General features: G+C 43.3%; 2 protein-coding genes, 2 long non-coding RNA genes and 1 pseudogene across 5 annotated transcripts; 2 read left to right on the top strand and 3 right to left on the bottom strand.

Annotated features, from left to right (window-relative positions):
- Positions 1–7,741: 7,741 nt before the first annotated feature.
- On the bottom strand, positions 7,742–17,771 carry LOC118496898. The gene is made up of 3 exons (XR_004899459.1): positions 17,761–17,771; positions 10,551–10,557; positions 7,742–7,817 (listed from the first exon to the last, which is right to left on the bottom strand). It is a non-coding gene; the product is annotated as an uncharacterized LOC118496898 (long non-coding RNA).
- Positions 17,772–145,842: 128,071 nt separating this feature from the next.
- On the bottom strand, positions 145,843–199,332 carry PLXNA1 (plexin A1). Of its 2 annotated transcripts, none has more exons than XM_036009397.1 (32): positions 199,174–199,332; positions 192,584–193,841; positions 190,376–190,558; positions 179,417–179,557; positions 178,406–178,506; positions 177,937–178,060; positions 177,697–177,850; positions 177,229–177,328; positions 175,680–175,794; positions 172,856–173,077; positions 170,551–170,647; positions 170,286–170,479; positions 170,005–170,156; positions 169,800–169,920; positions 169,351–169,487; positions 167,950–168,117; positions 167,271–167,364; positions 166,841–167,080; positions 166,590–166,733; positions 166,009–166,243; positions 163,276–163,418; positions 161,650–161,906; positions 161,233–161,299; positions 155,174–155,320; positions 154,912–155,071; positions 153,950–154,053; positions 153,546–153,642; positions 153,009–153,199; positions 152,731–152,900; positions 151,156–151,368; positions 150,925–151,075; positions 145,843–149,112 (listed from the first exon to the last, which is right to left on the bottom strand). In XM_036009397.1, the coding sequence occupies exons 1-32, from the start codon at positions 199,188–199,190 to the stop codon at positions 149,017–149,019; spliced, it is 5,793 nt and encodes a 1,930-aa protein (XP_035865290.1). In that variant the 5' UTR covers positions 199,191–199,332; the 3' UTR covers positions 145,843–149,016. The 2 variants fall into 2 exon arrangements, with proteins under 2 accessions (XP_035865290.1, XP_028380849.2); XM_028525048.2 differs by having other exon boundaries at positions 146,101–149,112; positions 172,856–173,056.
- A 161-nt stretch (positions 199,333–199,493) lies between these two features.
- LOC118496747 lies at positions 199,494–201,712 on the top strand. Its single transcript, XR_004899307.1, has 2 exons — positions 199,494–200,279; positions 200,390–201,712. It is a non-coding gene; the product is annotated as an uncharacterized LOC118496747 (long non-coding RNA).
- A 31,079-nt stretch (positions 201,713–232,791) lies between these two features.
- CHCHD6 (coiled-coil-helix-coiled-coil-helix domain containing 6) lies at positions 232,792–574,283 on the bottom strand. Its single transcript, XM_036009395.1, has 7 exons — positions 574,135–574,283; positions 548,375–548,495; positions 544,669–544,741; positions 542,636–542,780; positions 296,344–296,414; positions 235,530–235,665; positions 232,792–232,924 (listed from the first exon to the last, which is right to left on the bottom strand). The coding sequence occupies exons 1-7, from the start codon at positions 574,219–574,221 to the stop codon at positions 232,919–232,921; spliced, it is 639 nt and encodes a 212-aa protein (XP_035865288.1). The 5' UTR covers positions 574,222–574,283; the 3' UTR covers positions 232,792–232,918.
- LOC114506586 lies at positions 487,070–492,537 on the top strand (annotated as a pseudogene).
- Positions 574,284–576,716: the final 2,433 nt, after the last annotated feature.

Below are 576,716 nucleotides of genomic sequence, written 5' to 3'. Positions count from 1 at the left end.
GAGCAGCAGGCTTGATTAGGAAGAAATATTCAAAAAGAAAAAGAAGCACTCAGCAGCTGTTTGGGGAATTCTCCTGCTGCAGCCTCACCCACCTCCCCAGCATGTGCAACCTCCACAGCCTCAGCTGTGGGCCCACCTCTGCTTCCAAGACCATGACAGCACCCCTACCCCCTGCCTCAGTGGCAGAGGGCAGCAAACCATGCCGCCATCCCAGTGGTGTGCCATCTACCCTGTTGCCCCCACTCTGCCACAGCTGCCACCACAGCAGCAGAAGCAGACGTATGCATGACACCACTGCCCCATGACTGTGCTCCCACTGCAGCAGCTGAAGCCAAGTGCTTACTGTGGGCAGGGGGCAGAAAGCACCTGACCCTTCCACCCGAGCTGTGGCAGCAACAGAGGCCACACACTGAGACTGAAGCCCCAAAGCCCTGGAGTGAAGTGTGCCTGCCACCCAGAGGCACCTTGTGCCCAACTCTACTGCCCCGAGAGCAGCAGCAGAGGCAGCCACACGGGGGTGTCCCCATTGTGCAGGACTGGCTGGCTCTTTAAGAGGAAGGCAGAGACATTCCTGCAGAGTAGAGCATCAGGACTCAGGGAGTCAGCAATCCCCAGAAAGACTTAACTCAGGAGGGTGCTGAACTGCCCTGAAGAGACTCTGAGAGCCCCTAGTATCTAGGACAGCAGAGTGAGAAGGTGGTGTGTGAGTTGCCCCTAACTGGTGCACGTCAAGGACAGCACAACTGGTGGATTGAAAATGCAGGACAGGCGCAGAAGGGCACTGGGGGCCAGGCAGCAAACTAAGGAACTGGGCTGGAAGCTGGGCAACTGAGAAGAGTGCATCTCAGACCTGTCCCCTATCCCCACAAAACCACAAGAAAGAAGAAAAGCAAAACCAATCCCCCCTCAGCCTGCTGCAGCAAGGAAGACCAGAATTGGCTTGGCTTGTTTAAAGTGAGCAGGAGGCCTCTTTTTTTTTTTTAATTCCATCTTCCTTTCTTTCCTTCTTTCTTTTTTCATCCTTCCTTCCTTCCCTCCTTCCTTCCTTCCCTCCTTCCTTCTTTCCTTCCTTCCATTCCATCTTCCTTCCTTCTTTTTTCTTTTAATTCCCACAGTGGGACAATAAAACCTGGAGCTGTGAAAGACTCAAAGAGGGGTCATCCCAACAACTGAAAAAGTGAGACAAATTTCACTTTGCTACTCCAGAGAACTTGCAAGTTATTGTATATTTGTATTGTGATTATATTTTCATTATTCTTACATCTTTTATTTTATTAGTATTTTTTTATTTCCCTTCTTTTTGTTTAGTCTTCTTCACTTAGTTTGTTAAATCTCATTATTTGACTGGTTTGCTTTGTTCTCTCTTTCACAGTGTACTTTTAATTTTCTGTCTTTCACTTCACTTGTGTAGCAATATCACACTACTCTAGTGTACTGTACTTCCTCTTATTCTTATTTAGATCACATAGATTCTGTCATATGATTGTTGCTCCATTACAATGGTAAATAATTGCTGTTCCATACCATTATAAATAATACACAGCACCCCTCCAAGATCTTAGCCCACTTCACTGTTTCCTGAACTTTATTACTGTTGTGGTTAACTCTATTCTCTCACACACCACACCTATTTTCTATCCTTTACCTCACAATCTGACCTCCCACAAGCTCACTGCTTTCTAGCTCCAACTCATAATCCTTCCCCCACCTAACAAGAGTCTTACTTTTTTCCCACCCTTTCTAAAAAGTGGTTATTTTGGCAAAATATCACAGTTAACACTATACATATCCAAAGGATTACTGTCTCTTCTCTACAGATTGGTACTTTAAATACCATAGAACACACTCCCACTGTCTTAAACCATTTTACCTTCCACTTCCAACTGATCACAAAAAAGAGTACTTGGGAGCTGTGAACACCAGTAAACCTGCTGGAAGAGGAAACCCACCAACAAAGGAACCACCAACAGATAACAATGGAAGAAGGTGAATGAGGGAATGGAAGTGACACTAACATCCACCCAGGACCAATCTGGAAATACAACTAAATGGTGCAGAAATTACCCAGAACAAACAACTGAACAATAGCAAGAGAGAAGCCTCAAAACCCTGTACACATGGAAGACCAGATTCAACACAAACTGTCCACACCTGCACAACAGAATAAAAGACATGGTGGAAGGAGTGACCCTCGGTTAAGCAGCTGGAGGGAAGGACACAACAGAGAAAGACCCAACAACAATCAAAACCTAAAGACATAAAAAAGTCAACATAAATGACAGCCCAAGACCAGTGAGATCAGGACACCAAGGAGACTGCACAACTGAACCTCACAGGTCTTCCGTACAAGTTCACATCATAAACCCAAGGATTCAGAAAAGATCAATTTAAGAAGCAGAGGCTAGCCCTGGCTGGCGTAGCTCAGTGGATTGAGCGCGGGCTGGGAACCAAAAGTGTCCCAGGTTCGATTTCCAGCCAGGGCACATGCCTGGGTTGCAGGCCATAACCCCCAGCAACCACACACTGATGTTTCTCTCTCTCTCTCTCTCTCTCTCTCTCTCCCTCCCCTCTCTAAAAAAAATAAATAAATAAAATCTTAAAAAAAAAAAAAAAGAAGCAGAGGCTAACAAGAAGAGTCTCACAAACAATAGGAAGACAAAGAAACATCCCCAAATGAAAGAAAAGGAGGAAGCCTCAGAAAGAATGCTAAATGAAATAGAAGCAAGTCAACTACCAGATATTGAGTTAAATCAGTGGTTATCAGGAAGCTAAATGAGCTCACAAAGAATCACTGGAAACTACAATGAACTTACTGCAAACTATATCAACATGAAAAAGGAAATAGAAAATCAACAAGGGCCAAGAGGAAATGAAGAATACAATTTCTGAATTGAAGAGCACAGTAGAAGGAATCGAAAGCAGGCTCAATGAAGCAGAGTATTGGATCACTGAGCTGGAGGACAAGGTAGAAAGAAACACCCAGAAAGAGCAAGAAGAGCAAAAGAGACTCAGAAAGAATGAAGGGGGGTTAAGGGAAATGCAAGACAACATGGAATGTAATAATATCCATGTAATGGGGATACCAGAGGGGGAAGAAGAAGAAGAAGAAGATCAAGGGGGATAGAAAACCTGTTTGAAAAAGTAATGATGGAAAACTTCACAAATTTGACCAGTGAAAAAGTCACACAAGTCCAGGAAACACAGAGAGTTCCAATCAAGAGGAACCCAAAGAGGCCCACTTCAAGACACATCATAATTAAAATGGTAAAATTCCAAGACAAAGAAAAAAAGATTAAAGGTAGCAAGGAGGAACAGGAAGTAACATACATGGGAGCCCTGATAAGGTTAGCAGTCAGCTTCTCAGTGGAAATGCTCCAATCCAGAAAAGAATGGTAAGAAATATTCCAAGTAATAAAAACTAGAGGCCTGCCACCAAGGCTACTTTACCCAGCAAGGCTCTCAATCAAGATAGAAGGCCAACTAAGGAGCTTCCCAGACAAAAGAAGCTTCAAAGAATATACCTCCTCCAAACCAGCTCTGAAAGAGATGCTAAAGGGTCTACAGGAAGAAAAACAGTGAGAGACAGGAACACAGGTATGAAAAAAAATGGCAATGAATAAGTACTTATCAATAGTTACCTTAAATGTAAATGGAATAAATGCCCCTACCAAAAGACATAGAATAGCTGAATGAATAAGAAAGCATTACCCACACATATGCTCCCTACGAGAGGCCCACCTCAGAACAAAAGACCTACACAGACTGAAAATGAAGGGCCAGAAACAAATATTCCAAGATAATGGACAGGAAAAAAAGGCAGGGGTAACATACTCATATCAGACAAAATAGACTTCAAAAAAACAGCCATACAAAGAGACCCAGAAGGTTACTTCATAATACTCAAGGGAAGAATCCATCAAGAAAACATAAACATTGTAAATATATATGCACCCAACATAGCACCCAAAGAGAAAATCTTGGAGGACATCAAGAAAGACATTGACAGCAACACAATTGTAGTAGGAGATTTTAACACCTTACTGTCAAAAATGGATAGGTCTTGAAAACAAAATATCAACAAAGATATTGCAGGATTGAACAATGCCTTACATTATGTGGACTTAACTGATATATATAGGGCCTTTCATTCCAAAGAAGCAAAATACACATTCTTTTCAAATGCACATAAAACATTTTCAAAGATAGACCACATGATAGGACACAAAGGAAACCTAAATAAATTTAAGAAAATTGAAATCATACCAAGCATTTTCTCCAACCACAAGGGACTGAAACTAGAAACCAACATGAAGGAAAAAACCCAAAACACTCAAACTCTTGGAGATAGAATAGCGTGCTATTAAACAATGAATGGGTCAAGAATGAGATTACAGAAGAAATCAAAATGTTTCTGGAAACAAACGAAAATGAATTCACAAAAACCCAAAACTTATGGGACACAGCAAAGGCAGTCCTGAGAGCCAAGTTCATAGCAAAAGAGGCCTACCTAAAAAAGATAGAAACATTTCAATAAATAAAAAGCCTAATCTTACATCTACAAGAACTTGAGGAACAATAAAAAAGACAGTCAAGAACAGTTTGAAGGAAGGAAACAACCAGGATCTGAGCAGAATTAAACAGCATAGAGACTAAAATCACAATTCTAAGGATCAATGAATCCAGGAGTTGGTTCCTTGAAAAGATAAAATTGACAAGCTTTTACGCATGCTCATCACGAAAAAAAGAGAGAAGACCCAAATAAACACAATCAGGAATGAAAGAGGAGAGATTACAAGTGATACCACAGAAATACAAAGGATTGTAAGAAAATACTATAAAGAACCATATGCCAAAAATTTGAAAACCCAGGTGAAATGGACAAATTTCTAGAAAAGTATAATTTTCCAAAACTGAATGAAGAAGAAGTAGAAAGCCTGAACAGACCAATAACAGCTGATGAAATCAAAGAAGTAATAAAAAAAAACGCCTGGCTCACAAAAGCCCTGGACCAGATTTTTCACAGGAGAATTTCACAAAGCATTTAAGGAAGAGTTAAGCCCTATCCTTCACAGATTATTCCAAAATATTCAAGAGGATGGAATGCTCCCAAACTTTTTTTATGAAGTCATCATTAGCCTAATCCCAAAGCCAGATAAAGACACAAGAAAGAAAGAAAACTTCAGGCCAATATCCCTGATGAACAGAGATTCTACTGAAATCCTCAACAATATTGACAAACCACATCCAGCACTATGTTTAAAAGATCATACACCATGACCAAGTAGTATTCATCCCAGGGATGCAAGGATGGTACAATATTCACAAATCACTAAATGTAATACATCACATAAACAAAAGCAAAGACAAAAAACATGATCATATCAACATATGTGGAAAAAGCATTTGATAAGGTACAGCATCCATTTATGATAAAAACACACAGCAAAGTGAGAATACAGGGAGCATTCCTCAACATAATAAAGACCATACATGAGAGACCTACAGCCAACAACATACTCAACGGACAAAAACTTAGAGCTTTCCCACTATGATCAGTAACAAGACAAGGATGCCCACATTCACCACTCCTATTCAGCAAAGGATTGGAAGTCCTAGCCACACAATCAGACAAGAAAAAATAAAATAAAATGCATCTAAATTGGAAAGGAGGAAGGAAAACTGTCATTGTCTGCAGATAACATGATAGTGTACATAGAAAATCCTATAGACTCAACAAAAAACTATTCAATCTAATAAGCGAATTTGGAAAAACAGCAGGATACAAAGTCAATATCCAGAAATCAAAGATATTTTTATACACCAACAATGAAATACCAGAAAGAGAAATCAGGAAAAAATCCCACTTGATATGGCAACAAGAAAAATAAAGTACCCATAAATAAATCTAACCAAGGATGTAAAAGACCTGTACTCAGAAAACAAGACAACACTGAAGAAAAAAATTAAGGAAGACATAAACAAATGGAAGCATATACCATCCTCATGGATTGGAAGAACTAACATCATCAAAATGTCCACACTACCCAAGCAATTTATAGATTCAATGCAATCCCTATTAAACCATGAATGACATATTTCACAGATATAGAACAAACATTTCAGAAGTTTATACAGGATCGTAAGTGACCCCAAATAGCTGCAGCAATTTTCAGAAAGAAGAAAAAAGTAAGAAGCATCACAATACCTGATATCAAACTCTCTTACAAGGCCACTGTAATCAAAACAGCCTGGTACTGGCATGAGAACAAGCACATAGATCAATTGAAGAGAACAGAGAGCCCAGAAATAAACACAAGTGTCTAAGGTCAATTAATATTCAACAAAGTGGGCAGCAGCATCAAATGGAGTAAAAATAGCCGCTTCAATAAATGGTGTTGGGACATCTGGACAGCTACATGCAAAAAAGTGAAACTCAATCACCAACTTACACCATACAAAAAATAAATTCAAGGTGAATAAAGACTTAAATATAAGCCGTGATACCATAAAAGTCCTAAAGGAGAACATAGACAGGAAAATCTCAGATATTCCATGCAGCAATGTTTTCACTGATATGTCCCCTAGAGCAAGGGACATAAAAGAAAGAATAACAAATGAGACCTCATCAAATTAAGAAGCTTCTGCATGGCTAAAGAAAACAGCATTAAATAAAAAGAAAACCAACCATTGGGAAAACATATTTGCCAATGACTTCCTGGACAAGGGTTTGATCTCCAAAATATATAAAGAGCTCACACAACTCCACTCCAGGAAGACAAAAATCCCAATTAAAAAATGGGCAAAAAACTTGAACAGACATTTCTCCAAAGAGGACCTACAGAGGGTCCAGAGGCATATGAAAAGATGCTCAGCTTCACTAGCCATCGAGAGATACAAATTAAAACCACAATGAGATACCACTTCATACTGGTCAGAAAGGCCATTAGAAGCAAATTAAAAAGCAACAAATGCTGAAAGGATGTAGAGGAAGGGAACCCTAGTGCACTGTTTAGTGGGATTGCAAACTGGTGCAGCACTATGGAAAACAGTATGGAATCTCCTCAAAAAACTAAACATGGAACTGCCTTTTGACCCAGCAATTCTACTGTTGGGATTATATTCTAAGAACCCTGAAACACCAATCCAAGAGAATCTATGCACCCCAATGTTCACAGCAGCACAATTTACAATAGCCAAGTGCTGGAATTACCTAAGTGCCTATCAGTAAATGAATGGATCAAAAAACTATGGTACAGTTACACAATGGAATACTATGCAGCATAGAGAAAGAAGGAGCTCCTGCCCTTTGCACAACATGGATTGAACTGGGGAGCATTATGTTAAGTGAATAAGCCTGGTGGTGAGGGACAAATGCCATAGGATCTCACCTCTACTGGAACATAATCAACAAAAGAAAAAGGCAAGCAAAATATAACCGAGAACCTGAAATTAAGAACAATCTGACAGTAACCAGAGGGGAAGTGAGAGGCATCAATGGAGGGAATTGTTTTCAGGAACTACTATAAAAGATACATGGACAAAACCAAGGAGGGTGATGGAAGCAAGGGAGGGAGAAAATTTTGGCTGGGGTGGAGTGTATCAATAGGAAGAACATACAGACAACCGTCAACAACAATAAAATAATTTTTAAAAATAAAAATAAAAGTTATTGACATCTGGCAGACACATTTATTTCTGTATTGTCACTGGCTACTTTCACATTAGAAAAGGAGAGTTGAACAGCTGCAACAGAGACTGTGTGGCCCATAAAGCCTAAAATATTTACCACCAACCCTTTACAGAAAAGTCTGCTGAGCCTTAGTGTATCTGTAACATCAGCTGATTGTTGAGACAGGGAGGAGCTGTTTACAGATAAAATTCCCCTGTTCCAATTTTCAGTGTTCCTCTCCTTTCCAATCAGTGGCTCAGCCTTGATGTTATGGCTGTTAACTCAATTTACGTTGTTATTCCAAAACCCCTTGATCAAATTTAAAGTTGTACTTGTGGCTGAATCAGCCATGTAGCTACAAAGGAACAGAGGCTGTTTTAGGGACATTGTAGAAGTTCCCTAACTGTTTGTGTCTTAAGCTGAGATTTTAAAGGTCTGAGCTCGTTAGTTTCTTTCTGTAAACCTTCATGCATAGTCAGAAGTAGCCAGTTAATTGCAGAAATCTCGTAGCTATCACTCCCCATATGGCTAGTCCCAACAGCTGTTTAGTCTCCCAAAACAGTGTCTTCAGTTGGGACCTTATCCCAGAAAACTAGATTTATTACCTGAAGGTGACTGGACCTATATGTGTACCTACAGATTGCTTTTTCCCCTCTGATAAAATGTAAGTTCCATGAGAACAAAAACTCTGTCATTTCTACCCTAAAATAATACCAGATATAGTTGGTACTAAATAAGTGCAGAACCCACACCAAGCTGGCTTACAGAGGGAATGGGGATATATGGGCTGACATAACTGGGACCAATCTAAAATAACTCTTTCTTCTTATGTAGCTCTAGATTGGGTACCTGTTACTAGCCACAAAATGTATCTGATTGATAATGTTCCAAAGTGGTTGACTTGGACCAGAATCTGGAAGCTGAAATTCCAGAATATCTGAATCAGCCTATGTGCCAGTCTTCCCAGATCATGTATAAAAAGAGGGGAGATGCCTGGATCCCCAACACCCAAAGCTGTTGGGGTTTCTGTGCAGCCTAGGGACTTTAGGCAGGGATTGGCTGTTAGCTACCTAGGAGCAAGTTTCCAGGGACCAGACCATAGTGGAAAAGAAAGAGCACAGCACAGAAAAGAGGAAGAAAGAGCAGAGCCTGCCTAGGTTCTTGAACAAACAAAAGACCTCAGAACACAGGACACAAAAAGCATAATAGTTAGAGGGCCACCTGCTGGGCAAAACCCCAGAACACAGGATACCCAGCCCAGCAGGTGCCCATCTAACCATTGTGGCTTCTGAGTCTCCTAGGAGCATGGAGACCAGAATTTCATACCAACCCCCTTTGTTGTTAGATGAGAAACAATGGGCTCAGAGAAGAGAGATGATTTCAAAGCCACATAGCAAGCTACTATCAAACCTGTGGCTATAGCCTGAGTCCCTATCCAACACATTTCCCCCACCCCACACTCAGCCCAGTTTCCCAACTACTGTTCCTCTAAGGTGAGTTGAGAATCTCCCTTCCTTTCTCTGCAAATACTCCAACTCCCATCCTATGATACCTGGATTTAAAGGGCTCACTTTTCTACTTTTACACTGCAGATCTAAATGCCCACTACAAAACCTCCATGCCACCCAGGACCTGCCTGGGGTACAAGTGCACACTGCCACACTTCACTTGGCAGCTTCTTTCTACTTACCCCAGGCTGGGTACCCAGGACCCAGCACAAAGTCTTTGATACTAGAGGACACAGATTACAAACTCAGATACAACACAGTCAAGGACACTGTGTCAACAAGCTTTAGCTGCACAATAAAACTGAGCCAGAATTTACCAGATTAAAACAACAACTATTTATTTAGCTCATGATTTTGTGGGTCAGTGAGTTGAACTGGGCTCAGCTGATGGTTTATGTGTGGACTGGGCCCACCTAGTGTTAGCTGGCCTCACTATTTGTCCACAGTAACAGCACGTTGACCAAGAACCACCTGATGAAGGATGACCTCCTCTGTCACAGTCTTTCTCTGTTCTATGTGTCTTCCATCATCCAGCAGTTTAGCTGGGCTTTTTCATCAGGCAGCAGAGCAGTTCCAAGAGCCACAGTGGAAATGTGCAGAGCCTCTTGAGATCTAGGCTGGGAACCAGAATACTGTAATTTCTGCTACATTTTAGTGGCCAAAGCAAGTGTCAGGCCAGCCCAGAGTGGGGGAGGGGCTGTATCAAATCACAGAGGTGCAAGAGTATAGGGTTTAGGAAAGAAAAAAAATTATGAATATTTTTTGTAAATAATCACCACAAATTTTAAATATTTGGTGAATATCAAGGATATGACATCTACAAAGTATTTACATCAGAACTTGAAAAACAAACAAAATATGACTGAGGACCAGATCTTGCTTAGTGCTACAAGCTTGAGCCCTCTATAAGACACAGCTAATGGGTGTTTTTGAGGGGGAAAAAATGAATAAAAGTGTTTCCCAGCTAAAAGATGCTTGGAAACTTCTGGTACCAGCAACTTGGCAAACTGCAGAACCTGAACATCCTCTGCTACAAGCGTACAGAAATAGTAAATAAAAATAAAACAAATAGATTTTTAAAGCCAAGAGAAACTGATAGAAAATGAGGGACCAGGAGAGAAAGCCAAGATCTGGAAACCAAAAGAAGTTGAAAAACAGTGCAGCAAACAAGGGAGGAAAAGGAGAAGACATGGAAACTATGTAGGTAAGTGGCTCAGGTGTGTGAGGCACTCAGATTCTGATGCTCTTATAGGAGTAAGAGTAAGAGCCTTGGCCTTGGGAAGATGTGGGGCTGAAACTGAGACTCCCTATGGTGAAAGACTGAATATACAAACAGACAATGGCTAGATCACAAAGAGAGATAGAACTCAGACCCACAATCTACAGCATCCAACCCAGGAAACCAACCATCATCTATAGACACCAGCCCAGGTGTCCAGCCTGCTCTCTACAGATCAGACTTGTAGGAAGTCAGACACTACCTATAACAACCAATCCAAGATAACAAACAATAACCCCTGTAATAATTGACTAAATAGCCAGAATTGGTTATTGACAGACAGCTTCCCTAATTTTGACCCTATTTCCAACTTAAGACCCAGAAATAGCCAAATATGCTCCTCCAAACAGTCACATGGTTAGCCTACATCCAGCTCCCCTAGGCCAGGGCACACCTGAAGCTCTCCCTTCTTCCACTACCAAACTTTACCATTCCTCTTCCAGTCTTTGGGTCTCTGCCAAAATACAAATGATGGTAGTTGACTCCTCTGATATAGAAAGCTCTGAATAAATAAATAAATAGCCCTTACTTTCTCTGATTTGGTTGGTCTTCATTTATTTCCACAGAGGGAAAAAAAAACCTCCATAAAATCTGGACTATTTCCAAATATCTATCTCAAGATATGTAACCAAAATAACTCTCTTCCAGCAGTGTAAGGGTATTTACATTACAAACAACTATTAACATATCTATTCTCATCAGGCTAAAGGAAAAACCATAAGATTATATGAATTCATGTAGAATAAGCACTTAATATGATTTCACATTTATTCATAAGAAAAACTCAACAAAATAATAAACTCCTATGATACAAAGCGTGTATGAAAACCTCACTACAAATTCATAATTAAAATAGAAACATCCAGTAAGAGTCAGGAACATGGCAAGGATACTCACTATCACTGTAACCAAAAAATGCAGGCTCAGCTGCCTCCTGTAATGAAAGCCAAACTTGTGAGACAGGTGCTGGTACAAAAGATAAGAGGTTTATTCAAGTGCTGCACGTAGAAGAATGGTGGTGTCCTATGTCAAAGGCCATCTACCCTTCCTGCTCAAACCTGTAGTTCTTATAGGGATATGGAGGGGAGGGCTTTTTTTTTCCTATCAAATATCTTGCTAGCTTTTGTTGTGCGCAGACCCTATCCATTTATTTTTCTAACTTTTGACATGCTCGGTGTAAGAACTTTCCCCTGTGTCATCTTGGTCAATGGGGAAGGCTCTCTGACTGTCTATGGTAGATGGGGGAAACTGCAGGAGCCACCATCAGGAAGCCTAGAGATGCAGCAGCTCTTGGCCCACCTCCTGACACTGGACATTGTGCTGGTATTCCAAGGTGAGCCAACTCGAGTCTGAAGGGCACCCCTGAGTCCCAGAACATCTGGATCCTCAGCCCAGCCCCTGCATGGGCCAGTCCTCTGAAGTGGCCAGCCAGGCCCATGTTCTGACAGTTGCCTATGGTAACAATTCTCCCCTTTAAGACTCTGGACCCTTGTAATTTTACAAGGGTAAATGAATGGAGGTCTCATCTTCTGTAGCTTCTTCCTGCTGTCAAGGACAGTAGTCTTACCTATCTCCAGGTCCAGAGATTCTCGCTATCTACTAAAAGAAGAAAAAGGTCAAGAATGGAGGGAAGCCTTTACACAAGAAAGAAGGATTGCAGTCTTTGGAAAGTGGATAGGCAGTGTCTACAGGATGGCACTACTGAACAAGTGAATCTGGTAGACTCCTTGATATTTCTTTTTTTCCTTTTTTTTAATGTTACTGTTGTTCAAATACAGTTGTCTGCCTTTTCCCCCACCCTCTCCCCCGACCCCAGCAATCCCCATCTCCCTCCCCTGATTCACCCCACCTTGGTTTTGTCCATGTGTCCTTTATAGTTGTTCCTGGAAGCCCCCTCTCCCCTACATTATTCCCTCCCATCTCCCCTCTGGTTACTGTCAAATTGTTCTTAATTTCAGTGTCTCTGGTTATATTTTGCTTCCTTATTTGTTTTATTGATTAGGTTCCACTTAAAGGTGAGATCACGTGGTATTTGTTTTTCACAGTCTGGTTTATTTCACTTAGCATCACGTTCCCCAGTTCAATCCATGCTGTTGCAAAGGACAGGAACTCCTTCTTTCTTTCTACTGTGTAGTATTACATCATGTAAATGCACCATAGTTTTTTCATCCATTCATTTACTGATGGGCACTTATGGTTGCTTCCAACACTTGACTACTGTAAATTGTGTTCCTGTGAACATTGGGGTTCATAGGTTTTCTTGGATTGGTGTTTCAGTGTTCTTAGGATATAATTCCAGCAGTGGAATTGCTGAGTCAAAAAGCAGTTCCATTTTTAGATTTCTGAGAAAATTCCATACTATTTTCCATAGTGGCTGCACCAGTTTGCAATCCCACTAACAGTGCACTAGGGTTCCCTTTTCTCCACAACCTCACCAGCACTTATTGTTTCTTGCTTTGTTTATGATGGCCATTCTGACCAGTGTGAAGTGGTATCTCATTGTGGTTTTAATTTACCTCTCTCTGATGGCTAGTGATGCTGAGCATCTTTTCATATGTCTCTGGACCCTCTGTATGTCCTCCTTGCAGAAGTGTCTGTTCAAGTCTTCTGCCCTTTTTTTAATTGGGTTTTTCGTCTTCCTGGAGTGGAGTCATGTGAGTTCTTTATATATTTTGGAGATCAAACCCTTGTCCGGGATATCATTGTCAAATATGTTTTCCCATATAGTTGGTTCTCTTTTCATTTTAATGCTGTTTTCTTTAGCCACGCAAAAGCTTTTTAATTTGATGAGATCCCATTTGTTTATTCTTTACTTTATGTCCCTTGCTCTAGGGGATATATCAATGAAAATGTTGCTGCATGGAATATCTTATATTTTCTTGTGTATGTTCTTCTGAAGGATTTTTATGGTGTCATGACTTACATTTAAGTCTTTTATTCACCTTGAATTTGTTTTATTGTATGGTGTAAGTTGGTGATTGAGTTTCACTTTTTTGCATGTAGCTGTCCAGTTCTCCCAACACCATTTGTTAAAGAGGCTATTTTTACTTCATTTTATGCTGCTGATCCCTTTGTTAAATATTAATTGACCATAGAAGCTACTCCTTCATATTTCAAGAGGCAGTATTGCAGGTGAGTTTTCAAAGTGAGTCCTATTGTGTATACAAGCAAGCAAATATTTAGTGATGGGTGTGCCTAGTAGTTCAGGGGGAAATGTAATAAAATCAGAAACTGGAGAGACTAAGGATCCCCATGATCAAATCCTGAGTGAGGCTTTCGGCAGTCACCCAACAGTGAGATAAGTTTTCTGAGCAAACCACTGTCTAGGAAATGTGGACAAAGGCATTATTAGTCCACACATGATCATAAAGTATCAAAGAATAATAACAAAATAATAACATTGTCACTTAGCTTTGGGAAGTACTGTCCCTTTCTGAAAGAGGAATTTTAATCTCAACTCAACAATGGAATGGGGCAGTTTGGCATGCAGAAAAAACTATGCACAAGGTTTTCATCCCCTTGGTGGCATTCTAGAGGTTGAAGGATCACCTGTTTTTGAAATCGTCCAGTCACTCCAGTAGCCAACACTGCAGTGGAACTTTTCTTGGTTAGTTTTGTATTTAGCACTGAGTATGTAGCTCCTGCATCTATGAGGAAGTCAATTAGCTTCTTTCCCACTGCCAGTTGTAGGGGGCTCCTGTGAGGAAATAGTAATAACAATTTGAGAAGTGTCTAGGGAAGCCCCCTGTACTCCACATTCATCATTAGATTTGTCATTACTTTCTAACATTTCTTGGCAAAATGATTCTATCTTTTTTATATTTCCGTTTGAGTTTCAGCACTCCTTTCTCCAATGGCCTTCCTCCTTGCAGTAGTTGCATTGATTTGTGCTTCTCTTCTTTTGGATTCCATTTTTCCTTTTGCTTTCCATACATTGTTTCTAAGAAAACAGTGGCCTGCTTCAATCTCCTTGCTTCCTGGACATGAAAAACATTAAAGGCTATGTCCGCCAGCTGGGAGGAACTCATTCCTAGTGCCCCATCTAAATATTGAAGCTTCCTTCTGATATTTGGGGCACTTTGCCCAATAAAATTCATGTTTACCATTCAGACATTTCTGGTGCCTGTGGGTCAGCATCAGTATGCTTTAAATAGGCCTGATAGATGCCTACTGAAAATACAGAAGGATCTTTTATTCTGTTGAATGGGCTGTATCATATTCAAGGTCTTTTGTTTAGGCACCCCTTTTTAAGTTCTTCCAATAGGTACCTTTTACAATGTTCTAGGAAGGCTAGATCCTCATTATTTGAATCCCAGTTGGGCTCTGTCAAGGGAATTGACCTAGATGAGGAGAGGGGGGGTCCTGTTGGGATCTCTTGATGGAGGTAATGAACCTCTTCATTAACCTTATTTATACTAGCTGCCTTTCCTCTGCCATTAGCAGAATGTTAAAGACAGCCTTACATCTGCCCGTTTGGATGGCCAGTGACAAAAAAGAAGGTGATAATAACTACCATTTTCTGAGGATCTTCCCTATATGAGATATTGGAATATTCTAATTCAGTAAATCTGAAGTGGAAATGGAGTATGGGCCCAGTAGCGAGCAGTGGGTTGGCTTTCCTGGTTTATTCTACTTACAGGGTATTGTATCAAAAGGAATTGTCCTGCTCTGGATAGGGATTCACCCTGGCCAAATTGGGTGATTTGCTGAGTCTTTGAGGGAGACACCATTCCTTCATTATACAAGGGTGGAGCTGACACCCTCTGAGCTCTATTTTCTGGGTATCTAGCAGCAGGGGTGGTGGCAAAAGAAATCTTCCTTCTGCTAATTCTGGGTTTCCTGGGCTCAGGGTATTATGAAACGCATCTTGTGGTTTTCCTTTCCTTCTTTTGTCTTACTATTAGGTAGAGATTTTGCAGCCAATTCTCTTCTCTGCATTATTAGGTTATTCCTTTTCTTTACTGAATCCTTATTGTATAAAGACATATATGGGAGGAAGATGGTAGCGAGGCAGGAGGGAGCAGATTCCACTTCTCCCTACACACAAAGAAAACCTAGCTGATCTACAGAGGAACAGAGCAAACAGCCAACAGTACCCCCCAGCATATATAAAACTGGAGAACAAAAATTGTAGCAGACATTGAGAAATCAGATGGTAAGGAGAGTGCTTCAGGATAATAACATCCCAGGGACCAGCTCAGGAACCAGGGCCGCTGCAGCCCCAGGCCTGGCACCCACTGGGTCTGCCACAGGGTTCTTGGGAGAGAGCTAGGTCAACAGCTTCCTCCCCGACCAAACAAGGTTGGAGCAGCACCAGGAGAGATCTGGTTGCTTGAAGTCACAGAGAGGGGAATAAGGACTAAGTGGCAAACACACAGGGGCTGTGGGCACCAACAGAGTCTGTGGACACCAGCTGGGGACAGTAGAGAGTCAGGTTGTCATGGACAATGAACCTGATATTCCTCAGTCTGGCTGGAGAATTGGGACTGTGGGAGAGGCCAGGTTGCTGTACCAAGCAGCAGGCCTGAGTAGGAGGAATTTCTTGAAAAGAAAAAGTGAAAAAAGAGACAGTGTTTGGGGGAATTTCTCCAGTAGCAATTGCTCTGGCCTCCTCCCCACCCAGCTGGGCAGCACCCCCAAGGTGGCACAGGAAGCCCTGCGGACACCCATAACACTGGGAAGGGTGTGCGCCCAGTGGGACCAGAGGCGGCCTGGAAATTCACACATGCCTGCAACCCAGGGAGAGTGTGCACTGCAGAAGGCCCCAGCCCACAGTGGTAATCCCGGGTAGAGTTCACTCTGAGGAAAACTGGATCCCACACCCAAGGCCCCTTGGGAAAGACACCAGGCTAGCTCTGGGGAGAGTGCAGAGCTAGCCATCGGCATAGTGCTGATACCTATGGGAGAGGAGACACTCAGCCCTAAGCCTGCTGCAGTCAACAAGACCAGAAAAACTGGTGAGGCCAGTTTAAAACAAGAAAGATGCATTTTTAAAGCAATTTTCTATTTTTTAATTTTTTATCTCTCATTTCTTTTTCCTCTCTTTCCTCTTCTTCCATTTCATTCCTCTTCCTTTCTTTCCAATTTTATCTCCTCTTCCTCCTTTCTTCTGCTTCTTTTTTTAATACCCACACCTAAGACAAAAAGAAACCTGGAATTGTGAAAAGACCAGAGTTGGATGCAAAGAGGGGGCATTCCAACATCTGAGAAAATGAGACAAATTTCACTTTGATATTACAGAGAACCTGCAAGTTATTGCATATTTCTATTATTATTTTTTTCATTACTCTTACATCTTTTATTTTAATAGTATTTTTGTATTCCTCTTCTTTCTGTTTAGCCTTCTTTGCTTGGCTGGTTACATTGTATCATTTGACAGGTTTCCCCTGTTCTCTCTTTCATAATGCATTGCTAATATACTGTCCTTCGCTTCACTTGTGTTCCATTAGCACACTACTCAAGGTCCTACACTCCCTATACTTGTTATCCAGACCAAATCGATTCTGTCACATGATTGTTGCTCTAACATTATTGTAAATAATAGCTGTTCCATACAACTGTAAATACTACAAAACACCACTCCCAGACATTAGCCAACTCCATGGTTTCCTAAACTCTATTATTGTAGTGGTTAACTCTATTCTCTCACACACTACACCTATTTACTATTCTTTATTCTCCCCTTACATCCCACAAACTCACTGCCTTCTAGATACAACTCACAACACTTCCCTCCCCCAAAAGAGTCTGATCTTCTTTCCATCCTTTCTAAAAAGTGGCTAGTTGGGTGGAACATCAAGGTTAACACTATACTTAGCCAAAGGATCTCCTATCCCTTCTCTACCAGTGGCTACTGTAAATATCATAGGATACCCTCTTGCTATTTTAAAACCATTTTGCCTTCCACTTCCAACTGATCACAAAAAAAGAGTATGTGGGAGCTGTGAAAACCAGGATACCCAATGGAAGAGGAAACATACCAACAAAGGAACCACCAACAAATAAAGAGAGAAGAAGGTGAAGGAGGGAATGGAAGCCACAGTAACCTCAATCCAGGACCTGTGTGGAAATACAACTAAATAGTGGAGAAATTACCCAGAAAAAAAATACTAACAAGAGCAAGAGAGGATCCTCAAAACCTTGTACACATGGAAGAACCAGCTTCAACACAACCTACCCTCACCAGCATAACAAAGTACAGGATGCAGTGGACACAGTGACCCTCACTCAACCAGCTGGTGGGAAGGATCAACAAAGGAAAGACCCAACAACAATCAAAACCCAAAGACAAGCACAGCGCCAACTTAAATGACAGCCCAAGACCAGTGAGATCAGGACACCAAGGAGACTGCACAACTGAATCTCACAGGTATTCTACCACAGAAGTTGACATCATAAACCCAGGGAGCCAGAAGAGATCAATTTAAGAAGCTGAGGCTAACAAGAAGAGTCTCACAAACAATGGGAAGGCAAAGAAACAATCCCAAATGAAAGGAAAGGAGGAAGCCTCAGAAAGAATGCTACATGAAACGGAGGCAACTCAACTATCAGATATTGAGTTGAAAGCAATGGTTATCAGGAAGCTCAATTAACTCACAGTGTATTACAACAAACTACAGGAAACTACAATGAACTCACTGCAAACTCCAGCAACATGAAAAGGGAAATAGAAACTATCAATAAAGGCCAAGAGAAAATGAAGAACACAATTTCTGAATTGAAGAACACAATAGAAGGAATCAAAAGCAGTCTCAATGAAGCACAAGATCAGATCAGTGAGTTGGAAGACAAAGTAGAAAAAACATCCAGAAAAAGGAAGAAAAGGAAAAGAGGCTCAGAAAGAATGAAGAAGGATTAGGAGAATTGCAAGACAATATGAAATATAATAATATCCACATAACAGAGATATCAGAAGGAGAAGAAGAAGAAACAATGGCTAGAAAACATGTTTGTAAAAGTAATGATGGAAAACTTTCCTAATCATGGGAGAAAAAGTCACACAAATCCAGGAAACACAGAAAATCCCAATCAAGAGGGATCCAAAGAGGCCTACTTCAAAACACATCATAATTAAAATGGTAAAGTTCCAAGACAAAGAGAAATATTAAAGGCAGCATGGGAAAAACAAGAAGTAAGATACAAGGGAGCCCTGATAAGGTTAGCAGCTGACTTCTCAATGGAAACGCTCCAAGCCAGAAGAGAATGGCAAGAAATATTCCAAGAAATGAGAACCAAAGTTCTTCAACCAAGGTTACTTGACCCAGCAAGGCTCTCAATCAAGATAGAAGGCCAAATAAGGAACTTCCCAGACAAAACAAGCCTCAAAGAATACACCACCATCAAACCATCTCTGCAAGAGATGCTAAAGGGGCTGCTTTAAGGAAAAGAAGGAAAAGAGAGAGAGAGGAACACAGGTATGAAAAATGGCAATGAATAAGCACCTATCAATAATAACCTTAAATATAAATGAATTAAATGCTCCAATCAAAAGACATAGAATAGCTGAATGGATAAGAAAGCATGACCCACACATATCCTGCCTACCAGAGACCCACCTCAGGACAAAAGACCTACACAGACTGAAAGTGAAGGGCTGGAAACAAATTATCCAAGCAAACACAAAGGGGGGAAAAAAGGGTGAGGTAAGAATACCAATATCAGACAAAATAGACTTCCAAAAAGGGCCATAAAGAGAGACCCAGAAGATCACTTCATAATACTCAAGGGAAGAGTCCACCAAGAAGACATAAATATTGTAAATATATATGCACCCAGCATAAGAGCAACCAAATACATAAAGAAAAGCTTAGAGGACTTTAATAAAGATATTGATAGCAACACAATTAAGTAGGGGATTTTAACACCCCACTGTCAAAAATGGATAGATCTTCCAAAATATCAACAAAGATATTGTGGCATTGAACAATGCCCTAGATGAAATGGACTTAACTAACATATATAGAACCCTTCACCCCAAAGAAGCTAAATACACATTCTTTTCAAATGCACATGGAATATTTTCAAAGATAGACTACATAATAGGACACAAAACAAGCCTCAACAAATTCAAGACAATTAAAATCATACCAAACATTTTCTCCACCACAAGGGACTGAAACTAGAAACAAACCCAAGGGAGAAAAAAAAAAAAAAAACAACACTCAAAATCATGGAGATTGAATAATATGGTATTAAACAATTAATGGCTCAAGAATGAAATTAAGGAAGAAATCAAAAAGTTTCTAGAAACAAATGACAAGAAACTCACAACAACCCAAAACTTATGGGACAGAGTGAAGGAAGTCCTGACAGGGAAGTTTATACCAATAGAAGCCTACCTTAAAAAGATAGAAACATTCCAAACAAACAACCTAACTCTGTGCCTACAAGAACTGGAGGAAAAACAACAAAGACAGCCCAGAGCAAGTAGAAGGAAAGAAATAACCAAGATAAGAGCACAATTAAACAGCGTAGAGACTAAAAACAAAATTCTATGGATCAATGAATCTGGGAGATGGTTCTCTGAAAAGATAAACAACATCAACAACCCTTTAAGCAGGTTTATCAAGAAAGAAAGAGAGAGGACCCAAATAAGCACAATCAGAAATGAAAGAGGAGAAATTACATCTGATACCACAGAAATACAAGGGATTGTAAGAAAATGCTATGAAGAACTGTATACCAAGAAATTGGAAACCTAAGTGAAATGGACAAATTTCTATAAAAATAAAATCTTCCAAAACTCAATGAAGAAGAAGCAGGAAGCCTGAACAGAACCAATAACAGCACATGGAATTGAAGCAGTAATAAAAAAAACTCCCAAATACACAAAAGCCCTGGACCAGATGGTTTCACAGGAGATTCTACAAAGCATTTTAAAAATACCTAACCCTTATCTATGACAGATTATTCCAAAAAATCCAAAATGATCGAAGACTCCCAAACTCTTTTATGAAGCCAGATCATCCTAATTCCAAAACCAGATAAACACAACAAAGAAAGAAAACTTCAGGCCAATATTGCTGATGAACATGGACACTAAAATCCTCAACAAATATTGACACACCACAACCAACAATACATTAAAAAGATCATACACACCATGACCAAGTAGTATTCATCCCAGAGATGCAAGGATGGGTTCAATATTCGCAAATCAGTAAATGTAATACATCACATAAACAAAAGCAAAGACAAAAACCACATGATCATATCAACAGATGGGGAAAAAAGCATTTGATAACGTACGGCACCCATTTATGATAAAAACACTCAGCAAAGTGGGAATACAGGGAGCATTCCTCAACATAATAAAAGCCATATACGAGAGACCTACAAGCCAACAACATACTCAATGGGCAAAAACTAAAGTCTTTCCACTAAGATCAGGAACAAGACAAGGCTGTCCACTTTCAACACTTCTATTCAATATAGTATGCGAAGTTTTAGGCCACAGCAATCAAACAAGAAAGGAAATAAAAGGCATCAAAATTGGAAAGGAGGAAGAAAAATTGTCCATTGTTTGCAGAAGACATGATAGTGTAACCTAGAATATCCTATATACTCCACCAAAAAGCTGCTCAACCTAATAAATGAATTTGGCAAAACAGCAGGATGCAAAGTCAATATCCAGAATCAAAGGCATTTTTGTATACCAACAATGAAAGTGCAGAAGCAGAAATCAATAGAAAAATCCCATTTGAAATAGCAAAAAAGAAAAATAAAGTACTTAGGAATAAACCTAACCAAGGAGGTAAAAGACCTGTATTCAGAAAAACTACACAACACTGAAGAAAGAAATCAAGGAAAACACAAACAAATGGAACATATACTATGTTCATGGATTAGAAGAATTAACATCATCAAAATGTCCATACTACCCAAAGCAATTTACAGATTCAATTTAATCCCTATTAAAGTACCAGTGGCATATTTCACAGGCATAGAACAAACACTTCAAAAATTTATATAGAGGGTTTCCCAGCCAAGATGAAGGTGCAGGTAGACACACTGTACCTCCTCGCACAACCAAAATAAGGACAACAATTTAGACAACAAATAACAACCAGAACTGATAGAAAATTGAACTTTATGGATGTCTGACAACCAAGGAGTTAAAATAGACACATTTGTCTAGACCAGTAGGAGGAGCAGAGTCCGGACACCAGGCAGAGAGGGGTTGCGGCAAAAGAAAGTGGTGGCACCAGGAGCACAAGGCTTCAGCTGGTAAACACCAGGCAAGGAGTGGCAATGGGCAGACCCAGCAAGGCAGTGATTGGGAAGCGGGACACGGTGGGCAAGGCTGCTGGCTGACTGGGCAGTCCCACATTCATGTGCAGATAAACCAGGCGAAACAGGGGAGCAAGACAGACCACAGAGTCCAAGGTCCCAGTGCCAGGAAATAAAACTTCAAAACATGGATTGAAATCACCTGTGGGAGTTGGAGTGCCAGAAGAGACTCCCAGCCTCACAGGAGAGTTTGTTGGAGAGACACATAGGGTCCTAGAATGTACACAAGCCCACCCACATGGAAATCAGTATGAGAAAGGCCCAGCCTGCTTGAGGAAAGTGGCAGAAGGGACTTAAATATGACAGAGTGGAGCAAGCACCATTGTTCCCTCTCAGATCCCAACCCCACATTCAGCATCACAACCCAGCAACTAGATTGCCCAGCCCTGGTGAACTTCTAAGGCTCTGCCCCTCATACATAAGAGGCACAACAAGATGAAAACAAAATGGCCCAAACAGAAGAAAGCCCTAGAGCCCTAGGGCAAATATATCTAAGCAACAAAGAGATAGCCAACCTATCAGGTGCACAGTTCAAAGCACTGGTGATCTGGATGCTCACAGAATTGGTTGAATTTGGTTGCAAATTAGATGAAAAAATGAAGGCTATGGTAAGTGAAATGAAGGAGCCTTCACTAAGTGAAATGAAAGACATTAGCCAAGATTAAAATGATGGAGAGAATCCTAGAAGCAGCAAGAAATAAGGAGACAGTTACCTACAAAGGAGTTCCCATCAGACTGTCAGCTGATTTCTCAAAAGAGACCTTACAGGCAAGAAGGGGCTGGAAAGAAGTATTCCAAGTCATGAAAGGCAAGGACCTACATCCAAGATTGTTCTATCCAGCAAAGCTTTCATTTGGAATGGAAGGGCAGATAAAGTGCTTCTCAGATAAAGTCAAGTTAAAGGAGTTCATCATCACCAAGCCCTTATTATATGAAATGTTGAAGGGATATATCTAAGAAAAAGAAGATAAAAAACATGTATAGTAAAATGACAGCAAACTCATAATTATTAACAACCACGCCTAAAACAAAAACAAAAGTGAACTAAGCAACATACTAGAATAGGAACAGAACCACAGAGGTGAAGATCACATGGAGGGTTAGCAACAGGGGAGTGGAAGGAGGAGAGAGAGGGAAAAGGTACAGAGAATAAGCAGCATAGATGGTAGGTAGAAAATAGACGGGGGTGAAGGCAAGAATAGTATGGGAAATGTAGAAACTGAAGAACTTATGACACATGGACATGAAATAAAGGCAGGAGAATGTGGATGGGGAGGGTGTGCAGGGTGGAGGAGAGTAGAGGGGGAAAATGGGAGAACCGTAACAGCATAATCAATAAAATATATTTTTAAAAAAGAAAAAAATTATATGGAATGACAATGACCCCAAATAGCTGCTGCAATTTTGAGAAAAAAGAACAAAGTAGGAGGAATCATAATACCTCATATCAAACTGTATTACAAGACCAATGTAATCAAAACAGCCTGATACTGGCATAAAAACAGGCACATAGACGAATGGAGCAAAACAGAGAGCCCGGATGTAAATCCAAGTCTCTATGGTCAATTAATATTCCACAGAGGGGGCAGCAACATAAAATGGAGTAAAAATAGCCTCTTCAACAAATGGTGTTGGGAGAACTGGACAGCTACATGCAAAAAAAAAAAAAATGAAACTACAGCACCAACTTACACCATACACAAAAGTAAATTCAAGGTGGATAAAAGATTTAAATATAAGTTGTGACACCATTAAATTCCTAAAGGAGAACATAGGCAGGAAAATCTCAGATATTTCACACAGCAATAGTTTTACTGATTTGTCCCCTAGAGCAAGAGACATAAAGGACAGGATAAACAAATGGGATCTCATCAAAATAAAAAGCTTCTGCACAGCTAAAGAAAACAGTATCAAAATAAAAAGAGAACCAACTGTATGGGAAAACATATTTGCCAATGACACATCAGACAAGGGTTTCATCTCCAAAATATATAAAGAACTCATATGACTCCACTCTAAGAACACAAGCAACCCAAGTAAAAAAATAGGCAAAGGACTTGAACAGACACTTCTCCAAGAAAAACATACAGAGGATCCAGAGACACGTGAAAAGATGTTCAGAATCACTAGCTATCAGGGAGATGAAAATTAAAACCACAAGGAAATATTACTTCACATTAGTCAGAATGGCCATCATACACAAAGCAACACAACAAGTGTTGGAGAGGTTGTGGAGAAAAGGGTACCCTAGTGCATTGTTGGTGGGATTGCAGACTGGTACAACTACTATGGAAAACAATATGGAATTTTCTCAGAAAACTAAAAATGGATCTTCCTTTTGGCCTAGCAATTCCACTGCTAGGATTCTAACCTAAGAACTCTGAAACACCAATCCAAAAGAACATATGCACCCCAATATTCATAGCAGCATAATTTATAATAGCCAGGTGTTGGACACAACTTAGGCACCCATCAATAAATGAATGCATCAAAACACTATGGTACATTTACACAATGGAATTCTATGCAGCAGAAAGAAAGAAGGAGCTCCTACCCTTTGCAACAGCATGGATGGAACTGGAAAGCATTATGCTAAGCAAAATAAGCCAGGTGGTGAAAGACAAATACCATATGATCTCACCTTTAAAAGGAACTTAAACAACAAAACAAAAAAACAAGCAAAATATAACCAAAGACACTGAAATAGAGAACAGGCTGACAGTGACCAGAGGGGAGAGGGGAGGGAATTTCAGGGGAAAAGGGGAAGGATTTACAGGAACCAGTATGAAGGACACATGGACAAAAACTAGGAGTGTTGGAAATGGCAGAGAGGTGGGAAAGGCTGGGGTGGGTGGGCTGAGAAGGGTGTAAAATACAGAAAACTGTACTTGAACAACAATTAAAATTTAAAAAATCATTGCTCAAAAAAATACATAAATGCCTGGACATAATGTATTTCAACCTTGACCATTGGCAAAACAATTTCAATTGTATAATGGTATAGTAATTCAAGAAACAAATTAGGGGCCATTTCTCCTGGTAGTCTAAAGTATAAATAGGCCAATCAGTGTTACAATAGAAAATCAGTTCCTCCTAATCTGCTAAAATTTGGCCCAGTGAGCTTCGTTCAGGAGTCAAAACAGAACCGCTGATGCCACAAAAGTAAAACCCCAAAAGCATAACCATAGAAAGACCCCAGACAAGGTGGGAACACATGAACAGAACTTGAGTCCATAATTCTGTTCATCCAAAGGAGTGATCACAAGCAAGTCCTAGCATCTTATCTCTTGGCAACCAATACCACAAGTATCCTTACCAGACCCAAATGGCATGAAATCCAAGTACCATGAAACCCGAATAGCAGTGAAGCCCAAGTAGCATAAGGCCCAAGTGTCAGGAACAACAACAAAAATTGTTCTAATAGAACGTAATTGGCACAAAGCCCAGGTGATACAAAAGCTAAGTAACATGAAGCCCAGGTGGCAGAAATAGAGGACCCCTATTTTGTACACTGGTTCAGTTTATCCAGTCTTGGAGTACTTCTGCCCCCCAGAACCCATTTTCTTTCACCAGCTAAGCATTTCAGCTAGCTGATGCCTTGAGAAAAAGTGAAGAGAAATTTCTTGAGAAAAGCTCTTAGCAGCTGCTAGGAATTCCCCACAATCCTGTTCTTGGGGTCAGCCTGCCATACGCACCTGGGACCCCAGCCTGGACCCTTCAGCACTTACTGAGGTCCATGCTGTCCCGCCAGTTGCCAAAAAACATGGAAAATGCAGGTTTGGCTGTCTCCTAGAACAAAAACCAAATTTGTGAGACTGGTGCTGGTGCAAAAGATAAGAGGTTTATTCAGGTGCCATGGGAAAATGGTGGACTCCCATCTCAAATAATATCTCCCATTCCTGCTCAAGCCTGTGGTTGTTATGGGAACAGAAATTGGGGAGGGTGGGGGGGGAATGGAAACAACTGTACTTCAACAACAATAAAAATAATAAATAAAATAATAAAATAAAATAAAATGAAAATGGAGGGCCTTTTTCTATCCAATTATCTTGCTAGTTTCTTTCAGCACACTGGGGTCTTTTCCATTCATCTTTCTAGCTTTCAGTGTGCTCAAGCCTTATGCATTCATCTTTTTACCTTTTGGCCTGCTCAGTGTAAAAACCTCCCCCTGAGCCATCTTGGCTAATGAGGGAGACTTCTGGCTTTTTCTGTCTATGATGGTAGACATTGCAGAGCCCATTATCAGAACACCTAGAAATGCCACCACCCTCAGCCTGTCTCTCAACACTGAACATGGTGCCCATATATCCAGAGGAGGCAATTTGAGTCTATGGGGTACTCCTGGATTCCAGCACACTTGTGTCCTCTGCACAGCCCACAGAACCCAACCCTCCAGTGTCCACCCAAGCTTCTGCTCTGATGGTTGCCTATAGTAACATCATTACATTTACTCAACCTCACACCAAAAGCCTTAGCTTGTACCATAAGACAATAAAAATAAGTTAAATATAAAAAGATTAGAAAAGAAGAAACAAATTCATTATGTACAAATTAAAATATTATCTACACCAAAAGTCCTAGAGAACCTACAAATAACCTAATGCAACTAATTAATAAAATAGTTGATCAAAGTTGTTGGATACAAGGTCAAAATACAAAAAAAAAAATTGTTTCTCTAGACCACACCAATTAACAACCCAAAATTTTAATCTTAAAAAGACACCAATAACAACAACAATACATGTATAAGATTAGGGAGTAAATCTAATAAAAGATGTGCATAATTTTTGTGGAGAAAATTATAAGACTTTACTCAAAAACATAAAAGAAGACCACAGTAAATTAGACAGATATGCCATGTGTGGGTCAAAAGTCTCAATATCATAAAAATGATAATTCTCCCAAATCAATCATTAAATTTAATTTAACCATATTTAAATCCCATTAAGGAACTTTATAGAACTTCAAAAACTAATCCTAAAACTTATGTGGATAAACAAAAGCTTAAGAACAGCTATGATGCAGCTGAGCAAAAATGTGGGGGAACCCACCCAAGGTAGTTCTTAAGATCAATCAGAAATCCTCATTAACTAAAACTGTGAGATTGGCACAATATAAGAAATACACAAAAAATACAGAGTAGCAAGCCAAGACACAGGTTCAGATGGAGAAGGAAAGAAATAGTACTGCAAGCCAATGGGGAAAGCTGACAGAAAACAAATAGCATTATCCCTGCAGGGAAAAAAAGAAAATAAAATCCTTAACACAAATTATACAATTAAAAAAATGCATTACAAAATTAAATGATGAAGAAAAACTATAAGGCCTATAAAAGATAAGGAACTATGCTTATGACTTCTGGTGGGGAAAGATTTATTGAATAAGACAAAATCACAAACTACAATGGAAGAGATTGACAAGTTTGCATACATCAAAATTTAAAGTTGTGCTAAGACAAAAGACACAATATATTGTACAAATTTAAAAAAAAGAAGCTACGGGGGGAGAGAAAGATGTTGGAAGAGTGAGTGGAAGCCACAGTAACCTCCTCCCAGGGCCAAACTGGAATTACATCTAAACTGTGGAGATATTACCCAGACCAAACAACTGAACAATAGCAAGGGAGAAGCCTTATCACCTCAGAAAGACAGCTTTGGCACAACCTGTCTGGCAAGGAGACTCAAGAGGGTTGGCTGGGCACCCACAGGTGGCAGCACTGGAAGGATAACTAAGCAGCTGGTTGTATCCCCTTGAGAAGAATGGGGTCTAAACACTAAGCTGAAAACCCCAACTTAGAATAATACCAAAGCCCAAAAAGTATGGATAGCAACCAGTGGCAAAAAGCAGCAGGGTTGCTCTCTGCCAGAGATGGACAGCTGGAGATGCAGAGCCTTTTAAAGAGCCAATACACAAATTTTCATTTGCTGCCACTTACCTGGGGTCTGGCAAACGCAGGAGCACATTGGGCTGGAGAAGCCTGAGGAGAGACTGGGGACAGGAGCTTTGGGAAGACTGTGGAGAGAGTAACCACAAGTAACCTGGGGCTGAGTCATCCCTTCAAATGGTGGCAGTCATTATGTTCAGGCAGGCCACTCCCTTCCAAGCAGCAGCAGCCTAAGGGAAAACAATAGCACTTCCCCCAAGGGAGACTGCCCCAGCTCTGTGGTACTTAAGCCTGAATGCTGAGTGCAGAGTGATTAGATTACTAACTAAAGGAGACAGCCACAGACATAAATTCCTGGCAAAGTAGTCACAGGCATGGGGGTTGCAGACAGAGTGGACTAGAGATGCTTGAAAAGAGACTGCAACAGCAGCTTCAGGGAGAGAACTGAGGTAGTGGCTGCTGGGATCCCAGTGCTGAGTCATCACCCATACTGCAACAGCCATCCTACCCAGTCAGACCACTCCCTCTGAGCAGCAGCAGCCTGAGGGGAAACAATAGCTCCAAAACCAGGAGGAATTCTACCCTGCCCTGTGGGGGCTTCAGCCTTACTGTTGAATGCAAAGTCACTAATGAACAACTGAAGGAGACAACTATAGACACCAGATTTCTGGCAGTCTCAGAGCAGGTTGCCTAAGGTCAGTTGGGGTCAACATCTGACACCACCAGAGGTGAATCCAGAAAGAAAAAAAGAGTGGTAAATACTAAAGGCTACTGAAATGAAATCTACTGTACTCACTCCATGATAAGTGATATTTTCCTTCCTGCATAGCTTTTTAACACTCATTCCTTGTCCAGCAGATTTGTGCATATTAAATTACTGTTGGGAACCGCCCTGACTGGTATCAGAAGCTGAAACCCCCACCTAGGCTAAGGCTAAGGGAACACCCTTGGAACCGTAAGCCAGCAAGGAGACAAAAACTTATCTCCCTGGCAGGAATGCTGCTTCTGCTGTTTTATTCATAACTGAACCCCAAAAAGCTTGGTTGGTTAGCCAAAGACGGGTAAGATTCCCTACGGGGGGGGGGGGGGGGAACGACCTAAGGCAGGCATGATCACTTTGGGAGGCCCCCCAAAGGAAGGATTTGGGGGGCTGCAGCAAAAGGGGGTGATGGACCCTCGCTCCTCGGCTTTGACATAGCCTGAGTTCTCATCGTCTGGGAGAAAATCTCCTTATCTCTTGGTTGCCTTAGTCCCCAACTAAGCCTGAAACAATGACAGGGTGGTGCAGCTCTGTGCTGAAAAGGGCAGATTCCCCGGGTGATCAGGCCTAAGAAAGAACATGTAAATTACTGTGAAACCTTCTTTGTTTAGAAAGCTCTCAGTTGAATGAGAGGGGTCCAAGGAGGAAGTTTGTTCCTCAAAGTCTTACAGCTCTTTGACCCCCACTCAATAGACCAGCAGAGTTCCTTGTTTTCTATGGTTCCTTACTTCCCACTGACAAGTACTGTACTTTACCTGAATTATTATGCAAAATGAGCCCAATAAAAGCATGTATGGATGGTAAATCAGGGTGCTCCCCACTGGGGGGGGGGGTGGCCATTTCATCCCTACTTCCCCACAGAAACTAGTTTGTCTCTGTGCATGTTTGTTTCTTTCTCACGTGTTTTTTGGCGAGTCATCGCAGCGTTCCATGGTCACTGCTGGCCGGAGACCCATGCACAACAAATTACTAGAATTTATACTACAGGTTATTTCTCACTTTTCTTATAATAGTCTTAATCTCTTTACACCCTTATTAATACTGGTTCACCTGGTGTTGATACTGAGATAATGGGGGGAAAATATTTTTCTGGATGTGGGTTTGTTCCCTGGGCTTTGTGATTTTTTTCGGGCAGCACCTGCACAACAGCATACAAGATGTGGTGGGTAGAGTGACCCTCAGTCAACCAGGTGGAGGGAAGGACCCACCAAAGAACTACCCAACAACAATCAAAAGCCAAATACACCCAGAAAGTTCATTTCACATAAGTGAAATGCCAAGAGCAACACATTCAGAGATGAAGGAGACTGCACCGCTGAACTTCACAGGTCTTCTAGCATAGAAACTTACACCACAAACTCAGGGAGTCAAAACAGATCAATTTAAGAAACACAGGCTAACAAGAAGTCTCACAAACAATGGGAAGGCAAAGAAACAAACCTCAAATGAAAGGAAAGGAGGAAGCCTCAAGAAGAATGCTACATGAAATGGAGGCAAGTTAACTGTCAGATATTGAGTTAAAAGCAATGGTTATAAGGAAACTCAATGAGCTCACAGAGAATTACCAGAAACTACAGGGAAACTACAATGAACTCACTGCAAACTATATCAACATCAAAAAGGAAATAGAAACTATCAACAAGGGCCAACATGAAATGAAGAATACGGTTTCTGAATTGAAGAACACAGAAGGAGGAATCAAAAGCAGGCTAGATGAAGCAGAAGATCAGATCAGTGAGCTGGAGGGAAAAGTAGGAAAAAACTCCCAGAAAGAAGAAGAAAACGAAAAAGGACTCAGAAAGGAAGAAGAGGTGTTACAGGAACTGCAAGACAACATGAAACCTAATAATATCCATACAAGTGATATTTTCCTTGTAGTATCCATACAAGTGATAGGTATACCAGAGGAAGAAGAAGAAGAGCAAAGGATAGAAAACCTGTTTGAAAAAGCAGTGATGGAAAACTTCCCTAATCTGATGAGAGAAAAGTCACACAAATCCAGGAATTAGAGAATTCTGCAATCAGAAGGAACTCAACGAGGCACGCCACAAGACACATCATAATTAAAATGACAAAATTCCAAGACAAGGAAAAAAAAGATTAAAGGCAGCAAGAAGGAACAGGAAGTAACATAGAAGAGAGCCCTCATAAGGTCAGCAGCTGACATCTCAATGGAAATGCTCCAAGCCAGAAGAGAATGGCAAGAAACATTCCAAGTAATGAAAACGAGAGGCCTACAACCAAGACTACCCAGCAAGGGTCTCAATTAAAATGGAAAGCCAAATAAGGAGCTTCCAGACAAAAGAAGCTTCAAAGAATACACCTCCACCAAACCTGCACTGCAAGATATACTAAAGAGACTGCTTTGAGAAAAGGAAGAAGAAGAGTGAGGGAGAGAGAGGAACACAAGTATAAAGGAAATAAAACAGCAATGAATAAGTACCCATCAATAATAACATTAAATATAAACATATTAAGTGCTCCATCAAAAGACACAGGGTAGCTAAATGGATAAGAAAACATGATGGACACATATGCTGCCTACAAGAGACCCACCTCAGAGCAAAAGGACAACACAGACTGTAAGTCCAGGGTTAGAAAAAACTATTCCAAGCAATTGGACAAGATGAAAAAGCTGGGGTAGCAATACTCATATCGGACAAAATAGACTTCAAAACAAGGGCCATAAAAAGAGGCCCAGAAGGACACTTCATACTACTCAAGGAAAGAATCCATCAAGAAGACATAAATATTGTAAATAGATATGCACCCAACATAGGAGCACCAAAATGCATAAAGAAAATCTTAGAGGACTTCAAGAAAGATATTGAGAGCAACACATTTATACTAGAGGATTTTAATAGCCCATGTCAAAAATAAATAGGTCTTCCAAACAAAATATCAACAAAGATATTGTGGCATTGAACAATACCATAGATCAAATGGACTTCTCTGATATATATAGATTTCATCCCAAAGAAGCAAAATACACATTCTTTTCAAATGCATATGAACAATTTTCAAAGACAGAGCACATGATAGGACACAAAACAAGCCTCAACAAATTCAAAAAAATTAAAATCATACCAAGCACTTCGTAAGACCAGAGGGACTGAAACTAGAAAACAACCTCAAGGAAAAAAATCAAAAACACTCAAACTCATGGAGATTGAATAGCATGCTATTAAACAATGAATGGGTTAAGAATGAGATCAACGAAGAAATAAAAAATTTCTGGAAACAAATGAAAATAAACTCACAATAGTCAAAAACTCATAGGACACAAGGAAGGCTGTCTTGAGAGGAAAGTTCATAGAGATACAGGCCTATCTAAAAGACATAGAAATATTTCAAAAAAACAACCTAACCCTACATCTATAAGAACTGGAGAACAACAAAAAAGACAGCCCAGAGCAAGTACAAGGAAGGAATTAACCAAGATCAAAGCAGAATTAAATGACATAGAGACTAAAAGCACAATTCTAAGGATCAATAAATCCAGAAGATGGTTCTTTGAAAAGATAAACAAAATCAACAAGCTTTTAAGAAGACTCATCAAGAAAAAAAGAGAGATGACTCAAATAAACAAAATCAGAAAAAAAAGAGGAGAGATTACAACTGATACCATAGAAATACAAAGGATTGTAAGAAATTACTATGAAGAATCATATACCAAGAAATTTGAAATCCTAGGTGAAATGGACAAATTTCTAGAAAAATATAATCTCCCAAAACTCAATGAAGAAGAAGCAGAAAGCCTGAATACACTAATAACAGCTGACGAAATCAAAACAGTAATAAAAAAACTCCTGGGTCACAAAAGCCTGGGACCAGATAATTTCACAGGAGAATTTTTCAAATCATTTAACAAAGAGCTAACCCCTGTCATTCAGACACTATCCTGCCCCCCCCAAAAAAAATCCAAGAAGATGGAAGACTTCCAAACTCTTTTTATGAAGTCATCATCATCCTAATCCCCAAACCAGATAAAGACACAACAAAGAAAGAAAACTTCAGGCCACCATCGATGAGGAACATAGATGCTAAATTCCTCAACAAAATATTGGCAAATCAGATCCAGCAGTAAATTAAAAATATCATACACCATGATGAAGTGGGATTCATCCCAGGGATGCAAGGATGGTACAATATCACAAATCAATAAACGTAATACATCACATGAGCAAAAGGAAAGACAAAAATCATTTGATTGTATCAATAAATGCAGAAAAAAACATTTGATAAGGTACAGCACCCATTTATGATTAAACACTCAGCAAAGTGGGAATAGAGGGAGCATTTCTCAATGTAGTAAAAGCCATGTATGACAAACCTACATCCAACATCATGCTCATTAGGAAAAAACTAAAACTTTCCCACTATGATCAGTAATAAGACAAGGATGTCTGCTTCCACCCTTCTATTCAACATAGTATTGGAATTCCTAGCCACAGTAATCAGACAAGAAAAAAAAATAAAAGGCATACAAGTTTGAAAGCAGAAAGGAAAACTGTCGTTGTTTGCAGATGACATGATAGTGTACATAGAAAATCCTGTGGGATCTAAGATGGCGTCGGAGTAGGAAGGAGCAGATTTGGCTTTCCTCTGCTCAGGGGAGAGAGTCCTGACCGATCTTTGGAGTGGGAAGGCAAGCAACCAACATATTTCAGCATTTTTGAGAACGGAGGACCAAGGATTGTGGCAGAACCGAAAGAACAAAGAACAGATTGCTGCATCAAGGTAGGCTCCCGGGACAGGCGTGTGGTACCGGGGCTGCAGCCCCAGGCCCGGGGGCCGCGGCTGGGTTTGCCCTAGGGTTAGTGGGAGAGAGCCAGGTCGGCTGCTCCCTCCCCAGCCGAGCAAGGTCTGGGCGGCTCTGGGAGGAGTCCAGGTGCTGGCGGGCACACCGGGTGGCGAGCAGCTTTGGAGGCGGTGAACGCCAGAGCCGAGTCGCGCTGCGGACCCGGACTCCCAGGGTCACCGTTCTGGCTGGAGCTTTGGCGGTGAGAGAAACCGGGCCATTGGAAAGCGGCGGGCTCGATCGGGAGGAATTTCCCAAGAGGAAGGAGTGGATGGACACAGACACTGTTTGGGGAATTCTCCTGAAGTGACCAGTGGCTCTGGCCTGTTTGCTCCCCAGCTGTGAGCGCGCAGGCTGCGGACAGGCCGCGCCCGCCCGCCCGCGGGGGCACCGGCGTGCGGCAGACGGCCGTGCAGGCGCCCGCTCACCGGAGCGCGGGGAGCGAGGGTCGTGCTGGTCACGCCGGGCGGCGGCCGGGCCGCGGAGCCAGTGCGAACCCCACGGGCCTAGGAAGAAAAGCCAAACAAGTCAACCTTCAGACTGCCTCAGCCAGCAAGAGCAGAAAAACCGGTTTGGCCACTTTGAAATCAAGAGACTTTTTAATTTGATTCTATTTTTTTAACAATTTTTAATTTTTTAAGTTTTATTGTTTTTATTCTCTTTTGATTTCTTTTTCCTCTCTTACCTGATTTCTTGTTTTATTCCTTCCTCCTTCCTGTGCTCCAATTTTATCTCTTCTTCCTGCCTTCGTCTGCCTTTTCTATTTTTTTTCTTTTTTAAATTTTTTCCTAAATACCTACAAGTGAGACAAAAGCCTGGAACGGTGAAAAGACCAAAGTTGAACCCAAAGAAGGGGCATCACAACAGCTGGGACAGTGAGATAAATGTCACTCTGCTATTACAAAGAACCTGCAAGTTATTGCAAATTTGTATTATTATTATTTTTCCAGTGTTCCTACATCCTTTTTTTTTTTTTTTTTTAAACAATATTTTTATATCCCTCTTATTTTTGTATAGCCTGCTTTGCTAGGCTGGTTTTATTGTATGACCTCACAGCTTTCCCCTGATATCTCTTTCTATACCGTATTACTAATCTACTGTCCATTAACTCACCTGTGTCCTATAAGCATACTACTCAATGTTTGGTACTTCATATCCTTATTACCTAGATTTCATAGACTCTGCCATATGAATGTGGCCAATAATATTATTGTAAATAACTGCTGTTCCATGCAAGTGTAATTACTTCACAACACCCCCCCCCCCCAGATCGTAGCCCATTTCAAAGTTTCCTGAACTCTATTAATGTAGTGGTTAACTCTATTCTCTCACACACTACACCTATTTACTACCCTTTACTCTCACCTTACCCCAGAATCTGACCGCCCACAACCTCTCTGCTTTATAGATCCAACGCACAATCCTTCCTCCCCCAACAAGAGTCTTATCTTCTTTCCATCCTTTCTAAAAATCAGCTAGCTGGGTGGAAGATCACGGTTAACACTATACATAGTGAAAGGATCTCCTATATCTTCCCTACTTGCTACTACTGTAAATAGCATAGAATTCTCGGTAGCTGTCTTAAACCATTTTGCCCTCCCCTCCATCTGATGACAAAAAAGAATAGGTGGAGGAGGTGAACACCAGGATACCCACTGGAAGAGGAAACCCAACAACTAAGGAACCACTAACAGATAACAGCAGAAGAAGGTGAAGGAGGGAGTAGTAACCACACAAACCTCAATCCAGGGCTTATCTGGAAATACAACTAAACAGTAGAGACAGTACCCAATACAAACAACTGAACAAGATTTCTTTAAACCTTGTACACACAGAAGAACCAGCCTCAACACAACCTGCCCTCACCAGCACAACAAAATATAGAAGGTGGTGGACAGAGTGACCCACATTTAACCAGCTGGAGGGAAGGAACCATCAAAGAAAGACTCAACAACAATCAGAACCCAAAGGCAAACACAAAGCCAACTTAAACAACAGCCCAAGACCAGCGAGCTTGGGGGGTCAAGGAAACAGTACCACTGAAACTCACTGCTACTCTACTAAAGAAGTTCACATCATAAACCGAGGGAGCCAGAACAGATCAATATAAGAAGCTGAGGCGAACAAGAAGAGTCTCACAAACAATGGGAAGACAAAGAAATACTCCCCAAATGAAAGGAAAGGAGGAAGCCTCAAAAAGAATGCTAAATGAAACAGAGGCAATTCAACTATCAGATATTGAATTCAAAGCAGTGATTGTCAGGAAGCTCAATGAGCTCACAATGAGCTACGAGAAGCTACAGGGAAGCTACAATGAACTCAATGAAAACTACATCAGCATAAAAAAGGAAATAGAAACTCTCAACAAGGGCCAAGAGGAAATGAAGAATACAATCTCTGAAATGAAGAACACAGTAGAAGGAATCAAAAGCAGGATCGATGAAGCAGAAGATCGGATCAGCGAGCTAGAGGACAAAATAGAAGAAAACACCCAGAAAGAGCAAGAAAGGGAAAAGAGGCTCAGAAAGAATGAAGAGGGATTAAGAGAAATGCAAGACAATATGAAACGTAATAATATCTGTATAATAGGGATACCAGAAGGAGAAGAAGAAGAACAAGGGATAGAAAACCTAGTTGAACAAGTGATGATGGAAAACTTCCCTAATTTGATGAGACAAAAAGTCACACAAATACAGGAAACACAGAGAGTCCCAATCAAGAGGAACCCAAGGAGGCCCACCTCAAGACACATCATAATTAAAATGGCAAAATTTCAAGACAAAGAGAGAATCTTAAAGGCAGCAAGGGAGAAGAAGGAAGTAACATACAAGGGGGCTCCAATAAGGCTAACAGCTGACTTCTCAATGGAAACACTCCAAGCCAGAAGAGAATGGCAAGAAATAATCCAAGTAATGAGAACCAGAGGCCTGCAACCACGAATACTTTACCCAGCAAGGCTCTCAATTAAGATAGAAGGCCAAATAAGAAGCTTCTCAGACAAAAGAAGTCTAAAAGAATACACCTCCACTAAACCAACTCTGCAAGAGATGCTGAAGGGACTGCTTTAAGGAAAGAAAGGAAAAGAGAGAGTGAGAGAGGATCACACGTACATAAAAGGCAATGAATAAGTACCTACCAATAATAACCTTAAACGTAAATGGACTAAACGCTCCAATCAAAAGACATAGAATAGCTGATTGGATAAGAAAACATGACCCACACATATGCTGTCTACAAGAGACCCACCTCAGGATAAAAGATCTGCACAGGCTGAAAGTGAAGGGCTGGAAACAAATTTTCCAAGCAAATGGACAGGAGAAAAAAGCCGGGGTAGCAATACTCATATCTGACAAAATTGACTTCCAAAGAAGATCCATAAAGAGAGACCCAGAAGGTCATTTCATAATACTCAAGGGAAGAATTCACCAAGAAGACATAAACATAGTAAATATATATGCACCCAACATAGGAGCACCTAAATACATAAAGAAAATCTTAGAGGACTTCAAGAAAGATATGGACAGCAACACAATTATTGTGGGGGATTTTAACACCCCTCTATCAAAAATGGACAGATCTTCCAAACAAAACATCAACAAAGATATTGTGGCATTGAACAATACCCTAGACGAGCTGGGCTTTACTGATATTTACAGAACCCTCCATCCCAAAGAAGCTAAATACACATTTTTTTCAAATGTACATGGAACATTTTCAAAGATTGACCACATGATAGGACACAAAACAAGCCTCAACAATTTCAAAAAAATTGAAATCATACCAAGCAATTTCTCGGATCACAAGGGACTGAAACTAGAAACCAACCACAAGGAAAAAAAACCCAAAACACTCAAATTCGTGGAGATTAAACAGCATGCTATTAAACAATGAATGGGTCAAGAATGATATTAGGGAAGAAATCAAACGGTTTTTGGAAACAAATGAAAATGAACTCACAACAACCCAAAACTTATGGGACACAGCCAAGGCAGTCCTGAGAGGGAAGATCATAGCGATACAGGCCCACCTAAAAAAGTTAGAAACATTTCAAACAAACAACCTAACCCTACGTCTACAAGAACTCGAGGAACAACAACAAAGACAGCCCAGAGCAAGCAGAAGGAAGGAAATAACCAAGATCAGAGCAGAATTAAATGACATAGAGGCTAAAAGCACAATTCTAAAGATCAATGAATCCAAGAGTTGGTTCTTTGAAAAGATAAACAAAATCGACAAGCCTTTAAGCAGACTCATCAAGAAAAAAAGAGAGAAAACCCAAATAAACACAATCAGAAATGAAAGAGGAGAGATTACAACAGATACCACAGAAATACAAAGGATTGTAACAAATTACTACAAAGAGCTGTATGCCAAGAAATTTGAAAACCTAGATGAAATGGACAAATTTCTAGAAAAATATAACCTTCCAAAACTCAATAAAATGGAAGCAGAAAGCCTGAACAAACCAATAACAGCAAAAGAAATTGGAGCAGTAATCCAAAAACTCCCAACACACAAAAGCCCTGGACCAGATGGTTTCACAGGAGAATTCTACAAAGCATTTAAGGAAGAACTAACACCTATCCTTCACAGACTATTTCAAAAAATCCAAAAAGATGGAAGACTACCAAACTCTTTTTATGAGGCCAACATCATCTTAATCCCAAAACCAGATAAAGACACAACAAAGAAACAAAACTACAGGCCAATATCGCTGATGAACATTGACGCTAAAATCCTCAACAAGATACTGGCAAACCGCATCCAACAGTACATTAAGAAGATCATACACCATGACCAAGTTGGATTCATTCCAGGTATGCAAGGATGGTACAATATACGCAAGTCAGTAAATGTAATACATCACATAAACAAAAGCAAAGACAAAAACCACATGATCATATCGATAGATGCAGAAAAAGCATTTGATAAGGTACAGCACCCATTTATGATAAAAACACTCAGTAAAGTGGGAATAGAGGGAGCATTCCTCAACATAATAAAGGCCATATATGAGAAACCTACAGCCAACATTATACTCAATGGGCAAAAATTAAAATCTTTTCCACTAAGAACAGGAACAAGACAAGGATGTCCACTTTCACCACTTCTATTCAATATAGTACTGGAGGTTCTAGCCACAGCAATCAGACAAGAAAAAGAAATAAAAGGAATCCAAATCGGAAAGGAGGAAACAAAACTGTCACTGTTTGCAGATGACATGATAGTGTACATAGAAAATCCTATAGACTCCACCAAAAAACTGCTTGACCTAATAAATGAATTTGGTAAAACAGCGGGATACAAAGTCAATATCCAGAAATCAAAGGCATTTCTGTACACCAACAATGAAACAGCAGAAGCAGAAATCAAGAAAAAAATCCCATTTGAAATAGCAAAAAGGAAAATAAAATACCTAGGAATAAACCTAACCAAAGAGGTAAAAGACCTGTATTCAGAAAACTACATAACACTGAGGAGAGAAATCAAGGAGGACACAAACAAATGGAAACATATACCGTGTTCATGGATTGGAAGAATTAATATCATTAAAATGTCCATACTACCAAAAGCAATCTACACATTCAATGCAATACCGATTAAAGTACCAATGGCATATTTCACAGACATAGAACAAACACTTCAACAATTTATATGGAACCATAAACGACCCCGAATAGCTGCTGCAATTTTGAGAAAGAAGAGTAAAGTAGGAGGAATCACAATACCTGACATTAAACTATACTACAAGGCCACTGTAATCAAAACAGCCTGGTACTGGCATAAAAACAGGCACATGGACCAATGGAACAGAACAGAGAGCCCAGAAATAAACCCAGGCCTCTACGGTCAATTAATATTTGACAAAGGAAGCAGCAACATAAAATGGAATAAAAATAGCCTCTTCAACAAATGGTGTTGGGAGAACTGGACAGCTACGTGCAAAAAAATGAAACTCGAGCACCAACTTACACCTTATACAAAAATAGATTCAAGGTGGATAAAAGACTTAAATATAAAGCGTGACACCATTAAAGTCCTAGAAGAGAACGTAGGTAGGAAAATCTCAGATATTTCACGCAGAAACTTTTTTACTGACTTGTCTCCTAGAGCAAGGGACATAAAGGAAAGAATAAACAAATGGGACCTCATCAAAATTAAAAGCTTTTGCACAGCTAAGGAAAACAGTATCAAAATAAAAAGAGAACCAACTGTATGGGAAAACATATTTGCTAATGATACCTCAGACAAGGGTTTAATCTCCAAAATATATAAAGAACTTACACGACTCCACTCTAAGAAGACAAGTAACCCAATTAAAAAATGGGCAAAGGACTTGAACAGACAATTCTCCAAGGAGGACATACAGAAAATCCAAAGACACATGAAGCGATGTTCAATATCGCTAGCCATCAGAGAGATGCAAATTAAAACCACAATGAGATACCACTTCACACCAGTCAGAATGGCCATCATAAACAAAGCAACAAATAACAAGTGTTGGAGAGGATGTGGAGAAACGGGGTCCCTAGTGCACTGCTGGTGGGACTGCAGACTGGTACAACCATTATGGAAAGCAGTTTGGAACTTCCTCAGAAAACTAAAAATGGATCTGCCTTTTGACCCAGCAATTCCATTGCTGGGACTCTATCCTAAGAACACTAAAACACCAATACAAAAGAACCTTTGCACCCCGATGTTCATAGCAGCACAATTTACAATAGCTAGGTGCTGGAAGCAACCTAGATGCCCATCAGTAAATGAATGGATCAAAAAACTATGGTACATTTACACAATGGAATTCTATACAGCAGAAAGAAAGAAGGAGCTCATACCCTTTGCAACAGCATGGATGGAGCTGGAAAGCATTATGCTAAGTGAAACAAGCCAGGCAGTGAAAGACAAATACCACATGATATCACCTTTAACAGGAATCTAAACAACAAAACAAAACAAAACAAAACAAAAAACTAGCAAAATATAACCAAAGACACTGAAATAGGGGATAGTCTGACAGTGGCCAGAGGGGAGAGAAGAGGGAATTTCAGGGGGGAATGGGTAGGGATTACAGGAACAAATTTGGAGGACACATGGACAAAAACTAAGGGTGGGGGGTAATGGGGGGAAGGGGGGAGGGTTGGGTGGAGGGGCTGAAACGGGAGTAGGGGGCAGAAAACTGTACTTGAACAATGATTGAAATAAAAAAAAAAAAAAGTAAAAAAAAAAAAAAAAAAAAAAAAAGAAAATCCTATATACCCACAAAAAAACTACTCAACTAAAAAAAAACTACTCACTTAATAAGTGAATTTGGCAAAACAGCAGAATACAAAGGCAATATTCAGAAATCAAAGGCATTATTGTACACCAACAATGAAATATCAGAAATAGAAATCAGGAAAAAAATCCTGTTTGATATATCAACAGGAAAAATAGAGTACCTAGGAATAAATTTAACCAAGGAGGTAAATGACCTGTACTCAGAAAACAACACAACACTAAGGAAAGAAATTAAAGAACACACAAACAAGTGAAGCATGTACCATGTTCATGGATTGGAAGAATTATCATGAATATTTCCATACTGCCCTATGCAATTATGGCTTCAATGCAACCCCTGTTAAAGCACAAATGACATATTTCACAGATATAGAACAACCATTTGAAAAATGTATGTGGAACCATAAATGACCGCAAATAGCCACAACAATTTTGAGAAAGAAGAAAAAAGCAGGAGGGATCATAATACCTGATATCAAACTGTATTACAAGGTTACTGTAATCAAAACAGCCTGGTACTGGCATAAGAAGAGACACATAGATCAATGGGACAGAATAAAGAGCCCAGAAATAAACTCAAGTCTCTAAGGTCAATTAATATTCAACAAAGGGGGCAGCAGCATAAAATGAGTAAAAATAGCCTCTTCAACAAATGGTGTTAGGAGAACTGGACAGCTACAGGCAAAAGAAATGAAACTCAATCACCAATTTACACCATTCCAAAAAAATAAATTCAAAGTGGGTAAAAGACTTAAATATAAGCCATGATACAATAAAAGTCCTAGAGGAAAACATAGGCAGGAAAATCTCATATATTCTACACAGCGATATTTTTACTAACATGTCCCCTAGAGCAAGGGACATAAAGGACAGGATAAACAAATGGGATCTCATCAAAATAAAAAGCTTCTGCCTTGCTAAAGAAAACAGAATTATAATAAAAAGAGAACCAACTATATGGGAAAATGTATTTGCCAATGATACCTCAGACAAGGGTTTGATATCCAAAATATATAAAGAACTCACAGAAGTCCGCTCCAGGAAGACAAAAAACCCAATTAAAAATGGGCAAAGAGTTTAAACAGACATTTCTCCAAGGAAGCCATACACAGGACCCAGAGACACATGAAAAGATGTTCAGCATCACTAGTCATCAGAGAGATGCAAATTAAAACTACAATGAGATACTACCTCACAACAGTCAGAATGGCCATCATAAACAATTCAATAAGCAACGAGTGCTGGAGAAGATGTGGAGAAAACATATCCCTAGTACATTGTTGGTGGTAATGCAGACTGGTGCAGCCACTGTGAAAACAGTATGGAATTTCCTCAAAAAACTAAAAATGGAACTGCCTTTTGACCCAGCAATTCCACTGCTGCGGTTTTACCCTAAGAACCCCAAAACACCAATCCAAAAGAACCCATGTACCCCAGTGTTCATAGTAGCACAATTTACAATAGCCAAGTGCTGGAAGCAACCTAAGTGCCCATCAGTAAATGAATGGATCAAAAAACTATAATACATTTATGTGATGGAATACTACACAGTAGAAACAAAGAAGGAGCTCCTACTCTTTGCAACAGCATGGATGGAACTGGAGAGCATTATGTTAAGTGAAATAAACCAGGCAGTCAAAACAAATACCATATGACCTCACCTTTAAGTGAAACTTTATCAACAAAACAAAGAAGCAAGGAAAATATAACCAGAGACATTGAAATTGAGAACAATTTGACAGCATCCAGAGGGGAGGTGAGAGGGAATAATGGGATGAATAAAAGGAAGGGTTTTCAAGAACATCTAAAAAGGACACATGGACAAAACCAAGGGCAGGTGAGATCAGTGGTGGGAGGTGGGGATATCTGGGGTGGAGGGAGTGATGCGGGGGAAGTGGAGACAACTGTACGTGAACAACAATAAAAAGTTTTTTAAAATATTTGTATATTCAATGTGAAAAAGTATGTGTATATTCAAAATAGGGAATATTTGGAAAGAGGAAATTAAAAATATCAGATTCTATAATTCAGCAGCTGACTGTTCCTCTTTGTGCAATTCAATATTTCCACTGTCAAAAAAAAAAAAACACTGGAAGTTTTTAAGGGGAAGAGTAATAAAACAAAACTAGTTTTTGGCTATACAATCTGGGAAAATACCACAAAAGTAAATATAATAAGTGTTATGACCCTGATTTAAAAATCCAGTAAAACACATTTAACAATTTAAAAAAAACAAGCTATGCACATAAATGATAAAGATAATTATTTAGAGTATGTTAAGAACTGCTGCAAATCAGACAAAAAATGCCAAAAGACCCACAAAAAGAATGGGCAAAATATATAATCAAGTAAGCAAGAGTGAGAGTTCCAACCAAGACAGAAGCATAGGTAGAAACCCCTCACTTTCTTGAACAATCAAAAGGAGAAAATCAACCAATCTAAAATCAATAAATAACCAGAAGTATCAGAATATTAAACTGCATGGAACTCCAACAACAAAGGAATTAAAGAAATAGTCAAACAGAACAACCAGACTGGTAAGGCAACATACAGAGAGAAACCTCAGTGAGGCAGTGGACTATGGGGGTGGAGCTGGCTGTGGCAAGGCAGCAGAGTGCACAGGAGGGGCTGACTTAAGGGGAAACTGAGACTCAGAGTTGGGTGTGGAATACAGTGGTTACCAAGGTGGGAGAAACTCTGAGTCTCACAAAAGAGTTCGTTGAAAAGTGGGCTAGAGACCAGCAGGTGAGCTGCATTGTTCCCTCTCTGGCACCTCCCCCACAGGCAGTGCCACATCCCAGGAAGGAGGTTTGCCCTGCCTGGGTGAATAGCAAAGGCCCTGCCCCTTTACAACTTATCAGGGGCCTGGAGGAAAGAAATAGGGCCAAATTGAAAGAACAGAGCAAAACCTCAAAAAGAGAGCTAAGCAAGGAGGATATAACCAACGTATCTGATAGAGAATTTAAAGCCCTGGTAATCAAAATTGTAGGAGACCATTCTGTGTGTTGTGGGCCCAGCTCCCACTTGGAAATGCACAAGACCCACACCCATGGATAAGGTTCTCCCATGGGGAATCAGGTCTGCAATGTACCTAGGCTGCTATGAGTCTTGCTTTTTGCTAAAACTCCCTCACCATGAATTGAGGACACTTACTGCAAAGTAACTTCCTAAAGTCCATGCAAAACCTTCCAAGGATGAGTGTAACTTGTTCAACCACTTTTGCCTTTTCATTTGCAAATATTCCTCTTCTGTGATGTGATTAGCAGCATTGGCTCCTTTGCTTTCTGTAAAAGGTAACCACCTAAAGTGAACCTGTGCATAGTAAATGAAGACCATTATGTAATGGGCAGAGAAACCCAATAAAGGCCTGTCATAGTGGAGGCTGAGGCTTTTTGTTCACCTTGAGAGAAAAGCCATGCTGTCCCTTTTCCTCCACCAGACTCGGTTGTCCATGTGAATGTCTCATTTCATCCATAATGATGCGGACACTGTGGGCCGGTGTCTGCATCAAAAATGCTCACAGAACTGATTGGGCTTGGTGGAAAAATGAAAGAACAAATGAAAGATACCCAAAGTGAAATAAAGCAAAATATTCAGGGAACCAACAGTGAGGAAGAAACCAGGACTGAAAGGAATGATTTGGAACAAAAAGAAATAATAAACATCCAACCAGAACAGAATGAAGAAACGAGAATCTAATAAAATGAAGAGAGGTTGAGGAATCTCTGGGACAACCTGAAACAATCCAATAGCCAAATTATTGGGGTGCCAGAAGGAGAAGAATAACAGCAAGAAATGGAAAACTTATTTGAACAAATAATGAAGGAAAAATTCCCTGATCTAGTGAAGGAAATAGACTTTCAGGAAGTCCAGGAAGCCCACAGAGTCCCAAAGAAGTTTGACCCAAGGAGGAACACACCAAGGCACATCATCATTAAGTTACCCAAGACTAAAGACAAAGAGACAATCTTAAAAGCAGCAAGAGAAAAGGAGACAGTTACGTACAAGGGAGTTCCCATGAGAGTAGCAGCTGATTTCTCAAAAGAAATCTTACAGGTAAGAAAGGGCTGGAAAGAAGTATTCCAAGTCATGAAAGGCGAGGACCTACATCCAAGATTACTCTATCCAGCAAAGCTCTCATGTAGAATAGAAGGGTGGATAAAGTGCTTCCAAGGTAAGATCAAGTTAAAGGAGTTCATCATCACCAAACCCTTATTATATGAAATGTTAAAAGGACTTATCTAAGAAAAATAAGATAAAAGATATGAATACTAAAATGACAACAAGCTCACAGCTATTAACAACTTAACCTAAAAAAAAAAAAACTATGCAAACAATTAAAACAGGAACAGAATCACAGAAATGGACATCACATGGAGGGTTTTCAGTGGGGAGGGGAAGGGGAGAAATGGGGGTAAAAGGCACAGGGAAGAAGCATAATTGGTAGGCATTAAATAGATGGGGAAGGTCAAAAATGGTATGGGAAACAGAGAAATCCAAGAACTTATGTGTATAACCCATGGATATGAACTAAGGGAGGGGAGATGCTGGAGGGTTGGGGGGGTGCAGCATAGAGGGGGAATAAAGGAGGATAATTGGGAAAGCTGTAATAACATAATCAATAAAATATAAATTTTTAAAAAGTAATCAAGAGTGAAATAGGATGGCCATTAACAGGAGGAGATGTTGGGTGTTAGCCGTAACCAACAAGATGTAAAGGAAACAACATTCCATTTCAGCTGGTTTACATTTACTGAGCACCTACTGTGGATCAGGCATTTTTCTTTCATTCTAAAATCTAGAATTCCCACACAGTCCTATCTTTTGCATAAACTTAGACCAAATATTAGAATAGACCTACTGGATATGTAAGTTTCTATATCAAAGATCTGTGGCCTATAAGTAAGTATGGAGGAGACTCTGCAATTGTGTTAGATCAGGGCAGATGATTCATACCCTGCTCCAAAGCTAGATCTTTGAGTGTGATATTGGGGCTTCTTTGAGTGAGGGGATGAAACAGGTGATGCTAAGACTTTTGCAACCCTTTGAATTATGACTTCAGAAGCCAGACTTTAGTAACTGAAATGGCTGAGTTCAGGTAGGAGCTGCTATGGCCTCTGGGAATGCCTTAGACTTCAGGAGGTGAGGCCACAATGCTTGCCTGAGAATGCTGCTCTCCTAGAGTAACCTTTTTAATATTCTAGAGCCTTCCTACCTGAAAGTGAGAGGTCTACCCCAGTACTTAGCTGGGCAGCACTATAGTCTGTCTACAAATCATTCACTTAGTGAAAATACAGTTGGGATAAAGGCCCCTGTGGGTCTAGGCCTGGAAGTCCTACCTCATTAGAGGAAGGAAGGAAAGAAGGAAGGAAGGAAGGAAGGAAGGAAGGAAGGAAGGAAGGAAGGAAGGAAGGAAGGAAGGAAGGAAGGAAGGAAGGAAGGAAGGAAGGAAGGAAGGGAGGGAGGGAAAATCTGAAAATATCAAGTGTTGGTGATAAGAATTTTCTTACATACAGACAGAGATATAAATCGGAGCTGCCCTTTTGGCAATATCTGTGTTACTAATACCCCTTTCCCATGACCAAGCAACTTTACCCATAACTCTGACACATGCAATAAGACTTGTACAAAAATTGTCATTGTAGCTTTGTTTATTATAGAGAAAAACAAAATGCAACCTAAACATCACCAACCAGATAATGGAGCATGAATTGCCTAGTCAGTCAACAGAATACTATGCAGCCCTTAAAATTAAGGAGCCAGAGTTAAATCTAAAACACATGCTTAGCAAATGAAAACAAAATGCAGAATTTTATAATAGTACATTATTATTTATGCAATTTTAAAACATGGAAAGCAATACTAAATATTATTTATATGTACAAGAATATATAAGGTAAAAGAATAAATATATGACTGGAAATGAAAAACATTGAATTCAAGAGAGTAGTCTGATGAGAATCAGGGAGAGGGAGTAGAATGGGAAAGAGATGCTTAGGAAGCTTTAGCTATACTGATGAGATTGTAATACTTTTTGTTTTCTTTTTCTTTTCTTTTTTTAAATTATTGTTCAAGTACAGTTGTCTCCATTTTTACACTTCCCCCCACTCCACCCACTCCCACTTCTCACCCTCACTTCTTCCACTTTGGCCTTGTCCATGGGTCCTATCTACATGTTCCTTGTTGATAACTCTTCCCCTTTTCTCCCCTGTTATCACCCTCCCTCCTCCCCTCAGGTCACTGACAATTTGCTGAAACACACACACACACACACACACACACACACTGAAAAACACAGAGGCAGAATAATGACAAACCATGTATTATTTATGAATGTTTGTCCTTTCATTCTCAGCCTTTTTCTGTGTTTGCAGTATTTGTAATTTAAAACATTATAAGTCAATTGTGAATGTATATGAGACCTGATGGATGATGTCTCAGGACACAGAGGGTACATAACTGTAAGTGTACACCTGTCCTCATGCTCAGGCAGCATTGCTGTCAAAGGCTGTGCTCATCAAACTGCCTCCATGAGAGATTTATGATTATTGTTAGGACAAAAGGGAATAGGGTGTTGTATGACCAAATTAGTTTACTAGACATTGGATTTTCCTACCAGTGGGCTTTCTCTCAGCATTTAACAAGCTAATATAGATGGTGAAACTACAAAAATGTGGTGCATTTTTCAAGCATTTAACACAAAACCCATTTCCTGCAGAACACAGTGTGGGAAAAGCCAGTCTGTGAACATTTGTCAAACACCCAGCCTCCATACCTTCTGTGTGTTGGGATCTAAAATCTTGCATTCACAGATCACAAAGCTGTCAGGTTTCCACCCAGACCTTTCAAACTCCTGACCTGTATGTGATTATTCCCAGCAAATCCAATGTCTACCAACAGGTAAATGGATAAACAAACTGTGGAACATCCATACAGTGGCGTACAACTCAGCAACCAAATGCATGAATCTGCAAGAGCAGAGTGAAGCACAAAATAACTATGCTAAGTGAAAGAAACAGAAAACAATGAGTACAGACTGTCTTGTTCTATTTACAAATTTTAGAAAAATTAAACTGTGCTATAGTGGCCAAAAGCAGATTAATGGTTTCCTGTAGATGTAGGAGAGGAACAGAAGGGAAAGATGACAAAATAACAGAGGAGTAAATGAAAACAATTAGTGTTATGAATACAATACTACAGGGAGTATCTCCCTGTGCCTCAACCCCCACAGCTGTTTTCAATCAGTTCTGTGAGGCTCTATTTCCAAGCTCTTGGACCCTGGGTTGAGCGCAGTGCCTCACTTCACAATTGCCACCTTGTTGGGTCTGCCAGCTGCTGCCTGTGTACCCAGGGTCCATTTGCTGCAGTCTTGCATGCCTGGGATGCCTTATTACCTTAATGGGGTTGATCATTTTGTGGGTATATATTCTGTAAAACTTATCAAATTGTACACTTTAATTATGCACAGTTCCTTATTCTACCATTATACTTCAATAAAAGTACAGTAAGTCCTTAGATAATATTGTTTCATTCAAAGTCATTTTGTTACAACATTGATAAGATAATGTAGGAACTTTTTTAAAATATATTTTATTGATTATGCTATTACAGTTGTCCCACGATCCCCCTTCATTCCCCTCCACCCTGTACACCCTCTCCCACCCACATTCCCACCTCTTCAGTTCATGTACATGTATCATAAGTTCTTTAGCTTCTACATTTCCCATACTATTCCAGCCCTCCCCCTGTCTATTTTCTACCTACCATCTATGCTACTTATTCTCTGTACCTTTTCCCCCTCTCTTATCCTCCCACTCCCCTGTTGATAAACCTCCATATGATCTCCACTTCTGTGGTTCTGTTCCTGTTCTAGTTATTTTCTTAGTTTGTTTTTATTTGTGTTTTAGGTGTGGTTGTTAATAATTGTGAGTTTGCTGTCATTTTACTATACATGTTTTTTATCTTCTTTTTCTTAGATAAGTCCCTTTAACATTTCATATAATAAGGGCTTGGTGCTGATGAACTCCTTTAACTTGACCTTATCTGAGAAGCACTTTATCTGCCCTTCCATTCCAAATGAAAGCTTTGCTGGATAGAGCAATCTTGGATGTAGGTCCTTGCCTTTCATGACTTGGAATACTTCTTTCCAGCCCCTTCTTGCCTGTAAAGTCTCTTTTGAGAAATCAGCTCACAGTCTCATGGGAACTCCTTTGTAGGTGACTGTCCCTTTATCTCTTGCTGCTTCTAGGATTCTCTCCTTCATTTTTACCTTGGCTAATGTAATTATGATGTGCTTTGGTGTGTTCCTCCTTGGGTCCAACTTCTTTAGGACTCTCTGAGCTTCCTGGACTTCCTGGAAGTCTATTTCCTTTGCCAGATTGGGGAAGTTCTCCTTTATTATTTGTTCAAATAACTTTTCCACCTGTTGCTCTTCCTCTTCCCCTTCTGGTACCCCTATAATTCAGATGTTGGAACATTTAAAGATATCCTGGAGGTTCCTAAGCCTCTCCTCATTTTTTTGAATTCTTGTTTCTTCATTATTTTCTGTTTGGTTGTTTCTTTCTTCCTTCTGGTCCACTCCATTGATTTGAGTCCCAGTTTCCTTCCCATCACTATGGGTTCCCTGTGCATTTTTCTTCATTTCACTTACCGTGGCCTTCATGTTTTCATCTAATTTGTGACCAAATTCAAACAATTCTGTGAGCATCCTGATTACCAGTGCTTTGAACTGTGCATCTAATAGGTTGGCTATCTCCTCGTTGCTTAGTTGTATTTGCTGTGGACCTTTGGTCTCCTCTTTTGTTTGGGCCATTTTTTTTTCATCTTATTGCTCCTGTTATGTATGAGGGGCAGAGCCCTAGGTGTTCACCAGGGCAGGGCAACCCAGTTGCTGGGTTGTGATGCTGTATGTGGGGAAGGGGTCTGAGAGGGAACAATGGCACTTGCTCTGCTATCTGTTGGACTTCAGTCCCTTCCTCCACTTACCCCAAGCAAACTGGGCCTTTCTGGTGCTAATTCTCATGTGGGTGGTCTTGTGTATGTTCTAGGACCCTGTGGGTCTCTCTAATGAACTCTCCTGTGAGGCTGGGAGTATCTCCCTGTGCCTCAACCCCCACAGCTGTTTTCAATCAGTGCTGTGAGGCTCTATTTCTAAGCTCTTGGACCCTGGGTTGAGCGCAGTGCCTTACTTCACAATTGCCACCTTGCTGGATCTTCCAGCTGCTGCCTGTGTACCCAGGGTCCATTTGCTGCAGTCTTGCATGCCTGGGATGCCTCATGCATGTGGTCCCACTGTTCTTTGTGCTGCCACCCCTCTCCCCCTGGCTGCCCAACTCTGGACCTCCTACTGGTCTGGATGAACATGTCTATTTTAACTCTTTAGTTGTCCAACTTCCATACAGTTCAATTTTCTGTCAGTTCTGGTTGTTATTCTGTTTCTAAATTGTTGTTGTCCCTATCTGTCCACTGTGCGTGGAGGCACAGTGTGCCTATCTATGCCTCCATCTTGCCAGAAGTCATAAATGCTGTAGGAACTTAATGTTTATTTATATCATTTAGCCTATGGTAAAACTGATTTTGTTATATATCATTTGACTTAAAGTCACAGAACCTACCAATGATGTTAAGTGGTGACTTTTTAAATGGATTAGTTAATTTAGGGCCTGGCTGGGAGAAAAGAATCCATTTGATTTGGGGCCATCCAAAACCAATTTGTCTAAACTTCTCAATTTTCTAGGATGATACCTTACTTATCTTAGTCAATATTTGTTGAATGCATGAATGGATAAACAAAGGAATAAATGAGTGAAGAGATAAATGAATTAGCCACAGCTGAACAAGAAATAGCAGATTGACTTTCAGCTGAGGGTCTGTTTTGTGCCTAGATGATACAGTGTTGAGGGTGGAGTGCAAAGGCTGACAGCTCTCCTAAAGAATAGCAGTTCATAATAGATTGACATCCAACTGGGCAGGCAGTAATGAGTGAGAAAGACAAGCACAGATTCCCAAGCATAACTAAGAGCCAGGTGTAAAGACAAGAAGGATGAAAAGCTGTAACTAGAAATAGCCCTGTGTGGTGGGACCTGGTTATGGACTAAATGTTTTTGTCTCTTCAAAGTTTATATGTTGAAGTTCCAACCTCCAATGTAATGGTGTTTGGAGGTAGGCCCTTTGGGAGGTGATCCTAATGATGGAATTAATATAAGAAAAGGCACTAGAGCTCTCTCGCTCTCTCTCTCTCTTCACCCACCGACCCTGCTATATGAAGACACAGTGAGAAGGCAGCTTTTTGTAAGCTAGGAAGAGAGCCCTCAACAGAAACTGAATTTTTCAGCACCTTGATCTCAAACTTCCCAGCCTCCAAAACTTTGAGAAATGACTGTCTATTAAGCCACCCAATTATGACAGACCAAACTTAGACAGCACCTCATTGTTTTGCCTGCCCAGCATACTTCTGGTAACAGCACCCTGACCATCTCCCTGCTTTTATTTCATGTGGTAAAAAAAATAAAAAGCCAAGATCCCTCCCCAGTCCTGTCCCCACTCCCTGTCCAAGGAGAGACACATGGTCTAAGTCTAAACTTTCAGTCAGACAACGGTTCAGTTATGGATAAGGGACCCCGTGTCACCCAATGAAATGAGGCTGAGATTTAAGGGATCCACTTCCCTCTATGCTTCATGAGCTAACAAAATGAAGATTATGACCATGGAAATGCAATGTGAGGTGAGCCTGCCTGAGAATGAAGCTGATGCAGAAGGAAAGAGAAAGGAAGAATGTGGAGAAAGTCCATTCCTGAGGATGCCAGCCTGGACTGAACACATCTGACCAGATCTCTCAAGACTTGTCAGCCACATGTGCCAATCAAGTTTGCCCTTTGCTTAAGTAAAGTCAGATTTCTTTCCTTTGCAGCCAGAGTCCTGACTGACATAGGACCATCTAACCAGAACAGGATGATGAGGTATCATCGAGTGGTCATGGACAAGCAAGGCCACTTCCTATATAGCATATCACCTGCATTTGCTTCCTGTATGGAAAGTCCAACCTTGCTTCTTACAAAGCTCTCTCATTGGCCAGCCCCAGGTCTATGACCCACCAGAGCACCAACCATGGCCTGTGTGCTGGGGTCATATAAAAACATTGCTGCTCCCTTTATAGCCACAGAGAAAAGGAAGTGACAAACAGATATGCTAAAGATAACAGTGAAAAAACCAATCTAGTCTCATGAAAACAGGCATACATAGGTACTAGTACCTATGGGATTTGCACATCTACTACATAGGGATTTGCACATCTTCCACTCTTGCTCCTCAGTGTCAGTCAACTTAAATTTTCAGGATGAAGGACATAGGGAGCGCATGTTCATGGACACTCATGCTACAGGAGCTTCTAATCCTTTCCACAGGGCAGAGTTTCAGCCTTTGTGGAAGTTAGAAATCCATCCTGTCCAGATGGTCTGTGCTTGAAGTGCTGGTACCACAGTGGGGACAGACTACATGGCACCATGCACACTCTTCCATCCAGTTCTCTCATCTCCAGAGTCATCAAGAAAGTCTATCATCAGGTGTCACCTCACCTTCCCCAAGGAGAACAGAGGGTCATAGCAAATGTTAATGAAATCAGCTGTAATGTTTTCCAGCACAGTTCCCAGATCCATGAAGGATTGTACCTACATGATTATCAAATAATAGTGTGATGATTTGTACAACAGCAATCTCCCCAATAGAATATAAGCCTTGTATTTGTCTAGTTTATTTCTTTATCCCAGTGCCTTTATGAGCTTAATAATTAACTGACAACATCTAAATGTTTATTCTTCCCTGTTCCTCCACTCAATATTTTTATCACTATCACAAGATTCCATTCTCAAATCAAGGGAATCCACAGGACAAATCCAACCTATGACTAATTTTTGCATGACCCACTTAGTGTTATAAAACTTTGAATAAGTTGCAAACATTTAAAAATGGGAAGTATTTGTTTAAAATCAAAATTATCAATTTCTTTTTAAAAATCTAAAGATTTGTTACCCCTGGTATAGCATTCCTGCATACAAAAGTTGCCTGGCAATTAGCACTGGTTCCCCTACTTAGACAGTGCTCTGCATATTGGCCCAGTCTCTACCATTCTCATAGTCTCTTCCCTGCCTACTTCCCTCATTAGTGTTACCTCTTTGTCTCTGAATTTGTAAGTCCTGGATTAAACATTGTGGGGGTGGGGGGCAGGGGGGTACAGGTAAGAGGTGAAGCACCTACACATTAATTTATTATCCCCACAGAGCCCCAGTGTAACTGAATTTATAATTTCACTTAGCAAGCTAGCACTCACTTTGAGGAAGGAGTGTGTGTTGGTGAGTGAAGGGCAGGAGGGGCTGCAGGGGTCAGGGGCTTCCTTTGGCCACTTTGAAAGAGGATATAGAATCTTTACCTCTGATTGCTCCTCTGGCCCCTAGCTTCCACTCTGGGCCTCTTGCTCTCCTAAGTGGCAAAAGTCCCCTGATTTCATTTCCTGCAGGGCCATTCTTTGTTCTGCAACTACCGTATTCATTTCTTCCTTTCTGCCTCCCAAGTGTCTGACTCTGATCAAGTCATTCCCCTATCTGGCCCCTCAGATTCCCCATATATAGAATGATAGGTGTGGACTGCCTGGTTCCTGGGGTGGGCCATTTATCTCAGAAACATCCTTAGTAATGAGATAATTGGGGGAGAAACACTTAAATAAGCACATTTAAAATCTGCTGTGTCAGAGAGCCCCCTGAACAGAATTAAATGATAACTAATTTCAGCAATTGCCCAGCTCCACCCCAGGAATTCCATCCCTGGGTTCTGAATACCAGGGGGCCTCCAATTATCAGGAGTTTGTGAAATTGGAAGAGAAGAATTCCCAGTGCAATATAATTTTTAATTCATTTGATTATTAAAAATAAGTTCTGTCCTTCCTATGTGGGGGTGTTGGGACCTCAGCTGAGGTGGGCTCAGGTGGTGTGATCTGCCCACTTCAGGCCCACCCAGGCAACCTGGGTCCTGGGCTGGGGTGGGAATCTTGGGAACAGGGTCAGCCCTGCTTTTTCATCTTATGCTTGCATAGGCCTCATCCTAGGAGGCTGCAGTCTCCCTTGAATACCACACACACATTGCTCACCTTAGGGCCCAAACTGCTGCTCAGATCATGAGCAACAGCCTGTCATTTGCTCAGCCAACCCTCCAACCTTGTCACCAGAGTGCCTTTCAATACTGGTGTCAGGGGTTCCTTTTTCCAAGAAGCCTTCCTAAGCTATCTACTTGATTGTCTGTTTTCCTCAACATAGTGAAGCCCCTCAAGGTATCTGGGTATCTCTATTACCCCAGAGTACAACATGGAATCTGTTGGACCCACAAGCCACTCTTGAGAGCTGGCTGACCCTGGATACCACAGGCCCCTTTCACACTCAGCCCTCCTCCTGTTACCCTCAGCTTCCAGCTAGGGTCCTACTACCTGGACCAATTTGCCATCTAGAACTGGGGTTGAACATGTTTGGCTATGTGCTTGCCCCTTCCTGCCAAGTAATGCTACTTCCCCACACCTGCCCCTATCATCCCTGTATCATCTTAGTCACCTAACAGCCCCATGTCCTCCTCTGCCATTGGCTGCCTCTATGTTGCCAGGGTCCCAACAGCAACTGAGGATATGTGCTCAGATTTTTAGGGTTCAGGTGGCCCTGACAGGAGGGTGGGGTCAGGAGGACAGGTGACTATATGCTCAGGAGTGAAGTCTCAGCACAAAGAAAGGCTTCATGGCAAGGTGGGGAACCCAGGAAAGCAGCCACAGGGAGGCCTGCACTGAGTGGACACCTGCTGTGTGTTCCTTGCCAGGTTCTCTCCCCTTTCTGCTCCCATGAAGAGCTCTCCCTACCCTGCTCTCAGTCCTTGTGATCCAGGTGGAATTGAATAGCCCTAGTTCCTGACTCACACCTGCTCACTCAGACTGTTCAATACCCCTGATCACAGTGACTGGCTGAGGGCTTTAGCACTGAACCCACCAGGAGTACTGTTTAACACCTTTACAGCAGTTATTGGGAATGAGACACTTTCTAGTGAAAGACAATCAGCCTGAAATTATGAGCAGCCTTCTTAGTTACCACATAAAGAAAGCCTACCTAAAAATGAATTTGATACAGAGGAAGTCAAGCCAAGTTGTGAAGAGACATCATTTGAGCACCTAGATTCAGCCATGCCTGAACCAAATTCATACTGGACTTTTATGAGCCAATAAGATTCCATTTTTTGTTAGAGCTAGCTTGAGTATTCTGTCATCTACAATGCAAACTGCCCTGAAAAAATACAGATTCTATTCCAGAAAATGATCTTGACCTATCCACAGCCAGCTATGCCTTACATTCAATAACTCAACAGGACCACTGAATGAGGAAACATTGAAAAAGAAGAGTGTTGTCTACAGTCATACCACCCTGAATGTGCTCAATCTCATCTGATCTTGGAAGCTAAGCAGGGTCAGGCCTGGTTAGTACTTGGAAGAGAAAAAGAGGAGTGAGGACACAGATAGAGGATGATTCTGATAGTTACTCTCACTGCTGGGTGATTTGCATGGTCCTAAAGGACTCTGGAGTGATGAAATACTTTCAAGATCCAAAGGATTCTAGTTTTAGTGGTGGCATGAAGTAAGAAAGTGGGTGGTCATTGGTATAGACCAGAAGCAAGCAAAAGTTTTCTGCAAAGGGCAAGATAGTAAATATTTTTTGGTTTTGCAGTGAAGCCACATGTTCTCTGTCACAACTACTTGATTCTGCTATTGTTGCATGAAAGCAACCATAAAAAACACCTAAGTGAAGGGGCATGGCTGTGTTCTAATAAAACTTTATTGACCAAAAGAAGCAGCAGACCAGATCTGTTCAGTGCTGGCTCTGTAAAGGAGGCCTGACCCACCTGCTGGTTGATGGCTGGGAAGTCAGTGAATTGGCATTCCTTCCTTGCTCTCTGCCCCCAGGCTAAATACAGGGTCATAGTAGCCAAGGGTACAGCATGCTTGTGGCTTCTCCCTGTGTTCCCCTTGTCCTTTGATGTATCAGACTATACACCTAGGCTTCTGTCTTCATCCTATTCTTAAGCTCTTACCAGAGCATGGAATATACAGGTGGACAGATGTCAATTTGAGCCTCCAGGTTTCTCTTCCCAGTAGCTGTGTGACCTTGGGCAAGTGCAAGCCTCACTTGTCAATCAAGAGTCATAACCTTGTCCTTGCAGACCCTTATATATCATTGGCAATGAGGAATGGCATTGCTGGGGGTGGCAGACTACTGTCACTCATGGCTGCCCCAAATCTTTTGAATACTCTGTCCACATTCACTATTATTATTCATTTGCTATTATTCATTCATTCATTCATCTGCTATCAGCTTTTAAGGGTATAAATCCAGCTTCCCAAGTGAGAAGCCCAAACTTCCCAGCATCCTTAGCTGCAATGACCACAGACTGGGATGAAGGCTCTGTCATTGGCCCCACTGGATTCTTCCAAAACCAAGAAGAGAGGGAAGTACAAAATGCACCATTGAAGGAAGTTCCAAATGTGGGAAACAGCTGAAGTGCATTCACAAGGAACAGCTCTGGGAGAGAGAAATCACAGGAGGACAGTGTGAAGTATAAACCTAGCCAGTAAGGTAAGGCCAGAAGACAAAAAAGCATGTCCAGGTCAGACACTCAGGAGGAGGGTGTGATGGGGAAAGCAGGCCAGATTGATTCATTCTATGTCTAGGTTCATTGTAGCAACATCTATCACAGAGATAAAAGGAATCATAGACTTATGTATACAGATGTTTGTTGTAGCATCAGCTACATTGTCGAGAGAGAGAGAGAGAGAGACCCAAATATCTAGGTATTGTGGGGTGGTTACATATAGTATGGTACAAAAATCAAAAATAGAATGTGTGAGAAAATTTGTGTGACCAGGAAAATGCTCAAAGTGGAATGATAAGTTAAAAAAGCATAATATGTGGCCCTGGCTGGTGCAGCTCAGTGAATTGAATGCCAGCCTGAGAACCAAAGGGTCACTGGTTTGATTCCCAGTCATGTAATAGGGTGCAGCCAAGAGGGGGATCCCAAATAGGGATTTGGAATGGGGTCCAGAGCTCAAGGTGTCCAGGAAATATTAAGATGTCCTCACCCCTTCCCCTTCAGGTGTGGGTTGGGGTAAGGGACAAATGGAGCAGGGCCATTGAGAGCTGTTTTTCATAGCAACAGCTTTGCAGTTAACCTCTGGGGTCATTTAACATATCTATAACCTATAACTGGTTGCACAGATATGTTAAACAGCTGTGGACATGCTCTGAGCCAGGGGAATGAAAGTAACTTCCCCACCAAGATGTAACTGGGAGGCAGGTCCCCCGAGTTACAGCACCTACATGGGAGCTTGGAGAAGATTGGCTCCATGACATAGGGGCCACACCTGCCCAGACCCAGGATGGCAGCCCAGTAAAGCTGGAAGGCTTTGGGAGTGCTGGCAGGTGTAACTGATTGTAGGAGTCAGAAATGGGGCTACAGAGGAAGATTGGCATGGGTATTTAAACTGAGCTATGGCAGCCATTGTGGGTAGAATTACTCAGTCTTTGGCAGATTGGGGACTCCCATGGCCCTGTGAGAGAATCACCATGCAGCTTTAGCAGAGAATTGACACTCGGCTTTGGCAGAGTGGTGACCGCCCCTCCTTGCAGCCATTGGAGAGAAAACCATGAGGCTGTGGCAGAGCAGAGAGAGAACCAGACCAGTGTAGGAGGAGAAGAACCACTCAGTCTTTAACAGAGTGGGGACTCCCACAGCCCTGTGAGAATCACCATGCAGCTTTAGCAGAGAACCACCACTAAGCTTTGGTAGACTGGCGACCCCCCTCCTCACAACCATTGCAAAGAGAGAACCATACGGCTGTGTCAATAGAAAGGAGAGCCACGTGGCTTTGCCAGAGTGGGGACCCCCGCTGCTTTAGAAGGAGGAACCACCACCCGACTTTAGCAGAGATCCCCACTACACAGCTGATGGTGCCAGGAACCAAGGGAGGCCTACCAGCCGAGACGGATTACTGGGAAGAACTGGGGGCTGCCTGAGCCACAGACTTCTATTTCTTTTCCTGAGATACGGTACCCCAGATTGGGCAAAGGGGGGAAGGAAGAACTGTGTGTGTTTGTGGGTATTTTAAGGGACTTTGGGATTTTGATAAAGACAATTAGGTCACTACTTTAAGTCTGTACAGCATTAAATAAACCTTTCCATTTCACAAATCTCTGGCATTGAGAGACGTCTTTCCTCTGACCATGGACATAATGAACCTGGGGGGTTCCTTTCGGGTAATAGTACATTGCCTTGGTCCCCTCTTATGCTCAGTAATAGTCAGGGCACATGCCTGGGTTATGAGCCAGGCCCCCAGTAGAGGGTGTAGGAGACCATTCTGCATGGTGTGGGCCCAGCTCCCACTCGGAGATGCACAGGACCCATGCCCATGGATAGGTTCTCCTGTGGGGAATCAGGCCTGCAATGTGCCAAAGCTGCTTTGAGTCTTGCTCTTGCTTAAAAACTCCCTCACTCTGAATTGAGGACACTTAAACTGCAAAGTAACTTCCTAAAGTCCATGCAAAACTTTCCAAGGATGAGTGTAACCGGTTCAACCACTTTTGCCTTTTCATTTGCAAATATCCCTCTTGTGTGATGTGATCAGCAGCATTGGCTCCTTTGTTTTCTATAAAAGGTAACCACCTAAAGTGAACCTGTGCATAGTAAATGAGGACCATCATGTAATGTGACCAGAAAGAGAAATGAAAGCCAGTCACCACAAGGGCCAAGGCTTTTGCTCCCCTTGAGAGAAAAGCCATGATGTCCCTGTTCCTCCACTGGACTCAGTAGTCTGTGTGAATGCCTTGTTTCATCCATAAGACTCAAACACTGCGGGCTGGTGTCTGCATTAGGGGGCACAGGAGAAGCAATAACACATTGATGTTTCTGTCCCTCTCTTTCTCCCTCCCTTCCTCTCTCTCTAAAAACAAATATAAATAAATAAATAAGCAAATAAATAAATAAAATCTTTTTTAAAAAGCATAATATGTGATCACAATATGGTTTTCTAAAAAGAAATATGAAGAAATATGTTGATATCTTAAATACGAAAAGCCTGATTACATGTGGGTAAGTCTTTTCACGGTAGGTTTAAAATGGCCACAGAGTCTTTGTCCCTTCTGCCATAAGAGGTGGACTGTGATGCCTGTCCCTTTACATTGGGGTGGCCCCCTGGCCCACTGAGCCAGGACAGGAAGCCAGTTCCAAGCCCAGCCTCTGCAAGCACTGGGGCCTTTGCTTTGCCTTTCAGAAGCCCTGAGAACCACCTAAGGAGTTGCAAGGAAGCCCAAGTCACACAGGTGAACCACACAGAGATTCTATCATCAATAGAAGCAGGGGAGACTAGTTTTCCAGCCACCCCTACCAACACAGTGCCCACAAACGGAAATCATCCTGGACCCTCCAGAGCAACCCCTTTATCAAGTGCATAGTAATGATGTTACAGAGCAACAGGGGGGCCTGGGATGATATACTATTACCAAAAGGAACCCCCCAGGTTCATTATGTTCACTGCCAGAGGTAAGACATCTCTCAATGCCAGAGATTTGTGAAAAGGAAAGGAAATGTTTATTTAATGGTATACAAACTTAAAGTAGTGACCTAATGTCTTCATAAAAATCCCAAAGTCTCTTAAAACACCCACAAGCACACACAATCCTTCCTTCCCCCCTTTGCCAAGCCTGGGGTACCATATCTCAGGAAAAGAAATAGAAGTCTGTGGCTCAGGCAGCCCCCAGTTCTTCCCAGTAATGTCTCTGCTGGAAGGACTCCCTCAGTTCCCAGCACCATCAGCAGCTGTGTAGTAGGGGTCTCTGCTAAACCCCGGTGGTGGTTCCCCATTCTAAAGCCTCGGGGGTCCCCACTCTGGCAAAGCCGCATTATTCTCTCTCCCAGGGCTGAGGGAGTCCCCACTCAGCCAAAACCACATTGTTCTCCCCTCCTCAATGGCTGCAAGGAGGGGGGTCACCACTCTGCCAAAGCTGAGTGGTGCTTCTCTGCTAAAGCCGCATAGCGATTCTCTCTCACAGGGCTGCGGGAGTCCTCACTCGGCTAAAGACCAAGTGGTTCTCTCTCCACTGCCCCAGCCACATGGTGTTCTCTGCACAATGGCTGCAGGAGTCTCCACTCTGCCAAAGCTGCGTGATTCCCCTCCCAATTGCCAAAGCCGCTTGGTCCTCTCTGCACAATGGCCGTAGGCATCCCCACTCAGCCAAAACCATGTGGTTCTCTCCCTGCCAGGGCTACAGGAGTTTCCACTCAGCGAAAACCGCATAGTTCTCGCCTCAATGGCTGCCGCATCTGGGTTTAAATCCCCACGCCAATCTTCCTCTGCAGCCCCATTTCCGACTCCTCCTACAGTCAGTTACACCTGCCAGCACTCCCAAAGCCTTCCAGCTTTACTGGGCTGCCATCCTGGGTCTGGGCAGGTGTGGCCCCTATGTCATGGAGCCAATCTTCTCCAAGCTCCCATGCAGATGCTGTAACTCAGGGGACCTGCCTCCCAGTTATGTCTTGGGGGGAAGTTACTTCCATTCCCCTGGCTCAGAGCATGGCCACAGCTATTTAACATATCTGTGCAACCAGTTATAGGTTATAGATATGTTAAATGACCCCAGAGGTTAGCTGCAAAGCTGTTGCTATGCAAAACAGCTCTCAATGGCCCTGCTCCATTTGTCTCTTCCCCCAACCCACACCTGTGCATGTGGGGGGTAAGCACATTCTAATATTTCCTGAACACCTTGAGCTCTGGACCCCATTTCTAATCGCTATTTTGGGCCCCCCTCTTGGCTGAACCCTATTAAAATGAGTGATTTTTGTCCACACCTGTGGAGCAAAAATTTCTCAACTATGCCTGACCCACTTCTGAGCCCATGAAATCCTGTTTAAGACACTAAATTGGGGCGTAGTGTGCAAGGCAGCAATAGTTGCCCAGGTCACTTCTCTTCTACTCTTGTGTGTCATGTGACAGCAAAAGAGTGAAAAAGAAGTGAATCCAGGGGCTACCATGAGTCAACATGCAAGTATCTGGATAAGAGTACAGAATTTTAAAGGGATAGTCCAGACAGGTGTCCCATGTCTCCATACCAGCTGTAGGATTAAAGTACAGATCTCCCCATTAAAACACAGCTCTCTGAGCAGCCAGTGCATCTATAAGGGCCTTTACCTTGGCAGGCTGCCCTTGGTGTCGGGGCTCTAGGGACATGGCGAGAACACATCTAACCTGTTCTACACCTCATGTCCCACTGTAAAGGGACAACTCAGCCACGCCATCACAGCCACCTTGCACATCTCCTCATAGGTCACAGAGTCAAGAATCAACCGTAACCTGACCCTAGTCAGGGAGAATATTTGTTACCCTCTTGAAACATGGAAAGGCAGGCAGCACTCTGAGGACAATTCACAGGTCATTTCTCATCAACTCTTAGGTCTGCTGAGACATGGTGTTACCAAACAACAAGGGGGGGCCTGGGACAATATACTATTACTGAAAGGAACCCCCCAGGTTTGTTATGTCTGCCGCCAGAGATAAGATGTCTCTCAATGCCAGAGATTTGTGAAGAAGAAAGGAAATGTTTATTTAATGGTATACAAACTTACAGTAGTGACCTAATTGTCTTTATCAAAATCCCAAAGTCCCTTAAAACACCCACAAACACACACAGTCCTTCCTTCCCCCTTTACCCAATCTGGGGTACCATATCTCAGAAAAAGAAAGAAGTCTGTGGCTCAGGCAGCCCCCAGTTCTTCCCAGTAATCCATCTCGGCTGGTAGGCCTCCCTTGGTTCCCAGCACCATCAGCTGTGTAGTGGGAGTCTCTGCTAAACCCGGGTGGTGGTTCCCCCTTCTAAAGCTACAGGGTTCTCCACTCTGGCAAAGCCATGAGGTTTTCTCTCCACTGCCCCAGACACATGGTCCTCCGTGAACAATGGCTGCGGGAGCCTCCACTCTGACAAAGCCGCGTGGTTCTCCTCAAGAAATGGCTGCCGTGCCTGGGTTTAAATCCCCAAGCCAATCTTCCTCTGCAGCCCCATTTCTGACTCCTCCTACAATCAGTTACACCTGCCAGCACTCATATCCTTCCAGCTTTACTGGGCTGCCATCATGAGTCTGGGCAGGTGTGGCCCCTATGTCATGGAGCCAATCTTCTCCAAGCTCCCACGCAGGCACTGTAACTCAGTGAACCTCCCTCCCAGTTACATCTTGGTGGGGAAGTTACTTCCATTCCCCTGGCTCAGAGCATGTCCACAGCTATTTAACATATCTATGCACCAGTTAAAGGTTATAAGATATGTTAAATGGCTACACCAGTGATTAGCTGCAAAGCTGTTGCTATGCAAAACAGCTCTCAATGGCCCTGCTCCATTTGTCCCTTCCCCCAACCCACACCTGTTTGGGGGGGGGGGGGTGTGAAGACATCCTAATATTTCCTGAACACCTTGAGTTCTGGTCCCCATTCCAAATCCCTATTTGGGATCCCCCTCTTGGCTGCACCCTGTTACAATGGGACCTCCCCCTTGGTTCTGCCCAGGTGCAGTGGCAGACATAAACTGCTTGGCTATAGTGTAAAGATGGCTCCTCCACAACTGAGTGACCCATCTCTATGGGTTCTCTCATCTGGACCCTCCAGCACAGCAGCATGCCAGAGTACTGGGGATACACAGAGCCCACACCAGGTTGGCCTTGTCTTTGCTACTTAATCCATCTGGGCTATCTGTGTCCTTGCATGGTGAACTGGTGGAAATAATCCAGGTCAGGAAGGTGGTGACCCACAGCAGTATCAACAGTGTGCTACATTCCTGCAAAGAAGTTCAGGGCTCAAACCTCCAAGCACTTTCGGCCCCGACCAAAGTGATCATCATTATGGGGTGGGGGTAGCACACAGGAACAGATAGTGACAGAAAGGAAAGAATGACACTCTGTTTGGAGTAGGTGACAACTGTTGCTGATCCCAGCAGAGAGTGTGCATGCTCAGGCCTGCTCACCTGTGGAGAGGATACACTTGAAATCCTTAATTTGACTGGCTCTTAATGTCCCCAACTCAGAAGATGGGCATCCTCAGCAGATGCAGAAGTGCCATAAAGGAAGGAACACTGTCCAGCACAAGACCTAGCTTTGCATGCCCTTCCTTTTGCATACTGCAGAAGCATGCAGCCTTCCTACATGCTTCTTAGGTCCTGGTACAAGGTAGAGACAAGGCTCAGACTTGGTCTAGGGGTTCCAGGATTCCATCTTAGTTGAGTCTTTTATAGCTGTAACCTTGGCCAAAGCATTCAACCTCTCTAAGCCACTCTCTCCTCTTTTGTCAGGCAAGGATTATAACATGTACCTTTTAGGGTTGTTGTGATAAGTACAGCATGTAAATTATATAAAACAGCTCATTTGAGGCTTTAGGAATACCAGATCTCAAAAAACAGCAGCAATCATTATGATAGAAAGAACAATAATGAAGCAAACACTCACTGAACACTTACCATGTTCTGTATAACTGTTCTGTGTTACCCCAAATAAGACCACCAAAAAGACTTAAGTGCAAGCAGTTTTGGGGGAAAGTGACTCAGAAAACACAAGTGGGATGGGGAAGGTGAGACAAATAAGGCTGAACAAGCCATAAAGGGTATGATAGTTGGCAGCTTGGGACTCTCCAAGAGACTGTGGAAAACGATCCTCAGAATTGCCCACCATAGGATAACCCCTCATGGATGCAGTCAAACAATCTTTGGCAAAGGTGCTAAAACCATTCAAAGTAGAATGTACAGTCTTTGCAACAAACAGTATATCCACATGCAAAAGAATGAAGTGGGACCCTTACCATATAATATTAAAAATTAATGGAAAATGTATCCAAGACCTAAACATAAGTGAAAACTATAAAACTCTTTGAGAAAAACATGGGGAGATTTGTCAATGAATTCTTAAATATGACACCAAAAGCACTAGGAATGAAAGCAAAAATAGATCAATTGGACTATATTAAAATTAGAAATGTATGTGTGTCCAGGGTCACAACATAGTGAACAGGCAACCTACGAAATGGGAGAAAATATTTGCAAATCGTATATCTGATAATAGCCAGAGTATGAGAAGGGACTCAAAAAATTGGAATTTATTTACGAAAAATTATGTATTTATTCTTACATGTTTAAACTTCAATCACTTTCAAAGAACTCTCCATTTGATGTATAATACACCTATTGAGATGTTTTTTCCACTACTCAGAACAGTTTTTGAACTCATTCATTTTGATGCCTTTTAGTGCTTCTGCCATTTTTTGTTTCACCACTCCCATATCAGCAAAACGTTTCCCTTTGAGGACTTCTTTCATCCAGAGAAACCAAAAAAAAAAGTCACTGGTGGTGTGATTGGATGAATAGGGAGGGTGGGGAATAGAGGTCATGCTGATTTTGGTCTAAAACTGCTGAACACTCAGTGCAGTGTGGGTAGGTGAGCTCATAAATCACCTGAAATTGTCAAACACCTGATTCTTCAAAAAAGATTCACTGAGGCTGCTACAATGCCAGCTAGTACATTATGCAGACGGGTTCCTAGAACACTCATCTAGTGGGGGAAGCCTGTACTACAAGGGGCCTGCTCTCCAGAAGATAATTCTGGTTTTGAGGGGATCTCCCTCATATAGAACTTCCATCACATCTCAACAACAAAAACAACCTGATGTAAAAATGTGCAAAAGATTAAAGTAGACATTTTTCAAAGAAAATATACAAATGGCCAACAAGAAAATGAAAATATACACCACTTTACTAATAATTATGGAAATGCAAATCAAAATCATAATGTGTAATTCCATATCATTGGTGTGGCCACTGTCAGAAAGAAAAGAAAGGATGGAGAGAGAGGGGAGGAGGGAGAAAGAACTATTGGTGAGGATGTGGAGAAATTAGAACTCTTGTGCACTATTGATGGGAATGTAAAATGATACAGGGGCTGTGAAAACCAGTATGGTGTTTCAGAAAAAAAGATTAAAAATAGAATTACCATATGATCTGGCAATTACACTTCTTAGTATATACCCAAATAATTTAACACTCAGTGTCAGATATTTGAACAGATGTGTTCATAGCAACATTATTCAAAATAGCCAAAAGCATTATTCACAAAAAAACAAGGAGTGAGCAGCTAAGTAAAATGTGGTCTATTCATGTAATAGTATATTACTCAGTCTTAAAGATGAAGAAAATTCTGATACATAATACAACATAATGAATCTTGAAGCCATTATGCCAAGTCTTAAAGATAAATAAAGCCAGTCACAAAAGGACAAATATTGTATGATTCCACTTACACGATGTACCTAAAGAAGCCAAACTCACAGAGACATAAAGTAGAATGGTGGGTGTCCAGAGTTTGTGGGCATGGGGGGAAATGGGAGTTCATGTTTAACAGGTAGAGAGTTTCAGTTTTGCAATATAAAGTAAGTTCTGGAGATGGACAGTGGTGATGGTTACACAACAATGTGAATGTACTTACCACTGAACTATATATACACTTAAAAAATGGTTAAGATGGTAATTATATATTATGTATATTTTACCACCATTAAAAATTTTTAATGAAAAACAGTAATTAGACAGTATGTCTTTAAGATAAACCTAAGGACAAAAAGAAGTACAAAAGATAAAATTTTAAAATAATACAAGTAAATTTACAAAAAAATCACCCACCGTGGGGCTGCAGAATGGGGAAGCTGGAGTATTCACCTGTCAGCTCTTGTTCTTCATTGATTGAAGGCTGTTTCTGGAGTTCTGAATCTATGAACTTTCATATTTCCTTGTCCCCAAGCTGCTAAGTCCCTCTGGCACAGGAGAGGAACCTCAGGCACTTGAGGGGGTAAACAGCAAGTATGCATGTATAAAGGACAGTGCACCAGCCCTGGCTCCACACAGAAATGTGATGAGCACATCAACTGGGTCTCCACACCTAGCACCACACTCTTTCTATCAGTCCTCACAAGAGGTTACTGTGACTCTCCCCACTAAACATGTGAGAAACCACACTCAGAGAGGTTGGGTGGCTTGCCTGAGGTAACACAGGAAGTCATAGTCTCACAGTCTGGTCTAAACCTTCTCACTGTGCTGCCCCTGTGGGTAGATTCTAGCTTTAGAGAAGACCAGGGATGCCCCCATTGGTACTGACTCTGACATCATTTTGGCCACAGCCCCACTGACATGGCTTACAAGTGTGCCAACAATGAAAAGAAGGTGGATCATCCACAAGGAGGAGAGTTTTCAAAAAAGGGCAACTTCAAGGCTCTCCTTTGGCTGTGTTTGCAGTCAATGATTAGAAAATAATCACCCTCCAAGCATGCCCCAAACAGCTCCTGAGTGCTGACTGCTGCCCTCTGTCCACAGCTGCAAAGTCTCAGACCCTGCACCTGCCCAAGGGAGGGTCAGCAGGCCCTCCTGTGGTGCCCAGCCAGCCCAGTTTTGCTCACCAGCAGATGGCAGGCAGGCTGAGCAGGGTCCTCTGAGAAGTCTTTGTTTTTAATCAAAGCATGCCAAGCCTGGGGTGCAGTGAGTAAGAGGTCAGTGCCCTGGAGCTTGCTAGGCGGGCTACAATTAAATTAAATCTGTCTCTTACTTTGTCTTGAGATCCTTTGAAACCAGAAGAGAGCTACAGAGCAGCACCAGGAGGTCACCTTCACTTCCACTGAATTGGCAATGGCAAAGGAGATAGGGAGGAGGCAGCTCAGTGTCATCTAATCCCAGTCATGGAGTGTCTGGGCTGTTGTGCTCCAACTCCAAGGAGAGTGGAAGGATTAACCCCCACCAGAGAATACAGCTGGCCATTTCTGTGGTGGCAGGGCATAGGTAAAGTTCAGGGATTTGCCAGAGATCAGACCTCGGCCTTTAGAAATGGGGTCTTACCTCTCACACCTTAACCTAGAGCTCAAGCTAAGAGCTGACCCTCAGATGCAGAGTGGCAAATGGCTGTCCAGCTTCTCTAGTGAAAGGCCAGGAAGGGACTAAGTCCTGCTAGGTTGGGAGGCAGGACACATGAACTCTTTGGCCTAGGATGTTCAGGATGGGTGGTCACTGTACTGATAGGTATGCTCCTTAGGTCGCAAGCTGAGAGTTCCTATACACCTCTCACTGCCACTTTAACCCAAAGGGTGCAGGCTACTATGACTTCAATCACTACACCCCTCACAGGGATGATTGGCTAGATTTAGGCCTCTGCTGCCACAGAAAACATGGTCTAGCCCCTTATACCCAAATGAGACAAAACCTAATTTCTTCATTTAATCCTGAGAAAAACAACTCATGAGCACAATTTTTTTTTCAGTTTCATTCTATATATATACACACAGAGGCCTTAGGGCCTTTGCACATGCCATTTCTTCTGCCTGGAACTCTTTCTACTGACACTTTGCCTCACATCTCTGCTGAAATGTAACCTCCTTTAAAAAATCTTTCTCGATGATCTCTCCCCAGGATTAAGTAAGGTCTCCCTTAATAAGTCTTCCTTTCTTCCAGGTACCTATTCTTCCATCACTCTCAAACAATAATAATAACAGCAGTCATTTACTAACCACTTATTGCATATCAGGCCTTGGTGTAAGTTTTTGATAAGGTTCACCTAACAATTACCCCCTCACAATGACCTAATGAGGAAGATAACCTTGTAGCAGATTATGTCTTCCAAAAATGGTCACAACAATTCAGTCCATCTTACAAATATGACATTGACATGCAACTGCCTACTACCAAAAAAATAGAGTGCCACAGAAATGACCGTGTGTGTCTTCCAGAGCTAGGTCCTAGAAGGCAACATGGCTTATGTGATGTTTCCACCTGGTGCTCTCTCTATTTCATTCTTACTCTCTCCACTTACCCTTGGAACTTAGCCACTGTGTCATAAGCAGGCCCAGGACACATGGGAAAATGGCATGTAGGTATTCCAGCTAAAAGCCCAGCTAGGCCAACACCAACCCATGAAGAGCCTTCAGATGGTTGCAGCTAACCCTCAACTCCAGACCTCAAGTTCCCCAACCAAGGCCCCAGACATCAGAAGCAGGGACAAGTCATCCTCACTTTGCCCTGTGTGAATTTTCAACAGAAAACAAGAGAGATAATAGATATTTATTGTTCTAAGCACCAAGTTTGGGGGTAAGTGTTAAGCAACTGCATACTTAATTCAATTAGTCCCCTCCCCCTTTTTCTATATAAGGAAATTGGAAAACAGACAGGTTAGCAAGTATCTGAGGTCACACAGCTGGTAGGGTGGATTAGATTCTGTTCATTGAAGTTCTAACCCTACCCTACCTCCATGAGTGTAGTATATTTCCCACTCCAGGTAGATTGAACTTACTTATGTGACCTGCATCAACTAGTAGAACATGGACAAATGTAAAATAGGTAACTTACAAGTCAGAATATTTCTGCTTACCCTTCTGGGAACATCCAAAGGTTATGCACATCCAAGGATATGTTCCAAAGAGCTGCTGGTCCAGGAGAAGGACAGCTGAGTGGAGCAATCCTGAACTCAGCTCATAAAGCCTCTCTAGCCAATGCACAGGTTGAGAGTAAGTGCTTATTGTAGGTACTGAGTTTCAGGTGACTTTTTATGCAATATTACTGCAGTATTAGCCAAGTGCTACAACTGTTAATGCTGGAGCTGGAACTTGAACCAGGTACAGCTGGCCTCAGAGCCCATCCCTGAACTGCAAAACCATGCACATGGTTTTGCTGATTTCTATTCTGTCTCCCAAGACTTGAATGTGAGCCTGTGAGGATAGGGGTTTTGTCAACCATGCTCACTGTACAGCCCCAGTGCATGGCACAGTACCAAGTACCCACTACCAAGTACCTGAATACTAAGTGGGTACTTACAAATTATTTTGACAGAACCAGGTACTCTGTCTCCAAGGAGTATTCACTTTAGGGACCAGTGGTTGACAGGGGCCAAGACAGAAGTATGAGCAAAAGGTGGGGGTGTCTCTAGAAGGGGGATGATGGGATATGCCTAAGGGATGTTGGGTCTCAGGAGAGGTGTCCCAAGGCAGAGAAAAGGACAGTGTCATATAGGGGAAGTAACCAGCAAAGACAAAGGCATTAGTGGTGGAGAGAACACAAAGTAAATAAGGAGTGCAGAAGAAGGAAGGTGCAAGACAGGTGAATGGTCTCAAATCCAGACTGAGAGCTGGGTTTTTATCCTGAGGGTGGTGGGAGCTAGTTCTATCATAGGGAGGGTCTGCAGTGGTCATGTCTAAGAAGGCTGAAGGTGAGACTTTTCTTGGGATTTTTAACAGATCAACAATCAAGTAAAAAAATGAAGCACTAATGGTGTAATGTCAGACATTCAGTTGAGGAGTAGTTGGGCAGGGAGTTCTGCAAAGAACCTTAGAAAACCAAATGTCTTGTTTGCACAAAGTGCCACTCAAACCTCTCTGAAGATTCCTTAGCACAACTCCCAATAAAAGGTGGGTTCCTGATGGGCTCAGGACTGACTCAACCAATAAAGAACAAGAAAGATGGTGCTGCATGATTTCTGAGCCTAGGTCATAAAAGACTTGGAGCACTTGCTTTTGGAGACTTGAGGCTCCTCATAAAAATCTAACTGCCTTGAGACTACTATGCACCATACTGTGAGGGACCCTGGGCCACATGAAGAGACCCTGAAGGCAGCCCCATCTTCAAGTTTTCCCCTTTGGATGAATGAGCAAAGAAGTTTCCAGATGAGTCACCCCCAAGGTTCAAACTTCCCAGCCCAGTCCATACATCACAGAGCACAGAAAAACTGTGCCCACATATTTGCCTGAATTCTAGATACACAGCACCCGGGACTAGGATAAGAGGGGTAGTTTGTTATGCAATAACAATAATAGTAAACAGAAGTAATTATTGTCCTCAAACAGACACTAAAACTACTTGGGATGAGAGAACATGAATCCCCCACCCCTAGCGCCCATCTCCACCCTGCTCCTCTGACCTTGTTCCTATGGTTGTAACCCTTCCTGGTGAGGGGAATAGAGGTGGGCTGACCCTTGGCTGGGGACAAAAGAGAGGGAAGAGAGAAATTATTTGCATATTTCTTCTTTCCCCCAGGGGGAACCAAGGTGGACAGGCCTACCAGGGATCTCTGTATGCAGTACATCCCCAAGCTACGCTCCCTCCCCAGGGACATCAACAAACTCACCTTGCTGTGGCATTTAACAAAAGTCATCTGAGAGCTAAGAACTCCTGTAGCTATCCCTGCAAGGACAATCCCTACTCTAGCTCTCTCAAACCCTGTTTCCCAGATGAGGAAGCTGAGGCTCTAAGAGGGATGTAGCATGCCCAAGATTACTGAGGCTGAGATCATAGCCTTGATCCCAGCCCTTCTGGCCTTTAGTGACACCATCTGTGTACTTGAAAGAAGATCTTCCTATTGGTGTGGTGCTGCCCAACTGTAGCCCACTTCATGCCCTCATCATGCCAGCCATTTCCTCCTTGGTCTTGCTTCCACAAACTCCACAGATACTATTCCCACTCCCTATATATCTCCCCATTGCCTGCAAATACATCCCTGAAGACCTGGCCTACAAATCCCCTCCTCCAGAGAGACTTCTTGGCCTACAGGCTGGGATCACAGCAGGATCCCGGGACACAGCAGGATCCCAGGTCACAGCAGGATCTCATCTCACTCTGGGTTCTAATAGTTTGTATACACTTGTGTCTCCTGACCCACCCCAACTTCTGGGTTGGAGATCCTTGAAAGCAGGGATGGAAACTTGTGTCCACCTCCGTATCCCTAGCCTGGAGCTTGGCACAAAGTAGTCAACAGGGAGAATGAGTCAGAGTCTCCAGTGGACCACTGGCCAGACACTAGGATCAGACACAGCCTGCAGCCCTTGGCAGAAGCTAAACCACATTATAGATGTAGATTGCAAGACTTCCTGAGGCATAATGAAGATTTCTGAGTGAGACAGAACCTCGTAGGATTCTTGAGTGTTATAAATCAAAGTAAAGAATACCACTAACATGCAAAGGATGATGAAAATGAGTGTGGTTGAGTAGAGGGAATGCACGCAAACAAGGAGGCAGGATGTTGAACCCTGAGAGGCCAAGGGAACTGTAGACAGAGGGTGCTAGCAGGCGGTGGGCTAGGGACATGGCCTCCAGGAGAATAGTAGGCTTTGCTGGTCACCTTTGGGCCAGGACTAGGGTGGCTGTGAATGGGCAGCAACTCGGGTCTCTTCAGGGCACACCAAACTCCACTTTCCAGCTACCTGCCCCCCAGGCTGAAGGGTACCAAGTGATAGCTCCCATCCCCCATATCAAGAGGTCACTGGGACCTCCACAACCTGTCCCTATCATCTGGAGGTCAGTGGCTCTGGCTGGCGCTGGGGCACTCACAGCAGAAACCTTGTGATGTCACTGCTCCCACTAGGCATAACTGTCTATAACTGGGACTCAGAAGGTTGAATAAGATGCCAAGTGGGTGAAAGGGGATGAGCATAGAGGCCAACCCTTTCCCAAACCTTGCTGCCCTCAGGAAAGACAGAAGGCAAGAAATTATCCATTTCCTGAACCCACCTGGGGCACCTGATGTGGGGAAAAACAGTCTTAGCAGGTACCAGGTCAGGAAAACTGAGGACCTCTTGGACTCTGGGCCACCCACAGTTCCCAGAAGTATCAGGAGGCCTCTGGTCTCCAAAGTTCAGTCAAGGTGAAAGACTCAGAAAGCCTGAGGTGCCAGAAAGGATATCCAGGCATGAATCCCACACTCACAAGGCCAGCCCTCCTTGACTCTAGTCAGCATCCCAGTGCCAACCCCAGCTATCTAGGGAAAATGACCATCTAGGAGAGGGAAGGCTCAGAGGGTGAGCCAGCAACTGGGACCCTAGTTGGGTAAAGAGCACACTTAAGGTCACGCAACAGTCCCAGGTGGCTGGCTGTGTTGCAGTCTAGCACACAACTGTAATGACCATCAGTGCTCACAGGTGGGAACTGGCTTGGACCTGAGCTCAAAGCATCACTTAATGGGGTAAGTGCTATCAATAACCCCATTTCACAGGGGAGGAAACTAAGGCACAAAGGTTTAGGTCATTTGCTCAGAGGCACACAGTGATTTTGATGAAGCCATGTTTGAACTCCAGCTCCCAGGGACTTAATTCCTAGCAACTTTTCTTAAATATTCAACAAGCAGCTTTCAGGAACCAGAAGGAGCAGCTAGACTCCCAGACTGGGCACACAGACTTTTGTATGTGTAGTGTGTATGTGAGTGCAGCTGGGAAATTACTACCTTCCCAGCACTCATCAGAGATGCTATCTGAAAGGAGCCTACAGGCATGGGAACAGAGAAGCAGCAGCAATTCCACTGTAGAGCCTGGGCCACCTGTAAGTCCCTCCCCACTTCTGCTGAAACTTTCATGACATCAGGGAAGGGGAGTCCCCAGAATGACGGAAACAGGATTTCCCATCCACCTTTCCCAAGCCAGACTCAATTTGACTTTTTTAAATGTCACATTTTATGTCAAGTTCATGGAACACACATCATGTTTAACCTTCACAGCAACTTCACAAGGAAGGGAGGTCTGTTATTGTCTCCTCTATGTAGCTCCAGGCCCTAGGGTGCAGGAATGGCTGAGCAGGGCTGGAGAAGTGGCCCACACTCTGGATGCAAACTGGAAGAAGAGACGTAGGGCCAAGGGCCACCACTGGGGCCACCACCAGTGCCAGAGTGGGACAAAGTGGTTAGAAGGACACAGAAACCACAGACCCCACACAAGCAGGGCTTTGGAAGACTATAGCCCAGGGTCAAAGATGGTGTGACCAACTTGGATTCTGGGCCATCGAATTTGCCTGGTTTAAGTTCCTTAAGGTATCAGGGGTGGGGTATTATAAAAAGAATTCATAGTCAACACGGCAAATTTGAAAAGTGTAGAGAAAAAAATAAAGAAAATTTAACCATCCAAAAATAACACCAACCAGAAATACAGTCTATGGCTTGGCATTTCTTTTTTTTGTTTTGTTTTAAGATTTTATTTATTTATTTTTAGAGAGAGAGGAAGAGAATGAGAAAGAGAGGAAGAGAAACATCAGTGTATGGTTGCCTCTAGTGTACCCCCTACTGGGGACCTGGCCTGCAACCCAGGCATGTGCCCTGACTGGGAATCAAACTGGTGACCCTTTGGTTTGCAGCCCACACTCAATCCACTGAGCTACACCAGCCAGAGTTCATTTTTGTTTATTTTTATAGTCAAGATAATATTGGATATATAAATATGTAATCTTCTTTTTTCAGATAAATACTCATTAGCGGTCTCCCTGTCATAATAAATAACTTGTGAGCATCCCTTTGAAAAGACTACATAATGTTCTACCACATGAGCATGACCTCAACAATCCCCTTTGCTTGGATAACTATAGTGTTTCTTATTTTTCATACTCATTAACAGCACTGAGATGAACATAATTGAAAAGTTTTTATTGTCTTTTAAATTTTAAAGATTTGAACATGGTACACATTTCAAAGGCTACAGCAAGGTATACAGACTACAGTGTCTTTCCCATCCTTGACCTCTACTTCCTCACTCTCTAAAATACTACTGGTACCCAAGGTTTATGAGTGGCAAATAGGAAAATGAGGGCCTTTTCAGGGTTTCTGATGAACTTCCCAATTTCTTGTCCTACTGTCTCTGGACATTTTCAGGCTGTATCTCTGACCACTTCCTTTTCAGAAAGGAAACATATTTGTGCATGTATGTACATGTGTCTGTAGTGGGGACAGGATGGCAGCAGGAATCATCCTTTTCTAGTGTTCCCAGTTTACAGGTCTCCACCTGCTACACAGCATCATCAGGTGTGTGAGTGTAAGGCTCTGACCCAGAACCCAGATCTTCCATAGCTGCTGGTACAAAATGCAGTCCAGACCTCAAATGGCCCCAGCAGCCCTGGAGTTCTCCATTCTACTCAGCTAATACTTGGAAGTGCTTCCCATGTGCCAGGCACTGTTGAGAGCCCTGTGAAGTACTATTCTTATCCATGTTATAGATCAGAAGCCTGAGACACAAAGAGGCTAAATAACCTCCCCAAGATCACATAGTGGGGCAGGATGAAGCCAGGATTCAAACTTCAAACTCCAGGGCTTTTGCCCCTAATAAACACCACACCTCATCAATCTGCTTGCTCTCCCAGGCTCAGGACTGGACATGTTGGGGTACAAGCTCCAGCTGCCCCATCTTCCAGATGTGGCCTTGAGTGCATGTGGTAGAAGAGCACCAGGTATAGGAAGTCATCTCATGCAAGGGCTCCTGGGGGGACCAGCACAGGTGAGCAGTCAGTCATGTGTCCCATGAGTGAGTTGCACCTTCTGTAGCCTAGAGTGACACAGAAAAATCAGAAGATAGACATGGTGTTGGGAATGTCTCTTACTTGTGCATCAGCTAGACTTCTTCATTGCCAATGACAGGATCCCAACTCAAGCCTGCTTAGGACAACGAGAGAACAGGAAAAAACCAGAGTTCAGGCATGGCTGACCCAGGGAGCCAGATAACACCAAGAGTGTGCTGCTCTCCCTTCTCCTGCAAGTTGTCTTTTCTTCAGGCAGAACAGGGAGCCTCTCCCTCAGGGGCAAGATGCTGTCAGAGCTCCAGGCTACATTCTAGGACCAAGTGCACCAGTGAAAGAGAACTTCTCTTTCCTGATAGTTTTCCAGAAACCCCAGAGAGTGTCACAGAGAAGAGGGCCTTGCAGGGGTCATGTTATCACCCATGAACTAACCACCATCCCCAGAGGATCAGCTTTGTGGATGACAGGTCTGAACCATGCACCCGCTCCTGTAGCCACCCCATCTGAGTTCTCACACTAACATAGGAAGGTAGCTCTCCAAAGCAAAATCAGAGCTGTTGCAAAAGAGGGAGTGGAGTCTCAGCAGGCTAGATCAGCAGACGTCCCCTCTTCCAGATGGTTCAAATCAATGAGAGAAAGACTACAAAGCTTGGCATAGCACCACCAGGAAAACCCCACACAAATATTTCAAGTTCTTGGGGAAGTGGCATCACCAGCTGATGCCAGGATGGTGCAGGACAAAAACCAAACCACTGCACTGAGCTGCAGATTCATGAAGAAGCCAGCACCTGGCTGCAGCCTTGGTCCAGCTGTAGCTCAGGCCCAGCACTCCATTAGTCTGAACAGAGCAACAGCAGATGGAGCTGCCTCCCAAGCTCCCTGTCAGCCCTCTGCCCTTCAGGGCAACCACAGCTGCTACAAGTAGTCTTTAGGGGCTGAAAGATGGTGGTGTGGAGCAGAACCTTCGAGGCCACACAGCCTGGATTCAAATCCCCACTCTGTGCAGAGAAGCCAGCCAGGTAACCTTGGTAAAAGTACTTTACCACCCTGTCCTCCATTTCCTGGTTGTTGTGCAAGAAGGAAGAGAGAGAGAGAGGGAGAGAGAGAGAGGGAGAGAGAGGTGGGGGGGAGAGGGAAAGAGAAGGCTGTAGCAATGTCTGCCTTCTGGGGTTCTGGGGGTAGGGGAAAATGGGAGGAAGGGGAAGAGGTCATTCACACCAGCCCAGGAGGCCAAGACAGGGCCTGTAAGCATCACATAGTGCCTGCGGAGCTAGAGGTGTAGGCCTGTAAGGATGGTGCTCTGCCTGCCTGGGTCCAGTCTGTCCAGGGATGCAAGCAATCAACACCTGACTCGAACAGGCTTGAGCCCTAAGGAAATGCATTTCCCTCAATATCAAGGTTTCAGTCAGTCTGGAAGAAGGCCAGGGCCCAGTGGAGGAGTCTCAGGGATCACTCCTCTGACCCTTTGTCATCAGAGCTGCAACAGCAGACTCCCCACCTAAACAGGAGCAGGAGCTGCATCTTTAAGGAGCAAGGGGAAGAAATGTATCTTTCCCAAGACCTTTCTCAAAGTCCCCAGCAAACTTCCCTAGGCCTCAAAAGTGGGCCCATCTTGTCCTAAACCCTCACCAGCAGTAATATATGGCAACCAGAGTCACCAAACAGCAAAGAACTCCCCACCACTGAGGCAGGAGGCTAGGCAGATATGGGAGCCAGGCTCTCTGAGGAGGCTGTGAGGGCTGGCCTGTGATCTATGGGAGCCCTTGCCCTGGATCTCCATGGGGCCACAGCCCACCAATGTGTGCCCCAGATCCAGGTATGAGGAGAACAATCCAGTGAGTAAGTGAAGTAGCACCCATAGCAGGGATGTGAAGGTTAAGAAGCCAGAAAAAAGCAGTGGGTTATGAGAAAGTCGATTCTGATTCCAGGAGTTACTAGAGGTGTGACCTATGGGTACCCACACAAGGCAGACTCCTGAGGAGGGCCCTGGCTCAGTCTTCAGGGAAGGAGGAAGCAGGACCAGGCAGAGGTGGACACTGAGCAGCTTGGGACCTGGAGCCAGAGTGGCTCCCAGAGCTGTCCAAAATAGGGGAAGTGGCCAGTACTCAACACATCTGTGTGGGACAGTGACAAGACGTGGGCCCAAGTAGGGTAGGCCTGTGGAAGTGGCATCAGCTGCTAGAGTGACAATGAGGGCACCTGCTGACAGCCCCCAGCAGCTGGGTTAGCACATCTTTCAAAAAGGGGGTCTGCAGAAATAAACCCAAGTCTCTACAGCCAATTAATATTCTATAAAGGGGGCAGCAGCATAAAATGTAGTAAAAATAGCCTCTTCAACAAATGGTGTTGGGAGAGTTGGACAGCTACATGCAAAAAAATGAATTCCAACTTACACCATACACAAAAATAAATTCAAGGTGTATAAAAGACTTAAATATAAGTAGTGACACCATGAAAGCCCTAGATGCGAACATAGGCAGGAAAACCTCAGATATTCCATGCAGCAATATTTTCACTGATACGTCCCCTAGAGCAAGGGACATAAAGGAAAGAATGAACAAATGGAACCTCATCAAACAAAAAGCTTCTGCATGCCTAAAGAAAACAGCATTAAAATAAAAAGAGAATCAACCATTTGGGAAAACATATTTGCCAATGATACCTCAGACAAGGGTTTGATCTCCAAAATATATAAAGAACTCACATGACTCCACTCCAGGAAGACAAACAACCCAAATAAATAATGGTCAAAGGACTTGAACAGACACTTCTCCAAGAAAGACATACAGAGGACCCAGAGACATATGAAAAGATGCTCAGTATCACTAGCAATCAGAGAGGTGAAAATTAAAACCACAAGGACATACCACCTCACACCAGTCAGAATCATAAACAGCCATCATAAACAAAGCAATAAACAACAAGTGTTGGAGAGGTGGTGGAGAAAAGGGAACCCTACTGCACTGTTAGTGGGAATGCAGACTGGCACAACCACTGTGGAAAACAGTATGGAATTTTCTCAGAAAACTAAAAATGGACCTGCCTTTTGACCCAGCAATTCTGCTGGGATTATATCCTAAGAATCCTGAAACATGAATCCAAAAGAACCTATGCATCCCAATGGTTCACAGCAACACAATTTACAATAGCCAAGTGCTGGAAGCAACCTAAGTGCTCATCAGTAAATGACTAGATCAAAAACTATGGTACACTTACAAGATGGAATACTATGCAGCAGAAACAAAGAAGGAGCTCCTACCCTTTGTAACAGCATAGATGGAACTGGAAAGCATTATGCTAAGCAAAATAAGCAAAGTGGAGAAAGACAAATACCATATGATCTCACCTTTAACAGGAACCTAATCAACAAAATGAACAAACAACAAAATATAACCAAAAACACTGAAATAGAGAACAGGCTGATAGTGACCAGAGAGGAGAGGGGAGGGGATTATAGGGAAAAAGGGTGAAGGGTTTGCCCGAACAATTATAAAGGACACATGGACAATAACAAGGAAGGGTGCAAACAGGGGAGGGAGGTGGGGAGGGCTGAGGTGGTGGGAAAAGGCAGAAAACTGTACTTGAACAACAATTAAAAACTGTTAAAAATGCATGTATGTATAAATAAACAAACAAACAAATAAATAAAAGTGGGTCTGGGAGCCCATCCTTGTGGTCACTTTGGGTGGCAGACCTGAAGTTTCCTCTCGCCTCACCTGAGCCATCCAGGCACCTCAGACATGGGGATGCTATTGTGGGGTACCTAGGACATTTCCATCTCCCCATACCCACACTTGCTCCCCACCTCATCTGGGCCACCTCATACTTTCTAGGCTAGTGTCTCCTGTGGTCCTCAGCCTTCCAGAAAGTGTCAGGCCTGTCAATTCAGGCCTCTCCAGGGACTCTCTGGGGCCCACTTGCCTTGTTTTGGAGAAGACCTGGGTTTTGTGCTCACACACAGCAGGGTTTCCAGCCCAGTCCATCAATACTGCCTGTAGGCCCAGCCACCAGCCTCCCTGAGTCTGTTTCCTCCTCTACAGCAAGGATAAGAGAGCTGTGCCTGTTCTGATTGTCCAGTATCTGTGTCATCCATCAGTGGTTACGTAGTGTGACATATCCTTACCCTGGCCCACAACAGATGCTCAAGTCCAGTTGGCATTTCCACACACATGTCCTTCAGCTTTTGGGCCCATATTCCCTCTGCAGGTTGATACACAATCCTGGGCTCCACAGGAAGTTGAATCAGCATCTCCAAAAGGACCAGAGGGTTGTTGAAGACTACACAGCACCTCAGCCTGGCACAGAAGGTGCTGGCAGGGCTATTGAGGAGCTGTGTTTCAGATCAGAAAGCAGGCTGGCTGAGTGCAGTATTGATACATAGAGAAGAAAAAATCCCAAGAGACAGCTTCCCCCAGTGAACAAAGTGGGTAGGAGCACAAGGAAGTTTGCTCCATAAGTAGTGGTAAGTGCCACCAGCTCAAGAGCAGAGCAGTTTGAAATGGCCTCCATGCCCAGTTTCTCCCAAGGTAAAACTGGGTGAGTGGCTGCACCTCTGTGAGCTGGGTGTCCTAACCAGGGACATTGGTCACCCTCCTTTCCCCAGGGCTTCAAAGATGGAATGAACCTGCAGAGGGAACATGTTTAGAGTTATTCCTACGCATGGGACTCTGGTCAAGGCTGTGGCTAAGCCATGCTTGGTGTTTTGTATGTGCTAAGACTGGGTCATGGACTCTCTTGTGACGGGGATGTTGAATCAAAACAAGCAATGTCCTCACACATGTACACATACAACATTAAAAACCCTATGCCAGGGATTTTCGTCTTTGTTTTTCAAGAGAGAGCTAGTGGCACGTGGGGAAGAAATTTAGAAGCAGACTCTGTGGGAAGCTGCCTGCAGAAAGATGGGGCTGGGCACTGGCATTTCTGAGCACATAACATTCATGGCCATGAGGCACAATGGCCCAAGGAGCTGGACACTGGCTCAGGCTAAGTAAGCCAGGTGAATTGGGAGCTAGATCTTACCAAGGCAAGTCTGCTACTGGTTCACATGTCTGGGAGTGGGTACCAGGGGGTACAAACTTATGGTGTAGTTCAGCAGCATCCTCAGCACCCCACTTCTCTGTTCATCTTGACCCTTCTCCTCTCAGGCCTGCTTCATCCTTCATACCAACTCCTTCCAGTGGCCTACAAGATTATCACTGACAGCCCCAGAACTCTGTCTTCAAAAGCATTTGTTTTAGAGTCTTTCGCATTTCTAACAATCAGTCACTGCAGCCAGAATATCATGTGTTCTGGCCCACTCAAATTTGGAGCAGGCTAAGCAAGTACCTGACAGGGATGACTCAGGGCACCTTTCCCTATGGGCTACCCTAACTTCAGGTTGCAGGAGGACTTCACAGTTTTCAGATTGCTTTGTGCCCATAATCCATGGGGGCCTCACACACACTCCCCGAACACCAAGACACACCATCTTTGCTTCACTGCTCCCTGTGCCCAAAATGCCTCACGCCTCTTCCTTCTCCTACCAAGGGCATTTCTTCTTCTTGCTCATGGTTTTAGTGGATATCTACGGTCTTTGCTTGCCTGGCATGCATAGTAACTGTCCCAAGTACTCATGGGGACCCCTAACTCTCAGGTATGTTGCTTCCTTGGAGTCACTTTCATCCTCTGTTCCAAAGTGGCCATAGGACTTGAATTACATTTCTTTGACTGGAATCATTGACTCAGTTATGGGCATGTGACCCCATTCAAGCCAAATGAAGCACAATCCTGGTACTTTTATGGCAGGTGTGGAAAAAAGAATCAGTCTCTCTCTCTCTACCACCCCCCACCCTCTCTCCCGCTCCCTTACCCCTCCCTCTCCCTTCCCCTATTTCTGTAGGTACTGAAAAGATGATACAGTCTGCAGTTGTCATGTGTGGGCAGTGCCTCTCAAGGGTAGAATCAGTGTGAAGGAGGGCTCAGTCACATATAAAGCCATGGGAGCCCATAAATGCTTCTTTTTCTTGGCTAATTTGAATTAGTTTACTATCTCCACTACCCAATGCAAAAGCTCAGGACAATGGTCAAATCTCCCATGAAGCTTCTCCTGATTATTTGGAAGGAGTTTGTCAACATCTTGTTCACATTCACTGAAGCAGCTTCTTTTTCCTGCTCATGTGCTTTTCCCCTAGTAGGTCATGAGTTCTACAAGGGCAGGGACCATAGCATCTGTGAAGCCACGTGGCCTGAAGACAGAGGTGGGTTCTGGATCAGACATGACAGCCTCAGCCACCCTGGTGCTTTCCAGCTGCATGACCTTGAGGAGATGGCTGTGACTCTCTGAGCTACCTCCTCTGTAAGAGTCATGAAGCTGTGCTGAGGGTTCACTTAGAACATATAGCCTGGGGCCTGGATTTGGTTCACATATTTATTTAACAAGTTATTTTCTGGTGCTTGTGTGGGCCAGGCACAGTTCTCTGGGCAAGAACAAGACCTCCTAAATCCTGCAGGCAAAGGAAGCAGGAGAAGATAAGCAAATGCACAAGCAGAAGTAGGTCAAGGCAGACACTGGTGAGTGTCATAAGGACAAGAGCACAGGGAATGGCCTAGACAAGTACAGTCCAGTAGACCCCTCTGCAATGATAGAAAAATGTCCTGTATCTGCTCAATGGTACTACTGAGCTCTTGTGATGTGGCCAGTGAGACTGAGGACCTATGGCATTCATTTTATTGAATTTCAAGTAATTTAACATTTAAAACTTATGCTCAAATCAGTTAAGATATTTGCAACAACTTGGGTATGTAAATCTACTTTTTTGAAAGTACATGCAATCAAATCTAAGTACAGATCAAGTATTTCCAATGAAAATTTAGCTTCTGAATTAATGTGTGCAATAAGCATAAAATATACACTAGATTTCTAAGACTTAGTACAATAAAAAGAATGTAAGAATATCTCACTTAAATTTTTATTGATCACATATGAATGATATTCTGAACATAAATAAAATGTATTAATAATAAATATAAATGAATATTATATGTAACTATATAACTAAATTTAATTTCTTTTTTAATGTATTACTATAAAATGTTATATTACATATGTGGCTTGCATGATATTACTATTGGATGGTGCTTTTCTAGAAAATTCTTGGAAAGGGGCAGTGAATTAAATTGATGATCAAAGAAGGACACCCTGAGGAGATAACATTTGAGCTGAGTTCTTCAGCAGTGGAAGGAGCAAGCTACATGGAGACAGAAAGTGCAAAAGACCTGAGGCAGAGTGTATTCAGCATGTTTAAGGGATAAAAAGAAGGCAGTTCCCCAAAACAACTGAGGGAGTGTATGGGTCAGGGCCAAACTGTGTGCACTTGATAGAATAGTGTTTTCCAAAGATAGCCACACCAATGCCTCCCATCTCATATGTGTTTCTGCAGTGTGGCACTGCCACTTTTCCATCTATGTCTCCTTCCCTTGACACTGAATGTGCCTGTGCCTTCTTTGACAACAGAGTCAGTGAAAGTACTCTACTATGTGACTATCAGGACAAAGTCTAAATACCCCTTAAGCTTCCACCTTGTCCCATATCTCGCTCTCCAGAGGCTCTCTCTCAGCTCCCAACACCATGTTGTGATGCAGCCCAAGACTCATAGAGAAGACACATATAGATGTTCTGGTCGACAGTCCCAGCTGAGCCCAAATCTGGCAGAGCAGAAACGAGTTGTCCCCCAGGTGCTGCCCAAAGCCCTGACACACAGAATCCGTAATAGAAATAAAGTGGTTGTTGTGTTAGTTACTCCACTAGGCTGGGGTTGGTATGCCACCCACTGTATTCCCCAGAAAATAGAACACAGCAAGGCATTTGAGCTGCATTCTAAGCTGTTTTGGAAGTTTCTAAGAATAAAAATAACATGAATTGACGTATAATGTGTGAAATACTACTGGTATGCTGAGAACTGACTAGGGGTGAGTAGGGCCAGGACAAAAGCAGAAAGATAGTTAAGAGGTACAGACAAGAGTGGGTGCAGCCAGGAGGGTGGCTGTGTTTTACCTGTATTTACTGCATATAATCCTGCCAACCCCATGTTATTGTTCCCTACCCTGTCAAACAGGTAAGGGAAATTAAATAACTAGCCTGAGATCACTTGACTGGGGAGGAATCTTAGCCATTGTGCTGTGCCATCCTCTTGACTGGAGGAAAAACTACAAACAGAGCCCTGGTTGGGGCTGAATCACAGCATCAGACTTAAAGATGCCAGCCATAGTCCAGTGCTGGATGAGTGCTATTAGGAGACAAGGTCAGTGTAGTTGGCATTTTGGAGCATTCTGTCTGCCTCTTCTCCCCCATGAAGTCTTATCTCACCCTCCCTGTAGTCATTCTCCACCTCTTGTAAGGAGCCTTGCTTTCTCCCATTCCCACAATGGCCTAGCCAGACCCCATAGAAAAGTTTCTGGAAGGTTCTCTTCCAGGGAAGCAGACATTAGGTAGCCAGAGAACAGCATAAACATTCTCACCAACCTTAGGCCAGTCGCCTCAGTTTCTCAATATATAAAATGGGAGGGAATAGAAGGAAAAAAGTCTTCCCAGCCCCATTGTTCTGGAAGACAGGAGACCTGATATCTGGGCTAATTCATCAGGACCCTTTTGGTTGCAAGTGTCAGAAACCCAGTCCCAAATGGCTTAAGCAGAAAAAGGAGGACAGACTGGTTCCTTTGACTAAAAAGTCCAAGGAAACACTTCAGGCATGACTGGATCCAGACACTCGCCCAGTATCATTAGAAACTTACCTATTTCTGTGTCTCTTCTCTTCAGCATGGCTTGCATTTCATGCAGGGCTTGAAAAGCCTGGTGGTTCTAGTCTCCCTGTTTTCACCCTGTGCTATATTAAGCCCCATATGGCTTTGACTGGCTTCTCATGTCTCACATATCTACTCAAAGACCAATCAACACCTCCCAAAGAATATGAAGGTCATCTTGGTCTAATGTCCTGGTGAGAAAGAGATGACTCTTACACCCATTACTTAGGGTGGGACCATTTTTGAAAGGCAAATGAGGAGACAGTTGTCTGCTCCACAGGTCTCTCCTCCAAGGTTATTGTGATATGTGTAAGAAGAGGTTGGGGATAATGTTCAGGCACATGTGATTCCAAGTGCCTTTCTGGACAGCCAACCCCGACCACCTCCAGAATTTTCTGTGTCCTGGAGCCTGCCCACCACCAACCCCAGTCTCCTAGGTCTGTACACCACTGGATCAAAAATACCAGTGTGGTGCTTCTTGCTCTGCAGAGGTTGCTCAGATCTCTCTATCTTTAGGACCCTGCCAAAAAGATTATAAGTCTGTCTTCTAGAAGAAACCCCAGGCTCTGGGCTGGCTCCACTGATCCTGACAAAGGATAATAGGTCCCTCATTCATTCTCTGAATCTGATGGCAGCATGAATACCAGTCAGTTCACCCAGATTAATGAGTTTAATTGACTGGACTTGATGATTTTATTTGGAACCTAGAGCCACAAAATTAAGCTCTTAAAAATGCACTTGAATTTTTTTTCTTAATTTTTCTAAATTTTATTGTTGTTCAAGTACAGTTGTCTGCATTTTCCTCCCACAACTCCCCCCCGCCCCAGCCATCCCCACTTCTCTCCCCTGATTCCACCCCCACCTTGATTTTATCCATGTGTCCTTTTTAGTTATTCCTAAAATCCCTTCCCTCTTTTCCCCCCCTATACCCTCCCACCTCCTCTCTGGTTACTGTCACATTGTGCTTAATTTCAATGTCTATGGTTATATTTTGCTTGCTTGCTTGATTGCTTGTTTTGTTGATTAGGTTCTGTGAAGGTGACATCATGTGGTATTTGTCTTTCACCACAAGGCTTACTTCACTTAGCATAATGCTCTCCAGTTCCATCCATGCTGTCACAAAGGGTAGGGGTTCCTTCTTTCTTTCTGCTGCATAGAATTCCATTGTGTAAATGTACCACAGCTTTTTGATCCACTCATTACTGATGAGCACTTAGGTTGCTTCCAGCACTTGGCTATTGTAAATTGTGTTGCTGTGAACCATTGGGGTGCATAGGTTCTTTTGGATTGGTGTTTCAGGGTTCTTAGGATATAATCCCAGCAGCAGAATTGCTGGGTCAAAAGGCAGGTCCATTTTTAGTTTTCTGAGAAAATTCCATACTGTTTTCCACAGTGGTTGTGCCAGTCTGCATTCCCACCAACAGTGCAGTAGGGTTCCCTTTTCTCCACCACCTCTCCAACACTTGTTTATTGCTTTGTTTATGATGGCCATTCTGACTGGTGTGAGGTGGTATGTCTTTGTGGTTTTAATTTTCACCTCTCTGATTGCTAGTGATACTGAGCATCTTTTCATATGTCTCTGGACCCTCTGTGTGTCTTTCTTGGAGAGGTGTCTGTTCAAGTCTTTTGACCATTTTTTACTTGGGATTTTTATCTTCCTGGAATGGAGTCATTTCAGTTCTTTATATATTTTGGAGATCAAACCTTTGTCTGAGGTGTCATTGGCAAATATATTTTCCCAGACAGTTGGTTCTCTTTTCATTTTAATGTTGTTTTCTTTAGCCATGAAGAAGCTTTTTATTTTGATGAGGTCCCATTTGTTTATTCTTTCCTTTAGGTCCTTTGCTTTAGGGGACATATCCATAAAGATGTTGTTGCATGGAATGTCTGAGATTTTCCTGCTGATGTTTTCCTCTGGGACTTTTATGGTGTCACTACTTATATTTAAGTCTTTTATCCATCTTGAATTTATTTTTGTGTATGCTATAAGTTGGTGGTTGAGTTTCATTTTTTTTTTTTTTTTTTGCATGTAGCTGTCCAGCTCTCCCAACATCATTTGTTGGAGAGGTTATTTTGCTCCATTTTATGTTTCTTCCCCCATTGTCAAATATTAATTGACCATAGAGGCTTGGGTTTATTTCTGGGGTCTCTGTTCTGTTCCATTGGTCCATGTGCCTGCTTTTATGCCAGTACCAGGTTGTTTTGATTACAGTGGCCTTGTAATACAGTTTGATATCAGGTATTGTGATCCCTCCTGCTTTCTCAAAATTTCAGCAGCTATTCGGGGTCATTTAATGGTTCCATATAAATTTCTGAAATGTTTGTTCTATACCTGGGAAATATGTAATGGGTACTTTAATAGGGATTGCATTGAATCTATAAATTGCTTGGGTAGTATGGCCATTTTGATGATGCTAATTCTTCCAGTCCATGAGCATGGTACATACTTCCATTTGTTTGTGTCTTCCTTAATTTCTTTCTTCAGTGTTGTATATTTTTCTGAAAATAGGTCTTTTACCTCCTTCATTAGATTTGTTCCTAGGTACTTTATTTTCTTGTTATATCAAATGGGATTTTTTCCTGGTTCCTATTTCTGATATTTCATTCTTGGTCTACAAAAATGCCTTTGATTTCTGAATATTAACTTTATATCCTGCTGTTTTGTCAAATTCACTTATTAGATCAAATAGCTTTTTGGTAGAATCAATAGGATTTTCTATGTATACTATCATGTCATCTGTAAACAATGACAGTTCCTTCCTCCTTTTCAATTTGAGCAGCTTTTATTTCTTTTTCTTGTCCAATTGCTGTGGCTAGGAATTCTAATACTATGCTAAATAGGTGTGGTGAAAGTGGGCATCCTTGTCTTGTTCCTGATCATAGTGGGAAAGCTCTAAGTTTTTGTCCATTGAGTATGATGTTGGCTGTAGGTCTTTTATATATGATCTTTATTATGTTGAGAAGTGCACCCTCTATTCCTGTTTTGCTAAGTGTTTTTATCATAAATGGGTGCTGTACCTTATCAAATGCTTTTTCCACATCTGTTGATATGATCACGTGATTTTTGTCTTTTGTTTTATTTATGTAGTGTATTATGTTTATTGATTTGTGAATATTGTACCATTTTTGCATCCTTGAGATGAATCCTACTTGACCATGGTTTATGATCTTTTTAACATATTGCTGGATGCAGTTGCCAGTATTTTGTTGAGGATTTTAGCGTCTATGTTCATCAGCGATATTGGCCTGAAGTTTTTTTCTTTGTTATGTCTTTATCTGGTTTTGGGATTAGGATGATACTGGCATCTTAAAAAGAGTTTGGGAGTCTTTCATCTTCTTGAATTTCTTGGAATATTCTGTTAAAGGTGGGAGTTAGCGCTCCCTTAAATGCCTTGTAAAATTCTCCTGTGAAACCATCTGGTCCAGGGCTTTTGTGTGTCAGAAGCTTTTTGATTACTGCTTCAATTTCATCAGCTGTTATTGGTCTGTTCAGGCTTTCTGCTTCTTCTTCATTGAGTTTTGGAAGATTATATTTTTCTAGAAATTTGTCCATTTCACCTAGGTTTTCAATTTTCTTGGCATATGGCTCTTCATAGTAATTTCTTATAATCCTTTGTATTTCTGTGGTATCAGTTGTAACCTCTCCTCTTTCATTTCTGAGTATGTTTATTTAGGCCCTCTGTCTTTTTTTCTTGATGAGCCTGCTTAAAGGCTTGTCAATTTTGTTTATCTTTTCAAAGAACCAACTCCTGGATTTATTGATCCTTAGAACTGTGCTTTTAGTCTCTATGTCATTTAATTCTGCTCTGAGCTTGGTTATTTCTCTCCTTCTACTTGCTCTGGGCTGTCTTTGTTGTTGTTCTCAAGTTCTTATAGGTGTAGATTCAGTTGTTTATTTGAAATATTTCTGTCCTTTTTAGATAGGCTTTTATTGCTATGAACTTTCCTCTCAGGACTGCCTTCACTGCTGTGTCCCATAGATTTTTGATTGTTGTGAGTTCATTTTCATTTGTTTCCAGAAAGCTTTTGATTTCTTCCTTAATCTCATTCTTGACACATTCATTGTTTAGTAGTATGCTATTCAGTCTCCATGAATTTTAGTGTTTTTCAGTTTTTTCCTTGAGGATGGTTTCTAACTTCAGTCACTTGTGATCAGAGAAAATGCTTGATGATTTCAATTTTCTTGAATTTCTTGGGGCTTGTTTTGTGTCCTATCATGTGGTCTGCGTTTGAAAATGCTCCTTGTGGAAAAAAATGCACTTGAACTTGATTGGCAGCAGTTATCCCAACAAAGTCTGGTTAACCCTTGGGGTGCCAGAGCAGGGCAACCAGAGCAGGACTATGGGCTCCAGACCTCCTGCAGCATGAACACCAGCTCCCCTTGTCCTTCAGTTATGCACTGTGTTTTCTCTGTCTTATGCCTCCAGGCCCAGGAGAGGGCCACTGGGAGTCGGGAGTCCCCTGCTCTGGTCCTACTGCCCACAGGTGAATTCCTACACAGCATTCAAATCCTAGTCCAATCTTCTTAAGAATCCCTCTGTCACATTTTCCCACTGCTAAGTCTGCATTCATCCTTCTCACAATCATGAAGACTGTACACTCCAGGGGCAGCACCCACATCTTATCACTGCCTATTGCTATGTCCTAGCCCCCAGCTTAGGGGCTGTGTGCTGAGTATAACCGGTCAGCTTTACACAGGTATCCTGTGCACTCTGTCCTGCTGTGGAAGATGAATTGTAAATTTGACCACAGGGCTTTACATTTTCTGTGTCCACACTCTGGGAGATGTGACCTCCATCAAGGGATGGAGTCCATTTCCCCACCCTATGAATACAGCCTGGTCTGTGACTTGGTTTGGCCAGTCGAATTTCGTGGGTAAGACATTGTACCAATGCTGAGCTTATATGCCTCTCTCACAGAGCCTGCCTCTACTTGAGAACAAGCCTAGGTCAGGCTGCTGGAGAATAGAAGACCCCACAGAACATAGCCTACTGATTTCAACAGATGCTGTCCTAAACCGGACAGCCCAGGTGATTCAGCAACTGACCACTGGTGCTTAAGCCAGCTTAGCCTAGAACAGACCAGCCCAGCCCACTCACACCAGGCCAGCACAACCCAGACCAACTCACACCAGAGCAGCTCTGCCCAGATCAGACCAATATAACCCAGACCAGCCCAGTACAGACCAGGCCAACCCAGCACAATCCAGACCAGCCAACACCAGCCCACACCACCCCAAACAAGACCAGCCCAGCTCAGCCTAGACCAGCCAACTTGGCCCAGACCAGCCCAAATCAACTCAGCACAAACCCACACCAGTCCAGGTCAGCCTACACCAGCCAGCTCAGCTTGCTGACCTATACTCTGTGGAAACAATAAATGCTCTTCTTTTTTTTTTATTGTTGTTCAAGTACAGTTGTCTCCACTATCCCCCGACTACCCCCTTAACCCCAGCCATCCTGACTTGCCACCCTTGATCCTACCCACCCTTTGGTTTGAAGCTGCTTTTTGGATGTAGCCTGATCCACAGCAGCATTGTGCTGGCATACCTCCTTGGCTAGCCCAGCTCTATATTCAGATGTGGTGGGCTGCCTTTGGCCTCCAAAGATGTAGCATGTTTCAGAGCACTTCATCTCAGCATGCTCTCTGCCAGAGCTTGACCAGCCCCCCAACCCAAACTTTGCTGTTCCCAGACATTTCCCCACCCAGCTCTCAACTTGCAGTCATCACTTTCCTCACTGCCTGCTCTAGAGTTGGCTGTTTGTCATTTGGGCCTGCCAGACAATTCTCCCTAACTTAGGTCTCAAGGAGAAGGCTGAGGGTATTTTTTCCCTCCCTCAGAAGGCACTGGTCTCTGTGTTCAGATTAAGCTACCTTCTCCCCATTGACCAGTCCACAGATCCAGAGGTGGGGATGCTTTGAGTAAGACATGTACATGCATGTGTACATGTATACACCAACATACAGACACACACACAACATGTATATATGCACACACAATTCAAACAAGTTTGCTATACTCTGGACACAGGACAACTCATCCTGCAGTTGTTTGCTAAGAAAGTCACTCAGAGAGGATAAGAAAAAGAGCTTCTTTATATTTTTCCAAATGTGTTCTCCCCTAACTGAAGGTGTTTGCAATGTGCTCTGTTGGTGAGAACATAGGAAACAAACCTTACTTATGCTGCTGCTGGGAGGATTCATGGAGCAATCTCTGTGGAGAAGAATATGGCAATCCCAGGAAAATTATCGATGCTTCTGTTCTTTGATTTACTAATAATCCCAATTTTGGAGTGTTACCCTACCAATGGACATGCTCACATACAAAATGACATCTGGGCCAGGTATTCACACCAAATTGCTTATGGTATCAAAGCAATGTGTCCATCTTATTTTTGAACCATCTAAATGCATTATCTATTTTTCATAACAATAAAATAAAAGCTGTAGAGAATGAGTAAGTGAATGTGCACTGGTTCAGCGACAAGGGAGTCATGGTTACGGGGATTCTGGGCACACTGCCCTGTCCTCCATTCTACCCAATTCCTACCAGGCCCCAAACTGCTCCTCTTGTGAGAGTTCAGCACCTTCCTACCCACCAATGCACACACACCAGGGAAACACAGACTCCCCCTGTCCAGGAAGTTCCTCACCCTGAGTCCTGCTCTTGGTCAGAACAGCAGCAGGGATTGACCAAGGTCCCCAGAGCTTGTGTCACTGACCCCTTCCTATGAGCCTAAGAAGCCAGCAATTTTTATGAAATTTTGAAATTTATGCATTTTTTGGAGGCAGGGAGGGGGAAAAATAGGGTGTGGAGAGAAAATTGACCTAAGGCCTCCATGCAATGTCTGGGCATGGGGGTGGGAATGAAGGTGAGAGCCAAGGTAGATCAGTGAACTCCTCCTCCCTTAACACACCTTCAGTCCACTGTTCTTCACTTTGATGTGGTCAAGAGCAAGGACTTTCCCTATTGCCCTACACTGTCTCTTAACGTGGGCCATGGGCAAGGAGAGGGCCAGTTCTTTGGTTGCCTATGTCATGAGACACCCATAGATCCAGATCCTGACCCTTCTTGACAGTGTGGGCATGGCTGAGCCCACACTTCTCCCAATCTCTCCATCTGGGAGAAGACAATACAAGGAGGTCCTAAGGTTAGCCAAGGGACACTCTGGCTTCTGAGATACTCAGGACAGGTTGGGAGCTGAGCAGCCATCCTCCTGCCTTCCATCTCTCTCTTTTCTCTCTCTTTGCTGCAACACTTTCTTCATCTTCCTCTTAGCTTGGTGAAAGGTCCTGTGATGGACACTCCTCCTCTTCTCTGGAATACCAAGGGCTTTGGGTACAGGCTTTGAGATGTCTAGAGAGGCCAGCAGGGCACCACAAAGCAAAGTCGGGCCAAGGTCCTGGAGATGGGGTAAAGACCAGCCTCTGACTGAGGTCGGGGAGACATCTGTCCCAGAGCCCATCCAGCACGTGGGTAAGGAGTGGAGGGCTTTGATTGTTTCTAGTAATTTCCCCCTTTGAGGGTGTGGACTTTTGAAGGAAGAAATTGGCATTTATTCACAACTTTTTAGCTCATTATCTTTATGTCACTTTACTGATAGGTATTGTTTGATTTGATCCTTTTTGCAGCCTTACTCAATTTACCATCTTTCATCTTTCCTTCCTGGTTTCATTTACTTTGTAAATGACTGGGTTGCTTTTGTGTTATTTAGGGAGAATGGAACAGTTAAAGTTTCTTTTTTTTTCATTATATTTTCTCTACAGTTTTTATGTTTATCTTCACTCATAACTTCTTAGCCCCTAATTCTCAATTTCACTCAACAGTTTTATCTACTTAAAATATTAAGTTGTGGATGTTAACTGTACCTTTGTTCTTTGCTCTTTTGTGTTCTAACCTGCTTGTCATGTCATTGGTTTCTTGCCTTTTACTTCTTTATCCTAAATCTCATTTTCATATCTTTTGTTTTATTATTTTTTACATTCTAAAGTTGTCAAGTTTGTTAGATATTTTTTAATTTCATATTTCAAAATTGTATGCTGTACATTATAGCAATAAGTATTCTTTTACTGTTATATTTAATTCTTTATTTTAATCTTCACTAACCTCCCTTTATGATTGCATCCTAATTTGCATCTCCCTTTTTTCTTACATGCTACTTTTCATCATGTTGTCCTTTCATGATAGCAGGCAGAAAGTGGAGACTGTGAGGTTGGTGGCTATGGGAGGAGACAACACAGAAGTAGGGGCTCGTTCACCTCAAGTAGCCTTATCTGCAGGATCCTCTCTGAGATACTATGTCCCCCTCTCAAGGCCCATGAACCCTATCTCTAGGAAGAGGTACCCATGGTTGAGAGGCCTCCAAGTTCACGTGGGAACAGCTGCTTTCAAGCCCAAGCTTGCCAGCCCATCAATCAGACATAGCCATAGGGCAGGAAAGCAGGTGTGCATAGCTCTTAATACTCTTGTGGAAAAGGACTCACAGAGGACACTGGCCCTGCCTCTGCTTGTGCCCTGACCTCTGAGTGGATCTTCTTTCAAAGATTTTTCAGAGATTTTCTCAAAGTAAAACATCTTCAGCCTTCATTTTCAATGTATTTGGAACAATAAAATAGAAAAGGGGGAGAACTAAATCCCAACACTAGATACACACTTCCAAAGGAAAAGGATGCAGCCACTTAAATAAAGTCAGCCCATCTATTACTTCCCTCCCTTTTTTAAATGTATTGGGGTGACACACTGGTTAACAAAAGTATGCAGGTTTTAGGTATACAGTTCTGCAACATATCATCTGTACACTGTATTGTGTGTTCGCCACCACAAATCAAGTCTCTGCCCATCACCATTTACCCTCCCTCTACCCTTCTCCACCTCCCTACCAGGCCCCATAATTACCAAACTGTTGTCTGACACCATGAGTTTCCCCCTCCCTGCTTTAATCCCTCTACCCACCCCCACCCCAGCCCATTTGTTCTAATATAGAAAAATATCCAAGATATATTGTTAAACCAAGTTGTACAATGATACAACTTTGTTTGGTATGACCCATTATGAAAAAAAATCATGTGTGTGAGGTGGGGTACATAAATAAAAGACAGGACACCAAGCCATTAAACACTAGTTATTTATAGAAATGTAGAATAGGGTATAGTTCCATGTTTGATTCTATATATTTCTTTATTGTTGGAATAATCTACATAAGCATTTATTTATTTATTTATTTTTAATGATTTTATTTATCTATTTTTGGACAGAGGGGAAGGGAGAGAGAAAGAGAAGGAGAGAAGCATCAATGTGTGGTTGCCTCTCACGCTTCTACTGGGGACCTGGCCCACGACCCAGGCATGTGACCTGATTAAGAATCAAACCAGTAACCCTTTGGTTCCTGGGCCAGTGCTCAATCCACTGAGCCACACCAGCCAGGGCACATTTATTTTTTTATTCTTGTTTATGTTATTACAGCTGTCCCAATTTTTCCCCTTTTGCCCTCCTCCACCCAGCCCATACCTCTACCCCACTTCCACAGTTATTCCCCACACTGTTGTCCATGTCCATGGGTCATTCATACATGTCCTTTAACTAATCCTTTCTTCTTCCTTCCACCATTCTTCCCTCCCTCCTTTCCTCTTACAGCTGTCAGTCTGTTCCATGTTTCCACTATATGAGCACTTATCTTGTAATTAAAATGTGTTTCAAGTAGCATATCAAAGAAAATGGCTAGAATCAAGGTGATGCAAACAGTTTTCAAGGGGCCCTTGTCTGGAAGTTCAGAAACTGTCAAGGCCCTTGGTGGGAAACCCCAGCTCACCTGAAGCAGGAGCCCCAAGGGGAAGTTGGGGACCCACCCACAATCTCTTGAATTGATCAGAATTTTTAAGTGGAAGTGCCTGAAAATCCAACCCAGCCTGGATTAAACAACAACATAAAATGTCACGACCAACGGATGTGAGTAAAGCTCCTTCAGAAACAGCTGATGGGTAGACTGTCACCAGTGGCTACATCTACTGAATACAACACTTTACAGTTCACAAGCACTTCCCAGTTCAAAAAACTGTCTATGGTTTGGGAATAAAAACACTGCCCCTAGAAAACATTGGTAAGTTTAAAAAGCAAGCTCATTCTCTCAATAAGTTCTCATAGTCATGCCCAGGGAGAGGTATCCTTGAGGCTCAGAGAACCTACCATACCCACAATCCTTTTCTGAATAAAAGAGCCACATTCCTACCTAATTCCTAATTTTGATGCCTTCCTCACAAGTGGCCACTCTCCCTGGTCACTGGATCCTGCTACTCAGGCCCCAATATTTGGGCCAAAGAGAGGCACCTAGGCAGCCTTTGAGGTGAGCTGGTGCAGGGAGAAGAACTAGAAAAAAAGGAGAAGGGAATGGAAGGATCTCCATAGTGAACGTGCTTGCACCAATCAGAGCCCATCTCCTGCAGAGCATGAGTGTGAAATGCATCCCCAACTGGGAGAGAGAGCCAAAGCCATGATGGAAAGACAGGGACATGGGCATGAGAACAAGGAGCACACAGAGTGGATATAAACACTCAGCATGGTGTGCAGAGCAAGGTCTGGGCAGATAGGCTGCTTGGTCCAGACCTTGGCTCCACTGTTCCCCATGTGTATTTAACTCCTTCTGTGCCTCAGCTTCCTCTTTTGTAAACAGGACAGTGACAAACCTAATTCGGAGCAGTGGGGCACACGTGCGTCATTGAAGTGTTTGTCATCATGCTTGCTACTTGTTATTTCTCAAAGGGACCAACAAATGGGCAGGTCCCCAGAGCTAGTGTAGTGATCCAGAGCAGCTATGCAATCTTTCTGCAACCAGACATCCTGCTAGCAGCTGGAGTCCAGCCACTGTTGAAGCAAAAAAGTATCCTTCAGTGCAACTCTTCATTTATCTCAGAAGGATAGGACATATCTAAGATCACGCTTTGCATCAGAGTAGAGCAGAACAAACTCAAGGTATCTGGCTCCCAATCCACTTCCCATAAGCAGTGTCCCAAGAAGGCAGTACAGCCATTGTGCTTGGGGAGGAAGGGGCTAATGATCCAAAGTGAAGACATAGCCTGTACTGGCAAGGTTATTTGGTTGAAATTGTGGGGGAAATAATAACTTATGAAAGGATAACAGACTGTTCACAGAAACAAAAAAAAAAAAAGCAGAAAGTGAAAATCTTAGGAACTCCCAGACCCAGGTCTGTTCTGGAGTCTGTTAGAAGGACAAATCAGGGTGAATCAACTCCAAACACTTCCAGGCCACCCTGGGAAAGAGGGGGACCCATAAAAAGTGTCCTTTTTCCCCACCTGGGGGAAAGGTGGCAGGAAGAAGCTCCAAATGTCAGCTTGAGATGGATGAACATGGTGGCAAACATGGTTTCTTAACATTCTTTGTCTCAAACGTTTTTTCCCAGGGGCAGCAGCCACCAAGAGAAAACGTGGGTCTCCAAATTGGACCTAACCACCCAGAAATGAAACCTCTTTCCCCTCTGGAACAATGAGTGAAGGAAAAGGCAGAAGCCCACCAAGGCAACCTAAGACAAATTAGCCCCACCCTTTCAAGAAAAGCAGACCATTGGCTAACATCCAGTCAAGAGCCTTTGCATACTCCATGGGATGGGAAAAAATGGGTGTGGCAGGAAGTCCTGAGTGTCACCCTAGAGAAGATCCTCCCAATGGATACCACAAGAGTAAAGCGAAAATATTTCTATTTAATACTTGTAACCATTTGAACAAGATTTCAATTCCAGAAAAGCTCGTTAGCCTATCTTTGTCACAAATCAACTCTGGTGGGATATTGATTGATGACCTTACCCAGCTATTGCAAATAGAGAGAGTAACTTCTCAGATGTTAATCTTCAGAGGAAGGGATGGATGCTGGGAAATCACATCAAATGGCTCCCACATTGCCCAGACAAGGGTTTACCTGGCATAGGAAGCTTATACCTAAGATACTTAGACCCTAGATGGATGCCCTAAATGCCAGAGAAACCAGTAAGGGAGCTGAAAACCCTTTTCCTTCATGAAGATTATACTTGACATGAGACCCAAGATGTAACACTGACTACAGGAAGTACCCACTGAGAAAGACTGGGCTGGAATGATTTGGAAATGGTTGTTTTACTCAATTCCCAACTAGCCCCTCTAGGTTCCTATATGCCAGTTCCATTACCTTGCCTCCACACTGTGAACACTTTATCTTCAGATACACCCCCAATCAAGCACACACCCATAAACAGTTGGAATTTCTCTGGTTCAGGTCTCAGCCTCATTCTTCCTGCTTATATAACTTTGGGTAAGTCCCAGCCTCTCTGGGCCTCATTTTCTCATTGGTGAATGGAGAGCAGAATCTCAACCTTTCAGGGAACTTCTGAGTGAAGGGTCATTGCACAGTCCTTCTGGTTTTCTGTATTCTTCTTCTTCTTGGTCCTAGCAGCCAATTTAAGTGCTAAGATTATTCCTAAAAGCTGATTCCCCATCACCCAAGGCCTGTGTATTAGTTTACTGTAATGCATGACAAATTACCATAATTTAGTGACTTAAAACAATACCCATTTACTATCTCAAAGTATCTGTGAGCCGGGTGTCTGGAAACAGGTTAGCTGGTCCTCTGCTTGGGGTCTTCCTCAGCTGAATTCAAGCTGCTGGTTGTGGTCTTATTTAAGTACTCCTCCAAGCTCACTGGTTGTTGGCAGGATTCTGCTCCTTGCAGCTATACGATTAAGGTTCCCATTTTCTTGCTGGCTATCCATAGAGAACACTTCTCAGATTTGAGAGATCTCCCTCAGATCTTCATCATGCAGTCCGCTAACACGGCAGCTCACTTCTGTACAGTCTACAGGAGAACCTCTGTGCAGGTTGCTATGATGTACAGAAAGAGTGTAATAAAATGCAGCATGATCACAGGAATGACTACCCCATGTATCTGCCATATAATGTAACTAATCAAAGGAGCAGCTATCCCATCATATTCACAAGCCCTGCTCATTCTCCAGGGAAAGAAATTATCCAGGCAATATATCCCTGGGGACAAGAATCTTGGTGCCATCACAGGATTCTTCCCACAATAGTCTGCAGATGGCTCAACATTCCTGAAAGCTTCCAATCAAGAGCCCTGAATTCTTTATTAAATATGAATTTTGCCTAACAGCCATTGCCGAGCAACAATTCTTCAGAAATAAATACTCAAAATTTTTTGTGGTTACTTCATGGTAAGGGTGAAGAAATGTGGGTCAGTGGTTTCTGGGACGGGGATTACATATGGACAATCCTCTTTCTAGGCAACTGGAGTATGGGAGTCAGGGAGTCTGGTTGGTTCTCTGACCACCTATGTGACCTTGACAAAGTCACATTACCCTTCTGGATGTCAGGTTTGTAGCTGTCAAACTGGAATCACTTCAGTGCTGTCTTCCTTGAAAGGATGCAGGGAACCCAAGATGCTTGTATCAAGAACATGAATACTTCTAGAGCCCTCAGGTGGTGTAAAGGAGGAGCTCTGAGAGTGTTTTTCCCAATTGTATCAAGAGAAATGTTTGGTACTAAAATAAATGTTCTTTCATTCAACACTCAATCAGCACCTACTTGTCTGTCCCTCTGCTGAGCCCTGGGACCATAGGGATTCTTCACACTCTCATTTATTTACTCATTCAATGAATATGCTATTGAACACCTACTATGTGTCAGGCACTGAGGCACTGTCACATTCTAGGGAGGAAAAACATAGAACAAAATAAACAAGTAAGTGTATGGTATTTCACATGGTAAAAGTTCAATGAAGATAATTAAAGCTAAAAATCAGGAGAAGGAATTATCAGGAGACAAGCAGCTATAACTTTAAATAGAGTAGTCAGGGAAGTTCTCATGGGAAGAGAGAGCTTTGAGTAAAAACCAAAAAGGGATGGGGAGAAAAACATATAGTGGAGGCATCTGAGGAAATAATTGCAGGTAAGGTAAAAGCAAGCAAAGGGCCCTGAGGCACAATATGTGCCTGGTCTGAAGAAGTCAGCCAGGGAACCAGACATGCCCCTAACACAATGTAAAAAGTGCTTCTGTAGAAAGAACCACAGGAAACCCCTTAAGGAGAGATAAACCACATGAGGAGGAGTCAGCACACTGGCCCCAGTTGCATGCATCTCTGCTTGTGAGGCGGTACCCTTACTGGTTACTGCTATTACACCAGCTTTCCCTGAACTACATACCACAGAACAGACAAGTGACCTCTGTAAAATGCAGGCTCCATCTGCCCCACTATAGGCCCTGACTAAAAGTTTAAGTGCAGGACCCCAACCATGGCATTCACACCCTACTCCCAGTCCTGGCTACGATGGGACAAGGAAAGCTCGAACACTTCTAATTTACCTTGAGCTGAAGGAGAGGAGGCAGCCCTCCCACCAAGACTACCCCAACAGACCCCAGATGTAGGAAGAAAGGTGTTCTCTGAGAATAGAAGAGAGCTGGAAACAGATCCACATATCTATAGAAGCTTGACTTATTACCAAGGTGACCTTGCAGGTCAGAGAGAAGGAGATAAACTAGTCAAACAAGAGTATGTGATCATTGGTGATCTATATGAAAGTCATGAGTAAAGTTAGATTCCTGGCTCATGCCCTACACAAAACCCAATGAATGAAAGGCTTAAATGTGAAAGTTCAGGATACTCTATGGGAGAATATCTTCATGGCTTTGGGATTAAACAAGTGATTCCTTCAGCAAACAGGAAAAAGGAGAAGACCAAGTCAATTATTTTAAAATGAAGAATTTCTTTTGTTGGAGAGGTTGTGGAGAAAAAGGGACCCTAGTGCACTGTTGGTGATATTGCAGACTGGTACAACTACTATGGAAAACAGTATGGAATTTTCTCAGAAAACTAAAGATGGATCTGCCTTTTGACCAAGCAATTCCACTGCTAGGAATCTATCCTAAGAACTCTGAAATATCAATCCAAAAGAACCTATGCATCCCAATGTTCATAGCAGCACAATTTACAATAGCCAAGTGTTGGAAGCAACCTAGGTGCCCATCAGTAATGAATGGATCAAAAAACTGTAGTACATTTACATAATGGAATTCTATGCAGCAGAAAGAAAGAAGGAACTCCTACCCTTTGCAACAGCATGTATGGAACTGGAAAGCATTATGCTAAGTGAAATAAGCCAGGCAGTGAAAGACAAATACCATATAATATCACCTTTAACAGGAACCTTAACAACAAAACAAAGAAACAAGCAAAATATAACCAAAGACACTGAAATAGAGAACAGGCTGACAGTGACCAGAGGGGAGAGGAGAGGGAACTTCAGGGGGTAGGAGGGAAGGGTTTACAAGGACAAGTATAAAGGACACATGGACAAAAACTAGAGGGGGTGGAAATGGGAGGGAGGTGGGGTGGGCTGGGTGGGTGGGTTGGGATGGGAGTAAAAGATAGAAAATTATACTTGAACAATAATTAAAATAAAATGTAAAAAATAATAAAATGAAGAATTTCTTTTCATCAAAAACCCATTAAAAATTGAAGTCAAATCATCAGTCACAAACTACAAGAAGGTATTCATAACAGGATTAATATCCAAAATATATGAAAGACTTCAGTAGTCAATAAAGAAACAGTATAATAGAAAAATGGGCAAAAAGATGTGAATAGGCATTTCACAAAAAGAAAATCTAAATGACTAATAAACCTTATTAGTAACCTTGGAAAGTCAAGTGAAAACTACAATGAGATCCATTTCACACACACCAAATAAGTAAAAAACAGAAACTGGACAAAACCAAGTGTGGGTGGGAACGTGGAAGAGAGGGGATGTGTTCTCATGCTGGTAGGAAAGTGAACTACTGCTGACCCTTGCAAATCCATTTGCTGTTATCTGGGAAGTCAAACATAAAACACTGACCACCAGTGATTGTTCTCCCAGGAGTAAACCCAGGAGCAACAGGGGCTATTCAGGTATTTCACAGTAGCCTTGTTAAAGTAACCCAAAGTGAAAATGGCCACATGTCCATGGATATGGCAGTCACGGACCATCCTTACAGTAGAACTTTCTGCAGCCATAAAAACCAGCAAGGTCTTTCCAAGGACTGTCTGTGTCATTGCCATAAAGAAGCCCCAACTATACATCAATACCAACAGTACCAAAACGCTTGTGTTGAGCAAGAGAGAATAACCTCAGAAAATGAATAAAGTGTGACTCCATTTACATAAGTTAAAAATGGGCAAACAAAACAGTATATTGTTTAGGAATGAAACTATCAATAAAAGCAAATAAGCATTCAACATACATTCCAGAACAAGGAATTAATTTGGGTAGAGGGGTCTTACAGGTGCTTCTTAAAGACTATCAATATCACCTTTGTCAACCTATGGGGTATACAGGTGTTTGTTTTGCTGTAAGTGTATATGTACACATATATTTTATATATACTCTGATGTGTGTGATATATTACATAATTTTATAAAACAGTTTGGAGGGAAGATTACTTGCTGTACTGTTTGGGAACCTTCAACTGTGCTAGAGAAAGAAAGAAAACAAATGGGATGGGTGAAATTCTAGATAAAGCGTAGGTAAGTAAGTTAATGACCATGACACAAGTCAGAGAACACAGCACCTGTGCACCAACCATAGATAAAAAAGGGTGTAAGAACCAAGTAATCACTAGTATTAATGACACTAAATATGCAACTGAATATTCATGATACACTAAATTCATGACTCACTTCATTTTCTTGAGGTCTTCAATTGGTCACTCACTGGTGATCCCATTTGGGACCCTTTTGTGCAGGGGTGTCAAACTCATTTTCACCAGGGGCCACATCAGCCTCACTATTGCCTTCAAAGGGCCAAAATAATTTTAGTACTGTATAAATGTAACTACTCCTCAACTGTTAAGGAGTTGAAATTGCATTCAGTCCTTTGAAGGCAACCATGGAGCTGATGTGGCCTCCGATGAAAATGAGTTTGACAGCCCTGTTCTTGTGGCTGGTTCATATGTGGACAGCTCTTGGCCAGATACTTGCTTTTGTGCTGCAGATACAAAAAGTGGCAGAGCTAGCTCCTGTCCTTGGCCCCAGGCACCTTCTGTCTGTCAGACCCCTGACTTGCCTCAACTTTGGTCCTTTATAATGCACCATCAGCTGGAAGGGAGCCTCAACCTAGGGACTTTGCATACCAGAATAGGGAGTGAGGGCTTCCATCGCCTGCACCTACCCTCTCTAATGCCTTGCTTCTTGCTATGTGATTTAATTTATTTTTAATAAGCCATATGCTTCAGGCATCTGTTATGGTCCATGAGCATCTATTAGTAACCTTTGAGAAATTCATGCCATCCTCTGGTCATGGCAGACCCCATTGGATCAGGGTAACTTTCCACAAAATACCCACTAAACTAAAAGTGGAGAAGTGGTGAACAGGGTGAGGGATCACTAAAAAACAAAATGTCCAACATTCCCAAATGAGTATGCTGGGAAGGAAGGGAAGAGTTCATGAAAGGGCCCCAGAGAACAAAGCCCAACTAGAATAACAGGATGAGAAAGGGTATCCAGCCCATACCAGGATGTTGAAAAGAGTAAGAGCCATGGAAGGAAGTTCAGAGTGTGGGTGTTTTAGGAGGCATGGAAGGAGAGACCAGGTGATAAATTTAACTGTGGTATGATAATAATGAGAAAGGGAAAATATTTTTAAGAATCAAAATTTTGATTCTTAAGAAAGACCTGTCAAAATCCAGTGACATTTGAGGACAATAAAATGTATGCATTTTTTAATTAACTGGTTCATGAAAAAATTCAAACAGTGCTAAAAGAGCAGTGTCTCCTTCTAGGTCTTCTAGGGTGTCAGCTTTAATGAATGGGAAGAAATGGCATATAATTATCTGATGATTTGTTTCTAAACAGTCCTTTCAAGGCAATGCAGGCACTGAAGTACCTTCAATCAACACTTCACCATCATCTCCCACTCATTTTCCTTCTCTCTGGGAAAAGAGCTATTATACTGAAGAAATGTATTGGGGTCTGCTATGGATGCAGTCCTGAATGAGACATGGTAAGAGAAAAACCAAATTATGCAATATTGTTTTGAAACTAATCTATTGTGTTGAATTATACATATTTAAAACATGTTTAAAAATTAGAGAACCCTAAAGGTTCATCAATAAGAGAAAGTTTAAGTAATTATGATACATCCATGCTATGAAGTACTATACAGCTATTTAAAAGGATGGGGCAGATCTACATGTATAGACACAGAAAGGCGTCCCTGATAAATACCAGATGAAAAAAGAATTCAGAATGAGAGTTTGTAAATTGGATCCTGTAAATAGTAGGCACTACAGCAGTCAGGACAGTGCAGAAGGTCTCTTGGGAAAACCACCTGGGAAAGGAAGATCAGAGAAACAGGGTTGGGTGGGAGAGCCCTCATTCTCCATGCAGACTGGACAGTCTTGCCACCTGATGGGAGCTCCAGAGTACAGATAACAGTTGGAGGAGCTACATCAGGCAGAAATGAGCAGTTCCCATCTTGCCTTCTTGCTGGCTACTGGCTGGAGCTGCTCTGAGAGACCATGATCTTGCCTTAGAACCTGAGCTTCAAAAGAGCTCACAGCCACTCACAATCCTTGCAGTGGGCCTGTGAGCCCTTTCTCAAAGGGGAACTAAAGGGGTACGTCTCCATATCTGCCCAAGTGGTATGATCACATTTTTTGTGGGAGAATGTTCACACAGGAATGTATTCTCAAGTCTATGATTAGCCATGTGCATAGAAAATTATCTCAAAAGATACATTCATAATAGTTAAAAGTGGTAACATCTGGAAAATGGAAAAATATAAGATGGTAAGAAAATGTCATTTTTATTCCTTTACTTTATGTTTCTATAATGTTTAAAATATTTCTATATCTACTAACCTTATATTCATAAATAATTGAGGTACCCTGGTCAGGTGACTCAGTTGATTGGAGTATCATCCCATACACCAAAATGTTGCAGGCTCAGTTCCCAGGTGTGGCAGGTATGGGAGAAAACCAATCAATGTTTTTCCCTCATATCAATGTTTCTATCTCTCCCTCCATTCCTCTCTCTAAAATGAATAAAAACATGTCCTTGGGTAAGGGTTAAAAAATAATTGAGGTTTTTGGTTAAAGGTGATGGATCGACCATATATGAGTTTCCCTTTCCTTGCACTCAAGATTGTAGTAAAGAAATTAAAAATGTTTTAAAAACTTAAGCCCACAAAGGTATATGAAACATTAGAGGGAACAGCAGTAGTTAAAGATATTCTCACCTTTTGGAAGCCAAAAAGGGACACCTCACTTAACAGGTCGGAAAAGTCTCAATTTCAAGTGTAAGCAAAGCCAGATACAAATGAGAAGTCAGACCATTTTCCCTGCAGAAACCCCACAGGTTTTGAGACTTGGTAACACCAACAATGAAAGGAATGAGGAGCCAAGAAGAAAAGAGAGGAATGAGTTGAAAGTCTTTATACATTACATCCAATCCCTTACTCTGCCATGCCCCAAGCACAAGACTGCAGACTTATTCTGTTGATATATTCAGCAGGAAAGACGAGAGAGATATGAGGACACAGGATGAGACTTAGGGTTAAATACAGAGTGAATACTTCAAAGTCTGGATACTTAATGGTAAACACTACTCCTTTACCCCATACACAACTCCAGCAAGAAGGAGGCTACCCATCTCCTCTCCCTATACCCCCAGTAGAAAATCAGAGGGTTCTTCTCCAGATATTTGGCAGTTCTAAAAAAAAAAAAAAACTTGCTTTCTCCTGCAATTAACCAAAAAATAAGCTCACCAATCAAAAAGCCCAGCCCATAAGTACATAACATCCAATTAGCTCTTGATTATGAGTGGAAAACCAATGACCAGATACATGCTGTAAGTCCCAGCATAATAGACGAATATCAAATTAAACATAGAACAGGAAATTAAAGAAACCAAAGATAACAGAGGAAGCAGAAGGAAGCCTTCAAAAATGCTAATTAGTATTCTTATAGAAACAAGAGGAATGCTACCTATGTAAAACAAGAACAGTACACTCATTTTTAAAAACAACAGTACTAAACACTTGGTGAAGATGTGAAACAACAGGCACTTTTGATCATTGCTGGTGGGAATGTAAAATGATACAGCTTTTTTTGGAAGACTGGCAGTAACCTAGCAATCATGCTGCCAGGCATTTACCAAATTGAGTTGAAAACTTACATCCACAATACTACAATTTTTGTCAGTTTATTCATAATTGCCAAAAATCGGAAGCATTCAAAATATCTGTCAATAGGTTCATGGAAAAACAAATGTGATACATAAACACAATAATTATTACTCAGTGATAAAAAAATTAAGTGATCCCCCAATAACTTGATAAGTTATATAAATGTCTAACCACTATGCTGTACATCTGAAACTTGAATTAATACTGAATGTCAACTGTAATTGAAAAGTAACAAAAAAATTTAAAACCACTAGCCTCAAATTTAATGGATTTTTTAAAATATATTTTATTGATTATGCTATTACAGTTGTCCCATTTCCCCCCTTCTCTCCCCTCCACCCTGTACTCCCCTCCCACCCACATTTCCCCCTTTAGTTCATGTCCATGTGTCATACTTATGAGTTCTTTAGTTTCTACATTTCCCGTACTATTCTTGCCCTCCCCCTATTTTCAACCTACATTCTATGCTACTTATTCTCTATACCTTTTCCCCCTCTCTCCTCCTCCCACCCCCCTGCTGCTAACCCTCCATGTGCCCTCCATTTCTGTGGTTCTGTTCCTGTTCTAATTGTTTACTTAGTTTCTATTGCTTTTGCTTTAGGTGTGGTTGTTAATATTTGTGAGTTTGCTGTCCTTTTACTATACATGTCTTTTCTTTATCTTCTTTTCTTAGATAAGTCCCTTTAGCATTTCATAAAATAAGGGCTTGGTGATGATGAACTCCTTTAACTTGACCTTATCTGAGAAGCACTTTGTCTGCCCTTCCATTCTAAATGAGAGCTTTGCTGGATAGAGCAATCTGGGATGTAGGTCCTTGTCTTTCATGACTTGGAATATTTCTTTCCAGCCCCTTCTTGCCTGTAAGGTCTCTTTGGAGAAATCAGCTCACAGTCTCATGGGAACTCCTTTGTAGGTGACTGTCCCCTTACCTCTTGCTGCTTCTAGGATTCTCTCCTTCATTTTTACCTTGGCTAATGTAATTATGATGTGCCTTGGTGTGTTTCTTCTTGGGTCCAACTTCTTTGGGGCTCTCTGAGCTTCTTGGATTTCTTGGAAGACTGTTCCCTTTGCCAGATTGGGGAAGTTCTCCTTCATTATTTGTTCAAATAACTTTTCCACTTGTTGCTCCTCCCCTTCTGGTACCCCTATAATTCGGATATTGGAACGTTTAAAGGTGTCCTCGATGCTCTTAAGCTTTTCCTCGATTTTTTGAATTCTTATTTCATCATGCTTTCCTGCTTGGTTGATTGTATCTTCCTTCTGGTCCACTGTATTGTTTTGAGACTCATATTCCTTCCTTTCACTATTGGCTCTCCTCCGCGTGTCTTCCTGCATCTGTTTTATGGTAATCTGCATTCTTTCATCTAAATTTCGTCCAAAATCAACCAGTTCCGTGAGCTTTATGATCACCAGTGTTTTGAACTGCTCATCTGATAGATTGGTTAATTCTTGGTCGCTCAAAAGGATGAGTCCTGGGGGACTGATCTGCTCTGTTGAAAACATATTTTTTTTCCCCTGTCTCTCCTTTTTTTTTCCGGTCTGGTTGCTCTTGCTACGGTAGGGGGCGAAGCCTTAGGTGCTCTCCGGGGCTGGGCACCCCAGTCGCTAGATTGTGACGTTATATGTGGGGGCGGGGCAGGAGCGGGAGTGGGGTGGGAGAAAACAATGGCAGTAGTTCCGTTCCCCTGGACTCAGACCCTTGTCTGGGCTTCTGGGCCGCTAGTTCTGCCCTGGTCCACAATCGCTACCCCTCTGGGTCTGCCAGCCGCAGCTTGCGTACTCAGGGATCACCGCTGCGTTCTTGCACCCCGGATGGCTGTTGCGCCGATTTCACACCAAACCTTCCCCCGACCCGCGCTTGCCGCCGACCCGAGCCCGCCCCGCCCGCCCGGCTCGTCTTCTCCGACCAGACCAGATGAACGCGTCTACTTCAACTTCTTGGCTGCCCGACTTCCATTCAGATAAATCCTCTGCCGGATCTGGGTGTTATTCTGATAGTAAATTATTATTGTAAATTATTGTTTTTCTAATCTTGGTTGTACGAGGAGATACGGTGCATCCACCTATTCCTCCATCTTGCCGGAAGTCATAAATTTAATGGATTTTAAAAAAGAAAGAAAGATACCAAGCCACACACACACAAAAGGAAACTTAAATACATATTACTAAGTGAAAGATGCCAGTATGAAAATGCTACATACACTTTGACACCAATTCTATGACATTCTGGAAAAGGCAAAATGATAGAAAGTGAAAAGATCAGTGATTGCTAAAGCACAAGGCATCTTTAAGGCAATGAAACTAATTCATATGATTCTGTAATGATGGGTACATGCACTTTCCAAACCCATAGAACTAAACAACACTATGTGTTAACTATAGACTTAAATTAAAAACAATGTATTAATATTGATTTGTTAATCATGACAAGTGTACCACACCAATGTAAGATATTTGTAATAGGAGAAACTATGTCCAGGAGAGGGGGATTACATGGGAACTCTGTACAATTTTTCTATAAATCTAAAACTGTTCTTAAATGAAAGTCAATTTTTTAAATGATAACTGCAAAAAATAATCAACCCCAACCTCACATGTTATATAAAAATGAACTCAAAATGGATCACAAACTATAGTTTTAAATATAAAATTATATACATAAATCTATAAACCTTTTAAGAAAAAAAAAAAAAACAGAAGATAATCTGAAGATCTAGGGCTAAGCAAAGACTTCTTAGACTTGCACCAAAAGCATGATTCGTAAAAGGAAAATTAATAAGTTGGAATTCATCCAAATTAAAAAAATTTTGCTTGCAAAAGACCTTATAATGAAGATGAACAAACAAGCTACAGACTGGGAGAAATACTTGCAAACCACACATCCAACCAACAAAGGACTGGTGTCTGAATATATAAAGAACTCACAGGGACTCCCAGCCAAGATGGAGGCATAGGTAGACACACTGTGCCTCCTCACATAACCAAAATAAAGAGAACAAAAATTTAGAAACAAAAATACAACCAGTACTGGCAGAAAATTGAACTGTATGGAAGTTCAACAACCAAGGAGTTAAAGTAGACATATTCATCAAGACCGATAAGAGGGGTGGAATTGGACAGCTGGGTGAAGAGGGGTTGCAGCAAAAAAAAGCAGTGCTGGCGGACCCCCAGCGCTCAAGACAGCAGTGGGCGGAACCAGCGAGGAGGCAGAACCACACAAGGCAGCTGGCAAACCAGGTGGTCCCACATTCCAATGCAGATAAATCAGGTGAAACTGGGGAGTAGGACAGACTGCACAACCCAGGCTCCATCTCAGGGAAATGAAGCCTGAAAACACCAATTGAAAACACCTGTGGGGGTTGAGGTGCCAGGAGAGACTCCCAGCCTTACAGGAGAGTTCGTCGAGAGACCCACAGGGTCCTAGAATGTACACAAACACATCTACATGAGAATCAGCACCAGAAGGACCTACTTTGCTTGGGGAAAGTTGCAGAAGTGACTGAAATCCAACAGAGACCTGGGCAAGCACCATTGTTCCCTCTTGGACCCCTGCCCCACATACAACATCACAACTCAGCAACTGGGTTGCTCTGCCCTGGTGAACACCTAAGGTTCCACCCCTCACTATATAACAGGTGCATCAAGACAAAAAAAAAATGGTCCAAACAAAAGAAGAAAACAAAGCTCCAGAAAAAATACAACTAAGTGATGAAGAGAGAGCCAACCTATCAGATGCACAGTTCAAAGCACTGGTGATCAGGATGCTCACAGAATTGGTTGAATTTGGTCACAAATTAGATGAAAACATGAAGGCTATGCTAAATGAAATAAAGGAAAATGCACAGGGAACCAATAGTGATGGGAAGAAAACTGGGACTCAAATCAATGAAGTGGACCAGAAGGAAGAAAGAAACAACCAAACAGAAAAGAATGAAGAACAGGAATTCAAAAAATGAGGAGAGGCTTAGAAACCTGCAGGACACCTTTAAATGTTCAAACATCCCCAAGTTATAGGGGTGCCAGAAGGAGAAGAGGAAGAGCAACAAGTGGAAAAGTTATTTGAATAAATAATAAAGGAGAACTTCCCCAATCTGGCAAAGGAAGTAGACTTCCAGGAAGTCCAGGAAGCTCAGAGAGTCCCAGAGAAGTTGGACCCAAGGAGGAACACACCAATGCCCATCATAATGACATTACCCAAGATTAAAATGAAGGAGAGAACCCTAGAAGCAGCAAGAAATAAGAGGACAGTTACCTACAAAGGAGTTCCCATGAGACTGTGAGCTGATTTCTCCAAAGAGACCTTACAGGCAAGAAGGGGCTGGAAAGAAATATTCCAAGTCATGAAAGGCAAGGACCAGCCCTGGCTGGCATAGCTCAGTGGATTGAGCACGGGCTGAAAACCAAAGTGTTGCAGGTTCGATTCCCAGTCAGGGTACATGCCTGGCTTGCAGGCCACGGCCCCCAGCAACCGCACATTGATGTGTTTCTTTCTCTCTCTGTCTCTGTCTCTCTCTGTCTCTCTCTGTCTCTCTCTCTCTCTCTCTCTCCTTCCCTTCCCTCTCTAAAAATAAATAAATAAAACCTTTAAAAAAAAAAAAAAAGAAAGGCAAGGACCTACAGCCAAGATTGCTCTATCCAGCAAAGTTTTCATTTAGAATGGAAGGGCAGATAAAGTGCTTCTCAGATAAGATCAAGTTAAAGGAGTTCATCATCACCAAGCCCTTATTATATGAAATATTAAAGGGACTTATCTAAGAAGAAGATTAAAAATATGTATAGTAAAATGACAACAAACTCACAATTATTAACAACCACACCTAAAGCAAAAACAAAAACCAACTGAGCAAACAACTAGAAAAGGAACAGAACCACAGAAATGGAGATCACATGGAGGGTTAGCAACAGGGAGTGGGAGGAGGAGAGGGGAAAAGGTACAGAGAATAAGTAGCAGAGATGGTAGATAGAAAATAGACAGGGGGAGAGCAAGAATAGTATGGGAAATGTAGAAGCTAAAGAACTTATAGGTATGACACATGGACATGAACTAAAGGCAGGGGAATGTGGATGGGAGAGGGTGTGCAGGGTGGAGGGGAGTGAAGGGGGGAAATGGGACAACTATAATAACATAATCAATAAAATATATCTTTAAAAAAAAAGAACTCTCAGAATTCACCAGTATTTTAAAAATGGGGGGCAGGCATTTCACCAAGGAAGATATACAGATGGCAAATAAGTGCACAAAAAAGATGTTAAGCATCATTAGCTATTAGAGAAAAGCAAGTGAAAACCACAATGAGATATAATATACACCTATTAGAATGACTAAAACTTAAAATAGTGACAACACCAAAAGCTGATGAGGATACAGAGAAATCTAACTGTTCATACATTGCTGGTAAGAATATAAAATAGTAGAACCACTTTAGAAAACAATCTGGCAGTTTCTTATAAAAACTAAATATGCAGTTATATGCAACCAAATAATTGTACTCCTGTGCCTTGATCACAAAGAAATAAAAACTTAAGTTCCAGCAATAATCTGTATGTGAATATTAGTAGTAGCTTTATTCTTTTTTTTAAGATTATATTTATTTATCTTTCAAAGGAAGGGAAAGGAGGGAGAAGGAGAGGGTGAGAAACATTGATGTGAGAGAGAAACATCAACTGGTCACCTCTGTACACACCCCAACTGGGTACCAAATCCAGAACCCAGGCATATGCCCTGGCTGGGAATAAAACCAGGGATCTTTCACTTCTCAGGATGATTCCCAACCCGCTGAGTCACACCACAATCATAGCGTTATTCTTAAAAGCCCAAACCTGAAACATCCCACATGTCTTTCAGCAGGTAAATGGTTAAGAAAATGTGGTCCATCCATACCACAGGATCCTATTCAGCAATCAAGGTATGGACTGTTTCTATATGGAACATGTCAACTGATTCTCCAGAGAGGTTTTTCTGAATGGAAAAAGGCCAATCACAAATGTTACATACTACATGATTCCATTCATATACACTCAAAAAGAAAAAAAAATATGGAAATGGAGAACAGGTTAATGATTGCCAGGGATAAAGGGAAGGGAGAAGGAGTGGTAGGTGTGGCTATCAAAGTATAGTACAAGGGACCCTTGTGGTGACAGGGATGTTCTGCAGCTGGACTGTATTGAAGTTACTAGCTTGGTTGTGAGACTATACTATAGTTTTTTAAGGTGTTATCATTGCAAGAAACTGGGTAAATTGTATACAAATCTCTATTATTTTCTATAACTGCATGTGAATATGATTATCCCAAAAGAAAAAGTTTATTAAAATATGATAGGTTTCTTTAATCTACATGAGGATTGGAATATAAAGTTGAAAAATCTACTAGTAAGTAGAACAAAAGGAAAGGGAGATGGAAAATATGAGAGTGGGGAGAAAATTCTGACTCTAGATGGCCTCTCGCTTGCTGGTAGGAAGGACAGAAAGACAAAACATAAAATGCAAGGAAATAAAAATAATTTGTATGCCAGAAATGGGGAAGGAATGCAGATTCAAGCCAACTCATGCACAGAGTTCCTGAAAGGCTGCAGGACTGGAGACAACAGATACCTTGGAGGAGGGGTCTAGCTACTTGGATCCCATTGCTCCCTTCCCATTCCAAAGAAGATGGGAGATTTACTTTACAGAAAGTGAGCCAGAGGCTCCCTGGAGTGGAGAGCTCAGCTGTCCTGGGGCAGAACTAGACTTCTTACTGAAAAAGTGAGGAGCATGAAAAGTCCACACACAGGGTCATGAGATCCCCAGTGTATTCACAGAATGGCTTTCTAGAAGGAGAGCAGAAGGCTCCTCTCTAGAACATCTTGGCCCTGTGGGTTCATCACTGGGAGAACCACCTGTACACATACCCCACCTTCAACACAGTTTCATTTTTGTTTTTTATCAATTACAGTTGATATACAGTATTATATCAGTTTCAGATGTACAATGTAATGATTAAACATTTATATGACTGATGAAGTGATCACACTAAGTGTATCGCACACTGGACACCATACGCAGTTGCTATAATATTGACTATATTCCTTATGCTGTACTTTACATCCTTATGACTTTTTATAACGGGAAAATTGTGCATCATAATTCTTTTCTTTTTCAACTTTGATCCCCCCACCCTGCCTCCCTTCTGACAACTATCAAACTGTTCTCTGTATTTGAGTTTTTCTTTTTTGTCTATTTTGTTTTGTAACTCTGGTTTTATTGATTTAAGAGAGAGACAGAGAAATAGAGACATCAATTTTTTTGTCCCACTTATTTATGCATTTCATTGGTTGCTTCTTGAATTTTCCCTGACCAGAGATCAAACCCATAGTCTTGGCATATATGGACAACACTCTAACCAACTCAGTTACCAGGTCAGGGCTGTTAATTTTATTTTTTTAGATTCCATATATACTTGAAATCATGTGGTGTTTTTCTTTCTCTGTCTGGGTTATTTTACTTAGCATAATACCCTCTAGGTTCATCCACATTGTCAAAAATGACAAGATTTTATTCTTTTTATGATAAAATAATATTCTATTGAATATATGTTATTACATCATCTTAATATATTCATCTATCAATGGACATTTAGGTTGCTTCCATAGTTTGGTTATTGTAAATTATGCTGCAATGAACATAGGAGTGCATATATCTTTTCAAACTAGTGTTTTGGATTACTTTGCATAAATACTGAGAAGTGAAATTGCTAGATCATATGGTAGTACAATTTTCAATCTTTGAGGAACCTCCATATTGCTTGCCACAGTGGTTGTGATAATTTACAATCCAACCAACACTGCACAAGGATTTCCTTTTCCCCACATCCTCACCAACACTTTTTGTTTGTTGATTTATTGATTATAGCCATTCTGACAGGTATGTGGGGATATCTCATTGTGGTTTTAATTTTCATTTCCTTGATGATTAGTGCTGTTGAGCATCCTTTCATATGTCTGTTGGCCATCTATGTGTCCTCTTTGAAAGAACGTCTATTTAAGTCCTCTATTCATTCTTTAATCATATTATTTGGGTTTTGGTTTTGGTTTTTGGGGGGGTTGGTGTAAAGTTATAAGTTCCTTATAAATTTTGGATATTAACCAATTATCAGATATATCATTGGTGAATATCTTCTCCCAACTGGTAAGATAGCTTTTTGTTTGGTTGATAGTTTCCTTTGTTGTGTAAAAACTCTTTAGTTTGATGTAGTATTATTTGTTTATTTTTTTTCTTCTGTTTCTCTTGCCCAAAGAGGCATATCCAAAACAATATTACCAAGACTGATGTCCCAGAGTTTACTGACTATGTTTTATTCTAGGGGTTTTATGGTTTCTGGTCTTATATTTGAGTATTTCATTCATTTTGAGTATATTCTTGTTTATTGTGTAAGATAAGATAATGATCCAGTTTCGCTCTTTTGCATGTGTTGGCCCAGAAACCCAGTAATTGAAGAGGCTGTCTTTATCCCCATTTTATCTTCTTGCCTCCTCAGTCATAGATTTATTTTTAAATTTTCTACACTGTTCCATGGATCTATGTGTCTGTTTTTATGCTAGTACCATGCTGTTTTGATTACTGTAGACTTGTAGTATAGGTTAATATGAGATAGTTTGGTACATCCAATGTTGTTCTTTTTCAAGGGTGTTGTGGCTATTGAGGCCTTTTGTAGTTTCAAATAAGTTTTAGAATTATTTGTTCTAATGATACCTTGAACAAGGGTTTGATCTCCAAAATATATAAAGAACTCACATGACTCCACTCCAGGAAGACAGAAAACCCAATTACAAAATGGGCAAAGAACTTGAACAGACACTTCTCCAAGGAGGACATACAGAGGGCACAGAGACACATGAAAAGATGTTTAGTATCACTAGCAATCAGAGAGATGCAAATTAAAACCTCAAGAACATACCACTTCACACTGGTCAAAATGGCCATCATAAACAAATCAACAAATAAGTGTTGGAGAGGTTGTGGAGAAAAGGAAACTCTAGTACACTGTTGTTGGGAATGCAAACTGGTTCAACCACTGTGGAAAACAGTATGGAATTTCCTCAGAAAACTAAAAATGGAACTGCCTTTTGACCCAGCAATAATTCCACTGCTGGGATTATACCCTAAGAACACCGGAACACCAATCCAAAAGAACCTACCCACCCCAATGTTCATAGAAGCACAATTTACAATAGCCAAGTGCTGGAGGAAACCTAAGTGCCCATCAGTAAATGAATGGAACAAAAACTATGGTACATTTACACAATGGAATAATACACAACAGAAAGAGAGGAGCTCCTACCCTTTGCAACAGCATGGATGGATCTGGAGAGCATTATGTTAAGTAAAATAAGCCAGGCGGTGAAAGACAAATACCATATAAACTCACCTATAAGTGGAACTTAATCAACAAAACAAATAAATGAGCAAAAGGGAACCAGAAACATTGAAATAAAGAACAAACTGATGGTGACCAGAGAGGAGGGGTGAGGGTATAATGGGGAGAAAAGAGGGAAGGACCATCAAGGAACATGTATAAAGGACACATGGACAAAGCCAAAGGGGGATAAGATCAAGGGTGGGAGGTGGGGATAGGTGGGGCAGGGGGAGTGGTGGGGGAAAATGGAGACAACTGTGGTTAAACAACAATAAAAAAAATAAAAACAAAATAAATAAAAAATAAAAGAAAAAAGTTTTAGAATTATTTTTTTCTAGTTGTGCAAAAAATTACATTGGTATTTGATAGTGATTTCACTGACATTATAGATTGCTTTGTTTATATGGACATGTTAACAATGTTAATTCTTCCTATCCATGGGCACAATACATGCTTCCATTTATTTGTATCTTCTTTCATATTTTATAGTATTCCAGAACAGGCCTTTTACCTCTTTGGTTAAATTTATTCCCAGGTATATTATTATTTTTGATGCAATTGTAAATAGAATTTTTCTTAATTTCTCTTTCTGATAGTTCATTACTGGCACATAAAAATTAGCAATCAATTTCCAAATATTAATTTTGTATTATGCTACTTTACTGAATACATTTATCAGTTTTAATAGTTTTTTGGTAGAATCTGTAGGGTTCTCTAAAACATAGTTTTGTGACATTGGCAAACAATAAGTTTAAGTTCTTCCATTCCAGTTTTAATTTCGATTTTAATTTTTCTTATTGTATGATTGCTGTGGCTAGAATTTCCAGCACTATGTGGAATAAAAGTGGTGAAAGTGGACATCCTTGTATTTTCCTGATCTTAAGGAAAATGCTTTTTAGTTTTTCACCATTGAGTATAGTGTTAACTGTGAAAAGGATATATATAGGTTTTATATGTTGAGCTATATTTTCTCTATTTTTACTTTGCTGAGAGTTTTTATCATAAATGGATGCTGGATTTTGTCAAATGTTTTCTCTGTATGTATCAATATGATCATATGATTTTTTTTACTTACATTTTGTTTATATGGTGTATCATATTAATTGATTTGAGGATGTTGAACCAATCTTGCATTCCAGGAATAAATGCTACTTAATCATGGTATATGACCTTTTTGATGTATTGCTGAATTTGGTTTGCTAATATTTTGTTGAAGATCTTCTGCATTTATGTCTATCAAGGATACTGGCTTACAATTTTTTTTCTTTGTAATGTCATTGTATGGTTTTGAAATCAGGGTAATGCTGACCTCATAAAATACATTTGGGAGACTTCCCTTCTCTTCAATTTTTTGGAATAGTTTGAGAATGATAGGTATTAATTTTTTTTTGAATTTTTGATATTCATCTGTAAAGTCATCCAATCCAGGATGTTTGTTTGTCAGGAGTTTTTAGATTACTGGTTCAATATTCTTAGTAGTTATTGGTCTTCAGAATTTCTGTTTCTTCATTATTCAATCTTGGAAGATTGTGTGTTTCAAAAAATGTATTCATTTCTTCCAGGTTGTCCAATTTCTTTGCATATACTTGTTTGTATTATTTTTTTATAATCCTCTGTGTTTCTGGGGTGTCAGTTTTCATTTTTCCTCTTTCATTTCTAATTTTATTTATTTGGGTTCTCTGTCCTTTTTTCATGATGAGTTTTGTTAAAGGTTTACCAATTTTATCTTTTCAAAGGAGTTTTTGGTTGTATTGATCTTTTGTAATTTTTAGACTCTATTATGTTTATTTCTACTCTGATCTTTATTATTTACTTCCTTTTGCTCACTTCAGGCTTTGTTTGTTTTTTCTTTTTCTAGTTCCTTTAGGTGTAAAGTTAGATTGTTTATTTGAAAATTCAATATTTTCTTTATATTTTTTGCTTCTTGAGATAGGCCTGTATTTCTATGAATTTCCCTCTTAGAACTGCCTTGGCTGTGTCCCATATATTGCTGTCATTGTGTTTTGATTTTCAGTTGTCACAAGGTATCCTTTGATTTTTTTCCATGATCTTGTTGTTCATCAATTCGTTATTCAGCAGTATGTTATTTAGCTTCCATGTGTTTTTCTGTATTTTGGGATTTTTTTCCTGCAATTGATATTCATGTTCATACCATTGTGACTGAAGAGGGTACTCGACATGATTTCAGTATTCTTAAATTTACTGAGATTTGCTTGTGGCCTAAAATATGGTTTATCTTGTAAAATTTTCTGTGTGCAGTTTGAAAGAATATATATTCTGCTGCTTTGGGGTGAAATGTTTTTAAAATGCAAATTAAATCCACCTGGTCTAATGTGTTACACAATGCCACTGTTTCTTTTTTTGTCAGTTTTCTGTCAGGATGGTCTCTCCATTGGTGTCAGTGGAGTGTTAAAGTCTCCTACTATTACTGTAGTACTGTCAATCTGTTCCTAAATGTCTGTCAATATTTCTTTATATATTTAGATGCTCCTACATTAGGTGCGTAAATGCCTACAAGGGTTATATTCTCTTGTTGGATTGATTCCTTTATCATTTTGAAATATTTCTCTTTGTCTCTTACTTTAGCCACTGTTTTAAGTCCAATTTTGTCTGGTATACATATTCCTATACCAGCTTTTTTCATCCCCATTTTTATGGAATATCTTTTCTCATACTTTTACTTTCAGTCTGAGTGTGTCCTTTGATCAGAAGTGGGTCTCTTATAGGCAACATATGCATAAGTCTTATTTTCTTATCAATTCACCCACCTTATGTTTCTTCATTAGAGTATTTAATTTGTTTACATTTAAAGTAATTATTGATAGGTATATAGTTATTGCCACTTTATTATTCTTAGTTTTACCTTTTTTTCTCCCCCTTTTTCTTTTTTTAAAAGTACTTTTATTCTTCACTTTATTTTTATAACTTCCCTGTAAAACATTTTATTTTCTTTTACAGTTGGTTTTATTAGAATGTAGGAATTGAGAAAGAGTGGTATAAAGAAAAGGAAACTATAGAAGTAGCCTAAACATTATCACAGTTATGGAAGAAAGACAGATTTAATCATTTTATTATAGGTACCTATTTTTATAACTCAGTGTGACACTTTATTAATTTTCAGTGAAAAGTACAAATGCAAAATGAACTAAATTCCTGATATTACCTGGTTTGCACATTCTCTGCCCTATAAAAAATGCTTCCACAGAAATTCAAATTACTTGGTAGAAATGCAATTAAAGCATATTTATGGGATGATCCTAAAGGCTTATATTATCAAATTATGACACATGATACCTCTCAACACACTCTAAGTCTGTATTTGCCAAGCAACCCGAATGTCCACATTAGCTGGCCAAGCCACCTTTATCTCTAAGTGGTGCTGAAAGTATGCTGACAGAATTGTATTCTTTGACTTCATGCAGACCATCTGTCTTCTTCTTCTTAAAGAACACCCTTTAACATTTCTTGCAATATTAATTCAGTGGAGATGAGAAGTTTTTTAGCTTTTTCTTGTCTGGGAAGTTCTTTACCTGTCTTTCAATTCTAAATGATACCTTGGCTGGATAGAGGAGTCTCAGTTATAGGTCCTTGTTTTTCATCACTTTGAACATTTCATGCCAATCCCTTCTGGCCTGCAAAGTTTGTGTTGAGAAATCTGCTGGAAGTCCTGTGGGAACTCATTTGGAGATAACTAACTGCTTTTCTTTTGCTGCTTTTAAGATTCTCTCTTTGTCTTTAACCGTTGGCATTTTAATATGATGTGTGTTGGTGTGGGCTTTTTTGTATTAGACTCTGTGCACTTCCTGGACTTGTATACCTATATCCTTCACCAGGTTAGGGAAAATTTTTGTCATTATTTTTTCAAATAGATTTTCAATTTCTTGCCCTCTTTCTTCTTTTGCCCGAAACCCCGTGATGCAAATGTTGGTATGCTTGAAGTTGTCTCAGAGCCTCCATATTGTATCCTCATTTTTAAATTTTTTTTCTTTTTGCTGTTCTAATTGGATGTTTTCTGTTATCTTGTCTTTCAGATTTTTGATTTGATCCCCTGCTTTATCTACTGTACTCTTGATTCCCAGCAATGTATTCTTCATTTTAGTTATTGTATTCTTCATTTGTGACTTGTTCTTTTTTATGTTTTCTATCTCCATTTTTATGTTTCCTATCTCTTTGTTAAAGTTCTCACTGAGTTCATCTACTCTTCCCCTTAATTTATCAAACATCTTATTATCAGTATTTCAAATTTTACATCTGGTAGATTGTCTCTGTTTTGTTGCACTCTTTTTCCAGAGTTTTGTTCTGTTATTTTATTTGGGTCATGTTTCTTTCTTTAAGATTTTATTTATTTATTTTTAGACAAAAGGGAAGGGAGGGAGAAAGAGATGGAGAGAACTATCAATGTGTGGTTGCCTCTAGTGTGCCCCACACTGGGAGCCTGGTCTGCAACCCAGGCATGTGGCCTAACTGGGGATAGAACCAGCAACTCTTTTGTTCTCAGGCCAGTGCTCAATCCACTGAGCCACACCAGCCAGGGCTATGTCAGGGCTGTTTCTTTATATTCTCATTTTGGCTGCCTCCCTCTGTTTGTTTCTATGTATTAGATAGGCCTGCTACATCTCCCAGTCAGGGCTCTGGTGCCTTCTGCGTCCATCCTTTTGGTTTGTAATTTGTGGAGGTGGTTCTGTGGTTCTCTGGTGCAGTCTGAAGTTGGCCACCAAGTGTGTTGGTTCTGAGGCCTCTTGTGGGAAGCTGTGGTGCAGGTTAAATTCAACCACTGCCTGTGCCCTGTCCAGGGTTACATGGCAGGAGCTATAAAGTGATTTGCATGTAGTTTCTCCCTGAGCTGGGCTGGGAGGAACCTGAAAAGAGCTAAGCTGCGAACTGAGGTTGGCTGCGTCTAGTGCTAGGTTTGGGGCCACCTAGCCAGGAATGAGTCACGCTGAGGTCAACTGACTTATTTGAGGTTGGTGCACCTTTAAGAGATTTTAGGAAAATTTCTGTCACAAGCCAAGACATGCTGTTTATGTGGAAAGGCCACTAGAGTGGTTTGGGCTGGGTATGTGAGTTGGGTGAGGCAGGGTCTTAGGGAATCACCACAGACAAACAAAAGATGTTAGACAGGTTAATGCAGCATTCAGATTGGGCATCCATTTGTACCTGCCAGCTGTGTGAATGTAGGCTCAATGAAGAAACAGTGGTGTCTGTCGGCACTTCTGTCCCCGGAGTGAGTTGTCCTGACCCTGCCCCTCCAGCCCTTGCTCTGAATCTAGTCAATTCAGCTTCTCACCTTGTTTCCTTGGTGCTTTCTGAGCTGTTGCCCCAGCACTAAAGCTCAGAGCAAGTGAGTCCATGACAAAATAAGCCTGTGCATGGTCCCTTTAAGACCTATAGTACCTGAGTGTTCAGAAGGCCTCCCTCTCACTCAGCCACAATCCCCGCTGGTTTTCCCAGGCAGATAGTATGGCAACGTATCTTTCCAGCAGTGGAGCACTGGGTTGTGGAGGCCCATGAGGGGTTGGGATCACTTGCTCCATTGGGGAGACCTCTGCGGTTGAGATATCCCTCCTGTTTCTTAATACCACACCATGGGTATGGGTCAGACTGATCCATGTCTTTGCCCCTCCTACCAATCTTAATGTAGTTTCTTTTGTATATCCTTACTTATAAGCCTTCTGTTCAGCCAGTCTTCAGGTGGTCATAATTCTATAATTTAACATAATTCTTCTGTTCAGCCAGTCTTCAATAATTCTATAGTTTAGTTGTAATTTTGATATGGCCTTGGGTAGTGAGTGAGCACAGCATTTACCTACTCTACCATCTTGACCAGAAGTCAGATCATTTTTAAGTTTTTAACTATATTAAAGTATAATCAAGGTACAGTGATGTGTACTCATTGTAAATGTCCAGCTGCATAAATTTTCACTTACTAAACACACTTGTGCCAACAGTACCCAGATCAAGAAATAGAACATACCAGCATGCTAGAAGCCCCTATAGTCCCTCCCAGCTCCAACCCCATTTCAAAGATAACCACTATCCAGACTTCTGGCAGCATAGATTTGTTTTGCCTATTTTTATGCATTATGTAAATTGAACCATGTGTATGCACTATTTCATGTCCAACTGCTTTTACTGAATATCACATTTGTGAGAGTTGCCTGTACAAACTACTGCATAGTATCCTGTTGTGGGAATATACTATTTTATCCATTCTACCATTGATGGGCATCTGGGTAATTCCCATTTTGGGCTCCTACAAATGCTCATCATGTGTTTAATTAGCTTTTATTGTTTCTCTTTAAATATAAATAGATAGGTAAAGATGACCCAGAGAAAACCTCTAATATAAAAATAGAGAGTAAGGCAGGGTCTCAGAGGGCTTCTAATGTAGTCAGCACAGCAAAACTTCAAAGAAAAACTGAAACAAATATCTTCAGAGAGATAAGGGAAGATCTGTAAAAGAAATACAAGATGCCCTAACAAAGGAAATTCAGAAAACAATTTCTATGGAACTCTTAGAAATTAATTATGTGGGGACACAAATTTTATAATTCAATAGGATGACTGAAAGTCAAAGCTGAGGGAATCTTCCAGAGAGTAAAGTAAAATGACAAGAGAAAAGATAAGAAAATCATAGTCAATCCAGGATGTCCTGTATCTGAATAATAGGCGTTCAGGGAAAACACAGAAAACTAAGGAGAGAAAACTATCCAATAAAAATAAAAAATTACAGAAGTGAATAACATTAGTTTCTACAGTGACAAGCCTCACTAAGGCCCAATGAATTAAAAAGAAAAGATACAAGCCCTGGCTGGCGTAGCTCAGTGGATTGAGCGTGGGCTGCGAACCAAAGTGTCGCAGGTTCGATTCCCAGTCAGGGCACATGCGTGGGTTGCAGGCCATGACCCCCAGCAACCACACATTGATATTTCTCTCTCTGTCTCTCTCTATCTCCCTCCCTTCCCTCTATAAAAATAAATAAATAAAATCTTAAAAGAAAGAAAGAAAAGAAAAGATACATACTGAGGCACATCACCATAAAGTGTCAGAACACTGAAGGCAGAGATGCCATACACACCCCTGGTAGACCAAAATGGCTCACTTACAAAGGACTACAGTAGCCCTAAAAGCTGAAATACAATGACACAATGACTCTGAATGCTGAAGAGAAACATACTGCTACCTAGAATTCAAAACCCAGCCAAATTGTTATCAAGTATAAGTATGAAATACATATTTCATAGTGTAAGTGTAAAATACAGTATTTTTAGACATGCAGGGTCTCAAAAATCTTGCCTCCTGCCTACTCACTTACAAACAACCTACCAGAGAATGCACTCTGTCTACATGCAGCACAAGCCAGGAAAAAAAGAGGACACCCCCTTCCTGAGGATGGAACCAAGGACTGAGGCAAAAGGAACTTCCAGGCGATGAGAAAATAAAAAGACCTGAGACCACAACAAAAGTCAGTTTAAACACCCAGACTCCAAGAGGATATCATCAAGCAAAATTAAAATTCATGGATTACTAAAGTGTTTGAATTATCATCATCTTCTTCATATAAAAAATAGGACAATCCCAGACAGAAGACTGCATAAGAAAAAAGGTGATCATGACACACTATATGACTCAGCTATGAACAATATTAGACTGCAGAGCACTGTGAACCCTGGCCATTGATTTAACCAAAAACTAATCAAACTTCAAAGGTAGAACATAGAGGTAAGAAGGAGAGAGATGTACAAAAGATCTACATCCTGATTATATAAAGATGTAATTCAGCATTTAATGTCTAATATTTAAATGTCTAGAATTAGTAGTACAGTTTTATTACTGAAATTGATGATGACACATAACAGAAAAGGCATGTAAAAGGCTTAAAAATAGTTGCTTCAAAGGAATGGAGTTGGGTAGAACAGAGGACAAGATTTTTGTTTTAAGCTTGAGAATGTTCTATCTGAATTTTTAAGCAATACACATTTTATTGTGTTAAAAAAATAAGTACAGAAAAAGCCTCTATTCACGATTCAATAAAACTGGGTATAACTAATATATAGGTCCTTTGCCTGGAAAAGTTAAATCTCTCTTTTAAGCAACATTTGGATCAAAGAAGAAATCAAAAACTAAATTTAGAATGTCCAGAAATAATAAAATACTGCATTAGAGCTAATGGTCTTCAGAGGAAAAATTCATGGCCTTAATTATTTATATTAATAAACAAGAAGCAGTGAAAAAACTGAATTAAATAGCCCTATGATTCTGATAGCAGTTTCAACATATTTTTTTTTTAACAACCACAAAGCAATTCTCAGACACCAGCTAAGTCTCCTATGATTCAACTCAATTCTGACATTGTCTACCTGGAGATAGCACAGACCCCACAAGTTATGGGCTCAGTCCCACAAAACTGTCCCCCAACACTGCCTGCCCTACTTCAGATGTCATCCATAAATCCAGGTTCTCACATAAGCTTCTGATTTATGAACTGTAGATAAGAGGTTCCCACAATTTCCTCCCAGGTCTGATTAATTTACTAGAGCAGCCCTGGCCAGTGTGGCTCAGTGGATTGAGAGCTAGCCTGCAAAACAAATGTCGCTGATTTGATTCTCAGTCAGGGCACATGCCTGGGTTGCAGGTTAGGTCCCCAATAGGGGTGAGGGGCATAAGAAAGGCAACTGCACATTGATGTTTCCCTCCCTCTCTTTCTCCTTCCCTTCTCTCTAAAAATAAATAAATAAATAAAATCTTTTTAAAAATGTACTAGAGCAGTTCACAGAAATCAGAGAAACATTTATTTACTAATTACCGGTTTATTATGAAGGAGGTAACTCAGGAATAGCCAAATGGAAGAGATGTGTAGGGAAGATACGGGGAAAGGGTTCGGAGCTTCCATGCTCTCTGGGCACTCTCCCCCTAATCTCCACGTGCTCACCATGCCTGAAGTTCTCTGAACATTATCCTTTGGATTTTTATGGAGCCTTCATTACCAGGACATAATTGATTAAATCACTGGCCATTGCTGATATTCAACCTCCAGCCTCTCCCCAGTCTCTGAGCTGAGGGCAGTGAGATACTGAAAGTTTCTAACCTCTAATCACCTCTAATCAGCTCCCATCCTTAGGTGACCAAGGGGCTTTCCAAAAACCACCTCATTAACATAACAAAGACACCCTTATCACTCTCATCAAGAAATTCCAGAGTTTTAGGAACTCTGTGTCAGACACTGGATGAAGAATATATATTTTGTATTAGAAATCACAATATCATAATCCCACTCAAGAGGTTAGAAAGACAAAATAATCCTGACTGTAATTTTTGGCTGCCCAACTTGTGCACACCCTGTGAGCAGAGCCCCCAAAAGGCTACATTCCCACCCAATCAAGGATGTGAGCTTATGGCAAACCCAGAGCTTGTCAAGCTGTGGTCAGCAGCCTCTGAGATTGCCCCAGCTTCCCCACCCACTGGCAGTCACAGCCTGTGTAGCCCTTCCCAGCCTGAGTGGGCCCAACCTGCAAGATGAAATGCATGACTTTGAAGGCTGGGCCACAGCAGGCACTGGGGCTTCCTCCTGGCCTTCTCTGGTATCACTTGCTTTGCAGCAGCTAGACACCCTATGATATAATGACACTCAAGCAGTCCTATGGAGTAGAGAGGCCCCAAAGGCAGGAACTCCCACCTTCTGCCACACCAGCAATAACTTGCCAGACAGTGAGTTGCCACTTTGGAAGTGGATCCTCCAGCCCTCACTGGTGTGGCTCTGAGTGTTGGAGCATTATCTCATAACCAGAAGGTTATGGGTTTGACTCCCTCTCAGTGCACATACCTAGGTTACAGGTTCGATCCCTGGTCTGGGTGCATACAGGAAGGCAACCAATCAATGTTCTCTCTTGCATTGATATTTCCCTGTCTCCCTTCCTCTTTCTCTGAAAGCAATGAAAAAATATCCTCAGGTGAGGATAAAAAAAAAAAAGTGAACTCTCCAGCCCAGTCAAACCTTCACATGACCACAGCCTTAGCCAACATCCACCTAAACCACTCCCTGACCCTGAGAAACAGTGTGAGATCATTACTGTTTATTGTTTTATGCCACTAAGCTTTGGACTGATGTGTCATGTAGTAATAGATAATTAATACAGTGGCATAAGAATCACTGTGAATCTTGTCAAATGTAGTGTCTCTCCCAGTCTTTAGGCAAGTCCTTAAGGTTTGGCACTTAAACTAGATCTTGTGATGCCAATGGCTGGCCCATAATTGGCACATGAAGAGTAAAGATTTGTCTCCACAACCAAAAGCTTCCACCCCAACTTGAATGAAAAGCTTTGACACAAATAAGTAGACAACACGATGAGGGCAGGAAGGCCCAGAGTATTACAACAGTGGTGAGGATGGTACAAGTCATCTTCCAGTGCCAGCAGTGACAGCAGTGAGGTACCCAGTCTTGCAGAACAACTTTGTTGTGTAGACTTCTCGAGGTCCTGTGAGGTGCCCCATAGACTTGTTACAGGGTGCAGCCAAGAGGGGTGGGGGGCCCAAATAGGAATTTGAAATGGGGTCCAGAACTTAAGGTGTCCAGGAGATTTTAAGATGTCTCCTGCCCCCCACCCCTAGGGGTGTGGGTTGGGGGGAAGGGACAAATGAGCAGGGCCATTGAGAGCTGTTTAGCATAGCAACAGCCTTGCAGCTAAGCTCTGGTGTGGTCGTTTGGCATATCTATAACCTTTGACTGGTTGCATAGATATGTTAAGTAGCTGTGATCAGCTCTAAGCCAGGGGAATGGAAGTAACTTCCCCACCCAGATGTAACTGGGGGGCCGGGTCCCCTGAATTACAGCGCCTGCGTGGGAGCTCAGAGAGGATTGGCTCCAGGACATGGGGCCACGCCTGCCCAGACTCATGATGGCAGCCCAGTAAAGCTGGAAGGATACGAGTTCTGGCATGTGCAGCCCTGAGGAGGAGAGCCATGCGCAGCCCTGAGAAGAAAGCCATACAGTTTTGGCAGAGTGGGGACTCTCCCTTCCCGCAGCCCTGAGAGAGAGGGGGAACCACCACCTGGCTTTAGCAGAGATCCTGGCGACTCAGCTGAGGGTGTCGGGAACCCAGGGAGGTCTCCCAGTCGAGATGGAGTACTAACTGGGAATAACTGGAGGACTGCCTGAGCCATGGACTTCTATTTCCTTTCCTGAGATACGGTACTCTGGACTGGGCAAAGGGGGAAGGAAGGAAGGACTGTGTCTGTTTGTGGGTGTTTTAAGGGACTTTGGAATTTTGGTAAAGACATTAGGTCATTACTTTAAGTTTGTATAGCATTAAATAAACATTTCCTTTCCTTTTCATGAATCTCTGGCATTAAGAGACGTCTTTCCTCTGGCGGTGGACATAACGGACCCGGGGCCTTCTTTCAATAATAGTATGTTATCCCAGGCCCCCCTTGTTGTGTTCTGTAACAGACTCTCATTAAATTCTGGTTTTATTGAAGTTATAGTTTGTTTCTGTTTGCCTGTAACTGGGAACCCTGCCTGATAGAGCTAGTCAATGCTAAGGAATAGTTTCTGGCCAACACTTCAACAAAATGTCATCACATAGACAAGGAAAACACTTGCCCTTGGCCTTAAAAGACATGCCCTCTTAAGGCAGGATGGTGCCAGAAACTGTGTCTCAATGACTTTGCTACTGTGAGGCCCAGCACCTAAGAGGCAGAAGATGAAGTTACAGGCCAAACCCTGCCTGAGACAGGGGAGTGAACCCACTGGAGCTACAGAGCCCAGGCCTCTTACAGGGGTCTTTAGAGGAATACTACATCATCGATCTGTAACTGAACATACCAAACTCAGAAGCACTTAAGGAATGACATAATATATAAGACTGAGTTTACACACCGTGCCTTGAGGGAACATGAGAAATTTGGGAGAATCAAGCTGGGCATGAGCAATAAAACCTGGGCCTTCTGCATTGATGGAAGCCACTTGGCTGCCCATGGGAGTAAGACTGTTCAATGCTATACTCAAAGATGGCATGTCACCAGGTTAGCAGGCAGAAGAAGGAAAGGAGGCCAGCTTCTTGCCCAGTGGGATATGTTTAGTTTGTTGGAATATTTCAGGGCATCTCTGGAATCCCAGGTACACATGGAGAGACTGGTTGGTGAAGTAAATAGAACTGTGGTGTAAGAATGTTTGGATAATGAGCTTGTGATCAAGGGCTTTGGAAGGGCAGGGAAAGGCAGTCCTGGGTTCTGGATCACACCTCCAGTGGGAAACAGGGGAAGTTTAGCACAGAGGGCCCATATACTGCCCATGGGGCAGTGGAAGGTCCTGTGGGGGGCGACATCAGTTTTCCATTTGAGAGTATATGCAGATACTTCCCACTCCCAGAACCTGATTCATCTAACTGCAGGGAACAGGTATCCTAAGTGATGAGGGAGACATCCCATCCAGCTGGCCAAACATCTTGTCAGTTTGCCTCCAGCATCTGACTGATGTGGACATCGACCCGTAGTGTCTGTGGTGTCATGAATGAGATGAAATAAATTCTCGCAGACTACCAAGTCCTGTGGAGGAAAAGGGACAGGGCAACTTCTCTCTCAAGGACAGAGCAAGCTTTGAAATGCTTTGGCCACCCTCTCAAGAGGAGAGCATCCCGACCCTTGCCTTGAGATGCTTTTATTGGATTGAATAGGAATACAAGGTGTATACGTAAAGCTCATTAATCATTATCAGGCAGTAAGGATCAAACAATAGATAACATACAAAGAACTCTGAGGAACTATTTTGAGTCAGGGTCAGAGAGCTAAATGGACATAAAACTTTGGGGAACAAACTTACTTCTTCCTTGGACCCTTATCATTTAATTGAGAGCATTCTAAATAAAGCAAGTTTCACAGGATTTTACATATTCTTTCTTAGGCCTCATCACTGTAGGGAACCCGCCCTTTCCAGCACAGGGCTGCACCCACCACCAGCATTGTTTCAGGCTTAAGGCATTGTTTTAGGCTTAAGTCAGGCAGGGGAAATGAGGCAGCCAAGAGATTAGGAGAATTCTGGAAGACAGAATGAGGACTCAGGCTATGTCAAAGCCAAGGGATGAGGGTCCATCACCCCTGTTCTGTAGCCACCAAGTCCTTCCCTGGGGGCCCCTGTGATCATGCCTGTCTTAGATCATCCCTCCTTTGATGAATCTTACCCATCATTGGCTAACTGATCAAGCATTGGGGGCCAGGCAGGGTGAAGTAAAAGAGGCAGAGGTGGCGTCCCTGACAGGAAGATAAGCTTTGTCTCCTTAGTGGCTTATGGTCCAAAGGTCACTCACTCAGCCTCAGCCATGGGGGGGGTTATAGCTCCTGAAACCAGGCAGGGCAGTTCCCAATATCTGACAGGCATGAGGACCTTGAAATCGTCAGAGTTATTGACTGTAAGCAACAGAAAGTCCATGTATTGATAGTCAGGGCTAACTGGCAGGCTCTCTAGGAAGCCTGAAGAACAAGAGAAAGGGGAACCAGGCAGGAAAAACTACATTAGGACCACAGCCAAAATCGTACCACAAAGCCAGTGTAGGTGGCTAGGAGTCCACAGGGGTGGCATGGACTGATAGGTGACACCCTTGCAAAGCCTAGCCAAGTGAGGGGGCTCAGATCAGAGGATCTAATCACAAGAGTGTTGATGCAGGTCATGTGCAGTGTCTTGATTATCAAAGGGACTGGGAATAGGAGCCTCACTTTTAATTTATGAAATGGAAGATCTACAAGATTCAGAAGATGGAGCCAGGTGGACAGGCCAGACAGCAGCAGGGAGGTCACACCCAGGCATCTGAGAAAGAAGAGTAATGTGAACCCCAGGCCTCTACCAGCCAGCTACACTGCAGGCCTTAGGAGCATAGGCCCTTGGCCTTTAGACATCCTCCAGGCCACATAGGGAACTCAAAACACTCAAGGACACTTCAGACTCCAGCCATCTTCCACAGATACAGCAACCTAGCTTGGAATGTCAGGGCCATGTCATAGAGAATCACTCATCTGCTCCCACCTGACAGAGGAGCCCATGCTGCTCTTGAAAAGCAAGCTTTTAGCACAAATGTAGCAGAAAAGGGTCACCTCATTTTACTGGCATGGAACTGGCCACATAGCTCTGTTTGCTGGTAAAGACTGAGAACGAACTGTAGACACCTTGGCTCTATGCCCCAACCTGGTTCATATGCTGGGGGTAATGTCCTTGGGGGTAGAGCAGGGGCTGCTTCCCACAAATGGGAAGGCACAATGAGCATCATCTGCCTCCAAGAAATGGCAACCCACCACCTCTCTGTCATCAGCTCAGGTTGCTGTAAAAAACAACACAGACTGGGCAGCTCAAACAAAAGGCATTTATGTTCTCATAGTTGTGGAGGCCTGACATCTGAGATTGGGATGTGGGCAGACCTGATTCTTTCCAGGCTTCTCTTCTTGGTTTGCAGACAGTCATTTTCGTGTTTTGTCCTCACATGGTTTTCCTCCTGTGCGTGTCTATGTCCTAATATCCTCTTATAAGGACACCAGTTCTATTGGATTAGGGCTCACCCTAGTGACCTCATCTTACCTTAATTACCTCTTTCAAGGTCCAAACACAGTTGAATTCTGAGGTACTGGTGTTTAGGACTTCAACATGTGAATTAGGGAGGATACAATTCAGCCCATAACACTGCTGCTTAACTAGGGTTGCCAAATAAAAACACAGGACACACAGCTAAATCTGAATTTCAGATGAGCAATAAATAATTTTCTATTGTTTACCTGACATTCAAATTCATCCTGCATTTTATCTGGCAACCCTCTGCTTAATAAACCACTCCAAACTCTGCAGCTTAAAATTATAACTATTCATTATTGTTCACAGACCCACAGGTCTGCTGCTTGGTGTCAGCTGATCCTAGATGACCAGGACAGCTGGCCTCTCCTCCACATGGCCTCTCATCCTCCAGCTGGTTGGCCCAGGTTTGTTCCTGCTAACCAAGGAAAAGGTAACACTGAAAGCCTCTGAAGGCCCTGTTTCAGAACTGGCACACAAACACTTCAGACATATTTTGTGGACCAAATTTAGTCACAGAGTCAGTCCAGACTCCAAGGGTAAGGAAATGGAACCTGCATCCTCTTGGGAAAGGCAAGAGAGGCTGTAATAGGGAAGTAAGGAGCAGGGATGCTTTTGCAATCAATCTACCCTGGCAGCTTTGGAACTCCCCAATGTTGAGCCCATGGTGACTTCTTCATGGAGGAGAGAGCAGTTGGGACCCAGAACAATGTGGGTAAGTCAGAGCTGGGAGCCATGGTCACAGAAGAGAAATGATCCTCTGAGTGGAGGGCACAGAGGTTCTGCTCTGGACTGGACATGGGGGAGAAGTTGTCAAGGTCCTGCACATTCCTGGGAACAGACTGTGGAAATGGCTAATCCTGCCTTGGAACAGGTGACAGCTCTATACATCTGCAAGAGAAATGGTACTGATGCACCTGGCTGAAGACAGGCAGGTGAGGATGGCCACATAAAAGTGTGGGTTTTGCATGTGCAAAGACCAGGCAGCCATTCAACAGATATTTCCTGAGGTCCTGCTGTGTGCCCAGCTCTGTTCTGTGCAGAGAAGATACAACAGGGACCAATACAGGAAATATCTCTCTCACACAGAGCAACAAACAAGACAGGTAAAATGATGGTGATGTGCATAGAGAAAAATACAGCAGAACAGAGAGCTGGAGACAGATTAAGGGTAATGGCCATTACAAATAAATTGGTTGAAAGTCTCACTGAAAAGGCAGCACCTGAAAAAATGGATGGAGAATTCAAACTACCAAAATTTAGACCCTGATGTGTATTAAGTTTCTAGAATCCAGGGGTCATAACATGGGGACTCCACATCATCTCCTCATGCCAGCCCTTCCCAACAGATCTCCCAGCCCCACCTGCACAGAGCTGTGGGGACAGATCTTCTCCTGATTTCAATTTGGTCTGATGGTGGGAGATATTTTGAGAGTCAATTGTTTTGGAAAGTATTTCAATTGGCAAGAATTTAGCAGTCAAGAGTAACTGCCTATCAGCCTTTGAGGGTCCCCACCTGAGAAATTTAATGGGCCTTTATCAAGCATGCTAGGAACTCACCCTGGTTGAAGTGACTCCACAGCTTTGAAGTGCATTCTTTTTTTTTAAAGATTTTATTTATTTATTTTTAGAGAGGGAAGGGAGGGAGAGACAGAGAGAGAGAGAGAAACATCAATGTGCGGTTGCTGGGGGCCATGGCCTGCAACCCAGGCATGTACCCTGACTGGGAATTGAACCTGCGACACTTTGGTTCACAGCCCATGCTCAATACACTGAGCTACGCCAGCCAGGAAGAAGCTGCATTCTAATCCAGGATTATCCACCATGAGCAATGGGCCAGGGCTTCATGTCCTTTCCATTGATGTTCAAACAGGATCCCCAACTGTCTGTCAACCTCAGTTGGTGGAGGTAGAAAGGGACCGTCTGAATATGATAATTTAAACTGAGGAACATTCTGACCTCTCACCTACTGTGGCCACAGCACCTCTGAACAGATGTCCCTAATACAAGCTACAGGGTCCTGGGTTGCAGAGAGAGGAGGAGGCTTCCATAGGTAAACTAGAGCCAGGAGGCTTCTGGTAAAGAGCCTCAGGTTTTGAGAAAGTCCAGCCAGGAGTTCCTTTGTAAGTTCTTTCTGTCAGAGGCTGGGGCTGGGGCTATAACACTTCATGACAACTTTCTGTGCTCTGGTTCAGATCACCCACAGAAATAACCACGATCCATTGGGTGGCCAGGCTCCATTGTGGGGGGGCAAAAGGAGGGCTCCTGTCATCCCCCACAATGCTTCATGAAGGGTGGAAATTTACTAGGAGCAAGAGAAGGAGGAAACTGGAAACATCTGGTGGGATGTCAGCTCCCCTCCCCACCATGGGAAGCATGAGCCGTATTCCATCAAGACCTTCATTAGTGGCATTGGGGTCAGAGCTTGTCAGACTCAGAAACAGGGCAAAAATGCAGCTGACAGTAGTGTGTCCAGGAGTGAGAGCCCTTGTACCTGTGGGGGGCTTGTTGAACAAAACAGAAAACATTCCAACAACTTCAAGAGAAAGATGTTAAACAATGGAATGGAGTCCTTGTACCACCGCTGGAGAGGCTGAGAGATGACTTCTGGTCAGGGCCTCTAGGTGGCCTCCACTGAAAGTGTCAATATCCAAGACATTCTGCAACAACTGTGATACAAGAATTAGGAAGACATTGGATCAAAACTAAAGAACACTAAAGATGAAACTCAGATCCTAAAAATAACCAGTTAAACTAAAAATCGCCTTCAAGAGAAGACAATTAGACAGATGGCCAACTTCTTAAGAATAATAAATGGAGCCATAAAACAATACACTAATATCTTCAATGTGCTCATAGAAAATTACTCAACAGATTTGCATACTTGGTAAAAATCATCTTTCAAAAAAGAGGGTGAAATAAAATAATTTCAGAAGATAAAATTTTTTCTTTGACAACAAAAGAAAAAATGCACATCAGACCTCACGAAAATTACAAACCTTTGTGCATCAAAAGACACTGTCAACAGAGTAAACACGTAGCTCATAGAATGGGAGAAATATTTGCAAATCACAATAGATAAGAGATGGAAACAACCCAGGTATCCATTGACAGGTGAGTAGATAAATAAAAGAAAATGTGGTCTATATATACAATGGAATATTATTCTCCCATAAAGAGGAAGGAAATTCTGACACATGCTACAACTTGGATGAATCTTGAGGACATTATGCTTAAGTGAAATAAACCAGTCACAAAAATACATATATTATATGATTCAATTTATGAGGTCCCTAGAGTGATCAAATTCATAGAGACAGAAGTAGAATGATGGGTGGCAGTGGCTGGGGTTGGGTGGGGAGAATGAAAAGTTGCTGTTTCATGGGTACAGAGATTTAGTTTGGGAAGATGAAAAAGTTCTGGAGATTGATGTAGTGATAGTTCACAACAGTGTGAATATATAAAATGCCACTGAACTAACTGCACACTTAAGAGTAGTTATGAATGCCCCTGACCAGGTAGCTCAGTTGGTTATAGCATTGCTTTGCTCTGCCAAGGTGACTGGTTCAATGACCAGTCAGTGCACATAAAAGAATCAAACAGCGAAAGCATAAATAAATGGAACAACTCATTTATCTCTCCCCCCTCTAAAAATAAATAAATAAATAAATAAATAAGAATGGTTATGAAGGTAAATTTTGTGTAGTGTATACTTTAGTTTTTTAAATTTCAAAATGAAACAGCAAGTTTGTCACCAAGTAACAGATTCAAAAGAGCTTGTATTCAATATTTCTGTTTGTTCAGAGTTCCTTTCCTTCTGTCTTTCCCAAGCACTACCCTTCCTGCCAGCTCCAAATTCTCTTTCTTGGATTCCATCCTGCACCTCTGAATCTAACTTCAGATGTCTCATTCTGTTATTAAAAACTGAACATTTAAAAGACAACATCAAGAAATTGAAAATATAACCCACAGAATAAGACAAAATTTTTTGAAAATTGTATATTTGATAATGAACTTGTACCTAGAGAACTCTTACAACTTAATAATGAAAAGACATATAACCTAATTTTAAAATAGGCAAAGGACCTGAATAAATGTTTCTCCAAAGATCTGTGAGGTCTGTCCAGAAGGTATCCAGCCATGTAATATGAAAAATACAGACATTTATTGAAGGAGATAACAAGATATAAGAAACTGTACACAAGACAATGATGCCTCATTCACCTTCAAAGTAGGTACCTTGGGACCTCACACAGTACTCCCAATCACACCCAGCTACCTTGTATTTCTCTGAATCTCATTGATGGTCTGAAATCTCTTCCCTTTCTAAGGTGATTTCAGTTTTGGGAAAAGCCCAAAGTCACAGGGTGCCAAATTTGGGCTTTAGGGGGTCTGGGTCACCTGGGTGATCTGATATTTTGCCAGAAAACTCTGCACAAGATATGGTGCTTGAGTGGGCACATTATTGTGATGAAGATGCCAATCACCAGTTGCCCATAGCTGCAGCCTTTGATTCATCCAAATTGTTTCCACAGAGGAATATTCAAGCTTAACGCAAAATGTGATGCAAATTCATTGCTCTACTTGCTCAGTCATTTTGAATGTGATGGCCACACAATAAACACTCTCACTCAATGGTGTCTACCACCCCCACTGACTACTACAGTGAAACCATCGTTATTCACACATGCGAATTCCAGTTTTCTCATCTTGGCAGCCAGGTTACATTGATGTCACACAAACCATTTCCATTATATTAACAATACCTGGACTTTTTCCAGACAGACCTCATCGTATAGTCATAAATGGGCAATAAGTACATAGCAAGATGCTCAATATCATTGATCATCAGTGAGATGCAAATAAAAAAAATGTACAATAAGATACTACTGCACACCCGCTAGGATGACTATAATCTAAGAAACAGAACAATAAGTGTTGAAAAGTATGTGGAGAAAATGGAACCCTCATATATGTCTGGTGAGAATGTAAAATGGTATAGCTGCTGTGGAAAACAGTTTAATATGTCCTTCAACTGCCAGACAAAATTTTGCTATGACCCACAGCTCCACTCCTAGGTATCTGTTCAAGAGAAAAAAACATGCATTCACACAAAAACTTGTACAAATATACACAGTAACTCTATTTATAATAATCAGAGTGGAAACAACTCACAAGTCCTTCAACTGTTCTACTTCCCTTTTTCACAAATATCCATTGCTCTAGTCTCCTAATTTGAAAACTATTTGTGTTTCTGCCCAAACCAGTGCTTTCTAAATTGCTATTCTTTTCATCTCACTTTGGTCTTTTATTTTTAGGTTAACAATACAATAGGTAGACTTCCAGCCAAGATGGAGGTGTAGGTAGATACACTTTGCGTCCTCACACAACCAAAAGAAGGACAACAAATTTAAAAACAAAAAACAACCAGAACTGCCAGAAAATCAAACTGTATGGAAGTCCAGGGAGTTAAAAAAGAAACATTCATCCATACTGGTAGGAGGGGCAGAGACAGGCAACTGGACAGAAAGGACTTGCAGCAAGGTGGCAGCTCGCAGACTAGGTGGTCCCACATTTGCATGCAAATAACTGGAAAAAACAACTGGAGAACAAGACAGACCATACAACCCAGGGTTCCAGCATGGGGAAATAAAGCTTCAAAACCTCTGGTGGTAAAAACCTGTGGGGGTTGTGGTGGTGGGAGAAAATCCCAGCCTGGCAGGAGAGTTAGTTGGAGAGACCACAAGGTCCTGGAGTGTACACAAACCCACCCACATGGGAATCAGCACCAGAAGGGCCCAATTTGCTTGTGGATAGCGGGGGAAGTGACTGAAATCTGGCCAAGAGCTAAACAAACAAGATTTTTCCCTTTGGGACCCCTCCCCCACATACAGCACCACTAAGCAGCAAGCTGGGTTGCCCACCCTGGTGAATACCTAGGGATTCGTCCCTTACATGTAATAGCTGAGCTGAGACAATATATATATATATATATATATATATATATGATCATATATTATATATATATATGATATATATATATATTTTTTCCCTAATGAAAGAACAGATCAAAGCTCCAAAAATAGAACCAAACACTGAAGAGATAGGCAACCTATCAGATGCAGAGTTCAACACGCTGGTAATCAGGATGCTCACAGAAATGCTTGAGTATGGTTGCAAAATGGAGGAAAACGTGAAGGCTATGCAAAGTGAAATGAAGAAAAATGTACAGGGAAACAACAGTGAAGGGAAGGAAACCAAGACTCAAATCAATGATTTGAAGCAAAAAGAAGAAATAAACATTCAACCAGAACAGAATGAAGAAACAAGAATTCGAAAAAATAAGGAGAGGCTTAGGAACCTCAGGGACAACTTTAAATGTTCCAACATCCGAGTCATAGGGGTTCCAGAAGGAGAAGAGCAAGAAATTGAAAACTTACTTGAAAAAATAATAAAGGAGAACTTTCCCCATCTGGGAAAGGAAGTAGACTTCCAGGGGGTCCAGAAAGCTCAGAGGGTTCCAAAGAAGTTGGACCCAAGGAAGCACATACACAAGGCACATCAAAATTACATTACCCAAGATTAAAATGAAGGAGAGAATCCTAGAAGCAGCAAGAGATAAGAAGACAGCTACCTACAAAGGAGTTCCCATTAAACAGCTGATTTCTCAAAAGAAACCTTACAGGCAAGAAGGGGCTGAAAAAAAATATTCAAAGTCATGAACAGCAAGGACCTACATCCAAGATTACCCTGTCCAGCAAAATGATCATTTAGAATGTGAGGTCAGATAAAATGCTTCCCATATAAGATCAAGTTAAAGGAGTTCTCACCACCAAGCCCTTATCATATAAAATGTTAAAGGGACTTATCTAAGAAAAAGGAGATAAAAAATATGAGCAGCAAAATGACAATAAACTCACAACTGTCATAACTGAATAACAACAACAACAACAAACAACCAAAACAAAAACAAACTAAGCAAACCACTAGAACAGGAACAGAATCACAGAAATGGAAATCACATGGAAGGTTATCAGCAGGGAGGAGGAGGAGGGGAAATAGAGGGGAAAGCTACAGGGAACAAGAAGTATAAATGGTAGGTACAATATAGACAGGGGAGGTTAAGAATAGTATAGGAAATGGAGAAGCCAAAGAACTTATATGAATGACTCATGGACATGAACTAAGGGGAGGTAATGCTGATGGAAGTGAGTGTGCAGGGTAGAGGGGAATAAAGGGGAGGAGATGGGACAACTGTAATAGCATAATCAATAAAATATATTTTAAAAACAATACAATAGACTACTATACAGTCATAAAAAGGAATAAAGTCCTGATTCATGCCAAAACATGGAAGAATCTTTGAAAAGTTTTGCTAAGGGAAAGTCACCAGGCACAAAAGGCCACATATTGTGTCATTCCATTTATATGAAATGTCCAGAATAGGCAAGTCTATGGAGAAAAAGAATAGATTAGTGGTGCAAGGAGCTGGGAGTCAGAGGGTGGCAGACAATGGAGGAAAGGGGGAGGCAGTTTCTGTCAAGGTAATGAAGATTTCTAAAATTGATTGCAGTGATGGTTGTAGAGCTGTGTGAGTATAGTATAAAGCACTGAGTCATACACTCTAAACTGGTGAATTGTATTATATGTTAATTATAGCTCAATAAAGCTGTTTAGCAAACTAAAAGCTAACATTTCCTCTTCTCCCGTTCCCACCCCAAACTTGCACGCCCAGATTCATCAGATACTCAGGAAACCAAGAACCCCCTGGTTAGCAGAAATCATTCTCCTCAGAAGCAATTGGTATTAAGACAGATGACTACACACATGTGTGTGCACACACAATGGAAAAAAAAGCGTATTCTTTCATTCCTAGAAAATTGATCTAGTCCTGCTTTGTCAAATAAAATATTACATGAACCAGAAATGTAATTTTACATTTTCTAGTAACCATAGTAACCATAGTTGTAAAAGTTAAAAGGAACAAATAAAATTAAAAATTTTAAACAATTTATTTATTTTTAGAGAGCGTGGAAGGGAGGGTGAGAAACATTAAAAGGGACAGAGAGACAGAGAGGGAGAGAAACATCAACTGGTTGCCTCTTGAAGTACCCCAACTGGGAACTGAACTCTCAACCCAGGCATGTGTCCTGACCAGGAATCAAACCGGCAACATTTTGCTTTGTGGAATGATACCCAACCAACTGAGCCACACTGGTCAGGGCATAAAATTAAATTTAATAACATTTAACCTTATCTACCCAATATATTATTATTTCAACATGTAATCAGTATAAATAATTTTAATGAGATATTTTACATCAGATGTGTATTTTATACTCACAGTACATCTGAGTTCAAAGTAGCCACATTTAAAGTTTTCAACAGACAATGACTACCACACTGAGCAGTGTAGAGCTACATTCTTGAAGTGGCAATGACAGATTGATTTGAGCAAAGCCAGGAAAAAAAGGGATTGTTTGTTTAATATGATTAAAAGCCAGAATAGATCTTGTCTCTAGGCACAGCTGAATCTAGGAGTTCAATGTCCCTCTCCAATCTGCCTTCTTCCTCTCTTCCCATCTCCTTCTGCCCTCCCCGTTTTTTCTGTTCTTGTTATCACCTCTTGGCTTCACATTCCTCTGATCTGGTTGTTCCCCTGGGCAGGCTTGTAACGTGGCCCTGGATAGCTCATTCCAAGCAAAAGAACATTCTCTCTTTTCAACAGTTTCAGGTGACATGCTGAGCCTGGCAGAAGGAAGCAATGCTCTGACTGGGGTCAAGTGTCAATGAGGGGATATGGCCAACTGCCCAGAGTTGGGAGGAGGAGCAGCTCCCTAAGACCAAGGACTGGCAGGCAGAGCCCACATACCCCTAGTCTGCAAGGGAGCCCAGTGTAATCTCTAGGGTTGAAAATGTGCACAGTTCTGCTCAGGTATTTTTGTAGCCCCTTAATTTTCTATAATTTATCTACTTTTTCTCCCAAGCTTCTGCTCTACTGGGAAATAGGAGCAAAACTTTAAATCTCAATCTAGTGCTATTTAATGTCTCTTTTGTTTAAACAAAGTTTCTGTTGGAAAAAAATGTTAAGTCACAATTCAACTTCCTAACAACAGTTCTTCCTCCTTTTACTTCCTTCTTCCCAAGGTCTGAGGTCTAAGGTAAAGCTTACCAGGGTTCCTGGTACTACAGAAGGGACATGTATTGTTCTGTCAGCCTCCAGTGGGAGTGTCTCACCCATTTAGGCCCACCTTGTACAGCTGGCAGGTTGTGCACTGCAGAGCTCCATAGGGGACCATTAGCATCAACAACAGTGTAAATGGCTCTTCCTGGAGTTTGGGCCACAGCCCTGGTCCCATGCACCTGTGCTCCTCAGCCTCACTCCTTTACTGAATGCTTTGGCATTTGGACATGAACTGCTCCTCTGTCCTGACTCCAGATGCTGCTCTGCATCTCCACCCTCACCCCAGTACCTTCCTCTTCCTAACTCCTGAATTTCTGGCCCCAACCCTGCTCACTGTGGCAGGGAGTCCGATTGCTCTCTGTATCTTGAAACTGTTTCTGGCACATGAGACACCTTAAGGGGTTTAGAAGTCCCCCTTCATTCCTGACCATTGGCTCACAAAGGAAGAGGGTGACTCAGCCAGAAGTGATGGGAGAATTCCTTTGCTCTGGATAGTTATTCACCCTCCAGGATAATAGGATGGACAGGGTATGAAATCACACCTACAAATATCTCAAACATAATCCCTGTTACTCTTTTTTTAAATATATTTGATTGATTATGCTATTACAGTTGTCCCATTTCCCCCCTTCACTCCCCTCCACCCTGCACACTCTCTCCCACCCACATTCCCCCCTCTTTAGTTCATGTCCATGTGTCATAAGTTCTTTAGCTTCTACATTTCCCATACTATTCTTGCCCTCCCCCTGTCCATTTTCTACCTACCATCTATGCTACTTATTCTCTGTACCTTTTCCCCGCCTCTCCTCCTCCCACTCCCCTGTTGCTAACCCTCCACATGATCTCCATTTCTGTGGTTCTGTTCCCGTTCTAGTTGTTTGCTTAGCTTGTTTTGGTTTTTGTTTTAAGTGTGGTCGTTAATAATTGTGAGTTTGCTGTCATTTTACTATACATGTTTTTTATCTTCTTCTTCTTAGATAAGTCCTTTTAACATTTCATATAATAAGGGCTTGGTGCTGGTGAACTCCTTTAACTTGACCTTATCTGAGAAGCACTTTATCTGCCCTTCCATTCTAAATGAAAACTTTGCTGGATAGAGCAATCTTGGATGTAGGTCCTTGCCTTTCATGACTTGGAATACTTCCTTCCAGCCCCTTCTTGCCTGTAAGGTCTCTTTTGAGAAATCAGCTGCCAGTCTGACGGGAACTCCTATGTAGGTAACTGTCTCCTTATTTCTTGCTGCTTCTAGGATTCTCTCCTTCATTTTAACATTGGGTAATGTCATTATGATGGGCATTGGTGTGTTCCTCCTTGGATCCAACTTCTCTGGGACTCCCTGAGCTTCCTGGACTTCCTGGAAGTCTATTTCCTTTACCAGATTGGGGAAGTTCTCCTTTATTATTTATTCAAATAACTTTTCCACTTGTTGCTCTTCCTCTTCTCCTTCTGGCACCCCTATAATTCAGGGATGTTCGAACATTTAAAGGTGTCCTGCAGGTTCCTAAGCCTCTCCTCATTTTTTTGAATTCCTGTTTCTTCATTCTTTTCTGTTTGGTTGTTTCTTTCTTCCTTCTGGTCCACTTCATTGATTTGAGTCCCAGTTTTCTTCCCATCACTATTGGTTCCCTGTGCATTTTCCTTTATTTCATTTAGCATTAGCATTCATGTTTTCATCTAATTTGTGACCAAATTCAACCAATTCTGTGAGCATCCTGATCACCAGTGCTTTGAACTGTGCATCTGATAGGTTGGCTCTCTCTTCATCACTTAGTTGTATTTTTTCTGGAGCTTTGTTTTCTTCTTTTGTTTGGACCATTTTTTTTGTCTTGATGCACCTGTTATGTAGTGAGGGGCGGAGCCTTAGGTGTTCACCAGGGCAGGGCAACCCAGTTGCTGAGTTGTGATACTGTATGTGGGGCAGGGGTCCAAGAGGGAACAATGGTGCTTGCCCAGGTCTCTGTTGGATTTCAGTCACTTCTGCCACTTTCCCCAAGCGAAGTAGGCCCTTCTGGTGCTGATGTCCATGTAGGTGGGCTTGTGTACATTCTAGGACTCTGTGGTCTCTCCAACGAACTCTCCTGTAAGGCTGGGAGTCTCTCCTGGCACCTCAACCCCTGCAGGTGTTTTCAATTGGTGTTTTCAGGCTTCATTTCCCTGAGATGGAGCCTGGGTTGTGCAGTCTGTCTCACTCCCCAGTTTTGCCTGTTTTTTCTGCACATGAATGTGAGACCGACTGGTCTGCCAGCCACCTCGTGCACTGCACCCCTCCACAATCTGCCACCTCACTGGGTTCACCCATTGATACCCCACAGCCCAGGTCTGCCAGCCACTGCTTTTTTTGCTACAACCTCTTTCCGCTCAGCCCCTGACTCCGCCCCTCCTACTGGTCTGGATGAACGTGTGTATTTTAACTCCTTGGTTGTCAGACTTCCATGCAGTTCAATTTTCTGTCAGTACTGGTTGTTTTTTTGTTTCTAAATTTTTGTTGCCCTTATTTTGATTGTGCAAGGAGGTGCAGTGTGTCTACTTACACCTCCATCTTGGCCGAAAGTCCCACTGTTACTCTTTTTTACACAAATATTATCATACAATTCTATTGTCAACCCTGACAGGAGTTTTAGAGTTGGTCTTCTATTTTACACATGAAGAAACTGAGGCTGAGGAAGAGACAGAGGCTTGCCCCATCACACAGTACTAAGTACAAAGACCCAAGTTTCAAAGCCAGGAATTCCCCTTCCCCCTTTTGCAGACTGCTGACTTGAAAATAAATTTGTGTCTTGAAAACTATTCTTAAGTAATTCATTCCAGCAACAGGAATGGGGCCTTTCTCGTTTTCTTTATTGGACTAAAAGCTGTTGCTGCACTCTCCCCTCTGTTCTTTCAGGCCCTGCAAATACACAAAGAATGACAAGGGAGATGTCAAGAATGACAGCATTGCTCAGACACACTTGAGGTCAGAGTTGGTGTCCAAAGGAGGGCCCTGGGGGCTTCCCCAGGAGTGTCAGGAGGTCAGTGGGAAAAAGGGAGGTAAAGTGCTAGCAAAAGCACTCATTCGGGGCAATTGAGACAGGCAGGGAAGGAGCAGGGACACACACTGGGGGAGGACCACTGATGCTAGGTGTTTGAAATATGTGGGACGGGCACCCTAGGAGGTATGTGAGCATTGTAGGCAGGATAGACATGGTCTTAGATGAAGCTGAAGACTCTCGCAGGCAGCATTCAGTCACAAAAGCAGTGCCCCAGAGGGAACTTCACACCAGTGGAGAGGCAGAGGGGGCAGGAGCCTCAATCACTCAGCTAAAGGACAAGCAGGCAGAGGTGGCAATACTGGCTCAGAACTGGGCTGCCAGACAGTGCCAGGATCAAGTGGGGGGCACCCTTCCTGGGGGATTTTGGGGATCTCTCCTCCTCCATCTCAGCCTCCTGCCAGGGCAGCTGGCAAGAGAACCAGGGAGCAGCATGTACAGGCTCAGCAGGGAGCACAGAGGGTCCTAGAGCCACGACTGTGCTCTGGGTCTCTCCACACCTAGCAGACACTTGGTAACTTTATCAGACAGAAGGACTTTGTGTGTAACCACTTGTTGCTAAAATTTAATATTACTTTCACTTTATTGTACTATTTTGTCAGTCACCTGTGACAAGCAATACCAGTCATCCACTTATGATAGTGCTCGAAGTCTCCCTTTTAAATAATTTCTTCAAGTTAAAAAGGGGAGAGTGTATTTAGAGGAGAATTCAAAGTAGCTGGAGGGACCCCCAGTGGCCCAGGGAATTAAAGAGGTGAGACAATGGGCCCACCTAAGTAGTAGGACACTTGGGGGCTGTGACAGGAGAGGGAAAAGCTGAGGCTGGGGTCCTGGTCAGATGCTCCAGGAAGCACAGAGCCTGCTCCCTGAAAGATGGAACCTGAATCCAGCCTTCTAGATGCAGTATTCTGGCTACATAGGGCAAAGGAGCAAGTCACCACTGCCATACACCCACCTACTGTATCAGTTCTGAGGACAAAGGACCCACTTCTCTCACAAGAAATGTCTTTAAAATAAAAGGGGGCTCATGGACCCAGATGAAGAAGACAGAAAACCAAGACAACTCAGTCCTCATCAAACAAGCCATCTGCGAAAATGCACTAAGACAATTCATAAAACTTGATATGCAAATATTAATTTTATTAGCGCAACAATCACAAGGTGGTTATATAAAGAAAAAATGTCTTCCTCCACTAAAAAATAACAAAAACAGCATCATGAAGAGAGAGGAGAGAGGTGCTTTTGAAAGCTGGGTAGGAGGAAGTTTCACAAGGGAGCCACCAGGTGAGAGAGGGAGGCTGGAGCCCCAAGCCCAGCTGGGGCTTGGACACATGGGACCATCTGGGGTTGGGTCACAGCTTCCAACCTCCTACTTTGTTCATTGGGCCTGGCCAGAGTGAGGATGCCTAAGGGATCTTCCTGTAGGAGCTGGGGGATTCAGACTGGGGAAGGTGGGACCAAAGGCAGGACTGCACCCAGAGGTGTCAAGTCCTTGCAGTTGAGGGGTAGATCAGACCATCAAGGCCAGAAGGAAGAATTGAGTGCTTCTTCTGCAGAATACTCTGGGGCCCTGTTGTCCACACAATAAAGCTCAGATTGTTTTATATTTTTAATTATTATTTTAAAATGTGGTAAATCACACATAACATAAAATTGAACATCTTAACAATTTTTAAGTATACAGTTAGTTCAGTAGCTCTAAGGACAACCATCACTACTATCCATCTCCAGAACTTTTTCATCTTCTTAAACCAAAACTCTGGTCCCATTAAATACATTTCCCTTCCCCAGTCCCTGGAGACTTCTACTTTCTGTCTCTATGACTTTGACTACTCTAGAAACCTTATATAAGTGGAATCTTACAGTATTTATCCTTTTGTTACTGGTTTATTTCATTAAGAATAATGTCCTCAAAGTTCCACCACTCTGTAACATGTGTCAGAATTCCCTTCCTTTGTAATGCTGAATAATGTTCCATTGTATGTACAGATCACATTTCGTTTATCCATTCATCTATGAGCATGGGTTTACAAATATCTCCTCAAGACCCTGGTTTCAGTTCTTTTGGGTAAATACCTCTAAATAGAATTGCTGGATCATACAGTAGTTCTATTTTTAATTTTTTTGAGGAACCTCCATACTGTTTTCCACAGCAGCTGTATCATTTTACATTCCCATCAACAGTATGCAAGGGTTCCAATTTCTCCACATCCTCACCAACGCTTGTAAGCTTAAACTCTACGTGGCATTCAGCATCCTTCAGGATCCTGCCTCAACCTAACCTGATGAACCTGTGGATGGATGTTTAGGAGGCTAGAGAGAAAGGAGGTATGAATTGCTAATAGAAGTGGGTAGATGGAAATGTATGATGGTCAGTGGGGTAGACTGGTCAGTGGGTACAATGAAGGAACAGTGGTTGGTTGGGTGGGTGAGTTGGGTGAAAGGTTGGTTGGTGAGGGTTGATGGCATCAAGGAGGAGAAATGGTACTACTAAGGCTGGAGTAGGCCACCTCACACCCAACCCCAGTCCTAGAGGTCCCCAGTCCTAGAGTTCCCCACTGTGCGGACCTCTTGTGGGGAACTTCCAAGTTAGGGATCGGAATGCATCAACATCCAAATTGTGCACAAAGTCGATCACCCCTAATGGTCATAGATGTGGCACTGTTCCCCACCATGTCATTTCATGGCCCACCCCACCTGTCACCTGGCAGAGCTCACTGGTATTGTGTGTGGCCTCAGGCCAGTCTGCCTCTCAACAGAGGTCACACAAGCAAAAACAGCTGGGTGGAAAACAGGATTCAGTCATTTTCAGTACTTAAAGTGGGCAGTCAGCAATTAATTACAGCCCCCAGAAAGAGACTGGGTAAAGATGCCCCAGAGCACCTCTGACAAAAAATCCATCCCATCAGGCATCCTGGTTACAGACACAGGCAGAATTTACAAATTGCATGAGACCCCCTAGTTCTATACAACTTGTAAAACACTGAGGAACAAATGAACTGACCCTGCCTCCTGCTGGGCATGTGACCCGGGTCTGGCCAATCAGAGCACTTCATCCCATGGGCCAGCATAATTTATTCAAATAGGTACATGGGCCCTAAAGCTGGTCCATGACATCCCTATCTAGACATGTGCTTGCCCAAGCCACTCTCTTTCCACCATGGTTACCCAGCTGGTAAGCCTAGAGCTGCTAGCAGCCATCTTTAGTCCCAATTTAGAAAGAGCATGCCTGAGAAAGAAGCCCATAGAGAGGACATGGAAGGAGAAAGACAAATTCCTCATGACCTTATTGAGCTCCTGGACCCATCCATGCCTGAAGCTAGATGAACCCTGGGACTTTTCTATTACATGAACCTACCAGTTCCTTTCATTGTTCAAGCTAGTTTATGTTAAAATGGGCACCCAGCAAGGAACATAGGTTCGGGTATTTCTTGGGTGGTTTTCAACTGGATGCAGCAACGATGCTGGAAAATCAATTTCTTTCAAACTGAATAATAAGACCCCAAGTAAGCTGGTAGACAATCTGGATTTGAATCCTGGCTCCAGCACTGAAGCTGTGTACATGGGCAAGTGATGGACCTTAGCTCTCTTTGTCCCCAAGCCCTCTTCTGTATTGATAATGCTATCAACTTGTATCAGTCAGTGCCATCTGAGTTGTGCTGCAGAAACAGCTTTCAAAATGTTCATGTCTGGCGCAACCAAGCTTTGTTCTGTGTTCATGTCATGTGCCCAATAGAGGCTGTTTGAGGCTCTACTCTCTGGATCCTCACACCAGAACTAGATGCCCAGCCCAGATATGACCCAAGTCACTACTACTAACAATCCAATGATAGATTGGAACAAGTTACACAGCCCCTCTTTCAGAAAGTCCACCTATTGCCACAGAGCAAGACCATTCGACATGCTGTCAGGTCACCAGGAAGGCCCAAAAGGGGTGCACGGGGGCCAAGATTGCTGGGGATGTCTGCAGGAGCCTCCCAATTGGTTTCTGGCTTCCTCTGGCCTCTGAACCTCTAGTCCCACAGCCTTCAAATGCAAATCAGAGCTCACATTCCTTACTTCCCAAGGAGCCTCAGAACAATCTGCCTACTCCTCTTTAGTCTTGAGGCCCCCACGATGTGGAGCATCCTGGGTCTCAACACCTGCTGCCTTCCTCTTCCTCTTCCTCCTCCTCCCCACACATTGCCCACCCCACCTTCTCTCCCCCATTATTCATTTCTGACTCAAGAAACACTTTTCCTGATACCACCATTGCTGCTCCCTCTTGGCCCTCAGGTCTCCATGCCACTGCTTGTCCCCAGATGACCCTTCCTGTCTACCTGGCTGCCGTCACATGTCATTATGTTGTCTTTACACACATGCCCCAGATGCTTTTACCTTAGTTTAGTATGGCCTACTAGTTTACCCCCACTCACAGAGTCTGTGTGCCACCTGCTGTCCCATCGCCAGGGCTTAGCACAATACTGGGCACAAAGAAGGGACACAGTTAAATGTGCCAGATTGCTAGCCTCACCCTTCTGCCATCCACAGACACCCCCATCCACATGGCCCAGTATTAGCAGTTGATGGTTTTAGTACCCTCTGTGCACTGCTGGGTCAGCAATCAGAAGGCACCTGTCTCTTTCCTTCACTGAACCAGCTGTATAATCATGCTTGATCACTGCATGCTGTGCACCTGATTGCAGCTCAGAGATGATCACCTGCTTTCAGGCAGGCAGGCTGGCAGGGCTGGAGCCCCAGGCAACCAAAGGAGGGTAATTGAGACAGGGCTGTTTGTACTGGAAAGCTGGAGGGGCCCAAACTGTGAGAACTGGACATGCCACACCTAGGATTGGACCACATTTGCTAAATTTGTTTCCAGTGCAATTTCATGGTGATTATACTGATGTCTTTTTAGTAATTGATGCTGGCACTAAGCATGACACCTGCAGCCCTGGCTGTCAGAACTAGGCAGTTTTGGGGCTGGAGGTATTATGATTTATAGCCTGCTGTGAGAGCTCTTGGAATGGAGAGGTATTGAAGGAAGGCAGGCTGGAGTGCTACCAGGGTTTTCTGGGGATCTCCCTACTGATTTGCTTTGGCCTGCTTTCTGCCTGGCTGTCCCTTACTATTGTGTGGCCTTGGGCAAGACCTATGTTCCCCTCAGCATCCTATGTTCAAGATAATAACTCCTACCTCAGAAAGTGGCTGTGAGGTCCCAACCAGTTCATTTACCAGAACTTGGACAGTGGCTAAACTGTAAGTGGGTAATCAGCCTCTGTCATCATCGTTGCCTAGGGATATCCTGAAGATCAGGTATAGAACAGATCCAGATAAGCCCTTTGGGAACACCTCACATTTGTGTCACCCAGATATAGGCCTGCTTTACCCCAAACTATCACATCTGGTCCTCAGGCCCATCTTCTGAAAAGGAATGGCCATCCCTGTTGGGCCATGGAGGAAATGAGTCCAGAGCCAGCAAAGGCTGCACTAAGACCTTCTCCATCAGAAAAGTATGTCAAAATTTTTATGGGATGGAACAGCAGGATCTATGCTGGAGAGGCCAGCATTTCTCAACAAAAAGTACTCTAAGAGAGGCCAAAACATGCAACTCTAGCCCTGATATATGAGGTCCATTAAGAAAGTATCCAGCCACATAATATGAAAAACAGAGACATTTATTGGAGAAGATATAAGAAACATTGTACATGGGACAATGATGTCTCATTCCCCTTCAAAATAGGCACCTTGGGACCTCACACATTTCTCCCATTCACCATTAGCTGCCCTGTCCTATTTTCCTGAATCTCACTGATGGTCTGAAATCTCTTACCTTTGAAAGGTGATTTTAGTTTTCGGAAAAGCCAGAAGTCACATGGCACCAAATCTGGGTTGTAGTGGGGCTGAGTCACCCGGGGGGTTTGATATTTTGCAAAAAACTTTGTATGAGGCATGGTGCATGAGCAGGTGCATTTGTTGTGATGAAGCTGCCACTTACCAGTCGCCCCTAACTGTGGCCTCCTGAATCATCCCAATAGTTTCCATGGAGGAATATTCAAGCTCAATGTAAAATTCGATGCAGATTCGTTGCTCAACTCATTCAGTCATTTTGAATGTGACAGTCACACAGTACACACGCCACACAGCACACATGCTCACTCAATGGTGTCTATCGCCCCTACTGACTAGTACAGTGAAGTCATCATTGTTCATCCATGTGCATTCCAGTCCACTCTCCTTGGCTGCCAGGTTACACTGACATTGCACAAACCATTCTCATTATACTAACAATGGCTAGACTTTTCCCAGACAGATATAGTACAAGGTGGGATCCCAGGACCAGAGTTTGATGCCCACAGGCATTTTCCCAGGGTTGTCTGTATCAGAGCCTGCATTTTAACAAAGCCCTCAAAACCACTACTCTGAGACGGAGGTCTACAACTCTGTTGCATGTAAGTCCCTGGGGAGCCTCTCAAAAGAACACTGCCAGGACCACAGGACCAACTGGCTGCCAAGCTGCTCAGACCCTGGTGTTTTCAGGTTCAGCAGATGATCTGAAAGTGCTTCCAAGGCCCCACACACCTGTGGGTTCACAGCACACAGAAGCAGTGCGACCCTAGCCCAGGCAATATACCTCTTGGGCTGCTGAAACATTGGAGGCCAAGAATCAGCATCTGTGGTCAGCCTGGGGTACTGCTACTGCAGATTATGCTGACCACTATCAGGAGCAAGACCTGGCTGCACCCTGTGGGCAGGGATCCCAGCATGGCCTGGGAGATGCCATTCCAAGCATGGGATGTGCTTTGCATCTGTAGCCATGTGCCACCCACCCACCCTGACCCCTCCCAGCAAGAAAAGCCCAGAGCCATGAGGTTTAGCAAAAAATGTTTAATCTCTCCTTAATGTGTTTATTTACAAGTACTAAATCTGAAGAACAGTAAAATAGGAAATGGCCATATATTTACACAATCTGTGGGCTGAGCACCCCATCAGCCACATTGTTCCTGGGAGAGGAAGTGGCAAGGGGCAGCTCAGGCCGGCCTAAAGATTACTCTTCTTTTGGATGGGGGCCCTGTGGCATTAAAGGACAGCTAATTGTGGGCTTCATCTTAAAAATATCTCTCTGTAAATATATCTATTCTAGCTTGTGTAGCACCAACATGAGCCATCACATCCAGAACTGGGAGGAAAACCAGGGTGGAGGCTCTCAGCAAGGTCAAACCAGAGAGGGCAGGAACATTTGGGGCCCTCCATCACAGGGTGACCCCGGCAGCTCTGCCCTGGGTCAGGGAGCACAGGGCAAGTTCGAGGTATGTGGAGAGGCCCTGTTGCTAGACCAAGGCATGAACCATCCCTGGAGAACTCCTGAGACAAGGGAAGAAGGTTGGAATGGGAGGCCTGAGGCAGGACAGAACATAGCAGCAGTGCCTGGGACAGGAGGGATGTCCCTGAACAGCACCCTGTGCCGTGGCCCAGACCCCTGGGCCTGGGACTGCAGAGGGGCCTTTAGGATAGTCACATCCACCTTCACTGCAGAGTAGGACTCCATCCCCAGGCTCCTGCCAGGGCCCCACACCCTCTCAGGCCTGTGCCACAGTGTGGATCAGAGCTCCTGGCAGTCCCCAAGGCTTAACTACACGACCTGGCAAGAAGGGAGGTATGGAACCTCCAGCACTGGGTAGACAGCAGGCTTAGAATCAGCTGGATCAGCTCACATGTAAACAGATATTGCTAAAGTGCTTGCCCCTAGACAGGTATGTGCCTTGTGGTAGGCCACTCCCCTCCTCCTGAGGGGAACACAGACGGTGCTCTGCTCTACAGGCTGGGAGGCCTCAGGGGGGGGAGGGTGGGGACTGGATTCTGAAAAGGACAGAGAGGGGTGGAGGAACCCCAAACTCCATGTGGAACTGGAAGAACAGGGCTTTAATTAGAAACCAGTGCCCAGGGAAGACTAGAGGAAACCTGAGGCCACACCCAGGCACAGGCAGGCGGCATTAGAGGGGAAGCAGGGGTGCACCCAGGGACTGGAATTCAGACCAAAGAAGTGGTTACCAAAAAGACAGCCTAATTTCTAGAGCGGCCTCAGCTCTGGTCCCATAAGTCAGCCCAGGCACAAGCCCACGCAAGCTGCACTGAGTTCAGCAGGGCCTGCCAGAGCTCCAGCTAGTCATTCACAGCAAAAAGGGACTGGAGCCTTGTTCACTGCCCACCCCCTTCCGTTTCAGAAGCCTCTCAAGTCAGAGGAGTTCTTAGATTTCACACTGCTTCCCCAAGTGAGGGGGCAGCCCTTAACCTGATCTCCAAGATGTGCAGCCTGGTTCCCCAGCTTAGGAAAGGGGACCTCAAGATCCACAGTTAGCTGTCCCTTAAAGTCTGTGGGAATCTAGTACCATCAAAAAACTGAACTTGAAGGGTCGGGGGACACTTGTCTGCTTTCACAAGTGACTGATTAATTAAAAAACATTTAAAAAGTGTCTAGCAACCTCTAGTATTCAACACTTGCAGTTTTAAAAAAGATCAAGTCAGACTTAACGCTAGCACAGTCATGCAGAAACTCACAACCCTTCACCCTGGAAGTGGGGGAGGGGGGTCCGCACTGAGAGAAGTCCTCTCCTTTTTACATCAAAACAATTAACTGGACAAACCGCCGGTCAAGGGGTGGAGGCCTGGGGTGTTCTGCTCAAGGAAAATGGCCACTTGCTTCACGACCATTTGGTATTGCTTTCCCACTGCCTTAATTTTCTTATTCTAAATTGTAAAATTTCTCCTCCTCCAGTCAACTATACAAGACCCCACTGGGGTTGAAGACTGAGGCTAGAGCCACACACACACACACACACACACACACACACACACACATATATATACACACGTATATATACTAATATACAGGTTTTGTTTTAGTTAAAAATTTGTTCTCTTGCTCACTGAGGGGAGGGTGGACAGAGCCAACCACCAAGCCCTCTGGTCACTGTGTCCTGCTCCCTGTCAGGCTGTGGAGTACGACCCACAGGGCCCAGCAGAGTGCAGCAGGATTTCTTTGTTCCCCTTAAAAGAACACAGTCCCCAGATGTCCCATTGCACTTGAGGGGCCAGCACACAGCTGAGATGCCAGACTGGAAGCCGCTGGAAGGTGGAAGTGGAGAACAGGAAAGACTGAGATGGAAGGAGGGAAGAGGATGGTTGGGGCTGCTCCCTGGAGCTCCACACTGAAGAGCTTGCCCAGAGCAGATACAGTGGAGGAATAAATAATGGGAATGAGCACTCGTGACTGGAGCTCCAGGCCCCAGTGGCTCCCAGAGGCACAGCCCTGAGGACACAAATGGAGTCGCTGAGTCCTTCTGAAAGACACTTGGGAGCTGTGAGCACAGCCTTCCTGCAGACCCTCCATAGGAGGGACCTGGGGGCCTCTCCCTGGGCAAGGTGCTCCTGCCTCCACCGCAGAGCACACGGTGAATCAGAGGATGGTAGCGTGCTGCAGCAGCAAGCATGAGGGTGGCAGGCGGGTGGCAATGGCCCAGACTGACTTTGGCTCACCTTGGCTCAGCCTGGTATTCAGCCTCCCCCAGGCTGCCAGACAGGCCTCAGCCCTTAGATTCTGCCAGGGAAGCTAGGAAGGCTGACCCCCTCCCAAACCCTCATCCTGGCTCTTCTGGCCTTGCCAGTGTGGCCTCAAGGAGACGACCAGACTGGAAACTCCCCTTCTGGAGGGCTCAGCCTTTCTCCCCAGGTCTTCAGCAGTCACCTGAGTCACCTGAGAAGGATCCACCTGGGCTCCCCCTGCCCTGTGGCCAGAAGCTCTGGGCACAGAGGGTGCCGCAGGCACTGTCTCACCTACACCAGTAACAACCAGGACCTCTCTGCCAGGGGGAAGGGAGGGCCAGGAGGACACTGGCCTGCACATCTGCCCTGAGCACATAGGCACTCAACACACATGGGAGAAGGCTGCCTCCAGGGACCTCCCAGCTTTGGCTGTCAGGTTGGAGGCCACCTCTGCAGGTCCTTTCACTAATCTCCCGCTGCGCAGTGGCAGTCAAGAGGCTCAGCTGCTCAGGGCCATTGTGTCCACCACTTGCTCCAGCTTGCTCCGGAGCCGCTGTCGGCGAGCCTGCTCGTCCTTCTCCAGGGCTGTCAGGATCTGGGGAAGCAAGCAGAAATGTTAGCAAGCCTGGCTGGGGCTGCCACTCACGTGGGACCACTACACGGACACTTGGAGGATATACGCAATGACCAAGTAGCATGGTTGTGGCTGGCAGGAGCTCTGGAACAGATACCTAATTCCAACCTTTCCATTCTGTGCTGAGGGACCTGGGTTTTGAGCCTGGACCCCCACAGGACCAGTGTGAAGAATAAGTCCCCTTTTTCCTTGGCCACTATTCTTATCCTTCAGCCCCAAAATACCAGCCCCAAACAGGGTTCTAGTCACAGCCAGCCCTTCATGTCCCCTTGGTGCAGTTCCCTATTTGTAGATGGGAACAGGGCCTGACGACCTGGGACACTGACATGCCACCAGCTCCTAGAAACCCTCTATGCACTACAACTTGGCCTGCTGCTTCCAGCTGCTCTAGGAAGCAGAAGCACCCTGAGCTCACATTCCTGGTTCCTGCTGGCACATCAGGCCACCAGCATGTGGCCACGTCGCCATCTCCCTCCACCCCATCGCCCCAGTTTCTGTGTCCTTTACAGTGGAGCTCCTCAGAGAACCTCTAGCTCCTTTCTGGTTTCCTTCATGAGCCCAAGGATGGCAAGCTTTAGTCCCCAATCCCCAGGAAGTATCGCCTAGTGATTGCTGCTTGTCCTTCTCGCCCCTGGGACACCTGCCACATCTGCCCAACCTCGCTTCTAGACACCCAGCCCCTGCCACCTGAGTCTCAGCCTGTCCTCCTCCTACTCCAGGGCCATCTCCTCCAGTCTAGCTGAAGGTCCTTCTGCTCACTGCTGACCCCCACACCCCGACCTTAGAGCCCAAGTCTCTCCTGAGCCCCAGCTCTACTCCCCACAAATTTAAATCAAAGTCCAAGGCAGAATCCTTGGACTTTCCCACCTCCTATAGCTCACTCTGTCATACTCCAAGCCAGTCTGATCAGCAAGTCCTGGCCCCTCCCACCCATGGCTCAGCCCTTAGTTGGTCCCTGCTTCCCCCTTCTCCTGGTCACCTGACAGTCAAATCACAGCTCTGTCTCTAAACCCTTATGACCCATCTCATTTTCAGGGAAAACCCAAGTTCCCCAAGGCCTACACACCCAGTGACAGGCCTCTTGCCTCATCCCGGCTTCCCCCTCCTCCCCTCCTCCCCCTTCCTGACATGGCTCTAATTCAGCCTCCTGGCTTCTACAGTCCTGTAGCCATACCCACTCTGGCCTCAGGGCCTTGGCAGTAACCATGCCCATCTTCCTCTCCAGCCTTGTGTGCCCCATCCAATTCAGCCCACAAGTCAGTCCTCCTTCCTCAGATATCTCAGGGAGCCCCATCACTGTGCAGCAGACTGTAAGGAGACCTGCTGAAATCTCACCTCCAGGTCAGCAGAAAAAGCACTAAAGGAGGAAGGCTCTGGTTGCCTGCCCTAGAAATGTCCTCCCAAGCCCATCAACCTCATAACAGGCTCTCAGAGAATATTCAATCACCAACCCACATTCTCCACCTCAGGAAGCCATTGTAATCTGCTCCCCTGAGCCCCAAAACTGTCCAGAAGCATGCTCCCTAACCTGCTGCAGCCCAGCCTGACACTGCCAGGCCTGGTAGGTAATCACAACAGTGTTGTATCCCTGCCCCAGCAAGTGAGGTGGCCAGTGGGTAAGCAGAGCCAGCCCAGAGGCCCAGGAAGAAAATGGGACTGGGTGAGGTCGGCCAAAGGGTCTCAGGGAGGGAGTCCTGCTTAGCAAGGCCTGGTAAAGGGCTGAACAGGATGAAGTGAAGCAGGCAGCTTGGGTGAGACTGGTTGGGTGCTCACCTCATCCTTGTACTTGGTGATATAGGAGTAGATCTCGTGCAAGGCGCTCATGCTGTTGAACTGGCTCAGGTGCAGCCGAGACTGTTCAGCCAAGTATGCACTCATATCCTGGTCACTGATGGCAGGCATCTTGGCAATATCAGCATAGTACCTGCCAGCAGATGGCAGGCCAGCACATGAGCTGGTTCCTGGCCCTTGGCCCACCACCCACCCCATGAACACTCGCCTCACCTCTCCACCCAGCTCTTATAGTTGGGGATGTCCTTGGCGTAGAGCAGTTTGTTGGAGGGCGAGTCCTTGCCCAACTTGTGCTCAGACGTGGAGCAGGAGTCCATAAAGGTCTGGGCCACCACCGACAGGCAGGCATCTGTGATGCTGCTCTTATGGATGTCGAACACGAACTGTGGGTTCTTGATCACATTCACCCAGAAGCGCAAGGGCAGACTGTGGGGAGGCAGGCCACATGCGTGGTCAGACAGGACCTCAGCATCCCTTCCAGACAGCATGGGGAAGTGGCCAGCCAGCAGCTTCCCGGCCTGCCTGGTTCTGACCTTCAATGACCATGGATTTCCATGCAGATGAGGAAACTGAAGCTCAAAGAGGGGTTGCAGACTCTCAGGAAGTGAGGGCTATCTCTGCCACCCACAATTTATGAGAACACAGTCTCTCCTGTGCTTTGTAAGTATGGTCACATGGTTATATGCTTACAAACACACTCGCATGTGATCACAACCCTGCTTCTGCCTAGGAAGGGCTCCAGAGGACACATTCCCACAGACACTTGACCTCTGTGCCCAAAATGCCTCCTCTAATACAGCCATCAACTGGACTACCCAGTATCCACAAGCCAATTGTGGTTATTTAAATCTAAATAAAGTTAAAAATTCAGATTCTCAGTTGCAGTAGTCACATGTCAGGTGATCAGTAGCCACAGGAGGCCAGCAGCCACCACTCTAGATAGCACAGATCTAGAACATTCTGTCACTTCAGAGTATTCTCCTGGATGGTGCTGACCTAGATGATGATGTCTCCCATGGTGCCCCATGGAACCTCTTCAAGGTTCACAGGCAGTACAGGCAGATCAAGAGGCCCAGGTCTGTGTCTAGGTTTTAGAAGTGACAGCATGTAGAGGCCAGAGTGCTAGAAGGGGTGAGACTACTAGGGGATCAGGGAGGAGGAGGCCAGAGGCACAGGAGCTTCTCTGAGGATGGGCCAAATGCTACAGGTGCATGTGGTCAGGTTCAGAGAAACAAATGCCAGACTGGGTAGTGGCTGCTGGGATGGTGAGGGTGGGGGGGTGGGGGTAAGGGTGCTGGCTACCTGAGGGATAGTGAGAGTCCCAAAGCATCTGCTGTCACTACCTCTGTCATCCTCATCGCTGCCAATGGCTGGCATGGTCTGGCCCATCAAGTTTGTTTCTCACACAATCCCACACTCATTACCATTGCACACAGCCATGTATACCCAGGGAAACACATAGCACATGTGAGTGAACACACACATGCACACACATGCATACATCTAGCTCCCACAGCAAAGGGGGTCCTCTGAGTTGGACCATAGGACATGCCCAGTCCCAGAGCATGGCAGACAGTGGACATGCCCAACATGGGTTACTCAGGAAGGCTTACTTGAAAATAGGCTGACCACAGCTGGGGAACAGCTAACCCAGGCTGGACTTCCCCCTCAGCCATCAGAACAGGGCCCCCAGAGGACATGCCTCCTACAGAAGCTCAGTCTCAACCTAGCCTGACTGTGCCCCCATGCCCCACATGGCCCCACTGCTAAATCCCACTCTGAAGGTACCAGTTGCTCTTCCAGGTGTGGCGCACATCTGAGTCGTGTATCTGGTGCTGGTCAGCCTGCTCGTCCAGGAAGTCAAACATGTACTTGATGGCCAGAGGCAGGGCTGAACCCCGGTGTGCCGTGCTAAAGATGGTCTCAAACAGGTCATCCACAAATTTCTGCAGTGTGCCCTATATGTAGGCGAAGACATAGAGCTCTAGGGCACCATCAGGAGCCCCTCATATCCTCAGCTGGCTGTGCTGCCACCATGTCCCCACTGCCTACTCATCCAGGCCTACCTTGGTGGCCAGCAACCGTGTCAGGTATATCTCTGAGACCATCTTACTGCCGCGGTCACCCTCTCGCTGGTCCAGGTGGTCGTGGTTCTTCACCAGGTGCCACAGCTTGGTGCCACTCTCCAGGTCAGGTGTGATCATGGGTGTACGCGAGCGCAGGCTGTCAGGGCTGCTAGCTGTGCGTAGCATGCTCTCTGCAGGCATCACACAGTTAGCTGGAAGGCCCACTGCATCCAGCACCCATACCCTGCCCTGGCCGGGCAGCCTTGGGTCAGAAGCTCCTCAGTCTGAGTCTCAGTTTTCAAATCTGAAAACTGGGGTCCTTAGCCCCACCTCCCTGGCTGTCAGGGACAGGAGACATGCTGTGTGCTATAAGGGGAAACATGCAGCCTCCAAATTGAGGGAAAGGCCAAGTGTCCAAGTGATGAACCATGATGTGGCCTCTTCTAGCCTTTACAAGGCCCTGCTATAGAGGGGCCCAGGGGAGGTATCCTATCCAGGCCAATGAGCCCTGCCCGCTATCCCCACCTGACCCCTCACCATATCTGCTGAGGGACTTGGTAAAGGTGGACGAGTTAGAGATGTTGTAGGCGGACGTCTGCTTGGGCACCAGCGCCACCGAGGACCCATCTGTCACCTGTGGGCAGAGGGCCAGGAGACTCATGACCTACCATTAGGAGCTGTGGACACCTTCAGCCCTTCCTGGTGCTGTGCCTGGAGGCCAGTCACCGCACCACTCTGAGCCTCTGTTTTCCCAGTGGCGCACACCCAGGACTGTTAGAACAACCAGATGGGCCCAGTGTTGGGTCTGGAAAGATCATACATTTGACCCTTGTCCCCCCTTCTGCCCAATATTTGTTGCCCATGCACAACCAAAGGCCTGGACATCAGCTTCCAAGGAAAGAGGCTGACCCATGGCCAGAGGGTGGGAGGTCCAGGATCACCTGATAGTGAGCCAGAGTATTCAGCCTCTTCCAGTCATTGTCAATCTTGGTGGTGACATCCTCATCCTGCAGGATGATTCGTGCCATGCGGCCCTGACGCCACTCTGAAGAAGAGGGGAACACTGAGGGACAGAGCCACAGGAAAGTGCCTCCATTGCCCCCTTTCCTTGGTCTCACCTCTCAGCCCAAGAAGCAAAGGTGTTCCTAGGGGCACATAGTACAGGGCCTTGAACAGTAAAATAACAAAGGGACAGGGCTTCTCCTTCCCTCTCCCCAAGCAGCTCCCATCCTGGCTCAGAGCAAGAAGGAGTATCCCTACCATTAAGCCCTGCATCTTGCAGCTGCAGCTGTCTTACTCCAGGGAGCCCACCCCATGTGACACCCTGCCTTTGAGCTCCAGGAAGCTCTTCTAAACTCCTCAGCCTAGCACAAGGCCCCGCCTCTCCAACCACACCATGGAACTTGCTGGCCCCAGTCCTGCCCCTATTCCTGTAGTCCTCCCCTAGCTCGGTAGACAACCCCACATGTCCAGCTCATGAGTCAGAGTGCCACTCCCCCAGCTCTAATGGCCCACCCTCCTCCTAGAGTAAGTGGGAACTCCAACTTTTGGCCCTTCCCTAGATTGGGTAGTCCTCTAAGGGTGCTCCCTGATTCCATCCTCCACCCCACCTGCCTCCACCCTGATCCACCCATATCTAGAGCCCACCTGGGATGGCATCCCTTGCCTCATGCCTTCCTCAACAGCCTCCTGTCATGGCCTCTAGCACCTTCCGCCAGCACCCAATGCCTGGCCTGGAACAAGAGGTCCTGCTTGGACTTTTCCAGCTAAGCCTGTTACCTGTGGCCCCCATACACACACCATGGCACTGCCCCTCTCCTTGGTCTGCATATCTTGGCAGGTCCACTGTCCAGAACTCCAGCACACCCACATTAGCGTGAAAGCTCCTCCCTCACACACTTACCCAGATCCATGTCCCCAGCCTTGGGCCGCTGGGAGTAGGGCACACCCTTGTATACAGCATCCAGCAGCTTCTCCTTGACCTGTGTCACTGTGTCACAATTTAGTCCCTTCACTGGCACCTCAGGTGCATTCTCGTTCTCAGGGTTCACACAGTTCAGGGTCTGGGTGCAAGGAGGGGTGCAGCATCAGCGCCCACCTCTTAGGGAGCAGCCCATGGGAAAGTATGGGTGGGGGACAGGGCAGGATGCTGGGCCTGCACTCACCAGCATCTTGTAGTCTATCTGCTGCCGGATCAACTTGTCCTCACTCAGGGAGTAGCGTGCCTCGCCTGTGATGGCATCAATGGGGCCCTTCTCCATCTGCTGCTTGATAGCGCAGTACAGCATGAAGAGAGGCTCCCCTGCGCACTCCTATAGCAGGAGGCAAGCAGGCCATCAGTCTGCAGCCAGGACCCCAGTAGCGTCCACCCCTGCCCACTTTCCCCCACCCTTCCAAGGCCTCTGTACTGTTCCCACAGGAGAAATGAGCAACATCTCCAAATTTTTGTAAGAAGGCAAGTAGAACCCTGATTTCAGAACCTAACAAAGACTATGCAAGAGAATAAATTAAATAACAGACCCACTGCCCCTATGAAAGTTGATGTGAAAAATCCCAACGTGACCTTAACAGGGAGTGCCAGAAGTGTATCAGAGAAGAACATGATGTGGCCAACCAGGCTTTATGCCAAGGAAGATGAAAGCCCTGAAGTCTCCCCAGCTCAGGTCTCAGTTTGTCTACAGCCCCAGTCCCCAGCCAATGCCCTAGCACTCCACTAACTGAAGCTTGCTGAAGTACCAGCACTGGATGATGGCATGGGCAGATGCTGTGCCCTTGTTGGTTGTCAGGGCTAGGACCCCGACACCTGCAGGCAGAGGGCTAACCCCTCTGTTATTTGAGAGGTACAGACACAATGACCCAGGGCAGTTCACCAGCACTGAGGGGCACAGGAGGCCAGAGCCAACACCCTGTGGGGCGGCCTCTGGGCACTGTGTGAAGGTATACTCTGCCCCTATCCCTGACCATCACCCTTAAGCTCCCCATACCACAGCCCTGAAAGCTCCTCCAACCACCTAGTGTCTCACCTAGTGTCTCAGGTGTAGTGGCACCTGATGTCACTACAGCCAGAAATCTCTTCCCCAGGTCTTTACTGGTCCTTCTGGACTCCACCCAATTTCCCTTCTCAGAAAGGCTCTCCTTTACCACCAGGCCAAAGCTTCTGGCCCTCACTGCCATCAGGGTCCTGCTATAATACCCAGCTTCTGCTACTCTCTTTGATGCCTTCTCCCAGCTGGAGTGGAAGTTGCCTGAGGGTCAGGGTACAGGTGGCTCACCTACATTATACTGTAATGCCCAGCACAGAGCCTGTATATGCACAGGGCTCCAGACACTGCTGGACAACAAATGCCATTAGTGAAAAGAGTTGTCAGAGGGACAGGTTCATGTCCTTACAGCAAAGTGAAGAAAGCTAATGTCAGAGACTTGCCAGCCTCATTGGTCCCAGGGCTGCCCCCAACTGCAGGTGCCACACCTTGAGGGGCCAAACTTGCTGTGTCCTCTACACAAGTGAGGCCCCACCTGACTGTGGGCACAGGAACCTTTGTTGCCTTGGCTGCCTGATGGAGTTCAGGAGTGTACCCAGAAAAGGGAGCACACTGGCCTCCCCCACCCCCTCCATCACACAAATAGCAGCTCTGCCCCATAACCAGATGCTCTGGTTTTGTTGACATCTGAAATAACTAAAGAAATGGCTCAAGATTCTCCAAAAACATGCTTGTTTCTGAAATTGTTTGATTTGCAAACTTCACTTCATTAAGGTAGCTAAGAAGAAGGCAAGAATGGGTGCAGACTAGGATGTGGTACCATTAATAGCTGCCTGTCTTCCTACAAACCCCATCTAGACAAGTCCAAATGCCTTCTCAGGGGCTCTTCTGCCTGCACTCTGCTGAGGAGAAAGGGGCATCTATGAAAGTCAGAAGAAAGAGGTTTTTGGCCTAGGGTTACACAGTGACTACGCAGAAGCCAGAATTCTAACCCAGATCCATCTACCTCTAAAGTACCTAGCCCTTAAACATCAAGTGTCCTCACAGAGAAGGAGTAAGCTGAAGGGGCTTTCTATTCCTGGCCCAGCCAGCAGGCCCCTAGTGCCAGCTCCAACCCCTCTTGCAATACCTGCCCAGATGGGGCAAAGCAGGAACCAAAGAACTAAAGGTCAGGAGACAGGAGGGCCCAGAACCCAAGGACCTCACTCAGTCTTACCCTCTCTAGAAAAAGGATGCCCTCAGATGCCTCCCAGCCCCAGCTCTGAACACGCAGAAATTGCCAATGGATTTTCAAATACAAAGATAATACAAATACAGGTCATTCTAAAAATGATGTTGGGACAAGTACTTCCCTGCTTGGGAGAGGGGAGGAATCAAGTGAAATCCCTACCTCATGCTGTACACAAATAAAAAGCATTTCTATGCACAGCACAAGGAAGTACTAAAAATGGAAAGTTTATATTTAAAAAAAAAAACAACTACTGAAAGACATAACCCTAAAAAAGCAGGTAAAGGATAAAAAAGACATTCAAAGAAAAAATTAAAAGTACCCAATCAAACAAAAATATGCCCAACTTGTTGAAGAAATGGCAACTGCAGCAACAAGTTGGCAAAGATAAAAAAAAACTGATAAAGCAGGTGTTATCCAAGGTATGGGTTAAGATTCTCAAACACTGAATCAGCGCAACCTTTTTTTGTAAGACAACTTAGCAGCATATACTCCAAAAAAAAGTGAACGTTGCCTGTTCACTTACAATCACTTAAGTGTTGACCCAGCAAGCGAAGCGAAGATCACTGGATCAGCATGCCGCTGCAGTGCCAGTCACAGAGAGGGAAAATTCAAGTTCTCCTAACACCTATCAGCAGTACAACAGTTAATGAAATGTATGATACCCACACTAGGGAACATTATGTAACTGCTAACAAGAATGAGATAACCAACTATGTCCAAACTTGCAAAGGTGATGTCCACAACACCTTTGCCAGAGGTGGTGGAAGCACAGTGTAGTACAAAATGTATGGTACTACAAAAGAAAAAAATCTTATAATGAAGAAAATGTACAACACTAGGATTTTTCTTAATATAAAAAGCATACTCTATTTACAGATATTTGCTTTAGTTAAGAAACCAACCTGAGAGGGCTGATGGCTGTTAGCTTCAGAGCTCGCAGGGGCCTTCGTCCTTTACTGCTCACTTCTGTGACGTTTAGGTATGTTACACGGAGTATGGGTTACTTTTGTAGCTAAGTTTTTGTTTGTTTTTAAAGACAGCAAAGACTGAAAGGGATTTGGGTTGTTTGAAAAAATTTTGTACAACAATAAAAAAAAGTTAGTTACCAAGCCATGAAAAGATATGAGGAACCTGAAATGCACATTACTAGTGAAAGAAAACAGATTAACAAGGCTGTACACTGTATGATTCCAAGTATAGAACATTCTGGAAAAGGCAAAACTGTGGAGACAGTAAAATATCAGTGTTGCCAGGTGAACAAGTGGAGCACAGGGATCTTAGGGCAGTGAAACTACTCTCTAATACAATGGTGGATACATGTCACTATCATTTATCCAAACCCACAAAATGCACAGCACCGAGAGTGAGCTCTCGCATGAAGTACGGACTTTGGGGGTAATATTATGTTGGCATAGGTTCATTGATTGTAACCAATGCACTACTCTGGTGAAGGATGTAATAATGAGGAGGCTGTAAGAGGGAATGAGATATATGGGAAATCTCTTAACTTCTCAATTTTGCGGTGAAACTAAAACTGCTCTAAAAAATCTAGTCAAAACATGGACGAATGGAAAAAAAACTGAATCATCACAAGAATTTTCTGTCTGTATTTGTATGAGATGGTGAATGTTAACTAAACCTGTTGTAATCATTTCATAAAATATGTAAATCAAACCATCATGCTGTATGCTTTAAACTAATACAGTGATACATCGAATACAACTTAGTAAAACTAGACAAGAACTACTACAGTGAAGTTGTCTCTCAGTACCTACGGTGACTGGTTCCAGGACCTCCCCCATAACAAACTCCACAGATGCTTAAGTCCCTTACATAAAAAGACATAGTATCTGCATATAACCTATAGACAGCTTCCCATTTACTTTTGATTATCTCTAGATTACTTATAGTACCTAATACAATGGAATACTGTGTAAATAGTTGTTTTACTATACAGTTTAGAGAATAATGATGAGAAAAAAGTCTGTACCTGTTCAGTACTGACACAACTATCATATGTCTAACTACACAGTAACACGCATAAAAATGTTAACATCTTTTTTCCTTAATATTTTTGGATTGGTTGAATCCATGTATGTAGAACCCACAGATACAAAGGGCTGACTGTATACTGTGAAAAAAACAAAACAGCCCGTGGCACAAAGAAGTCAGTGGACAGGAGCAGTCTGGGCCAGCTTCAGGTACCCCCACTGCTGTGGGTGCGGGCAGACAAATGTCAGCATGGCTACCCCACCAAATGGCCCTGGGATAGTTCCTCCTGTCCAACATATCTCCTCATCCATATTGTGAGGGGCAAACATGATTTGGGAGTAAAGGAATGCTCCGAGCAGATCGAAGCACACCCTGGCCCTACTCAGCTCCTTCCATGGAACCCACTGGGGAAAACAAGGGTGGGCTAGTCAGCTTGGCCCAGGGATCCCAACACTCTGTTTCCCCCCTCCCTGGATCCCTCCTTCCTGCTCCTTTGGCCAGTCCTGGCCTCTCTCTCCCTCTATCCACTGCCTCGCCCAATCCTCCATAAAGTGGCTCCTGACCTCAATCCCACAGCTCCCTAACAACAGAACCCACTCAGCCATTCTGCTTTCAACATCCTGCGCTGGTCCCATTTGCCCCACTTCCTGCAGCCTGATCCTCCACACAGCATTACATAGAACACACCTAAAGCAGGTGCTCAGACTGAGATTGTCAAGCTGAGTCCCCTTTCTCTGCCTGGGGAGACCTGGGAACTGACAGGGGTCAGTGAAGCTAAGAAAGCTCGGACCCAGTGGTTCATGTTCTCTAAACCTTGCTTCTCATGCTTCCAGAATGCAATTTAATGAGGATGTAAATTCACCATACAGCCCCACAGAATTTCACAGGAAATACACAACTTTGTGTTACTGGCTCCCAGTTCAGATAAAAAGAACCCAAGCCCCAGCCTCCCTTGCCTCATAACCATACCTCACACCCACCTCAGAGCTGTCACTCCCTCAACCTTGCTAACTCCTCCTCTTTCTTCCTTGCTTAAACCTCACCCACCTCCTTGACATCCACCCCTTTTTCACATGTCCTGATTCCCATTCTCTCCCCCCAGACAGGCAGGAATCTGCTCTGGGCACCTCTGAGCCACTCTGTGTGGAGGGCTGAAGCCCCTCACCCCGTGTCCCTGATTTAGTAAGGACACAGGGAACAGAGGTCCATAGCCAAGAAGCAAACATGGAGATGTGCAGGCCACTAGGTTCCACTGCTCAACACACTACAAGGCATCTACAGAGGTCAGAGAAATGAGGCGGAAGCACGTGTGAACATATACCCTGCACTTTGCCTGGGGGCCTCACTGCTCCACCTCAGAACATCTGCCAAGCCTTCAGATTTCAAGGGAAACCAGTTATCTCCAGAATGATCTCCTACTTTCTAAGTGCAGCCCAAACAGGATCCATCTGGACCCATATCTAGCCTGAGGCTGCAGTTTGCACCCTCTGGCCTCCTCCCCATTCTGAGGACAGCCACAGGTTAGGAACTGTCTTCTAGGATGGGGGACTTTCCTCAGCCTGAGCAGGGGCATGTATGCGCAACCCTTCCCCACAATAAGAGTCAACAGAAACCCCCAGACATCTCTGCAGCCTGGCCCAATACTGGGTGCTGAACACATGGAGGCTCCCACCAGGGTGTCCCCCTTCATCCTTAGGTCCAGGACAGAAGCACAGTGCAGAAACCTAGGCCTAGATCCAATTCTAGCTCAGCCACATGACGGCTGTGAGGCCCAAGACAGTTCGCCTCAGAGTTGGGGTGTCCACTCCTGAGTCCGAGGCTGGGTGAGGCCTGGACAACCTCATGAAGAGTCACGAGAAGGGCCAATGGGTGCATGTCCTTCAAGAGTCCATGCTGAGGCCCCAGCTCCCTCTGAGCCACTCTAGGCTGAGAATGTTCGTCTCTGGTTTCCTCCTTTCCTCCCACCCATCAAAATGTCCCTAGTACTCTCTTGATGTTCTCTCCTCCTCAGCCCACCTACCTTGAGGAATTTGTACAAAAGGAAGGTGAACCAATTGGTCAGCATCTTCTCTGCCACTGACTCGGTCCTGGAGACAGATACAGGCAGGTGTGACATAACTCCCACCACAGACCCACACAACATGCCCACCCCACTATCCTCTCCTTCCTACAGCACTTAAAGGTCAGGCATTGAAAGGTACCCATGAATGCTGGACAGATAGGGGAGATCCCAGCTCTGGCCCCAGAGTGGGTCTCTGAGTATGACTCAGGCCCGGCACTAACAGCCCCAGAGTGGAGTCCCATGCCTGGCACACCTGGTCCCCACTACTAACATCCAGTCAGAGAGAGCTGACGCTTCTCTCAGAACCACCATGGTACAGTCCCTGGGGCGAGTACTCAGTGGGGCCTCCAGTGTCTACAGAAAGTGTGGGCTCACCGCCGCAGCAGCAGCTTGGGGTGGTTTTTGCTCTCCAGGTTCTTCTCAATGAGGTCCGACAGCAGCTGCTTGAGCACGCCTGTGGCATACTCCATCTCGCCCTGCAGAGCTGTCATGATGAGTGAGGCCACGTTCCCGCGGTCACGCATAGAGAAGCTGCGCTGGGCCTCCAGCGTGCGGATAAAGGTCAGCAGGAAGTGCTTCTTCGTCAACAGCTGACCAAACAATGTCAGTGATTTCTCCACATTGGCCTGCACCTGGGGAGGACGAGAGCTTGCTCAGATCCACAACAGAGAACGCAGTTCCGTGATGGTGGGGAAAGGTAGGGAAGGCCTTCTGGAGGAGGGGCTGTCCAAACCAGGTATACAGGGGAAGGGCAGGGCCAGAAAGCAGGTCTCAGAGGTAGGTGACATCACCCTGACAGGTGTCCAGACCTCAACTGTCCTCAGCAAAATAGATGTAGCCTGGCAGCTGCCTGAGAAGCCTAATCCAGGCAGAGACCCAAGCATATTAGCATCAGTGACGGGTGCAGCATGAGGGCCTACTCCTGCCACCCTCTCTGCAGCCAGGCCCTGGGACCAGCACGTCCTACAGTCTGACTCTAGCAGCTCAGAGGGAGCCCAACACAATACCCCCATCTGCTGGGCACCAAACGTGCACATCCATGGCTTTACTCTGCTCTTGCCACAACCATCAACACAGAAATCATCCTCCCCACTTCAGGAAAGATGCCTAAAGTCCAGTGGAGGAAGAGGCTTATTTAGGGCCACATGGCATGGAAGTGAGAAAAAGAGTTGGAATGTAGGCATGGCTGGCTCCAGGGTCCCCAGCTCTCTCATCTGTACCAAGGCTTGTCAGACGGGAGGTTCCTTACCAGGCTATGCCAGAGGCCACCAGTAACACCTGGATCCCAGCTGAGGCAAAGGAAGACCCAATAAAAGGAAGACATGGAGCTCCCAAGGTGGCAGCAATCCCAGGGAATGCCTGGGCCCAAGCCAGAGTGATAGGAAAGCCCTTTCAGGTTCAGTTTAAGAGGAAACATCCCACCAATGGAACTGCACAGGGTGAGTAGGCCTTCCGACATGCAAGGTGTGCATATGGGATGCCTTTGGACAGAAAGCCGAACAGAATTAATCTGCAGAGCCCTGGCTACTCCTAACTAGGAACTGGGCTCCTAGCCTACTGTGGTAAGCCTTTAGAAAATGTGTTGTGCCAAGAGACTGGGCTCTGCCAACATCTTCAGAGAAAAGCCCTGCTTTCTGAAGACCTCCATGCTGCCTCAGACACATGTTCCCACCCCAAACAGCTACAAGAATTCCAGGCACTTACTGGAATTCTTACACCTTCCAGTATACATGGGCTTGCATTCAGAACCATCCAGGAGATAAGGCAGGTGAGCTACAGGGTGTATGAGATGGACTAGAGGACCCCCAAAGACAAAGGCAGCCCCAAGGAGCCCAACCACTGGGGTGGTTTTCTGGGGTATGGTCTCCCCCAGGCTCCTGCCAGCCCTTCCTCCTTGCTTCCCAGCTCCCCTCCCTGTATTCTCATGCCATCCCTCAGGACCCTTCAACTCCCTCACAACACCTCAGGCAAGTGCTAGATGTGCCCCAGACAATAGCCCACCTCCATTTCCTTGAGCACTGGGTGGTCCTCAATCCCTGGGAAGAGCACCCGCATGGCGTATGTCCTGTAGTCGAGGAAGGGGATGCCAGCACCGTCTAGGTCGTTGGTCAGCTCATGGATGTCTGTCTGCAGCTCTGCAAAAGCTGCAGCCAGACCGGGTATCAAGCAGGTGCCCCACTGGCCCCCAAGCCTCCCCCCAACTCTGGGCCAGGCTCAAACACTGGCTCTGCTGCTTGCTGGCTGGGTGACCTTAGGAAACTACTACACCTGCCTGTGCCTCAGTTCTCCTAGTCCTAACACAGGGATAAAACCCTTCTGTTTCTCTGAGTTGTCACGGGATTAGCCAAGACAAGAGTAGAGAGGGTTCTGGGACAAGGTCCAGGTTGTAAGGGGCCCCCATACCTCACAGTGGCATTTGGGGGTAGAGTAACTATGGGTGCCAGCTCTTCCACCACCTGAGGGGGTTGCCCGCTGCCTGCCCTGGCTCCCCTGGACCCAGCCACCTGGGAAGAGAAGGGGCAAGTCCAATTCAGGGAGATGACGAGTGGCAGAGGTGCCAGGACCCAGAGGCTATGGGCTGTCCCCAAGCTTCCCAGCACTCCACACTGATAACCACCAAATGCACAACTCAGGCCAGCAGGCCCTTTACCCTGCCCACTCCAGGAGGTTTTTACCCCTCTCAGAAACAAAGCGGGCAGGGGCAGGCCCTAACAGAAACATTCCAGAAGTGTGAGATATTGACACAGCTGCAGCCCAAGGGATGATCAGGGGCCACAGGAGCACCTGGTGGGCTCCGGGCAATAGCTGACAGGTTTGAGAGCCAGGTCTTCATCTCTTCAGCACAGCTGCCAGGTGTCTGACTATTTCTACCTGGTTGCTCTGGAGTACCTGCCAGCTGCTGCACCTACACGTGTCTACAGATCAAGGCTTTTCACACACCCACCTCAGTGGACAGCCATCCTTGACCCACTGAAAGGTCCTGCCTGTAGAACTCCCCTATGGTCACTGTACACCTACCCGTGTCCCATCAGGACTGCCTAGTGGGCAGGTAGGTATGTCCAGGAGTGAGGGGGCTCCCAGGACAGGCAGGATACTCAGAAAATGAATACTCCTGTCCCATTGGAGATAACAACCTATTGCCAGGCTCATTAAGGCCATGAGGCCTGCATGCCATGGTTCAAAACCCACCTAGCTAGTTAGCCTACTTTCCTTATTCAAAAACAGGAATACTGCTAGCCTCTGCCTTCTAGAATTGTGAGCGTTCACTTATTTCTATCTGCAAAATGCTCAAGGTCACACCTAGCACCTGGTAAACATCTCATGGCTAATGATTATCATCAGTGCTGCTCTGTTCACCCCTTATAACAGCCCCAGACTCCTCAGGTGAGACTCAAAGATGCGCACACAGCCCGGGACCATGAGTGGGCGAAGGGTGCTGCAGGCTGCACTGTTGCTGGGGACCCAATCCTGACACACCATCTCACACTCAGCCAGGGAAGCCAGTGATTATGGGCCAAGGCTGCTGTCTGCTGCCTTGAGCACAGAGGCACATGCATGGGAGATGAACCCAATGCTCAAATAGCCACTGTGCAGCCCCCAGCCCACAGCCCCAGCACTACCTCCCTGCTGCCAGTACTCAGTCCCATCCACCCAACCAGCAGCAGTGCCCTCAGCACTGCTAGGGATGAGCCAGGGCCTTGGGCATACTGACCTTCCTGTGACACATCAGACAGAGATGGGCAGCCCCTGGGGATGCCCTCTGTTCCAGGTTGCTGACACCCTAGCCCAATTGTCACCCATTTCTGATGTCTGCAACCTTTGCCTGCCAGAACCCAACCCATTCTCTATACCACCTTAACCTGCTCTTGGGGTCTACCCACTTTCTATCAGGGGCTTCAAGGACACAGGCTTTGGGGGCATGTGACAGATATGACAACAAGAATTGGCCAGAGTTGGGCATAGTGGGGAAGCTGAACTCGCCCACTGTGGTTATCTTGTCACCACAGGGAGAGAAGAGCCCTGAGACAAGAGACTCCTGACAAGCTTACATTCTAGAAGCCAGCATACCCTTCACTTTCCCTGAAAAAGCCAGTCAGAGCTTATTTTTGCCACTCATACCCCAGGGTCATAATGTATACATGCCCCAACTTAAAAGGACGGACTATATATAGCCTTGATTCCCTGAGAAAGGGCTCCTCAAGGGAAACGCCAGTTCAGATCTGGGTCTGCATGTGCTGAGGGATAAAGAAAAGGCTCCACTCCTCACCACCACACTTGGCCACACACATGAAGCCACCACCACATCAGCACTAGTATGCATGCTGCACTGCCCTGCAGGATCTGCACAGGCCATCTGGATACTCACAGCACCCAGTGAAGTGGGCATCAGTACTGTGCCCATCCTACAGATAAGGAACCAATGCACAAAAGGTTAAGTGTCCATCTAAGGTCCTATAGCCAAGCTGGGGCTCAGATGTGGGCTCTCTAGCTAAGGAGCCTGTGTTGTAAGTAGCACCCCATGGAAGCTGTACCTGCTTCATGGCCCCAGTCCTCAGTCAGCCCTGCCTCCTCTCTGGGATCAAGCTGGGAATAGTGAGGCCATCGAAAATGTTGCAAACTGAGTAAAGTTGGAAGACAGGATAGGCCCTGGCTCAGAGGTAGCAGCACCCTCTATGAGCCCTGTAACCCGGGAATCAGCCCCCCATGTTCCCTGTGCCCACAACCCCAACAGACCTTCCTTGCATTCAAGGGCCACGCGGGACTCCAGGTTGTCCATCTGGAGCTGCAGCCGCTTGAGGGTGCGGTCGGCATCTCGTGACTTGCGCTTATAAGCGATGAGCACGACCACGATGACCAGCAGCAGGAGGCCCCCGCCCCCACCAATGCCCACAATGGCGGGCAGGGTCAGCAGGCTGTCTGAGTACACCTGCAGCATGCCCGGCGAGAACTCGAAGCCACCAGCCCGAACCTGGGGATGGGGATGCAGGCTGCTCAGAAAGTGACATACCCACTCAGTCTCCTGGCCCCACAATCTCAAGGTCCCTACAGCATCTGTCCCTGGCCAGGGCTATTCAGCAGGGATGGGAACACAGGGGACCCAGGGTAGGTACCAGGACCCCCAGTGGGCCCCAGGACTGGGTGAGGGCCAAGTTGGGGCTTGCACTAGAGCTGGGCTCCCTCTGGGCAATAGGCCAGCCTGGGGCTCAAAGAGTTGGTGTTGCCCTGGGTGGGATTGGGTCAGCAGGTCAAAGGCAGGAGGGACCCAGAAGACCACTGCTGGGGCTGAAGCACAGATGGCCTGGCCATGAACGTACCGTGACCTTGTGCTGCCCTGTGAGGTTGGGTGATTCACATAGCAGCTGTGTCTCTGACACTGTGAGAGTGCAGGGTGTGGAGCCGATGAGCACTGTGTAGTTTAGCCTCAAGTTGCCGGGTGCCGGTGGCAGGAGATTCCGCCCCTGCGGGGGTTGGGGTAAGCCAGAGAGCATCATCAGCCTTGCTCCCTCACCTGCGCTCCCACCTAGCCACCCCACACGCACACCCTAGCCCACAGACTGAGGCCCACCTTGAGGATGAGCGGGGAGCTGGGTTTCAGCTCCAGGAGGCCAGTGGGGCTGAGTGGCTCCAGCACAGGGTCGGGAAAATAGAGGAATGAGGAGGTGTTGAGCACAAGCAGGGCACGAACGTCATCCATGATAAAACCCAGCTCTTCAGGTTGCTCCCCCAGCTCGGGTGGGGTGCGAGAAGGATTGTCCACTGATGGGGCCCGGCACACCATGGTGGTATCGTTGTACACCAGGCAGCTCTGGGGACACAGGCGAGGAGACACTGGGCTGGCTGCTCTGCACATGGAGCCAGGCCCCGGCAGGGCCGAGGGACTGCAACTACATATGCACACCAAGGCCAGGGCCAGCTTCCTTCCCTGGAGCTTCCAAGTACAACCACAGCCCTAGGTAGCTCAAGCTGCATGGGGAGGGGGCGGGGCAAGGACTCACGTTCTCCCTTTCGACACCTCCGTACTTGGCCCGGATGCGGGGTTCTCGGATGGTGGCCAGGTTGGTGCCTGTGACTGTTAGAAGTGTCCCTCCACTAGAAGATGAGGGAATGAGTGGTCATGGGGTGAAGCTTTCTGCCCTGGCCCAGCACAAACAGGTGGAACAAGATATACCACCCAGCTTCACAGAAGACATAAGCAGGTCGTAACCTCTCAGCACTGGAACTCAGATTACAGCAACCACATCTCAGAGTGGACAAGGGTCCAACATCCTGAGAGCTGTGCCTCAGACGCCTTATCTTTGTTTTGTTTTGTTTTGTTTTGTTTAAGAGCATAGCATCAGAGTTTAGAGGGACTTTTCCTTAACATGGTTTTCCAGGTTGCTGTACACAGAGCACAGGAGTGACCAAAATCTTAACTTTTGCTGTTTCTACTCCCACCCAGGGATAGACCCGGTGGGCATCATAGTCAGGGTGTAACTACCCGCTGCCCAGCTCTGAGTCAGGACCACCATTGTAAGGAAACTCTACCAGAAACTCCACTGGTTTCTCTACACATTCAGAAAATTTGGTGGCAGGACCATACAAGGAAGGAGGGAGAAGAGAACCTAGTGTAAGAGCTCCATCCTTGGCAGCATCACATGGATCACTGGGGCTAGGGACAAGGTGAGGCAGCCCTACCTGTTGATGCTCCACTCAGGATCAATCTTCAGGATGGTGGGGTCCTCGGTATAGTTGTATTTCACCTCAGGGTTAGTAAGCTGAGCACGGTTGATGTTGATGATGATGGGGGCACTGCCAGGGCTCTGCCCAGGGGGTGTCAGACACCGGATCTCCCGGGAATTCCTCCTGAAGGGGCCAGGTGGGACAGTGAGAACATGGGTGGTGCAGCTCACCTCCCAGATGGCCTAAGCTTCTAGGCACCAGTGCAAACAGGCATGTGGGCAAGTTACTCCCCAGGCCTCACCTCCCCATTTGTAAAACAAGGCCACACCAGGACCTGCCCCCAGGAGGCTGACAACTGTTATAGCCACTTTCCCATCAGCCCCTCCAAAAGGCCAGGTAAATGTCTGTCTACCTTGGGCCCAAGCCTGGCCCTCTCTGATTGAAACACCAGGTGAAGGCCAAGGGGCAATCCTGACTGCCCCACTCACTCTTCAGGTGACCCAGCCATGCCCATGCCTGAACTTGTGAGAGCCCAGCCCAGGCAGGCACCACAAGCAGGCCTGCTGGATGGGAAGGGAGCTCAAGAGGCCTCAACACAGCCTTGCAGCAGCCCAGGCAGGGATGGGCAGCAAAACAGAGCCTGCAAGACCTTGACCATCCTACCTGCTATGGTGCTCCTCCATTTAGCCTGTAGCTTCTGGTGCCAAGAGAGCTGGAGTGCTATACTGAGTGCCAATTCTTGCTATGCTCAGTGGTGCATTCGCCTCCCCTGATGTGAAACTGGGGCTAACCCTGGGCCTGGACCATGAGTAGGCAACATGAGCTGGCCAGAGTAGGGGAACTGGGTCACCCCCACTGGGCAGCCAGCCAGTCACTGCCTACACCTGGGTACCCATCTACTCAGCTCTTTCAGCACAGCTGGGAGGCCCCACAGCCGCCAGGCCCTCAAGTGCAGCAAGGCTGCAAACACCAATAATTAGTCTGATAACGGGTAATTACCACAGGAAAATATTTAAAGGGCTGTTCCATTATCATCCCTAATCTAAAATTATCCACTTCAAGCCTCAGGGCTTTTGTTAGCATTTTTTTCTCTCTTAAATTAAAAAAAAAAATACATTCCAAAGGGATTCCCCAAACTGAGGACAGGGTCAGGACAGAGTGGTTGTGCCTACCCCATGGGCCCAGGCCCTGCCCAACTACCAGGTCTGCCTACCTGCCCTTCCTACTCTGAGGTAACCTGTCTCCATGGTAACCTTCTCACCACTGGTTTCCATAGTGATCACCCTGGCCAGGCTCTCCACATTCCCCTTGTTTCCCAGGCAACAGGAAGGGACATGCAGCCATCTGAACCAACCACCACCAAGAGAAGGTGGGCCATGCCTACCCCTTCACCCCAACCCCATCCACACTCCTTACCAGGAGAAGGAGCAAGGCCGGCCACCAACAGACACAGCCACATCACTGCCTGCATTTAGGTGGCTGCCCTCGATGCCAATCCACGTCCCCCCTGAAAGAGGCCCCCGGGCAGGGCTCACACGGTAGAAGGTTGGAGTCTATGGGAAGAAGAAACTCGCTGGAGCTCCAGGAAAGGCCTACCCCCTGGCCCAGGGGACTGCTTGCATCCCCAGCCTTACCAGGCCCTGTGCTCATGGGGCTCTCAGACACAGCCCACAGACATGGTCCAAAGTGCCTAGGGGAACCTGGAGTCAGGTCTCTAAGGAGGGGAGGTAGAGACCAGGGGAAGAGGTGTTGCTGCATGAGGAGGCCCAAGGGAGGAGAAGGAGCCCACCTACAAAGACAGACCTCACAGCCCCCTGGGGCCTCATGGGAAGAGAGAGTTCTGGGCTGGGTGGATTGGGGCTTACCACAAAGGTGAAGCGTTTGGGTGACAGGGCCCGAAACTGGGGGGAGCAGTCCCGCACGCACACCTCCACCAGGGCATCATGGGCCCGCACTGTGCTGGCGTCTCCAATCTCACAGACGATCCTATGGGGTATCAGGGGACTCAGCAGGCTGCGAGGTCCAGCATGGGTGTCAGTGAGTCCCCTACCTACCCTGGGCGGTACTCACTGCTCAGCGCTGATGTACTCGCTCTCCACAGGGCTGCACAACACCTTGCCCACACGCACACCCAGCCGCACATCCTCGAAGCGCAGGCCCAGGTTCTCACCCATGATTGTGAGCCTCGTGCCTCCTTGCCGTGGGCCAGTCTCTGGGGACAGCTGTGGGGAGACAGATGCTGGGAGGCCGAAGCCAGTCAGGGCCATCCCAGGCCAAGAGGAACTGCACAGGGGAGGTAGCTGGGCAAGTAGAGCTCTCACTGACCTCAGTAGCCTGAGAGGCTCACCTACCTTGAAGATCTTAGGGTCGGCACAACGGCTGCTGCCATGGTGGGCATGCATCCAGGTGACGGGCGAGTCAGCAGGGCAGTGGGGGCGCAGGGAGCAGCGGCGCTCGGCAACACACCAGCCGCACTCAAAACGAGGGTCAGCTTTAAGACAGAGGCCACAGCTCTCCCGCAGGGCTGGGCACTTGTAGAGGTGGGCTACAGGGAAAAACATGGTCAGCTCTACCCAGTCACAGCCCCACCCCCAGGGGCCACCCCACCTGGCTCACCCTGGATGTTCTGAGGGTTATCAATGATGAAGTTGCCATTCCACACCACCGACAGGTTCACAGGCAGGTCGCTGATGTCATTTCCCTCATAAGAGTACTGCAGGCAGTATGCAGAGCAGTGAGGCAGAACCCCAGGGGGCAGGTCAGGGCTTGTGTGCCCCTCCTGGCCACCCCTGGGACTAGATGCTGGGAGAGAGCTTGACAAGGCAAGGCCTGGGGGCTTTGCCTGCCCAGACTGGCATTTCCAATCCAGAGCTGGATATCCAAAAGAAACACCTGCCCATCAAGCAACCTAGGCATCTAAGCCTCTCCTGCCACACCCAATTCCACCTCTGAACCCCCAACCAATGTCTTCCTTCCTAATGGCCATGGCCCCTGCTTTCCAGCCAAGCCTCTGTCCCCAGCAGCACATGAGGTGTATCCTCCTAGTCAGGGGTACCAAACTCATTTTCACTGGGGGCCACAACAGTCTCACAGTTGCCTTCAAAGGGCCAAATGTAACTTTAGGATGGTATAAATGTAACTAACTACTCCTTAACTGTTAAGTGAGAGCTTGGCGCTGTCCCCAGGTAGAAATAAGGTGCCAGGTCAGATAAAACAGGGTGGAGGGCTGAATTCAGCCCACGGGCCTTGTGTTCGCCACCTGTGCTCTAGGTTGACCTCTCTACTTTCCCCTGTAGTCAGTCTCACCAGGAAATCAGGACTTCCCAGATGGATCCCTTGGATACCTACAAAGATGCTCTGTGAACCTCCATTTCTACACCTGCCAAACAAGCTCAGTAACCCCTACACTGGAACTGCCTTGAGGTGCAAGCTGTGTGCCTTCATCCCCTGGGCAGAGGTTGGCAAAAATCACTGTCAAGTGAGGCTCAACTGCCACCACTTCCAGGCTTAGAAACATTGCCCCTCCCCAAAAGCCCTGGCCCAGAACTTCCAGCTGTGCCCCACTTTGTGAGGTCCTCCACTCCATCCCAGAGCAATTCATCATTACTTTATCTGCAGGAATTTAATTGGATCCTATCACATTCCCTGATACTCCCTTTTCCCTTTAAAAATGGCTACAGAAAAGATAAATGTAAGCCTGGTGAGAGGGGAGAGGCAGAGGGGTTGAGGAATGCAGGGAAAGAGGTGACAGAATGGTGAAGAAATAAGGACACAGCATACAGATGGCCTTAGATGGGGAGGAAGGAAATGATGGACACAACAGGCTGGGGAGTCACAGAGAGATGCAGGTGAAAGGAATGGCCAACAGAACTCAGTGATATAGCAAAACAGAGAGAAATGAAAGGACAGGACAGGCAGAACAGCACAAGGAACTCTAGGGCCAGGCAGCTGGGTGACCTGCCCCTAGGAGCCTGCTATGGCCCCTGGCCCCTGGCCCCCAGTCCCCAGCTGCCCCCCACTGCTCCCCGCTGGGAAAGCGAGGTCGGCCAAGGGGCCATCTCCACTGGCAGGGGGCCAGACCTCTGCCTCAGGACCCTTCCCTTGAAATTTTAGGGGGTAGGGGCCAAATAAAGGCCTTAAAGAGGACACAGAGTCACCACCCACCAATAGGGCCTCGCCCACTGCAGGAAACCTCCTGCTCTCCTGACTACATTCTTCCTGAACAGATGAGGGAAACCAAGTCCTGCTAGTGACCATGGAAAAACCTGGGGCCTCTTGAGACCACCATTCCCTCCCCACCACCAGGGAAGGTTTTGGCTCTGCAAAGATTACAGTCACTAAATTCACTGGACTTGATAAGAAGCTTTGAAAATGTCATCCTATTAGATTTGAGGCTCCAAAGGCAGGTGCTTTCTTGGCATTTGGACAATAATCCCCTGCTAGTGTACAAATGCACGGGCCACTATAAACAGTTCCTGTGTCTGGCCACAGGATATATAAAAGGAGCTGAGTGCTTGGGCACTATCACCCTGGCCTAAGCCCTCCTAGAAGCACTGGGTGATGACAGCATGTGGGTGTTTCCACATACCTTCAATCTGGCCTCCTCACCCACATTTCTAAAAATCCCATGCAAAGCCATCTGCATATTCCACCACACCTAAACTGCCCACTCTCATGTCTGAGATGTGCTCCCTCCAAACATCTGGGTGACTAGTCCTGCTGGTGCCATTGGAAGTGCCCTAGCTGCACACCTGAAGGGCGTGGAACTCACATGGGGAGCTCAAAGTGCCTCTGAACACCTGACTGTGCCCTGTCCCTTCACTCATGAGCAGAAACTGGATAATAACGCTGTAAGTGTAGTCAGCCTAGTCCAGCAGCAGGAATCCCCAAAAGGGCCCCTGTCAGCTCCAGATGGCCTTACCGAGGAGTTCTGACACTGCAGACTAGAGCTGTTGAAGCGCAGGGCAGTGACTCGGGCTGGGCTTCCCGGGATATGAAAGAGACACTCGTATCCACGCTGGCCCGACTGTGGCTGCGGCAGGTTCCGGGCAGTGAGGGTGATAGGCTTCACCACACCCACTGGCACATAGATCTGGGTGGAGGGCAGGATCTGCGGGCAGTCCTGGGAGTGACAAGGCTTCAGCTGAGCACAGAGGAGGGGGCCAGTGAGCCTGGTGTAATCCCACTGCAGCCCAGACTGTGCTTCTCCAGAGTAAGCACCACTGTGCCCACTTTACACACCAGCAGACTGAGGACCTCAGAAACAGTTCATCCAGAGCCAGGAGGCCTGGCTTCTAAATTTACCAGGCTGTATGGCTACATTCTGTGCCCTGGGCTGGCCCTGTCCCCTCTGGGCCCAGAGTGCCCTCCCTGACTAGTATTCTAGGACTCTACCATTCAACAACCAAAGGGCCCCATCTGGCCCACAGCTGAAAAGCTGTGAGACAGAAGGGCTTCTGGCCCTTGAGACAGAAGCAACCAAGAGTTGGGTGCTGTGGCTCTAAGCTCTGCTGGGGACCTGAACAGCACATAAAAATAGCCAGGCAGAAAAACAGTCAGGGTCCCCAAGGGCCAGCATTTCTGCAACAATAACTGATGCAAGGGCCCAGATCCCTTGCAGCACACTGACAGCAGCCACAGGAGGAGACAGCCCCAGGGGCATATCAGCAAGCTGAGCTTTAAATAGAGATACTGAAAACAGGACATAATCCCCAAGGCCTGCAATATCTCCCAACATGGTGCAGGCCCAATCCTGGCTCTGCGGAGGTTTTGGAGCCCTTAAGGGACACTGGGGGAGCAAAGCCAGCAAGATATGGCCAGGCAGTGAGACCACCTACCCTGGGTCTACAGGGTACCCTGTTTCCACCAAGGAGAGAGATGATGGTAATATGTATGGGGGTCCACCAGCCCTGCACTCAGGGGCCATCACCTATGCCAGCACTCTCCTAGCCATTTGAAGGGGTGCTCTAGCCCAGCCCCCAGGCCAAGAGATCTTCTTGGGGCTTTCCCAGACCTTGGCTGTCCTTCCTGGGCCCCACAGCAGCCCTGGCTCATCCTGGCCACCAGGACTATTCTCATTGTCACCCCATCTCACACCTCTACTCTTCATGGACACTATCTCAGCTGAACAGGAGGCCAGTGTCACTGTCAGGCTCTGTGACCCCTGTCTAGTCTCTCTGGCTGAGCCTCAGCACTTGGGGACCTCAGGAATTTAGAGGGACCTCTGACACTCCTTTCTGACCCAATAAGTGACTTGAGACCAGGCTAAGCTGGGAGATAGACAGTGTGGAACAGTGGGCCAGGACTCTCCCACAAGGGAACTCCTTCCAATGGGGTAGAGAACCAAGATACTGCTGAGTGAGCATGCTCCTGAGTGAGGGGTGTCCCCAGAGGAGCCAAACCTAAACCAGAGATGGGAAGGGGAAGCCTGGGCTGAGAGCCCAAGTTCTCCCAAACAGTGGAATTGGTTAAGTCTGTGGATATGTTATACTCCTTATAAACATAGGCATAAAACCTGGGACTACAGTTTAAGAGGAATATCTGTGGAATAAATCCATCCCCCAATAAACCTCCATGGACACACCATTGTTCCCAGCTCAGTGCTGCATGGGCAAATGCCTCAGGAGGGCTCCGCACTTGCTGCTCACCTTCCCTTGGCCATCAACACCCACAATAGTCCTCCCGAGGTTCCTAGACCCCAGGGTCACTAACTCCACTGAGATCAAATGCACCAGCTTCCTGCTGCCCCAGGGTGCCTGCCCACCCCAAGGAAACATTTGCCCAGCTCCTAATATAGGCTGAACCCCTAGGAAAGTCCACACTGCCCACCCCCTATGCCCATTGCCTTCACATCAGCTGCTCTCCCAGACACTGCTACCCCCAGATGCCCTCGGTCCCTGTCTACTCTCAGCCTGCCCCCCACTACCATCTTGTCTGATTATGTGCAACAAAGGTCCAGGGGGTGATGGTGAGGGGCAACCAGGGGAGTATCCTCCTGTGAAGAAGGGCCTACTGCACGGCAGGGGCCCTGTACATGCATTTCCTCTGCACCAAGACTATCCACAGATGTCCAAGCCAGCTATAGTCCCCAAGTGCCCCACAGCCAACAGGATTCACACCCTCTTGCCTGTCCTACAAACAGGCATTGTGTTACTGCAAAGGACCCTGTTTCAAGTCCTAGCTCTGCACCTGCAAGCTGGACATGGCAACCCCTGCCCACTGTCTACATGCCTGGCAAGTTCCAGGTCTGCTCATCATGGTTCTGAGAGACCAGTTTCCAGGAGTAGCAGCCCTACTGCTTGTAAATAAAGTCAGTACCTTACCGAGGCTCCAAATAATTACAATCTAATTACTCTCAGTTACCATGCAGAACCTCAGATAGCTCTAGGAACTGACCAGCTCCCCTGCAGGTCAGTCTGACATGTTTCCTGGTTCACATGACACTGGGTCTACCTAGCCAAACACCTCACACTCCAGGCTCCCATTCCCCTGCATGGACAGTCCCTCCTCACATCATCCCCCAGGGGAGCCCACTAGTCTGAGGCTTCTGTGCCTCCCCTAAAGGTCACAGCCACAAATGTCATTGGCTGGCCTCAGGCCAAGACAGCCATGAAGGATTTCCCCAACCTCACAGACCTCTTGGTTGGCATCCCAGCTACCCACAGGAGCTCTCCCAGGCCCCCCTGCAGGCAGCACCTGGTTCTGCTACATCTCTGAAATACTACATCACCCTAAGAGGGCCTTACCTCGGACACGTTGACGCGGCCCTCCAGGAAGGCACAGTCGGCGGCATTGTGTGTACATACATGGCGGTATTTGCACCAATGGCAGGGGAAGGAGCCATTCACACATGGCAGACAGCTGTAAGGAGGGTGGTGGACAGTGAGGATGGGTATCATGTGCCTCCCCAGTTACCACACAGAGCCACACCACACTACTTCCCTACTGCTCCTCCAGTGGCTGATCACAGGGCCACCCTACGGTCTTTGCACTGGCTGATCCTCCGCCTGCTCAGAGGCCTTCCCTGTCAGCTGGTCTTACCCACTGAACTGCCTGGTGCTCCCCTCCCTCTTTCGTTGCTCTTCCCCAGACCTGCAAACACCTAACAGTCCACCCCAAAGCCAACCCACAGAGACTTCCTGATGATGGCAAAAGTCTACACTGTCCACTGTGGTGACCTCTGGCCACAGTAGGACACACATGATAATTACCACTGGAAATGTATTAGTGCATCTAAAGAACTACATATTAAGTTATACCTTGTCTTAACTTGGATTTAAATTTTGGTGGCTAGCAGCTGCTGCAGAGCTACACAGAGCTGTGAAAGACATGCACCCCTGAAGGTTCAGTCTGGCAGGAGCTTATCCCATTTATTCTGATACATCCCCAGAGCCTAGACAGGGCCCTTTCAATGCTCTGGACTCTCCCTGCAGCTTAGTATGACAGGCGCCTTGTCTCTACAGCCTCCATGGCCCCCTTGACCTCCAGGCAAATGCCACTAGCTCTCTAGAGGACCTCTCAACCTGCCAGCCAGGTTTCTCCTGAGAGCCTCAATCCCCTCCAGCTCTGGAGTGCAGACTCCAGCCCCAAAGATTCCAGCCTGCCCAAGACAGAGAGGTCATACCCTGGTGATAACAACACTCAGAACATGTCAATAAAGGCAGGCACAGCTGAGACCAACCCCACCATCCCCATACCCCATGCTGGCCTTCCCAAAGCTGGGCACCCTCCAGGTCAGGGTTGGGGCCGAGAGTGCCCCTCTAGGCTCAGTGTCCCAGCTCATGGCAGTCCTCAGCCTCTTCTGCTCTTCCTGCTGCTCACAGCCAAGAAAGGCAGCAGACAAGTACCAGGGAGATCTCCCACTCTGGTTCTCTGTGCCCCAGCCTCTCCACCCCCACCCCTTGACCCACACCTGGGGCAGCATGAGTTAGAGAGGAACCAGACTTCTACCTGTCCCAGAACAGCAAGCACTGAATACCCTAGCTTGTCCCAATGGCATACCATTTGCCATCCAGATGATGCAACAGCCTCCCTCCTCCAACCCCCCAAGCTCTTTGCCTTGCTCTGGTGCCCATAGGCCATTCCTCACACCAACGCTATGAGCAAGATTCTCGAGGTGTGAACAGATGCATGTCACTCCCTACCACCTCACCTACTCTGACCACTGCCCCAGACTCAGACTCATCTGGACCCTCTGCCCAGAGGGCTGCTCTCACAACAGGCCTAGCCTCCCGCACTGACCATTGGCCCATGCTGCACCATATCCTGCCCATGCAGGAGGCCTGAAACACTCACGACTGGTGTACGCTGCAATTGTAGAAGACAAAGTCCACGGATGCAAACTTCTTGCCTGTCTCCTTAGACTTCAGGTAGAGTTTCACCACCCGCTGGTCTCCTGTAGGGCAGCACAGGCTCAAGTCACCAGAGCCACTCAAAATCCCTCAACCCAGAATGCCCATGTAGGGCAATCCTGAACAGAATATGACCTTGCCAACGACCAGCCCAATAACCAAGTGCAAAGCCCCTGGCCGTATCACAGCTTCTCCAGCTTGTGGACCCCTGAGCATACCAGGAGGGCCCCCAGCATCTTCGAACCTGTGGTCCCTGCCTCCTATCTATACTACTCCCATTTGGCATCTGTTCCTTACCCTACCATGTTCCTCAGTTACCATGTGACACCTATTCTCTGTCCCAAACAATGATCCACCTCCCCAGCAGGAGGCCCTTTTAAGCACTGCCCAGACCCAACTGTGGTACACTTACCCTGGCCACGAGTGATTGGTGCCACCTCCTCAGAAGAAGGTGAGTAGCAGTGGATGCGGCCATCCTCCAGGATGCTTTCAGACTCAGTGAAGTCCTCGAAGGAGCAGTTGACACCAGCTGAGAGGTCGGGCACATTCCAGGCCTGTAGCACAAGCTGGGGCCCGCATGGCAGAAGGTGTGGGTGAATGGAGTCCTGTCACCCCACCCATCCTCCAGCCCTTGCTAGGTGGCCACACTCACCGGGACCTGGGACATGGTGACGGAGACGTTGCGAGGCTGCACAGTCAGCTGCACACACTGCAGCAGATCTGAGGCAAAGCGCTGAGGCTCATCTGCCCGCTCACAGGTGTCCCGACGGGAGCAGCTGCAGGCACAGGAGGCTGGGCTTAGCATGGGCAGGGAGGTCCAAGGAGCAATCCAGCACCTATGCCCTGCTCAGCAGAGCTAACACCTACACTGGGGAAGCCCACCAACTTCACTATACCCCTTCTTTATTGGCATGTAATTGGGCTGGCTGTCATTCAGCTAGCCGCTCACAGGAAACTGTCAAACCCAGGGCGCCTTGCCCAGAGAAGACCCAGAGGAGCTTGGAGAGAAGCTGTGACCACCTGAGTGCATAGTAAGGCTGTCTGGGGCCCTCCAGGGCAGAGAGAGGCAGGCCAGGGTGTCAGAGACCTGCTGTCCCCACCTCACCCCAATCCAGACTCACATGCTATGCAGAACACACCAGCCACAGTGGGGGTCCCGAGAGCCCAGGCACAGCTCACATGATGTGTACTGTACACAACTTTCCACTGGCACTCGTGTCACCTGGGAAAAGAAAACTCTGTTTCAGGCCCCCACCAGGGCCATCCCAGGGACCCCTGGCAGCCTCACCTCCTCAGCACCACTGTATGCCCCTCTGACCCCACACTTCTGGGACACCCCCATCCCGAGACTTCTTCCAGCTAGGTCTATTCAAAAGCCAGTCCTGAGTGACATGGCCTTGATTGAGTTAGTCCCCTAGAAGCCCAGGGTGGTGACAGCCAGGGAGCAAGTTGGTGCAGGTAAATCACCCAGAGAAGAACCAAGAGCCAGAGTTATGCTCCCATCTGTCTGGACTCTGAGGTTCCAGAAGGATCCAAGGCTCCTTGACCCGAATCCTAACCACAGGGGAAGGCTATGCCTCGCTCACCCTCACCTTGCTTGCTTGGCCCTGAGGTCCCCATGGAGGTGAAAAAAACCCAATAGCCAGAAGAGGGGCAGAAGAGAAGCAAGCGCTGACCAAGAAGAAAGGGAGGTCTTGTCTTTCCCATCTGCCTCCCAATCTCCCTTCCCCCAGCTGCAATGGTTCACTGGGTAGACCAGAAGGACAAGGCTGGCTGCAAGGAGGCCAGACCAGGAACCAAAGCACATGGCCCTGACAAGCTGGGCCAGGCCAGTCACAAGCTGCTGCCCAAAGTCCCCACCAGGCAGATGAGGCCAGTGTTGAGCCAGGTCACAATCTGAGAGCTCAGGGCCCCAGATGCATGCCCCAAACCCTGCAATGACACCAATACCCAGATAATGCTCTCATTCAAATATTTACTCCTGTGAGCATGAAGTCATTCAGGGAAGGGCTGGGAATTCTATTCCTGGCTCAGGAGAACCTAGAGGCAGCATGGATAGTGTGGGCCCACAGCATCATGTGTAGTACCCTAGGGAAGGCCCACCCACATGCATCTGGCAGTATAGCACCCACCTGCTTTTCTGTCATGGCGTAGAGGTACTGGAGATCAGGGCTGAGGACGAGGTCACGAAGAATAGGGCTACCCTCTTGGGCCACCACATTCTCGTAGGCCAGGGCCGGCTGGCTGCTGGGGTTGGCCAGGTCCACCAGGATCTGTGGCAGTGAGGGCCTGAGAGAAGCTATGCCGATGTCTTTATGCCCCAGCCCCATGCCCACTTAAGGTGAGGGTCCCAAACCCCTCCCCAAACCATCCCCCAAAGCCCTAAAAGAACAAGGAAGCCCCCACCTCAACCCCATTAGCCTGCATGAGACAAATTGCATACTGTCAAGCTGGTCCTGGCCTAGCCCCTTCATCAGTCAACAGAGGCCACAGCCTAAGCTGCACAGCCATACCCAATGCAAAGGCAGCAGGTGCCCCTGTGAGTGCATCACCTTCCCGATGACAGGCTGGGAATCCCCCGTGAGAGATATCTCATGGGAAGAGGGGCAAAGAGGGGACTAAAGGAACTGTGAGAGGTCCAGTGCAGATGAGAAGGCTAAGAAGTGAGACCCCTGGAGCCTCCAAGGTGAGAAGGCTATATCATTGTGAGGGGCTGAGCCCCAGGGCACCTTGGAGTTGGGGCACCCATCCCGCAGAGGAAGGCATATTTCAGATACCAAACAAGCCAGGCATTAATTAACCATCTCTTCTCTGCAGCTTGCAATGCTACAGGTATTTTTAGTTGCTTTTACCAAACAAATGTATTTAATTAACAGAGAGACCCAGGGGACTTTCCAGAGATGGGACTCATGGGGCAGCATCTGCCCAGCTCAGCTGGTCTGAGCAGGCTCCCATGGCTGCTGGCCCTGCTCAGGCCCCTCCCTGCTCTGGCTATAACCAGGGGGGCCAGCCCACCTTTCTACCTACACCTTGGGGGCAGGGACTGGGCCAAGGCTCAGCCCGGTACCCCTGGTTTGCACCCCCACACTGATAAAACAGGGCGGGCATGACTGACAGGTGGGCTGTGAGGCAGGTAAAAGCCCCTGGCTGGAACTGGCTCCAACAGGGGATGGACAAGGGTAGCCAGCCAGAATGAGGCACTGTGTCTCTGGGCCAGAAGCTGCTGGCTGCAAGAGATGGAAGGCTGCATTCCTGAGAGCCCAAAGCCACCTCCCACCCCCACAACTGCTCAGCTGCACATCCTCTCAGTTGCCTCTCAGCCAGGCAAGCAGGCTTAAGTCAAACCAGACCAGGAAGAGCAGGGCCCAATGCTGGGAAAGGGCGGCAGACCTGGGTTGGGCCTGTAGCTGCCCAAGTGGCTTCAGCCCAGATCCAGCCTACTCCCACAAACCTCCTGCCCTGCTTGGGTGGGTGGCCTGCAGTTAGGTACTGCTCATAGGAGCTGGAGGTCAGCTCCTTGAGACGGCTGGGCCCAGGAAAGACATAAACCACAAGGGAGGGCCAGGGAAACCAGGAGTCCAGTCTCTGGACCCACACTGCCTAAGCCCTGGCTCAGATACTCCCAGCTGTTGACTCTGGTGGGGTGCTGAAACCTCTCTGAGCCTCCGTTTCCCTACCTGTCAAATGGGAATGGCAGTCAGTCAAAGTTTTTCTAAGGAGTAAATGAGGACCAAGCCAGTGTAACAAACAGGGAACACGAAGTAGCCAGTCCCCAGGGTAATAACCAAACCCCAGCAACCAGTCATATAGGCCTGGCAAGGCCAGTCTGGAGAGCAGTCAGGGAGCAGGAAACAGGAGAGCAGGGCAGGGCCGCAGTGGAGGCCCAGAGCTTAGACTGACTACCTTAGCCTAAATGACCAGAGTTAGGACTCTGGATTTCTCCCCAAGGCCTGGCCCTCCCCTGCCCCCATCCCTGAAGATGCTTCCAGTAGCACCCAGAAGCCCAAGCTGGACCCTATCTCTGAGTTGCAGGCCTATAGCCCCTCCTCCAATACCCCAGGCTGGTCTCTCTCACTGGGGAACACCTGCCCCTGGAGCCTTGACAAGGGACACACTTGAAGGGTCTGCTGAACAAGAGATATTTGAGGGGCCCCAGCCTCTCCCGCTCTGACCATCAAGGGCCACATGGTGCCAGTCCTGACCTCCACCTGGCCAGGTTTGCATGCTCCTCCCCTATAATGGATGAGGGTGTTGACTGTGGCATGGATGTCACATCCAGGGGACACACCAGCTCTGAGGCATGGTGACGGGGGAGCAAGCAGAGAGCAGGCCTCCTCCCCTGGGTCCTGGGGGGGCAGGCCAGGCCTGGGCTACAAAATGCCCCCGCCCCTGGGCTGGCAGCATGCCAACTCTGACAGGTGGCACCCAACAGCTGTGATGTCCCCGTCACAAGGCATGCACATCCATCTGTCCATCCGCCTGCCCAATGCCAGACAGCCCCCCAGCCCCTAAACACACATAAGCAGGCCCTAGGGAGACGGGGCATTTCTGGAGGGCACAGAGTGAGGTGGGTGTAGGAGGCCCAGGCCACAAACCAAAGGGTAGACATGGGTGATAGCTTCATGCCGTGCACTGAGTAGTCATGGTCCAGGCTCAGCAGGGTCCATGCATGCACACACATAACAGTTGGGGGTCCAGCTAGGAATGACCAGTCCTGGGGACATGCCTGCTACATCCCAGATAGTTTTCAGACTGCAGAGCTAGTGTAACAAAGACAAGTATACTGAGGTTCACAAGGGCCCTGGACTGCCAACTGGACCTGGGGACACAGAGTCTGCCCCAAAAGTGGGAGGATGGAAGCAGCATGCCACCAGGAGGGCATTCTAGGAAGAATGAGCATGCAGGGCAGACACAGGGCCAGACCACTGGCAGGACATGGGGGTACATGCCACCACTGGCAGTATGCATGCTGACACCACACCTGTAGCTGTCCACTTTAGGGCCACCCACCTGGGGGTGGCCCACCATGGGGCAGCTGGGCCTGCAGAGCACACAGAATACTTCCAGAGTCCCCTGGTGTTCCCCTCTACCTCTAGCTGTTACCTCTGTGTTTGGCAAACCTTTCCCCAAAGACCACCAGAACACTCCAGGACTGGCTGCAACTGTCTTCCCTCTGACCTCCACCACAAAAACCCTCAGGGCCTAAACCTAGCCCTGCCCACAGAGATCCCTCTGCTGTGGTGCCATTCCCCACCTCTGCTGAGAAAGGAGCCCTCCCTCTACTCAGATGGCTTTAGTAAAGCTTCCATAGGCACATCTCCCAGGCTGCACTAGGCCTGGTTACCCACCCACCCACTGCTCTGGCCCAGAGGGGCATAGCTACCAATACCCAGACTCTACCTGGGTTTTCCAGCCCTGTCCACTTCTCCCCTGGTCTTCACTCTCCCTCTGTGATGGGGAGTTCCCTGGATTATGAGCTTAGTCAAAGGGCTATCAGCACCTCTAGGGAAGGGCAAGGCCCTGGAAACCCCTTAGAGCCAAGACAAGGCAACAGGCTGATTATGGGCCGTGTACCTAACACCACCACCACTAGGGTATTGCTGGCCCTCTTCACAGATGAGCCAGGGAGCAGGTTTACTCCTTCATCCCCAGGTCCCTGTAGAGGGAGCCCTGCCTAGGGCCAAGGGGAGGTAGCTAGGGACAGGTGGGTGGCCCTTAGCCCTAAGTCTCCTGCTCTAGGCTGGCCCAGTTGGCTGCCTCTACACTCATCACTGCATGGCCCTGGCCAACTGCTGCAGGCAGGCAGCTGACAGCCTGACCAGGTCAGCTGTCCATCCAGCCCAGAGCCAACAAAGGGTCCATTCTCCAGGCTGGGGGGCAGGAAGGGGCACTGTGGTGGATTTCTGGGCTGTCCAGGCTCCTTGCCAAGGCCGGCACGTGCCCTAGCTGCCTGGAGACAGGGGACTGCCCAGCCTGGACCAAAAGGAGGGGAGAGAGCTCCCTGCTACACCCACCCCAAGATGCCAGCCCTCATGTCTCTATCTGTAAAGTAAGGGTGCACTGACTGAGCATAGTCCTGGTCTCTAGAAAAGGGTGGGGGTGAGTACAGGACCACAGGTGGGAGGATAGGCAGAGGGTGGGGGCAGTAGCCAGAGAGCTGGCTACACACAGGGCCAGGACCTCATAGGCATCTCTCTCCTCCTGAGATGCAGCTGCCAAGCCTGTTCCAAGCCCCATTAGACAGGGTGGTCATGGGAGGGGCTGCACAAGGTGAAGGAGCCTCTACCACCCTTTTCTGGAAGGATTTGCCAAGTGGCAGATTTCATCTTCCCAGTCAGGGACAAATGGCTGAGGTCTGGTGAGACCCAGCTCCTAGACTTTTGTTTATCCCCTCATGGGCTGCCACAGGATTCCCTCCTCCTCTGGCGGGGGTCAGGTTCTAGGCCCCTTCCTGGGACCATTCTCAGAAAGGCCAGGAAGAATTTGATGGTGGAAAAGCAACTAGCCATTCCCTATCAAAACATGATTTCCAAGAGGCCCCAATGGCTATAATTGGGCCAGACTCATTACCTGGCAAGGTGTGTTGGGGGAAGGTCCCAGGAATCTTATCTTTCCTACCCGCAACTCACAGACATGTAAGAACAGGGACTAACCAACAGAAGCAGTGGTCCTTCATGACCCCTCAATCTCATCTGCCAACTGAGTGAGAAGCTCAAGGTTCCCAAAGTTGGGGAGGCGAGCCTGCTGGAAGCTGCGTGGAGACTCAAGGCTCGACCCTGCCATAGAGCAGAGGTGCAAAGCTCTTTTGGAGAATCTGCCACTGCTGTGGAGGCTGCACAAAGCTAGGCCACGAAGCAGTGTAGACTGCATTGTCTTCCATCACATGTCATTGTCTGGGACTGTCCTTGGCTGGGATGTGGCCAGGGTGCCCAATTGCAGCCTGAAATTTAGCACCTCCTGCAACCAAGGATGCTATGGCAGACAGCAGTGACCATCTAGCCTGATGTCACCTCAAACCCAAAAGCCATTTGCTGCCCACCCTCCCATTTATGATTCCAGAGCCCCACAGAGCTGGTCCTTCACAGACCCACATCACCCACACTATCCCCACCCACTGGGTCCCCAGCATGACCAGGTAGAAACAAGCTCCTTCCACATTCTCAAAGCCACCACAATCCTCTGGCTCCCTGCTCCCACCTAGGCCAGCCCTCCAAAGCCTCTCCCAGAAGCCTGTGGGACATCACCCTGCCTCAATGCTAACTACTGCAGGGTCATCAGTGAATTGCCCACCACATGCAGAATAAGGGATGGCCTAGGCACCAGATTACATCTCTTCTTCCTCAGGCCCCCCTCAATTCCCACCATGCACTAGGGCATGCACCCCTGAGCTTTGATCATGCTGTTCCATCCCTTCAGACACCTTTCCTAGCAGACTCCCCAATCCCCTGGACTGTTCCAGCCTTTGAACTCATCTCACTGTGCTGCCAGGGACTCCTACACACTGACCCACAAGAGGACATCCTGGAGGGCAGGGCCCTATCTGCCATGGAGGAGAGGAACTGCTCACTATAAGCACTAACCTTGGGCCTTCATAAAGCTGTCCCTACAAGGATGGCCCTGAGTCTGGACATGCTAAATACTGAGCACAGCGAGGCCACTGCTAGCCTGTATCTGCAATGGTCGTACTTATCAAAAGTACCCACATGCTCCTCCCAGGGCTAAGGCCTGATTAGCCAGACCCTACAAAAAGGAGGGCTTGGAGTACTAGGCCCATGACAGAACCCTCTGTTGATGTCTGTGGGCAACTTCTCTGGCTACCATGTGGCATGGGCTCTGGGATAAGGGGCTAGGATGGCACTAGACAGACCCACAGGTTAAATGAGAAGTCTCTGCCCTTCTGGCTCAGTGCATCATGGTCAGTTACACACAGGAGAACCACAAAGAACAGAGCACACAGACATCCGCAGGATACCAGAGAATGCCACTCAAAGGTTCTAGCAACTATTGTCCTTGGTGGGCAGGAGTAGTACACCTGTGGGGCCCACAGGAACAACAGCAAAGACATGAAACAGACAGCCAAGACCACTCCACTCCTTACCAACAATCCCTAGAGAAATGAACATAACCGGGACCAGTAGCCTGTCATGAGCATAACTGCATGCTGACCAGCCACCCCACTAGGCACTACCACACGTCCCCACCTAGACCTGGAAACACCTGGAGATTTAGGACAAAAAACACAAAAGCAGGTCTGGCAGCCCCTCTCCCAGGTAGAAACCCAACAGAGGTTCAGCTCTGTGCTCACACAAGTTGTGCCCATAAGCCATGTGTGCATAGAAACTCACAAAGCAGCACTGCTGCCACAAACCCACGTAGAACACATGCAGCTCCCCCAGAGCAAAACATCAGGCACATATGTGTGGAGTACACACCACCACAACACAGAACCAGCCCACACAGTAGGGGAGAGTCCCACAAAGAGTGCTGAGCAAAAGGAGACAAAAGAAGATGTGCTATGTGGCTCAAGCCACAAAAGTCCCCAAACCAACAACACAGTTTCAGGGAGGATGGAGATCAGACAGTATAGTAATTCTTAGAGAAGGGGAGTGACTATAGGTTTCAAGGGGACAAGGTGCCCAGTGTGCTCTCATGTGACACTTTTGAGGCTGCCCACCCACAGCACTGTCCTGTGGATACATCAACCTTCAGAGTGGACACCAGTCACAGAACAGCCACATACTACAGGCAGCCATGTGCATGTGCGCAGGGCTCACAGTTCAACATAAGAATGCCTTCAGGCCCACAGAAGCCAACAGTGCAGGATGCCCCATGGAGCTCCTGTGGGCCTCTGGAGGACAAGCTGCCGGAGATCAACACCATCCTGCAGACACACAGGATACAGATCCACAGGGCCACAGGAAGATCAGAAGGTGGCACAGCAAGCTGAGAGATTGTGGGTCTAAGGCCCAGTCCTGCCCAGCATCTCTCTTGGGGCCATCATCCCTGCCCTTAGCCTTACAAGGCTCCCCAACCTGCCTCCTGCACAGACCTAGGCTTTGGGGAACAGGAATCCCTGATGGATGCACCAAACAGGCTTTCAGCCCAAGGGAGGGAGGACCTGGCACAGAGAATGAGAAGAGGCCCACAATGGCTAGCCCAGATGCAGGAACTTGCTGCCAACTGTTCCACATAGGTCTTGAAAGCACCACTGGACTTTCAGGATGTCTGAATTTCAGAATCCTGTCAGGGGAAAGGTGGTACAAGGGGCGTGGAAAGATGCATTCAGATGGAAGCTTCAGAGACCTTCCCCTGTCCCTAGGAGCCCAGGTCCAGAGCAGCAACCACAGGCAAAACAGTGATGCTTGAGGGGAAGGTAAGAACAGGTAGCTCCAGGTGTGAAGCTGCGAGCACAGGGACAGCAGCCTGGCCAGCTTAGCCCAGGTTCTGGGGGGACAAGCACTGTAGCCATAGCCCTCATTCTCTCCTTCACAGAAGGATCATCACAGAGGAAAAGAATATCAGCATACCCATGGGCCACCCAACAGTCCTAGGGAGCAGGACCCACTCACTGTGGAGGGAAGGAAACTCAGGACCTGAGAGGAAGGGGCTTCATTGAGGGACAGGTACAGCCCTAGCACCCAGCTAGATAGCTGTCTTGGGCCCCACCCCAAGGCCCAGTACTCTGGGGACCCACGGTGTCATGGTCTGTATCCCTAGGACACAAATTCATGGCTCACAGCAAGCTTGGGTTGATCCATGATGCTTTCTCTGTTGCCAAAGCTTAACAATCAAGAGATCTCACACAAAATACAGATATGAGCAGACAGGGCCCACAGCCACCAGAGAAGGCAGGGCTGTACTAAGGACAACACTGTATTCCTCAACCAAGCCCCTGGGCCCTGCAGCAGGGACAGAACCTACGCAGGGCTAGCACCAGGGCACCCCTCACCAGGCCCACAGGGCAGGAACTGTTTCCACCTTTGCTTTGCAGAAAGGGAGAGTCAGAGAAGCCACTGGGCTGGGGAGAGCGGATGTCCACTAGCAGGAGTCCAGGGCCTGTTCCCTCCTCACCCACCACAGGTACTCAAACCAGGGACTGCCCTTGGCAACTCCTACAGGGCCCAGGGGGTCTCCGGAGGCAACAGGAAGGGTTGGGGGTGGGATGGGCTATATGCGGGGCTGGGGTTCTGGGGGCATGTCAGCTGTGGAGGACAAGCTGCCTATGTTGGGGTGGGGAGAAGCAGGTGGCAGGCAGGGCCAGGAAGAGCCAGGGAGTCAGGGGGCACCCCCAGTCAGCCTTTCCCAGCTGAAGTTGGCAGGTACTAGTCAGGTATAATTTTATATAACATTTGGAGGACTCTACCCTGGGGACCACCCATGGTCCCTCGAGCTGTTCAGTCCCAGGTAGTAGGGAAAAAAGAGGTCTGCTTTAGGCTTACTCAAGGAGGGAGAAGGTAACTGAAGTAGGGGTCCCCATTTCCTGTCCTCCAGGGACCCATACAAAAGGGTGAGAGGCTACAGTCAGAAGCAAGGACCCTGGAGCCAGTAAACCTGGACATTAGCTACTTCTGCCTACATGCCTCAGTTTCCCCACCTGTCAAGGGGATGACAGGGTTGCTGTGAGAACTCTGTGAGAGGCCAGCACACAACACTCAATTCATGTACTAAGTGGGGAAGAGAAGCACATCAGGCTCCTGGTCTGCCTGCACATCTTCACTCCTTTCTCAGGCTGTACTCAGGGAAACCATGGCTCAGAGAAGCTGGACTGGTCAGCTCTAAATCACACAGTTGGTGAGGAGGAGAGCTGAGACCACACCATGCTCAGCCATATGTACAAGACAGGTGTGAACAACAATGTGACAACCCCCTGAAATGCCCTCTACTCAGGCAGGCACATTTGGATGGAAGGGGTACAGGTGTCAGGTCTAGGGTTGAGGCAGGGCACGCTTCTATGGGAAAGCCAAAACCAATGCAACAGAATCCAACTCAAAGAGCTGGTGGTGGACAATCCACCACCAGGCCAGCAGCACCTGGGCATGGCTGACCCCACACCCAGAAAGGGCGCTGTCCACTCACACGCAGTGCATGGTGTTCAACCGATGATTCCAGGGGTGGAAAGAGATGGTACCCAGAATGGGGCTCTTTAAGACAGGTATGGTGGGTGGGGGGAAGGGGAAGGTTGAGGAAATGAGGAAGGGGACTTCTGGTTTTGGCTGCTCCACGCCCAATGAAGCCTCTTATTGATGGGCCTTAGTCAAACTCCACAATCCACATGCTGGGTCTCAGTTTTCCCTCTGTGGAAGTGGGTAGGGAGGCAGGAGAGCAGGACTAACTGGACCCAAAAGCTCCCACCCAGAGTTCACCCAGAAGACGCCCTGGAGCAGGGGAGTGAGAAGGATTTGGGGAGGGGGAGAATAGGGCTGGACTAACCTATTCTCCCTGCCTTGCAGGATGGCCTGCTGCCAGCTATCAACCATTGGCAGATTGGAAGAGGCTTTCCTAGGCCTGGGGAATCCAACCTCTTGCTGGGTAACAGACTCTGGGATACCCTGTGCAATGTGTCCAAGAGATCCCCACCTCCACTTCCATGCACCTGCCTCTGGCCTCTACCAGGCACAACCTGCACAACACACCCCGCAGAGGCTCAGAGGGCCTTCTCCGCTGCTCTCCCAGGCCCATGTGTCCTCCCTAGGGCAGGAAGAAGGAGTGCATGCTGAGTTGGGGCCTCATACCTGGGAAGGGAAAGGGCCCCACACTTAGGCTGCAAGCAGTACCCCCAATATCAGGGCTGGGGGTGTGAGGTGGGTCACACAGGACTGGTTCTGAGGGCACAGGGGCTTGCACAGATGGTGACTGACAGAGTCTGCACTGGCCTGCCCCATACCCTCAGTAGCTGAAGTTATGCAGGCACTCAGCCTCACAGTTACTGTGAGCAGAAACCCATACCATCCCAAGTTGGTCTTGTCAGGAGCTAGGCCCCAGGGTTACCCCAGCCCAAACCTGTGGAGGGGAGGTGGTGTCCCTTCTCAGACCTCACAGAGTCTGCAAGTGGGTGGATATAATTCCCAAGATATTCACCAGGCAGACATGGGGAGACCTCTCCTATATAACCCACAAGGCAGCTGAGAGCACAGGCAAGCCCAGCCTCCACCCACAGGTGCACAGGAAGCTGTGTCAGCACTAGTCCTCAGGACAGCTTTTATTTCACCCACCAGGCTCCACTCCTGCACAGACCCTCTGGGGTACCCCCACCCTACAGTCACCCTGAGAACTTCCACAGCAGGCCAGCCCTACCCTGGTCTGGTCCTCCACCCATCAAGTCAGCCTGATTCACAAGGTGGCTTACTCCACCTGCTCCTCCAGGAAGCCCTCCCAGCCCAGTTCCATAACAGCTTTGCTCAGACCAACACTTGCTGGTAAGAAGGAAACCTGGAATCACCAGATAGGTCTTGCCCCACAGAACCCCCAGTTCTTATCCTGAGAAGCCCAGGGGATGATCCTAAAGCTGGTCCCTGTCACTCTGCAGTCAGTCACCACATTCTACTCATATCAGCCACTGGTAGGTGGAGGTAAAGGGCACTACCCTTGCTCTGCCCTTGGCCTTGCTGCCTCCTCAAAGGTGGGGGGGGGGGGGGGGCCTCCCTCACAGCACAAGATTACCTCATCAGACACTGGATCACCAGGAGAAGAGGGAACCCAGGCAGGCATACCTGCCCCTACCGCCCACACTCAGACTTTCAAAGTTACCATGAGTCCTCAGAGAGTAGGGCCAGCATCTCTAGGCCACAGGAGGATGGCAGGATAGAGAGCCAGGCCCCTCACAAACCCTGACCTGCCCAGCCAGTGTCTTTATAGTGTCAGATGCAAAAGAGACACCCAGGAGGAGCAACGGAAGACAGGCAGGGGCCCACTGAGGCACCGTGACCCACCTTTTACTCCTCACCCAAGCCCCCATGGTCACTGAACCTAGCACAGGGGTGGTGCCCCCACCTCTTCATATACCAGATCTGGCCTCCATGTCCCAGAGCAATGCTATCTCCTACCCATAGCTCCATCCACCCCATCACACCACCCCCATCCCCAGGCCTGACCTTTCGGATGTGGCCATTCCGCGTGCCGGTGAACACCACAGTATGGCCCTGGTAGTCATAAGCAGCCACGGCGGTCAGACCATCCTCCTTGTCCACAAACAGGGGCATGCCCTCAATAGTAATCGTGCCCCCCAGGGGCTGGTTGAAGTCCTGTCCGCAGAAGTCATCGTCGATCTGTAGGGGCTATGGGAGGGTAGAGGTGAGTCTCTGGGCTGCCCAGGCTGTCCCAAACACCTTCTCCCTAAGAGCAGGGCCTGGAAGCCAGGCCAGCTCTAACTGAAAGCCAGCTCTAACTGAAAGTACCCACAGAGGGTCTTCAGAGGCAAGCACATGGCCACACAGAACTTATATGGCCTGGGGCACTACCCATACAGATCTGAGGGATGAGGGACTCCTGAACCAACTCCACGATGGAGCAACCCAGGTTCCTCGAGGCTGCCCGAGGGCCTATACAGGTCCAGGGCTAGGCCCATGTCTCACATGCACACTACACACAGACCCCACACCCAATTTTGGAATGGGAAAATTAAAGAAGGAGACAGCCTGGGAAAGGCCAGGGAGCAGCCAACCAGGAGGCCAGGCCCACTGCACCAGTGACAGCCACACAGAAGCAGGGGATAGCTGTGGGTGGGGGATGGGTGACACATATCCTGTCTTAAATGGTTTATTCAAGACAGGAGACAAGGGTCAAACCTAAAAGGTAAAGAGGGAAGGGCCCCATCTCAGGAGGTGACTGAGCATAAAGTTCCAGAGAAGGCTAGGAGATAGGGAATATGGGGGCTGCTGCTCTACCACAAGAGAGAGAAAGAACAAGGTGAAAGAGGCAGGTTCTAGGTGGATGACCCCAGTCACAGGCTCAGGGTCTAAGGTTTACAGGGGGAGAGGTCACCAAAGAGGTAGGGTCACCAGGACTAGGAGCCAAAAGCGGGCAGACAGATAGAAAAATAAGGTCAGGGCTGGGCCAGGGTCCTGGAGGGGCCCGAAGATAGTGACCTGGCTGGGGAAGATCATGAGGAAGAGTGAAGAGGATGTGAGGAAGAAGCAGGAACAATGCCCAACGAAGGGGCAGACCTGGCCATGGGCACAAAGAATGCCAATCACACAGTGTGACCTCAGCAGAAGCTGCCTCTCCAAGCCTGAGTTTCTCCATCCATACATGGAGATAAAACATCTTTCCTGAAAGGCCAAAAAGAGGATGGACAATGCATCTGCCTAGTGTACCTGGGACTCAATGTGGAAATAGCCCTGTCATGAGGCCCCCACTGGACAGGAGAAGCAGACCTTTGTTGTCCTACCTGCCCTAGACACAAACCAGTGTCACTCTCAGTATAGACATGGGAACACTGAGACCTAAGTGGGTTTTCCCTAGCCTCCTAACAAGTCCTGGGCAGTAGGAGTAGTAGGGCTGAAGTCTGTCTTGGATGTCCCCAACATGGGTGAATTCTCAGCTCTTAACACTCGCAACCCTGAACAAGTTCCCCACTAAGCCTGGTGTCTTCCTCTGAAAAACAATGGATGCTACTACCTGGCTGAACGAAAAGGCAGCTGGCCCCAGGCCAGCCCCATCAGGACCTAAAGACAGGAGCTATAGCTGCCAGCTACTGAGCTCACAGCGCACTGTGCTCAGGCAGCCCCAATGTCAGGGCTAGTGTTGTCTGATTACGCAACCAGGTGAACTTCCAGGTGAGGGCAAAGAACCCAGAGGGCAGGCACATGGCCAGGTGCCCAAGACAAGGGTGAATAGAGCCTCTTGACAGGGGACTGTGGAGCAGACAGTGTCTGGCACCCACCTGACCTTGGTCTGGCCCCAGCTCTGCCTCTTACTGACTAGTTATGTGACCCTAAGCAAGTCACCTATCTGAGTCTCAGAAACCACATCTGTAAAATGGAGACTAACTAGAGCCAGCAAGTACCCAAAATATTGCCAAGCACCCGTTCAATTCTTTGTCCAACAGGGGCTTGTGGACTGGTGGACATGATACTATTCCCTCACCCCCACCTACTAAAGGAAGAGAATAGTACACACCTGCAAGCCTCTAGGAGACAATGGGAAAGCAGCAGCACCTGGCACAGGGCAAGTGCCACATGGACATGTGGTCAGTACTGCTATTGTTTCAAAGAATGAAGTCATAGGGTGCAAAGGCTGCCCAGTGGGTGAGGCTGGTAGGACAGAACAGCATCACCCAAGGATGTGAGGTGTACACTCACCGAATTGATGCAGCCCAGCTCCTTATTGAGCAGCCAGGGCAGTGAGAGCTTGCCCTCACCACGGTAGCAAGACTGGATACGCTCCTTGATCTTCTCCTTGATGGCTCTGAGTGTAAACAGGCAAAGCACTGATTCCTTAGGTGGCTTCACACGGTTCTTCTGGCCCTGAGCGAACACAGTGAAGAGCACATCCTCATCATCAGCCAGGCCCAGCCGGTGGGCCAGAGCACTGCCAGGCCTGCTCAGGTAAGCGTCCTGTACCAGGCGGTACTCCACCCCTGCCTGCTCACAGCCAATGGGGAACTCAACATACGAGTAAAACTTGGGGTCATCAACACACAGCCGCACAATCTTGGAGGTGAAGAAATGCTCGCCAGCAGCATCAGGAGAGGTCAGCTGTGTGTCCAGCTGCAGAGTAAGGTAGTACACAAACTGCTCACTGCGGAAGCTGTACACATAGTAGATGTCAAAGGCTGGGAACTTGGACAGTGTATCCGAAGGGATCTTGAGCTGCGATGACACAAACTCATCCTGGTACACAAAGCTGAACATGTCCGCATCCTCCTCATTGGCCATGAGTCGGCGGCTGGACAGAGTGGGGAAGTATTCAGACTTGCCATCAATGGGTGTACCCACGAAGAGCTTGGCCTGGGCCTGGCCTGGCGGTCCAGCAATGAGCACACCTGCCATGCTGCCAGCCTCACGCACACTGGACAGGTAGTGCTCTTTGCGGTGGTGCGGTTCACCCAGCTTAAAGAGGTCATCCAGCCGCAGGAACTGGCAGATGCCCTGGGAGGCACTGCCACACGCTAGCAGGCGGTTAGCAGCATAGTCCAAAAGCAGCAACTTGTTGACATTGTCAGTGCTGCCCAGGCCATGTGGGCATGACTGCACACTGGGTGGTGGGTAACACTTCTCATTGTCCTCCACAGGGCCTGTCACATGAGCCCGCAGCAGTGTCAGGTTCCCCGACAACTTGAAGATGCGGTTCACCGCACCCACATACACCTCACCTGTCTGCTCATGGACCACTAGGTGGGTAAGGCCCCAGTCGCTGGCTGAGAAGGTGCGGAAAACAGGCTGCAGACCCCTGCCTGCCCTAGTGGCACCCGCCACTGCCCGAATAACCCCCAGCAACAGCAACAGCATCAGGAGCAGCCACAGGCTCAGACGTAGCAGTGGCATGGCAGGCCCGGGCCTCAGGCCTCGGCGCTCAGGTCCTCCAGAGGTGTGCATTACAGGGCCAGGAGCTTCATCCCTGTGGGGAAGACAGCAAAAGAGGGTGTGAGTGTGGGCTGGGCCTCACCCCCAAGAGGGAAGACACATCCAAATGCCATCTCCTGAGCTCTCTGGCCTGCCTGTCCAGGTAGGGACATCCCACACTCCACAATCTAACCCTGGAGAAACCAGAGGTATAGAGAGGACACCTTCCTAGCCTAAAGCCCTGCAAACAGCAAGCAGTACACCAGGAGTCACCAAGACCAAGCCTGTGATCCAAGACATAGCACAGGACACTTGTCTAGCCAACAGACATGGATCATGAATGCCTAGGCCTGCCATTGCTGGCTGGGTAGAACAGAGTAATAGACCCAGGAACAAGGTAAGAGAGAAGATCTGGAGTCTAGACTGGGTGCCATCACCTGACTCAGAGCCTCCCCATGTCCTAGGAGCAAGCCCCCCAAACTCTAAGCTCCCACGGCAGGTGACAGCCTCTGTCCTAGGCTCTGGGGACCCATGCTCCCTTGCAGGCCCTGGACAATCCTACTCACAGGCACTACCCCCACAGCAGATGAGGACATATGGGCAGCAACTCTCAATGTGGGCAGAGGGCAATATGGATCACCTTGGCCCTAGGGCCAGCCCCTTGCTGGACCTCGAGCCCCTTTACTCTGAGACTGATACAGAAGCCAAGTTGTGTGTGTCTCCCACCTACCATCCCCAGCCCCAGCCAAAGGGTGCCCTCAACCTGTCCCCTCACCCCTTGCCCTGACCACTCCCAGGTTTCCTAGTCAACTGCCTCTGAGTTCCCCTTCAAAATCCTCAACCCAACTCCAAAGAAAGAGAAATTCCTCCAAAGAGAAAGGGGAACAGGGACTCCCTGAACCCCACCCCTCAGCAGTAGCCCTCTCCCCCCAACCTCCAGCCCCCAGGCTCACCTTCACCTTCCACTCTTCCCTACCTCATCACACTCCCAGCACCATCCACCCTCCTACTAGGCCCCAAGAATGCCCATGACCCTCACCCTGGATCCCCAGATCACACTTGCCCCCTAGACCTCCCCCATCTGCCTATCCCTCTCCCACCTGGATGAACTCAGCACTGCCTCTCATGCCCACCTATAGCCCAGTCTCCACATAGTAGTCCGAGCCAAGGTCACCAGCCCCCCGCAAATCCTGTCACAGCTCCCTTTGCTCTGGAAAAATCTCATTTCCTCCCAGCCCAGAGGCTGACAGTCAGGTACTGGGTTAAACCCAGACTCTGTTACTGTAGCCATGCAACCCTGAAGAGAGATCACTCCTCTTTCCCAGCCTCAGTTTTCCCATTTATAAAATGGGGAGGACAACAGCTTCTCTCTCATGGGTACAAGGGGAAAGATCAGGGCAGGGCACTCCTGCAAGGTGCCATAAGCAGGGGTAGCCTCTCCATGCCAGCAAGGACCTGGCTCTGCCAGATATACTGGGGCCTCTCACCCAACTCCTGGCTGGAAACTGAACCCAGAGATGCTGAGCCCCAACAGGTAAGTGCTGGCAGCAGCTGCATACATCCTTTACTCCCAGACAATGTTCCTAATATAGACCGACAGCCCCATTTTACAGGTGGGGAAGCTGAGGCCTACAGGACCTTCTGCCAAAAAGACCTTCTGCCAAGGTTGGAAGATGAGCCCAGGGTAGGTGGCTCCTAGACAAGGCCCAGCAGTCTCTAGGCCTCCATGTCTGCCTTCTCCTGGACCCTTGGACTTGCTGTCCCCTCTTCTGGAGTGTTCTTCCCTCCCCTGCCCCCACACCCCTGCTCAGTTTCAGCTGTCCCCCTGATCTGCTGCTACCTGAAGGTAGCAGCTGCTCCCTCACAACCAGTCACCTAGTTTGAATTTGCAGCACAAGACTTGCTAATGGCATTGTTACTCCCAGATGCTCCTCCCATTAGACTGACAGCTCCCTCAGAGAAGGGCCAAGCTCTGTGGTTTGCCTCTATCTCCAAAGCTGACCCCAGGAGCCAACACTTATAATGAATGAATGGATGAATGGATGAATAAAAGAATAGGTCCAAACAGAGCAGGACCTGCTTTCTCACTTTGTTCTCACTTCCCACACACCTTCTGCCCAGTGAATGCCATACTCACTCCTCAGACAGAGAAACTGAGGCTCAAGAAACAAGAAGCCAGGATTCTACCAGCAAGAAAACCAGGTTGTGCTGCCTTGCAGGACTCTCCCAGCAGGCTATCTCAGCTGCCTTTCCTTGAGGATCTCTGCCTAGACTTAGCCCCCAAAACTACAGCCACCAGGGACCTCTGCTGGCAGCCAGGACAGGAGGCCCCCAAATCCCCACACCCTAACCCCAGCTCAGGAGCCCAAAGGAGCACAGAGAAAAGGCTCTTCACAGTGGCAGCAGGGCCTGGGCTAAAAGCTGAGTGCATGTGAACACCAAAGAAAACATGAATCACTCACCGTTTATCAGTTCAAAGCAGACCTGCAATTACCAGGGGCTGGGTTCTCCCCTCCTCCAGGATAATTATACATGTCTTAATGCAATTATGGGCCCTACTTTTTATATTAAACAGAGGGATCCAGTTGAAGAAGCCACCATCCAAACTCTGGGCCTACCCTCTTCTTCCCCGACAACAGAGGCTGTGGGGGAGGGGCAGGGAGGGGCAGGCCTAGGGTTGGGACTGCCTGCCAGGAAAAGGGGGATCTGGAACCCAGGGTTGGGTTCCTCAAGCCCACCATCTCACAAGGGTGAGCAAACATGTCTGGGTCATTTCCCCTACCTTAGAAATAGGGTGCCCAGGGCTCACGTAGATTCAAGGTCACCCAGCTAGTCCTGGCAGGACAAGGACTGATTCCTACACTCCTACAGAGACTTGGACAGCCAGGCTTGCTGGACTCCCACATACCTCTGACCTGCCCAGGGAAAAAATGCATTCATTCCAAAAGATGCATTCATGCCTGGGTGCTGGGGAGGGCCATGCTGGGCTAGGGAAGGGGAGCAACACACATGCTGTGGTCTGTGGCTGAGAGGGGCTGGGAAGGACCAGAATCAGCCCCTGTGGTCTGGGGAAGCTCCCCCAGGGAGCCTATTCACCTGTTCTAGAAAGACTAAGTACACAGGAGCTGGTGGGGGAGGAGGCACCCTGGGTAACAGACAGCAAGAGCAAAGGCCTGGGGTGGAACCTCCTGGACCATGCAGGGGGAACAGTGAAAATGACTGCAGCTTCCTGGCATGGAAAGCAGGCTATGCTAGGGCCCAGTCAGAGCCAAACTGGGGAAGGAGAAGCTGAACTGGTGTTGGATGTACCAAATGAGGGTGAGGCAAGGGACAGAAAGGCCAGGACAGAGGCTGACAGACCTGGTACAGTAGGCTCCACTCCTGGACAGGATGGGCTCAGTTGAGCAGCAGAGTATGGAGTGAGCAATGTCCTCTGTCCTCCCAGACAGCCTTCCCCCACTACTCTTATTCACCCTGAGAAATAAAGGCCCTCACTCACTCACTCAGAGAGAGCCCAAGTTCCATATTTCTGGCTTGGGATCTTGCTGGGGCTTGGACAGGTTGGGGTATGGGAAGCCTGAGAAGATATTGCTATCCTGCCCAGTGGTATACCATTATCAACCAGGACAGAGAGCTACCTATCACCCTACCTCCCCCAACAAAGGCCTCAGAAGGTGGTCCCAAGATGACCCATTCTCCCACCACTGCAGTCCTGTTTCTCAGGAAAAGTGCCTTCACTTGGCCTTCCCTGGAATTGATGCCCTCTTCTCCTGGCCAGTTTTAGACACAGGGAACCTTCCTGGGATATCAAAATACACAAACCACCTCAGGGCCACAGGAGGCCAGCAAGGGCTGTCTGCTTTGTCCATGGCACCTCATTTGTCCCCCACTCCCAGGCACACACCTCAACGACAAAGGGACTTACCAGACTTCCATCCATGCTGTCCCCTACCTGACATGCCCTTGCTGGGCTTCTCTGTACCACCCTCCCAGGCTGACTTGCAGCCTGGCCCTGGAGCAGAATGGTCTGCCTCTGGCATTGCAACTGGGTGCTCCTCAGGGCTGGACAGAGTCTTGACTTCCTGGTACAAAACCTGGTCTCTCCTGCATATTCTAAAGCCAGCAGGGAACCGAGGACACCTGGAGGGTGCTCCCACAGGGGCCAGAAGAGCGAAGGCTGAACCCCACCCTAACCCACCCTCCTAGTCTCTAACCAGACCCAGAAAACTGGCCTCAGCAGGGAAGAAGGTACGGAAGCCCAGGCTTAGGGACCAGAGGCACGGGGCTCAGCACCCACAACACACACACCCCTTTCTTTCAAGGGGCGTGGCCCCCGCACCCCACAGAACAGCAATGGCAGATCCAGGCTCTAAGCAGTCAACGGGTCCCTCTCGCCTCCCCCCGCCCCGCCACCCCTTTCCCAGGCTGCACTTTCGATTTCACAGCAGGCAGGAGACTCCCTGGAAGCCCCGCTCCCCCTTCCTGGAGGCAATCCGAAATCAACCATGCCGCCTCCAGCCACGGTGCACACCAGGCCCAGACTCTCCAGGAAGCAATTGGGATCCTCCGAGGAAAACAGACTGACCCTGGAGAGGCCCTACGAAGGGGAGTCCGAGGAGGCCCAAGCTAGCGGGCGGACCGCCCAGGAGGCACCCGTACCGCCCCCTCCTAGCCGGGGTGCGCGGCCCTGTGGGCGGGCGGGCGCACGGACTCAGCGCCCATCTCCTCGCACCCCACCCCAGGAGGGGTGGGGACTGGGACGCGGAGGGTCCGGATGAGGCAGTTCCAGCTTCCACCCTAGGGCCCTGAGGGGCGACAGTGGGCGCAGCCCCACACTCCCTTCTCCAACTCCCGCGGCCCTGCCGGGGCCTGCACAGCCCCACCCGGCCCGGCCCGGCCCTGCCGGCAGAGGTCCGACCTGTGGTCCAATCTACGTGTGCGGCCTGGGCACCCGCAGGGCCCTCCCCGCGGGGCAGCGGCAAACTTTCTTTCCAGCCTTTGAGGAGAGGGCAGCGCCGGCCCTAGCCTCTCAGCGCCGCACAGAGCGCTGCCCCGCGGTGCTCAGCGGGCCGAGCCCGGCCGGCGAGGAGGCCAATGGCCCAAGGCCTTTGGGCCGGGTCGACCCCGGCCGAACGGATACAGGATTAGCTCAGCGCCCGCACCGCGGCCGCGCCCGGACACACTAGGGAGTCGGGCCGCAGCCGCAGGGGCACGCGGACACGCGCGCCGCAGTACCCCACGCACACTCCCTGCCCGCCTGGTCGCACGTCCGCGTCCTCCAGAGACCGCTGCGGCGGGCCGGAGGGCGTCTCCCACCCGACGCACCCTCGCCTGGGACCCCCGCCAGCCCTTCTCCCCGCCAAGGGGAAAGTTGCGCCCCTACTCACCAGCTGCCCACGGGCATGCCCCGCCGATGGCCATCACCGCATCCCACCGCTGCCGCCGCCTGCTCAGCCGCGGGGCCGCCCAAGCCGCGCAGGCCGAGGCCACCGCCGTAGGGCTCCGTTGCGTGGCTGCGTAGCCGCTGCCCAGCATGAATGGGGCGCTCAGCCCCGAGCGGCTGCGGACCAGCCTCGATCTCGCCTCCCGCGGAGCGCCGTGTGGCGCGCCTGCGCGGCCGGAGGCCGGGGGCTGGGCTGACATGACTGGAGGGGCGGGGCCGGCTGCGGGGCCGGCACCGGGGCGGGCCCGCAGCAGCCTCCAGATGGCGCTCTCTCCCGCGCAGCGCGCCCTCCTTGTCCCACCATGTGCTTTCAAAGGGCGATGAATCTACGGGCTTTAAATGGCTCTGCTCGGGGGTCGCGGCGGGATGTCCACAGGTGCCCCCCCCCCCCCCCCGCGTCCGGGCTGTCCCGAGCCTCTCCAGGGGCTAGGAGCACAAACTCCGTTCATAGAAACGTAAACGGAGGCCCCAGGAGTGAAAGCGCCCTATCCAGGATCCTTTGGCGCTGTAAATCCTCAGCTCTTGGATTCGGTGACCGCCAACTGCTGGGTGGAATGGGTAACCTCTCTAGTGAGCAAAACGGCGCCTTCTGCCCGCGGAACTGCAAGACCCACGCTACTCTCCTCCCTGCTGCATATTCATTGATGCGGACGCGACCCTGGAGGAAAGTTCAGTCCTGAGGTGGAGAGGGTTGGGGGTGGCGGAATGGGACCCCGGGCTGCCCTGGACCGCGGCCGGGTGGACGGTGGGGGGGAATGCTGGGGCTGCCCAGCAGGAGGACAGACAGCAGTCACCCGTGACGGTGCTTTCCCTGTGGCCTGCACATTCCGAGAGCCGCCCAAAGACGTGGGCGCAGAGAGGCCTCCTAGCAGAACGCCCCAGGCAAGGTGAGGCCAGGTGCAGGAGCGCCTCAAACCTCAAGGACCAGCAAACAAACCTCCTGATGGGTAGGCGAGCTGCATAGGTGAGAGCAGCAGAGTACCTCCACGCTCATGCTGTGTGAGAAGCTGACTGTCATCCCCACAGAGGAGAAAATGGTCGTAGTCTCAGGTAAGGAACTTAGATTGGCTAACGGCTCCCTACCTCCTCTTGCTCCCTTGGAGCAGCCGCTATCCTATTTCAGGGTTAATCCTTCCCTTGGTTTTCTTTGTGTATTTCAGTGTAGCCTGCTGCTTTGCTGTGCTTGTTGTGGAACATCACAGAAATCCGATCTGCTGGATGTGAAGACCCACAACTGGTGGGGTTGCTGATAGGCAGTTTGTTCGCTCTGCTTTGTAATGTTCTGGCATGCGGTACTAGTCATCCCTTCTGTTGATGGGCCAGTGCCCCTGGTTTAGAGCTACTGTGCAGTGAGTTGCTTTGGACATATCTTTGTAGGCTCTTGGCAGCAGTTAGACCCTGGGGTGTACTGTTAGGTCACCAGGTTGTGTGTGTGTTAGCTTTGGTGGATAACCCAAAACAGTTTGTCCAAGTGATAGCTGGGTCTGCAGTCCTGCAGCACTCTGGGAAGGCCCCAGTGTTAGCATAGGTAGCTAGATGTTTGTAAAGGAAAGAAGCAAAGGGAATCTGACACTGTTGAGCCTCGTGGGTGAGGGAGCTGAATTGGACACTGGGCCTGTTTAGCTGGGAAGTTGCCGCATTCATGGGCTCCCTAGGGGATTGCAGCATTGTTCCCCCAAGAGGATTAGCGCCTCTCCCTTCCCTGTGTAGGTAGGAAGGACCAATTTTTCTCTCTTCCCAGGATACAGCCGTCCACCTCCCCTCCCCCAGACTACATGGGGAAGAAATAAACAATAAAAAGGAAATTCTTCTGCTGGGCACATGCCCAGTAGAAGCCAAGATGATAAGGGGGAGGTGTTTCCACTTTGAGGCATGCACAATAGAAGCTGAGATGGTGGCCATAAAGTCCTGTCTGTCTAGTCTGAGAAAAGGAATAGTTGTAGAAAATGGATTGGTTAAGGGGAGGACCTAGTGCCAGCCTGCGAAATATTGGGAAGTTTATTGGTTAGTTTGAAGGAGGTCCCAGTCCCTCCCAAGGCCAAGATGATATAATCTGATATAATCCCAGTTTAACAAAGAATCAGTCTCTCTTTCCCCCTCCCTTCCTCTCCCCCTCCCAAAACATGTGCTCTCTGGGTAACTCAAGCCCTGTTCATTCGTTTATTTAGGTGTTCTCTCTCCATAGCAGCTATGTGGCCCTAACAGCTGCCTGGGGCCAACAGCAGACAGCACAAGCCTAGGCACAGTGCCAGCCAGAGTGCAGCCAGGAACAGACTATGCTAGCTGAATGACAATAAACAGGGACTAAACTATACTAAACTTAGGCATGGCACATGACTTTTGGGCCTTGACTTTTTTTGTACTGGGCTAGATGAAGACCAGACTGGATTTTTTTTTCACAGTGGGATGAATGGAGATGAAGTACTTGGAACCTGGGGGTAGTCTTCTATCTCCACCCAAATAAATTTTGCCAGCAGACCTCACCCTCCCATGTGGGTCCCCAAAAATGTTTTTCTCACAACACTGCGATGACCCCATTTCCACTGGTAATACCAGCATTCCTCATCTTCACCCACACTTGGTACTGTTTGTTGTTCTGGAGTTGTTGTCTATCTGGTGACTTGCACTGATTTTTTATTGTGGATTTAATTTGCATATCCCTGAGTGAGGGTGAGCATCTTTTTCTAAAGTCCTACTTAGTATTTTATTGAACAAGCACTAATCTAGCACTGAATCCATACAGGACTCTGCCACTTTTAAGAGATGAGTACTAAGGCAGGAGAGGAGAAGCGATTTGCCCAAGTTCCCTGGCTGGAGGGTGGCAGAGCAGAGAGGCTACCCCTGGCAATCTAGCTCCATAATCTGTGATCTCAACTCAGCTTCTCTGCTACACTGAACGCTCATGAACCAGCCAGCCAGACGCAAGCACCCTTGTTCCTTGTGGACTTCTGAGCCATACCACCTGGATGTGGATTCTGGGGTGGTTAGTTAATAGGCAACAAGTCCTGTCTGTTTCCAAGCCCTGCTTTCCTCACCTCTGAGGAGGAGTTGGAGACCTGTCTGAGAGATGTGGTAAGGAGGTATGAGTTTGAGCACTACAGTGGGCCTGAGGAAATGTCCAACCCTGTTCCCTATGTTGGCACCAGGGCTGTTCCTACCACTCTGTCTGCTCCTCGCTAACCTATCTTCCGTGGAGCCACTAAGGCAGGCACTGCTTAAGGCCCTTCTCACTCTGGCTCAACAGTCCCCAAGAGCCAGAGCCACTCTATTGGGATCCAGCCCTCTGTCTTCACTGTCTCCTGAAGTGGCTTAAGAGGGTTGCTAGGCTCTGGGTGGCAGCCTGCTCATAGTTAACACGGCACCATCTTGTCCTACAGTTGCCCAACCAGGAACCGCAGTGTCCTCCTGAACACTTTCCCTCCTCCAGGGCCCCTGCATCCCTGAGCCCTATGGATTCTCTTTGCAAACATTACACCAGATTATACTGCTTCCCTCCATCCCCACTCTGTCCCCTGCTCCTGCTCATATCACCATTCTGTCCATTCCCCACACAGCAAAGGCAAGTCTTTCCAAGATGGAAATTTGATTATGTAACACTGGAACATCACACACACCATCAATTCCAGGACAGCCATAGGCCCAAGCTCCATTAAGAAAACCACAAGACTTTTAGAAGACAACAGAGCAGATTATCCTTATGACTGTGGACTAGGGATGATTTCTTCAACAAAACATCAAAAATAAATAAATAAAGGAAAACATAAGTCAATTTGACTACCTTACAATTGGTTATTTTTTGTTCATTAAAAATTAGAGTTCATTGAGAGTTATAAAAAGGAAATGGCCAGACAAGTGAGGATTTAGGAAAAGATATTTGCAACACATTTTTTTCCAAATATGCATATTCATGATATAGAAGGTGCTCCCAAGAATCAATGAGTAAAAGACAACAATCCAATAGGAACATGGGGAGAAGAGCCCAACAGGCAGTTTGTTGAAGAGAAAATAATTAATAACTGTTGCTCCAATGAGCCTAGTGCAGCAGTACCTGCTCTCTGGAGCTCCACTGAACCCAGGAACACCTGACCTGAATTTAGCTAGGAGCTCTTCACCTGCGTGAGTCTGAGTGCCTGCCTGCACGTGCTCTGACACTGCCATCCACGGAGGTCGCCCCTGTGCAGTTAGAGAGGCAGAAGCTCAGCTGGATTTGTACCAGGCATCATGGGGGTAAAAGAGTTAGTGGGACAGGTTGAACCTTTCTCTGTATTTTCTCTGTGCTTTTTCTCCTGTTGGCCAAGCAGTTCAGGAGGGCATGGGGGTCCTTGGATGGCATGGAACAATTTCTAGGAATGACTCTGATTGGGGTTTGAGAGGAGGTTCTCACCACAGGAGCAGCTCCCAGGGCCACTTCTGCATGCTATTGATTCAGAGCTTTGAACAAAAGTAGATTCAAGGGTGCCTTCTTTCCTCCCACAGTGGGCCGCCACCACTGATGGGTAAGCAGGAGGCCAGGGGAGAAAGCAGAGGGTGTACTGGGTACCCAAAACCCTTGTGGCATGCCCACTGATCCCCGGCTACTGGGCTCAAAGCTAGGATCACCCTGACTCCTGCCTGTGCCTTGCCCCCCATGTCAGAACCATGTCTCACCTTCTCCACTCCTATCACCTCCTGCCCTAAGGATGTGGAGGTGTTCTTACTCACCAGCCTTCACCTGCCCCACCCTACCCAGCTCTGTGTGGCTGAAAGGATCTGGGAGAGGAGAGAAGGTAGAGACCCTCCAAGAATTCCTTCAACACACAGAACACCTCCACCCCTAATCCCATGTTATGTGCACATATGTGCATATACACTGCGCAGGCATTCCCTGGGGGTTCTTTGATATTTGGTGGGGACTTGCCCTGGGCTTTCTGGCTATGAGTATGAAGTGCTATGAGTCATCTTGGCTTCTCCTCCCACACACCTCTGGGATGGTGCTATCAGCCTCAGCCCACATGCAGCTGCTGTGGACACAGCAGCAAGCCACAGACATTGTTGCACTCTAGAAGCCCACTCTGGCTCCTAGGTATAGAGAGGACTGAGGAGCCCATCCAGGCCCCAGAGCTATCCCCACAATCCAAGCCTTTGGCATGTTGTTCTAAAACAGGAGGAGAGGGGTTCAGCTCAGGGGCCAGCACTCTGGAGAGAAGGTTGCTGGGCCCACCATGGCCTTCTCCACCAGCCTAGCCCATTCTCCAGCCACCCCTGCCCTCACCAATTAGGTGCTGTTGGTTGCAGGAAACAGAACCTCAACTGGGCTTATGCTCCAATGGGGCCTACACTGGCTCAGATGAGCAGCAGTTGGGCATGGCTGCATGGTCATCATGGGCTCTGCTGGTCACTACCTTGGTTCACCCATGCAGGTCTCTGCATATGGTGGCCTTGGCAGCTACAGGTGTTTCTTTGCCAATATGTCCAGGGAAATTCCCAGAATGGAGCCTCATAAGTGGGCAGGATCAGATGGCTGCTTCAAACCAGTCATGGTGGCCAGGGGCTACAATCTGACACTTGGTGGTCAGGGGTCAGGAAGCTCTCCAGAGCCGGGGGGGGGGGCATGGGGGAATGGTTCCCCCAAACAAAATCCAGGTGCAATTATCAAAACAAGCAGGCCTGGATGGAGGGTATGCAAAGCATTCACGGACCACCACCTACCTAACTGCTTTTCCTCCAATGTGCCCAGCATTTTTTTGCCATGTTGAGATTCTTTTTTAAAAATTACAGTTTACATTTGACATTATTTTATACTACTGATAGTTTCAGGTATTAAGTACAGTAGTCAGACAATCATATACTTCACCAAGATATTTCTAGTACTCACCTGGCCCATTAGATAGTTATTACAATATCATTGACTATATTCCCTACACTGAACTTTACATCCCCATGACTATTTTGTAACTACCAATTTGTACTTAATCCTTTCAACTTTTTTACCACCCTTCCCTCTTGCTAACAGTCTGTTCTCTGTATATATTATATATGAGTCTGTTTCAATTTTGTTTGTTTACTTATTTCATTCTTTAGATTCTACATATAAGTGAAATCATATAACATTTGTCTTTCTCTGATTTATTTCACTTAGTATAATACCATCTAGCTCCATCAGTGCTGTTGCAAGTGTTAAAATTTCATTCATTTTTATGGCCTAGTAATATTCCATTGTATATGTGTACCAAAACTTTTTTATCCACTTGTTTATTGATGGGCACTTGGGTTGCTTCCATATTTTGCTTGTTGTAAATAATTCAGTAATGAACATAGGGATGCATAATAGGGTGGGGCAAAAGTAGGTTTACAGTTGTGAGTACTCAAAACAGAGTTTATGCTTGTATTATTATTTATTAACTATAGTGTTATTTTCCATATAAATACTTACAAACCTACTTTTGACCCACCCTGTATTCTTCTGAATTAGGTTTTGGGGTTTCTTAGGATATATGCTATTGGGTCATAGGAAAGTTTCATTTTTAATTTTTTTAGGAAATTCCATCCTGTTTTCCACAGTGGCTGCACCAGTCTGCATTCCCACCAACAGTACACAAGGGTTCTCGTCTCTACACCTCCTCCAACACTTGTTATTTGTTGATTTATCAATGATAGTCATTCTGACAGGTGTGCAATGGTATCTTCATTGTGGTTTTAATTTGCATTTCTCTGATGATTAGTGACATTGAATGTCTTTTCACATGTCTGTTGGCCATCTACACATCCTCTTTGGAGAAGTGTCTCCATTCTTTAACTGGATTGTTTTTAGGGGTGTTGGTGTTGAGTTGTATGAGCTCTTCAGAAATTTTGGATATTAACCCCTTGTCAGATGTATCACTGGTGAATATCTTCTCCCATTCAGTAGGTTGTCTTTTCATTTTGTTGATAGTTTCTTTGCTGTGCAAAAGCTTTTTAGTTTGATGAGTCCCATTTGTTTTTCTTTTTCCCCCTTGCCCAAGGAGATATACTGTATTTTTAGGACTATAAGACACACCGGACCATAAGACACATATAGGTTTTAGAGGAGGAAAATAGGGGAAAAAAATTTCAAGCAAAAAATGTGGTAAAATATTTAATGACCTGTGACCCCACTCCATCACCACTGCCCCCAGCAAGCCAGGTAAGCTACACTCAGACTATAAGACACACCTCCACTTTCCTCCTAAATTTGGGGTGTGTGTCTTATAGGCCAAAAAATACGGGTACCAGAAAAAAACAGTGCTAAGAGAAATGTCAGAGCTTTTACTCGCTATGTTTTCTTCTAGGAGTTTTATAATTTTGAGTCTTAATTTAAGCCTTTAATCCATTTTGAGTTTATTTTTTTACGTGGTTTAAGAGAGTTGTCTAGTTTCTTTTTTCTTTTTTTTTTTTTTGCATGTATCTGACCAATTTTCCTAACACTATGTGTGGAATAGACTATCTTTACCCAACTGAATGTTCTCACCTCGTTTGTCAAATATTAATTGGCTATAAAGCTGTGGGTTTTTTTCCTGGGTTCTCTATTCTGTTGCATTGATCCATTCTTGCTTTTATGCTACTAATGCTGTCATGATTACTACAGCATCATAGTATGGGTCGAAATCAGGTAGCTTGATACCTCCAACTTTGTTCTTATTTCTGCAGATTGTTGTGGCTCGTGGGGACTCTTTTGTGGTTCCATATACATTTTTGGATTATTTGTTCTAGTTCTGTGAAAAGTACCATTGGTGTATTGATAGGAATTGTGCTGAATCTATAGATTGCTTTGGGTAGGATGGACACTTGAATGATGTTAATTCTTCTCATCCATTAGCACAGTACATGTTTCCATTTATTTCTATCTTCTTCAGTTTCTTTCCTCAGTATGTTATAATTTTCTAGGAATATGTGTTTTACATCCTCGGTTACATTTATTCCTAGGTTTATTTAAAAAAATAATTTTATATGCTTGTGTACTATCTGTATATCTTCTTTTTTAACATATTCTATTGATTATGCTATTACGGTTGTCCCATTTCCCCCCTTCACTCCCCTCCATCCTGCACCCCCTCCCATCCACATTTCCCCCCTTTAGTTCATGTCCATGTGTCATACTTACAGGTTCTTTAGCTTTTATATTTCCCATACTATTCTTACCCTCCCCCTGTCCATTTTCTACCTACCATCTATGCTACTTATTCTCTGTACCTTTGCCCCCACTCTCCTCCTCCCACTCCCCTGTTGCTAACCCTCCATGTGATCTCCATTTCTGTGGTTCTGTTCCTCTTCTAGTTGTTTGCTTAGTTTGTTTTTATTTTCATTTTAGGTGTGGTTGTTAATAATTGTGAGTTTGTTGTCATTTTACTGTCCATGCTTTTTATCTTCTTTTTCTTAGATAAGTCCCTTTAACATTTCATATAATAAGGGCTTGGTGATGATGAACTCCTTTAACTTGACCTTATCTGAGAAGCACTTTATCTGCCCTTCCATTCCAAATGAAAGCTTTGCTGGATAGAGCAATCTTGGATGTAGGTCCTTGCCTTTCATGACTTGGAATACTTCTTTCCAGCCCCTTCTTGCCTGTAAGGTCTCTTTTGAGAAATCAGCTGCCAGTCTGATGGGAACTCCTACGTAGGTCTGTCTCCTTTGTTCTTGCTGGTTCTAGGATTCTCTCCTTCATTTTAATCTTGGCTAATGTAATTATGATGTGCCTTGGTGTGTTCCTCCTTGGATCCAACTTCTCTGGGAATCTCTGAGTTTCCTGGACTTCCTGCAAGTGTATTTCCTTTGCCAGATTGGGGAAGTTCTCCTTTATAATTTGTTCAAATAACTTTTCCACTTGTTGCTCTTCCTCTTCCTCTTCCTCTTCTGGTACCCCTATAATTCGGGGATGTTGGAACGTTTAAAGGTGTCTTGGAGGTTCCTAAGCCTCTACTCATTTTTTTTTTTTTTGTATTCTTGTTTCTTCATTCTTTCCTGTGTGGTTGTTTCTTTCTTCCTTCTGGTCCACTCCATTGATTTGAGTCCCAGTTTCCTTCCCATCACTTTTGGTTCCCTGTACATTTTCCTTTATTTCACTTAGCATAACCTTCATTTCTTCATCTAATTTGTGACCAAATTCAACCAATTCTGTGTGCATCCTGATTACCAGTGTTTTGAACTGTGCATCTGATAGGTTGGCTTTCTCTTTGTTGCTTAGCTGTATTTGTTCTGAAGGTTTGATCTGTTCTTTTGTTTGGGCCATTTTTTTGTCTTTTTTTATTTTAAGCATTGTTCAAATACAGTTTTCTCCTTTCTACTCCCAATCCAGTCCCCCCCACCCCTCCCCACCTGCCTCCCATTACCACCCTCCCCTTAGTTTATGACCATGTGTCCTTTAAGTTTGTTCCTGTGAACCCTTCCCACTGTCCCCTTAAATTCCCTCTACTCTCTTCTGTGGACACTGTCGGCCTGGCCTCTATTTCAGTGTCTTTGGTTATATTTTGCTTGTTTCTTTGTTTTGTTATTTAGGATCCTGTTAAAGGTGAGATCATATGGTATTTGTCTTTCACTGCCTGGCTTGTTTCCCTTAGCATAATGTTTTCCAGCTCCATCCATGCTGTCGCAAAGGGTTGGAGCTCCTTCTTTCTTTCTGCTGCATAGAATTCCATTGTGTAAATGTACCATAGTTTTTTGATCCATTCATTTACTGATGGGCATCTTGGTTGCTTCCAGAATCTAGCTATTGTAAATTGTGCTGCTATGAACATTGGGATGCACAGGTTCTTTTCAACTGGTGTTTTAGTATTCTTTGGATAGAGTCCCAGCAGTGGAATTGCAGGGTCAAAAGGCAGATCCATTTTTAGTTTTCTGAGGAAGTTCCATACTGCTTTCCATAGTGGTTGTACCAGTCTGCAGTCCCACCAGCAGTGCACTAGGGTCCCCTTTTCTCCATAACCTCTCCAACACTTGTTGTTTGTTGCTTTGTTTATGATGGCCATTCTGTCTGGTGTGAAGTGGTATCTCATTGTGGTTTTAATTTGCATCTCTCTGATAGCTAGCGATATTGAACATCATTTCATGTGTCTTTGGATTTTCTGTATGTCCTCCTTGGAGAAGTGTCTGTTCAAGTCCTTTGCCCACTTTTTAATGGGATTCCTTGTCTTCTTAGAATGCAGTCTTGTAAGTTCTTTCTGTATTTTGGATATTAAACCCTTGTCTGAGGTATCATTGGCAAATATGTTTTCTCATACAGTTGGTTCTCTTTTAATTTTGATACTGTTTTCTTTAGCTGTGCAGAAGCTTTTAATTTTGATGAGGTCCCATTTGTTTATTCTTTCCTTTATGTCCCTTGCTCTAGGAGACAAGTCAGTAAAAACGTTTCTGCATGAAATATCTGAGATTTTCCTACCTACGTTCTCCTCTAGGACTTTAATGGTGTCACGTTTTATATTTAAGTCTTTTATCCACCTTGAATTTATTTTTGTATATGGTGTAAGTTGGTGTTCAAGTTTCATTTTTTTGCACATGGCTGTCCAGTTCTCCCAACACCATTTGTTCAAGAGGCTATTTTTACTCCATTTTATGTTGCTGCCTCCTTTGTCAAATATTAATTGACCATAGAGACTTGGGCTCATTTCTGGGCTCTCTGTTCTGTTCCATTGGTCTATGTGCCTGTTTTTTATGCCAGTACCAGGATGTATTGATTACAGTGGCCTTGTAGTATAGTTTAGTGTCGAGTATTGTGATCCCTCCTACTTTATTCTTCTTTCTCAAAATTGCAACAGCTATTCGGGGTCGTTTATAATTCCATATAAATTTTTGAAGTGTTTGTTCTATGTCTGTGAAATATGCCATGGGTACTTTAATAGGAATTGCATTGAATATGTAAATTGCTTTGGGTAGTATGGACATTTTGATGATATTAATTCTTCCAATCCATGAACATGGTATATGTTTCCATTTGCTTGTGTCTTCCTTGATTTCTTTCTTCAGTGTTGTGTAGTTTTCTGAATACAGGTCTTTTACCTCTTTGGTTAGGTTTATTCCTAGATATTTTATTTTTCTTTTTGCTATTTCAAATGGGATTTTTTCCTTGATATCTGTTTCTGCTGTTTCATTGTTGGTGTACAGAAATGCCTTTGATTTCTGGATATTGACTTTGTATCCTGCTGTTTTGCCAAATTCATTTATTAGGTCAAGCAATTTTTTGGTTGAGTCTATAGGATTTTCTATGTATACTATCATGTCATGTGCAAACAGTGACAGTTTTGTTTCCTCCTTTCCAATTTGGATTCCTTTTATTTCTTTTTCTTGTCTGATTGCTGTGGCTAAAACTTCCAGTACTATATTGAATAGAAGTGGTGAAAGTGGACAGCCTTGTCTTGTTCCTGATCTTAGTGAAAAAGATTTTAATTTTTTCCCATTGAGTATGATGTTGGCTGTAGGTCTCTCATATATGGCCTTTATTATGTTGAGGAATGCTCCCTCTATTCCCACTTTGCCGAGTGTTTTTATCATGAATGGGTGCTGTACCTTATCAAATGCTTTTTCTGCATCAATTGATATGATCATGTAATTTTTGTCTTTGCTTCTGTTTATGTGATGTATTACATTTACTGACTTGCGAATACTGAACCATCCTTGCATCCCTGGAATGAATCCCACTTGGTCATGGTGTATGGCCTTTTTAATGTATTGTTGGATGCGGTTTGCCAATATTTTGTTGAGGATTTTAGTGTCTATGTTCATCAGTGATATTGGCCTGAAGTTTTCTTTCTTTGTTGTGTCTTTATTTGGTTTTGGAATTAGGATGATGTTGGCCTCATAAAAAGAGTTTGGGAGACTCCCATCTTTTTGGATTTTTTGGAATAGTCTGTGAAGGATAGGGGTTAGCTCTTCCTTAAATGCTTTGTAGAATTCTACTGTGAAACCATCTGGTCCCGGGCTTTTGTGTGTTGGGAGTTTTTTGATTACTGCTTCAATTTCTTTTGTTGTTATTGGTCTGTTCAGGCTTTCTGCTGATTTTTCATTGAGTTTTGGAAGATTATATTTTTCTAGAAATTTGTCCATTTCATCTAGGTTTTCAATTTTTTTTGGCATACAGTTCTTTGTAGTAATTTCTTACAATCCTTTGTATTTCTGTGGTATCTGTTGTAATCTCTCCTCTTTCATTTCTGATTGTGTCTAATTGGGTCTTCTCTCTTTTTTTCTTGATGAGTCTGCTTAAAGGCTTGTCGATTTTGTTTCTCTTTTCAAAGAACCAGCTCTTGGATTCATCGATCCTTAGAATTGTGCTTTTAGTCTGTATGTCATTTAATTCTGCTCTGATCTTGGTTATTTCCTTCCTTCTGCTTGCTCTGGGCTGCCTTTGTTGTTTTTCCTCGAGTTCTTGTAGACGTAGGGTTAGGTTGTTTGTTTGGAATGTTTCTAACCTTCTTCGGTGGGCCTGTATTGCTATGAACTTCCCTCTCAGGACTGCCTTGGCTGTGTCCCATAAGTTTTGGGTTGTTGTGAGTTCGTTTTCATTTGTTTCCAGAAACCTTTTGATTTCTTCCCTAATATCATTCTTGACCCATTCATTGTTTAATAGCATGCTATTTAATCTCCATGATTTTGAGTGTTTTGGGTTTTTTTCCTTGTGTTGGTTTCTAGCTTCAGTCCCTTGTGGTCTGAGAAAATGCTTGGTATGATTTCAATTTTCTTGAAATTCTTGAGGCTTGTTTTGTGTCCTATCATGTGGTCTATATTTGAGAATATTCCATGTACATTTGAAAAGAATGTATATTTAGCTTCTTTTGTGTGGAGGGCTCTGTATATATCAGTAAAGTCCATTTCATCAAGGGTATTGTTCAATGTCACAATATCTTTGTTGATATTTTGTTTGGAAGATCTGTCCATTTTTGATAGTGGGGTGTTAAAATCTCCCACTATAATTGTGTTGCTGTCCATATCTTTCTTGAAGTCCTCTAAGATTTTCTTTATGTATTTGGGTGCTCCTGTGTTGGGTGCATATATATTTACAATATTTGTGTCTTCTTGATGGATTCTTCCCTTGAGTATTATGAAGTGACCTTCTGGGTCTCTCTTTATGGACCTTTTTTGGAAGTCTATTTTGTCTGATATGAGTATTGCTACCCCAGCTTTTTTTTCCTGTCCATTTGCATGGAAGATTTGTTTCCAGCCCTTCACTTTCAGCCTGTGTAGGTCTTTTATCCTGCAGTGGGTCTCTTGTAGACAGCAGATATGTGGGTCATTTTTTCTTATCCATTCAGCTATTCTATGTCTTTTGATTGGAGCATTTAATCCATTTACGTTTAAGGTTATTATTGATAGGTACTTATTCATTGTCTTTTATGTACATGTGTTCCTCTCCCTCTCTCTCTCTTTTCCTTCCCTTCCTTAAAGCAGTCTCTTTAGAATCTCTTGCAGAGCTGGTTTGGTCGGGGTGTATTCTTTTAGACTTCTTTTGTCTGGGAAGCTTCTTATTTGGCCTTCTATCTTGATTGAGAGCCTTTCTGGATATAGTAGCCTTGGTTGCAGATCTCTGGTTCTCATTACCTGGAGTATTTCTTGCCATTCTCTTCTGGCTTCGAGTGTTTCCATTGAGAAGTCAGCTGTTAGCCTCATTGGGGCTCCCTTGTGTATTACTTCCTGTTTCTCCCTTGCTGCCTTTAAGATTCTCTCTTTGTCTTGAAATTTAATCCATTTTAATTATGATGTGTCTTGAGGTGGGCCTTTTTGGGTTCCTCTTGATTGGGACTCTCTGTGTTTCCTGGAGATGTGTGACTTTTTCTCTCATCAAATTAGGGAAGTTCTCCTTCATTACTTGTTCAACTAGGTTTTCGATCCCTTGCCCTTCTTCTTCTCCTTCTGGTATCCCTATTATACAGATATTATTACGTTTCATATTGTCTTGCATTTCTCTTAATCCCTCTTCATTCTTTCTGAGCCTCTTTTCCTTTTCTTGCTCTTTCTGGATGTTGTTTTCTACTTTGTCCTCCAGCTCGCTAATCCGATCCTCGGCTTCATTGATCCTGCTTTTCATTCCTTGTACTGTGTTCTTCAGTTCAGAAATTGTATTCTTCATTTCCTCTTGACCTATGTTGAGAGTTTCTATTTCTTTTTTCATGTTTACATAGTTTGCAGTAAGATTGATGTAGTTTCCCTCTAATTTCTGAAAGCTCAATGTGAGTTCATTGAACTTCTTGATAATCATTGTTTTGAACTCACTATCTGATAGTTGAGTTGCCTCTAGGTCATTTAGCATTTTTCCTGAGGCTTCCTCATTTCCCTTCAATTGGGGGTTGTTTCTTTGTTTTCCTCATTGTTTGTGGGTTTCTTCTGTTTCTTCTGTTTGTTAATTTGATCTGTTCTGATTCCCTGTAATTATGGTGTGAACTTCTGTGGTAGAATAGTTGTGAGAGTCAGTGGTGCAATCTCCTTCATGTATCCTGGTGTTCACAGCTTCCCCCTAACTCTTTTTTGTGATCATTTGGAGGAGTAAGGCAAAATGGTTTAAGACAGCAAGACAGTATACTATGATAGTGTACATTAGCAGCCAGTAGAGAAGAGATGGGTTATCCTTTGGCTCCTTATAGTGTTAACCGTGATCCTCCACCCACTATCCACGTTTTAGAAAGGATGGAAAGAAGGTAAGACTCTTATTGGGGACGAGAGGATTGTTAGTTTGGATCTAGAAAGCTGTGAGGCTGTGGGAGGTCAGATTCTAAGGTAGGGTGGATTAAAGATTAGTATATAGGAGTAGTGTGTAAAAAGAATAGAGACAACCCCCACAATACTATAGTTCAGGAAATTGCAAAGTGGGCTGAGATCAGGTAGGGGTATTGAGAAGTATTTACAATTGTATAGACTAGGTCTTACTAACAGTAATAGTAAAGTGACAGTCTTGTGGCAGAATCGATGAGGTCTAGATAACAAGAATAAAGAGTATAGAACCTTGAGAGGTATATTAATGGAACACAGATGAAGGATAGTAACTTATCAACACCTTGTGACTGAGATACCAGGGGGAACCTATCAAATGACAGTATAACCAGCCAAGCAAAGAAGATTATACAGAAAGAAAAAGAATACCAAAATATGATTAAAATAAAAAATGTCGGAAAAGTGAGAAAAAGATAATACAAATTTACAGTAATTTGCAAGATTAAAAAAAAGGAAAGTAAAGCAGAAGATGTAGTGTAGGAGAGATAAATTTGGAGTGGAAAGAATAATACTAGGATGAATGGAAGAGAAACAATAAGGGATTGCGAGATAAAAATAATAGAATTGAAAAATAAATGTCACATAAAACACAAGATAAAATCAATCAACTAACAACAGCCACAAAAAGAAAACAAAACCAAACAAAAACAAACCAAACAAAAAAAAAATAAAAATAAATAAAAAAAAAAAAAAACCTCTTGTTGGTTTCTAACTGTCCAGACCAGTTTTTCTGGATCTTGCTGGCTTCAGCTGGCTGAGGGACCTTTGAAATGCTTCTCTCTCTCCCAGCCAGATCTCAGTAAGTCTGTCAGTACCCTGGGCTCTCCGAGCACACTGGCTCTCTGGTCTCACTTCCACGTTCTTCTGGACTCCAGGGTCCGTCTGGGTTTTCAGTGATCGCAATAATTTTGACGTTCTGCTTTCAAAAGTGATTCGGTACCTAGTCCACTTGCTCTGTTTCTCCACCGATCCACGAGTTTCCCTCCTCTTCACAGAAGCCAAGAAAACACTGCCTAGAGTAAAGCCACCATCTTCCGTCCTCCCATTTTTTGTCTTGATGTGCCTGTTATGTAGTAAGGGGTGGAACCTTGGGTGTTCATCAGGGCGGGGCAACCCAGTTGCTGGGTTGTGATGCTGTATGTGGAGCAGAGGTTTGAAGGGAACAATGGCACTTGCTCAGCTCTCTGCCGATTTCAGTCACTTCCTCTGCTTCCCCCAAGCAAACTGGGCCCCTCTGGTGTTAATTTCCATGTGGGTGGGCTTGTGTACATTTTAGGACCCTGTGGGTTCTCTTCAACAAACTCTCCTGTGAGGCTGGGAGTTTCTCCTGGCACCTCAACCCCACAGGTGTTTTCGATTGGTGTTTTGAGGCTTTATTTCCCTGCGCTGGCACCCTGGGTTGCGCAGTCTGTCTCGCTCCTCGGTTTCACCTGATTTACCTGCACCCGAATGTGTGATCACCCGGTCTGCCAGCCACCTTGTGCACTGCGCCCCTCTACAGTCCACCGTCTCACTGGGTCCTCCAGCTGCTGCCTTGTGTGCCCGGGGTCCACCAGCCACCACTTTGCCGCAACCCCTCTCCACCTGGCCACCTGACTCCACCCCTTCTACCAGTCTGGATGAATATGTCTATTTTAACTCCTTGGTTGTTGGACTTCCATACAGTTCATTTTCTGTTGGTGTTTTTGTTTCTAAATTTTGTTGTCCTTATTTTGGTTGTGCAAGGAGGCACAGTGTGTCTACCTATGCCTCCATCTTGGCCAAAAGTCCCTGTATATCTTCCCTAGGTCTTTTTTTAAATCCTTTTTTTTTTAAGATTTTATTTATTTATTTTTAGGGAGGGAAGGGAGGGAGGAGAGATTGAGAGAGAGAGAGAGAGAGAGAGAGAGATTCAATGTGCGGTTGCTGGGGGTTCTGGCCTGCAACACAGGAATGTACCCTGGCTGGGAATTGAACCTGGGACACTTTGGTTCCCAGCCCGTGCTCAATCCACTGAGCTACGCCAGCCAGGGTCCTAGGTCTTTTTTTGATGCAATTGTGAATGGGATTTTTTTCTTAGTTTCCCTTTCTGATAGCTCATTATAGGCATATAAAAATGTAAACATTTTCTGGATATTTATTTTGTGTTCTACTACTTTACTGAATTCATTTATAAGTTCTAGTAGTTTTTTGGTGGAATCTTTATATATAGTATATATACGGTTCTCTCTCTCTCTATAGGGTTCTTTATATATAGTACAATGTTACCTGCAAATAATGACAGTTTCACCACTTTCTTTCCAATTTGAATTCCTCTCATATCCCCTCCTTGTAAGATTGCTGTGGCCAGTATTCCAGCACCATGTTGAATAAGAATGGTAAAAGTGGACATCCCTGTCTTGCTCCCTAAATGCTTTTAGATTTATGCTGTGGAGTATAATGTTAACTGTGAGTTGGTCATATATAGCCTTTATTATGTTAATATGTGTTCCCTCTATTCCCACTTTCCTGGGAGTTTTTTTTTTAAATCATAAATACGTGCTGGATTTTGTCAAATGATTTTTCTGCATCTATTGATATGATTATAGGACTTTTATCCTTTGTTTTTGTGGTGTATCACATTAATTAATTTGCAGCTACTGTGTCAAGCTTTAATCTCAGCAGTAAATTCAAGTTGATCATGGTGTATAATCTTTTTAATTATTGTTGAATTTGGATTGCTAATATTTTGTTGAAGATTTTTGCATCTATGTTCATCAGGGATATTGGCCTGTAATTTTTTTTTTCTTTGTTGTGTCTTTAACTGGTTTTGGGTTTGGGAAAATGCTGGTCTTATACAATGAGCTTGGGAGTGTTCACTCCTCTTGAATTTTCCTATTAGTTTGAGAAGCAGAGGTATCAGTTCTTCTCTGAATGTTTGGTAACATTCACCTGTGAAGCCATTCAGCCTAGGGCTTTTGTTTGTTGGGACTTTTTTTTTTAATTACTTATTCAATTTCATTAGTTGTAATTGGTCTGTTCATACTTTGTGTTTCTTCTCTATTCAGTTTTGGAATATTGTACATTTCTAGGATTTTATCCATTTCTTCCAGATTGTCCAATTTGTTGGCATATTTTTCTTAATAGTTTCTTAGAATCCTTTGAAAGGATTGAGGGGTTAACTCTCAGTTGTTAATGTCTCTTTTACTTCTGATTTTATTTACTTTGGTCCTGTTTTGTTTTTTGTTTGTTTGTTTGTTTATCCTTGATGAGTCTGGTAAAAGGCAGCTTTTCAAAAAACCAGCTCTTGGTTTCATTGATTTTTTTTGTATCTTTTTAGATCCTATTTTGTTCATTCTGCTCAGATCTTTAGTAGTTCCCTCCTTCAACTCACTTTGGGCTTTGTTTCTCATTATTTTTCTAGTTCCTTTAGGTGTATGGTTAGGTAGTTTATTTGAGATTTTTCTTGTTTCTTGAGATAGGCCCATAACGTTATGAATTTCCCTCTTAGGACTGCTCTAGCTATGTCCCAAAAATTTTTGTGTTGTGTTTTCATTTTTATTTGTTTCAAAGTATGTTTTGATTTCTTCCTTGATCTGATGGTTAACCCCTTTATTATTTAGTAACATGCTATTTAGCTTCCATGTATTTTGTTGTTTTTCAGTTTCTTTCTTATAGTTAATTTCTCATTTCTTTACCACTATGGACAGAGAAGATGCTTGATATGATTTTAATTTTCTTAAATTTATTGAGACTTGTTTTGTATCCTAACATGCAGTCTATCCTGAAAAATGTTCCATGTGTACTTGAAAAAATGTATGTTCTGCTGCTTTTGGGTGAAGTGCTCTGAAAATATCTATTAAATCAACCTGGTCCAGTGTGTCATTTAAGGCAACTGTTTCCTTGTGGATTTTCTGACTAGAAGATTATCTATTGATGTCAATGGGGTGTTAAAAGCTCCCACTATGATAGTATTACTGTCACTCTTTCCCTTTATGTCCAACAAGATTTTCTTTATATATATTTAGGTACGCCTACCTTAGGTTCATAATTGGTTACAAGGCTTATATACTCTTATTAGATCAATCATTTTATCAATACGTAATGTTCTTCTTTGTCTCTTATTATACCCTTTGTTTTAAAGTCTACTGTGTCTGATATAAATATTGCTACCCCAGCTTTTTTTCATTTCCATTTGCATGAAATATCTTTTTCTAACTCTTTACTTTTAGTGTGTGTATGTATTGTTCTCAGATGGGTCTCTTATAAACAGCATATATATGGATCTTGTTTTCTTATTCATTCAACTATTCTATGTCTTTTGATCAGAGCATTTAAGCCATTTACATTTAGAGTGTGTTGGGAACTGTCCTGCCTGGTTTCAGAAGCTGTAACCTTGCCAACAAGTGAAAAGGCCCCATGGCTAGGGGACCTTGGGACCATAAGCCACTAAGAAGACAAAACTTATTCTCCTGGCAGGGGTATATCCTCTGCTCCCTTTACTTCACCCTGCTTGATCCCTAGAGTGTGGCTGGAGAGTCAATGATGGGTAAGATTCCTCAAGGAAGGAATAACCTACAACAGGCACAGTTGTGAAGGGGCCATTAGGAAAGGACTTAGGAGACTGTGGAGAAGCAACAAAAAATCGTACCCCTTGGCTTTATCATAGCCTGAGTTCTCACACTATCTGTAAAAAGTCTCCTAATCTCTTGGCTTCCCTGCTTACCTCACCTGATTCAGGCCTGTTACAATGCTGAAAGGGGGTGCAGCCCTGTGCCAGAACCAGCGGTTCCCAGTGTGGTGTGGGGTGATAGGGGGTGGCAATCAGGCCTGAGAAAGAATGCATTAAATCCTGTGAAACCTGCTTTGCTAAGAATGCCCTCAATTTAAATGTTAAGGGTCCAAGCACAAAATAAATTTATTTCCCCAGGTATTATGGCCAATTGGCATCACCCTGTCTACCAGACCCTGACTCAAAAGGACCCCCAAGATCCCAGAAATATTATCTATAAACCATACCTCCCTTCTTTGATATGCATCCCTATGCAAGCTAAACTCAACAAAAGCCTGTTGAGAGAGAGACTCAAGACCTTTTGCCTCTGAGAGAGTGGTCAGCCTTTTCTCCCTAAGCAGATCATGTCTTGGTGGACTTATTCTCATCCACCACAACTGGGAGAGCTCTGCTGGACAAAGCTCCCCAACATCTGGTGCCCAGAACAGGGACCTGATGATTCAGGACCTGCATCAGCCAGAGGCTATGAGGCATCATTGTGGATGGCACACCTAAGAAGACAGAACTCAGTGCTATTGTACTCCCAGAAACAGTGGCACTGCATCCTTCAATAAGGCTGCCAGGTGTGTTACAGATAAGAGGAAAGGTATATCTCTCGCCACCCCTTGAGTGGCTTTCTTTGCATTTCGCTCCCCTGAACCCTCTTCTGTGAATAGTAGTCTTGCCTTCTGTTTCCAAAACATTTGCTGTACCTCATAGGCATGGATCAAGCATTTAAAAGCCACTAGGGTGCTTGCTGCTAGAAGACACGTGTGAAAGGATAAGCTAGAACGTGCACTGGGACAGAACACTAGGTTTCCTGCCAGCTGTAAGCAAAAGTCCATGCAATGAGGGGCACATTGTAAAAGCACTCACAGTCCCATCCTCTGCACACAATCCCCACCTAGGTTTAGGCTTGGGGAAGAGAAAACAAAGACTTTCATTTTTTATCAGTTTTTGTAGTAAGGTATTTATGAGCCTCTCAGCTTTCCACTGAGCCCAGAAAAAAAAGAGGCACTCCCTCCCTCTGGCTTGAGATTCAGGCATCCCTACATAAGTAAGGTCCTTGTGGAGGTGTCCTAAGGTCATTCCTTAAAGACTTAAAGGGGTCTCATAGGGAACTCCAATCTACAGTAATCTAATTTTCCGGTCATCTGGGGAAGTGCAAATAAGGATTGATTATCCAGCACTGAGCCCCCTGGATGTTTTAGACAGTCAGGGGAGAAACAGAGGCATAAAAGAGGCAGGGATGACCAAGGGGTGACGACCTTGGGAGTCCTCCTCACAAGCAGCACATTTTGACCCACTACACTCTCCTCATTAGCAAGAAGCAGGATCTGAGGGTGCAGACTGAGCGAAAATGAAACTAGATTCTTAATCACCATGCTTGTGGCAGAAGAAATTCCGGGGGAAAGTTGGGCAGAGAAGCCCTCATAATTAGGAACGCTTAGAGAAGAAAAGAGAAGGGACCTATGGGAAGGTGTAAGTGACTCTGGACACCAGCCAGGCCCTTCCCATGGGTTGCCCAGCTGTGGTGGGCGTCTCAGCTGTGCCCAGTGAGCCCAACTGGAGTGCCTGCCTTCACACACTTGCAGTGCTGGCAGGGCCAGTCTCTCTGCTGCAGATAGGCAGCAGGGGCAGGGGGTTGGGGGGGTTGGCCCCCTCACCTCCCGTCCTCCCTATGGGCACCAGAGGAACCTCCCCATCGCCAGTGCCTGACTGGGTCCCAATGGGCCAGTCTGCCCCTAAGGCCATGGTTCCATGCAGCATCTTGCCTAGGCCATTGCCTAGCAGCTGAATTGGAACTGGCACAGACAGCACATCATGAAGGGGGGGTTCCAGCTAGGTCATACCTGACATAAGGGAGAGCAGCACCTGCACTTTGGGAGGCTGCCAGCATGCTTAGTCTTGTAAAGGGGGTTTCTACTATCCATATATATATATATATATATATATATATGGATAGTATATATATATTCATATTCAGATATATATATATATATCTCCCCCAGGAAAGGTACAGCATTATCAGCCTTGGCAGTATTTAAGATATGTCTTATTTCACTGTACAGTTAGGCCTCAAATAGTTCAGATCCAGGAACCAAACCTTCAAGATGTTACTAAATAAACAAAAAAAGCGGGTATTTCTCAACCCCCCAAAAGTGCGTGGTCTCTTAAATGTTTTGGTCTGGATGGGCAAGTTGGATGAATTCAGCCTTATATCCTTCCCACCCTGCTTAATATCTGAGGCAGGGACCTCTTCACTCAGTGGAGAGTGCAAATCACCCTGCTCTCCACTTAATCCCAGACGGTTGCAACCTCAGATAATTTGGCAAGCAGATATTACTCACTATCCCCCTTTCAGAAGATTCAAATATTTACATATATCTGTAGACACTTACTCAGGTGCTCTACATGCCATTCCCCTCATTGGGAAATCAGCAAAGAATGTTAGAGCTCATTGGCTTGAGGTCCTTCTCCTCTGGAGACTGGTCACCTTTCCTCCCCAAGCAGATCATGTCTTGGTAGATTTATTACCATCTGAGCTGGCCGGGGGAGATCTACTGGATGAAGCTCCCCTACAAAAGTGATTATTGATAGATTTGCTTTTATTGCAATTTTATTCTTTATAATTATGTTTCTTTTTTTTTCTTTTCTTTTCTTAAGATGGGCCCTTTTACATTTGTTGTAATACTAGTTTGATGGTAATGAATTCTTTTAACTTTTGCTTGCTTGGGAAGCTCTTTATTTCTCCTTCAATTTTAAATGATAGCCTTGCTGTGTAGAGTAGTCTTGGTTACAGGTCCTTGCTTTGCATCATTTTGAATTCATGCCAATCCCTATTTCCTGTGAAGTATCTGTTGAGAAGTCAGCTGACAGCCATATGGGAACTCCTTTGTAGGTAATTGTCTTCCTCTTGCTACTTTTAAGATTATCTTTGTCTTCCACCTTTGGCATTTTAATTACGATGTGTCTTGGTATGGGCTTCTTTGGATTCATCTTGTTTAGGATTCTCTTCTTCCTGGACTTGTGTGCCTTCTTCCTTTACCAAGGTAGAAAAATTTTCAGTCATTATTTCTTCAAATCAGTTCTCAATCCCTTTCTTTCTCTCTTCTCCTTCTGGTACCCCTATGTTGCTGATGTTGTTATGCTTGATATTGTCCCAGAGGACCTTTAAACTATCCTCATAATTTTAAATTCTTTTTTCTTTTTGCTTGTTTTGATTGGGTGTACTACCTTGCCTTCCTAATCACTGGTTCGTTGACTTCATCTAACCTACTGTTGATTTTTTCTAGTGTATTCTTCATTTCAGATATTGTATTCTTCATATCTGACTGGATTTTTATGGTTTCTATGTTCATTTTTCTGCTTACTATTCCTTTGTTAAAATTCTCAGTGAGTTCATCCATTCTTCCACTAAGTTCCTTTAGCATCTTTGAACTCTGTATCTGGCAGAGTACTTGTTTCTATTTCATTTAGTTCTTTTTCTGGGGATTTCTCCTGTTCTTTCATTTGGGGTGTGTTTCTTTATCTTCCAATTTTGACTGCCTCTCTGTATTTGTCTATGTGTATTAGGTAGATCTGCTATGTCTTCCAGTCTTGGTATGGTAGCCTTATGCACTGGGTGTCTGTGAGGCTCAGTGGCATGGTCTCCCTGATTACCTGCACTAGGAGCTCCAGGAATGTTCCTTGTGTGGGTTGTGTGAGCCCAGCTATTGCACTGAGTATTAATTACTGTTGGCTCATCTGTGGGTGGGGTTGACCCTCAGGTGGCTTACTATGAGGATTGACCCTAACCATACTTTCTGTAGGGTAGCTGACTTCACAAAACAGAATTCACTCTAGCAGGGGCTGGTGTCTGCTCAGATCTCCCTTTGGGTATGCACTGTGGAGTTAATTGGGTTGTGTTCTGATGTGGTCTGAAGCTCACCACCAGTTTGTTGGTTCTGGGGTCTCTTGGGAAGGATTCTGGTGTAGGTCAATGATAGGCAACACCTATAACCAGTCTTGGGCTACCAGTTTGGAGCTACATGGAAGTTCAAAGTTTGTGGCTGCCTCTGCTGGGCCTGGATATACATGAGAGGGGCCAAGCTGAATATCCAGGCCAGCTTCCACTAGCAGCAATCCTGAGGGCAGGTCAGCAAAAGTCCCAAGGCACCCTGAGATCCCCATTCACCTGCCTTTGCCATTTGGATGCCTGCTAGGCTCAGTCACCAAAAGTGCCTCTGGTAGTATGTCAGTTGCATGAGGTAGAGTCTCAGTAAGTTACCAGGTAGGGTCTAATAGTATTCACCAGGTTGATATAGATTCAAACTTTGTGCCAGTAATGGGTCTGAGGCTACTCGGCAAAAGTTTCAGAGGATACCACAGTCAGCTGACAGCCACTCTGAGCCTGAGGACATTTGTCATGGGGCAGGGTTTCAGAGAGTTGTCAGGGTGAGGCCAGCAGAGTTCATCAGGCTAAAGCAGAACAAGATGTGACTGTGTGGAAGGAGGGCTCTGCACAGGAATGGTGGTGCTGGTGTGCGAGGAAAAATTGGCCCTTGCTCTACAGCCACAAAACTGAGTTTCTGCCACCCCATCCCATCTTCCCAGAGCTCAAGAGCCTTCCAAAAAATTCTGCACCATAGGCCCAGGCTGCTCAGCAGCCAGCTCACTTCTTTGCATACCTAGAGCTCCACACAACAGGGCCTTAGGGAGTCAGGAAAATGGGGCTAGTGGATGTTCCGTGGCAGGGGTGGGGGGGATTTAGTTGTAAATCCAGTTTGGTCCTAGAGGAGGTATGTGTAACTTTCACCTACTCTGCTGACTTGAATCCTGCAGAAGGCCATGCTGACATTCTTGCTCCAAAGATGCCTTTGTATATCAGCTTTTTCCCCATGCTGTGCCCTTGTCCAGGAATGCCCCCACCTTTATTTTCCATATTTTGAAGGCCTATGCTCCCCTTCCTCCAGAATTCCTCCTTGACTACAAGCCCTCCCACTCATGAGCCCTCCTCAGGCTTTCTGTCCCTCTCTGTGCCAGCTGTGACTAGTGTGGGCTTAGGTCTGTCACCAGCTGTCCATCCTCAGCACTATGCCACATGGAAGACACAGTAGCAGAACTCCCCACCCACCAGCCCACAGACATTCCTCAAGGACACTGGAGGGACTCAGCATTGCCTTGCCCTGGATTACAAACTCAGATGACTCCAGGGTCCAAGTAGGTGATGTATGTAAAGAGTAAGGCAGGTTGGATGTAGAAGCCAATGAGGGCTGGAGTGGGCAGTGAGCTGGAGCTACAGGGCAACTGTGGAAAGCATGGACATGCTCTTGGGAAAGTGTTGAGTGAAAAAGACATACCACTGAGAAGAACCCATCTAGAAGATCTCCAGTTTTCAATCTTTGACTTGGGCCAACTCCCACAGCACCATTGTACCCAAGAGGCCCAGAGTGGGTGCTTGTCACTTTGGGGCTCACAGCCAGGTTGCAGATGATGTCCCTAAGGATAGAAGAAGCCCTCTCTGGGTCTGTGGCCTCTGGAAAAGCCACTCCCTGCCCTTGTACCTCAAGCCCCAAGAATCAGACCCCCAGGGATCAGGAAAGTATCCCAGGTTTTCTCATTGTGTTAAAATTCCCAGGGCTGAAGTGATTGAGCTGAACCTACCCTCCCACTCAAAGGTAACAAGACAGTGCCCTCTTTGCTACCCAAGCAGGGTCTGAGGAGGCAAGCTATAAAGCCAAAGGCTGAGATGCAATGCGGGATCTCAGTACACAGTAACCCAAATGTGCAGGACCCACTCAAAAGTCACTTGTCATAGCAAGCACCAGGGAAAGCTCAGCTTGTCTGAAAGTAACACAGTCAACAGATGCCAACACTAAGGTGACCCAGATGTTGGAATTATCTGACAAAGGTTTTTTAAGTAGCCATCCACTTTCCTCTGGGTGAATTCTCAGGTGCACTCTCCCTATAATTTGGCAAAGACTCTGGCAGCTTACTGGAGTGATTGGAGTCATGTGATTGGCCTCTCACCTCTCCACAGCAAGGCGTGGTTCAGGGGGGAGGCAATGCCTCCTGATAAACCTCCAGAACTGTTTATCTTCCAAGAGGTGTTACCATTTTTTAAAAACAATTAAAACAGTCTTTCAATTATTAAAATATATGCTCAAGGTAAAAAAAAAATCCAAGTAGCATACATAATGAAAAACTAGTCTCCTTCCTACTGGCCCTCAGCTCAGAGACATGGTACACTACTACAAGCAAATGCAGACACCTATGGATATTCTTGCCTCTGTTTTCTTAAAAGATACAAACTGTACACCCTGCTTTTGACCTCCTTCATTTTCTTTCTTTTTTCTTTTTTCTTACCAACAGATTTCTGGAGATCATTCCACAAGATACTTCCCTCTCACTCTTGAACTTGGTAGAAATAGAATCCTTGAGGACTGTCCTCCAGTAAGTCACACATTTGTGTAATTCTCCCTAAAAGTATGTGACTAGCTCCTAACCAGTAGGTCACTAGAGCTGCCTTCACTGACTTTGAAGAAGTGAATGCCCTGTTGAGGGAGGGCCTGTGAGTCATGTGGCCTTGGACTGGAGTACCTTTCATCTTATAGCCAAAAAGGAAGGAGTTCTGCCTACAGCCAGGGGAACTTGGGAGAGGAACCCAGGCTGGCTACGCCTTGACTGTTTCCTCGTGATGTCCGAGCAGGGGACAGGCCCAGCCATGCCAGAGCTGACCCAGGACCATGTGGTTGTAAGTAGCTGGTTTGTGGTCATTTATTAGGAAGCTAAGGGAAGTGTGGACTCTATCTGGCTTTTCTCTCTCCATTAAATGTGAGATTCATTCTTGTCATTATGGGAACTCTAGTTTGTTCTTTTCATTGCTAGAGAGTATTTTGTTGTATAAACAACAGCCTATCCATTGCACTGTACATGGATATTTAGGCTGTTATGAATAAAGTCATATGAACATTTCTGTGTGTACCACCCAGACACTACGTACATGCATTCTCTTGGATATCGACCCAAGAGTAAACTTGCTGCATCAGAGTGTAGGTGGATGTTTAACTTTATAAGAAACTGCTAAACCACTTTCCAAGGTAGTTTAATACTGCATTCCTAGCAGCAGTGCATAAGGGACCTGGTGGTTGCTCATCTTACCAGCACCTGGTATTGTCTGTCCTTGTTAAGTTCAGCCAGTGAATGGGTGTGCAGAAGTATTTCTTTGTGGTTTTATTTTGCATTTCCCTGATGAGTCATAAGGACATAGAACATTTTTTTCATATGTTTATTGGCCTCCCTTATGAGGTTCCTGGTATCACTTTGTCTGCTCTGCAGCAATTTGTTACCTGCCTTTGAACCCTAAGCTGGAGCTAGAGGGAAAGAGAAACTCTATAAGGCATGAATCATTGAGGCACTTCATGGAGCCCAAGCATGAAAGCCACACAGAGGACAGAGCTAAGAGATGGAAATAGAGAGAGACCAGGTCCCAATAACTGAAAGCTCTGAGATCCACACAGGTCTAGGCTACCTTCTGGGCTTTTCAATCACAGAGGCAACAACATTCTTTTTGTTTAAGTCCATTTGAGCTAGGGTTCTGTCACTTGCACTAAAAGGGTCCTACTGAGGCAGGGCCTGAGTCAGCCCCTGTCAGGGTTCCAGTCTGCCTAGCTCTCCAGGACACTTTCTTGAGGCCCGCTGAACTCTGGAAAGGAACTGGGGAGGGGTTGTGACTCTGAATTCCAGGTGGTCTACTAACCCCCCCAACCCATGCCCTCTGCTGTGGTCTGTACCCTTCATAGCTGTGTGTATTTTGAGGCTGAATAATCATGTAATTGAGTTATTGGTCCATAGTCAAACTTCAGCAAATATATTTTTATAATTAGTTGATGTTTATTTAACAGGAATCAATGGCTCATTAAATTAATGAGGCAGGTTATCAGGTATGAAGTGGAAGTGTTTTTCCTTCAGCACAACCCAGATTTGGCTGTGCTGGTTTCCAGGGCACAGAGATGCTGGCAGCTGCCTTGTCTGGGAGTGGGACCCCCCAGGGAATGGGGGTGTAGGTGGCCTGTCTTCCCTGGACATGGCAACCTCCACCCCTGGTGCTCCTGGGCCCTACTTTTTCCCCATTGCAAAACATCCTATAGCATTGATTTTACCTTGTTTCTCTTGGATCTCCAAACTCCTGGGGGCAGGGTCCCTCTGTTTTGCTCAGTGTTGCATCTCCAGCTCTAGAACCAGGACTGCACATAGCAGGCATTCAATTCCAAAGTTTGTTGTGCAAATGATGAATAACTAAGGAGATCCCTCTGCTGCTGCAATCCTTATACCTTTGGACCCTGCCTTTCTCCTCTCCTAACTTCACTGCCCCTGCTTAGCAGGTAAAAAAAGTTCCTTATTTGGAAAGATCCAAATTCTGCCAAGGAGCAATCACTGGGCCACACAGCCCTTGTGAAGACAGAACACAGGGCCACCTTGACCCAGGGCCTAGGCCATGGAGGGCTACATCCACCAAGGGCATTCAAGAGGAGATCAGCTTGGGGGCTATTTTATAAAAATGTTCAAATTAGTTTAGAACAAAAGAAAGTATAGTTAAATATATATATATATATATCTAAAACAAAACACACCCATCATCTAGTCATCTTGTCCTCTATAATATTTTGGTATATAATCCTTTGTGAACATGTGTATATTTTTACATATGTCTAGGTGATGTTTCCATCCAAAAGAATAGGTCATACAAAAGATACTACTTATTTTTTTGAAATAGTGTGAGTTCCATGTTAATAACCATATTTCATGTCACTGTTAGTGGATGCGGAGCTATATTTTTTTATTTTAATTTTTTAAAGATTTTTTATTGTTGTTCTATTACAGTTGTCCCAATTTTTCCCCCTTTGCCCTCCCCTGCCCTGCCCACCCCCTGTTCCCACACTGTTGACCATGTCCATGGGTCATTCATATGTGTTCTTTGGCTAGTCCCTTCCCCTTCTCTCCACCATTATCTATACTACCCACCCCCTGCCTCTGGTCACTGTCAGTCTGTTCCATGTTTCCATGCCTCTGGTTCTATTTTGTTCATTAGTTTATTTTATTCATTAGATTCCTCTTATAGGTGAGATCATATGGTATTTGTCTTCTACCGACTGGCTTATTTCACTTAGCATAATGCTGTCCAGTTCCACCCATGCTGTTACAAAGGGTAGGAATTCCTTCTTCTTTTCTGTTGCGTGATATTCCATCGTATAAATGTACCACAGTCTTTGATCCACTCATTTACTTATGGACAGTTAGGTTGCTTCCAGCACCTGCCTATTGTAAATTGTGCTGCTATGAACATTGGGGTGCATACGTCCTTTTGAATTGGTGACTTGAGATTTTTAGGGTATATTCCCATCAGTGAAATCCTATTTTATCTAATGCATCCCCTATTGTTGGACATTTAGGTTTCCAATTCTTTGCCCTTGTGAACACTATGATAAACAAAGCAGTCGCTTTACGTGGCCAGCTCTGGCTAGGCCCTCAGATCCTAGAATAAGCCTCAACTCAAAGAAGCCCTGATCCCACAGCCCGAGAACCCAGGGCTGGAGCTCCCAGGGCTTCTTCCTAGGGGTCTTCTCACAACTGAGCTCCAGTGTCAGTTCTCCTAGACCATCAGCCAAGCAGGCATGGATCAGGTATTGCCATGGTTTTCACAGTGCCTACAATATAATAACAATAACAGAGAAGCCAAGTCTGAGGCAGAGATGAACCTGCAGGACATTCATTAGGGGCCACCCTTGAGGTCAACACTTACTAGTATAAGGGGAAGGGGACAGGGGAAGGGGACAAGCTGGGCTGCCATGCAGTCTCATTGAGACCCTGCTCAGCTCTTGGGCACAGACACGCTTGTAATAATTGGATGTAGCCCCTTGGCCCCTGGGTCGTGGCTTTGGTGAAATGCCTCCTTAGCAAAGGCACTTCCCAGAGCGAGAGACCTCTGGGTTGAAGGCTGTCTATGGCAGCCTTGAAAGGAATCTGAGTGGCAGGCCCTCTGCTATCACACTAATGAACACCATGTGAGGGACACTTGTCCTCGCCAGCCCCTAGGAGGTAGCACCTGTGACTGTCACCCTTTTACAGATGAGGAAACAGGCTTAGAGGCTCAGAGATTGCTGCTGCTCAGATACTCCCAGTCAGGCTGCCTAGCAGGCACCGAAGAGACCTAGCAAGGGCCAGGACAAACACTCCAGGACACACAACCTGTGCACTCTGATTTCTTTTGAGTCATGACTGGGCAGAGGGGTGCATGTTCTCAAAGATCCAATGACAGTTGTGGATTTGGCTGTTTCTCCTTTCTGATCCGTTGATTTTGCTTCATGTATTTTGTTCTTGTACCAGGTACACACATAGTAAGACTTAAGTCTCCCTGCAGCTCATCCCCGTTACTATTTGAAATGGCTCCTGTGTTGCTCACAGCACTCCTTTTCTTGATGTCTACCTTGTCTCATAGGAACATGAACAATCTAGCTTTCTCATAGTTTGCAAGTTTATCTTTTTCAACTAACCCATGCCCTCAGCATTAAGGTGACATCTCTTGTAAACAACTACAGATGACTTAGGTGGGGGTTTCATTTCCACGGTTTTATTTTTTTGTGAGTTTGTACACTTTAAAAGGCTTTTGGTGCTTTTAACCAAAAGTGTCCTGAGAAGTCATAACTAGTCACCTCCTCCAGCAGTGGCCACAATGCAGAGCCCTCTCCATATCTGCAGTGACACTCTGCTCCCTCCTGTGCCCAGTGCATATGAGACATTCCCTCTGCACCCTGCCCTCATCCCGACCCCAACCACCTACAATGACTTGGAGTGTCTATGGCTGTGTCTGTCTTAGGTGGAGAAGGCAGCAGTTGTGAGTGGATAAAGTGGCAGCATGTGCCTGAGGCAGGGCCCCTTTCTCCCAATGGGAAGGAATCGGTACCTCAACCTGCTCAGGGGCCCAGACCCAACCCTGGTGCCACTGGGCCTTCCAAGATCAATAATAACATTGGAAGGAATGAATTCTAGCCATTTCTTCTGCCAGGGGCCACATTCCCCATCTGGGGATCAAGGCAAGGGTAAAGAATGCAGAATTGTCCCCTTCAGCTGGATCCTAGGAGCCTGGCCCAGCCTACAAGAAGGATCCCACCTCCCAAAGGAGATGTAGCATCAGCACTGAGCACCATGCAATCTGAGGGTAGTTACTCCCATTCTCTGTATCACAGTTCCTTGGTCTGTAAAGTGGGGCAGTAATGGCAGTAACTATTGCATAGGACTATGTGAGACAGGTGTGTGAGGGTACCTAGCACATGATTAAGTGTCTGATGAAACTGATTGATAACTGGGAATATTCTTTGCAAGCTGGCCATCATGTGCCAGTGAAAACAGTAAATGCACACAGGTGTGTGTACATGCTGACACTGGCACCCACTACTCACACCCACCTAAGCACAGGTACACATACCCACCCAGTACATCCCAAATGTCATGCTGATGTGCTTCCTGCTAACCTGCTTGTGATCCTGAGTCTTGGTGCTACCCCTCCACATAAAGGGCAGTTCTGGGGTGGACTCATCTTCCAATCCCTGCTAGGTTCAGCCAACAAGAGGCACGAATAAATGGAGGATGGAGATGGGAGGAGGGGAGAGTCCATAGGCAGTATCTCTTGCAGCAGCAGTGTCCTGTCAGAGGCACCAGCTCTTCTCAGCAGGGCCTCTGTGGTGTAGCTTTCCACTGGGCAATCCTGTCTCTTCCCTTTGTCCCTTTAGCCCTGGGATGAGAGAAGCTTCATACTGTTGCTATTTTCTGGGTTACTATACCATCACATTTAAAGTTTCAGCGCCTCCATCTCCTCGTGAGCAACTCACTGCATTCAATTCCCTATGTTTAAATAATCAGAGTACTTCTACAATAGCTTCCTAGTTGGATCCCGGATGTCACTCACAGCCAGTATCATCATATTTAATCCCCTACATCTGGGCAGGATGGGTATTAATACCCCTTTCAGTGGTCACACATCTGAGACCTGAGCCTAGGATTGTCTGCCTCCAGGTCCACACCTTGCTGGACATAGCTCTCAACCATGTAGTGCTCTCTCAGACCTGACTTCTATAGGTACAATTGTGTGGGAGGATTGGAGATGCAGATCCACATGTAAGCAGGTCATATAGAGATGTATACACACATGCAACAAAGCCTGCACCCTAAGCACATGCACTCCCTCCCCGCCCCACACACTGACATTCCCATACAACTACACAGATGGCTCTGAACACTCACCCCTTATGTCCCCAGTAGGGGAGGGGTAGATATCAGGCAAGGGAAGCTGGTTCTGACTCCAGAAAAGTCAGAGCAATGGGCTGAGATCCAAGTAGAGAGAGGCTAGGAGCATTAGCAAATGGTGAATACAGTTGGCTGCCTGTGCACAAACACAAGTACACATGCATATACATGTGCATGCACACAAAGGTACCTGTATGTATATACACATACAGGTAGTCAGGTACACACAGGCCCATGTGTACATACAGTTGCCCCTAAATAACACCTGGGTAGGAGTATGGAATCTGGAGTTATTCCTGTGAGATTTGGAAGTTGGACAAAGCCCTGGACACCAGAGGCTTCTGAGGAACTCTCAGAAGGGCCCCAGCAGTTTCTGGCTGAATGACTGTTCTGATGTCAGTCATTCAGCCAGATGTTCTGATGTCTTAGATCAATCAGCCAGGTGGAGGTAGAAGAAGGTATATGGAGGATAAATGGTAATGAAAAAATACAATAAAAATAAATTTTAAAAAAGATCAATCACCCGGGTGACCTGTCCATTAAGCTGATCTTGCAAAGGGCCAGCCCCTCCCTGGGCTGCCAGTGGGAGGTTGGGAGGGGGCTCAGGACAGAGTACCCTGACATCCACCCTGACCATTTACCTCTGTGTGGTTTGGTAAGCTGACCCAGAACTTCTAGATAGGGTGTCTCTTAAAGCTCTTTTCCTCTGCCAATAGTAGCCTGGCTGAATAAAACTCTTTTATGCTACCTGCTCAGACACCTGGACACCTGCCAAGCCTCAACCTCCCACTTGAGTTTGTGAATCAGGATCTGGGGATGAGCAGAAATGTTTGAGTTAAGATTGCAGTCTCTTGGCTCCAGATGACTTGGGGCTCTCCAAACTTTAGCAGGAAATCCAAGTTCACCAGGTGAGTGGTTAGTAGATCAGAAGCCCTGGCTCACATTCATCTTGCTGCCTCATCACACAGGGTCAGGCCAGAGTACAGCCCTAGGTACTCTAGGTGCCTTAGCTGTGGGTCCTGCCAAAGGTCAAGGACTAGCAGGCCAGTGTTTGGACACCAGCTGAACAGAGCACATCTCAAATCTAGCTGTCATCTGCCTCTCTCAATCTGTTGTGTCCCTTATTTTAGTCCATAGAATCAACAGCACCCAAGTCAGAAATCTGGAAATCATCCTTGATCCCCTCTCTTCCACTCAGACCCAGAGTCCTGCCATTTTAACTTCTGAGCTCAGCCTCCATCTGTCCCCTGGATCATCTCACAAGCTTTCAGCAGTCCTGTCCCACTTGAGCCCAACATCCCATGGGAATGTGTGTGACATCACTCAGAGGGACTGGACAGGGCTGCTCCCTAATGGACAGCCCTGTAGCAGTTTGGCCTGGCATCTTCCCACTGCCCTATGGCCCCCATTTTGCTTTCCGCAAACACCCAGTGTGTACAGTCTATGCTCCCCCAGGCCCACATCTGGGATCCCACTCTAACCACCCTCCAGCTTGCCCAGCAGTCCTCCATTTAGAATTGAATTGGAGCTCAGGCAGAGCCTGTGTTAGGAAGCTGGCCTGTTCTTCCTGCTCTGTCCCTAGAAAGAACCATTTCCCTCTCATTTTATCTCATACCTGCCTCTGGCTACAGCAGAATTATGGGTTCCCACCTGTCTCCCCTGGTAAGCTGGGTGTTCTGGTGCTCTTCAAGGTGTGCAGCCTGTCTCATTAGCCTACATTGCTGGGCTCAGCACAGGGCTGGACAAAGGAGGCATCAGTGACTGTCTGTCAGCTATGGAAATGACTGAAAACAAAGATAATTGCTTTATTTGTTTTCAGACAGTAGCATATCCTCCATTTCTTAAGCACATGGTGGCCCCAAGCACAGGGGCATCATAGGCATCTGGCAGAAAATGGCTATGGCCTGGGGGTCTATAGGTTGCAGTCCTATAACTGGTCCCTTCTTCAGGGCTCCAAGTCATAGCCAGGGTCAGGAACAATAGCTGCTTCTCAACCCTACAAAGGAGAACAGGTCAGAGTTCAGTCACGGCCCTCTTGCAGCAACCCTGCTCACTCTCAGGCCTAGGCTCCAAGAGGGCCTAGGCTCTGGTGCTGCCCAGGAGTATAACTGTTTAATGGAAATGGTCCTCCTGACCTGATCCTAAGACCCAGAAGTAGCCCTCTTTACCTCCATGACCAGAGCCCCCTCAGCACATACGTATAGGGACCAGCTAACACATATCTTCCATTCATCTGACCTCCCCACCCCCATAGATAGACAGGTCTCAGCTCAGTTCTCCTTAGCCCCACTGAGGTCTCCTCTCTGTTTTCTGAGAATTGTCTATGTGAAACCACTCAGAGAGCATGCTCTGGTATAAAGCCCTCACACTTTTGTTTGCTGTTCACATCCTTACACATGCTTATGTCCCCAGGCTTGCAAGGTGCTGCACAGGGGTGGGAACTTGTCCAGTCTGGGAAGTGCCTTCTACACAACTTCCAATCAGCTGGGCCTCTGTCCTGTATCTACTCTCTGCTGCCAGAGACACTGCCACCTGACCGTTCTAGAACCAAATCACTAACAAAAGATCCTTGAACTTCCATTGTTGGTTCTGCTAGGCTCCTTCTGTGATAGAGGCTGGCAGTGGGCAGTGGGACTTTCTCTGGCACTGTCTACCTTCCACACACAGGGTGCAATTGGAGGGTTTGGTACTGAGGCCCTCCTGGAGTCAGGTCAAAAATGCTTTTCTGCAGGGAGGAAAGGCACAGGTGTGGGAAAGAGGGAGCCAGGCCTGGCAGTGCCCCAGAGTCTTTCTTGGGTGTGCTGGAGCTAGAGAAAATGCAACAGAGTTAAATGCAATCTGTCTTCCTTCATGACCATACCTTGACCTCAGTGCAATGAAGCTATACTGGTAGGGCTGTCAAAGATATACTCTGCTGGGGAGAGGGACTGACAACTGCCATGGATGTGGGGCCTGGACAGAGAGCAGGAGGACAGAGATGGGGTTCTGCCAGGAAGCCAAGGGGGCTGCAGCAGGACTGTAGGTCTTTTCATTGGTAAAAATAAAGTTAGGTATGTGGTGAGCAGGGGCTTGAAAGGGCCCACTCAGTGTGGTCTAGCAAGCTGGCCTAGGTCCAGGCTCCTTCCATGGACAGTGCTGCAGTGATGGTTGGCAGCATCTTTTCTCCTCAACTTGAAGTAGAACAAAGAGCTTCCATGCTCTGCAGGGGTGAGGAAAACACCTCCTATCCAGACTCCGCACTCACCTGACCCCATGCAGGCCTGCACCTGGGTTTACTCTGTCCCAGAGCTGACTCTGGGCACATGTGAGCTGGGAAGAGCCTCAGACAGGCTGACAGGAAAATGAGAAGAGCTCTGGTTAGGCCAAGCTGTTGAGCAGCTGACTCCGCCAGACCAGGCCTGAGGGCCACTTGACCTATGACCTTATGCTTTCTACCACCAGTACCCACAGCAGCTTGTATCCTACTTGGGTAAAGAGGCTTTTCCATGGAAAAAAGTCCCCATCTTATAGTTTAAAAAAAATCATCACTCAAGGATATTAATTTTAGAGACAGCAAAGAAGGGAGAGAAAGAGAAACATCAGTTGGTTGCCTCCTATTTGTGCCCCAACCAGGAATCAAACTCACAACCTAAGTAAGTGCCCTGACTGGGAATCAAATCGCAACCTTTCTGGTGCATGGGATGATGCTGCAACCAACTGAGACACTTAGCCAGGGCCCACAGCTTTCAAAAAATACATCAGCCCTCTGGTGAATCTAAGCCACCAAGGTGCCGCTAGGTGTATGTGTATAGGTGTGCCATGTCAGGGTGGGGGAGGAGCCAGGTCCAGTCTAGACAGTGTACTGCTGGACCTGGTAGGGAGATGGAATGGTCTAGAAGAGGGCCAGGAACTGGGGAATATAGAGGAGAATGACAACTGTCTGGGAGGGCCAGGGAAAGAGGGCAAGGCCTTGGGACCGCATCTCAGAGGAAGGAGGCTATCAGCCTCAGATATCTAGGACAGTCACAGCCCACCTGAGACCTGGGCCCACTGTTACCCCTTCCCACCCACCAGAGGATGGTCTCCTTCAGATGACCATAGGAGTGGGGCAGGCAGAGAGGTATACCCAGGCCCCTCATCCTCTAAGGCAGATTACACCCATTCCTCCACCTCCAGAACCCCAAGCCTCTTCCCTTCCACAGGGCTTCCCTGCTTTTCCCATGACTCCTACCCTATACCATGGGTCCTCCTCCATTCTCTCACCCCCAGGTGCTCAAATGTAAGAAGTGGGTGGCATATGCATGCCCTTAACTAGGTGGCTGGCTCCTTGAAGGTGAGGGACTGACTTTATGCAGTGCTGCTCCTAGACTCAGTCTTGTAGGGCCCAGTGTCCACAGGGCCCTTTTCTTAGCTTAGATTTCCAAGAGCACTGGTGGAAACGGCCAGGTGGGAAGTCTGAACCAGGAGGTGACTAAGGGACTCTAAGGCCCACCAGTCCCTCACTGTGTTAAAGGCAGAGACCTTGAGGTTAGAATGTCTGATGTAGCAGACAGAGATGACAGTGTCAGTACTGGCAGTGCCTGCCCCCCACACCCCCACAGCCCAGCAGCCCAGGGGTTTACCTTGTGGGCAGCAGTCATACAGTGCTGGTAAGCCTTGACCAGGTCTGAGCACAGGAGCACCTCATGCAGGTGGTCGCTGTAGCAACGAAGGATCTGGGCCTGCAGCCTTGAGCACACGGGCTGTAGCCTGCAAGGCCTGCAGGACAGAAAGCAGGAAGATCTGGGGCTCAGTTGCAGTGGGCAGAGAGGGAATTGGCTCACTCACTTAACATGGGTTAGGCAGTGGGTTTGGCACATCAGCGACCAGTTACTCCTCAGAGAGAAAAAGGGGACCAAGGAGGGTCTGGTGCTGTGGGAGCTGAGGCTTAACAGCAGCAGATACCCGTGGGACTGGGGTCTTGCCCTAGGGGGAGAGGTCCCAGTCACCAGCCAGAGGATCTCAGTGCTGATGCTTGCTGCCTCCCAGGGCAATTCTGGCCTAAGTTGTATACCCCATTGTGACCTTGTGATTATACACATTGTAGCTACTTTCTACACAAGTAGAAAACACACAAAGTTGTTTTTCTGATTTCAAAACCATACATGCACAATGAGGAAAACTGGGTATACTATAGGAATATCTAAAAAAGAAAACTGTTCAGAATCTCACTTTCTAAAGATAACTACTTCAGTATTTTGGGAGTACTTTACTGTATTTTTTCTTTCTTCATTTTTCAAAGGAAGTTTAGAACCTACAGAAACTTAAGATTTTCTTTTTAAAATATGAAATGAAAACAAAAAAGTGAAATAAAATTACACTAAAGTTGGTCACCAGGGTCCTTGGTCTCCTCTCTGGTGTATCTCTTCCTGATTCCTTTTTTTTTTTTTTTTTTTGCCCATCCCCCTCTCCCCTCTTTGTTTTTCTTGTTCTTCTTGTCCTTCTCCTCCTCCTCCTCTTCTCCTCTCTCTCTCTCTCTCTCTCTTTCTCTCTCTCATACACACACACACACACACTCACACCACAGTGTTGCCTTTGTGCCAGGCACCACCCTACTCACCTACTCCTGAAAGCTCTGAGCATTGTGTATTATTATTTATCACCCCCTGTTACAAATCAGGAAACTGGGGCACAGAGAGGTTAAGTAACTAGCCCAAGGTCATACAGAGGAAATGGGAGTGGTAGGATTCTTTTTTTTGGCACAGTTTGGGTTGTACTGGTTCCACAGATGGTTTTCTGACTTGATTTTCAGGCTAGGTCCACATAGGAACCTTCACACCCATACAAGGAATCAAAATACCTGATGCAGGCTTTCAGAATAAACACCACACATGGCTCAGGGCACTCAGTGAGAGTTAAAAATGTAGAAAATCGCTCACCAAGGTTCTCAGCAATGGAAGGATTACTATATCCTTTATGCACCTCTGCTCCTGTCACACAGGAGGACTTGTAGGTGAATAATTTACCCAGTCCAGGATCTCTATATTTTAAAAATTCTGTATATTTTTTAAAATCTAGCCATGCAGTAGGTGCTAGAACAGAACAGCATCCTTATTATTTAAAATTCTTTTTTTTTGCTTTGGCTGGTGTGCGTCAGTGGATTGAGCACCAGCTTGCAAGTGTTGTGAGCCAAGTCATGCCCCCAGGAGGGGTGCATGAGAGGCAATCACACACTGATGTTTCTCTCCCTCTCTTTCTCCTTCCCTTCCCCTCTCTCTAAAAATAAATAAATAAAGTATTAATTTTTTTTAAATAATAAAAGGACTGGCACAAAGGAATGACACTGGTTAACAAAATTATATAGGTTTCAGGTATACAATCATATCATACATCATCTGTATGGTTTGTTTACCACCCAAAGTCAAGTCTCCTTCCATTACCATTTATCCCATTTTACCCTCTCCCACCTCTCCCAACCTCCTTTCCCTCTGGTAATCACTATACTGTTGTCTGTGTCTATACATTTTGTTGTTTGGTTTTGGGGGGTTTTTTGCTTAATCTCTTTACCCAGGCCCCCTCCTCCCTCCCCTCTGAGAGCTGTTAGTCTGTTCTCTATGAGACTGTTTCTATTTTGTTTGTTTGTTTATTTTGTTCATTAGATTTCACATCATAAATGAGATTATATGGTATTTGTCTTTCCCTATCTGGCTTATTTCACTTAGTGTAATGCTCTCCAGGTCCATCTATGCTGTTGCAAGAGGTAAGATTTCCTTTTTTACAGCCATTGTATTCCATTGTGTAAACATACCACAGGTTTTTAGCCACTCACCTACTGCACCATTATTATTTTAAGATAACTGAAACACACTGAGTTCATCAGTTACATACATAAAGGAACAGAATACTCAGTTGCTCAGGAAGTAAGACACCCAGGATTTACTGTCACATTGTAAGAGTGTAGGGGTGGCACTTCCAGTACTGCTGTGCCATTAGTGATGCCACCGGGCCCAGAGATCTTTCCTCCTTTCCCTGCACCACCAGGTGGTGGCTGTCATCTCAGGTCTGTTGTTTCATACACATCAGCTTTCTCCTTTTCCACTACCCAGCATTGGGTCATATGCCCACCCCTAAAACCATCACTAATGAGGGGAGTGAAGTGACTGTGTTTAGCTAAGACCAGTTAAAACTTAGGCCAAGAGCTGGAATAAAAATGATGATTTATAAACTAAAGAAGCCATGCCACGCCAAGTCAAAAGTTTGTTACTCAGAAGGTAAAGAGCATGCCTAGAGAAACAACCTTCTCATTTCCAGGAAGGAGGGGAGCAGAAGGGATGGCCAAGCAGGCCATGCTGGCCAGGCTCTGCCCCAGCAACGTGAGATTGCCTTCTAAGGATGCTTTCTGAGGATGCAACCACAGGGGACGAGGCTGTTCCCGTCCTTGAGGACACATTTCTGGTTCATGTCCATACAGTGCAAAAGCAGGTCTTAGACATTTCTTACTTAAAGAAGACATGTGGGTTTTTTTTTTCTCAGCACATGGAGACAGATGGGCTCCTCAGATCAGGGGATCCTCTCCCTGGGTTCCACCCCTCACTGTAGACAACTGGGGTACAATGGGGTGACCACCTAATTTTTCCAATGCTTGCAGAATGTCTCTCCATTCTTGTATGTAAAAACTTTTTTTAAAGATCTTATTTATTTTTTATTTTTTTAATATTTTATTGATTATGCTATTACAGTTGTCCCATTTTCCCCCTTCTCTCCCCTCCACCTGTACCCCCCTCCCACCCACGTTTCCCCCCTTTAGTTCATGACCATATATCATACTTATGAGTTCTTTAGCTTCTACATTTCCCGTACTATTCTTGCCCTCCCCCTATCTATTTTCAACCTACATTCTATGCTACTTATTCTCTATACCTTTTCCCCCTCTCTCCTCCTCCCACCCCCCTGTTGCTAACCCTCCGTGTGCCCTCCATTTCTGTGGTTCTGTTCCTGTTCTAATTGTTTACTTAGTTTCTTTTGGTTTTGCTTTAGGTGTGGTTGTTAATATTTGTGAGTTTGCTGTCCTTTTACTATACATGTCTTTTCTTTATCTTCTTTTCTTAGGTAAGTCCCTTTAGCATTTCATGAAATAAGGGCTTGGTGATGATGAACTCCTTTAACTTGACCTTATCTGAGAAGCACTTTATCTGCCCTTCCATTCTAAATGAGAGCTTTGCTGGATAGAGCAATCTGGGATATAGGTCCTTGTCTTTCATGACTTGGAATATTTCTTTCCAGCCCTTTCTTGCCTGTAAGGTCTCTTTTGAGAAATCAGCTGACAGTCTGATGGGAACTCCTTTGTAGGTTACTGTCCCCTTATCTCTTGCTGCTTCTAGGATTCTCTCCTTCATTTTTACCTTGGCTAATGTAATTATGATGTGTCTTGGTGTGTTTCTTCTTGTCCAACTTCTTTGGGGCTCTCTGAGCTTCTTGGATTTCTTGGAATACTGTTCCCTTTGCCAGATTGGGGAAGTTCTCCTTTATTATTTGTTCAAATACGTGCTCAATTTGTTGCTTTTCCACTTCTGATTCTGGTACCCCTATAATTGGGATATTGGAACATTTAAAGGTGTCCTGGATGCTCTTAAGCTTTTCCTCGATTTTCTGAATTCTTATTTCATCATGCTTTCCTGCTTGGTTGATTCTATCTTCCTTCTGGTCCACTGTATTGTTTTGAGACTCATATTCCTTCCTTTCACTATTGGCTCTCCTCCGCGTATCTTCCTGCATCTCTTTTATGGTAACCTGCATCCTTTCATCTAATTTGTGCCCAAAAATCAATCAATTCCGTGAGCTTTCTGATCACCAGTGTTTTGAACTGCGCATCTGATAAATTGGCTATTTCTAGGTCCCTCAAAAGGATGAGTCCTCGGGGACTAATCTGCTCTGTTGAAAACATATTTTTCCCTGTCTCTCCTTTTTTTTTTTTTTTTTCCGGTCTGGTCACTCTTGTTACCGTGGGGGGCGGAGCCTTAGGTGTTCACCAGGGCCAGGCACCCCAGTCGCTAGATTGTGACGTTATATGTGGGGGCGGGGGCGGGAGCAGGGGACGGGAGGGAACAATGGCAGTAGTTCCATTCTCCTGGGCTCAGACCCTTCTCTGGGCTCCCGGGCTTCAAGTTCTGCCCTGGTCCACAATCGCTGCCCCTCTGGGTCTGCCAGCCACAGCTTGCATACTTAGGGGTCACCGCTGCGTTCTTACGCCCCGGATGGCTGTTGCGCCGATTTTGCGCCAAATTTCCCCGACCTCCGCGCACCGCTGACCCACGCCAGCCCTGCGCCGCCCGGCTCGTCGTCTCCTACCAGTCTGGATGTACGGGTGTACTTCAACTTCTTGGCTGTCCGACTTCCATTCAGATAAATCCTCTGTTGGTTCTGGGCGTTATTCTGTCTGCAAATTATTGTTGTAAATTATTGTTGTTCTAATCTTGGTTGTGCGAGGAGGTACGGTGCATCCACCTATTCCTCCATCTTGCCGGAAGTCTTATGTAAAAACTTTTTGACATGGATATATATACTTGTGGGTCTTTAAAAATGGATTTTTTTTTTCTTGAGGACAGCCAGGCTTTGGATGGGCATTCCATCTCAGTCAAGTTCCCTCTCTGACTATGCTTACCACTATAGTTCCAACTGTTCCATGTCTTCCCATAGGAACTCCATGAAGTAATACATAGATCTCTGCTTTCTGCCCTCCATTGTACTGCTTTCCCCTCTTTGTTTTACCCTGGTTCTCCATTCTTCAAAGGCATGAGCCTCTCCCTTCCCATTTCAGACCTGCCCTCATAAGGTACAACCTGTGAGGCTGTCTTTCCATGGGCTCTCCTCTGGTACCTCTCTTGTTCTTCACACCAGCTCTACTCTACCTTTCCTCAGTGGGCACTGCCCCTGAAGCAGGAGCACCTGAGGGCACAGGTATTACTGCACCCTCATTTGCACTCCCTTAAAGCAGCATTCCACCATACCATTACCCCCAGGAGGGCCTGTTCCTGGCCACAGCTCAGTTGCTGGCGGGCACAGCAGACCTCCTTGATTGGGGAAGCACCAGGCTCAGTTCTGAGGTAGGAGGTTGGTATGAGGCTCACAGGTCTATGTGAAGAGGTATCTTGAAAGAGGACGGGTGGGGTCTGAGTGGCCTGAGCCAGATGGGGTGGCCAAGTCATCCTAGAACCAGACCCCAGACCCTGAAGAGCATTGTCCTCTCCAGACCTAAAGTAAAGACATGACTCTCACTTTGCAGATTATAAAAGGGCAGAGCAGTCTCTTCATAACTTGTCCCTCTCCCTCTGTCCCCTCCCCATTTGGTTTCAAGTCCCTACACAAGAGCCACTGTGTGTTTTGAGAGCAGACCTCACCAAATACCTAGTGGGCTCTCAACTCAGGAAAAACTGGGCCAGGGTGAAATCCATCCCTTCCACACTAGCACCACCTCTGGGACTGCAGAGGTCTTTCTCCTCAGGGATTTATCAGGAACAATATGAGGAGACAGGATGACAGGCAAATGTCATCTGGAAGAAATTTCACCCATCTGCCCGCAAAACAGCTCTGAATGAGATCTTACAGGGAGAGCACAGATCAACACATAAAAGGCTTTCTCTGAACAGGGTAGGGCTAGCCTGAAGTCAAACCATTCATGAAAGTAGGTGTATTCTATCCAAGCACAGTCCTACCGAGCCCTGGTCCATCGTAACCTTGTATATACTGCACAAGAAACTGCTCAGATTTTCTAAAACATCCAGTCTGTGAACAGCTGCTCTTCCAATGCACAAAAAAAAAAAAGGTATCTAGAGGGTTCTGCAAACTTTCCAGGATTGAAATAAGCCCTGTTCCCCTGTAGGAGAGTGACTGCTGGCTTTGGGGTGCTTAATGTCACCCAAGTCAGAAGCCTCACATGCATTGCTAAGGATGCCACTAGCCTCCTTGGCCTTTACTTTCTTCGTCTGAACAATGGGGATACCACCTGCCCAGAGGCTGATGAAGAACAGACTGAAGTGTGTATTGTGAAGCGCCAGTCTCCCTAATAACCTAGTTGTGAGTGTGGGACACCAAAGCAGGATAGGGGTCAGGTGAAGTGGGAGGAGCTGAGGAAGGGAGGCTGGGGTTAATGGCAGCACTTGGTGGAGCAGAGCTAAGGAGGCTTTGGGGGTTATGATTCCAGATGTGGCCCTGATAAGGGAACCCTGTCTGAATGTGCCTCTCTATATAACCTAAGCTTCCATATCATTCTAGACCCAGTTCAGAGCTTGCCCAGGCCTCTTTCCTCAGGAATCTTGGTGCCTCTTTTCCTCAGTCACCAATCATGGCATTCCTTGTACAAGGAGCTAGAAAACCTGAACTTGAAACCCTGGGGGCCAGCAGGGAAAATACAGATTTGGGAATCTGACAAACCCAGGGCAAGACTTCAGCTTTGCCACTTTCACCATGAGGTCAGGAGTCAGATGGAGAGGAGAACCCCACCATGCAGTGCTGCATGAGACTTAGAACCAGTGGGGCCTCTGGTCTGGCAGTGTCATGGGCACTCAGGAAACGGGCTGCTGCTCTGCCTGCACAAAAGGCATCCACAGCCTATCTCTGTAATTGCCTTTGGCATGGGTGTGATGGACACAAGTAAGCAGAGACCACCTGATTCCAAGCACTTCCCTGTCCACTCATACAATAGGCCCTGTGGCGGACCAGTCACCAGGGGCACAAGGCAACTGCTGGGGAGTGAGGGCCCCCCAGAAGCTAACAGGCTGCATTGATGCAATAATGATCTCTGGGCATTCAGAATCATGCATGTACCCACCCTTCTGCTCTGGCAATGTTGCCCAAGAACCAGAGTTCTGCCTCCTTAGTGGTAATAACATGTTTACATGATGACAGTAGTGATAAGAACATCGGAAAAAGGAAAAGCATTATCCAGGAATAAAAACACACTACTCCTTCTCATCCCACAGCACCACATGCAGTTAGGCCCATGAGCACAGTGAGGAGCTGCCTTTAAACCCTCCAGAATGCAGCCCAGTTCCGCATCTGAGAAGCGAATATAGCTCTCCCCACCAGGCATTGCACACTGGGCACTATTCTATCTCCAAGCTGCTACTCCCCACCCCACTCCACATCCTTTGGACACAAAAACCCCTTCTAATTTCCTGTGCCAAGCAGAAGCTGTTTGGGTTTGAATTAGTTTTGGACCTTTTGGAAAGATAAGTGTGTTTTCAGTGGAAAAGGTGGAATGGCAAAGGTCTAAGAGAGAAAGGCCAGCAGGAGAGACCATTGGCTATTGGGCATCAGAAAGAAACATTGACTGGCTCTGCAGAAGGACTCATCCCATTCTTTTTTCCCAGAAGCACTGCCTGGACTCTGCTCCCACTCAACCCTGTTCCCCAGGCCAGCCTCACAAGCTCCTCTTGCTCAAAAGTGCTCACCCATCCCACTCACCAGGCCAACAGCACCATTTATTCTCAAGGCTCGGAAGCTCATTCCTGACTCTGCTCTGTTAGCTCTCTCCCAGCACACCAGTACATGGGCTTACAGTCCAGTATCTGAGCCAGAGTTCTAGGCCTTTGCTTGTGTGGGCACTGATGGCCAAGCAGCCCAGGGGGCAGCCCACAGGTACCAAGGAGGCCTGGTCCTTGCCCTAGCACACCTTCTCCTGCACTTTTACCTTGGATGACAGCATAAACATCACCAGCCAAGCTGGGAATCCAGTTGTCCCTGACTTCCCCTACAGTCTATTCCTACCTTCCCACCACACTGAAGTTGCCCTAAGTTTTATCTCCCAAAGCCTCCAGTCCATCCCCTTGTCCCCATCATCATTATAACAACTAATTAAACTTTTCCTTATCTGCAGCTCATCCTTTCCACTGCAGTCAGTAATTTTTCTAGAATGTAAAGCAGGTCACAGATTTCTAAAACACCAAGCCAGTTTAAAGCCCCATTTCTTGGGTGATTACAGCTCACTGGACCCCATGTTAAGAATTACCCTGTAAGATGGGAACTATACTTTTAATTTATCTTAAATGAAGAAATAGTGGCCCAGAGAAACCCAGCAGCTTGCTTGTGCTCACCATCTGACAAACAAGGCCAGCAATCAGGTGTGAACCTTACTCCAGGTCCACTGCCCTTGAGTGGTCCCCACACACCCTGTCACTGCCATCCATCATTTGTACTTAGCTGTGCTGTTAAAATCACTGTGCCACTAGCCCAAATGCCCTAAGAGGGCAGGTTGTGTCCCAAACATCTCATAAACTGGGCAAGAGACTGGTTTCAAGCCTTGGGTGGCCTGCTAACCTCTTGGCCTTGCTGCCACTTCCCCCAAGCATAGCCATATCAGGGGGAAACACCTAAAACATGGCCTGAGGATCCGAGGGCTTTTCCCACTTTGTCTTTTCCTTTTCCCTGGACTCACTGCTCCATCCATGAGGGAAGAGCTTTGAGCAGCCTCATCTGTCTATGAGAGCCTCCTCAGGTTGCTCTCACCAGCATGTATACCACTGGATTCCATGCCCGCCTATGTCCGCCTATGGAACACAGGACTTGGAGCTGCATGGAGAACACATGTGGCTGGGTGTGTCCTGACAGCAGTATCTTAGTGACCATTCCCCAGATTCTGCCATGCAAGGACCTCAGAAACTCAACTTTATGAAGCAGCGACTGTGCACCATGCTAATCCATTAGTACATGATCACCAGATGAAACGGATTTATCCTTTGTAGCTTCCATGGGGCTCTGCCCACCCTGGTCCACACAATCAAGGATGGGCTACCATAATCTTGTCCCACAGCCTCACAGGCCCGAAGAAAAGTACAAGGCTAAAACTGTGCCCCTACAGGGAAGACCTAAAACTAGACCTCACACAGGCATGACCATGGCCAAAAAAGAAGCATATGCTCCCACCACGTGAACTTCTTGATGAGCAGCTAGGAACCATTTTTTGCTTTCCTATAGCACAAGGTAATACACTCAATCTTTTGGCTTATGTTAGCTGGGACTGGGTGTCTGTCACCTAGTGCAGCCAAAAGGGTGGTCTAGAGAAGACAATGTGGTGAGGTTGTGGGGTCAAGGGCTTCTGAGAATTGTCTACACACATGAAGGAACGTCTCCCTCCAAAATCATTTCTTTCTCAAAACCTCAGAATGTGACCTTAATTGAAAACAGGGTTGTTACAAATAAAATGAGTTAGAATAAGTAATTCTGGGGTAGGGAGGGCCCTTAATCCAATATGACTGGTGTCCTCATGAGAAAAGGAGAGACACTGAGACACAGACACACAGGGAGAAGGCCACAGTGATGATGGAGGCAGAGACTGGAGTGATGTATCTACAAGCCAGGGAATGCCAAGGAGCTTGAAGAAAAGCACAAAACATAACAACCCTCCCACCTTCAGGGAAAGCCAGTCTGATTTTGGCACTTTGTTGCAGCAGCCCTAGGAAATGCACACTGTCAGCCACACAGGAAAAGGGATCTGACCTGGTCTCCAGAGGCAGAGTTAGAAGTGCCAGCCAGTGGAAATTGGGTGGGAGGCAGATGAATCACTAGTCACTTTCTAACAGAGCAACATGCGAGCTTCTATGACATAAGGCTGCTTGACCACAGCAGTCATCCTTTAACAAGTATCCAGCAAGTACCAGTCTCTGTGGTTTGCACAATGGTTTACTATCTCCATTTAGAGAAGAACTGGTTCCTCTGACTGCAAGTCACCTAACTGGCAAGTGAAGGAGCTGTAATTCACAACCAAATCTGTAGAGCTGCTCCCTGTGCTCCCGTGAAACCTTCCCCAAAGGGAGAGATCTGGATAAAGATCAGGCTATGAGGGGGAGATGACAAGGGGCACATTTTTATCTTGGTAAACAGTATGGGTGGAAAATCTAGACTCATCTGATATTACACCTGGACAGGCCCATGGTTCTGGTCATACTGAGAACCAATACTTGCCAGGGCCTACTGTGTGCTAAGTCCTAGGCATGTCCAGAATAACCCTGTGAGTGGGGCATTACTGTCCTTTTCTGTAGATGGGGACACTAGTCTCAGAAGGTTAAGCAACTTGATGAGATCACACAGCAGTAAGATGGTGCCAGGATAAAAGCCTGGTGTATTTGGATCCAAAGTCTTTGCTACTCACACTGTGTCATCAAGCTCCACTCGATCTTTGGAAAATCTTAAAATATTCCAAAGAAGAAACAACCAAGAAGGAAACGAAACAACAAAAAAGAAACAAAAGACACTTGCTCCAAACCACACGTTAGGCAGGGCACCTCTATGGGGCCAGAAATTCACTGATCCAAGTGGGGAGTGGAAGAGAGCTGATAGGCCCTGATCCACAGGAGGAAGAGTGAAGGAGAAAGATCATAAATGTGTAGCCATGCAAGGAGGCTGAGAACAAAGAGCAGCATTAACTGGAAAGGTGGGACAGAGAAAACAAAGGCAGCAAACAGTCCCACCAGTACAGCTGTCACAGGAGAGGGTGGTAACAGCATCTCCTGCCTCTGAGCCTGAGTGTGCACAGCATCCTCTTGTATGCAGCCCCAAACCCTCGGTGCTCTCTTATTTAATAAATGAAATCACAACTTCTCCTTCTATTATCACTACTGACATCAATCTGATAATATTGGCATGATGTGGAATTGGACTATTATATGTCCTTCTGATTATTTAATTTCAGAGAAACATCAGTAGGGGATGAGTATATAGAGCATGCTTTTTATTACAGGCAGCACTAAGGAGATTGCAAGTGAATTAGACATTCACCTTCATCAGCTCCAATTTAGCTGTTTAGGAAAGGTTTCTGCTTTAACCCGTAGCTAGTGCTGAGGTGCTGATGAGACCAGCTGGTTACTAAGAACTTGCTTAACTGGCTGCTCTTGACAATGTGCCATTCAGCCTGGGTAAGTGGAACCCAAAAATCCTGCCATTGATCAACATACCATGTGGGATCACTATCAGCTACTGAATCCTGGCCTCTAGCTGCCCCCAGCTCTATTCCAAGAACCAAGGCCTGGTGAGATGGCCCTCTGCTGAGCGCTGAGGGAGAGCTCTGCTCACAAGAGGATACAAAACATAAACTGGCCTCTGGCTGTTGCTAGTCAATGAAGGAGAAGCTGCCTGTGACAGAATTCTTCTCTAGGACTATCACTTTGTGTACACATGTACAGGTAGACACACATACCCAGAATGGGAAAAGGCCATTCCTGGTTTTGTTCCTTTGTTGAAAATACAACAGAGGAGGCAGAGTTTCCCTTAAAGACCCCTCCCAATTTACTAGACTTGTGGGATAGACACAGGTTGGCACCTGCTGGGTGGCTGTGATGAGGAAGGAAACAAAAGGGTCACAGTGGTATCTGGTATCTGAGGAGCACTACACCAAGCTCTCCTGGGACTGCAGAGCTTTCTGGCACTATTTTTGCCAATCAGAGGCCCATACTACAGTACCTTGGTGGCCTTGGCCCTGGAGTGGAGGGGTTCTAAGGCCCCCGCCATGTTCTGCCTGGGGCTGCTGAAGATTTTCAGGACACCATCTCAGCAGAATTATTAACTGCATGAAATGCCTCCACAACCCCAGTCGTCACAATCCCCAACTTCCTGGAGAAGTCACTTCTTTTTTAAAAAAATATTTTATTTATTTATTTTTAGAGAGAGGGGAAGGAAGGGAAAAAGAAGGAGAGAAACATTGATCATTTGCCTCTAGATCAGTCTCTAACACGTCCCCAACTGGGGGCCTGGCTCGCAACCCACGCAACCCAGGCATGTGCTCTGACTGGGAATGAAACCAGCAAACTTTTGCTCTGCATGCTGATCCCCAACCCACTGAGCCACACCAGTCAGGGCAGAAGCCACTTCTTTCCCCACCTTTTCCCTCTGAGACCTCACTGTCTCCCATGAGGGCAACTTAAGTCAGTTCCTGACTAATTTACAACCCTCCCTTTAGTTTGCCCTCCAGCCCACATCCTGGCTAACACCAGGTAGACAGCCTGCTCTAAACATGACAGTATAGATGCCCTGGCCCTCATCTTCTTGCTGTAGAATGGCCAAATGTCTGGGCCTGCCCTTCAAGCTCCAAGCTTCAGCTGCAGCCATGCCCACAGGCAAGGATCCTAGAACCAAGGCCTGACCAGCTCTACTCTCTTGCCCTATACCTCCCTCCTCTCACAAGGCCTTTTCATGGAGAACACTGCTATACAGGTGACTCCATTGTTCTGCTCCAGGTAAATGAAGGGTACTTCCTCACTCAGGTGACAATTATTTACTGAGGACCTACAGTGTGCTAGACCCTCAAGAGACAAAGCCTCAACTCTGCCCTCAGGGACTCACCCACGTATATAAGGTTCAGAGGCAGATCCAGCTCCTCAGGGTGGCATCCAGGCCACCAGAGACCTCTTAATGCCACAGCCTGAAGAGGAAATCAGCTTCCTCCTTCCTCAAGAACTGGAGCAGTCACCTTCCAGAGAGCACTGAATCACAACAAGACCATCCCCAACCTCCTGCTTTCAGCCCTGCAACTGCACTTTGTCCCAGGAGATGAGAACAACAGGCTATAGGAGGGGATCTATGCACACAAGAGCACTGCAGGGGACTATGTGTGGCAGTGCCAGGTAGGGAGGAACATGACTTGAGGCAGGCTTTTGCTGATGTGACACATTAAGTGGCGACTCTGGATTCACAAGTTGGCTGACTGGGACAGGTGGCAAAAGCTGTCATGCTGTACTTGCACAAGGTGTGTGCAAAAGGACCGAATCCAGGTACTGCAACTTATGACAGGTGGCCTGCTTACCAATCCCTGGGAATTTATCCCTGAAGCACTGAGGGCCACTGAGGGCCTTGCTGAGAGGGGCCAGTGCCCTTGGGAGGTCTGTGATGACTGTTCTTCAAAGGCCAAGACTGAGGTGGGAGATGCTGCTATGGAGGCAGACTCCTGAGGAGTCTGGGCAGTGCCTCTGACCTCAGAGCCCAGGGAGTCAGTCACTGAAAGGGGAAATAGAAATTTCTTTGTTGATGGCTACCTGGCCAAGTTGTCCCTGGGACTGAGATATAGAGTGACCTGCTCAAAGACTTTAGTGGTTTGCATAAGTAAAAAGGTCCTCAGTCAAATGAAGAGAGATTTGACTGGAGTCACCACAGTAGACCACAGACAATAGTCACAGCCCTGCCCCAATCCCCAGGCCCAAGCCCCTTCCATCATACTTCACTTTCCTGTTGCCAGCCTACCTCACATCCAGCCTGGGCCATGGCACCCCACACAGCTTTCCTGTGATTCCTTCTTACCACCCACTCCCCCACCCCCATCTCTAAGGGAAGGCTCCCAAGGGTCTAGCCATCGCCACTCTTGCTATGTGCACCCAGCCCCATGGGTGGGACTCACATGGCCCAGGACATCTTCATAGCAGTCAATGCTTAACACTGATTATAAATAAACAAACCAAGGAGCTGCCATCAGGGCTGGGCTGGGCCACCCACAACTCTCCAACCTTCCACAGCCACCAGTAGAATTAAGGCAACCACATGAGCTAAGACACCAAGCCTAGGCATAAGAATGCTGAAACTGCCCCCGCCAAACTGTCGCACCAGTACAAGAGAGTTCACAGTATTATGCGCTCTGGTGAGAGAGCTATCCCCCACAAGTGACACAAAGACAGAAAGACCAGCAATGAACCCAGATCCAGTCAGGTGTGCCTCAGACAGAATCACCTTATTGGTGGTGTTAAGCATGCTCCTCTCTGGTCCCCTTCCTTACAGGTGCCTCTCAGGTTTGGCTGACTCTTTCTCACCTTTGACTGCCTGTGTGCCCTTTGCCTAGTGAAACTCAAATCAAAGTTTTGAGGTCCTTACATCCCAACATGCTTATGGGGCTCTTTAATGTCACCAAACCCTCTACCCTGGACACCTGGCATGGGTCTTAGGAATACCCCCAACACCTCCTTCTGCTTAACCCTTATGGTCAACCTACACAGGCCATATTCTTTCTCCTACCACCACCAGAATAGCCTCATCTAGGGGCCTATTCCCATCTGTCCTCAACTATCCATGAACTCAGGCTCTTCCTGAAGCTCTGCTCACTCCCTGACTGCACCTGAAGGGCCCCACGGGACCCCAAGGTGAATGCTAACTCTGAACCTTATCTTCTTCAGCTATCCTGAGACAGAGCTTTTCCTCTCTGCCTTTTAAGTTGTAGAAATGTTTTTTCAGCTGAAATCTTACACAGAATCACAATGAATGGACAGGTAAGTATTGGCAGGGGGCTTTCCTGTGAGTCCTTCCCTCACACTATAGTCTTCCGCAACATATTCAGAAACCTAACACACTGAAAATCATAGAGGGGGACTTCTTTCAGCTAGCCCTGGCATTTTTCACGGGAGCACCTGAATACTGGGGCTGTTTCACTATGTGGGAGAGGAAAAGGATGATGGCCCCAACTTCCTGTCCACTGACAGTGACAACTGAGGAGACAAAGGGGATCAAAAGACATCAATTTTCCCTGTTCCCAAAATGTCACCAAAGGTAAGAAGGGAATTGTGGCAGTGTCCTTTATGGAGAAAGCACCAGAAAAATTGGTCTCATCCTCTAATGTCATATCTTGGCTTTAAGCCAGAGTTGATTTCCCTCAGTATGATCTCAGAGTTAGCTATGGGTCACTGGAGTTCAGCAAGATGCCTGACACAACCTAATCCAAGGTGAGGAAGCCCACACAAGCAAGGATGGGGGACATGGTTATGTCCTGCAAACATGCAGTGGTGGAAGGATACTATGTCTCCATTTCAACCTGAAATGGTTAACTCCCATCAACCTGAACTTGATGAAGGACTGGAACTCTTCTCAAAACACAAATGATGGATGCCTTTTCTTTCCACTTTGCTTTCCCTCTCAGCAGGAAAAGCTGGAAAAAGTGGGTGGTAAGAGGCCACTGGACAGTGGTGGCAGTGGTGTGCCTGCAGATGAAGCAGTGGGTAGGGATGCAGAGGTAGGTAGAAAGACAGCCAGAACAGTGGGACAATTGGTTACATTGAGTACAAAAGTTCAGTGGTTGAGTAAGGAAGTATATATGTTCAGGATATCAGGAGCCAGACCTCTCACTCTCTGAGAAGAGACCTCATAACATAAAGAAGGCTACAAGGAACCTGAGGTATTAGAATTAGAAGTATTAGTGTAAGCTATACATACACAGATGGACATGAAAATCCTTGCAGATGAATGCACATGTGTATGTATATTCACAAAAGCACACTCAGTGCCCAGGTCTTATTCTCTAAATACCACTCTCCAGTAAAAGGAACAGGGTTTCTTGAAGAAGTGGCTGATTCCAGGACTGGGACTGGGAAAGAACAAGATAATCCTGGAACACAGTGTGCTAGAGGAAAAGGAGTGCTCAGGGAAAGAAGAGACATGTCAGAAGGACAGAAGAGTCTGTTTGAGGGCCAAATCCAGGACATTCTGAACATCGGAATAAATTAAAGTATATATACAACCCAATGAGTAATTGTGAATCCTTGACTCTTTATTAAGATAAACAAATAAGTACCTAACTAATTGGGGCAGAAGGGAAAACTCCTTTAATAGAATGTCAATTCATAAATAAAGGAGAAACAATGGAAATAAATAATCACCATTTGAAACCATTATTGTGGTGGCTGATTCAGGCAAGAGTCATCCCTGAGAGAAAAGGTTGCTGGGTGGAGGTGTGATTAAGATCAGGATACTGGCATACTATGGAGTATACCAGCATGAAATACTAATCAAATACAAAAGGAAAAGGCAGGCTTTGTACCAGAGAGACCAGGCAAATACCAATGTAACTAGGTCAAGGTCAACATCACTAGCAACAGGATGGGAGGCACCATGAAGGGCACAGCACCAGTTTGGGGTCTTCCTGCCAAGAATGTATAGCTAGAGTTTGGTCATGAGAAATACTGGGAGGATCCAGGTTGGGGTCATCCTACAGAAAAGAAAAAAGAAAAGAAAAGAAAAGAAAAGAAAAGAGAAAAAAGAGAAAAGAAAAGAAGAAAAAAGAAAAGGTTTGTACTGTTCTTTAAGACTGTCCGAATCATGAGAGACAGGGAAAGGCTAAGGAACTGCTCCATACTGAATGAGACTGATGATACCACAAGAGTAAGTGCACCAGAAATAAAAGAGATGATGTTCTGCAGCAGGTAAAATGGGCATGTGGTCTGTGGCTGAATCAGTGTGGGTTTCCTGACTAGAACAGGTTTGTGTAGTCTGAAACATGTGCCCTTGGGAAGTACATGATGGACTAAAATACTTAGAGGTGATAGGTCACCATGTCAGAAAAAGACAGTATTTTTATCTAGAGAGAAAAGGTGGTAGTGCAAACTGTAACATGTAAGCAGTTAGTGAATCTGAGTTATGGACAAGTAGAAATTCACTGTACGATTCCTGTAACCTTTTATGGGTTTGAAAATATTTCAAAAAAAAACAAACAATAAAGAAGGTGACTTGAGAGGATTGAATGTATTAAAAAAGATGCACTTGTTGCAAGAAAAAGTCCACCATAGCTGCATAATATGTTTTAAACATATTTAAAACATGCAGGACTAGTGTTGAAAAACAGTCCAAAAATAGGCCTGAGAAATTCAGCATATGATTGGGTGGAATTTTGTATCATTGCCAATGGGACAAAGGAATAATTTAGGAAAAAAAGAAAGATCTGTATTTCATATCTTCCACCTAAATAAATCACAGTTGGGTCCTTTGGAGCAATGATTTGATGACAGAGAATAAAATCAGAGGCACTAGTCCTAAAAATATGAGTACTGGGGAAGGCAGGGTCCTAGTAACAAAACTCAGAAACAGAAAAGTGAACATCAAAAATACTTTTGTTCTCTACTCCAAATCAACTTCCAAAGGGCAAAAATTAAAAAAAAAATTAATTAGAAAAACAGCTACAACAAAAAATGATACATGATTAATAATACCATTATACAAAGGTCTTTTAAAAAGAAATAATAAGAAAAAATGGACAAAGGCTGTAGGGAATTCACAAAAGAAGAAATACAAATTGCTAGTGACATAGAAAGGGTTTAATCTCTTTAATACCTGAGGCTTAATCTCATTAATACCTGAGGAAACGAGGAGTACTAAAAATGAGAGGTTTTGTTTATTTGTTTTTGTTTTTGAGATTGGCAAAGATATTTTTTAGAAATGTTATAATCCTATGCTTGAGGAATTTGAGGACACGGACACCCTCTAGCATCATTGTTTGGAGTGAAAATTGGTACACAATCTCTATGGTTCTGGACGCCAGTTGGTAAGTTGTAAGTACATAAATATATATGTACTGGCTGGTACTGTACTGTACAGTATATGTATATACTACAGTACAGTATATGTACTGTAGCCCTGGCTGGCGTAGCTCAGTGGATTGAGTGTGGGCTGTGAACCAAAGTGTCACAGGTTCGATTCCCAGTCAGGGTACATGCCTGGGTTGCAGGCCATGACCCCCAGCAACCACACATTGATGTTTCTCTCTCTCTCTCTTTCTCCCTCCCTTCCCTCTCTAAAAATAAATAAATAAAATCTTTTAAAAAACTTAAAAAAAGAAATAGATATGTAGATATATGTTTTGTGTGTGTATCTGTTGACCCAATACTGCCCTTTGGAAGGATTTACACAAATAAGTGCACAAAAAGAGACAAGACTGCTTATCACAGTGTTTGTGATATTAGTAAGAAAATGGGAAAACACCCAAGGATTCATCAATAAGGGATTGATTATATTATAAATTCTGCTATAATCATACAGAAGAATAATATGCTAATTAAAAATGAAGATATAAATCTCCTTTAACTGATGCAGAAGGAGGTTCGTGGCATGTTAATGAGGGAAAACAGAAGTAAAAGATACTGAACTGTGTGTTTCTCAGGAGCTCATGATCCCACTCGTGTGCAATTGTCTATCTGTGTTCTTGTGAGCAGAGTGATGTCACCAAAACATAAGCATGGATAAATTTTAGATTCTTTAAACTCTATATTTTTCTGCATCATTTCAGTTTTTACAATATTCATGTATGATTTTCGAATGAGAATACAAAACTATTTTTCATTTTGAAAAACTATAAAGATATATACTCATCTGAATCTTTTTATCAGTAAAATGCTATAGTAAACAGCAAATCAAATGATGTATAAACAACAAATCTACACATTGTAAATATAAAGGACTGTACTATGTACAGTGCCTGGATGGATTTCAAACACATATATTTAATAACATATATGTACACACATAGATAACAGTTATAGAGGATGAAGACAGATGGGCATGAGATGCAGAGTAAAGGAGTACTTCCATGTTGTAGGAGCTAAATATTTGTTGAACCAGAAGGAACAAATGCAGGGTATCTTTATCTCTGAAATTCTAAAATATAACTTCCAAATCACTTTGCTCACAGAGTAAATGAAATGAGCGTAAATTCTGGCATAGTTGTTAAAAGATCAGTAATAGTATTTTGGCATCCTATCTTGTTCCATCACTACGCATGTATGTGATAGATAGAATTCCTACTTTCTACACTGTTACAGGTCACAGCTGTCTCAAGCCAGTGGCTGCATGGCAGGAAGCCATTCCAAGGCATTCTCCTGGTATACGTACCCCTGCCCCTACCCCCACCCCAAACACAAACACAGACTGAGAGACAAGCTAAAATAACAGGTAAAGACAAATATAATATCCTTCACTGGGGTTTAAAAATAATCAATTGAACAAGGATAGGATGGGAAAGTTTGGCTTACCAGACTTAATACAGTATTATTAGAGTTATCTTCCTAAAACACACTCTGATTATATCATTTCATAGCTCAGGTACTTCCAATAGCTTCCCAAAGTATCAGAATAAAGCCCAAACTCCTGGCACTCAAAATTCCACCATTTGGTCCCATTGTGTTCCCTAGCCACACCTCCCTCTGAGGGGTAGATTCTGGAGGCAGCTGTCAAGGGTTTCAGTCTAACTCTCCTGCTCATTACCTCCATTACCTCAGTCAACTGTCTATAGAATAGGGATAATAAATGAGATAATATATTCACAAAGTGCTTATGGTGCTGAACCATAGGAAGGGTCTGATAAACACAAATGCCTTCCAACCTTTCTCTGCCATTCATAGGAACATTTGCAGGAGCACCAAGGAGCAAAGGAAGAACAAGACAAAAGGCCTTGCAAGAAGAAAGGGACAACTAGATAGCTTATTGACACCTTGAGCTGGAAGGCAGTGAGGGCCTCATCCCTAGGAACATACAAATGGAGCTTTCTGAGAGGCTCTGTGACAGACTGGTAGAGCCTAATGTGCAAGGACTCCTGAGGGAAGGGGATCCTGAGGAGCTGAAGACTAGCCAGCAGGGCTGATCCTTCCTCCTGTGCCTGGGGTGGTTACTGACTGATGGTCCTGGAGGAAGATGAGCTCTCTTGACTAAGTACTGGGGCATCTTGGGTACTGGGATTTTCCCTCTTATGATGAGAGGCTTTTCGTTTAAAACCTTATTGGCATGAGTCTTTTAATGTGGTTCATGGCAGAAAAAATTGCAACTTGGAAGTCTAAACTGGCTGCTGGATTCTAGCAGAGTCAACAGCACTGATAAATAAGATGAATGGCATTGATCAAGTCTTTACTGTGAGCCAGGCCCTCCACCTCCTCCTTTATATTTATATCTCATGTGACCTAAATGCCACCTTATTGGGTGGTTCTCTCACCTCCACTTTACAGCTGAGAAAACAGACCTGAGAATATTGTCTAACCTGCCCAGAGTTCCAACGCTAGCTTGCAATGGGTGTGGTATTGAAACTCAGGTGTCTTTGCTCTCAAGGCTAGTGCCTGGACTCCTCTCCCTGCAATGCTAATGTAAAAAGGGTCATAATCTTCTTTACCCCTAGGCCAAAAGTCACTAGATGATGGCCAATTTGCTCTAATGGAAATAGATTCTGTTACATCTTATTCTTTTACAAACTAGGAGAGTGAGGATACAGTGTACTGGATAAGAAGAGCTGTTTCTTTGGGTTCTCAGGGTCATAATTTGCTGCTGGCTATCTGCAGAGTAAAATAATCAGCAGCCTGGCCTCTGTGTAGAGCCTGGGAATCCCACATTTTCTCAGTCACATGAGAAGTGCTAGACTGGGGATCCTTATGTGGATCTGGACTCCAGAGGTTATTGCAATTGCAGCTCCCCCCAGCAAGAGACTGAAAGAGCCCTGCAGTACTCTCTCTGCACATGCCCTCCAATCCCTTTCAAGCCTATCTGCCTCACACTGCTCAAATTCTTACTGATATATGCTCACTGGTGTCACCTGAGAATGAAAAGCATACAGAGCCACAGCAATGTAATGAGACCAGTGATTCACAGCACAACCCATGTAGAGATTCTGAACCTTTAGAGGGGCATTACCACGTACTGAGCTCCTGCACAATGTAGAATTCAATATTCACACAAATGAAGACCCTGAACTACTGCAGGTAGAGTGTTTGCCTGAGGTGACCCAGATCAAACTCCAAAGCCCCTGCAGTCCCAGGACTGGGATTAGAAGGTGCCATCTTCACCAAGACCAGCTGCAAACACACTGGTCCTGAAGGTTGTATCACACGTAGCTCTATCTCTCATCCAAACCTATGGTCTTCTGTACTGCCCAAGCTGCTCCTCTGTGATGCTTAGAAGCTCAGTCTCTTCAATTCCACATGGACACCAAGCTCAGTGATACCTTAGACCCTGCTGTATGTCAGCCAATAAAATTTGGACATGTGGCATGGGAAAATCCCAGTGGACTAGAACAAAAAACAGGTTGGTCCCTATTTGACTACTAACTAGCTTCTGACTTTGGCAAAGTAATTTCATTTTATTTATACCTTCCTCATGTTTAAAATGGGAAAAGAAACTGTGTTCTGCAAGATCACTGGTTCCACGGTTTTCTACTTGTGTGACCTGGATCAAATTCCTATTTATGTAAATGTCCAGTGGGGACAGCACTTGTCATGCAAGGCTGCCTTGCAGATGAGGAGGAGGGCTATGTGGGGACACATGGAACACAAGGCTGGTGTCTAGCAAGCTGGGCACCTGTGAGGAGGTGGGAACATTAAGAAGGGTGGGAGGCAGGCAAGGCGTTAAGGAAGACATAGACCAATAGTGATGTCCAATAGAGATAGAATGTGGGCCATATATGGAATTTAAAATTTTCTGGTACCCACATCAAAAAAGTAAAAACAAATGTATGAAACTAATTTTAATAATGTATTTTATTTAACCAAATATTATCATCTCAACATGTAAGCAACATGTTGAGATATTTTTTATTCTTTATTTTGTGCTAGGTCTTTGAAATCCAATGTAATAGCCACATGTGGCCAGTGATGACAGTATCTGAAAAGTCTAGGACTAACAATTTTGGAGGTCTTGTTTGGTGTCAACTTCTGTACTAGGTTCTAGAAACATCATCTCATATTATCCCTATTCTAGCCTGCAAGGACAGTACATCACAAATGAGGAAACTGAAATTCAGAGCAGATGAACCCCTTGTCCCAGGACCCAGAGCTAGAGTCACATAGGAGGAGAATTTGAACTCAGGTTCACCTGGCCGTGGGGTCACCAGGAATGCTCTGGGGATTCTGCAACCAGAGAGACAGGAGAGACTAATTCAGGGGTGTGGGTAGCACAGGGCACAAGGTGAGTTCCCAGATGCAGGCAACTATTTAGTCTGGGAGTGCCTTGTATAATACACTTTACATAGATCAAGTACATACCTACACTGTAGAAGAGTGGCCAAGGCTTTCCTTTGATGTGGATTTCTGGGCCACGAACCAGCAACTTTCTGCCACATTAGACAAAGGCAAAGGCAGAAGGCAAAAGGCAAAGGCAAAGGCAAAAACACAGTTCTCCCACCCATTCCAGCACTATTCTTCCCTCTTTTGAAATGCATGTTGGCCTGGCATTTTACCTCCTAAGCAATTCAGTTTAATCCATGCTAAAGATTTGCTATACTGTATAATCACCTTTTCATAATTTTTAATTCCTCAGGATGCATTTCTGCTGCTTTTGAAAAAATAAATGTAGTTCACTACTCATTTTTACCATATGGAAAGTGTAATAAATTTTACATTCATAACTAGCTGCGAGGTTTGTATTACCCACATCCTATTTTTTTTTCCTTTATACCTTCAAACAGACTTTTGGCCTTGGCTTAAATAGGCATTTAGACCAAGCTGCAAATGGTTTTGAGCTGATGTAGCAAGAACCTGTACAGTAGCAAAACCTAAATGCAAAGAGCCATTTGTGACAATTGTTACCTGTCTACAATTTCCCACCAGGGTAACCCAGATTAGGTTCATTCTTCTGTGCTTCATCCATGCAGTGTTATTCTCATCTGGAACTTCAGCCTGGGATTTACAGACTAATCATTCTGTGAGCCTGGGTCTTACAGACTAGCCATCCTGTGATCCTGGGGTCACGAACCAGTCACTGAGTGAGTCTGGGTCTCAAGACTGTCACTGTGTGAGGCTGGGACTAGAGGATGCAATGATGTGAGCTTGAGACTCCAGGACTAGTAATCTAGTCAAGTTTAGGATTTATAGACTAGTCACTAAGTAAGCAGGGGACTCACGATACATCATTGTGTGAGCCTAAGACTTGAGGACTAGTCATCAACTGAGCCTAGGACTTAAGGACTGGTCACTGTGTGAGCCTGGGACTTATGAACTAGTCATTGAGTGAGGCTGGTACTTGAGGACTAGTTATCATATAATCCTGGGACTCAAGGACTAGTCATTGTGTGAGCCTGAGACTGGAGGATTAGTCACTGTGTAGGTCTAGGACTCAAGGTCTATTCATTACAAAGCTCAGCGAGGTCAGATAAAGCCGATCCCCAGGAGTGTTCCTAGTTCAAGACCACTCCAATAGTATTGTTGGACACAAACTGATGCTACACCTCAGACACACTGACTCATGTTTCATGCCAGCACTGCCATCTTGCTTATAGGAAACTAAGATCCAGGGTGAAAACATTACCAGAGGCACTGGCTGAGTGTCCTGCAGAGCCCAAGACAGAGCAGGTGATTTGCAGTCACACATGAACCTCAGAGCACATGGCAAGATACGTGCTCTTTCCAAAATGATTCCTAAACTGATGTGTCTTTAAAATATGAAACTGTGTCATAACAACTGTTTTCTCTTTTAGGATCAATGTGGTCACTTTTTCAGTCCCCTTTTATTTAAAAAAAAAAAAAACACTATATTTCTAATCCACATTTAGAACCTTATACCCATTTGAGGTAGGCATCATTTTACCTGACCCAAGGAGATAATATAAAAGATAAAAAGGGGGGAGCAATTTTGCAAGGGCTCCCAGCAAAGCCTGACATATGCTTCATGACAGTGACATTGTGCTCCAAGCACTTGCTAGCACTGTCGAAACTAACAATCCCAGAGGACAGCACTCTTAGCCAATTCACTAATTAGGGGACTGTTTGTAGAACTAATGGAAGGGTAGTCATCTGTTAGTTTAAGTAAAACTTTTGGACATTCCTGACAACTGTCATTACAGAAGTCTAGAAGGCAATTCATCAATCCCTGTGAAATTCAAAGGAAGAGCCTAGAAAGCTAGAGTCATTTTTGACAATAAAGAAGTGAACATAACCCCCTTAAGGCATTTGCTGGTAGGAACTCCCTGTCTTTGGTTCCTAACAGATCCCTTAGCAGCAAATAAATATGTGTACATACAAATGCAGGCATATTTCCATGTTTGCATTCCAGTGGTCTGATTTCTGTGGGTTCAATCCAGTTTCTTTTAGATTTTGATCCTAGGAAAACAGTCACAGCTAACGCCATTGACAGGAGAATAGCTCAAGAGTCCCAACATGAAATGTACCATTTAATCTGGTGAGGAGCCAGGTAAGTGTGTGAGTACATGAATGAGAGAGCATACGTGTGTTATGTGTGTTAGCATGTATATGAGTGTGTGTGAAGGAGTGAGTACATGAGAGAGTGTGTACATAGAAAGATATGATATTTTGATGCTGCAATCAATTTTCCTTGACTTGAGTGTTAAAAATCAATAAAACCAGCAAAGTTTTCCAAAGATGATTTTTATTGCTCCTTAAATAAGTTTTTAAAAAGCATGAATTGTGAATAAAGAGTATCATTGTCATTGCTGGGGGATATTTTAGGAACAGGCTAAAGCAGTGTATAGAATTAGGGAATTTTTTAAACTCATAAATGTGGGACCTGAAAGAATTAATTCTTCTTAATTGTTTCCACCACCAGGATAAAATTTAATTTGCCATCCAAAGCTTCCTGAGCCCTTTTACCTTGGACTTGCTGAGTATATGGCCCACCACCCACAAAAGCTACTGAAGAGGCACAAGGGAGAGCTAAAAGCCTCCCAGAGCAGGATTACAAAAAGAGGCTGCACCACAAGTGTGCACTCAGCTTTCCTGGCATTCCCCCAGCCTGAGACCCTAACCCTTCAGCAGCCACCAGATGCTGACCCCATCCCACTAAGGTGGCTCTCCTTTCAGACCCAGGCCCCCTAGAGGGCAAGAGTTCAGTGATGGTGGCTGCAACAGGTGGCTGCTGAATCAATGCCCAGATGGGTAGCTCATCACAGTGAAACTGGCTCTGCAGCCTTTCCATGCCAGGTCTGAGCATGCCCATTTGTGGCAGCCTGGTGTTGCTGGATAATGGAGTATACTGGCTGCTCTGCAGTCCAGCAAGGCAACAGGAAAGTCTGAACCCACCTGAGGAACCCATGCCAAGCCCACAGACCTCAGAGTACATGAGGGATAGTGTCCCAGAATCCCCTCCTGCAATGCTGTCAGTTGCTGCAGGCTGAGAAAGACCTTCTCTTGGGCCTGACCCTGGAGAGGGGTCTGAATGAGGGAAGGACTCCCTGATTGGAAAGGAGGCAGCAGACCCCTCCAGCATCTAGGGTCTTTGGAGCTATTCAGAAGCTGGAATGGATTTACTGGCATTCCCTGGTGTCTTTTCTAGGAAAGCCAAGTGTGAGTAATTTGTTGGCTGGAACACATTCACTTTGGCAGCTGATCTGAACTGCAGGGATCATAACAATCATTAGGGAGTTTGTTTAAAACAATGCATACTCCAGGGCTAACAGCTTGGGATAGGATCCTAGATTCTGCATTCCATGGGATTCTCAGGCAACCCAGGGTTATAGCATATGGGTACCAGCAAATCTGCCACAGCACTGTGTCATTAAGGCTACTGAGGGCCCTATGGACAGGAGGTGCAGCAAAGGCCTTGAAATGGCTCTCTTCTCGAAACAACGACACAGGACATCATACCAGAGTCTCTGGCATCTGATGAACGAGGACCTTAGTGACCCTGAGCTCTTGGTGGCTGCAAGACAACACCTACATCCCAGGCTGTGGACAAGAAAATCCAGGACTTGAATTCTAGCCCCACCATTTCCTAGACCAATAACCTCAGGCAGGTCAGCAGGCTGGGCTTCAGTTTCATCATTAAAATGGGATAAGAGTATCTCCCTGTTTAAGGCAGGTGTCAGTGCTCCATGAAAGGGGAAAAGGCCCAACCTTCTGTGTCTTGTCTGTCTTGGCCCCTCTTTGCAAGTGCAGATAACACCAGAGCCCTGTAAGCTGGTATGGGACTCATCCTTTTCTACTTGGAGCAGATGATTAAGAAAGGGAGCTCTGAGAGCTCTGAAGGGGGACAACTGGAAGATGGGGTACAGCCACTAAGAAGGGAGAGGAGTGTTAGGCAATGTCTACCTGAAATGCTCTGGGGAATTCTGGACAGAAGAAAGGCTGCCTGGGCTGAGAGAGGTCAAAGTTTACTTGCTCCTCAAGCCACCTTAAACCTTGAAGTGGTCACAAGGGCCACACAGTGAGGCACACATGTTCCTGTGACCAGTCTTCTTAAAAGGGTTCAAACAACAAACAGGCCTCCACATACCAGCCTAACCAACCAAGACCAGAGGGAGGCTGATAATGAGGCTAATAATGACCCTGAGGTCAGCTCTGAAAAACATCATCCCAAAAAGCAGGCCCTGAGGGTCCATGATCTGGGCCCAGAATGAAAATGAAAGATTCATCTAGAATTTTCACTTCCATGTGCAAAATCCCAATTAAACTAGTTAAACAAAAAGGTCATTTACAGCCCTGGCTGGCGTAGCTCAGTGGATTGAGCTCGGGCTGGGAACCAAAGTGTCCTAGGTTCGATTCCCAGCCAGGGTACATTCCTGGGTTGCAGGCCAGAACCCCCAGCAACCGCACATTGATGTTTCTCTCTCTCTCTCTCTCTCTCTCTCTCTATCTCTATCTCTATCTCTATCTCTCTCCCTTCCCTCTCTAAAAATAAATAAATAAAATATTTACAAAAAAAGATTTTTTAAAAAAAAAAAGGTCATTTACTGCCCCTAGTAACTGGGAAATCCCAGAGTGACAATGAGGGATCCAGAGCCTAGACTTCTCTGTAGGAAGGGCAGACAGAGGGGTTCTGGTCCCACAGGGATGAAGCCATTCAGGGCCTTGGATGCTGGACAGAAATCCAGTGGGAAGCAAATCCTCATGTTTCTCCTATGCCCTGCTCCATGGAGACCTGCCCCATGCAGCAAGAATGGAGCCTGCCCACCAGGGATTCCTGAGGACACAGTGGCCTGGTCTAGGCAGATGACTGACTGGGCAGCAATAGGGGTAGAGTGGAACAGTAAGTCCTTATTTAGACACCCCAACCCATGAGGCTTTAGGGGGCATGAACAGGTGAGAGAAGCTGCACTTTGGGTTGATTTCTGTTTGCTTCCTAAGGAGATGGAGCTGTGGACTACAGAGGGAAAAAGGATGGAAAAAGGCTTGCTTCCTCAGCCCTTACAACAGCCCTGAGCTCTGGATTGTCACCCCTTTTTCAGAGGAGAGGACTTTGGCTCAGAGGGGGAACTTACTGACCAAGTTTCATGTAATAAGGGAGAGGCATAACCAGGATTTAAAGCCCATGTCTTTCCATTGTAACTGACCACCTACCAGAAGATGAAATGGAAACTAGGCCAAAAGTACAGGTCTTCACAGATGGGAAGGTGAACAGAGGGCACCAAGCTCCTCTCAGTGCCTGCACTCAAGAATACCAAGAGAGGAGTTCTGGCCAAGATGAAGGAGTAGATAGAGACACTTTGCTTCCTCACATGACCAAAAGAAGGATAACCAATTTAAAAATAAAACCAACCAGAACTTCCAGAAAATCAAACTGCATGGAAGTCCAACATCCAAGTTGTTAAAGAAGAAACATTCCTCCAGACTGGTAGGAGGGGTGGAGACTGGAAGCTGGAGCAGAGAGGATGCGTGGCAAAGTGGGGTTGAGGCAGCAGGAGAAACTCCCAGCCTGACAGGAGAGTTCCTTGGAGAGACCCACAGGATCCTAGAATGTACACAAACCCACCCACCTGGGAATCAGCACCAGAAGAGCCCAATTTGTTTGCAGGTAGTAGGGGTAGTGACTGAAAGCTGGCCCAGAGCTGAACAAGTAGCATTGTTCCCTCTGAGACTCCTCCCCCACATACAGCCACAACTCAGTGAAGTGGTTTGCCCTGCCCTAGCAAATACCTAAGGCATCGCCCCTTACAACATAACAGGTGTGCCAAGACAAAGAAATATGGCCCAAATGAAAGAACAGATCAAAACTCCAGAAAAATAATTAAGCAACAAAGAGATAGCCAACCTATCAGATGCAGAGTTCAAAACACTGGTAATCAGGATGTTCACAGAAATGATTGAGTTCAGTCACAAAATGAAGGAAAAAATGAAAGCTATACAAAGTGAAGTAAAGCAAAATATACAGAGAACCAACAGTGAAAGGAGGGAAACCAGGACACAAATCAATGACTTGGAACAAAATGAAGAAATAAGCATCATCTGGAACAGAATAAAAAAACAAGAGCTCAAAAAAAAAATGAGGAAACAACTCTGGAACAACTTTAAACATTCCAACACCTGAATCATAGGGGTGCCAGAAGGAAAAAAGGAAGATCAAGACATTGAAAACTTACCTGAGCAAATAATGAAGAAAAACTTCCCAAACCTGGCAAAGGAAACAGACTTCCATGAAGTTCAGAAACTCAGAGAGTCCCAAAAACATTGTATCCAAGAAGAAACACACCAAGACACATTATATTACATTACCCAAGATTAAAGATAGGAGAGAATCTGAAGAGCAGCAAGAGCAAAGGGGACAGTTACCTGTGAAGGAATTCCCATAAGACTAGCAGTTAATTTCTCAAAAGAAATCTTATAGGCAAGAAGGGGCTGGAAAGAAGTATTTAAAGTCATGAAAAGCAAGGACCTAATCCAAGATTACTCTGTACAAAAAAGCTATCATTTAGAATGAAAGGACAGATAAAGTGCTTCCCAGATAAGATGAAGTTAAAAGAGTTCATCACCACCAAGCCCTTATTATATGAAATGTTAAAGGACCCTATTTAAAAAGAAGGTCAAAACCTCTGAACTGTAAAGTGACAAAAAAACTTCACAACTATCAACAACGGAACAAAAATAAATACATAAAAACTAAGCAAACAACTAGAAGAGGAATAGAACCACAGACATGCAGGTCGCATGAAGAGTTATCAGGGGGGAGAGGGGAGGGCAGAATGACTGAAAGATGTACAGGGAATAAGAAGCATAAATGGTAGGCACAAAATTGACAGGGGGAGGCTAAGAATAGTATAAGAAATGGAGAAGCCAAAGAACTTATATGTATAATCCATGGACATGAACTAAGGTAGTGGAATGCTGGAAGGTGTGGAGGTACCGGGTGGAGGGGAATAAAAAATAGACAGTAAGGGGGCTAAGGTGACGTCAGAGTAGGAAGGAGCAGATATGTCTTCCCTGTGCTCAGGGGAGAAAATCCTGACCGATCTATGGAGTAGAGAAGCAAACAACCAACATACTTCAGCATATGTGAAAATAGGGGACCAAGGATTGTGGTGGAACTGAAAAACCGAACCCTAAGAAGAGTGATGCAACAAGGTAGGGTCCCGGGGACCAGCGTGGGGTCCAGGGGCTGCAGGCCGAGGCCCTGTGCCTGCTGCTGGGTTTGCCACAAAGTCCTTGGGAGAGAGCCAGGACAACTGCTCCCTCCCCAGCCAAACAAGGTCTGAGCAGCACTGGGAGGAATCCAGGTGCTAGCAAACACACAAGGGCTGTGAGCACCTTTGGAGGCTGTGGACACTGGAGGGGATGGGTCGCAGCGGGCCCTGATCCCCACAGTTACTGGTCTGGCTGGAGAGTTTGGCTGCCAGAGAAGCCAGGCCATTGTGTGGAGCAGCAGGCTTGAACAGGAGAAATTTCTTAAGAGGAAGGAGTGAAAAGACAGACACTGTTTGGGGAATTGTTCTAAAGTGATCAATTTCTCCAGCCTCCCTGCCACCCAGCTGGAGGAGCATCCCCACACCCCAGTCCACAGCAGTAACCCTGGGGAAAGGTGTGATTCCCACACCTAGAGAGCAAGGCTGAGGAGCCACGTTAGTTTCCCAGACAGTGCAGGAGCCAGTGCATGCACCGCTGACCCAGGAAGAAATGCCATACCAATCACCCCTCAGCCTGCCCCAGCCAGCAAGAGCAGAAAAACTGGTTTGGCCACTTTCAAACCAAGAAACTTCTTAATTCTATTCTATTTTTTAAACACTTCTTAATTTTTTTAACTTTTATTGTTTTTATTCTCTTTTGATTTCTTTTTCCTCTTTCCTGCTTTCTTGTCTTATTCCTTCCTCCTTCCTTTCCTCCAATTTTATCTCTTCTTCCTTCCTTCATCTGCCTTTTTTATTTTTATTTTTTTAATTTGTTTTCTAAATACCTACAAGTGAGACAAAATCCTGGATCTGTGAAAAGACCAAAGTTGAACCCAAAGAAGGGGCATCACAACAGCTGGGACAGTGAGACAAATTTCACTCTGCTATTACAGAAAACCTGCAAGTTATTGCATATTTGTATTATTATTATTTTTCCAGTATTCTTACATCAGTTTTTCAATAGTATTTTTGTATCCCTTTTCCTTCTGTATAGTCTTCTTTGCCTAGCTGGTTATATTGTATCATTTGACAGGTTTCCCCTGTTCCCTCTTTCATAGTGCATTGCTAATTTACTGTCTTTCATGTCACTTGTGTTTCTTTAGCATACTACTCAAGGTCCTATACTCCCTATTCTTGTTATCCAGATCATATAGATTCTGTCATATGATTGTTGCTCTAATATTATTGTAAATAATAGCTGTTCCATATAATTGTAAATACTTCACAACATCGTTCTCGGATCTTAGCCCACTTCACAATTTCCTAAACTCTACTACTGTAGTTGTTAACTCTTTTCTCTCACACACTACACCTATTTACTATCCCTTACTCTCACCTTACCTCAGAATCTGATGTCCCACAACCTCACTGCTTTATAGATCCAACTCACAATCCTTCCTTCCCCAACAAGAGTCTTATCTTCTTTCCATCCTTTCTAAAAATCAACTAGCTGGGTGGAAGATCACGGTTAACACTATACATAACCAAAGGATCTTCTATCTCTTCTCTACTTGCTGCTACTGTAAATATTACAGAATACTCTCTTGTTGTCTTACACCATTTTGCCTTCCCCCTCCAACTGATCACAAAAAAGAGTAGGTGGAGGCGGTGAACACCAGGATACCCACTGGAAGAGGAAACCCAACAACAAAGGAACCACTAACAGATAACAGAAGAAGGTAAAGGACGGAGTGGTAACCACACAAACCTCAATCCAGGACCTATGTGGAAATACAACCAAACAGTAGAGACAATACCCAATACAAACAACTGAACAAGAGCAAGGGAGAATTCTTAAAACCTTATACACACAGAAGAACCAGTTTCAACAAAACCTGCCCTCACCAGCACAACAAAATACAAGAGGTGGTGGACAGAGTGAGCCTCATTAACCAGCTGGTTGAAAGAACCACCAAAGAAACACCTAAAAACAATCAAAACCCAAAGGCAAACACAAAGCCAACTTAAATGACAGCCCAAGACCAGTGAGTGACCTCAGGAGATCAAGGAAACTGCACCACTTAAACTCACTGCTATTCTACTACAGAAGTTCACACCACAAACCCAGGGAGCCAGAACAGATCAATCTAAGAAGCTGAGTCTAAAAAGAAGAGTCTCACAAACAATGGGAAGGCAAAGAAACAATCCTCAAATGAAAGGAAAGGAAGAAGCCTCAGAAAGAATGTTAAATGAAATAGAAGCAACTCAACTATCAGATATTCACTTCAAAGCAATAGTTATCAGGAAGCTCAATGAGCTCACAATGAGCTGCCAGAAATTACAGGGAAACTACAATGAACTCACTGAAAACTATATCAACATGGAAAAGGAAACAGACACTATCAACAAGGGTTAAGAGGAAATGAAGAATACAATTTCTGAACTGAAGAGCACAGTAGAAGGATTCAAAAGCAGGCTCAATGAAGCAGAAGATCGGATCAGAGAGTTGCAGGAAAAGGGAGAAGAAAACACCCAGAAAGAGCAAGAAAAGGAAAAGAGGCTCAGAAAGAATGAAGAGGGATTAAGAGAAATGCAAGACAATATGAAATGCAATAATATCCACATAATAGGGATACCAGAAGGAGAAGAAGAAGAGCAAGGGAGAGAAACCCTATTTGAAAAAGTAATGATGAAAAACTTCCCTAATTTGATGAGAGAAAGAGTCCCACAAATCCAGGAAACAGAGAGTCCTAATCAAGAGGAACCCAAAGAGGCCCACTTCAAGACATATAATAAATAAAATAGCAAAATACCAAGACAGAGAGGGAATCTTAAAAGCAGCAAGGGAGAAACAGGAAGTAAGATACAAGGAAGCCCCAATAAGGTTAGCAGCTGACTTCTCAATGGAAACGCTCCAAGCCAGAAGAGACTGGCAAGAAATATTCCAATTAATGAGAACCAGAGGTCTGCAACCAAAGCTACTTTACCCAGCAAGGCTCTCAATCAATATAAAAGGCCAAATAAGAAGCTTCCCAGATGAAAGAAATCTAAAAGAATACACCTCCACCAAACCACCTCTGCAAGAGATGCTAAAGGGCCTGCTTTAAGGAAAAGAAAGAAAAGAGAGAGAGGAACACAGGTACAAAAATGGCAATGAATAAGTACCTATCAGTAATAACCTTAATCGTAAATGGATTAAATGCTCCAATCAAAAGACATAGAATAGCTGAATGGATAAGAAAGCATGACCCACATATATGTTGCCTACCAGAGACCCACCTCAGGACAACAGATCTACACAGACTAAAAGTGAAGGGCTGGAAACAAATTTTCCAAGCACATGGACAGCAAAAAAAAGCCAGGGTAGCAATACGCATATCAGACAAATTGGACTTCCAAAAAGGGCCATAAAAAGAGACCCAGAAGGTCACTTCATAATACTCAAGGGAAGAATCCACCAAGAAGACACAAATATTGTAAATATATATGCACCCAACATAGGAGCACCCAAATACATAAAGAAAAGCTTAGAGGACTGTAAGAAGGATATTGACAGCAACACAATTATAGTAGGGGATTTTAACACCCCACTGTCAAAAATGGACAGATCTTCCAAACAAAATATCAACAAAGATATTGTGGCATTGAACAATGCCCTAGAAGAAATGGACTTAACTGATTTATATAGAGCCCTTCATCCCAAAGAAGCAAAATACACATTCTTTTCAAATGCACATGAAACATTTTCAAAGATAGACCACATGATAGTGTCACAGGTGGGCACAGGTAACCAGGTTCTTAGTGATTGGGACAAAGAATTGAACCGAACACCCAGAGTTTATAGAAGAGAACATGGGAGCAGGCCGACTCCAAGCAGAGATTGACCTCATGGGCTGGAGGGACTTTATTCTTATAGGGCAGATCTTTCCTGGCTAGTTTTAGTGGGCTTTTACTGAGTATATACAAGTAGTTGCATTACTTTAAAGCTAGTGCACATGTAGTTTCCCATAATCCTCCCCAATTGGCCACTAGGGAAGAGCGTCCCACAATGCTACCAAATTGAGAATGGGGGTTTCTCCTGGGGTCCCCCTGTACTAGGTTTACCTTTCCCTAAGCCAGAGAATTATAGCTTTCCATGCTAGAGATTGGTGAAAAAGAAAAGAGTTATTTATTCAAGTTATACAGATTAAAAGTAATGACTTAATCTTTTTGTCAAAATCCCAAAGTCCCTTGAAACACCCATAAACACACACAGTCCTTTCTCACCCCTTTGCCCAGTCTGGGGTACCGTATCTCAGGAAAAGAAATAGAAGTCCGTGGCTTAGGCAGCTCTCAGTTTTTCCTAGTAATTTGTGCTTAGCTGGCAGGCCTTCCTTAGTTCCCAGAACCATTGGTTGTGTTGCCAGGATCTCCAGCTAAGGCCTCTTGGTGATTCTTCTCATGGCTGTGGGGCGGGGGGTGATCCCCCTTTTTGGGAGAGTGAAGGTGGCGGTGGCAGCAGCAGCAGCAGCAGCAGTGCCCAGGGGGCTAGCGCAGAGCTTATTGTGTCCTGGCCCCAGGTCCAGAGCAGGTGGCTGCGAGGTGGGCCTGAGGTTCCGAGAGCCTGATCGGTGAGCATGGGCGCAGCACACCAAGGCCTGGTGGTGGCTGAGGCGGCTGAGCAGTGAACTGGTGCTCCCGAGTTACTTACTGGTAGGAGTTACTTACTGGTGGCCCCTTCTCGTGGCCGCGGCTGCAGAGCCAGCTGGAGCTCGGAGCCAGGCGGTAGAGGAGCCGCAGGCAGCTGGATCCCGGATGGTGTCTGCACAGCTGCGGGAGTCCCCACTTCTGCTAAAGCTGCATGGTTCTCTCTTCAATGGACACCAAGTCTGGGTTTTAAATCCCTGCACCAATCTTCCTCTGCAGCCCCATTTCTGACTCCTCCCACACTCAGCTTCACATGCAAAAATTCTCAAAGCCTTCCAGCTTTACTGGACTGCCATTGTGGGTCTGGGCAGGTGCTGCCCCATAACATGGAACCAATCATCTCCAAGTTCTCACGCAGGTACAGGCACTGTAACCAGGGGGAGTTGCCTCCCAGGCTCTGTAACCAGGGAAAGTTACTTCCATTCCCTGGCTCAGAGCTTGGCCAGAGCTATTTAACATATCTATGTAACCAGCCAAAGGCCATAGATATGTTAAAAGACCACGACAGAGGGTAGCTGCAAGGCTGCTGCTATGGGAAACAGCTCTCAATGGCCCTGCTCCACATGTCCCTTCCTCCAACCCACACCTGGGGTGGAGGGTGAGGATAACCTATATTTTTTTTTATATTTCCTGGACATCTTGAGTTCTGAACCCCATTACAAATCCTTCTTTTGCGGACCCTTTGGCTGCACCCTCCTACAATAGGACACAAAGCAAGCCTCAACAAATTCAAGAAAACTGAAACCATACCAAGCATTTTCTCTGACCACAAGGGACTGAAACTAGAAACCAACCCCAAGGGAAGAAACCCAAAACACTCAAATTCATGGAGATTGAATAGCATGCTATTAAACAATGAATGGGTCAAGAATGAAATAAGGGAAGACATCAGAAAGTTTCTGGAAACAAAAAAAAGTGAACTCACAACACCCCAAAATTTATGGGACACAGCTAAGGCAGTCCTGAGGGGGAAGTTCATAGCGATACAGGCCCACCTAGAAAAGATAGAAACATTCAAAAGCACAACCCAACCCTACGTCTACAAGAACTTGAGGAAAAACAACAAAGACAGCCCACAGCAAGCAGAAGGAAGGAAATAACCAAGACCAGAGCAGAATTAAATGACATAGAGACTAAAAGCACAATTTTAAGGATCAATGAATTCAAGAGCTGGTTCTTTGAAAAGATAAACAAAATCGACAAGCCTTTAAGCAGGCTCATCAAGAAAAAAAGAGAGAGGGCTCAAATAAACACAATCAGAAGTGAAAGAGGAGAGATTACAACAGATATCGCAGAAATACAAAGGATGGTAAGAAATTACTACATACAACTGTATGCCAAAGAAATTTGAAAACCTAGGTGAAATGGACAAATTTCTAGTAAAATATAATCTCCCAAAAGTCAATAAAAAAGAAGCAGAAAGCCTGAAGAGACCAATAACAGCACATGAAATTGAAGCAGTAATAAAAAAACTCCCAACACACAAAAGCCCGGGTCCAGATGGTTTCACAGGAGAATTCTACAAAGCATTTAAGGAAGAGCTAATCCCTATCCTTCACAGACTATTCCAAAAAATCCAGAATGATGGAAGACTCCCAAACTCTTTTTATGAAGCCAGCATCATCCTAATCCCAAAACCAGATAAAGGCACAACAAAGAAAGAAAACTTCAGGCCAATATCATTGATGAACATAGACACTAAAATCCTCAACAAAATATTGGCAAACTGCATCCAACAATACATTAAAAAGATCATACATCCTGACCAAGTGGGATTCATTCCAGGGATGCAAGGATGGTTCAATATTAGCAAATCAGTAAGTATAATACATCACATAAACAAAAGCAAAGACAAAAATTACATGGTCATATCAATAGATGTAGAAAAAGCATTTGATAAGGTACAGCACCCATTAATGATAAAAACACTCAGCAAAGTGGGAATAGAGGGAGCATTTCTCAACATAATAAAGGCCATATATGACAGACCTACAGCCAACATCATACTCAATGGACAAAAACTAAAATCTTTTCCACTAAGATCAGGAACAAGACAAAGTTGTCCACTTTCACCACTTCTATTCAATATAGCATGCAAAGTTTTGGCCACAGCGATCAGACAAGAAAAGAAAAGAAAAAGCATCCAAATCGGAAAGGAAGAAACAAAACTGTCACTGTTTGTAGATGACATGATAGTGTACCTAGAAAATCCTATAGACTTTGCTAAAAAACTGCTTCACCTAATAAACGAATTTGGCAAAACAGCAGGATACAAAGTCAATATCCAGAAATCAAAGGCATTTTTTATACCAGCAATGAAACAACAGAAACAGAAATCAGGAAAAAAGTCCCATTTCACATAGCAAAATGAAAAATAGAATACCTAGGAATAAATCTAACCAAGGAAGTAAAAGACCTGTATAAAGAAAACTACACAACACTGAAGAAAGAAATTAAGGAAGACACAAACAAATGGAAACATATACAATGCTCATGGATTGGAAGAATTAACATCATCAAAATGTCCATGCTACCCAAAGCAATTTACACATTCAATGCAATGCCTATTAAAGTACCAATGGCATATTTCACAGACATAGAACAAACACTTCAAAAATTTATATGGAACACTAAATGACCCCGAATAGCTGCTGCAATTTTGAGAAAGAAAAGCAAAGTAGGAGGGATCACAATACTTAATACCAAATTGTATTACAAGGCCACTGTAATCAAAATAGCCTGGTACTGGCATAAAAGCAGGCACATGGACCAATGGAACAGAACAGAGAGCCCAGAGATAAGCCCAAGTCTCTACAGTCAATGAATATTTGACAAAGGGGGCAGCAACATAAAATGGAATAAAAACAGTCTCTTCAACAAATGGTGTTGGGAAAACTGGACAGCTACATGCAAAAAAAATGAAACTCGGGCACCAACTTACACCATACACAAAAATAAATTGAAGGTGGGTAAAAGACTTAAATATAAGCCATGTCACCATTAAAGTCCTAGAGGAAAACACAGGCAGGAAAATCTCAGATATTTCACACAGCAACATTTTTACTGATACATCCCCCAGAGCAAGGGACATTAAGGAAAGAATAAACAAATGGGACCTCATCAAAATTAAAAGCTTTTGCACAGCTAAAGAAAACAGTATTAAAATAAAAAGAGAGCCAACTGTATGGGAAAACATATTTGCCAATGATACCTCAGACAAGGGTTTAATCTTCAAAATATATAAAGAACTTACATGACTCCACTCTAAGAAGACAAGCAACCCAATTAAAAAATGGGCAAAGGACTTGAACAGACACTTCTCCAAGGAGGACATACAGAGGATCCACAAACACATGAAAAGATGCTCAATATCACTAGCTATCAGAGAGGTGCATATTAAAACCACAATGAGATACCACTTTACACCAGTCAGAATGGCCATCATTAACAAAGCAACAAACAAGTGTTGGAGAGGTTGTGGTGAAAAGGGGACCCTAGTACACTGTTGGTGGTATTGAAGACTGGTACAACCACTATGGAAAGCAGTATGGAATTTTCTCAGAAAACTAAAAATGGACCTGCCTTTTGACCCAGGAATTACACTGCTAGGATTATATCGTAAGAACCCCAGAACACCAATCCAAAAGACCCCAACCTATGCACCCCAATGTTCATAGCAGCACAATTTACAATAGCCAAGTACTGGAAGCAACCTAGATGCTCATCAGTAAATGAGTGGATCAAAAAACTATGGTACATTTACACAACGGAATTCTATGCAGCAGAAAGAAGGAAGGAGCTCCTACCCTTTGCAACATGGATGCAACTGGAAAGTATTATGCTAAGCGAAATAAGCCAGATGGTGAAAGACAAATATCATATGATCTCACCTTTGACAGGAACCTAAACAACAAAACAAAGAAACAAACAAAATATAACCAAGGACACTGAAATAAAGAACAGAGTTCAGAGGGGAGAGGAGAGGGAATTTCAAGGGAATTTCAGGGGAAAAGGGGAAGGGTTTACAGGAACGAGTATAAGGACACATGGATAAAAACTAGGAGTGGGTGGAAATGGGAGGGAGGTGGGGAGGGTTGGGTGGATGGTTTGGGATGGGAGTAAAAGATAGAAAATTATACTGCAACAACAATTTAAATAAAAATTTTAAAAAAGAATAGAAAAATGAAACAACTGTAATAGCATAATCAATAAAATATACTTAAAATAAAAAAAATAATAAAAGAAAAAAAGAATAGCAAGAGAACTTGAGGGTGAGACCACTGAGCTACTGTAGGTAAACTTTAAAGATTACTTGAGAACAAGGAACACTGTAAAGGAATAGTTTTCCATTTCATGGTTTTCAAAAGAGTATATTCCCTAAAATGTAGGCAGCACTCAGATAAGCTTCTAGAGTGGTTTAGTAAAGACGCTGGTTTCAGAGTGCTTAGAAAAGGAACTGGTGTCAGTAGAAACAAGTAAGCCCACTGGAAAGATGTCATTCCACACTCTCTCCTCTTCCTTTTAACAGATATCCTGGCTAGGAGACCAGGGCCATACAATGGCCTGCTAGCCCCAGCCTCTACTTTCACAGTCTCACCTGGTGGAAAAGGATGAATAACATGGGCTGGATGCCCCAAGAAGTAAATATGTTAGGAATTAGTTGTATCACTGAACCTATGTGCAGGAGGTCAGCTTTAAAGGAGGTCTCTACTGGTGTTCTGTTTACAGCCTTGTGCAACTTAATGTTTTCATCAATGACTTAGTTGAAGAAAAGGTACATATAGCAAGTTTATGGAAGACTGAGTTGGGAGGGATGATTCATGCATATGCTGGGTGACAGAATCCACATATCCAAATAATCAGCCTGTAGGCTGGGCTGAATATACCCAAATAAGTTTATTGGGGATAAATACAAGTTCCTCAACCCAATTCCAAATAGCTTTTAATAGGTGTGCATGGAGATGAGCTTGCAGAAGCTTTATATAAATGGTCAGTGGGGACCTGCTAATTAGACAGTGCACAATCAAGCTAATAAGGTGCTGCAGCCTGGCAAGTGTGCTGTAGACAGAACCGTCTCTAGACAAGTGAAATGATGGTGCACTGCATTCTGGCTGCTCAGCCTGCTCTGGATCCCAGAGCCTGTTGCTAACAGGGAGCAAAGGGAGAGGAGATGGAGATTGGAAGCCTAGCATGTGCTTTGTTGGGTGATTTCAGGAATTGGGTATTACTCCTGAAAGGATTAAGCTTAAGAAGTGTAGGGGGACACAACGTTCAAATATCTGCCTGGATGGAATACAGAGGCATTGTCACTGTGCTCTAGAAAGTTCCAAGGACAAAGCTAGGGAGTTCCCAAGAGAGCCCTGAGTTCCACTGGAGAGTGCTTCTGTAATAGTTAGGGCTGTGCAGAGATGGAACGGACATGGACAGCTTGGTGAGGAAGAATCCTGCCTGCATCTTGCACTGTACTGGATGACCCCAAAGGCCTGTCCAGCCATGGGCTCTGTGATTTCAGAAATGGCACCAGGCAGAGTGACTCAGACCCTCGTGTACTTAGTGCATGTATGTGTGCATGGGAGGGGAGCAATGATGGCAGTGGTGGTTAATCATGGCCCAGTATAGATACCCTCAACTTCCCAGAGAGACTGGACTTTATGGGAAAGTCTTAGAATCATAGATCTTGACTCTCTTGGATCTGACTATACTCAGAACAAAAGCCCTTTCCTGTACAATAAAACCAGCAACCAACAGCCACAAGTCAAGTTGTGTCTCTCAGGATATACTCTGGCCTGGGTGTACTTGAAGTGGGCATAAGTCAAGTGCCAAGGGTTTCATGAGGCTGCCCATACTTTGCACACCATTTTGCTGAGGGAAGTCTTCAGGGAAGGCCCTCTGCTGGCACTTGCAGAGACAGATAGCTCTTTAACAGCAGGAATGGAGACCCCAACCATTCAGACCCTGCAATATCCCCACCTCTTCCTGTAGCCTGGAGACTAAAGATCTTGAAACCACTTGAGATACCTGCTTCCATTAAATGTCAAGGTCTGTTAAAATGAATATGATTTTACAGAATGCTGCAGAGGAAATAAATCTGGAACATCCACCCAATCCTGGAATAACTGGATTCCAGGACACAGTATCCAGCCTCTACCACAGTGGATCCTGCTGGCAGCCTCTTGAGAGGTCAACAGAGCCCAAAGCCCTTGGTGCTTGCAGAGGACAAGCAGTGTGGTTGACTGTAATCAGATCTGAGGGGAATTCTTTGTCTCTGCCACCATTTTACCATCTAACAATCTTTTGACACCCTGGCCAGGGCTACCTTCTTGGGGGAAAAATGTGCACACTCACACACCACATTGTTGGGTGGGCCCATGGCCAGGCCTATCGCAAGTTAGACAGAAAGGCCCTACCTCCAACCAGGCTGCTACTTTCCACGTCAGAAATAATAAAAAATAAACATGAGCAAAGCTTCCTCTCAGGGAGCAGGGCAGGGCAATAGTACTTGGAAAAATCAATCTAATGATGCTCATGTTAAGCAATAGCCTCTTCAATAATTAAAAAAAAAAATTCTTCTACTGTAATAACATTTAATCCCTAGAAGCGAATCTAAATATAACAAAAGTGCACAAAGGAAAAGAGCCCCAGCCATGCCTTGGGGGATGCTGGCTTTATTCCCAAAGTGAGTCCATTAATAGAGCTGAAAATGAAATGCCAGTTTCATCTTTGTTGAGGGGAGGAGATTAACAAATTGTCATCTCTAGCCCAATTTCCCATCTCATGGATCTCTAAACAGTATGAAAGCACTGGGTGGGAGCTGCCCCTCAAGTCTGCCCTCTCCCTGGAGCCTGCAGCTACCCTCCTCAGAACCCCCATCAGAATCCCTGGTTCGGAGTCAGGTGTCAGTCCGGGACCTTGTCTCCAGGCACTTCGAATGCAACAGGACCTTCACTGAGCCCACTGCCCCACCAGTAGCTGGAGTGGCCCTCATCTGCCCACAGCACTGGGGGAGGGGGCAATGAACAAATCTCTAGGAGGCTCATGATCATCCCACCCTCAGTCAAGAGTTTCCCTGCCTTTCAACTCCTCACCCACCTGCCACTGGACCTGGCTGGCCTTCCTGGCCTGGTGTTCAGTCTCCTGATAACTGACTGCACCCATGCCTGGGTATCTGCCCAAACCATTCTAATTGCAGTTGTGTTCCAGTGTCAGAGACAGCCCTGATCCTCCATCTAGAAGTCTCATCACCCTCTACAGCATTATCCTATTTTATCTTCCACATAGCACATTGTATAATGACCTTATTCCGCTACTGACCATTTGTCCATCTCTCTGCCCTGAACACAGGAACCCCTCTGCCTGACTCCCGCTGTAGCCTGGAACATGCCTACACAGAGCCCCTCTGTGTGTAGCCACCAGATGGTGGGCCATTATAGTACTGTAGCAAGTCCTAGGTAGAATTGCCTTCCACCCAACACCATTAACCATTTTCATCTCCCAAATGTGGCCAGTTATCTTTCTAAAACACAAATCTGATCATGCTAATTTTATCCTTAAAAGCATTTTTATGGCTCACCACTGCCTATAGGGTGAATTCCACATTCTTTCATAAGCTCAGAAGGCCCTTTGTATCTGGTACCAACCTGCCTCTTCAGCTGCATCCAAGCCTCATCCTTACCCCCTCAAATATGGGTTTCTCCCCCCGCAGTGCAGGTACTCTACCTTCCTTAAACAGCCCACAGAGAAAGATCCCACCCTGAGTCTCTGTTCACACTGACCACTGACAGCAGGGCCTGCTTGGATCCAGCACAAAGGTGAATTCATCTCTTAAGCCCCAGTGTACCCAGGCAGAACTCATCGCTCCATTGCCTCTGCTCTGAGAGTGCTTTATTCATACACTGCTGTTGTGTGTAATGTTACGTATTGTTATGCAGCATGTATGTAATGCTATGGTGGGTTTCCACTCATTAAATGGGCCCTGGGGATAGAAAGGTGAGTAAAGCAAGTTCCCTGCCCATAAAAAGTCTGTGGTCTAGTAGAATGTGATACTAGAACACAGAAGTGCAAAATGGTGCTATAAGTGGCACCCTAGGGTGTATCCCAGTGACCCCCAGGTTCCAAGGGGCACAAAGGAGGCATTCTATCTTGGGGTGGGCGGTGGGGGGCGGGGAAGGCTGCAAGCAGGGCAGCTTGGGGGAGTGTCTGTGCTCTCCAGTGGAGGCAAAGACTACATCTTACCCATTGTGCACACGTCCTATCTGGTACCGGTCTCAGGAGAGGCTCCAGATTACCATTGTCTAACCCTCTTTACTTTTCAAAAGATTTTATTTATTTATTTTTAGAGAGAGGGGAAGGGAGGGAGGGAGAGAAACATCAATGGTGGTTGCCTCTCACACAGCCCCTACTGGGGACCTAGTCTGCAACCCAGGCATGCGCCCTGACTGGGAATCAAACTGATGACCCTTTGGTTTGCAGGCTGGTGCTCAATCCACTGAGCCACACCAGGCAGGGCTATAATCCTCTTTTTGAAGTGGTTATAAAATACATTTAGAGAGTAAGGTTATATGCAAATACAACCAGGTTCTCCCCAACTCCCTTTTGTAGATGGTGGCTCCAGTCCCAGATCAGGTGCTTTGGGGATCAGGTGCTAGAAGGGGGATGGCCTTCCTGACCTAAGCAGCAGTCAAGAGCAAACCACCAAGAAACTCTTCATGGGAGAAACCTGGTGGCCAGCTGGCTGCCAGCCAGAGGAGGCAGAGACAGAATGCCGAAGCTGATGCAGAGGAAGTAGCCCTTCTAATCCTTGTGATAAAATGGGGAAGAGCGCTGTTACACCACATTACAATCACAAAGTAACACTGTTGCTTTTCCTTAAATATCTTCAGAGGAAGATAAGGGCTCTATAGCTTCCTTACCCCAGTTATCACATTATAATCTCTCATTAAAAATCAGGAAGTCCTTCTCTAGAGCTAACTTAAATTTTCAAACTGCAGTGCAAGGCTCTAGTCCTGCTACAAGTGAGATTTCTGAGGAATGCAGTTACATGCTCTGGCCAACCTTCTCCCTCCAGGAGGCATTTACCTACTCAACACTTCAACTCTTTGGCCTATCTCCCTCTGCAGCCTCCCAATCTCTCTACTGCATGCTAGCATGGCACAGTAGGAAGCACCACGTGCCCAGTATTTGATTTATAATGACACGTACAGAATACAGAACAGAAAACCACTGGCTAATTTCTAAGTTTCCTTTGCTCAATAGCTTCATTCCTGATGCAACCTTTGCATATATCTGCCAGCAAAAGCTATATTGCCTGCCTCAAGGTTCATCTTTCATGACTTCCTTACTACTGTGTGAAATGTTATATCAGCCCTAACCTGGTCAGTAGTACCTGCAGGATCCTGTATGAGTGTGCTGGGCCCTAATTAAGGCAGGTGACGGGGGCCTGGAAGGAAAGGAGCCCATCTTTCCCCAGACCTCCAGCCTTGGAGGAGCTGGGCTTCTGACCCAAGAACCTCAGAATGTCCATTCTGGCTTCATCCAGAATCATATCATATCTGTGTTCACACATCATAACAGATTTCTTCTGAACACAAAAGCTGTAGCTTAAGGACATTTAAAAAACACAGATCTAGTCCAACAGGCCCAGTCTTTGATGGAACAAAAGTTCAAGAAAAGGGCACTAGTGAAAGTTAGAGGCCAAGACTTGACCAGAAAGCAATGCACATGCACACACAAATGCGCACACATATGTACTTACACATGTATATGCACACATGCTCACATATACATTACCTCCTGCATATTCATGTATGTACATGTGCACATGCCCAATCACACACATACTCACATGTACAACCAGGAACACAGTTCCAGGGCCAGTTCTTGCCTCTGTATGGTCACTGTCAGCTGTCAGTTTGAGGATATAATTGTCCTATACTGGGAAGCTCCCTCTCCTTGGGCCCAAACCATCAGCATTCCTTCTCTTATAATTATCTTTATATTCTTACTACATGAGCTATACATACTAATGTATTCTTTAGAAAATTTAAAACACCAGATAAAGATAAATCCCCTTTGACCTTTTTCATAATTCTAAACACGCTGGAACTGCCCAGATGTAACTACTGTGTTCATTTGGAGTGTGTTCTTTCAGACTTTCTTCTCTATATCCAGATAAGTTACGTGTACTTGTAGAACAGATAGTGTGCCAGTGTATGTGTGTACAGTGTACATATACACAATAAACCACAACTTGCTTATTCACCCAAAAAGATGTCTCAGGCATCTTCCCATACCAGTACACAGAGCTCCCACTCATTCTTTTTAACTGCCATTTGCTATTCCAGAGTCAGATGGATAATGCTATCCACTGACCTGTTCATAGGCAGTGAGGCTGTTTCCAATTTCTCACACTTGGAACCAGGGCCACAGTGTCTTCTAGACTGTGTCTGCTTGTGCACACATGGAAGGTCTCTCTAGGGCAAGTCCCCAAAAGGAGAGCTGTGGGGTACTCCCTTCCTTCACGGCTTCAAGTTCAGAGAGTCACTGAATCACTCTATGCATCAAGGACTATATGCTCCTTTGGCTACTGCACTCAAATCTTTTCCTTACTAAAATGTAAGTTTCTATATAATAATACTGTTTACTTAGTACTTATTAAGTGCTTAACAAACTACTCCTGATCCCCTCAAAATGAACTTCGGAAGCAAGGAAAGTGTTCCTCAGAGCAGTTACATCATCTGACACAGGCCACACATCAGGCAGCACCACTGGGACATGCATACTCACTTGTTTGACCTCAAAGTTCCATTCCACATGGGGTCTCCACCCCATACAGAGCACTGCACATGCTGCAGAAGCCTCCACAGAGAAGGTACTTAAATAGTGAACTATTGATTTTTAAATCCCACCCTTAATGTCCATACAACAGGCATCAGCTCATCAGCCCATCCAACACACACTTGGTGGCATCTATCACAGCTAAGCCCTGAACTGGACAGTGAGGGTCCAGAGAAAAATAAGATATTGGATTGACCTCTGGGTAAGACAAACAGTAAGCAGAAAAGATGCTTAAGTTGAATTTTGAACAGTGGGCATAATGTGTAAGGAAAGAAGAGGGAGGGTATTCTAGACAGAACACAGGATGTACAAAGAAACAACTAAGTAGATTTCGTGTTCTGAAATCAGGAACCAAGCACAATATCAGATTTGAAAACTATCTTTAGAACTCATTAGATCCAGGGATGGCAAATAGGTTTCACCTTGAATGTCAACCCCTGGACATTTGATACCAGTTGCTAGAGTGCTACGCTGAAGATCTTGAGGTCATGTCTAGGTTCAGCAGGAGACTGCTGGGATCCACAGTCTGACAGGGTACAGATGGGGGTAGAGGCAAAAAACCAATCTCTCCTCTCCCAGATGACGCGATAGTGCCTTTCTGCAGGAGACCCAAAGTTACTAACCCGCACAACCAGCCTAGGGCTTTGGCCCTAGAGAACACTGTCATCACACATTTTCTTTTTGGACTTTCTATCCCCACATGGTACTCAAACACTACCTCTGTTGGCCTTTTTTCTCTATCTCCATGCATCTTTGTCTTTCTTGCTACAAAACAACAGGACTCTGCCAACATTTGGTGTGGGAGTAAATATCTACAAAGGGCCCTGCTGTTTGGGAAAAATCACATGCACAAACATGCACAGAGTTGTAGGCTGAAATGTAAGAAAATGTTATAGCTCTAGGAAAGTCAGTCAGACTGCTAATCAACAAGTAGCTAATCCTCTGTCCTGTAAATTCCTTGATAGAGAGTAAGCATCCCAGTATAGCAGGAAAGAGCAAGTATTATCTCATGCAGACTTGGTTCAAATCGCACTTTGCTGCCACCTGGTTGTGTCCCTGGGCACTTCTATGGATTATGCACTTAGTCTTTATAAGAGCCTGAGAGAAATGGGCATCACCACTGTCACCATTTTATAGACTAGGAAAATGAGCCTAGTGACTCAGTTTCCACATTTGCAAAATGGGACAATGATGGCCTCTGCTACATGAGCTTATCATGACTAGGAGATCCCAGGTATTGTGTATGTACCTAGCATAACAGCTGTACATGGTGATGGCCAATAATTGCTTTTTTAAAAAGAAACACATTAGCTGAATTTTGAGTTGTTAAATGAATTATTAAGTGGGATTTGATTCGTTAACCTCTCAAAGGGACATGCACACCAGTTTAAACCACATATTTTGGTAAATTTCTGAACAGAAATTTCTCCTTTTAAAAGGTTAGGTAAAATAGAGAAGTAAGAGATAGAAATATGTCAAATTCAAATTAATTTGAACATTTGAAATAAAGAGTTTAGAATGCCACCTGGGGACTTCCAGCCAAGATGGAGGTATAGGTAGATATGCTTTGCCTCCTTGTACAACCAAAAGGACAACAAAAAATTTAAAAACAAAAAATAACCAGAACTGCCAGAAAATTGAACTGTATGGAAGTCCAACAACCAAGGAGTTAAAGAAGAAACAATCACTCAGACTGGTAGGAGGGGCAAAGACAGGCAGCTGGGGTGGAGAGGATATGCGGCAAGGCAGGGGCTGGAAGACCGGGAATGCAAGGTGGCTGTGGGCAGACAGAGCAGTCCCACATTTGTGTGCAGATAAACCAGGATAAACAACGGGGGAGTAAGACACACCATGCAACCCAGGGTTTCAGCACAGAGAAAGAAAGCCTCAAAACCCCTGGCTTTAAAAATCTGTGGGGGTTGTAGTGGCAGTAGAAACTCCCAGCCTGGCAGGAGAGCTCCTTGGAGAGACTCACAGGGTCTTAGAATGTACACAAACCCACACACTCAGGTATCAACACCAGAAGAGCTCAATTTGCTTGTGGGTAGTGGGGAAAGTGACTGAGCTGGCCCAGAGCCAAGCACACAGCATTGTTCCCTCTCTGACCTCTCCAGGTGAGTACCTAAGGCTCTGACCTTTCAGTGTAACAGCTGTACTGAGGAAAAAAAAAAAAAAACAACAACACAGCCCAGATGAAAGAACAGATCAAAACTCTAGAAAAACAACTAAGCAACGAAGAGATAGCCAACATATCAGATGCCAAGTTCAAAACACTGGTAATAAGGATGCTCACAGAAATGGTTGAGTATGGTTGCAAAATGGAGGAAAAAGGGAAGGCTATGCAAAGTGAAATAAAGAAAAACGTACAGGGAATGAACAGTGAGTGGAAGGAAACCAGGACTCAAAGTAACAATTTGGAGCAGAGGGAACACATAAACATTCAGCCATAACAGAATGAAGAAATATGAATTCAAAAAAGTAAAGAGAGTCTTACAAACCTTTGGGACAAACTGAAACACCCCAATATCCAAATTATAGGGGTGCCAGAAGGAGAAGAGGAAGAGCAAGACATTGAAAACTTACTTGAACAAATAATGAAGGAGAACTTCCCCAATCTGGCAAAGGAAGTGGACTTCCAGGAAGTCCAGGAAGCTCAGAGAGCCCCAAAGAAGTTGGATTCAAGGAAGCACACACCAAAGCACAACATAATTACATTACCCAAGATTAAAGATAAGGAGAGAACATGAAAAGCAGCAAGAGCAAAGGAGACAGTTACCTACAAAGGAACTCCCGTAAGACTATCAGCTGATTTCTAAAAAAAAAAAAAAACCTTGCAGGCAAGAAGGGGCTGGGAAGAAGTATTCCAAGTCTGGAAAGGCAAGGACCTACACAGAAAATTACTCTATACAGCAAAGCTATCATTTAGAATGGAAGGGCAGATAAAGGGCTTCCCAGATAAGGTAAGTTAAAGGAGTTCATCATCACCAAGCCCTTATTATATGAAATGTTAAAGGGACTTATCTATGAAAAAGATGATCAAAACTATGAACAGTAAAATGAAAACAAACTTAACTATCAACAACTGAATAAAAAAAAAAAAACCCAATAAGTAAACAACTAGAACAGGAACAGATTCACAGAAATGGAGATCACAGGGAGGGTTATCAACAGGGAGGGGGTGGGGGTAGAATGGGGGGAAGGTACAGGGATAAGAAGCATAAATGGTAGGTACAAAACAGACAGAGGGAGGATAAGAATAGTGTAGGAAATGGAGAAGCCAAAGAACTTATATGTATGACCCCTGGGCATGAACTAAGGTGGAGGGTGGGGGTACAGGGCAGAGGGGAATAAAAGGAAGAAAAAAATGGGGCAATGGTAATAGCATAATCAATAAAACATACTTTAAAAAAAGCAAAAGAAAAATTGAATGCCACCTTATTAGGGGTTCAAATAAATGACCATTGTTTTAATAGGTAATCAATTTGTCATTTGCTCACTAAGTAGATGCAAAGCAGGGAAACTCAAGCCCCTGAAAATAATTGATCCTTCCAGTGGAGTCCAAACCTCTTTCTCATAGTTTATTTAAGAAGCCTCCCTTGCAGATGACGGTGAAAACATACAGCAGCAGCTCAGCTCCAGCAATTCCAGTTGGTCCTGTCCACATTAATCAGGTATCTTTGTATCAAAGTCCTTAGAGCACAATGACTCAGTTACAAGAAATAGTTGATACCCTTCTTCCTTCAACTCAACTGTTCTAACCTCTTTAAGGGCTGGTTCTTTGTGGGGCCAGGGAGGACCGTATAAGTTTCCTGACAGGAAGAAGATGAGACCAGCCCTGAATGAATCCCACAGGAAGAGAACTGAAGGTTGTCATAAAAAAATAGATGTGACACAATAAATACCAAATGTTCCCTGGGGTCTTAATCTCTTCTTTCAGAAAATCTGAATAATTGTACCTGCTGCATTGTTGTGAGGTACATGGGTCTGTATGTGTGCCTGAGTGTGTGTGTGGGGAGAGGGGGGTTGCCCATGCATACATACTTTGAATATTTATTTCTATCCAGACAATAGGATTCTTCCAAAACAAGAGTTCTCAAACTGTGAATGTTGACCTCACCATCAACACCCTTCAGTCATAAGTTCTGTTGACCTTCAACTCAACCAGGCACCTTCTGTGTCCCTGTATCAATGCTGGGCTTGGAAGACTTCAGGAAAGCTTGGTGAGCTCAAGAAAAATTTGGAGTCACCCATGTCATTGTTGTCCAATGCTGTTAACATAACCAGTGTTTGACTCTGCTTTAGTACTTATCGTTTCTTCTACCTGCTATGGCCATTTTCTGCTTGGCAAACTTTAATCATCCCTCAAAAGCTAAGTCAGGACTTCTGCTCCCAGCTACAGTGGAGTAGCTTGTGGGGGAAAAAAAAAACAACAACAACAAAAAAAACAAAACAGAAACAAAGTGAAAAAAAAAACTATACTCTTCTGAGACAAAAATTTTTAAAATCTGCCATAAAAAAATTTGTTTGAAGGCATCTAAGGACTAAGACAAAGTAGAATTTAAGGGCTGATTATGAAAAGAAGGTAACTATAGAAAGGTAAGTGTTCATTCCCTAAGCCATTTTTGCCCTTAGAGTTTTTGCCAATTCTTGGTTCAGGAAAGAAGGCTTAGAGTAGGGCAAACAGTGCCAGCTAAAAAGCAGAAAAGTCAGCAGGGCTTTTGGCAACTTCACAGGACTGTAGAGAAACAACATTCCTTTGGAGGTTGAGGCTGCCAAAGCAGCTAGGATTTGAGGGACCAGGGATCTGGAAGAAGGGAGATAAAAAGAAGTAAGCCGACACTTCGTGGTTTTCCTCTTTTAAAGCATATGTCAAATTCCTGAGCATACTCAATGCAAGACGTTAAAGAGCTAAGCAAAAAGCCACTAAACACAGAGTAGCATTTTCAGAAGTCTCACAGAGCTGAGGAAGCAAAAGTAGAGGAGGAATAAAACAGTGGGGAAAATTACTTTGCTAGGCACAGAGACAGCAGAAATCAAGGTGCTAGGGGGAAGGAAGCTCATGCACCATAGAAACCAGATGACACAGCAGAACTTTAGAGCATGAGCAGTAGGACCCAAAGGTGGCACAAAGGGGTGGAGCCTACCCTGGGAAAAGAATCAGACTGGATAAGGGCTTGGAACCCAGGAAGGCCCAGGAAAGGAGGAGCGCGCCCAGCACCAGGCAGGGATGGAGTGGGGAGGAGAACCCATGAAGTAAGACAGATAGTTTGAAAGAAAGCCTGCTCCTTCCTGAAAACCAAGAAAGTATATGGAGCAAAAAGCAACTGCTACTAGATAAGGCTCCAAGGGACCCTCAGATGACATCAAAATAATAGATGGCAAAATCTAGAATCTCACCAGAGACTAAGAATTTAAAAAAATGAAAAAAGAGCAGATGGAACTTCTAGAGTTGAATAAAATGAAGTAATTGAATTCAATAAATAGGTTTAAGGCAGACTTGACACATTAAAAACAGGATTAGTAAAATGCAATGTTAATAGAGAAAACTCAGGCTATTGCATGGGAATGACAAACGATAGATGAAAAACAGAAAAAAAAAGTGAGATACAGTTATATATGTAACTGAAATTCCAGAGAGGAGAAAAGATAAAATAGGGCAGACTTTTATTTGCAGAGATAATGGCTGAGAAATTTCTGAAATTAACACAAAAAAATCAAACCCCAAGGCATGAAACCCATGGTGGGGGCAGAGAGAGGGGCAGTGGAACTTACACCTAGGCATACCACAGAAAACTGCTAAAAAACCAAAGGCAACAAGAAAATCTGAAAATCAGAGGAAAAAAAGAATTTACAGAAAAGGAGTAATAATATCAACAGATCAATAGCTGACTTCTTCAGGGGGAAAAAACAGAGATCAAATGAGAATGTGAAGGTACCTCCAAAGAACTGAAACAAAGGATTGCTATAATCTTCAAAATGATTTCCAGACAATTAAAAACTTGTAATCAGCAAAGCTGTACTAAAATAAGTAATAAATGAGTCCTTCATTTAGAAGGAAAGTGATTTCAAGGAGAAACTGAAACACATCTGATCAGTTCACTAAGGAGGAGTAGGGAGGGGCCAGGAGAAGGTTGTCCTAAGCAATGGTAAACCTTCTAGGACAGGATTGGCTGAGAAGCTGAATGTCTCCAAAGCTCATAGAATTATGGGCCAGAATATTTAAAATAAAACAAGGGCTCTCTGGTTCTCTGGCTCTCTCTACCTTGAGGAAACCTGCATTTCCCAAAGGACAGTATTTTGGATAGGAAGAAACTCTGGGTATGCAGCCTAGGATGGGGCTGGCCTGGCAGAGGGGTGGCAAGGTTATTCTTCTTTGGGTGTTCTAGAGGGGGTAAGCTCTGAGACAGAAGCCTGCCATTCTTCCAAAACTGCATAGCTTTTATATCCTATGTAGTTTGTAAACTAACCCTATAGAAATAATATAATTAAAAACTAATGGGGAATGATATGAGCACTCAGTTGTTAAAAGAGTTTCGCCTTTAATTGATAGGCTTAAGTGATTAAAGCTGTAAGTGACTAATGTATGTAGAAAGGTGTTATTCCAAAAATTGTGTACCTTTTGAATAAAGACTTCTTTCCTTTATCACCAAACCTTGGTCTCTGGAATTTTGGCTAGAGGGTGGTAGCAGGCAGCAGGACCCCACTTGCTGTTCAGTAACAGCAAGAGTCAGATGACTCTGGTGAGACCCTAGCTTCCTATGGCTGGTCAACGGCAAGAATGGGACTATGGAGTTTCCCAGTCTCCAGGAATTCTTCTGCATGTCCGCTCAAGGCATTGGCTGCCCAAACATGCCTGGCTGGTGAAAAGGAAAATGGGTCTGGGAAGGGACGGACTGTGAAAGAAGGTCCAAGTGAAGACTGCTTTGGGGAAGCCATTGTGTGGGGACCACAGTTTATGAGATTGGTTGGTAGAAGATTTACTGGTGAGTACTCTTTGCAATAATGGAGTGGCAGATACCAGTTTTGTTTGTATGTTCTCCAGTTTCTTGGATTTTTCTGGTTATAGCTTTTGACCTATATATCTGAGCCAATAAAGGCAGTTCTGTGCTGGCTCTTAGAGGGAGCCCCAGTAGGATTTTGGCAGACTGGAGCATGTATTGTCATTATTCAATGTCCAAGGAGGCATTGATTAATTATTGTAATACTATGTGGCCTACAGATGTTTTGGATTGTGAGGAAAGGTGGCCCATGCATGGCTCCCTAAGTTATTGTACCGTTATGCAATTGAAACAGTATTGTCAACATTTAGACAGATGGGATGAAATTAATTATGTCAATGCATTTATGTTGTTGCATAATAGTTTCACTGGGGACAGAGAACCGTTTGATGGTGCATAGAAGAGGCCTCAAAACCTCTCACCACCAGTAAGGTGCAGGAAGGAGAATGAGGAGATAAACTTCATCAATGCTCTGAATCCAGAGGACACAGGGTGGGTAGCAGGAGGAGCTTTCTCACCACCACCCCCTTCACAAGCTACCCCTGAAGTAAAAACCACAGAGCCAACAGCTCCACTCCTATATGACAAGGGATGGGTCTCCACCTCAAAGACCTATCAGGGCACCCAATTTGTCCAGGGAGCCTACTTATCTGGAGCAAGCCAGTTTCCTCTGAGGCAGTATCTCATAGGTAGAATAAATCAACAAGGCCAGCCTGCTGGCTACTTTTGGGCCCATACTCCATTCTCCACTTTAGACTCACTGAATTGGAAGAATTGCAACCCCTCATATAGGGATGACCTTCAGAAAATGGCAGATCTTATCACTTCCATTTTTGCCACTCATCATACAAACTGGGCAAATATACAGCTCCCTTAACTGCAGATGAGAGACAGCTGGTTATAAATTGGGCTACTGAACAACATCTCCACTAAAAGAATCCCAATGGGGCCCCCAACCCAGCTGGGCAATTCCCTTGACAGAGTCTAACTGGAATCCAAATGATGGGGGACTATCTTTCCTGGAACATTACAGAAAGTACATACTGGAAGGGCTTAAGGAAGGTGTACCCAAACAAGAGGGCCTGAATATGATACTGGCTGTTCAACAAAGACCACATGGGGACTCTTCTGAATTTTTAGAGAAGATCAATCAGGCCTATAAGAAGCACAGTGATGCTGATCCACCGGCACCAGAGAATCTGTGGATGGTGAACATGACTTTTATTGGGCAAAGTGCTCTGGATATCAGAAAGAAACTTCAGCATTTAGATGGAGATTAGGAATGAATCTCTTTCAGCTAGTGGACATAGCATTTAAAGTTTATAACACCTGGGAAGACAGGAAGGTAAAGCAGGCCATGCTGTTCTTAGAAACAGGGTGGTGAGACCAAAAAAAGAGACAGGACCCTAAAGGATGGAAGAAACACCCACTAACTGCCAATCAATGTGCATATTGTAAAGAGGAGGGCCACTGTAGAAGGGAATTCCCAAAACTAAAAAAAAGGAAAATGGAAGAGATTAGGTTTGAATTTTTTAGAATATTATATAAATGGAATCATACAGTATATATACTCTTGTGCCTGGCTCATTTGATCAGAAAAATATTTTTGGGATTTATTTATATCATTGTATTGCTTGTATAAATGTGAGACAAGCTAGTAAGCCAGGACAAGTGGAATAGGGAAACTAAGTAGATAGTTAATCTGGCAAGCAGTTTACAATCATCTAGTAAATAAAAAAATCCTATCTTCCCTAAACCAAGGACACTTAGGAGTAAGTGGTTTACACTTCTCTTCCTCCCCATCCAGAGGGTAAATAGCTTAAAACACCCTACTCAGGGAAAGTGGCTAAATTCCAACTAGTGTCATTTGTATTAACCACACCCAAAGACAGATGAAAATCCTGGAAGACTCAAGGTCCTGAACAGCAGCTAGCTGAACAATGGACTGGTCTCTATGATGTCCTGTTGACAAAGCATTCTTCTCTGAAGCTGGTGGGAATCAAGCCCCGGATCCACCACACACTGACAAAATGGGCACGGCCTGAAGAGGACACAGACCCTGCTTCTGTGGTTGATCCTGAAAGGGAAAACTGGACCTGCACTCCTGACGGAGATTTGAAATTCCTCTTCCAGAAAAGGACAGTGACTCCCAACACAGAGTGACAATGTTTCTTTTACTTTATTCATGTGCTTGTAAATCTAAGGGCTTCTAGCTGCCAGATAGTGAATTTGAGTATTATCCTTTCCAGTGTGGAAAAGAATGAGAATTGAAAGTGAATTATGAGTAGATCTGAATGAGTAAAGGTATATAGAAAAGTTGTGAAAGTTCTAAACATGGAGGAAAGGAAACTTCACTCTTGGGTACAGTTATTCTTTGCTTGTTTTTTATTCTTATGGGGACATGGTTGGAACTTTACTGTTTTGGGTACATTGGGAACCCTCTGTCTCTGCTGTTTGGCACTGGGACCTAGAAGAGGTCATCTGTGAAACTGGTTGGAGAGGATGCCTTGGTCATTTTGGACCTAGGAGGGGTCATTTGGTGCCAGTGGGATCTGGCTTGGAGCAAGACAGCATGTCTCTGCCATGAGACTAGGTGATGAGAGGTCATGTCTCTGCCAAGAGACCAGTGGAGGGACTGGTAGGCAACAGAATGCCTCTACCATTGGGTCTCTGTGCCATGGAATGCTGGTCAGTGTGCCAGCTACAGTGAGTGGTCAGGTCTCTGCCAAAGGACCAGTGGAAGCACTGGTAGGCAAGAGAGTGCATCTACCAGTGAAGCTTAGGACCATTTGGGCTCTAAAAAAAGTTGCCTGTGTGACTGGTTAGTGGGACCAGTGGAAAATGAGACAAGATTATAAGGCTAGTTCCAGTCCGCCTTCTTTTGGAACTCTGTCTTTACGTTGGACTTTGCTTTACTTTGGTTTTTGAAGGAAACTGAGGTTTCCCAGGAAAATTTGAAAATTAACATAAAGTGAGAAAGTAAACAATAAAAGGTATAAAGCATGGAAATGCAATCTTGGTGCATATTGGAAGGACAAGGATTTTCCTTCATGCTTTATATTTTTCTCCCTACCTGATCCCTCCAGAATCTGGCATTCTGAAGATGGCATAAAGTTTCTTTGCATAAAACCAACAAGACTAGTTTCCAATGGTGGTTCTGTTAGCTAAGACTTTGACTGGAATATCATGCCTGAAGGAGGCAGGCCTGGACTCTGGTTATTACCAGAAAGCCTTAAGGAACTGAGGTTGACTTTCAAAGCTAACAAAAAAGCCCACTGGAGAAATGGCCTGGTACTGTATCTGGTCCTGTGGTTCATGGCAGTATTTTCAGGGAAGGTATGAATGTTGTTTTCCTAAAAGATGGCAAAGAGGAACCTTAACATACAACAGGAACCTCAAGGATTTAAGGGAAGCAGGTATTTCAGGCAAAGCTGGGTGGTAGGTGTGTGGCTTTGTTTCTGTGCCCTGAAGGGTGGACCAAGACTCAATCTAAAGGTTCCATGTTTGAGGTCCAGCAAAGCAGACTTAAGGATCCTAGGTGATTGATTATTGCTCTTATTGTGTTTATGCAAATGAGCAAGCAAAAATTAAAACTGGACTTAATGCAGTCCCTCTGAGGACAATGGGGGTGATCTTGAGAAAAATTGTGTTATAAGGAAAATCACAGTGTTCAGTGGTGGATGTTGGTCTAGTGCAGCTAACAGTCTTCAAAGTTTTGTTTTCACTTGGAAGTTAAACTGGGTTTGTGACATCATCAGAGATGTTCAATTTACAAGCAAGAAGGATTTGTCAAATTGTCATTGTTTGATATCATTCTGCCCATCAGTAAACAAGTGGATCAGAAAACTATGGTATATTTTCACAATGAAATACTACACAGCAGAAAGAAAGAAGAAGCTCCTACCCTTTGCAACAACATGAATGGAACTGGAAAGCATTATGCTAAGTGAAATAAGCCAGGAGATAAAAGACAAATACCAAATGATCACCTATAAGTGGAACCTAATCAACAAAACAAACAAGTAAACAAAATATAACCAAAGACATTGAAATAAAGAACAAACTGACAGTAACCAGAGGGGAGGAGGGCGGGGATAACAGGGAAAAAAAGGAAGGGTTGTCAAGGAACATGTATGACGTACACATGGACAAGGCCAAAGTGGGATAGGAATGAGGACATGGGGATGGGGATGGGTGGGGTGGGGGGAAGTGGTGGGGGAAAATGGAGACAACTGTACTTGAACAACAAGAAAGAGAGAGAGAGAGAACACCAAGACCAGCAAAAAAAAAAAAAAAAAAAGAGGAAAGAATAAATGGTTTGTACTTCTCCTTCACAACCAGAGGGTAAATAGCTTAAATCACTCTACTCAGGGAGATAACAGAAATCCAATTACTGCCATTTGCCAATCACATTCAAGGACAGATGAAGTTAAGGGAATAAATTTCATTTTGGCACATCAGCATAAAACTGACAAATATTGTATTGAGATTCTCCCCTACGACCTCCCTTAAAGTCTCAGCCTTTAAAACAACTCAAAACAAAGGTCCTGGTGCACACTGTTTCTTCTAGGAGCACACCCATTCCTTTGTCCCCCACCCCTCTTCTTCTCTCACAGGCAGGCATCTCCTAAATTTTAAGGGACCCCATGAGACTTGCAGCCAGGAAGCAATGGGGAGAGGCAGTTCATCTCAGGCTAACCCCCTGAACCTGTCTCCTAGGCCCCCTTCTGTCTGACTTCCCAGTGAGCTAAAGCAGCACTAACTAGGTTCATTTCTTTTCTATAGCATTTCTAGAGAGCCAAGGCAGCCCTGACTAGGCTCTCCCCTTGCTTCCTTGTTTCACTGTCCCCAGCTTTAAAAAACATACTTTTAAAATCACCTGGGCTCATGTTGTGAAATGTTTCCTAAACAAAGTCAAGAGTAGTGGCTGGCCCTAGGCAGAACTGCTCAGGGCCAGATCCCCTTCCTGGTTACAATAGCAGACACTTTATACATGTGTGTTAAATAAATATGTGAATACATGGACATTAATTGACCATGTAAATAACCATTCAGTTTACTCAAAGTTGTTAAAAGATGCTCACTGTCTTGGAAGAAAACTCTCCAATATTATTGCCGACAGCAGTTGGCACTAATTCCTGTGGTATTTACAATGCAATTTACAACTCTTTGCTAACCCAAGAAATCTCCCAGTCAAGGATTCTAGCCCCACCCCCAGTGTTTAAATACAAAAAAAATTTAACTCTACACTATTTACTGTTTACTTTGGTAAAAGATAAAATGTTTTCTTAGGTAAACTCTATTTACTACATCTACTCTATCTATGCCAAGCTAGGTGCTATAAAAGTGATTCGAATGACTGCCGTTATTAGTAATGGTCTATGGATGAGAAAAGGGCCCCATAGCACACCTAACAAACTCAAGGGAGGCCTGCATGGCAGGCCTTACAAACTGAGAGACCAAAAGTAACCACATAATGTTACTGGAGCAAAAGGAATTAGACATTAAGCTCAACAAATTGAGAGAATGAGCCTGTTTGCTTCACCAGGAAGATACAGTTTACACCTCAGGGGATCATAGCATTTCTCCATCAAGGACATTAACTAGCCTCCATTCCCCACTCTGGTATGGAATTGTTAGGGGGTGCAGGAGGTGGTACTTGACTAAAGAGGCCTGTCAGTCTAACTAGGGGGTATAAACCTGTCAAAAGCATGTGAAAACTTGGAAGTTTATTGCTTCTTTTGAAAAACCACCTGTTCTGTCCCAAGACCAAGCTAATATAAACCCAGGAGCACAAAGAAATGCTCCCCCTCGTGTGCCCCACCACCCCACCCCAACCCAGTAACACACTCATTCCATGCATTCATGCATTCTTTCTCTCCTGGAGCAAGTGAACATGTGGGTCTAGCTGCTATTGAGGCCTGTGGCAGACTGTGCAGCCTCAAAAGACTAAGCTTAATATGAAGCTGAAACTCTAGACATTGGCTTTTGTTTTGGCCTTGCTAAGGACACAGCTGGACTTTTTCCATGGTGGGACAAACAGAGATGGAACACTGGAAACCCAATGGGCAGCTTTGTTTCCACCTGAATAAACCATGCCATAACACAATCTCCTGTGCATGGGTCCTCTGAATATTTTCCTCACAATCCTGTGGAAAAGCCTCCTTTCCACTAAAAAACAATACGATGGGTTGTCTATTAAAATTGCTGACTAAAAGTGGGTCCAGGTAGATAGTTAAGTCTTAGGCTGGCCTGTACATTCCTTGACAAAGGTCAGTCTTCACCTTAAGTGAGCCTATGGTCTTTTTGCGTCTAAGAACATACCTTTGAAATGTCAGAGGAATCTCCTTTTCCAGGAGATTCCATGCATTGTGTCCAATACAGACGCAGTTCTGCTTAGTTTAGGGTGAACATCATAGGAAGGTCTGAGGGGTTCCTGTGGGGAAGAGACAGCCAGGCCTTGTGCTCTGTGTCTTTTGGGTGGATATGGTGTCCATGGACCTGGTAGACCTTCTTCATAAAGTAACCAGAGGCTCTGACCAACTCTCTTCTCCTCCTTCAAGGGTCTGTCCCTTTCAAGGGCTAGTCAGGGTGACTTCCAAGCAAACCAGTCACAGTACAGAGTGCTGAGTGTTTGTGGCTGACACCATAAGAAGGAAACAGGAGGTCTGGATGACTGGGAGGTGATACATTGCTTGTGAAAACAGCTGCTGATGAAAGACATGTGAGAAGCCAGGAGGGGCAGGGGCAGATGTACATGCAGCACAGGCCTAGGATGTACACAGGACACTGGAAGCTGGGGTGAAACACGGCCAGCTTGTGGGGAAGCTGACTCAAGAGCCAGTTTGGGAAAGAGAAAACAGTTATCTTGGAAGAGTTCAAGTCCTGCAGTAGTAATAGGAGACTCGGAAGAGGAACTTCCCAGTGGGCAGATGGAGATGAGGAAAGGCTTGCGCCTTCCCATTGGGGCCCCACAGAGCCTGGGTCCGAGTGAGTGCCATGAGCTATGTGGACCCCGAGGAATGAAATCTTCAGCTGCCTTAGCAGGATGTGTAGGCCACACCACACACAGAAGCTCCTGTTCTCCCAGAGAGGGCCCATGTGGCTCACCTGGGGCTGACAAATACTCAGAATCACAATCAGTGAGAGCAAGAGGTTGGAAAGCAGTCACACCTCAGAGGTGGATAGTTGACAACCACCTGAGTAATGTAACTCCTAGAAAGGGCAAAATTGAGTTAGCTCCTCACCCTGGCCCACCCCCTGAAGTGTCTGTGGGTCAGTGATGCCAATTCCACATTCTGGTCTCATCATGAACCAACTGCTGAGGGGGAGAAGCTCTAGGGAGAGGCCAGGCAGCTGGGTAGTCACTGACCATGCATTTTGTCACATGCCATGTGGCCCACAGTCCTGAGAGTTAGGTCTTCTGGCTTCCTGGTCCCTAGCTTAGTGAATTTGACCCTACTGCCATATTCTTTCTCATCCTCATATCTTCTAAAGGCAAAGGGGAGCTAGCATGAGTATATTTTTAATCTGAGTGAAGGATTGGTTATTTGTTTGCAACATCCCTGACAATGACTTACTTACTAAGCATAGTACTAACTGATAGGTGCTCTTTAGGCACTTCAACCATATGCTCTCATTTACTATTGTTGGTTCCATTTCACAGATGGAGAACTGAAGCTAGAGTGGTTGTCCACAGTCACATGTGGTTACCTACAGGGCTGGGTCAAGACTAGCTGAGACAGCTATGAAGCCACTATTCTTCACTATTTGTCTTTGCATTTTCCCTGTCCCTTGAAGGTCTCCTCTGCACCTAAGATGATCAGCAGGATGCAGCCAAGAGCCTGCCTGGGCTTTGGAGTCAGGGTGACCTGGAATCAGACCTTAGCCCTGCTTCTGATTGGCTCTGTACTCTTGGGCAAGTCACTTAACTTCTCTGGTTTCCTTATCTACAAAACTTAGAGGAACGAACCCTTTAAAGCTTTGAGTGAGATACCATGTAGAAAGTAGGCCTGTGATGTCAACTATGTTGGTATAGTGTGACTTAACATCCAAACCTGTAGAGAATTTTTTTTTATGAGTTTATTTGAGCCAAACTGATGACAGCTGTCATGAAGCAAACTCTCAAAGAATTGAGAAAAATGCTCTGGAGAATGGCAGTTTTGCAGCTTATTTTATACACTAGCATCAAAGGAGGAGATATAAGAAGGGTTACATGAGAAGGGGGCAGGAGAAAGCAAAGCAAAGAAATCTCTGGGACCAGATAAAAAAGTAAACCAGAGAGACACATACTTGTTTTACATTGGTGGGTACAGTATTAGTTAATAATTAACATTTACACCACATAGTGATGGTATGTGAGGGAACAAGAGAATAATGTGGGGTTCTGTGGTCTACTTTGGTGCAGTAAGTTGTACAGGAACACAACAGATGGGGGACAGAATGCTGCTCTCAGCAGCACCATGTGACTGGAGTGAACCATCAGTATCCCTAGCCCCAGTCCTTTTGGAAGTAAAACAGGGGCTACCTTGAATGTCAGCATACAAGAGGTTATGGTACAGGGCCAGTCACCCAGGGGTGCCTACAGGGAATAGACCACCTCCACCTCCTGAAAATCACCTCCAGGAATGGGAGATAAGCAGCATCCCTTCCTTGACTTTCCTGGGGGCCTCATGGCCAGCTCCTGGGCTGGCTCACAGGACACTTGGCCTGAAATAGCCCAGTGAGTCTGCTGCAGTCACACTCCCATTTGCCAGGTTGCTAGGGAATAAGTAAGAGATCATGTGGCCAATTACAGATGACCAATGGCTGCCTCAGATCTAGGTGAGAGAACTGAGTAACAGATGGTCTTCTGTGTTATTAGAGAAATTTGAAATTAGGCAGGTGGCTCCGGGTTTCAAGTCATGTATGGGAATTTTTTTTTTTACAAATACAGGCTAAGTTTATGAAGAATAATAAACAAATTCTTACTTTATTGTGCCCTCCATTTTTGAAGCTGCCTCATGGAATTGCTGTGAAGATAGTTTATACATCTCAGCATTCTACAAAGAGAAAACACAACTGGTTACCAAAGTCTACAATTTCCCTCTGGCCCCTTCAAGAAAATTGACAGATGTTAATTTCTTGATCATCATCAAAGCAGACTGGTAGTTGATCCACAGCTTGTGTCTAGCTCCCACTCTGGACCAACCATAGTTACAGAATTCCATAGGAGCAAAGGATAGAAGGACATGGATCCTCTAGTGCACAGGTGGCAAACAAAAGGCCCACAGACCAAATCTGGCCCTCCATCTTGTTTTATCCTGTCCAGCACCTTGTTTCTACCCAGCGGCAGTGCCGAGCTCCTTGCCCCTAGTTAAGGAATAGTTACATTTATACAGCCCTAAAATTACATTTGGCCCTTTGAAGGCAACTGTGAGGCTGATGTGGCTCCCAGTGAAAATGAGTTTGATGCCACTGCTCTAGTGCATGGGTCAGCAATCCACCACCCACCTGCCACCTCACCTGCCACCTGTTTTGGTAAATTAAGTTATATTGGAAAATGGTCATACTCAGGATTTGTTTACACATTGTTTATAGTTGCTTCTGTGCTGCAATGGCCGAGTTTAGTGGTTGCAAAAGAGACTGTAGGGCCCATAGAGCCTAAATTATTTACCATCTTTAAAGAAAAAGTTTGCTGAGTCTGAATCTAGTTCAAGCCTTATTTTATAAGTAGAGTCTGTTGCTCAGAGAGTTGAAGCAGCTAACCCAAAGTCACACAGCAAGTGGCTGTGTCATGGCTGTAGCCCAGATGTCTGATCCCGAGTCAGGCATGAATTCTGCTGCCTGCCAAGACCAAGGTGCTTCTTGGCATGGTGAATGTCCAGCCAGAGCCTTGCAGGGTGGTTCCAAAGGCACACACATCCTTCCTGAGGTTGCCTAGTGAGTGAACATGTAAAGAAACAGGCTTGTGTGGGTACAGCCAAGTTTGCAACAAGGTAGAGTTAGATTGAACTCTAGGGGCCACCAAAGTGTGACTCTGGGCCACTTCACCTCTTTGTGCCTCAGAAACAAATTGCTCCAGGCCACACAGGCCCAGAATCCAGCACTCTCCACTTATTTCCCCAAGGAGTCCAAAAGAAATGTACCAGCTATCTCCACCTGCCACCATTGCTTTTTGCAGAGAACCATGAGGCTTGTGACTAGTAGAATGGCTTGCAGAAAACAGTCTTAAGGATGAAATCACCTAGAGGACTGCCCAGGACAGGGTTGGCAGTCAGACCTCCCCAGAGAGGATGGCAAGATAGCAGTCAGATAGCCTGACTTGAGGGGAATGAACCTCTCCTTAGATGGGACAAAGAAGGTGGCAAGTGCCCAGATCAGAGCCAGGCAGGGAAAGCACCCTGCTCCATCACCCATATTCAGGGAAGGTAACCAAGGTGGGGAAGGAAGCATCTTTCCTAGGACCAACAGGACATCAAAGGTGGAGTATGGACACAAACAGGCCCTTATCCCCATGCCTGTACCACAATCTCAGGGAAGAGCCAAGTGGGAGATAAACATGGAAGGCTGTTCCCAAGGGAGCACACCTGGGGCAGGAACCACAGTGTACAAACTCTGCTCTGGGTAGTGCTGGAGTGAGGCCAGTGCCACGCCTTCTACTCCCTTCTACTCACTCCCTGCTACTGAGTGAGCTTGGGCAGGTCACACTGCCTCTTCCTGGCTTATGTCCTCATCTCTGAACTGGGAGATAGTTGACGCCCTCCCTCAGATGACCATCAGGCACATAGCTGGATGAGAAAGCTGCCACCATATGACAGGTACAAAATAAAGTGGGATTCTCCTTCCCTCACAGCCAGGCTGCCCTGGTTCCCACAGGGCACTCTGTGCTCACTCTGAGTTGACCAGCATATTTGTCTCTGGAGCTGGATGTTCTAGCCAAGAGATGCTGATTTTTCCTCAACCAACCTGACATTCACCTGACACTGACAGTTCCAGGCAAGGGAGTAAGGACAGAGATGAGTGAAATTGGGGCCTCCTCTCCACTCTGAGCAGAGGCTCTTCTGTGACACCCTGATGGGGATTGCTGAGACTCAGTTTGTACCTCCAGTTCATGGATCTTCACAAAAGACTGCACAGTCCAGAGACCCACACTTTAGGCACATGATGTTTGTGTTCTTTGGGTCATGTACTTCCTTGAGCCTTGTTTCCTAGCAATAAGACAGGATACTCCCTTCCTCACAGGGTGGCTGAGAGACCATGCCTAGTAGTGCCTGGCTCAGGATACCTTCCCTATTCCCAGTAACCACTATCGTTGTACCATGGAACTTTCTAAAGCTAACATGTACCTTACCTAAGCACCCCTCAACTGATCCCAGTCTGTTTCCTTTCCCACAAGACAGCCTCACAACTCAAGCCTTCTCCTCTTTGGAAAAGTGCCAGACTCCATTTTCTGAGCCCCACCACTCGTCAATGTCCCTTTCCAAGGGAGTATCCATATCCCAGATGGGCCCAGCATGCTGTGGGCTAATTGAAAGATCAGTGCCTTTGCTCTGACCTTGTATTTCCAGGCACACAGCCTGGCAAGGGTGAACATGGTAAGTGGTTAAGTTGACCACAAGCTCAGACTGAACATGTGGTCAGCAAGATTTGTCACAGGATGTGCCCACAGGCCAAAAAAGTGGTTGTGATTACCCCACTGCAGCTTCCTCTATTGTTTTGCAGAATGACTCAGAGGAAGTCCCCTTCCTTCCCTGGCCCACTCACTCTGTCATCTAATCTGCCTGAGCAGACCTGGGACTGATGGGCCACTGTGGAATATCCCATTGTTGTTCCCCTGGTACATGAAGGTCCTGGTCAAGCCCTGGGAGTGCTGAGCTGGCTTCCTGTGTTCACAAAGGCTTCCTGCACCTTCCTGAGGCTTCTGAAGAGCACCCAGAACCTTCTTCTGGAAATAGCAGGGCACTCTGCAGACTTCTAAACCACACAACTATCATGGGCTTGTAAAGGACTGGGGCCATTGACATTCATACTGGGAACCAGTGAGTATTGAGACAAATGAGCCTGCCCCCAGGTCTCATGGGGCTCACAGTCAATGCAACATCACAATTACAATGGACATTTGGCCAGTCATCCCAGGTGATGTGAAGGCATCAGAAAGGACAGCCTGGGACAGACCATTAGCCTGGCTTCTTAGGTGCTAACAGAGGCATAAATCTTTCTCCTCCTCCTCCTTCTTCTTTTACATTAGACAATATTTGAACAAACAACACAACACACAATTTAAAAAGGCAAACAAGAGCCCTGGCTGGTATGGCTCAGTAGTTGAGTGCTGGCTGGTGAGTCAAAGGGTTGCCGGTTCAATTCCCAGTCTAGGGCATGTGCCTGGGTTGCGGGCCAGGTCCCCAGTGTAGGGTGTGCAGGAGGCAACCACACATTGTTGTTTCTTTCCCTTCCCCTCTCTAAAAAAATAAATGAATACAATCTTTAAAAACAAAACAAAACAAAACAAAACAAAGAAAGGACAGAGTGTAGGTATTTGGTGACCAGTAAGCTTTTCAACAGCTTGGACCTCAGTACTTTTACCTCCTTTGCGTGTGTATGCCTGAGTGGGCTCACATATGCACACCCCCTTCTGGTTATCTCCTTATCTCTTCACTTACTTCTTGGTGGCCTCATACATTTACTTGCTGAGTAAAATCCTATTGTAGGGCTTGGTGTCCCAAAGCTCATGTTAGCAGTTCACCACCATGCACGTTAGGCTGTTTCCCATCTTTGGCTATTATGTGCTGAAACATAGTATCATGACATCTATACCTTTGTGCTCTAGTAAGTATGTCTGAAGGTACATTATAGAGTCAGATTCATGGATCAAAGTGTACATCCACTGTTAAACTGTCTTACAGAAATGAGCCAATAATGAGGGAGTCATGTAAAAGCAAGAGGGAGCAAGAGGGGTAACCCTTGGTAGATGCTATAGTCCCATCAAGTGCTACAGCAAAGGAAGGAGCTGGAAAGAAAGTCACCTTGGGACCCAATGAGGCAAGGGGGAAAGTTGGGGTCTCAAATGAAGGCTGAAAGCCTGGACCTCAGCCCACAGTCAATGAGCGGGGAACAAAGGTTTTCTTTTTTAAGCAAGGGAGTGGCAGGGTTGATTTGTATTTCAGAAAGAATATTCTGGCAGCAGTGTGGATAGTGGAGTGCAGTACCAGGGGAGCACCTGGGTCCCCACAGCACGATCCCACAGCATCTGTGCCTGACAAGGAGACCTATTACCCATTCATAAGTCACTGGGAGATCCTTCTGAAATGCACTGTACTAAATCTGCACACATTAATTAACATCCACTGATAGTGAACTGTTATTTCTGGAGAATTTTTCTTTCCCAGAAGACTCTTCTGATTCCTCACTTTTGAGTCTTTTTCTCTGCCCTATAAATGGCACCCCTCCCCCTTTCTCCTCCTCCTCCAGCTGCTCTGTATGCACATTTGAAACCAGAACACCTGATTTCCATTAATTAAATCTGCCATTAAAAATTAAATAGTGTGAGCAAGAAGGTGTGTTATCTCTATGGGTTTCAAAAGTTGCAGTGTTTCTTCAATTACTTCCCAAGCAGTTTTCGTATTTCATACTGTCTGATTTCTCCCAAGGTTTGAACTTGCAAGATCAAAAGAGAGTGCAAGGGTGAGGGGAAGCACGGTGAGAAGGCTCAGAAGGGGGCAGGGGACAGGGAAACAGTTGTGGCAGGCCAAGGAAATGGTTCTGCTGCCCCCAGTGAGGATCTGAAATACAGGAGGGGCAAGGCCTGCTTAACCCACTAGACCATTCCTCGAGCAGGTGTGGGCGATTGAGGACAGAAAGACAACCAAGCTCATTCTGACTGCCTGCAAAGAAATGACTTAGGAACTTGGGAACCTCGACAGACACATACCTACACTGGGTGTCATGGGACATGAAGATTTTACGAGGCATTTTGGTCCAGCAGAAAGACAGAATTAAGGTCTAACAAGCATATCAGGATCAAGGGAGAGGCCACCTGGAGCAGTGAGAATGGCTATGAGGCCTGGAGTCAGATGGGCTGAATTAGGACCCTGTTCCCATGAGCATGTAAATGTGGGCCAGCATCCAGACTGGGTGTCTGCCTCCTTGGCTTCTTGTCTATAAAATGAGGACATTAATAAAGCCTCTTTCATACAGTTTTGTTGGAAGTGGTATAGATGCAATAAGATAATGCATACAAAATGCTCAAAACAGTGCCCAGCACAGGGAAAACTCAATTCATGTTTTAAGAGCTTAGCACCCAAATATATATCAACCAAGGAATACTTCTGGAAGAGAGACCGGGAAGTGCTGAAAGAGTAAGGGAAAGTTACTTGAGGATGGAAACTCCATAAAAAGAGGGATTTTCACATGTCTTGCTTGCTGATCTATCCCCAGAGCCTCTCACACTGCCTGGCACATAGTAGGCCCTCAATAAAAAGTTGTTGAGTAAATGGAAATAGGGGTCAGAACCACTGGAAGATCCAAAACCACTATAAGGATATGGTCATTTGCTTAGTCAATTCAGAAAGTCTGCTGGGCTGCCACTCTGTGACTGGTGCTCCACTCCAGGGGCACTAATGACAAGCCAAGTTTGGAAACAGCCCTGTGAGGGACACAGCCCTGTGAGGAACACTGGGCATAACCACGGCTCAGAAGCAACTGAGAGCTGGACAGAGAGGGGGTTACGGGGGTTAAAAGAGAATCTGGAACTTGGACATTTTCCCCAAAAGTGAAAGCATTTTAACAAATGCTTGGGAGAAGGTAAGAGCACCACTCACTGTTTCTTTTCTGTGGCTACAAGCATGTTGCTCACAAGGTTCCAAAGTCCACTTAAGCCAGGTGCTGTGGCAGGAACCTCCCAACAAGATGCCCCTCTAAGGTAGGAATGTGTACACCTTGCCATGTGGAAAGGACACATATAGAAAACTGTGAAGCCTAGGACCCTAGTTGTCTGGAGCCGGGGAGGATTCCCAGCAAATCAGTGTAGCTGGGGAAAGGCCCAGGGGTGAGGGCTCAAGAAGTCCCAGAATCTGAGAATCAAGCTCAGGTGCTGTCAACATGCCCAAGGCCAGTCATCCAGGCAGATGTAGATCTCACCATCTAAATTGCAGAAGCTTCCCAAACCTCCCAGGAATGCTAATTTAAGAAGAGGGAAAAAAAAAATCTATTCAGGATTTGGAAAATGTCTGACTAGGAAAGAATAGAAAATACAAAGAGATCACTAAGTATTTTGTGAAAAGTTGAAAATATCGATGTAAATTTTGTAATCCTTAGGTGAACAGATGGAAATTCAGTTTGGTCAAGTGTCTAAACAGCTTGGCTTTCAGTGAAGTTGGTCCACTATTTCTTTGCTTTGTTACTCTCCTCCTGGCACTAGTTCCTTCTCAAAACACTCAATGGACACCTAACCTAAGTTTAAAAATTACTTCTTCTCCCTCTCTGCTCCCTTGCCCTTCCCCTTTCACTTTCCTTTAAGCCACTGCTACTGATAAAACAACCTTAAAAGGAAGCTAGCCAGTTATGCCCTGCTCTGTTGTCATGTGGAAGGAGTATCCATTTTTCCTGACTTGCTCTGGCACTTTCCCAGGATGGAGTTATGCAGACCACAGTCTTCACCTTCACCCCAAGACCTAACCTCATCAAAATCCATCTGGGATCCCTTTAATACAGAAATTATTCCCTTCCACATTCTCTTCACCTCAGGCCCACCACTGAATTCTTCTATAGACATTAATGCATAGGGCCTAATGCATAGGACCCAGGGCTTCCCATTCTCCAGGATGGCCCTAAGAGTTCTTCCTTCACTCCACAGGACAACCCCTCTGGGATCCTCCCTGCATCTCCAGGATGGCCCTACTTCGTTCCTCATCTTCCCCCTACTGCCCAGGACTGCCCTACCTGAAATGTTGCTCCTCCTTGTGTCCCTGACCACAGGTTACCCTTGTCCACTTGTCCCAAATTCTTCTTTCTGTCCTCTGCTCTTTGATGCTGCCCAACCTCCAGGTAACAGTCCTTTCCTAGCTCCCTTTTTAGCCCTTTCTTAAATCTTCTTCCCTTCTATTCATTTAGGCTCAGCCCAGTCCCTGCCATTACATTCTAAGACTTTAAGCTCCTCACCCACTAGAGCACAGATTGCACTGTTAAATCAAGTGCTAAACCATCTACCTTTTTTTTTTTTTTTGCCCTGGGCCTAGGACACACTAGAGGGACTAAGAGATCTGCCATGACTGCAATAACCACAAACTCAGAGCTCCAGCCTCAGGTGAACTTTCCCCACAACTTGTAATTCTTGACATTCTGGACAAGTTTCCCTGCCCATTCTACTAGATAGCTATCTCAGCCTTACCTGTTATCCAGCTCTGAACTCCTGTGGTCAGCAGGTGACTTGTCTTTATTTCCATGATGACAGAGACTGCTGCTGGGCATGCATATGTGCACATTTCCCTCAGTAACAAGTGTGCCTCTGCCTACATCCATGACATACCACCCTCAGAGGAGAGCCCATCATCTATTCGAGTTCCTGGGTTCCAGGGCCTGTGGTGCCATGGTAAGATGATCCCCTCTCCCTGGGCCCGTTTCTTCATTGGACCCTGGGGAAGAATGTCTGTCAGTCTTTTTGGGGTGCTCTGAGCATGCAGTGAATAATGCATATGAACATCCTTAGCATGTTGTCCAGTATGTCAAGGTTCAGTTGTTTCTTCCTTTCATCCAACAAGTATTTATTGAGTGCTTCCTATTTATTAAGCCTTTCTCCACAATCAGGGGGGACAGTAGTAATCCAGAGAATTGATCTTTACCTTCACAGAGCTAAAAGTTTGGGTATGGAAAAGCAAGAAAACAAGTCTTGGTAATAATAAGCTCCATTAAAAGACACAGTAAGTTAAACAGATAAGGAGCAACAAGATGGGGTGGGGCTGTTTTAAATAGGTTGATCTAGGAAGGCCTCTCTGCTGGGGTGACTTGGGGTAGAGATCTAAAAAATGTGATGAGGAAAATACGATGAAGGGAGAGGTCCTGAGGTGAGACTACTTAGCATGTTCTTGGAAAAGAATGAACACGAGGAGCAGGGATGGAATTTGTTGAGAAAACAGAAGCAGTGAAAGGACATAAGGGCCTGACGATGCTCACACAGAGCCCCTTCTAGGATTGGCAGGAAGCCACTGGAGGGTTAGATCAGGAGGTGACACATCTGATTTCCATGCTGGAAGGATTACAGCTGCTGTGTAACGGAGAGCTACTAGGAGGAGAGAGTGGAAGCAGCCAGGCCACCTGGAGGCTACTGCAGGAGAGAGATGGCAGGGCATTTACTGAGGGGGTGACAAACATGCTCTGTACCATCAGCTGTGGAGAAACAGACTGGTACCTCAGTCTTGGCCCTGCTGCAATGGAAATGTCCAGGACACAACCAGTATAAAATTCAGGAAGGCTATAGGGATACAAATGAGGAGCTCAGGGGCATGGCTGAAGTCCAGGTTATGATTTCTATAGCTTTTGCTGCAGCATCTACTCAATGTCTTACCTGAATATAGAAATCCCCTTTGGCCCTCACCAGACCCCATTCCATTAATGATCTGGTCTCATTCGAATTTCCTCTTCCTTTTTGTCATAACACACCTCCTCCAGAACTCGACTCTTACAAACCCTCATCTTCTGGTTCTCTCATTATGTGTCTGCTCCGTGCATTTCCTGCATTAATGAATACCACCACTCCCTCTCCAACTCCTGCAAGGCAGGTGACCTGTCAAAAACCACTCCAGGGGCCCCCATATCAAGCTGGCAACCAAACATGAGTAACTCTGCCTCCTGCTTGTCTCTCCTTTTCCCCATTGTCACTGCTTTCATTTGACCTTTATTATGTTATGAGTGGACTATTATGAGTACACACCTTATTCATACACCATGCTGGTTCCCCACCATCTAAAGAGCAGTGTCTAAGACTCTCGCTTTGAGATTGTCCTCTCTAACAACTGACTTTGGAACTGTCCGTGATATGCTCTGTACTTCTTGCCACAACTCATCATTTTCCAAGCCTCCATCATGTTCTCTGCATTGTGTCCCTGCCAATTCTTTCCCACCCACCTAAGAAACTCTGATTTATGCTTTGAGACCGACCCAACAACGTCCCCTCTGCTGGGCAGTGTCATTCCCCTCCCATATCCCAGGCAAATTAATGATTTCCTTCTAGGTGCCCTAACTGAGACCTACTGTTCAGTAGCATTTCCCACAGTGCACTATAATCATCAGCTAATGTGCCTGTTCCCTCACATGGATGGGGACCATGTGAGTTCAGAGTCCATACTTGAAGAACAAATGAAGGCATTGTTACTCAGCTCACTCCAGATCTGTGGACTCTGTCTCCTCCACATTCTCATGAGTGTTGCCTCACATTACCTTCAGCCTAAGTTAGCCAACAATTCTCTACCTAGTGGGCCTCCAGTCCCTGGTCTAGCCTCCTTGGATCTGCTCCCCACCCTCCAAGGCCACAGGAACACTCCACCTGAAGTGCATACCTGACTATGTCATGACCCAGCTTATGTCCTGCATCCCTCTTCCAGGCACCCCATCTTGCCCTTCCAGGAACCCCTCCTTCCCTGGACATCTATTCCCAGGTCCTATTTCCTAACACATCTGGCTGGCTGCCCTCTGAACATCACTTGCTAAGGTGCCACCTGCTAATGGAGAGTGTTGTGACAGTGGCTTTAAGTGAGACCTCACATAAATATTTGCATTTGTAAAATGTCAGAAAAGAAGTAGGCTCTCTGTCTGTCTCTCTTTGCTATGCTATGATGAGGAGCCTAAGGCTCAGAACTGGGTTTTCTGGACCATACCTCTTCTGTGGGTTTGGCTGAGTCTCCTAGCATTTCAGTGGTTTCTGGGGTGTGTGTTTGTGTGACTGGGGGTGGGAGTTGACTACTCTCTCCTTACTAAGGAATGAAAAGTATAGAGCCTTGAGCATCTACATACAGTGGGGGACCCCCACAAAAACCAGAATTATCTTCTAGAGGGCAGGCTCCTTGTAGTACAGGCTTCCCCAACTATATGAGTATTCTAGGAACCCTTCTGTATCAGTGTACTAGCTGGTGTTGTTGTGAGAGGCTGTGTTTGGCTTCAGTGAATTTTTTTCAAAGATTCTTTCAATGTATTTGCCCATTTCATGATGGGTGATTTATGAGCACACCTGCCCAAACTGCTGAGTGTTCAGCAGTTTCTGACTAAAAACAGCATGACCCCAGTGCCCCACCCTCCCTGTTCACCCAGTCTCACCCCAAGTGACTTCTTTTTGTTTCCACAGGTGAGAAGAATCCTCACAGGTAAAAGTTTTGCTGATGTGGAAAAGGTGAAACAAAAATGGCAGAAGCACTAAAAGGCATTAAAACTGATGAGTTCAAAAACTGTTTTGAGCAGTGGGAAAAATGTATTGATAGGTGAATTGCATCAAATGGAGAGTACTTTGAAGGCACTAAAGTTTAAACATGTAAACATAAATACACGCTTTATTAAAAAATTCCAGGTTTTTGCGCCCCCCCCCCACCTTATATAAGCATGGACACACATTTTGCACACTGTAAAGCACTAGGCAAATGTAAAGCTGTGTTAATTTATAATAACTGCACAAGTTGAAAAAAATTTTTGATTTACACTCAACACTAAACATTAATTGCCAGACACTGGGTGAGTGCTGATCTTCACCCAACAGCTGTTTTTCATTTAGTTATGTGTCTGGGTGAGAAGACCCACCTCTTTGGGGTATATTTGTCAAGATTGTGGAGGACCGACGGAATCATATGGTTTCTCACAAACAAGTTGAGTGATCTGCATAGAAGGGGTTCGGCGTTAGCTCTTGTTTGAGAGTCTAATGGGAAGACTTTGTATTAGAGTGTATAAGAAGGCAGAAAAAATGAAGTTAGAGAAGTGGGATTATTCAAGAAAAACTTCATGGAAGAAGTATGATAAACAAGTTAAGGGCAAAAAGATCAAAGTGATGTATGAAAAAAATTTGTTGTAAATATCTATGGTATGTGGAAGGCAAATTTCACACTGCACAGATCTGGGACCTGTAGACTAGGATGGAAACCCTGGAACCAAAATGAGGCCAGGAAGTGGGCATTAAAGTGCAAAGGAAGGCAAAGAGTTTTAAATGACTGCTAAGTACAGAGCAGCACTTAACCTAGATGGACAGAAGCCACGTGAAGGCAGACAGAGAGAGAATTCAACAGTGTGCTTGCAGTAAACAGGACAGACAAGGTATGGGCAGCATAACTGCTCTAACACAAAAGCTGCACAGTTAGCCATGCCTTGGTTCTGCTGTTTTTGTTTTGTTTTGTTTTGTTCTGTTTTACGTTTGCAGAAATATTTGGCTAAATGACTATCTAAATAGTGTTTGAAAACAAAGTGCAAAGCACAACAGAAAATAAAAAGGAATTAAAAAATCAATACAGGTGAATTTTAATTCCAGTTCTGTAACTCACTGGTGATCTGATCCTGAGTAAATTAGATGGAGTCCTGCTGCTGTGAATTGATGATTCTCTGAAACAAAGAATAGCAGAGTAAAAATCTCAAGGACAACCCTAAAAGCAGTGAAAACCTCTAAGGCTGAGAACTCTATGGTTAAGAAACAAGGGGTTTGCAGTGCAGGCCCTCTTAGGCCCTAGTTGCATCAGACCTTCAGGTACTATGTGTTTAGGTCACAGAGGTATTAAACAGATGTTTCTTCTTTTTGTGATGATTCATGAGCTTCTGCATGCATCCAGATGAACTTCAGAGGCAGGCTCTCAGCATGGCACTGCACTCAGAGATTCTCAGCATTAGGACGCTCAACTCTCTGTGATGGAGGCCAGTCACACATTCCTGAAAGCATGCCTTTGGTCCCTCTCAGAAGACTTGCAAGAGATGGAAGATCCCCCAGGCAGGCAGCTACAAGTTTGGACACCCTGTTGCTTAGAACCTGGTCCTCCCATAACACTGAATGCTGCCTCTTTATCCTACCTCCACCTGGCCAGTCTGAGGCAGTGTGGCAGCCTGGGGCCCTGCTAATCAAAGGAAACCTCATGCACCAGCATAATCACTATCACCTGGGACGTTGTTTGAACTCAAGACTTCAGAAACCAGGTCCCAGGTCATCTGTGTACACAGAAAGTTTGAGCAGCACAGATGTGCAGAAGGTAAGCCTCCTATGGACTATATTAATTTTTCAAAAAATGTGAATGCCCTTGATGAGATCCTGTCCTCTTTAGTTCACCACAGTCTTTATATGTCCCTGTGGCATTATACCTGCAACTCCATGTACCTGACATTCCCACTGAGCTACTGAAAGCAGCCATGCTGTGGTCCTTAGCTTGGTGTTTACACTCCAGACTGGCTGGCCTCACTGAGCTGGCACATGAGAATTACCTGGTACATAGGAGAGTCTGATGATTGGTCTAGGGTAGCACCCAAGCATTGGTATTTTAAAGAAACCCCCCAGAGGATTCTCATGTGTAGCTGAAGTTGAGAATCACTGTTCTAAGGTCAGGGAAAACTGAGCTTGACACTTTATATTAAACCTTGGCTTTGTCATTTGCTAGTTGTGTGTCTTTAGGAAAGTTACTTAACCACTCTATGCCTTGGTTTTCTTATCTATTGAATGAGGACACAAAGAGTAACTACATAACAGGTGTGGTGCCTCCCTTAAAAAAGTGCTGCAGAAATGAGGGAGACAGTATTTGTACAATAGCTAGCAATACAATAACACTCATAAATAATAATGGCTAATGATATAATTTCACTGAGGAGATCTTATCGAAGAACGTGACCCTCTAGTTATGATGCCACTCAATTTTCTTTTACCAGCATCCAACCCCTCCTCACATGGCATAGTTTCCAATGTTCCCCAGATCCTGCAGGCACTGTTTGGAAAGAGCCTCAGATGATCCATGTTTCAGAGTGGAAGGAATATCAGTCCAAGATGCCAGTCAAAGGAATATTAGCCTGACTAGGAATATGACTGCCTCCTCCCTTATACAGATTACTCCCACAGGAACATGGATTGCACTAGCTTTCAGGGTGATGCCACTTGCGTCTATCCTGATGCTCGCCTCTTCAGCATCCATTCCTTTTCTCCCTCCCCAACTACTCCCTATTTTACTTGAAGAATCCATGTGGTTCTAGGGAAGCAGATATGGAGGTAGCATTGTCTGACTGAAGTCAAGCCAACCAATATATCTCACTGACCTACCCACAGGACTGGTGAGTGACCTAAGCTGGTCTGGCCAGGCCAAGTAAAATTTAGATGATGCTGGGAATTCTGAGGCTCAGCTGGTATTGCTTGCTCTGGATGGTCAGAGGAAGACAAATCCAAAACAGTCCAAGAGAAACCAGCAGAGTTTGTGAAAGAAACCCAGAGCGGATGCTGCACCACTTCAAGTGTTGTGTCACACATTTCCTTATGGGTTAAGCTCGTATGCCTACATCATGACCACTCTGCCACTGCTAAACTATATCAGCATCCAATCTGTTCTAGGTAACTTACAAACAGTATCTCATTTGTCAAGGTCACAGCAAAAAGGCTGGCAATTAAAACCACCTCTTTCTAGCCCTGGCTGGCGTAGCTCAGTGGATTGAGCGCGGGCTGGGAACCAAAGTGTCCCAGGTTCGATTCCCAGCCAGGGTACATGCCTGGGTTGCAGGCCATAACCCCCAGCAACCGCACATTGATGTTTCTCTCTCTCTCTCTCTCTCTCTCTCTCTCTTTCTCTCTCTCTCCCCCTCTCCCTCCCTTCCCTCCCTAAAAATAAAAAATAAGTAAAATCTTTAAAACATAAAAAAATAAAAAAAAATAAAACCACCTCTTTCTAATTGTTTATCACATGGAAATTAATGTCAGCAAAAAATCCCAAGTCTTTTTCCTTTTCATTTTATTTTTTAATCATTTTTTATTGTTATTCTATTACAGTTGTCCCAATTTTCCCCCTTTGCCCTCCTCTGTCCATGCCACCCCCAGCTCCCACAGTCAATTCCCCCTCCCCTCTGGTCACTTTCAGTCTGTTTCATGTTTCCATGCCTGTGGTTCTATTTTGTTCATTAGTTTATTGTACATTAGATTCCTCTTATAGGCAGGATCATATGGTATTTGTTTTTCACCAACTGGCTTATTTCACTTAGCATAATATTCTCCAGTTCCATCCATGTATTTTTAAAATCATTTTTTTATTTTTAGTTTCAGTTGACATACACTATTTATTAGTTTAAGGTGTACAACATAGTGATTAGACATTATGTAACTTACTAAGTGATCATCCCAATATATCTCATGCCCATCTGACACCATACATACTTAATAGAATATTATTGACTATAGTCCCTATGTTGTACTTTACATCCCCATGACTATTCTGTAACTACCAATTAGTACTTCTTAATCCTCTCACCCTTTTCACCCATCTCCTCAACCCCCCTCCCATCTGGCAACCATCAGTTTGTTCTCTGTATCTATGACTCTGTTTCTATTCTGCTTGTTTGTTTATTTTGTTTTTAAGATTCAATTGTTGATAGATAGGTATTTATTGCCATTGTATTGTTTGTATTTTTTTCTACTTCTCCTTAAAGAAGACTTTTTAACATTTCATGCAACACTGGTTTGGTGGTGATGAATTCCTTTAGTTTCTTTTGTCTGGAAAGCTCTCCCTACCTATCTTTCAATTCTAAATGAAAGCTTTGCTGGGTAGAGTAATCTTGGTTATAGGTCCTTGTTTTACCACTTTGAATATTTCTTGCCAATCTCTTCTGGCCTGCAAAGTTTCTATTGAGAAATCAGCTGACAGTATTATGAGAGCATACGTGTAGGTAATAAGTGCTTTTCTCTTGCTGCTTTTAAGATTCTCTCTTTGTCTTTAACCTTTTGCATTTTAATTATAATGTGTCTTGGTGTGGGCCCCTTTGGGTTGATCTTGTTTGGGACTCTCTGAGCTTCCTGGGCTTGTATGTCTATTTCATTTACCAGGTTAGGGAAGTTTTCTGTCATTATTTTTTCAAACAGGTTTTCAATTTCTTGCTCTCTTTCTCTTCTCTTTCTGGCACCCCCATGATGTGACTGTTGGTATGTTTGAAATTGTCCCAGAGACTCCCTTATACTAAACTCATTGCAGGCGGGGGGTGGGGGGGCAGATATTCCTTTTCCTTTTTGCTATTCTGATAGGGTGGTTTTTGCTTTCTTATATTCCAAATCACAGATTTGATTCGCAGCTTAATCTATTCAATTGTTGACTCCCTATAAATTATTCTTCATTTATGACTGGTCCTTTTTTATACTGTTGAACTTCTCACTAAATTCATTGAGCATCCTTATAACCAGTATTTTGAACTCTGCATCTAGTAGATTGCTAGTCTCCATTTTGCTTAGTTCTTTTTCTGGAGTTTGTTTTGTTCTTTCATATGGGATGTGTTCCACATTTTGGCAGCCTCCTTGTGTTTGTTTCTAAGTATTAGGTAGAGCTGCTACATCTCCTGGGCTTGGTAGAGTAGCCTTATGTAGCAAATGCTCTATAGGGGCCAGTAGCACAGCCTCCCCATGCACCCAAGCTGGGAACTCCAGTCGCAATCCCCCCTCTCCAATGTGGACTATGTACACCCTTCTGTTGTAGTTGACTCTTGATTGTTATTGGCCTGTCAATGGGAAGGATTTACCCCCTTTTCTTCATGTTGCTAAAAAGTACCTGCCCAAAGTTTTCTGGAACCAAGTAAAAAGTCTAACATTTATTCCCACAAAATTTCAGTGTAACAATTTAACAAACATTCAATTTAATGAATATGGTCTGGTGAGATCTTTGGAGATTGATTTAAGACTATGATAGTCAGGACTCTTATAGTTGGTTGCAAATACTAGAAAATTAGACTTGAAGTGGTCTGAACAAGTAAAAGGAATTAGTGGCTCACATAGCTGCAAAGTCCAGTTGTACTTTTGGTAAGAATAAAGTGGTTGAATAAAGGTGAATAAAAGTGGCTGAATAGGAAAGATGAATGAATGAAGCAAGAAAAGACAGTATGCTCTCTGAAGCCCAAAGCCTCATTGTTCTCCAAGGTCACCAAACTTCTCTTCTGTCCTTTGGGCCTACACTGAGTCATGTTATTTGAATCAACCACAAAGGCCAAGAGGTTGAATGTGAAGATTAATTTAAGCCCATTGGGGAACACATTAGAATTGGCACTGGGTTCACTTCACTCAGAATCACATGGGCTACATGGACAGGAATGGAAGGTATTTGAAAGAAAATGTATCTAAATGAAAATACTGACACAAAAAGGAAGGAAAAGTTCATTCAGGGCAGCCTCAAATAGCAAATGTCTTTGATAGTCATTCAACACATTCACTATCCATCCAAACTTTGAATAATTAACAAATTTGATGAGTGGACTTTCTTCCTCATTAAATTACTAATAAAAATGTTGACTGAGACAGGAGTGAGAAGAAAGCTCTGGGTTGATGTTTATCTGTTTCTTAGCATCTTCCTAATGTGATAATTAAACCTATTACAAAGCAACTTAATCACCTCAACATTTAGCCACCCAACTCAAAAAGATGTCATTAGTCCTTATGCCAAATGTTCCATAGAAGCACGGTTACAGTTAATCCAAGCTACTTTCATAATCTACCATTTTACATATCGCTAAAGAAAACAATGTCAGTGTGAGACCTTTACAATATAACTCAAGCAATGATGAAGCCCAAAGCCCTCTCTGCATGTGCAATTGCCCACTGGATCCAAATGCTCCACAGTTCCTCAACATATGCACATTCAACATGCTTTTTCCTCCTCCTATGCTTCACATTTCCTTTTGTTTTTAAATCACTTATTAAAGAAAAATTCACATAACCTAAAATAAACCACTTTCTTTTTAAAAAATACATTTTATTGATTATACTATTACAGTTGTCCCATTTTTTCTCCCCTTTATTCCCCTCTTCCTTATACCCCCCTCCCACCAGCATTCCCCCACCTTAGTTCATGTCCATGGGTCATATATACAAGTTCTTTGACTTTTCCATTTCCCATACTATTCTTAACCTCCCCATGTCTATTTTGTACCTACCATTTTTGTTTCTTATTCCCTGTACCTTCCCTGCCCAATTCTACCCCCTCCCCATCCCCACTGATAACCCTCCCTGTGAGCTCCATTTCTGTGATTCTGTTCCTGTTCTAGTTGTTTGCTTAGTTTGTTTTTCTTTTTTTAGATTAGGTTGTTGATAGTTATGAATTTGTTGTCATTTTACTGTTCATAGTTTTGATCTTTTTCTTAGATAAGCCCCTTTAACATTACATATACTAAGGGCTTAGTGATAATGATCTCCTTTAACTTACCTTATCTGGGAAGCACTTTATCTGCCCTTCCATTCTAAATTATAGCTTTTCTGTATAGAGTAATTTTGGATGTAGGTCCTTGCCTTTCCTGACTTGGAATACTTCTTTCCAGCACCTTCTTGCCTGAAAGGGTTTTTTTGAGAAATCAGCTGACAGTCTTATGGGAACTCCTTTGTAGGAAACTGTCTCCTTTTCTCTTGCTGCTTTTCATTTTCTCTCCTTATCTTTAACCTTGGATAATGTAATTATGATGTGCCTTGGTGTGTGCTTCCTTGGATCCAACTTCTTTGGGGCTCTCTGAGCTTCCTGGACCTCCTGGAAGTCTATTTCCTTTGCCAGATTGAGGAAATTCTCCTTCATTATGCTTTCAAATATGTTTCAATATCTTGCTTTTCCTCTCCTCCTTCTGGCACCCCTATGATTAAGATGTTGGAACGTCTAAAGTTGTCCTGGAGGTTCCTAAGCCTCTTTTCATTGTTTTGAATTCTTGTTTCTTCATTCTGTCCTGGTTGAATGTTTATTTCTTCCTTCTGCTCCAAATCATTGATTTGAGTCCTGGTTCCCTTCCCTTAACTGTCAGTTCCCTGTACCTTTTCCTTTATTTCACTCTTCATAGCCTTCACTTTTTCCTCTTTTTTTTTTTTTTTTTTTGACCATACTCAACCACTTCTGTAAGCATCCTGATTACCAGTGTTTTGAATTCTGCATCTGATAGTTTGACTATCTCTTCATTACTTAGTTCTATTTTTTCTGGAGCTTTGATCTGATCTTTGACTGGGACCATATTTCTTTGTCTCAGTGCAGCTGTTACATTGTAAGGGGCAGAGCCTTAGATATTCACCAGGGTGGGACAACCCACATTGCTGCATTGTGGCACTGTATGTGGGGGAGGGGCCTGAGAGGGAACAATGCTGTGTGCTTGGCTCTGGGCCAGCTTTCAGTCACTTCCTCCACTACCCACAAGCAAATTGGGCTCTTCCGGTGTGGATTCCTGGGTGTGTGGGTTTGTGTATATTCTAGGACCCTGTGGGTCTCTCCAAAAAACTCTCCTACCAGGCTGGGAGTTTCTCCTGCCTCTGCAACCACCACAGATTTTTCAGTCAGAGATTTTGAGTCATTATATCCTCGTGCTAGAAGCCTGGGTTGCATGGACGGTCTTGCTCCCTGGTTGTTCCTCCCAGTTTATCCTCATGCAAATGTAGGACCATGTATTCTGCCAGCCACTTCCTTGCCAGCCTGGTCCTCCTGCTGCTGCCTTGCCACCCAGCTTCCCATCTCTACCCCTCCTACCAGCCTGGATGAATGTTTCTTCTTTAACTCCTTGGTTGTCAGACTTCCACACAGTTTGATTTTCTGGTAGCTCTGGTTATTTTTTGTTTGTTTGTTTTTAAATTTGTCATTGTCCTTCTTTTGGTTGTGCAAAGGACTCAAAGTGTATCTACCTATGCCTCCATCTTGGCTGGAAGCTCTAAAATAAACCATTTTCAAGTGAACATTTTAGTGGCATCTAATACAGTCACAAATGCACAACTACCACCTCTGTGAATATACATGTACATACTTTTGAATCCCTCTTCTCAATTCATCTGGGCATATACCTGTGAATGGAACTCACAGATCATATGGTAAATCTGTGTTTAACTTTTTGAGGAACTGCCAAACTGCTCTCCACACTGGCTGAGCTGTTTTATATTCCCACCAGTAATGCGTGAGGGTTCCAATTTCTCCACATTATCACCAATACTTTTCTTTCTTTTTTTAAAAAAAATACAATCATCCTCATAGGTGGGAGGTAATATCTCACTGTTGTTTTGATTTGTATTTCCCTAGTAACTAATGACATTGAACATCTTTTCAGGTGTCTGTCAGCCATTTGTATATTCAAGTCCTTTGCCCATTTTTAAATTGGGTTGTTTGTCTTTCTGTGGTTGAGTTGTAAGAGTTTCCCTCATTTCCTTTTAACTGAGTTATTCTAGTCAAAACTTTCAGAAATATCACTTCTTTATTCCCTCTTTACCCTGACAGTCACCAATTTCTGTTGTTATGCCTCAGAAATGTAGAAAATCTCTCTACCCTCCCTCCCAAATGCCCTACTTCAGGTCCTCACTGTCTTTCTCCAAGACAATCATGAGAGCCATGTGTCCTTTCTCTCCAGCTACAAATTTCTTCCACATAACTGCTAACTTCTCTAGCATAACCTTAATCTTGTTACACTTCTGCTAACAACATTTCCCAAATCTTGGCATCATCTAGGAAAGCCTGAGCACCCTGGCCTGGTGGTGAGCCCTCCACAGGCTGTCTTCTAGTCTCTTGAGTCCATATGCAGCAACTCTGCTCCATGGAAGCTCTGTGAAGCTGAGTGCCATCCACCTACCTGCATACTAGGTTATGCCCTGGCCAATGCGGGCCCAAGCCTAGAAAACAGTTCCCACTGTCTCTCTGAAGGTTCTTCTAATTCACCATATCAGCTCTGACACAAAGTCATGTCTTTGGGGATCTTTAGTGGTACCACAGGATTATTTTTAACATGTGATATACATGCCACTAAAGATGCCAGCACACCCAGGTTATCCTTCCTGGAGACAGTGCCCAGTTGGGAGGCTACTCATGATTGTTGCTAACTGGACCTAGGGTGGACCAGACCACTGGGAGAGAGTACAGCCTGGAGAACTGAGGGAAAACAGGCTAGTTGAATGTGAGAGGAGAGTGTATAGAACAGAGTAGGATGGAACAAGAAGACTTCATTAAAAGAGCACAAATGGGTCTCAAGGCCAAACAAGAGGCAGTAGATTCCTGGGCAGGCCTTAGTTGCCCAATATCTTCTCACACCTGGGCTGTAGATAGCCTTAGAGTGGCTTGAGCATAGTCTAGGCCTCACAACCACAGTAGCAAAATGCAGAGCCCCCAAAGATGCTTTGTGCTGACCTGAATTGTGCCCCAAATTCACATGTTGAAGTACTAACCCCAGTACCTCAGATTGTGACTTTATTTGGGAATAGGGTTGCTGCAGATAGAATTCATTAGAATGAGGTCACACTGGAGCAAGAGACAAACAGAACAGGCACAGCCTCACTCTTGAGAAGCTTACAAGACAGTATGGAGACAGACAAGAGAATGAATGAGGTACTGCTATTTACACAAAGGAAATCAAGCAGGACAGTGTGATGATGAAGAGCAAAAAAGAAGAGTGAGGGAAATCATCTCTGAGGAGTTAAACTGTAGTTGGGACTTAAACGGGAAAAAATCAAAAGGTAAGGAAGAAAGAAAAGGAAAAATAAAAAGAACAAAGAGAAAGGAAAAGAAGAATGGAGAAAGAAGGTATGGAAGGCTAGTGTGGAAGGCTGAGAAACTGGTGACTGCAATGGCACAGGTGAGGGTGGAGGATTTTCTGAAGTGAAGGCATGTGGGAGGGGGAAAGAGAGCGAGGACTGTGGAGGACATGATGCCAGAGCAGAAGCTACAGGGCTTCAAGTGCTGTGACTGTAGCTATGGAAGGATCTGAAGTAGAGGATAGTGCACATAGATTACAAGGCTTCTGGGAATGAAGGGGTTGGGGGGGGCATTCAGAAGAGAAGCAGGAAGACCACTTTAGGGAGCTACTGCAGAGGTCCAGGGAGAGGTGAATGTGACCTGTCTTAGGGGTACTCACAGTTGTTTTTCCTCCTACTAAAGCAGGAGCTTCCAGAGAACAAGGACTGTGCTCACAACAGGTAGCCAAGAAAGATTTGCTGAGTGAAATATGGAACCATTTAAAAGGAAGTGGTCACAGGAGCCCACACAGGTGTGAATAGAGCATTCCCAACTATAACTATATGCCGGTCTCATGAAAAATTTGCCAGGGAGGCCAGCCAGTTTTCAGGGCACACACTTTAGAAAAATCTCTTCTTCCCCTTGAAGAACCAGGGTTCAGTTGGCTGTAGTCAGTCTACAATACTTCTGTACCCGCATCTTACAACTTCCCTGGAAGCCTCAGGTGTTTTCCCCTCGGCACTCAGCCTCCTGCAAGCAGTGTAGCCACTGTTTCCCAAGGTTCCCATGTTCTGCTTCTCTAATCCTTTTTTGGCTCAGAACAATTTCTCTAATTTCTTCCTTTAACTTCTGAGAGATAAGACTAGTAGAGTTGGGGGCTCTGCTTTTAGATGGCAGATGTGGGCCCCATCATGGTTAGACTTGGCCTGTCTCCATCTTTGTGATCTGTGACAGCATCAGGAACAGAATTTTATTTTAAAAAGTAAAGTAATTGTATCCACTAGAAACAAGTAGCTTAGAATTCACCAGGAGATGAAATACACTGGCCTTGTTTTTGAGCACTGGATGGGTTACATACAATATGATTGGTTGTGACAGGGAGTAGTGACCACAACACAAATACATTAACATCCTAATGGAGGCAAAAGGTCAAAATTTTCCATGCAGTGGTTAGTCAGTGTGGCAGACAGCTGCTGCTTTTGCCACCCAGCCTCTACTCACTCTTTCTCCTCTGAGTCACTGTAGCCTCCCCCACTCAAATCTCTGTTGGTCACTGAGGCTTAGCCAGGAGCTGATGTGTCCATCAGCTAGGGATGAGTTGGGGAACCCATGTACTAGGGATGAGATAGTCACCATGTACTATCACTCTGGGTGACTGGGGTCAAGCAGCTTCATCAGAGCACTTGTGTTTCCATTCCTAGTTAAGTGGACTTACTCTTGTGGATGTTGCAATGACGTGAACATAAAACTGCCAAGGGACACATTGTGGAACCTGAGAGTGGAACCCATCAGAGGAAGCAGAGCTGAGTGAGGGTTCTCTCAATGACCTCATGGAAAACCAGACTGGAGGAATACCTAAAGCCAGATCTAGGGAGTGGTGGGGGGGAACAGAAAAAATTGTACTTGAACAACACTAAATAAAATTAAAAAATAATAATAAAAAATTAAATTAAAAAAATAAAATAAAATAAAATAAAATAGTTTTTTTAAAGCCACATCTATTCTGGGGTTTTTGACTGTGTGAGCCAATGTCTCCCTCCCCCATCCCTTTTCTCTTTTTTAATAAAACCATTTAGATTGTGATTTTTGTCACTTACAACAGAGTCCTCATTGATGTGGCCTCTTTTTTTACAAAAGGGATTACATGAGAAAACAACCTTCCTGCAAAAGAGTGAGTGACTGCTGGAGCATGGAGAGAAGCTGTAAGGTACTTACCCTGTGTCAGGGATGACAGAGGGTGGCCTCCCACCACACATCTTGCCACATGGATCAGGCTGGGACAAGGTGCTGGACCTAAGTGCATAGGTATCCTTCTACAGCCTCAGAGGTTGCCTGCTGGACAGTCACTTCAGGGCACAAATGTGAACTCCATCAGCCTGAGTCAGTAGACCTGAGGGGCATCATGGTATCAAACATATCTAAGAGAGCTGAGAATGATGCAAGCCCCACAAACTCAAAGTTCTCTTCCAGGATTGTGGCAACATTACCAGGAACTATGCTCCCAGGGATCAAAATGCTATACAAACCTTGGCTGGAACAAGGGGATGACAAGTTACTCCAACTTTTAAAGAAAGTGCATTCTCACTGTGAAATGATCTTCCTATTTCCAAACAGGTTGATTCTGGGGTTACCTATCCCGAGTGGCTAGGCCAGTCTTGGTGACAGCCAGAGACACCTGGGGACATATTCTTTTTTATAGATGAGAAAACAGAGATAAAGAAACTGTCCAAAGTCACTAAGCATGTCAACAGTAGAGGCAAGATTTAAACCCAGGTCTGTCTGACTCCCCTCACCTTCTCTACCAGAGAACAGAGTGAAACATACTAGTGTAAAAGGCCAGTAAAGAATATGAACAGGATCAAAACAGGTGAAAAGGCAGGGTGCTCTAGTAATAGTGATATCCTAGTTAGAAGAGGCTGCCTCATACCCAGCATGTTCACCTGCAGCAGCACCATTGTATCCACCCAAGAAGAGAAGTAACGCTTGAGTGTAGTTGGTAGGGTAATAATATCAGTGTAATAATTTATAGTTTTAATTTGAATACTTCACCTAAATTTTCATATGGTGTGCTTGAGTGTGATTTGTTATCTTACAGAATTACAAGCTTATGATTTTGTAATAATGAAGGGCATTATTTGTGCCAGTTCCTGTATTTTTGAGTTGCTATCTGTTGATACCGTGACATTCCTGTGAAGGGAGATCCCTGGTCGTTGTGTTTAGTAATACACATAGATTACTGGCCCCTGAAGCACTGCCAGCCTCTCCTTGCTGAACAGAGATGACAGCCCAGCTGTAACAACACAGTGGTGGGACTTTGGTGTTAGCACTGCTCTCCCTCCCATGAGATGCCCTCCTTTGGCTCTCATCCCATTCTTTGCTATGTGTCTATGAGGAGATCTGTGCTGATTAAACCTCTGGTGAGAAAATGACATTAAATGGTAGCCTGGGCCACAGCCTTAGGAAGGTGCTTGTTTAGACCATGGCTCTGCTAATAGGGAAAATTTATACACCTGGATAGATATTAGGGCAGCAAGACAGCTCGAGTTTCTCACTAGGAAATAAATTTCATGTGGTGCAGAGGACCCACTGGGGAGGGAGGTGCCCATCATACTCATCAACTGTCTCCCATTCTAGGGTCTGCTATTCTTCTCTGTGAGGTAAACTGGCTGGATTAGAACCATCACCCACTAATGGGTTCATATTCACTTTTAAGCTCAATTGTCCCACTTGTCCCTCCAGAAGGAAAGCCAGACAGGCTTAAGGAAATAGGAGCCTGGCTGGTGTGAGATGAGCTAGGCCAAATCAGCTTTCTTTTTGGGACTAAGCAGAGAAGCAAATGGAGGTAACTCAAGAGGAAGTCATTAGGGTGGATCAGGGCCATGGAACAGACTTTGAAAGACCTAAGGAGACAGGCAGGCTTGTGGAGCTGTCAGGGTGGGGGGTGAACACAGCCCAGCCCAAAGGGAAATACCCACCTGCACAGCTGAGCGCCCAGCTGACTTCCTGGTTCTAGTTTTGCACATCCTTAAGATAAACTGCCATTTCTTAAGAAAATCTATATAATCTAACCAAAACATTTTCCAACAAAGTCCCAAAAAGCAGAGGAGAGGGAGAACACATGCCCTCCAGGGAATAGGAGGGTAAAGCCTGACATTGCCCAAGGCAAGGAAGAATAAAACTGTTTTTGAAATTGCCTGTTTTATCTTAAAAGTAACTTAAATTTTCCATGCTATTCCATAATATCAGTGTTTGCTTTAATATAAAATAGCATTTCTCCCCCTGAAGCTTCATGTAAAAGTGATGTTCCAGAAAGATGAGCCCTTTCTAAAAGTCTGTGGTGTCATCTCCCACACCTGGTCAGTGGGCAACCCTGGGAGGCATACACCCTGGGGTGGAACAAGCTGGCTAGCAGAATCTCCAATGGTCCTCCTGGTTCTGACCTGCACACAGTTAAACAGAGAGCTTGTTAACATACAAATACTGGCTCTTAGGTACCTCAGAGGCAAGAGGTCTCATCTTCAGTGTGGGCCATCATACAGCCACACACAACTGCAGCTGACAGTTCCCCATGAAGGTTCTCAACTCATCCCTCACCAACATAAGGTAGGATGCCAGTGGTCATAGGCAGTAGTGGGGATAGGGTCAGAAAATACAGCAAAGGAACAAGTTTGAGGCCAACAGGAGTCACAGCCAACTGGCCACAAAACTCTTCTTCAGTGCATAACAAGAATTACAAAAGAACACACTCATGATCTGTGGACTTCTAAGGAAAACCCTTTGCTGTCCAAATGACAGGCAATTTGTTCTATTGATAAAGATGGGCTTCTCACTGACACCTGGACACACATTTCTGCTAGCCCAAATGACATTTCTACTTCAGTATCTCGTGAACTGTGCTTCACTGTGCAGAAGACATATCATTTACTCTCTCCAACTAAAGGGTTTGTCCTCCTGCCCTTCCTCCTGCAGAATGATGGATGTAGACAATGACACAATGAAAAGCAGCCAGCCAGCCATGGCCATTCCTTTTTGTCATCCCCAATACCCAGAGAGGAAAGAAGCTCTTGGAGGAATCCTTCTGTCTCACTAATGCACTGTGCCCTCTGGCAAGTCACCTCATCTCTCCAGGTTCAAGCAAAATGAGGCAATTAGATCACATTGATTGGAAAGTTCTTTCCAGCTTGAAGAACTGCATTTAGCTATGCAATTGTTAACCAGAATGAGAAAGGTTTATATATGCCAACAGAGAAAGAACTCCAAGACATATTATTAAAGAGGAAAAAGCAAGCTGTACAACAATATACTATGATTTGATTTGGATAAACTATATGCTTGAATACGCATTAAAATTTTTTGAAAGGATACACAAAACAGTGTTAACAGTGTCTACTCTCTGGCAAGTAGGATAAGGAATTGGCAGAAAAGTGGTGTTCAGTTTTACATGTTTAATCATGTGCACACAGGGCTTTTTAAGTTAAATAAATAAAGGAGCAGAAAGTATCAATCTATTGTTCCATGTGTCTCAGCATCACCTCCAGATTTTGGCTCATGCTGGAATGACAGCTCCAGTGTCTCTACTGCCTGGCTGTGTAGCTCTGCCATATGCATCTTGCAAAACAGCAAACAAAAGCCCTTTTCTAGTCACTAGTCTAACAAGGTTCTTCTAGGCTCAGCCTCCCAAATACCCATCAGTTCCTTCTGGGCTGGACTCTGAGCAGTGTGTTTACAACTGCGATGGTGTTGGTGAGCCCAGGGCAGGGTCATTTGTAGGCCAGCTGCCTCCTCCCCTGACAGTCACTGTCTCCTGTGTATGGGCAGGCACCATAATATCCAGTGTACCCCCAACCCCCAGGGGTTGGTATCTTTTCCCACAGCTCTAAGATACCCATTTCGGGATATCCTCTCCCCAGGCCTAGAAGCAGAGCTGTACAGGATGCTCAGGATAGTCACTGCCTCTTCCCTTTGCTGAAATGAAGTCAGGTGGGCCCCCAACACCCCTCCTCCCACAAAGCTGTGCTTTAAACCACCTCTCTCCAGGTAAGCTCAGTGTCTACTCCCAGATGGAGCTCCTCAGCTGGCTCTGGAGGGTCCTTCCCTGGGCAGCCTTCCCTTTGGAATCAACCTGTCCCATCTGGAGCTCTGCTATTATTACACTGGTATCATTTTATTTTTTGTAACAGTAGCCAAGAACTTGGGCTCACTGAATCAATGGCCATTATAACAAGTCCTAAGCAATAAACAGAAACTATTAGGCATGCTCAGTATCTGCCCTGACCTCATCCAAGGCTGGCCAGAGTACTGGAAGCAGCACTACCAATTCCCACAGGGCAGAGAATACAAATGAGCAGCTCAGGGAGACAAGACACCTCAATGATGATGAGAAGAGAGAAAAATCCCCCTTATCCAGGAATCCAAAAGATTCTGAAATGCTTCATTCAAAGCTTACAGATCACTCAATTAAAAACAAATCAGTTGAAGATACTTTTGGGCCATAAGAGCTGCTTGGGAAAAGGAAAATCTCAATCAGCAGTACTTTCACTTGAGACAGATGAAATGGAAGATAGAAGTGTCAGGGGTGAGGAATAGACACACTGCATTCTATTGGAGAAATGGGGTTCCTTTTTTAGGCCTTAAATCTGAGAGGAACAATCTACAATGTCTCCTGAGGAGGGTGGTGACCTGGATCACAAGGTTTCTAGAACTCTCATCACATATAATGAGAATAAGGGGCTGGAGTCTGGAGAAGGGGCATGAAGAACACCTTCACTCTCTTAAAGGTGCATATACACAGGGACAGACCTGTGCCTCCAGAGGGCAGACCCAGGAATGTTGAGTAGAATTTCCAAGAATGCCCAACATAGAGAAAGTTCAAACTGTCAGTGCTCTAGAGCAAAGAAATGAGCTACATTGTGAAGTGTGAGTACCCTGTCATGGGAAAGATCAAGGTCAGAGGCAGTTGTCTGGGAATGCTATAGCAGACTGTTCTGGACAATTAGAGGCTGAGCTGAATGACTTCTATGGATCAGAATTTCAACTTGGCTATGAAGTTTTCATGGATTTTGCACAGGTTTAGCATCTTTTTAGGACACTGCACCTTAAATGAAGAATGGCCAGCTCACCATGCCAGAAACTTCCTGACCTGCGTAAAAATGACCTAGTGGTGGAATTGAGTTTGCTGGCACTGAGAAGGCTGTGATAGCAGGTCTCCAGAGAAGGGATGAGCCATGATGGCACCTAGTGGTGGAGCTGAGTTTACTGGCACTGAGAATGCCCCCTCCTATCTGGCCCAGAGCAGAGGCTGTGAGCCCACTCGAGAAAAGCAAGCAACCATGCAGGCTGCAAGATGTAATAGCTGATACCAACCTGGACCCAGGGTCTGTGCAGTGTTTACACCACACGAATTTTCTCAGGGGTTCTGGAGTACAGCCAAAAGCAGAGATATTTCCAAAATGCCCAAGGGTTTCACTTTCTTTGCTCCAGCATACATGGCCACCCTGTGAGTTCTGAGTTGTTGGGGGATAAAGCTTTAATAGATGTTCTGGAACAAGGCTAGGTTTAACTTCTATACCACATGTCCCCAAGCTTTCCACCTCTTCCCATACACACATTAGTTCAGGACAAGAGCCTAAAGCCATCTATGATCCACTCTTCTCTCTAATTTAACCCCTCAAATCCATCAGTATATCTAGTCACACTAACCTTGAACAAACTTCCAGTCTACCAGCACTCACCAACCCTTAACCAAACTTGGTCTCAGCAAACAACATCATGCATCTGGATGACTAAGCAAGAGCCTCCTAGCTGGTCTCTCCTCTTCCACACTTGCTCTACTCGTTTATCCTTTTCAGCGGCCACAGTCATCTTCCCACAGTACAGTCATATCTGCTTAAATCCTTCCATTCACTCCCCACTCCTTCGGAACATCAGACTGCTTTCCCATCACCTACTGATGACTACCTAGCCAGGCTCCTCCTCCTGGCTGACCTCACTGCCAACCCCCTCTCTCATCTCCAAAGGACTATGGTCACACTAAACTCTCTTGGCCCTTGGACATGCAAGTTCATGTCCACCTCAGGGTCTTTCAATTAGCTCTTCCTTCTGCTCAAAGACCTTCCCAGAATTCAAATCCAGATCTGTTCCCCCTTGACCTTTCCATGACTGCCACCTTCTCATTCAGCTTTCAATTCAGATGTCTTTTTCTGAGGGAAGCCTCCAGACCAAGCTAGTTCAACACCCCCAAGCCTATCCTAATATCTCTTCCTATATTCTGAATGCTCACCTGAAATAATGTTTTCTGAAGAATAGAGCACTGCCTTGCTTATTGCAAACTCCCCAGCATCCAGACCACTGCCTGGGAAGTAGTAGTTGCTAAAAATAAACCCCATCAGTTCAGCCCCAAAAGCCCCTCCCCTCCTCCTTCACCAAGAAATTCAAGGCCTAGAGCTGGAGCTTCTGCTTTCCCAGTTTCCTTATCCCCTACCAGTGCCCTCTGTAATCCCATCCAGTGAGACAAGGCTTCTGAGAGGGAGAGGTCATAGCCCTGGGGTGGGTTAGGGATAGAGAAAAAGGTCAACTGAGAGCCACTACTCAGTAATACATCTGGAAATATCAAGGCACTGATTTTTCCAGTGCCTTGTTAAGGTCTAATGTACCTTATTAAGTTATACTAGTAATCACAAAACCTAACAATGTTGATTTAGAAGCATTCTTACAGAATGTTTAGCCCAGTGGCTCTCATACATACAGTACAGAGATATTCAAATGGACTCTCTTGCTCAGAAGCCCAGCATGTTTTCAGAAACACAAGGGCACTTCTTTGTGGGAGGTAGGGGAAGGACTCCTCCCAGACTTCTCTTCCCACTCTGCTGCCCCTGGGAGACCTCAAGAAGTCAGTGCACCCACCTCTGTTATAGGTGGGATGCTGCAGCCCCTTGAAGCCCTTCAGAACCACAGTACTCAAGGAGGGGAGCCAGAACTGACTCTGCCCTGAGGCTGGTGCAGGGCGAGTGCATGCCTGGGACACTGTCTAGCCTGGAGCCCTTGCTCAGCTATTTATTATTTCCCCAAATTGCTGACAACTCCTGCTTCCCTGCTGGTAGCAGGGCTTTTGTCACATAGAAACCCAACCCATTTTCCAAGCAGCTGGCAGATGATCCAGGGAAGCTCCAATAATGAGTAAAGTACCTCCAGGGTCACTGCAAAGTCCCTCTGACTAGCCCTCTCCACATGGGCTATGTGGGCTGCAGGTGAAACAGCAGCTGTGATAAGCTTGTGGCTTTGACAGAGAGCCCACCCACAGTGTCAGGCTACCTGGTGAAAAGTCAACTCAGGGCTGCTGATCCAGAAACTTTGCTGGACAGTCCTTATACCCACATTACCAGCACACCCACAAACCTGAGCAGGGTTCAGCCAGCTGCTCCCCTTGTGCTTTCTGTGGACGTAGACAGAGACTATAGACCACTCACCAGCCATTCTGGGAATGCTGGGGCAACCGGTTCCTTCCTATAAATGATATTCCTGACACTCATGGAGTCCCCCTACTCTGGAGAAGCTGTGGGAAGGAGGTGTAGAAAGATGAGGGGAAAAATACAGTGGTGGTGTGTAGGTATATCCTGCTCTAAGTGTCCTGAGGTGGCTTGTGAGTGTGGCTGCCATGCGTACCCCCTGCATAAACAGGCACTTGGACTAGGCCGCACAAAGCCATGGTCATGGTCAATAAACACTGACAAGTATGGATACAAAAGGGTCGGCAGGTTTCTGAACTGCCAAGCCTCAAAGCAGGTCAGCCTTTAAGGCCAGATATAGCAGTAGGGGTGACTGGTGTCATGGCATGGCTACGCCTCATCCTCTGAAGGAGATGGTGGGCAGGGCCTGCTACTTTCAGCCTAGCCCTTTCACAGTGACATCCTAAGAGCTGGCACAGTGACCTTTCAGACATCCCAACCCTGCTCTCAAATGAACTTTGGATGAAACCCACACCCCTCAGCGTCCTCACAACCTTGATCTCAGCCCCTCTTCCCTTCTTTCCACTAAAACTGCTTCAGCTCCCTATGCCTCGACTGGGCTAATCCCTATACTTTTTCTACAGCCTCCCTGATACCATCTCCTTCAAGAAGCCTCCATGGCTAGGCATAGACAGTCACTCTGGGCTTTCATTTCTTCCATCTTGACATGCACCCCTCCATGCTAGAACATGCTAATTCCCTGTCTTTCACTTCCACTAGGCTGCCAGGCTGCCAGCCCCCTGCAAGCTGTAGGGTCTAGGTCCCTTAGTCCATATCCTGGTACTAAGCAGACCTGGAGTCCTGCCATGGAGAACAGTTTACCATCTCCTCACAGGCATTATGCTTTGATCTCCCCATGGCTGGGCATTGCACAGTGACACGGGGCTGACATGTCTGCCTCCTTTCCAGAGCAGAAGTCCCAGCTTATCCACAAGGTCTCTTCTACACACACAGGGCCTACTCAGACTCAGACCATCTGTGCTCAGGCGTCTCCGGGGTAAAAAAGACCAGCACTGGCCTGAGGTTAAACAAAGTAAGCACAACTACTGGGATGCACCCAGAAAGTAGGTCTATTTCTGTCTCTATTGTCCTTTTAAGTATACTGTGGAGAGCAGGACCAATAAAATGGCATCGGTCCAGTCAAGATAGGATAAAGTATATAAAACAAAATGGTATCACTCATGTCAACCAAGATGGCTGCCAGTCAGGCATGACGCTTTGGTTCAGGAAGGAAACTACCTCAGTCATGCCTGGTAGGGTGGAGTGTTCAAGATATCTGCACACGTGACATGAATGGGCATGCCAACAGAGGCAGAGTACCCCGGGATAATTCCACTGGGAATTCCCCGACAACTTATCAGAGGATTCAATATATTTATCAAGAGACTCAGAAGAGTGGAGTACATGACCCTCAAGGGTATAAGAAGTGGGGAACCTCAGACTGCTGCCAAAACGGCTGAGGCTCACACACCAATGTGCTGCTCCATGCCATGCTGATCTCCTGATTGCTGTGCCTCAGGAGGCTCTGCCCTGCTGCTGACCCAGTTCTGGAGATTCTGCTTTATAAGATGCTGACAGCCCCTCTGCCTATGGTGCTGTCTCCTAAACCCATAGACTAAGACTCAGACTCAGGTTCGTTGTCCCCCAATTCTCTTGCATGATGTTATTACTGATTGTTTCTGAGTGATTATTATTGTTATTAGGTTAGTTGATCTAAATTAATAAAAGCTAAGTGAATAGCATAGTCACTTGTGTTGGCTCCCTGGTATTTCTCTGTACCAGTATCATTTGTAGGACTGGTGGTTGTGTAAGTGGCTCGATGCTTTTGGTTCACAGGGCCTGGATCAGACAACCTGAGCAGGAACTGAAGGCTATCTTATAGGAAAGACTACATCTGGAAACATACACTTACTACACGTACTCAGTCAAGGAAGGTGGTTTCCTGTGCCTCAGGGAAAATGTGGGTGGCCCACATAACTCTCCTGCTAACTTTTAGCACACCATCTTTCAAGTATATGAAATGTCTAGCCCTACACACTGCTTCCCAGAGTACCTTTACTTCTCCCCAGTCCTGCCTCTCAGTCCTGACCCCTCTAAAATGTGGTTGCGTGGAAAAGCCCAAAGGAGACTAAGCACTGAGGTTCTGAGACCATCCCCCGTCCCAAAACATACCCCCCCCAGGCCTCACTTCTCCATCTACCACCCCTGCCAGTGTTGGCAAGCTCTCCCAGCACTGCCTGGATAGGAGAGCAGCATCTGCAACTAAGCCCCCAGGAGCTCAGGGATATCCTCTGCTGTCTGTTGGTCTCTGGCCCCTCCATGTGGCCAGTAGCCTCTAGGAAGTCCTATCTCATGTGGGAGGCAGAGTTCCTTAGAATCCATGATGTAGCTGGGTGGGGTATCATGTCAATATTATAAAAATGTCTCTGTTAATGTCAGCAATATTAATTAAAATGCAGCCATTGGTACAGTATGTGGTACAAAAGAGTAACTCAGTATCTGCTGAATGAGGAATGGTTAAATGGATCAATACAATTAGGTGCAACAGAAGGGGAATTCCTAATTGTGCCTTAGCTTAGATATCAGATAACATAAGGAGCTCTTTATCACTTAGGACTATGTGGGGGAGCTTTGTCCATTCCGCCCCCAGGGCCCACCCCCCCACCCCCCCACCCCCGTCCACCACGGATGAGAATAAGTCTACCAAGACATGATCTGCTTGGGGAGGAAAGGTGGCCAATTTCTCACAGGAGAAGGACCAAGAGCCTTTTTCCTCAATGGCTTTTATTGGATTCATTTACACAGGAATTCAGGTAAAGCTCATTACTCATTGCTGGGAAGTAAGGATCAAATAACAAGGAACTCTGAGGGCCTATTTTGAGTCAGGGTCAGATAGCTAAAGAGCTATAAAAAACTTTAAGGAACAAACTTACTTCTTCCTTGGACCCTTATCAGTTAATTGAGAGCATTCTAAACAAAGCAGGCTTCATAGGATTTTACATATTCTTTCTTAGGCCTGATCACCCGTGGAACCCACCCTTTCCAGCACAGGGCTGCACTACCCTCTGTCATTGTTTCAGGGTTAGGTGGAGTGAGGAAAGTAAGGCAGCCAAGAGATTAGGACATTTTCTCGCAGACAATGAGGACTTGGGCTTGTCAAAGCCAAAGGGCAAGGGTCCATCACCCCTTTTTGCTGTAGCCCCCAAAGTCCTTCCTTGGGGGCCTCCCACGTGATTGTGCCTGTCTTAGGTTGTTCCCCCCTTGGGGAATCTTACCCGCCATTAGCTAACCGACCAAGCATTGGGGGACAGTTATGGATGAAGTAAAAGGAGCAGAAGCAGTGCTCCTGCCAGGGAGATAAGCTTTTGTCTCCTTGCTGACTTATGGTCCAAGGTCATTCCCTCAGCCTTAGCCTAGGCGGGGGTTATAGCTTCTGATACCAGGCAGGGCAGTTCCCAACAGGACTACATTGGGCTATGGATGACAGAAGGCCTACAGTAACAGTGGCTCTAACCACATGGGAGGCCTTTCCCTCTCATAAACTGAATAAGCGAAATAGAGACAGGCTCATAGATAACGAGCAAGATGACAGCTAAGGATGGGGGAGGAGGTTAGGAGATGGAAAAACTGAGCAAAAAGGAAAAGGGATTTATGGACATGGACAACAGTGTGGTGATTGCTGGGAGAGAGGGGGATATAAGGGGACTAAATGGTAATGGAAAAAGTAAAATAAAAATATTTTTTTAAAAAGAAAAATACATTAACTGCTAGAAGAGTTTTCTTTTAAATATTAATAAACCAAAAGACCTCCCCCCACCACATCTGCCAAAAAGAAAAAGCCAGATTCAGGCTGACCCTGTGCAGGTGGTGAACTCCCTTGGGAGGGTCTCTGGCTGTCCCTGCTTGTCCACTTTAGCACTCTGGGTAGCCTCTGCCATCAGAGTTGCCTTTTTTGGAAAAAAGGGTGCTCTACCAATCCATACTTCAGTTATCCAGAGAGAAACAGGAAGGAAGGACTCCAGCTGAAAAGAGCTTTCTCTGAGGCCACACATATCCTTCCCTCATGTATGCTATGCTAGAATGAGGTCAAAAGGCCACCCTCAGTGGCTGACAGGCTAGACAATGGATGCTAGCAGGAGACTTTGCAACCCCAAATAAAACTGGAGTTCTAACATCAGAGAAGAAAATAAGAATGAATATTGAGTTGGCAACTGGCAGTCTCTGATCAGGCTCATGCTGGTCTGTGTTCATAATTCTCATTCAGCTTCAAGGCTGCCCTGGCTGAATGGATACCATGGACTGTACTATGGCTTGTCCAAAGTGGTCCAATGCACAGTGTTTCCAGAAGGCCCCTGGCAAGCCAGGGCCACACATAGACATCACCAGTGTTTTGGTCAGTCTGGAGTCACTTGCAATCCAGAACACAGGACCACTGGAAATAAAAGGCTGAATGTTACAAGGCCTGGATTTCAGGCTCTAGTTCATCCCTGGGACACTGGGCAATGTGCTGGAATTTTCTGGGAGCCATTTTCTTGGGCCTTCACACAGACATAGCAGTAGGAAGCTAATGTGTCTTGTGTGGGAACTTAGATCTTCTGACAATGGGACATTGCTAGAATATCCACAAAGACGGAAGAAAATAATGGCACTCTATATGAGAAGTGAAGAGATCCCTGAATGAAAAAAATAATAATGATAATAACAATGAAAGCTACCATTCATAGGCACTTATTATGTGTTGGGTTGGTAATCCTTAAGTAATGCTGTATGGCAGAGATCAACATCCCCTGTCTATACACTGAAGAACAAATGATGCTCAGAATGGTAAACAGCTTGCCTAAGGAGCACTGATGGATGGTATTCTAAAACATAGGAAACATCTGCATCTGGCTGATCCTCCCATGAGTGGTTTTCCCTTTCACCATGTCAATTCATAGCATAAAGACCAGGAACAAGTATAAACCTTAAACCTAGAGCAGGTACAACCAGGCAGAGGGGTTTAATCAAATTTTGGGGAAAATAAATCTTCCTCATGCTATTAGAAACAAGAATAATTCCTAGACCAGTTCTAGTTGATAACCTATTAGACCAAGGAGCAATTGATGATAAGTTCAAATTGCAGGGCTGCTGAGAGAAAGGAATTGGGGTGGGGCTGGGAGGAAAGCAGTGGCTTCCAAACAAGGGTGGGAGCAGGAAGAACCAGCACCTACTGGAGGGAGGCTGCATCCTATGACAAGGTGCTGTCCTGGGAAGAAGGGGTGAGATGCTCCCAAGGTGCCTTCTAGCTCCTAGATTCGAAGTAGCAGCTTAGGAAGCATTCTGAGGATGTCTGAGGGAAAAGGTGTGCTGAGATGTAGTGAGCAGGCAAGCAGGGGGAAGAAGAGCCAGGAGAAATGGAGCCAGAATTCTAGCCAACCAGAGGAAGAAGCAGGTACAAGGGAGTCTAGCATGCCATTGAGCTTGCCTGAGGGGACTAAAGAAGGGACTCAGCCTGGTTACCGCCCAAGCCCTCAGGGGAAGCTGCCCATCTTAAGAACAAAGAGCATCCTGTAGTCTAACAAACTTTCCCATAGTACCTCCAAGTAGGGGTCCCTGAAACCCTTTGGGACATACATTCTAGATTCTCATTTGGCAACTACATATCTGTGTAAGGCAGATGCTCCTCCTATGCTTCAACCAAACAATAGATCTCAATAGACTGAATTCAAGGCACATATGAGAATCTAGCTGTCTTTCTATTAAACCAGACATCAAGACTGCCAAAATTTTAAAACAATGTGTCACTCTCCTCACTAAACTATTTTTTATTTTGAAAAATAATTATTTTTTTCATTAAAAATGTTATGTATATGCCCTATCTGGGTGGCTCAGTTGGTTGAAGTGTCATCCCATACACCAAAATGCTGTGGGTTTGATTCCCAGAGAGGGCACATACCTAGATTGTGGGTTCAATCCCTGATAGGGGTGTGTACATGAGGCAGCCGACTGCTGTTTCTCTCTCACATCGATGTTCCTCTCTCTTCCTTCCTCTCTCTCTAAAATCAATTACAAAAATATTCTCAGGTGAAGATTAAAAAAAAAGTTATGTATATTAACACATGATAGATTTACTGCTGTTATTTTAAAATACGTGAATAAACTTTTTAAATATTCTGTTTCAATTTTCAACATGGTCAATGTTGACAGTTATCACCCATATAAACAAAAGCTTTTAGGGGTCCTCAATAGTTTTTGTGTGTGTAAAAGGGTCCCAAACCAAAGAGTTTGAGAACCACTGTCTGGGTATTCTTGACCCACCCTCTGAGGTAGGTGGGTTGGCTCTCTATTCCCAGTGCATCAAGAAATGCAGATCCTAGAGTCATTCAGGGCAGCAGGAGAAGTGAGGGAAGAAATAAAAGACAGTTGGGAGTAGGACCTTGTCATGGACTCTTAGTTAATACTACAGGAACAGGCTGGGGCTCTGAGTGCCCAGCATCCATTTTGATCTTGACGCTCCCTTGAATTCTGTACTAGAACCACTTATTTCCATTGGATGTAGTCTGGGGAAATTTTAATCAGGGGTCTGCATGACCCAGGCAAGGCCACTGACATCCCCTCCCTGGAGCTGGATCCTTGGGTAAGGGGCATACAATAAAAGAGCAGCCGGTATCCCCATCTCTACTGGTGCCTCCCTCCCCATGGCTGCTTTCACTTTGGGGCTACCCTTGTCCTCCAACATGCCCAAGCCTCATTCCCTATCTTCCTATCCCTCCTGGGAGTCCTTATGACAATGCTGTCAGCAAACACATTCTTGTTATGTTAGCCAATCCACCACAGCTACTTGCAACCACCTGCCCCACTTGTCCCATTCTTATGACCTCTGCTTGCCTCCCTGCCACCTCCATGCTCACTATCTCAAACATGCCATGCCACCTCACGCCTCTTCCTGTGTCCCCCTGGGCCTGACACACCCACTTTGCTGCCTCAGACCCACCTTCTAGCCAGCACCAACATACACCTCCAAATTAGGCCCAAGCATCATCTTCTCTTACGATCCTCTGAAGGGAAAGAAGCCTCTATGCCTCCACATGCCCCCCTGGATTCCTTTCATATCCCCCACCTCACTTAATGTCACCTGTAAGACTCAGTGCTCCTGGGAGGAGCCCCTTTGGAGTCTTCGCAATACCCCTCAGTATATCATAAGTGTCCAATAAATGTTCATTTCTAAATGACTATATGCCCAACTCATGGAATCTTCCAGGCAAGGTCAGATATCGCCTCTTTCAGAAAGAGTTTCAGACACAGCCTATTCTGGGGTACTTCACCTCCTGCTGACCATGTCTGCCCTCATCACATGTTGTTGTAAGCATCTGTTCCTGTTCTCCCCACAGACGGTGAGCTGGAGGGCAGGACTTGGGTCTTGATTGCTGCCACTGGCCCCCCTCCCTCCGCTCAGCACCTGTGCCTGGAACCACAATGGCTGCTGAGCACAGGTGATATGCAGAGTCTTCCTGGCCCCTTGATCAAGGGCAGTGTGGATACTGGAGCTTCTGCACCTTGTGTCAAAGGCATGCAAAGTGAAATACAGTTCCTAAAAGAGGTGAGAAATTGTACCTGCTTGGAAGTGGATGGGGGTGTTGAGAGGCAAACAATACCACATACACTTTTCCTGTGCCCACAAAGAACCAAGCTACACAGGAGCAAGTTGCTAAGCCTAGGATCATCCAGCCCATCTATCTGTGCCACACAGATCTGACTGACTAGTGATGCTCTACAGGAGGATAAGCTGAGGATGCTCATTTTACTTCCAGAAAAAATTACTAAAGTGTGGTTAAAGGCAGATTTTGGAAGAGGCAAGGTATTTTAGCAGTCCCAAAGCATAACACAATATATTTACCAAACTAGATGGGGGGCATTGTCCCTGTTTTTGAACATGAGCATAGAACCTAACAATCCTCTCCAAAAGTCTATCCATAATTCCACTTGTCTGAAAGTCCAGTGTGATGATGTGAGTAGCCTTTTATAACAGAGGCAGGGCTGACATGTTTCTACTCAGGCACATAACTTTGTTTATTTCTATTAAAGTTTGTTAGTTAAGGAACTTCTATTTTCAAAGCAGAATAAGCCTTGGTAATGATGTTTCAATTCAGGTGTTTTAATAAATACATTTAAACAGTATTCACAGAGTAAGCTTCTAAAGAAATCAATACAACTAGGCAGCTTCTCACATCCTTAACTTTCATCACTCACATCTGAGACCTCACCTTCCAACATTACTTAGAATGTTTCTCTCCACCCCTGCCCATTTTCTCCTCCTGGGTTTTCAGTCCCAGAACTTCATACCCAGGCAGCACACCCTTCTGCCTTTCATTCTTGCAATTCTCTTTCTACATCTCCTGCTGACATCCACTCTCCTACCATCCAATTCCTCCCAATGTTCCTTCCACTCATTCTTTGGGGGAAGACAAAGAGAATGGCAGTGGCAAGGCAACAGAGGACATTCAAATTCCCATTCATTTTATGTGCAAATCATGGGCAATAACTTTCCCTTTTACCCCTCAAAAAGAGAAAGTCTGTCTCTCCAGAAGCTGCTGCAACAGATGAGGTGATGCTGGGGCTTAAATACAGAATTTATTTTTTAGATATATTCTGCCCTCCTGAAATTTCACAAATTATATTATTCTCTAAAATAGTTCAGATCTGCCCTGGCTGATGTGGCTCAGTTGTTGAGTGTCCACCTGAGAATCGAAGAGTCACCAGTTGGATTCCCAGTTTAGGGCACATACCTGGTTTGCAGCCAGGTCCCCAGTAGGGGGTGCATGAGAGGCAACCACACACTGACGGTTCTCTCCCTCTCTTTGTCCCTCTCTTCCCCTCTCTAAGAATAAATAAATAAAATCTTTTAAAAAATAGTTTATATCTTTTACTGCAAACAATTACATTTTGAACAATTTTTTTTTTTGCAAAATATTTTTCAAACTCTGATACAACTGATTTTGCAACATGTGCTTTAAAATTATTTCCAATGAGGTACTGGATTCTTAAAGGAGTACAGATCAATGTGCAGATCCTAAGGGTCTTAGCAAAAGGGAGCTACCTATTCTTTCTGCTAAGAGGTGGAAGTAGCTGGAGGAAACTGGAAGAACAGGGAAGCAGAAAACAAAAGAACAAGGAAGTGGGGCCAGAACATGATTCAAAGGAAGTAGAGGGAAATCTCAGTATTCCCAGTACCTGAAGGTCACAACTCAGATCAGAGAATAGTTTTCAAAGGAGCTGGTAGAGTCTCCAAAATGTTCAAACCTCAAGACTACACAGTGAACCCAGATTGACTAGACTTGGAAGGATCAACGGATCATGCACACTCCTGGCTGCCTAGCCTCCAGACCTCTTTCCACAAAGATCTTCACTTTGGGGAGGTGGGTATGGAGCTGAGCCTGGGAACATGTCTTACGCTTTGACTTTCTTGTACTTGTCCAATGACACCAGGTGTGTCAAGTAACTGCCGTAAAGTCAGTGGTGCTCACCAAGCAACTCCTCTAGCCTACCCAAAAACCGAACTGAAAGGAAGTCAAGACATGCAGACATATAACCCACTCATAATTAAATATGCCACATAAGCACTGAGGGCCAAATTTGTGCTCCCCAAAGAACAATGACTTCTGAAAAATCTGACCTTTACATTTCAAAATTTGGAATTGCAGTGGGACACCAAAATTTGGTCCTTTGTATTGTTTCCTAGCTGTTTGATAGTTTGTGGTTTGAGACTTACACACACACACACACACACACACACACACATACACACAAACAGAGGAGGAAAGAGGTTTGAAAAAAGAAAGAGAAAAACTGCTAGACCAAACTTTCTAATCATCCACTTGTATATTCATCTCTTTCATGGACTCTTTTTGCTACCCAATACAATTTGAAAGAAGTTCAATTTCTACTATCAATTCTCAGTGAAAATAACAAGTCTTGCTTTTGTTTCTCCTTTCCTTCATACAGATACATTTTTTCATGGTTTGTCAAGTCCTGTGAATTCCAATTTCTCATTTTAGAACAGTTTCAAAATGTTGGTGGGTAGATGGCTTTGTGGGGACAATGTAGGGACAATATTTACAGGAATTTTCATATCTGTAAATATAGTTAGTTCAATATATGTAGAAATAGTGAATAAGAAATATCTCATAAGTAAAATGGGCTGGGAGTTAGAAATCCACAGCCCATAGTGTGTATGAAGTAGGTTAAAAATAATTCCCTCCCTTATTGCAAAAATTACTAATTATCTCAATTCAATATTAACTGTATAAGAGGTCTTGCTAAATGTTTACTAAAGGTGTAAAAGACCTTTTGGGAAAATATTTGCTGTGTTTGCAGGACACAACCTAATCTACTAGAGAAGAAATTCACCTATTATGAGCACCCAAGTGCTTTTCTGTGGCTCACACCATTCCACAAACAAAGACCCTAAGACTTGAAGCTGGAAAGTGAGTGAGCTAGGAATTAAATCCAATTGTGTCTCACTCAAGCTTGGTCTTCTTCATCAAAGAATGATTTTGAAACTTGATACAAAGAAAAGTAACAGATGCAAATAAGTATTTTGCTCCCTATAAAAAAACAAATGCCTAGATGAGCTAAGACTTGAACTCCATAAATGAGAGCAGAAAAGAAAATAAATCTGTAACCATCACTGTGTATTTGCTCTCTAAGCCGTGCAAATGCAAACAGGAAATGTCACAAGTACTGAGGAAAGCTACACAGGTTTTAACATAAGCCTAATGTTTGGGAGCTTCAAAAAGGTATTTTTAAAAAGGTCCTATTTTCATATCTGTAAATACAGTCAGTTCAACATATGTAGAGATAGCAAATAATCAATATCTCAAAAATAAAAGAAGTCTGGAGTTAGAAATCCACAGCCCACAGGTGGTACTGGGCTGAGGGACATTCTCCAATCTAGTCAAAGAAGAAAGGCCATAAAAGCACAAGGACAGTGGGTGCCATGGCTGGCACACTGGGCTGAAAGATTCCAAGAGTGACTTAGAAGGTTAGCAGGAAACTAAATAAATAAAATGAATTTTAAGGTATTTAAAAGCTCATTTGTCTCCACGAAAGCACCAAGTGACACAGTGCATTGAAGAAGCCTTTGGGAGTCAGGGAAAAAACTGTCTGTACCAGGAGTGGAAACAACTCCTAGGAGACAGTGGCCAGTATGATTAGATCCAGTCCTGGCTCTTCCAGAAACCCTAGGCATGTAATGTTGCCTTAGAAAGATTCAAATGCTCTTATATAAAATTGAAGAGGCATTACTTCCTTATAGATTTCCATGATGAAAAAAGAAGATAATTTCTGATGTGTACATGCCAATAGTGGATGTTAAAGTAATTGCAGCTATCATAATTATTATGACCAACAATTGATTTGTTAAAGAAATTAACTTGTAAGTACTGAAACACTGAATTAAAAGAGTTGAGGTAGGGTCAGAGTTTATGCTGCAGGGATGTCCGTGGTGGAGGGCCAAGATGGTCTGTTAGCTCCACACCAGAATCTCTCCATAGCACTTCGCTCTTGATGCACTTTGGCAGCATGTTCTGATTCCATGCTGACAACAGGGCTGGCAGCCTAACTGAAGGTAAGGGGCTCCCTGGGAATGTGAGAGGCAGGAGGAACACCAAACATAGAGTGCTTCAGAATCCTCCAATGGCTCCCCGTACCACTCAGGATTAAAGTCCCAACTCCCAAGTCAAACTCAGGGCCCTTAAGTCTAGCCTTATGTTCAGTGATTCCCTCAGGCATCCCACAGTCAGTCATAATCAAGGCTGTCCTTCCAGAAAATGCCATACCATCCACACCCCTCTACTTCTGCAGGAGCTATTCCTTGCTCCAGAAGTACCTGCCACCAGGCTTCTCCAATCCACCTCTGTACCCTTTACAAATCACCTCACATTCAAATGACCAATAAACTCAGGAAGAGACTCTCAGCCTCAATATTAAATCAAAACATACAAATAGGACACAAGATACATTCTTCCTATCAGACTATCAAAATACAGAAGCACTGCTATGCAGGTCTTTCACACACTGCTGGCGAGGGTGGGATTTGATGGAATCTGTCTAAGAAGGCACTTTGGCAATGTGTATCAGCATTTTAAATGAGCATCTCTTGTCATAAAGAAATAGATAAGTGTAGAGAGGTGTATATTAAATAATTTTTACAATAGCATTGTTTATAATAGTAAAAAAACTAGCAACTATCAGGGGAGTAAATAAATTATTGTAATTATTGTACATGCAAAGAATAAAATACTACACAGATTTTTAAAGAGATACATCATTATACACTGCCAAGGAAATATGTCCATAATAAAATATGTGCTCCTATAAAGTAGTTGAATAAATAAAATACGGGGCAATGTGGGGGGAGGAGGGAGAGAGGTAGAAAAAAGAGAGAGGTGAAATACACAGATTGGCAGATATGAGCTGCCTCTGACTTTCTGGATTGCCCAAAGCTGTTTGGTACCTCTGTCCCCTGGACTTCTTTCAGAGCAGTTTTCAACCTTGAGTGATATGTCCAGGTCTCCCACCAGACTCTGAGTGGCCAATCAGAACAGGCAGGGTCTGAATCTTATTCAACACTGTGATTGCAGCCCCCAGCATGCAACATGGCATATAATAAGAGGGAGGGTGGATGGGATGGATAAAAGGAGAAGAAATTCTTAGCATGACCAACACACAGCTTTGCTTTAGGTGAGCCCTGGCCAGGCCACTTAACACTTTCTCAGGATCTCTGACACCCCAGGTAAAGCACTTTGTCAGGAACTAGGGCACTGGCTCTCTGCCTGGAGATGGAAGAACTTCCTAATCCAGGTCAAAATTAGCCAGGTCTCCCTCACCTCTTTGAGTCCCTAAGAACCTAAAAGTATGGCTAATTCAGGCAGTGAGAAAACATATACATAAAAGCTTGGGTGTGCCAGAGCCCAAGGGCCTCAGCTGACAAAACCTCTCTAAGGCTTGCTACTTGGCAAGCAGGAGTTGGCAGGGGATGTCTGGGAGCAGAGTACAAGTGGGTAGGCAAGCTCCACCTTTACCCAGCACACCTGTCCCCTAACCTCAGAACATTGTCAATCCCTAGCTCCTGCAAGGGCCATCTAAAGTTATCCCAGGTGCAAAACTTTCCCCTATCAGCAGAATGACCCTGAGAGGGAATTAAAAGGGAAGAACTTTTAAGGGATGGTGTGGGATCGGAAGGCACAGCACTCTTTGGGACAGGTCGGTCAGAACTGCTAAATGGGCTCCTGTGCCTCTGAGACCTCACCCACCTAGCAAAGGGAAGACTTCTCTTGTCTCTACTTCTGGCTCTGAAGAAGGAATGGCAGAAGGTGGTGGGTCTGCCTGGAACGTCTCTCCATTGGCATGGCAGGTCAGCCTGCTCTTGAGCAGAGGAGGCCTGAACATTGAGCCTGTTCCCCACTTCACCCCTCATATGTCAGGACTTGCCCAGGTTTGTGCATCCTTCACTCTGGCTGCTACAACCCCACAGATCTATACTGAAGTCACCCTGTCCCAAAGAGTGAGCCTCACTTTGCCATTATTTTGATCAAACAAGTGCTGTCAGGTATGAACTGTAGATCTAGCACTGTGCCTGGATCAATAGGCACACTGGCAGCTAGGTGGTCACTCTGATTCCCTAGAAGCTAGACAACTTGTTCATGTAATCTACTCAGAATGTTGGGAAACATGAAGGCACTAAGAGAAGCAGGAAACATGTGGTATGGGGGACTGGGGCAGGGAGCTGGGGGTTGCAGGGAGTGGTGGTGTCAGGAGGTATTCCTTGCCTGGGGCATTGCAGACTCAGAGGCATCTGTATGGAGTGAGCCTGGGAGACCTACCAGAATAGCTGAAGAGTACAAATATGGCCCCTATTGGGCAGATTCCATGCACAGGTCAGAATGCCATCAACTTCCTATTGAGGAGAAGGCTGTTTGCAGCCACAGACTGACCTCTCCCATAAATTGCAGTCTACCAGTTTAGGTATCTCTCTGACCCAGATAGATTTCCTTCTAGGATATCTTTGATTACTGCTGTGTCCATTTGCTCTGGGGTTTCTTTAGAAATTCCAAGAACTCAATTCTCTGTATGTTAGATCTACACTGTAGTCCTCCACATCTATCAGCAACCAGGAATCATTTCCTTCATTTCTTATTTTTTCACCCTTATTTCTTGTTAGTGACTTCTTTTAACTACCTTGAATACATAATTTCTACCACAAAACTTTAAAATTCAAATAAAAAAGGCTCTTTTTAGCTTTAGTAAAGCCTTGTTTTTCTTCTTTAGCATTGCATCATTTTTTATATACCTCTTGCTAGGTTTTTAAGCTTTCTTTCCTTTTTACTCATCTTTATCTGACTAATCTCTCTAGGCCTAGAATTTGCCCCCAAGATAGTATAAAGAGGTTTCTATTAAATCCTTATCATCACCTAGATTTCTTAGTATCATCATCTTAGACATTAAGCTAGCAGGCAATAATGCACATTTATATTTTAAAACTTTGTGATTCAATATGGTGCAGGGGGCTGGAGAATCTCTGCAAGGGAATTTTGTCTTTGTGTGGTGTTATGGATTGAACATTTGTGTCTATACCCCACTCTCCCCAAATTCATATGCTGAATCCCTGACCACCAGTGTAGCTATATTTGGAGATAGGATCTCTTTGGAAGTAATTACATTAAGTGAGGTCATGAGGGTAGAGTTCTGATCCAACAGAATTGGCATCCTTATAATAAGAGACACCAGAGAGTTTAGTACTCTCTCTGTGTGTACACACCTAGGAAACAGAAGACAGAATAGATAAAGAGATGGTAGAGGTACAGGTGGAGGTAAAGCTGAGGTAATGCAGCACTGTTTGGAGGATTGACTCAAATAATTATGGAGGCCAATAAGTATCATAATCTGCCACCTGCAAGCTGGAAACCCAGGAAAGTGGGTGATGTAATTTAATCTGAGTCTGAAGGCCGAAGAACCACATATCAATGTCCCAGGGCAGAAGAAGATGGGTATCTCAGCTCAAGCAGAGAACAAACTTGTTCTTTTTGTTTTATTAAGGCCTTCAAAGGATTGGATGGTGCTCAGCCTCCTTGGAGGACCATCTTCTTTACTGAGTCCACCAATTCAAGTGCTCTTCTCTTCTGGAAACACCTTCACAGATACATGCAGAAATCATGTTTAACCAGCCACCTGGATATCCCTTAGCTGGAGTAAATTGACACATAAAGTTAACCATCACACTATTTAAAGACACAACAGCAAGGTGTCTGTCTACAAGCTTAAAAGAGAGCTGTGTTACCAGGAACCAAAATGGCTGGAACTTTGGTCTTGGACTTTCAACTTTCAGAACTGCAAGAAATAAATTTCTATTTTTAAATCTACCCAATCACCAGTACTTTGTAGTGACAGCCTGAGCTAACAGTTTCATGTCTAATTTTCTGAGTGGTCTGGCCACCACTCCAGATCCAAGGTTTGACTATGGACAGCCTCCTGGGGTAAGTACAAGTCAGGGCAGGGCCTGGCTCAGCAGAGCCACTCCCACACACTTCACTACCCTGTCTTTCATGGCTACCATACCTTCAGTCTTTGTCTCTACAAAATGCAGGAGATTGTGCAACTTGACAGTTGCCTTTCTATGAGTTTCCTTCCTAGAAAGGGGGTCTGTCAGTGGGCCACACTGGTTTTTTCTTCTGATTCCCTGTACATCACAGGTAGTACACTGTCACATGTGGGTGGTGTCTTCGTGACCAAGTAATAATGCTGATGGCTGCTTTTTCCTTTATTTTTTCCTCTTTCTTCCTCTTCTGTTTAACATCCTTTTGTTTCCTTCCATCCTCCTAGAAATCTTATTTCTGCTATTTAGGGGGAGAGTCTGGGTGGAGGCTTACTCCATCTCTGTATTTTTATTTTCAGACCTACACAACTTGGAGACTAGTATGATAAATGGTCATGTACGCCTCACCTAGATTCATCACTGGCTTGGGTTTTGCCACATCTAACACAGTTAAGCATGTGCACACACACATACTGTTTTAGGCTGGAGCTATGTGAGAGTTCATTGATGTCACCATGACCCTTCACACCTAAATACTCCAGCTGCATCTTCTAAGAATAAGGATATTTTGATATTTTCCTATATCAACACAAAACAATGCCCACACTCAGGACATTTTGCATCAATAGAATACCAATATAAAATCTTCATTTGAGCCCTGGCTGGCATAGCTCAGTGGATTGAGCGCGGGCTGCGAACCAAAGTGTCGCAGGTTTGATTCCCAGTCAGGGCACATGCCTGGGTTGCAGGCCATAACCCCCAGCAACTGCACATTGATGTTTCTCTCTCTCTCTTTCTCCCTCTCTTCCCTCTCTAAAAATAAATAAACAAAATCTTTAAAAAAAAATCTTCATTTGAGCCTCAGCCTGTGTGGACCAATTGGTTGTAGCATTGTATGTAAATCAGATGGTGGGTGGCTCCATTTCCAGTCAGGGCACATGCCTGGGTTGCAGGTTCAATCCTGGGTCAGTGCACATGTGGGAGGCAGCCAGTCGATGTTTTCCTCTTGCATCAATGTCTTTCTCGCATCAATGTTTCTCTCTCTCTCTCCCCCTTCCTCTCTCTAAAATCAATAAATGTATTTTGAAAAATAAAAAAAATCTACATTTGATATTTTTCAGTTGTTTTAAGAATACTCCCCAATTTGGGGCTCAGTCAAGGATCACACATTGTATTTAGTTGATGTGGTTCTTTATTCTTCTTTAGTCTTATCTGTTTCTTTTTTTGGCCTTTCAGGATACTGATTTTTTTTTTCTATTTTGTTTTGTATCTTTTTTTAAATTAATTTTTGAATACAGTTGTCTCCATTTTCCCACCACCACTTTCCCCTGCCCCATCCCCTCCCACCCTCAATCCTACCCCCCCTTTGGCTTTGTCCATGGGTCCTTTATATATGTTCTTTGACAACCTTTTCCCTTCTTTCCTACATTATTTCCTCCCTCCATTATTTCCTCCCCCCTTCCCATCTGGTTACTGTCGGTTTGTTCTTAATTTCAATGTCTCTGATTATATTTTGCTTATTTGTTTGTTTTGTTGATTAGGTCCACTTACAGGTGAGATCATATGGTATTTGTGAGTCCAGGACAGTTGTTTTGGAGGCTGTCCCTCGATTTGCATTTGAAGGATTATTTTCTCATGATTAAATTTATCTTAAAATTTGTGGTAGAGAAATAATATAGGTGATGTAGTGTCTTTTTCAGTGTGTCTCATTGTTGGGGATAAGAAAATTAAGGTGGAGACCACTAGACTTCTCTTTTGTATGGTAGATATTTTCTAGAGATAATCACAGCAATGTCTCCTGCCCCACATACTCTGTTTATGATGTGACATGATACTTCTCTCACACTTAAGTGAGGTAGACATCCCCTCACCCAACCCTGGGTGGAACTTACTGACTGCTTCAACCAACAGCATATGGGGAAAGTGACATTATGTGACTTCAAAAGCTAAATGATAAAACACCATTCACATCTACCTTGCTCTCTTGAGACACAGCTGCCCTGCTGTAAGGAAGTCTGAAATAGCCCATATGGAGAACCACATGTAAATGTTTTGGCTAACAGGCCAGCTTAGGTTTCAACTGACAGCCAGCACCAACAGCCAGATGTATAAGCAAATGACAGTTCTAGATGATTCAAGCCCCAGCCATCAAGTTGTGTCAGCCTTCGCATCTTCCCAGATGAGGCCCAAGACATTATAAATAGCAGAGATAAGCTGTTCCTGTGCTTTATCTGAACTTCTGACTCACAGTACCCAAAATTGTGATAAAATGATTATTCAATGGCACTAAATTTTGAGGTGATTTGTTACATATCATTTTCTATAACCATATAACTACGACCATATCATTTTCCTTCATAATGAATAAATAAGTTGAGGAATAATTCTATAAGACCATGTGATTATCCTATTTCCCAACAGTCTTTTATCCAATAGTTTTAGATCAATTCATGGTTTTTAATGGACTTAATCAGTATTATGATAGAAGCAAACTGTGATTATTATTCTTTCTATATTTAATAGTTGTCATTTTTGATAAAGACAGTTTTCCTTTCCTCATCATCTTTTGTTTCTATATATTTTTATATCAGTATGGTCTTAGGTCCTTTTTAAAATAATATATTTCTGTATTTTTTTATTTTTAAATATATTTTATTGATTATGCTATCACAGTTGTCCCAGTTTTGTCCCTTTTATTCTGCTCTGCCCTGCATCCCCTCTCCCAGCAGTATTTCTCTACTTTAGTTCATGTCAGTGGGTCCTACATATAAATTCTTTGGCTTCTACATTTCCTATACTATTCTTAACCTCCCCTTGGCTATTTTGTACCTACCATTTATGCTACTTATTCCTGGTACATTTCCCTACATTCTCCCCTCTACCCCTTTCCACTGATTTTCTTAGCTAAGTCCCTTTAACATTTCCTATAATAAGAGCTTTGAGATGATGAACTCCTTCACCTTGATCTTATCTGTGAAATACTTTATCTGCCCTTCCATCTAAGTGAGAGCTTTGCTGGATAGAGTTATCTTGGTTGTTGGTAGGCTTTCAAGACTTCAAATATGTCTTTCCAGCCTCTTCTTGTCTATAAGGTTTCTTTTGAGAAATCATTTTATAGTCCTATAGGCACTCCTTAGTAGGTAACTGTCTCCTTTTCTCTTGCTGCTTTTAAAAGTCTCCCCTTATCTTGCATAATGTAATCATGATGTGCCTTGGTACATGCTTCCTTTTGTCCAACTTTGTTGGGACTCTCTGAGTTTCCTGGAAGTCTGTTTCCTTTGCCAGATTGGGGAAGTTCTCCTTCATATATTTTCAAAAAGGTTTTCAATATTTTGTTCTTCCTTTTCTCCTTCTGGTAACCCCAAGATTTGGATGTTGGAATATTTAAAGTTATTCAGATGATTCCTAAGCCTCTCATTTTTCTGAAATCTTGTTTCTTCATTCTTTTCTGGTTGAATGTGTATTTCTTCCTTCTGCTCCAAATTGTTCGTATGAGTCCCAGTTTCCTTCCCTTCATTTTTGGTTCCCTGTATATTATTCTTTTGTTTTTTAATTTTGTTTTCCTCATTGTTCAAATACAGTTTTCTCCTTTTGACTCCCAATCCAGCCACCCTCCCACCCCTCTCCACTTCCCTCCCATTACCACCCTCCCTTTAGTTTTTTACCATGTGCCCTTTAAGTTTGTTCCCATGAACCCTTCCCAATGTCCCCTGAAATTCCCTCTACTCTCCCCTGTGGGCACTGTCGGCTTGACCTCTATTTCAGTGTCTTTGGTTATATTTTGCTTGCTTCTTTGTTTTGTTATTTAGGTTCCTGTTAAAGGTGAGATCATATGGTATTTGTCTTTCACTGCCTGGCTTGTTTCGCTTAGCGTAATGTTTTCCAGCTCCATCCACGCTATTGCAAAGGGTAGGAGCTCCTTCTTTCTTTCTGCTGCATAGAATTCCATTGTGTAAATGTACCATACTTTTTTGATCCATTCATTTACTCATGGGCATCTTGGTTGCTTCTACCATCCAGCTATTGTAAATTGTGCTGCTATGAACATTGGGATGCATAGGTTCTTTTGTATTGGTGTTTTAGTACTCTTAGGATAGAGTCCCAGCAGTGGAATTGCTGGGTCAAAAGGAAGATCCATTTTTAGTTTTCTGAGGAAGTTCCATACTGCTTTCCATAGTGGTTGTACCAGTATGCAGTCCCACCAACAGTGCACTAGGGTCCCCTTTTCTCCACAACCCCTCCAACACTTGTTGTTTGTTGCTTTGTTTATGATGGCCATTCTGACTGGTATGAAGTAATATCTCCTTGTGGTTTTAATTTCCATCTCTCTGATAGCTAGCAATATTGAACATCGTTTCATGTGTCTTTGGATTTTCTGTATGTCCTCCTTGGAGAAGTGTCTGTTCAAGTCCTTTGCCCATACTTTAATTGGGTTGCTTGTCTTCTTAGAGTGGAGTTGTGTAAGTTCTTTATATATTTTGGAGACTAAACCCTTGTCTGAGGTATCATTGGCAAATATGTTTTCCCATACAGTTGGTTCTCTTTTAATTTTGATACTGTTTTCCTTAGCTGTGCAGAAGCTTTTTATTTTGATGAGGTCCCATTTGTTTATTCTTTCCTTTATGTCCCTTGCTCTAGGGGACAAGTCAGTAAAAAAGTTTCTGCGTGAAATATCTGAGATTGTCCTACCTACGTTCTTCTCTAGGACTTTAATGGTGTCACATTTTATATTTAAGTCTTTTATACACCTTGAATTTATTTTTGTATATGGTGTAAGTTGGTGCTCCAGTTTCAGTTTTTTGCACGTGGTTGTCCAGTTCTCCCTACACCATTTGTTCAAGAGGCTATTTTTATTCCATTTTATGTTGCTGCCTCCTTTGGCAAATATTAATTGACCATAGAGACTTGGGCTCATTTCTGGGCTCTCTGTTCTGTTCCATTGGTCTATGTGCCTGTTTTTATGCCAGTACCAGGCTGTTTTGATTACAGTGGCCTTGTAGTATAGTTTAGTGTCGGGTATTGTGATCCCTCCTACTTTACTCTTCTTTCCCAAAATTGCAGCAGTTATTCGGGTCGTTTATGGTTCCATATAAATTTTTGAAGTGTTTGTTCTACGTCTGTGAAATATGCCATTGTTACTTTAATAGGAATTGCATTGAATGTGTAAATTGCTTTGGGTAGTATGGACATTTTGATGATATTAATTCTTCCAATCCATGAACATGGTATATGTTTCCATTTGTTTGTGTCTTCCTTGATTTCTTTCCTGAGTGTTATGTAATTTTCTAAATACAGGTCTTTTACCTTTTTGGTTAGATTTATTCCAAGATATTTTATTTTTCTTTTTGCTATTTCAAATGGGATTTTTTCCTTGATTTCTGCTTCTGCTGTTTCATTGTTGGTGTACAGAAATGCCTTTGATTTCTGGATATTGACTTTGTATCCTGCTGTTTTGCCAAATTCATTTATTAGGTCAAGCAGTTTTTTGGTGGAGTCTATAGGATTTTCTATGTATACTATCATGTAATCGGCAAACAGTGACAGTTTGGTTTCCTCCTTTCCCATTTGGATGCCTTTTATTTCTTTTTCTTGTCTGATTGCTGTGGCTAAAACTTCCAGTACTATATTGAATAGAAGTGGTGAAAGTGGACATCCTTCTCTTGTTCCCGATCTTAGTGGAAAAGATTTTAATTTTTGCCCATTGAGTATGATGTTGGCTATAGGTCTCTCATATATGGCCTTTATTATGTTGAGGAATGCTCCCTCTATTCCCACTTTGCTGAGTGTTTTTATCATAAATGGGTGCTGTACCTTATCAAATGCTTTTTCTGCATGAATTGATATGATCATGTGGTTTTTGTCTTTGCTTTTGTTTATGTGATGTATTCCATTTACTGATTTGCAAATATTGTACCATCCTTGCATCCCTGGAATGAATCCCACTTGGCCATGGTGTATGATCTTTTTAATGTACTATTGGATGCAGTTTGCCAGTATTTTGTTGAGGATTTTACCATCAATGTTCATCAGCAATATTGCCCTGAAGTTTTCTTTCTTTGTTGTGTCTTTATCTGGTTTTGGAATTAGGATGATGTTGACCTCATAAAAAGAGTTTGGGAGACTACCATGTTTTTGGATTTTTTGGAATAGTCTGTGAAGCATAGGGGTTAGTTCTTCCTTAAATGCTTTGTAGAATTCTCCTGTGAAACCATCTGGTCCAGGGCTTTTGTGTGTTGGGAGTTTTTTGATTACTGCTTCAATTTCTTTTGCTCTTATTGGTTTGTTCAGGCTTTCTGCTTCCATTTTATTGAGTTTTGGAAGGTTATATTTTTCTAGAAATTTGTCCATTTCATCTAGGTTTTCAAATTTCTTGGCATACAGTTCTTTGTAGTAATTTCTTACCATCCTTTGTATTTCTGTGGTATCTGTTGTAGTCTCTGCTCTTTCATTTCTGATTGCGTTCATTTGGGTCCTCTCTCTTTTTTGCTTGATGAGTCTGCTTAAAGGCTTGTGGATTTTGTTTATCTTTTCAAAGAACCAGCTCTTGGATTCATTGATCCTTAGAATTGTGCTTTTAGTTTCTATGTCATTTAATTCTGCTCTGATCTTGGTTATTTCCTTCCTTCTGCTTGCTCTGGGCTGTCTTTGTTGTTGTTCCTCGAGTTCTTGTAGACGTAGGGTTAGGTTGTTTGTTTGAAATGTTTCTAACTTTTTTAGGTGGGCCTGTATCGCTATGAACTTCCCTCTCAGGACTGCCTTGGCTGTGTCCCATAAGTTTTGCGTTGTTGTGAGTTCGTTTTCATTTGTTTCCAGAAACCTTTTGATTTCTTCCCTAATATCATTCTTGACCCATTCATTGTTTAATACCATGCTATTTAATCTCCATGATTTTGAGTGTTTGGGTTTTTTTCCTTGGGGTTGGTTTTTAGCTTCAGTCCCTTGTGATCCGAGAAAATGCTTGGTATGATTTCAATTTTCTTGAAATTCTTGAGGCTTGTTTTGTGTCCTATCATGTGGTCTATTGTTGAAAATGTTCCATGTACATTGGAAAAAAATGTATATTTAGCTTCTTTTGGATGGAGGGCTCTGTATATATCAGTAAAATCCATTTCATCAAGGGTATTGTTCAATGCCACAATATCTTTGTTGATATTTTGTTTGGAAGATCTGTCCATTTTTGATAGTGGGGTGTTAAAATCTCCCACTATAATTGTGTTGCTGTCCATATCTCTCTTGAAGTCCTCTAAGATTTTATTTATGTATTTGGGTGCTCCTATGTTGGGTGCATATATATTTACATTATTTATGTCTTCTTGGTGGATTCTTCCTTGAGTATTATGAAGTGACCTTCTGGGTCTCTCTTTATGGACCTTTTTTGGAAGTCTATTTTGTCTGATATGAATATTGCTATCCCGGCTTCTTTTTCCTGTCTATTTGCTTGGAAGATTTGTTTCCAGCCCTTCACTTTCAGCCTGTGTAGGTCTTTTATCCTGAGGTGGGTCTCTTGTAGACAGCAGATATGTAGGTCATTTTTTGTTATCCATTCAGCAATTCTATGTCTTTTGATTTGAGCATTTAATCCATTTACATTTAAGGTTATTACTGATAGGTACTTATTCATTGTCTTTTATGTACGTGTGTTCCTCTCTCTCTCTCTCTCTTTCTCTCTCTCTCTCTCTTTTCCTTCCCTTCCTTAAAGCAGTCTCTTTAGAATCTCTTGCAGAGCTGGTTTGGTCGAGGTGTATTCTTTTAGACTTCTTTTGTCTGGGAAGCTTCTTATTTGGCCTTCTGTGTTGATTGAGAGCCTTGCTGGATATAGTAGCCTTGGCTGCAGACCTCTGGTTCTCATTACCTAGAGTATTTCTTGACATTCTCTTCTGGCTTGAAGTGTTTCCATTGAGAAGTCAGCTGTTAGACTTATTGGGGCTCCCTTGTATGTTACTTCCTGTTTCTCCCTTGTTGCCTTTAAGATTCTCTCTTCGACTTGAAGTTTTGCCATTTTAATTATGATGTTTCTTGAGGTGGGCCTCTTTGGGTGCCTCTTGACTTGGACTCTCTGTGTTTCCTGGATTTGTGGGACTTTTTCTCTCATCAAATTATGGAAATTCTCCTTCATTACTTTTTCAACTAGATTTTCAATCCCTTGGTCTTCTTCTAGTCCTTCTGGTATCCCTATTATATGGATATTATTAGGTTTCATATTGTCTTGCATTTGTCTTAATCCCTCTTCATTCTTTCTGAGCCTCTTTTCCTTTTCTTGCTCTTTCTGGATGTTGTTTTCTACTTTGTCCTCTAGCTCACTAATCCAATCTTCTGCTTCATCGATCTTGGTTTTCATTCCTTCTACTGTGTTCTTCAGTTCAGAAATTGTATTCTTCATTTCCTCTTGGCCTTTGTTGAGAGTTTCTATTTCCTTTTTCATGTTTACATAGTTTGCAGTGAGATTGTTGTAGTTTCTGTCTAATTTCTGATAGATCATTGTGAGTTCATTGAACTTCTTGATAATCATTGTTTTGAATTCACTATCTGATAGTTGAGTTGCCTCTAGGTCATTTAGCATTTTTCCTGAGGCTTCCTCATTTCCCTTCAATTGGGGGTTGTTTGTTTGTTTTCTCAGTGTTCGTGGGTTTCTTCTTGTTTCTTCCTGTTTCTTAAATTGATCTGTTCTGGTTCCCTGCAATTATGGTGTGAACTTTTGTGGTAGAATACTTGTGAGATTCAGTGGTGCAATCTCCTTCATGTATCCTGGTGTTCACAGCTTCCCCCTGCTCTTTTTTCGTGATCAGTTGGAGGAGTAAGGCAAAATGGTTTAAGGCAGCAAGACAGTGTACTATGATATTTACATTAGCAGCCAGTAGAGAAGAGATGGGTTATCTTTTGGCTCCTTATAGTGTTAACCGTGATCCTCCACCCCACTATCCACGTTTTAGAAAGGATGGAAAGAAGGTAAGACTCTTATTGGGGACGAGAGGATTGTTAGTTGGATCTAGAAAGCTGTGAGGCTGTGGGAGGTCAGATTCTAAGGTAGGGTTGGATTAAAGATTAGTATATAGGAGTAGTATGTAAAAGAATAGAGACAACCCCCACGATACTGTAGTTCAGGAAATTGCAAAGTGGGCTGAGATCAGGTAGGGGTATTGAGTAGTATTTACAATTGTACGGACTAGGTCTTATTAACAGTAATAGTAAAATGACAGTCTTGTGGCAGAATCGATGAGGTCTAGATAACAAGAATAAAGAGTATAGAACCTTGAGAGGTGTATTAATGGAACACAGATGAAGGATAGTAAATTATCAACACACTGTGACTGAGATACCAGGGGGAACCTATCAAATGACAGTATAACCAGCCAAGCAAAGAAGATTATACAGAAAGAAAAAGAATACCAAATATTATTAAAATAAAAAATGTCAGAAAAGTGAGAAAAAGATAATACAAATTTACAGTAACTTGCAAGATTAAAAAAAAAAGAAAAGGAAAGCAGAAGATGGAGTGCAGGAGAGATCAATTTGGAGTGGAAAGAATAATATTAGGATGAATGGAAGAGAAACATAAGGGATTGCGAGATATAAAAAATAATAAGAATTTAAAAATAAAATGTCACTTAAAACACAAGATAAAATGAATCAACCAACAACAGCCACAACAACCAAACCAAACCAAACCAAACAAAACAAAATTAAAAAAAAACCGCTTGTTGGTTCCTAACTGGCCAGACCAGTTTTTCTGATCTTGCTGGCTTCAGCTGGCTGAGGGAAACTTTGAAATGCTTCTCTCTCTTCCCAGCCAGATCTCAGCAAGTCTCTCAGGTACCCTGGGTGCTCCCGAGCACACTCGCTCTCCGGAGCTCACTACCACGTTCTTCTGGACTCTGGGGTCCCTGCAGGGTTCCAACTCTATGATCTCAGGAGGCACCCACGAGGTTTTGGGGTTCACTGTGCCCTCCCTGGGAATCCTAAAAGGGTGTGCCCCTCCACCAAACTTTTGAGATTCAGGCTCTAGAATCGCCCTAAGCACCGCACACGACCCTTCCAGGTTCACAGGGCTCGAGTCAGGATTCCCGATGGGGCGCGAGCCAAGCCCTTCCTGGCTCTGGGTTTTCCACAGATCTGCACTCCCACCAGGCTAGGGGTGTTGGCGCATTTCCCGGCTGCCCCTGGTTGGGCTGGCTGGAAATTTTTGAGTTATGTACTGTAGGAACGCACTAAGCGCTGTGTCCCTTCCGGGATCACAGCACACATGTCAGGATTCCTGATGGGGTGCAAGCTGAGCCATTTCCGGCTCTGGGTTTTCCACCGATCCTCACTCCCACCAGGCTAGGGGTGCAGGCGCATTTCCCGGCTGCCCCTGGTCGTGCTGGCTGGAGGCCCTCACTTCTCCCAGGTCTCTGGGTGGGTGTTCATAGTCCCTGGGCGATTTTTTCCCAGTCCAACTGGCCAATCTCTTCCTTCAAGCAACACGTTCTCCCCTGGAGTTGCTCAACCCCCGTATTCGGGGGAGGGAGCAGCGACTCCCCTCTCCCGGGAGCCCTGAGGCAGACCCGGAAGCACCAGGCCTGGGGACTGCACAGCCCTAGACCCCCGCGCTGATCCCTGGGTCCCTTTTGTCCTGAAGCAGTCTCCTTACCGTCTGGTTTTTCAATGATCACAATAATTTTTGATGTCCTGCTTTCAAAAGTGATTCGGTAACGTAGTCCACTTGCTCTGTTTCTCCACTGAACCTCGAGTTTCCCTCCTCTTCACAGAAGCCGAGAAACATGCTGCCTAGAGTAAAGCCACCATCTTCCATCTCCGGTTCCCTGTATCTATTTCTGTAATTTTTCATCTTTTGCTCAAACAAGGTATTCTAAATATGACCAGTGGGGCTTCTTTCAGGCTGGTTCCTCTGTCCCAAGTAGAATCACATATCCTTATCATTTTTTAAAGAACAATTCCTTATTTTCTCACAAAATAAGATGTTCCAGGCTCACCTGGTCAATTTCTTCCTCCATTCTTGGAACTAGCCAGTTTCCAAGGAGCATTGGTTCCTTTCAGTTAGTAACAGTGGTTAGAAACAAAGATCTAGGTTACAGGAGTCTTGACTGCTATTGTCTTTATTTATTTATTTATTTATCTACTTACTTACTTACTTTTTTGGTGTTCTTTCAGTGGACAGTGCTAAGAAGAATATATTTATTAAAAACCATGAGTTTGTATTATTTCTTCCAATTCCAAAAAAACACCAGAGGGCTCTGCCTTTTCTTCCTTCATTCAGTGTTTATACCTCCAGTCTCCTCTGGTGGGAACACTAGTTCCTCACATCAGTACTCACTTGTTTAGTCATCAGATCCAACATGGTTGAGGAGTAAGTGGAAGCTACACTAACCTCCTCCCAGGACCAACCAGGAATTACAGTTAAATTGTAGAGAAATCATCCTGAATAACCAGCTGAACACTAGTTGGAGAGAAGGCTTATAACCACAGACAGACAGGAGAAACCACTTCACCACAACGAGACTGGTAGGGAGTGTAGAGGAGATGTGAGAGGGTTGGCTGTGCTCCCATAGGCAGTAGATGAAGTACTGGAGAAATATTTCAGTCACTGGGAGTTCCCCCTGAGAAGTGTGGGGTCTAAACCCCAAGCTAGGTTCCACAGCCTACAGCATCAGAGCTAGAAAGGAACTCAGATAACATCCATCTGTGAAGAGCAGCAGGGTTTTTGTGTGCCAGGGAGAGATGACTGGAGACTGAGAAAGCCTCTCAAAGGGACCATTCACAAAATTTCATTTGCAGCCACTTACCTTGGGTTCTGGCAGAAGAAGGGCAGAGTGGACTAGGGATGCTTGAGGAGAATCTGGCATTGGTGGCTCTGAGGAGTGAACTGAGGACACAGCTGCCAGGTTCCCTGTGCTATTATTCCCCCTACTACAGAAGCCATTGCTCTAAGGCAGAGCACTCCTCTTCAAATGGCATCAGCCTAAGGAGAAGAAATATCCCTGCCCATAGGAATTACTCTACACCACTCCATGGAGCTTAAGCATGACAGCTGATTACAGCTTGAGGCTATTATCACTAATAGCTTAACAACTAAGGCAGAGCTCTGGGAGCTCTATGAGACTTGACATGACCCTCCCCAATGTCTGGAGCTGATAAAAGCCAACCTTGGAACACAGCCTGATTCTTTCTGCACACAAACAAGCCCAGCAGAGGGAGTCATATGCTATAGATCACTGATAGCTCCAAACAGGTTGACTAGGGACAGTTACAAGCAGCATCTGACAAAGGCCTACATCAGAGTCTTTGCAGATCTACCTAATACATAAGAAATAATTCAAAGAAGCAGCTAAAATGGGAAGACAAAGAAACAGAAGCCAAATGAAAGAACAAGAGAATTCTCCAGAATGGCTAGCTGAAATGGAGGCAAGCATTCATCAGATCGAGTTTAGAGTAATGATTATAAGGATACTCAACAGCATGAAAAAAGACATAGAAACCATAAAAATGATAAGTTGAAAATAAAGAATGTAGTACCTGAAATAACACACAGAAGGAATAAATAGTTGGTTAGATGAAACAGGGGATTGAAGCAGTGTTTTGGAAGATGAGGCAGAAAAAAAAAAAAGACAATCAGGCAGAGCACCAAAAAGATAAAGAATTTTAACAAATGAGGAGAGCTTAAAAAACATCCTGGACAACATGAAGCATAACAACATCCATGTCATGGGAATACCAGAAGAGAGGATGCAAGGAATTGAGAACCTACTTAAAAAAATAATGATTGCAAACTTCCCTAATTTGGAAAAAGAAAAGGTCACACAAGTCCAGGAAGCTCAAAGAGTCCAAAATAAGTGGACCCAAAGAGACCTATAAGACACAACATAATTAAAATGACAGGGCTTAAAATAAGTAGAGAATCCTAAAAGTTGCAGAGAGAAAAGCAGTTTAGTTACCTACAAGGGAGCACCAACTAGACTGTCATCTGATTACTCAACAGAAACATTTCAGGCCAGAAGGGAGTGATGTGAAATATTCAAGGTGATGAAAAGCTAGGACCTACAATCAAGGTTACTTGACCCAGCAAGGCTATCATTTAAATCAAAAGAGGAATAAGGAGCTTCCCAGACAAGAAAAAGCTAAAGGAGATTTTTAAAATATATGTTACTGATTATGCTATTACAATTGTCTTATTTCTGCCCCCTCTTTCTTCCCCTTTGCCAGGCAGCCCCCATTGTACCTGCATCCCCCTCCCCATACTTAATTCATGTCTATGGGTCAAACATACAAGTTCTTTGGCTTCTCCATTTCCTACACTATTCTTAACCTCCTCCTGTCTATTTTGTACCTACCATTTATGCTTCTTATTCCCTGTACCTTTCCCCCCATTCTTTCCCCTCCCTGTCCCTGCTGATAATGCTCCATGTGATCTCCATTTCTGTGACTCTGTTCCTGTTCTAGTTATTTGCTTAGTTTGTTTTTATTTTTATTTAGGTTCAGTTGTTGATAGTTGTGAGTTTGTTGTCATTTTACTGTTCATATTTTTGATCATCTTCTTTTTCTTAGATAAGTCCCTTTAAAATTTCTTATAATAAGAGTTTGGACTCCTCCAAACTCTTGGACTCCTTTAACTTTACCTTTTCTGGGAAGCACTTTATCTGCCCTCCCATTCTAAATGATAGATTTGTTAGATGGAATAATCTTGGATGTAGGTCCTTGCCTTTCCTGACTTGGAATACTTCTTTCCAGACCTTTCTTGTCCACAAAGTTTCTTTTGAGCAATCAACTGACAGTTTTATGGGAACTCCTTTGTAGGTACTGTCTACCTTTCTCTTCCTGCTTTTAAGACACTCTCCTTATCTTTAATCTTGGGTAATGTATTATGATGTGCCTTGGTGTGTGCTTCCTTGGGTCCAGCTTCTTTGGGGCTCTCTGAACTTCCTGGACTTCCTGGAAAGCCTATTGCCCTTGCCAGATTGGGGAAGTTTTCCTGCATTATTTTTTCAAGTAAGTTTTCAATTTCTTGGTCTTCCTCTTCTTCTGGCACCCCTATGATTTGGATGTTGGAACATTTAAAATTGTCCTGGAGGTTCCTAAGCCTCTCCTCATTGTTTAAATTCTTGTTTCTTCATTCTGTTCTGGTTGAATGTTTATTTCTGCCTTCTGCTCCAAATTGTTGATTTGAGTCCTGGTTTCCTTCCCTTCTCTGTTAGTTCCCTGTATATTTCTCTTCACTTCCATTTGCACAGCCTTCATTTTGTGATCATATTCAACATTTCTATGAGTATCTTGATTACCAGTGTTTTGACCTCTGCATCTGATAGGTTGGCTATCTCTTCATTGCTTGGTTCTATTTTTGGAGCTTTGATATGTTCTATCACTAGGGCTATATATTTTTGTCTTGGTGCAGCTGTTACATTGTAAGGGGCAGAGCCCTAGGTATTCACCCAGGCAGGACAACCCACTTCACTGTGTTGTTGAGCTATATGTGGGGGAGGGGTCCAAGAGGGAACAATGCCACTTGCTTGGCTCTCAGTGGGCTTTCAGTCACTTACTCTGCTACCGACAAGCAAATTGAACCATCCTGGTGCTGATTCCCAGGTGGGTGGGTTTCTGTATATTCTAGTACCCTGTGACTCTCTCCAATGAACTCTCCTGTGAGGCTAGGAGTTACCCCCTGCCAACTTAACCCCCACCCACTTTTACGGCCAGAGGTTTTGAGGCTTTATTTCCCTATGCTGGAACCCTGGGTTATATGGTCTGTCTTGCTCCCCAGTTGTTCACACACAAATGTGGTACCATCCAACCCACCAGCAGCCACATTGCTCATTCTGGTCCTCTAGCCCCATGTTGCTGCATGTCTGCTACACCCCAGGTGCCCATCTCCATCCCTCCTACCAGTCTGAACGAATGTTTCTTCTTTAACTCCTAGGTTGTCAGACTTCCATACAGTTCAATTTTCTAGCAGTTCTAGTTTATTTTTTGTTTTTAAATTTGTTGTTGTCCTTCTTTGATTGTGTGAGGAGGCAAAGTATATCTACCTACACCTTCGTCTTGGCTCAAAGTCCCAAGCTAAAGGAATTTGTTAACACCAAACCAGTACTGCTGCAAATGTTAAAGGGCTTCCTTTAAGAAGAAGAGGACAAGGACAAAGCAAAAAAAAAAGGCAAAATAGTCTAACAATAAAATGACACTAAATACATATCTATCAACAGTTACCTTAAAAGTTAATGGCTTAAAAGCTCCAACCAAAAGACGTAGGGTGGCTGAATGTATAAGAAAACACAATCCATATATATTCTGCCTGCAAGAGTTACATCTCAGATGGAAAGATACACATAGACTAAAAGTAAAAAGATGGAAGATATTTCATGCAAATGTAAAGGAAAATAAAGCTGGTGTAGCAGTACTTCTCTCCATCAAGATAGACTTTGAAACCAAGGCTATAGTAAGAGACATAGAAGGACACTACATAATTATAAAGGGAACAATCCAGAAGAGTATATAACCCTAATAAACATTTAATACCCAACATAGGAGCACCTAAATATGTGAGCAAATCTTGAAGGACATAAAGGGAGAGATGGACAGAAATAGTCATAGTGGGACATTTCAACACCCCATTGACTTCAGTGGATAGATCTTAAAGACAGAAATTCAACAAGGAAACAGTGGCCCTAAATGATGCACTAGATCAAATATATTTAATTGATATATTCAGAGCATTTCACCTCAAAGCTGCAGAATATACACACTTTTCAAGTGCACACAGAATGTTTTCTAGTATAGACCACATGTTAGGACACAAAACAAGTCTCAATAATTTTAAGAAGACTGAAATCATACCAAGCATCTTCTTTCACTACAATGCTATGAAACTAGAAATCAGCCACAAGAAGAATATCAAAAAACATGCAAACTCATGGAAGCTCAAACACATGTTATTAGACAACGAATGTGTCAACAATGAAATCAAGGAAGAAATCAAAAGGTACCTTGAAGCAAATGAAAATGAGGACATAACAAATTTGTGGGACACTAGGAAAGCAATCCTAATGGAGAATTACATTCATTGTAATTACATTACATCCTATCTCAAAAAACAAAACAAAACAAAAAAACAAGAAAAAGTTCAAACAAACAATCTAACTTCACACTTAAAGAAACTCGAAAAAAGAACAAAAAAAATCCCAAAGTTAGTAGAAGGAAGGCAACAGTAAAGATAAGAACAGAAATAAAAGAAATAGAGTCTAAAAAAATGATCCAAAAAATAAATTAATCCAAGAGCTGGTTCTTTGGAAATATATACAAGATTGACAAACCTTTTACCAGACCCACCAAGAAAAAAAGAGAGGGGACCCAAACACATAAAATCAGAAATAACAACTAACACCAAAGAAATACAAAGGATTGTAAGAAAATATTATGAACAATTACATGCCAACAAACTGGACAACATGAATGAAAAGGCTAAATTCCTAGAAATATAGCCTTCCAAAACTAAATCAGGAAGAATCAGAGAATCTGAATAGACAGATCACACCTTATGAAAATGAAGCACTAATCAAAAGACTCCAAACATACAAAAGCCCTGGGCCAGATGGCTTCACAGGTGAATTTTACCAACATTCCAAGAAGAGTAACACCTCTCCTTCTCAAACTATTTCATAAAATTCAAGAGGAGAGCAGGCTACTCAATTCCTTTTACAAAGCCAACATTATCCTAATTCCAAACCCAGAAAAAGACACTACAAGGGAAGAAAATTATAGATAAATATCCCTGATGAACATAGATGCTAAAATCCTCAACAAAATATTAGCAAACCAAATATAGCAATGCATTAAAAATATCATACACCATGACCAAGTGGGATTAATTCTGAGGATGCAAAGTTGACATAACATTAGCAAATCAATAAATGTGATTTACCACACAGGGAAAAAAAAGAATAAAAACCATATGATCATATCAATAGATGCAGAAAAAGCATCTGATAAATCCAGCACCCACTTATGATAAAAATGCTCAACAAAGTGAAATTAGAGAAAACATACCTAAACATAATAAAGGCCATATATGACAAACCTACTGCCAGCATCACACTCAATGGGCAAAAACTACAAGCATTCCCCTTAAGATATGAAACAAGACAAGAATGCCCACTTTTACCTCTCTTATTTAACATAGTAGTGGAAGTCCTCATTACAGCAATCAGACAAGAAGAAGAAATAAAGGCATACAAATTGGAAATGAAGAATTAAAACTGTCTTCATTTTCAGGTGACATGACACTATACACAGAGAAGCCCAAAGATCCCTTAAGAAACTACTAGGACTGATGATTAGTTGCATTTTTATATGCCAATAATGAACTAACAGAAAGGGAAATGAAGAAAACAATCTCATTTAGAATTGCTACAAAAAGAAAAAATATCTAGGAATAAATCTAACCAGGGATGTAAAAGAACTATACTTGGAAAATTATAAGACATCATTTAAGGAAATGGAAGAAGATACAAATAAGTGGAAGCACGTACCGTGTTCATGGATAGGAAGAATGAACATCATTAATATGTCTATACTACCCAAAGCAATCTATAACTCAGTGAAATTCCTATCAAGATTCCAATGACATATTTCATAGAACTAGAACAAATATTTCAAAAATTTATATGGAACAACAAAGGACTCTTCACAACAACTGATCCTGAGAAAGACAAAGTTGGAGGAATCACATATTAGTACCTAATATGAAATTATACTATAAGGTATAGTAATCAAAACAGCATGGTACTTACATAAAAACAGACATGTAAATCAATGGAACAGAATAGAGATCCCAGAAATAAATCCACACCTTGTAGTCAGTCAACATGCAACAGAGGAAGCACGCACACACAATGGGCTGAAGATAGTTTATTCAGTAAATGGTGTTGGGAAAATCAGGCAGATAATTGCAGAAAAATGAAACTAGATCACCCTCTTACATTACACACAGAATAAATTGAAAATGGATCAATGACTAAAATGTTAGACCAGAACCATAAAAACTGTAGAAGAAAACATAGGCAGAAAAATCTTGGACATTTCTCGTAGCAACATTTTATCAGATCTATCTTCCCAGGCAAGGGAAGTGAAAGAAAAATAAACAAATGGGACTACATCAAACTAAAACATTTTTGCACAGCAAAGAAAATCATCAAAACAAAATGACAACCCAAATATGGGAGAACATATTCCCTAATACATTCAATAAAGGTTACTATCCAAAACTTATAAAGAACTTACAAAACTCAACACACACAAAAAAAATAAACAGCTGAATTAAAAAATTGTCAAAGTACCTGAATAGACACTTCTCCAAAAAGGACATACAGATGGCCAGTAGACATATGAAAAGATGCTCAATATCACTAATCATCAGAGAAATGCAAATTAAAACCACAAGGAGATATCATTTCACACCTGTCAGGATGGTTATCATCAATAAATCAATGAACAACAAGTGTTGCCGAGAATGTGGAGAAAGGGGAACCCTCACACATTGTTGGTGGAATGCAGATTGGTGCAGTCACTGTGGAAAGCAGTATGAATATAGCTCAAAAAAATAAAAATGGACCTGCCTTTCAACCCAGCTCTCCCAAGTCTGGGAATATATCTGAAGGAACCCAAAACACTAATTTGAAAGAACATAAGCACCCCTATGTTCATTGCAGCATTATTTACAATTGCCAAGATATGGAAGCAGCCCCTGTGTTCCAGAGTTGTTTTATCCACTCATCAGTAAATGGAACATTTACTCAGTGGAATACTACTGGGCCATAAAGACAAAAAAAATTTCCCCTTTGCTACAGTATGGATGGACCTGGAGAACATTATGCTAAGTGAGATAAGGCAGTCAGAAAGACAAATACCATATTTCATTCATTCATTTGTGGAATCTAATGAACAAATTGAACTAACATGGAAAAATGAGGACAGACTCATAGATGGACAGCAGGACGACAAATGGGTGGGGGTGGTTAGGGCATGGAGGGATTGTACAAAAAGGAAAACGGACTCATGAACATGGGCAACAGTGTGGTGATTGCTTGTGCAAAGGGTGTATAAGGGGACTAAATGGTAATGGAAAAAATACAATAAAGGTTAAATAAAAATATGAATTTATTCAGTACTATAATGAAAATAAAAGTCTGAAATTACCACACCAATTCTACTACTGAGCCCAAACTTACTAAGCAAAGTTCAAATTTCTTCCTTAGAATATACACCTTTGAAGATATAAAGAATACTATGTTCAAAAGTTGCCTAACTTCATTTGCAATTAAATGTTTTATTTTGAGCCAATTTCAGCCTTATAGGCAGTACACTGTAAGAAACAATACCAAGGATCCTGCATGCTCTTTACAGTTTCTCCCAGTGTTAACATCTTGCATCACTGTAAGACTATCACAAGAATACTGATATAGTCCACTAATATGTTCAAATTTTACCAGTTTTATATGTACTCATTTAGTTCTATGCAATTCTATAACATGAATTGACACATGATAACTACCACGACTGTCAAAATATGGAACAGTGCCATCACCTCAAGGATCCCTTGGCTTCCTTTTTGTAATCACACTCACCTTCTTCCCCTTTTGCCCTTTTGCCCAATCCCTCACTTCCTGATCCCTGGCAACCACAGTATGTTCTCCTGCTCTATAATTCTGACATTTCAAGAACATTAACAGAAGTAAATTCCCACAATATTTAACCATTTGGAGGGGGCTTTTTTTACTCAACCTAATTCCCTAGAGCTTCATCTAAGATTCTTCTTTGTATCAATACTTCATTCATTTTTATTGTCAAGTAGTATTTTATATATGGATGTACCACATTTGTTTATGATTTACCTGTTGAAGAACATTTGAGTTATTTCCTAGTTGTTCACTATTATGAATAAAGCTGCTATGAACATTCATTTTTTGTGAACATAAATTTTCACTTCTCTAGGATAAATGCCAACAAGTGCAATTGCTGGATTACATGGTAATTGCATGTTTACTTTTATAAGAAACTGCCAACTATTTCCAGGGTAGTTGTACTATTTTACATTCCCACTAGCAATGCATGAGTGACTCAGTATTTTAGCTATCCTGATACGTATGTAGTAATATCATTGTGGGTTTAATTTGTGTATTTACAATGTCTGATGATGTTAAATATCTTTTCATGAGCTTATTTGCATTCTGTATAACCCCTTAGTTAATTTTTAAATTGAATTTGGTTTTTTAATTAATTAGCTTTTTCCATTGGTACACTTTAAGTTTCCTATATGTTCCAGATAATAGTCCTTTGTTTGGCATATGGCTTGCAAATATTTTTTTCCCAGTCTGTAGCTTCTCTTTTCATAGTGTTCATAGAGTCTTCTTTCATGGAAGAAAAGTTTTTAATTTTGATGAGGTTCACTGCATCAATTTTCCCTCTTATGGATCATGCCATTGGTGGTTTTGGTTTCAGTTTCCAGATAGTGTTAGTATAAGCAATATGTAATACAGTTGACTTTAAATGTTGAGCTCATGACTTGACCTCATTAAACTCATTTATTGACACGGACACTGGCCCACAGTGTGTGCGGTGTTATGCATGAGATATGAGATAAATTCACATGGACTACTGAGTCCTGTGGAGGAAAAGAGATGGCATGGCTACTCTCTCAAAGGAGGTGCCCCCAACCCTTGCCTTGACAGGTTTTCATTGGGTTTCAATTTGCACAGGAATACAGGTAAAGTTCATTAATCATTGTCAGGCAGTAAGGATCAAACAATAGATAGCATACAAAGAACTATGAGGGCTTATTCTGAGTCAGGGTCTGTTAGCTAAAGGGCCACAAAACTTTGGGAAACAAACTCATTTCCTTCTCAGACCTTTATCATTTAATCGAGAGAATTCTTAGAAAAGCAGGTTTCACAGGATTTTATGTATTCTTTCTCAGGCCTGATCACCCAGAGAACCTGCCCTTTCCAGCACAGAGCTGCACTCACCTCTGGCATTGTTTCAGGCTTAAATCAGGCAGGGGAAGTAAAGCAGCCAAGAGGTTAGGAGACTTCTCACAGACAGAATGAGGACTCAGGCTATGTCAAAGCCAACAGGTGAGGGTCCATCACCCCCTTTTCCTATAGCCCCCGAGTCTTTCCCTGGGGCCTCCACATGACTGTGCCTGTCTTAGATCGTTCCCCCCTTGGGGAATCTTACCTGTCATTGGCTAACCAATCAAGCACTGGGGGCCAGGCAGGGTGAAGAAAAGGAGCAGAAGTGGAGCCCCTGCCAGGGAGATAAGCTTTGTCTCCTTAGTGGCTTATGGTCCCAAGGTCGCTCACTCAGCCTTAGCCATGGGCAGTTACAGCTTCTGAAACCAGGCAGGGTGGTTCCCAACAATTTATCAGTACTAGGAGGTTAGGAGGGTGTTTTTTTTTTAAGAATTCTTTGGAATTTTCTATGTAGATGACCATGTCATATGCAAATAGGTACAGTTTTATTTCTAATTTCATATGCCTTTAATTTATTTTTCTTGTCTTACTGCAGTAACTAGTGTCTTACTTGTGGCTTCACTCCAGCACAATGTTAAGTAAAAGTAACAGGACCAGGTATCCTTGCCTTGTTCCTGATCTTAGAGGAAAGAACTCAGTACTATTTCATTACTACATATGATGTTATCCATATGTTTTTTGGTATATGCTCTTTATTTTCTAAGAGTTTTTATTATAAATGGTTGTAGATGTTTGTCAAATGCTTTCTGTGTCAATTAACACAACCATTTTTCCCCTTAGCTTGTTGATATGGTAGATTTCAACAACTGATTTTCAAACACTGACCCAGCCTTGCATACCTGGAATAAACATCACTTTATATACATATGGTATACATGAGATGTGTCTGAAAAAAGTCCAGCCATTGTTAATATAACAAGAACAGTTTGCATGACATTGATGTAACCTGTAAGCCAAGGAGAGTGGACTGGAATGTGCATGTGTGGACAATGATGACTTCACTGTACTAGTTGGTGGGGTTGGTACATGCCCTTGAGTGAGCATGTGTACTGTGTGGCCATCGCATTCACAGTACACATGACTGAGAGAGTAGAACAATGAATCTGTATCAAATTTTGCATTAAGCTTGAACAATCCTGCATGGAAACTATTCAGATGATTTAGAAGACTTTCAGGATAATGCAGTAAGTGCAGTGCAAATAAAAGTGTGAAGCACAAATGCTTCAAAGTGCAAATAAAAGTGTGAAGCACAAATGCTTCGAAGTGCAAATAAAAGTGTGAAGCATAAATGCTTCAAAGTTCATCAAGAATCTATTGAAAGTGACCCACATTCTGCAAGGCCTGGAACAAGCAGAACACCTGAGAATGCTGAACGTGTACAGGCTGCAATCAGCAAAGACTGGTGAGCCGGGTGACTTAGCTCCCTACAGCCCACATTTCACACCCTGAGACTTCTGGCTTTTTCCAAAAGTAAAATCATCTTTGAAAGTGAAGAGATTTCAGATGGTTGATGAGATTCAGGAAAAACACAATGGAGCAGCTGTTGGTGACTGGGAGAACTGTATGAGGTCCCAAGGTGCCTACTTTGAAGGGAGCTGAGGAGTCATTGTCTTATGTACAACATTTCTTGTATCTTCTTCAATAAATATGTTTTTTCATATTAAATGGCTGAATACTTTCTGGAAAGACCTACATAACTTTTTATACATTGCTGGATTTGGTTTGAAAATATTTTGTTGAGGATATCTGTGTCTAAGTTAATGAGAGATATTTGTCTGTAGATCTTCTTTATCTGGTTTGGTAACACTATGTCTATTAAGGTAATCCTGGCTTCATAAAATGACTTGTAAAGTTTACCCTGATCTTCTATTTTCTCAAAAAGATCATGTAAAATTGGTTTTAATTCTTAGCCCTGGCTGGAGTAGCTCAGTGGATTAAGCATGGGCTGCGAACCAAAGTGTGGCAGGTTCAATTCCCAGTCAGGGTATATGCCTGGGTTGCAGGCCACGGCCCCCAGCAACCGCACATTGATGTTTCTTTCTCTCTCTTTCTCCCTCCCTTCCCTCTCTAAAAATAAATAAATAAAATCTTTTTAAAAAGCCATAGAAAATTGGTTTTAATTCTTCTTTAACTATTTTACAGGACTTTTCAGGTTATCAATTTTATCTTGGTTGGGTGTTAGTAGTTTATAGTTTTCATGGAACTGCTCCATTTCTTCTATATTGTCAAAGTTATGAGCATAAAATTGTTCTTAGTATTACCTTATTCTCTTCTATGGGCTGTGAATTCTCAGGGATATAACCAGCTTCATGACAGACACTGATTTATGTCTTCACTCTTTTTCTTTGTCAGTCTTACTAGATGACTAATTTTATTTTTCTCCCAGAACCAGCTTTTTTAAATCTTATTTATTCTATTGTTTTCCTGTTTCAGTTACATTGATTTTAGTTCTTATCTTTATTATTTTTTTCTTTCTACTTGCTTTGGGTTTATTTTCCTCTTCTTTTACAAGTTTCTTGAGGTAGTAACTTAAATTTAATAGGGAACTTTTTCTCTTTTCTAATATAAGCACTTACTGCTATAAATTTCCCTTTTAATCATCCTTGAGCAGTATCCCACAATATTTGATATGGTGTGTTGGGAATTGCCCTGCCTGGTTTCAGAAACTGTAACCCCTCATGGCTAAGGCTGAGTAAAAAGACCTTGGGACCATAAGCCACTTAGGAGACAAAGCTTATCTTCCTTGTAGGGGCACTGCCTCTGTCCCCTTTCACTTCACCCTGTTTGACCCCAGGGGGTGACTGGTTATCCAATGACAGGTAAGATTCCTCAAAAGATGGACAACCTAAGACAGGAGTGGTCGTGAACGGGCCCTCAGGGAAAGACTTGGGGGGCTATAGAAAAAGGGGGTGATGGACCCTCACCCCTTGGCTTTGACATCACCTGAGTCCTCATCCTGTCTACAAGAAGTCTCCTAATCTCTTGGCTGACTTACTTCCCCTGCCTTATTTAAGCCTGAAACAATGCCAGAGGTGAGTGCAGCCCTGTGCTGAAAAGGGAGGGTTCCCTGGGGTGATGAGGCCTAAGAAAGAATGCATAAAATCCTATAAAACCTACTTTGCTGATACCCTCAATTTAAATGATAAGGATCCAGGCATGAAATGAGTTTGTTTCCCAAAGTTTCATGGCCCTTTAACTATCCGACCCTGATTCAGAGTAAGCCCTCAGAGTTTTCTGAATGATATCTATTGTTTAATCATTTCTGCCTGACAATGACTGATGAGCTTTATGTATACCCCCTGTATTTGTATGCAAATTAAACCCAATAAAACTTGTCAAGGCAAGGGTAAGGGTGCTCTCCTCTTGAGAGATCGGCCAAGGTGCTCTGAGGCACTCTCTCCTTTAGAGAGTGGTCATGCTATCCCTTTTCCTCCACTGGACTTTGGAGATCCATGTGAATTTGTCTTGTCTCATCCACAATGCCGCAGACACTGTGGACCAGTGTCTGCATAAATGGTGATTTCAATTATTATAAATTTGTTAAGGTTTGTTTTATGGCTCAAAATATAGTCTATCTTGGTTCCAGGAGTGTTTGAAAAAATATGAATTATGCTATTGTTGGAGTATCCTTTATATGTTAATTAGATCATGTTGGTTTGTTGTGTCATTTAGATCTTTTATATCCTTGATGATTTTCCAACTAGTTGCTGAAAAGGGGGTGTTAATACACCCCCAACAATTATTTTAGATTTGTATATTTCTCCTTTCAGCCCTATCAGTCTTGGTTTAATTATTGATAAGAGAGAGAGAGGTCCATTTATACATTCAGTGGTTGATTCTTGCATGTGCCCTGACTTGGGAATCAAAACCATAACCTTGGCATATAAGGACAATGTTCTAGCTACCTGGAACAAAGTTGAGCTACCTGGCCAGGACTCTATTAGTTTTTGGTCCATGTATTCTAAGATTCTATTCTTTGATTGCACACACATTTAGGATTGTTATGTCTTCCTGGTGGATTGATAACTTTTATCATCATACAATGTCCTTTGATAGTTTTCTAATAATTTTCTTTGCTCTAAAGTACTTTAGCTGATATTAATACAGCTACTTCTATTTTTTTATAAATGTTGACACATCTTTATTTTTATCCTTTTAATTTCAACTTATGTCAATGTATTTGAACTGAATTTATTATAAAAAGCATAGTTGTGTGTATGTTTGTTTAATCTGCTCTGGCGATCTCTGCCTTTTAATTGGCAAATCTGACCACTTACTGTAAGGTAATTATTGACATGTTAGAGCCTAAGTCTACCATTTTATTATATATTTTCTTTTTGTTCCCTCATTTTCTCATTCTCCATTTCAATTTTCTTGCCTCCCTGTAGGTTATTTAAACATTTCATATGATTCCATGTTGACTTATTAATAATTTTTTAGCATACTGCCTCATATGATTTTCTCAGTGACTGCACTAAATATTACAATATACATATGTAACTTACTACAATCTACTGGTAGTACTGTTTTACAACTTAAAGTATGAAACTCTTACATCCATTTAGGTTTTTTTCTTTTATTTTCAAAATCCTTTGCTTTGAGCACTTTCAAGCATACATTTGTCCCACATCAGACAGTAACACTGAAACATTTTTTGTTTCAATCATTAAATATGATTAAAAAACTCACAAGAAAAATCTATTCATATTTTTTTGCGTTTTTTATTGTTCTTAGATTTTCATGTTCCAAGATTATTTCTTATATCATTTTCTTTTTGTTTGAAGAACTTACTTTAGCCATTCTTTAAAGGTAGGTGGGATAGTAGCAAGTTCTCTCATTTCCTATAATCTGAAAATATCTTATTTCCCCTTAATGCCTAAAGGATAGTTTTTCTGGGTATAGAATTCATGGCTAACAAATTTTTTTTTTTACTTCAGCACCTGAAAAATATGTCATTTCCTTCTTGATGCCATGGTTTTAAATGAGATTCCACTGTCATTCAAATTGGTGTTACCTTAAACTAATATGTTCATTTTCTCTGATGCTTTCAAGATTTTTTTAATTTAGTCTTCAGAACTTTCATTATTATGAGTCTAGGTGTGGACTTCTTTGGGTTTATCTTTTTCAGTTTGCTCAGCTTCTTGAATCAGAGCCTTTACTCCATTACTTTGGTCTGCTTGGTTCATCTGAGGTCACTGCAGTGCTTGCTAATCTCTGTTAGGGTTGCCTGTAGGGGCAAAAAGTGCTTCCCTGGGCTGTGGAGACAAAGATTGCTTCCTTGCCTATCACTTGTTGTGGGGAAATCCTTCCTGCCAGTGTCAGGCCTCCTAGGGTCTCCAGATGGGTGATGAGAGCCTTGACCAACAGGACACAAAGAGCACTGCCCTGGCAACTTGTGGCAGAATATTCCCCTCAGTTGTTTCTGGGTAAGAGACTTTCTGATCCACAAGACAAAGATACTTCCCAGGACAGTGCTTCCTAGCCACCTGTTATCTCTAGGTAGGAAGGGGAGTCTCTGACTGAATGGACAGAGTGCTCCCATTGGGGACCCTTGTAGCATGATCCTGTGGGTGCTGTTGAGCCACTTGAAATGTTATGCTTATTGTATGATGGGAGTCTCTGGCCTGCAGAGACAAAGAGTACTTCTAGGGGACACTCGTCATTGGGATTCCCACTTGACCCCCTTGCTGGTGCTGCTGGACCTACCTGCTGTGGTACTCCCTCTGAATCTGGTGGAGCAATAAGCCTACTTGGGCAGTTGTCTGCCACTAGGATTGGGGGCCAGAGATAATGGCACTGGGTTGCTTTCTGTTATTGTGTGGGACCTCATGAGGTACCATCCTCTGTTATTCTTCTAGTCCAAGGTCCCTAGCAAGTCTACTTTCTTCTCCCTACATTTTAGAGTTCTTGTACGGTTGCTTCCCAGCTTATTTCCAGGGCTCATAGTTATACTTAGTGGGAATGAACACAGAGAGATTGAGTCTAGCCATCTTGCCCAGACTATAAGTTCACTTAAATTAATATTGTTCCTTCTGTGTGGTGTGGCATCTATTTGAAATATAGTGAGGCTTATTTATTTCTGTTTCTATTGGGCTTGCCAAAAAGTCCATTTAGTTTATTCTATAAAAGACACATTTTTCATTTTCACCAATAATTATATTGATTTGGATATTTTTGAGTATGTTGGCTATCTCCTGCATGTCAGAACATTGATTATTCTCAATTAATGTCTTGATTTGATCACTATCAATTTCAACCAGTCTACCTGACTGTGGAGCATTGTCCAGTGAGAAATCTCCAGCATGAAATTTCATGAATCGCTTTTGACACATTCTCCATACACTGCACAAATAATTTTTTGTATTGCAGTTGTAGTTTTACCTTTCTTGAAATTTAAAGCATAACATGCCAAAAATGTTGCATATTTTCTTGCATCTTCAACATTAAAATGGCTACACATTCACCGATTTTAAGGGTTTTTTTTTTTAATGCATGATGATATGACAGCTGTCACAATACAATCTAACAAAATTGTTTCAAATGAAGATAAAGACAACTAAGCACTACTAGAGCCATCTTATGGAAAAAAACAAATTAACTTTTTGGCCAACCCAAAAGTAGTTTTTAACCCCATCTTTGTTGATTTAATTTTTGAGTAAGCAAAATATTAGTATGTTTAAAAGTCAAACTATATGTAAAAAGTATACTCAGAGGTATCCCCATTTCCTTCCCTGTCTTCCCACCCCACTTTCATGCATACTCTGTAGGTGATCATCTCATTAGTTTCTGGTTTATTCTTTCTGAGTTTCAGAAAATTCACACATTTGTGTCTTTTCTTTTTACTTCAGCTGAGGTGTGATATTGGCTTCAGGATAACAGTCATCAGTTGATCCTTCATAGCCCAGTAACTTCAAATTTTCATAATCTCAGTGTTTCTCTTATCAAAACTCCTTTGATGCATCTCTAATCCTATTTAAACCTGTTCTCTACATTCTGATCATATTCCTCAATCTGTTGAATCATTCATCTGCTTTCCCTCTTTAAACTGTATTCACCCAGTTTTTTACTGGTTTTCCTCATAATTCTTTTATTTTAAAAAATACTTTATTTAGTTATGTTTAGAGAGAGGGTAAGGGAAGGAGAGAGGAAGAGAAACATCAATGTGTGAGAGAAACATTGATCAGGTGCCTCTCGTATGCCCCCAACCAGGGATCTGGTCTGTAACCCAGGTATATGCCTTGACTGGAAATTGAACTGGTGATCTTTCAGTTTGCAAGACAATGCCCAACCCACTGAGCCACACCATTCAGGGCTTCCTCATAATTCTTATTCTTCCTCCAATCATAAACATATTTGAGAGTAAATCTTAAAAAAAAAAGGATGTTTACCTTAATGGAATAAATGCATTCTGTTAAGAGTTGGTTTTAAAGTGAATTTCTGTGAAGGAGATTCCATTTTCCAATGAAGTATATTAAGTACACTGTGGAGGTGGGGCAGGGAAGTGGTCGTGGGATATAATTAATATCACAAAAGTGCTGCCTATACTTTTAAGATCACATATTCATGAGGGAAGTGAGATATCTACAATGAACACTGCTGACAACTTAAAATGTTAACCATTATATGTCACCATATCTTTTAAAATTCCACAAAATACAAATCCCAAAAATGGCAACACAACACTGTCACAGTTCTGGTAGGCTTATCTGTCAGATTAGCCTTATACACAGTCTCTACATGTGGGCAAAGGTCCCTGGAATCTTGGCAATTTAGCTCAATTTCTTCTCAAAAGGCTCAGAAACCTTCACACTCACTTTACTCTCAAATAGCTTTCTGCTGCTTTTGTGTCATCTGAACTCACCAGGATGCTTTTCTAGCCCCAACTACCCTCCACCCCTAGACAATGCCAGTCATGTCCACCATTGCATACTGGGGTTGGTAAAAAAACAGATTAGAAAGCAGGTTTCCCTCCAAGTTGGCTGGGAACCCTATCTGATTTGCACATGAGTCAAACAATAAGCATTCACTGAGTATCTATAAGGTAGCAGGCTATATGAGCGGACAGTGACTGGCACAAAGTAAGTATCCAGTGAGTACCATTATTCTAGATTAGGCAAAATTACCAGCTAACAGCCAGCAACCAGAAGCAAAATTGCAGATTCTGCCATATATTCTACTTATTTTACTGATAGCCAGTGCTCTCATCAGATACAAATAGCACATAAAAATATGTGGCAAGTCTGATTATTTTAATAAGAGACAGTAAAACAACCTATATTCCTCCTAGGAGAACAGCAGAAAGTATGGGATCCTAAAGGTTTTCATGGTGACATTCCTTAAGAGAATCAGCAAAAGTGCATAAATTCCTTTAATTCCAAAGCATTTTAAAAATATGGAGTACTGTATTTTAGAAGCCCTTTCATGAACTGTTCCACTTGGGTAAATTATAGAGCCTCCCAGTGCTTGACTTTAAAATCTGGGATTGCACAAAGTATGATGCCACAAAGAGCGCTCACCAGAAGCCCTGGAGGTCTTTAATTAAATACTATAAAACTGGAACCCACTTCTTCACAACCTTTACCCTGCACATCATTGCCAGTGTCCTGAATGCCTGAGGGGAGGCTCTGACGTGCATTTTTTTCTTTTCTTTTTATTTAATGATTGTTCTTATTTTTCAATAAGTTGATATACAATATTATATTAGTTTCAGGTGTACACCCCAGTGATTAGTCCTTATATACCTTACTAGGTCATCATCCCAATAAATCTCATACCCGTCTGACACCATACATAGTGTTAGAATTAGAATATTATTGACTATACTTTAATAGTACTTTTGCTGGACTTTACATCCCTGTGATATTCTGTAACTACCAATTTGTACTTCCTAATCCCTTCACCTTTTCCACCCATCACCCAAACTTCTTCCCATCTGGCAACCACCAAAATGTTCTCTGTATCTATGAGTTTGTTTGTTATGCTTGTGTGTATATTTTGTTTTTAAGATTCAGTTGTTGATAGATATGTATTTATTGCCATTGTATTGTTTATGTTTTTTATCTTTGTCTCCTTCTTCTAGGAGATCTGTTAACATTTCATGTAATACTGGTCTGGTGGTGATGAACTCCTTTAGCTTTTTCTTGTCTGGGAAGCCCTTTACCAGTACTTCAATTCTAAATGATAGCTTTGCTGGGTAGAGAAATCTTGGTTGTAGGTCCTTGCTTTTCATCACTTTGAATATTTCATGTCAATTCCTTCTGGCCTGCAAAGTTTATTTTGAGAAATGAGCTGACAGTCTTATGGCAGCTCCCTTGTAGGTAACTGCTTTTCTCCTGCTGCTTTTAAGATCCTCTCTTTGTCTTTAACCTTTTGCATTTTAATACTGATGTGTCTTGGTGTGGGTCTCTTTAGGTTCATCTTGTTTGGGACTCTCTGTGCTTCCTGGACTTGTATGTCTATTTCATTTACCAGGTTAGGGAAGTTTTCCATCATTTTTTTTTTCAAACATGTTTTCAATTTCTTGCTCTTTCTTTTCCTTCCAGCAATCCCATGATGCAAGTGCTGGTATGCTTTCAGTTGTCCAAGAGGCTCCTTACACTATTCTGATTTTATTCGAAAAGAAAATTTTTTGTCTGTTCTTACTGGCTGTTTTTTGCTTCCTTATATTCCAAATAACTGCACTGATTCTTGACTTCATCTTCTTTCTTTTAAATTTTATTTATTTATTTTTAGAGAGGGAAGGAAATAAGGGGGGGGGTGAGAGAGAGAGAGAGAGAGAGAGAGGGAGAGAGAGAGGGAGAAACATCAATGTGCAGTTGCTGGGGGTCATGGCCTGCAAGCCAGGCATGTACCCTGACTGGGAATCGAACCTGCAACACTTTGGTTCGCAGCCCACACTCAATCCACTGAGCTACGCCAGCCAGGGTAACTTCATCTTCTTTATTGTTGATTCCTTCTAAAATATTTTTCATTTCCAATTGGTTATTTTTTATGGTTTCCGTGTCCTTTTTTTATGCTGTTGGAGTTCTCACTAAGTTCCTGAGCATCCTTATAACCATTATTTTGAATTCTGTATCTGTTAGTTTGTTTGCCTGAATTTAATTCTTTTTCTTGTTCTTTGACTTGGGACCTGTTTCTATGACTCCTAATTTTTGCTGCTTCTGTGTTTGTTTTTATATATTAGTTAGAGCTGCTACATCCCCTGAACTTGGTAGAGTAGCCTAGTGTAACAGATTTCCTATAATGTCCAGTGGCACACCCAAGATGGGCACTCCAGGTGTGCCACCCACCTGTGTGGGATGTATACACCCTTCTGTTGTAGTTGAGCCTTGTTTGCTGTTGGCACCTCAATGGGAGGGATTTACTACCAAAATGATTGACTGCAAGGACCAGTTCAAAATACCTTGAGAATCATTTGTGCAGGGGCCCACCTGACTGAGCAGGACTTACTTCAGTGGGGTCTGGTGTCCACTGAGTCTTCCCCTTGAGTGTGTCACTTTTGCAGGTGGTTGTGTGCTGCTTCGATGTGTTGTGAAGCTGTGAACTGGGTATGCTGGCTCTGGGACATCCAAGCAGGTACAGACCAAAGTCAGCTGCCACCTGTGTTTGGCCTAGGGCCACCCAGAATGAGCTACAAAGCAATCTGGAGATGGCTGCTACTTGTGCTGGTCATGCAAGTGCCCAGGAGAGGCCAAGTTGTGAACCAAGGATGGCTGCACTATGGCCAGACCTGGGGATACTTAATGAGAGTTAGGGAGCACACTGAATCCAGATGCTGCTTGTTTGAGAGATTTTAGGAAAGTCTGATGGATGATCCAAGACAGGCCATTTGTATGTGTGTGTGGGGGGGAAACAGTGGAAAAAGCTTGGGAGGGCCTGCAAGTTAGGTGGGGCAGGATCTCAGGGAATAACCAGGGCAGGGCAAATAGTGTGAGCCAGGTTGATGGAGACTCAGATATGGCACCCACCTGCCAGTTCTATGGGGAAGGGCTCAGAAAAGGAACAATGGCCTCTGCCAGCATTTCTCTCTGGAAGAACACTGCCTCCACAGTTCTTGCCCTGATGCTAGTTAACTTGGTTCCTCCATCTATGTCTCTTGTTGCATTTTGAGCTGCTACCCCAGGGCTAGAATTCAGAGGGAGTGAGTCCAAGTACATATGTGCACAGATCCTTTAAGAGAAAGTGCCTAGGACTCTAGAAGCCCTCTGTCTCATTCAGCCACAATCCCTGCTGGTTTTTATAGTCAGAAGTCATGGGGACTTCTCTTCTTGGTACGGAAACTCAGGGCTGGAGGGCTGGGACCCCTCACTCTTCAGGGGTAAGCTCCACAGCTGAGATATCCCTCCCAATTTTTATCTAACACATATGGGTGTGGGTTTAGCACATTCTGCTCTTTGCTCCTCCTATCAGTCTCAATGTAGCTTCTTCTTTATATACTTAGTTGTAGGACTTCTATTGGCTAGATTTCAGGTAGTTCTGAATGATGGTTGTTCTGTAGCTTATCTGTAATTTTGATGCGGTTGTGGGAGAATGCGAGTACCACATTTACCTATACTGTCATCTTGACTGGAAGCCTTCGTGTGTTTTTTAAATGCAGTAGGAACCACCTTGGCTGGTGGTTTGGTTGGTTGGAGCATCATCCCATACACCAAATGTTGCTGGGTTTGATCCCTGGTCAAGGCACATATCTAGGTTTTGGGTTTGATCCCTGGTCAGGGTGTGTATGAGAGGCAACTGATCAATGTTTCTCTCTCACACCAATGTTTCTCTGTCTCTGTCCCTTTCTCTCTCTCTCTAGAAACAAATCAATAAATATATCCTCAGGAGAAGATTTAAAAAAAACAATAAAGAAATAAATACAGTATCAGCCATGTGCCTGCCCTTGTTCCCCTATGGTCTGCCAGTGTCCAGTATGGGCCTCAGTTGCTAGTGATGAGAAAGCAGGAAGCCTTCTCCTCTGAAGAGACCTGTGATGGCTGTGGTCCCCTTGTGTGGGAGGATAATGGGGTCTTTAGGCTCCCTAAGAACCTGTGCTGGAGGGCTACCATTCCACAAAGTACCCTTCTTTTTCTTTTTTTTTCCTGCTCTAGATTCTGGATCTCTAGCGCTATGGTGGGAATAAGAATCACTTCCCGATCTGGAGAGTATGAAGTGGGGCTATGGAAACTGAGGAGATGCAGGCAGAGGCTGAGTGCTGAGACTGTGAAGTTCAGGCCATAAAGATGAGGACCATCTTTTTGAACACTGGACCAGAAGAGTCAGATTGTGGCAATAAGGAATCTGCACAATGGGGACTGCCACTAAAGGCAAGGAGAACATTAGGGATGACTGCTCTCCTCTGGGTAACATGACAAGGAGCTGAGGATGGGAGGAAGAGACATATTTTAACTATTTTGGAATTGTGGTAATAAAATGAATGTAGAAAATCCAGGAACAAGGAAAGAAAACAGACCAACAGAGCTTGAGTTTTCCAATGTGGGTGATGAATGGGGCCATGCACTTCACATTACTGAGGAAGATGGCAGTCTGAGGTGATGGTGAGCTCTCTACATGGAACTGCCTCCACTTATGGCCTTGAACAACTCTTGGCATCCCTGCTTCTGGCCAGGCCCATTGGTACAGGCATGAGCCACCTAACCCTCAACTCTGAATTTTTTTTCCTGAATCAATGACCCACTTTTGTTCCTAAGGCTTCTTCTGGGTTAGACTTTACTGTGAACACTTTTATCGATCCTAAAAGCAGGAACAAAACTGTAGGTAAACACTAAACCACTATGCAAGTGTTCATGCAAATCACGGACTGCTTGAGAAGGACAGTCCAGAGCAACCAGAGCTCCCAGACAAGCACTTCACAAGACCAGGATATAACAACAATCTGGAGATGACACAGTCTGGATACAGAACAGGCAGGGCAACATGGTTACTTCTGCAGGGCTGTGGCCATTTCCATTTGTGACACACTTCTGCCTGCCCTTTACAAAAATAAACACATTACAGCTTGAATAGTGGAGGTCAGACTAAAGATTCTGAAATTGGCCAGCACCAGGTATAAATCCTACCTCCACCACTTATGAGCCTGGTAGTCTTGCACAAGTTTCTTACAGTTCCTAAGGTCCCAAGTCCTTACCTGGCCAATGGGAATGACTGTATCCATGTAACAAGATCTGTGTGATGGCAGATAAAGCCCTCAAGGGAATGCCTGGTTCTTAGGCACTTGACAAATGGCATATACAGGTGGTCATCTGAAAGCTGCTCTAAGGCCACAGCTCTCTGTTCAGCAGTGAGAACTGCCAGGACAACAGAAGCCAAAAAGGGGTGTGGACAACCAGAAGGTCTTGTTGTGGTGCTCCAGTCAGACATGGCCCTATGGATTTGTTCCTTTGGATGACCTACCTGAACCAGTTCTTAGCTGAAGTAGCTTCTTGCACCCTGAATCTGGGTGTGCATGAGGTCTCTCTGAGCTCAGACAATTAAGTCTTCCCCCTTCAGATCTTACTCTGCCAACACCACTAGTAATATCAGTGAAGCATGCAGTGAATAATGGACTAGAAAGAACAAACAAATGAAGCAAGGCAGGGAGAGGCCTTCAGGAGAGAGGGGAAAGACAAACAAACTCTGTACATAATGCACGTGAGCAATCACCATGTCTCCTTCAGACAACACAGGAAGAGCAAGCAGTACTGTGGCCCTGGACCAGCTCTACCACAGGTTCTCTTCTAGAAAAGATGACAGGCCTGTGTAGCCTCCACTCCAGTATCTGAATATCCTAAAATACTTTGCAAACCCTGATGTTTAATGTGATGGGAAATAGCCAGTGGAGATACACAAATGTACTCATATCACTGTGGCTACTTATGACCAGCTATGTCTAAGTAAGCAGCAATAAAAGCTGCCCCAGGATTATGGACTTTTCTCACACTCCTAACTAGAAGGCAGAGGCATAGTAGTCCCCTATCATACAAATATGTACCTAACCTAAGAGCTCAAATATACTAAAACATACCTGGCTTTAGGGTGAAGGAAAGAAGAAGCAAGGTTAGGCCTAAGTGGAAGGTGAGCAGTATCTTGCCTCAAGTAGATCATGACAAGGACAGGGGCTGTGGTGACTGAGCAGCATCCTTATCTATAATCCACCTGAGGAATGTCTCACTTGGCCCAGAGGTTTTAGAAAATTGTGATGAAAATATGGGATCTCCAAAGAAGCAAGGAGCTAGACCTAAGTTGGCCCAAGGGAAAAAAAGCCCACTTGACCTCAGAGCTTCTGACAGTTCAGGAGAGGGTAGTCTAAATGCAGGAGTGCCTAGGGCTCTCACAGGGGCAAGAGTCCAAGGATTCCAAGCTCTAACCCAAGATTCTAAACTAGTACTTCTCAAATTGCTAGAATCACCTGTGTGTGTTGGTTAAAATGCTGATCCGGGCCCACCTAGACCTGGACTCTCTACAGCAGGGGTGTCCAACCCCTGGGTGGCTATGAATGTGGCCCAATACAAAATCATGAGTTTACTTAACACATTGTGAGATTTTTTTGTTTTCATTAGTGTTTGCATATTTAATGTGTGGCCCAAGACAACTCTTCTTCCAGTGTGCCCAGAGATGCCAAAAGGTTGGACACCCTTGCTCCAGAAGAAACCTGCACTTGTGAATAGGCCCCTTAGTGACAATGATGACCAGAGTTAGCAGCACTATTGACCTTTATGAAGGATAATTCATTGTTGTGTGGCTGTCCAGGGCACAGTAGGATGTTTAAAGATCATCCCTGACCTCTGCCCACGAGATGCCAATAATATCTTGCCCCAGTATGGGCAATCAGTATGTCCTCAGATGTCACCAAATGTCCTTTGGAGGGCAAAATTGCCCCTTGTCAAGAACCACTGCTCTGTGATGACAGGACAGCTTAAGAATGATAAGAGTCTTTAAAAATATATTTCTGAATAATATAATTATGAAGGATCTTAATAATGGGAAGAGAATGATGAGCACCTGAAGATTATGATGGGCCCCTACTCACTCCTCCAGATGCTATCTAATCTTCCAAGGAGGAGAGCTATGATTCAAAGATGCAGAGGTAATTTCTGCCCTGGGATTCCCATAGTGAAACTTCTGAGAGTTCCTGACCTAGACAGTCTCTGGGGGCAGTGGACGGAGCTTTCACTGAAGCACATCTAACAGAGGACAAGAGGGTGAAAACCAGCTAGGAACCCTAAGAAGTGGAGTGGGCCTGTAAAAATAAAAGGATCAGGGGGCTAAGATGGCGTTGGAGTAGGCAGGAGCAGATTCGGCTTCCCTCTGCTCGGGGGAGAAAATCCTGACTGATCTACGGAGTAGAGAAGCAAGCAACCAACATACTTCAGCATTTTTGAAAATAGGGGACCAAGGATTGTGGCAGAACCAAAAAACCGGACCCTAAGAAGAGTGCTGCAACAAGGTAGGGTCCCGGGGACCAGCGTGTGGTCTGGGGGCTGCAGCCCCAGGCCCAGAGCCCGCTGCTGGGTTTGCCACAGAGTCCTTGGGAGAGAGCCAGGACAATTGCTCCCTCTCCAGCCAAACAAGGTCTGAGCGGCACTGGGAGGAATCCAGGTGCTAGCAAACACACGAGGGCTGTGAGCACCTTTGGAAGCTGTACACACTGGATAGTCTGGGTCCTGCAGCAAGCCCAGACCCCCACAGTCACCGGTCTGGCTGGAGCGTTTGGTGGTGGGAGAAGCCAGGCCACTGTGGGGAGCGGCAGGCTTGAACAGGAGGAATTTCTCAAGAGGAAGGAGTGAATAGACACAGACACTGGGGAATTCTCCTAAAGTGATCAGTGGCTCCGGCCTCCCTGTTACCCAGCCGTGGGCGCGCAGGCGCACCTGAGCACATGCAGGGAGAGCATCCCCACACCCCAGTCCACAGCAGTAACCCTGGGGAAAGACCTGATTCCCACACCCAGGTGCAAGGCTGAGGAGCCAGTGAGAGCTCCACTGGCCTAGGAAGAAAAGGCATATCACTCACCCTTCAGCCTGCCTCAGCCAGCAAGAGCAGAAAAACCGGTTTGGCCACTTTGAAACCAAGAGACTTTTTAATTTGATTCTATTTTTTTTCAACAATTTTTAATTTGTATTGTGTTTATTCTCTTTTGATTTCTTTTTCCTCTCTTACCTGATTTCTTGTTTTATTCCTTCCTCATTCCTGTCCTCCAATTTTATCTCTTCTTCCTTCCTTCCTCTGCCTTTTCTATTTTTACTTTTTAAATTTTTTTCTAAATACCTACAAGTGAGACAAAATCCTGGATCTGTGAAAAGACCAAAGTTGAACCCAAAGAAGGGGCATCACAACAGCTGGGACAGTGAGATAAATTTCACTCTGCTATTACAGAGAACCTGCAAGTTATTGAATATTTGTATTAATATTATTTTTACAGTATTCCTACATTGTTTTTCATAGTATTTTTATATCCCTCTTCTTTTTGTATAGTCTGCTTTGATAGGCTGGATATATTGTATGACCTGACAGCTTTCCCCTGATATCTCTTTCCATACTGTATTGCTAATCTACTGTCCTTTAACTCACCTATGTATCATTAGCACACTACTCAAGGTTCTATACTGCCTATTCCTGTTACCTAGATCTCATAGATTCTGTCATATGATTGTTGCCATAATATTATTGTAAATAACTGCTGTTCCATGCAATTGTAATTACTTCACAACACTGCCCCCCTCCAGATCTTAGCCCATTTCAAAGTTTTCTGAACTGTATTACTGCAGTGGTTAACTCTATTCTATCACACACTACACATATTTACTATCCTTTACTCTCACCTTACCCCAGAATCTGACCGCCCACAACCTCCCTGCTTTATAGATCCAACTCACAATCCTTCCTTCCCCAACAAGAGTCTTATCTTCTTTCCATCCCTTCTAAAAATCAGCTAGCTGGGTGGAAGATCACGGTTAACACTATACATAGTCAAAGGATCTCGTATATCTTCCCTACTTGCTACTACTGTAAATAGCATAGAATTCTCTGTTGCTGTCTTAAACCATTTTGCCTTCCCCCTCCAACTGATGACAAAAAAGAGTAGGTGGAGGTGGTGAACACCAGGATACCCACTGGAAGAGGAAACCCAACAACAAAGGAACCACTAACAGATAACAACAGAAGAAGGTGAAGGAGGGAGTAGTAACCACACAAACCTCAATCCAGGACCTATCTGGAAATACAACTAAACAGTAGAGACAGTACCCAATACAAACAACTGAACAAGAATTCTTTAAACCTTATACACACGGGAAGAACCAGCTTCAACACAACCTGCCCTCACCAGCACAACAAAATACAGGAGGTGGTGGACAGAGTGACCCTCATTTAACCAGCTGGTGGGGAGGAACCAACAAAGAAAGACTCAACAACAATCAAAACCCAAAGGCAAACACAAAGCCAACTTAAATGGCAGCCCAAGAGAGTGAGCTTGGGAGATCAAGGAAACTGCACACTGAAACTCACTGCTATTCTACTAAAGAAGTTCACAACATAAACCCAGGGAGCCAGAAAAGATCAATATAAGAAGCTGAGGTGAACAAGAAGAGTCTCACAAACAATGGGAAGACAAAGAAACAATCCCCAAGTGAAAGGAAAGGAGGAAGCCTCAGAAAGAATGTTAGATGAAATAGAGGCAATTCAACTATCAGATATTGAGTTCAAGGCAATGATTGTCAGGAAGCTCAATGAGCTCACAATGAGCTACCAAAAATTACAGGGAAGCTACACTGAACTCTTCAAAACTACATCAGCATGAAAAAGGAAATAGAAACTCTCAAGAAGGGCCAAGAGGAAATGAAGAATACAATTTCTGAACTGAAGAACACAGTAGAAGGAATGAAAAGCAGGGTCGATAAAGCAGAAGATCGGATAAGCGAGCTAGAGGAAAAGTAGAAGAAAACAACCAGAAAGAGAAAGAAAAGAAAAAGAGGCTCAGAAAGAATGAAGAGGGATTAAGAGAAATGTAAGACAATATGAAACGTAATAATATCCATATAATAGGGATATCAGAAGAAGAAGAACAAGGGATAGAAAATCTATTTGAAAAAGTAATGATGGAAAACTTCCCTAATTTGATGAGACAAAAAGTCACACAAATCCAGGAAACACAGAGAGTCCCAATCCAGAGGAACCCAAAGAGACCCACCTCAAGACACATCATAGATAAAATGGCAAAATTTCAAGACAAAGAGAGACTCTTAAAGGCAGCAAGGGAGAAACAGGAAGTAACATACAAGGGAGCCCCAATAAGGCTAACAGCTAACTGCTCAATGGAAACACTACAAGCTAGAAGAGAATGGCAAGAAATGTTCCAAGTAGGCAACCAAGAGGTCGGCAACCAGGGCTACTATATCCAGCAAGTCTCTCAATCAAGATAGAAGGCCAAATAAGAAGCTTCCCAGACAAAAGAAGTCTAAAAGAATACACCTCCACCAAACCAGCTCTGCAAGAGATTCTAAAGGAACTGCTTTAAGGAAAGGAAGGAAAAGAGTGAAAGGGAGAGGAACACATGTACATAAAAGACAATGAATAAGTACCTATTAATAATAACCTTAAATGTAAATGGATTAAATGCTCCAATCAAAAGACATAGAATAGCTGATTGGATAAGAAAACATGACCCACACATATGCTACCTACCAGAGACCCACCTCAGGATAAAAGATCTGTACAGTCTGAAAGTGAAGGGCTGGAAACAAATGTTCCAAGCAAATGCAAAAGGAAAAAAAGCTGGGGTAGCAATACTCATATCTGACAAAATAGACTTCCAAAGAAGGTCCATAAAGAGAGACCCAGAAGGTCATTCCATAATACTCAAGGGAAGAATCCACCAAGAAGACATAAATATTGTAAATATATATGCACCTAACATAGGAGCACGCAAACACATAAAGAAAATCTCAGAGGACTTTAAGAAAGATATTGACAACACAATTATTGTGGGGGATTTTAACACCCCACTATCAAAAATGGACAGATCTTCCAAACAAAATATCAACAAAGATATTGTGGCATTGAACAATACCCTAGATGAAATGGGCTTTACTGATATTTACAGAACCCTCCACCCAAAGAAGCTAAATACACATTCTTTTCAAATGTACATGGAACATTTTCAAAGACTGACCACATGATAGGACACAAAACAAGCCTCAAGAATTTCAAGAAAATTGAAATCATACCAAGCATTTTCTTGGATCACAAGGGACTGAAGCTAGAAACCAACCTCAAGGAAAAAAACCCAAACCACTCAAATTCATGGAGATTAAATAGCATGCTATTAAACAATGAATGGGTCAAGAATAATATTATGGAAGACATCAAAAGGTTTCTGGAAACAAATGAAAAAAAACTCACAACAACGCAAAACTCATGGGACACAGCCAAGGCAGTCCTGAGAGGGAAGTTCATAGTGATACAGGCCCACCTAAAAAAGTTAGAAACATTTCAAACAAACAACCTAACCCTACGTCTACAAGAACTCAAGGGACAACAACAAAGACAGCCCAGAGCAAGCAGAAGGAAGGAAATAACCAAGATCAGAGCAGAATTAAATGACATAGAGACTAAAAGCACAATTCTAAGGATCAATGAATCCAAGAGCTGGTTCTTTGAAAAGATAAACAAAATCGACAAGCCTTTAAGCAGACTCATCAAGAAAAAAAGAGAGAAAACCCAAATAAACACAATCAGAAATGAAAGAGGAGAGGTTACAACAGATACCACAGAAATACAAAGCATTGTAAGAAATTACTATGAAGAACTGTATGCCAAGAAATTTGAAAACCTAGATGAAATGGACAAATTTCTAGAAAAATATAAGCTTCCAAAACTCAACGGAAAAGAAGCAGAAAGCCTGAACAAACCAATAACAGCCCTTGAAATTGAAGCAGTAATAAAAAAAACTCCCAACACACAAAAGCCCTGGACCAGATGGTTTCACAGGAGAATTCTACAAAGCATTTAAGGAAGAACTAACACCTATCCTTCACAGACTATTTCAAAAAATCCAAAAAGATGGAAGACTCCCAAACTCCTTTTATGAGGTCAACATCATCCTAATTCCAAAACCAGATAAAGAAACAACAAAGAAAGAAAACTTCAGGCCAATATCACTGATGAACATTGACACTAAAATCCACAACAAAATACGGGTAAACCGCATCCACAGTACATTAAAAAGGTCATACATCCTGACCAAGTGGGATTCATTCCAGGGATGCAAGGATGGTATGATATTCGCAAATCAGTAAATGTAATACATCACATAAACAAAAGCAAAGACAAAAACCACATGATAATATCAATAGATGCAGAAAAAGCATTTGATAAGGTACAGCACCCATTTATGATAAAAATACTCAGCAAAGTGGGAATAGAGGGAGCATTCCTCAGCCTAATAAAGGCTATATATGAGAGACCTACAGCCACCATCATACTCAATGGGCAAAAATTAATATCTTTTCCACTAAGATCAGGAACAAGAGAAGGATGTTCACTTTCACCACTTCTATTCAATATAGTACTGGAAGTTTTAGCCACAACGATCAGACAAGAAAAAGAAATAAAAGGCATCCAAATCGGAAAGGAGGAAACAAAACTGTCACTGTTTGCCAATGACATGATAGTGTACATAGGAAATCCTATAGACTCCACCAAAAAATGCTTGGCCTAATAAATGAATTTGGCAAAACAGCAGGATACAAAGTCAATATCCAGAAACCAAAGGCATTTCTGTACACCAACAATGAAACAGCAGAAGCAGAAATCAAGAAAAAAAAATCCCATTTTATATAGCAAAAAGAAAAATAAAATACCTAGGAATAAACCTAACCAAAGAGGTAAAAGACCTGTATTCAGAAAACTACATAACACTGAGGAGAGAAATCAAGGAAGACACAAACAAATGGAAACATATACCGTGTTCATGGATTGGAAGAATTAGTATCATCAAAATGTCCATACTACCCAAAGCAATTTACACATTCAATGCAATACCTATTAAAGTACCAATGGCTTATTTTACAGACATAGAACAAACACTTCAACAATTTATATGGAACCATAAACGACCCCAAATAGCTGCTGCAATTTTGAGAAAGAAGAGTAAAGTAGGAGGGATGACAATACCCGACACTAAACTATACTACAAGGCCACTGTAATCAAAACAGCCTGGTACTGGCATAAAAACAGGCACATAGACCAATGGAACAGAACAGAGAGCCCAGAAATGAGCCCAAGTCTCTATGGTCAATTAATATTTGACAAAGGAAGCAGCAACATAAAATGGAATAAAAATAGCCTCTTCAACAAATGGTGTTGGGAGGACTGGACAGCTACATGCAAAAAAATGAAACTCGAGCACCAACTTACACATTATACAAAAATAAATTCAAGGTGGATAAAAGACTTAAATATAAACCGTGACACCATTAAAGTCCTAGAAGAGAACGTAGGCAGGAAAATCTCAGATATTTCACGCAGAAACTTTTTTACTGACATGTCCCCTAGAGCAAGGGACATAAAGGAAAGAATAAACAAATGGGACCTCATCAAAATAAAAAGTTTTTGCACAGCTAAAGAAAACAGTATCAAAATAAAAAGAGAACCAACTGTATGGGAAAACATATTTGCCAATGACACCTCAGACAAGGGTTTAATCTCCAAAATATATAAAGAACTTACACGACTGCATTCTAAGAAGACAAGTAACCCAATTAAAAAATGGGCAAAGGACTTGAACAGACACTTCTCCAAGGAGGACATACAGAGGATCCAGAGACACATGAAAAGATGTTCAGAATCACTAGCTATCAGGGAGATGAAAATTAAAACCACAAGGAGATATTACTTCACATTAGTCAGAATGGCCATCATACACAAAGCAACACAACAAGTGTTGGAGAGGTTGTGGAGAAAAGGGGACCCTAGTGCACTGCTGGTGGGACTGCAGACTGGTACAACCACTATGGAAAGCAGTATGGAACTTCCTCAGAAAACTAAAAATGGATCTGCCTTTGACTCTGCAATTCCACTGCTGGGACTATATCCTAAGAACACCAAAACACCAATACAAAAGAACCTTTGCACCCCGATGTTCATAGCATCACAATTTACAATAGCTAGGTGCTGGAAGCAACCTAGATGCCCATCGGTAAATGAATGGATCAAAAATCTATGGTACATTTACACAATGGAATTCTATGCATTAGAAAGAAAGAAGGAGCTCCTACCCTTTGCAACAGCATGGATGGAGCTGGAAAGCATTATGCTAAGCGAAGCAAGCCAGGCAGTGAAAGACAAATACCACATGATATCACCTTTAACAGGAACCTAAACAGCAAAACAAACAAACAAGCAAAATATAACCAAAGACACTGAAATAGCAGACAGACTGACAGTGACCAGAGGGGAGAGAAGAGGGAATTTCAGGGGGGAATGGGTAGGGTTTACAGGAAGGAATTTAAAGGACACATGGGCAAAAAGTAGGGGTGGGTGGTAATGGGAGGGAAATAGGGAGGGTTGGGTGGGTGGGCTGGAATGGGAGTAAAAGGGAGAAAACTGTACTTGAACAATGATTAAAATAAAATAATAAAAAAAAGGATCAGGCAAGTTGAGCTCTTTAGAAAATGCTAAAGACAATAATAAAAAGCTTTTAAAATTGGATTAGGAATGATAGGAACAAGAAGGGATTAGGCCCATATTGGGGTGAAAAGTTTTCAGTTAATAGACGATGAAGAGAAAGAACTACCAACTCCCATTTTCTATCAAGCAGAACAATCTTCAGACTGAAAAGGGTGAATCAAACACTGATAGGAGAGAATTGAAACGCAAGTTGGGGGAGAGACTGTGAGAGAACATCCAGTCACACTAAGTGAATTCAAATCTCCTGATCCAGGAGAATCACATCAGAGCTCTGAATTAACTTACAGAACAGATTTGCTCAAAGATGGCAATCTCAGGAATGCAAAGAAAATGGGAAGATGCCCAAGATAAGAAAATGTCTAATGTAGCAAAGCAGAAAAGGTATTTTTGCAAGCTACAGTTGATGATCCAGACTCAACTCTCTGAAAGAATTCTACAGTCTAAGTACTTACAAACAGAAATGCCAGCCACCAGAAAGCAGCCTAGGCAGATAGAAAATAGTCAGGCAGACCCACCTATTCACTTCATCATAAATTGATGAAGGGACATTTCCTAGAGTGATAGGGACACTGTCTAGAGTGATGGGGACACATCCTAAGGCAATGAGAACACAGCCTAGACCACTGGGAACATCACCTAGAGCAATGGGCATACCTCCTCGAACAATGGGCGACACCTCCTAGAATGATGGGGGACACTTCCTAGAGGGATGGGGACATGGCCTTAAGCAATGGGGATACCTTTTAGAGCATTGGGCCACCTCCTAGAGCAATGGGCACATGGCCTAGAGCACTGGGGGATACCTCCTAAAATGATGGGGGACACCTCCTAGAGTGATGGGGGAAACTGTCTAGAGCAATGTATACACAATCTAGAGTGATGGGGAAACACCTCCTAGAGCAATGGGACATTGCATAGTGAGAAGTCTATCTGGGTGGACCAAATAGTACAAGGGAGCTGGATTGGTATTCCCATTCTTGGAAGGCCTGAGAATGAGGAGTAAATGGCTTGACGATAGTCTGTAGTATCTTCTTTCTCAGCATCATTACTGATGATTAGAGGAGGGAGAAGCAGCATGTGATCAAATCTGCAGGTGACATGAAACTCAGAGGGGGATTAAATATACTGGATAGATAACAGAATCAGAATCCAAATATCTTGAAAGGCTGAAGAGCCCTGCCCATCCCAATTAGATGAAACGGAGGTGTGTTGTGATGGTTCAAGGCCAGACAGATTCTGGGATTCGGCTAGATAGAAGAACATATGTGGAACTGTTAGGATATCTGACATGCCTTTACTCAAGGGTGAGTGATCCACGCTTGCCCCAAGCCACATCTCTTTGCATGGCACCCAGCAGGAAGTCCCTATCCCCTTACATTCTAACTATACACAAAGCCAGCAGGGAGCCAGAACATTGTATAATACAGCATGATTCTGCACACGCAAGTCCACTCAATGTTATGGGGACCGTTTATCAGACAGGGTCTCAAGGCTATGAGAATACTACTTATCTTGGTTCCCCAGACATCTGAGTGAAGAAGCCAGACTGCCTCCGTCTACCTTACAGGAGGGAGTATGGGTTCCTAGCAGTGTACACATAGGAAACCAAGGGACCTAAACACAGCCAAAGGCAGCTTTGCAGCCCTACCAGCAAGAAATGCCCACACAGAAGGACCAGCGAGGGCAATGGCATGGCCCTGTCCTGCCCCATATAACAAAACCTGCCTGCTGCCTTCAGTTCCAGGGCCCCATGGGAACAGGGACATACTAAAATCTACCAAAAAAAGAATTACTTCCTGAGGATTGCCTGAGAGAACTGGAGATAAGATTTAACTGGGAAGGGTGGTAAGGGTAGGCTGGGAGGAGGAGTTAATCTTCAAATCTGATATACCACATGACCTTGTCCTGTGGGACTCTTAACAGCTTACTCAAGGTAAAAGTTGAAGTAGCAAGTGAGAGTTAAATGCAGGACACCTGAATTGACCTCGATGTAGAAAAAAAATGCAGTTGTCCATTACATGGATGAACTATCTCAGGAGGAATGAATATGACCACATATCCATACACAAGATGACAGGCATGTTGATATGTTATATCATTCAGTTCTCATTAGTCCAATCAGACTGTTGTTATTATTTCCTGAAGAATACAGAATCTAGGTTCAGAAAAGTTAACTAGTTTGCTTAAAGTCACATAGTTGGAACTCAGGTAAGGTGGCAGACCCAGGTATAAATCATGCTTGTCCAACCAGTGGTGGAAAAACAGGACAACTCCTGCAGCAGGTCAGGGTCCCTTCAGACAAAAGCTTCTGACAGTGATTAGAATGGATAAATGGGATTTCAGAGAAGAGTGAACACCATCGCTCAATTGGTAATAAAAAAGTACAAAATCAAAAAACTACTTTTTGCCCATCAAATCAACAAATTTTTTAAATAAAGATTTTATTTATTTATTTTTAGAGAGAAAAGGGGAGCGAAGATGAAAGAGAGGGAGAGAAACATCAATGGGCAAGAGATACATCCATCACTTGCCTCTCACATGCCCCCAACCGGGGACCTGGCCCCCAACCCAGGCATGTGCCCTGACTGGGAATCAAACCAGCAACCCTTTGGTTTGCAGGCTGGCACTAAAGCCACTGAGCCACACCAGCCAGAGCTTTTTTTGTTTTGTTTTCCCCCCAACAAACTTAATACAATGAAAATGGGGATGTTTTTAAGCTTATAATAAAAGACTGATTTTAAACATCAAAATACCAAAAACTATATTGACAAAGTTAAAACAAGAAGAAACAGGAAGACAGTTACCATGAATATAATCATTGACAGTTAATATCTATATTCCATAAAGAGGTTTTATAAATCAATTTTTATTTATTTTTATTTATTCTTTTTTAAAAGATTTTCTTTATTTTTACTTTTAGATAGAAGGAAAGGGAGGGAGAAAGACTGGAAGAGAAACATCAATATGTGGTTGCCTCTCACATGCCCCCTACTGGGGACCTGGCCTGCAACTGAGGCATGTTGCCCAACTGGGAATATAAATCAATTTTTAAAAAGATAAACTGCCTAATAGAAAAATGGATAAAAAATATGATGAGGCAATTCTCAAACTAGGAAATACAAGATGCTAATAAATTTATGAAAAGATGCTCAGCCATATCAATAGTTAAATGTACCAATTTTAAGGCTGATAAAAGCCTGTAATAGCACAGAGGAGTGAGGGGAACTCACTAACCCTTTTTGTTGGTACATACTTCTAGAGAGAAATGTAGATGTATCCATTAAAATTAACTGTGAAAGACGGGAAATAACCCTAAATGTCCATTAACAGGAAAATGGTTAAATGATAATACCCATCATTCAGTCATTAAAGGAAAATGGCAGAAATGACATGCAAAGTTGTCCAAGACATACTGTTAGGTATAGGAAACAAGCTGGGAAATAGAAACTAGGACCTCCCCATGTGAAAAACAACCACATTCTATTCTTCATACAAATAGGGCTGATATTTGCTGAGGATGGCTCAAAGCACACCTACACTTCCGGAGAGTCTGGGCCACATTTTCTGCACTTTCATAATGCCTTGACTTCTTGATGTATTACAGTTGTAATTATTTTTTATTTTAATTATATTTTATTGATGATGCCCTTACAGTTGTCTCAATTATTCTCCCTTTGTCCCCTTCATCCAGCATCCCCCACTCTCTCAGGCAATCCCACACCATTGTTGATGTCCATGAGTCATGTGTATTAAGTTTTTTGGCTACCTCCTTTCCTATACTGTATTTTATATCCTCATGGCTGTTCTGTAGCTACTTGTTTGCACTTCATAAGCCTCTTACCTTTTCACCCATTCCCCTACAAACCCCTCCCACCTGGCAGCCATGAAAATGCTCTCCTCATCCATGACTCTGTCTCTGTTCTTGTTTGCTTAGTCCATATTTTAGATTCAATTGTCGTATGTATTTATTGCCATTTTATTGTTCATAGTTTTATCTTCTTTTTTTAAGTAATTCCCTTTAACATTTCATATAATAAGGGCTTGGTGATGATGAACTTCTTTAGCTATCTTCTTATCTGGGAAGCCCTTTACTTGCCCCTCAATTTTAAATGATATCTTTGCTAGATAGAGTAATCTAGTTTGTAGGCCCCTGCTTTCCATCACTTTGAATACTTTGTTCCAGTCCCTTCTAGCCTGCAAAGTTGCTTTTGTGAAATCAGCTGAAAGTCTTATGGGTACTCCCCTATAGGTAACTAACTGCTTTTCTCCTCCTGCTTTAAAGATTCTCTCTTTGTCTTTAACCTTCAGCATTTTACTTATGATGTGTCTTGGAGTGAACCTCTTTGCATCCCTCTTGTTTGGGACTCTGTGCTTCCTGGACTTGTATGTTTATTTCCTTTACCAAATTAGGAAAGCCTTATGTCATTACTGTTTTCAAATAGGTTTCCAATGTTTTTATCTTTCTCTTCTCCTTCTGGGACCCCTATGATGTAAAAGTTGGAAGGCTTGAAGTTGTCCCAGAGGTTGCTTACATTATTCTAATTTTTTAAAGATTTTTCCTTCTTGTTGTTCTGATGGTTGTTTTTGCTTTCTTACATTCCAAATCATTGATTTGATTCTTGGCTTCATCCACTCTTCTACTGTTTCCCTGTAAATTGTTCTTTTTTTCAATTGGTGTATCCTTCATTTCTGACTGGATCTTTATTATGCTGTTCAGGTCCCCACTAAGTTCCTTGAGTATCATTATAACCAGTGTTTGATAGATTACTTATCTCCATTTTGCTTAGTTATTTTTCTGGAGTTTTGATCTGTTTCTTCATTTAGGCCATGTTCTTTGTCTCCTTACTTTGGCATCCTCCCTGTGTTTGTTTCTGTGTATTAGGTAGAGCTGCTATGACTCCCTGCCTTGGTTTCATGGCCTAATGTAGTATATGTCTTGTAGGGTCCAGTGGCACAGCGTCCCCTATCACCCTAGCTGGGTATTCAAGCTACAGCTTTCGTGTGGGCTGAGTACACCCTCCTCTTGCAATTGAGCCTTGATTGCTGTTGGCAGGTCAATGGGAGGGATTTGCCCATGCAGTCAGTTGCTAGGACTGGCTGTGAACACTGACCACTGACCTGAGCCCTTTGTGGAAGATCAGTTGTTCAGAAGCAGGGTGGCAGTGCTCTGATGTGGACTGTAGCTGTCCACTAGGTGCGCAGGCTCTGGGGTTTCCTGGGTGGTGCAGGCCAAGGTCAGCCATCATCTGTGTTCTGCCTAGGGCCACCCCGCATAAGCTAAAGCAATCTGAGATGGCTGCTACTTGTGGTGGGCTTGGAGATTCCCAGGCAAAGCAAAACTATGAATCTAGGCTGCTAGTGCCAGACCTGGGGCCACTTTGCAAGAGTTATGGGGGCTGGGAGCTTACTGAAGCTTGCTGTTGCTTATTTTATAGGATTTAGGAAGTTGAAAGCATGAGCCAATAACAGCCATTCACATAGAAAAGGTCTCTTTACAGCTTGGGTTGGCCCACAAATTGGGTGGGATGAAGTCTCAGAGGATTTCCAGTGCAGGGCAAACAGTGTTAGCTAGATTGATGGAGTCTTAGATATAGCACCCACCTGCCAGCTCTGTGGCTCTGTGGAAGAAGGGACAATGGCCTCTGCCCACCTTTCTGTCTAGGAAAAAGCTATCCCCTAGCTCTCCCAGCTCCTATCTTGACACCAGACGCTTCAGTTCCTCCCTGTATGCCACTGGTGCCTTTCAAGCTCCTACTCTGGTGCTGGAGCTCAGAAGGAGTGAGTCTGAGTAAGTCTGTGTGGGGGTTCTTGAACACAGTGGTCCCCAAATGTTTTGGCACCCAGGACCGGTTTCATGGAAGACATTTTTACCATAGACTGGGAAGCTAGGGTAGGAGACAGGAGGCAGAGCTCAGGCAATAATGCCAGTGAAGTTTCGCTCACTAGCCTACCACCCACTTCCTGCTGTGCAGCCTGGCTCCTAACAGGCCACAAACTGGTACCAGTCTACAGCCCAGGGGTTGGAGACTCCTGCTTTTAGGGAAACTGCTTGGGACCTCAGCAGATTTTCTACTGACTCAATTTCCACTGGTTTTTACACCTAGAAGTTATAGGTACTTATCTTCCTGGCAATGGAACCCAGGGCTTGGGGACCTGGTTGGGGGATATTCCTCCTGAAATTTTATCCACCACAGGTGGGTATGGGACCAGCCCATTCAGTGTCACCGCTCCTCCTGCCAGTCTGGAGGGATGTGGTTTCTTTAATTCCGTAGTTGTCAGACTTCCATTCAACTCAATTTCTGATGGTTCTACATGATGGCTGTTCTATATTTTAGTTGTAATTTTGATGTGGTTGCACAAAGAGGCAAGCCATGTTTACTTATGCTGCCATCTTGACCAGAAGTCCCCATATTTGTAATTAATTTAATAAATGGAAAGGAAAATAGCCAATGTTGATGAAAGGGTGGGAGTCTGGCACCATCATATACCACTGGCAGAAGTATAAACTGTTACAAACTTACTGCATGATCTACCAAGCTGTGACAGGCCTGAAGGACATACACAATCTATGGCCCAGTAATTGTAATTCTAAACATTTTTCCTAATAACTGAGTTCAGGCAGCAATAAAGGTGGTCAAAGAAACCTCCACCCCCTTTTTAAAGAAAAGCCTAAAGTAACTTAACAGTACAATGAAAGGGAACTAGTAGAGTAAGTTATGACACAGTCATAAGAAGGAATAGTATACAACTAATTAAGTGTAGAAATAGATTTTATATAGAAAGAAGGTTCATAATGGATTGAGTTTTTTAAAAGGTGACCAAATGACATGGATGGTTATAATGCATTTTTGTAAATATCATACCATGACCACAACAGAAATAGATCTGGGCAGTATCCACCAAGATGTTAACAATGGTTAGCGATGGGATCTAAGATGGCGTCGGAGTAGGAAGGAGCAGATTTGGCTTTCCTCTGCTCAGGGGAGAAAATCCTGACTAATCTATGGAGTAGAAAGGCAAGCAAGCAACATATTTCAGCATTTTTGAAAACAGAGGACCAAGGATTGTGGCAGAACCGAAAGAACAAAGAACAGATCCTAAGGGAAGTGCTACAACAAGATGACAAAAAAGAATAGGTGGAGGAGGTGAACACCAGGATACCCACTGGAAGAGGAAACCCAACAACAAAGGAACCACTAACAGATAGCAGCAGAAGGTGAAGGAGGGAGTAGTAACCACACAAACCTCAATCCAGGACTTATCTGGAAATACAACTAAACAGTAGAGACAGTACCCAATACAAACAACTGAACAAGATTTCTTTAAACCTTGTACACACAAAAGATCCAGCTTCAACACAACCTGCCCTCACCAGCACAGCAAAATACAGAAGGCGGTGGACAGAGTGACCCACATTTAACCAGCTGGCGGGAAGGAACCACCAAAGAAAGACTCAACAACAATCAAAACCCAAAGACAAACACAAAGCCAACTTAAACGACAGCCCAAGACCAGCGAGCGTGGGGGGTCAAGGAAACAGCACCACTGAAACTCACTGCTACTCTACTAAAGAAGTTCACATCAAAAACCCAGGGAGCCAGAACAGATCAATATAAGAAGCTGAGGCGAACAAGAAGAGTCCCACAAACAATGGGAAGACAAAGAAATAATCCCCAAATGAAAGGAAAGGAGGAAGCCTCAAAAAGAATGCTGAATGAAACAGAGGCAATTCAACTATCAGATATTGAATTCAAAGCAGTGATTGTCAGGAAGATCAATGAGCTCACAATGAGCTACGAGAGTCTACAGGGAAGCTACAATGAACTCAACAAAAACTACATCAGCATAAAAAAGGAAATAGAAACTCTCAAGAAGGGCCAAGAGGAAATGAAGAATACAACTTCTAAACTGAAGAACACAGTAGGAGGAATGAAAAGCAGGATCGATGAAGCAGAAGATCGGATCAGCGAGCTAGAGGACAAAATAGAAGAAAACACCCAGAAAGAGCAAGAAAAGGAAAAGAGGCTCAGAAAGAATGAAGAGGGATTAAGAGAAATGCAAGACAATATGAAACGAAATAATATCCGCATAATAGGGATACCAGAAGGAGAAGAAGAAGAACAAGGGATAGAAAACCTAGTTGAACAAGTGATGATGGAAAACTTCCCTAATTTGATGAGACAAAAAGTCACACAAATACAGGAAACACAGAGAGTCCCAAACAAGAGGAACCCAAAGAGGCCCACCTCAAGACACATCGTAATTAAAATGGCAAAATTTCAAGACAAAGAGAGAATCTTAAAGGCAGCAAGGGAGAAAAAGGAAGTAACATACAAGGGAGCCCCAATAAGGCTAACAGCTGATTTCTCAATGGAAACACTCCAAGCCAGAAGAGAATGGCAAGAAATAATCCAAGTAATGAGAACCAGAGGCCTGCAACCACGACTACTTTACCCAGCAAGGCTCTCAATTAAGATAGAAGGCCAAATAAGAAGCTTCTCAGACAAAAGAAGTCTAAAAGAATACACCTCCACTAAACCAGCTCTGCAAGAGATGCTGAAGGGACTGCTTTAAGGAAAGAAAGGAAAAGAGAGAGTCAGAGAGGATCACACGTACATAAAAGGCAATGAATAACTACCTATCAATAATAACCTTAAACGTAAATGGATTAAACGCTCCAATCAAAAGACATAGAATAGCTGATTGGATAAGAAAACATGACCCACACATATGCTGTCTACAAGAGACCCACCTCAGGATAAAAGACCTGCACAGGTTGAGAGTGAAGGGCTGGAAACAAATTTTCCAAGAAAATGGACAGGAAAAAAAAGCCGGGGTAGCAATACTCATATCTGACAAACTAGACTTCCAAAGAAGGTCCATAAAGAGAGACCCAGAAGGTCATTCCATAATACTCAAGGGAAGAATTCACCAAGAAGACATAAATATTGTAAATATATATGCACCCAACATAGGAGCACCCAAATACATAAAGAAAATCTTAGAGGACTTCAAGAAAGATATGGACAGCAACACAATTATTGTGGAGGATTTTAACACCCCTCTATCAAAAATGGACAGATCTTCCAAACAAAATATCAACAAAGATATTGAGGCATTGAACAATACACTAGACGAACTGGGCTTTACCGATATTTACAGAACCCTCCATCCCAAAGAAGCTAAATACACATTTTTTCAAATGTACATGGAACATTTCCAAAGACTGACCACATGATAGGACACAAAACAAGCCTCAACAATTTCAAAAAAATTGAAATCATACCAAGCAATTTCTCGGATCACAAGGGACTGAAACTAGAAACCAACCCCAAGGAAAAAAACCCAAAACACTCAAATTCATGGAGATTAAACAGCATGCTATTAAATAATGAATGGGTCAAGAATGATATTAGGGAAGAAATCAAACGGTTTTTGGAAACAAATGAAAATGAACTCACAACAACCCAAAACTTATGGGACACAGCCAAGGCAGTCCTGAGAGGGAAGATCATAGTGATACAGGCCCACCTAAAAAAGTTAGAAACATTTCAAACAAACAACCTAACCCTACGTCTACAAGAACTCGAGGAACAACAACAAAGACAGCCCAGAGCAAGCAGAAGGAAGGAAATAACCAAGATCAGAGCAGAATTAAATGACATAGAAACTAAAAGCACAATTCTAAGGATCAATGAATCCAAGAGCTGGTTCTTTGAAAAGATAAACAAAATCGACAAGCCTTTAAGCAGACTCATCAAGAAAAAAAGAGAGAGGACCCAAATGAACGCAATCAGAAATGAAAGAGGAGAGATTACAACAGATATCACAGAAATACAAAGGATGGTAAGAAATTACTACAAAGAACTGTATGCCAAGAAATTTGAAAACCTAGATGAAATGGACAACTTTCTAGAAAAATATAATCTTCCAAAACTCAATGAAAAAGAAGCAGAAAGCCTGAACAAACCAATAAGAGCAAAAGAAATTGAAGCAGTAATCAAAAAACTCCCAACACACATAAGCCCTGGACCAGATGGTTTCACAGGAGAATTCTACAAAGCATTTAAGGAAGAACTAACACCTATCCTTCACAGACTATTTCAAAAAATCCAAAAAGATGGAAGACCCCCAAACTCTTTTTATGAGGCCAACATCATCTTAATTCCAAAACCAGATAAAGACACAACAAAGAAAGAAAACTACAGTCCAATATCGTTGATGAACATTGACGCTAAAATCCTCAACAAGATACTGGCAAACTGCATCCAATAGTACATTAAGAAGATCATACACCATGACCAAGTGGGATTCATTCCAGGGATGCAAGGATGGTACAATATTCGCAAATCAGTAAATGTAATACATCACATAAACAAAAGCAAAGACAAAAACCACATGATCATATCAATAGATGCAGAAAAAGCATTTGATAAGGTACAGCACCCATTCATGATGGAAACACTCAGTAAAGTGGGAATAGAGGGAGCATTCCTCAACATAATAAAAGCCATATATGAGAAGCCTACAGCCAACATTATACTCAATGGGCAAAAATTAAAATCTTTTCCACTAAGAACAGGAACAAGACAAGGATGTCCACTTTCACCACTTCTATTCAATATAGTACTGGAAGTTCTAGCCACAGCAATCAGACAAGAAAAAGAAATAAAAGGAATCCAAATCAGAAAGGAGGAAACAAAACTGTCACTGTTCGCAGATGACATGATAGTGTACATAGAAAATCCTATAGACTCCACCAAAAAACTGCTTGACCTAATAAATGAATTTGGTAGAACAGCGGGATACAAAGTCAATATCCAGAAATCAAAGGCATTTCTGTACACCAACAATGAAACAGCAGAAGCAGAAATCAAGAAAAAAATTCCATTTGAAATAGCAAAAAGAAAAATAAAATACCTAGGAATAAACCTAACCAAAGAGGTAAAAGACCTGTATTCAGAAAACTACATAACACTGAGGAGAGAAATCAAGGAAGACACAAACAAATGGAAACATATACCATGTTCATGGATTGGAAGAATTAATATCATTAAAATGTCCATACTACCAAAAGCAATTTACACATTCAATGCAATACCTATTAAAGTACCAATGGCTTATTTCACAGACATAGAACAAACACTTCAACAATTTATATGGAACCATAAATGACCCCGAATAGCTGCTGCAATTTTGAGAAAGAAGAGTAAAGTAGGAGGAATCACAATACCTGACACTAAACTATACTACAAGGCCACTGTAATCAAAACAGCCTGGTACTGGCATAAAAACAGGCACATAGACCAATGGAACAGAACAGAGAGCCCAGAAATGAGCCCAAGTCTCTATGGTCAATTAATATTTGACAAAGGAAGCAGCAACATAAAATGGAATAAAAATAGCCTCTTCAACAAATGGTGTTGGGAGGACTGGACAGCTACATGCAAAAAAATGAAACTCGAGCACCAACTTACACATTATACAAAATAGATTCAAGGTGGGTAAAAGACTTAAATATAAACCGTGACACCATTAAAGTCCTAGAAGAGAACGTAGGTAGGAAAATCTCAGATATTTTACGCAGAAACTTTTTCACTGACTTGTCTCCTAGAGCAAGGGACATAAAGGAAAGAATAAACAAATGGGACCTCATCAAAATTAAAAGCTTTTGCACAGCTAAGGAAAACAGTATCAAAATAAAAAGAGAACCAACTGTATGGGAAAACATATTTGCCAATGATACCTCAGACAAGGGTTTAATATCCAAAATACAGAAAGAACTTACAAGACTGCATTCTAAGAAGACAAGGAATCCCATTAAAAAGTGGGCAAAGGACTTGAACAGACACTTCTCCAAGGAGGACATACAGAAAATCCAAAGACACATGAAGCGATGCTCAATATCACTAGCCATCAGAGAGATGCAGATTAAAACCACAATGAGATACCACTTCACACCAGTCAGAATGGCCATCATAAACAAAGCAACAAAACAACAAGTGTTGGAGAGGATGTGGAGAAACGGGGTCCCTAGTGCACTGTTGGTGGGACTGCAGACTGGTACAACCATTATGGAAAGCAGTTTGGAACTTCCTCAGAAAACTAAAAATGGATCTGCCTTATGACCCAGCAATTCCATTGCTGGGACTCTATCCTAGAACACTAAAACACCAATACAAAAGAACCTTTGCACCCCGATGTTCATAGCAGCACAATTTACAATAGCTACGTGCTGGAAGCAACCTAGATGCCCATCAGTAAATGAATGGATCAAAAAACTATGGTACATTTACACAATGGAATTCTATGCATCAGAAAGAAAGAAGGAGCTCATACCCTTTGCAACAGCATGGATGGAGCTGGAAAGCATTATGCTAAGCGAAACAAGCCAGGCAGTGAAAGACAAATGACACATGATATCACCTTTAACGGGAATCTAAACAACAAAACAAAACAAAAACTAGCAAAATATAACCAAAGACACTGAAATAGGGGATAGCCTGACAGTGGCCAGAGGGGAGAGAAGAGGGAATTCCAGGGGGGAATGGGTAGGGATTACAGGAACAAATTTGGAGGACACATGGACAAAAACTAGGAGTGGGGGGTAATGGGGGGAACGGGGGAGGGTTGGGTGGGTGGGCTGGAATGGGAGTGGGGGGAGAAAAATGTACTTGAACAATGATTAAAAGAAAAAAAAAAGAAAAAAAAAACAATGGTTAGCTCTCTAGGTGGGAGTCTCATTTGGCAAATTTCATTTTATGTCTTGGGCTTATCTGTAATTTTTGTTTTTTTCTACCGTGAACATGTGTTACTTAAGAAATAAGTATAAACAATTATTAAAAAGGCAATGCTGTTCCACAGCTGGTTAAGCTACAAACAGACTGCTAGGTAATTCTCATGATGCCCATGGCCAAGGCACAGTTTTCAGGGCAGAGAGGTCCAGGCTCCCTTGGCTAGCACCAAGCAACATGCAGAGAATCACCTTCAACTACTTGCATGAACTGCAGCCCCATTCTGCTGCTGATGCTGTGTGCTGTCAGTGCTGTCATCTGTCCTGACTGGTGAGCCACCGTGTCCGGCATCTACCAGGCACTAAGCTCACTCTGGGATCACAACAGTGAGTTAGGATGTGGGGCAGCAAGATGTGGTCAGAGGCCTCCAGAGTGATTCTAGTGTCCAGGGAGAAGCTGAATGGCTGGACAGCATGCCAGGTATAACTGTGGAAAGGCAGAAAACACAGGCAAGACCTGGCTGAGGAATCCCAGCTTTCTCCTGAATGCAGCAGGGAGTCGCAGGTGGATTTAGAGTGTCTTCCTTCAAGAAATAAATGCCAGATCATAGGTGGAGGGTCTTGCCAAAAGAACAACAGCAGGGAGGTGATGACTACCATTCAAGAGAAAGATTAGCAAGGCACTGCCATTGTGGAGGGAGGACACAGTAAGATCAGGAACCATAAGCTCAGTGACCTGGACAGGACTTGGTCACCAGTGCAGCAGGGAGGCAGAGAAACAATAGAGAGAGGCCCAAGGGAACTTTTGGATTCTCTTCTCAGCAGCTCATTGCCAACTGGTGAATGAAAGGCCCAAGGGTCAAATTGAGCTGATCGAGGTTGAGAAGAGCTGAGAAGGAAAGGAAAAGGAAAGACCATGGAGTACCCCTTTAATTAAAATTATCTGTTTACCTGTTTCCAGCAGGGGTAGGTGGCAAACTGCATACATGACAGACAGACACTTCTGGATCTTCAACCTGTAAGTACCTATATAAGGGACTTAATGTGCTGCAAGAAAACCAACAGACAATAAAGCTGGGTCAGGACCTGCTATATGTTAGTGTAGCTGCTGCCAGAAATGGCACAGGGACAACTTCAAGAATACACAGTGAGCTGGTATTGGCTCAGTGGATTGAGTGCCAGACTGTGAACCAAAGGGTTTCAGGTTTGATTCTCTGTCAGGGCACATGCCTGGTTTCTGGTCAGGTCCCCAGGAGGGGGCACACTAGGTGCAACCACCCACTGATGTTTCTCTCCCTCTCTTCTCCCTCCCTTCTACTCTGTTTAAAAATAAGTAAAATCTTTAAAAAGAAAATACTCAGTGATTGAGCCTGTACTTAAAAAAACCCTAGCACCAAAAACGGAGGAAATGACATAAATCAGCAGTTATGAACAATGCCCTCATCTCTATGAATGGGCTCTGGCCTTTCATGAAAACTTCCCCTCCTAACATAGGCTACAGTTGGCTTTTACCACAGTATTTACCTTTACTTTTCTAGACTGGTTTCAATACAGTGAAGAAGAAAAAAGGCAGTAAGAACTTAAGGAGTTCTTGCAATAAGTTGCTAATCTATACAAAACGGGGTAGGGTCTGTTCTAGGTGACAATAGACTTAATAGCAACCAATGGCAATGCGGTGATTGTGGTGGATCTTGACTTACACCAGAAACAAACAAAAAGACAAGCCAAGACCCTGGGGAAAGATATTGTTTAGGAAATTGGGGAAATCAACGTTAATTCTCTGAGGCAAGAAACAATATTGTAGTTATATAAGAAAATGTCCATACGTTTTAGAGACAAATATAGAAGTATGTAGGGGAAAAGTCATGGTCACTGGGATTTGCTTTAAAGTACTTTAGCAAAGAACAAAGAAGGAAAGGGGGATATGAGAAAATGTAAAATTGTCAAGTCTGGGGGACAGGAACAGAGAGATTCATTCTACTATTGTCCTATTCTACTTTGAGTAAATTCCATTGTAGATTGTTTTAATGCAAATTCAAGCAGTGTTCTGAGTAGCTAGCTGATGAACAACTGATCCCCTTAATTAGCCTGCCATAGCCTATGGGTAGGAAACTCTACTGTTCCCCATGATTCCAAATCATTTACAAAACAACTTGCTGCCTATTTCAAAGCCTGTTTCTTTAGCTGTAAGGTAGGGATGATAATAGTTCTTACCTCAAAAGACCATTTTGAGGACATAATACCTTAGTGCATGTTGTGAGTCTAGAACACACCTGGCACTTTCACAGCAAGGATTCAAACAAGGGTAGTTGTCAGTTTATCACCCAGATCACTGAGTTCTTATGAAGGTCAAAGGAGGGACTTCTGGTAAGGTATTTGGGCAGTCCTTTGCAAGTGGGGAGCACTCAGCAAATTTTAGCTACTGAGCACCAAGAAAACCAGCTTTGGAAACAGAGAGAGAGAATTTGTTAGCAATATTTTACCCATTTGATTCTCAAAACTAAAACTACCCTACAAAATAGGAACTACTGCTACTCCAACTTTATACAAGTGGATTCAGAAAGAACTAACTCTTAGATCTGAAGTTTAATGGCTGTGAAACCTTACACCACCCCTTAACCTATGTGTCCTCATTTTCATTTCCAGTAAACACTCCTTCCCTATTCCTCCCTTCCCCCACTTCCATAAAACCTAAGTGACATAACTTAGGTACTGTGTGTCACAAAGAGAAGGTATGCCACCAGTTCAGCAGGGTTCTTATCCCAGACATCTATCCTAGAAAAGCCTGGTCACAAGAACCAGGAAAGCCACAACCTCTCCAAATGTGCAACAGAAACTATAGTCTCTGCTCCCTCTTCACCTCAAAGGTTATTATGAGATAAACTAGAGGATTGTTTCAAAGTATGAGATGAGACTAAGGTAAAGAAGCAGACATACTGGAAGCAATATACAAAGTAGAGGTAGGGAAGGTGAAATGATGTGATGATGGAGGTAATGAGATGGAGGTGAAAGTGGTGAAAATGATGGTGATGGTTGCAGTGGATATGGAGGCAGAGGTGAAGGTGGTAGAAATAGTAGGAGTAGAGTTAGAGGTAGATGTGATAGAGATGATGGTGGAAATAACAGTGCCAGTGGAGGTGAAGGTGGTGAAGGTGAAGGAGGTGAGGGTGGTGGAAGTGATGGTAGAGGTAGTGGTGAAGGAGTTGGAGGTGAGGGTAGGGGTAAGGTGATGGTTATAGAGGTGGAGGTAGGGATGATTGGAAGCCAAGATATAAAGCATCTAATTCTAGCACCTATAATTAACACTACTCTCATGCTACATAGTGAAAAAACAAAAGCAAAAAACTGTAAGACTAATGAACGGAATGGCAAGGAACTAGAGTCCTGGTTATACTATTAACCAGTTATTTGACCTCTGGGGATAGTATAGCTAGCTGGTAATAGTAATGGCAGCTACCATTTATACTACAATATATTACAACAGGATAGGTTCTATGTTATACCCTTTATTACCTTAAAAATGTGGATTATACTGTCCCATTGTGAAAATGAAGACACCCAAGGCTTGAGGGCTTTAAGTGACTTGATCATGCCTATAAAGCCGTTAGGTGGTGAAGTTGAATTCAAACATAGATCCCTCTAGATCTAAAGCTTACCCAGTTTACCATGTGAGTCTCAAACCACTTAGCTGCCTTTAGAGCCATTTTCTTATTTGGGAAAATAATTGAATTGAAGCAATGGTTCTCAATTTCTTTGCTTCCCCCGTCTCACTGACTACTCTCTAATACTAAAGGCCCTGGGTCCCACTGACATAGGTATAAAAAGCCCATCCATGCTAAGAAAAGCTTTCCTAAATCTCAGTAATGTGCTCTTTCACTTATCGCTTTCGTACACTATTGAGAATATACGAAATGGTCACTTTTATGTCGGTGCCATTACCAAAAAGTGGTATTAGTGGGGTGACTGGTGTGCAGGTATCCTTCTTTACCTCACCTGGTAAATAACATCTGGACTCAATAATCTTCAAAAGTTCTTTGGGCTTACACCTTTTTACCAGCTCAGGAGATAAAGAACTGCTCCCATGATGATTGGGGAAAGTAAGCTCCTTCCTGACTACAGCCAATTTCTTATTGTACTGTTTTCAGGTCACTGTTATCTGTTCCCTCCTTTGAATTCCCACTGCTCTGGCAGCTTCTCTCTGTAGACATGTCACATTGGAAGTACCTACCTTGTCTCAGTCTTGCATCCTAAATAGTGGACACTTCTCTGAGTCTCTGGTACTGACTTTGGGCCTGACACAAAGCAAACCTCCCTGCACTCAGGAAATATCTGCTGGCCATTAGAGCAGTTGACAGTCAGCATCTCTTCCAATAATACACACCAGTCACTCACCTTGCAGCCTCCTGAGCCAAAGGGTGACTCCTCTGAGAACACTTTCAGATAAAACTGGCCCTTCTTATTGCATGCCTTCAAAACACCTTTGGAACTGGTTTCCACCAGATCCCCCTTAGTGACACATCATGAATTCTCTTCCTCCCATAAGTGGGCTCAAGTGACTCCCTCTTAAACTATAATGTTCTCTCTCTGTGGACCCATATAACTCTATATGTAACCTAGCTTCAGTCTCCACTGCAATCCTGAAAAGGCTCCTTCAACATAATTCATGTGACTTTCAAAGCAATTAAGAGGCCTCTTCTCAATATTAGGTCTCTCTGACCTGCAGCCCCCACACTGTAAACTATGTACTCCTGAAGCTTTTCTTCCTGAGCTGATTTGGGAGGCAGCATGAAGTGGGGGAAAGAGTAGACGCATTGTACTTCACCCAGCAGCTGAATGGCCTTTGGCAGCCCATTTCAGCTAATCCCCAGTTTCTTTGTTTGTAAAATGTGTAATATAATATGCCTTGCAGGACTACTGGAAAGATTAATGATAACTTATGTAAAAGAGCCTGGCACATAACACATGCTCATAAAAATTATAGTGACTGTCATCTTGTAAGACACAGAACTCTATGTCTGACACTTCTCAATAACCTGCTGGTCATCTCCACCTCATATGTGCATGATTAGAATTAAACTGGTGATCTTACCTAAATGTAGTGGCTCACTTGAATTTCTTTCTTTCTCTTAATAATCTTTCTGGATATCCAAGTTCCAATTTTTCTCCCTTTATAGCCCTTCAAGAATTCCCAACATTATCTCAAATGAAGGCCACACTTGTCAGCCAGTCATCCAAGGTCCCCCTCAATCTAACCCCAATCTATTTTTATAGCTTTACCACCTACTACCAACTGTCACCTTGGTTGAGGTCTCCATCCAGAAGCCCCACTTTCTCCATGTCCTGCTCATTCTCCAAACATAGCTTCTACCAAAAAGCCTTTTCAGCAAGAGCTCTCCTCTTTTCTTCCTGGAGGCCCACCATGTCACCGTTTCCTGTTTGTGCACATACACTTTCCTTTCATTATTCTTGCAAAATTTATTGAGCACCTATTTTATGCCAGACATTGCATCCCCACTGCATTGGTGATGAATCAGACCAGTGAGAACTTTGAGCTCTCAGACCTTTACAGTATGGGAGGGGAGAAAACCACAGACACCAGGAGCCACAAGACAATGTGGCAAGTGCTAGAACATACAACAGGGATACAAGGCCTACAGGTGTGCAGAAGAGGGTGTGGTGGGTGATTCTGTTGGTGCCTAAGGGCAGGCTTGCCTCCTTCAACTGCATCCAACTTTTTATTAAGTATGACATACTGGCAGAAAAGTATAAAATCCTCTAAGCACAGCTTGATGTATTCTCACCACTGAACACACCAGTATAACTAGAACCCAGGTCAAGAAAGGGAACATTGCCCTACCTCATAAGCTCCCTGCATGTTCCCTTAGTCACTACTATCCTCAAAAGGTAATATTATCCCATTTGCTGACACCACAGATTAGTTTTGATTTGTTTGAACATCATATAAATGGGCCCATCTGATGTGTACATACTGTTGTCTGGCCCTTTTGTTCAGTGTTCTGTTGGTAAGTTTCCCACATCATGAAGCTTGTTCATCCTTGTTTCTGTGCAAGCCTCTGTTGTGGTGACTACTATAATGTATCTATCCTATTGTTGACAGTTTGGGGCTATTATGAATGATGCAGTGATGACCATCCTACAGCATTACTTTTGGTGAAGCTAGGGACACACTTCTGTTGGGTACACCATTGCCAGGTCATAAATAAGCTTATCTAGCTTCAACAGAACTAGATAACAGTTTTCCAAAGTGGCTTTGTCAATTTACACTCCCTTCAGCAGTGCCCAAGAGCCAGGGTTAAACCATAGCCTTACCAGCAACATCTTCTCTTGTGAAGTGGGATTTCCTGTATTAAACACCTCTTCTCTGAACCCTAGAGTGGCTCCTATTTCCCTTACACACTCTGACACCCCGAAAGATACCAGTCAGGGATCTGCTTAGTGCTGTCACTGAGAAGGCTCTAGGCTTGGCAGGGTCACATGACAGTCATTCCTTTAAAAAAGAAAGCCAGAGTAGAAGCAAAAACAAAAAACAGGAGGGAGGGCTGCCTACTCACATATCAATGCTGGGATGGTGTATGCACTGGCAGGAAGGAAGCAAGATCTACATTCTAGGGAAAAGAGCCTGAAATCCAGAAAGAACACTTATATTTCCAAGTTTCTTCCTTTTTCCCTCAGTTTTTGAAGCCAGACCCCAAAAATGCCCTCTCCACTTCACAGGTGCTGAGTTTGAGAAAAAATGAGACTATTCTTATACAGTTGAAAGGTCCTCTGGTCATATGCAACTGGCTCTTAGGCATGCTGTCATATGGGTTCCTAAACTTTGACACCATTCCCCCCTTCTAAACTGGATTTTGAATTTCATAAGGCAGGAACCACAACTGTCTGAACTTTATCGGGCATTTAGCAGAAATAAATAAATGTAGAGTTAATGAATAGTTATGCATTTATTAAATAAGAGGGAAGAGGGTGGAAATAATATGAAAGAAAACTGAATACTCTAGGGTACTTTTACATAAATAACTACTCATTCTGAAAACAATTAGCAGGCTAGTCTTAAAATTTCCATTTCAAAGATAAGGAAACTGAACCTAAGGAATTCAAATAACTTGCTCAGAGTCATAAAGCTGTTAAATTTTTGTGGCAGAACTAGGGCTGAGGTCTGCTGGCTCCAAAGCCTGCCTGTCTCCCTGCCTACTTGGCCCCATGGTGGAGAGCAGAAGAGTGGTCAGCTCAACAGCTGTCAAGATCCTGTTCAGAGCCACTCAGCACCAAGGTATCTGCTAGAAGACAATAAATGGGCTGGTTTTGAAGTGGCACAAGTTGCCTTTAGCCCCATGATAGCTGAATCCAGGTGTGGTATGAGTGGAGTTCACTCCTAGTTCTTTTGTTTTCTACAGGAAATCACAACGTGGCAGCTGAGTAAAGGCCCTGGGAGATGAATTAATGTGGCAAGAAGTTCACAGATAGTACAGAGTTTTACCCTCCTGGGCTGTATATCCAATGTACAGAAATGGGAATGGCCTTACTCTCTAACACTTTCAGGCATGTGAGAAACACCCAGCTGTAAGCAGCACTTGGTCTCCACATTGCTTTTTACAAAGCCCTCTTCTATCCCTGCACACTGAATGACCAATGAGTGCCACAGTAGTCATCTGAAAAAACCCTGTTCCAGAGACTGGGCCATCATATAAGATAAAATCTATTTCAACACACATATGTGAGTACATGCATGCATACACTCATCCATTAAATCCAAACCTGAAGCATTATGACTTGAAACAGAATCCCCGATACTGCTGTATACTTGAAAGTGGAGCCATAGCAAACGCCAACGTTTTTGCAGACGTTACCATGTCTAATGCCCCCATCAACTCCCTGAAAGAATTAGTATCTCCATTTTACAGTTGCAAAAACTGAGATGTGAGAAGGTGCAGTAGCTGCAGAGTATAAGGATGCAGAGTACAATGATGCAGAGTGCAATGGTACATATCTGCATGCAGGCCCAGGTCCATCATTTACTGGCACTGCCCTCTGCTACACAGCCTATGTGTGAACACCATGTCTGGGTGTGCTTCCAGGTGCCAAAACAACCTCATAAGGCACCTCCAGCAGCTGAATGCTCTCTGTGGTGAAACAGAAAACACTTTTCACTTATATCTTGCAGTGTGGGCATGAGAAACAATTACTCAGAAAGATTATAAGGCATAGGAGGCCTACAAAATATGATTTCTGTACTGAAGAATAATCAATCATCTAGGGAAAAAATACTGTAATACAAAAGTGTCAAAAAGTCTCCACCTCCTTAAAAATGAGTCTGAATTTTGTGCAGGCTTTCCCTACATGCCAAGCGCAATGGGCCAACACTCCAGGCCAGTATCCTACAGACAGAAGGGCAGCAGGGATCCAGCCAAGAGGCCTGTGGACATACCATGGCACCTCCAAGAGCCCAGGCCACTGCCTCCCTCATCCCAACTTTCATCTGTGACGAAACACCAAACAACTTGGGGGTGGTAGAGGATGATTCAACAACTGTTCCAAGTTTCCCAAGTTTCCCCCTGAACAGGCTGCCACCATCAATTTCTAAATTAAGAGGAATTGGGGGTGGGGGGAGGAAGTGGAGGAAAGAAAAGAAGCATGATGATTGGAAGGCCCTGAAGCTGTTTGTACAGAAACTGAAATGTCAAGGTCTGAGAGTATTAGACAAATGAAAGCAGAATTATATAAAAGCAACAGTTAATAAAAGAGATTGTCAGATGCTGTGTTTCCATCCTTCCAAGTCATTACAGGAGTAAAATTATCCACAGAGAAAATGGAAAACTTTTTTTCAAAGCTGATACAATTAAGCTTTCGACCATGCCTCCTTGATCCCCTTTCCAGCCTCCCTCCATTCCCCAGATCCCTCACAAATCTCCAGTTCCTGGGGATGTTGGAAGCACTTTTCTTCTTCATATTAGTACGAGCAAAATGCATGTGTTTGAAAGTCAGAAGGAGATCATGTTTTGTACCACCTTCTGTATACATTCAATGACTATTCACAATCATGGAGGAAAGTCTCATTTAAAAAAAACAGCCTACATCTTCATACAAAAGAAATTTGGACTTCACTTTATAATGAGTGGGAAGACCAGATTAGGAAGAACGGCTTGTCCAGGAGAATTTCCTTTCCTTCAGGAAAGCAGAGAACCAGTTTTAAGGAGGAGAACTATAGTAGAGAGAAGTGAGGAGAGTGATGAGAGGAAACAGACTTTAGGGAAGGAAAAGTGCTGAAGCTACTTGCTTTCCACACCAAACAGACACACGCTACTAGAAGCCAAACTCAAAGAGGGAAAATGCAGGAGGAGTACAGCAGGTGACTGTAAAATTGCACATACAACAAAAAAATCTGTGCTTATGAATATATGGGCAACAGTGAAAATTAGAGCTATGGCTGGTGAAATTTTTTACCCTTTGCAGGATGTGAAATCACAATCCTTGTCATTATAGCTACAGTTGAACCTGGGCAGCAGGAAGCTGTTCAGGGAAATATGTGCTTGCTAAGAGCTACCTCTGCAGGCAGCTTGGGGTTACCTGCCAACCCTTGAAACCACAGGCTGTCACCATCAGCACTCCATGTTCACATCATAATTCACATGGTCCCCTAAACACCCCCAAAAGAGTAAACAGGTGAGGGTATCCATGGAGCAGGGAGGAACCTCCCTCATGTTCCCACTGCCTGGAAATACAGAAATCCAGGTTATCTGCCAGGCCACAGGAGACATCTCCTATGAAAATCAAGCCCCTTAAGCAAACTGTCAATTTCAAACCTCCAAACCATGACAGACAATTCTCAAAGATTTGCCTGCAATAAGCTAATGGCTCAGGCAGCTTGGCATGCTGTCTCAGGCAGGAGAGCAAACAATTTTTTTATCCTTCCAACCATCCCCTCCCACGTTTTAAGTCATTTCTTTGAAAAAAAATCTGTCATGGTCAACAAATGAATACCCCCCACCCCACAAAGTAAGCAAGTTACCAAATGAAATTTTAATAATTGTTATAGGTTTCACAAAAAGAATGACAAAAATGACATGTCTTTGAATCTCATTCATGTCAAAGGCTTATCCTTAGGAAAGCAGTGTAGTTGCACTTTGATCTCTCCAACTCCCATGAGAAAACCAATAATACAACTTTAATACATTTGTATAGCAAGACTTCATGTTATTATTATTTTTATCCAACACAACTTAACTAAAGTGACAAAGGTATACTGGGTCTCAACACTGCCCTGTGGCAAAATGAGTTTTTTCTAAAATTGAACTCTAATGAGCCAGTCACATTCAACAAAAAGATCTCTGTGGCTGCCACCTGCTGAAAGGTTGGGGGTGTGGTGCTCATGCCTGTAGGATGACTGACTATTGGGGAAATGAGCACTGAGGCCTGTGGGCTCCTCTCTCCCCAGTGGGGTCTTTAGGACTGGGCCCCCAAAAGGCAGCCTAGCCCTAGCCTTACCTTCCTCTCAATGTGCTCTAGTTGTTCCTTATAGAAGGTATTGTGGCATCTCAGCTCCCCTGGCCTAGTTGGAAGAGAATAAAGCTCACATTAAACAGAAGCAGCTAGGCTGGGGCTGCAAGGTAAAACCCACAATGATTTCTGTTCACAGAGACATGAAAAGAACAGCAATAATGAATTGAAACCTATGCTATGGTAGATAGCTTACCTACCTTGTGTTTAATTTTCACCACAAAACTTAAAGGTAGGTCATTGCTACAACCATTTCACAGATGACAAGCACTAACATTTACTGAATGCTTACTAATGTATGTGCCAAGTACTGGTCTAAGTGCTTCTCACAGATTCTTTCATTTGATCTTTACAATTTCTCTAAAGGATAGGTAGGATTACTATGATCTTCTATTATAGATGAAGAAACAGAGGAGCTAAGTTACTCCAAAGCTCACAGCTACAAGGGAGTAGCTGGATTTGAACCTCAGCAAATACAGGGCCTGACCATGGAGTCCTTACACCTGGCACCACACCATATCACTAACTCACTGTCTAAATCATAAGAGGCAGTACAGGGGTGCCAAAATGCCCTTTTCCTGGTCAGGCAAACTCTCTGCCTTAGGGGTCAGGGATCTGAAAGGTGAACAGTATCAGAATCCCAGAATCTTACAGCTGCTTCCTCACCCACCTGATGCAGAACAAACAGAACTATTGGTGCACATAGCTGAGGACCCTCCCTCATGGTCACAATTAGGCTGAGAGTGGCTTGGCTAACTAGCACGAGCAATGTGGAACTAGCAGATTTGGGGCAAACCCACCCCATCCTTAACTAAATGGGTGGCCTGAAACAATTTCCTAACTCCGCCAAGTTCCTGCTCGGTTAGGTATAATATGCACACCTGGAATGGGGCCCCACAGGACTGTGCAGAAGTAAAGGAAACCCCACAGAAAGGGGCATGGTCACTGCAGGCCATCACAATGGAATACCAACATCATGGCAAATCGGGGTCTGAGAACTCTGGAAGACAGGGTTGGAGAAATAATGCCATCTGTTTGCCATCTGCCCTCTACTAAGGGTCAAGTGTGCTCAGATACCATTCTAGACTCCCGTGTCACTTAAGTCTCATTATCCCAAGAGCACAAAGCTAGTCCACAACTGAGGTGGCCCATGAACCTGTCAGTGAGATTCTGAGTTCTGGGCTTTTTCCTTCAAACTCCACTATGGTATGAGTACCTGGGTTTGAACTGTTAAAAAAATACTAGGTAGGACAATAACTGATATTTTTGAAAGCTCATTTCCTTAGCATTGCTATTGTCCTTGGTATGAAACCTTTCTGAAGCCTCAATGGGAGTTGAGGGTAGGGGGTAGGTTGGTCATGAGCTGACTATACAACTGCGCCTGAGGAAAGGCTTGGGTTTAGAGGATCACACTGCTGCTAGGAAAACTCCAGGTCAGCAGGGCTTGGCAACAGGCCGACCACTTGAGAGTTGAGTTCTAATGCCAGCTAGACCACCAAGTGGCCTGTAAGCTTGAGCAAGCTTTTAGCCTTTTCTGTGTATTTTTTTTCTTACCTGTGGAATAGAGAAATGAGTAGTAACTTGGCTCTGGAGGCAGCTGTAGAATATCTAAAATTGCCACAAAGGCTTCTGGAATGCCTATGTAATGCCAACACTTCAAAAAAGCTAAATACAAACAGTGAGGCTGAATGTTGGGGATTTCTTGCAGGATTTTTCAAAGCACAGTGCTGAGCACACCCTGGGAATGTGGGCACAGCTAATTTGTGCTGGGCCTTCAGCAGACAGCCCTGAATGGTTAAGTATCCCTGTTGTAAACAGAGAAGTTGGTCTTATACAGTAAAGCAGCCAGCACAGAAATATCTCCCAAGACCCTGGACCTGCCATTTTCTGGCTAATAGACCCAGCCAAACAGGAGGATGACATCTGAAAGCAAAATTATTTTGAGGCTCTTCCACAGGCATTCACAAGGGGCCAGTGGGGCAGCAGACAAGGAGGCTCTTCCACACTTCTATCCACCATCTCATTAACACACTGGGATGCCTCCTCTGGGAAGAGCCTCCAGGAATGCTTAGCCCATGGTTCCTGGGCCTGTGCCAGCATGAACACCAACATCAGGAATGTGAAACAGAGCTAAGGCTCCAGTCAAACCTCTCCAACCACCACAGCTTCCTCAGACCACTGAGAGACTGTTCACAAAGAAGGAGGTATATTGAGGAGACAGAAGGCATTCTGTAGTCACATCTTTGCCACATAACTAAGCTGTTATCAAGTAAATAAGTGATGAACTGTTTCAAAAGGTATAAGTCTGTCTTGCCTACAGGAATGGAAACTCTAAGAGGAAAGCCCTTGCCTGATTCCAGCAAACCCCCAAAGCCATAGCCTCCATCACAGTGAGCCAGCCAGGTGACTAGCTCACTGCTTTCATCCCATCCGCTAATCGGCACTACCTACCCACTCTGTTCATCTCTGAGATTTATAATGAAATCCAATGATTGACACTGCACAAGAGATGACATGGAAAAGGGCTATAGAAAATGAATAAGATACCAACACCTGGAGTTCAGTGCCTGGCCCAGAGCAGGCACACAATGATTCAATTCTGATGAATGGGGGTGGGCATCAAACAACACTAGTCACTCTACATAGCTGTTATAGTCCAATATCTACTTCTCAGCACTTGTGACAGGCCATGCGACAGGCATCTCTCAGCATGACCATGAAATTAGGGAGGCATAGACAGGTTTCAGTGTCTGATTCAGTAATCATCAGAACATTACTGATTGTCCACCATGTGAAAGACACTATCGTAAAGGGGGTGGGGTTACAAAAGAGAAAAGAGACAGAAAGTTTCTGCTCCATGGAGTTTAGATCCTAGTGGGAGAGACAAATGTGTAAGCATATAAATTAGATAATTTCAGAGAGGAATATGTGCTGGGGAGACCACAGACAGAGTAACATGTGAGGGTAGGAGTTGCCATTTTCTCTAAGGAGATTTCCAAAAGACTCTTCTTGGGGGAAAAATACTGAATAAAGTATGTTGTTTCCAATACAAAGGAAAAACATCACCATTATGAAGATCTACTCAGCAGATTATAGTCTTTGAATTGGGAACTGAAAGGAATCTTTAGTGATTTAGTCAAGGACTTCCTTCCAGTTAAGAGAGCACACAATGAGTTCATATACTCTGATGTGTTTACTCTGCTCCAAGCATATAGCAGGCAGATTAAAAATAAGAGTACAAGACCAAAGAGACATGGTAAAGCTCAAAACAAGATAAAATGCCCAACAAGACAAATGCAAAGCAGATGAGGCTTCAGAGATAGCCCAAACAAACTCTACTTCACAGAGGTAAGGAACTGAAGCTAGGTTTGCCACACAAATCCTAGATTTCCCCCCAAATAAGAAGCTGGTGTAAAAAATTCCTCAAGATTCCCAAGCAGGATGTGGTTTTCAGTTTGCCTGAACCTAATTTCAGCCCACAGGCCAAGGCTATAGCCCTAACAAATGAACCACACACCATGGTTCAGGTCCCAGAGCCAGCACCACCAGGACCACCACAGAGACCGGCCACCTAAGGCCACAATTGCACCTGGCCCTGCACTTGGGTGCAGACATAGGCAACCACAGAGATGCTACAAAGGGAGAAAAGAGAATGAGAGAAAACAAAGCAAAGCAAAACAAGGCAAGCATCAAACTTTCTTCTTAAAACAAGCCTGCAAACCAATCCCAAATATGTGTAGAAATGTAATGCTTAGAAGGACTACCAATAAAATCAACTAGAATATGATTTTGAGACAGGCTAGTAAGCCAGGACAAGTGGATTAGAAAAACTGAACCAGGATAGCTGAACAAAATGGCCAAACAATTTATAGCCAAATACAGAAAGTCACCTCTCTAGAGATAACATCCAGGCCTTAGTTCTATTTCTTGTCCAGGACCAGAAAAGCAGCAAAACCAGGTGAGTGATGCCAAGACCAGCTCCAATGACTAGAGACCCTCTGCCCTGGCACTAACCAATCAGTGGAGATCACAACCCTGAAAAAGCACACCTGGAAAACTGATGAATATTCTGCTGAAACTCTCTTTGAGACCTCCCCTAAGATTCCCACCTGCAAGAGAGAGATGAAAGCCTCAGGACAAAAGAAGCGACCCAGTGCAGATGGGGAGCAGCCCGCACTATTCTCTTTCTCTTCTTCCCTCACAGGCACACATCTCCTAAGCTCTAAGAGACTTGCAATCAGGGAAGCAATGGGCAGTGGCAGTTCATCGCAGGCTAACTCCCTGAACTTGTCCCCACAGGCCCCTTTTTCTGACTTCACAGTGAGCTAAGGCAGTCCAGCCTGAGCTCTCCTGTTCTTTCTTTTATGCTAAGCCCTTCCTTATTTTACTGTTCCAGCTTTAATAAATGTACCCTCACAGTCACCTTCACTTGTGTTGTGAAATCTTTCCTGCACTACATTAAGAACCCACACACTACAACTGGTCCCAGGGAGACCCTCTCAGGGTCAGATCCTCTATCCAATAACAAGATCACTCCTGATTAAATTTACTTATGGGACATTATAAACAGAATTTAAAAAAACTTTTGATTATGCAAAAATTTAAATGCAAAACAGAATAATGTAATAAAACCACAGACAGCCATCATAAAGCTTCAAAACTTATAAACTAAACAAAATCTTGTTTAATCTATATTCTCCACAACCCCCAAATCCTCAAGTTTCTTGTAGGAGACCATTTCATCTGTATATACTAACATTGCACATCAAAAAAAAGATTAATGTTGGCAGAAGAGGGTAGAGGGGACAAATGACTATGGAAAGAGACTTGACTTGGGGTGCTGAATATACAATATACAGATTATATATTATAGAACTGTACACCTTAAACCTATATAATTTTATTAACCAATGTCATCCCAATAAATTCAATAAAAGGCAAAAAAAAGCTAATTTAGTATCATAAAATATTTAGCCAGTGTTCAAATTTCCAAATGATAAAATGTTTTAAATGTATAGTTAAGATATTAAAAAGATATATGAAAAGAATAACTTTTGACTTAAAAAGAAGAGATTATGAACCAGAACAGGAAAACCCCCCAACTGGGTAAATATTATAAATTTAAAATTCTTCAAAATGAAAAATAGGACAAACCCTAGATTGAGGGCAGTAAGGAAGAAATTAGCAAATTGAAATATAGTATAGAGATTTCAACCAGAATGTTGCAATGAGAGACAAAGATAACAAGTGTGAAAGAAGAGTCTGTCAGTATTGACATGCTATTTCAGAACAGCATGGCAGGGAAGGCAGAGGAAGAGGAAGGTGGAAAAGGAAGAAAAGGGAGGGAGAAAAGAGGAGGGAAAAAGAGGACAGATGTAAAGGCAAGTTAGAGAAAGAGGAATGTGGGGAAGGTTAGGGTGAAGATGAGATGGGGGAAGGGAGAGGTGGACATAAAAAGAAAAATTAGGGGACTCATGGAAAATGAAGGGAGAAGGAGGAGGAGGAGAGGATTAAACAGAAAATATCAATTAAAACTATAGGAATAAGTATAAGAAAACCAATTATCACAATAAATATGTAGGAGACAGCTTCTAAAATGGACCACAGTAGTCATGCCCTTGTGTGATACCCTCTCCAGAGTATGGGCTGTTGTCATATGACTAATTTCTGATGCATAGAATATGGCTAGTGTGATAAGATGTCACTTTCTGATTGTCAAAGGCAGTGATTTTCATCTTACTCACACTCTCTCCCTCACTTGATCAAATGATGGAGATGTCCACATGGTAAGGAACTGAGCCAGTAAAAAGCTAAATCCTGCCACATGAGGGAAGATGAAGCGGTGCCTTCCCAAGCTGCATCCTCAGATGAGACCTGAGTGCAGCCTGTGAGAAACACTGAGGCAGAGGTACCAGCCAAGCCAGGCCCACATTGCAGATCCACACAAACCATGAGATAATAAATGTTGACCATTTTAAACCAAATTTTGTAATCTGTTATTTAGCAATAGGTAATACAAAATGTGAATCAATTAATCTCACCCTTAACATTACCACTTTGGATAAGAGAAATAGAAAGAAAACTCAACTATATTCCATTTATAAGAGACCCAATCCCCCATACTAATAGCCTTACAAAACAAAAGAAGACCATTCACTAGACATAAATATAAATGGCAGTCTCCACTGTTTTGTTTCGTTTACACATAAGACTGAACGTTCAAACAGAAAGATTTTAAAACACACATTAAAAAAAGGGGGGAATGATCTACCTTAAAGAAAAAGTACTCAATAGAACCAGATGAAGCAGTGGCCCAGACATTAGAATCAACACAGAGAAACTTTAAAATAACTACAATTAATATGTTAAAGAATCTAGTAAAAAAGGGTAGACGCCACAGGTGAAGAGATGGAGAATTTCCACAGAGATATGGATACTATCTGGCCTCTATTATTCATGATAAGAAATCAACCGTTAATATCATTGAAGGTTCCTTTTATGTGATGAATTACTTTTCTCTTGCTACTTTCAAAATTCCTTTTTTGGCTTTGGATTTTGACAGTTTATGATATATCTAGGTGTCAATCTCTTTGAGATCTCCCTTTGCACAGCCCTACATATACATGCAGTGTTCTAGATTTCCTGAAATATGTCAGAGCTTTTCCAAAGTCCCCATGGGCATCTCATTCTCTACCTTTTCTTTTTAAGCTTTTGAGTTACCCTATCGTTTGCCTACACTGTTACCACCTCATCAGGCAGCTGTGATGTTCAATAATCGCCTCTGATAATTTTGACAAATGCCCCCTGGGAAAATGTTGTTTCCACTGGGTAATGTCTAAGTAACATCAAATAAAGACAGCCTTGCAAATGGTGTCTTCCAGAGTACCAGCAGATAGGAAAAACACTGATAAGTCTAGAGGAATGGGGTATAGAGTGACTCTAGTCCTTTTCTGCCCTGTCTAGTTGTTGCCAGGCTGCTGTTTTTTACCATGACTGGAGCTATTGGTTTTCCAGGTTACTGCTTAGTTGGGGAGAAGAGGATGGGAATAAGATAGTTTAAAATGCCACAAAACTCACTGTCTTTACTGAGATTCACAAAAAAAATTTTGAACAAATATTCCTGGATTGCTGCAAGCCTTTAGTTAATTTTCAGAGTTCTGGAAAAATTTTGACCACTTTCATTGCTTTTATGGAAGAGAGGATTTTCAGAGGTCCTTCACCATTTTCACTGACACTACCCAAAACTATAAAACAGAACCAAACAGAATTTCTAGCATAGTATTGTATGAAGTCATGCATTTAACAGACTGGAGAGAGCAAAGAACCAATGAAGTTGAAAACAAATCATTAGAAATTACTCAAAATGAAACATAAAGATCATGGAAAATAAAATGGAACAGGGCATGCAAAATAATAAGACAACATCAAATGAAATAGCATACGCTTAATTGCAGTCCTAATAGGAGAAGAGAAAAATGGGGCAGAAGAGTGAAGAGACAAAGGACAAGAATTTCCCAAAATAACTAAATACTACACATAACATATCTAAGAAGCTCAGAAAAATGCCAGGAAGGATGCTTTTATAAAGTTCTTGAATATTTCCTGAAGTAATAGAATTTTTTTAACACAGACTGTCATAAGTTTTTTAAAAAACTAATTTCAAAAGCAACCATTAAAAAAGTAACAAAAAGGGGAACAAATAAAAAGTCAATAAAGGAGATAAAATGGAATTCTAAAATATATTGATTCATTTCCACTCTCCACTGCCCCCCACCAAAAAAATCCTCCATGAAACTACCAACAGAAGAACAAAGAACAAATGGAACAGAAATTAAAAGATGGTAGATTTAAATCCAGTCATATCAATAATGACATTAAACATAAACGGACTTAACCCCCATATGTTTCCTATTTTGTAAGAAATTACCAAAAAAACTTAGTAACTTAAAACCATACAAAAGTTGTAGAGTTCAGGAGTCCCAAATAAATCTTATTTGGCTAAACTCATGGTGTGGGGAGGGTTATATCCTTCTGGATGCTCTAGAGAAGAATCTATAATATTTACTTGCCTTTTTCAGCTTCTAGAGGCTGCCTGCATTCCTTGGCTCATGGCCCCACATCACCTGGACCTCTTTCCTTCTCTGACATTCCTGTCTCCCTCTTTCTCTGATAAGGACCCTTGAAGTTACACTGGACTCACCTGGATAATACAAGATGATATGTCCATCACATATCCTTAACTTAATCACATCTGCAAAGTACCTTCTACCATATAAAAGAACAAATTCACAGGTTCTGCAAATTAAGGGGTGGGCACTTTGTGGGGGACATTACTTTGCTTATCATATCCCCCAAAGAGAAAGCAAAACACTAACTCTATGTTATTGATAAGGAATGCATTTTAAATATAAAAACACAAACAGATTTTAAAAAGAGAGGAAAAACATATATGGCACAGGTACTGAGGTGTCTGAGAGGCAAGTTAATGATCTTAAATGCTTTATTTGCAAGAAATAAGATAGATAAAGATTCCTCATTTCATGTATGAATAAAATAAGACTCAGATTAAGTAACTTGCTCTAGGTAATGCAGATGTAGGGCTATGAACAGTTTTCCTGACTCCTACTTTACCAACCTAATAATATTTTGGGACCATGGCATCCCATCCTGAATTGTTTTGATAATGTCAATTCACCAGTTGCTCATCAAACTGGATGCCTCTAAAGTTATGTATTGCAACAGTGCTTCTCAAATGTTTAAAGCACATTTGAATCGCCTGAGATTTTGATAAAATACAGATTCTAAATTATAGGTCTGGGAAGGGCCCAAGATTATACATTTCTAACAAGTTCCCAGGTAATGTTACTTTGGGTAACAAGACACTAGATAACACCTATAAAAAGATATATGATGGTTATAATGACATCTCAAAGACCCAACAAGACCCATGATTGGTCTACACTGTGTTCCATACAACCCCTCCTTTAAATTACTAACTGTATTCTAATTTTAAGATATGATATAGTAGTGGTTTAAGAGAGCAGGCTTTAGAGTTGGAAAAAAAAACTAGATTTAAATACTAGATCTGCAGTTCCCTAGTGACCTTGGTCCAGTCAGAACTTCTCTAAGTCTTGGTTTCCTAAACTGTACAATGGGGAGATTAACACCACCTATATTTCATAAGGTTGTAGTGAAGTTAAATGAGATTATGCATACAAGAAGTATAAAGCATTAAATGCAGTATCTAGTACACTGTGGTTTTAAAAAAATAAATGGAAGCCAAGAATGATTACCATGATAATAAGTGTTATTAAATACTCAACCAGAAAAGAAAATATACCTATTCAAAACCATAATGGGTATCAAATTTTTAACATAAAAAGGCAAATCTCAGTGACAAATATAACTTTAACTGATACTGAGATGCTCTGAGATGCTATATGCCAACTACCCTCTAATGCTGGTACATATCAGTGTTAACTTTCCCTCGTTATACCTACATGTACCCCTCCTTAATATGTCTATCTATAGTAACTGTTAAAGATACCTTTTTAAAAATGTTATTGGATTTTTCTATTGACATAATTCACATACCATAAAACACGCCCTTTTAAAATACGCAATTCAGTGGGTTTTAGTATATTCACTAAGTTGTGCAACCATCACCACTATCTAATTCCAGAACATTTTCATCACCCCAAAAGAAACTCTGTCCATCAGCAGTCCATCATTACCCTTTCCCCCCTCTACCCAGTCCCTAAATGTCCACCTGAATTTTAAAAAGTGACATATATCCACACAATGGAATATATTCAGTCCTAAAAATGACTGAAGTACTGATAGATGCTTAAAAATATTATACTAACTGTACTAACTGAAAGAAGCCAGAAACAAAAGGCCACATATTATGATTCAACTTACATAACATATCCAGAACAGGCACATCCATAGAGATTAAAAAGCAGGTTAGTGGTTTCCAAGAGCTGGCGATAGTAGAGAATGTAGATTGACTACTAAGGGGTACCAAGTTTCTTTTTGGGGTGATGAAAATGCCCTAAGCTTAGATTATGGTGATAGCTGCACAACACAGTGACTGTATTAAAAACCATTGAATTGTATACTTTAAATAGGTGATTTTGTGATAATGAATTATACATCAATAAATATGTTAAAAATATATAGGATTATAAAGGAAACAAATTATTCTTAAATAAAGTTACCAAAATTAAGGAACAAAAAAGACTTGTGGTTGGAAGACCAGCTAGAAGGCCTATGCAACAATCCAGGTTAGAGAAGACAGCATGAACAGAGGCTGGCTGGGGTGGGAAAGAGGGTCACACAAGAAGACTGCCTGATTAAATACAAGGAGGAAGGCAGGGAAACACAGGTTGCTGGCCTGAAAATGGGAAATTATATCCACCTAGATTGTGAAGACAAATTAAATAGTGCACCTTGTACTTATATGTGTCATCTATACAGAACGACATATATTTGCACAGATAAATACATTTATTTAGCACATGGATATACTTACATAAACTGCTGAGTGTTGCCAGATGCCAACTTGTACTGTGTATGAATTTGTATGTATACAGAGATGCATTCCAAGATGACAAATTGTGTATTTGCTGGTCTGTTTACCAGCCTGTACCCCTTCTAGACTGTAAGTTCCTAGAGGTCAGGAGCATTGTTGTGTTTGCTGTCCTATGGCCAGGGCCACACAGGTAATATGTGCTCAAGGAATAAAGTGAATGATGTTATTGGGAAGCTGATTTTGCAGGGAAAGACATGCTAATCTTTAAGAAGATTGCACACTGTGATACCTAAAAGTGTGGTCCAGATTCTGTCTCTAACAATTACTTGCCACAAGAAAATGGATGTTTGGTTTCTCTGAACCCAGGTGCCCTCGTAAGTTTGCCACAAAAGTTTGGGGTCCTTAAATGACTATCAAATGGGTCTGTACAGGCCAGAGTCCAAAAGAAAAGTGTGGAGGATCAGAGCTATGTGGGCACTGACTCCAGGACAAGGTCCCAGCTCCTTAAGAGTCCATGGAGAAACCAGGAGGGGCCACTTCTCTAAGATTAACTTCTTAACTTTCCAAACCAGATACTGTGCCAGGAAAGAGAGGGTAACTCAGCAATGTGCCATCAAGAAAGAGTGCTCAAAGCCATTTTTTTGTTCCTCATTACTGGATGCACATTTTCTCAGTCACTGATATCTTGCAGAAAACCTTGAGAAAACATTCTATTACAAGACTATCTGCTGAAATATTACAAGTTCTCTACAGCGCCCATTTCCTTTTATTACCAAGGAAAGTTACATGAAAATAGTTTCATTCTAAAGACTTCTGTCTGCCCATGCTGCCTCCTTCCCAGTCTCCACCCACTGGCAGCAGTGCTGAGACCCCTATCCATAGGGTGGACACAGTGCCCACATCCAGAGAACCAGAGTACAGAGACTTTGAGTGCAAGAGATCACAGAGCACATGGCCTCTGAGGCAAATGAAGCCTGCTGTCCCCAGATAAACCAAGTAAGAAAATAATAAGACCATAAGGAAAGGAAAAATGGAAATGCTTGATGCTGGTGAACTCATACATTTGATCCCATATGTACAACACTTTCTGCAGCCTTCCTTCCTCTTAGCAACATCCAAGTACTGGTTGGAAAGTATAATGTTGGCTATCACAGAAACAAGGATCAGCAGAGTCTCATGAAACAATTGAGAACAAATCAATAAAAGTGGCAATGACCATTTATTAACAGTTAATATATAGTTACCTAAATGCTCCTTGAATTTACACAACAGTGTGGTGGGGTAGAGAACTATTTATTAAATCCATTTAAAAGGCAAGAAAAATGAGGCACAGAGTAATTAAGTCACCCAGAGCCACACAGTCAGTACATGGTAGAGCTAAAATTTAGAAGTAATGTACCTAACCTCCCAGAGTGATAAAGTCTTACCTGATATAATTTTCCAAGCAAGAGTATCTTAAGAAGCCAGGATATCACTTCAGCAGTTTCTAATTGAGCTCTAGGGCACAGGAAAGATGAGGGTTGGAAATTAAACATACCACTCAGCTGGGGTGGCAGAGAGAGGGTGGGCAGGAGGAACCCCAGATTAGCATAGAGCAACAATGAATCACACCGGACCTCCTGCGTATGAAAGCTTAAAGGGACAGCCAGCCCAATCTCTTCTGGGAAAGGAGGCTGCCAGGCACCCTCCTCTGTCACAGTCCTATCATTCAGGAAGGGGTTATTTGCCCCTCCCGTGGACCACAAACCCCCTAAGGACAGTGAACTTTCATCTCCATATTTGAAACTCTGAACTCAGGGAAAGGGGTCACTAAACATCTGGTGAACAGATACAAGAATTAGTCAGGAAAGGCAAATCAAGCTGGTGGCCTATGAAATACTTGATCCTATTTTATTTGGTCTGTTAGGTGGTTTGGGTTTAGTTTGGTTTTCAATTCAATCAGTCACCAGCATTTACAAAACCATTTTATACAAAAAACATTTTTATTTCCATATGAAAAACTGGAAAATGAGGCATTAACCAAGTGTGGATGAAAGCTGCCCTGGGGAGGGGTTGCTTCTCGGAGCAGAGTGCCTGGCCTGATCTCAGTGGGACCTTTCTCCTCTTGTCATCTCTGCATAATTCCTGTCATGGCTTCCTTTCCCTGTACAAATGTCCCTGCTGCTATTTCATTCATTTGGTCAGTCAGTCACAAAAGTGTCCTAGATGCTCATTTAGCCAGACTACTCTTGGAGCGAGGAGTACTTCGATGAATGAGGGAATGGCTAGATGAACACAAAAAGATGTTGGCCAGTGATAAGGGGCTATGAGAACAGAGTGACAGCCCAGAGAGGTAGGGTGAGGAATAAATGACAAAACAAGGGCCCTCTGATGATGTGACATCTGGGCTGACAGCGAAAGGACAGGAAGGAAGGCCCACAAAGATGCAGGGAAGCTCGTTCCCAGCAGAGAGAACAAATGTGCATGCCCTTACCTGGAAAAATGTGACTCCCTTTAGAGCACAAGGTGAACAGAACAAACAACACAACAAACAGCTGAGCACAGAGGGAGTGGCAGGAGAGATTGCAAGAAAGTCAGGCTGAGGCCATCTGTGTGGGGCCTGGCAGGTGGCACCAAGGAGTGTACACTGTCTTCTATAAGCAGTGGGAAGCCACTGGAGAGTTTTAAGCAGGAGAGTGATATGATCTGACTCATTTATTTTTTAAATCCAGTTCATAAAAGCTGAACTGGAAGGCTGCTGCCTAAAAGGATGGCCTGATTATCTATCTTCCTGCGCCGTGCACTTGCAAGGCAGGCACAGAAAATATCAACCATGGTTAAGACAGCTGTATGCTACATAAAGACAGCAAGGAGAAACCTTTACAGAGGAAATAATATGCAATTTTCTAGCTGAACTCCTTTTTAAAAAATAGTGATAGAGAATACAGTCACTGCCTGTGAGTGAGGCAGGGGCTGTCTTTCGGGGCAGGGTAACGACATGCCACTTGAAATAAGCAGAAGTGGGACAAAGGGAGCTTACTCATATTTTGAAATCTGCAGGCTGAAAAGACAGAGGGAGAGGGAGAAAGGAACTAGGATTCCATTCAGCTGCCTGCTGCTTCTCCCTGTGGCTACAAGTATTGAGTTCTGAGATGATGCTTGAACATGACATGTGACTGAACTTGCTCCTAGCAGAGGAGCAAGGGTCGGTCTACAGCCCAGCTGCAAGGGAAAGACACAAACTGAGCAGAGCCAGTCATGGGTGAGTATGGGGCTCTCGCAAGCCCAAAGGCTTCCAGAAAAATCCTTCCCTGACCTGATGTGAACCCCAAACCTGAAGGTCAGTTGTGCTAATGGGTTAGAAGGTGTGTTATAGAATGCCATGAGGTGAAGGAGTCAGAGAAGCAGCTCCCAACTACCCAGGAGCAGGTGGCCTGGGGCCCTGGTCCCACCCTGAGCCTGAAACTGTATCAGCAGGCAAGTTGGCCAAGCTTCACATCTACCACAGAGATCATGGGCTCTGTACAGCACTGCCCTACCTCCACTACCAGCACCTGTGACCTGGGCTAAAACAAAAACATCAAGAACATGAAACAGCTAGCTGCCCTGATACCAGCATGGAGCTTACTGGGCTCCAGGTCAGTTCCTGTGGCGCTGCCTAGAGGCTAAGCTGCAGAAGATGGTGACAATCATCCTGATGGCCTTCAAGGTCCCACTTGAAGGTCTGCTCCTCAGAGGAGCCACTCAGAGGTCTGCTCCAGCTCTGTGGGTCCATCAATAATCCCTGCCTGTGCTACCTCTGGGGATAATGAATATGAAAAACTAAAGTAATACTTTTAAAAATATTTTATTGATTATGCTATTACAGTTGCCCCATTTTTTTCATCCCCGTTGTCCCCCTCCACCCTGTACCCCCCATCCACCTGCATTTCCACCCTTCCCTTAGTTCATGTTTATTGACTAAAAATTAAAGTAATACCTTTCTTAGCCCTTGTCTCACCTACCTAGAAAATACTGCTCATGCCAAGCTGCAGCTCTCCCTTGCACATCAGTTTCCATGGCATTTGCTTTTGGCTCCTACTGTTCTTTACCAGAAAGACCTCTTGTTCTATATACTTTCGGCCAACCTGGAAAATTTTTCACAGACCCACCTATGTGTTCTGTGGTTCTTTGACTGTCCAGGCCCAAATTAACTGTTCCTTCAGTACCATGTAAAATCCCATCTTAGAGTCTTGGGAGACAATGGAAGATGCTGTACTATTTCTAGGTGGGGGCAGATATGTATGTTTGCTCTGCTCTGGACTCATCAAAGGCAGGCACCTGGCTGGGGCTCTGACAGTCACCATCCCATGAATCTAAATACTGAGTAAATGACTCAGAATGAAGGAACTGACAGAGACCACACTGACAGCAATAGGAGCAGCAGTACAATTGAGGACACAACTTGTAGAGCTTCAGGACTGAGGCTTCCTTGCTTCTAGGCCATTCCCTAAACCTGGTCCTCCAGGTTCACATCCACTGGCTGGTCCACAGAATCCCTCCTGTGAATCCCTCTTTGATATGACAGCCAGAGCTGGTTTTAATGGCTGCAATCAAAATCCTGACTGATATATATATATTTTCCTTCTTTCTCCATCCAAACAGAAGTATTTCTCTAATCTATACTCCCATTGCTCTTAAATATATTTTAAAATTATTCTAATTATTGTTTTACTAATTGATCTATATTTATTGATCCCCTGCAAATATTTCCTGAGAGAAGCCCAAGTCACTTCTGTTTGTCTGGCATGGTACCTGGTAGGTAGACACTTAACAAATGTATGTTGAAGTGAATTTGTACTTACAACTTACACCACCCATAATAATGCTATGATCCTCAAGGATCTTTTGGGGAAGTTATATATTTATTCTCCACCAAAAATTGTTATTATTGTCACTATTACAGTGGCATACAGGATATGGGTGCCAGATGAGAACTATGGACTAAACTCATACAGCTATTAGATGGCAGAGCTGGGATTTGAACTCAGGTTTGTATGGTCATGAAGCCCACATTCTTTCTGTCTCCTCACATTACTTCTCCATGAGTCTTTATTAAAGAAATACTACAGGCAAGTCACTACATAAATTATTCTAACAAATCTACTGTTTAAGATATGGTTTAGAAAAAGTTTTTAGAATCAACATGTTTAGGCATATTTTTTTTTTATCATGGAAAATCTTTGATCTTTAAGAGGGGTATCAAGTTTCTGGAAAGAGCTAGAAGGTTTCTGCACCAGGGCCAAGGAAGGAGGCCAGGTGTCCTGCTGGGGGGCAGACCAGCCATAAAATTTGGAGTGTGTGCCCCAGTGCCAGGAGGAAGCTGACTTCCCTCATGTGGCTCCTAAATGTGCAAGTCCAAGGAGTGAGTACAGAATTTTGACTATGCTTAAATCTAGAAGGCATGTGTGTGAACATACATGTGTGCATATGCATGTGGATGCATGCATGTGTGTACACATGTGGAGGGAACTGATTACTCCCCATTAACCCCCTGGTTATACCCTTATAGGAACTGTGTCATTGTGTTGGGAACTGTCCTCCCAGGTTTCAGAAGCTGTAACCCCACCAACAAGCATAAAGGCCCCATGGCTAAGGGACCTTGGGGCTGTAAGTCACTGAGACAAAACTTATTCTCCTGGCAGGGGTGCAGCCTCTGCCCCCTTTATTTCACCCTGCTGGGCCCCTGGAGGATGGCTGGATAGTCAATGATGGGTAAGATTCCTCAAGAAAAGAACAACCTAAGACAGGCACAGTTGTGAAGGGGCCATCAGGGAAGGACATAGGGGATTATGGAGAAGGGACAAAAAACCCTCATCCCTCAGCTTTATCATAGCCTGAGTCCTCATTCTGTCTGTAAAAAGTCTCCTAATCTCTTGGCTTCCTTGCTTCCCCCACCTGATTCAGGCCTGAAACAATGCTGAAGGGAGGTTCCCAGCAGAGGGCAATCAGGCCTAAGAAAGAATGCATGAAGTCCTGTGAAACCTGCTTTGCTAAGAATGTCCTCAATTTAAATGTTAAGGGTTCAAGTACAAAATAAGTTTGTTTCTCAAGGTTTTACAACCAATTGGCATCACCCTGTCTACCAGACCCTGACTCAAAAGGACCCCTGTGATCCCAGAAATGTTATCTGTAAACCATACGTCATTTCTTTGATATGCATCCCTATGTAAGCTAAACTCAATAAAAACCCATTGAGAGAGAGGCTGGAGACCTTTATCCTCTGAGGCAATGGTCAGCCTCTCCTCCCTAAGCAGATCATGTCTTGGAAGAGATATGTCTTGATAGAGATCACCAGATTCTCATCCACGGCAGCTGGGGGAGCTCTACTGGACAAAGCTCCCTGACATCATTGTGTGCCTTGTCTATCCCACTAAACTTTTAAGCAAGCACTGGAGGAGCTCCTAGCACAAAATGAAGGCTGGATCTATAAACTGTTGAACCCAAAATGATGACTAGGAAGGCAAAATGCTAATGGAAGGATTTTCCACCACCCTTCCAATATCAGTAGACCTTGCCTCGGATTAAGGCTTACCTTGCATAGTCCCTTACTCGTCTGAGAGTTATTATCATAGCACTAATTCAGCGGGCTCTGATCAATTCTGGACCCATACCAGCAACCCCGTTATGGTTTTTTTCAGGCCACTGGGATGCATTACTTGAGTTCTGTTCCCAAGGGTGCCACATGGCAGAAGAAAATACAATGCACGCTGAAATATTAGGATGGCAGCAATCCCAAGAGCCAAAAGACTCTCCAGGTACCCTGTGTCCTGGTCTTGGCAAAAACTAGAGAGTAAGTACAGTTCCTCCTCTGTAAGGCAGGCACTGACAGCTTCACAGCTCCAGGCCTAGCTGTTTCAACAGGAAAAAAGCAGCCCACACTCAGGAAGAGTCCTGCCAGCTATTGTTGTGGATTCTACAAATACTCAAAAGCAGCTACTATATGACTAGTAGAAGCTTGTCAAGGACATGGTCAAGATGACGCAGAGGGCCTACACTCAGGGACTCTACCACTGCTAAAATAACACAGTCCCTGGCATTCAAGCGTGGTTTCTTACTGAGGACAGATAAGCTAACATAGAACAAGAAAAGATAGCATGTGTTAGGAGAAAAGAAGAGCTAGAACATGTTTGTTCAAGTGCCTACTATGAGCCATTAGACTCATTGAATGTGTCATTAGATACTTTGAGCCAGAGACATGTTTTGGAATCCCAACTCTCAACCTTACTATACACAGGGCTGTGAGAAAGTCATCTCTCTTCTCAGTGGCTCAGTTTCTCTATGTACTGTAGTGAAGACTAACAAAAGCATATGTGAAAAGCTCCTGGCACATCATAAAAGCTCAATAATCATGTCTTTTTTCTCTTTAATTAATACCTGTTGGTTGTACATTTTCATATACCTTTGAGAAGCATTTATCATATTTTCTATCCCTTTCTGCAGAAGGGATCAAAACAGTAACAGCTCCAACACCCACAAAGTAAGCCCCTCACAACCCAAAGAAAGAGTGTCACATGCTCACTTAAAATCAACAGCAGTTTCCCACCTGAACATTAAACCAAACACATTCTTCTCCTTTTTTAATAATGGGTGAGAAAGTAAAGATGACTTATTTTTTACTTGGTAAGGATAGGTACAAATCTTACCTTTCTCATGGAGATTTAAAATGTGTTTGAAGTCTACCTACTGAACATGAATCAGCTTTTCAGCTCAGTGGCCACACAGCACATCTGCTGAGACAACAGTAACTGTGCGCCTTTCCCACCATACTAGACACCAACCCAGGGCAGACTGCCTACAGCCCTGGAGAGTTCTCAGTTGGTGGAAATGGGTCCTGCTGGGTCCTGTTTTGCATGAGGTATTAGGGATACTGAGATCAACTTGACAAGGCTACTAACACTTAAGGGGGGAGATAACAAAAGATAATTTCAATGTAGCACTTAAAGTATTATCACAGAAGCATCTGCAGCAGAGAGATCACCTGACTCTGTCTTAGAAAGGACAAGAAGGTTCACAGAGGAGGCAATATTCCTCTAGCTCAAGACTGAGGGTCCATGTAGCAGAGAAATGGGAGAAGTACACAGCATGCAGCACATCAGCAGGCCTTGGCACATGAAAGGGTTATCCTTTGAGCAGCAGTGGTGCTGCTCAGCTGTAGCCCAGAGGGAGTAAGGAGGAGTGCCTGGGAATGGGGCCAAAAGAGGCAGGCAGGACCAGAGCCCAAAGACCCCAAATACTATGGTAAAAGGGCCCAAGTAATGAAGAGGTGCTGAAGTGTTTTCATGAGGGCCATTAATACTAAAAACTGCCTCTTCCTAAGGTTAGTCTCATGGCAGTGTTAAAAGTTGATTGCAAAGGGGAGGAACATGAGAGTAAGAAGACCGTGCAATAAGAGATGATGAGGCCGGAAACCCAAACAGTGGCCATGATGAGGTTTCTTTATGAACAGAGATTATATGGCAAGAAGAATGTTCCTTTGTTAGAAAAAAGTGAGTGGGTCCCCCTCAAGGTCCACAGGACACTGACTTAGCCCTCCAGTGTCTGTATTACAAGCTCCATCAAGGGAATACTTGAGCTGTGTGCTATGTGTAAGTGTGCCCCAGATTAATAATCATTCTCTGGTGAATGTACAGTACAAAGGATAAGCTGAACCTCATGTGTTCCACTCGTAATGAAGGTTTACCAAATAAAAAAAAAAGTGAGTAGGGACACAGGAAGAACAATGGGGTAGGGCAGATGGCAAGCTCCATTGTGAACATGCTACCTATACAATGGTCTCCAGTAGGAGCCACCCAGGGGACGGGTGGGTTTGTATGTCATCTGAGGCCTAAACCAGAGACAGGGATGTAGGGATCTTTAGCACACAGGGAACAGCTGAAACTATGGGATGGGAAGCCTGATGGATGGAGTTATAAAGGAGTCCCTGCTTCCCAGACTCCAGAGTGACCTCTCTCCAGGTCTGATTCCTCACCAGTATCCTTTCAACGCATGCTTTTAAGTTTGCTGGAGCTGGTTTCTAGGATTTCCAACCAAAGAATCCCAACTGATACCAGGGGCTCAGGCATGCCATGTTAGGAAAAATGGCAGGTGCATGGAGGATAGCACTGCACCCATGGAAAGAAAGAAGCAACTTTTATAGAAGGAAAGACACCAGAAGCTGGCACCACAGTCAGAGGCCATGCCACTGTAGTAGGGACCTGGATCCAACCTCATACCAGTCTCTTCTCCTCAATCTCAACAGGAACCCAAGAGCTGATGCCTCCAGAGAAGTGAGCAAGCTTTTGCTGTGACCAAGAAATAACAAGGAGAAAGGCAGCAGCAATAAGAATTCTCCTGGGGCAGAGTCACCAGGAGGTTCTGAGATGGAGAACTAGCAATTCTGCCTGGAGATGCAAGTGTTCTCCACTGAAGGAGAACTCAAGCCACAAGCGGGGAGGTAGAGAAAGCAGTCCTACTTCCAGCCCCAGTATCTTGAGCTTCTCTCCATCCTGGTTTCCCAGTCTGCCTTGGGAACCGGTATGGCTTCACACCAGCCATTAGGCAAGTATCATAGCACAGCTCCTGTCAATCCTGGTTGCTCAGTAGCTACTGTTGATGTCCATAGGGAGCAGGGTTCTGCCATTAGCCCAGCACACTAGAAAGGAGGTCCCAAGTTCACACACTACTGTGCTGAGTGTTTAGAAATCTTTGCCAAATTATCTAATTACTCACCTCGTATCTATCTTGCTGGATGAAAGCAGTGTTCTCTCTCTTTAACAGACTTGAAAAAGAAAGAAAGGAGGCAACAGATTTAATGAATGAATGATAAGGCAACAGGAAGGGGAAGAGCAGACCTGATTTCTAGTTCAGCATTCTACTGACAATTTCTTGTAGTTCATTCCATTACCATTTCTTAAGCATGCACTCTATGCCAGACCCTGAAGTATAAAACACATTCCCTGCTCACAATTTAGCAAAGGAAAATGGCAGATAAATAACTGCTCATTCATTTATATTTTTAAATTATATTTTATTGATTATTCTATTACAGTTGTCCTGATTGTCCCCCCTTTGATCTTCCCTCCACCTAGTAACACCCACTCCCTCAGGCAATCCCCCCACTACTGTTCATGTCCAGGGATCATGCGTATAAGTCCTTTGGCTACTCTGTTCTCTATAGTGTACTTTACATCCCCATGGCTATTTTATAACTTTGTGTTTGTACTTTTTAATCCCCTCACCTCTTCACTCATTTCCCCATACCCACCTCCCATCTGGCAACCATCAAAATGTTCTCTGTACCCAAGATTCTGTATTTGTTCTTGCTGGCATAGTTTATTTTTTAGATTCATTTGTTGACAGATGTGTATTTCTTGCCATTTTATTGTTCATAGTTTTGATCTTCTTCTTTTTCTTAAATAGGTCCCTTTAACATTTCATATAATAATGGTTTAGTGATGATGAACTACTTTAGTGTTTTCTTGTCTGGGAAGCTCTTTATTTGCCCTTCAATTCTAAATGATATCTTTCCTAGGTAGAGCAATCTTGGCTGTAGGTCCATGCTTTTCATCACTTTGAATAGTTTTTGCCATTCCCTTCTCACCTGCAAAGTTTCCTTTGAGAAATCAGCTGACAGTCTTAGGGAGACTCCCCTGTAGGTAACTAACTGCTTTTCTCTTGCTGCTTTTAAGATTCTCTGTCTTTAACCTTTTGCATTTTAATTATGATGGGTCTTAGAGTGCTCCTCTTTGCATCCCTCTTCTTTGGGACTCTCCATGCTTCCTGGACTTGCATGTCTAACATCTTCACCAAATTAGGGAAGTTTTCTTTCATTATTTTTTTCAAATAGATTTCCAATTTTTTTATCTTTCTCTTCTCTTTCTGGCACCCCTATGATGAAAATGTTGGACCTCTTGAAGTTGTCCCAGAGGCTATTTATACTGTACTCATTTTTTTTAAAGTCTTTTTTCTTCTTGTTCTTCCAATTGCTTGGTTTTTTTTTTTTTTTTTTTTTGCTTCTTATGTTCCATATCACTGATTGGATTTCAGGTTCATCCACTCTACTGTTGTTTCCCTGTAAATTACTCTTTATTTCAATCGGTGTTTTGTCTGGCTGGATCTTTTTTATGCTATTCAGATCCTAAGTTCTTGAGTATCCTTATGAACAGTGTTTTGAACTCTATATCTGATAGATTGCTTATCTCCATATCATTTAGATCTTTTTCTGGAGTTTTGATCTGTTCTTTCATTTGGGCCATGTTTCTTTGTCTCCCCATTTTGGCAGCCTCCCTGTGTTTCTTTCTATGTATTAGGTACAGGTGCTTTGACTCCGTGTCTTGGTAGTATAGCCTAATGTAGTAGGTGTCCTGTACAGCCCAGTGGCACAGCCTCCCCCATCATCCAAGCTAGGTACTTGAGGTGAGCCTTTTGTGTGGGCTGAGCACACCCTCCTCTTGCAGTTTAGCCTCGGATGCTTTTGGCAGATCAATGGGAGGGATTTACCCAGGCCAGCCAGCTGCAAGGATTAGCTGTGACCACTGACTACAAATTTCCACCCTCTGTAGAGGATCAGCTGTGCAGGGGCAGGGTGGTGGTGCACCTACATTGTCCATAACTGTCCAATGGGTACATTGGCCCTGGAGTTTCCTGGGTCATTCAGGCCAAAGTCAGCCCCTACCTGTGTTTTGCCTAGGGCCACCCTGCCTGAGCTATAAAGCAATCTGAGATGGCTGCTACTTGTGCTGGGCTTGGAGATTCCCAGGCAAAGCCAAGCTATGAATCTAGGCCAGCTGCTAATATTGCCTGTCCTGGGGCTCTCTGAGGCTAGCTGTTGCTTGTTTGATAGGAGTAGAAAGTTGTGAAGCATGAGCCAAGATCAGCCATTTGTATGAAAAAGCAGTTTGGGTGGGCCCATAAATTGGGTGGGGTGAAGTCTGGATGGATCTCCAAGGCAGGTCAAACAGTGTTAGCCAGGTTGATGAAGTCTCAGATAGGGCACCAGCTTGCCAGCTCAGGCTGGATTGATGTGACTTCTTTAATTCCATAGTTGTCAGACTTCCATTCAATTTGATTTCTGATGGTTCTGAGTGATGGTTGTTCTATATTTTAGTTGTAATTTTGATGTATGTGGTTTTGCGAAGTGGCGAGCAATGCCTGCCTATACTGCCATCTTGACCAAAAGTCCTGTTCATTCATTTAGAGTCTCATTCATCAGATAGGCATAGTGTAAAAGTAAGTTCAAATCCAGCCTTGGATACCAGCTGTATGATCTAAGGCAAGTTTTGTAACTTATCTGAGCCTTGACTTTCCTGGATGAAACGTGGCAGGCCCAGCTACATCAAGGTGTTACTGAGGGGGTTCAATGAAGTGACGATGTTAGACACCTGGCACACAGCAGGTGCTCAATGACTCCATTCCCTTCCTCTATTCCCAAGTTCCAGAGCAAATCCTTGGATACTTTTTGCAGAGGCTCCATTTTCTTTCTTCCATCTCTGAACCAAGGGACACCAAGTACAATGAGAGACACACAATAAACCTTCAGTAGGTGAAGTTGTTTTCAGCATTAACATTTCCTGATGGCCCCCAAAGTGTCAAGCACTGGGCTGTACACTGAAACCACAGGATACAGTCATTCAACAAAAATTTATTAGGCCTATTATGTGCCAGCTACTGTTGTTAGTGCAAAGTTAGGGAAGAAGAGTCTTTGAGAGCAAGAAAACTACCTAACTAACTAAACAGTTATTTGAGCCTAGACAATAAAGGAAGAACAAGCTTTCAATTCAAGCAAAGGAATAAGGGGGGTAGTGGTGGGGGAGAAGTGTCAGAGAATAAGCTGACTTCTAAGATTAAGAGACCTGCGAGAGTCTCAGAGTAGATGTTAAGTAGACCACTTGTTATGCCGGCCAGAGCTGAGGGGCTTTCTGAACTTAAAGGGACAAGTGAAACCCAGAGAGGAGACAACATTTCTTGGGAAACCAGAAAGACTGAAAAAAGAAGAAGCTGATGAAGTTAAGGCTGGGGGCTCAACATTTAAGGTGAGAAGGACCTACCAGAAGAGACTGAGAAAGACAAAGCTGAGGATGAGAGTCAGAGGTCCAAGATGAGAGTGGCATCTTAGAAGCTAGGGAGAAGGAAGGTCCTTAATATTGCACTAAAGAGGATGAAGCCCCCTTACCACGCTACCAATTTAAGTTAGTGATTTTCAAACCATGTTCCCTTGGAGGTATCCCAGGAGCTGCTATAGCATGGAAGAGGTGGAGAGGTGGATGCACCGCTGCTATTTCAACCAGAGCAACTCCATTTTCAATATTTTATTAATTTATTTCTTAGAGAGGGGAAGGGAGGGAGAGAGAAGGAGAGAAACATCGATGTGTGAGGGAAAAATCGACTGGTCACCTCTTGCATTGTGCCCTAACTGGGGGCCAGGCCCACAACCCAGATATGTGCCCTGACCGGGGAGTCAAACCAGAGACCTTTCACTTGTCCAGACAATGCTCAACTAAGCCATGCCAGTCAGAGCAGAGCGACTGCACTTTCACTTAAGGGTCTTGTCTTTACCTCTGATCCCCCTTTGAATACTCAACAAATGCTACTGATTTTTCTTACTAAATATTTCCAGAGGCATTCTCCATTTCTTTCCCATCCATCATTCTGGCTCAGGACTGATTAACTGCCTCCTAGATTACTACACCAGCTAGGAACTGCTCTTTCTTCTTCCAGTGTTGCTTCACTCTGCAGAATTCCTCACACTGAAGCAAGATCACCTTACCAAAACACAAACCTGATCATGTTCTTTCCTTACATACAAGCCTTCAATAGACTCACAATGTCCACAGATAAAAAGTCCAAATCTTCTTAAAATGGCTTTAAATCCCTGAAAATGGCTTTAAATTCCTGCTTACCCCCAAGTCTCATCCTGCCCCTTTCACTCTCTCACCTCCTGGCACACAGTCTCCTCTTCCTGATTGGTTCCTCCTCCCTCTGCCCCTTCCAACATGTTTTACTTGTTAAACCCTACTTATTCTTCAAGTCTCAGATCTCTGGCATACAGGAAGCCTTCCCTGATTTGTTAAGTGTATGTGACACACTTAACAAATGTGTGTCACAAACAAATTGGTAAGAAGCTAGAAAAATTCCTTGGCAAAAGTGAAATAGGGAAACTGAGATATACCTGAACAAAATGGCTAAGCAATCTACAGCCAGATACAGAAGGTCACCTAGTATCTCAGCTGTATTTCAGCTCTAGGCCCAGAAAAACAGCAAAACCAGGTGGGTGACATCAGAACCAACTGCAATGACTAAAGACCCCCTGCCCTGTCACTGACCAATCAGTGGAAACCATGACCCTATAAGGGCACACTTGGAAAACTGATGAATGTTCTACTGAAAACCTCCCCTGAGACCTCCTCTAAGATTCCAGCCTGCAAAAGAGAGAAAGAAAAACCTCAAGACAAAGGACCCAGCCATGTCTTGCCATTATTCCTTTTCCCTTCTTCTCCCACTTCTTTCCCCACAGGCATAAGTATCCCAAACTGTAAGGCAATGGCAGCTGGTCCCAGGCTAACCCCCAATCTTGTCCCCAAAGCCCCTTTTCCCTGACTTCCCTGTGAAGTAAGGTAGCCCAGCCTAGGGTCTCCTATTGCTTCTTCTGTGCTAAGTCCTTCCTTATTTTACTGCCCCTAGCTTTAACAAATGTAACCTCATAGTCATCTGGGCTCTGTGTTGTGAAATTTTTCCTACACAAAGTCAAGAACACACACACCACAGCTGACCCTAGGTAGACACTCAGGGCCAGGCCCCCTGTCTGGTAACGTAGCTGTCCTTCTCACGGACCACCAAGAACTTTCAGATCCCCTACCATTATAGGCTGGATCTTGTCTTAGCTCTTTTGCAAAAACTGTCCCCAGGGTGGGAGTGGAAATTGTGGCCATATTGTACTATAAGCTTCAAGTTGAGCTGCTAAACTGAACCTTAAAAAAATCCATCATCACACTTTCCTGGCCTCCCTGTGGTAATGGAAGTAGACACAGCAGGAATGCAGACCACAACCACACTGACAGATATCTCTGTCAGCTCACCTCACGCCTTGTTAGACCTTTTGACAATGCCATGAGGCCTGTGGCAGAAGAGACCAGGTTGTCACAGAGAATGGAATCAGACAGTAGGGAGATACAAGGGGCTAGGGCTGCTGTCTGTTGGCCCCCAACCAAGGAAAGGTTCCTGGTAGTGAGGTCCACTGTCTTGTAGGAAGAAACCTCTACCGGGAGCACTGGGTAATGGTGGCCAATCTGTTTAGCCTCTGTGGGCAGGAGAGTTCATCCTCTTAGCTGGTGAAATGTAAAGGCTACTATGTTGCCATGGTGATCTGTATTAGAGAACACTGAAACCCACATAAATAGGCCATTACTTCATATGCCTTTATTTATTTCCTCTTAAAATACATATTTTAATATAGAGTCAAAACCAATGCAAGTAATAAACATAATAAAAGGCAGGCTGGCTGTCTCTAAGAGGATCCAGTCACCTCTGGAAAACTGACTTGGAACTTAGTAGTATACTCATGCACTCAGCAAGCATGAATGGATCAGGGAAACCTGGTGAGTGGCTGCTAGTCTGGGCTTTGTGGGAAACAAAGTCAGTGGCTGCCAAAGTACATAAGAAAGATGGGAAGTTCATCCATAATAGTTACAATAAAGGTGGGAAATACCAAATGCATATGAACTCAGAGGAAGAAAAGATTCTTTAGGAAGACCAGGAAAGAGGGCTACATACAAGAAAAGAGAGGAAGAAGAAATTCATGAATACCTCCCTCTGTCAAGTTTTGATTCACAGGTCATCTCACTCCATCCTAACAGGCACTACTAGGCCGATCATGCCACCTTGTATAGGGGAGAGGCTCTGAGGGAAGAAGTGAACTGCCCAAAGACAGAGCTAGGTGGCAGCCAAGTCAGGATTTCAACCCAGACTTTCCTCAGCACATTCTAAGGCCCCCTGGTGGCATTCAACCAAGACCAAGAGACTACATTTCAAGTATGAAATGGGGTATGGGCACCCCAGGCTGGTAGCAGAATCCCAGACCCTTAGAGGCAGTGCAGCACAGGGCACATAGGAGGGAGGAATGTGGGCCAGATGGGGCAGGAAGTTCATGGAGGGGAAGAGGAAGGCTCAAATGTAGCCACCTATGAAGTTGGAAACTTCATGGAGTTCAGCAGAGATAATGACAAGACTATAAACTGGTAAGCTATACAGCAGTTGACTGACCCTGGTGGCCCAGTGCCCCGCAGGGAGGATTATGGGAGGCATCCCTGAAGCAATGGCTGGCAGGCAGCCAGCCACTTGGCCTTCTCTAGATGACAGCACAAGTATAGAAACACAGTCAGCTGACAGGGAGAGGAAGCCAGGGCTGGGGTTTGGTATGGTTTTTTTTTCGGGGGGGGGGGGGTGGTAGAGGGGGGAGGAGTAACTATCAATGACCTAGAAGCGGCTTTCTAACATTTGCCAGGAAAGCTTTTAATTACAAAAAAAAAAAAAACAAAAAACCCACAAAAAAGCAAGAAAAAAAATCTATCTGGCATAAACCCAAAGGTACTCAACTGTAAAGATAAAACATCAAGACCGCATTTTTCTTTTCTAGTGCTCTAGCTTCTGTCTTTCAGTCATTAAAACAGACAGGCAAGGACATTTTGCAGAGGTATAGCCCTGAGCTCACTCACCATAATCCACTCAGGGAGAGTGGTAGGTAACTGTGTGAGATATAGGAGCTTCCATATCCTTAAAAAAGGGTCCCCAGCAGGACTCCTTTCAAGTTCCCTAGTGCATATGCATCATTCCCTGCTCCCATCATTATAAGCAAGTACATTTAAAGGATACAGCTCAAGAACAAGCTGATGGGAACCCCCTCTGTCCCAATCTCTGAGGCCCACACCCAACATCTCAAAGAGTCCCAAGATTCTTGAAGTCAGATCCTTCCAGAAGGGAGACAAACTTCCCTTACCAGGGATAGCTGGCTGGCTCAAAAACTCTGTCACTGGGCACATCTGCTATAAATAAAATGTGAATTGTGAAAAATCTAGGTGGTCACCCCATTAAAGCCAAGCAATGGCTCTTTAGTCCATACAGCCACTGGGGCATTGGCTGTTTGTTTAGTCACGTCCAACATAACAAAGCCTCTGTGTACTTGGCTCTGTGCTGGGCTTCTGTCATTCTCCTGACAAATCTGCTTCAAGCACAAACTATACACTGTAGCCAGAGGAAACAATACAAATGACATCAGTCCTCAAGCACATCCTGGCCTAGCAACATACAGTGCTCCATGGGAGGAGAGGACTAAGGAACCAGAAGGGCCCACAGAGAGAAGAGGGCACTTAGGCTGGATGTTAGCAGACATCTTTTCCTGGGGCCGAGGACCAGTGACTTAGGCATCTTTGAAGCAGAAGGTACATTTTAAGAAAAGCACAGAGAGATAGAACTGCAGAGTCTTTTGCAAATGGTGAGATGTCCTGTGCCTCCAGTAGGGGTGCAGGTCTATTCTATTCCTTGGGGAAAAGCTCTGATGAGGCAGCAGAGGCACAGCTAAACACCTTGACTGCTGAACTATAGGGCTGGCACTTGGTCACAGAAATAAAGGAAAGCCTTGCATGGTTTTGACCAAAGGAGTAGCATCATCAGACATGTGTTTCTGATAGGTAATTCTGGGGGGGACATGGTACAGGATAGATCTCAAGGGAGCAAGGATTACTGACAGAGATCAGGTAGGGACCAGGAGCCTGCAAAACAGCAGTTAGGGCCAAGATTACCAGAGTGGTCATGGGGAGAAAAGAGGGTTGATTTAAAAGGGAAAAATGTAAGGTTAAGTATATAGGACTTTGTTTTTGTTGTTTTGTTTTTAAGTAAATAGGACTTGTTATTGTAACCAGGTAAGAGACAAGGAGGAGTCAGAGATGCTAACCATCTGAGACAAGAGCAGATTAGGGAAACAAGAAAGACAAATCTGACCTGGACATGCCACAGAATTAGGAGTCTTTGGTGTAGAAAGGACAGCTGAAACCACAGAAAGGTAGGAAATCACCCAAAGGTCTATTCAATAAAATTAAGACATGACCCTGGGGAACACCAAATATAAGGATCAAGTAGGAAATAAAACAAGGTCTTGATGAAAACATAATAACCCTGTGATAAAACGGCTTAGGACACCAAACTGAAGGTCTCCCAAGTTTGGGTGAGATTCATAAACTCCTTCCTGTTTGTGCTTCAGCAGAGACAAATTCCCTTAAGAAAGCAGAGAGGCAGAGACAAAGAGATACCTCTAACATTTTTAAAGTGAACCCCTGGTCTATCCATCTTCTCTTTCAATAGAGAGATCTTTCCTATCCTATATGTTTTGTACACATATGATTTCATGCCAATAACCTGCCATAGAAAATTGTACCTCAGTCCAAAAATACAAAATCAAGAAGAGCCACACATCAGTATTCTTGGCACAATAAGCCTAGCAAAGTTAGCTAAGTCTAATGCTTGATTCAAAAACAATACCTTTGGGGAAACTCTATTATAGATCCCATAAATACTGAGTTGGATTTGGACTCTTCCCCATTTATTCTCCCATCTGAGTGAGAACTTTAAAAATCTAGAACTAACAGCTTTCTGGCAGCTCCCTCAAGCTGAAGCTAATGTCCTGCAACTAATGGATACTTTGAGGTTCACTGTGGGCAGAAACCCTCCTGGCCCCAATAAACCAGCCCCAGGCCTCTAAGACTGGCTCAAGGGCCTGGAACCACAACTAGCCAGGAAACAAGTGAGGGTGGGCCCTGGATCCAGCTTGTGCCATGCCAAATCAATGGACGGCTAGACTGCCCTGTGTAGGGCAGGAAAGTGGGTTCTCCACCCAGGTATTCTGGCAATATGGCCTCTCTGTCTTCATTTGCAAAAATAAAGCTAAGGCCTTTCCCAAAGAATGTTTATGATGATTCAAGGAGTTACTGTGGGTAAAAGCACTCAGTAGTGGCCAGAGTTACATTTCTTGCTGTCCTTCCTCTCACTGGAGATTATAGTGTAGAGGTACCTGCAACTTTAGAAAAACTCATTGAAATAAAGTGACCATTCGTATTCCTTAAGTTTTCTTCAAAGAGAAAACTGCTCTTGTATATTTTAAAATGACAGCAGCAATGTAATTGATTAACATCAATTTTTAACTGATTTACCCAAAACCTCTTTTGATCCTTAATAATAATCTAGTATGGTTAACAGATAGGGACAGCATCCCTACCAACAAAATGAGAAAACCAAGATTCAGAGAAGTGACCTGACTTGCCAAAGTAAGATCACTTTGCAAGTAAAAGGCAAAATAGGGACCTGCCAAAAACTTTATTTTTTTTTTAATTTTAAGATTTACTGACCCACACTGCTTACTGTGGGTAAGAAATTTCACACAAAATGTCTGATTCTAAGTTCCATATGCTTCTACAACACCATGCTGACTCCCTAAAAAAAAATTCATACTTACAAAGTTTAATTTTTACAAACTTAATCAGATTTGTAATATATAAAGCAAGCACTATGTACATATAATCATGTAAGTTCCAATACTGCATAGAGGAAGAGAAGCTACAGACACCAGAACTTCCAACAGGAAATCCCCAGAGAACAAAGACAATATACATTGGATAATCCAAAGGTGCATATAAAATGGCAGGTGATAACTTTGCATGGTTGGTTACTAGACTTAGTATGTCGATTACATAGTAATGTATACAAATGTCAAACCACTATATTGTACAACTGAAACTAATATCAAGTTATATGACAACTATTCTTCAAAAAAAATCCCAAGGTGCCAATCAACAGGCAAAAGAGATAGACTTCCACATACAAAGAGTAGTATAAAGTTTACGCAAGGAGATGAGAAGATGGTATTGGGATAGGAGGGAGTAGACTCCATTTCCCCCTACACACAGGAGAAAATCCTAGCCAATCTATGGAGTAAAAGAGCAAACAGCCAACAGTACCTCAGCATATATGAAAATAAGAGACCAAAAATTGTAGCAGACACCGAAAAACCAGACAGTATGGGGAGTGCTTCAGGATAATAAGGTCCCCGGGACTAGTGTGGGGACCAGGGTGGCTGCTGCCCCAGGCCCAGCATGCTCCGGGTCTGCCATAGAGTCCTTGGGAGAGAGCCAGGGCAACTGCTCCCTCCCCGTCCAAACAAGGTCTGAGCAGCACCAGGGCAACCGTGGTTGCTTGAAGTCACAGAGAGGGGAATAAGGTCTAAGTGGCAAACACATAGGCACTACAGCACCCTCAGGGTCTGTGAATGCCAGCACAGTGATGGGCTCTGACCCAGATAGTCACGGTTCTGGTTGGAGAATTGTGCTGTGGGAAAGGCCAGGATGCTGTACAGAGTGGTAGACTTGAGTAGGAGGAATTTCTCAAAAAGAAAAAGTGAAAAGAGAGACACTGGAGAATTCTGCAGCACTCGCTCAAGCCTCCTCAGACCCCCAGGACAGCGATCCGGAGGTTGCCCGGAAGTTTTTGCGGAATACTCTGTGCACTCCCATAGCACTGCGAAGGGTGTGCACCAGCGGGACCTAAGCAGTGTGGCCGAGCACATGTGCGCTTGCACCCCAGCCCACAGCCGTAACCCCAGCAGAGAAATATCTGGATCCTGCACCCAAGGTGCTGCGGAGAGACGCCAGGCTAGCTCCCAGAGGCTGAAGGGCTGCAGACCTGAAAAGAAGAAAACCAAATACCCCTCAGCCTGCTGCAGCCAGCAAGACCAGATAAACGACTCTGGCCACTTTGAAACTAAGAGGTTTTTTTTATTTTCCTCTATTTTAACTTTTTTAATAATTTTTTTTTATTTTTTAACTTTTATTATGTTTTTATCTTTCAATTCCTTTTTTCTCTCTTTCCATTTTTCTTGTTTTATTCTTTCTTTTTTTCTTTCCAATTTTATCTCTTCTTCCTTCCTTTCTCTGCCTTTTTTTATTTTAACACCTGGAAGTGAGACAAAAAATAAAAAACCTGGAATTGTGAAAAGACCGGATTTGGACCCAAAGAAGGGGCATCACAACACCTGAGACAGTGAGACACATTTCACTTTGCTATTACAGAAAACTTGCAAGTTATTGCATATTTGTATTCTGAGTATTTTTTTCATTATTCTTAAATCTTTTATTTTAATAGTATTTTTGTATTCCTCTTCTTTCAGTATAGTCTCCTTTGCTTGGCTGGTTATGTTGCATCATTTGACAGGTCTCCCCTGTTCTCTCTTTCATAGTGTATTGCTAATTTACTGTCCTTCACTTCACTTGTGTCCCATTAGCACACTACTCAAGGTACTATACTCCCTATTCTTGTTATCCAGATCACATAGATTCTGTCATATGATTGTTGCTCTAATATTATTGTAAATAATAGTTGTTCCATACAATTGTAGATACTACACAACATCCCTCCCAGATCGTAGCCCATTTCACGGTTTCCTGAAATCTATTACTATAGTGGTTAACTCTATTCTCTCACACATGGCACCTATTTACTATCACTTTACTCTCACCTTACCTCAGAATCTGACCTCCTGCAACCTCACTGCCTTCTAGATCCAACTCACAGAGCCCTTCCCTCCCCAACAAGAGTCTTATCTTCTCTCCATCCTTTCTAAAAATTGGCCAGTTGGGTGGAAGATCATGGTTAATACTACATAGACAAAGGATCTCCTATCTCTTCTCTACCAGCTGCTACTGTAAATATCATAGAATGCTCTCTTGCTGTCTTAAACCATTTTGCCTTCCCCCTCCAACTGATCACAAAAAAACATTAAGTGGAAGTGGGGAACACCAAGATACCCCCTGGAAGAGGAAACCTAACAAAAAAGGAACCACCAACAGATAACAACAGAAGGAGGTGAAGGAGAGTGGAAACCACACAAACTTCAATCCAGGACCTATCTGGAAATACAACTAAATAGTGGAGAAATTACTCAGAACAAACAACTGAACAAGAGCAAGAGAGAACACTCAAACCTTGTACAAAAGTAAGAACTAGCTTCAACACAGTCTGCCCTCACCAGCACAACAAAATACAAGAAGCGGTACACAGAGTGACCCTCAGTTAACCAGCTGGTGGAAAAGACCCACTGAAGAAAGATCCAACAACAATCAAAACCCAAAGACAAACACAGAGCCAACTTAAATTACAGCCCAAGACCAGTGAGCTCAGGAGATCAGGGAGACCGCACTACTGAATATCACAAGTATTCTACCATAAAAGTTCACACCATAAACCCAGGAAGCCAGAACAGATCAATCTAAGAAGCTGAGGCTAAAAAGAAGAGTCTCACAAACAATGGGAAGACAAAGAAACAATCCCCAAATGAAAGGAAAGGAAGAAGCCTCAGAAAGAATGTTAAATGAAATAGAAGCAACTCAACTATCAGATATGCACTTCAAAGCAATAGTTATAAGGAAGCTCAATGAGCTCACAATGAGCTAGCAGAAATTACAGGGAAACTACAATGAACTCACTGAAAACTACATCAAAATGAAAAAGGAAACAGACACTATCGACAAGGGCCAAGAGGAAATGAAGAATACAATGTCTGAACTGAAGGGCACAGTAGAAAGATTCAAAAGCAGGCTCAATGAAGCAGAAGATCGGATCAGCGAGTTGCAGGACAAGGGAGAAAAACCACCCAGAAAGAGCAACAAAAGGAAAAGAGGCTCAGAAAGAATGAAGAGGGATTAAGAGAAATGCAAGACAATAGGAAACGTAATAATATCCACAAAATAGGGATACCAGAAGGAGAACAAGAAGAGTAAGGGATAGAAAACCTATTTGAAAAAGTAATGATGAAAAGCTTCCATAATTTGATGAGAGAAAGAGTCCCACAAATCCAGGAAACACAGAGAATCCCAATCAAGAGGAACCCAAAAGAGGCCCACTTCAAGACATATCATAAATAACATAGCAAAATACCAAGACAAACAGGGAACCTTAAAAGCAGCAAGGGAGAAACAGGAAGTAATATACAAGGAAGCCCCAATAAGGTTAGCAGCTGACTTCTCAAAGGAAACGCTCCAAGCCAGAAGAGATTGGCAAGAAATATTCCAATTACTGAGAACCGAAGGTCTGCAACCAAAGCTACTTTACCCAGCAAGGCTCTCAATCAAGATAAAAGGCCAAATAAGAAGCTTCCCATAAAAAAGAAGTCTAAAAGAATACACCTCCACCAAACCACCTCTGCAAGAGATGCTAAAGGGACTGCTTTAAGGAAAGGAAAAGAGAGAGAGAGAGAAACACAGGTACAAAAATGGCAATGAATAAGTACCTGCCAATAATAACCTTAAACGTAAACGGATTAAATGCTCCAATAAAAAGATATAGAATAGCTGAATGGATAAGGAAGCATGACCCACACATATGCTACCTACAAGAGACCCACCTGAGGATAAAAGACCTACACAGGCTGAAAGTGAAGGGCTGGAAACAGGTTTACCAAGCAAACAGGGGAAAAAAAAAGCCAGGGTAACAATACTCATATCAGACAAAATACACTTCTAAAAAAGGGCCATAAAGAGAGACCCAGAAGGTCACTTCATAATAGTCAAGGGAAGAATCCACCAAGAAGACATAAACATTGTAAATATATATGCACCCAACATAGGAGCACCCAAATACATAAAGAAAAGCTTAGAGGACTTTAAGAAAAATATTGACAGCAACACAATTATACTAGGGGATTTTAACAGCACACTCTCAAAAATGGACATATCTTCCAAACAAAATATCAACAAAGATATTGTGGTATTGAACAATGCCCTAGATGAAATGGACTTAACTAATATATACAGAGCCTTTCATCCCAAGGAAGCTAAATGCACATTCTTTTCAAATGAACATGGAACATTTTCAAAGACAGACCACACGATAGGACACAAAAAAAGCCTCAACAAATTAAAGAAAATTTAAATCATACCAAGCGTTTTCTCCTACCACAAGGGACTGAACTAGAAACAAACCCCAAGGGAAATAACCCAAAACACTCAAAATCATGGAGATTGAATAGCATGCTATTAAACAATGAATGGGTCAAGAATGAAGTTAGGGAAGAAATCAAAAAGTTTCTGGAAAAAAATGAAAATGAACTAAAAAAAACCCCAAAACTTGTGGGACACAGCTAAGGCAGTCCTGAGAGGGAAGTTCATAGTGATACGGGCCTACCTAAAAAAGATAGAAGTATTTCAAACAGACAACCTAACCCTACATCTACAAGAATTCAAGGAACAACCACAAAGACAGCCCAGAGCAAGTAGAAGGAGAGAAATAACCAACATCAGAGCAGAATTAACTGACATAGAGACTAAAAGCACAATTCTAAGGATCAATGAATCCAAGAGCTGGTTCTTTGAAAAGATAAACAAAATCGACAAGCCTTTAAGCAGGCTCATCCAGGAAAAAAAAGAAAGAGGAACCAAATAAACACAATCAGAAATAAAACAGGAAAGATTACAACTGACACAACTGAAATACAAAGGATTGTAAGAAAATTACTATGAAGAACTGTATGCCAAGAAATTTGAAAACCTAGGTGAAATGGACAAATTTCTAGAAAAATATAATCTTCCAAAACTCAATGAAGAACAAGCAGAAAGTCTGAACAGACCAATAACAGCACATGAAATTGAAGCGGTAATCAAAAAACTCCCAACACACAAAAGCCATGGACCAGATGGTTTCACAGGAGAATTCTACAAAGCATTTAAGAAATAGTTAAACCCCATACTTCACAGACTATTCAAAAAAATTCAGAATGATGGAAGACTCCCAAACTCTTTTTATGAAGCCAGCATCATCCTAATCCCAAAACCAGATGAAGACACAACAAAGAAAGAAGACTTCAGGCCAATATCGCTGATGAACACAGATGCTAAAATCCTCAACAAAATATTGGCAAAACACATCCAACAATACATTAAAAATATCATACACCCTGACCAAACAGGATTCATTCCAGGGATGCAAGGATGGTATGATATTCGCAAATCAGTAAATGTAATACATCACATAAACAAAAGCAAAAACAAAAATTACATGATCATATCAATAGATACAGAAAAAGCATTTGATAAGGTACAGTACCCATTTATGATAAAAACACTCAGCAAAGTAGGAATAGAGGGAGCATTCCTCAACATAATAAAAGCCATATATGAGAGACCTACAGCCAACACCATACTCAATGGGCAAAAACTAAAATCTTTTCCACTAAGATCAGGAACAACACTTTCACCACTTCTATTCAACACTGTATTGGAAGTTTTAGCCACAGCGATCAGACAAGAAAAGGAAATGAAAGGCATACAAATCACGAAGGAGGAAACAAAACTGTCATTGTTTGCAGATGACATGATAGTGTACATAGGAAATCCTGTAGACTCCACCAAAAAACTACTCAACCTAATAAAGAAATTTGGCAAAACAGCAGGATACAAAGTCAATATCCAGACATCAAAGGCATTTCTGTACACCAACAATAAAACAGCAGAAGCAGAAATCAAGAAAAAAAAATCCCATTTTATACAGCAAAAAGAAAAATAAAATACCTAGGAATAAACCTAACCAAGGAGGTAAAAATCTGGTATTCAGAAATCTACACAGCACTGAAGAAAGAAATCAAGGAAGACACAGACAAAAGGAAACATATATTGTGTTCATGGACTGGAAGAATTAACATCATCAAATTGTCCACAGGATACCCAAAGCAATTTACACATTCAATGCAATCCCTATTAAAGTGCCAATGGCATATTTCAATGACATACAACAAACACTTTAAAAATTTATATGGAACCATAAAGGACCCCAAACAGCTGCTGCAATTTTGAGAAAGAAGAACAAAGTAGGAGGGATAACAATACCTGATACCAAACTGTATTATAAGGCCACACTACTCAAAACAGCCTGGTACTGGCATAAAAACAGGCACATGGACAAATGGAACAAAACAGAGAGCCCAGAAACAAACCCAAGTCTCTATGGTCAATTAATATTTGGCAAAGAAGGCAGCAACATAAAATGGAATAAAAATAGCCTCTTGAACAAATGGTGTTGGGAGAACTGGACAGCTACATGCAAAAAAATGAAACTCCAGCAATAACTTACACCATAAACAAAAATAAATTCAAGGTGGATAAAAGACTTAAATATAAAACGTGACACCATTAAAGTCCTAGAAGAGAACATAGGCAGGAAAATCTGATATTTCACGCAGAAACATTTTTACTGACATGTCCCCTAGAACAAGGGACATAAAGGAAAGAATAAACAAATGGGATCTCATCAAAATAAAAAGCTTCTGCATGGCTAAAGAAAACAGTATTAAAATGAAAAGAGAACCAACTGTATGGGAAAACGTATTTGCCAATGATACCTCAGACAAGGGTTTAATCTCCAAAATATATAAAGAACTTACACAACTCCACTCTAAGAAGACAAGCAACCCAATTAAAATATGGGCAAAGGACTTAAACAGACACTTCTCCAAGGAGGACCTACAGAGGATCCAGAGACACATGAAAAGATGTTCAATACTGCTAGCTATCAGAGAGATGCAAATTAAAACCACAGTGAGATACCACTTCACACCAGTCAGAATGGCCATCATAAACAAAGCAACAAACAAGTGCTGGTGGGGTTGCAGAGAAAAAGGGAACCCTAGTGCACTGTTGGTGGGATTGAAGACTAGTACAACTGCTATGGAGAACAGTATGGAATTTTCTCAGAAAACTAAAAATGGATCTGCCTTTTGACCCAGCAATTCCACTACTAGGATTATATCCTAAGAACCCTGAAACACCAATCCAAAAGAACCTATGCACCCCAGTGTTCATAGCAGCACAATTTACAATAGCCAGGTGTTGGAAGCCACCTAAGTGCCCATCAGTAAATATATGGAGCAAAAAACTATGGTAAATTTACACGATGGAATTCTATGCAGCAGCAAGAAAGAAGGAGGTCCTACCCTTTGCAACAGTATGGATGGAGCTGGAAAGCAAATGATAAGCCAAGCAGTAAAAGACAAACCATATGATCTCACCTTTAACAGGAACCTAAACAACAAAATAAACAAACAAGCAAAATATAACCAAAGACACTGAAATAGAGAACAAGCTGACAGTGATCAGAGGAGAGAGGGGAGGGGGTTTAGGGGAAAAGAGGAAGGGTTTACAGGAACAAGTATAAAAGACACATGACCAAAACTAGGGGGGAATGGAAATGGAAGGGAGTTGTGGAGTGTTGGGGGGTGGTTGGCTGGGATTGGAATAAAAGACAGAAAACTGTACTTGAACAACAATTAAAAAATTTTTAAAAAGCTTATGCAAGAAATGAGATGCAATATAAAAAAAGACATAAATAGAAAGGAAAACATTCTTTAGCAACACTAGAAGCCAGGAAAAGATGATGTTGCTAATTTTTAATATGAGGTTGATAACTCATCATGTGGAAAGTAACTGTAATGCTCTTTTCTCCAAATTCAAAGTCACATGTAGACTAAAGACTTTCAATTAGGTCACATAGAAAAGAGGTAGGTGGGAAACCAGATCTATATCTCCAGATTTACATTTGGGACTCTTAGGAAAGTGGCCAAATACATCCCAGGCAATCTGGTATTTCTAAGATTTCATGGAGGACTGAGAATATGCCTGAGCAACCTGGAAAAAAGCCACTATGAGTTCTGTATGTACAAAGAAACTTCAAGGATATAAGAATGGAAAACTGCAGGTCCATAAATTTCATTCAAAGGTTTGCATTTTTTCCTTCTAATGCTAAAATTATGTTCTTTCCTGATTGTCACAAGCAGATGGGGGTAGAAATAAAAACACGGAATTCATTTGCAAATACTTAAAAGGAAAACGTGTCATGCTCTGCTGTCACTTTATGAAGAGCAAGTCCAGCCAGATTAGATGATTCTTCTAGACTAGAATAAAATGCCCACAGGTCTTAGGGCCAAATTGTCTCACTTTGGAATGAAAATAGACCCTGCCTTCTATGACACAGTCATCATTGACAAGGGACAATTATGAGATAAATAAAGTCCCTTTAAGCAAGAACCTAAATGTCTGGCAAACTGCATTCAGTTCACATTAGTAAGCCAGTGCGCTTCTGGAGTATAGGGATTTAATAAACAGGACTGTGAAGGAATATGTCCTAGGTTCAAATTTGTCAATAGCCTCATCAAATATACATTTCCAGTCTGCTGGGGTACTTTGGATTAAATGCACAGATAAAAGTTTCAGGCAACGGAAAGAACAAGAACAGTGGCCTTATGCATAGGAAAGAATTTGAATAGAGGTCACAAAGAAGTGGCCCACAAGCCACTCTGTCAACAGACATGTTCTATTTAACAAAAATTAAAAATAATTAATTGCCAACACTTAAAAATTGGAAGGGTTCACATAAGACTCTGTATTTTTGACTTAGAAATAAAATGTGTCACTTTTAGACCCACATTACCATCTAGCAACAATCAGCTGGAGCTGAAGCTGAAGTCCTCTGGGCAGAGCAGGCACACTTGTTTGCCACAGTTTATACCATTCCCCATTACCCACACAAGGTCACTTCACCCCAATTAATTATGCATGGTTTCCATAGGCTTTGGAGTTTGTTAGCTCTTGATTAGAATTATAATATAATATAGAAGTTCAATAGTAACTGGTCTCATAAAAATAAGTAAACCAATACAAAGAACTACAACCAGGAATGAAACTCAAATGGCAAAAATAGCACTTTTTTGTCCTAATGTTTTTGGTATTTATTAGAGCTCTATCTTTCTCTTTTCCCCTCACACACATCCCATGGGTACATGCCATCTTCTCCCAATCAATAATCCAGAGAATGGTGGCTCACACTTCTCATTCACTAATCTAGAAGTCCTGTCTAGAAGACAGCAGATGTACCTGGATACACAGACTTCTCTGAAGTCTACATCTGTACCTGTCCTCTTTGCCCACCCTGCCCACCCACACAACCAGCTCCTCTTCTTTTGTCTGTAACTCAAGAAGTACCCACCATCCACTCAGTAGCCTGAGAGCATCAACACTGAGCCTTATTCATCTTTCCTCTCTTTTTTCTTAAATAATCTTCCTAAATTTAAATTGGCAAATTTAAATTTAAATTGGGATAAATTTAAATTGACAAAAAAAGTTGCAAAGAGAAAATAGTGTTCTTACATTCTCCTCACCCAGTTTGCCCTGATGTTAACATCTTACATTACCATGGTACTTTTGTCCAAGTTAAGAATTAATTAAACTGGAGACTATTCGAATTTTACATTTTTCCACTATTGTCCTGTTCACCAGAATCCAACCCAGATACCATGCTGCATTTAGATATCCTCTTTTTAAAGTTCATTTCCATTAACATCAAATAGTATGTAAAGTCTATCTGTTTGTCTCACTTTTCCCCATTTCCTCAGAGACAACCAAAATGATTTCAGCTATTTCTTCAAGTATATGCCTCCATGTTTCTAATTCTGCCATCTACTGGCTTACTATTATGAAAGATGACAATGTAGCTCCCTTATACAAACCTCCATGTACATCTCCTCTTACCCCATCATCCCAGTGGGTTTGATCATAACATTTATATAGCTTAATAGTTGGTGCTTACAGTGTAAATATTAATAGATAAGCAATTTTATATACTTTCTAGTATAACTTTGTTTTCCATGGAATTAAATGTTTATTCCTTTTAGGAATTGTAAAGATATTTGCTCCATTGTCTTGTAGCTTCCAGTGTTGCTGTTGTGTGAAGATACTGTGATTCTTAACCCTTTGTACATAACCTCTTCTTTTTTCCTCTTGAGTTATATAGCCTTCTAAGGTGGCCCCAATGATCCCTATCTCCAGTGTACCCTTGTAATGGCAATTCCCTCACTTTGAACATGAACTGGACTTAGCAACTTGGTACTAAAAAAGAAAATATGGTAAAAGTGATGGGATGTCACTTCTGAGGTTACAAAAGATGGTGGCTTCTGTCTTGTTCGAGCTCTTTAGAGCTTGTTCACTCTGAGGAAGCAAGCGGCCTACAGAGAAAACTGAGCGGCAAGGAACTGAGACCCTTGATGCAATAGCCCACAGAAACTGAGCCCTGCAAACAGCCATGTGAATGAGTGATGAAGCAGATCCGCCCCAGTCAAATGTGGTTGGATCTTAGCCCTAATCAACACCTCAGTGGCAGCCCTGTGAGAAACCCAGAGCTGAATGACCCAGCTAAGTCACAGGAACTGTAAAACAAAATGTTCTTCTAAGCTAGGATTGGCAAACTACAGTCCTGGAGTGGTCATGCACTTCTGTAACTAAAATTTTATTAGGAAATGGTCATAACTACTCATTTAGGTATAATCTATGCCTGCTTTTGTGCTGCAGCAGCAGAGTTGAGTAGACGGTGTGGTCCACAAAGGTAAAATACTTTAAGAAAAAGTTTGCCATTCCTTGTGCTAAGCCACTATGTTTTGAAGTGATTTGTTATGCAGCAATAGATAATATATCCTCTCTGGAAACTTGTAACATCAGTTTGGTGCTTTATGTTCTAAAACTTCATGAACATATAGCTTGGTATAACCTATTCTCAAAAGCTAATGGGCTGGGAACTAATGGGATCTCTAAATCTGAAAGCTCTTATTCCTCAGTTCTGGGAAACTTTCTAAAATCATTTCATTGATAATTTCTTCAGTTTTTTTCTTCTGATATTGCTATTGTTTGGATGTCTGATCTCCTAAGTGAAGGCTCTGATGATTCTAACATTTCTCTCATAATTTCCATTTCTACTTTTTGTTCTAATTTCTGGGAGAATGCCTCAACTCTATTTCTTAGCCCTCAATTGAATTGTTTATTTCTAGTATTGTATGTTTAATTTCTAAGACCTCTCTTTTCTAAGCATTATTTTTTAACAGCTCCTCGTCTTATTTCCATATTTCCTCTAATTCTGAGGATTTTTAAAAGTGTAAAAAAGCTTTTCTTCTATTCCTGTGCATTGCTTCCTGTGTTCTTTCTCTGTTTGTTTAGAACTATAGAGGCCAGTTGTTTTGGTCTTATATTTATATTCATTTATATTTTGATCATTTCAGAGAAAGTTAACAAATGTTTGATTATATCTTAATGGGACTGTCCCCTTGTATTTAAAAATAAACCAGTAAGAAACTTGTGCAAGGTATGATTCTATGGAGGAATTTGTCAGTTGGAAGGATGATCTGGTTCAGAATATTTTACTGAAGAAATTCCAACTTTCAGTGTTTATGCAGCTTTTCACTGGGTTCACCAACTTCTCATAAAGGAATGGTTTAATGTCTTGTCTGGAAGGGTTATGCCTATGCTCTTGGGAGTCATGCAGGTCTGAAGAGTCTCACCTGGTCTCGAGCATGATGTACCATTCTCAGTGATGCCTGCTTTTCCTGTACCCAGAGTCCTTCAACTTTAATCTCACCAGGTGATAACCTGGAGAATAAACTATGTATCTTCTGCAGGTGTGAAGAAAGTGCAATCATCATACTGTTACAGAACAACAAGGGGGGGTGGGCCTGGGACGATATACTATTACCAAAAGGAACCCCCCAGGTTCATTATGTCCGCCGCCAGAGGAAAGACATCTCTCAATGCCAAAGATTTGTGAAAAGGAAAGGAAATGTTTATTTAATGCTATACAAACTTAAAGTAGTGACCTAATGTCTTCATCAAAATCCCAAAGTCCCTTAAAACACCCACAAGCATGCGCAGTCCTTCCTTCCCCCCTTTGCCCAGTCTGGGGTACCATATCTCAGGAAAAGAAACAGAAGTCTGTGGCTCAGACAGCCCCCGGTTCTTCTCAGTAATCCATCTCGGCTGGTAGGCCTCCCTTGGTTCCAGGAACCATCAGTTATGTCGCTGGGGTCTCTGCTAAAGCCGGGTGGTGGTCCCCCCTTCTAAAGCTGCAGGGGTCCCCACTCTGGCAAAGCTGTGAGGTTCTCTCTCTCAGGGCCATGGGAGTCCCCACTCAGCCAAAACAGCGTGGTTCTTTCTCTACTACCCCAGCCGCATGGTCCTCTGCACAAAGGCTGTAGGAGTCTCCACTCTGCCAAAGCTGTGTGATCCTCCCCTCAAAGGCTGCCGCATCTGGGTTTAAACCCCCATGCCAATCTTCCTCTGTAGCCCATTTCCGTCTCCTCCCACAATCGGCTACACATGCCAGTACTCTCATATCCTTCCAGCTTCACTGGGCTGCCATTGTGGGTCTGGGCAGGCATGGGCCCATGTCATGGAGCAAATCTTCTCCAAGCTCCCACGCAGGTGCTATATATAACTCAGGGGACCTGCCTCCCAGTTACATCTTGGTGGGGAAGTTACTTCCATTCCCCTGGCTCAGAGCATGGCCACAGCTATTTAACATATCTATGCAACCAGTTAAAGGTTATAGATATGTTAAATGACCATGTCAGAGGTTAGCTGCAGTGTTGTTGCTATACAAAAACAGCTCTCAATGGCCCTGCTCCATTTGTCCCTTCCCCCAACCCACACCTGTGGGGGGGAGGCGGTGAGGACATCCTAATATTTCCTGAATACCTTGAGTTCTGGACCCCATTCCAAATCCCTATTTGGGATCCCCCTTCTTGGCTGCACCCTGTTACAATACTACACAGGTGAGGGGGGAATCCGACTACTCACACAGACTTTCTCTACCCCACCCCCACCACCCCACTTTCAGGTATGCCTGGTCTCTCTGATTTTGGAGATCTCCGAGCCTCCTTGATGAGATACAACTATTTTTGTGCTTCTACATTTTAGGCTAGAGATCCATCTATCTCTGGTCTGCTTAGCCAATTACTTACAGATCACTGATCTCTTTTCCAGCTATCACAATGTTGTTGCCATCCTCCTTCTCTCTGTGTTTTTACTCTTATTTTAATCAGGCTTGAGTAAGGAGATAAGCTAGGTAAATGGGTGTGTTCAATATGCCACTTATAACAGACAGCCAAGTACCTGCAATTCTGACAGACTTATAATCACTGAGTTGAGTTCTAAATTGTTTCCTTGCTAGCTCTTTAATGATCCGCTCCTCTGGAAGTTCACTGTCATTTCTCCAGGCCAGACCCTTATCTCTCATTGAAGTACAGCCAGTTTCCTCATTTCCTTGCCCTTCAGCCTCTCCTTCCTCACAAGCCACTCTCCAATATTGTTGGTTTAAAATTCAAGTCAGATCATTGTCACTTCCCAACCGTTAAGGGCTAAACTGTCTCCCCCCAAAATTCATATGTGACAGTCCTGACTCAGTAACTGGGAATGAGACCTTATTTGGAGAGAAGGTCTGTACAGAGGTCATTAAGTTGACCTGAGGTCATTAGGGTGGGCCCCAATCCAATACAATTGGTGACCTTATAAAATGGGGACATTGTGGACTTAGAGACAGAGACACATACACAGGGAGAATGCCATGTGAAGGGACACAGGGAGAAGACAGCCAAATGTAAGCCAACAAATGGCTGAGGTTACCAGAAGCAAGGAGAAAGGGCTGGAAATGACCCTTCCTTAGCACTTTCACCATGCCAACACCATGGTTTCAGACATCTGGCCTCCAGAACTGTGAGACAATAAATTCCAGTTGCTGTAAGCCACCCAGTTTGTGGTGCTTTGTTATGTAGACTTCAGAAATGAATGCACAGGCTTAAAACAATTTGATGATTCCCCATTTCTCTCTGAAAAAAAGGCTTTCATTTGAATTGCAAAGTCATGATCTTGTCAACCTCCTTTATTTCAACCCCCTCTTCTGTTTCCTGTTCCAGTGACCCTGAGCAGCTTTTAATTCTTCTAACTTGCTTATCTCTTCCTCATTTTCAGTCTTTATATAAACTGTTCCCTCTAGCCTAAAATTTGTCTCTCTGCTTCCACTTTTCTATCTCTGACAAGGTAACTCCTTCTCAATCTTAAGGTCTCTGTTTAGACATCAATGAATTCTGGATCTCTCTCCTGACAGTTCTTCTGTCTCTCTCCCCTACCCATCCCCCCAAAAATCCATTCCTGGGCTCTGTGTTTCTCTAATGTGTACTTTGTGCTTTCCTTATCCACAGCATGTATAACATTTTCATTTGCCTAATTATTTCTCACATTCTTCCACAGTATAGAAGCTTTATAGCAGGAGTGTCAAAATTTCTACCCGGGGCCACGTCAGCCTCACAGCTGGTTGCCTTCAAAGGGCTGAATGTAATTTCAACTCCTTAACAGTTAAGGAGTAGTTACATTTAAACAGTCCTAAAATTATTTTGGCCCTTTGAAGGCAACCATGAGGTTGATGTGACCCCTGGTGAAAATGAGTTTGACACCCCTGCTTTATAGGAAGACAAAACTATGGTCTTTCTATTGACAGCTTGCCTCCAGCACACAGGAAGTACAGGAACTACTCCATTGGTGAATGAATAAGCAAACCAGTATGAGAAACAGAGGTCTGCATATAAGAAATTGTCAAAAAACACATAAAGAATTCCATACTAAATATAAAGATGTTAATTTTCCCCAGTTGAAACTGAAAACAAATAGGCTTTTTGCAACTTGAAAACCTAATTCCAAAATTAAAAAAAATAAACATGTAAGAACAATGAGGAAAATTTACAAAAGAATGCAGCAAGCCTTGTCTTACCAGATGTTAAAATATATTATAAAGGTATAATAATTAAAATAAGTTTAGGTCTCCAAGACAATGTTAAGTTACCAAAAAAAGTACAGAATAGTATACAGAGTATGCCACTATATGTGTAAAAGGCATAAAAATAAATTTTCATTTTTGATTGAATGTGCATTAAAAAAATTTTCTGCAAGAATAGAAAAAAATACTAGTAATAGTTCCTTATGGAGGATGGTTGGAATTGGGTGGATGGTTTAAGGATGGGTGGGAAACTTTTCATTGCCTAGTTTCCTATATGTTTTAAAATTTCAACCATGCGACCATTTTACTTAAAAAATAAATTAAATTTTAGAATTTGAAGCATCATAGCATGAATACCTTAACTGTGTATGATAGGCAGTTAGACAGGAATGAGCAGAGCAAGGACTATGGCCCAGGTACAGAAGGTTACCGGGTGGAAAGCCTCAGGTGCCTCACAACAGGCAAAACTGGGAAAACAAGGACCTTGCCCCCAGGGTAACCTTTCCTCCCCTAGCATATCACTGTTCATGGGGCTCAGACCCTCCTGACCTTTCCTCCTCTGGCATGTCCTTAGCCATTCATGTTAGACCCCCTTAGAGGGAGACTGGTCAAAGGGGATGGAGAACAGCCCTTAAACATTAAGCCCCCAGGACAATGAGTTTCTGACCCATATCAAATGCCTCTAGGCCTCAGTTGTGTTTCAGCTCCAGGCCCAGAAAAGCAGCAAAACCAGACAAGTGATGCCAAGGCTGTCATCAGGACCAGCTATATTGACTAATGAGGCCCTGCCCTGGCACTGAACAATCAGTAGAGACCATGACCCTGAAAGAACACACCTGGAAAGCTGATGAATATTCTATCGGGATCCTCCCCTGAGACATTCAGAGAAATCCCCTCAAGAGAGAGAGAGGGTCCAGTGGAGCTCTCTCTGTGGAGCACACCCAAGCCTTCCCCACCCCTTTCTCCTACCCTCTTCCTCCAGGCACATTTCCCTTACCTCTCTCTTTCTCCTAAGCTCTGAGGTACCTTTTTTTTTTTGCCTCTGTAACTTGTTTTCTGAGCCCCTTTCTTCTTCATCTCACTTCTACCTCTGTGACTTTAAATGAACTTTCTCTTATAGTTTGTCTTGGCTGTGACTTCTTTCTTAGCCAGAATTCAAATACCAAGGTCCAGTCTGTCTCCACCAGTATATCACCTGGTGCCATTTTGGCGACAACAGGTACATGATAGGTTATGTGAATAAAGTCTTAAGAACAGAATAAAAACTTCAACTAAACATAGGAAATTAATTTATAAAACAAAAGTTATTTTAAATCAATGGATAAATTGATTCAGAATGTCTTAATTACTGATATTGAGACTACTACTAATCAATTTAAGGGGGGAAAATTGGCTACCTACTTTATGTCATACACTAAAACATATTTCAAATAAACTGAACAGTTATACATTAACAATAAAACCACAAAATTACTAGAAAAATTATATATAATATATACATAAATGTATACATATGCATACAGTAAACCACTTTTAGAGATGTTTCTTACAGAATGATCTAAACATAGATATTAATTTTAAATGTGCACATGATTTGACTATGCAATGCCATTTTAGGAATTTAATCTAAAGGAAATATGGACAAAAGAAGTTAACATATACATGTATAAATCTGCACAGTGTTGATTTTAATATTAAAAATAGGAAATTAAAAAATTACACTTATCCAACTATGAAACATTGATCTTTATTTAATGGCATGAAAAATGTCTACTAGTTTTTGTTGAATAAAAAAGACCATTTACAAAAGTGCACATATGAAAAGTGTAGGACATTATCAGTCTTCTTTCTCTCTAGATAGCAGAATTTGAATAAATGTTTACTTTCTTCTTTTTGCTGTTCTATTCTCTGAATTTCTCCCACAACCCCCAGAATGGAAAATTCTCAAGGCTTGACATGTGGCTGTCAGTAGGGTACTGGAGAGGCATCTGGAATATAGGGTATGGCTAGCTGCATGACTATCTTACTCAGGAGTCAAGACAAGCTGGTTCATCTCCCAGCCCTGTTCCTACTGTGAAGACCACTTTGGACAGTTATTTCTTCTTTGTTTCCATTTTTTAAAAGTAACATAGATCAATGTTTTATCACATGGATATGAGTACTATGACAATAAATATGGCCAGACCACAAAGATATAAATACATTTACTTATTTATTTATTTAATCCTCACTGAAGGATATGTTTTATTGATTTTTTTACTTGCAGCCAAGATGGGGGCATAGGTAGATACACTGTGCCTACTTGCACAACCAAAAGAAGGGCAACAACAAATTTAAAAACAAAAAACAACCAGAACTGACAGAAAATCGAACTGTATGAAAGTCTGACAACCAGGTAGTTAAAGTAGCATTCATCCAGACTGGTAGGGAGGGCAGAGATAGGCAGCAGTGGAGAGGACAGAGATAGGCTGCAGTGGAGAGGACATGTAGTAAGGTGGTGGCTGGAGGACCTGGGTAGATGAGGCAGTGGCGAGTGGACAGGGTGATCCCACATTTGCATCTGGATAAACTGGGAGGAAAAACTGGGGAGCAAGACAGACCACACAGCCCAGGGTTCCAGTGTGAGGAAATAAAGCCTCAAAACCTTGGAATCTGTGGTAGTTGGGGAGGCAGAAGAAACTCCTAGCTTCACAAGAGAGTTCACTGGAGAGACCCACAGGGTCCTAGAATGTACACAAACCCACCCACCTGGGAATCAGCACCAGAAGGGCTTGATTTGATTGTGGGTAGCAGGGCAAGTGACTGAAAGCCAGCAAAGAGCTGAGCAAGCGACACTGTTCCCACTCTGACCCCTCCCACACATATAGCACCACAACACAAAGACGTGAGTTGTCCTGCCTTAGCAAATACCTAAGGCTCTGCCCCTTACTACTTAACAGTCACATAGAGAAAAAAAATATGGCCCAAATGAAAGAACAGATCAAAACTCCAGAAAAAATACAACTAAGCAATGAAGCAATAGCCAACATATCAGATGCAGAGTTCAAAACACTAGTAATCAGGATACTCACAGAAATGGTTGAGTATGGTTGCAAAATGGAGGAAAAATTACAGGCTATGAAAACTGAAAATAAAGGAAAATGTACAGGGAACAAACAGTGAAGGGAAGGAAACTGGGACTCAAATAAATGATTTGGACCAGAAGAAAGAAATAAACATTCAACCAGAACACAACAAAGAAAGGATTCAAAAAAATGAGGAGAGGCTTAAGAACCTCTGGGACAACTTTAACCATTCCAACAGTAGAATTATAACCATTCCAACAGTAGAATTATAGGGGTGCCAGAAGGAAGAGAGGAAGAATAAGATATTGAAAACTTAGTTGAAAAAAATAATGAAGGAAAACTTCCCCAATCTGGCAAAAGAAATAGACTTTCCAGGAACTCCAGGAAGCTCAGAGTCCCAATTCTTTGGGACCCAAGGAAACATACACCAAGGCACATCAAAATTATATTACCCAAGATTAAAGATAAGGAAAGAATCTTAAAAGCAGCAAGAGAAAATGAGACAGTTACCTACAAAGGTGTTCCCATGAGACTGTCAGCTGATTTCTCAAAAGAAACCTTACAGGCCAGAAGGGACTGGAAAGAAGTACTTGACATTATGAAAGGCAAGGACCTACATCCAAGATTACTCTATCCAGCAAAGCTATTATGTAGAACAGAAGGGTGGATAAAGTACTTCCCAGATAAGATCAAGTTAAAAGAGTCCATCATCACCAAGCCCTTATTATATGAAATGTTAAAGAGACTAACCTAAGAAAAAGACAAAAAAATATGAACAGCAAAATGACAACAACTCACAACTATCAACAACTGAACCCCCCCAAAAAAATGAACTAAGCAAACAACTAGACAAAGAACAGAATCACAGAAATGGAGATCACATGGAGGGTTATCAGTGGGGAAGGGGAGAGGGGAGAATGGGGGAAAAGGTACAGGGAATAAGAAGCATAAATGGTAGGTACAAAAATAGACAAGAGGAGGTTAAGAATAGTATAGGACATGGAGAAGCCACAGAACTTACATGTATGACCCATGGACATTAACTAAGAAAGGGGAATTAATGCTGGTGGGAGGGGAGGTGCAGGGCAGAGGGGAAAAGGGGAAAATGGGACAAGTGTAATAGCATAATCAATAAACTATATTTTAAAAAAACTAATAGCTTGGTCAAAGTGGAAAAAAAAACATCTTTTAGAGAGAGAAATGGAGAAACATCAATCAGTTGTCTCCTGTACACACCCTGACCAGGGATTGAACTCGAGGCTTAGGTATGTGCCCTGATTGGGGATTGAAACTACAACCCTTTGGTGTACAGGACTATGCTCCAATCAACTGAGCCACCTGATCAGGGAAGAAATAAATACATTTTTAGGACAAAGGTCATGCAGTTTGTCCAGGCATCTCTAGACCTTATGCCATCAGTTCGGATCCAGCAGCCTTTCTTCCTTTCAAATATCTGTTACAGCTTACAGTACCCAGTATCTGCTAAGCATAGCCAGAGACAAGAGTCCTTTAGTCATTCCATACTTTGTTTCCTTTTTTCAGTCCCCATCAAGTTCCTCGCTGAAAGCTGGAGATTCAGGGATGACTCAATCACAGATGCTGCCTTCAAGGAATTTGTATTCTAGGTAATGGGAGACAAGCAGCAAGGTAAACAAAGTTCAGAGCACAGTGCTGCAAAAACCAGCACTGGGAGAGCCATCAGTGCTTTCTAAAGGAGGGGAATCTAGGTTGACCCTGAAACTTGTCCTGTTAAACTGGGGAAAGCAAGAAACTGGAACATTTCAGGATATGAGAGCAATAGTCCAAGGCATAAAATAATTCAGAATGCTCAGAAACACATGGCTTTTTTCTGGATGAAATCAGGCACTGAGGCCCACATTGAAGTGCACAGCAACTCAGACCACAGCCCAGCTTGAATTCCTGCAAAAACAACCTTGCAGGGACTGGATAGCTGTTATCTGTGAATCTCAGAGGTCCTCATTAGCCAAAGAGTCCAGGAGACCATGTGCTCGACATCAGGAGGACAAAACAGTGACTCAGGCCCAGACCCTACTTTCATGAACACATAGGCTGGTAAGGGGCCAGGAGCAGAACTCAACACTTTTCAGGAATCAAAGAGAGAGAGCATTCATTCATTCATTCCCTGTGACTGTTGTCTACTAGGAAGGAAAAAACCAGTTGGAAAAAGAGAATGGAAGGTATCCATTAAAGAGGACAAATTTACTTTCCAGCTCAAATTGTGGCTGACCATGAAAGCATGAGAAGCAGACTGACAATACAGACCTCAACAGATCCCAAGCTCTTTATAAGAACCACTTTTTGTTGTTTTAAGAATTACAAGGTTTTAACAGGTTAGGGTCTTTTCCCTTTTATCTTGAAATAGATGGTCAAAGAAGAAAAGCCACCCAATCTGCCTTGGTTGAGTAGCTCAGTTGGTTAGAGCTTTGTCCCATTACACTAAGGCTGCAAGTTTGATCCCTGATCAGGGCACATATAAGATTCAATCAATGAATGCATAAGTAAGTGAAATAACAAATGGATGTTTCTCTCTCGCTCTCTCTCCCTCTCTCTCTCTCTCTCTCTCTCTCTCTCTCTCTCTCTTGCTTTCTCTCAAATCAATAAATTAAAAAAAATTTTTTTTTTCAAAGAAAAGCCACTGCAGAAACAACACTGTGAAGTCATATTTGCCATGGAGTACTGGAACCTCTCTGGCTTGGAGATCTTAACAACTCATCTTTGGAAGTAAAGCTCATTCTCACCATCAGTGTCCTTGGCATGGGAGGCAAGGCAAATCCCCAGCTGAGTGGATCTCCTTAGTGAACGTCCGGCACTCCATTTGATTTTTCCTCCTCTTGCCCCTCCATTATAATGCTGTGCTTCAAACTGTGAAGCAAAAATTATAGACATTTTAAAAAGAAAGGAAGAAACTTTATTAAATACACATTAGCAGCACATGGCACAAGGCTTGAGAAGGAAAAAAAGGACAGTTGGGCAAAGTTTATTTATTCATCTCTTCCCAGCATCCTCACTTGACAAAGAAAACAAAATTACCCTGTCATTTTTCTCCCTCCTCCTTCCCAAAACAACCATACCACGGCAGAGAACCCTTCCATACCTCAGCACTGATGGGGAAGGCATAATGGCCTGCTGAGCTCACACCAGATCTAGTCCTTCAGTGGAACACAAGTGTTGGAAAGAGTCCACAATGATCCTCACTGGTACCTCCTCCATAGTGAGCCTGGGAGTGGCATGGGAGCAAGAGGACTTTAACTTTTTGTTTTGAAAACTTCTGGGGATTTTTATAAGTTTTTAATGAACATGTATTACTTTTAAAAGTATGTATCCCTGCTGTATTTAAAAGAAAACATATACCGAAAAAGGTCCTAAGGTGGGCAATCAAAAGTCCCCGAAGTCCCATGGTACACCACATTTTCTAGCCACAAATAAGTGGGAACAACAAACTAGAAATGGAGATTTTTGGAAGATTCTCTAGTTTAAACCAGACTCTCAGTGTTTTCAGTATTTTAAGGAAACAGAAACTTCCTGGGAAACTAAATGTCAAATGTGGCATATTTTATACAGGTCCATTTACTCGTGTGCTGTCAACAACCCTCCCCTCCCTTAGGGTCTCAACCGTCATCTTGATCCTCCTCCTTATTATCATAATCATCTTCTTCACTTCACTGTGTTCATCATCTCTCCTTGGAATTCATGGCAGTAGAAACATGAAGTTTTCCCCACTAAAACAACACAGAATTCTTCTATATGCCCCTGTGGACAGCCATATCTCTGTCCATCACTTTGAAGCTCTCAGAGGTCTCCTCTCCTCTGCATCCCTCAAAGACTCAGGAGTGCAGGCCAAGACACTGACAACCCAGTCTGTATTCTCCCACTACCAGCTGTACAGGGACCAGATGTAGCCTGCACATCTGAGCCTCTGAAAAATGCTACGACTTGGACAAGGAACAGAAAAAAGGCAGACCAGAAAAGTCAGTGGGAGGGCAGCTTTCCCAGAGCTTCCCTGGCAGTCATACCCTGGGGCTCCTGGCTCTAAGTGCTGCCACCTCCTCCTGACTCTCAGGACTGCTGAGAGAGCTAAGAACACAAGGAGAAGCCAGCACATTCGACTTCAGCCAGACTGAGAAGCTCAGAGTGGGCCCAAATCAAGGCCTCCCAAGTGCATGAACAGTACAGTCCACCCCCAATACAGAAACTCTCTGTCAGGGACACTAAAGAACTTATATGTATGACCCATGAGCTGAGGTGGGAATGCTGGTGGGAGATGGGGGTGAGGGGCAGAAGGGAGTAAAGGGGAGAAAAAAAATGGGACAAGTGTAATAGCATAATCAATAAAATATATTAAAAAAAGAAAAAATATCACAAAATGTTCAAGTATCCTACAGAAAGGCAGAAAAGGAGAAACAGTAACAAAAAAAAACCCTGTGAAAACAACAGAAAACAAATAATAAAATGGCAAACCTATATCCTGCCATATTATTAATTAAATTAAATATAAATAATCTAAACATACCTATTTAAAGAAGATATTGTCAGAAAGAACTTTTTAAAATAACCCAACTATATCCTAACAAAGAAGTTTATGTGAGAAGATTAAAAGTTAAGATATTAAAAAATATATATCATGCAAATACTAATCAAATCTGGACAAGCAACATTAATTTCAGATGAAGTAGATTTCTGAGTGAAGAATATTACCAGCGAAAAAGTGGGACATTACATAGTGACAAAAGGGTTAATTCATTAAGACAGCATAACATCTTAAATGTGTACACACAAAATAATACAGTTCCCATTACATAAACAGCAGATATAACAGAACTGATCACAGAAACAGGCAATTCTAGAATTACACCTGGAAACTTCAATACGACTGTCTCAGAAATTCATACAACCGCTAGGCAGAAAATAAGCATGAATATATAAGAGTTGACACAACCATAAATCAACACAATCTATTTAACACTTATAAAGCACTTCACCAAACAGGAATAAACATTAGTTTCAAGCATTCATGGAGTATTCTCAAAAACAGACCATTTATTAGGCTTTAAAATAACACTTATAAAACGAAATTAGCTGAAGTTAATCAGAAATATATTCTCTGACCAGAATGGTATTTAATTAGAAATGAATAATATAAAGATAACAGGGAAACTTTGAAAAGCTTGAAAAAATACCACACTTCTAAATGATCCATGGGAAAACAAAATTTTCTTTAAATTTTCTCAAAATTTAAAAAGCATATTTTTGTTACTGTACCAAATAAAAAATAACAACACATCAAAATATGTGGGATGTTATTGAAACTTTTGTACATTGCTAGTGAAAATGTATAATAGTGGAAAACAGCTTGATGATTTCTCAAAAGTTTAATCATAAGAATACCTTATCATTCCAGCAATTCCACTTCTAAGTATATACATCAAAGAATTGAAAGTAGGAATTCAAATAGATACCTGTACACCTATATTCATAACAGCATTATTCATAATAGTCAAAAGGCAGGCTAACTGGCTTGAGGCTAATGGATGAGTTTGGGGAAACAGAAAGAGGAGAAGAAAAGGCAGTAAATAGGTTGAAAGTGTTTAACAGGAGCTGATTCAATTAGAAAGCCACTGTTTCTATTATATTTTATATTCAGTGGCACTTTTCAGAGCAAAACACTTTCATATAAATTTTATCACAGGCTTCATAACAAATCAGAAGACAGACATTATTATCCCTAATATTCAGATGTTTAAAAAAAAACTTCAAAATTTCTAGATAGGCAAAAAGAAGACCATAGTTTTGATGTCACAGTGTCTAACAGGATTATCTAAACCTCCTAGGATGGCAGATTAGGTGGAAGCTATGCTAACCTCCCAAGGCCAAATTGTAATTAGAACTAAATTATAGAAAAATCAGACTTAATAACCAATTGAAGAATAGCTGGAGAGAAGCCTTATAACCAAAGACTTACAGAAAAGACACATTGAAACTGGTAGGAAGTGCAGAGGCATTAAAGGACTGGGCTAGACACCCAAGGATGGCAGCTGAAGTACTGGAGGCATACCTCAGTGGCAGGGGATTCCCCTGAGAAGTGTGGGATCTAAACCCCAAGCCAGGCTCCCAAACCTAGAGCACCAGAACCAGGAAAAGCATCCACAAAACATCTGGCTGTGAAAAGCAATAGTGGTTCTGTCTGCCAAGAAGAGATAGCTACAGATGTAGACACCCTATTAAAGGGCCAATACAAAATTTTGTTTGTAGCCACCTACTCTGGGCTCTGGCAGAAGGAGGGCAGAGCAAACTAGAGCCAAGTGAAGAGAGTCTGAGTTAGGTGGCTCTGAGAAGAGAGCTGAAGGATCACCTGCCAGGATCCCAATGCTCAGTCATTTCCCACACATAGAAGCCATCTTTCTCTCTTCTACGTGGCATCAGTCTGTGGGGAGCAATACCAGACCTGCAGGAATACCTCTTGCTTCAACATGTGGACCTTAAGCCCTACATTGGAGTACAGCTGGAGGTAATTTCAGTGACTAAGCCTCATAGGGTAGCAGGTACTATTTGATGTGGATTTCTTGGAGCTCTAAAACTTTAGCTGACCTTCCCAAAGACAGGTGTTGGTAAAAGCCAGGCTTGGTGCACAACTTGGCCCTTTCTCTACACACCCAGGCCCAACAGAGGGAGCCAAAAGCTGTGCACTCCAAACAGGTTGCCCAGGGCCAATCACAAGCAATGTCTGACATAGGTCTGTACCAGAGTCTTTGCAGATCTACCCAATACATAGAAACAAATACAAAGAGGCATCCCAAATGAAGAGACAAAAAAACATGCTCAAAATGAGAGAACAAGAGAATTCTGCAGAAGAGCTAAATAAAATGGAGGCAAGCAATTTATCAGATATAGTTAAAACTAATGATTAAAAGGATGCTCAATGGCATGAAAAAAGACATAGAAACCATAGAAAAGGACTACTCAGAATTAAAGAATGCAATATCTTAAAGAAACAATACACTGGAAGGAATAAACATTAGGTGAGATGAAGCACAGAAACAAATCAGTGATTTGGAAGAAAAAGTAGAAAAAACACCCATTCAGAGCAGCAAAAATAATTTTTTTAAAAAAATGAGGATAGTTTAAGGGACCTTTGGGACAACGTGAAGCATAACAACATCCACATCATTGAGGTACCAGTAGAAGAGAGAAAGCAAGAAAGTGAGAACCTATCTGAAGGAATTATGACCAAAAACATCCCTAACCTAGTGAAGAAAAGACACCCAAGTCCAGGTAACACAGAGAACCCCAAAAAAGATGGACCCAAAAAGGCACACCACCAAGACACATCATAATTAAAATGGCAAAGCTAAAAGACAAAGAGATCATCTTAAATGACACAAAAGAAACACAGTTAATTACCTACAAAGAAGCTCCCCTAAGACCGTCATCAGATATATCAAAAGAAACATTTCAAGCCAGAAGGAACTGCCATGAAATACTAAAAGTGATGAAAAGCAAGTACCTACAACCAAGGCTACTTCTGGGTAACCAAGGATACCCCGCAATGCTATCATTTAAAATTGAAGGATAAATAAACAGTTTTCCATACAAGAAAAAGCTAAAAGAGATTGTTACCACCAAATCAGTATTACAACAAATGTTAAAGCGGGGAGGAGGAGGAAGAAGAAAAGAAGAGGGAAGGAAGGAAAGGAGAAGAAGGATAGATGAACATAGTTAAAAAATAAAATGATAATAAATATGTATCTATCAATAATCACTTTACACATAAATGGTATACTCCAATCAAAAGATATAGGGTACCTGAATGGATAAGAAAACGAGACCCATATATATGATATCTTCAAAGACATACTTCAGAATGAAAGATATACAGAGACTAAAAGTAAAGGGATGGAAAAAATATTGTATGCAAATGGAAAAAAATCCTGGGGAAGCAATAGGCACAGCTAACAAAACAGGCTTTAAAACCAAGGCTATAGTAAGAGGCAAAGAAGGACATTACATAATGATAAAGGAAACAATCAACAACAGGATATAACCCTAGTAAAAATTTATGAACCCACCATAGGAACACCTAAGTATGTAAAGCAAATCTTGATGAACATGAAGGAACACTGACAGAAATACAGTCATAGTAGGGGACTGTAATACTCCAATGACATCAATAGATAGTTCTTTAAGCCAAAAAATCAACAAGAAGGTGGCAGCTTTAAACGACACACTAGATCAAATGGATTTACTTAATTGCCTTCAGAGCATTTTTCCAAAAAGCAGCAGAATATCCATTCTTTTTAAGTGCACATGGAACATTTTCTAAACTAGACCATGTTAGGACACAAAACAATCCTCAGTAAATTTAAGAAGACTGAAATCATACCAAGCATGTTCTCTGACCACAAAGCTATGAAACTAGAACTCAACTGCAAGAAGAAAACTGAAAAAATACACAGAAATATTGAAGCTAAATAATGTTACTAAAAATGAATGTGTTAACAATGAAACCAAGAAAGAAATAAAAAGATACTTTGAAACAAATGAAAATGAAAACAAACATCCATAATCTGTGGACACAAAGAAAGCAGTGCTAAGAGTGAAATTCTTAGAATTACAGGCCTGTATCAAGAAAGCAAAAAAAGCTGAAATACACCAATCTAAAATTTATACTTAAAGGAATTTGTACAATAACAACAACTAAAACCCAAAGGTGAGTAGAGGAAGGAAATAATAAAGATCAGAACAAAAATAAATGAGTCTTAAAAACAACAGAAAAGATCAATGAATCCAAGAGCTTGTTCATTGAAAAAATAAAGAAGACTGACATTTAACCAGACTTATCAAAAAAAAAAAGAAAGGACTCAAATAAATAAAATCAGAAATGAAAGAGGAAAGGTAACAAGTGACATTAAGAAAGACAAAAGATTGTACAAAAATATTACAAACAACTATACACCAAAAATTGGACAATCTGGAAAAAAGGCATGAATTCATATAAACATTACAATTTTCCAAAACTAAATCAGGGAGAATCAAACAATCTGAATAGACAGATTAAAACTAGTGAAATTGAAGCAGTAATAAACAGAACTCCCAACAAACAAAAGCCTTGGACCAGGTTAGCTTCACAGGTGAATTTTACCAAGTATTCAGAGAAAATCTAACACCTCTCCTTCTAAAGCTATTCCAAAGTTTTCAAGAGGAGGGAAGGCTCCCAACCTCATGTTATGAGGCTACAGTTGTCATAATTCCAAAAACAGATAAAGACACTACAAAGAAAGAAAATTATATGCCAATACCCTTGATGAATATAGTTGCTAAAATCCTCAACAAAATATTAGCAAACTGAATACAGTAACACATCAAGAAGATATTACACCATGATCAAGTGTGATTTCTTTTTGGGGATACAAAAATGGTACAATATCTGCAGATCATTAAACGTGATATACCATATAAACAAAGTGAAAAATAAAAACCACATGATGATATCAATAGATGCAGAAAAAGCATTTGATAAAATCCAGCACCCATTTATGATAAAAAACATGTAGTAAAGTGGGAATAGAGGGAACATACCTAAACATAACATAGGCCATATATAAAAAACCCAGAGTGAACATCATAATCAATGGGCGAAAATACAAGCATTCCCCTTAAGACTGGGAACAAGACAGGGATATGTGCTTTCCTCACTATTACTAAACATAGTAGTAGAAGTCCTAGCCACGGTAATCAGACAAGAAAAAGAAATAAAAGGCATCCAAACTGGAAAGAAGTAAAACTATCATGATTTGCAGATAACATATACTGTATACAGGGAACCCTAAATATTCCACCAAAAAACTACTAGAACTGATCAATGAATTCATCAAAGTAGCAGGATACAAAATTAATATCCAGAAATCAGTTGTATTTTATTTTATTTTTTACTTTTTTAAAGATTTTATTTATTTATTTTTAGAGAGGAGAAGATGAGAGAGAAGGAGAAAAACATCAATGTGTGGTTGCCTCTCAAGCACGCCCTACTGGAGGCCTGGCCCACAACCCAGGCATGTGCCCTGACTGGGAATCAAACTGGTGACGCCCCTTTTCATAGGCCAGTTTTCAATCCACTGAGCCCACCAGCCAGGGCCCAAAATCAATTGCATTTGCCAACAATGCCAACAATGAACTAACAGGGAAAGAAAATAACTCCATTCACAATTACTACAAAAAGAATAAAATACCTAGGAATAAATTTAGCCAAGGATGTAAAAGACCTGTACTTGGAAAATTATAAGCACTGAAGGAAGAAAGGACATACAAATAAGAGGAAGCACATATAGTGTTCAGGTTAGGAAGAATTAACATCATAAAAAGTCTATACTACCCAAAGCAATCTACAGATTCAACACAATTCCTATCAAGATACCAATGGCCTACTTCGCAGAACTAGAAACAGTATCTTAAAATTTGTATGGAGCCACAAAAGACCCTCAATAGCAACAGCAATCTTCAAAAGAAGAACAAAGTTGGAGGAATCACACTACCTAACATCAAGCAGTACTACAAGGCCTTAGTACTCAAAACAGCCATGTTACTGGCATAAAAACAGACATATAGATCAATGGAACAGAATAGAGAGCTAAGGAATAAAACCATACCTTTGTAGTCAATTAATATTTGACAAAGGAGGCTAAAACATACAATGGGCTAAAGACAGTTTATTCAGTAAATGGTACTGGGAAAATTGGACAGGTTTGAGCAAAAAAGTGAAACCAGACCACATTCTTATGCAACATGCAAGAAACTCAACATGGATTAAAGTCTTAAATGTTATACTTGAAACCATAAAAAATCCTAAAAGAAAACATAGGCAGTAAAATCTCAGACCATGCCCATAGCAATGTATTTTTTTTCTGATAGGAAACAAACAAACAAAAAAAAAATAAACAAATGGGACTATATCAAACTAAAAATTTTTTGCACAGTAAAGAAACCATCCACAGAATAAAAAGACAACCCACTTAATGGGAGAACATATATGCTAAAGGATTTATCTGATAAAGATTTATATTCAAAATTTATAAGAAGGGATTTATATTCAAAATTTATAAAGAAGTTTTAAAACTCAAGAGCAAAAACACAATCCAATTCAAAAATGGGCAGAGGTCCTGAATAGACACTTCTCCAAAGAAGACATATAGATGAATAACAATAAAATAATTAAAAAAAAGAAATATGAAAAGATGCTCAACATCACTAATCATCAGAGAAATGTAAATTAAAACCATAATGAGTTATCACCTCACAACTGTCAGAATGGCTACCATCAATAAATCAACAAACAAAAAGTATTGGTAAGGATATGGAAAATGGGTATGATTGTACACTGTTTGTGGGAATGAAGATTGGTCCAGCCACTGTGAAAAGCAGTATGGAAAATGCTGAAAAAATTAAAAATGGAACTCTCTTATGACCCAGCAATTCCACTTTTGGTTATACATCTGAAGGAACCCGAAACACCAATTTGAAAGCATTTTTTATGGAAGCAATCAAACTACCCATCAATAAATGAGTGGATAAAAAAGTCTATGGTATATATATACTTATGACTGAGTAATAATGAAATTATATAATAATGAAACAATGAAATATTACTCAGTCATAAAATGAATGAAATCCTAGCATTTGCAACAGCATGGATGGACCTAGAGGGTATTATGTTAAATGAAAAAGTCAGACAGAGAAAGACAAATGCCATATGATTTAACTTATATGTAGAATTTAAAAGAAAAGTAAATGAATGAAATATAAACAAACTCGTAGATAAAGAGATCAGACTGATAGTTACCAGAGGGGAGGAGGTCTGGGTGGCTGGGTAAAAAGGGTTGAGGAATTAAGAAGTACAATATGGCAGTCACAAAACAATCATAGGAAGAAGATTCAAGATGGCAGAGGAGTAAGTACAAGCAACAATAACCTACTACCAGGACCAATCTGGAATTACAACTAAATTGTAGAGAAATCATCCAGAATAATGGAATAGCTGAAGAGAAGCCTTATAACCACAGACAGACAGAAGAAACCACTTCACCACAACGTTATCTGTACTGAGTGTAGAGGAGATGCGAGACAGCTGGCTGGGCTCCCACGGGCAGCAGCTCAAGTGTCAGAGGGAAATTCAGAGGCCAGGAGTGTGGGGACTAAATCCTAAACTGGGCTGCCCAGCCTACAGCACCAGAGCCAAGAAAGGAACCCACATAATATTCAGCTGTGAAAAGTGGAAGAGTTTCTATTGACCAGGAAGAGACAGCTTAAAGTCACACAGAGACTTTTAAAGAGCTAACACACATAATTTCGTTTACAGCCACTTAATTTGTGCTCCATCAAAGGGAGGCCTGAGTAGACTACAGATACTTGAGAAGAGTCTGAGGGTTGGTGGCTCTGAGGAAAGACCTAAGGGAGCAGCCACCAGAATCCCTGTACTATGTCATTCCCCATATGGAAGGAGCCATCTTGCTCAGACAGACCACTCCATCTGGCATTGGCCTGAGGGGAAGCAATGGCCCTGCCTGCAGGAGTTAGTCTGCCTCACTGTGTAGTGCTTAAGCCTGACTGCTGATTAGAGATTGACTAGATTAATAACAGAAGGAGACAGCCACAGTGTATGGATTGCTGGTAGTCTCAAAAAGACAGTCCAGGGCCAGACTAGGATACCAGCTGACATCACCAGGGGCAGATCCAGAAAAACAACAAAAAAAAAAACCATTGAGACGAATTTCAGCATGGTCTTCATGATTTGCTCTCCTGCATAGCTTTTTAACATTCATTTCTTGTGCTTCAAGTCTGTGCATATTAAGTCACTAGTTTTTATATTATACTTTGTTTCAAATCTCATATTTTGTTCCTCCCTTCTCTTACTCCATTTTACGTCCTTCTTTCCTCTTCTTACTTTCATTTAAATTTTATTTTCTCTCTTCCTATGACTTGATTCCATTCACACTCTAACAATTTCTCCCCACTCCAGGCTCTGAAAACCATTTTTCCTGTCATTAGTCATCTCACATTCTTTTTCTCATTCTTAAAATACCCTTATCCTCTCTCCACCTTTATCAATCTTTGCTTGTCAGTTGTAGATATGGTGGTTGTTTTTCCTTTTGTCTAACTTTATTTCTAAATCTTCACTATTTTTGTATTTCACATCTCAAATCTTACCATTCCTCTCTCCTACTCCATTTTGCCTTTCTCCTGCCCTTTCTTTTTTTTTTTCATTTTAAATTTAAAGTTTCCCTTAGACTGGTTTTCCTTCCTCACTCTTATTATTCCCTCTCCCTCTATCATCTCAAAATAACTTCTTTTTCCTCTAGACATCTCTTAAGCTCTTCTCTTCCTTTTATTTTTTAAAGATTTTATTTATTTATTCTTAGAGAGCTGGGAAGGGAAGGAGAAAGAGAGGAAGAGAAAGAACAGTGTGTGGTTGCTTCTCACACCCCCCCCCCCCAACAGGGGACCTGGACTCACAACCCAGGCATATGCCCTAACTGGGAATGGAACTGGCGACCCTTTGGTTCACAGGCTGGTGCTCAATCCACTGAGCCATACCAGCCAGGGCTTAAGCTCTTCTCTTTCTTTTTTCCCTCTTATTCCCCTCCCACCTATATTAATCTTTGCTCATTGTTAATAGCACTGTGGTGGATCTTTTTTTCCAACTTGATTCCCTTTATTTTCCTTCTCTCTCTCACTAATATATGTATATTTTAATTCTGTTTAAACCCAATACTATATGCTTCCCTTCTCTTGCTCCATTCTGCTTTCTTCCATCGCTTTTTTATTTATGATGTAAATTTTTCTTTCTCTCTTTGCCTTGTCGCTATTTCCTACTCTTAGTTCCTCCTTCTAACCTCTCAAAATCATGTTTCTTTCATTTAGTCATCTCACATGCATTTTTCCTTTCTTGTAATAGTCTTAAGGCCTTTACAGTTTTATTAATACTGGCTCATTTGCTGTTGACAGTGTGATTGTCCATGGGGGTTAATTTTGTGGGTATGGGTATGCTTCCTGAGCTGATTGGTTTTGTTCCGTCAGCACCTGTACAACAGCATACAAGATTTGATGGGTGGAGTGATTCTCAGCCAGCCAGAGGGAAGGACCCTCCTAAGAACAACTAACAACAACCAAAATCCAAGTACACAAGAGTCCACATAAAAGGCATAAGCATATCTCAAGACATCACATTAAGGAGATCAAGAAGACTGTACCACTGAATCCCACAGGTCTACTACAGAAGGTCACACCACGAAGACAGGGAGTCAAAGCACATCAATATAAGAAGCAGAAACAAACAAGAAGAGTCGCCTAAAATGGGGAGACCAAGAATCCCCAACTGAAAGGAAAGGAGGAATCTCCAGAAAGTGTATTAAATGAAATTGAGGCAAGCAAACTATCAGACACTGAGTTCAAAATAATGGTGATAAGGATGACCAATGAGTTCAGTGAGAACTACAAAGAACTCCAGGGAAGCTACAAGGAACTTACTGAGAACTACACTAGCATGAAAAAGGACACAGAAACTATCAATAAGGGCCAGGAGGAAATGAAGAATATCTGAAATGAAGAACACAGCAGAAGGAATTAAAAGCAGGCTAGATGAAGCAGAGGATTGAATCAGTGAGTTAGAAGACAAGGTAGAAAAAAATTCCCAGACAGAGCAACAAAACAAAACAAAACAAAATATTCAGAAAGAATGAAGAGGGCTTAAGGGAGCTGTAGGACAACATGAAACATAATAATATCCATATCATAGGGATACCAGAAAGAGGAGAAGAGCAAGGGATATAAAGCCTATTTGAAAAAGTTACAACAGAAAATATCCCTAAATTGATGAAACTGTCACTCAAGTCCAGGAAGAACAGAGGGTTCCAATCAAGAGGAACCCAAAAAGGCCCACTCCAAGATACATCATAATTAAAATGCAAAAATTTAAAGACAAAGAGAATCTTAAAGACACAAGGGAAAAACTGCTAGTAAGATCTTACAAGGGAGCCCCGATAAGCCTATCAGCTAACTACTCAACAAAAACACTACAAGCCAGAGGGAATGACAAGAAATATTCCAGGTAATGTAAAGCAAGGACCTGCAACTAAGATTACTCTATTTAAGATTCTCATTTAAAATGGAAGACAAAATAAGGAGTTTCCCAAACAAACAAAAAAAGTCTAAAAGAATACATCTCCACCAAACCAGCATTTCAAGAGATGCTAAAAAGACTCCTTTAAGAAGATGAAGGGGGGGGGGGACACAGGTACTAAGAAAAAAATGGCAGTGAATAACTACCTATCAATAATAACCTTAAACATAATGGATTAAATGCTCCAATCAAAAGATAAAGGATAGCTGAATGATAAGAAAACGGACCTGTATATATGCTTGTCTACAAGAGTCCCACCTCAGAACAATGATCTACACAGACTGAGAGTGATGGATGAAAGAAATATTGTAATCAAAAGGACATTAAAAAAAAAGCTGGCATAGCAATACTTATATCAGACAAAATATATTCCAAAACAAAGGATATAAAAAGAGACAAAGGAAGACACTATATAATACTTCAATCCAGCAAGACGATATAACCCTTGTAAATATGCATGCACCCAACATAGGACAACCAAAGATATACAAGGAAAATGTTGGAGGATCTCAAGAAAAATATTGACAAAAACATACTCATAGTAGGGGGTTTTAACGCCCCATTGTCAACAATGGAGAGATCTTCCAAGCAAAGAATCAAGAAGAATGTTGTGGCATTGACCAACACTCTAGATCAATTGTATGTAATTGAGATATATATAGAACCTTTCATCCTAAAGAAGCAAAATATACATTCTTTCAAATGCACATAGAAACATTTTCAAAGATAGACTACATGGTAGGTCACAAAACAAGTCTCAAAAAAACTCAAGGAAGTTGAAATCTTATCAAGCATATTGTTGGATCACAATGGCTTGAAACTAGAAACCAATCTCAAGGAAAAAACTCAAAAACATTCAAATAACATGTTATTAAATAATGACTACATTAATAATGAGATCAAGGAAGATATAAAAAAAATTCTGGAAACAACTGAAAATGAACATGCCACAGCACAAAACCCATGGGATGCAGCAAAGGCAGACCTGAGAGGGAAGTTCATAGTAACACAAACCTGCATAAAAAAAGGTAGACATTTTCCCAAAACCCAACCTAACCCTATATCTACATGAACTACAAGAACGACAACAAGCAAAGCTCAGAATGAATAGAAGGAAGAAAATAATCAAGATCAGAGCAGAATTAAATGATACAGAGAATAAAAGAACAATTCAAAGGATCAATAAATCCAGGAGCTGGTTATTTGAAAAGATAAATAAAACTAACAAGCCTTTAACCATATTCATCAAGAAAAAAAAGAGAGAGAGAACCCAAACAAAATCAGAAATAAAAGAGAAATTACAACTGATAACACAGAAATACAAAGGATCATAAGAAATTACTATGAACAAATATATGCCAAGATATTGGACAACTTGGGTAAGTGGACAAATTTCTACAAAACATAAACTTCCAAAACTGAATCAAGGAGGAGGAGAAAGCCTGACAGACTAATAACAGCTAGTGAAATTGAAGCAGTAATCAAAAGCTCCCGACACACAAAAGCCCTAGACTTGATGGTTTCACAGGAGAATTGTACAAAACATTTAAGGAAAAGCTAATGCCTTTCATTCTCAAAATATTCCAAAAAATCCAAGACTAGGAAAGATTTCCAAACTCTTTTTATGAGGCCAGCATCATCCTAATCTCAAAACAAGGTAAAGACACAACAAAGGAAGAAAACTACAGGCCAATATCATTAATGAACACAAATGCTAAAATCCTCACCAAACTACTGGCAAACTGCATCCAGAAGAAAGATCATAAACCATGATTGAGTGGAATTCATCTGAGAAATGCAAGGATGGTACAGTATTCGCAAGTCGATAAATATATCATATAAATAAAGGGAAAGGCCCAAAATCACATGATTGTATCAATAGATGTGGAAAAGGCATTTGATAAAGTACTGCACCCATTTATGATAAAAACACTCAGCAATCTGGAAGCAGAGGGAGCATACCTCAACATAATAAAGGCCAAATATGAGAAACCTAAAGCCAACATAATGCTCAATGGGTAAAAACTAAAAGCTTTCCCCTTAAGATCAGGAATAAGAGAAAAATGTCAGGTTTTACCACTTCTATTCAACATAGTAGTAGAAGTTCTAGCCACAGCAATGAGACAAGAAAAAGTAATAAAAGGTATCCAAATTGGAAAGGAGGAAGCAAAACAGTCATTATTTCCAGATGACATGGTAGTCTACATAAAAACCCTATAGATTGCACCAGAAAACTACTCGACCTAATAAGTGAATTTGGCAAAACAGCAGGATACAAAATCAGTGTTCAGAAATCAAAGGCATTTTTGTACAACAATGAAATATCAGAATGATAAATTAGGAAATATATCCCCTTTACTATACCAACAAGAAAATTAAAAGTTCCTAGGAATAAATGTAACCAAGTAGGTGAAAGACCTGTAGTCAGAAAACTACAGAACACCAAAGAAAGAAATTAAGGACAATAAAAATAAATGGAATCATATACTGTGTTCATGGACTGGCAGAATTAATATCATCAAAATGTCCATACTACCCAAAGCATTTACAGATTCAATGCAATCCCCATTAAAATACCAATGACATACATCACAGATTTAGAATAAATATTTCAAAAATTTATATGGAACCAAAAATAACCCTGAATAGGATCAGCAAACTTGATAAAGAGAACAAAGTAGGAGGCATCACAATACTTGATATCAAACTATATTACAAGGCCACTATAATCAAAACAGTCTGGTACTGATGTAAGAACAGACACATAGATCAATGGAACAGAATTGAGAGCCAAGAAATAAACCCATGTCTCTAGGCAATGAATATTTGACATAGTGGGTAGAAGCATAAACTGGAGTACAAACAACCTCTTCAACAAATGGTGTTGGGGGATCTGGACAGCTAGTCCAGAAAATAAATGAAACTAGACCACTAATTTAGACCACACTCTAGAATAAACTCAAAATAGATAAAAGACTTAAATATAGGCTGTGATACCAATAAAGTCCTAGAGGAAAACATAGGCAGGAAAATCTCAGATAACCCACCCAGCAATATTTTCACCAATATATCCTCTAGGGCAAGGGTGTCAAACTCATTTTCATGGGGGGCCACATAAGCCTTGCAGTTGCCTTCAAAGGGCTGAAATAATTTTAGGACTGCATAAATGTAACTACCCCTTAGTTGTTAAGGAGCTGAAATTACATTTGGCCCTTTGAAGACAACCACAAGGCTGATGTGGCCTCCAGTGAAAATGAGTTTGACACCCCTGTTCTAGGGCAAGGGAAAAAAAGGACAGACTAAACACATATAATCTGGGACTATACCAAATTCCAAAGCTTCTGCATGGCTGAAGAAAATATCTGCAAAATGAAAAGGGATCCAACCATACAGGAAAACATTTTTCCCAAAGATACCTTGGACAAGGGTTTGATCTCCAAAATATACAGAAAACTCTTATGACTCAAAACCAGGAAGACAAACAATCCAATTAAAAAATGAGTAAAGAACCCGAAAGGCACTTCTCCAGAGAGGACATACAGAGGATCCACAGACATATGAAAGGATGCTCAGCATCACTAGACATCAGAGAGATGCAAATTAAAACCACATTGAGATACCATCTCACACTGGTCAGAATGGCCACCATTAACAAATCAACAAATAACAAGTGCTGGTAAGGATGTGGAGAAAAAGGAACCCTAGTGCACTGTTGGTGGGAAGGCAGACTGGAGCAGCCACTGTGGAAAACACTATGGAATTTCCTCTAAACACTAAAAATGGCACTGCCTTTTGACCCAGTTATTCCACTGCTGGGATTATACCCTAAGAATCCCAATACACCAATTCAAAAGGATCTATGCAACTCTATGTTCAGAGCAGTATTATTTACAATAGCCAAGTGCTGGAAACAGCCTAAGTGCCAATCAGTGAATGAGTGGATCAAAAACTTGTGGTACATTTACACAATAGAATACTATGCAGCAGAAGGAAAGGAAGGAAAGAAAGGAAAAACAAGGAAGGAAGGAAGGAAGGAAGGGAGGGAGGGAGGAAGGGAAGGAGGGAGGGGGGGGGAGGGAGGGAGGGAGGGAGAAAGGAAGGGAGGGAGGGAGGAAGGAACAAACTCCTACCTTTTGTGACAGCATGGATGGAACTGGAGAGTATTTTGCTAAGTGAAGTAACCCATACAGTGAAACACAAATACCATATGATCTCACCTATAAGATAATTCTAATGAACAAAACAAATAAGTGAGCAAAATAGAATCAGGGGCATGGAAACAAGGAACAGGTTGACAAGGACCAAAGGAGATGTGGGAGAGGGATACGAGGGGAAAGAAGGGAAGGGCCTAATCAACAAACAGATATGAATGACCAATGGACATGGACAACAGGGTGGGGATTGATTGTGGGAGTGGGGAATGGGCAGAGCAGGGGAGTGCAACAAAGGAAAATTGGGACAAGTGGAATAGAACAAAAATTTAAAATAAGTAAATCAGAAATATTCAAAGTTAACAGAACAGTCATAGGAATGTAAAGTACAACAAAGGGAATATCGTCAAGAATACTGTAATAACTAAGTATGGTGCCTAGGGGTTACTTGAAATATTGGGAGGGGGTATCACTTTGTAAAGTACATGACTGTCCAACCACTGAAACCTAATGCAAAATAATACTGAATGTAAACTGTAATTTTAAAAAAATGCTGATTATTTGAAAAGATCAGTAAAACTAATGAACTTCTAGTAAAACTGGCAAAAAAGGAAGATTAACAATATAAAGAATTAAAGATGGATATAACTACAGACCCCAAAGACATTACATAAATAATGGAATACTACAAACAAATATACACATCAATTCAACAACTATGATGAAATGAAACATTTCTCCAAAACTACAAACAACCAAAATACACCCAAGATGACATAAATAAACTGAATAGTAACTATTAAAGAACTGAACTCATAATTAACCTTTGATAAAGAAATCTCCAGGTCCTAATTATTTCATTACCAAATTCCTTCATGCACTACAAAAAGAAGTGTTAGCAATTCTATACATTCTTTTCCAGAAAATAGGAGCAACACTTCCTAATTCATTTTATGAGATTAGCATAACCCTAATACCAAAATCAAATAAAGACGAAAAACCCCTACAGACCAAGAGTTAATAACTTAATGAAAAGAAATGTAAAAATCCTAAAGAAAATACTAGTTTAATGTATTTAACATATATATGTGCACAGAAACATGCCTGTATATATACATACATTATGACCAGTGCAGTTCATTCTAGAAATGCCATGCTGGTTGAATTGTCACAAAAACCAATGTAAACCACCAAATTAGAAGTCTAAAGAAGAAAACCACATGATTATATCAATTGAAGGAAAAGTATCTAACAAAATTCAACAACCATTCATCATACAACCTCTCAGCAAACTAGGAATAAATGGGAACTTCCTCAACATAATAAAAAAACACGTACAAAAGTGTTCAGAGACTTTCAGTTAAGATGGTAAATGCCACTCAAAAACTCCCACAACCACATCAGAAATTACACTAACAACAGAACAACCATCATTCAGAAGTGCCTGACTCTAGCTGAACAGAAGTTCTATAATTAATCATATAAAGAAAAAGCCACATACAGATTTGTAGGAGTAGCAAAGATGCAAAATGGAATGGTCCTGACTCCACATCAGAACTCCCAGCCCAGAGTTCCCGTACCAGGAAAAAAGTCACCACAACATCTAGTTGTATAAACCAGTGGGGATTGTGGTTGATTGAGATGAAGGGCTACTGGATTCCCAGGCATTCCTCTTAAAGGGCCCATGCATGAGCTTATTCAGACTCACTTACTCTGAGGTCCAGTGCTTGGGCAGTAGCTCAAAAGGTACCAGGGGCACATTGAGAGAAATGAATTGGCATCTGGGTGAAAGCTGGAAAAGCAGCTTTCTCCCAGAGAGAACTGTTGGCAGAGGCCATTGTTCCTTTGCTGAGCTCTCCCCATACAGATCTGGCAGGCGGGCATCATACCTGAGTCTACATTAGGGGTGTCAAACTCATTTTCACTGGGGACTACATCAGCCTTATGGTTGTCTTCACAGGGCTGAAATAATTTTAAGACTGTATAAACGTAACTACTCCTTAACTGTTAAGGAGCTGAAATTATATCTGGCCCTTTGAGGGCAACCACGAGGCTGATGTGGCCTCCAGTGAAAATGAGTTTGACACCCCTGGTCTATACCAACCTAGCTAATTCAGTTCATTCAGCCCTGGTGATGCACTGAGACCCTAGCTGATCCAACTTGTGAGCCCAGCCAAGCCCTTCCCAGTGGTTTTTTCATACAAATGGCCCATCATTGCTCATGCCGCCTACTTTCCTAAAACCTCTAAAACAAGCAGCATAGCATCTGCCCCTCTACATACCTTGTACCTCATGCTAACTGGCCCCAGGCCTGGCACTAGCAGCAGCTAGATCTCTAAGCCCAGCAGAAGTAGCAGCCATCTGCAATTACTTTATAGTTCATATCAGGTGGCCCCACGCAGGGCACAGGCTCCAGGTGAATTTGGCCTTTATGGCCTGAGAGGCCTCAAAGCCAGCATACTCAGTGGAGAGCTTCAGACCATGCTGGAGCACTATACAATCACCTCCACAAGCAACAAACTGAAGGGGTGAACTTGGCAGGCACTTGAGCCCTGTTGAAATGAGTTCTGCTCCATGGGGGTAGACCACCCACAGTTGATCCTCAAGGTGGTCACAGCAAGTCCTTGCAGCTAATCAGCCTAGTAATAAATCCCTCTGTTTACATGACAACAAATTCAAGACTCAACCACAACAGTAGGGTACACATAGCCCACACAGGGGATGCACTTGAGGCATCCAGCTCAGATGACTAGGGAGGTGTCACCACTGGGCCCTGTAGAACACCTACTACATAAGGCCACTCTACCAAGTCCAGGAGATATAGCAGCTCTACTTAAGCAGAGAAACAAACTCAGGGAGGCAGCCAAATTGAGGACACAAAGAAATGTGTTCCAAATGAAAGAACACAACAAAACTCCAGAGAAAGAACTAAAGAAATGGAGACAAGTAACACATCAAATGTAGAGTTCAAAACACTGGTTTATAAGGATGCTCTATGAACTTAGGGGAAGAGTAGAGGAACTCAGTGAGAACTTCAGGACATGGGAAACACAAAAACAAAGATAGAAAACATTAAAAAGCACCGGTCAGAAATGAAGAATACAGGGAATCAGCAGTAGAGTCAAGGAAACAGAGAATCACCTCAGAGATTTGGAGGATAAGGAAGCAGAAAATACCCAATCAGAATGTCAAGAAGAATAAAAAAATTCAATAAAAAATGAGTATAGTATAAGGAGCTTCTAGGACAACTGCAAGCACACCAACATTCGCTCCATGGGGGTGCCAAAGGAGAAGAGAGAGAGCAAGAAATTAAAAACCTACATGAAAAAAATGACAGCTTCCTTAACCTGGTTAAGGAAATAGACAAAGAAGTCTAGGAAGTGCAGAGAGTCCCAAACAAGATGAGGCCAAAGTGGCACACACCACAGCACATCATAATTAAAATGCAAAAGGTTAAAGACAATGAAATAATCTTAAAAGCAGCAAGAGAAAAGCAGTTAGTTACCTACAAGGGAGCTCCTATAAGAGTGTCAGCTGTTTTCTCAACAGAATTCTTGCAGGTCAGAAGGGATTGGCAAGAAATATTCAAAGTGATGAAAAGCAAGGACCTAGAACCAGAATACTCTACCCAGCAAAGCTATCATTTAGAATTTAAGGAGAGATAAAGAGCTTCCCAGACAAGAAAAAGCTAAAGGAGTTCATCACCACCAAACCAATATTACAAGAAATGTCAAAGGGTCTTCTTTAAGCAGAAGAGAAAATGAGATAAAAAATATGAATAATGAGATGACGATAAATACATAACTATCAATAATTACTTTAAATGTAAACACATTAAATGATCCAATCAAAAGACATAAGTCCCTTCCATGCAGGGTGGGCAAAAGTAGGTTTAGAATTGTGAGGAGGCGAAACAGAGTTTCTTCTTGTATTATATGTCTTTCCATAGGAACAACTGTAAACCTACTGACGTCCACTCCTGTGCACTGTCTTAAAGAGACTCACTTCAGATTGAAAGACCCACACAGAATGTAAATAAGGGAATGAAAAAAATATTTCATGAAAACAAACAAACAAAAAGCCAGGATAGCAATACTTATACCAGACAAAACAGACTTTAAAATAAAGGCTATAACAAGAGACAAAGAAGAACTCAGCAATGCCATTTCTGGTATTCATCTGAAGAAACTCTAACAGGGTGCAGCCAAGAGGGGGGCCCCAAATAGGGATTTGGAATGGGATCCAGAACTCAAGGTGTCCAGAAGATATTAGGATGTCCTCACCCCTTCCCCTACAGGTGTGGGTTGGGGGAGGGGACACATGGAGCAGGCCTACTGAGAGCTGTTTTGCATAGCAACAGCTTTGTAGCTAACTGCTGGCATGGTCATTTAACATATCTATAACCTTTAACTCTTTACACAGATATGTTAAATAGCTGTGGCCATGCTCTGAGCCAGGGGAATGGAAGTAACTTCCCCACCAAGATGTAACTGGGAGGCAGGTCCCCTGAGTTATAGCACCTGCGTGGGAGCTTGGAGAAGATTGGCTCCATGACATGGGCCCATGCCTGCCCAGACTCACAATGGCAGCCCAGAAAGGCTGGAAGGATATGAGAGTGCTGGCAGGTGTAACTGATGGTAGGAGGAGTTAGAAATAGGGCTGCAGAGGAGGTCTGGCGCAGGGATTTAAACCTAGCGGCAGCAGCCATTGTGGAAAGAGAACCACGCGGCTGGGGCAGTGGAAAGGGGAAAACCACCCGGTCTTTAGCAGAGTGGGGACTCCTGCAGCCCTGTGAGAGAGAATCACCATGTGGTTTTAGCAGAGAACCGCCACTCAGCTTTGGCAGAGTGGCAACCCCCCTCCTTGCAGCCATTGAGGGGAGAACCATGCAGTTTTAGCAGAGTGGGGACTCCCACAGCCATGTGAGAGAGAATCACCATGTGGTTTTAGCAGAGAACTGCCACTCAGCTTTGGCAGAGTGGCAACCCCCCTCCTTGCAGCCATTGAGGGGAGAACCATGCAGTTTTAGCAGAGTGGGGACTCTTGCAGCCATTGTGCAGAGAGGACCACACGGCTGGGGCAATGGAGAGAGAACCTCTGGCTTTGCCAGGGTGGGGACCCCTGCAGCTTTAGAAGGGGGAACCACCACCCGGCTTTAGCAGAGATCCCGGCAACACAACTGAGGTGCTGGGAACCGAGGAAGGTCTACCAGCCGAGGCGGATTACTGGAAAGAACCGGGGGCTGCCTGAGCCACAGACTTCTATTTCTTTTCCTGAGATACAGTATCCCAGACTGAGAAAAGGGGGAAGGAAGGACTGTGTGTGTTTGTGGGTGTTTTAAGGGACTTTGGGATTTTGATGAAGACATTAGGTCACTACTTTTAAGTTTGTATAGCATTAAATAAATATTTCCTTTCCTTTTCATGAATCTCTGGCATTGAGAGATGTCTTTCCTCTGGCAGCGGACATAATGAACCTGGGGGGTTCCTTTTGGTAATTGCATATCGCCCTTGGCCCCCCCTTGTTGTTCTGTAACAAAACCCAAAACACTAAATTAAAAAGACATACACATCCATATGTTTATTGCAGCATTATTTAAAATAGCTAAGATATGGAAGCAACCTAAGTGTCCATCAATAGATGAATGGACATAGAAGACGTGGTGAACATATACAATGGAATATGAATGAGAAAGCCATAAAAAATAATGAAATCTTGCCACCTGCAACAACTTGAATGGACCTAGACAGTACTGTGCTAAGCAAAATAAGTCAGACAGAGAAACAAATGCCAGGTGATTTCACTTATTTTGAAATCTGAAGAACAAAATAAATGAACAGGAGAAATAGGAGCTGACTCATAAAATAGAACATTTTGATGGTTGCCAGCTGGGAGGGGAGTTGAGAGGCTGGGTAAAAAAGCTGATGGGAGTTAGAAATACAGATTCGTAGTTACAGAATAGTCACAGAGAACTAGATGATCCTCCTTAGGGAAAATAGTCAATAATATTGTAATAACTATGTATGGGGCGAGGTGAATACTAAATTCTTAATGAGCACATGAATGAATACACAACATTGTTAGCCATTAGGGAATTGCAAATTAAAGCCACAATAAGATATTACTACTTATGTGCAGGGTCTGGCAAAAGTAACACCTGCTTGAGTGCAGTTGGTAGGGTGATATGGTTGTAATTATTTATAGTTTTAATTTGAACATTTCACCTAAAATGTCATATGGTATGCTTGAGTGTGATATTGTTATGTTACAGAATCATGCTTATGATTTTGTGATAAAAGATTTTGTAATAAAAAGGGGCATTTGTACTAGACCCTGTATTAGAACAGTTAATTGTTTACTGACACTCTTTTATTTTAAATGCTTTAAATTATTTTAAATACTGACAGTTCTCATACTGTCAGTATGACAGTATAACAAGGTAAAATATTCATACCTTGCTGTAACAATGTAAAATGGTACAGCCACTTTGGAAAACAGTTTAGCAGCATCTTATAAAGTTAAACATTCACTTACCAAGTGACCCAGCAACCCCACTCCTGTTTTATGGTGTAAAAATGAAAGTTAGGTTTACACAAAAAAACTGTACATGCATATACATAGACATTCACTATATTTGCAACAAAAAAAAACTGAAAACAACTCACATGTCTTTTAAGCAGGTGAGAGGGTAAGCAAAGTGGTATGCCTGCATAAAGGTATACTATGCAGTAATAAAAAGGACCCAATTATTAATACAAACAATAACTTGGATGTATCTCAAGGTCATTATACTAAGTGAAATAAAAGCCAGTCTCAAAAGGTGACATACTATATGATTCCACTTACATAATAACATTCTCAAAATGACAAAATTTTGCTCACAGAGAGGACATTAAGGATTGCTAGGTTAGATTAAAGTAGGTGAGTTTTCTTTGGAGTTGATGAAATAGAGTCTGCATCCTTGATTGTGGTGAAGACTTTGTGAAAAAAATATATGTATATGTATACCTGTATGTATATGTGTGTGTGTACATATATAATATGACATATATAAAATGTAGGTAAAATTTGACAAAATGTTAACCAAAGATTAATAGTGATAAAAAACAGAGTGCATGTAGAAACTTCATTGATGTGCTGTAGCAAGGTCTATCTCCCAGCTGTGGTCACTGTACTGGGCAGTGCCTGGCAGGCAGAATACAGCTTGTCAAAGATGTCTGTACCCTAATCCCTGGGAACTGTGACTCAGATGATATTATCCTGGATTATTCAGTGGGCCCAATGTCACCACATGAGCCCTTAAAAGCACAAAAGTTTTTCTAGCTGGTGGTAGAAAAAGAAATCGCAGATTCAAAGCATGAGAAGAACTAGATACTTGCTGCTGGTTTGAAAAAAGAATGGCCAAGTAGAAAGCATGGGACCTGGATTTTGCCAACAAGCAGGATGAGTCTGCAAGCAGACTCTTCCCCTGAATGTTCAAAGAGAACTGAAGCCCTGGATGATACCTTGATTTTAGCCCTGGACACTCTGAGCAGAGAATCCAGTCACACATGTCAGACTTTGAACCTAAAGAGCTAGAACAGGATAAATCCCTGTTGTTTTAAGCCACAAACTCAGTGGTAACTTGTTACAGCTTTAATAGGAAATTAATACAGAGCAGTTTTCTACTGGGTGGTCTGGGGACATTTGGTAACATCTGGAGACACTTTTGTTTGTCACACCTAGGGACTGCCACTGGTATCTAATGGGTAAAGGCTAGGGATGCTGCTAAACATTATATAATGCAAAGGACAATGCCACCCCTTCCCATCCAACAAAGAAGTATCCAGCCCAAAATATCAATAGAGCTGAGGTTGAGAGACCCCATACTATGGTTATCTTAGATGTCATTACTGGAGGAAGAGCACATAGGAATCACTATACAATTTTTGAAACTTCTATGTGAGCCGAAATTTGTTTCAAAATTAAACATTTTAAAACATATAAGCATAATCTCAAGGACAATAGTAGGATGCATAGTTTCTACAACACTAGAAGCAAGTTAATAACAATAGGGTACTTTGGGAATCATGGGGAAACAGTAAGCTGAGAAGCAGTCAGTGGGGAGGGAAAAATATAAACAAAAAGCAAGAGGAATGACAATGGCAGATGAAAAGTCCCAGGTAAGACCTTTCCTCAGGATCCAGTCAAGATCACAAGTTCGAGGACCATGCTGAGTGAAGAATCTGAGACGCTAATATGAAAGGAAGAAGCAGCAACAGTTAAAATTGGAAGGCCTCCTTCCTCAGTGAGCAGTGAGCTGCAAGGCAAAGGTGTTTGCTGAGAATAAGGGGTACCTGCGTGAGAAGAGCTGTGAAAAAGCTGCTATGGGCAGTCAAGGAAGATCAGGGAGCAGTGCTGCTACATTGTGCAGCAGCACTGAAACTGGGCTGACATGCTACATACTGGCTCCTGAGTTTTCTCCAACAGTGCTCCAATTTGGGCATAGACCTATACTGAGCACTAGAGAAAGGAAACATGCAACCTGACATGCTAATTGGGGTCTTCCCAGGGTAAGAAAACAACTGATACCAGAGATAATGAATTGGGACAACAAGGAAGTTTTGAGAATGCAATGAAAGCAGAGAAAGTTCCAGAGGAAAGAGAGAGCAAAAAGAGCAATACAATGGTGAATCTGTGGCCAGGGAAAAGGTTGAAGAACCTGAAGAACTTGAAGGCAGAATATGGAGATGAGGTCAAAGCTAAGCTGTGTTTCCTATGTCAAATAAAGACAAGAATCACTGATGAGAAGAAAACCATAAGGCCAGGGGCTATAAAATGGATTCAGATTCTTACCCATCCTGTTTGTGGTTAGCACATCCACTGGCAATCATAAAACCTGCAGGCAGCTTTCAAGACTTTTTCTGTACAAGGCATGGTATCCCCCAAGAGAGATCAAGAAAAAAATGAATCTATAGGGATCTGAAGAAATTCAATTAAACTCTTAGTCTGTTTGGACTATTAAAAAAATACCATAGTCTAGGCTACAAACAAAATTAATTTATTTCTTTAATAAATAAATATAGAAGTCTGAAATCAAATAAATCTGGAGGCTTAGAAATCTCGTATCAAGGCACCAGCAGATTTGGTATTTAGTGAGGGCCTGCTTCCTGGTTCATAAATGGCACTCTTCTCACATGATAAAAGGGGCAAGGAAGCTCTCCGAGGTTCCTTTTATAAAGGCACTAATCCCATTCACAGGTCTAACCTTCATGATGTAATCACCTCCCTAAAGCCCCACCTCCAAATATCATCACACTGGAGATTAGGTCTCCACATACAAATTTTATGTGAATTTTGGGGAGGATACAAACATTTAGTCTACATCACTCCCGTACTCATACGAGTGCCCTTTTACTCTCTCTGAAAAGTACTGAATTACTTATCTTCAGTAGAGGCCAGCATGCCATGGCCCCAGCCTGCACCCTTCACACAGCCTGTTAATTGACAAATGACAGTTGCTGATCAAAAAGGTGTATGTGGCTCCACACCACATATCTTCACAACTGGAAAAATCATACCAAACAGGGTAAGTGACTGTTTTGAGAGACAGAAAGTATCAGGGAGGCACATCCAGCATAAGGACATCTACAAGGTTCCTTAAAAAGATAAGGTCTTTCTTACATACCTGGTCCAAAATGACAATGAATCTGCTCAGGAGTTCCCAGTGCCATACACAAAATGATATTACTGGAAAGTTCGGGGTAGTCATCTGAAGAGAGTATCTTCCTGGACCCCAAGGCCAGCAAATAAGACTGCAAATTTAAAAAAAAAAAAAAAAAAAAAAAGCAAAATGGTGTCCACAAGAAAGGAAGGGCAGAGCCTTGCTGATGCAGACCTGTGGCTCCAGGTGGTGCTAAGCTTTCCTCCCTATGGATCCCCTTCCTATAGTGGGCACACTCTCTTCTGTGACAGAAAAGAGGTGAACATTCAGAGGTTGAAGATGGGACTTTTGGACGATGCCCACCAAACATTCCTGCTTCTGATAAAGTGGGCACAGTCAAAATGACCCACTCTCCATTGCCAAGTATGTGACTGACTCATGAACTGGAATCAATTCAGTGTGAAATGACAGACTAGAAACTCTGAAGCTCAGTCTCTTCCTAGTGTCCTGCAGGGACTAACTGCCTAATGTCTGTCCTAGAGAGATTAAGTGTCCCACCAAGACCCCGGTTTTAGCTCTCTTCTTCAAGGCCCTGCTTCTCCAGCTTTGCCTTGGACTCTGAGCTTCCTGATATCCTCCCAAAAAGTCCGTGTTGTTTTGCCTAAATTAGCTGAGCAGACTTTGTTGCTGGAAGAGAAATTAATAAAAAGCAGTCAGAAATGGCTGTTTTCCCTTCTCTCTAGAGAATGTGACATCAGCCCAGGCCCCACCCACTGTCAACAAAAAGTGATGCCATACAGGTTGCCATCAGGCAGCCAAAACAGGCACTAAAATCACGAGGGAAGTAGGCATCATCAAAAGACTAAGAGAGACAGAAGGGCCCGGCATTGCAGAAATGCAAGGGCAAGAACAGAGCACAACAAATAGGCAGCCCCTTCATTATTCAATTACTCACTCTGTAAATTGAGAATTAATGTTCATGGGTTCTGCTGAGTGATATAATTACAATTTAAAAAGGGCAATTAAAAAATAAGGGCAGTTAATCATTGGTTTGTTGTTCATTTCCTTGCAGGGAGCCTCTTGCTTATGAACACCAACAAAGAGCCACAAAAGGATTTGAACACACAAATCCCAGCCTTCTCTGGTTCCTCTATCTTCAACTCCCCTGACTAGGCTGTCACACAGGATCTCCACATCTGTTTCTCATTCCTGTGACATTCCTCCAATCTTCCCCCAAGTCTCCACCTGCTCAATAGTGCCCCTCCCCTTCACAGCTGATGAAAACAACAGAGCTCCCTAAAGTTGTACACACTGAAAGGAAAGAAAAGACCTTGGGGCCTCTAGCTCTCAATTTTACAGGGCTATAAAGGAAAGAGTAGAAAAAAGGAGTTGAGTGAGAAAAGGAAAGGAAAGAAAAAGAGCAAACAGAGAAGTAGGAGAGGATGAAACTGGAAAGACTGGGCTCTCGGCATGGGCACAAGAATTCCAACTTGGGCTCTGAAAACAGGGCAAGCCAGCATCTTCTAAGTACCAGCATCTTCTGTCCACTCAAGCACCCCCTCTCCAGTTCTAACCAGTTGGCTGATGACCAGCTGCTCAACCAGACTCTAAGAATCCAGACACAGGCCAGGAGGGAGCACAGGCATTTTTGGTTTCTTCTAACAGGAAGACTGGAACAAAGAGTTCTCCCAAAGGATATTAAGTCACAGGGGTAAAAAACTTCAAAAGAAGAAAAACTCTGGGATCTAGTTCTACTGCATAAAACTTGGGGCAAGAATGAGTATTTGTGGCTCCACACTGCCAGTGCTTCAGGCCCAATCAGTTACTACTTCTGGTCCTTGAGCTCAGAAATGAATGTGCAACCTGAGACTTCTCTGAGCAAGAATATGTCTTAACTCTTCCACTGGCATCCCTATAAAGTCCTGCAGCAGATACTGTACACTGGCCATCCACAGCCATTTCCACAAGGCTGCTAATTCTCCAGTTTTGTGGAAGGTAGAAGCCTCTAATCTCAGGAAAAGCAACCCTTTGCAAGCCTTGGGGGGAAATTGTGACAGACCTAAACCAATCATGAACCAAGCTTTCATGGTAACCCTGGCCTCCACTGCAGTGATTGGTCTGACATGGCTATGTGTACTAGTTCCAGCCAAACAAATATGTGTAAATCACTGGACAAAAGTCTTGCCTAAATGAAGAAAAGGATCCATGACTCTAGCCCTTCCTGCTTGAGACCCTGGTGTGAGGAATGGATGCCCATTATGGTGGCAGACACTGGTGTGAGGACTGGATGCCCATGACTGTGAGGAGCAACTGGTGAGGACTAGATGCCCTGTGAGTGTGAGGGACACTAGTTGGAGGACTAGATGCCTATGACTAGGAGGGACACTGGTGTGAGGACTAGATGCCCTGTGATTTCAATGTAAGACCACAGAACTATGGAAAAGCCACCTTATCTCAAACACCATTGGACCAGTCTTCTTTTAGAGGAAGATAATATTTGCTTACATGTTTAAGCCTCTCATATTGGATATTCTTTTTTCTTGCAGCCAAAAGCAGTCCTAATCCACACACAGTAGTATTGCCTAGGATCATAGCCTTTTAACATGTCTTTCTAATATATTAAATGTTTGAGACATCACTATAGAAATAGGGATAGTCAAGGGTCACAAGCAATTTACAGACTACCCCAGGCCAAGAACTACCTTCAAGGCAAGGGAGATCCAGGCAGAGCAAGGAATCATTTGTGTAAAGCAGTAGTAAAAGATCACATAGGCCGACTTTTCTGTGTATGCATCAACAACCTCTGAAGAGATATGTAAGAAATCAATAAGTTTACCCCAAGGCAGGGAGCCAGGTAACTAGAGGAATAGAGTGACGGCCTTTTTAGTGTATGTCTTTTGAACTTTTTGACTTTTGAGTCATGTCAGTGTATCATCCATTCAAAAATAAAAATAAAAAGCGAAAAAATAAATAGAAAACAAAGGTAAACCCTCCTTTAGGTGTTTCCCTAACTTTCATTATTCGAGGACACCCTAGTGATTTTAGCAGCATCTGTGTATCACTGTATTTAATATTTCTTAAAAAATCTATCTTTGCTTTTTTCCTTAAATTGATTTTAAAACTTCATGTAACTAGCAAAAATGGAAAATCATTATCACTTGCAATTAATGGAAGCTACATGTAAAAGTGGATACAATGAAAATAAAACTTTCTTAAATTCTTATAGCTAGACCCCCAAAACTTTTGAGACTGACATGTGCACTCCATTAAAAAGGACTGGATACCCTGTGGCTGTGACGGACACTGGTATGACTACTGGATGCCCTGTGACTATGAGCAACACTGGTGTCAGGACTTGATGCAAACCTAAACCATCATATTGAGACTTTATTTTTAAATAAGAAGTTAAAATTGAAAAGGGAAAATCCTTTTCAGTAATCCCTATACAATTTGCTTATTATAGTATTAGTGATGTAAGCTCATTGGCAGGGTGTGGGACACCCTTGAGAATCAACAGGAGATATGTTTTCTTACACTCTCATTAATCAGGCCTCTATTGCTCTCTCTGATTTACTCAGAAGTCCAGTATACATTATACACTGAGCTACATGCTAAAGGGAATAGAGACAAATAAGACCTGACTTTTTCTTTCCCTAAGCAGTTTATAACCTAGTGAGGCAGGAAAAAAAATAGAGAGCTAAGGATGGGAGAAGAATGGTGCACCTGAACAGCTACCCAGGCCTCCTCTCTGCACTTTGCTCTCACAGCCTACACACCCTGCCACATGCTCAATCCCCCAGAACATCTTCCACCATGGCTACCTCAGTGAGTTCCGACTTAAAGAAAGGCATCAAGCAGGTCTACATATTCCTGTGTCAGAGGGATAAAGTCCAAGCTATCTATATCAGGATCGATGGTACTGAAGAAGAACTGCTTTGTAAGACCTGGACCCTAGACAAATGTATGGAGAGTTGCCTAAGCAGAATTTTCAGTTTTTTAATCTTCACCCAAGGATATGCTTATTGATTTTACAGAGAAAAGAAGAGTGAGAGGGAGAGAGAGACATCAATGCTAGAAAGGAACATCAATCAGTTGCCGCCCACATGCACCCCAACTGGGCGATTGAACCCATTGCCTAGGTATATGCCCAGACCAGGAATCGAACCCACAGCCTTCTGGTGCATGGGACAATGTTTCAACTGAGCCACTCAGCCATAACCCAAGTGGAATTTTGATGGTGTTAGTTCTTTTCAGTTTGAAGGCCCCAACAGTGAATTTTATCTTGTCCCTGCTGACATGTTTTGGGACCCTCTCTACAAGGACCCCAAGAAGCCAGTGTTCTGTGAAGTCTTCAAGTATAACCAAAAGCCTGGAGACAACTGTAAACAGATAATGGTCATGGTGAACAATCAGCACTCCTGGTTTGGAATGGAGAAGGAATATACTTTGATTGGCAACCCCTTTGGTTGACCTTCCTTCCAGTGGCTTCTCCAGGCCCTGCTACTGTGGTGTGAGAGTAGAGAAAGACTATGGCAGAAATATTATGGAGGCTCACTGCCAGGCCTGTTTGTATGCCAGTGTCAAAATTGTGAGGGCAAATACCAAGGTCATGCTTACCCAGTGGGAACTCCATATAGGACCCTGTGAAGGAACTGATATGGCAGATCACCTGAGGGTTGGCCCACTTCATCTTGTATTGAATGTGTGAAGACTTCGGAGTCACAAAAACCTTTGATCTTAAACCCATTCCTGGGAAGTGGAATGATGCAGGCTGCCACACCAACTTCATTACCAAGGCCACATGAGAGGAGAACGGTCTAAAGTACACTGATTCCATCAAGAGACTAAGTAAGTAGCTCCAGTACCACATGCAATCCTTTAATCCCAAGAGGAGTTCTGACCAATGCCCACTGCCTCACTAGATTCCACAAAATGTCCAACATCAACAACTTTTCTGCTGACATGGCCAACCAAACCACTAGCATCCACATTCCCTGGATTGTCATCCAAGAGAAAAAGGGTTACTTTGAAGACAAGACTGTTGCCCCTCTGCCAGCTGTGACCCCTTTGCAATGACAAAAGCCCTCTAAACAAAACCGGTAATGAGCCCTTCCAGTATAAAAACTAAGTATACTAGACTTGCAACCAGTGAACCCCTTCTAATTATTCATCCTGCTCTAACTCCTACCCCTTCAACTGTTACAATAGCTGTAACTCAAAGGGTAGAATATCAAGGTCTTTTTTTAATGCCTCATGTCCAATTAATATCTCTTGCTTTCTTTGGCCAGGATATAGAGGTCAAGTTCTTAATCTCTCCACACATATATCCTCTTTTTTCCCCCATTACTAAAGTCTTCTAATGCATTAGTGTGTGTGGCAGCGGGGAAGGGACATAACCATTGCTTCCATTTAATCAGGTGTGTTTACCTAATAGGCATAGCTATATAGACAATAAGCATTTGTGAAGGGAGGGGAAGGACTTAGTCTTTACGGTAGCTGAAGGGAGTGGGAGTAGTAGAGGGCTTACTTTGTGGTTATTTTTCCCCTCTTGGTGAGAAGTTCCATTTCTTAAAAGGTTATAATCAATTTTCTAATAAAAAGTGAGAATCAGGAGTAAGGAAAGAGTGGGAAGACGCAGGAAAATGCCCTCTTATCCTGGTGTGGCGCTTCCCTTGCCTTGGGCTAAATTTTCTCACTTGAAGACAAGCTCAGTACAAAGGGATGGGATGGACAGGCTGCCTTAGAAGAAAAAGTTCTCACTGCTTGGCCCTCCATTTATAACATGAAACAAAGTAGTATTTTCATATTTAAATGCAAAAACAAAAATTATGTATACAGGTGTGCAGATATGTGTGCTTTTTCTAAAGGAGAAAACCCATTCTGGTCACTGAGAGCCAATTTGAACAAATAGTCTGATTAGAAATAAAAGTCTCCTTTTGAGTAGGGGTATGGGTGAAGATGCTTGAAAAGTTGGCTCTTTAGAGCTGTTACTCCCGAGTTACCACTTAAGAGCTTCACTGTGCCCTGCCCACCCTTCTAAAAGGGGTGGACGCTGGTTGGGAGGACATTATAGCAGCAGTCACTGAGCTCTGTAGCTTTGGTTTAAAGACCCACATATACATACTTACAGGGTCTTAAAAATATGAGAGGGCTGGTCAGGTTGAGCATGTTACTGACATAGGGGTATCAGGGTTATTTTCTGGTAAAAGTACTGTGTCACTAAAGCAGGCCTTTTGTCATATTAAACATTTTTTAAAAAGGAAAAGAGAAGTTTAGACTTTAATCATATTTGTAGGGATTTAAAGCCTTTGTTTTATAGAATTGCTTATTTGCTTCAACTGTCTCCTTCCCACCTCTGCTCTTTGAGGAAATGGACACAGGACTGGAGTCAATACACCTGTAACTGTTTATCCTGGTGTCCGTTGTGAGTGTGAACTGTCCCTTTTCTTTGTTAAGATTCCTGAGGAATCATTTTTTTTTCTTTCATAATAAAAACAAATCCCAACTTCATCCAAGTAGAACATAGGCTTAAGTTAAGAGCTAAAACTATAAAACTTTTAGAAAAACTATATGTGTAAATATCCAGAACCTAAGATGTGACGTCTAAAGCAAAAGCAACAAAGAAAAAAACACCTAAATTGGACTTCAGAAAAAATAAAAAATTTCCGTGCTTTAAAGGATACCATAAGGTCCATCCATGCTGTTACAAAACATAAGATTTCCTTCTTCCTTATGGCTGAGTGGTATTCCATTATGTAAAGAGAGTATTATGCTAAATGAAATAAGCCAGTCAGAGAAAGACAAATACCATATGATTTCACTAATATGTGGAATCTAATGAACAAAAAAACCTAACAAACAAAGTAGAAACAGATTCTTAAGCTGTCAGAGAGGGGCAGGCAGGGTGCTGGGTGAAAAAGGTGAAGAGATTAAGCAAAAAAAGAAAAAGAAAAAGAAACTCTCACAGACAAATAACAGCATGGTCATTACAAGAGGGAAGTAGGAATAGGGGAGGCAGGAGAGGCTAAAGTGGGGATAAATGGTGGGTGGAAAATGACATGACTTGGGGTGGTAAACACACAATACAATATACATATGCTATATTATAGAATTATATACCTTAAACCTATATAATTTTATTAACAAGTGTAACCCCAATAAATTTAATAAAAAACAAATGAAGGATACCATTAAGCAAGTAAAAAGACACCTGTTATAAACCATATATCTCCTAAGAGATTACTGTCCAAAATATACAAAGAATTGCTACAACTGAATAATAAAAAAGACAAATAACTCAATTAGAAATAGGAAAAGGATTCGAATAGGTATTTTTCCAGCGAAGATATATAAACAGCCAATAGCACATGAAAAGGTGCTCAATACCATTAGTCATTAATGGAAGTCAAAACTACAATGAGATATCATTTCACACCCACTAGGATGGCTATACTCAAAACAACATAATAACAAATACTGGCAAAGATGTGGAGAAACTAGCACCCTTATATACTGCTAGTGAAATGTACAGGCACCTGCTTTGGGAAACAATCTGGGCATTTCTCAACAGGTTAAACACAGACTCACCACATGACCCAGCAAATCCAATCCTAGGTATATACCCAAGAGAAATGCAAACATACATCCACAGAAGAAGCTGTACACAAATGTTCACAGCATCATTACTCAAAATTGCTAAAAAAGTGTAAAAACCCAAATGTCCTTCAACTAATCGGTACAAAAAAATGTGGTATGAGCATACAATGGAATGTTATTTAGCAATACCAGTACATGCCTGTGGCACAGATAAAGCTTTGAAAAACATCATGCTAAATAAAGAAGCCAGTCATCAAGACCACATGATGTATGATTCCACTTATAAGACATGTCCAGAGTAGGCAAATCCATAGAGACACAAAGTAAATTAGTGGCTATCCAGGGCTAGGAGGACTGTGGAAAACAGAGAGTGACTGCTATTGGGCAGAGTTTATTTTGGGGGGTGATGAAATATTCTAAAATTTATTGTGATGCTTGCATATCTCTATGAACAAAGTAAAAATCATCAAATTGGGTACTTTACAAGACAATGAAGGTGTTAAAACCAAATTTTTAAAATTGAAAAATGGGGAAAAATTAACATTTTCTCAATGAACAAATGCCTTGGAAAGGAGCTCAGTTAGCTTGCTGCAGGGCTGCCATATCTGGCCACACCAGCTAAGCTCTGCAATGAAAAGTGGGCTGTGTAAGCAGAAGACATGCCTCCCATAGTCCACCTCAGTTCCTGTGTATCTCTTAAGAGTATAAATGTCTCGTTATGCTCACAAGTGCAAGCCTAGTGTTGAAGATCAGTATTTCCCCTACAACATACCTACAAAACACAAGGCTTGATCTGGTGCTGAGTTAAAAAACAGTGATATGCCTGATGTGGTAGAAAAAACTGGACCCCAACCTAATTCAGTCTTCATAAAGGGTGTATGTACATGGGTAATTTTGATCATGAATGGTTTCTACTTTACAAGCCAACTTGGATTCTGGTTACCTCAGAAAATGAAACTCCACTAAACAAAAGACATAGAAAAAAAAGTGAAATAAATGTCATAAGGAAATGCTATGTGGTTCAAAAAAGTAAAGAAATGACAGCCGACCATCAGGGTAGCATGGGTAAAGAAAGTTTAGCATGGCAAGTGAAGTCTGAGCTGGACTTGGAGGCTGAAGAAGACAGAGACAGGTGGCCAGGTGCAAAGGACATTCTCTGCAGATGGTCAGAGAGGAAGGCAGCCAGGGAAGAAGAGTAGGTCCCTGACTTGGCTGTTGTAAATAATGCTGCTATGAACATGAACATGTATACAGGACTCATAGTAATGGACAACAGGGTGGGAACTGACTGAGGGAGCATAGGGTGGGGGAGGGAAGGCAGGGCAGGGGAAAGCAAGAGGGGAAAACTGGGACAACCATAACTGAACAACAATTAAAAAAAAAGTAGGGCCTCAATAATGGAGGACAGGCTTCTTAGCCCAAGTCTGATGCTTTCTACCAGAGCAGCCTGGGGCAAGATATTTAACCCCTTGTGGACCAGTTTCCTGATCTATAAATGGGAAATAACACCACATTTAATTGAATCTAAAACACCATCAATTGTAAGATAAATTATTATTCTATTACCACTAAGCAAAAATCAATTATAAGATGTCACTAATAAAATTTCAGAGATGTTAAAATGGAAAAGAGATGTTCACCTCATATGGATATAATATAGTTATGATAACTACTTACAAAGTTGATGTAGGCATTAAATAAGTAATTATATGTAAAAAATATTGTTGCTGTTGTTATTAACATTAATTTAACAAAAATATATTGAGCAAGTGCCCTCAAGCCCTGTGAATAAAAACAAATATGGTCCAGCCCTTACAAATCTAGAATCAATCACCTGTCCTCATTTGTTTTCCTGTTCTGTCACAGGAAAACAAATGACAACAGGTGATAAAGAAATAAGATGTATGCACACAAGCTCAAGCCACAGGGAGCCTCTGGTTTGACTGCAATGTAAACTGAAGTCTCATGTTACTGAACTGACAAGTGAAGAGGAGATAGGTTCTAAAGTAAAGGGACAACAGCGGGTGATTGTGGGGAGAAGGGGATATAAGGGGACTAAATAGTAATGGGAAAATACAATAATAAAAGCTTAAAAAATTAATGCAAAAAAATTAAAAAATAAAGGGGTAATAAGATTTGGTTAAAATTACCCCTAAAAACCTTAAAATCTAGCCCTGGCGGCGTAACTCAGTGGATGGAGCTCGGGCTGGAACCAAAGTGTCCCAGGTTTGATTCCTCCAGCCAGAGTACATGCCTGGGTTGCAGGCCATAACCCCCAGCAAACCACACATTGATGTTTCTCTCTCTATCTCTCTCCCTTCCCTCTCTAAAAATAAATAAATAAAATCTATAAAAAAAAAAAAAACCTTAAAATCTCCCCTGAAGTACATATATAAATGTACCCTCACACATATATATACACATTTTTATACCTGATTCTCTATGACAATACATATGTAGCACCACACAGAATAGTAAACATGTGGAAAAATATATTTAAGGACCATGTGTAAAAAAAAATAACACTTAAAATCATGCTCACTACGCCAAGATACTCAAACTATGGAAGGAACTAAAGAACAAAGGCAGGTAAGCACAGCAGATTTGTGTCTCCAACCCCTTACACAGAAAAGGCAACAATTCATTAGGGGAATGGTAGCTGAGCTGGTCAAGGAGTTCTTTTATCTCAGGTCCTAGCCACACCGTTTTTATACTGAGCTCTGTGATGCTAAGCCTAGGACCATGTAAATCTCATGTAGGCATGAAAGTCTCTTCACTAGGGGACACTAGTAGGAAACTATAAGGATAGGGGAGAAGAGACTGGCTCCTTCTTCCTCTGTGTTTGTGCACTTCTTGCTGTTTTGAGAAACCTCATTCAGCAATGCTCCTTCACCAGAAGCACCATGGCCCACTGTAGCAGCAGCTAATTCCAGTTATTTACCAAAACCTGAAGAACGGACTTTTTCACACACCCTACCTCTAGGGACAAAAGCTCCAACCTAGCATTACCCTCCCTCCAAACTCTGAGTTTCTTATTGGGCCTTCCCTTGAGGGTTTTTTAACTTTAAATAGCTTTTAGTTTTTCTTTCTTTGTTTTACATTAAATTTGAATTTATTTTTTAAGTATATGTGATTGGTTATGCTATTACAGTTGTCCTATTTTTTTCTCTCCTTTATTCCCCTCTACACCTGCAACCACTACTCCCACCAGCATTCACGCCGACCTTAGTTCATGTCCATGGGTTTGTAAGAACATAAAAGTTCTTTGGCTTTTCTATTTCTTGGTAATATTCATAAACCTCCCCCTGTCTATTTTGTAACCTATGAATTATGCTTCTGATTCCCTGTACGTTCCACCAGTACCGCCCCCAACCTCGCCCCTGCTGAGAACCCTCCATGTAATCTCCATTTCTGTGATTCTGTTCTGTTCTGGTTGTGTGCTTAGTTTGATTTTTCTCTTTTTTTTAGGTTCAGTTGTTGATAGTTAGGAGTTTGTTGTTATTTCACTGTTTCATATTTCTTATCTTCTTTTTGTTAGATAAGTCTCTTTAACATTTCACAGAGTAAGGGCTTGGTGATGATAAACTCCTTTAACTTGACCTTATCTGGGAAGAACTTTATCTGCCCTTCCAGTCTACATGATAGCTTTGCTGATAGAATAATCTTAGATGTACGCCTTGCCTTTCATGGCTTCAAATACTTCTTTCCAGGCCCTTCTTGCAAGTAAGGTTTTATTTTGAGAAATTAGCCTTATGGGAACTCCTTTGTAGGTAACTGTCTCCTTTTCTCTTGCTGCTTTTAAGACACTCTCCTTATCTTTAATCTTGGGTAATGTATTTATGATGTGCCTTGGAGTGTATTTCCTTGGGTCCAGCTTCTTTGGGACTCTCTGAGCTTCCTGGACTTCCTGGAAAGTCTATCTTTTGCCAGATTGGTGAAGTTCTACTTCATTATTTGTTCAAATAAGTTTTCAATGTCTTGCTCTTCCTCTTTTCCTTCTGGCACCCCTATGACTCAGATGTTGGAATGTTTCAAGTTGTCCAGGAAGTTCCTAAGCCTCTCATTTTTTTGAAATCTTGTTTCTTCATTCTGTTCTGGTTGAATATTTACTTCTTCCTTATGGTTCAAATCATTGATTTAAGTGCTGGTTTCCTTCCCTTCACTATTGGTTCCCGATATATTTTTTTTTTTATTTCGCTTTGCATAGCCTTCACTTCTTCCTCTATTTTGCAACCATACTCAGCCATTTCTGTGAGCATCTTGATTACCAGTGCTCTGAACTCTGCATCTAATAGGTTGGTTATCTCTTCATTGCTAAGTTCTATTTTCAGGGTTTTGATCTGTTCTTTCATTTGGGTCATATTTCTTTGTCTTGGTATATCTGAAACATTGTAAGGGGTGGAGCCTTAGGCATTCATCAGGGCGGGGCAACCCAAGTCACTGGGTAGGGGCATTCTATGTGGGGGAGGGGTCAGAGAGGGAACAATGCTGCTTGCTGGGCTCTGGGCCGGCTTTCAGTCACTTCCTCTGCTACCCACAAACAATTTGGGCCCTTCTGGTGCTGATTCCCAGGTGGGTGATATTGTGTATGCTCTAGGACCCTGTGGGTCTCTCCAATGAACTCTCCTGGGAGGCTGGGAGTTTCTCCCACCCCACCAAAACCCCCACAGGTTTTTACAGCCAGAGGTTTTGAGGCTTTCTTTTCCAACACTGGAAACGTCGGTGCTCAGTCTGTCTCACTGTCCAGCTGTTCCTCCTGGTTATATGCACATAAACGTGGGACTGCCCAGTCCTCCAAGTGCTGCCTTGCCGCTTGTCCATTCTTCCCTGGCTGCCTGTCTCCACCCCTCCTACCACTCTGAATGAATGTTTCTTCTTTAACTCCTTGGTTGTCAGACTTCCATACAGTTCAATTATTGGAAGTTCTGGTTATTTTTTGTTTTAAAATTTGTTGTTGTCCTTCTTCTGGTTGTAGATGAAGCAAAGTGTATCCACTTACACCTCCATCTTGGCTGGAAGTCTAATTTTTTATTTTTCAATTACAGCTGAGATACAATATTATATTAGTTTCAGGTGTACAACCTAAACATTATGTAACTTATTAAATGATCATCCTGATAAATCTAGTACTCCTCTGACACATAAACAGTTATTATAATATTATTGACTATATTTCCTACTCTGTACTTTACACCCCACATCTATTCTGTTACTACCAATTTGTATTTCCTAATCCAGGTATCTCTTTTACCCAGACTCCTAAACTACCTCCCACCTGGCAATTGTCAAAATGTTCTATCTAGTTACGGCCAAGATGAAAGCATAGGTAGAAACCCTTCACTTCCTCACACAACCAAAAGGAGGATAACAACCAATATAAAATCAATAAACAACCAGAAGCACCAGAAAATCAAACTGCATGGAACTCCAACAACCAAGGAATTAAAGAAAAAAGTCAGTCACAACAAACCAGACTGGTAAGGCAGTGGACCACACAGGCTGGCGAGAAGAGAAAAACTGCTGCAAGTTGGCAGACCTTGGGGCTGGCTGTTGTATGGCGATGGGCTGCATGGGTGGGGCTGACTTAAGGGGAAACTGAGACTCAGAGTTGATATGGTTGCTTGCTACATTGGGAGAAACTCCCAGGCTCACACATGAGTCCATCAAAAAGTGCACTAGGCAAGCTGCACTGTTCCCTCTCTGGTGCCTCCCACACAGGCAGCACAGCAGCGCAGCAAAGAGGGTTGCCCTGCCCCAGTGAATTCCTAAGGCCCTGCCCCCTTACAACTCCTCAGGTACACCAAGACAAAGAAATATGGCCCAAATGAAAGAACAGAGCTTAACCTCAGAAACAGAACTAAATGATGAGGACATAGCCAACCTATCTGATGGAGAATTTAAAGTCCTGGTAATCAAAATGCTCCTGGATCTGATTGACCTTGGTAGAAAAATGAAAAAAACAAATGAAAGATACCCAAAATGAAATAAAGCAAAATATTCAGGGAACCAACAGTGACAGGAAGGAAACCAGGACTCAAAGCAACAGTTTGGAGGGAAAACCCAAAAGGAAAAAAATAAATATCCAACGGGAACACAATGAAGAAACAAGAATTCAAAAAAGTAAAGAGAGTCTTACTAACCTCTGGGAAAACCTGAAATGCTCCAATATCTGAATTATAGGGGTGCCAGAAGGAGAAGAGGAAGACCAAGAAATTCAAAACTTATTTGAACAAATAATGAAGGAAAACTTCCCCAATCTGGTGAAGGAAATAGAATTCCAGGAAGTCCAGGAAACCCAGAGAATCCCAAAGAAGTTGTACCCAAAGAGGAACACACCAAGGCATATCATCATTAAGTTACCCAAGATTAAATATAAAGAGAAAATCCTAAAAGAAGCAAGGAGAAAGGAAGACAGTTACAGCTGATAACCTAATGCACACAAAATGTGATGAGTGCCCATTAGGCTATCAGCTGATTTCTCAAAAGAAACCTTGCAAGAAAGAATGGGCTGGAAAGAAGTATTTGAAGTCATGAAAGGCAAGGACCTACCTCCAAAAATACTCTATCCAGCAAAGCTTTCATTTAGAATGGAAGGGCAGATAAAGTTTTCCCAGATAAGGTCAACCTAAAGGAGTTCCTCCTCATCAAGCCCTTATTATATGAAATATTAAAGGGACTTATCTAAGAAAAAGAAGAAGATCAAAAATATGAACAGTAAAATGACAACAAACTCACAACTATCAACAAATTAACCTAAAATAAAAGAAAAACAACAAAAACAAAAACTAAGCAAATAACTAGAACAGGATCAAAATCAGAGAAATGGACATCAAATGGAGGGATTTCAGTGTGGAGTGGGAAGGGAGAAATAGGGAGGAAAAGGTACAAGGAAGAAGCATAATTAGTAGGCATAAAATAGACAGGGAGGGATAAAAATGGTATAGGAAACAGAGAACTCAAAGAACTTATATGTACAACCCATGGACATGAACTAAAGGTATGTGTGTGTGGGGGGGGGTAATGCTGGAGGGTGGTGGGGAGCAGGTGGAGGGGGGATAAAAGGAGAAAAAAATTGGGAAAACTGTAATAGCATAATCGATAAAAATACTTTTAAATGTTCTATCTGTAAGTCAGTTTCCATTTCTCTTGTTTATATATTTCAGTTTAGATCCCACATATACATGAAATAACCTGGCATTTGTCTTTTTCTGTGTGACTTATTTCAATTAGGACAATACTCTTTAGGTCCATCCATGTTGTTGCAGATGGCATGACTGCATTCCTTTTATGGCTGAGTCATGTTCCATTGTATATATGCACCACTTCTTTAGCCATTCATCTATTGATAGACGCTTAGGTTGCTTCCACATCTTGGCTTTTGTAAATAATGTTTCAATGGCCCTGGCTGGCGTAGCTCAGTGGATTGAGCATGGGCTGCAAACCAAAGTGTCACAGGTTCGATTCCCAGCCAGGGTACATGCCTGGGTTGCAGGCCATAACCCCCAGCAACCACACATTGATGTTTCTCTCTCTCTCTCTCTCTCTCTCTCTCTCTCTCTATCTCTATCTCTATCTCTATCTCTATCTCTATCTCTATCTCCCTCCCTTCCCTCTCTAAAAATAAATAAAATCTTAAAAAAATAAAAAATAATGTTTCAATGAATATATGAATGTATATGTCTATTTGATTTAGTGTTTTGGGCTTCTTCAGATAAATATCCTAGAGTAAAATTGCTGGGTTCTTCTTTGTCTCCTGTTATAGCCTTTGTTTTAAAGTCTATTTTGTCTGGTGTAAGTAAAGCTACCCAGATTTTTTGTTTGTTTCCATTTTCACGAAAAATCTTCTTCCATCCCTTTACTTTCATTCTGTGTTTGTCTTTTGATCTGAAGTGAGTCACTTATAGACAACCTATGTAAAGGTCTTGTTTTGTTATCCATTCAGCCTCTATATGTCTTTCAATTGAAGAATTTAATCCACTTGTATTTTTTGTGTTGAAAATATATATTTATTGCCATTTTATTATTCGTTCCTAAGTTTTCTTAGGAAAACTAAGTTTGCTTCATATATCCTGGACTAGGGACTCTAGAATATGTCAAAGGGAGATGGAAAGACCCCAGAAAAGCCTTTTCTTTTTGCCAGAGGACCAGGAAAAAAGCAGCCAAGCAAAACAGAAACTTTTACATAGCTACCCTACTCCAGCCTAACCCCCCCACACACAAAAAACCTGCAGCTACACTCCCACTGGGAAGCCTAGATGTCCCTCTTCACCAATTTGCCACAAGATACACTACCACCTTCCCTGATGGAGTGGTATCAGAGAATAACAGGTGAGAAGGGCAGATCCTAACCACCATTCAGCAGTAATGACACCCTCCTCCCTGCAGTGTAAGTGAAGACCATTTAACACACAGTAACAAGGATTCCACTCTCTAGAGGTGGTGTCACCATAGGCCTAGTAGAGGGAGCCTGAACTCCTGATTCCAGGAATGCACACATGTAATAAAATGACCCAGAACTATACCTACACATCGTACTGCTGTCAATTTCCCAGTTTTGATATTGTATCCCAGTTATGCAAAATGTACCCTTCAGGGAAAATTCCATGAAGGATGCACTGGGCATCTCTCTACTATATTAACAAATTCCTGTGAAGCTCTAATTGTTTCTAAATAAAAGGCAAAAAACAAAAAGGCCATTGTAAAGGAGCATGAGAGAAGTTTCTAGGGAGAAGGACATGTTCTATAACTTGATTGAGATGACTGTTATATGATTGTTACATGGTGCATTTGCCAAAGTCATTAACCTAAACACAGAAAGTATGTGGGCTCCATTTTTATAAATTATACCTCTCTAAGGTTATTTAAAATAATAAGCTATTCAAATGTCTAAATTCATATCAATACTAATTTTGTATAAACAAATAAGAGAGACAGAAAATAAAACACTTTCTGTTCAATAAAAGAATACCAACTAATAAATATTTAAAAATTACAGAAATTCAAAATGACCATTTTGCAACCATAAGCATAATGATTCAGATGAGAATCATCAGTTGAGGAAAACAAAAGAATGAGAAGCCCCAAGTTCTCATCTTCCCACAGAAACATTGGAAGAAAATAAGCAGACACTCTCAGAACCAACTTTGTCAGAACTTTGAAAAACAGAGAAAGGATTAAAGCAACCAAGCAAATACTGAATCAAGAAAAAACCCACTTGAAAATTTTGGGGGGGAAATTGAAAATTAGAACAGCTTTGTGGCATTCTTACTTGTCTTTGTCCTTCCCCTGCCATGGCTTGGTAGCAGTCTACGTATCCAGTGTAGACCCTTGTCCCCTCATACTAGAGGTAGCAAATCTTATTTATAAATTATTATATATGTTTGTTCTAACATGTCTGAGGGATGCTTGAAGGACTTATTCAAGGCACATCCCACTGTTTCACCTAACCCAAAACTCTGCTTGGAAAGGGAGCAGGCATGGCTAGGGAAAAAAGACTATAGTTCAGACAACAGAATACCTACAAAGAAAAGCTGGAGAAGATTCTTTGAGTCAGTAGAAGAGTTAAGAGCATCCATGTATACAGGAAAAGTTAGAGCCACACACAGTCCAATGGCAAGACACATGCTTGAGAAGACTTGAGAAGCCCCCTAACGTTTTACCCTGGGCTGATTTCTAGGTTCAAAAACAAGTCTAGCTAACTGTTGAAAGGGTTTTCCAGCAAACAGCAAATCTGCAAAGACTAGGAAAGTGTCTGAATTTTATTTTGCTTTTCTTTTTACCTGGTGTTTTTTAAGCCCCGGCATTAAAGGAAAATTCTGTCAAAAAATTAGCTGAACACAAGCTAAAGTAATAGAGGTTTCAGTGACTACACACAACAAGACATATAGTCTTTGCAACAACAGAGAAAGGAGTTAAACAGATGGATTACCATGGCCTTTTAAAAAGTGAGAAAACTGGACATTTTGAAGATGGTGAGATGATGGAGAAGTGAATGGAAGCCACACTAACATCCTCCCAGGACCAATCTGGAATTAAAACTAAATTGTAATTCCAGATGGAAAAAACAACTGAACAATAGTGAGAGAGAACCCCTATAAGCTCGGACAGACAGAAGAATCAGCTTCAGCACAACCTAACTGGTAAGGAGTGCAGTGGAAACTTGAGAAGGCTGACTGGGCGCCCATAGTCAGCAGTGCAGGAGGGATAATTAAGCAACCAGTTGGATCCCCCTGACAAGTGTGGGATTTAAACCCTAAGATGGAAGCCCCAGCCTAGAGCACAGAGCCCAAAAAGTGCACAGATAACAACCAGCAATTGAAAAGAAGCAGTACTGCTCTCTGCCAGAGACAGACAGCTGGAAACAGAAAGAGCCATTTAAAGGGCCAATGCACAAATTTTCATTTGCAGCCACTTACACTGGGCTCTGGCAAAGGCAGAGGCACAGTGGGCTAGAGAGCCTGAGGAGAGACCAAAGACACAGAGGCTTTGGGGAGAAAACTGAGGAGAGTAGATACCAGTATCCTGGTGCTGAGTCATCCCCCATATGGCAGCAGTCATCTGCTCAGATAGACCACTCCTCTACGAATGGCAGCAGTCTAAGGGAAAACAATACCCACAACCTAAGAAAGGACTCTGCCCTGGCTGTATGGTGCTTAAGCCTTACTGCTGAGTGCAGGGTGACTACATTAACAACTGAAGGAGTCAGCCACAGAGAGTAGATCCCTGGCAAAGAGGAGGCAGAGCGGACTAGAGATAATTTAGGAGAGACTGGGGATGGAGGCTTTAGAGACAGAAGTAAGAGAGTAGCTCACAATATCCTGGGCTCAGTCATCACCCATACCACAGCAGCCATCCTACTCAGGCAGACCACTCCACCGTGAGCCGCAGCATCCTGAGGGGAAACAATAGCCCTGACCCCAGGAGGGATTCTGCCCTGCCCTATGAGGCTTAAGCCTGGACTGCTGAGTGTGGAGTGACTAGATTAACAACTGAAGGAGACAGCCACAGACAGTAGAACCCTGGAAGTTTAGGGGCAGGAGGCCAAAGGTCAGACAAGGTAAACATCTGACAACCACCGGAGGTGGATCCAGAAAAGAAGAAACAGTGGTAAATATTACAGGCTACGAAGATGAAATCCACTATGATCTTCTCCTTAACTTGTGTTATTTTCTTTCCTGCATAGCTTTTTAACATTCATTTCTTGTTCATCAAGTTTGTGCATATTAAGTTACTAGATTTCATACTATAGTTCATTCCTCTCCTTTTCATACTAGGCTTAATCTCTTTACACCATTATTAACACTGGTTCATTTGCTGTTGATACTGGGGTTGTGGGGGAACAGCTATTTTTGCAGATGTGAATTTGTTTCCTGGGCTTTGTGGTTTATTATGGCAGCACCTGCACAACAGCATACAAGACAACTAGCTGGAGGGAAGGACCTACCAAAGAAAGACCCAACAACAATAAAAACCCAACAATAATAAAAACCCAATTATACCAAGAAAGCCAGCATAAATGGCATAAAGGGCATCCCAAGAGCACCAAGTTCAGGAGATCAAGGAGAATGCACCACTGATTCCCACAGGCCTCCTACCATAGTTCACACCACAAAGTTAGAACGTCAAAATACATCAATTTAAGAGAAAGAAGCAAACAATAAGAGTCCCACAAATAATGGGAAGACAAAGTAATAACCCCCAATCAAAAGGAAAGGAGGATCCTCAGAAAGAATGCTAAATGAAACAGAGGCAAGTCAAACTATCAGATACTGAGTTCAAAACAATGGTTATAAGGAAGCTCAATGACCTCATGGAGAATTCCAAAAACTACAGGGAAACTACAAGGAACTTACCACAAACTGTATCTTGCATGAAGAAAGGACATAGAAACTATCAATAAGAGCCAAGAGGAAATGAAGAATACAATTTCTGAATTGAAGAATTACACTAGAAGGAACCAAAAGGCTAGATGAGGCAGAGGATTGAATCAGCAAGGTGGAGGACAGGGTAGAAAGAAATTTCCAGAAACAGCAAGAAGAGGAAAAAGACTCAAAACGAAAGAAGAGGGGTTAAGGGAACTGAAGAAACAATATGATATGTAATAGTATCTATGTAAGAGGGATACCAGAAGGAGAAGAGAAACAAGGCATAGAAAGCCTGTTTGAAAAAGTAGTGATGGAAAACTTCCCCAATTTGATGAGAGAAAAAGTCACACAAGTCCAGGAAGCACACAGGGTCCTAATCAACAGGAACCCAAACAGACCCACTCCAAGATGCACCATAATTAAAATGGCAAAATTCCAAGACAAAGAGAGAATCTTAAAGGCAGCAGGGGAGAAACAAGAAGTAACATACCAGGGAGCCCTGATAAGGCTAGCAGCTGACTTCTCAACAGAAACACTATAAGCCAGAAGGGCATGGCAAGAATATTCCAAGGATGAAAAACACAGCCTGCAACCAAGACTACTCTACCCAGCAAGGTTCTCAATTAAAACAGAAGGTGAAATAAGGAGTTTCCTAGACAAAAGAATGCTGAAAGAATATATCTCCATCAAACCAGTGCTGCAAGATATGCTAAAGAAACTGCTTTAAGAAGAAGAACAGTGAGAGAGAGAGGACGACAGGTACAATAGGGGTAAAATGGAAATGAATGACTACCTATCAATAATAACCTTAAATGTAAATGGATTAAATGCTCCAATCAAAAGGCATAGAATAGCTGAATGGATAAGAAATCATGACCCACACATATGACCCCTACAAGCAACCCAACAGAACAAAAGACCTACACAGACTGAAAGTGAAGTGTTGGAAAAAAATATTCCATGCAACCGGACAGGAAAAAACAGCCAGGGTAGCAATCCTTATATCTGACAAAATAGACTTCAAAACAGAGGCCGTAAAAAGAGACCCAGAAGGACACTTCATAATACTCAAGGGGAAAATCCATCAAGAGCATAAACATTATAAAAATATATACACCCAACATAGGAGCACTCAATACACAAGGAAATTTTTGGATGACTTCAGGAAAGACAGACAGCAACACACTTCTACTACAGGATTTTAACAACCCACTGTCAAAATGGATAGGTCTTCCAAACAAAATGTCAACAAGGATATTGCAGCATTGAACAATGCCCTACATCAAATGGACTTAACTGATATATATAGAAACTTTCACGCCAAAGTAGCAAAATACACATTTGTTTCAAATGCACATGGAACATTTTCAAAGACAGACCACATAATAGGACACAAAACAAGCCTCAACAAATTCAAGAAATTGAAATCATACCAAGCATCTTCTCAGATCACAAGGGACTGAAACTAGAAACCAACCCCAAGGAAAAAGCTCAAAACACTCAAACTCATGGAGACTGAATAGCATGCTATTAAACAATGAATGGGTCAAGAATGAGATCAAGGAAGAATTCAAAAGTTTCTGGAAACAAATGGAAATGAACTCACAACAGTCCAAAATTTATGGGACACAGCGAAGGCAGTCCTGAGAGGGAAGTTCATAGTGATACAGGCCCACCTAAAAAATACAGAAACATTTTAAATAAACAACCTAACCCTACATCTACAAGAACTAGAGGAACAACAATAAAGGCAGCCCAGAGCAAGTAGAAGGAAGGAAATAACCAAGATCAGAGCATAATTAAATGAAATAAGAGACTAAAAAAACAATTCAAAGGATCTATAAATCTAAGAGCTGGTTCTTTGAAAAGATAAACAAAACTGACAAGCTTTTAAGACTCATCAAGAAAAAAGAGAGAGGACCCAAATAAACACAACCAGAAACAAAAGAGGAGAAATTATAACTGACATCACAGAAATACAAAGGATTGTAAAAAATTACTATGAAGAACTATATGCCAAAAAATTTGAAGACCTAGGTGAAACAGACAAATTTCTAGAAAAATATAGTCTTCCAAACTTAACGAAGAAGAAGCAGAAATCCTGAACAGACCAATAACAGCTGATGGAATCAAAGCAGTAATAAAAAAACTCCCAGCACACAAAAGCCCTGGATGAGATGGTTTCACAGGAGAATTTTACAAAACATTTAAGAAAGAGCTAACCCCTATCATTCACAGATTCTTCCAAAAAATCCAAGAGGGAAGACTCCCAAATTCTTTTTTGAAGCCAGCATCATCCTAATCCCAAAATCAGATAAAGACACAAAGAAAGGAAGCTACAGGCCAATATCACTGAGGAATATAGTAGCTAAAATCCTCAACAAAATACTGGCAAACCTCATCCGGCAATATATTAAAAAGATCATACACAATGATCAAGTAGGATTCATCCCAGGGGTACAAGGATGGTACAATATTCACAAATCAATAAACGTAATACATCACATGAAACAAAAGACAAAAATCACATGATAATATCAATAGATGCTGAAAAATCACATCAATAGATGCTGCATTTGGTAAGGTACAGTACCCATTTATGATAAAAACACTCAGCACAGTGGAAATAGAGAGAGCATTCCTCAACATAATAAAGACCATATACGAGAGACATATAGCTAACATCAAACTCACCAGGCAAAAACTAAAAGTTTTCTCACTGAGATCAGGAACAAAACATGAATGTTCACTTTCACCACTCCTATTCAACATAGTACTGGAAGTCCTGCTCACAGCAATCATGCGAGAAAAATAAATAAAAGGCATACAAACTGGAAAAGAGTAAGCAAAACTGTCATTGTTTGCAGATGACATGACAGTGTACATAAAAACTCTATAGACTCCACCAAAGAACTACTGAACCTAATAAGTGAATTTGGCAGACAGCAGGATACAAAGTCAATTTTTAGACACCAACAATGATATATCAGATGAGAAACTAGCAGGGGAAATCCCATTTACTAGAGAAACAAAAAAAAATAAAGTACCTAGGAATAAACGTCACCAAGGAGGTAAAAGACCTGTACTCAGAAAACTACATAACACTGGAGAAAGAAATTAAGGAAGACACAAATACATGGAAGTATATACAATGTTCACGGATTGGAAGAATTAACATCATCAAAATGTCCATACTACCCAAAGCAAATTATAGATACAACGCCAATACGTACATCACCGATTTAGAATACATATTTCAAAAATTTATATGGAAAAAAACAACCCTGAACAGCCTCAGCAAACTTGAGAAAGAGAACAAAGTAGGAGGGATCACAATACCTGATATGAAATTGTATTACTGGCCACTGTAATCAAAACAGTCTGGTACTGGCATAAGAACAGACACACAGACCAATGGAACAGAATAGAGAACCCAGAAATAAATCCATGTCTCTACAGTCAATTAATATTCAAGAAAGGGGACAGAAGCATAAAATGGAATCAAATTAGCCTCTTCAACCAATGGTGTTGGGCAACCTGGACAGCTACATGCAAAAAAATGAAACATGACCACCAACTTACACCATACACAAAAATAAATGCAAGGTGGATAACAGACTTAAATATAAGTTGTGATACCATTAAAGTCCTAGAGGAGAACATAGGCAGGAAAATGTCAGACATTCCACACAGCAACATCTTCACTGAAATGTCCCCTAGAGCAAGGGACATAAAGGAAAGAATAAAACAAATGGGACCTCATCAAATTAAAAAGCTTCTGCATGGCTAAAGAAAACAGTATTAAAGTGAAAAGGGACCAACCATATGGGAAAACATTTGCCAATGACACCTTGGACAAGGGTTTGATCTCCAAAATATATAAAGAACTCACACAACTCCACTCTAGGAAAAGAAAAAACCCAATTACAAAATGGGCACAGGATCTGAACAGACATGTCTGCAAGAAGGACATACAGAGGGCCCAGAGACACATGAAAGCATGCCCAGCATCACTAGCCATCAGAGAGATGCAAATTAAAACCACAATGAGCCCTGGTTGGTGTGATTCAATGGACTGAGCACTAGCCTGCGAACCAAGGAGTCAACTGGTTCATTTCCCAGCCAGGACACATGCCTGGGTTGCAGGCCAGGTTCCCTGGTGCAGGACATGCTAGAGGCAACACACATTGATGTTTCTCTCTCTCTCTATCTCCCTCCCTTCCTCTTTTCCCTCCCTTCCTCTTCTCCCCTCCCTTCCTCTCTGTCTAAAAATAAATAAAACCTTTAAAAAATAAATAAATAGAAAATAAAACCACAATGAGATACCACTTCACACTGGTCAGAATGGCCATCATAAACAAATCATTAACAAGTGCCAGAGAGGTTGTGGAGAAAAGGGAACTCGAATACATTGTTGGTGGGAATGCAGACTGGTGCAGCCACTCTGAACAACCATATGGAATTTCCTGTTAAAACTAGAAATGGAACTGTCTTGTGACATGGCAAGGCAATTCCACTGTTGGGATTATACCCTACGAGCCCTGAAACACCAAGTCAAAAGGGCCTATGCACCCCAATGTTCACAGGAGCACAATTTACAATAGCAAAGTATTGCAATAAAACTAAGTGCCCATCAGTCAATGAGTGAATCAAAAAACTATGGTACATTTACACAATAGACTACTAGAAGCAAAAAGCATCAGAAGGAAAAAAGGAGTTCCTACCCTTCATGACAGCATGCATGGAACTAGAGAGCATTATGCTAAGTGAAGTAAGCCAGGCAGTGAAAGACAAATAGCACATGATCTCAACTATATGTAGAACCTGATCAACAAAACAAAAAAGCAAACTAAAAGTAACATGAGACATTGAAAGAAAGAACTGACAGTAGCCTGACGGGAGGAGGGAAGGGGTAAGGATTGGGGGTGATGGGAATGATCATCGAGGAACATGTATAAAAGACACATGGACAAAGCCAAAGGAGGGCAGAGTTGAGGGTGGGAAGTGGGGATGGGTAGGGCAAACGGGGGTGGTAGGGGGAAAATGGAGACAACTGTACTTGAACAATAATTTTAAAAGAAAAAGAACAAAAATTGAGAAAACTGAAAATCCTGGGAAAGAGAAAGACTCTGACTTCTAGAGTTATGACATTATCATATTCAAATGTGCACTCTTCAACAACAGCAAAAATAATCAAAAGGAATACAAAGAAAGTAGAAAGTATAGCCCACACAAAAGAGTAAAATTAATTGACAGAAAAAAAAACCAAGAAAGCCCAGACAAGACTTACCAAACAGAAATCATTTAAATATGTTCAAAGAAATAAAGGAAAACATGGAATTATAACAAAGGAAATCGGGAAAAGTATACATAAACAAAATGAGAATATCAATGCAGAGATAGAAACTTTTATAAAATGAACCAGCCAAAAATTCTGTAGCTGAAATGAAAATTCACTAGAAGGGGTCAATGAGCACTTAACCCATCACACACCTAAAATGAATTATAGCCCCAGTGGAACAAAGAAATTCTCTCTTGCTTGTTGCTCGTTGCGTGGGACCTGCACTAGGATGGTGCACTAGCCCATGGTCTCTAAGAGGGAGTCTCTCCCTCTCTCACTGATCTGGTGAAGCATTGGCCAGCACCAGTGTGTTCTCCAGTCCAGGAGCACATGACCTTGCAGCTGTAGTAAGGTCATGGCCACACCTGCTCCACAGGTAGCCTCCAGGAGGGAACGTGAAGGTGGATAGCAGCTGACAACAAGATAAGCTACCTAAATGACCTCTTAGAAGTTTCCCTGGGCTCCAAAGAACAGTACTTTAAAATGGAGCAGAAACTCAGACCACTGCCTCTTACTCTGGTCTTCCTGAGGACAGCTAGGTTCTGTCCAGGTTTTGCAGAGATGGGCTTTGAGATGGGGAGTCCACCATTCTCCAAGATGGTGCAGCATCAGAATAAAACCTTTTCATTCTGCATCAGTACCCACCTCACTAACAGGCAGCCAAACTCCCATTTTTATTGTAGTTGTTTTATTCAGTAACAGCAGAAATAACCCACCGATTACTTATTGATTTAAAAAACGAAAAGGTACTTTAAAATTGAGAAATCTGGTGTACAACACTTAACCAAGAAATCAAATTTGACATTACCAATAATAAGACAAGGTGATATCGTGTGTCTCTTCATGTAATGCACTGGGAAGAATACAAAAGTACTTATTTAAACATCCTGGCCAAAATGTTTAACCTGAATGTAATCATGAAGAAATGATCACATATACTACAAATTCAGGGATATTTTAAAAAGTTTTCAACAATAGACTCTTCAATAATATCAACGTCACAAGACTACATAATGCCTGGGCTACTGTTCTGCTAGATAAAGGACACTGGAGGCATGCCACATATACATGCAACGCATGACTCTTTACTGAGTCCTGGATTTTTACAAGACAGCTATCAACAAGATTGGGACATCTAGAAAAAGTGAATATGGCCTATGCAGGGTGGGGTGAAAGCAGACTTACAGTTATGAATAAGCAAAACACATAGTTTATTCTTATATCATTATTAATTATTGTACTATTTTCCATATGAACGACTATCTTACATAAGTGATCATTTTATTGTAGTTAGGTAGAACTGTTCTTGTTCTTAGGAGATGAGATATGAGCTAAAGTATTTAGGGACAAAATGACAATGCCTGCAAGTAACTCAAATGACTCAACAATAATAACACCAGTAGAGTGAGATGTAGAGAATGCTCTGGATTTCGCAGGAAGAACAAATCATTGGCATCTCTGAGAGAATCGTTGTAGAATAATAATAAGGTTGACTGCCAGATTATAAAAACTCTATAAATGAGCAGGCAATCAGAGCTTCAACCCATTGTTAGAAGGAGGGATGCTGGAGGATCAGTAGTGTGGGAATGCAGAGGACAGGAAGATCTAACCATATTGGTGAGCTGAGAGAGAGTGAGTGGAGAATGAGAAATTAAACATAGTATGTAAGAAGACACTGGAGTCAAGAGGACAAAAGTAAAGGTTTACTCAGAAAGGGTTCTCACAGTTATTCTTCACTGAAATCAATCAAAAGGGAAGTAGCTTAAATTACATTTGTGATGCAGGTTAGACAGAAAGAAGGACTTTCTAGAAGAACACATTCAGTTTCTGGCCTTAGAAGGAGAGAAAGCAGCCCTTCCTACAAGGTACAAGCTAGGAAATCATCTTTTGGCCCCATGTATCTACCTCTGACACTTCAAAGACTGCACATACCTCCTTACTCAAATACAAACTTGAGTAGTGGCTTGAGAATTAAAGTCAATTGCCAAACATGAGTCAGCAATAAGCTGACTTAATAGAAACACAAAACCCATGTCTCAAGCTAAAAGAGAAAAGCTGCTTAAAGCATTCCCATACCCATCCCATGAGACCCTCTTTGCAGAGACCTCCATTTTCCTCACAAGAAGAAAGCAATCATTCTCTCCTGTGCCTGCTTTCAGACTGAATGGATGATGGACAAGACACAGTGTGATATGCTTTGATTTGCTCAGAGAAATGAGATGTAGTTCAATACCACTATGATTTGTAATTACGTGTTTACATAAACACAAAGACGAGTGCCACAAAAAGGTGGATTTGGTTGATGCAGTTACAGAAGAGCTAAAATATAGCAAACAGCTACAAACTGGAGGGGACATTGGAAATGGTACCTGCTGATGGGCACTGATGGTCATGGGACGACTGTCAATTTGCCAAGGGTGTCTTTTCTATTTAGTTAGGGCCTTTTAATTAAGATTTTCAAGTTCCCCATGGACATGGAGGAGCTGCTGGTGGCCTGTTTCACAAACTTAAGGTTATCAACAGGGCCACAGAGGGTTTGCAGGAGAGTTTACCACACTCATAAATTTCAACTCAAAAACTAACCAACAATCTGTATTCTCCAAAAGACTTGAGGGTAGGTTCATCTGAATGGAAGTTTGAAATCCAGTGGGCCTTTGGACCGTATTTAGATTTGCTTTGTTTGCACCACACAATTTTTTTGTTCTCCAATTCCTTACTCTTCTTTTTTTAAGTCTGAATATCTGCTAACATGTAAAAACTCCCATAAGACCCTGTATCTCCAGCTGAGCACTGCTAGGCCCATACTCCAGGACAATAGCAGGCTGCCCTGTTGAGGGGCCATGTGAGCCTCACAGTGCCCAGTCCTCACACTCCCTGCTGTTTTCCATTGCCAATTCTCACCTGTTTCTGTGGCCTGCTTGGCCTAGGAAGGCCTCTACATATGTAACTTTTGATCTAAAACTGGCTTAAAACTACCTCAGGTTTCTAGCCTGTGTTACCTCATGATGTTTAACCACAAAATATCTCTGTGTTGAATTTCCCATTCAATCTTTAAAAACTACCTCCTGGCTCTGGTTTGAGTTTGGTGAAGAAGTCTGCACTTTCTCTACTTCCCAATGATCTACACTTGGTAAACAATGCATCCCTGGCCTTACACTGTGCAGAAGTCTTTTAGCATATTTTTCAGACTATAAGACACACTCCCCACTAAATTTGGGAGGAAAGGGGGGTATGTCTTATAGTCTGAATGTAGCTTACCTGGCTCACTGCAGTAGGGGGCGGCGGTGCAGCGGGGTCACAGGTTATTAAATATTTTACCACACTTTTAGCTTAAAAATTTTTTTTCCTATTTTCCTCCTCTAAAACCTGGGTGCTTCTTATGGTCTATTGTGTCTTATAGCCATTAAAATATGGTAGTTTTTAAGATTGTGTTTTCATAGTAATGCATCCCATCTTCCCTTTTACCCTTCCTACTACCACCTCATCCCTGCATTATTAATTTTAATTCCCTTTCCCTGGACCTTCCCAGATGGGTTATATCTTTTTTCTATAGGCAATGTCCCCAAGTACGACCTGCAACTTTATCAAGGAAAACATAAATATTTGTTTGATTTTTAAAGACTTTTTTCCAAGTATAAATAAACAGGAGAAAGAGGCAGAAATTTGTAGCACCACTACTCAATTTATAGGTGTACAAGGTGGACACACCAAAAATATATAACATGATTCTTGCCTTAATTAACAAGACACAGGCAGATAACCAGCCAAAGACAAAACCAAGAAGTTGTGATTTGTACAGAACCAGGATGGCAGCCAGAAAGGATGCTGCATACCTAGTGAGCGCCTAATGCATGTGCAGTATGCCACTGAGTCACTCCAACCTTCTCAAAGCTCCACCATAGGCCCTCCTACCTCACCTCCCATAGCTCTCCCCCACTCACACTGAACAGCCTTCTGGCCTCCTTGTTAGGCCTCAAGTCTACCAAAGCAGCTCTTTGCCTCAAGGTCTTCCCATTTGCCATCCCTCCACCTGGAAAGGTCCTGTTCTAGACATTTTCATGGGTCACTTCCTCATTTTTTCATGTTTCTGATCAAATGTCACCTTTCTACATCAAGATGACACCCACTTTGGAGGTGATGAAAACGTTCTGGAATTAGGTAGAGGTGATAGGTGCACAAGAATGTGAATATACAAAATGCCATTGAATTAACATTAAAATGTTTTGTGTATTTCATCTCAGTAAAAAAGAAAAAAAGCACATCTACCCTTCACTCTATCTCTTAAAATGAACCTTGTCTGTCTTCATGACACTTACCATTTGACGTATTATCTATGTGTTTACTATGTGTCTCCCTGTATTTACATTCTATACAACTAAAATATAAACACAAAGGATAAGAATTTATTCTGTCCATGTCGTATCCCAGTACCAAGAACAGAGCATACTGTACTCATGTTCTCATTTGTTGAAGGAACAAGTAAATGAATGAGTTCTCACTTAGTTCTCATAACCTGTGAAGCTGCTGGCTGTTCTCCTCTAGCCCTTCCAACCCATAGTGTGGGTGTGACAGAGTGAAGGGAGACTTCAGTTTACAAAGGAGATGTAATCATGAAAAAAACTGGTGAGACACAAATTCCATTTCCCCACTGATCTACAGCATACAAGTGAGGATGGAGATCCCTCCCAGATCCAGGTGGAGTGAAGAAGAGGTTAAAGCAGATCCTGCCTCACTCAGGATGTCATGTTCTCCAGCAGCCTAGGGATCCACCAGTAGTTCTTTTGGAGACTAAGGAGAAGCATTTTAATAATGTTCATCTTTCTCCTTGTACAAAAACTATTGATTCTCAGTAGTGGTCATATTTAACAGAATTACTCAAGAGGCCTCTGCAATCTCCATTTCCTTTCCCCACCTCCCACCACCCTAGATTCTAATGCATGGTGAGGTCGGAATTAAGGCAGAGGGTGGCTGAGAATCCTGCCTACAGCCAGATAAGCCTAAAGGCCTATTCTGTTTTGCAGCTGCAATTTTCATCTGGTTCTCCAGCATCAATACCTAAAGACAAGCTGCTGTGACTTGGGTTCACCTCCCTGAGCCTCAGTCATTTGCAAAATGGGCTGAGACTGTCCCTACCTAGCAGGTTAATCATGAAGAAAACTGAGAAATCACATACAAAACACCTATCCCAGGACCAGGCATGAGGAGTGGCTGTGCTATACACATAGGTATGAGCATACACATATACATAGACACTACAGTACCTTGAACACCGGAACATTTCACAATAGTAAGGTACACTTTGCTCCCATTTCATTAATGTAATGACAAAATATCTTAATACACTGAGTTTACAAATAAAAGGAATAACTGGCATTCTTTTTTTTATACTAATGGAATGCTCCATTTTTTTTCCAAGCCACATAAGTATATCTGCCTTTAATGAGACAGTTGTGCCTACCTGTCAGGCCTAAATAATCGGGCTGCCAAAAAACAGAGCTATAGTGACTCAAATACAGATTATATTGCATAATCCCTTGGGAGTTTAGTGAAACTACGAAATTTCAAGGAACAGTGTGAAAGATACTTCCTGATTCTATGCTGTGCAGCAGAGCCTTAGGGATGACTCTCCAGACAATGCTATCAGCCCAGTGCTCAGGACAGATGCTCAGGGACTTTCAGACAGGGGTACTAGCTGAAGTCCTTGGATAGGCCACCTAACCTTATCTAGGCTTCAGTTCTTTTGTACAGTGACAGAGCTGAGGGAGACAAACTCAGAGCCTACTCTCAGCTCTGAAAATCTATAACTGTACACCTCCTTCCCTACTGAAGACAGCTCTGCTACATACCAGCCAGGACAGATCCTGCTGAGAGAGAAGAGTTTCACTCAACTCTAATTTCTCTTAAACACCTCCTCACATTCTCTCCTGATGCTATTTACACTTGGAGTGCCTTCTTCTGCTCTCCCTGGCTTATTTTTTTTTTTCAGGCTATCATTCTTCATATACTTGAGGAGCTCTGATTGTCTCCACAGTCTCCTTTTCCCTAGAATTTTAGAATATGACCATGTACTACCTCCACTGGGAAGATGCCAGACCCAGGAAGACTGACAGCAGTCTCATTTCACCTGTGACCATTTCTCTGTCTGCTTTCGGCTTCTCAACCTAGAAACTCTTCCAAGGAAGAACCTCCAAAGCCCAAAGGCTGAAGGTGCCTACCTTCATCTACAGGGCCCCTAAACATGTCCTTCTAAAAAAGGTGGAGGATGGACTCTGTGGTGGCTAAAAAAAAAAAATTCATATGGTGATCCCCAAGGACAGAGACATCTGTCCTTGCAGATGCCAGGGTTCCTGGCAGCAGTTACACAGGCAAAAATCAATTTCCCCTGAAAACCAATTAGAGTGAGCACACAGGATTTTCACTTTGGCAGTTGAGCTGCTCAAAGCAGTCTGCTTTGGAGAGGAAACAAAAGAAAGAATGTTCCTAGGCAGGCTGGGCTCCTTGCCCTAGCTCCCTCCTCTGCCAACAGCTAGCACCTTAAAAAGAGCTCTCCCAAGAGGGATGCCCCTGGATGTCCTGGCATAAATGCACACTGGGCAATTTAAACACTCCTTATGGGCTGAGTACCTAACTTAGAAACTGGAGGAAAGGCTGTGCTGACCAGAAACCAGGTGCAGGCACCATCTCCAAGAGAGAATGAATGCTTACTGAGGACCTACAGTGTGTAATACATTGAGTGAGGTACTTTGACTATGTTTATACTCTGTCCTTGCAACAACTTTGTCAAGTAAGCACTACTGTCCCCTTTTTACAAAAGGAGAAATCAATGTCCAGGCCACACAAATTGTTTAAGTACTTTTTGGATTTTTCTACCAGTCACTACCTCCCTTAGACCATTTCAGACTATTATAAGAACTGGAGCTCTATTTGCTGAGACTATTTTATAGACTGTAGACTAACAAAATAGGTTACTTTTTTATCTACCTATAAACCAGAGATTAAAGACTGAGACCACAGGGATTTCTGTGCTGCTGTGACCTCTTTAAAGAAGCATGTGGATAATTCTAATAAGTATCCCATTATACCTAGAATTTATATACCACCTTCAAAGCAGTATTCTCCCAACAAAGGCTCCAGGCAGGCAATCCCTGTCCTTCCCATCCCCTCAGGAAAATGGCTCCGAGTGAGCTTCTCAATAGTAACAACTTCCAGGGGAGTTTGGTGTGTGTGTGTCTGTACCACCAGAAGACTCATGCTAGAGTGCCATAGCCCAGAGAATATAAAGAACAAAGCCTAAAGGCCCGTAAAGGCTCTGGGCCATGTGCCTGTAGGCCAGAAAGAAGATGGGAAAGGCAGGGTCACAGTGAGAAGATGAAAACAGAAAAGAGAGGCAGGAGTGTGCTAATGTCTGTCTGGGAAAAGAATGCCAAGGAGCTGATATGGCTGAGACAACTCAGCAAGCTCTCCTAGAAGCTGTTCCCCCATCTGGCTATTACTCAGGATCCACCCCAGCTGGGGTGGGCCACTGCTCTGCAAGGGAGGTTATGGCAGGCATGGAGCTAATGAATGCAGGCCTTTGGGCAGGCTGCTGCATGCTTACCAGAATATCACTAGAATGAGCTACACCAGGCCATGAGTACCAGCACAACCCTCCTCTCCTCCACCTCCAGTAGGGCAGAAAGACAACAGGGCCTCTACTGCCAGGGCCTTGACTTCTCAGCACAAAAAAAGCAAGAAAGTCAATGTTAGGATGTCAACTTCAGGTTCCTTAAACCCAACAGCTATTTGCCATGGGAAATGAAAATCACCACTATGATTTCCCCATGTCCCTTCTCCAGGCCATAAAGAATCTCTTTGGCTGCCAAAACCATTGCAGTCCTTCTACCCACAGCAAAGTCAGAATCTGCTTGTTTTGCAAAAGTGAGCCAAAGAAAAGGCACATGGGGTGGGGCCTGGGGTGGGGAGTGGGCACTAGCTCCAGCAGGAAGTGCTTATGGAAGGAATCTTCCTATCTTTCCTCCCATATGATGAAGACCAAAGACTGAGCTCTTAATTTGGCCTTAATCTCAAGTATTTGTCAAGGAGAAGCAATGTGACTTACCAGCTCCAGGAAGAACCAGAAGAACCAGGAAGAACCTGTGGTTGAGGAGCAAATGCCCCAGCCTATCCTAAAAACCCCAACATTTCTCATTCCTTATCTACTCCCAATTGTTCTTCCTCTACAATTTTAGGACCCAAATCAAGCCACTAGCAACTTTCTGGATGAGGCATAGACTACCATATACTTCAGGCAGCCCACTGAAGGGGCTGTAGGGCAGGATGCATCCCTGGGCAGCCACAACAAAGGGAGGCCTCCAGAAACAAGGGAAAAACCCTAGGACTCCCAACACAAGGTGAAGGGGGCAGCGGGAGATCCAGCCCAGAATAATGGACACTTTGAGTTTTCTCACCTGGATTCAGCCCCTCAAATGGAGCACATTAGATTAAGAGGGCCTGCCACCCCTGCCTGCCTGCGGCCTGTTCCCAAGGACTCTTGTCCTCCCAGTCAAAGCCAGGCCCAGGACTGCCACCTAGAGGGACCAATACACAATACAGGAAGAGACTCCAGGACAACAGGGTCTTAGACTTCATTCAGAAAGTACAGTGGTTTTCTGGCTGTGGCAACAACCAAAATCATTACCACAGAGTTCCCTGGAACCCATGACAACAAGAAAAGTAGAAAGGAATCAGCTGAGCTCTTCCCTACCATTCCTAAACCTGGACGAGCAGCACCTGCCCAAGAGCCTGCTCCCAGTGAATACAAACAATACAATGGGCAGGTACATAGTAGCATGTGACCCCCTTCCCCCAAACACACAGGATCTGAGCTCCAACCTTTACCCTAAGATTCTGGTCCAAAACCCAATGTAAAGTCCTTAGAACTTAGAAAATCCTTTACATGGCCATCAGATGAGCAAGTTGGGCAGAGTAAAGGTATAAGAGGGTGCAGCCAGGGTGCCCCCAAAAGAAGGATTTCTAATAGGGTCTAGAACTCAGGGTGTCCAGGGAATGTTAAAAATATGGGATGTCCTCACCCCCACAAGTCTGAGCTGGAGGATGGGATACAAGGAGCAGGGCCATTGAGTTGTTTTGCATAGCAACAGTTTTGCAGATAACCTCTAGAATGGTCATTTAACATATCTATAACCTTTAACTGGTTGCATAGATATGTTAAATAGCTGTGGCCTTGCTTTAAGCCAGGTAGAAAGGAGTGACTTCTACCCAAGATGTAACTGGGAGGAAACTCCCCCTAGTTACAGAGCCTGCCTGAGAGCTTGGAGATGATTGGCTCCACACCATGGGGCCGTGCCTGCCCAGACTTATTATGGTAGCCCAGTAAAGCTGGAAAATGCAGGAGTGCTGGCAAGTGTAGCTGATTGTGGGAGCAGTCAAAAATGGCACTGCAGAGGAAGATTAGCACTGGGATTCAAACCCAGGTGTAGCAAACATGACAAGAATCGCCACACGGCTTTGGCAAAGAATCACCAGGTGGCTTTTTGGCAGAAAACCGCCATGTAGCTTTGGCAGAGAATCACCACATGGCTTTGGCAGGGGACAATCACTTGGCTTTGGGTCTTCCTTTGCCACACAGCTTAGGAAGCTGGAAAGCAAGATGTAGCAGCAATGCAGAGCTCTCTCTTAGCAGTTCAGAAGAATGCAGGAGAGACGCTGCAAGAAGGAAAGGGGTGAAAGGACTCTTGCTGGTGGGACATCAGAAGGTGCCAAGTAGTTTTGGAATAAGAACTAGAGATCCCAATGGCACAGCAGATGGTGCTGGGAACTGAGGGAGGCCTACCAGCCAAGCACGGATTACTGGGAAGAACTGGGGGCTGCCTGAACCACAGACTTCTATTTCTTTTCCTGAGATACAGTACCCCAGACCAGGCAAAGGAAGGAATGAAGGACTGTGTGTTTGTGGGTATTTTAAGACACTTTAAATGGAGATTTTGGTGAAGACATTAAGGCATTACTCTTAAGTCTGTATAAATTGAATAAATAATCCCTTTCCTTTTCACCAATCTCTAACATGGAGAGCTATAATTCTCTGGTGAGGGGCAAAGTGAACCTAGTACAGGGGGACCCCAAGAGAAAGGGGGGTCCATTCGGTAATATTGTGGGACCCCTGTCCCTGGCAGCCAATCAGGGAAAATCATGGAAAACCACATGAGCAGTAGCTTTAAAGTAATAAAACTACTTGTACATGCGCAGTAAAAGCCCACCAAAACTAGCCAGGAAGGATCCGCCCTATAAGAATAGAGTCCCTCCAGCCCATGAGGTCAATCTCTGCTTGGAGTTGGCCTGCTTCCATGTTCTCTGCTATAAACTCTGGGTGTTCAGTTCAATTCTTTGTCCCAATCACCAAGAACCTGGTTACCTGTGCCCACCTGGGACAAGGGTCTTGGTGGGTGAGAACCTAGTAAATAGCAGACAGTTATGCAGACATATGGGGCCCCTTCAACTGAACAACCATGAGGATGTTTACTGAGTCCTACCAGGTGCCAATCACTTACCTAAGCACTTTACATACATTATTGCAACAAGTCCTCATGGCAATCTAGGAAACAGGCAAAACCATCCTCTTCATTTAAAAGGGGCAACTGAGAGGAAAAGGGACTCAACCCAAGGAACACAGCTAGGAAGCAAAATTTGATCCCAATCAATTTGGCCCCTGAGCCCAGGCTATGCCAATGCCTCCAATTCCAGCTGCTGGACATAACAACAACAAAAAAATCTCTACCTTAAAATTGGAAAAACCTGGGTCCTTTCTGACTAGAGGGTCCAGCAAAGGAGAAGAACTCTACTATAGGGGAGCAGAGATAAGAATCAAGTTAGACTATGCTGGCAAATTCTTCTTGGAGAAAAACAGAAGGAGAAAAAGCAACTGTATTCAAAGAACTGCTATCAGAGGTCAGGAAGAAAACACCATTCCCAAGAGGCTCTGCAGGTTGCACAAAGATAAAACACACATTCCCTTTCTCCAGTCCCAGCATACAACATAGGGAAAACCAGAGCACACCATAGACAGAATGCCCTCCTCCACACAATCTCTCTCTCCCATGCTTCCTGAGCCTCTGGAGGTCAAGAGGGTCAAACTGGGGTCAGCAAAGAGTATCAACTGCCCTCCCTCTGCTCTCCTTTCCTATGGAGGAAGGCAAGGCTGAGCACCTGACAGTGGCCCCTACCCCTGGAAGAATTTCATAGATCCTTCATTAGCAAAGGGAATTAGCATTAAAGCTGGATGGGTCTGCTCACTCAGGGGAGGACCTGGTAGGAAAATGGGGAAACTGACGCAGGGCCTGAACACTCTATAACACAGGTGGCAAACACAAGACCCGCTGGCTGACTCTGGCCCTCCACCTGGTTTTATCCGGCCTGGAACCTTGTTTCTACCCGGCCTCAGAGCCAAGATCTCACTTAACTGTTAAGAGGTAGTCACCTTTATACAGTCCTAAAATTACATTCAGCCCTTTGAGGGCAACCATGAGGCTTATGTGGCCCCTGGTGAAAATGAGTTTGATGCCCCTGCTCTAGAAGCTTCAATGTTCAACCAAGGCCAGATCCTCCAGTGAGCCTATGGCACCAGTGACCTGGCCAGCTTGGACCATGCCCCAGTCCTCCTCTTCTCCTGATCCAACTTCCAGGAAAGAGTCCCTAGTCCTGAAGGACCTCTCCTGTCTCATTCAATCCGATCTGCTGGAAAACACCAACCCTGTGTGAGGTCTGACCAGGGCCCAACTGTGGACAGATGGTCAGGGAAGATCCATGTTCCTTGCCACATTCAGCATCCTGACAGATCATCTTCAAAACAACAGAGACACCTGTCTGAGGTTTTAGTGGCAGGCCTCAAGACCAGCTACCTAGAAGGTCTGCTGAGCACTAGGAAGGAAAAGTCAAAGACAACTCAACCGAGGGAGGAACATCCTTCACTGCTACTCAGAACCACTTCTCAAAAATGGGAGGAGCCAACAACATTATACCTTCTCTAGGGCCCTTTACTGATAAATGTGGAGAACTGAGCAGTTATCACAATGGAAAAAATATTTTGTAGATGACTGAAGTACATGTTTAGGAAGAAGACAGGTTCTGTTCTGGACTTTCTTAGTTGGAGGTAGCTAAAGGCATCAGAAGAGAAATGTTCAAGCAGTACCTAGAAATGCAAAGCCCTGAACAGGTCTGGTCAAATACAGATGTGGGGGATGTCTTTGAGCAAGAATGAAGAGGCAACAGACGACAGTGGCAGTTTTCCTACTGTCCCCCATCACCCAATCTTCCCTTCCTCCAGTTTAATAATGTTTTGGGGGGCACTCGGCTAGACTACATTTCCTAAACAACCCGTCGCTAGGTGTGGCCATGTTACTGCCTTTGGGCAATAAACTATGGACAGAAATGGCATCCACGTCTTGGCCTTAAAGGACTGAGTGGATGTGTACACACCTGGCCTCTTCCTTTTCCCACGTCTGGAAACCAAAAGAATAGCAACCACCTTGAACCCCTAGGTAATGAGGCTGGCAGAGTCCCCACCTAACCTGAACTACTCACCTACCTCTAGACTGTTACATGGAAGAGGGATAGATGTATCTGGGGGCCGCTTTGTTACAGCTGCTCAATCTCTGCCCTTATACTAATGTTACAGAGCACAACAAGAGGGGCCTGGGACAATATACTATTACTGAAAGAGCCCCCAGGTCTGTTATGTCTGCCGCCTATAGGAAAGATGTCTTTCAATGCCAGAGATTCGTGAAAAGGAAATGAAATGTTTATTTAATGCTATGCAAACTTAAAGTAGTGACCTAATGTCTTCATCAAAAATCCTAAAGTCCCTTAAAATACCCACAAATAGACACAGTTCTTCCTTCCCACTTTGCCCAGTCCAAAGTACTTATCTCAGGAAAGGAAATAGAAGTCCATGGCTCAGGCAGTCCTGTGGTTATTCCCAGCACTCCATCTCGACTGGGAGACCTCCCTGGGTTCCCCACAGCCTCAGCTGAGTCACTGGGATCTCTGCTAAAGCCGGGTGGTGGTTCCCCCTTCTAAAGCTGCAGGGGTCCCCACTCTGGCACAGGCACGTGGTCCTCTCTCTACCGTTCCAGCCACGTGGCCCTCCCTCCCAGGGGCACGGGAGTCCCCACTCAGCCAAAACCGTGTGATTCTCCCCTGCAATGGCTGCAGGGGGTGGGGGGCAGTCGCCACTCTGCCAAAGCCGAGTGGTGATTCTCTGCTAAAGCTGCATGCTGATTCTCTCCCGCAGGGTTGTGGGAGTCCCCACTCTGCTAAAGCCACATGGTTCCCTTTCCCTCGATAGCTGTGATCCTCTCTGCACTACCACAGCCACATGGTTCTCTCTCTACCTGTTCCAGCTGCATGGTTCTCTCCCAGGGCCACAGGAGTGAGTCCCCACTCAGCCAAAACCATGTGCTTCTTCCCACAAAGCTGCAGGGAGGTGGGGGAGGTTGCCACTCTGCCAAAGCTGAGTGGCGATTCTCTGCTAAAGCCACATGGTGATTCTCCTCTCACAGGGCTGTGGGAGTCCCCACTCTGCTAAAGATGTGTGGTTCTCCCTCCCTCAATAGCTGTGATCCTCTCTGCACTGCCACAGCCGCATGGTTCTCTCTCTCAGGACTGCCATGTCTCAGTTTAAATCCCCGCACCAATCTTCCTCTGCAGCCCCATTTCCAACTCCTCCCACACTTGGCCTCATATGCCAGAACACATATCCTTCCAGCTTTACTGGGCTGCCATCATGGGTCTAGGCAGGTGCAGCCCCATGTCAAGGAGCCAATCATCTCCAAGCTCTCACGCAGGCGCTTTAACTCGGGGGACCTGCCCCCCGCCCCCAGTTATGTCTTAGTGGGGAAGTTACTTCCATTCCCCTGGCTCAGGGCATGGCCACAGCTATTTAACATATCTATGCAAGCAGTCAAAGGTTAAATGACCACACCAGAGGTTACCTGTAAAGCTGTTGCTATGGGAAACAGCTCTCAATGGCCCTGCTCCATTTGTCCCTTCCCCAACCCACATGGGGGGTGGGGGGGGGCATCCTAAAATCTGGACACCTTGAGTTCTGGACCCCATTTCAAAAGCCTATTTGGGGTCCCCCCTCTTGGCTGCACCCTGTAACACCAAGACCATGCATGGAGAGCACACCAGTTTGGGAGTGGGCAGAGGCCAAGGATGAAATGGCTCATTACCCTAGTCAGCAAAGGGCATCTGGCTCCAGCCAGAAGTCCCAGAATCATGTGCAACAATTCCTTCCTCCTCATCCCACATGCCCACATTTGTCCATTCTTTCTCTGTGCAATTCTCCCTATCCACTTGGTCACTGTTCCTTGTCTGGGCCACCATAACACCTTACCAGGACTCCTGGATAGTTTCCCATTGATCTCCCTCCCCTGTTCTTGTCTATTCTAAGCCACCTGGTCCAGAACCTTTGTGAAAACCTTTCATAGGCTCCTTCCTGCATCTGACCCAAACCTCTCCCTGCTCCATGCTTACTCCCTGTTCACATACTAGTTGCCTACAGTTGTTCTCAATGGGCTCCCTCCTACCTCAAGGCCTGTGACCATGCTCTTCCTTCTGATCACAGGGTCCTTATCCCAGTTCTTTGTTTAATTTCATTCTTCCTCTAGGTCTTACTTGGCTCATATGTCTATTCTTCAGAGAAGCCTTTGCTGACCTCCATCTAAAGTAGTTCCTTATTATTTCTCTCTCTATATATAAATACCTTGTTCTTTAACAGCACTATAGGTATCTCAGTTTGTAATTCAATAAATATTTACTTGTTTAATGTCTATGTCTCCAACTGGGTCAGGCTGCAGCAGGGCCAGGACATGTCACTTCTGTGTACCACCAATTGTGCCCCTTGGTAAAACATGTGTTGAATGGATAAATCATGCGGAAAGGGAGGTGCAGAAACTAACAAAAATGAGAGTTTAAAGACAGGGTAGCTCCTTACTGTCAAATGCCCCACGAAGGAAACACAAAGAAGGAATATCATCAGATTTGTTGGAAAGAAGGTGGTGGTTTCTGAGAACAAAGTATTAATGGAAACAAAGGCCAAACTGTAGTAAGTTTGAGAAGTGAGATCATAATCTTACTTTTATCACTATGATTTCAAAACACTGCAGTAAAGGGAAAATAAGATCCAGGTTGCAACTAGAGAAGCAGCTGGAAAATGGGCACTGGTTTCAGACAGGAAGGAGCTGAATGGGGAGCAGGAAGAAAATAGAACAAGCTCCAAGGGGACAGGAGGGACTAGACCCAAGCCAGCAGCAGATAAGGCACCCTTTGAGACGATAGAAAAGAGAGGGTGGCAAGGCAAGGACAGAGAAAGCTGAGTGGTATTAAACAAGTCAGTGTAGAGAGTGCACAGGATGAATGCAGTTGGAAATGCCACAGGAGCTGGCTGGAAAGGAGTGACAGAAGGAATGAGCCAGAAGCAGAGAGGATGACCCTTTAGCCTGGTGTGTAACTTCCTCTTGTGGCCCCCAGGAACCTTGGCCCACATGCAGAGAAAGCAAATGGTAGAGTGTACCCATGCCTGAAATCTGGAAATGTGGGATGGAGGAAGGACATGAGAATGAAGGGAAGGAGTGAAGGAAAAGAAGGTGATGGCTGTAAGTAGAGGTCAGTACAGTTCCTGCAGGGCAAGGAAGTGCCTACGGCCAGGAGACACAAAGAGGGTGAAGGTAAAGGTTCAGGGGAGTGAAGAAGGAAGAGAGTTTAAAAAGAATGTTTCTGATTTAAGATGTACCAACAGAACAGCCATACTACAGGGAAGACTGAGAAACACAATCCAGAAACTGATGGCAAGGAATGCTTTCAAGCTTTAAGGCTCACTAAGAAAATGTTTAATAATTTTTGTTGAGGATCTAACTTCAGTGCAGACATTTTCCTAGAAGCTAAAGTATTATCTCATTTAAACCCATACTAAACCTATGGCTCACATGCATTTTTTTCCTCTACAGCTGAGGAAATTGAAGATATACAAAGATATTAACAGGGTAATCAGTATACGACAGCAAACCTAATACCCACAATATCTACAGTACTGCCCTTGACCACGTCAAGATCCAGATATTCTGAGTAAGTCATTCTTCTCCTGGGTTTTAGGGTCCAATCAGAAAAACTGAGGCATCACTAGCAGCTCAAGGAAAATAAGGAGATGAGGTGAAGGGGGAAAAAAAGAAAATAGCTCCAAAGCTTCAAACATCTTAAAAGAGAAGCCATTGGTCCCAGCAGCCCTATGCAGTCTTAAAGGGGCTTCCCCTTGGCCTGAGGCTAGGATGAGGAATTCAGGGTGAGACAACAAAGACTGAGGTGAGAGTTCTCCCTGTACCCCTGGGCCACCTTGAAACCCCCACAGACCTCCCTCCCAAGGCAAGCCAGATCCTCCTGTCAGTGCCAGCAGAGCACTGCTCAAGCAGCAGTGATTTAAATAAAAAATCCTGAGGCAGCAAAACCCCACTGCTCGGGAGCAAAAGATTAAGGAAGCACTGCAGAGAATGAAGAAGGGGAAAAGAAAAAAAAAGGAAGAAAGGAAACCTGCCAGAAACCCACCTTCCTAGAGTTAACAATCTTACTCATTTCTCATCAAAAACCTCTTCAGAAGAGGTTAAGCAGACAATAAGCTATTGAAAGCACCAGCCCGCAGAGCTGCTTGAAATTCCACACATGTGCCCTGGCCATGCATTTCTATTAATGTCCAGTGTGTGTGTCAGCATGAAGATAAGGTGTCAACATCGTGTCCAACCAGTTAACTAGAGAATGGGCCCTGTGTTTCACATTGTCTGACACTTGGGAACCCCAAGAACAGAGGCTCTTCAGCAGAGCCTGCCTGCACTCGCATGCTTACTGCAGTAGCCATCAAGGGTGAAGGTACAGAGGAGAGGAATGGAGGTCATGGCAAGGCAGAGGACTGGGGCTGTGGGAAAAACTAACAGCTACACAGCAAGAGGGAAAAAATCCACATAGTGTAGCAGGGTGCAGCCAAGAGGGGGGCCCCAAATAGGGATTTGGAATGGGGTCCAGAACTCTAGGTGTCTAGGAAATATTAGAAAGACATATAAGATGTCCTCAGCCTTTCCCACCCCTCAACAGGTATGAGTTGGGGGAAGGGACACATGGAGCAGGGCCATTGACAGCTGTTTTGCATAGCAGCCATGGAGCAGGGGCATTGACAGCATTTGCATAACAGCTCTGCAGCTAACCTCTGGCATGGTCATTTAACATATCTATAACCTTTAACTGGTTGCATAGATATGTTAAATAGCTGTGGCCATGCCTTGAGCCAGGGAGAAGGGAGGGACTTCCACCCAAGATGTAACTGGGGGGCAGGTCCCCCTGATTACAGCGCCTGCTTGAGAGCTTGGAGATGATTGGCTCCACACCATGGGGTCATGCCTGCCCAGGCTCACTATGGCAGCCCAGGAAAGCTGGAAGGATATGGGAGTGCTGGCAAGTGTAGCTGATTGTGGGAGGAGTCAGAAATGGGGCTGCAGAGGAAGATTGGTGCTGGGATTTAAACCCAACTTGGCAGCCATGCAAAAGGAGAAAACCATGCAGCTGTGGGAATAGAAAGGAGAGCCACTCAGCTTTAGCCAGAGTGGGAACCCCCGCAGCTTTGGTAGAAGAGGACCACGCAGCTTTGGGGTACTCCCTTTGGCCACGTGGCCTGGGAAGCAGGAGAGACTTTGCCTAGAAGAAGGATGAGAGAACTCTTGCCAGTAGGCCATGAGAAGGTACCACATGGCTTTGGATTAATTAGAGATCTTGCCTGGACGGCAACACAGCTGATGGTGCCAGCAGCCTGAATCACGGATGTTTGCTTCTTTTTCTGGGATACAGTACCACAAATTAGGGAAGGGGGAGAAGGAAGCACTGTGGACATCTGTGGGTTTCCAAAAAGACTTTGATATTTTAATGAAGACATTGGGTCACTACTTTAAGTCTGTATAGCTTTAAATAAACATTTCCTTTCCTTTTCACAAATCTCTGGCATTGAGAGACTTGGTGGTGGTTCGATTGTCCACCACCTTAGGAAAGGGGGGGGAACCCCCTAGAGGGGGTTCCTTTCAGTAATAGTACATGGTACCCCTCCTTGGCCCTGTGTGTTCTGTAACAGTTTGTGGCATCTCTGGGTGGGCCAATAATTGCCCCCCCCCACCCCTGTTCTATAACAATAGGGTATGTTTAGGGAAGGGTATGAGCAATGGCAGAGTCAGCATAGTAACTGGAGAGTGGGTGACTGACTGTCCTGCAGTTGGGTGATGCTAACATGGGGGTAGGGGTGGGCAGGGGGGAGCCAACAAGCTTCAGGGAACCCCTCCATGGAAACCCCCTCCCAACACCTAGTCCCAGTGGCATCAGAGCTCAGCTGCTCAGGCATGAATCATACAAAGGCCTTGTACACAGAGCTGTTCTGCTGGACACTCCCCCTTAGCTGCTACCCCAACTCCCTCCCTGAGTCCCAGCAAAGAGAAAAGCACGAGAATCCTCCAAAGAAATCCTGCTGGACTCAGCAAGGTAAGGAAGAAGGAATTGCTGCCAAGAGTTGGGGTGCCCCAACTCCACTAAGAATGCATGCAAGTGAGTTCTCCCCTCAGCCTCACAAGAGCCCAGGGCCCACAAAAACACTCCAATCCAGGCCTCCAGGAAGACACAAACAAGGACAGTGCAGGCACCAGAGCAGCAGCACCTCCTCTCTTAGCTCAAATTAACCTTAGGAGTCAGCAGATAATGCCCAAGAGGATTTAGATGATCTGCTTCAGGACAACGGAGCACAAGGTAGAAAGTGATGTGCTGCATGTGCTGCTGATAATGACACAGGCTCAGGTGAAGGAGGGCTGGGACTCAGTAACAGCCACAACACACACCCTCTGTGTCTTGTCCCTTCTCCACCATGTGGGGACTCAGTCCCCTCTTCTATCTTTTGGATGCAGATTAGTCCCTGTTCAGCTTTTCTTCCCCTTTATTTTGGGGGAGTTGGCATAATGCAAAGAATGAACTGGCTGCCTTCCATCTGCCAGACAGCATGCTGCATTATTCTGCTTACATCATGTCACAAAGCATCCTAACAAATCTAGATGTTTGCCATTTGGCACATGAGAAAACCAAGGCTCACAAAGGTTAAGTAACGTGTCCAGGGTCATGGACAGTGCTTGGTGAATATGAGTCTAGATCTAACAGGTCCCAAAGCAGGACTCTACACTGCCATGATACAGAAAGTGCTGCTTGTCACCTGACCAGCATCCAGCCCCTTCTTCATTAATAACATAACCCTAATTATTTGGGGGAGGGGTCAAGTGCCCAGCAAAAATTACTCACTATCCTCCTTTAGCCTTGATGGCTCTATGACATAGTTGTGCTAATGAGAGTCCCTGGGGAAGGTGTTACTCCCACATAAAACAACAAAACTTCACTAGAAAAAGGCTCTTGGCCTTTTCTTCTTCCAGCCTAGAGGCACAGTAGCCATCCTGCGGCCCTGAGAAGAGCTGCACTGAGGATGGAGGGTCAAAAGGAAAGGAGGACAACAATGGATCCCTCCTGATACACTGAGCTACCATACCTTCCGGAGCTATCTGCCCCAGACTTCTTATTTTCATAAGATAAACAACCCCTACTGTTTCAGCCACTGCCACCTGGGCTGCCATTATAGCCAAAACTCTCTTGATTGGCACACATGTTGCTCTATCTGAGGGCAATCATCTTGGTACCCAGACTTGGGAGATGGAGACCTGGTTAGACCACTGATTGGATATAGAGGTAAAGGGGAATAATTTGCAACTTTTCTCCTATTTCACTTTTCAACAATTCCTTTTCAATTTCTTTACTGTGCCAGTAGCCAGCAGTGGCATCTACCCAAAAGGGCAAACACATTCTGCTTAACTGACAAATCTAAAACTTTTTTTTTTTCACAAAAAGGAAATGGCAGAATGATAGTTCTCCAAAGATTACGTGAACAGACCACACAAATTGACTTATAATAAACCGTGACCCTCCTCTCTCCCTAGACCTGCTAACATCTTAGAGAGATGTATGGAAGTCAGCAGGTACCAGCCTAATTTCCCTCCAACAGGAGAGAAAGGGAAAATATACTGCTGCCAAGATCACCCTGGATTCCAGGATCAGCCCCTGTTGCTCCCCAGGCATGAAAAGAGTGGCAGGGTAGTAACCAACACTACCCCACAGGAGAGGAAGGGAACAGGTGCAGAGCAGGCACAAACAGCAGGTACTGCCTGGACAGCTTGTGTCCTCTCAGAGGCAAGACTGCCAGCATACACCATCCGACTCCAGCTAGAAGGAGGGCCCCAGTTCTCAAATCAGGTTTCCTGACAATTGTAGGTTGATACACAGTTGCACAAGACCTATTTAGAACACAAAAGCCCCAAACTCTCAAAAGCAGTAGGTCAGTAAGGTGCCACCTGCTGCTTTGATGCCTCTGTCAGCCAACTCGGGTTACACTCCTTTGCTGGTGGGTTTTTGCATGGAGGTCTGCAGCTGAGATCCCTTGGGACCCATCAGGCACACAGAGGCCAAGGAGCCTGGCTGGTCAGCAGCTGAGTCCCTGAAGCGGCTTAAGAGGAAAAGCTTCTTTCGTAGTTCTCTCCAGATCCCAGCCCTAGCTGCCAGCCTCTTTAGCTCATCCTTGGTGCTAACAGACATTTTGATAGAAATGCAATCTGCTAATTAGAAGCAAAAACATCAGGAATGGAACCACGATCAACCATTTGCCTAATAAAGTTAACAGCTAATGAGGATTTCCAGCTTTGTCAGCACACAGCAGAGGTCACCTGAGCTAGCATCAGAGCCAGGGATGGGAAAACAAAAGGCATCTGCAGATCTGTGAGGTGGCAAAGGGAAGAAGGCTGTACAAATCCCAATCAGCCCAGGCTGTGACACACACTTCGAGTTTCAGCTTAACTAAAAAAATACTAAATGCACATCTTGCACTATTCCAAAGTGTTGGGACTCTACCTTCCCACCTCATAGCCATTCTGGACCAATCAGATTCTGAAGTTCCTACATTTTAATCTGAGAAGTTCACAGAGTAATAGCTTTCCTTAAAGAGGAGTCCATAAATCCTTAAAGAGGAGTCCACAAGTTTTCCACTTTCTGCTAAAATTCTAACAGCTGGAGACCACTATTCACCTTCTCCTTTCCCCAATGGCACCACCCTGGTGACCCGGTCCAGACAAATCTTGGGCCCCTCTAAACCCCATCCCACTACCCATCCCCTCATCCTAGTCCTTCTCCCCCTCCTCACTACCAGGGTGACCACCACCTTCACAGTGGCATGTAAAACAAATACATAGAACAGCTGACAGAAAAGCAGGACTTTTTCACCCAAGGACACCATCACAATGCACTTAATGAGGTAAATGAAAAACAAGAACAGGCTTCTCAGGGACAATACAGGAGTGTAACCCTCAGAGGTCTGTTGGGCCCACCTGTGGCCATGTCCCCATGACAAGAGAAGCAACTAGATCACAGCAGCCCTCCCATGTTTTGTCTGGCTCATGAATTCAACATGCTTTGTGAAGGTTTGTTTCAGTTTCTGCCACATGTCTCCAGCATTACAGAGGCTGCTGCTGCAAGGAACCAAGAGTCTGGGCTCTCACATAAACCAGGTTATTACTGGGAGTCTGATAGGTGGCAGTTGGCATTCTCCATGTCCCATCGCCATCACCACTTGGCATCTAGCAACATTTTCTTATGCCCCATCCCCTAAAATGCTGAGTCCAGCTCATCTGGACCCTTCCCAGAGCATGGTACCAGCAGATGACTGATTCTCTTCATTATCTATCCTCAGCAAAGAAAAGAGCTCCTGCTTTCCTTTGAGGCTGAGAAGTCTGACAAAGGCATCCAGGTGGTCAGCAACCTGTGTCAGGGATAGGGCCATTGGTCACCTGGTGAGCATTTGAAACAGCAGAGTCCCTGCCCGGAGAGCCACAGCATCAGTGGGACACTCCATATCCTTTAGTAGACCAGATAGCAGAAAGGGCCATGAGTCCCCCTGGTGTCACTGGCTCCCACTGTCAGCCCAGGAGCCAGCTCTGGGCCTGTTGTGCCAGTATTACATGCGAGCTGTTAAAAACATAAATTCCAGAGTCATGGCAGCAAAGAATCCAGTCCTGTTACTTCCACAGTGAGACTCAACTCCATGTATTTTTTACCAAATTTCCCGGTGATTCTGATGGACAGCAGGTTGAAAAGCCTGGCAGAGATGGACAAAGAGCAAAGTGAAGCTGGTAAAGACAGTCGGCAGCATCAAAGCCACCACAGGGCCCTCATCCTACACCTGTAACACACACATCTGGAAAACCCCAAGGCCTCTGCTTAGAAGGAAGGTGTTTCTGTGAGGCCCTGCCTCTCTTTTAATACAACCAGTCAGAAGGCTACATGGCTGTTTTATTCTAAGAATCTGTTCATATCAACTCTGTGTCCTAAGAGCACAAGTCCTAGGAGGTGAAGAAAAGACTAAATTATAACACTGCCAACAATGTGAAACCCTGTCTAATCCCATTCCAGAGAGAAGGAACAGTGCAGTAGAGTGAAAAGATCCCAGTGACAGGCATTTGGATGCAGTGCTCTGTCTGCCTCACCTTCTCAGAACAACATGTTCACTTCCTTGAGTACCTGGGTGCCAGTGTTTAGGTTAGCCCCTGGTCAATCTTCATGACCATCCACAAAGTGAGCATCACAATCCTGTTCTTGTACACTAAGGGCCATCCCTAGACTTAGTGCCAGACTCTTAGCTGGTAACTGGCTGCCATGTCTGGTTTTTATGCCCTTCCTCCACCAATTTGTATAAAATATATGAGAAATAAAACCAAAGTTCTTTTTTTAAGTGTATAATCAGTTAAAAATACAGTTGAACCAGTTTTCATGCAAGTCTATCTACAGTTTTCTTTCCTCCAAAGAGAAAAAGAAAATAATCTCTTATCAGATTATTTTAACGCTGATCTTAATAAAGAAACTAGGAACCCAGGAGGCCTCACAATGACCCTTCCAACTAATTATCCCACACCTCTAAAATAATGAAATGTACACACCCCTGCTCTTTTAGCAAATGTGGGAATAGTGGTAGTCAGCTGTGTGGTGTGTCCCTTTATATCTGTCTCTGGGAGACCCCACTTGTCCTGTGGAAGGACTGACCCTATATACATTAATTGCCATATGGGCCCAAACATTCAGGTAGGGAATGAGAGCAGTCATAGTACTTTGCCCTTTTCATTTTCTCTGGTGAGTGAAGAGTGCTTCAAAGTGATGACAATAAAAGGGAAGAGTGAAATAAATTTGGTATTGGTCATGAGAATCTTCTTTAACTATACTATTTAAAAGACTTGGATACAGGGCAGAATTGAATGAGCTCCTTCCATGAACACTCCCAAGGCACAAGTGCACAGGGTCTGTTGACACCCGAAAGTCAGGCAGGAGATGGAGAGAAACCTCTTGGTACTCCAGACTCTACACTAAGCACCACACACCAGCTGTCCACAGCTACAGCAGGTACAAGGAAGTATCCTGGGACAGGTAAGCAGGGCCTCCAAATAGTCTGATGGAGCAGGAGAGCACAGACAAACCCTGAAGTGATCAGATTCTAAGCCTGCTAAACAGGTTTTGGTTCTACCCTCACAGGGTCTGAAGCCAAAGCAACAATGAAGCCCACACTATTCTCAACTATCGACTAAATTTACTCATCTACCCACACTAATGATCTGTCAAAGAAGAAAAGTGGCATTTCTGGGCATAAACCCTATTTACCTCAGTATCTACTGTTCTGTCCATGATGTCCAGTGCAAATAAAAAGTTACAAGGCACATAAAGCTATGGGAAAATGGGATTATCAACAGAGGAAACAGTCTATTGAACCAGAGCCAGAAATGACCCAGATGTTGGAATTCTCAGATACAGATTTTAGAATAACTATAATAATATGGAAAAAGTGTATAACATATGTAAATAACAGGGAATGTCAGCAGAAAAGTAGCAACCATAAAAAATTCCAAATGTAAAGCGAATCAGGACTTAAAGTGGAAGTTCATGACCCTTCACAAAGAGCCCTGCAGTCTGTCTCAAGGAAAAACTTTCATTTTGCAGATCAGAAGACTGAGCCCTGGCTGGTGTGGCTCAGTGGATTGAGTGGCGGCCTGTGAACCAGAGTCACCTGTTTGATTCCCAGTCTAGAGCACATGCCTGGGTTGCAGGTCAGGTCCCCAGAAGGGGGCACACAAGAAGCATCCACACATTGATATTTCTCTCCCACTCTCTCTCCCTCCCTTCTTCTCTAAAATAAATAAAATCTTTCTAAAAAAGAAAAGAAAAAAAGAAGACTGAGGCTGACAGACGCCACCATGCCATGAAACTTCTCACAGGAATGAGAACCACTGAGGAACTGGGACCACTGGCAGTGCCACTGTCTCCCAGCTCCTTGAGGCATCTGGTTCCTCGGAGACTTAAAAAATTAAAATCCCCAGAGCTGCACTGTCCAGTCCATGGGTCAGCAAACTACAGCCCACAAGTGGAATACAACCTAGAGCCTCTTTTGGTATGACCTCTAAGCTAAGAATGTTTTTACATATTTTAGAGCTATAAAACCAACAAAGAACATGTGACAGAGACCAATTGTGGCCTGAAAAACCTGAAATATTTACTATCTGGCTCCTACAGAGAAAATTTGTCAATCCCTGATGTAATCTAGGGAAAAAAAAAAAAGCCCAGCAAGATTTAAGGGAACAAAGAAAGGGACTATGGATATCATGCTGTCTTTCTTCCAGATTGTGCCTTTTACCAGCCTTCTAAGTGCTTACAAGTAGATCTCCATAGGAATTCAAGATCTCTATCTGCAGCTCAAACTGGAGGAAGCATAAGAACAAAGCCTCCAGAATCCCCAGGCCTAAATCACCAAAGACCCACTCTCTGCCTATTCCATACAAGTTAAACCCAAGTCCCTAAATCTCTGACTAGTAGTCATATAAACTGTTTTCTAGTTGACTCCAAGATATCATACTGCATGTGTTTTTTTACTGTTGTTGTTCTGCTTTGCTTTATTGTTTGAAAGGTCAGATATGTGAGTTGCTATCCATTCTAGGAAAGGCTGAAATGGGTACCTGTTCCACCTACTTGCAATGGGGCACTGCAATGAGGACTCAACCAAGGTTTTATGCAGTCTCCTAAGCAGAAGACACCACCCCACACCCTCAATCACTTGAGATTTGCCATTCCAAAACTATCTATTGTGCATCTATAATTTGCTGAGCATTACAGAGAAGACCAAAGTGATGTTGCTTACAGAGAGAGCACAGTTCTTACCCCTCAAGGAGTTTATAATCTGAGGAACAAGACTTACAAAGATGCAGGAGAGAAGAATTAGGAAAAAAGGCTGTAGTAAAACCAAAATAAATCTTCCATCTCATTCATAATTTCAGTAAATTGCAATTTAAAAACTTCTGAATCTGGTATTTTCTTAAAATTCTGATTATTGGGTTCATGGAGCTAAAGTGGCAGCTACTTGGAGTGCTTGACCAAAGAAAATAATGCAAGAATAGATCAAAACTCCCCTGAAAACTGGAAAGCAGAGCAAGACAGTCACTTTTTTCTGTGTTAAGTCCTTAAGTTAGATGGGCACATTCAGGTAGAGAAGCACTCAGTTACTGCCCTCTATTTAGCAGAAAGATTTGGTCCCAACATTGTCATCTGCCATTTAAAACTTTTTCCAGTGTTCGACATTCAGTAGAAAAAGTCTCTCTTCTTCAGTGTCTCTTTTGAGGATGAAGAAAACATTGTCCTAAAGATCCCTGTTACACTTCCAGAATTTCACTCTGGGCAAAGGCCTAAACTGGCCTCTCCTATCTGCCACACTCACCACTCCCCTTAACTCCAGCCAAAAGGCTTGTCTTCTCTCAGCCACTGGCCTTTGCTCCTCCAGTACCCTTATCTGCAACATCCTTTCTTACTCTTCCTCACTTTGCAAATTTCTCTGCAGTCTTTAAGATTCGGCTGACATGTCACTTCCTCTTAAAAGACTTTCCTACTCCACCATGAAGAGGCTATTGTTGCTGCCTCCTTCCTCCTATAGTAGTTTCCTGTCCCTTTGGTATGATGTTACAATACTCTATGGTCACTTCTGAGAACATGTTACTCTCCTGACAAACAGATCTTCACAAGGAAAACTATTGTCTGGGAAGCTCTTCATCCTTTGACTCTAAATGATAGCTTTGCTGGATAGAGTAATCTTGGTTGTAGGTCCTTGCTTTTAATCCCTGAATACTTCTTGCCAATCCCTTGTGGCATGCCAAGTGTCTGTTGAAAAATCAGATGACAATTTTATGGGTGTTCCCTTATAGGTAACTGCTTTTCTCTTTCTTGTTGCTTTTAAGATTCTCTTATTGTCACCTTGGCTGGTGTGGCTCACTTGGTTGAAGCGTTGTCCTCTAGGCTGAAAAGTCACCAGTTCAATTCCCAGTCAGGGCACATGCCTGGGTTGCAGGTTCAGTCCCTGTTTGGGGTGCATATAAGAGGCAACCAATCAGTGTTTCTCTCCAACACTGACATTTCTCTCTCCCTCTCTCTCTCTTTCACTCTCTCTAAAATCAATAAGCGTGTCTTTGGGTAAGAATTTTAAAAAATTCATTGTCTTTAACCTTTGGCATTTTAATTATGATGTGTCTTGGTGTGTGCCTCTTTGGGTTCACCTACTTTGGAACTCTGCACTTCCTGGGCTTGTGTGCCTATTTCTTTCACCAAGTTAAAGAAGTTTTCCATCATTTTTTCACGTAGGTTTTTTAATTCCTTGTTTTCTCTCTTCTCCTTCCAGCACCTCCATGATGTGAATGTTGGTATGACTGAAGTTGTCCAAGAGGCTTCTTATACTATTCTCGTGTTTCTGAATTCTTTTTTTTCTTTTTGCTTTTCTGATTAGGTGTTTTCCTTAACTTCCAAAACTCTGATTTGATCCTCAGCTTTATCTACTCCACTGCCAATTCTCTGTAATATATTATTCATTTCAATTAATATATAGTTCATTTCTGATTCTTTTTTGTTTTTATCTCTCTCTGTTTCCTATCTCCTTGTTGAAGTTCTCACAAAGTTCCTCTACTCTTCCCCAAGTTCATTTGACCAGTCTTTTGAACTCTACATCTAGTAAATTGTCTCCATTTGTTTAGTTCTTTTTCTGGAGTTTTACTCTGTTCTTTCATTTAGAATGTGTTTCTTTGTCTTCTCATTTTGGCTGCCTCCATGCTTTTGTTTCTATGCATTAGGTAGAGTTGCTACATCTCCCTGGCTTGGTAGAATGGCCCTATGTAGGAAATGTCCTGTAGGGTCCAGTGCACAGCCTCCCCAATACCCAAGCTAGGCACTTCAGGTGCACCCCCCATGTGGGCTGTGTGCACACTCCTGTTGTAGTTGAACCTTGATCACTGTTGGCACCTTAATGGCAGGAATTTATCCCCAAGCTGATTGGTTGTGAGGACTGGCTATGACCACCGTGTATGATCAGCTATGCAGGGGTTCACCCCACAGGGCAAGACTCACTTCAGTGGAGCTCTGATGCCCACTGAGTCCACCCCTTGAGTGTGTCACTTCAGTGTGGAAGTGGTTGAGGGGGGGTGCTCTGACATGGTCTGAACCACAGGGTGTGCTGGCTCTGAGGCCTCTTGGGAGGAATAGGCCAAGGTCACCCACCACCTGTGGGCTCTCTGCCTTAGCTACAAAGTGATCTGCAGATGGCTGTTATCTGTGCTATGCTTGGAAGCACCTGGGAGAGACCAAGCTATGAACCAAGGTCCACTGCCATTAGTACCACACCTGGAGTCACTTAGCTAGTGGTATGGGCATGCTGAGGCCAGATGCTGTTTATTTGAGAGATTTTAGGAAAGCCCAAAGCGTGAACAAAGACAGGCCATTTGTATGGAAAAGCTACTGAAAATGGCTTGGGTGGGCCCAAAAGTTGGTTGGGGCAAGGTCACAGATCACCAGCACAGGGCAAACAGTGTTAGCCAGGTTGATGAAGACTCAGATATGGAGCCTGCCTGCTGACTCTTTAGGGTTAGGGCTCAGCAAGGGAACAATGGCCTATGCCAGACTTCTGTATGGGGGAAAGCTGCCCCTCCAGCTCTTGCCCTGATGTCCAGAGACATTAAGTTCTTTCCCTAGTGACTTTCAAGCTGCTGCCTCGGTGCTGGAGCTCAGAGTAAGTGAATCTGAGTAAGTCTGTGCATGGGTCCTTAAGTGGAGCTGTGTGGGACTCCAGAAGCCCTTCCTCTCACTCATCCACAATCCTGCTGGTTTTTACACTCAGAAGTTATGGGGACTTCTCTTCTGGGCACTGAAATCCTGGGCTAGGGGGCTTGATAGGGGGCTGAGGCCCCTCGCTCCTCAGAGGGAACCTCCACAGCCAAGCTATCCCTCCAGATTTTTAACTGCTACACAAGGGTATGGGACCAGCTGGTTCCAAGTCTCTTTAGTTGTAGAACTAAATCTTTAGTTGCAGAACTTCTGTTCAGCTAGATTTTAAGCAGTCAGGCTATATCTTACTTATTTCTATTTAACAGGAAACCCAATATCTAACATATAAGCACAAAAAACTTTTACTTATACACATACACACACACATAAACTGCTCACCCCCCCCCCAAAAAATGAAAGTTTTTATTTTCTATCAGGTGTAATGCAATCACATATGCCTAATAATATGTGTCAGAATCTAATAGGCAAGGTTATAAATTTCATTCTTCCCTAAAGTAAAGCTACTGCCAAGCCTTTATTATTCCATCAATTGGATTTTTAATGCTCTCCCCATCAGAAAACTCAGCCCAAAAAACCACTCTGTTCCTTTCTCTCCAGAATGTTTTGGACTCCAAAACATTTATTTAGACACCAAATTCCCTCCCCTAATTCAGAGAGAAGCATACCTTGCATAGGCTCCATTGACACCAGGGCCATTGCCCCAGTTGTATAACAGGGACTTTAACAGTCAGCAAGTGTGAAAAATTAGGCAAAAACAGTTTATCACTGATGTACTAGATGGGAAATGATAACTCTTTTGTCATCAGAAGTTGGTTATAAAAATTATTACCTTTCCTCATCATTAGTTTTATGAACTTTTCTCAATTATGATCTGAATCATTCCCTTATGCAAAAAAAAATTAACATTATAAAAGTCAGAGGCAAAGAAACAGGGCAAAAGAGCACTTTAAATGTCAAACTGCACTCAGTATACACACAAAAAAAGTCCTCCAGACAAAGTCCAAGAGGACACTAGTCAGAGAATTCACTGAGAACAAGTGTGCAGCAGCTCATGTGGCCAGTGACCATGCCAGGTCTGCGTCAGGGTGCAACCTAGACTCCTCGCTAAGAGGGTATGCTGTGATCCCAACATTGGGACCTTTAGTGCTCTGCCTAGCAGGCTCCTTCAATCCTTGCATCTAGAAGATGCAGATGAAAAATGAAAATTCGCCATGATTCTGTTCAGGTTCTTCTCTCAATCTTTCTTCTCCTATTTAAAGCCTCCAAAGTACACTTTTGAAGTTATCACCACTAAAAGCACATGCCACCCATACCAACACAAATGGAAGTGATGGCCATAGCTTTGCTCAGCATCTAGGTGAGTACCCTGTTGGCACTTACAGAACAGGGCCTGGTTCTAGCTTCCTTTCTCCTCTGTTTACACAGAATATCGAATGTGGCTGTAAGCCTTTAAAACTGGGCTCTGCATCCGCTATAGCACCTAGCAACAGAAACCAACTCCAGCTAACTGAAGCAAAGGAGAATTGGCAGCAAGTTACCAGCAAATGATCCAATCCTCAAGAAGGCAGGAGGACCAGACAAAAAGCAATGGCAGCCTCACATGACAATGTCTTGGTCAGTCATGCAACAAAACAACCCCACCCTGGCCTCCTTACTCACTCAAAACTGAAGGTCCCAGGAGAGAGGATCTGACTGGCTTCCCTTGGGCCCTGTACCCAGATTCTGCCTTTACCATGGCAGGGAGAAAGAAGAGATCTAGCTTCCATAGAGGAAGCTGAGAGTTAGAATTGCAACCCCAGCACGATGACACAACAACAGGAAACAGGTATGGTCCCAAAAGGAAATAGGGGCACCAAATGTGTGAAGAAATGGATGCTGAACAGTCAAAAAATGGGAATGCCCAAAAATGTAGTTACTAAACCTCTTCAAAACAAAGCAAGTCACTTGCTTCACTATTTCCTAGGAACTCTGGTTCAGAAGGGCATTATCCATCCAGAAATTCAGGGGCAGGAATCAAATAAGAATTTACCTCCTTTAAAGTTAGCCTTCATTTAAAAAATCCTACACACTTGTACTGAAGATCATTGATATCACTTCATACTTGTATAGGTTCTCTTCCAGGGATAATCCACAGGAGGCAGGGCCTAGCCCTCTCCTTTGCAGGTGGAGAAGGGATGCTGTGTATTCCCTTTCACTATAATTAATACATTCCAGGTGAGAATAAAGAGATACCACATCTGGAAGCTGCAATTTTCCATGCTAGATGACTGTTCTAGGTGGCCAACCATTTTTGCTTGTGCCACATTGATTAACGCTTCGTCTCCAGTACCTGACTATTTTTGTCTTGGTTGTCAGGCTGCCTGCAGAGGGCTAACAACCTGCCTGCCGCTGAGAGACTGCAAGAGCCTCTAGAACTGTGTTCTCACCCCAACTTCTCTCTACATTAACTGATTCTTCACCAGGATGCCACAGGGTTCTAAAAACACAAGTCAAATCACATTGTTCCCATTCTTAAACATCTGGGAATCCTCTGCAGTTTCAGAGTTGCTGTGAGATATATTGTGGGTTAACTACTCGAGGTGTCTAAGGCCTTCCCTAATGTAGCTTCATACCTCACTCACTTCTCTGTGTCCCATTACCTCCTGGTTATCCACCTATAGCAGCCCAGCTGCTCCCTCAGCCTGGGGGCTCCACATTGCTCAAGGCTGAGGTCAAATGCCATCTCTTTCACCAGCAGTTGATCGACACCACTGCCCTTGTATACCTAATCATATTATCTTTGTCTCCATTGCACACTTAATGTAACTGATTTGGCCTTTTCAGTTTTGTTGTAAGGCTGTCTTCTCACTAGACTAAAAATATCCCAAGGAAGAGGATCCTACATTGTTCATATTTCCCAGAGGGCCCAGCCCAGTTCAACAACATTTCTTATGTGACTACTGCATACTTTGAACATCCATGCACTTACAGCAGAATGACTCCTAACTAAGAGACTCCCATCAGTTAAGTATACTAATAACAATAACAGCAACAATAGCACACATTTGTGAGCTGCCAGGGAGGACTACATCCTTCAGAGTTACTTATCACCTCCAATGATCCCTTGGGTAATACTGTGTGCAAACATCGTGACCCTTGACCAAAGCTCATGGGCACTAGAGGATGTGCCCATGCTAACAAGTACGGAGCTAAGATTCACACACAGGCTGCCTAATTCTACAAATCCAACATCTTATTTACTGCATGGCTCCAAGTCCCAGTCCTCTCCCTTCACACCCTCCTAGCAGCACACATATCACTGAAGCACTTATAACTCTCAAGTTTCAGAGCAGTACCAGGCCATCAAATGATCCAGCTCTTACACTATAGACCTGAGGTTCTGCAGAGACAGAAAACATAAGCCAAGCCAGAGGTAGCAAAGTATATCAATGTCACAGCAAGATTTACAAGAACCAAGTTTCTGCTCCCTAAAAAGACACTCTTTCTACAAAGGTGACTTGGAGGACATCCAATGGGCAGCCTGTGCCCTGGGCTTCAGACCAATCAGGCCTGACCTCTGCTTCCCTGCATTGTAAAAGCATGAAAGGCCAGCTCAGGAAGATCTGCACTCACCATCAGGGCTGACCTCTGCTTTTCCTGGTCAATGCTGCCCTCCCCTCGATGCAGGAATGCACTCCGGTACTTTGTGGCTGCCTCTCTTTCCTTCATCACCACCTGGAACAGCTCATCCTGGACTACAGCCTGCTCCTGTTTATACCTGTGCCAGGAAAGACATGGGAAATGCAGGTGCAGAGGTAATGACTTGGCAGCAGGTAGCCAGGAAAAAGTTTGTGCACTCATTTTAGCTTGTTGGGGGACTGGGATCTATAGGCCAGTAGAACCGGAGGCTGGCCAGAGAATACTGTGAAACCCCATACTGTCTGACCCACCCCCCCCACCCATGTCAGGCATTGGTGACAGTCCTCAAGGCAAGGGAAAAGAGCTGACACGTTCTCAACCAGAATAATATACATTAGGAAAAGAAGGAAAGCTGACCACTAGGTGAGGAATCTGGCAGCCACCTGCCAAATGAGAGATTCTTGGGGCAGGGTTTCAATTCCTCACTAGCTACTCTTTCAAAATGAGGAGGAAGGATGGGAAACCTACCTTCCCTGCCTCTATTTGAGAGCTTGAAGGTTTTTATATAGTATGTAACTATCTTTTTCTTGAACACGTAACTCTTCATCCTTTGTCTTTTCCTAATCTTTGACCTATTTCTGTGCTTTCTGCCCAGTAAAATAATCCTAAAGAGAGAAAAAAGTTACTAGTACTAAGATGATCTTAGTGGTATTATTCATTATAGTGTAAGAAACACAAGCAACTATAATGTCCAGCAATTAAGATCAAGTTTAAAAACATCTGGTATAATCATATAATGATATATTACATTAGCATTAGAAAATATATTATTTGATTTGTCTATAGATTAAACCTAAGAATTGAGAATGAAAAACTTCTTATTAGCAATAAAAATGTTTCTAAAAGCAGGTGTAACAAGTGGGAAAAATTATAATACTAAGTAAAAACAGCAAAATATAAAATTATATATGACTCTGAAAAAATAATCCTAAACTAGGGAAAAGACACATTTGAAAGAAAACTCCAAATATTAACAGTGGTTGTCTTTTAATGATGAATCTATGGATGATATTTTCATTTTATATATTTTCTAAGTCTTTCATTAGCATGTATTACTTGATCTTTTTTAACTGTTTAAAAGTATAAAAAAAGAGTTCAAGTTAGTCATTCTTGGAGAGGCCTCTTAGATTACGGAGGTGAAATTCTTAGGGTGTGGATTAATCTATGACTATGGAACAGACCCACATGGCTAACCTGCTGGAGGGAGAAAACCAACTGTAGCTGACACTGCACACCCCGAAACAAACTCATTTGGTCCTTTGCCACAGAGGCCAGCGTCTTCAAGGGTTTGAAGAAGTCAATCAGTAACAACTACAGTTAGCATTCACTGAGAACTCTGTGTACCTGGCACTGTGTGTACTTTATATGCATTAACATATTTAGTCAGGGCAAAACCAATTAAAGAGGTACTTGATTTATGTCTTCTCAGTGGCCTAGAAAGATGCAGTAATTTTCCAGGGTCATATTACCAGGAAATCACAAAATTGGGATGCAAACCTGCACTCCATGAAGGCCTCTATGCCTTAAACACTATTATACAAGCCTCAAGAGGTGAAGCAGATCCCACTTCAGATGTATGGCTCGCTCTCCAGTGTTTTGGCCTATGCTGGTGGAATATCACCAACATCCTGGAGCCAAGTCCATCTCACCAACTACAGTTAGAATTCTAAGAACTCCACTTTCTCCTTCATATCTCTAAAAATATGCTTGCACACACACAGAGGCACAGAAGGTCCAGACACTAATTTTTGAAAACATTAGTATTCAACTCCCACATGCCCTTTTTGGTGTTTCTTCATCTTTAAACTAGGATTAGTACCACCTATGCTACAGGGTTGTTGTGCAATCTAAATAAGACAAAATACATGAGATAAACCTAGGGCCTATAGGCCAGGGAAAGGGCCCCAGTGAGGAAAGAGCATTCAGACACAGCACGAAGCCAGGGGTGAGTGGGCACTCACACTCACCTCTTAAGGAGATCCCCCTCCACCCCTGAGGGTGTCTGGCTACTACCATACTCTGACCTGGGCAGTCTGGAGCCTGCAAAGGGATGAAAAGAAAAGATCTGTCAGTAGCACCAGAGGACAAAGGAAGACATTGCAGTCATCCAGGAAAGGGGCTCAGGAATACACTCCCAAGGAGGGACATGCCCCAGGGATGAACACAGAACACATCCTTGATCCAGCCAGTCTGGAGAGGAACAGCCCAAAGACCTTCCACTCCTTCATTCTGGACCAGAACCTCTAACTACACAGGACTGGCAGTAGACAGAACCACTTGAGTACAGTGTTTCCAATTCATCCCAACTCACTCTACAATTGCTTGGAATCTAGAATCTAGGTCATCTACTAAACACAGGCCAGGAACAGCTGAAAGACCACATCATGCTTCATGCTAAAAGGATAGCCTCTGGGGTCTCAGTTTTGACATGGGGGAAGGGGGTTCCTTAAATCTTATTTATCTTAGTACCCCACTCTATGAATTTCTAATCCCAAATATGGCAAACACTCCCTATTAATGGTATTTTATATATCAATTAACCTGAATCAACCTCTAGTATTATTGGGTTCTTTAAATTGTTACAATCAGTCTACCTTTTGACGGTCATGAACTTGGAGATTTCTGAGCAAATCCAATTCACTCTACTCTCCTCACCACTTGGTGATATAGAATGTTTTGTTCTCCTCCTTCCCCCAGCCTTTATCTTTCCCATCTCTCAGCCAAATTTCAACACTTCTGTGGCCTTGACCAAATGTCCTACACCTCCAGCATAGGCTTCTAAAGTGGCACAAAATATGATAGAAGAACCAGACTTTGTAAAAGAATACGTGAGGATTTGCTATTCCACTCCCAAGACCTTTCAAAGCATGCTGAACTCACAGGCTAAAGCACTCAACCTTCAGGGAGTCATTTCCTAAAGTAATCATCCTATGATTCCCACTTTCAGACCCCCTATGGAAGGATGGGCCCAGTGATGCTCCAGCCTGCAAGGAAGGCGCAACTATATGCTTCATAGTAACATGACAAGTTCTCAGCAAGGAATAAAAAACAGTATACTGCTGACAAGTTCTTATTTTGATGTTAATGCACCCTGTCCTTACTTATTTGCTTATGACAGCTTTATTGAGAAATAATGTATCCTATTTTTGCTGTTTATACAATTTCCCTTTTATTTCTACAAAAATAATGTATCAAATATATCAATCCATTGTAGAGAAAGTAACACTAATCCACACTCCCACCTTCTATGTACAAGTCTACCCATTTCCCTGCCTCCTTGTACTCCTCATTTTTTAATGTGTCTAATCATTAGTGAAGTTGTAATCTCATCACATGTATATGACCATTTCTGTACATTTTCATTAAGAATCTTTTAAGAACTCTTTATATATTAAGACTACCAATACTGTCATGTTATAGTTTCCTAGTTTATTATTCATTCTTCGTTTATTTTTTTTTTAAATTATCTCTAATTTCTTATAGCTTCAGTACCTACTTTTCTTCATAATTTAGGGTTTCTTCATTTGATGTGGAGCTTAGAAAGTCTACTTATTGTACTTTTATGTACTTGTGTACATTTTTATGGCTTCAATTCTTGAATTTAAATCTTGTAATGCCTCTGACATTTATTTTGAGGTATGGTGTAACATAAGGATTTAATTTTAACTTCTTTTTTCTCATTAGTTTCTATCATTAAATTAAAGCAAGCACTGATTTTAAAAGTAAAAATATTTTAAAATTAGTCAATTCCAAGACAGTCCATTTATGCTGACTATTCTTTAGCATTCAGAAACTCAAAACTCACTCATTATTTAAACAAAAAAAATACATCATTATAACTAAAACCAAATGACAAAAGAACCACAATTTTTGCTTCTCAAACTATTGAAACTTACCAAAACTGCAATAAGTGCTTCTTTTATCTTTCAAAGCTGAAACTGACATGTGCATAATATATTTGGCAATTTTTGTTTTTTTCATTACTCTCCCTCTCACCAGTTAATGCAGCTTATTAAAGTGTCCTAGGTTACGTTAGACCCACTTCTACTCATCAGTCAGCTAGAGAAATCATGGGAGCTAGCCCTTATGATAGTGGATGGGGGTATTTTGTGTGGGTTTTGAGAACCTCACTCAGCCCCTTTACTAATAGAATATTCTAAAAGATCTTGGGATGGGTCCAAATATAGGTACTGATTTGTGCTAAAGCTCAGGAAGCCCTCAAGCAGACAATACAGGGAGAGAGATGTAGAGGGCCTGGCAGGCACTCTGGCCACAAGGATGAAGCCAAAGTTCTCTTGTCACCGTGTAGAGGTCTCCAGGACCTAGCGCCTGAGCACAGCCCTGACACCTCCTCTTTCCTTCTTGTACTCCAGAGATGGCAAACTGCCTTGAGATCCACAAACTGACCAGGCTGCACCCCCTCTGGACCTCTGCTGATGCTATTTAGCATGCCTAAACCACCTGTCCACCACTGCTCTTGCTTTCAAAACCCAGTTTAAAAGTCATCCCCCCTTGGAGCCCAGGCCTAAAATAGTGAGTCACTCACTCCTCTGCCTTAGGCATGCATCTAGTGTTGCAGCATCACATGAAAAATGTGACCTACAGGGTTATATGTATATTTGGCTCCTTAACTAGACCAATGGGTGCCATAAGAATGGTGTCTCTGTATACCTGTCACTGTGTCCCAGAACAAGGCACATGCCCTGATCCCTGGCTAGCTTTCAGTAAATATTGAATAGACAGGATATCATTCTTGCCTTCTATAACCTTATAACCTAATAGGAAGGATCAGCAGAAAAGACAACTCTAATGTAAGACCACATACAGTACAAAGAACAGTTATCCATGGTGAGACAGAGTTTGTACTCCATAGTGCCATGGCTCTTCCAGTCAATTGGTGAAAAGGTACACACATCAAGTTATAAGTGATAGCTAAGACCCAGATTCTCATGAACAGCAAATGCCTCAAGACTTTTGCAGTTTGTAATATCTTAACATTTTTGTACCTTATACCTCCTTTCTTAAACTTGTTTTGTTCCTTTGTGTTTGCTGAAAGTAGTTATTTAGAGAAAAGCACAAATTTCTTCATCTGTGATAGGCAAGAAACAGTAGTGAACAAATCAGCTTAGACCTCTGAATGGCGTGGGTACATGAAGAAGAACTCCTGGGAGGTATATGATAAAAGGCCCTCCCAGAAGTCCAGGCCAGAACCAGGATGTGTGGGCTAGGTTAGAGTTGCTGCGGTTGACACTAGAATCACCTACTCAATTCCTGCTAATTGTCTCAATTCACATACATTTCTACCATTCTTTGGACCATACCAACATTAATGATTATGCTTTACTCATGAATCCTTAAAAGCAACTTCTTATAGGAGTTGTCAAACCAAGCCCTTTTGCCTCATTTTTACATATAGAAAAACTGAAACAGTGAGGCAAAACCAATCGCAGAAACTCTGACTAACCTGTGCTGTTCTCATTATACCAGATAGCATCTGCCATGCACGGAAGCCACACTCTCCTCAAAAGCAGTTATCAGAATGGAGTTGTTCATATCTCCCAAAAACAAACCGGAGCCACATTAGCTGTCAAACATATTCTGCAAGGAATGTGGTTTATCATTCCTTTCACACTCTAATCCAGTTTTCCACAGAATGACTACATCATGCAGTACCTTTCTCTGGGCCTTTAGAGGTGCCAAATGTGGAAGGTGGAGGAGCAGGAAGAAAAGTCAGCTGGCCCACTTTGGAAGCCTGGTTGGATTCCTTCATGCGGTTAACCACATTTTCAGAAAGCTAAGGGAAGAATTAAAGAATGGGAAAAAGTTATACCATAGAAACCTCTGTAAATGAGGATTAGCCTTTAACCATGCCCTAGACTGACCACTGACACCACATCCTCCAGACCAACTCCAATAATATAATTCCATTCCAAACTTCTTGTAATGGCCCAGTGCTTATCAGATTAGCAAACCCCTGTCTGGATTCCAGGTTGACCACAGCAGGTTCCCTGCTGGTTCTCTAGCTTCATCACCTGCTGCTCCCTGCCTGCACCAGTGAAACCTGAGTTCTCACTTTTCTTGCCTCCTCTGAATTCATTATGCTCTTCCACCAAGAACCACCAGCAGCCCCCCACCCCTGGTATGCCTTCAACTGCCCAAATCTTATCTTTCCTTTAAGGGCATCTCAGTGTCCCCTCCTCTGTGGGATCTTCCCTGTTAACACCCAAGTGAAGTAGCATTTCTCCTGCTCCTTTCAGAACTCATGTGTATCTCTTAGCAACATACCACATATCCTGTCTGCCTCATCCTAATGGTTTGTAAACACCTGGAAGGCTGGGGTTTCCTCTTTCTCAACTTTGTATACTCCCCCGAGCCACACATACTCACTTCACCTTAGTTACCTCTAATGAAAACTGGATAACGGAAACTTTCATTCATTTTAGAGGAAGTGAAATAGGCATGAGGCTGTCATTAAACAGTTTATTAAAATGAATAGCAAGTTAAGGATAAATGCAGAATGAAAACCCTTAAGTGTTCACTTCAGTGAGTATTTATTAAGTGCCTAATATATGCAAAGCATCATAAAGTACAGCTGAGAGAAAAATATAAAAATGACTTTAAGACAAAAATCCCAATAAATAATCCCACTTTCAGGTATCCATCTGAGAAAAGTCTTCCCACATGTATTCAACAGCATTGAAATAGAGAGGAGAAAAAGAAAGAAAACAATACAAATATGCAGCAATAGAGAACTCATTAAAGAAATGATGATGTATACCTGCTATGAAATATCATGCAACCATTAAGAAAGAATGAGGTGCCCTGGCTGGTGTGGCTCTGTTGGTTGGAGCATCATCCCATAAACCAGAGCATCGCGGATTTAATTCCTGGTCAGGGCACATGCCTGAGTTGTGAGTTCGGTCCCTGGTCAGGGCACAAGTGAGAGGCAACGTTTCTCTCTCAAACTGACATTTCTCTCCCTCTTTCTCTCCTACCCTTCTCTTCTCTATAAAATCAATGAAATTGTCCTTGGGTGATGATAAAAAAAATTTTTTTTTAATTTTTTAAATCTGAAAAAAGAATGTTGCCCTGGCTGGTGTGGCTCAGTGGATTGAGTGCCAGCCTGCGAACCAAAGGGTCACCAGTTTGATTCCCAGTCAGGGCACATGCCTGGGTTGAGGACCAGGTCCCCAGTGGGGGGCACGTGAGAGGCAACCACACACTGAGGTTTCTCTCCCTGTCTTTCTCCCTTCCTTCCCCTCTGTCTAAATATAAATAAATAAAATCTTTTTTTTTTATTTTAATCATTGTTCAAGTACAGTTTTCTCCCCCCTACTCCCATTCCAGCCCACCCACCCAGCCCTCCCCCCTTCCCCCCATTACCCCTCACCCCTAGTTTTTGTCCATGTGTCCTCCAAATTTGTTCAATCTTTTAAAAAATTAAAAAATAAAAAAAGAATGAGGTAACACATGGAGCTGTCACAAAGGGATGTATATGATATACTGCTGATTTAGAAAGTTACAGGACACTCTGTATATCTCAATTTTGCAAAAAGAGATATACAATTATAAAAATTATAAACACACAAATATAAATGTCAATATATACATGTGTACATTCACAAATGTAAAATGCATTTGAATATTTGCATTTATGCATACACACATGTATGAAACTGTTCATATATAAAAGTCTAAAAGGCTACATAAAAAACAAAGTCCTGGAAGTAGCAGTAGGAAAAGCTGGGGCAGGATTTTTACTTTTAGCACTTCTGCATTTTTTAAAAATTTTAATTGTTGTTCAAGTACAGTTTTCTGCCTTTTACTCCCATCCCAGCCCACCCCCTCAGCCCTCTCCACCTCCCTCCCATTTCACCCCCCGCCCTTGTTTTTGCCCATGTGTCCTTTAAACTTGTTCCTGTAAATCCTTCCCCCTTTCCCCTGAAATTACCTCCCCTCATCTCTCTGGTCACTGTCAGCCTGTTCTCTATTTCAGTGTCTTTGGTTATATTTTGCTTGTTTGTTTGTTTTGTTGTTTAGGTTCCTGTTAAAGGTGAGATCATATGGTATTTGTCTTTCACCACCTGGCTTATTTCACTTAGCATAATGCTTTCCAGCTTAAACATTTTTTTAGCAATGTAAAGAAATAGTAATAATAATAATTGAGTCCCTCTAGTATTTAAGATTGATGAAAATCAAATAGCTATTTAGTAATATAGGACAAAAGAAGACCCAAGCATGTACTGTGATGGAAGAAAATTAAGAATCTAAAAACAAACCTATATGTCTATGGTGAACTGATTAACAGACATACCAATATAATTTAATGGGGTGAGAAAAGTCTCTTCAACAAATGGTGCTGGTACAACTGGATTTACACATGCAAAAAAACGAAGTTCAGCACTACCTCACACCATATACAAATGAATCAGACACCTAAATGTAGGAGCTAAAACAATGAAATTCTTTTAAGAAAATATAGGAGTTAGCCCCTTTTTCTTCTTTTTAGGAGTAAATCTTTATGATCTTGGCTTTGGCAGTGGATTTATAAATATGACACCAAAAGCAGGAGCAATCAAAGAAAAACAGATATGCTGAACGTCAACAAAATTCAACTTCCTAGTACCAAAGGACAAAATCAAATGAAAATATAACCAACAAAATGGGAGGAAACATTTGCAAACCATGTACCTGACAAGAGATACATATCTAGAATATATAAAAAAGTTCCCACAGCTCAGTAACAAAAAGAAAATAACCCAATCAAAAAATGGACAAAGGATCTGAATAAGTATTTCTCCAAAGAAAATATACAAAAGATACTCAATATCATTAGTCATTAGAGAAAGGCAAATTTAAACTACAGGGAAATACTACTTTCACACCCACTAGAATGGCTATAATCAAAAAGTCAGATAATAACAAGTGTTTACAAGGATATAGAGAAATCAGAATCCTCATATATTGCTGATGACAATATAAAATAACACAGCCACTGTGGAAAACACTCTGGAAGTTCCTCGAAAGGTTAAACATAGAGTTACCATTGGATCCATAAAAAAGAATTAAGTATTCACACATGCTACAAAATGAATAAACCTGTAACCATTCCAATATGTGAAATAAGCTAAACATAAATGTAAAGCTAAACTATATGATTCCACTAATTTGAAATGTTCAGAATAAGCAAATCTCCTGAGACAAAAAAGTAGTTAGTGGTTGCCTTGGACTTGGGGGAATGGGGAGACTGAGAACTGATGACTAAAGAGTTAAGAGGGTTTTTCTGGGGGTGGGGGGTAATAAAATGTTCTAAAAATTATTTTATGAATGGTTGCACATATTTGTGACTATTCTAAAAATTGTGCACTTTAGTGAATTGTGCACTTTAAGTGGGTGAATTGTATGGTATATAAATCACATCTTAATAAACCTGTTATAAAAAGAGAACCAGAAGCAAAAATGAGCATTCCAGACAGGATGTCACTCAGCAACAGCAAGATATCCTAAGGATAGTATGCCTGTGTGTGTTCCTGAGGTCAGCACCAGGATTTGAACAGAAGAGAAGCTACCGTGTGTGGAGAGGAAGAAGAGGTAATCTCTCACAGTGCCAGCCTGGTGAAAAGAGACAGCCAGCCAGAGACCAGTATGCCTGCAGCCCTTTCACTTTGAAAGGTATGGATTTGAAAGGTGGACTTGGGTAGAGCTGGTACTGACAGGAACTTCAAAGTCAGACAGAGGGCTCAAACAATTGTGGGCCTTGGTGAAAGTTTTTGAGCCAGGAAAGAACATAGGGTGGTATTTGGGAAGGTGAATTGGCTGTGTTAATGGGGAGCACACTAGAATAGGGAGCATGCCCTTATTCATGAAGTGACAAGGGCCTGCAGCAGCAGCAATGACTTACAGTAACAGGTTTTGTCTGGTGCTACCTCAGTGGTGAGGGACAAAGGAGGGTGCAGAGTTAAAGAAAAAGGAGTTTTGGTCTTAAGTGAGTGGAAGAATTTGTGTGAGAATGACAGAAAAAGGCAAATCAAGGAAAGAGAGACTATTTGAGAAAATAGAAAATTAGCTTGATTACAGATATAAAATCCCAGATTATGTATATTTGAAGGGAAACAGCCTTTAAAATTCACTGGCTCATTCCCTCCTTTTTACAGCATAGCAATTAAAACCTGTAATGACATTGAGTAAAGTCAATGTTTTGTCAAGTCAAGAGTAAACTCTACAGTACAGTCTAGTGCCCATTTCTTGCTCAAATCAACTACACAGGTCACATCTGATTGGGTGTTAAGTGACAGCAGGCTGAAATGGGATGTTTTTCCAGACAGGTAAGGCATGGAGCAGGCACTCAAGAGTGAAACTGCATGGGAAAAGATTCCGGTGTCCCAAAAGTGTGCTGGAATTGGCCTGCAAGAGCCTATTTTTAAATTTTCAGGAATTATGCAAGCTGGGTGACTTCATGACCAGCTTTAAATTAGCTACAGACATTTTTTTGAGACCTGATAATTTTTTAAATTCAAATACAATTGTTCTATAGGACAGCATAAATTAAAGATTAAATATATAGTCTGACAGTGACCAGAGGGGAGAGAAGAGGGAATTTCAGGGGGGAATGGGTAGGGTTTACAGGAACAAATTTGGAGGACACATGGACAAAAACTAGGGGTGGGGGGTAATGGGGGGGAAGGGGGGAGGGTTGGGTGGGTGGCCTGGAATGGGAGTAGGGGGGAGAAAACTGTACTTGAACAATGATTAAAATAAAATAAAAAAAAAGATTAAATATATACATATATCAGAGACTTAGCTTAAAAAGCCACAGAAATCAGGATCCTTTCTTGGGAGAAAAGCCAGTTGTTAAACATTTACCAGCTCTTCTTCTCCCCCCAGTTCCCAGTGGATTCTCTGAGATGCACCAGTCCTCTGAGACATGTGTCCGAAGGGAGGAGAGCACTGAGTGGTCCTATGTGGGTATGGGTGATCAATGATGCATGATGTGCATGAAACAGGCAGTCACCTTGGTAATGGTCATGCTATAAAGGGTCACATGACCAGGAAGAACAGATGCTGGCACATGTAGAAAGGAGGCCCTGGGAACCAAAAGAAGCAGCCTCACCAAGGACAGGGTAACTCCAGCCCATTTTCCCTCAGCTAATATTCACTTATTAAGCACCCACTGTGTGAAAGCAGTGTTCTAGAAACAGTAGGTGAAAGAAACAGCAATGAAATAGCAGTGAAAGAGAAACGGTCTCTGCTTTAATGGAGCTTACATTCTAATGGGAGGTGAGACAATAAACAAGTAAACATTTTACAAATCTTATTTCATCCAATCTAAGACAACCTAAAACAGTTATAAATCATACCATTATTTTTACATTACCTGAAGACAAAGAACACCAATGAAATTACCATTCCATCTATGTTATGACATCCCTATTCAGAGATGTTAAAATGTATCTTAAAAATCAGTGATGTATGTTACTGATAAGTGTTAGGAAAGAATAAAATACATCATCTCAGTGATGAGATGTGTGCAGGAGGCCACAGGCATTAGGGAAGACCTCTCAGAGGAGATGACACCAATGTTAAGACATCTGTCTCCACATTTATATCTTGAGATCCAGAAGAAAATGATCTAGTTCCAAGCAGAGGAGGAGTATAAAGTCTCTGAGAGGAGCTGAAGCTGACATGTCCAAGGGCCTGAAAGAAGGCCAGTGTGTGAGAAGAATCAGGCTAAATAATTGGACCAGAGAGCCAGGAAAAGGCAAGAACCTATGCCCTGGCAGGTGAAAGTTAAAGGCTCACTTTTGGTCTAAGAGTAAGAGCAGCTATGGTGGGGTTCTACACAGGCTGAGTCACAGGCTCTGATTCCCAACTTCCAGCCCAGGTGGTATCATCTGAACGACACTACATGGGGAGTTAAGGTGTTAAGGAAAACATTGGCAGGCTTCTTATTGGCAATGGAAGATTTGTAATATATTTTAATGTTGCTACAAAATACAGCAAGTAATATTTTTAATCAACAAATATACATACACACATAGTAGTCATGCAAGAATAAACACCATCTGGGCAGTGCTCCATGTACCAAGAGAACCAGAATGGAGGTCTGCAGAGCCATGTGGGTTTGGGAACTTGGTGCCAGAGGCCCTGGTCACTGTGCCATCATAGCTGGCCAGATATGGTCCTATGTGGTCAGGAGATGGGAGGGCCAAATCCAGGACAGTGCAAGAAAAAACGAGTGCTACCTATGCTCCAGCTGTGTGGCCTTCACCCAATTCTTCACCTTCATTGAGCATTACCTCTATTACCTATGAAATGGGGACCCCTGTCATACAGCTCAGGAATTAAGTGTTTTGTGGTCAAAGAGATGTGGGTTTGTCTCAACTAAATTATTTACTAGCTGCATGACCGTGGATAAGGGACTTTTTGCTCTAAGTCAGTTTCTTTATCTGTAAGATGAAAATAATTAGTGGCATAGACTATAGTGCTGTTGTGAGGATTAAATGAAGTAATCTACCTAAAGCAGTCTATACAAAGTAAAAATCAGTATTAGCTGTTATATGAAACTGCAAAGCACTATACAAATACCAAATATAATCAATACCAGGCACATACTGGATAAGTAAAATTGCATGAACTAATCAGTAATGCAGAAGTCCACATGGGGTATGTTCCAAGATCCTCAATAGGTGCCTGAAACCATGGATAGTATCAAGCCCTGTATATACTGATTTTTCCTATACATACAAGCCTACAATGAAATTTAATCAATTAGGCACAATAAAAAATAGAACTATAAAATATGCTTTGATAAAAGTTAGGTGAATGTAGACTCTCCCTCAAATTACCTTATTGTACTATACATACAGTGTCTATACTCTGGACAATGGAATCATTAGAACCCCAGATGAGACAACACAAGATTTCATCATACTAACTCAGTGAACAGTTTAAAACTTATTAATTGTGGAGGAGGAAGATGGAGGTGAGGTAGGAGGGAGCAGATTCCACTTCCCCCTACACATGGGAGAAAAACCTAGCCATCTACAGAGGAACAGAGCAAACAGCCAACAGTACCCTAGCATATATGAAAATAGGAGATGAAAAATTGTAGTGGACATTGAGAAACCAGACCATAAGGAGAGTGCTTCAGAACAATAAGGTCCCAGGAACCAATGCAGGGACCAGGGTGGCTGCAGCCCCAGGCCCGGTGCCCATGGGGTCTGCCACAGGGTCCTTGGGAGAGAGCTGGGTCAACTGCTCCCTCAACTGCCAAACAAGGTTCGAGCAGCACCAGGAGAGACGTGGTTGCTTAAAGTTGCAGAGAGGGAAATAAGGACTAACTGGCAAACACACAGGAGCTGTGACCACCCACAGAGTCTGTGGGGGCAGGCTCAGGAGAGTTAAGACTTGTGCTGTGGGGGGCCCTGACCCCGATAGTCACCAGTCTGGCTGGAAAATTGGGCTGTGCTAGAGACCAGGCCACTGTATAGAGCAGCAGGCTTGAGTAGGAGAAATTTCTCAAAAAGAAAAAGTGAAAAAAGAGACACTGTTTGAGGAATTCTCCTGCAGAAATCGCTCCAGCCTCCTCGCCATTCAGTGGGGCAGCGCTACTGACAAGGAGGCGCGGGAATCCCTGTGTGCCCCCATAGAACTGGGAACGGTGTGTCCAAACCCGTTGAGCCACAGGCTGCCTGGCCAAGCACACACCCACAACACCAGGATAAAGGGCTTTGTGGAAGGCCCCAGCCCACAGCGGTAACCCCAGGGTAAAGTGTGGTCTGAGGAAGGCCTGGATCCCATACCCAAGGAACCTCGGAGAAGTGCCAGGCTAGGTCTGGTGAGACTGCTCACCCGCTGATCAGGAAGGGAGACAAGTCCCTCAGCCTGCTGCATCCAGCAAGACCAGAAAAACTGGTGTGGCCAGTTTAAAGCCACCAGGACGCTTCATTTTTTTTAAAGTAATTTTTTATTTTTAAATTTTTATCTCTCAATTCCTTTTTCCTCACTCTCCTTCTTTCTTGTTTTATTCCCTCTTCCTTTCTTTCCAGTTTTATCTCTTCTTTCTTCCTTCTTCTGCTTCTCTCTCTCTCTCTCTTTTTTTTAAATACCCACAAGTGAGACAAAAAAACCCTGTAACTGTGAAAAGACCAGACTTGGGCCCAAAGAAGGGGCATCACAACAGCTGAGACAGTGAGACAAATTTCACTTTGCTATTACAGAGAACCTGCAAGTTATTGCATATTTGTATTATTATTTTTTCATTATTTTTACATCTTATATTTTAATAGTATTTTTGTATTCCTCTTCTTTCTGTTCAGTCTTCTTTGCTTGGCTGGTTATATTGTATCCTTTGACAGGTTTCCCCTATTCGCTCTTTCATAGTGTATTGCTAATTTGCTGCCCTTCACTTCACTTGTGTTCCATTAGCACACTACTCAAGGTCCTACACTCCCTATTCTTGTTAGCCAGATCATGTAGATTCCATCACATGATTGTTCCTCTAATACAATTGTAAATAATAGCTGTTCCATACAATTGTAAAGACTACACAAAACCCCTCCCAGATCTAAGCCCACTTCACGGTTTCCTGAACTCTACTACTGTAGTGATTAATTCTATTCTCTCACACACTACACCTATTTACTATCCTTTACTCTTACCTTACACCAGAATCTGACTTTCCACAACCTCACTGCCTTCTAGATCCAACTCACAACCCTCACCTTCCCAAAAGAGTCTTATCTTCTCTCCATCCTTTCTAAAAAGCAGCTAGTTGGGTGGAATATCATGGTTAACATTATACATATCCAAAGGATCGCCTATCCCTTCTCTACCAGCTGCTACCATAAATATCATAGAATGCCCTCTTGCTGTCTTAAACCATTTTGCTTGCCCCTCCAAGTGATCACAAAAAAGAGTAGGGGGAAGTTCTGAACACCAGGATACACAAAGGAGACTTTACCACTGACTCTCACAGGTATTCTACTACAGAAGTTCACACCATAAACCCAGGGAGCCAGAACAGATCAATTTAAGAAGCAGAGGATAACAAGAAGAGTCTCACAAACAGTGGGAGACAAAGAAACAATCCCCAAATGAAAGGAAAAAAGGAAGCCTCAGAAAGAATGCTAAATGAAACAGAGGCAACTCAACTATCAGATATTGATTTCATAGCAATGGTTATCAAGAAGCTCAAAGAGCTCACAGTGAATTACCAGAAATTACAAGGAAACTACAATGAACTCACTGAAAACTATATCAACATGAAAAAGGAAATACAAATTACCAACAACAGCCAAGAGAAAATGAAGAATACAATTTCTGAAATGAAGAATACAGTAAAAGGAATCAAAAGCAGGATCAATAAGGCAGAAGATCAGATCAGTGAGCCGGAGGACAAAGTAGCAAAAAACATCCAGAAAGAGCAAGGAAAAGAGGCTCAGAAAGAATGAAGAGGGATTGAGAGAAATGCAAGATAATATGAAACATAATAATATCTGTATAATAGGGATACCAGAAGAAGGAAAGCAAGGGAAAGAAAACCTTTTTGAAAAAGTAATGATGGAAAACTTTCTTAATTTGATGAGAGAGACAGTACCACAAGTCCAGGAAACACAGAGAGTCCCAATCAAGAGGAACCCAAAGAAGCCTACTTCAAGACACATCATAATTAAAATGGCAAAATTCCAAACAAAGAGAGAATCTTAAAGGCAGCAAGAGAGAAACAGGAAATAACATACAAGGGAGCTCCAGTAAGGCTAGCAGCTGACTTCTCAATGGAAATGCTCCAAGCCAGAAGAGAATGGCAAGAAATATTCTAAGTAATGAGAACCAGAAGCCTGCAACCAAGGCTACTTTACCTAGCAAGGCTCTCAATCACAATACAAGGTCAAAAAGAAGTTTCCCAGCCAAAAGAAGTCTAAAAGAATACACCTCCACCAAACCAGCTATGCAGGACATGATAAAGGGACTGCTTTAAGGAAAGAGAGAGACAGAGAGAGACAGAGAGAGAGAGGAGCACAGGTACCGTAAATGGCAACATATGAGTACTTATCAATAATCACCTTAAATGTAAATGGATTAAATGCTCCAATCAAAACACATAGAATAGCTGAATGGATAAGAAAACATGACCCACACATATGCTACCTACAAGAGACCCACCTCAGGACAAAAGACCTACACAGACTGAAAGTGAAGGGCTGGAAACAAATTTTCCAAGCAAATGGACAGGAAAAAAAAGACAGGGTAGCAATACACATATCAGACAAAACAGACTTCTAAAAAAGGGCCATAAAGAGAGACCCAGAAGGTCACTTCATAATACTCAAGGGAAGAATCCACCAAGAAGACATAAACATTGTAAATATGTAGGCAACCAACATAGAAGCACCCAAATACATAAAGAAAATCATAGAGGACTTCAAGAAAAACATTAACAGCAACACAATTATAGTAGGGGATTTTAACAGCCCACTCTCAAAACTGGGCAGATCTTCCAAACAAAATATCAGCAAAGATATTCTGGCATTGAAAATGCCCTAGATGAGATGGACTTAATCGATATATAGAGAGCCCCTCATCCCAAAGAAGCTAAATGCACATTCTTTCCAAATGAACATGGAAGATTTTCAAAGACAGATCACACGATAGGACACAAAACAAGCCTCAACAAATTCAAGAAATTGAAATCATACCAAGCATTTTCTCCTACCAGAAGGGACTGAAACTGGAAACCAACCCGAAGGGAAAAAACCCAAAATACTCAAACTCATGGAGATTGAATAGCATGCTATTAAACAATGAATGGATCAAGAATGAAATTAGGGAAGAAATCAAAAAGTTTCTGGAAACAAATGAAAATGAACTCACAACAACCCAAAACATATGGGACACAGCCAAGGCAGTCCTGAGGGAAGTTCATAGTGATACAGGCCTACCTAAAAAAGATAGACACATTTCAAGCAAACAACCTAACCCTACACATATAAGAACTCAAGAAACAACAACAAAGACAGCCCAGAGCAAGTAGAAGGAAGGAAATAACCAAAATCAGAGCAGAATTAAATGACATAGAGACTAAGAGCACAATTCTAAGGATCAATGAGTCCAGGAGCTGGTTCTCTGAAAAGATAAACAAAATCAACAAGCCTTTAAGCAGGCTCATCAAGAAAAAAAGAGAGAGGACCCAAATAAACACAATCAGAAATGAAAGAGTAGATATTACAACTGATACCACAGAAATACAAAGCACTGTAAGAAATTACTACAAAGAACTGTATGCCAAGAAATTTGAAAACCTAGGTGAAATGGACAAATTTCTAGAAAAATATAATCTTCCAAAACTCAATGAAGAAGAAGCAGAAAGCCTGAATAGACCAATAACAGCAGATGAAATTGAAGCAGTAATCAAAATACACTGGACACACAAAAGCCCAGGTCCAGATGGTGTCACAGGAGAATTCTGCAAAGCATCTAAGCAAGAGCTAATCCCTATCCTTCACAGACTATTCCAAAAAATCCAGAATGATGGAAGACTCCCAAACTCTTTTTATGAAGTCATTATCATCCTAATCCCAAAACCAGATAAAGACACAAAAAGAAAGAAAACTTCACGCCAATATCGCTGATGAACATAAATGCTAAAATCCTCAATAAAATATTGACAAACTGCATCCAACAATACATTAAAAAGGTCATACAACATGACCAAAATGGGATTCATCCCAGAGACTCAAGGATGGTTCAATATTTGCAAATCAGTAAATGGAATACATCACATAAACAAAATCAAAGACAAAAATCACATGATCATATCAATAGTTGTGGAAAAAGCATTTGATAAGGTACAGCACCCATTCACGATAAAAACACTCAGCAAAGTGGGAATACAGGGAGCATTCCTCAACATAATAAAAGCCATATATGACAGACCTACAGCCAACATCATACTCAATGGGAAAAAATTTAAATCTTTTCCACTAAGATCAGGAACAAGACAAGGCTGTCCACTTTCACCACTTCTATTCAACATAGTATTGGAAGTTTTAGCTACAGCAATCAGACAAGAAAAGGAAATAAATGGCATCCAAATCAGAAAGGAGGAAACAAAACTGTCATTTTTGCAGATGACATGATAGTGTACATAGAAAATCCTATAGACTTGGCCAAAAAACTGCTCGACCTAATAAATCTCGACCTGCTGAATTTGGCAAAACAGCAGGATACAAAGTCAATATCCAGGCATCAAAGGCAGTTTTGTATATCAACAATGAAACAGCAGAAGTAAAAATCAAGAAAAAAATCCCATTTTATATAGCAAAAAGAAAAATAAAATACCTAGGAATAAACCTAACCAAGGAGGTAGAAGACCTGTATTCAGAAAACTACACAACACTGAAAAAAGAAATCAAGGAAGACACAAACAAATGGAAACACATATCGTGTTCATGGATCAGAAGAAGTAGCATCATCAAAATGTCCATACTACCCAAAGCAATTTACAGATTCAATGCAATCCCTGTTAAAGTGCCAATGGCATATTTCACAGACATAGAATAAACACTTCAAAAATTTATGTGGAATCATAAAAGACCCCGAATAGCTGCTGCAATTTTGAGAAAGAAGAGTAAAGTAGGAGGGATCACAATGCCTGACACTAAACTATACTACAAGGCCACTGTCATCAAAACAGCCTGGTACTGGCATAAAAACAGGCACATAGACCAATGGAACAGAACAGAGAGCCCAGAAATAAACCCAAGTCTCTACAGTCAATTAATATTTGACAAAGAAGGCAGCAACATAAAATGGAATAAAAATAGCCTCTTGAACAAATGGTGTTGGGAGAACTGGACAGCTACATGCAAAAAATGAAACTCGAGCACCAACTTACACCTTATACAAAAATAAATTCAAGGTGGATAAAAGACTTAAATATAAACCGTGACACCATTAAAGTCCTAGAAGAGAATGTAGGCAGGAAAATCTCAGATATTTCATGCAGAAACTTTTTTACTGACATGTCTCTTAGAGCAAGGGACATAAAGGAAAGAATAAACAAATGGGACCTCATCAAAATTAAAAGCTTTTGCACAGCTAAAGAAAACAGTATTAAAATTAAAAGAGAACCAACTGTATGGGAAAACATATTTGCCAATGATGCCTCAGACAAGGGTTTAATCTTCAAAATATATAAAGAACTTACATAACTCCACTCTAAGAAGACAAGGAACCCAATTAAAAAATGGGCAAAGGACTTGAACAGACACTTCTCCAAGGAGGACATACAGAAAATCCAAGACACATGAAACGATGTTCAAAATCACTAGCTATCAGAGAGATGCAGATTAAAACCACAATGAGATACCACTTCACACCAGTCAGAATGGCCATCATAAACAAAGCAACAAACAACAAGTGTTGGAGAGGTTGTGGAGAAAAGGGGACCCTAGTGCACCGTTGGTGGGACTGCAGCCTGGTACAACCACTATGGAAAGCAGTATGGAACTTCCTCAGAAAACTAAAAATGGATCTGCCTTTTAACCCTGCAATTCCACTGCTGAGGCTATATCCTAAGAACACTAAAACGCCAATACAAAAGAACCTTTGCACCCCGATGTTCATAGCAGCACAATTTACAATAGCTAGGTGCTGGAAGCAACCTAGATGCCCATCAGTAAATGAATGGATCAAAAAACTATGGTACATTTACACAATGGAATTCTATGCAGCAGCAAGAAAGAAGGAGCTCCTACCCTTTGCACAAGCATGGATGGAGCTGGAAAGCATTATGCTAAGCGAAGCAAGCCAGGCAGTGAAAGACAAATACCACATGATATCACCTTTAACAGGAACCTAAACAACAAAACAAAGAAACAAGCAAAATATAACCAAAGACACTGAAATGGGGGACAGACTGACAGTGACCAGAGGGGAGAGAAGAGGGAATTTCAGGGGGGAATGGGTAGGGTTTACAGGAACAAATTTAAAGGACACATGGACAAAAACTAGGGGTGGGTGGTAATGGGAGGGAAGTAGGGAGGAATGGGTGGATGGGCTGGAATGGGAGTAAAAGGGAAAAAACCATACTTGAACAATGATTAAAATAAAATTAAAAAAAAAAAGAAAAACAACATCCAGAGAGCAATTAAAAAAAAAAAACTATGATACATTTACATGATGGAATACTACACAGCATAAAGAAAGATGGAGCTCCTACCCTTCCCAACAGCATGGATGGATCTGGAGAACATTATGCTAAGAGAAATAAGCCAGGTGGTGAAAGACAAATACCCTATGATCTCACCTATAAGTGGAACCTAATCAACAAAACAAACAAGTAAGCAAAACACAACCAGACACATTGAAATTAAGAACAAACTGACAGTAACCAGAGGGGGGGATGGAGGGGATAATGGTGGGTAAAGGAGGAAGGGTTTTCAGGAACATGTATAAAGGACACATGGCCAAAGCCAAAGTGGGATAACATCAAGGGTTGGAAGTGGGGATGGGTGGGGTCAGGGGGGAAGTGGCGGTGTGGAAATGGAGACAACTGTACTTAAACAACAATAAAAATAAATTTAGAAAAAGAAAAATAAATTTAAAAAAAAAAAGAAAATAACACCTGGGAAAGCCCCAGGACTGGCACATGTTGTGTAACTGAGCAATGTTTGCCAAACTTGCTATTCAGATCCACAGACACCATTCATTGGAAAGCTGTAGAGAACTTGGCCATCTATTTCCTGGCTTTCCAAGCTGGCATTTCCTGTTGTGGTCTCATCAACTGCACTCAAGTAGAGCATTAAATCTGAGGAAGAATGGAGAGGATTTGTGATCTAACCCCTTCAAGGTACCTAGCTAACAGGTGCATGAATGTGCTACACCATACAGCCATCTTGAACATAGAGAGGTGAGGTGGTCTTCTATGATCATTTGTTTACAACAGTGCCTCTAAACTGTCAATTAAGATGATGTAATATGAAACAATATGATAAGGAGCATCAACATGTATGCTGAGACATTTAAGAAGCTACCTAGCAAGGTAGCAAAGGAAGTCTGCTGCATACAGATGAAATAAGTTTGCATTAAAGCCTTGGAATTGTAAGCAGAAGAGTAGGATTTTCATGCACAGCTGCCACCAGATCACCAGCTTCAATAAAAGAAGGGTCATCAATTCACTAATCCAAGCATGCAATCCAATATCCACTTACTAATGAGACAGCCAATGTAATAAGTAAGACAGCTTTTCCCCTCCAAGAGCTTACAAAAGAAAAACAGGATCTAAGGACAGAGAGGAAGGAATGACTGGGAATATTAAAAGATAAAATCATCGATCTGATAAAGGGCAACTTTGAAAAAATCTACAGCTAACATACTTAATGATGGAAAACTGAATGTTTTCTCCCTAAGCAGTGTAGCAAAGCAAAGACATTCACTTTCACCACTTCTATTCAATATTGTATTGGAGGTTCCAGTCAATGCAATAAGGCAAGAAAAAATGGGGGTATCCAAATTAGAAAGAAAGAAGAAAAACTGTCTTTATTTGGAGACAGCATGATCCTACTATATAAAATCCTAAGGAATAAAAAAACCCTACTAAAGTAAATGAGTTCAGCAAGGTTTCTTGATACAAAATCAATATACAAAAATCAAATGTATTTCTATATACTAGCAATAAAGAATCCAAAAATGAAATTAAGAAAACAATTCCATTTATAATGGCATCAAGAGAAATAAAATACTTGGAAATAATTTAAGAAAAGGAGTGCAGACTTGTATACTGAAAGTACAAAATAATGCTGAGAAAAGTTTTTAAAGATTTGAATAAATGAAGAGAGATTTCATATCCAATGACTGAAGGACCCAATATTGTTAAAATGGCAAGTCTCCCAAAGTAATCTATAGATTCAATACCAGCCTCCATCAAAATCCCAATAGGTAGTTTTTACAGAAGTTTACAAACTGATCCTGAAATGTATAAGGATGTGCAACGGACTCAGAACAGCCAAAATAAGCTTGAAAAAAAGAACAAAATTTAAGGCCTTATATTTCCCAATTTTGAAACTTGCTACAATGCCACAATAATCACGGCAGTGTACAGCACATGCATCAGTGGAACTCTCAACAGAACTGAGAGTCCTGATGTTTATGGTCAACTGATGTTCACAAAAGTCCCTACATAATTCAATGGACAAAAGATAGCTTTTTCAACAAATGTAGTTTGAAAACATTAGATATGCAAAAAAGATGGATTTAAATGAGGGTTCAACTCTAGTACTAGGGCCAAATCCAACCAAATGCCTGATTTTGTAAATAAAGTTTCAATGAAACCTAACCACACCCATTCATTACATACTGCCTATGTCTGCTTTCATCCTTCAATGGCAGAGATGAATAGCAACGGCAAAGACCTTCCAGTGATTTTGTCTAGTGACAAGGCCAAAGTATTTATTATCTGGTCATTTTTTAAAAATTTTGCGAAACTCTAATTTAGGGCTTTACCTCATGACATGCACAAAAATTAATTCAAAATGGATTATAGACTTACATTGAAAAACCAAAACCATAACACTCTTAGAAAAAAACAAAGGAAAAAGTTTCCATAACTTTAAATTAGGCACAGATTTATAAAATATGATAACAAAAGCACAATCAATTAAAGAAAACAATTTGATAAATTAAACCATCAAACTTATAAATGTTTGCCCTTCAAAAACACCATTAAGAAAAAGACAAGCCATGTATTGGGAGAAAATATTTGCAAATCATAATATGATAAAGGACTGATATCCAGCATAAAGAAATCCTATATCTCAATAATAAAATGACAAACAACCCAATTGAAAGTGGGCAAAAGACTTGAATACACACTTCACCAGAGAGAATACATAGATGGTGAAAAAGCATATGAAAAGACGCTCAACATGATTAGTTATTAGGGACATGCAAATTTAAAACACAGTAAGATACCATTTCAGATCCACCACAATAGCTATGATTAAAAAGACAAACACTAACAGGTATGGCTGAGAATATGAAGAAGCTGGAACCCTCATATATTGCTGATAGGATTGATGTAAAGTGGTACAGCAACTTTAGAGAAGAGTTTGACAGTTTCTTAGTAAGTTAAACCTAACAATTCATCAAATTCATAAACAAAATGACCCAGAAATTCTACTCTAAGGTATCTACCCAAGTGAAATGAAAACATGTCTACCAAAAAACTTGTACATAAATGTCCACAGCAACTATGTCCACAACAGTCAAGAACTAGATACAATTCGAATGTGCACTGACTGGTAACTGGATAAACAAAATGTAGTACAGCCATACCGTGAGATACTATTGAGCAATAAAAAAGAACTACTGATACATGCTACATCAATAAACCAACACCAAAAACATTGTGCTAAGTGAAAGAAGTCAGATGTGAAAGATGTATAAGTGCATTTACATGAAATGTCCAAAAAGATAACTGTATGGGCACAGGATTAATGGTGACCTGAGGCTGGAAGTGTGAGGAGTGACTGCAAATATATCTTTAGGTCTTGCGAATGTTCTAAAATCCAATTTTGATGACAGTTGCTCAACTTTGTAAATTTGTTTAAAAAATCATTGAAATGGGTGTTGTGTATGTAAAATACAACTCTATAAAGCTAGTGTTTTGTGTGTTTTTTTAATTGTTTTTTTTTTTTTTTTTTTTTTTTTTTTAAAGAAACACCATTGCCCTGACTGACCTGACTCAGTAGGTTGAGCATCAGCCTGCAAAGTAAAGGTCACTGGTTCAGTTCCCAGTCAGGGCCAGGTCCCTGGTTGGGGGTGTGCAAGAAACAACCTGTAGATGTTTCCTTCTCTTTCCCCTTCCCTTCCCCTCTCTCAAAAAATAAAATCTTTAAAAAAAAAAATCACTATCATCAGCCTTAGCTGGTGTGGCTCAGTGGATTGAGCACCAGCCTGCAAAGGGTCACCAGTTCAATACCCAGTCAGGGCACTTGCCTTGATTGTGGGCCAGGTCCCCAGAAGGGGGTGTGCAAGAGGTAATCACACATTGATGTTTCTCCCTGTCTCTTTCTCCCACCCTTCCCCTCTGTCTAAAAATAAGTAAATAAAATCTTTAAAAAAAAATAGTCACCATGACCAGATACAATCTTTGCAAAGCTCCACTCCTGATTAGAGAAATGCACTGTTGCATCCAGAGCAACATGTATACAGCCCTCTCTGGCATTCAGTGCCCATTATCTATCTGGCCTCCTCACCTGATCAACTTTCTCCAACATCCCAGTCCACGTGGTTGCCATGCACATACGTTTTGGAGTTGGAACATCTGAAATTCCAGTTCAAACACAAACACACTGTGACCTTGGGTTACTTTACCTTCCTTGAACCTGTTTCCTCACCTCTGGGATGGGGATGATACAATCTCACGAGGTCAGCATAGGGAATACCTGAGATAGCACTCTTAAAACATTCAGCAAAGAGTAAATATGTATACTTCTCCTGGATGGCTCAGGCACATCTTCAAAGTCATCTCCTCAGAGCAGCATTAGCTGACTATCCCACCTTGACCAGCTAGCCCCATTACTCCCTGCATCCTTTGTTTTCTTCACAGAACTTGCAATTCTTTTATTCCTTTGTCTTTTTTCTTTTTGTCTATCCTTCCTACTGGGCTGAGGTGTCCATGAAGGCAGGGACCTTATGCTTTGTCTTTATTGTCTCTGCAAGCCCAAGCTCTATAAACACCTTCACAATACACACTTTACTGAGGTGATGGATAAATGGCAGCTATGGATACAGTGCTCAACATGTGGCTTCTCTGGGAACTGTTTCTTGTGTATTTAATTACGTCCTCCTTGATCTTCCTCTCACCGGTGGTCCAGACTCACCTCATAGGACCAATGAGATGGTGGTAAAGGTGATATAGCCAGGAGAGTGTAATGAGGCTGGGGACATATCTTAAAGTAGCAAGTTAGGGAAGTACTAGAGAAAATGCAAGAGAGTGGAGTCTGGATGTTTAGGAGCAACCAATTTCAGTTGAATCACCAAAGATGGCTGCTTACATGGAGCAGAGAATAGACAAAGCAGACATTAACAGGACATTATTGCCATGTATGTTTTCTTCTCTTATTGGAGGATGAGGATGAGGTTGAAATAAAGTCTTTATGTATTGGGTTGGCTAAAACATTCATTGGTTTTTAAGTAAAAATAAAAGACACAGTTTTTATTTTCACCAATAACTTTATTGAACAACGTATTCACCATTCTGTTCCACTACCTTCTGCCATCTTTCAGACAACTTCATAATTCCATCTTCCCAAAAGTTTTTATCTTTTTGAGCAAAGAACTGTCTTCCAGGGAACTGAAATATTTTCCTTTAAGAGAATTTTGTAAAGACTAAAATAAATGGAAATGCAAAGGTGCAATGTTTGGTAAATATGACAGATGAATCAGAACTTCCCAGCCAAGATGTAACAGTTTTTGCCTGGTCATCAAAGAAGCATGAGGTCTTGTATTACCCTGATGGATTATTACTCGTTTTCTGTTGACTAACTCTAGATACTTTTTGTTGAGTGCTGCTTTCAGTTGGTCTAACTGGGGGCAGTACTTGTCGGAATTGTTTGGTTTTCCAGAAGGAGCTTATAATAGAGGACTCCCTTCCAACCCCACCATATACACAGCATCACCTTCTTTGGATGAAGACTGGCCTTTGGTGTGGTTGGTATGGTTTATTTCACTTGCCCCACTCTCTCCTCCATTCCACATTATTACAAAGTATCTACTTTTCATCACCTGTCATAATTTGTTTTAAATATAGTCGAGAAGGTTATTTTCACTTAATTTATGTGAAACCCAAACATAACCAAGCTGGTGCAAATGACTTTCAACACCTGATTTGGATATTTTGAGTGTACTGGCTATCTCATGCATGGTATAATGCCGATTGTTCTCAATTAATGTCTCGATTTGATCACTATCAACTTCAACTGGTCTACCCAACCATGGAGCATGATCCAATGAAAAATCTCCAGCACAAAACTTCACAAAGCACTTATGACACATTAAACCAGTCACAGCACCTTCTCCATACACTACACAAATCTTTTTTGTGTGTTCCAGTTGCATTTTTACTTTTTTTGGAATAAAGCATAATATGCTGAAAATGTTATATATTTTCTTCCATCTTGGATATTAAAATGGTTACATAAAAATTCACCAGTTTTGGTAATATTTTTTAAATGCACACCAATATGACAGCTGTCACACACAATCTAACAAAATTGTTTTGAATGAAGTTAACAACAACTGAGTGCCACTAGATCCATTTTACGGAGAAAAAAAGCAAATGAACTTTTTGGCTACATGCTTGCTTTGAAAATGAGTTGATTGAAACATTTTGTATTAATTAAATTTCTTTTACCTTCTAAAGAAATAGGGCTTGAACTCAGCATGTAAATTTATGCAAATAAGTATACAAACTAGCAAGGCCCTAGCATTTAATTTTAAGGTAACTAGAGCACTTTCTAGGACCATGCCTTGGGGGTTAAACACAAGTGGTCTTTATAAATATTTTACTTTCTCTGAAGGAGCTGGGGCATATACTCTTCTTTGGCACCTACCTTTTATTAAATTAACTCCTTGGACACCTTGCAAACACCACCACTGAGCTCCTGTGCCCAGCCATGATCAACCCCACTGTGCTCTGGAACATTGCTGTCAAAGGTGAGCAGTTGGGCTGCCATCTCCTTGGAGTTGTTTGCAGACAGACAAAGTTCCAAAGACAGCAGAAGACTTCCATGCTCTGAGTACTGGAGAGAAAGGATTTGTTTTTTAAGATTCCTGCTTTCCCAGAATTATTCCAAGATTTATGTGCCAGGGTGGTGACTTCACATGCCATAATAGCACAGATGGCAAGTTCATTTATGGAAAGAAATTTGATAAGAATTTCATCCCTATAGCATACAGGTCCTGGCATCTTGTCCATGGCAAATGCTGAACCTGAAACAAATGGTTCCCAGTTTTTCATCTGCATTGCCAAGACTGAGTGATTATGGCAAGCATGTGGTCTTCAGCTAGGTGAAAGACACATGGATGTTGTGACAGCTAGAAAGCGCTTTGGGTCCAGGAATGGCAAAACCACCATTGCTGACCACAGACAACTCTAATAAATTTGACTCGTGTTTTATCTTAACCACCAGACCATTCCCTCTGTAGCTAAAGACAGCACCCCTTCACTCCCATCTGCTTGGAATGTCCTATAATCTTCATGTTCTGGCCACAGTTCATTAGGTTCCATATTTTCCTTACCCCTTCCAAATCTAGCTGGATCACAGAGTTCAGTTTATGATTATAAAATAAAAACTAAAATTTAAAAAATTAACTTCTTATTTTGTTCATCCAATGATTTTTTCTACTGATTTTTACTTGCCTGCCTAAAGACACAGTGGACTCCCCGACCCTCAAGTAATTTTGCAAACAAAAAAGTCACTAAACCAAAACACTTCACTGCCATCACCTCCTTTTCTCTGGTCTCCAAGGGAGGAGGGGACAGAGGGAAGAAGGGACTGTCATAGCATGGGGCCGTGTACACCATAGCGTACTTCAGGGCAAGTTGTTTATTCTGTCTAAAGAGTTTTCCCAGCAGTCAACCAGTCACCAAAGCTCCCTCTCACTTTAACAACTTCTGTTAGAACTAAGTGAGACACGAGCACCCGGTCAGGAGAGGTGGAACCTTTGCCACAGAATTTTCTTGCTGTCTTGTATGCAAGTGGTGGGGAGGAAGGAGTCATGAGAAAAGGCTACTTTTTGCAAAGGTCTGGATTAAAGTCCCAGAAGTTACCCAGGTAACACCTTAGGCAAATTCCTTAATCTTTCTATGCCTGATTCTCCATCTTTAAAGAGAATTTATATTTTGCAGAATTGTTAAGAAAACTAGAAATAAAATGCATTTGTCTGATATAATACCCAACACATATGATGTTCCTCTGACAACTTAAAGGAAATCACTTCCCAAAGGACTCCCACTGACCTATTTTCCAACATTCCCAAAAGCAGGATACCTGCTAGTAAGGTGGTAGAGCACACAAACAGAAGCGAGGGTATCCAACTTTCAATTCAGGCTCTTGCCTCTCAACCTTCAAACACCAGTCATCTTCTCCTCATTTTGTCATTGCCACCAGTCAGGTCAAGATTAGATAACACCCAGCAGGCAGCAAAGGCACTAAGTACTATGGCACACAGAGTCAGAGGCCCCCACTCTGTTAAAAAGCACTCTGTACTTTCTCTAAACACTTCAACACATGTCTTCATCTTATCATAGGCAGCACTTATGATTATCACACCTTCCCCTCTATTTTTTTTTTTAAATATGGTGACTGAGACTCAAAACATAAGTTGTTCACCCAAGGTCACAACAGCTAATGAGCATCTGCCCAGAAGCTAGTGTTGGGAACCACCCTGCCTGGTATCAGAAGCTGTATCCCTGCCTTGTATTCCCCAAGGCTAAGGCTGAGGGAACAACCTTGGACCGTAAGCAACCAAGGAGACAAAAGCTTATCTCCCTGGCAGGAGCACCGCTTCTGCTCCTTTTACTTCACCCTGCCTGGCCCCCAATGCTTGGTCGGTTAGCCAATGGCGGGTAAGATTCCCCAAGGGGGGAATGATCTAAGACAGGCATGATCATGTGGGAGGCCCTTTGGCCAAAGGAAGGATTTGGGGGGCTACAGCAAAAAGGGGTGATGGACCCTCGCCCCTCGGCTTTGACAAAGCCTGAGTCCTCATTGTCTGTGAGAAAATCTCCTAATCTCTTGGCTGCCTTACTTTCCTTGCTCCACCTAAACCTGAAACAATGACAGAGGGTGGTGCAGCCCTGTGCTGGAAAGGGCAGGTTCCCCAGGTGATCAAGCCTAAGAAAGAATATGTAAAATCCTATGAAACCTGCTTTGTTTAGAATGCTCTCGATTAAATGATAAGGGTCCAAGGAAGAAGTTTGTTCCTTAAAGTTTTTTTACAGCTCTTTAGCTATCTGACCATGAGTTCCTTGTTATTTGATCCTTACTTCCCAGCAATGAGTAATGAGCTTTACCTGAATTCCTGTGTAAATGAACCCAATAAAAGCTGTTGAGGAAAAGGCTCTTGGTCCTCCTGTGAGAGATTGGCCACATTTCCTCCCCAAGCAGATCATGTCTTGGTAGACTTATTCTCATCTGTGGCAGATGGGGGACTCTACGGACAAAGCTCCCCCACAAGCTGGGCCTCCTGATGTCATGAGCCACTTGCCTAATTAACTCATTCACCTACACCCAGTTCTGTGCATTTTATTTAAACTCAGTCTCTGTTTCAACGGATTCAGTCATTTAATCACTCAACATTCACAAAGCACCACTATCTGCCAGATACAGATGTAGGAGGAAGTATAGCATTCAGTGAACAGGCCTGAGTTGCCTACTTCAATCTCAGTTCTACCACATGTCACCTAGGTGACCCCGGATAAGTTACTTCATCTCTCAGTGCCTTGGTTGTCTTTAGCCTATAAAATGAGCAAATAGAATTCTACATCTCTCACCAAGCTGTTGAAAATTAAATGAGAGGATACCTATAAAGGGTATCCTGTGCCCCGACTAAGCATTCAAATATGAGCTGCTTTTATTATTCTAGGTTCTGAGGGTAGCGTGTCAAATCAGACAAGGGCCTTAGCCTCAAGGACCTTACACTGTACTGGGAAATGTAAAACAAGTAAATTATTAATAGAAGTTGCAAATGCTGACGAGCACTGTGAAAAAAATAGATGTGTTACACTGTTGGTGGGAAAGTACTTTGAGTGGTCAGAGAAGGATACTCAGATATTATATTTTAACTATAACAAGAATGATAAAAGCCGGATATAAGAAAAACTGGGGGGTGGGGATGGCGGGGAGACGTCAGATAAGGCCTGGAAAGGAAGTGTTCATCAGAATTGTGATGCAGCCAACAGGCTACTTGGAAAGCAAGCACTGAAACAGATTAAAGCCAAGGGGCTGAGAGGCTAGTCCACCTCACCCTGGCAACAGACAATCTTGATTTGGGAGAAATAAAAGCATCCCGTACAATGGTAAGGTGATTGGCAACATGGTATTGGGAAGCTACCAGAAGAGCCTGGCATTTGCATACATCCCTGTAAAGCTAAGTAAGGTAGTACAAGTGGAAGTTGAAGTATTAGGCAAACAGTACCCAACAATCATCATATAAGAACCCTTGGCATTGACAGATGCCCCAGAAACCAGTTTCAGAAAAAAGATGGAAAGGACAAAATCTGAAAAAGACCTTCAGAAGTCTGCTGTATAACTGTCCTTAAAATTATAATTGATTTGTAGGGAAATAGGGAAAGCAAGGATTCATTCCAAAATCATCAAAATCTAGATTTAGCATCTTAAAAAAAACTTCCTGTTTTCTCAGCAAGACAGAATAATGGATTAGTGTTTACACTGTTGTTTCAAATGAAGAAATTAGAAATGTTTTTATTATTCTATACTGTTATGAAATTCAATCAGGAAAACATTTAGGTATTTGCTAATATACAATCATTATTACAACAGAATTAGAGAACATTATATAATTTTAGGAACTTATTAGCTAAAAACAAATTATTAAATTACGCAAAAAAAAAAAAAATCTGTTAAAGCTGGGGAAAAGAAAACAGCAAATGCAGAGGTCCTGTGCTTGGAACAAGCTGGTATCTTGCTGGGATAAGGATTTCCTGAGGCTAGTGAATAGATGCGGAGTGGTAGGTATGGGAACCAGCACGAGATGTGGTGAGAAATATCAGCACCACAGTTTTGTAAAACAAGGTAAGGAGGGGTCATTCCTTTTCATTTTCATTGTGCTCGGCATTCATTAAAACTGTTGCTTAGAATTTTAACCAAGGGTAAGTGTACAGAATTTGAATCACAACTATTAAAGTGCCCAATTGACTGCAGTGTTGAGAAGCCAAGAAGCCCTAGTTAAGAGGCTGTTGCAATTGTCCAGTATTGGGAGCATCTCATGTTTACATAACAACACGTACGCACTTGGTGTGCAGTGAAACAAATTCAGGTCTGGAACAATTACGTCAACTGGAGCTGGAATGTGGCCTCAGCACCTCTCTCGCTCGCCACTCTTTCTCCCCCGAGGCCACCATAGTGTTGAAGCCTGAAGCGGCCACTCGCCGCACAGGGGTCCCCCGACATTTCCCGAGCCACATCTCGTTCATTTACTGGGCAGCGGGAGAGACGCTCTCCACCCAGGAGTTGGCAGTATTCTAAGAACGAGGCGCACCCACCCGTTACCTGCACGCACCTTCCCCTAAGGCTGCCGTGGCCACCACACCCTTCGAGCCCTCCACCCCCTCCACGCCCTCTTGTCCCAGCCGCCTTCACACGTCCCACCGGCCCGGGGGGGGGGGGGGGGGGGGGGTAGCTCACCCGGATGCCCCGCAGCACCCGGACCCACTCCTCCTCGTCCATGCCGAAGGAAACCCTACGACCCTCGCTGCTTTCTGTGCCCCTCATAGCAGGAGACCAGTAAACACTCAGGAAGCCGACCCAGCCCCCGAGTTACCAGGCAGACACCGCGCTTCTGGGTGGCTGCTCTCCGCAGGAACAGACCCAACCACGTTTTACTGGACGCCTCCAGAGGCTCAGCCAATTATGTGACGAAGGATCGCGGGGCATTGTAGGAATTGTAGTCCCGCCAGCCCGGTTTGCCCTGTAATCCTGGAGCGCCGGAAGAGGTAGTGTGGGAGTCCGGTAAAACGCGTTGAAAGACCTGCAGCTGGTCTCTAGGCACGGAGGGCCTCCAATGACAGGATAAGAAGCAGGGAAGTGATGGATGATGCTTGCTTTGGAAAGGTCACCCTTGAAGCAGAACTGAAGGTGATGTTCTGAAGCCAGGAGACCTTCATGGGGATTGAGCCAAGCATGTGATGGTGAATTTATGCGCGGTTCTCTGGTTGGTTTCTTCAACAAACTGATATTGAACACCTAATAAGCATTGACCTAGCCACGTGCAATATCATTAACAAAACGTGTCCTGCCTTCCTGGATATAATGGAGTAAACAAATGAAGAGACAAACAGGCTCGTAAATAAGTTTGCTAATCACTGTGATAAATGCCATGAAAGAAATTAATAGGAGGCCTCCTTCAATTTGAGAGGCCAGAGCAACCTCTCTAAGGAAAAAGCATTTGATCTGAGAGCTAAGGTCTAGTAGGAGTTAGCCAAGAGAAGATAGGCAAAGAAGTTTGCTGGAGACCAGCCAGTGCAAAGATCTTGAGTCAGGAACAACCTTGCCACGTTAAAGAAAAAAAAGAGGGTCTAGCTACATGAATGGAAAGTGTGGAAAATTAGAGGCAAGCAGAGGAGAGCCCCAGGCAAGGAGATTAGACCATGTAGGGCTGTATAGTCCAAAGTCAGAGTTTTATTCCTAGGAGGGCAGTAATGGTCCTAAACATTTCGGAGACATTATCCAAGGACAGAGTGTGTGCTTCTCACACAGGATCATATGTGTAATGGATAAATGCAAATGATTGCTATTCACATCCACAGCAACCATGTATGAAGCACACCACCCCCCAACTTGTTCCTCTGAATTGCTGAATTGCCTTGATTTGCCAAAGTGGGCCTGGAGTTGAATTTGGAACTGAGGAACACTGGATTGCTACATGAAATAGCAAGAATAATTTGGAACTCCTTGTGGCAATCTGGAAAGGAAGGAGTGAGGAGAAGAGAGTAAAAGAGAAAGACCAGTGAATGCACCCTGAGATGGAAACAACTTGAATGAATAAGCCAGTGAACATTCCAGGTGTGGGGTAGCCAGAGGATTTTTATGAACAAGAACATATTCTAGTTTTATTCAAATACTTTGATTTGCAAATCTCCCTCCATCCCTTTTGTCCTCCATTTCTTCCCTATAAGCAGAGCCTGAGTAGGGGATTCTGGGACAAGCAGTGTAAGGGAGGAGTGCCTCAGGAGAAATGAAGTGAGGGAACAGGATAAGCTAAGTACAGATGGGGTCAAAGCTGCTGCCTGGCTTCAACTTGATCCCACAGGGTGCTCTGGAGCACAAGTTATGGCCAGAAACACTCTTACTGTGAGGAAGGGGACAAGCATTATCTCCCCCACATCAATCATTGGTAGCCCAGGACAATTGCCAGTGAAAGGGGCATCTGTGAGTTGCCAACACCCATAGTAGCTAGGGGATGGCCTCACCAGCCAGTAAAAACTCTGGGTGGGGCACTTTGGGCATTCCCTATATGCTCACCATATTTTTCAAGGCTTCTTCAACACCCAAACATCTTGACTGTGAAGGGGGTGTTATAAAAGTTGAAGAAAGAGATTTCACTTCTGGCCCAGATGACAAAATAATTAACACACAACTAATTCAGCAAAACAAGAGTCACACCCACAGATAGCCATGAAACTGTGTATGGCTTCCTCCTCCCCACAATCATCTGCAAAATAATGGGAGAGAATTGGAATTTCACAAGACTTAGGGAGGGGCTTACACTGACAGCCACATAGCTAAGCCTCATGAAAACCCAACAAGTTCTGTGTCCCTGTTTCACAGACAACAAAACTGAACTGCAAACAAGTGAAGATAATGCAATATAAGTGCAAAGTAGGATGAGAAATTTATTTTCTAATGTATTTTTATTGATTATGCTATTACAGTTTTTCCAATTTTCCCCCTTTACTGCCCCTCTGCCCTGCACCCCCCAACCCTCCAGTTCATGTCCATGGGTTGTACATATAAGTTCTTTGAGTCCTCTGTTTCCTATACCATTTTTTATCTCTTCCCTTGTGTTTTATGCCTACTAATTATGCTTCTTCTTCCCTATACCTTTTCCCCTCATTCCTCCCTTCCTGCTCTCTACTGAAAACTTTCCATGTGATGTCCATTTCTCTGATTCTGTTCCTGTTCTAGTTGTGTGTTTAGTTTTTGTTTTTATTGTTTTTTTTCTTTTTTTTAGGTTCATTTGTTGATAGTTGAGAGTTTGTTGTCATTTT

Source organism: Phyllostomus discolor, chromosome 9 (genome assembly GCF_004126475.2).
Source record: "Phyllostomus discolor isolate MPI-MPIP mPhyDis1 chromosome 9, mPhyDis1.pri.v3, whole genome shotgun sequence".
NCBI lineage: Eukaryota > Metazoa > Chordata > Mammalia > Chiroptera > Phyllostomidae > Phyllostomus > Phyllostomus discolor.
The sequence above is the reverse complement of the archived record's forward strand: the minus strand, read 5'-3'. Positions and strand labels throughout refer to the sequence as shown.

What these genes read in the sequence shown, in the direction of transcription:
- PLXNA1 (XM_036009397.1), bottom strand. An exon ending in ACGCCATGACAGAAAAGCAG is followed by an intron (nt 178,507 to 179,416) that starts GTGGGTGCTATA and finishes TTCTTTTCCCAG; the next exon opens with GTGACACGAGTGCCAGTGGA. An exon ending in GAGGTGTCGAAAGGGAGAAC is followed by an intron (nt 167,081 to 167,270) that starts GTGAGTCCTTGC and finishes CTGTGTCCCCAG; the next exon opens with AGCTGCCTGGTGTACAACGA.
- CHCHD6 (XM_036009395.1), bottom strand. Translation starts at nt 574,221, where the DNA reads ATGAGGGGCACAGAAAGCAGCGAGGGTCGTAGGGTTTCCTTCGGCATG. An exon ending in CTCTAAAGGCCCAGAGAAAG is followed by an intron (nt 544,742 to 548,374) that starts GTACTGCATGAT and finishes ATCCCTTTGCAG; the next exon opens with GCTCCAGACTGCCCAGGTCA. An exon ending in AAAATGGAGGGCACAATAAA is followed by an intron (nt 235,666 to 296,343) that starts GTAAGAATTTGT and finishes TCTGTCCTGCAG; the next exon opens with GCCTTGCAGGCTACAGCCCG.